The 576,716-nt window shown below is 37.6% G+C and overlaps 3 protein-coding genes across 6 annotated transcripts in view; all 3 read right to left on the reverse strand.

The window, feature by feature from the left end:
* Positions 1 to 42,413: 42,413 nt before the first annotated feature.
* Positions 42,414 to 336,841, reverse strand: LOC105222216 (uncharacterized). The gene is made up of 6 exons (XM_049455583.1): positions 336,603 to 336,841; positions 51,141 to 52,294; positions 50,808 to 51,041; positions 45,987 to 46,824; positions 45,004 to 45,620; positions 42,414 to 44,938 (listed from the first exon to the last, which is right to left on the reverse strand). Exons 1-6 carry the CDS (start codon positions 336,694 to 336,696, stop codon positions 42,719 to 42,721), a joined length of 5,157 nt encoding a protein of 1,718 aa, XP_049311540.1. The 5' UTR covers positions 336,697 to 336,841; the 3' UTR covers positions 42,414 to 42,718.
* LOC125778367 (uncharacterized) lies at positions 310,033 to 312,117 on the reverse strand. Its single transcript, XM_049455587.1, has 2 exons — positions 310,568 to 312,117; positions 310,033 to 310,515 (listed from the first exon to the last, which is right to left on the reverse strand). The coding sequence occupies exons 1-2, from the start codon at positions 310,793 to 310,795 to the stop codon at positions 310,210 to 310,212; spliced, it is 534 nt and encodes a 177-aa protein (XP_049311544.1). The 5' UTR covers positions 310,796 to 312,117; the 3' UTR covers positions 310,033 to 310,209.
* A 40,531-nt stretch (positions 336,842 to 377,372) lies between the features above and the next one.
* Positions 377,373 to 576,716, reverse strand: part of LOC105222647 (putative uncharacterized protein DDB_G0291608) — a 266,620-nt gene continuing 67,276 nt past the window's right edge. Inside the window, exons 2-4 of one of the 4 annotated variants that reach the window (XM_049455585.1) lie at positions 551,121 to 551,336; positions 462,358 to 462,408; positions 377,373 to 381,770 (exon numbers count right to left, since the gene is read on the reverse strand). In XM_049455585.1, coding sequence (XP_049311542.1) covers positions 378,990 to 381,566 — 2,577 coding nt within the window. In that variant the 5' untranslated portion in view covers positions 381,567 to 381,770; positions 462,358 to 462,408; positions 551,121 to 551,336 and the 3' untranslated portion in view covers positions 377,373 to 378,989. Of the gene's footprint in view, positions 381,771 to 462,357; positions 462,409 to 501,896; positions 502,030 to 551,120; positions 551,337 to 576,716 lie in introns of those variants that run through there. The other 3 variants (XM_029548826.2, XM_049455586.1, XR_007422660.1) reach the window with 3 other exon arrangements.

Raw genomic sequence — 576,716 nt, forward strand, 5'->3', positions numbered from 1 at the left:
AAAAATATACGCTTTTTGCATATTGATGCATGAATATGATCAAAAAATAATTTTTTAATATTATTAAGTTTTTTACACCATTTTTACAGTATTTTTTACTTGTTCTAAAATATAAAGAGAATTTTTCTTATATTACAATTATTTTTAATTGAATGCGTTTTTATTTAGAAAATTTATTTTGTAGTAGTTCTTTTAAAATTCTTAAAAAAAATCTGATATATTTTTACTTTGAAAAATATTAAAACTATTTTTCAATACATTAAGTAAAGTCAATCCAAATGTTATTAAAACAAATTAAATTTTTTTACTAAAACTGTAAGTAAACTCATCAATCGAAATTTTTTTTATCAATTTACCAGCAATTTCTCATTGGCTTCATACACACATCTTTTATAAATTATACTATTTACACATACACATGAACCGCATAACATTTACGCTCACACACTCCAACCTTTACATATTTTACACGTGTGCGCTGTAGTATTTATTTACTGAATTTATTTTACTCGCCGCTACACTTGTTGAACACTGCCGAAAATCGATCAAAAGTATATAAAGTCATATCAAGAGCTTCGAATAGGTATGTGTGGCTCTATAGGAGAAGTAAATATCGCTGCTATGTGAACTTGTGTTTGTTATGCAGAGAGGGAGACATCTCGTTGGCTCCGACGTCGCATGCCGTCGGATCTTTAAATTGCGGTGCCGAGTCAACTGTACTAAAAACTAATGATACCGGAGCGAGAGATCCAGTGTACTAAAATTCTAGTATTGCGCGGCTCTTAAGATCTTGGCGCTCAACGTGTAAGACTATGTGCGTCCACATATACTTATGTAAATACATATATGTTTTGTACACTAAAATATGTATGTATGTATGTACACAATTATGTCTGGGTCTTCACACAATTATGCATTAAACTTTTAAAATCATTCCATTTCTAATGATTTTTCGTATACAAGTTTTAAGAGTGCTTTGCCGACACTTTTTCGTTCTTTAAATAAATGAAAGTTGTGCAAAAAATTACCGGTTCTTTGAACCATTAACAATACATGTACATACCTACATGCATACATACCAATATCCATATACAAATGTACATAAAATTATTGGTAAATATTTCTAAATTGAACGCGTTTTTGATTACTTGATTTCTGAAGCTTCTAGATCTGGCTTTCAGGTATTTTTAGAATTATTGTTCAAAAATATTAGCTGCTGAAAGCCATTGAAAAGCTGTTTAACTGAAGAATTCTATAAATTCTTTAATGAAGATCATTTCGTAACGTTTTTTATTCACTCAAGGCACAGTCCACAGTTAAAAAGAGCGGTAGCCATCAGTTAGTCAGTTCTGTTCATAAACTCACAGACTTGTCTAAGTAATTGCAGACATTATATGTTAAGTTAATCCAGAAAACGTAAATTTTCTTAATTGACTTTTCCTTTTTTTAATTTTTTAACGTTTAATTTATATGTTAGTCTTATGGCGTCCATCATTTTTGGCGTGTTTACGTTTTGTTGCCAATTTCTACTTATCCGTGTACACAAATACATACACATTTCTGTATGCAGTGTCTATTTACTTAGCTGTTAAAACAAGCTTGCAGAAAAAATGGCGCGTGTGTTTGTCACAAAAAAGAAATGTAGCGAAACTTTGGTAAAGTAAACACACCTACACATAGAAATGTGTATCTGTATGGGTGTATTAGACACAAAAGTCAAAGTTTGCGCCTAAAATGGGCTAAAATATAGTTTTTTGGAAAGTATGCTTATTTGCACATACTATTGTACCTATGAACACACTTAAATTTATACAAAATGAAAGAGAAATAATTTAAACAAATTTAAATAAATAAGATCCTATAGGAAACATACATAAGCATTTTCAATTCATTCCACGCTGCTTCATATTGGATCTACAATTTTACTCATGCGGTTTTTTCTTTCAAAACTTGAACGTTTACTTAAGAAGAACAAGCACAAAAGCATTATTCAAAGTATTGCCCAACTGAAATTATAACAAATTTTTTCCATCTTTCTGGCAATTTGTGGCTTCCATTTCAAAAGAATATTGCCGGCGTCGCGACCAAGAATTAATCAAGCCAACTTTTGATAGACTATAAGGCGGGGGAGGCACAACTTCCCAGGCGCTGTTTTTCTTGTAACATGATGGTGAGCGTTGTTGCTTATTCCGCCCATGTTTGGCAATCGCTCGCTTTAACTCTATGACCCGGTTTTAAAAGCTTATAATACAGCACTCCGTTTCGGTCGTACAAAATCTGGAGTATTACCTTGGCGTGAAGAATATTCGGCTTAGCTATTGATTTGTTGGGTTGACCAAGTTTCATATATGATTTTTAACGATTAGGGTTGGCGTACTGGATTCATTTTTCATCATTAGGCACAATGCGATGCAGAATCCACTTATTTCTTATCGTTCAAGAAAGAAACTTAATGGTCTAAAGTCTTCAAAAATGGCGCACTTTTAAACGAAAAAATTAAAAATACATTGTAAAAAAATAATGTAATATTAATAACGATAAATCGTTCGTAATTTGCTAGAAAATCTCTTGGGAACCTTAAAGTTTACTTTACCCCATTTTTTGAGTCGCCCAAACCCTAAAGGGAAAGAGGTCGATCACAAATAGCGCTAAGTTCTTAAGAGCTCTCTCACTAAGGCAATAAAAATTGTAAATAAAACGAAAAATATTTAAATATTCATTAATATTTATTTTGTCACCTTCAAAATAATCCCCACCAGATGTAATACATTTGAAGACGTCGAAGGTCGTCCATAACGTGGCATGTCTTCAACAATCTCTCGACCGTTTTGAAGGCTAAATATAAAATTTTTACTTATAATTTTTTTCTAAGTTATTTTTGGTGCCTAAAAGCGACTTTTTTATTTCCTGTACTCGTATTCACTATTTCTGTTAGATTACTAATTCACGCAGCATTTTAATTTTGGTGACACAATATAAAGCGATTCCCTTATACTCAAAAATAATTTTTTATGTTTGCTACCTAAATAAATACTACATACATATTAAATATGTACATAAATGTGTAAGAATGTACAGTTGATTATGATTGCTATAATCTTTAGACGCCGCACGTTCAAAGCCAAAAAGTCTGATGCAACACACGTGTTGCCGGCGATCAGCATGCGTGTCTGCCGTTGGAAATATCATTATGTTGAGCAGAGGCAAAGGCGGGAATTTTCGTCAGACTTGAAAACGAAAATACTTGGAATTGTTTAGCACAAAATTGTCAATGAATGTCTCGTAATATATAACAAATACACACGACCATTTACAAAAATACGTTACAAAGCCGCATACATACCCAAATAATAATTTGGTGCTCTGAGAGTGTGTTCACATGTGTGTGAATTACATATAAGATTTTTGTGTGCTAGTTTTTCCTGCATTCTCTCCATTGGCTCGTTAACAGTGCATTTACAGTGCACTCGCTACTATATACACATGCATAGGTATTTACATATTGTCGTTACATTGCCTGTAAAATCGTTTGATTTACTTCGAGTGCATTTGATTTGCTTTGGCTTTGTGACTGTAGTAGTTAGGTACTGACCTAACCCTCTAAAAATCGCCGTATGTCTCTACTGTGATTGGTGAACTGAGTGTATGAATGAATGTGTACAAACGGCTGTTAGTCCGCCTGTTGTGGATAATATTTTAAATTACTAATTGAAAGGCATACTCGTTTTTTCAATTTAAAATTTAAATTCTCATATAGAATATATTTAAAGATGGAAGTCGTAAGATATTTTTTTTATTAAAAATAATTTGATAAATTTTTCATTTTGTTTTTGGGATTAAAAATTAAATTTCCAAATTACGATTTTCGGATTTACCATACCATAATCTACTAATATAAATTAAACTCTATTTATTCATCAGTTAATTTTATTTCTTTTCAAATATAAAATTATTTATTTCAAAATTTTCTCCGATTCCGTCAATGTCTTTAATAGTATTTACTGTTTGTCTGAATAATATTATTATTGCGCTTTACTACACTTCCTTCAAACAATGGTTAAATGAATTGTTTTGATGCTTTTTAGTGCAACATCTTAATTGTCTGTAATGTAAAAACGTGCGCCAAAGCATTTATGTACGTCATAGGTTAATAAGAATAAATATATCTATTTATGTAAATATGTACACATGTATATTTTTATTTTGTTCCGAGAAATTTAATTCTTCAATAAAGCTATATTTAACAAAAACATGATAAGCATTTACATAAATGCCTGTTCAATATTATACAAATTGCAGGGGTTCATTGCTCATAACAATATTGTTTATTCCTCTCTGGCAAATAACATAAAAAATCTTAGAAGAGGTGAGAATGTTGCTTTGCACGTAGAAAGAAAATTATACTATAAAAGTAAACAACAATATCAATGGAAGCACAAACGATATTCTTATGAATGGATATGTAAATTAGTAATTAGATTCATTTCTCTTCATGACATTTAAGTTTTGCAATGCTTTCAATAAAACTTTATGTACTCTACTATTACATTTACTATAACGAAAATTAAAGATCATAAAATATTTTTTTATTCTTATTTTGTAAAAGTACTTTTAAAACAAAATGTTCATTTAAACAATATTGTTTAATATAGTCCTTTTTCAAAGCACCTTATTACATGCTAAACTGAATAAATATTTTAAAATATTTTCAGAGTATATAAAAAAATTGCATGCGAGTTCTTTCCTTTGACACTTCAGTCGCTAAAAACGTTTGTAAACAAAACAACATTTCAAGGAGAAGCAACAACTACCGCAATGAAGTAGTCATGTAGGGAGTGCATTTTAACCTTTCGCTATGCTGCGATATGCAACCGCAAAGGAAGATGGACAAAAACAAAGGACGCCTTCTCCACATTCAGACTCCACCACATACTATACAATGACAACAGCATCGCGGTCGGGGGGAACTCCATACCCACACTTCCCATTTGCTCAGAGTCAGTCAATTGGATTTTATCAATCGCGATCGGTCAACGGTCAAATTGCGCGTAAGTTCGTGTTTCGGAAAATATAGTAATAAAAGCGTTAGAAAAGCGTTAGAAAAGCGTGTTTTTTTAATCATTTTGTGAAATTTAAAATGTTGAGCTAGAGTTGTGCAAATTAAATAAAAACTACAATTAAATGAAAAGTTGTAAGTGTTCTAGTGAAGTGAAGTGTTCTAGTAAAAGTAAAAATGTGTGTAAAGTGAAATAAATAGTGTTCATAGGTAATTTATTTCTCTAATGGTGTTAATCACTAGTGTAGTGTAGTGAATTTATTTATTTTTAAATAAATATCGCCAAATATGAAGTCAAGCGTTCGTTTTTTCGATGTTCGTCTATCGTCGTTCGCTAATTAACCAACAACGTCGTTCGAATAAACCAACAAATAATATCAGACCAAGGGAGTAATAACTTTTTTGTGCTTTAAGGCTTAAAGGTGAGTACAGGATTTTTGTACACAAATTATAATACTTTATATTTTTTTAAATTAATTAATTAAAAAATTTAAAAAGTTAGAAAGAGCTACATTTATACTCTTGCAACTTGCACAACTCAAAGCCAGGGAAATACTTTAAGGTGTAAAACGTCAACCAGAGGATCAGAAATTTTATATATAAAATCATTACACGTTCATATGTAGTATGGGAGCAGTATCGACCCGATTTAATCTTTTTTCCAAATACCACATACTATTAACCAATCATATAGAGTAAAGTAGGCAGGATGTTCGTAAATTCTGATATTAGTTGTATAGGGGCTAGGTCAAGTTTTCGGTCAAATTTATCTACTTTAATCACAAAGATACACTGTTATAAGCAGCACACGATCTCTCATTTTCATTGAGACAATTCACATATTGGCCGATATATGCGGTGTAAAGACACCCGAATGATTGAAATTTTTATATTTTTTGTATATGGCGGCTAAGGCATGTATTCACCCGATTCAACCCATTTTTGATATTTGCGATCAAAAGTCAAAAGTCTTGAGCGTAAAGCCTTCTCACACCATCTCGGAGGTAAAATTTGTTGTCCCTGCCGTAATTAGGTATTGACTTATTGCGCTTTTAGTAGTTTTGAACAGTACCATCTATTTTAGTTTTAGGTCATACATACATACAACAAAACTATAATGCTCCATAGCAACAGGTTGCAAGAATAAAAATTTATTGTCCGAAACATTTCTTCGCGAAAGAATGTTCATGAATGTGTATGTCTAGTTTAGATTTATCCATTTTAGCTTTTCTATTTCATTTCATCTACACTGATATTTATCAGTTAAGTACATTTTTTTCCATGCAATATCATATGATAATAAAGATATAGATTTTATATATAGAAATATGAAAACATATGTACATGTACATATGTAACTTACTTGGTATTGTTGTGATTCTGCCTACTCAAAAGGAATTCAGCAAAAATATTCAGCTGCAATCATTAACGCACTCTTTCGCACTAGCCCATAAGCAGTTTTCTTTGCGCACTACTTTATCCAGCCACTCAATGCATTCCAGTTATTGTTGCTTTGTCTCATTCTCATTTCACCTGTCAACTATATTCATTAACTAGTGCTCTTTCAAAAAGAAATTAACATACATACTTAAAGAATAAATCGTTAGCTTACTTGGTTTTGTTGTTGTCCTGTATGCTCATAAGGAAAATGATGAGAGCACTAATTCTCTTCTTTAAGTTACCCACACTCGCTAGTGTTTGCTAAAATTCGCACCCTTACAATTTTTTTGCAATACATACATACATATGTACATACGCATGTACGATCGTAAGCGCTAGCGCTCCAGTTCCGTTTTAGGTTATGTTCTTGGTTTGCCATTTGCGTAAGCAAAGTTTGCTGTAAAAGTCCTTTAAAACACTTTTGTTTCACTTTTATTACTTTTTAATCGGATATCGTTAGGTAAGTTTATAATCGACAAATTAACTTATTTAAAACTGTTTTGCATATCTAATATAATTTCTCTAATTTCCTGACTGCCGTTGAACTACTGATTCACTCGTTAGCTGAAGCGGAACTGACGAGCATATCACAAACGGATGTAGGGTTGCATATCTTTTTTGAAAATATTTTAAAATTTATAAAAAATAAATTATAAAAGTTAAGTGTAATATTTTGTAATAAATATTAATATTATAACGATTTTTGTTAGTAAAATTATTAAAATCCACGAAAATTGAAATGACATTGAGTAAAATATAGAAATCTGCATAAAAACTATATATGTAAATATACATATTTATATATATCTATGCATGTTTATAGACATTTCTTAAGTCAAAGAAAGCAGTGCTTAATTTCCCATGCAATATATTTATATTTATTAGAAAATAAAAAAAGTCTTATAAAAACTTTTTTTGTATCGCAAATGCAACCCTTTTCCGTTTCCCCTACTGTTCTCGCTAGTTCCGTTTCGGCGAATGAGTCAGCTGTTTGGCAATGACAAGTCATTTTCCTTTATGGCATTTAAAATTTTTAACCTGAAATAAAGCGCGCAGTTCAATTATCAAAAAATCAATTATATAATAAGTAACAAGTGCATTAAACTAAAGTAAATATATAAATACAATAATACAATCTAAGTGAACAATAAAATGCAATATTAAATCTATGAGCTAACAAACACGCGCACTTCGTTTAATAGTTTTTAATATAAATGCGTATGTAAGTATATAATAATAGTTACTAATCAAATTGTTGAAAGTATTGCAATTTCTTGTTCACAAGTTAAAGGAAACATACGCTCATGGGTGTCTCTATGTTTGCAGTTGTGAAGTGGTTTAAGCCGGCGCTGTATTGGCTCTTCTGGTATGTAGATAACTATTATTGTTTTTTTTATATAGAGTGCTAGTATTGTTTTTATACTGTTTATATCAACTAAATACATCAGAGTTGGTAAAGAGGACTTTGTAGGAGCCAATGTCAAAAATAGACGGCGGATGATGCCACGCACTTTATGTGAAGTCACCTATGTATCTTCGAAAAAGTTGGTTGTTATAGCTTTAGTAGTGGAGATATGTATGTTCATTAAACGTATAAAATGGTGGTGCTCACTTTTTAATTTTTTTTTTAACCACAGCAAAGCAACATATTGCAAGAGTATAAAAACGTGTTCCGTATTTAAATGCCTATTCAATATTACACAATTTACAGGTGTTCATTGCTCATAAAATAGTATTGTTTGTTTATTCCTATTGGGGAAATAACATAACAAATCTTAGAAGAAGTGAGAATGTTGTTTTGCACGTAGAAAGGAAATTATACTATAAAAGTAAACAACAATATCAATGAGTGCACAAACGATATTCTTATGAATGTACATATGTAAATTAGTTAACAGATTAATTTATTTCGATGACATTTAAATTTTGCAATGGTTTCAATAAAATTTTACAATTTTATTATAAAAAATAAGTATATGTAAAGGGTGATTTTTTAAGAGCTTGATAACTTTTTAAAAAAAAAAAACGCATAAAATTTGCAAAATCTCATCGGTTCTTTATTTGAAACGTTAAATTGGTTCATGACATTTACTTTTTGAAGATAATTTCATTTAAATGTTGACCGCGGCTGCGTCTTAGGTGGTCCATTCGGAAAGTCCAATTTTGGGCAACTTTTTCGAGCATTTCGGCCGGAATAGCCCGAATTTCTTCGGAAATGTTGTCTTCCAAAGCTGGAATAGTTGCTGGCTTATTTCTGTAGACTTTAGACTTGACGTAGCCCCACAAAAAATAGTCTAAAGGCGTTAAATCGCATGATCTTGGTGGCCAACTTACGGGTCCATTTCTTGAGATGAATTGTTGTCCGAAGTTTTCCCTCAAAATGGCCATAGAATCGCGAGCTGTGTGGCATGTAGCGCCATCTTGTTGAAACCACATGTCAACCAAGTTCAGTTCTTCCATTTTTGGCAACAAAAAGTTTGTTAGCATCGAACGATAGCGATCGCCATTCACCGTAACGTTGCGTCCAACAGCATCTTTGAAAAAATACGGTCCAATGATTCCACCAGCGTACAAACCACACCAAACAGTGCATTTTTCGGGATGCATGGGCAGTTCTTGAACGGCTTCTGGTTGCTCTTCACCCCAAATGCGGCAATTTTGCTTATTTACGTAGCCATTCAACCAGAAATGAGCCTCATCGCTGAAAAAAATTTGTCCGAAAAAAAAAAAAAAACCGAACACTGATTTTGGTAATAAAATTCAATGATTTGCAAGCGTTGCTCGTTAGTAAGTCTATTCATGATGAAATGTCAAAGCATACTGAGCATCTTTCTCTTTGACACCATGTCTGAAATCCCACGTGATCTGTCAAATACTAATGCATGAAAATCCTAACCTCAAAAAAATCACCCGTTATATAGAAAAAAACGTAAATTCCCATAATAAATTAAAAAGAAAAAACGATTTTCTTGAAACTAATTAAGAGGTATAAGCCTAACACCATGATTTAGTTAGAAGTAACTAACACTGAACAACGATTTTGAACCTTTTATTTACTCAGTGCGACGAAATTGAGGTTTATTTGTAAATTTTTAAGGGAATCAAAAGTGACATTTTCAGCTCCCATATTAAAACTTCAAAAGGAGATTTATAACTTTTTGTTCTTCATAAATTTTCAACGGAAATCCTATTAATATGTTGGTCTTTAATAATTAAAAATATTTATATTTTTTAAATTTCCTTTAGAACATGCAACTCGTAGATATTTATCTTTTTATTTCCTTGATGATAAACGCTGATGATAAACTAAACTTGCTGAGAAAAAATCTTTTTAGAATTTCTTTATAGCTGTGAAAATGGGTAACAATCGTTGTGATGAACATGAGTACCTGCCGGCGACGGCCTAACTTCACGATGTTTTTAAAAGCACATACATTTGTAGGTCAATACAATGCATTGATTAGCGCCGCAAATAATAATTGTTTTGTGCACTTACCTTTTTGGTTTCAATTGGTCGGGTGGAAGGGATACCTTTTCCACCTTGGTCGGGTTCGAGGCTGACTTAAACCCTCAGCCTTGCTGTGGTTCCGGCATCCGTTTGCAGTGCGACTCTACATCACAGCTACCACGAATATCCTCAAAGGGCCTAACCCAATGAGCAGATTGGGGCGAACTCCAAGGGCTAACTGCTTCAGGTGGTACCAGACTTAAGTCTTCGGTCAGACATTGTAGCTTATGCTATTACTAGTTGAAATAAACGAACTCATTGACTGGTGACATTATATTTTGGATAACAGCATGCCCTTTTGCCAAAAATTGGCAAAATCGAGTCAATACTTGCCTCACCCTCACACATACCTTATATAAATACATATATTCGAACTTCTGGTTGACTTTATATTGCATCTATTGATCAATATGCAAGAAATCTTAATGAAATTCAGAAATAATTTATTTTTATAACGGTGTATCATTTTGCCTAAAAGGGAAGAAATCAGGGCAATACTTTTCCTAGGCCCCATATACCTAAAATTCGCATTTTCAAACATACACTTGACTTTATGCCCTATATATTGGTCAAGATATGAGATTTCTTCATGAAATTCAGTCCATATTTGCGAAAATGATATATTGCCATACAAAAAGTGGATAAAATCGGGTTCAAAATATTCCCTAGCTTCCATTCCTTATATACGAAAATTTATAAAAATTTCAAAATTCCGTTTGGCTTTATACCGTATTGAGCCTAATACCTTATGATTAGATTAATAAATTAATGAAAATATTATATTGGGCAGAGTTTAATGCTAAAATGCGATATCGATCCACTACTCCAGCACTCATTTACTACATACATATGTATGTATAGGATGGGCCATCTAACTTTTTAAATTTTAATTATCTATATTTCGACATTGGAAACGTCAAATACCATTCGGAAAGTGACAGATATTCAGTAAGAAGTCTAAAATTTACCAAATGGGGTCTATACGTTAACACGCAGAATTGTCGCATTTGGGGCACGTAATCGTCGAGAAGCCAATGCACCCAGCATGAATCACTGTATGGTGCGGATTTTGGTCTGGTGGAATCATCGGCCCATTTTTCTTCGAAAATGAAGAAGGAACTGTAACCTTCAATGGTGAGCGATATCGCGCAATGTTAACCGAATTTTTCTTCAATCAAATTGAAGAGGAAGATTTGGACAACATTTGGTTCCAGCAGGACGACGCTACGTGCTATACAGCAAACGCAACACTCAATCTTTTACGCCCTATCTTCAAGATTTAAAATTTTATATATATGGCCCACCCTATACATAAGTATGTACTTGTATAATGCTTTTTATTATTTCAGAATGAAATTGGGATTTACCACCTTTTGGTATTGTAGCTGAAGAGCATACTTATTCTTTTTAAATTAAAAACTTTTTCTTTCTGGGTTTTTTACTAAAACCACTTTTATAATCAGTATAATCAATAAATCAAATTTCTTTAGGTCATTAATTATATTTACATACATATGTACCAGCAAAACATCTCCGTCATTAAAAATAGTTTTATAAAAACATATTATTGATTAATCTCAACTGATGCCTAAAAGAGGCATCACATATTTTTATTTTTCACAGCTTTGACGAAAGCCAATGTAAATATTATTATTTTTTGTATTCACAATGACACATTTCTGTCAGTCTTCTGGGTATTCGTGACGTAGTGTTTTTAAATTGCTGCAATTATTCTTAGTATATACACACCATACATACATACCATATGGACGTAAAGATTACAGCGTCATATTCATTCTCATGTTAGTTCCCCACATTGGCTTTAATTAAAATTATTCTCAGAGCATTCGCCGCTTTTACAAAAACATGTAACACTCTAATTTACAAGTGTGAATGTGAACAATCGGAGTAAATACTACAAGTATATGAATATATTATTTGTGTCAGGGTGAGAGCTTATTTTCAGCACAGAGAGTGATTGGGAGGCATTTACCGGTATGTAAGTGCCTGTAAGCGTTTGTATTTCTGTTAATGTAAGAAGGTGGATTGCCAGTGAGTCGTTGAGAATTGAAAGAGATTTCTCACTGCTTTGAAAATGTACGAGTTAACATATTAGTGATTCCATCTACATTTGTATGTATTGCTTTATTGTTTTTTTTTTATAGTTTTCGTTTAACGATGTAGATCACACACTCCACGAGTTGTTACTATCAATGAACACTAATGATGATAACAATGATTCTCAAAAAATTTCAGAGATAATCATGTCATTGACATCGGTTTTGAATTAATGAATTGTGTATGCTTTTTAAATTATGTCTGAATCTAATATACATATGTACATGTAAATATTGGGTAGTCGAAAAAGTCTTTTCGTATTTCTAATCAAACTTCAACCTAATTTTTGTATATTCATAATGAGCTTTAATGAACCAAATATGTACCATTTTGATCGACCACTTTTTGCCATTTTTCGCTAGAGACATTATTCCATAAGTGTAAATTTTTTTTTTTTTTGGTGCAAAACTGCGACAAGTAATTCTCACAGGCTTCTCTTGAAGCCAATTTTACTCCATTAAGGTAGTTCCGCATTGACCGGAACAAATGGTAGTCTGATGGTGCAAGATCAGGGCTATATGGTGGATGCATCACAACTTCCTAGCCAATATCTTCCAGTTTTTGTTGAGTCATCAAAGTTGTGTGTGGTCTAGCGTTGTCCTGATGTAAGACGAAACCCTTTCTGTTGATCAGTTCTGTCCATTTTTTTCGATTGCTAGCTTCATTATCAGTTGTTGACAGTAAAATATAAACTTAATCGTTCGACCAGGCTGGGGCAGCTAATAGTGGATGATTCCTTTCCAATCCCACCAAACACTCAGCATAACCTTTCGAGGCGTCAAATCTGGCTTTGCGACCATTTGTTGAGCGTCACCACGCTTGAATCATGATCTTTTTCGTACATTATTGTCGTATTTGATCCACTTTTCGTCTTCTGTTACCATTCGCTTTAGAAATGGTTCGATTTCATTTCGTTTCAGCAAAGAACTGCAGTTGTTAATTCGATCCATTAAATTCTTCACAGACAATTCATGTGGTACCCAAACATCGACCATCTTTTTGTAGACAGCCTTTTTTGAATGGTTCGAAACCGTTTGAAGATGAATGTTAAGTTCCTTAGCGATGTCATAGCTGCTTATGTGACGATCCTGGTCAATCTTTTCCATAATTTCATCGACTTTTTCAACGATAGGTCGACCAGAGCGAGTTGTATCTTTCACATCGAATATTCCAGAACGGAAGCGAGCGAACCATTGTTGTGCAACCCCAACTGATACAGCATCGTCTCCGTAAACTTCACAAATTTCATTGGTGACTTGGGTGACATTCTTCCCTTTTTGATAAAAAAATTTCACAATATATACCGAATTTATTTATTATTTCGACTCATTTTTGAACAGCTGTAACTTTTTTTCAACTTCCCCGAATTTAATTTTTAATTTGTTTGGTTAAATAAAGCTTAAAATCTCACCTTTTCAACACTGTATGATATGAAACAATGTGATTGGTGGCACTAGAGATATACGACTGAAAATACATCTATTGACAAAAAACGAAAATACTTTTTCGACTACCCAATATATAATCTATTAATGTAATTCTACTCGAGAGCAACAGAGCACACCATATATGTATTAGTTTTTGATAATTTGTGTATTTTAAATTTGATTGTGTAGCTGTCCCGTGACCGAAATTTTTTAAAAAGTGACATTAAGATTGACTCAATGGACTTAAATTGAGATTGGAGACGATACTCTAGGGCCTAAATATTTGCAGATTGTTTTCTTTAACAGTGCATGTAATGTTATAATTAAAAATTATACTCCATCAAAGATCGTTTTTCAGATTTGGATCATTATTTCTTTTGATTGGAGGAGGGTCTCTCATACGAGGATGCTTCCTTCTTCTCATTGGAGGTGTTTTACGTGGAGGGGAGTGATTTTTCGCTTTCTCACTTTAGCTCGCCTGCGAACGGATGTTTTCGGCTACCCAGAGGATACTTGGTCTAAGTCTGTAAACTCAGATATCAATTCTCATTAGGAAAATATCTAAATATTACGATCCTTTTATCAAAAAAAAAACACAATCTATTTGCGCATGCGCCTAAGAATATTGTGCGATTCGCTACTCTCTAAAGTTTGGCGAATCGAAGACCGCTTTTACTATTATTAGTAATTACGTTTGGTAGCAAAGTTGAATGACTCAGCAAACATTCTGGTGTATTGTATATTCCCTATTTGATTTTTTCTAAGAATTCTAGAGCACAGCTTGACATGCTTCTTGCTTAATTAGTTCATTATACTGATAGATATTTATTAGAATAAAATTTTGTGTAAGCGCGGTTCAAGTTACACTATGGAAATTTCGAAGTAATTGATTCAAATAATGCTTGCTTAAGCTGTTCGTCCTATAAATTGACGATCACAAAAAATGTACATATAAATTAAATGGAAATATAGTTGATGGCGCTAACTATAATGAATTCTAAATCAAATCTGATACGCAAAAGAAGTGATAATGTAAGCACATACATATGCATATACATACGAGTATACCATGTGTCTCTAAAAATTGCACTATAAACTGACCCTGACCATGACATTTGTACTTACATACATAACCAACTATCTACGAAAGCTCAGTGCACTTCTGCATTTCTAATTCTTCCATATATACATACATATATTCCGCGAAGTATTAGCGAAAATTTATACAGTCTGACTCTGCATTGTAGCAGAATTTTTTATGAGACGGTCGGTGAAACAAAGCAAATGATTCCATAAAATAATCAACAATACCGATATATGTATGTATATACTTGTATATTCATTTTTTTATAGATATAGTATAGATATAATAGACGAAACATACATATATACAATTGACTCTTTTATCCATTGACGTCATCGTAAAAGCACTGAAAATTCGGGAGCACACATCATCCACGAAACTTATAAGATAAATATAAAAGTATTTTTAAAACAGTGCAGTGTTTACATTTTTTAATTTTTGGTGCTCGTGATTTGTATAGACTATACATATACATACATAAATGCTTCTTCTAGCTGTTTATCTATATTCACTGATAGTAAATATTAGTTTCGTGTGAAATAAATTTCTAAAGTTACGCAGAGAAAGTGTTTTGTAAACATATTTACCTAAAGAAAAGAATTAATAGAGATTATTAGTTTTTTCTCATAGTTTCAGGATTGAAATATAGAAATATACTTGATACATCTTCTTTATTGGCGAAGACACTGCTTAAGCGGTTATAGCCGAGTTTACAATAGCGCGTGAGTCGTTCTTCCTTTTCGCTGTTTAGCGACAAATGGTGATTACAAGTGCAGTCAGGCCCTTCAGCATCTGATCTCTCCAATAGAGTGAACTTTTTGGTCCACAACAAAATTAATTCGATTTACTCGTAATCAAAAGGCAAAAGGCACATCAAATTTAAGGCAAAAGCACAAAAATTTATCCAACGAAACACTCCGACTATAATCGGTTATTCAGTGTGATAGAGTCAATATATAAAATATTCTTGCTGGAAAGGTTCAATCTGTGAATATTTTGGATAAAAATTGATTTTTTTTGTTACTTTGACAGCTCTAGTGTTGCAATCTGACAACTCTCCAATTTATCGTAAAGTTTGACATTTTGGATGTTATACATACTAAGAACGCTTTAACATACAACCGCTACTTGTTTTGTTTATAGTATCTTAAAATATTCATCTCGGCCAAAAAGTGGAATTAAATAATGAAAATTTTATTGGTAGTATGGTGTTTCCAATCGAGGTCGTAGATCATAGTAACAGTAACTTAAAATATTCGTTTCGGCCAAAGTGGAATTAAATAATGAAAATTTTATTGGTGGTATGGTGTTTCCAATCCAGGTCGTAGATCACTCTAAGTCGAATTTTCTGAAGGTCGTCAAAAATCAGTTATTATTCCGGAAACTATTGATGCTGTGCACACGTTGGTGTTGCAGGATTGTCATGTGACCTATTGTGACGTTGAAACAACTATAGGCATTATGCTTCAGTTAGTGATCGACGTACCGCCCTTCCGTAGTGATGTCGTAGTTGTTATTATGATTGTTTTTATTGTAAGATACTTGTACCACGTTATCGACAATCAAACTTGACGGGAATTTGCAACGACTTTCGAATTCATTTAATAGATGGACTGCAATGAAGGTCTAAAGAATTTTTTTTTGTGGTTCAATACATGTGTATCTGCGGCAGTTCGCGAACATTTTGATAATATTTTTGTAATACGATTGTTTTTTTTGTTTCAAACTAGGTTTCGTGTCGTCTACTTTTCTCGAACAACCATTCTTAAGAAGTTTAAGAATAAACAATGAGAAAACCAATTCAAGCAATTTTAGAAATGAAAACCATTCTTTCAGTTTACAAATTATAGACTACCATAGACTTTGTGCAGATTTCAAAAAAATTTATATCATTATGTTGGTATAAATAGAAGTATGATATTGTATTATTGGAGGAAAAAGTGAAACATATTCTCATTAAAGTTTAAAAGATTTGTTAAACCATAAATTGTACTTCAGAAAAAGCTAATATTTGATTGGAAGATCGAGGATTATTTAGGAAAACAAAAGTCGTTATATGGTGTTCCTGGTCTACTGGTATATCTGCCTATCAGAGTATGACCTGTTAGTACTCCCACTAGAGTTCTAATAATTTCACTCCTCAAATGATTCGATCCCTTACGAGGTTCTCTCCTTTTTTAATTGGTAATGTTTATTATCATTCTGAGGAACATTCTATGACAATTTTTTTCAAGATTATCTCTTTCAAATGTTGGCCGCGAGTACGTCTCAGATGATCCATCTGTTGAGTAAAATTTTAAATTTTCGATGACTCTTTTAAGCATTTCGACTGGTAACTGGCGATTGACACGCGTGATGTTTTGCTCCAAAGACAACCGTCGTGGGATTGTCCGCAAACATTTTAGACTTTACATATGCCCACAAGAAAAAGTTTAACGGTGTAATATCACACGATCTTGGTGGCCCAAAACGTGAAATTATCTGCTCACCGAAGTGCCCTCTTACTAAGTGCAATAATTGATGCGAAGTGTTGTGCCGTCTTGTTGAGATCACGAGCCTCAATTCAAGGCATCAAATAGTCGGTTATTATGACGCGATAACGCTCGCCATTACTTACTCACCGGCATCATTTTTGAAGAAATGTGGTCCAATGGTTCCACCGACCCACAAATCAAATCAAACCGTTATTTATTCTATATGAAATGGCTGTTCTTAATCTTTTCGGTTTGGTCTTCGTGCCAAATGCGGTAATTTTGCATGTTTGTATACCCATTGAGCCAGAAAAGGGCCTCATCTCTGAACAAAAATTAGCCCGAAAACGTCGGATCATCTTGGAACTATGCAAGTGCTCACAGAGCGAAGCGATGTCGCTTGGGAAGGTCAAGCGGTTTCAGTTCTTGCACAAGCTATATATTGTACACTTTTAATTGAAGATCTCGACGTAAAATGCGCCAAGCCATTCCATACAACAGTCTGAGTTGCTGCGATCGGCGCAGAATCGACTCTCCACGGTTTTCGCGTTTACTATCAGCTGGCGCTGCTATATTTTTTTTCACTACGTGCTGAACGTAGACTATTCGGTCGAATATTATCCAATAAGGGATGATGGGTCTCAAGATGGGTGATGTTGTTCTGGATAGTACGCACAGTATTGCGATTATGTTGACCATAAGTTGAGCGAAGCGCGAAACACATTCTTTACAGAACGTGAATTCTCGTAATAAAGTTGAACGATTTGTAAACGTTGTTCAACCACAATTAAATGCTAAGCAATATACATACGTACTGCACAAAAATAACATGACAGCTTGACACGTCTCAGGTGTGATCTGCCAAAAAAGGGTACTGAAAAAAGTACCTCTACTTGAATCACCCGTTATTAAATGCTAGAAATATTATAGCTTCAAGCTATTTAAATGTTCTCGGTTTTCGAATTTTTCGCCGACATTTGTCTGCTGTTAAGTGGAAAGCTGTCAGCCAAGTGTCAGCTTTGATTATGACAAAACTAAGGGATTTGTACCAGATGTGCCTTCATTCGTTCAAGCAATGGACAAGACAAAAATGCATCATCATACACACGAACTAATACCTAACTAATCCGCTAGTTGTTTTTTAAGGTTAGATCGATGAAAATTGCGCACATCGACTCTCTGCAACTTATATCTAATAAATGAAAGACTTTTTTATCAAATTCTTGGGGAGTCATTATATAGATATACGAACATACATATGTACATAAATAAATAAGTATAAATATTTGTCTTTGTATATATGTACGAGATATATACATATGTAAATTGTTTCAAGAACTATCTAGTCTACACTCTCCAAATCACGTATGAGTAATAAAAAAAGAATGAAATATATGTGGAGAAGTGCTGGCTTCCGTCTGTTGCGTCAGCAACTTACTTAATTTTTTTTACATATAATTTACTAACATACATATGTACATATAGTATGTGGCGTGTGCAAGTTAAACATTTGGCAAATTATTTACGACTTCTTTTACGTAGCATTTGTCATGCGTGTCAAGTTGTTTGCTGTTGTTGTTTCAAATTTTCTAAAAAGAAATTTTAGTGTCTACTATACAGCATTTCCAAATTCTATTTCAAATTAATTTATGCGTGTACGTATGCAGTTGTGAATGTATGCCTGCTTGTTTGAAACATCCACAATTTCGCCTATTCTACGCCGCCGCCCACGAGCTTCTTTTTGATGTGGCGTCAGTAAACATCACACAATCACAATTTCAGCTTTTTAATTCTCGCAATTTTTCGTTTTTTGCTGATTGTTCAAGGTTGCTAATTTCAAAAATTGATATATTATACATCCACACATACATTTGTACATGTATATGTGTGTATATACAAACATACATTCATGTGTGTGACAGCAATTCATTTTATACTTTCTTTTTTTGCTTATCACGCTGCGGTATCTAATAACAATGATAAATAAAAAATGGAAAAAATGGTTGGTTTAAATGTTTCCTTGAAAATTGCTCGTATTTGTTGACTTTTATAAACAATGAGACACATTTTTTGGTAACGATGTGTATGTTTGTATGTGTGTCCATCATCGGAATTTGTTGCATTTCGCGCGTTGTGCGATACTTTCGGCCCTCACATTGACATTCAAAGTGTGCCAGTGAGCGCACTGTTGATGTTTGTTGGTTCGCGTTGATAACAGTAATAATGGCAATGTTAATTTTGGCTGCTTCGTACTTATAGTACCATTAATTTCTTATAGTATATAAGTACATACATACATATTTATAAGAATATGAAAAGCGCTTTGGCTTGATTTTGATCAGGCAGTTTGTATGGCAGCCATAAGCTATAGTGGTCCGATCTGAGCAATATATTCTGAGATTGTAGCGCTGTCTTGAAACTCGACAAATATTTTAAAGAACAAAAGCGTCAGTCGCGACAGTCTTGTAGTTAGAAAGTTGCCCACCTTCACAGTTCTTCTGAGATTTATTACACATTAGTGTTTTCTTTGGACCATCCTAGGAAATCACTGTTCTTCTTCTTTATTGACATAGACACCGTTTACTCGGTTATAGCCGAGTTTACATGAGCGCGCTAGTCGTTCTTCCTTTTCACTGTTTGGCGCTAATTGGAAATTCCAAGTATAACCAGGTCCTACTCCACCTGGTCGTTCCAACTGAGTGGAGGTCTTCTTATTCCATTGCTTCCCTCGGCGGGTAGAATACTTTCAGAACTGGAGTGTTTTCATCCATTTGGATGACATGACCTGGCCAGCGTAGCCGCTGTCTCTTAATTCGCTGAACTGTGTCGATTTCTTTGTATATCTCCTACAGCTAATAATTCCATCGAATTCGGTATTCGCCGTTGTCAGTGCGCAGAGAACCATAAATCGTCCGCAGAAAATTTCTTTGGGAAACTCGTAATACCGACTCATCAGATGTTGTCATCGGGTTTGACTCTGCACCATATAGCACGACAGGAATAATGAGTTACTTGTGGAGTTTGGTCTTTGTTCGTCGAGAGGGGACTTTACTTCTCAATTGCCTACTTAGTCCGAAGTAGCACCTGTTGGGCTGACGTTGTTGTTGGTGTTAATGCTGGTTCCAAGATTGACGAAATTGTCTACGACTTCAAAGTTATGCCTGTCAACAGTTACGTGGGAGCCAAGGCTCGAGTGCGACGATTGTTTGGTTGATGAGAATATCAATATGGTAGGCAAACCCCAGCAGCTGTATACTCTTATAGAAGATTGTATCTTATCTATTTAGCTTTGCACTCGTTTTATTTTCTCCAGCAATAGATTACAGAAGTCACACGATAAGGAGTGTCCTTGTCTGAAACCTCGCTTGGTATCGGCTAGGAGAAATGCTCCCCGATCCTGACGAAGCTTTTGTTGTTGCTCAATGTCAGCTTACACAGTGGAGAATACCAAGTTCAGACATAACGGCATAGAGGCGGTTCCTTCTCGTGCTGTCAAAAGCAGCTTTGAAATCGATGAAGAGGTGGTGTGTCTCGATTTTCTTTTCATGGGTCTCTTCCAAGATTTTGCGCAAAGTGAAAATATGGTCGATAGTAGATTTTCCATGTGTAAAGTCTCATGATAAAGTCTAATCAGTCTGTTTGATTATTTTATTAGTTACATTCAATTGTATCATCTGATCAAATTTGACCCGGACTGCGCGATAAACATTCTTTTTTTAGACCGGTACAACTTTTTTATGTTTGTCAGACCATTTTTGATAAAAAAATTTAACAACGTGTTTCCTTTAAGTTTTAGGTTTCCAATATAGTTACGGTTACGCACTTGTTGCAAATGTTGTAGAAGTTTTTTTTAGGGGAATCTGCTTTATCACGAACAGAAGTATTTGAGTGTCACAAAGCACATAGTAATAAACGTGAAGTCATCAAAACTTGTGTCATGCGAGTCATCCATCACCCTTTGTTAATGAATATAAACATCGAAAAAGTTGAAAAAACCATGCTTGAAAATCTTTGTGTGCATTAGAATTCCACCAGGGTTAAATTTGATCTGATTTCATATTTTAGAGTTTAAGTATAAAAAAGTTGTGTAAGACTTTTTCCAAAATTAAATTATATAGTGCTGCTGTCTTCAATTGTTCGTTAGGTGAAAATTAATATAACTTGAACATTTCTGTTACTGTTAAGAATTACAATTAATTAGTTTAATACAAAAAATTAAGTTAAGGTAAAACATACATACATATGTTATTGTTCGTTTCAATCCAAGCATGTATGTAAGTATATATGTACATTCTATATGCTCTTCACAATAAATATTATATTTTCCTTATTCCACATGGAAGCATAGCTACATAAGAGCCCATCAAGCGATAGCGAGTAACATAGGAAAAATATCTCTTCCATGAGAACCGAGAACCGAAGTCGTATGTAGTTAGTTTGAAATTTTGAACAAAAGTAAAAAGAAGAAAATATATACATATGTCAACAAATATGTATATCAACCTGATCCATGGAGTCGAAAATGTTGGCACGTGTATCAGATAAAAATGTGCGCTTCGGCGAAAGGTAAATATATACAATGAATAACCGAATAGTGAAGATTAAATTTAAGTACAAGAGAGAATATGGGAGATATACGAAACAGTTAAGAGTGTAGCAATACAGTCATGTACATCCATACATATGTACATACTTGTATGCATATACAATACGAGTTTGTACGATCGCTCGGTTTACCGTTTTGGCGCACTTGGCGCTCTGATAATCTCAATTTTCAACCATCTCCAAATTAATTTCTACATATACATACTTATATATGTATGTATGTATATGAATGTTATTTGCAAAAATGTGCCTCCAACAACTAACGGAGCTAATTTGCGAATATGGTTTGTGGACTGCCAGGCCCGAAAATTCAACCAATTGGAAACATGTTCGAGCGAAAAAAGTAAACATTAAACAACATAGACATTTCTGTTTCTTTTTAAGGCTTGTGCATCTTTCCACAAATAATAACTGCATTTTATTTTGTTTCTATGAGGCAATCATTAAACTTAAAAAAAGCTTGACATTCACGCTCTGAACACATCACAAACAGGAAAATTCGTTGAGCTGTTTCGTTTGAGAGAGTTCCATGAAGTTTTACGTATTGGCGAAGAGAGGTAATATTTTCCGCAGCCGAAGGAGCTAAACACTAATATGAGCCAATTTTGCTTTTAATTTATTGTACGAAATCTATGGGGCAATGGGGTTGTCGGGCCATAAGTCCGGCCTCTTTTTATGAATAGCTTCGCGCAAACGACGCATAACACTCAAATAGTATCCCTGTTGACAGTTCTTTCTTCTTCAGCTTCGGCTCACTTTTTCATTGATCCCTCCGATATTCCAACGATGCCAGTAAGATCTTTGACTGTTTATCGTCGATTCTCAAGCACCAATTCCTTTATTTTATTGGCGTGTTGATCATCAGCTTATGTTGATGGCCGCCCTGGACGTGGCCGTCATCAACGCGTTCTCCTTTGTTAAATAATTTCACTCATCGTAAAAATCGCCGAATGCACTTTATGTACTTCAGAAGGGCAAGCGTAAACATATCACAAATGATTATTTTGATGTGACATTTCGCACAGGTGTCACAGACAGTCATACTAGCCTAAATAAAAATATTTCGACAAATGGGTTTCCGCGCAAAAATTTAAATTAAAAAGTCTTACTATTTTTTGCCATAATAGTATGTACATTTGACAAAAATTGCTGCATAATTATTGACTAATATTTCGAAGGTACTGTGCTCGATTCCACATCCTCAAAACTTAGCAGATGCTCGATTGGTTGATCATTTCCATCTAATGATATGATTGCTTACCAACCGAAAAAAACTAGTCTCTGGCATATTTTTACATAAAGGGGTAAAAAATACTTGTCTAATATTTTCAAAAATCCGTTTTTTGACTTATGTAGATTACACTTAAGGGACTAAAAACAAACAAAAGTATACATATACATATGTAGATGATCCGTTGTCAAGGTGGGTTGAATTTCAAATGACGTGCAAGTGATAAAACTTGAGATTTCTTAATGACACTTAAGGGTGGTTGTTATTTCAGATGGGTATAATCGGATTATTGCCACGCCCTCAAAACTTTAGCTAAGTTCTATATTAACTTCCTAAAATACCTAAAACTAATGAAATCAGGGCAAAACTTCCCCTAGCCCCTATATACCTAATATTCGGATTTTCAAACAACCGCTTGACTTTATGCCTTATATATTAATCAATCCCCGAGGTATCTTAAATAAAGTCGGATATAACGGGTGATTTTTTTGAGGTTAGGATTTTCATGCATTAGTATTTGACAGATCACGTGGGATTTCAGACATGTTGTCAAAGAGAAAGATGCTCAGTATGCTTTGACATTTCATCATGAATAGACTTACTAACGAGCAACGCTTGCAAATCATTGAATTTTATTACCAAAATCAGTGTTCGGTTCGAAATGTGTTTCGCGCGCGTGTTTTGTTCAGCGATGAGGCTCATTTCTGGTTGAATGGCTACGTAAATAAGCAAAATTGCCGCATTTGGGGTGAAGAGCATCCCGAAAAATGCACTGTTTGGTGTGGTTTGTACGCTGGTGGAATCATTGGACCGTATTTTTTCAAAGATGCTGTTGGACGCAACGTTACGGTGAATGGCGATCGCTATCGTTCGATGCTAACAAACTTTTTGTTGCCAAAAATGGAAGAACTGAACTTGGTTGACATGTGGTTTCAACAAGATGGCGCTACATGCCACACAGCTCGCGATTCTATGGCCATTTTGAGGGAAAACTTCGGACAACAATTCATCTCAAGAAATGGACCCGTAAGTTGGCCACCAAGATCATGCGATTTAACGCCTTTAGACTATTTTTTGTGGGGCTACGTCAAGTCTAAAGTCTACAGAAATAAGCCAGCAACTATTCCAGCTTTGGAAGACAACATTTCCGAAGAAATTCGGGCTATTCCGGCCGAAATGCTCGAAAAAGTTGCCCAAAATTGGACTTTCCGAATGGACCACCTAAGACGCAGCCGCGGTCAACATTTAAATGAAATTATCTTCAAAAAGTAAATGTCATGAACCAATCTAACGTTTCAAATAAAGAACCGATGAGATTTTGCAAACTTTATGCGTTTTTTTTTAAAAAAAGTTATCAAGCTCTTAAAAAATCACCCTATATATACATATTTATTGATATATTGAAATACCAAAACTGAATGAAATATTCCCTAACTTCTGTATACCTTATAACTGATATACTATATTCTCCAGCCCCCATCTACTTTACGAGTAAATAAGTTAACTGATAAGAATTATTTAAGAACTTCAATCTTCCTCTTGCTTTATATCTTAGACAAATTAAGTGAAAGTGTAATAGTGGAAAAATACAGTTTAATGCTGAAAATGTACGATATCGATTCACGAATAACCTCAGTTTCTATTCATCCATTAGTCCAGAATGAAATTGGCCTCTTCCTTTGTTTGATGCTTCCTCATATTATCCCTGACAGTATTTCCCCGCTTTTGATCTTTTCAAATTGCGCGAATATAAAGTGTTTAGTTAAACCCGAACTTAGCCCTTCAATACTTGTTTTGCTTCAGATAGCGTTAGTTCCTAAAATAACTGTCGCCCGTCGATGAACTTTTAAAAAGGATGACTCTGACGATTGACCCGGTAGCCGCTGTTTGTATCAACAATATTATTATTATACTATACGAGTACTTACATATGCGTAAACGGTAGTAACTGATTGTTTGTTATTCAGGCATATATAATATTACAAAAATATTTTAATTCACATACATACATATGTATGTACATGTTAATCGGTAATATGTAGTTAATGAGAATTTTCTTCACCTCATTGGCAATTCCATTGAATGTGCTTGTTCTTCCATTTAGTAATTGAAATGTTGTTGTTTTCAACTTTTTATTTATGATACGTAGTTAAACCTGACACTACACCTTCGTTAAAAATATATGTATATATACGACATATGTACATATTTATCTACAACTAGTAACGAGCCCCCTTTTGATAAATTAGTAAATAACAACAACAGGTGCACACATTCATACATATTACAATGCAAAAGCGAAAATATTGTTGTTTTGCTAATTTTGCGGGACGCTGCCTCCTTTTCCGACATGATTCACTTGTTTATTGCTTTTTTACAAAACCTTCAGAAATTCTTATGTACATATGTATTTACATATGTATGTATTTATGTATCTAAGAAATAATATGCAAATCTTGTTGACTGTATGTGTATACTAAAGTGGGTCGATTTTTTACCCTGAACAGGGTGTACTAAGTTTGGCACGATGTTTATAATAGCCAAAAGGTCAGAGACCCTATGAAGTATATACAATACATACCAAAAGAATCCTATAATGTTGATAATACTATATATTGTATATAAATGATCAGCGTGACAAGTTAAGTTGATCTAGCCTTGTCCGTTTGTCTGCCCGTACGTCTGTAAATATACGAACTAATCTCTCACTTAAGATATTGAGATATTGATCTGAAACTTTAGTATGAATCTAAAATCGACTTCAAGCCTGTGATTTTTAAGGCGAAGTTTAAAAAAAAATTGAATAATCGGTTGTAAGGGAGATATGTGATGTTGTTCGATCTGGTCGATTCTGACAAATGGTCAATAGAATATCAAAATATATGCTTCTATGTATTAAATTTCATTCGGATATCTCAAAAACTGACGAATGAATTTTAATGATTAATAAAAATTCGGTTTATCAGTCGCTGATTCGAAATCGACTTTAGATCCATAGTCTCTTAGGCAAGGTTGTTCAGACTGATCCGTAGAACACTTCCCGCATTTTAGATTTTTCCATTTTTTTGTTTTTTTTTGGCTCCATGTAAATCTATCCTCTCTAATGTTACATACACATATTATTTATTTATTTTTGTCCAATTTATTTAGGTGCAATTTTTCACGATGTATTGTGTTCCGCTTTGTGGTCTTGTTGGCGTTTTCAATGTGGAACTTTTGACATTAATAAGTGAATAAAGAAGTGCATATACAATATGGTCGGAAGAATGTGAAATTTGCTTCTGGTAAGTGAATAGTATACTCGTATATTGAACCAAATACATTTTATAAAATAATGAAAGCTCTAACACCAACCTTGGTAGTCAACTTTTTCCATGATTTAATTAGATAAAAGTGTTTACATACTTAGTATGTATATGAAGTTATTTTTTTCAATACCTTACCTTCTTCTTTTTGATCCGCCTTTTCTGAGTGATTACGTTCCAATCCAAATTGACGATCAGGCATTATTATCATTTATTCCGGCAATATTAAATGAAACAATTGATTTTTCAATTTGGTCATGTAAACTATGTGTATTCCTCCTTTAGGTGGTGATTTCAGATTGGAAACTTCACTACGAGTAGCTAACTTTTCTATGCTAATAATGCCATTAGGTAATTCATATAGCTTATCATTTCTTCTTATGGGATGGTCCCTATTAGTAAAGGCCCATTGGTCTCGAACTCAACATAACCTCCCGATCGAATTTCTTATTTAAGCTTTTCTACCATAATCTGCTTTCTCGAGTCTAAGCTGACAATAGATTAAGTAGGCACTCTTAAGTTCCGATTGGCACGCATCATAGTTTTAAAAAGACTATATATAGCTGTGATTATCTCATCGTGGATAGTTGATTAATGATATCTCTTGTAAGAAAAAACGTTAATTTGGTTTCACAGAAGCTATACATTTTACCATGATTGAGAGGGTTATTAAACCCGGTAACCAGAACTCCTAAGACCGGATCAAAGAGACCGTCGAAAATCTATAAAGTATTTATAGCCGGCTACAAATTTATTTAGCTGGCTAATATCTGCTCCAGCTAATTCGGGTTTATAGAAAGCGTAGCAATAAAGATGCTTCAAACTTAGTCTGGCAAAGGCTGGACAGTGAAGGAGAAAGTGTCTAGATGTGTCCACCTCATTTTCTTCCCACCAACTTTAACAAATTGCGTCCTTCAAAATCTTTAGACTCAACGCGTAATTGCTAATAAGATAATGCCCAGTTAGGACACCTAGAACATTATTTGGCATTTATTTTTTGGAGATTATTTCTTTCAAATGTTGGTCGCGGCTATGATTCGTTCGAGCATTTCGACTGGAAACTGGCAAATGATACGCGTGATGTTTTACTTCAAGACCTGAATCGATGCGGGATTGTCCGCATAGACTTTAGACTTTACATATCCGTACAAGAAAGAATCTAACGGTGTGATATCACATAATCTTTGAAGAAATATGGAGCGACGATTCCACTAAACCCCACCAAAACTATGTTTTTTTCTGAATGAAATGACAGCTCTTGACTCAGGTTGCTCTTTGTCGCAAATGTAGCAATTTTGCTTGTTTACATACCCATTGATCCAGAAATGGACCTTATTTTTGAACAAAATTTGGCTCGAAAACGTCTGATCTTTTTGGAACTTTTCAAGAGCCCATATAGTTAAGCGATGTCTCTTAGGAAGGTCGAGCGGCTTCAGTTCTTGCGCAAGCTGTATTTTATACGCTTCCAATTTAAGATCTCTTCTTAAAATGCGCCAAATCGTTTCATGGGTTAGTCCGAGTTGCTTTGAACGGCTCCGAATCGACTCTCAACAGTCTTCGCGTAGACTCTCAGCTTTCGGCTGTTATATTTTCTGCTATATTTGTCACTGCGTATTGAACATAGTCTATTCCATCGAATATTATCCAATAATTAATGCTGGTTCTAAAGATGAGCGATGGTGTTGCGAATAGTTTACTCCGTAGTTCGATTATGTTAACCAAAAGTTGAGCGAATCACGCGAAACACATTCTTTACAGAACATGAAATTTTGTAATAAAGCAGAGCGATTTGTAACAGTTGTTCAGGTGTAAGTGTTTCAAAAAAAGGTAATAAAAAAAGTACTTCTATTTATTATTTGTAATGGAAGAGGTGCAATACACTTATGCCAACGAATTTTCGAGTCATCTATGCACTTGAATAAATCCTCCGTCGTGATGGCCATCAGAGCTTTCTTTGATTCAGATTTTATATCCTCAATTGAGTCAAAACGGTGTCCTGGGAGTGTTCATCTGAATTTGCTGAATAGCCAGAAGTTATACGAAGGTAAATCAGGCCAATGTGGTGGTTGCGACACAATATTTGTTGAAAATGTGGCAAAATTATCACGAATAACCAGTGCAGTATGAGATGCTGCATTATCGCACTTCTTTGTTCAATAAATTCAGACATAGTAAAACCAGAAGAATTCATTTTTAGAGCCTCACAAAACGACGCCTATCTCAAATCCTAATGAATATTTTAACGTGAAATTTAGCATAGATGTCACTAACAGTACTACCATTTGATCACAGTAGTATAGTATTTTGCATTATAATTTTTTTAAAATAATTATATGTAAAGACTTTTGTGTGTCATAAAATTATCAGCAAATTAATTAACTTGACCACGTGATATTTTGGGAAATATCATCGCTTTCTTATCTCTTTAGAGGTGTATGAGTCAACAAACATACAAATTAATTTTAAATCAAATTTTATACGGCAATAATAATCGATAATATATACATAGTTATGTACTTATGTATATGTATTTGTAAAATATATTGTATATACTTATATACTTATTGCACCTTGTTTTGTTAATAGGCAGTTGTTTGCCATTATCTTTAGTAAAAATACATGTGAGCACAAAACAAAAAATATTTACACCATGGGAATTTGCGTCACCCAACCTTAGTGATCAATGCCGCAGCCCCCCAGCAGCGAGCCTCAAGCTATAGCCTTAATACGTGTACGTGTGTTTGAGTGATTATTTTTTCCTAGCTGATAAGAGAAAGAAACTTGCTCAGGAGCTTAAGCATAACGTTGAAAGTGAAGTGTGATTAATAACTTCATATCAGCGCCGATAAGAAGTGCCGTACATATGTACAAGTATGTATGTTGACGGCGCGTGGTGGCACAGAAAGTGGCTTTAATTTATTTACTTACTTCATAAAAATCAAATTAAACAATCTTTGATAGAAACACAAATAACAGAATGGGATATAGATGCTTCACTTAAAGAAGGATGGAATCTTCACTAGAAAATAGATGAGACGAAATATCTCCTATAATCAAACCAACAAACGTCGCACTCGTAACTTGGCTAACACGTCAAGTTGAAGGTAGGTGTTAACGATATCTTGGAACCAACATTAACACCAACAACAACGTCAGCCTCGAAATCCAACGCAGAATAACTCTTGCCAACAGGTTCTATTTCGGACTGAGTAGATAATTGCGAGGTAAAGCTCTCTCTCGGCGAACGAAGACCAAACTTTACAAGTCTCTCATCATTCCGCGATTTAAAGGACAGCGACTACGATGGTTAGGTTATGTCGTCCAATTGGGTGAAAACACTGCAGCTCTGAGAGTATTCGACTCAGTACCAGCCAGGGATAGCAGAGAAAGAGAAATACCTCCACTCCGTTGGAAAGACCAGGTGGAGAACAAAATTTATTTTTAGCGCCTATTGCTTCTCGACGGACACCGACAGTCGACTACATTTTTATTTTGAACTACATTTATGTACATAGCTTCCAACAACCGTCCCGCCGGCCATAATGTGACCGTCAATGAGGAACGCTATGGAGCCGTCATAAATGGGTTTGTCATGCCTGAATCCTTGAAGGATACTGATGTAGATGGCCTTTGCTTCTAACGAACGAAACAGTTAATTTATTGAAGGAAACCTTTGCTGAGGGCATTATCTGGGGTCGTGGCCTTGTGGCGGGGCCTCCCAAATCGCGCGCTTTAACAACGCTGGACTATTATTTGCGGGTTTGTGAAGTCGCTTGTCTATGCAGATATGCTCGAGCTCGATGTGGGTGATATACGACCCCAATCAAAAAATTTGGACCTCTCGGCTGGAATTTATTTGTGTCAGCCGTTGCGGCCACTTGACTGAAATGTGAAAATTGGTTGATGAAACCATTACATAGACCCCGTAATGCTATAGATTTCCTCTGGAGTACAAATATATCTTCGATACAAGCAACCGTCCGAACTGCTGTTCACAATGTGGACAATGTCTGCTATCATCGTCCGTAATTGCTTTTGCTGCAATGTAATTTTCTGCAATTTGCCAAATACAGCAACACAAGTTTGTAATTTAGGTTTGCATGTATTTCTGTGGAACAATTACCGCCATTAGTTTGCAGTGGCATGCTTCTCAAATTAGTGCCGTTACTATGCACCTAATTTTGTCATTTGTGTGTTTGTATGTCTGTACTTGCTGCTGCCTTGAAAGAAAACTTGTCGCTGAGCAAGGAGTTTTTGTTGGTGAATGCGAACAGCCTACAAGAGGTTCCTTTGCTAGTGTTGGCGATTCCGCTGCTTATGAAGGCTTTATCTACGTTGCTTGCAGGTGGGTTTCCACCACTATTGCTCGTAGAATGACCTAATGTAGAACTTCCTATCGGTCTTACGACATTAGCCCGCCAGCCATTCTGGTGCCAGAATACCGCAACCACCAGCCCAGGGTTCTAGCAAAATCCTATAGAGCTAATCCTACTCATAAACCAGATTTAAAGCTAAAGTCGTCCAGGAGTCTTTTAGGCATATCCAGGATGCGACCTGCATTACGTCCGTCTAACTAAGCACTTAATTAAGATATGGAATCATGATTTGACATAGGACAAAAAATTTTTTTTATAAAGTCAATATTTTCCAGACATTACACCTACTTATTTACATTTTTCGAATATCTACATATTTATATTTACAGCTACGTTTGTTGGCGTTCCTTGGATTTGCAGTATTCCATTGCCAAATTTTCATTATTTGTCTGATCATATCTTAGATTTTTTTATAAATTATTTTTATATAAGTATGTATCATATGTTTGTTTGAATGCATGAAGAAAATATGGTGTACACACTAAAAATCATACGAGCCGTCTTTGACGAAAAAAATAAAAAGAATATACGTGAAAACAAGTTGTACTAAGTGAGCTCATATACATATGTACATATGTATATATATCTACATACATAAACCTGCCGCAATACCCTACACACGTTGACATTGCCACAGAGTCTTTTGAAGTGGATAAATGGAAATTATTAAATGTAAAAGCCTCGATTCCTAAGATTTTTATATACTTGCAGATTCGGAATGACTGTGACCAATAGATATAATGATTGATGACAATCTTCCTTTCTTTAATATTTTTATTTTGTTTTTACTTTTCGAATTCAGTATTCAAAGTAATCCCCACCAGATCTAATACTCTTATACCAATGATTTTTCCAGTCCTCGAAACACTTTTCTTAAACACTCTTTGGGATGGCCTTCAGCTCGTTCAGCGAATTTTGTATCTCTCTTCGATCGATTGAAAACGGGTTTCACGGAGATGCAATTTCAGTTTGGGGAACAAGAAAAAATCACACGAAGCCAAATCTGGCGAATACGGTGGTTGATCGAGCTGATGTAAACAAACTGGTTGATAGATCGCGCGATCTTATTATACGCGTATTTGGCGTAGTAATTAAGGACAGTTCTACCAACTTAGCAAAATAATTTTTTTTTAAATATCATTTACCCGGGGAATTTAAATTACACACATTAAAAATACACACATACATACGTTTGCTAGTAGACTAATATCGGTATTCTACTTGAGATGATTGTCTCATGTCTCTAATTGTCACAATAGTAATTTAGTGATTCTGTTAGTCAGGAGTCGCATTTTTGTACTCTGGCAGATACAGTGCAGTAGTATAATGTATAGTAGTATACTGTATCTGCCAGAATACAAAAATGAGACTCCTGACTAACAGAGTCACTAAATTAAGATTGTGACAATTAGAGACATGAGACAATCGTCTCAAGCAGAATACCGATATAAGTAGGCTTTGCTGATATACATATTTTTATACATTCGTGTATTCCTCTCTGATATGTAGAGGGTATAAATAATTGCGTTCGTAAACAAGTCTTTGGCAAAGCAACAATATCTCTACCTTATATCTTTTCATTGACTACGTATTCATGCCCGGCCTCCAACTCACTTGTTTGTGTTCAACACAATTATGTCCATATCCACATACATACATAGATATGTACAATCAGCAAAGCCAGTTTATGCGAAATATTATTTGCAACACAACAACTAAACAACAAAAAACAGCAATCTGGTATTTTCGAATGCCGTTGTCCGCTGTGGGCTCGTCGCCATTATTTATGTATATGTTCGTGTATATACGTGAATGTGTGTCACGCACGAAGTTTTGGGGGCCTGGCGGATGAGGCCAAACGTGACGTAAGTTTGTTGAAAAATATACTATGTGTAGTACATATGTATGTATTTTCGCGTATGTGTGTAGTATTTTTTTCCAATTAAGCCACTCAGTTGATCTACATCCACAATATACATATATGTATATGTATGTATGTATGTGTACGTATACATACATAGAGAGTATAGTATCTACATAGTGGAACATAGAAAGAAAAATATTATTCATAACATCAGATGATTTCTGACGATTTGAGGAAAATGATGTGTTTGTATATATCTACATATGTATAGCATGTATGTATGTATGTATGTATAGGTGTACGCCTGTGCTTCAATTGAAAACTTAGTAAAAAATTTTTCTCATGAATGATCGTATATACATATGTATTTACATATGTATGTACAAGTATGTATGTAAAGAGAAAAGTTAACTTTTATTCCAGGGACTTACCGTCGTCAATGCTGCATGGGAAGTCTCAATGAATGCTTCATTCCTTAACTTCTCAGAATTTTATAAAATCACTTTTATAAAAAGAAAATAATTTTTAATTTTAATAATCAGAAAAATTTTGTAATTTTTTTTTAAGCTGGAAATCCATCCACTTTCGGTGTGGCTTGCCTGTTATAAATATAACTTAAGTTCATTTAAGTAGTTTAATGATAATTTGTATGTGCACATAAGTAAAAATTATTTATATTTATTGCTTGTTCAGCTTGCTGCCGATTAGAACTTTCTAGTTAAAATTTAGCTTTGTAGTTATTTTAATTTGGGTATTTTCACTAAAAATTTGTTCAACTGTTCATAATATCTAAATGCGAACTTAAATGTATTTACATACATATATTCAAAATTGCTAAAATTTCTGTACGAAGATTGTGTCTGTCTGGATCCTATCTTGTGTCTGTCTGGATCCTATCTTGTGTCTGTCTGGATCCTAACTTGTGTCTCTTTTTTAAAACCCAGTCTGTTTAACGCCAATTAAAGATTCCAAATGTAGCCAGGTCCTTCTCTACCTGGTCTTTCCTACTGGAGAAAGCAGAACGAACGGCTCGGTTATTGAGTAGATTGAAGAAGTTACACGTTAGGTAGTCGTTAAGTCAGAAACTTCGTTTGATACCCGATCCTGACGGAGAGGGTAATTGCTATTCGATCTTCTTCATGGTCGGGCAATGGTACGTCTACTCGATTGGGGATTCGGGCTCACCATCTCCTGGTGTTATGCCTTCACTGCCATTCAGCGGGCTGAATAAGTGTTTCCTATATAACTTAACATTATCTGGACATCAGCCATTAGATGACCACTTTGGAACCTACAAGATTATGCTTCGGTCTTGAAATCTTCTGTTAGCCGGCGCATTTTTTCGTGGCATTCGAGCATCATTCCTGTCGGCCAGCTCCTAGTACTCACGCATTTCGGCCTCTCTCTTTTTTGTCTGCAATCGCGTCTCGCTTCCCTCTTCAACTCTTGGTATCTATTCCATCCCGCACGTGTTGTTGTCGACAGATAGGCGGTCTGTCTTCTTACCACTGCGACACGGCTCTCCTCATCGTACCAGCTGCTCCCTGATTGAGTATAAAAATTTTTCTTAAACATTTTTTTGATTTTTATTTTAAAGAACTGAAATTTAAATAGACATAGATATACTAAGGTTATAGTTGCAGAATTAGTATTTTTATTCAAGCACTAGGAAATATACCGAAATGTGTTCAAAAAGCGCGCAGTTTGCTTAGTATGCTTTGGTTACTTTGCACTGTGTGATTCGATTTTGATATTATTATATAATTTTACTATAATTTTGCAAAAATGGCTCGAATTTCTAAGAATTATACAACAATGGCCATTTGTAAAAAGTATTACCATATAAATATTGGATTTGTAGCTGTTACTATGAGATAAACTCTAAATATGGCGGAATACTGCAACCCTAAGCAGTATTAATGATAATGCCTAAAAGTATGCAAGGAATTCTTGGGCATTTCCGTTATAATTCAATTGAACTAATAATGCGTATGTGTGCAGTATTTTGAGCTTCTAATTCCATTCATGGACTTTATAACTCATCAGTTCAATACAAATTATGGAATAATAATAAATAAGTCAGTGTTTTGCTTTGATCCTCGAGGACCAACACAAATACTTCAAATCGTTTCGCCCATCCGCCCCGTCCAACTATGCTGCGAAAAAGATTCGTCAGTTCGATGGCGTGTGGGATGTATGTATATACAATATATACATCCCTGCCAACCATCAGCGGGTAAAAAACCAGATAATCAGTGGGTAACATGGTGGTAAACGTGGGGGTAAACATATAGAGTTTGTCTTAGGCCGAGCGAATATTTAACCCACGCACGTACGTATACATGTACAACAAAAAATAACCCGAAAATGTAGTTGTATTGAAATATTTGTCACAAGCGGGTAGCCGTGGTTGGCTGGGATTATAGTTATATACATATGTTAATGTAAATGTATATTAATGGCGAGTTTGATAAAAGAGATCATTAGAAATCAATGCGAACGCCTAGTTGTCCACCTATAGTAAGAATGGGGTTGATACGTCTCGACATTCGTCGCCAAAGGTATTGACGTACCTAGGGAAACAGACGGAACTGATTTTAGCTGCCCAAACAAATTTGTTGCAGGGTCTTTGGGGTCATTAAGTCTCTTTTCGATCAATAATTATCAGTGTTTAGATATCACTATGAACCTTCGTTCTCAGCTACCCAAATGGAATCAGTTTTTGTATAAAGCTTAGTAAATTAAGCAAACCACATGTGGGTCTAATAAAAATTAATCCATGCTCGCCTTAAACTGATAATTTTTTTGGCATAGTTAGATTGATATCATTTAGGTTAAACATGCATCGTTTCGTTGGACGTGTATTTAATATTGTGAAATTATTGTAATAGCTCTTGGCAGAATATCCTTGATATCGGTTGGCATTTAAACTGACTGATCAAAATTTGGAAAATCTATTTTCGACCAGATTATCACCATGCGCTAAATATTGGAAAAGTGAATGGAAGATCGACACACACCACATCTACGTCGATTTTAAAGCCGTCTTTGACAGCAAGAAAAGGAACTATCTCTAAGCGGCTATGTCTGAACCGCGCGGTCATTTATGCTTTATCTAGACTGGATAATAAACTTGTGTGTCTGGTTGAGAACGTGTACATGTCGAAATATCTGCTGTGATCAAACAAACAGTCATCGCAATTGCGACTTGGTTCACATGTCATTGATTGCAGTCTTACCACTTTTTCGACGAATCGTATTTAATTTCGTTTCTCTTAGAACCTGTATCGACAGCAATAACAAAATCAGTCTTGAAATCTAACAAAGAATCACTTTTGCCAATAGGTGTACATATTTATATCACAACAGTATCGATCTGGCCCGGTAGTTTGATATTTATTGGTATTTTTTATGCTGGAATGTAGTACTAAAGAGGGCCATATTACGGTCCCTGGGGAAGTCGATCAGCCTCAACCCATTTGGGGATGTTTCATTATGAAGGCTGAGTTAACCGACCGTTGTGCTGAAGATACCTTCCTAGGTTTAAAGTCGCGAAGCTCTTATATGTACACTCCTAGGGCTCCTTAAAGACATCCTTGGTCACATCTTTCTTCTCTTCCGTCGGTGCGTGGGCAAAAATCAGCGATTTGCTCAAGAACTTCTATTTGATGCGGATTGTGGCTAGACGTTCGTTCACCGATGTGAATGCCAGGACTCGGCGACGTAGTCTTTCTCCCACCACGAATTCTACACCGAATTTGCGTTCCATTTTATGACCACTGTAGTAAATGCCACAAGGACCTACCCGTCTTAGTCCTTGTTCGTTCATAGCACTTCTTGGACGCCGGTGATCTCAGCCTCTACACTTAAGAGAGCATTAACCATCAGGGCAGGGGCACCCTCCCAATTAAGGGACCAGATATTCCAAGTGCATGTCCTTAAATCGTAATCCTTAAAGTGTTTTTGCCGTGTTCGTCATCAAAAAGGGGGCCTCTTATCCAAGGCTGTTGTTTCCTTTTCATTGGGGGCGTTTTTTATGTGGCGGCTCTCAAACTCAGCGCACAACCCTGAGTAGGGACGGTTCGCCTTCTCACATTAAGCTCGCCTTCAGACGGATGTTCTTTGGCTACCCGGAGGAATACTTGGTCTAGGACCGGAAGTCGTGAGCTGCTTGAGCCATATATGTATAATAGTTGATAGCCACTTCGAGTGTAGACTTAAGTAGCCTTTTAAATGGCTTTCCCGCTGTATCAACAATGTATAGTGGACGGTATGCTGATGGAAAATTGGGATCACTTTTTCCCTTGCTAATTAGCACCAGCCGCTAACCATGCTGGTTAACGTTTGTTCCACTGTCGATCATGAAAGAAATGTAGTGATGATCGCTACCAGGACTTTCCAATTCTTTGTCTGTATGGTGTGGTTTCCTCGCATCCCGGCCTTCTAAACGTGATTGCATATCCCGCATTGAGCGCTATTAGACCTAGCCGCGCAGCCATTTCTAGAATGCGCTTTCCTCTCGGGTCCGTGTTTGGCATACTCCATTCTACGGCTCTGGAATTTAGGTCTCCTTCGATAATTAATTGACCTTCTATAGACCTGGCTGTGTCCTCTATATTGTCGAGTTTCCTTGGAATTCCTGTAGACTACCACTGATTTATCAAACTCAATTTAAAGATCTTTCCATACCATTTCCTATAACCCTTAGTACTATGCAATGAAAGACAGTTTGTATTTGATTTTGTTTTTTATACACATATTAATTTTTTATTCGATAATAATTTGCTCAATAATGCATTAATATATATAATATATATAAGTATGTATATTTGTTTAATTCAAATGAATACCTACTGACCATATACACCCACGTTTAGTATATAGTATTTTATATTTCACTGTTTTTTATGCAATTTGTTGTTTTTTTAATTTTTTTGTTGTTTTTAATTCTATATTTTTTGTTCAGTGTGAATATGTTGTACAATATTGTTGTTGCTGTTGTTGCTGTTACGAGTATAAATTGTTCAATACATTGTTGTATATTTGTATATTATGTATGTACATATACTATGTATATTATTTACGACAACTATTATATAATTTTTTTCAAACTCTTTATTAATTTTAAATTTTTTCTATTATCTTTAAGTTTTTAAAATTCATATTGTTTTGTTTTTTTAATTTAAGTTTTCAACTTTGTTCAACTTGCTTTATGCATACACTTCAGTTTTGCATGCTATCACTTAATTATATAACATATATATATAATATATTCGTATCATAACATATCTGTTGTATTTGCATTGTATTTGTTATTGTTGTTTATATGTTTTTATGCATTTTTGTTGATTTGTAGACATTTAAGGTGGCATTATTAACTAAATTTTATATTTATTTTGTGTGTATGTGTGTGTATAGGTGCTTACGCTTGTTTTGTGCCTTTCGGTGTATTAAACTATTTTTTATAATTATTATTTAATTGTTGTAAATATGTATGTATGCATGACTACTACTAAGGTAGTGTGTATTAATAATCGTTACAGTTTTCGGTTTATTTCTTTCGTGTGTGTTGATTTCTTCGTTCGACAAAAATCGTTTCAAAATTCTATGCATGAAGTCAAGGGTGTGCAAGTGGGGGAACACATACAAGCGGCTTCATTACATAAACGTTTGCTATTAAGAAAAAATATTACTTAACAATTAGCAGTATCACTGTATCATATGTTTGTTGTAATTGTAAATAATTAAACGAAATTAAAATTATTCATAATTTTTTTGTATTTCTTAACAATAATTATGATAATAACTAATTTAGTTAGTATTTTTAGGCTAGAATAATGCAATGGCGCTTGTGCTTGTTGTTTTACTTGTTTTTGTATTTGCATTTGCATTTGTTTTTGTTTACTGTTACCGCAAACATATTGTTTTTTTTTCGCTGGCAACACAAGCAGATCACAGCAGCACGGCAGAGTTGCATTGAAACCATGAAACGAGAGCAATTAAGCAGTATATATGTACAAATGTGTATGTGTGTGTGTTTAGCTTAAAAGTAAGTGTTTATAACCTACAAATTCGCCACACCAGTTACACTATGCTGCGTGTGTTATGTAAATGGCGTAAATTGTGTATGAAAATGAAAAGTGAGAATTTCAGTTTGGTTGCATAGTTAGAAAAAAGCTTAAAAATAAGAAAAGTACTCATATAAGTTTTATTTTAGATCGTAATAATATAATTTTATGAAAAAAATAATAATTAATTTTAATGAAAAAAAAATTAATTTTAATGAAAAAAATTAATATAATTTTTATAAAAAAAGTAATATTTAATTTTATTATAAAAAAATTAGTTATTCAAAAATTTCACCCATTAATTAATATTAATTTTTTTTATAAAATGTATTATTATTTTTAATTAAATTACATATATTGTATATGAAATTATATAATTTTTATAATGATTTATTTATAAAATTGAAAAAAAAAAATTTTAAATTATTTTTTTATTATTTAATACCATTTTATAATTTATTATAATTTTATTAATATTTTTTTAATTTCATAATTTATTTGTTTACTTGATAGTATTAAAAATAAATTCAAAAAAAAATTTACAAAATTAAAAAAAAACTTTTTTAGAAATTTTTTATTAGAATTTTTATAATTATTTTTAATTTCACAAAAAAATAGAAACATTATATTATTATACATTTCAAATATAATATTTTCCTTTTCTAAATTAATTTTATAATTTTTTATAATATTATAAATTTCTTTAAATAATTTTATTATTTATTTTATAATTTTATATTTTAGTTGTTTGTTTTTCATATTAAAATGTATAAAATTAAAAAAAAAAATTTTAATTTTTCTCAATTTTTATAATTAATTTTAATTTAAAAAAAAAACTTTATAAACATTATATAATTTTATATACGATTTTATTAAAAAAATACATTTTACAAAAAAAAAATTAATAATAATTAATAACTGAAGTTTTTGAATAACCAAATTAATGCAACAATTAAATGTAGAGAATTTTAAAGTAAATTTTAGCATTCGACATTCAATATTCAAACTAAAAGTATATATAAATATAAATGTATATAACTACAAGTACACAGTTCAAGAATATTTACCAGTAGTACTTCTCTAAGCTTAGCTTAACGGTACGTGCCTGTTTGCTTTAACAATTAACTTTTGATATACATATCTAGATTTCATATACTTAATTTAACAAATATTTTATGCTATTACCTACATATAAACACATACATATGTATATAATGCTGTGTATGCTTTATACTTGATTTTAAGTCGTTCAGCAGATCAATATAAAAATACAAAAAGCCTGGAAAAGTGTGCCTTCACTATCAAATTTGTGTTTATACATAGTATTGTAGATTGTAAATATATAAATATGTGTGTACATATAAAAATGTATGTTTGTATATAAGAACAGACTTTAACTAAACACCATTTCGTATGCATAAACTTCAGTTAGACATTTAATATGTATTTTTATTTAAATTTTATTATTATTTTTAATATTTTTAAATTTCTAATTAAATTTTATTATTATTTTTAATATTTTTTTTAATCCATAAACATTATATTTTATATTTTGTTCATTAATTTAAGGCATTACTTTAAGCATATTTAACATGCATAACAGAGAATTCAAAAATATTTTAGAAAAAAACTAATTTTCATAACAATATACATAATAATAATCCATTGAAAGGTTAAAAATATAATATTTCAAACATCTAAAAATATATACTATAAAGTTTAACTGCAGCTATGCTTAACATTTACCAGTATTTACAAAGTAAACATATGTATGCTACTCATTTCAAATGGCCAACTTGGAATAGCGTTACTTTCGTATCCCAAGTGGCTGAGAGTGAAGGTGGCTCGTCGTAAGTCGTAAAATGAATCGTAAGTGTTCGTTCGTAAAAACGCTAAAGTGTCGTTTGATTGTTTGTGGCAAGAAAGTAGTGCTACTTAGGGCAGCTAAATTGCATGGGGGGAACATTACACGGAAGTGTTGCATTACAATTTGAGTTCAGAGCGCTTGAGCATTAAAAAAATGAAAAAATATAAAATTTAAAAAATATGAAAAAAATTAAAAATAATAAAAAAAATAAAAAAAAAATTTTTAAAAATATATAAATAACATTTAAAATAATAAAAAAAATAAAATAAAAAAAAATAAAAATTAAAATAAAAAAAATAAAAATTAAAAAAATATAGTAATAAAATTTAAAATAATTAAAAAAAAAAAATAAAAAATAATTGTATAAATAAAATTTAAAATAATTAAAAAAAAAAAATAAAAAATAATTATAATAAAAAATAATTATAATAAAAAAAAAATAAAAAATAATTACAATAAATAAAAACAAAAATAAAAAATTAATGAATTAGCAAACATTTCTCATTGAAAAATGACAAAAAAAAAATTATATGTACGCGAAAATAAACTTTAGTGTAAAGCTTTTTAGTATACATTGGTAAATTTTTCAAATATATTCATATGTACATACGAGTATATGTGTATCTTTAAACATTCAGCAATTAAATTTGTATAAATTTTTTTCTGTTCAGCTTTTTAAAATCGTACAACTTCTATTTTTTTGTTTTGATTTTTCAAAAATCCCTAAACACATTTTTTTTATTTTTTATTTTATTTTTTTTTTAACTTTTTTTAACAAATTTTCAAAACTTTTTATCATATGTATATCATAAAATGCTTTCTGTTTTACCGATTTTCACAATTATGCGAGACAAATTCGATAAAAATATTATAAAGTTATTAAATAAATTATATGTAAGTATTAAAATAGAAAAAGAAATAAATCTTAAAGAAGTTGAATAAAAGAAAAAAATTAATGTTCGTTTCAAAACTTCTAAAATGTAACTTTAAAATATTAAAATAAAATTATAAAAATATATAAAAAAATTAAAAAAAAAATTAAATATAAAAATATCAAAAAGTAAATTAAAATATAATACAATTAAAAAAAAAAATAAAACAAAAGAAAACTATAATATAAATTAAAACTTTTAATATTTACTATTAGCAGTGAATTATCAAATAAAACATTTAATACAATAAAAAAAATAGTTTTAAAACTTCTAAAATGTAACTTTAAAACATAAAAAAATAAAAATATAATACATCAATATAAACAATATTATTAAATTTACTTTTAATAGGAAAAAAAATGTTATAAATAGAAAATTAAAACCTTAAAAAAAATGAAAAAAATAATGAAATGAAAAAATACAAAATATTTTTTTTTTAATTTAATTTTAAAATTTTAATATAAAACACAAATTTTTGAAACTTACAACAAAAACAAAAAAAATAAATAAATAAAATAAAAATAATTTTTTTATATTTAATATATTATTTAAATTTATAAAATTTTAAAATTTTATGTAATCAAATATTTTTTATTAAAATTGTAAAGAGCATAAAAAATTAATTCTAATAATTTGAGAATATATAATTTGAATTTGTCCCGCAAAATATGTGAACCGGCGATGATATAATATAAATTTAATTTTTACATGATCCGCTTCTTAAAAGTGTGGCCACGCTTTATAAAACTGCTTTACTAAAAATGCTACTTGTTGGATTCAGCAGTTGTTGTTTTTTTTTTTTTAATTTTTGACTCAGTACTTTCTGCTTATGTTACAAGTTGATTTATAATGCATGTTTGTGTGTTTGTGTTTAAATTTACCGTTACATTTATTTGTGCAGTATACTTTGATTTTGTTTTTGTGATTCAATGTACTACATTTTTGCATACAACAACAGCAAGTAAACATCAAATTCCATGCAATTCAGTTCAGCTTGTTACTTATTAAACTTTACATAACTGTACAAGTAAATATGTAAACATTTATTGTTATTAATTCATAAAAAAATTCTTCATTAAGCCTACGATTACTAACGTTAACAGATGATTTTGATTTTGATTCAGAACTCCTTCAGACTGCCACCTCGTTTTAGTTTGGCGAAACGCTTAAAACCCATGCCACTGCTGCTCGCCAAGAAGCCGCTCTCCTTGCCGCGCACATTGAGCGTGCTGGCGCTGAGCACACCCAAGCCGCGGTTGGCGGCGCCACCATTGCACACACGCTCACGCGACATGTAACTGCCGCGGAAGCGCACACGACCGCGACGCCCGCTACGCTGCAAGGGGCGCCACTCTAACTCCTGCGATTATAACTTTTTCTCCCACACCACAATGTGAGCGTCGTTCGAGTTGGCAATTAGCGGCGTGGAGGCGCCACTGCTCAGCGTTGCCGATTTGCTGTTCGGCGAGTTGGCGTTGTTGTACCAGACGTGTCGCCAGTAGCCGCGTCCGCCCATCAGCGTGATTATGGTGCGCGGTCCGTCGGCATTTTGTTGCTGTTGTTGTTTGTTCGTTTGCTTTTGCTTGCGCTTAAGTGTTGCCACAGCGGCAGCGGGTGGTGGCGTGCATGCACCGCCTGCACTCGCGCCAGCATTCTTGCTTTGCTTTATCTCCAACAATTTGAAGCCATCATCCGATTTCGGTGTGCTGTGATGTTGGTGTATTTCGGCGCTGGTCATTAGTCCATTCTCGGATATGTTACCCAAATCACTGCCGTTGCCTGAGGTTTTGTGACTAGCGCTGCTGCTATTGCGCGATACCGAGCGGCCGCCGAAGAGGCGTATGCCCATGCTTTCCTCACTGCCCGAAGAGGTATAGAGGCTGGACGACTTTGAGTCCACCGACCAGTTGGAGAGATCGAGTGAACGTGGCCGTGAGGCTTTCATGCGCAAACGGCGATCCAGCGTGCTCACCTTGCCGGGTATGGCCGCCAATTCGGGATCGGAACGGCGCATGCCTTCGTACATCATGTCCATGAGATTGCCCTGTGTGCCTTCCTCTGCGTCGTAGTCTTCCTTCACGAAAATCAGCTTGCCGTACAAGCCGTAGACGTCACAATAGCCATGCTCGTTATGATTGAGTGTGCTGGTGTTTGAGTGCATGCTCGTGTTGAAGCCGCGCGGCAGCGTCTTGGCCATGCGCGCTGAGTCGGAGGATAGGTCATGGAAACGTTTGCGATGGAAAGCTGGCGAGTTGACGAGCGAAGCACGTAGCTTCGAAAGCGATTGATCGAATGAGTTTTGCTTATCCAATTTGGAACAACGCGGTGAAGAGGCATTCGAGTCGCCATCCACGCTGAGTTCGCGCAACATTGAAGCCGAGGGTGAGGCGGTGCCCGAGAAGGGTGACTCATCCTTCGGCAAGTCGCGACGTAGTATTACCGTCGATTCGTCCAGATCGGATTCTGCGAGTTTTTTGGGATCGGCATCGATTGCGGGCAATTGTAGATCATCACCCATGCTAGGCACTGTAACGGTGGGCTCCGCACAAAAGGCGACGGGCAGCGTTTGCGTCGGTGGCTGTTTGTAGCTCGGATAAACGCGCGGTACAAGTGGCAGCAGGAAGGTGATCGGACCAAAGTGTGCATGGCAAGACATATTAATGCCGCCGCTAATGATCGGCACACCCTCGAGACGTGGTAGCGGTATAGTAACGGCAATACCAACATTCGTGCCCACCCACAGTAAACCCTTGCAAGCCATGAGCGCCGTTACATAAATTGAGCTATTGTTAACCGATTGCTCTTTCTTGCCATCGCTGCGCAACACACTCGAGGCAATATTGATATCCTGCAAATGTTTGAAGGTCTCCGTGTGATATAAACACAAAACAGTTGAATTTTTCAGCGAGATCCACAGTCCAATGCCGGAGTGTGCCATTAGGTTCACCTGTTGATTGGCACCGTGTTGCACCTCGAAACTCTTCTGTATCTCGCCGTTGAGCGCATTCAGCACATAGACGCGATTCGCGCACGAAGCGTAAATATTCATATTGATTGGCAACAGATTTGGCACTGGCAGCCCGGATTCGCCCAGCAGCACAACTTGTGGGTCTTTGAGCATCCAGACGCCATCGTATGAACGACGATAGATGAGCATTATGGCATTTGAGAGCGCCACATAAACGACATCGAAGTGATAGAGTATACGCGTAACGGCGCCAGGTACAGTGCTGCAGCTCAATTGCTCCTCCTGTTCGGGGTTTTGTGCTGAGTAAATCAATATCTTACGACTGTCTGTGCCCATCCACACTAGATCGCCTAGCAGGCTATTGTGCTCTTCACGTTTCTTCACGCTGTCCAGTCCCTTGACGAACTCCATGGCGGTCACCTGAGTCTCGACCAAGTCGAAAGAGCCCACATCACGCAGATTACCGGCCTGTTGGTGATGCTGCGAAAGCACTGCTATGTGTGAGGATGTGCCATCACTGGTGCAGACCCACAGGTAGTTTTGTTGTTTGTGACGACGACGTGCGTTGCCGCTTAGCTTTAAGTCGTTGGCGATAGTATAATAACAACCACAGCGCACCTGTGTGGAGGTAAATCGGGACATAGAAAATGGAAAAACAAAAAAGAAAAGAACTAGAAACTCACCTCTGTTTGATGCTGTGACTTGTAGACGGGTATCGCCTTGACGAAAAGTGGCAACTTGGTGGATTGTCGCTGCATCACATGTTGCTGCTGCTCGTAGCTGCTATTGCCCAGTGATTGTGGCTCTGTTGTAGTGGACGTCTCCCAGGCTGGCGAGTTGTTCGGATCCAAAGCCAATTGTGCTAAACGTAGTTCCGTGATCCATTCCTTCTTCACATTCGGTGTTTGTGTCTGGAATGTGTAGGTCTCCTCTTTGCCCGACTTGTTGCGCGCTATCAATTGTAGACAACACGAATCAACCCAAGCCATTTCCTCATCTTTGCGTTGTATCGAGGCTTGTATGGTATTCAAGACATTACGTGTGGTATTCGTATTGAGCTCTTTGTATGTGCCCTTCAGTGTGCTGACGAGATCGTGTATACGTGAGATTACTTCATAGTCGTACATGAGTGTACTCATCTCGGAGCAGAGATTATCGGCGCCGTTCGTGAGTTGTGCAGCTGGTGAGCTGTCCAGTGAGTGGCCACCATGTGAGTGTGCGGCATTGATTGGTAGCGTGTTGGAGTGACTGTTGTTGCAGGAGCTACTGTTGGACTTGAGACTTCCGCCGCGATTGAGACCTGTGAAAGGGACAGATGACAGGTGTGAGTTGACGAAAGGAAAGATTTTAAATATAGTGGTCTGTAGATTATTTCCTGACTGCGTTATGGACACTGACCCCTGAATTTGGTAAATAAATTTAGACTTAAATCGGGGTTTAAAGAACCTTCGTGAAGAACAAAATTTTGGGTATATAGCAAGAGTTGAACCTATATGCTCGGAATGATTGGAAACTAACTGTAATTATTTTCCGCTGCAATAACATCTATATTCTGACACTATTCCGAACCTAAAAAGTACTTTGAAATCAAACCAATTAAAATCGACTTTTGCTGTGGATACCCGAATCGAACTCTTCATATATTATATTCGTCTTGAAAACTCACCCGCAGTTAATATTCTCGAGAGCGTTGCGGAAGTACTATTATCCACGATTTCCACATCCGTCACTGGATACATCCACTTGAAACTCAGCTTCTCCGTAGCGCCAAAATCATGTGACTGTTTCGGTGCGACCGAAACACAAATGACCTTATCATTGAGCAATAATAGACGACGCTGCTTGGACTTGACAATTAGACCAGCCTGATTGAACTCCACATGTGTCACATTATCCTCCCTTAGCAGGTAACGCGCACGATTGCTATCTGTCGCAGTGAGCGAACGTGCATTGAAAGTGCCGGTGATGTGACCCAACATCTCTTTGAAGCCTTGATATTGTTCCGCCTCACGTTTGCGCTCGTTCAACATTTCGGCGAGCAATTCCAATTGTGTCAACGCCAGCTGTAATGACATGCGATCGTGATGACCTTGTGGCGTATACTTGAGTATATCCTGTAGAAAGAGTATGAATTGTGGAAAACGTTGCACCGGCTTAACCATCAGACCGAAGAACGACAGACGATCGTGTGCGCTAATTTGTTTGACTTTGAAGAAATCAGCTAACGCCGATTTGCGTTTCTCCTCCATTTTGGCGAGTTCCATGGCTGCTGAGAAATTATTGATGAAGCCCGAGTAGATTTCGAGTATGCGCGGCTTGCTGAACGCATTCACGAAGCAATCGCCCAAGCGCTCGTCACGATCCCAATGGCATACGCATTCGGCGAGTGAGATGCGGAATAATTTGTGCGATTGCAGTATCTCGGGCAGGCGATGAAAGAGTGTGGCGATCTTGGAGCCGCTCAAAATAGGTGGGTTGCTCTCTTCGAGAGGTTTCTTATAATCCTAGAGATGGAGAGGTAGATAGTGAAAAATGTGAATCAATGAGGAATTTATTGAAAAGCGTAAAGTAATTAAGGAGAAGAGAGTTTTTATATGAGAAAATTAGAAAAAAAAAATAATAAAAAAATTTGTATGATTAATCTGTGACCGATTTTGAATAATTTTTTAAAAGGAAAGTAAACTTATAAATAATTTATGTTTAATTTTTAATAATTTTTAAATATTATTTTTGAGTTATAGAATATAGAAACTCTCTAGGCAGTTAATTTTACATACTATTTTCGTAATAGCGTAATTATTATGTAATTATTTGGACTTGTACCTATTTATGCTAACAGTTTGGTGGTTTTGGTTACTAATTTGGTAACTACAAGTACATTTGTTTTTATTATTTTTTGTTTTTGTTTTTTGGATAGGTTCAGTTACATTGCGTTAATTTCGATTTAGATTTGGTAGTAGTAGTAGTTGTTAGTAATGGTGATGGTGATGCAATTAATGCGTGACGTAGGATTTGGATGGCATGTAAAGAAATAAAATTCGTATAGTAAATGCATGATAATATAATTAATCAAGTTGGCTTGTTAGTTTCAATATGAGCTATGTATGAATAAAATATATCTATGTATGCAAAAGATGCTTAACGGTGAATGATTAATGTAAGAGAATGTGCAAAAAATATAGGAAAAATGTGCAGTATTTGAACGTGAGTGAAAAAAATGTCATTAATAGTATATTTCTTTTTAAAAGAGTGACAAAAGAATGCGCAACTCGGATAAACTGAAACCCAGCTCAAATTTTATCTTAAGGTATCTAATCTCCCTTGGTTGTAAGAGAAAATATTACTGTGGGCAAAAAATAGTAAGACTTTTTTATTTTAAATTTACGCGATAACCCGATTCGTCGAAATATTTTTTTCTACATTGGTATGGCTTTCATATCATCATATCTGTGCCAAAAGTCACATGAAAACAGTCGTTAGTGCTTAGTATACGCTTCTCTTTCTGAAGTACATAAAGTGCTTTCAGCGATATTTACGATGAGTGAAGTTATTCAGCAAAAAAAATTCCACTAAAATTTGTGTGCGAAATCAAATTTCTGGTGCCATAATCTTTAGAATGTTGGTGAAAGACTTCGGTGATAATTTTTTGTCGCGAGCAAAAGTTTTTGATTGGTACAAATTGTTCAAAGAGGGTCGAGAACGCGTTCTGACGAATCAACACGTCATTAAAATAAAGGAATTTGTGCTTGAAAATCGACGATTGACAGTCAGAGATTTTACTGCCATCGTTGAAATATCGGAGGAATCAGTGAAAACCATTTTGAAAGTTCGTTTGGGTCTAAGAAAAGTAAAAGCATGATTGCTTCCAAAATCACTAAATTTTTTTTGAAAAGCAGCATTGTGTTATCGTCTGTGAAACAATGCTTTCCGACTACCGGCATGTCATAAAACGTATTATCACTGACGATGATTCTTGTATCTATTACGATCCAATCAATCGGCCGAATATCGTGGCAAAGATGAGTCGGAACTAAAAAAAACACGTCAAAGCAGGCAAAAATCAAGGTTATGTTGATAGTTTTTTCGATTATCGAGGTGTGCTCCACTCCGACTTCCTTACGTCTCACCGAACTGTCAACAAGGAATACTATTTAAGTGTTGTGCGTCGTTTGCGCGAAGTTATTCGTAAAAAAAGCAGGAATTATGAATCGACAACTCCTGGTTTTTGCAACACGATAATGCACCGTCGCATTCTGCATTGATTCTTCGTGTGTTTTCCACCAAACTTCCAACTAATACCGTGCCGCAACTACCGCATTCGCTTGATTTAGCGCCGTATGACTTCCTGACGGCTTTTCTGGAAATTCACTTTTACAACTGTCTCGAGGATTGGAACAAAAGTTGGCACATGTGTATAGGAGCCAAGTATGATTACTTTGAGGGTGACAAAGATTTTGAAAAATAAATTAAGAATTTTAAAATTTTCAACAACGTCTTACTATTTTTTGCTCACAGTAGTATACTTTAATATTAAATAAAAACTTTGTTTACTGTTATTACTAGAAATGTGACATAATTTAATTAACGTAGACAATAAACCTTTGAAGCATCTTTTATAGAAACTTTGTCTCTTATGATTAAAGTTCACACATGTAGGCACTATATACTACAGAATAATAAAAATATATAGTATTTCTTTGTTATGAAACAATTTGATCAATTAATGGAAAGTGCATTTGGTGAACTTATTTATCGGTGCTTACTGTTAATTAAAACAATATTAACATTATTAAGCTTTAAATAATAAAATATGTTTTGGAAAAATTAAATTGCCAAGGGGATAGCAAGTAAGCACTAGAAAAAATGGACTTGTGCTATTATAACAATTTTAATTATTATAAATAATTTTTTTTCCCAAAAACGAAAAGTTTTCCATTCGAGGACTATTTCTATTTTAGTATCTGATCCTTTGGTGAATATGTAGATTTTGTCTTTGGAATATTATAATTAACTAAACATTATATAAGAACACACTTACTTTCAATTTTAATAATTTTTTATTGGATCTTTAAAAATGTTATAAAAGTGCATAATAAGAAAAAAACACATTCGCCTGGGAACATGTGTGCTTTCATATTTTTAAGGTTTTGAGCAAACGAATAGTTTGTGAGTTATTGGAAAACATGACAAAATGACCTCAACCAACATTATTGAGAAGAATAATAAATGCTTTAACTAAGGTGGTAAAAAGCTTGTGATACAATGATGAAAAACTGATATTTCATTCGAGCTTTTTGAAAGCTTTTAATGTATTCTGTAAGATCTCAGTCTGCAGATTCCAAAAGAAAATTTAAATAAAAACAAAACGATTAATAAATAAATAATAACGATCCTAAGTAATTAAATTCCGAATTTTTTCCAAAGTTGAATTCAAAGAATGGTCAGAAGACCGCACTTCGAACTACAGGATGTCTCCTGATGTCTGCCATCGAAGCTCCCTGTTAAGTAACATAATATACCCCTCTTCGGAAATTTTTTTCGAGTGTTTTCGTCAAAACCATTCCTGCAGTCACGTGTTTGAAGCGGAGCCGCTACCTAGGAACATTAGGAGAATATTCCTCCAACATTTCGACAAACTGAAATAATATACCGACCAAATTTCAGAGGCGACCAACCACCGATGGGTACAGAACACCATTCACAATGAATTTATTAATACATTCATCGACTACCTGCCATTGAATGGCGTACGTGGAGTCCAAACACTGGCCATAGCAGAACAAAAATTCGAGTTACCACGTGAAACCAGAGCGACCTCTTGTTTTCGAGGTGTACCGTTAAGTGATTTCAATGACTGTTATTTTATTGCTTTCCCCCAAGCAGGGTCAAGATAATCTCTACGAAAAAAACAATATTACTAAAGTCATCTTTTACTTCATGAGTATTTTCTCAAACCCGTTTCGACGGTCTTTCGTGAGATTTCTTAAACTGTCGGATTGAGTTCTTTATTCCTAAGCTTTCTGCGGGTTTTAATGGCAGTACCTTTTGTTTGGGTGAATATAGAGAATATGGCCTTCCCTTTTCTTATTCTTTATTGGCATATACATCGCTTTCGCGGATATAGTCTAGTGTCCTTTAACTAATTTACTTTAAATAAAAAGAACTGCAGGAAATGGAAAGTTATTTTGTTTTTTTTTTTATGAAAATGAAAAGAATGATTAATGAAAATGAACTTAAATCTGTACTCTAGTCTTCCTAAAAGGTCTACATATAATTTTCAGTGTGTTTTTTAAAAATTGTGATTCACCATTAAGCCCCCAAATGAAGACAAACTACCCATGCAAAACGTTACTCTACAAAATAATTTGCATGAGATTGACTCAGAGGCAAATTTAAAATTTTTTGTAAACTACGGACTAGACTACAGCTAACTACACATACATATTTACATAGTTAAGATGAGATTTCGAACAAATGATTTACATACATTGACTAGACGTTGCAAAGTGGCCACATATGAGTTCTCGCTGTGCACAATGGCAGCCACAATGTGGCGCCGCTTCAGCTGCTGCTGTGATAGGCCCGGCGGTGCGGGTGGCAGCATTGGCGTGATGAGGCGGGTGTGCGCATTGTGTGCCGAGCCGTTGGCGCGACTGCCAGGCGGTAACATTAGATCCAGATCAAAACGCGATGACGTTAAGGCGGCCTCTTCATCGTCATTCTGTGCAGAAAATTAAAGCAAAAATAAACGAAAATGTTAAATACACCGCGAACGATTTGCGAATGCACGCGCACGTGTCTGCTTGTCGGATATACACACCTCTGGAACGCCGGGCATTTTGTTGGCGCTCAACTTCTGTGGCGATGCATGTGCCGAATCGCCGCAAGCTGACAACGCTGCTGCATCCGGCATATCAATGCTGGACGCGGCCGACTGACGACCGCCCACATCGTACTGGTGCGATGAGCCGCGTCGTATCGAGAACCAGCGTGATAGCCGGCCACCCGGCGATTCACCTGGTGTGGTGATGTCATCACGTGCGCTCTGGTGTGCTGTCGGCATGGTGCAGGCGCTAGCACGTCTGGTTTGCGTGCTGTTGCCGCTGCTATCAGCGACGCCGTTGCTGGCCGACACCGAATGGGTTGCGGAGCTGTTGGTGGATGTGTTGTTGGCAGCGTTTCCACTGTTCGAGGAACTCGTGCGCCATTTGTCAAAGGACAAATGCTGTTTGGCCTTGTTGAGTGTGGAACGCAATTGTGAATTGCGTTGATTGGTGGCGCTCAACGACGTCACGCTGCTGCGTTCACGTTCACGTTCGTCCTCCGTTGCGGCTTCGTCGTCCGAAACTGAGTGTGTACTGTTGGCGTTAGCGTTGGCGTTCACCTGTTCCTGTTCAATCGATTGCTCGGAACACCAACTATCCTCGGATTGTACGGAACGTGTAGAGGCGTTATGTTCGAGACGTTTCTTTGTGGTGGTATTGACAGTGGCGACGCTTTGACTGTTGTTAACGGTTTCGGTGGTTGCAGTTGCGGTGCTTACACCAACGGCCGCTGAGCCGCCGTTGGTGCTGAAACTTCCGCCGGCAATTGTGTTGTTTGTGTGCGCAACTAAGGCGGTTGCGGTGTTTTCCGCTTCGTTAGTTGGCCGGCCGATGCTGCTCGGACTGCCACAGCTTTTACTATGCTGATGATGATGATGTTGCTGTTGTTGTTGTGTTTGATATTGTTGCAGCGGTGCTGCAAGCGTGCTGCTATTCAATAAAGTGTGTAGACTGTTGTATGAGGAGCGCGCGGCGTTCAACGGTTCGGGGCGATGTAACGTTGAGTTGTTGGCGTTATGATGCAATTGTGCTGTGGTGGTAGTCGTGATGCTGCCGTTGTTGCTATCGCCGAGCGGTGATAGCTCAGTGCTGTTAATATCAAGTTTAGGTAGGGAGTCCTCCCACGAACCCGAATTCAGCTTAGATTCATCTGTAAAGAGGGAAGGACGGAAATTGAATGTAATTAGTGATCGTGCTTAAGAAAAATTTAGTGAAATTATTTTAAAGCAAAATTATTTTAATGTAAAAATTTATAACCTACATATATATTTTTGTTTTATGGAAAACATACAACGTCTGAAGGCGAGCAGTGGTCACTTTCAGTGAAAATTTCGCGAAATTTTTTTCTTCAAATAGTTGTGATAGAAAAAAAAATCCTTCGTCTAAGTCTTTAAGAATTGTATCTCAAAGGCCTGTATAAAATTTCATGAAGATCGGCTGAGTAGTTTTCGAGAAATCTTTCCAACCGATTTCAAAAACACAGTTTCGAAAAAAACGAGTTCGAAGATGGCGCATTTAGTCTAGCTAGCCTCGAGCGCACAAGTTCTCAAGACTGTATCTCCGAAACTATTACTCGGATCAACTTGAAAATTTAGGAGAATATTCAGGAGATGTTGATTAATTTAATAAGATAATAAAAAAATAGATTTTTTCAAACCCGCAAACCCATGTAATCTCATAATAAGTCTAAATGTCTTGAAAAACGGTGAGCATTGTCAAACAATCCGTTTGAAAATCTTATTATATAGAGTGGGCCATATAACGTTTTAAATTTGAATTACCTATATTTCGACATTGGAAACGTCAAATACCATTCGGAAAGTGACAGATATTCAGTAAAAAGTCTAAAATTTACGAAATGGGTCGCTATTCATTAGAGGAAAACTGGAAAATATTGACAGATTGGGCAGAAGATCGTTAGACCGAGAATGGTCAATTTTATAAAAAAATCATCTTTTCGGACGAGGCTTATTTCCACCTCGATGGTTACGTTAACAAGCAGAATTGTCGCATTTGGGGCACAGAAAACCCGCACGTAATCGTCGAGAAGCCAATGCACCCACCCCGAATCACTGTATGGTGCGGATTTTGGTCTGGTGGAATCATCGGCTCATTTTTCTTCGAAAATGAAGAAGGAACCGCCGTAACCATCAATGGTGAGCGATATCGCGAACCGAACCGAATTTTTCTTCAAGCAAATTGAAGAGGAAGACTTGGGCAACATTTGGTTCCAGCAGGACGGCGCTACGTGCAAACGCTACACTCAATCTTTTACGCCCTATCTTTAAATTTAAAATTTTATATGGCCCACCCATACTTGTAGTTATATGACTCAACTCTGATAGTTATACTATACATAACATTGTCTCTGTCTCTGTGAGAGTGGCACAATATAACCCTCTCAAAGTTTTAGTAACGTTGTTGTGATGGATTTCCCTTCACGTCATGTTATGGGATTCGGTTTTGTCCAATAGAGTGAGGAACATTAGTGATCCGAGAAATTTGAAAGTTTCAAGCTGATCCTTTTTCTTGTCGGTTTTGTCAACTTGAGATTATTATAGGCAGAGGCGATCGTGCGTATTAAGAAAACTTTTTCATTAGCTTGACTTTTTCTAAGAATCATGAACTGTGGAACAATGCTTACGCTCTGAATTCACGGCTACCCCGACTTGTAGTACTTATACCCTGGTACAGGTTATTGTTTAAGACAATAATGCAATCTCCGAAGAAATTTTTCAGACCGGATCAATATATCCTATAGCTGACCGATTGGAATCAAAGCCTTATGAGGAACATTTTGAATTTGTAACTGAATCTTTTGAGTTTGTAAATGGTATTATATTTTCGAAGCAAAAGTTTTTTCTTGATCTTTTTTAACCTTTTTGCCTCCTGCTTTAATCAGACACCTGTTCAAGCTCAAACTACAAGTTTCTTACGAACCTTTCTCCAATAACAAAATAAATACAAATAATAATAAGCGAAATACTAGAATCTGGGGTACAGACATACAAATATATCAAACTAACAGTGAAAATGCGCTGAAATTGGAAAGTGAAGAGTCACGCTTATCAATTGTCAATGAGTAAAAACAATCGAAAACTCATTTTCGAACAGAAATTTCGCACAACAAACATTAATTCGACACGTATCGTTTATCGCCGGATATAGCTTAACACCATTAAAGTCCATTAAATCAACAACAAGCGCAAGTAGCTGTCGGCAACTCAAGCACAAGCGGGCAAGTGAGCACATACTACAATAGCAAAACAACGCGAAACGCACACAAACAAGCACTCAAAGCGATATAAGTACGTACATATATTTTCTTTTTACATTGGCCATTTTCTTTGATTGTTTGCGGTGCCATAAATGTTGGCGTACTTGGCTTGCAAGTGTTCTTTAAGCGCGCCGCCCACGCCGCGGCAATTTGCAACCACGAGCTGGAGCACTGCTGGCTAACTGAGGCGAGCTTGTTTTCCTTTTAATTTTCGCAAATTTACACTTTAGTATACAAAAGCAAAGAATTATATGCATACATAATTACATTAATAAGATTCGTTACTGCCCCGTGGAAAGGACTAGTTACGAACTAGTTGACAACTAGTATGAACTAAAAACTCAACTAGTCGACGGTCATCAGGTCATACGAAAAAGCCCGTAGTTTTTGGTTTTAATATTCTTCGACTTGACAACTAGTTCCAAACTAGTTCAAAAAAGACAAAAATATAACTAGTTCATTTTTTGCGTAAAATTTGTTTCTAAATCAAATAGCGTAGAAATAAATTTGTAACACGTTTTCCAACTGGATCTTTTCGGACTAGTTCCATATCAGTACAAAAAAGGTTAGTAGTAAGCTGTTATACCTGCTGATAATTCTGATATTTTACTGCACGTGATTCCAGTAATGACATACATATTCATACATAATATTCGTATTTAGTATTAGTCTTGAAGGTATGTAGTTCTGTTGTACTCAGTCGCTTGGGGCAGCTTCATTTAAAAGCGTTTCTTTTATGACCAATAACTGTGCACATTAAATATTATGAGTTTCGAAGTCATGAATGACTTCAATGCGTTACTTGTCACGCGCTTAGTTCTTATTCCTTTTGCGGCAATGCAAATGCGATTTTAAAGATAAGAGCAATAACAAGCCAAGTACAAGTTATAAATGGCGAACGGTAGTCCGAAATTATTGTTTACACAACATGTGCGGCTCATATTAATATATGGTCATTAGGGTGGTTCTATTAAGTTATGACTTCAAGAAGCTTATACTAATTCGTTAACTCTACTGATGCTAGGTATCTTCGATTCGGCATTACTCTGCGCGCTTCTGCTCTCTTGGCAAAAAATGAGATGTAAGAGAAAAAACAAAGTTATCGAGTATCAGTTTCCCGATTTGGACAGTTCCACCCACTATAGTATAATAAGGTTTGATAGTTTTTGATAATATCCACAAAATAATGACAGGCGACTGAATTATCTGCGGTAGGCAGTCGATAGTCACTCATAAAGTACATTTTGGTATTCTGCTTGTCAAACGGCAGCTGTACCCGCGCTATTATAGATGCCTAATAGTGGTGTAAGACTCATATGAGTAGCTTTAGGTATTTCGGTGTTAATATTGACAGCACTCATGTGTCAGTTTTTTGGTAAATTGAAAGTTGTCAGCGAAACGTCAGCTCTAATTATGACAAAACTAAGAAATATACAGTTTATTCGGCGTCAGTCAGTCCGATAGATTGAGACTTAAAGGCTTTCTCTTTCCCCTGAATTAATCCTTAATTCGCTGGTTCTGTGGAAGAGTTATGAGTTGGGTGTAGGTTTAGCGGATTAAATTTCCGCACTCCGGCTTTCATTGATCCTTCTACTATAACAAAAGGTATTTGGGCTCGAGTCCGGAACTTCCTTAATGTTGCTTAACCTTTTAAATATAATCATCGCAAGATACCGACAGAAAAATTGCATCACCCTGCTTTGGAGACACATTTTTACATATTCATAACTAAATATTAATTATATTTACCATATTTTATAGATGAATGTGGGTTTTACAAAACATTAAACTTGAGTGACTGATTCAATGAGTAATCATATAATTGAATGGTTAAGTTTGTAGTATATTCAGATAAATATATATATCTACGCTGAATCATTTGCAGGAACGTAGGCAATAGATATAAAGGGTGATTTTTTAAGAGCTTGATAACTTTTTTAAAAAAAAAAAACGCATAAAATTTGCAAAATCTCATCGGTTCTTTATTTGAAACGTTAGATTGGTTCATGACATTTACTTTTTGAAGATAATTTCATTTAAATGTTGACCGCGGCTGCGTCTTAGGTGGTCCATTCGGAAAGTCCAATTTTGGGCAACTTTTTCGAGCATTTCGGCCGGAATAGCCCGAATTTCTTCGGAAATGTTGTCTTCCAAAGCTGGAATAGTTGCTGGCTTATTTCTGTAGACTTTAGACTTGACGTAGCCCCACAAAAAATAGTCTAAAGGCGTTAAATCGCATGATCTTGGTGGCCAACTTACGGGTCCATTTCTTGAGATGAATTGTTGTCCGAAGTTTTCCCTCAAAATGGCCATAGAATCGCGAGCTGTGTGGCATGTAGCGCCATCTTGTTGAAACCACATGTCAACCAAGTTCAGTTCTTCCATTTTTGGCAACAAAAAGTTTGTTAGCATCGAACGATAGCGATCGCCATTCACCGTAACGTTGCGTCCAACAGCATCTTTGAAAAAATACGGTCCAATGATTCCACCAGCGTACAAACCACACCAAACAGTGCATTTTTCGGGATGCATGGGCAGTTCTTGAACGGCTTCTGGTTGCTCTTCACCCCAAATGCGGCAATTTTGCTTATTTACGTAGCCATTCAACCAGAAATGAGCCTCATCGCTGAACAAAATTTGTCGATAAAAAAGAAAAGAACCGAACACTGATTTTGGTAATAAAATTCAATGATTTGCAAGCGTTGCTCGTTAGTAAGTCTATTCATGATGAAATGTCAAAGCATACTGAGCATCTTTCTCTTTGACACCATGTCTGAAATCCCACGTGATCTGTCAAATACTAATGCATGAAAATCCTAACCTCAAAAAAATCACCCGTTACATATGAAAAACTTATTGGCATTTATATAGATTCAAAATACGATTTTTGCATATTTTTTCCCTTAATAAAACAATTAAAAAAATATTGTTTAGCGATTTTAAACCTTTTTTGAAAGTTAAAATAAAAGTTCTTGTTAATGTAGAGCCTACGTATATATTTATTGATTTCTTGGGAGAGTTTTAAAAGTTTTTATTTTTCAATAATTACTTATCGCTTCAAATCATATGTAAAATATATAAAAAGTATTTGCAGCAATTATTAGAATTTAGTGACAGCTTTCCATTTTAAACCAAAGATTATTTTTGAAAGTGAAACTCAAAATTTTCCCACATTCGAATTCTTAAACTTATTTACTCTATTAACAAGGTCTAAATAAGTATATAGAAATAATATAGAAGTATGCACTTATTTGGTTTTGACAAAGGATTAGCTCTTCATCTCTCTGAGAATTATCAACCGAAATGCACATATGTATATGAAAGTATATGTGAATTTATGTTATGTTCATGGAAATACATACATACATACATGCATATTTAATATCATTAAGCTGTTCATTGAACTACTTAGTTAAAGAGGTTTATAAATATGTGCAAAACTGTTAAGGCGATTCAAGAGATTTTTGAGGGATTACAAGTTGATGTGAATTTTATTATTATGAATTTGTATACATACTGAAATCAGTAAAAGTGAATCACCATGCTGATGCATACATCGTATATAAATTTTCGTACTGCCTTTGTTTCTAAATGTCTCTCATTTTGGTAAAGAACATTTTGAATAATAAATTCTGTTAGATGAAGTTCCGAAAAGCTGTTAGCTGTACCAAAATACCCCAACTAAAGCTAGTTGATTCACATTGCTAAGGGGACTTCAGAATACCAGGTTATTCAATAAGTTTTGTCGTTTGATAACACAATTGTATGATTCAAAATACACTTTATTATTCTTTATAAATTCCCTGAACATTAATGCACTTGCTCCAACGATCTTCCAATCTGTGGATCCCATACCTGAAGTGTGAATCCGAAAGGTCTGCAAAATACGTTTCAACAGCCGTTATGACCGCTTCATTTGATGAAAAACGCTTACCACGCATACATTTTTTGAGTTCTGGAAACAAATAGACGTCACTGGGGGCCAAATCTGGTGAATACGGTGGATGCTCCAACAATTCGAACTTTAATTCATGGCTTTAGCCATTCACAAAATGCTCTTGTGAGACGGTGCATTATCCGGATGAAAAAGGAATTTTTCTTCTACAAAACGGGTCTCTTTTCACGAATTTTTTGCTTAAACTGGTCCAAAAGGTTCAGAATTAATTGTTTTACCAGTTTGCAAGTAATTCAAAGCAAAATTCCTCTCGCATCCTAAAAAACAGATGCCATAACCTTCTTGACCGATTTCCGAATACGAATTCGTTTCGAAGCCGAACAATCAGGTTCCCACCACTTTTTAGCCTCTCGTTTTGATTCAGGATCATGGCTATGATTTCTAGTGTTTATGATCTTTTTGGACGTCCTTCACGTGGACCGTCTTTAAAGCTTGTACGAACACGTTTAAATTCAGCAACCCATCTTTCCACTGTTCTAATAGTAGATGAACAATCATTATATATTGTACTTTTAACATTCGTTCGTGAATTCATTTTGGTGCTACACCTTCCAAAAATAAGAATTTTATCACTGCACGATATTAAATTTTTTTCCATTGTAAACAAATACTGTAACTAGGAGATACTACATGGCTTGTAAACAAAGATGCAGACCTTTCGGAGTACCAACAAAACAAAAAAATAAAAAAAAGTTTGGGTTAGTAGCAACGCCCTCTCTTATCGAAGGACAATACTTATTGTACAACCTGGTATGGCTGAGTCTCGGTGAAGACAATCCCTGACTTATTCAAAAAACAGGTATGAATGGTATATGGGCCGCATATGCCATCTCTTAAAATTTAAAAAGAATGCCATAAGAACTCTAGTAGGAGTGCTAACGAGTCACTGTCTAATTAGCAGATATGCTGGTAGACTAGGAACACTATATAATGATTATTGCAGAAACTGTCAGGAGGTAGATGAAGAGGAGGCTATAAAAAGTCTTCTATGCGAATGTAAAGCTTTGTATAAACATATATTAGAAAGGAATGGCAACTATCGTTCGAGGGTTTCTTGACGATATTTCAGAGATCGCACAGATAAAACGTTTCGAACTGTTGAACATCATCAGAAACGTGGATTCGCTTAAAGAGGAGACAATAGTGTAAGGGAGTTTTAGTTTTTTTAAATTTTAGGAATTTTTAATGGTGCGTCTTCACACAGCCACTCTACCTACTCCTTAAGTTTCAAGAGCAGCAGTTTTATATGTTAAATTCAATGTCTGGATTTCAGTAAGAAATATACCAGTTTCTTGCATGAAAAAGTACTTTCGGCGGGCTAGTCAGGCTTATGTTTTCAACTAGTTGCAAAGTTGTTTATAAATAGTTAATTTAAGTGCGGAAAGATATACATACGAATAATTGCATGGGCGTGAGCTGCGTGGGTGAAATTCATAGTTAAACATACTAGTATATATATCTATTTAAAAATTTCTTAAATTTATATATTTGTCTGCTTATATTGAGGCATATTAATGGTTAACAAGAGCAACACAAATAGTTGGTTCCACAATATGATCAAATATAGCAACATGTTTGCACATTTTTGGAACTAAATAGCTTCCGCTAAACAATATTTATTGTCAAAATGACACTTATTTTGATATTTCTTAACACAAACACACATACAAATGTATATATTATATCAAATGGCGCTTTTTCCATTGTTTAGTTCCTACTGTGTGGCCCTTTGTTTTCAGCTGTAAGCTGGTTTAATGGCGCATAAGTAAGTGTGCAAGCAAATAAATAACTGAATGGCATACAATAAATCAAATTGTCACATTTCAGCTAATTAAACATCAATTGAGAAACTTCCAAACTCTGCGGAGACAATGAAAATCCGGTTAATTAATTTCGATTGCCAAATAAACAAAGAGCTTTACATACATATGTAGTACATGCAGATAGCTTTGTATAAATGTAAGCAATATTAAAGAAAATAGTAAAAGAAAACTCGCACAACTCAAGTTAAATGGATCACTCTGCTAACCTGTTTACCTGCGCCACACCAACACATACAACATACAACATACAAATGTATGCTTTTTCACTTTTTTTATACTGAATTCGATGCCAAGAAAACCAGTTTGTCCCCAACTTTTGATATTGAACTTCCTGCTCACACACTGCTCTAGTTTCTATTTCGGGTAGGCCGTGAGTAGAGTGGTTAGTTTCCTGTGTCAGCATTTCATTGAGGACTGCAGTTGCCCTTTTGCACGCCTATGCAAATATAAATGACATATGTACATACATACATACGAATATACAATAGGTTCCTACACATAGAGTATCCAATTTCATTCATTCATTTGCCGACGCCTACCTTTTGAGTCGCGCCGACCAGTCGATGGGCAAACAGTGCGCAGAAAGAGCAAAAAAGTAAGGAGCAAAACGGCAAACAGTGTTTGTTGTTGTGTGTTGGGGAAAAGTGCTGATAGCTCTTGTTTGTTTGTTGAACTTAAGGAAAGGAGTTGGACGCAACAATTGTTGTACGTGGCATGGACAAACAGGCAAACTTGCGCAGACTATGCCTACAAATAGAGTTATAGATGTGCTTACTATTGCAGATACATAAAGAGTACCATATATCGTCTTCTAAAAGAAACGTATCATCAAAAAAAAAAAAAAAATGAAAATCGTTTTCAGATTTAATAACCAATATATGTGTCAATGATAACCAATATATGTGTTAATGATAACCAATATATAACCATTTTGTAACCAATATATAACCATTTTGTAACCAATATATAACCATTTTATAACCGAAACTCAAATTTTGTTTCAAAATTAGTGGTTGCTATAAAATCGTTTTTCCATCGCCTGTAAACTTAGGAAAAATGATGTTACGTTATTCTGCATTTTCGGTGACGATATGGACGAATACAATTGCATGTCTGCAGAAGCTTTTAGTGCGCTTATTTATTCATCAAAGGCGCTTTATATTAAGTCTGCGCTGCATGGCTGAGTAAATCGATTAGTAGGTGTTTCTATTTTTGTACACTCTTCCTCGGCATGCGTGGGGGTAATGCAAATAAGTCTACTGCCGTTACATTAAAATTGCTAAGAAAAGAGCATTTCAATAGCAAAATTGTGAAGCTCGACGATTTTCTCAATGCAAGCGGCTTGTTTGGGTCGGCAAAAAATAGTTGAAATAAAAGCAATCGAAAAGGGCAGCAAAAACAAAGTCAGACTCATGCAGAACCCATATTTGCTGCTCAGCTGCTGTGACAGTAAGATTTTTTTTTCTGCTTTTTGCCAAGCGACCCATATTCAATTCGTTTGCGGTGCCGCATAATGCTGCCCACACTATCTTCGATTTGAATTCAAGTGCAGGCGGCACACTGCTTCCTTTTGCTCTTGTTTTCACTATTTTATTATTTAAATTGGAAATTGGCGGCGGCACTGTAAGCGGCGTAGGCAACTGTATATTGTAGACTGTTAATTTAAAATAAATATATATTTAATCAGCTAGTTTGACCCGGAGAACATTGTAACGTCTAACTAAGGAATGACTGAGATCAACAGATTTAATAATTGTTGGTATTTTTATATCTTAAGGGGTTACATGGGTTTCCCCGGGAAAAAAGGCTTTTTTTCAATAAATTTTTTTTACATATAAAAAATGAAATATTTTATTTTTTTCTTAAATTATATATTAAGTTTGCCATGAAGTGGAAATGTCAAAGATCCTATAAAATATATGGGCATGTATATATGTATATGATCAGCGTGACGGCCTGAGTCGATTATACACATGAACTAGTTTGAGATACGTGTTTGTTATGGCATAAAAAATATATAACATTAGGTAAAGAGCTAGACGGATTGGTTGTCTGACAACGTATCTAGGCCTTCAGGAGGCCCATTGTAAAACCACCAGGACTATAAATCCCCTCATTTTATTGCTACGTCTCTGAACCAACCTGTGCTTCAAATGAACTTTATCAGTACCAAAAAGTTGTATCAGGAACAACACCGAAACAGCCTCAAGAAACCGTCGACCGATAGTTGCCACCCTTGCATTCACATATAAGATGTTTTATAGTCTCTTCTTCTTCTAATTTCTGACATTATGTAATGTTCCTAGTCTGCTGGCATGTCTGCTAATTAGACAGTGATCTGTTAACACTCCTACTCACTCATTTTAAGTTTTAAGAGTCGGCATATGCGGTCCATATTCCATTCACGCCACGTTTGCCCGCTTGTTGAGCAAGTTATGGAATGACTCCAACAAGTCTAAGCTATATTTATGACATGTTTGCGATTAAATATCTACAATTAGGCAGAGACATATAAATTACTTCTTTTCTGGAGTCTAATTGTAGGGAGATGTCTGTACTGGCCAGCTCATCTACTTCATAGTTACTGGACATATCAGCATGTCCTAGAATCCATTAGGAGTTTACCGTGAAATAGGTTGTTAGTTCCACTAATAGTTCAAGGCATACTTCCACTATATTTGACGAAACCCTAACAGGCTTTAGTGATTTCAATGCCGCCGGATATCTGTTTATATATTAATATATGTATATTTGTTGTGATCCGACTCCTTGTCGGAACAGGAATGTTTTTTTAATTGCTGTGATCTATACTTGGAGGACTCCGCAGTGGTCTGATAGACGGAAGCGATTTCTAACTTAGCTGAAAAGACACCACTTGCCACTCGATTATCTAATTTGGGCTTAATCCGCATAGATTGTCCCTGCCTTATCTCTGCGTTCTTGTCTATTCGTTGTTGGATAAAATGCGACCCAATAGACCATGTCCATCACGCATTGACGAAAATATAGCAGTCGTAGCTGAGGGTGTACAGTCGATTCGGCACCGTTCGCAGCAACGCGGACTGACGTATGGACGACTTGGCGCATTTTACGTCGAGATCTTGAAAATACAGACTGTGCAAGAACTGCCACACGACTTTTCAAGTCACATCGCTTCACTCTATGGGCTCTTGAAATGTTCCAAGAAGATCCGACGTTTTCGAGGTACATTTTTTTCAGCGATGAAGCCCATTTCTGGCTCAATGAATATGTAAAGAACTAAATTTTCCACATATAGGATGAAGAGCAATCTGAATAGATTTCATACAGAAAAAGCTACGGTTTGTTGGGGTTTGTGGGCCGATGAAATCCATATATCTTCAAAAAAGATGCCGGTGAGAACCGACTATTTGATGCCTGTAATTGAGACTAGTAATCTTGGTGACATTTGGTTTCAACAAGACGGCGCTAATTCCTACACATTGCATGAATCAATGGATTTATTGAGAGAACACTTCGGTGAGCAGATGATTTCACGTTTTGGGCCAGTCGACTGGCCACCAAGATCGTCTGATATAGCACCGTGAGACTTATTACTGTGGAGATATGTAAAGTCTAAAGTCTTTGCGGACAATGCCGCTTCGATTCAGGCTTTAGAGCAAAACATGACGCGGGTAATTCACCAGTTACCAGTCGAAATGCTCGAACGAGTCATCGAAAATTGAACTCAAAGTATGGACCAACTGGAACGTAGCCGCGGCCAACATTTGAAAGAAATAATCTACAAAAAATAAATATCAAGAAATATTCTTACGAATGTTTCCTCTCCCCACAATTTCAGCTTGTTTGAAAATATTGACTTCTCACCTTAAAGTCAAATGAATGGACGTTTTATGCTAGTGTCACACAGTGACACCTGTAGCAAATGAAAGCCAACTGTAAGCAAGTTGTTAATATCAATATAATCTGCAAAGAAGTTCAGCCACAACCTACTGTTGGGACGACAACTTGAAAGCGTACGAAAGCAAACATTTAGCAGATAACAGCGCAGACACATTAGTCTACAATTATCTATTGTACACAGATGCCGGTATGAGTATATATGAGACGCGATAAAAATATACCGATCAACATACTAACATATATATGGTTGCAAGCGTATCCACAACACGATAAGCTTGTTTAAATTTTCCTTTTTTTCTTTTTCTACTTCTTTTTGCAAAAGCTTTTGCTGCGACACTTGTAAACATGGGTGTGAAAAGCAGCACTTGCTAAACAAGCTACTAGACTACTAGCGAAGATGCAGATCTGCCAATGATAGCACATCCTTGCCGGCACTTGCCACTTACCACTTGCCAGTTGCCACATGCCACCTCACCCAATTTGGTGTGTTTAATGAAATTCGCTTTGTCACTCATTCATGTGCTGGCTGCTGGTAGCTATTAAGCATACAAATAGCAGCACAAATCGAGACAGATCCCAATATAAATACACACAAACACACATATATTTGCATGCATACATACGTACACGTATGCCTGCATATTAACATCCTCATGTGTTTGCGCATGCGTGTGCGTTTGTGCCACTGTTTGGCCAATTTCTTATTTTATTTTGTTTGTTTATCCGTTTGTTTGTCTACACAGCGCTGTTGGGCGACTTGTTGTATAGCCGGCATTAGGCGTATTTGATATCTGTGCGCTTTGTGCAGATTCATATCTCACACCGGTTTTATTGGTGGCTCAGCCAACAGCAAACAGCCAACCATATTTATGTATGCACACTTGCTGCTATGTTTATGTGTTTGTCTGTGTGCGTGTTGGCTGTGTGGTTGACATGATTAATCGATTTGTTCCTGTGGCAATATTACGCATCGTTAGATGCGTGTTGTCACCACTTGGCTTTATTGGCTCTTTAAGTTGCCAGTCAAGTGGGCATGCAACGTCTCGTTATGTGCGTACCTGCTGCTACCCACTTTCCGACACACACACACACACCCAGTCATATAAACATATTAGCTTAATGCGGCTAAGTGTGTTGAAACGCTCCGCTGGCATCACTTTCATAGTAAATCAACACGTCCAACGGCAAATAAAATGTCAAAGTCTGCAAAAACAACAAGACTAACTAGTGCCTCAGTTTACGGTTTCGATTTCAACCTAACTATATCTTTTTATTTAAATCGGTCTCCTTTTTTGTTGCTCAACTTAGTGCGTAGACACACCAGTTTGCTTATTTTCTCTAGTTGAAATATGGTCATTTGTCATATATTGCGAAGCGTTACACATTTGTGTCTTATATATTTTATATAACGGCATGTTTGTTATGATGACCTTGCTTTGTTAGATACATCAACTTTGATCCCTACTCATTTTGCTTTCCGGCTTAACTGACTTAAATTTGGCATTTCTCTGCTTGGCATGATTGAGCGCTGAATGTTGTCTGAAAATTCGTTGTTAAAGCAACAACAAAATAAAAAAAAAGAAACAAAAAAAAACTTAACCTACAATATCTTTTCCGAAAAAAAGTTGTCCTTACAAAAACATTATTTTGTTTAGTCAACTGGTATGGCAGCTATATGATATAGGTGTCCAATCTGAACAATTTCTATGGAGATTATAGCGTTGCCATAGACAATAATCCATGCCAAATAAAACCGAGATGGCTTTATTCACTAGAAGATACAAGATTTGAGAGTCTTAATACTCCTGACTCCTGCGAAAGTTGCTCTCAGCCTCAGAGAATTTGGGTTCCTAAAAGAACTCGTATCTGAACACGCGGAAATCTTAACTCATTTTGACTTCATACCGGGTCATTTGGATCATGGAATCGCCAAAACGAACTCTAGCGGCTCCTTCTTTACCCATTTACCGCCGAGAAGTTGTGGGTGGGAAGAAGCCATTGAAGGAGAGAGGCTGCGACCTTCTTCACGGATGGGTCAAAGCTTGCAGGAAAGATTGGTGGAGGGGTTTACTGTCGGCAGCTCACTATCATCTCCAGTTTCCGATCTCTTGACTATTGCAGTGTCTTTCAGGCCGAGGTTGCAGCCATAAAGGTACTAGTAGATGTTCAAGATCCGGAGCGGAAGGTGATGTAACCATGCACTCAGATAGCAGAGCGGCGATATTAGCCTTTAATTCACTAACAGTGCATTCAGGGCTGGTCAAATAGTGCTTAACCTCGATATCATTAGCATTGAGTGTATTTGTTATAAAACTAGTATGGGTGCCAGACCACAGTAAAATCGCAAGAAACTGTAAAGCTGATGAGCTAGCAAGAAAAGGCTTCACAGAACCGCTATCGGTAGTATGGAAGCGAATCGGTGCTACCGTATCCTCTTGTTTATTCTTTGTAGATAACTGAACTTCGCGGAAGCTTGGCCAGCGATGGGCCACCAACGGTACATGCGCTGTCGCAAAAGCTTTTTGACCCAACATCGATCGCAAGAGATCTATTTGCCTGAGTAAGGCTAGTCTCTCCGCAGTTTTGAGGCTATTAACGGGCCATTACCGTATTGGCATGCACGCAGTAAGGCTGGGAATCATACCAGACCGTCATCTGCTGAAGCTGTATGGAAGCTGATGAGGAGAGAGGTCAAGATTTAAGCACTTGGGAGCGCATACTCTCAGACATCACACCGAGCTGGCGGGAATGGAAGTTAGACGCCTGTGCAAATTGGTACTAACTACTAAGCGTTTTTGTTAATTTGTAAGTTCAACCACAGAAGTTGTTCTTTTCTATGGTCGATGGTACATATAGTAGTCCACGTACGATCTTTGATCAGCCATCTAACATAACCCAGACTAACCTAATCCGATCTGAACAATTTTTTCAGAGAATGTATAATTGCGCTAGGCAGATAATTGGGGTTAAATTTCGTGAAGATATTTTGTTAAATTTTGTTCGTTAAGTTTGTATGACAGCTGTATTCTTTAGGGGTCTGATATGGGGAGTTTCAAATTATAATTTCCTGCTCTTCTATTTGTAAGTGATTATACCACTATTTTGTTTTGATTTGTGCGTTTCAACAATTCCACTTTCAATTATAGAATGAACAATTCGATTTAGCACCTTACAATATTCATCCTAGTAGAACATGTCAGTTGACCAAATGATTCGAAAAAAACTCATTTTATGGCAAATAATGGATTTTTGGCTTCACATCGCCTTCAAAGGAACAGCGAAATTTTGCAATATTTATAATTTCAAAGTAATTTTATGCCTACATTATAACCTTGAAACCACTAAACAACTTCTAGTGAACTTCGAATGTTTACCTTTGGCTTTTAATTAACAATTGGCATTATTGGCAAATTTTATAGTGATTTTTTAATTTAATTAATTGCTGTAATGAATCGAAATTGTAAATTCTTGGAAAACATATTTTCTTTGATTTGTTTTTCCGACATCAGTCATTAAATTGAATTTTTGCAATTAAGCAAATAATGGCGCCGAAGCTATCACAAGGAATGGAAGGTCCATTAGAAATATTTCTTAAGGAATTGCGGCACGAAAAGCGTGCATAATCATACATAAGTCTACATAATTATTATAAATGAAAGCATAAACACACTAATGAAAGATCGTTTAGTTGTTTAGAACAATGGCGTGCTTAAATTTGGCGTCAACATAATACAATTCTAAGTTGATTCCAAGAAATGGTTGCCAAAATTTACAGCAGCGGAAAGCAATATGACTAAAGAAAATCAAAAAATTAAAAAATAGATTGTTTCAAAATTCTAACTGTATACTCGTATAACCCCTTAAAGTGAAGTATGAATATTTAAATGTTGTAATTGTCAAGCGAGAATTTTCTCGCCATTTCTACTTAAATGCCGCTCTAACGTCAATAAAAAAGGTATTGCCTCAACGGCAAAGCTCAGGCTACGAGTATGATATACGACAATAGCAAGTTTAATGGCATGGTGCGGGATCTCCTCGTCGGTCCTTTTATTGCCTTTTGTGTGTGGGATTCGACGTGTGGTGTTCTCATGAGTAGTATGTGGATTGTAAGCAGTGATATGGTGAGTATGGTAAAAGTTCCCTATCAGTGTTGTGAGTCTGAGTCGATGTTGTGTGCTGGTGTGGTATGTTTCATGATGTCGTGGGATGATGCTCATTTATACAAGGTACGAGCAATTAAAATAGGAAAATATTTAAACTTTAAATATCATAATCGTTAATATCGTCTACTATAGCATATAGCTGTCATACAAAATGAAAATCAAAATTAAGGTCTTGAATGAAAAACTTTTTCGTTTAACCAAGGTATCTTGGCGAAATTTTCCAGATCGAACTGTTATTTGACATTGCTGCTATACAAACTGAACGATCTATATTTTTGCTTTGGTGAAGAGTCAGTGCTGTGGAAAAAGTCATATAATCCAGAGTGGTGGAAATGTATGAAATTTGGATTTGGCTTCTTTACAACTTAAGGTGAAGTAGAGTTTTTTTCATTTCAAATACATGCAGAGGGTTTTCCAATATGAATGATGTGTGAAAAAATCGATTAATTTACACGAATTCAATGAACTCAATTTTCGCGTACTGTTTCCACTAAATCAAGTCGTTTGTCATGTATTGCACGTTCAATGCTGACTTTAAAGACTTGAAACGAGTTTAATTTATTGCGTAAGATCAATGACTTCAAATAAACCCACAAGAAGTAGTGTAATGGTGTTAAATCACAACTTCTCGGAGGCCATTCAATTTCAAAAAATTCAAAATTTTCTCGTAATAATTCGACTGTTGCACGTGTTGAGTGGCACGTAGCCTCATCTTGTTGGATCCTGTTGTTGTCAAGTTCAACTTCTTTCAATTGCGGCCATAAAGAGTTGGTTATCATCGATTTATAGCGCTCTAACTTCAGTTCGAAATGATTACGGAACAAAGACCAAAAACCGCACAAAACCGTCAATTCGGGTGAATGTAATGGTTGTTCATGAATATTTTGTGGATTTTCTTCGCACCAGACTCGACAGTTTAATTTTTTTTTCTATGAAAGAGAAACTCAACGGAGAAGATGCTTGTCTTTTTTTAATCGTTATTGTTTTCAAGTTGTTCCAAGGCAAAATCAACAGATTTAAGACATTTACTGTGATCCACTGACTTTGGTTCTTGAGTGAGAACAATTTTATATGGGTGCAAGCCCCATATCCTTTGTGAAAATCCGCCAGGTTGTCGTTTGAGACAGTCCTAACTCGTGAGAACGTCTTAGAATCGGCAATTGCAGTCCTCAGCAACATTCGTGTATCATCATTGCAATACCGGCAACTCACTACTATCTTATTGAGCCTTTAAATATTCATATCAACACACACATGCACAAACCTTTGCCTTTGATCCTTCGTAGCTCGTTTCTCATACCAGGAACTCCACTGACTGTGTGTTTACTAGCCACGGTTACTTAATCTATAATTAATTGGATACTCAATGAGCGAGCGCGTCCCTTTCATCATTTTAATCACACTGTATAAGCGTGTTGTTGTTTATGTGGTTGTTGCAATACATACATATCTATTTAAGTAGTAGGTGTATGTGCTCGTGCTGGCTACTTTGGCTAGGCTTTTCATTAATTAATTATTACACACATACATAGCTACAACTCCGGTTTATCTCTTCCTACTGAAGGCATGAAGATGATTAAATATTCGTGTTCATCCCGAGAAATTTGATTTATGTATAGACATTTGTTGGCGTTGAGCAACTCGAACCAGCAATTGGTCAGCAGCTCGTCTTGGCTTGGCTTGCTTTTAGGTATAATTATTTAAATGACATCTGCTTAAGCAGCTTTAATTATGTAAGTGGATTGGGTGTCTATTTAAGTCCCAGGAAATGTTGTTTTATCAGCTGAGCTTGACTACATTTCTAAAAAGTGAGAGAGCGCAAGGGCGTTGGGTGATTATGGCTAAAGAGATGTTTTAGGTGCTCTTTTTATAGCGAGGGTGGACAGGAAAGGAAAAGCTAGTGAAAGAAGTATGAAAAAATCAAAGTATGCAAGGGAAGCTTGTGTACGGTAGCTGTTGGAATTGCTATAGTCAGCTTTAGCGCGTGAAACTGTAAGCATTCTTGCATATTTCTAATTCTTATGATTCTGGGAGTTTATAAATTATATCTACGTGCAATTTTTGTCGACTGACAGTAACAGTTTTGCTGGCATTGCTACCGAAAAGAAGAAAAAAGCTAAAAAATAGGAGTCGGAGTCCGAGGAAGACGACGACATGGGTTCCGGTGTCTTCGAGTAAACAACTCAACATTAAAGTTGAAGACATGCAGTTTAAGATTTCCGGTCTTAGACCACGCATCATCCGGGTACCCAAAAAAATCCGTTTTTTATTTTTTTTGAAATATTTTAATAAATATTTTTTCAAAAAAACTTGCATTATTTTGACAAAAAAAAAAATAAATAAAATAAAAAAATACAAAATTTGCTTGAAAGTAGATATCCTGTAATTATATCTAGGAGATTTATTGAAATTAAGTTTGCTTAAAATTCCAAATTTTTGAATTTTTTCGGAAGTTCTAACTATCTGCAAAATTTAATTGTCTCCAAAATCCCACCACGTGCTTACCATCTTATTTTCTTCCAAGAATTACCACCAATTTAACTTCATTGAAATACTTAATTATGGTAAAGAGATAAAATATTTATGTATATATGTATTACCCTGTTCACTGAAGTACATACATACATAAATACATACATACACAATGCTATCCAAAAGAAATACCAACCGAACAATCCACTATTACACACGCCAACTCAATTACGCGAGCAAAAAGCCACAAAATGCAAATCAAGTACCAATCTGCTGCTTGGCTTAAGTGGGCTTTTACTCATAATTATTCAATAATTCATAAGCGCTCCAAACAGCGCCCAACACCACACTGATTGTTAGCAATTCAAGTTAGTCACTGTTGTTGACGTTGTTTTTGTGAAAAAATTACCAAGCTAATTTATTTTCTAATATTTCAATGTTCACTTATCGCGAAGAGTAAAGCACGGCACGCACACGCACACTCACAGCGGTTGGTGTGCCAGCAACTGCCTGTCCCAAATTAATAAATCTCTTGCAGGAGGTGACACTTCGGGTAACTGAAAAAATTAAAATAATATTAACATAAATAGCTGTGTGCCGCTGTATACTGGCAACAACTCTTTGCGGTGGTAAAATTTGCATTTGCTGCTTTGTTTGTTGTTTGTTGTTTTTTTTTATATAAGCCGCTAATAACGGTCTGACATGCTGATATACCACCTTTTTCAATTTCAAATTTGCAAGCATGCGTTTAAGGCCGTTGATTGCTTTACTCGTCATTCTAGTGACTGATTATTGCTAAGTACACGTGGGACACCGTGGCGTATGATTAATGGGAAGGAGTTTCGTGGAATAAAGTATGGTATAATGGTATGGTGGTATACACATATTTATATAAATATTTATGCGTTTTTGTGGGTGTGTATGCCGTAAGCATTTGTCTACAGAATTTTCGCGTAATTTCGGCATGAGACAGCCTACGCAACTTTGCACGTGCAGTGTCAACGCCAGTGGCGGTGCTGTCAAATCAAAAACTAAGAAATTCTGTTATGTATCCAAAAATGTAAAAATGTATACACATACAATTGCGAAAAGCGCAGCAAAATATTCTAACTTAAAATTCAAGTAACTGCTTACAATAATTCGTTGAGTAGCTGTCTTATGTCATATTTAGACAAGTAATTACCACAGCCGCTTCCATGAATTGATTACTTATTAAAGTCTTTTAAACTAGTGGTAACACCTTCAAGCATATTTTAAACACATTGCTGGGCGTGTGTGAGAATATTGAAAAATTCTTAAAAATCCACCTACAACACGCTAATCAGTTGGCGGCAGTTTGGCGCCAGCAGGCGCTAGCCCAGCTGCAACACATGAGCCGCAGATTGCACGCGTAGCCGCAAGGCACAGCTGTGCCGGATTCCACCTAGTTTTATGACGCCACAAAATAAATATAATATAATAAAGATATATTTACACATGTATGTATATAAATTTGTGTGTGCGTGTTTGTAAATTTATAATAAAAATATAAACGAAGACTTGACTCTACTTGTCTGTAATGCGCTTGTCAACATTACAAATTATACAACAAATATGAAATGTGGGACGAAGAGTGGTAGAAACAACTGAAGAACAACGAAACAATAAGTATGTTGGTGAATATAAATTTGTAAATTATTTTTATGCCGAAAGTGTTGGCGTCTTAATTTTAATTTTTTTTTATTTATCACCATGATTACCATTACCATGAGGCTGTAATGGTAATTGTTCTTAAAGAGCATTATGCAAAAATTAAAAATATTTCATAGACAAGGCAATAAAAGGTGGCATACTTGTATTTCGGTATTTTGTATAATGCCAGGTGGCAATAAAATTGCTTATGCGTCTTAATTGTCAATTAATTTAGTAATTAAAACATAATTGTAAAGAAATTAAACCAAATTGTTCAGAGAGAAAAATAAAGCGAGAAGAGTAGTTGTTGTAATTGTAGGTCGGATTTGGGTAGTCTTTTGGACTACAGCTATTATTATACGCGATTGTTTTTAAGTTAAAAAATTTCTGAAGGTTGCCACATATTTCAGAATTTGAAATTTATAAGATTACATAAGATAGGCACTATATAATTTTGAGAAATTGCAGAGGTTTTAAGGAACAGGTTAGCTTTTTTTGGATTATATCATATAATACTCGTTTATTGTCAAATGAGAAAAAGTTTGAAGGTTGCCACATATTTATGAATTTAAAATTTATGAGATTAACTAAGATGTTACTATATTATTCTGACAAATCGAAGAGGTTTCAGAATAATAATGAAATTTTTTTTTGGGTTGCCATGTGTTTAGGAATTCTAATTTAATAATATTTTTGACCTGAAGGAATTATTTAAAGATAGGTATCAAACAGTATTGGCTACAAAAAGTTGGCTTATTTTTGAGTAGGGTTGCCACATGTAGGAAATAATATAATTCAATAAAATTTTTATAATAATTAAATTATACAAATGTAGCTATAAAACTGTAGAGATTAAGAAAATGTTTGCACCCAACAAAAATTTTAGAAAGGTTGCCACATGTTGGAAATAATATAATTCCAAAAAATGTTTAATATGAATAAATTATTCGAATATACATACATAATGTAGTTATAGAACTGTGGAAATTAAAGAAAAGTTTGCAGCTAATAAATTTTTTGAGTAGGCTTGCCACATTTTTAAAAATTATGCATCAATGAAATATTTAATATGAACGAATTACTCAAAGATAGGTATAAAACTGTAGAGATTGAGAAAAAGTTTGCACCCAATAAAATTTTTAAAAGGGTTGCCACTTGCTGGAAATAATATAATAAAAAAAATGAATATGAATAAACTATTCGAATATAGCTATAAAACTGTGGAAGCTAAAGAAAAGTTTACAGCTATACAATTTTTTCGATGGGTTGCCACATGTTTAAAAATTATACATGAATAGAATTGTTGTTTTGAATGAATTACTCAAACGTAGCTATAAGACTGTAGCAATCGTTTGTAGCCAATAAAATTTTGGATAAGGATTGCCACATGTTAGAAAAGTAAAAAATAATACAAATTTTGACGTCAACGAATTATTCAAAGATAAGTATAAAACTGTGGATATTAAAGAAAACTTCGCTTCTAATGATATTGTGCTGAGTTGCCACGTGTTGGAAATAATCAAATTAAATAAAATTTTCAATCTGAATAAATTATTGGAATGTATCTGTAAGACTGTAGAAGTTAAGAAAACGTTTGCAGCTTTTTTGAGTTGGGTTGCCACATAATTGAAAATCATATCAATGAAATGGTTTATGTAAATTAATTTCTCAATTGTGGGTATAAAACTGTGGTGTTTAAAGAAAAGTTTATAGTTAAAATTATTTTTGAGTAGGGTTGCCACAAAATAATATTTGTTTGAGTTAAATAAAATTTTATTGAACTTTTAACAATGCTTCAACTCAGAGCTTAATTTGAACAGAAATTGAACTATTTGAACATAAAGTAGACTGATTTTGTAACGGGAATACAAAACAGCTGTTCAGCAAAACTTTTTGGAAATTAAAAGTTATGATTTAGCAAAGAAACTGCTACTGTAAAAAATTGTAGTTTATACAAATTTAGATACATACATAATTAATAAAAAACAATAAAATATAAATAATAAATATTTCTGCTTTTATAACTTGGCGCTGTTAGCTGACACCAACTCGGCAATGCTGACATTTTTTAATCGCTTATAACTGTTTTTCAAAATCAATGTCAGTGTCAATGTCAGTCAATCACAGTTACTCTGTAACTCGGTACAGTTCTGCTTTACGTATACTTTCTGTAACTGTCACATGTCTCGTTATGGATAATTTTTAGTTAAATCCGCTTTTTTTGCTATTAATATTACATATATGTATGTTTATCAGATTTATATAATAATAAATATGCCATAGGCAGAGGTATGAATCATTTATATTGAAATTCATGGACATACATACATATACATATGTTCGTTATATGTTTATAGAAATTGCTACAAAAACTGGTATTTCAACACGGTGACATTTTGGTTATGTGTATAGTAAAAAGACAAATCTTCTGAAAATTACGTGTATTGAGCTTTGAAAATATGTTTCAAGGGAAGGTAGAAAGCCTTACTAAATGATTATGCCAGGCAATCTAATAAAATTATATTGAATTACCCGTAAAAGTATATTTTCAAAAATTAATAGCATTTTGTTTAATAACTAAAATTGTACATCCTTTTTGGCTACTCAATTTTGACACTCTTAATCAACGCATGCTCCCTTACTCAAGGCATCTTGAAGAAGTAATCATTATACACCATGTTTTTTGAACATTTTTGAGTGTCAAAATAATGTAAAACGTCAAAATTGCAACCTTTCTGCTACCACTCATCTACTTGTCCACTGCACCCCGCTCTCAATAGTAGGTTACTCATACGCCATGGCACGCAAAAGTTTAAAAATTCCTCGAAAAATTTCATTTAGATAAAATTACTATAATGAAAATGCACATATTCCGAATATTCAGAACAAGAGCGGTACGCAAAGCAAATAAGCAGCAAAAATAGCAACTGAAATTGTTATCAAAACTAGGAAATATTTATGCAACACAATGCGCGCGCTCGTTAAGATGCAAATATGCGAAAAACTTTCCGCAATTGCAGTTGCGACACGCATGCAATGCGCAATTCCGATTACTAATTAAAAGGAAAATATTTCCGTGAAAGGAATATAAAGCCAATATAAAGCTGCATGCGATGGTAGACCTGAGTGAATTGAGGTTCAGAGAAAGTATGTAAAACAAGAGATAAAAATTTTGCATTAAGCAGCATTAGATAAGATTGCTGCTGTGCGCATACAAGTGCATTACAATTATGTTAGTAGAGGTTAATAAGATTGACTGATGACTTAGTTGGCATAGCGAGTTTACAGTTTAGCGCTATGCTTTGGCATAATTCAGTAAGATGACTGCAGACTCTTTTGATTTGTTCAAAAACCCTTTGGTGGGAGGAATTGTATAAGTAGTTATTGGGTAATGGTAGAAAGGAAGGATTTGTAAAAATTGAAAAGGGTCTAAGCACTCTTATGTTCAACAAATGACAAAAATTATTCACCACGGTTACAGCGGAGCTTTAATACCACAAATCATAAATGAAAAGGTTTCCATACAAGAACTTAATTTTGATTGTTCAGTTTGTATGGCAGCTATATGCTATAGTGTTCCGACCGGAAATGTTTTTTTCGAAGATTGCTCTGATGGCTTGGATTATAATCCATGCCAAACTTCATGAAAATATTTTCGAAAATAAAACAGTTTTTATATAAGAAGTTGATTTTGATTGTCCTGCTCATATGGCAGCTATATGCTATAGTAATTCGATCTGGAAAATTTCTTCAGATCTTATTGCATTGCCTTCGAAACTTATCCATGCAAAATTGCTTGAAGATATCTCGTCAAATATAAACGTTTTTCATATAAGAACTTGATTTTTAGCGCTCAGTGGTCCGATATAAGCGGCTCCGACAAATGATGGATTGATATGCTTAAACTATGTGTACTTTATAAACAAATCCTATGAAGATTAAGATACGAGTATTAGTTTTGTTTCAGATCCTACGAGTTCCTAGAATCGCTGGCGTTTTCTGAGCCTAATGGAAGCTTGAGGAGAAAGCTTGACAAAGTAGCCGCCATTTTGTATTCAATTCACACATTTTTGAAGAGAGAGCTTGGCTCAATATCCGCCACTTTATATTAAATTTACAAAATTCTGTTGACTTTAAAATATATGTTTTATAAAGCTTGAAAGAGAAAAAGTTGAGTCCTTTTTCTTTGCTTGTAGACTAAATTAGTGGTGTAAAACTTTTCATAATGGCGCTAAATCGGCTTAACTGCTTAAGCTGATACGAATTTTTCAGCTACCACAAACTCAGCTCGATGCTTAACTCTTATTTGGAGTTTAAATTAATATAAGCCGAGAAGAGACCTATGAGTCTCAAACTGACTATGAGCTAATAAAATATACAAGTAATACTCTCACGGTAGAAATGCATTTCAAAACATTAAAGGACACTATTTCAATAGTTTTCATTCTAGGAAAAAGTTGGCATCTGCGCTTTGAAGAATTAGCTTCTAATTTCTATGACTTCCAACTTCCGTTCAGCAACTTCTCATGCATACATACATACATACATGTGTATGTGTGTATATTTTTTTAAGTTATGGAAACGTTAATGTTTAAAAGGAAAATTTCAAACCACATTGACTTGCAATTGCCGCTGGTTTCCGCCATAAAAGCGCACAAACAAATTCGTTGAAATTCGAGTTAAAAGCAAACAATAACAATAACAAAGTTAGCTGCACAAACGCTGAGCAAAAACAAAACTTGAAAATATGGGCGCGAAATCAAAACAAACTGCCAGCAAAAAGGAGAAAACAAAAACAACGAAAAGTGCTTAATCGAATTGAGTTGCCAAATGCGGAAAGGCAGACAAAAAAACACATCACAAAACAACAACAAAATGGATACATGCCATTCATAAAAGCGAGTAAGTGAAGCGCATAAGCAATGCATAAAAAAAAATAAAAAAAGTAAAAAAAAAACAAAAATAAAAAATAAAAAAATAAAAAAAAAACATAAAAAGAAAAAGCAAAAACAAAAAAAGAAGAATTGTTGTGCCAACGACGAAGACTGTCAACAGCGCGAAATGTCAGCGACAGTCAAAGCTGAAGACATAATAGAACTCCCGCGTTGTTGCAGGCTGCATTGTTGGGCTGAAAAGCTGAAGCTGCTGCCAACGAAGGGTGGTGCGGTGCAGGTTGCATTCGCTGGAGCGGTAGGTGGCGCAGTTTATTTTTTGAACATATGGCGGTATAAGCAATGATTTTTTTGTTGTTGTTGCATATGTATGTTATATGTGTGTGTATGTATTCCGATATGTATTCATAGGTATACATATGCTTTTATATATTCACATACATATGTATGTTTGCATGCTTTCATATATTTTTGTATGTACATATACATATGTATATGTATGTACATATATGTTATGCCTTTTATGTTCTGCGACGGCGTTGTTTATGTTTCGGTGACTTTTTTTATTGATTTTTATAATGCACAGCAAGTTGTGCTCACATGTTCCCTGCAGCTGGTTGTTGTTATTGCTAGACTTTGCCGGTTACTTATAAAACACATTTGCTGTTGTTGGCACATACGTTTAAGTTTGTTTTTACAACGAGAAAAATTGTTTTAAACTTGTTCAAATATGCATGCTCGTATGTTTACAAATTTGCTGTAGACGCGCACTCATTCACACACACACACACATACACTATATTGTAAATACTGCTCCCCACAAGCTAAAAGCATAAATAACCATTAAAACTCCCCCAGAGAGCATCTGCCCGCTGTTACTGCTGGCAGCAAGCATACTCACACACACATACATACATACATATACGACAACCATAAAAATATGTAAATAAATATCTGTGCATATAGCTACGTGCTGCATGCAGAACTTGATGCGCACCGGAAGTTTTGAATTTCAGTGAGAATCACAGCAATTACAGCAAACAACAAACAAAAGACGAAAAGATTTGTAAGCCCCCAAAGCAACAGCATTCAATAACACAGCACGGCAATATAATTACAGCTTTTAATAAATTTTTATTTCCCTAATAATCCACTCAGACATTCAACACACTTTGTAGCTAAATTTGTAAATATGTATGTATGTAAATTATTAATTTTGTGCGCCTCAAGGTGTGCTTCCTTCGTGCGGTTTTCATTTCATTCAGCTACCTGTCGCGTGCTGTGTGCTGCACGACAGGGTGCTGCGATTCGAAGATGATCGTTGATGAGTCAAGGGTACTAAGAGTGTTGATTATAATTAATTTCGTTACCTCTAAAGTACTTACATAGTTAGGTTACTGGAATAGAATTCAAAGATCATTAAATGCATAGAAAATGTGTATTTAATAAGCACGTACTTGGGGCTTATTTATGAGTTTTCTTTATGTCTGAAAGATAGTAACTTATAGCCATTGAAACCAATAAGCATAATCTAAGAGCAGTCTAAGTTTATCCTAGGCCTTTAAGAATAAAAATAAGACAAAGACGAGCGAAACGGAACGTGTAAGACACGAAACAATAAGTTTGCGTGTTTAGTTCCATTCACGCTTTCGAAACTAGCGATGAAAGTCGAACTCAAAAAACAAAACAAACTAACAACGCTTATCTCATTTCTAACTTTCTATAATCACGGTATATCGAGAAGTGATCTATGAAAATCATGGAAAGCTATGCAAAAATAATAGGAAAAATCGCATTGACTCGTAGAAAATTTACATATGTACATATGTATGTATGTATGTATAAAATTTTGTGAGTGGCGAATCGAATGAACAGCTGGTACATATAGTATAAAATATTTTACCATAATTGAGCATAGACTTAGTATAGAGACGCTATAAAAGTAGACCAATAGGGACAGCAAACGAGGTGATATTTTTTCTCACTCTTGTGACATTTCTCTTCAGTAACGTTTGCCATTTCATCATGGAAATACATATATGCGATCCCATAACAAGTCAAAATTATTAAAATTTACTACCGAATTTGGGAGTCAGTGACCTCAACTTTAAGAACGTTTCGTCCAATGTATAGTCGTCATAATCGTCCTGTCAGATCAACAATTCAGCGTTTAGTGGAAAAATTTGAATCCACAGGCACAGTACAAAATGTTCCCGTGTCAGTGAGACAAAGAAGTGTCCGTAGTGTCGAGAATAGCGCTGCCACTAGGAAGAATACCCTAATCAGTCTCTCAACGTCGTTCTCAAGCATTGGGCATCTTCGTGACGTCGTTGTGGACGAATTGGATGATATGGACTTGGACAATAAGTGTTTCCAGTCCTGATTTATTGAAAACCTAGTTTGGTGAATGAAAGGCTCAGTCAATTAGCTGTCTCGGTCGTGCGATTTGGCGCCGTTAGACAATTTTTGTACTTTGTACGAATATCGAACATGAAATTGCAGAAGTATCGGCCGATCTATGCTTGAAAACCGTCGAAAAAAGGATTCAGCGTCTGGACGTCTGCAAGCGTGCCCGTAGTTTTTTTTTGCATGGATTATTGTTCATGGGCACGCTGAAATCTTTGAATAGCTGCCACACAAAGAAGCGTTTAATGTCGAGTTTCGGTAAGGAATATTTTGCATTTGCGAAGGATATTATATTATAGCTTTGGTGCAGTCGTAGTTAACCTTTCTTCTCGTTTTGTGTATTTATTGTGTATAAAATTATTTGTACTTACGCAATGAAATCACAGAAAGGCACAGAAATTTAACAGAAACTATACATTATCTCTAAATCTCCAACGAATTTGTATTTTAACGCATACATACCTGAAATAGAAAGAAAATAAATAATCAGTTAAATAGTTCCATTATTTACATTTGTAATAAATTATCAATACAGGATACGTTATACTACTTATGTATGTCTTCACTTAAAATATAATATAACGTTACATCACTTTTCATAAGTTTACAGACGAAGGAAAAATAATATAATAGAAAACACTCATATTGAAAAAAAATTTGAGTTTTAGTTATAAAATGGTTATATGTATATCGGTTATCATACACTATTGAAAGAAAATTTGAGTTTTGGTTATAAAATGGTTATATATCGGTTATCATACACCATTGCAGCAAAATTTGAGTTTTAGTTATAAAATGGTTATATATCGGTTATCATACACTATTGAAACAAAAATTGAGTTTTAGTTATAAAGTGGTTATATATTGGTTATCATACACCATTGAAGCAAAATTTGAGTTTTAGTTATAAAGTGGTTATATATCGGTTATCATACACTATTGAAACAAAACCTGAGTTTTAGTTATAAAATGGTTATATATCGGTTATCATACACTATTGAAACAAAAATTGAGTTTTAGTTATAAAATGGTTATATATCGGTTATCATACACTATTGAAACTAAACTTCAGTTTTGGTTATAAAATGGTTATATATTGGTTATCATACACTATTGAAACTAAACTTGGTTATATATCGGTTATCATACACTATTGAAACTAAACTTCAGTTTTGGTTATAAAATGGTTATATATTGGTTATCATACACTATACGTTGTTTTCCATTTTAGGTGACAATATATTTTTTCAACTATGGCATACATACATACATAGTTTTTATATTTATGTTATATTTGCTATTTAAAACCAAATTCCCACCTGGAAATGCTGGCAAATGTGCGATTTTAATTAACTTAATACCATCCAAACAAATTCACGCATTCGCTCATCGCCTCAATTATAATAAATTTTGCTACAATTCTAAACACGAAAACCACAAATAGCAACACTTTTACATATGTATGTATTTACCCAAATACTTACATATACACATGAATGTTGCAATGGTAGCTGCCTCATAAGCAAGTACACCCGTTGCACGCAAAATATGTACAGTTAGCACGCTTTACTAACACTGCATCACACAAAGCGCATTTTGTCTACAAGTTAGTACATAAATTAAAACAAATAATAAACTTAATTAAGCAGTTGAAGTTGTGTGGCATCCTGCTGCAGCCACAGCCATAACCGCAAAATGTGGCCACAACCGCTTCAAATGCAGTGGCAACTGCATAATTGGGTTAACTGGTGAGCGCGACTAACTGACTCGACTGTCGGCATAGAAACATATACACCCATATACATACATATATATATATTAGTATAAATGGATGCTGGACAGGCTACTAATGAAATTGCACTCTACTGTTAAATATACATACATACATATACGCCATACTCCTACTTCTATATCTATTCCATGTGTGCGTTTGTATGCAAGTGCACATAATTGATACAAAGTGTGCTTTAGTTGGAAATTGTGTGAAAATAGAGGAGCAGCATTTCGGTGAAGGCGAAAGAAATTTGTGCTTGCAAAGGTGCTAGAAATAGCTGATTATATTTAGGTGTGTTTAAGTATATACCTTGCCACCCTGTAAGAAATTGTAGTAATGAAACATACAAGATTTTGTAATTTGGTTAACAATTTAAAGTAAGTTTACTCGATTTAGATAGACAAAACTGAACAACAAACACCACCAAGCACTATCATGAAGGTGATCGGTTGGTCTAGAATACACAAATATTATTACTTTTGAAAATTTATGCTGCAAAATAATAAGACCAAAAGACTCTATATATGAATATAAAATTTTTATTAATTTTTCATTGAAAAGTAGTGTTTTATTTCTTTCCTTTTCCTTCCACAAGCTTGAGTTGTCGCACCTAAAGTTACCGCGCCTACACATCTGCTAAACTTTTTCCATTGGGTGTTGTTGAAAAACTAAATAAATACGCTGTTGCAATATTTTTATGTAAAATAAAATGTGTGAAGGATATTCGAATTGTAATACAATTAAATTAATGTGGTAAGTTATAGCGTGAATTATCTAATTTGTAAGTATTTATTTGATTTTTGTGAAGCACAGAAAATATTAATAAAAATAAATACTATATCCTTAACAAATTATAAAATAAAATAAAAAATAATTTAATTTAATTAAAAATTAATTAATAAAAATTAAATACAAAATTAATTAATACTTAATTGATTAAAATCAAATTAAATTAAAAAAAATGTTTAATATTTAAGAAAATTAATTAAATTAATTAAAAAAAGAAAATAATTAAAATAATTGATACAACCAGGTTTAAATTTTAATTGTATAGTTCCAAAAAAAAAATAATTTAATAAAAAGAATTAATTAAAAAAAAAATTATTTTAATTTTTTTTTACAAGCATATGCAAGATGTAAAATAATAATATAATTATTTTTGGAGTATTTTTTTATTTAATACTTTTTTTTTAATTTTGAACTATTATTTAAAAATCAGGTTTAAATTTTAAATATATATGTATTTAACAGAAGTTTAATTAATTAAAAAAAAACAATTAATTAAATTTTAATTAAAAAAATTAGTTTGTAAGTTTTTATGTGTAAATTAAATTTATAATTATTTTTGGAGTATTTTTTTATTTAATACTTTTTTTTTAATTTTGAACTATTATTTAAAAATCAGGTTTAAATTTTAATCATATAGTTTAAACAAAATTTTAATTAATTGATTAAAAAAAATAAATAAATTTAACTAATTAAATAAAAAATTTAATAGATGATTAATTAATTAAACAAAATTAAATTGTTTTTTATTTAACTTTTTTTAACTTTTTATTTTTCGAGTATTTTTTATTTGATATATTTTTTTCAAAATTTTTATTATTTAATATTCAGGTTTAAATTTTAATCATATAGTTTAGAAAAAAGCTTGAACAATTAATTAAAAAAATTAAATTAATTTAATTACTTAAATAAAAATTTTAGGTAATTAATTAATTAAACAAAATTGAAGTGATTTTGATTTAACTTTTCTAAATTAATTAAATAAAAATTAAGTTTTTTCAATTAATTAAATGAAAATTTAATTTTTTTAATTAATTTAATTTATTTTAATTAATTAATTTTTATTTTTTAATTATACGTTTAAAAGTTAAACCTGATTGTTAAACCTGTATTAAATTCAAAATTTTGAAAAAAAAATATATCAAACATAAAAATACTTGAAAAATAATTATGTATAAATTTATTCAATACATACAGCAACCATAATCGTCTCCTGATTTTTCTCTTGAATGAAATTTCACTGAACTCTCCTTTATAGTTTCATCTACTTTGAAAGTTGATTCTTAACTGCTTTCTAGAACGGTCTAGCTGTTCGGTATTTCTTCTTGAAATGCACACTCATCCTGGAAATTGTTTAAGTTTACTAAGACAACAACAAAAGTTGTGCAAATCTTTTTCATTAATGGCGGACGGTCCACTCAAATCTTTAACCGAGCTGTGTTGTTCTAATGCAGCTATTTTACCCAACATATGGCCATACGCGATTTCAGAAAAAATATTTATTTCAAAATATTTTTTTTCGACCATTTACACTCGATGCGAAAATAATTTTTCATATAATATTTTTATGAATGAGCCACTTAAGTGCTGCTGGTCATAATTTTTAATATTTTCGAAATTAATAATTTTTCTATAAATATTAAAGCATCCTTTATATACGCGTCTCAAAGTCTAAACACATTTCATTCAATATTTTTCAGTTTAAATACATTTCACGGTTTTATTTTTCCATATGTTAAATTGAATTATATATAAGTATGCATGTATGTATGTGCATGTAAAGAAAAAAAAACATTTTTTTCTTCGTTTTTGTAAGCGCCGTTTTTCGAATTTCAATACAAATTCATTGATATGTTTATCGGCAATCGGCGCGCCGCTGCCATGGATATGCGAAAGTAAAGTCCGCTTCCATATGCACTTTTTGTTAGCACATAAACAGAAATTTACCTAAATAAACCCGCATGTGTTAAAAACAAGTAATGAAAATTTTATTTTTGTTTACGCATTTTTGAGGCGTGAAAATTGTTGTTGTTATTCACTTGCGGGCATTTGCGTTTAGCGAAATTGCAATTGTTTTGCACGCGGTTTGGTTTGTACTTGTATATGTATATGTATTTGAAAGCAATTTCCATGATTTCATGATTTACAAGATGATTCCAACTTGATTTGAGTATTATTGCTGGAATTTTCCTATTTTCGCAGCATTGAGTTTATTGGATTATTTTCGGACGGTGTAAATTTTATACGGGTTTCCTGTTTAATCTGCTTCAGATGTGGTGTTTAGCTTGCATTGTGCGAGCGCTAATTTTCGGAAAATAACTTTAAGACTTGGCGGAATTTCTAGAACACCCAATTAGGTGTAATCATGCTGCCGGAAGTGAGATCTTCAGACGAAATTTAGGATTGCTGCAACGAGGTGGAATTTATTTATAACTATAAACTTGAATATGTTATTCGGTTTTCGTTTTGCCAAACCTTGGCGAGTGGCGAAAAGAACACACAACTGGTATAGTTGAAATAGAAAGGGAATCCTGTTAGATTGAAATCTGCTGTGCAGCTTTGTTCGGCACTTTTTCAAAAAAAAAAAAAACCGAGTATAGAGCAAAATGAAAAAACTTTCACAAATAAAAGAGTTTGTATACAAGAACTTATGCTTGATCGTCAACTTTCGACATGGTTTATAGGAATATAAAGTGTGATTCCTTTCGTGGTTCCCTACTTTAACACAGAAACTTGAAATTTAATGGGTAATGGCAGGTGGTCCATCCCTTGAGCCCAATTTTCGATGACTCGTTCGAACATTTCGACTAGAAACTAGCAAATTACACGTGTGATGTTTTGCTCCAAGGCCTGAATCGAAGCGGGATTGTGCGCCTACATTTTAGACTTTACATATTCCCACAGGTTAAAAGTCTAACGATGTGATATCACACGATCTTGGTAGCCAATCGACCGGCTAAAAACTCGAAATTATCTGCTCACCGAAGTGTTGTCTGAATAAATCCATTGGTTGATGCGATGTGTGCAAAGTGGCACCGTCTTGTTGAAACCAAATGTCGCCGAGATCACGACCTTCAATTTCAGCCATCAGACAGTCGGTGGTTACGTTCTCACCGGCATCATTTTTAAAGATATATGGACTGATGATTTTTGTTGATGAAATATGAAATGACAGCTCTTGAATCTTTTCAAATTGCTATTTTTTCTAAATGCGGCAATTTTGCTTGTTTACATACTCATTGAGCCAGAAATAGGCCTTAAAATATGACTCGAAAACGTCGGATCTTCTTAGAATTTTTCAAGAGCCCATTAAGCGAAGCGATGTCGCTCCGGAAGGTCGAGCAACTTCAGTCCGTGTACAAATTGTTATTTGTATGCTTTCAATTTAAGATCGCGATATAAAATACACTAAGTCGTTCCTGACTGACATATCCGAGATGTTACGGACGGCGCCGAATTGACTCTCCACGGTCTTGACTTCGTGCTGGACATGGTCTATTCAGTCGAATATAATCCAACAATGAATGGTGGGTCTCGAGATGTATGGTGTTCAATAGACCGATTATGTTGACAATAAGAAAAAAGTACCTTTCAATGGGTCACCCGTTGCAACAGATCCCCCTGCTTTTCGGGATTTAAGAGTCTGCTTTAGCTCTTGCAAGATGACGGAACTAATAAATACTGAATATTATTAGTTTAATAATGTTTGCTAATATCAATTACGAGTCACGGATAATTCCAAAGCAGTTATTATAGCCACTAAATTAACATACAACCTCAAAACGAACTATAATTTTAAATATCTTGTGGGTGAAAGCTTGGTAAACACATATCAAAGCTGTAATCGTTATTTAATTCTATAAGCACATAGTTTACGTAAGCAAATCTACCAAGACTAAGTAATCAAATTTCAAAATACCACTCTAAATGTTTCGGAGGCATGTCGCTTACTCAATTTCAAACGCATAATTAAGAGCCCGCTGTAGGCGTTGACTAATGAAAACCTAAAACTAAATAGTTATAAACGTCTAGTAATTAAGCGACCGACACGAATGTCAAGACAGCAACAGACAGCAGCAGGTAGCTCTGACAACCGCAAAGCGTCAATTAATTACTACTTTCTGTATTTGATTGTGATTTAGAATCGTGGTTTTAATGAATTAAATATATACCATTATGAGTATTTACGGAAAGTTGAGCTCGTTTGCGGTATTGACTTTGTGTAAAAGCTTGAAAGGAGCGTTATATTTGTGTGGGCGGTCGGTAGTCGCATCTAGCGGAAGCTTGATGTCGATTTTGGCGGCCGAATGGAGCTCGAGCTGAGCTTGGCGCACAGTTGGGGGCGCATAATATTTACTTAGTAAAGTTATTTTTGTTGTTTTAAGTAGAAATTGCTTTAAATAACTTGCATTGCGGCATTGCGAGCGAGTTAATGAAATATTAATGTTTAAATAAATACAAATAACGGTACATTGACAGTTGGCATTTGCTTTCACAACATTACATTGCTTCCGGTTTGACGCGAATAATAGTTGTCTTTGATACGCTCATTTTATATACTGTTGCGAAGTTCCCTCTATTCTCTCTTTAAGCTTTATAACGTTATTTCATTATGGCAGTCTTAATAATTTATACCAGTTGTTTGTTCGATTGGCCTCTTTTCACTCGCCTTTCTAGGCTTGTTACCCCCTAAACAGGGTTCATTCAACTTGCAATGAATTTATGAAACCCTATAGCATGTAACGGCTGATCCAAGTATAGGTACTTTTTTCAATAGCCTTTTTGACAGATTGCGCGTGGGTTGTGTCAAGCTGTCATATTACTTTTGTTCAGTATTGTTTGGCATTTCATCATGGAAAGACCTACGCTTGAACCTTTATTACGAAAATTCACGTCTTGTGAACATTATCGGCCACCTGAGCGTACTATTCACAATATTGGATAATATTTAACCGAATAGACGGCATCCAGCATGCAGTGAATAAAATATAGCAGCCGTAGCTGGAAGTGTACACAAAGGCCGTGGAGAGTCGATTCGGCGCCGCTCGCAGTAACTCGGACCGAAGTATGGAACGACTTGGCGCATTTTACGTCAACATCTTACATTGAATGAGTACTAAATACAGCTTGTGCAAGAACTGAAACCGCTCGACTTTCCCAAACGATATCACTTCACTCTAAGTACTCTTGAAAAGTTCCGAGACGGTCCGATCTTTTTGAGCCAAATTTTGTTCAGCGATGATCACGTGTGTCGTTCACAAGTTAATAATCGAAATGCTCGAACAAATCATCGGATATACAATCTGAGACGTAGCTACGGCCAGCATATGAAAGAGATAATTGTCAGAGAAAAAATGCCAAAGAAAGTAGGGAACCTTGAAATGGATCACCCTTTATCATTTTGATATTCTTGGATGCCACTTCTTCAATTTATTTCTTGTGAACTCAAAAACTAGCTTAGCTGAGGTTAATCTGGTAGGCCAATCAGCCACGCATAGTTTTGGCCCTTTGCGATACCAGATGGAGTTCAGTTACCAGGTCCATGAGGAGGAGTCATACTTTAGGATTCTTTGGCCTCACTATCGACACCTCCTCCAGTTTATCATGCCGCGGAGACTCCAGGTTCTGACAGCGGTAGTCTTACCAATTCGGGAAAAGTACACAAGAGATGCTATATTGTTTCCCTGGTGCCTTGCCGTAGATATTTACTGCAGTCTTCTAGATCTGTGAGCTCCAAACTAGCTTAACATGTGGAAAATATTTTCACCTCTATTATTATGCATCGCTTTGTTACTCAAAGAATACGAGCATCTATTCAAAAATAAAAATCAGACAGCTACAAACGAGTAAGCTCTATGAAAACAAAAAGCGAAAAGCGCCCAACCTAAATCTAGCATATTCATTCATGCTGTCGAAGTAATCAAAAGTCTTGCGGGTTTATTTATTTCTCTGCAACGGTATTTCATTAAAGTCATCAATTGACGGTAGTAAAAGTGAAATGAAAATGCGCGAATAAAATTCTCTTTCAATAATGATTGACGGAAACAATAAGGAAACTAGCGAAGTCAAACAAAGACCGTCTCCAGGTCACAGCCGAAGCATTTCAATGCGCACACACAGTGCTTCCGATCAAAAGCAATGAAAAACGCTAAGAAAATATACACATTCACACAAACATACACACACACAGACACGAAAAAGTGCAATATCTTTTGTATTGATTTGACGGTAGCATAAAAAATCGCAAAAATGGAGAAAATCTGTGAAGACTTCAGTGAATTGAACGTGATTTCGTTGAAGCCAATTCTTGCGGATTTTCGCGCTGAGACGCTGATGCCGGCGAAATCAAACATAATAAAGGCGCTTTGCCAGCACAAAGAAAATAGCAGCACACTGCTGAATTGCCATGGATTTTGAATAATCGAATGGCATACATATTTATGTATGTATATGTAAACATAGACGGTGAATACCTTTCTTGAGAGGCGTAAAGGTGAAAGAATTCAATGATTTTGAGTTGCAGAATATTTCAAGCGCTATCGACAATTCAAATGCCACCTAATTTAAATATCACTTGGCATGCTCACTGGCTTTTAAATATTCCACCGGCCGAAGTTGTTCGCGAAAGGATTTCATTTACTTGAGAATTGCAGCGAATTCGTGCAAAATAATCAAACTTTTCATCTGATACCCTCACAGATAGTGGCAACGCCCGACTGCATTGCATATCTTTAGGAGCGCATCGAAGTTTAAGTAAGAAAAATAATGGAGCAAACAAATTCAACAGTTCGTGGTGGTGACCAAACCATTTTAGTGTAGCGTTTGGCTTTATGAAAAACCTCCGTTACCATTGTATGTGCCAAAACTGGTTCCCCACGCCATGTTTCTGTACTCAGACCTCAAGAGAATGCTTGCAGTGAAGAAGTCTAGTGACCATGTAGGGTTAAACCACGAGATGCTGAACTTCACCCCACTCCATATATGTAGTTATGGAGGTGACAGAAAAGAGGTGGGGTCTGCTCAATTCCCATAACAGCCAGTTCTTCGTTACCGAATTGACCCGGATTTTATCCATCCAACCCCGTTTAGATCGATAATTTTTAGTATAAGCGGGGGATAGCTCTGTTATCATTAGGTTACTTTAAGAACGGCGTAATAAGCGACCAGAGAGAGTGCAGTTAATGAGCGTCTAACGTTGGCACCCTTACCTAGAGATGACTTGCCCAAGAGAATTTAATTTGAAAAGTGATTCAAGGACTTACTGGACTGAATGCGAGAACCCATCCTCAAGAATTACCTTTGTAGTAACACAATGTAATGACATACAGTTGGTTAGAAAACGGCAGAGGGGATTGTTGCTGGGGTAGTGAGACCACCTGCCAAACTGTCAGTGCTCATGGGCAGGTTTCCAAGCATTTTTCAAGCTGAAGTATATGCCGTTAGCAGATGTGTTGAGATTATTCTAGAGATAAAGTAAAACGGGGTACGAATTGTCACTCTCAGAGATAGTCAAGCGGCACTTCAAACAATCTGGTCCGTTGAAATCAAATAATTATTGATACTTGAGTGCATAAGAATGCTTAACACGATTTCAACTGAAAATAATATCTTTCAAGCATGACTCCCTTGGCTTAGAATCATAAATAGAAATAAGCTAGTCGATCTACAAGCGAAATAAGCTACGACAACTAGTCCAATAGGACCAGAACCATTCTCCGATGTGACTCCTATACTGTACTGCAGGAGCAACGGAAAATCCTTTCCCACGACAGTCGAGTCTACGTAACCGGAACGAACTCCGATTTTTATCCGGCCAAGGGCTGTTAACTCGGCAGAATTCTGCCGCTACAACAACAACAGCTACGGAAAAATACCAGTAGAAAATATCACTGGCAGTAGTGCCTGAGCTGCAGTAAGCGATACTGTTCCTGGGAGAGTTCGGTACAAAACGGTTCAAGGCACTAATCGCTCTTCCCACAAGGCAGCTTGTGAGATTTAATACACAGATCACTGCAGGCTGTGATGCCATCTGCTCAGATTAGGATACTAGTCCATGGATTTGTGTCGCTTCTTTGAAAAAAGAGCAGAGACGCCAGAGCTTATAATCCTGAAATACACCGCAATAGCAAGAAGAATGAGTCAGGTAATCAGCCAAACCGGGGTGAGAGCACATTAAAACCAATAACCAGGGGCTTTACCCTTCACGTTTTTGCCATTTTCATTTCATTGAGTACAACGATGTATTGTGATGATAGGAGAGGGTAAAATATTTCAAAAAAAAAAACAAAATTTCTGTCTGTCGATTCGATTGCATTTCTTCGTACGACGATCGCTCGTCTAACTTAATTTAATGCAGTAATTTTTGACAATAACCATTTAAGCCGTGTCTACGCCAATAAAGAAGAAGAAGATAAAGAATTTCTGGCAATAACACCCATATGCATGACATATCACTGTTGATTATGGATAAATGTCTAATAATATATTTCAAATCAGGTCGAACTCATAGCCTTCTTATCACAAGTGAAAAAAATCACGTCTTATATAATGAGATGCAATATTTATAGTATGAATTTCGCACATGTTCTACTATTTGCGTAATTCTCAAAGTGAAGCTAATTATCGTGAATATAGAGCATACTTGAGCGGCTTCAACCTTGATTTCTGCTAATTACTTTCCAACACAAAGCAGTTTGCTATTTGAGAGCGCTTGACTTCAAACTGAGAGACACACGTGCAAATTGAGAATGCAATAGTGTATATTATATATTTATACTATATATAGTATATACATATGTATGTGCTAATATAAGTTCAAGCACTTATTTGTTATATAAAATTATCAATATAATTATCAAATCGTACATACAAGTTATGAAAACTCTTTAGAGCCTAGAGCTAGTGCTTTGCTAACCATTTTTTAAGTAACTGAAAATGCAAAAAGAAATGTGAAACGGAGTTCGATATGAAAGTATACGTATATGGATATATATTTTATATCTCCAGCAATAAAAGATGTATATATATATATATCATATGTATATATATATTTCCTATAAGCACCTTGTTGCAAAAAAATCCGATTTATATGCCTTGCACAATTGCATAACCATATTTATTTAGCTTAACTCATTTGCATTGATTCTACTTTTTTATTTATAAGAAATCACATTATTCATTTTCTTATTTATTTGCAAATTGGCTCAATTAGTCAGCACTGAGTCCAAATAAATATGTAAATAGGCGAGTAGAACAAAGTGATATTTGCGCAGAGCTTTTACTTCAACTTGTAGGAATGAGAAAATAATGGCGTTGCAATTTATCTTAAGTAAATTAAATAGGTCATTAGAGAGCTTATCTGGAAACGCAAATATGGCGGCTGCAGCTGGCAACTTTATGTGTGGGTCATATATGTAACAGTTACAGCGTAACTTACTTATGTTACATACATACATATATTTATGAAGCTTTGTAGTAATTGGAGAGTAGATTTACAGGCGATTCACTATTATCGGCATGTGGAGAAGGGCATATCCGCGAAATTCAGAAAAAAACGGGAAAAATTGCCAATGATTCGGTTGTTGATTTTGTAAAAAAAAAATTAAATCAATATTATAGCCCTTGCTCTGAATGATAGCGTGACAAAAATCCATGACTTCGTATTGGCATCTCAAAAGATCGCGTGGGTTATATCCCTCATGAAATAGTGACATAAGAATGCCCGGTCCGAACGTCGACACGACGATTGTTTTGACATTTTTTGAATGCAATTTAAAGGGTTTTCCGCATAGATTCGTGACTTTCGACGGAACATGCCTCTCTCTGTGCACACCAAAGTCTAAGGAACTATCGAAGCAGTAGCCTACACTGGTGGATCTTCGCCGAATAAGGCTTTTCTATCGGTCGGTAAGATGATGGAGATCTTTTTGACAACTAGGGGAAGAGGAAAACGGTCACATAGTCGGTCGCAATGTTGAATTTATGTATTGAAAATAGGAAAGCGATGAATGTGAAAATTTTCTGGAACTTTGTTGTAAATATGCGTTGCATTTTCGATAAGGTATGTTTAATTGTGGGCAACGGAAAGTGTAAAAAACATAAAATAATGAGGAATATGTTATTTTTTTTTGAGTGTACAAGCAGTTGCATTCATCGAAAAGCATCTTGTAGACAAATGTTGCACTTGTTTTAATGCAACCATTTAAAGTGTGAGTATCGGTAGCGAGCTATGAAGCGATTGAAATGTTAGCAAGTCAAAAAGAAAGCAGCAACCACTGTAGACAGCTGTCAAAGGCTGCTGCATGTACTTCATAGCGATATCTAGCAGCGCAGCTTGTCAAGGCGCCCTGTTGCTGTGCTTTGTGGGAGAAAACATCAAATATGCTATTAAATATGTAAGTGGGGTGTAAAAATGTGCCATCTTCCGCTCTAGACGGCGATATACTCCATTATACGGGCGCATAAATGCATATGTTAGCGCTAAACACTGTGCGGAATGCATGGAAATGCAATGCTGCGGTGGTAGCAACAAGTGTAGAGCATATGTTGCATGTGTTGCAATCGAGTTTAATTAGCATGGCAGTGTGTAACTGACAGCAAGTGCGACTAAAGTACAACATAGTTGAGAGTATACATAAGTACTAGGTATATATAGTATATGTAATTACTATGTATGTTATATATATATGTATATATGTGTGTGGGTATAAATTACAATGTCAATATGTGTATTAGGGTGGGCCAAAACAAACTTATACTTCATTTCTTGATATATTAAGGGTTTCTAATGTGTTTAATAGTGTTATTATGAAATGTGTTATTATGAAATGCTTTCTTCTGCCTTTTTTTAAATCGCGTTAAATGCAAAGAAAAATTTCTATGTAATAACAACAACAAAAGTCAAGAAATAGATATTTGATGATTTTGAGGCCTTACTTTATGAAATAATGGAAAAAATATTAAAAATCAACAATAACAATTTTAGGTTGAGCTTTGATCTGGAATAAATTTTGAGCGAGTGGGCGTAGATCATCCTCAATTTAGGGTTTTTTTGTAGCTCGTTAAACGCTTAGATCGCTCATACTTCGTAGGATTAAGTCCATCGGAAACGAAAGATAAAATAATAAAAAATAAATACATTAATAGGCGGGGTCCGGGGTCGGGATGTGGAAGGATTGGGGCCTGGTTAAATTTTAATTTAGCATTAAAAACGGTTTATCTCGATTTTCGCCAAAACTACGGGTGCTATAGAAAAATGTTATATGGCAAAGATGTAGCTAATGAAGAGATCTACAACTTTTGCATCAACACCTTTTTCACATAAACTCAAATTTCACGTAAAAATTTCGTATATACAAATTTTAAGGTTTTTGTTATTTTTAACTTGGATAAAATAAAATTGAAGTTCTTTCATGAAACTTGGTGTTAACTTGTCTTTTTTTTTGTCGAAAAACACTTTTTTTTATTTGAAATATTAAAATTTTTCCGTCTTAACATTTTAATAAAAAAAAAAAATATTATTAAACTTAAAATCGAAAAAACCTAAATTATGAAGCAAAAACGTCAAAATATTAGATACTTTTTTTAGGGGTTTGGCCTCTTAGCTGGAATTTATTCGAACCAGCTGCAGCGGTCTTTTGTCTGAAATTTTTCTCAAGGGTTTACATGGGCTTAGGAGTTTAAAAAAAATTTTTTGTCTATTATATTTTTTGTCCTATTAAATTCTAAAGCACCTCTAGAGTATTGTTCTAAATTTTCAAGTTGAATCGAGTAACAGTTTCGGAGATATAGCCTTGAGAACTTGTACTCTTGAGGATAGCTAATCTAAGAGCGACGCCTTTAAACGCGTTTTTCTCGAAACTGTATTTTTGAAGACGGTTGGCAAAATCTCTCGAGGACTATTAAGGCGATCTTCATGAAATTTTACACAGGAGATCCAATTTTTAAAGACTTGGACGAAGGATTTATTTTTCGATTAAAACTATAAAAAAAAAAATGTCGCGAAATTTTGATTTCTTTGGAAAGGTGTCTGACAAAAATCCAATTTTCAGTTTTTTTTCCATCGTCTAAATTCTAAGTTAAAGTTTTAACTTAATCACGTATTCTTCACTTTATATGCCCCTGTAAGGAGTTATCCTGCCAACGCGGGCGCATTTTTTTCCGAGTGGTCAACGGAAATGGCGTCGCAATGTCCGAGTTTAAAATATTTTTTTGAAAAAATTTCAGAATTTCTTTGTTACTTGTGTATTTTTGTAACATAAAAAAATTCTAATAAAATATTTAATTTTTTATGAGAAAAAAATTGTTGAAAAAAAGCTGTGTTTTACCCATGTAACCACTTAAAGTTACTCGACTTTATATTTGCTGGTGTCTCTGTTTTGTTTTGGTATGAAAAATGTATGTAAATATGGACCTTTTTATTAGAAAATCCACAAAAAAAACCTCACTAAACTTTTGCTCCTACAAAATAAAAGGTAGGCCAAAGAAAAAATTAGGATTTAAAATTTTTTTTTTGGCTCGCCCTAATGTATATAAGTATGTTTAAGTTACTGTGTCTATATGTGTTTGTATGCACCAATCACTATGCAAATATGTGTATATACTTTTCGCATTTTACAAGGCTGCAATTAGTTAGTGTCCGAGTTTCGTTGCAATTATACTCGTACTAGAGCAAACAACCGACAGGCGAGTGCTACATACATACATACAGCTAATTAACAAAGTGCTATGCACACACTATGCCACGAACAGTGAGCTTTTTAAAGTGTTGCATTTTAGGGCCTACTTCGATGGACCACTGTCAGATGCGTCCTGCTAAACCTACTAAACACTCTAAATATAATATACAAACATACATATCTATTAACAAAAATTTATGCACGCACTAACACACATAAATGCACATATGTTTTTCAAGCCTAATTGCTACTTTAAATTTGTTATTTGTTGTTGTTTGGCATTTGCTAGTTTATTGCCGCCTCCTTTTGATGCATATGTTTACTTTGAAGCAACAATGTAGTATGTTTGTTTATACAAAGCCTATGGTGGTGTTTCATCATTTGCAGCTAATAAAATTTCGAATTATTTTCACATTTTCGTTGCATACTTTTCGCTTTAATTTAGACTGCCGTTGAGTGGCCAGAGAGATAGCTTGTTGTTTTTGTTGTACTAAATGTTAGAGCAAACTTGTTGAAAGTTTTATTAGATAATCAAGCCTTTTAACATGCAATTAAGCAGAAAATGACTAATTTCCATGTCTATATTATGCCATAATTATAAACGGGTTTGGAGGTTATGGTTCGAAGCCTATGGAGGAGGAGTTCGGAAGGAAATTAAAATGCATGCATATGAAAGTAGTTATGTGCTGGTCCTTCTGTTCTTAATTTTCAAGTCCGAGTGAGTCTCATATCATTTATATTTCTTTAAGGGGTTAGGCCACTCTAGAATTTTCGGAAAATTGATTTTTTTTTTTCAAACGATACATTATGAACTCATAAATGTAATCTCGATAGATTATGACAGGGAAAAAATTCTAAATGCCCCATTTTCGTTATCTAGTCGAAGGCCGTTCGTTCGGCAGGGAGCCCACTCAAAACTTTAAACGTGTTTATCTCAAACTGTTTTTTTTTCAAGTTGGCCGGAAACGTAACTGAAACAATTTACAACCAATTTACTTGAAATTTTGACAACAAATTTTGAAAAAGTTTTTAGGCCAAATTGTTATTTGTCCCTTTAAAGGCCTGCCATTTTGTCAAACTGTGACTGTGTGTCCGGCCGTGGATGCCGAAAAAACGGAGACATCCTAAGGAGAACGCTGCGTAGCCGCTATTTTTCAATTAATTTTTCTTCAAAAATAGTTATAAGCAGTTAATTATATGTATAATAAATACCTTTTGTTAAAAACCAGATTTATTTAATAGTTTTCACAAAAAAAAACTCAAAAAAGGCCTATTTTGTGGCCCTCTAGAGTGGCCTAACTCCTTAATATTAGAAAAATATTAATCCGGTTTAAAATATGTAGTTTTTACTTGGTTAAAAAAATTTTTAAACATTCGAAATTTTGTCTAGGTATTTCCTTCAAAAAAAGAGATAATTTTATATTGAAATTTTAAAACTACATGCAATGGTAGTATAAATACATATGTAATTGAATTTTTTTTCATTTCAGATTTTTTTAAACTAATTTTTAACTGAATTTAGTTTTTTTTTAGTTTTAGTTTTTTTTAGTTTTATATAAAAAAAAATTTAATTAATATTTTTTTCCATTAAAAATTTGTTATTAATTATTTTTATTATTAATACAATTTTTTTATTAAAAAATATATCAAAATAAATTTATTTCTTCAAAAATTACTTAAATTTATTGTTGTTAAAAATTTAAATATCTACTTCGTTTTTCAATTTTACGTTTGATTGAAACTAATTTTTTAATTGCAATGAGTTTGATTTAATAATAAAATTTTATATTAGTTTCTTAATAGAACAGTTTTAGTTTACTTAACAAAAGCCTTTCAAATTGTTGTTAAAAAGTGATTTTTTTTTGTAATTTAAATTTGTTATTTATTTTTTTTTAATTGAATTGAAATATATTTTTGAATTTAATATTGTCAATCGTCTTTTATTATTTTAAGTTATTATAAAATAATCATGTCAATTTGTAGTACAAAAAAATTAATTTTTTAATTTAATTAAAAATAAAAATTAATTAATTTAAATTGTTTAATTTCATTTTTATTTGAAACCAATTTTTAATTTAATTAATTTTATTTTTAGTACAAAAATTTTAAATATATTTTTATTTAGACAGTTTTATTAAACTTAAAAAAATTAATTCAAATCGTTGTTAAAAATTAAATTTGTTTGCAATTTGTTCTTGTTTTATTTAACTTGTTTTAATTGAATTGAAATTTATTTTTAACTTTCATAAGATTTTAATTGTATTTTATTATTTTAAGATATCAAAAAAACTATGACAATTTGTTGTTGTTAAAAATTAATTTTTCAATTAAATTAAAAATTTGAAAACTTAGTTAAAATAAATTTTTAAATTTAATTTTTTGAATTTAAATTAAAAATTTTAAAACTTAATTTAATTTAATTTTTTTGAGACCAATTTTTTAAATTAATTTTTAATTTTTTTATAAAAATTTGATTTTTTGACAATTAAATTAAATTATATAAAAATCATTTAAATTTTTTTTGCATTTTTATTTAAATTTAATTTCTTCATGTTAAAACTTCGATATTTATTTTTACTTCCATATAAAATATTTCTATTAAAATTTCAATTCAATATTTAATGAAGAGTTGGAAAAGCAAATTAGTTTTGAGCTCACATTGTAGCATAAAAAGGATATATGAAATTTGTAGCAGAATAAGAATTATAATAATAAAAAAATTGAATTTTATTTTCGTATATAGAAATGTTTTCAATAAATTTATTTAAAATTTCAATTCAATATTTAATGAAGAGATGAAGAGTTGGAAAAGAAAATTAGTTTTGAGCTCACATTGTCGCATAAAAAGGATACATACATATATGGAAATATATATAATATTTTTGTAACTAAATTGAATTTTATTTTCGTATTTAAAATTTTTTATTTAATTGTTTTTTCTATTTATTTATTTATATTTTTACCTATTTTTTCATTAATTTTTATATTTATTTAAAAAAAAACACCTAATTTTTGTGCTTGTGCTGCTAACATTTTCCCCTTCCACTAATTTCCATGAGAGGATTAAAATCAATTTTACAAAATTTCCATTTCCAAGGTTCAATGCTTTAATGTCGTTAATTTTCTTATAATTCGATATTGGAAATGCAGGCAGGCATTTAAAACTCACACACACATACACTTTTATCTACATATGTATATATAAATATATGTACATATATGATACATGCGCGTCCACTTGAGCAGATCATTCAATTCCCAATGAAAGTGACAATTTTTCTCTTTCACACTTAAACGCACACAACAGCAACAACAACTGTGAGCATTAATGCCGCAATGAATTGAACTTAACTATTTTTGAACATAAAAACAACTTGTACTTTTATGAGCGAAGAAAATAAACATACATCAGTATGCACATATGTACATCATACATGCATACATATGTATATATGTACATATGTACATATTTATTTACGATTTCTTGCATGCGCGCGTAACAGTGGGGTATCTGTGGTAAAAACGATTGAATTTTATGGGCATTACGTTGGAGCAGAGAAGAAAAAACAAGCCGAAAAGGCGAAAAACAAAAGCCAACAACTCCAAACGCTGGTGACAATAACATCTTGATTAGCCTGCAGGCGGGCTAGAGGGGGCACCTCCAGCGGTAACGAGGCTAAAAGCCGCGTTTGGTGTGTAAAATCATACAAACGAACATATACACATACATACGCAACTCCACAGGTTATAAAATATTCTTAATTAACGATGTTAATATTGTTTAGACTGGACCAGCGCGGCGAGTGGGCTGCCAAGACACACACACATATACCTGCCAATAAAAACAAGATCGAATCTTCAAAGCGACAGCCGCCGCAAAAGTGTGCTACGTGTTTGTACATACAAATAAAGGTAAACACAAAGCCATGCAAACATGTATGTATGTATGTATATGTGTGTATGTGATTTTTATGCCTTTGAAATGCGGTCCCGCGCGATGCCAGTTACTGATATGATAATTTTCGGGCTTTCAACGATTTTCGTGTGCAGCAGACGCATTTATAGGTATATACTATATGTATGTATGTATACACATATGTACATGCATTGCATATGTTAATATGTTATATATGCAACATGTTGCAGTCACTTTATGTAACCAGCGCATTTAATTAAAATCCAACATTATTATTATTATTATGTCGCTCAGGTGGAGCTGTTTCAGCGTCTCCCGCTCTCTCTCTGTCTCTCTGAACGTGTATGCGTGCGCGTCAGGCTGTTAAATGCATTCGGTGCGGCTTTATGAAGTGGAAAATATCACATTTGCATTTGACAAACTTAATGAGTGCAGCGACCGGTGTGGCATTGATTGCTTTGTGGGCGTGTTTCGTCGTTTTACGCGTTCGATTCATTAGTTCACTTTGCATAATAAATGCGGGTTACTGTGAGTGTGCGTGTGCATACATGCAGCCATGCAACATTGTGACTTTTTGTGCACAAAATAAGTTAATTTATTAGCAGGGCTGTTTGCGGCAGCTAAAATCGCACAAATTCATACATTTTTTTTTTTATTTTTTTAATTGAGTTCATTGTGGAGCGTATAGAATATGCAAGTTAATTAATTTGCACAAAATTGTTTAAATAGTTTGTCAATACAAATAGTGATTTCAAATTAATTTTGTGCAATTAAATATGCTTCATAATTGGCAATTAGCTGTAATAGTTAATAAATAATTGAATATGTAATATTCAGCGGAATTATTGAATTTATTATGGCATAGAATTTCACTTTAAACAGTGATGTTTTTATTTGCACATTTGCTGTGATAAATACTCAAATGTTTTTATATTCGCAGAACGCATCTGGAGGTGAAATCTATTGTTCACCATTCAAAGAAAGGTTTTAAATTTTTTATTGAGACAAAAAATAAAGTTTTTTAAACAAGAACTTGATTTTTGTTGTTCAGTTTGTATGACAGCTATACGCTATAGTGGTCCGATTTGAAAGATTGCTTCAGATATTTTCGCGTTGGCCTTGAAAATAAGCCATGAAAAGTTTAGTAAAGATATCTTGTCAAATAAAGAAGTTGTTCTTACAAATACTTGATTTTGATCGTTCAGTTTGTATGACAGCTATATGCTAACAACACAATCTGGAAAATTTCTTCAGATATTTTAGCTTTGTCTTTGACAATAAACCATACCAAATTTCTTGAAGATATCTCGTCAAATAACAAAGTTGTTCATACAAGTAATTGATTTTTGTTGTTCAGTTTGTATGACAGCTATACGTTATAGTGGTCCGATTTGAAAGATTGCTTCAGATATTTTAGCGTTGTCTTTGAAAATAAGCCATGCCAAGTTTAGTAAAGATATCTTGTCAAATAAAGAAGTTGTTCATACAAATACTTGATTTTCATCGTTCAGTTTGTATGACAGCTATATGTTATAGTAAACCAATCTGGATAATATCTTCAGATATTTTAGCGTTACTATAGAAAATAAGTCATGCCAAATTTCCTGAAGATATCTCGTCAAATAAAGAAGTTGTTCATACAAGCACTTGATTTTCATTGTTCAGTTTGTATGACTGCTATAAGCTATAGTGGTCCGATCTCGAAGATTTCTTCAGATATTTTACCGTTGCCCTTGAAAATAAGCCGTGTTTAATTTCCTGAAGATATCTCGTCAAATAAAGAAGTTGTTCATACAAGCACTTGATTTTCATTGTTCAGTTCATATGGTAGCTATATGTTATAGTAGTTCGATTTGGAAAATTTCTTCAGATATTTTGGCGTTGCCATCGAGAATTATCTATGTCAAATTTCCTGAAGATATCTCGCCAAATAAAGAAGTTTTTCATACAAGTACTTGATTTTGATCGTTCAATTTGTATGGCAGCCATATGCTATAGTGGTCCGATCTGAAAAATTTCTTCAGATATTTTAGCCTTGCCTTTGACAATAAGCCATACCAAATTTCCTGAAGATATCTCGTCAAATAACAAAGTTGTTCATACAAGTACTTGATTTTCATCGTTCAGTTTGTATGGCAGCTATATGCTATAGTAAACCAATCTGGAAAATTTCTTCAGATATTTTAGCCTTGCCTTTGACAATAAGCCATGTGAAATTTCCTGAAGATATCTCGTCAAATAGAAAAGTTGTTCATACAAGTACTTGATTTTCATCGTTCAGTTTGTATGACAGCTATATGCTATAGTGGTTCGATTGGGAAAATTTCTTCAGATATTTTAGCATTACTCTAGAAAATAAATCATGCCAAAATATCTCGTCAAATAAAGAAGTTTTTCATACAAGTACTTGATTTTGATCGTTCAATTTGTATGGCAGCCATATGCTATAGTGGTCCGATCTGAAAAATTTCCTCAGATATTTTAGCGTTACTTTAGAAAATAAGTCATGCCAAATTTCCTGAAAATATCTCGTCAAATAAAGAAGTTTTTCATACAAATACTTGATTTTGATCGTTCAATTTGTATGGCAGTATGTGCACTACGTTGCTAAAAATGCTTGTTAAAAGCGAAAATGTTGTAAAAAAAATAATAAAAAACGCAAATATGATTATTGCCTTCAACGTTGACGTCAATGACAGCGTCAGATTTCATTAGAGTCTAGAAGAAAGTGCATATACGAGTATACATATATAGTATATGTAGATGTGTGCGTGAGCTAGAAAATTGGGTGTTGAAAGATGTGTAATGCAAATAATGTTAACCGGAGAAATCGGCATAGCAAATATGAATTTTTACATATAATATTTTTACATACAAAAATTAGTCATCTCATGACACACATACGCGCACGAGCTATAATCGACATATGGCAGCATGTCTGACTGTAAATAAGTTTCACTTTCTTCGATGCAATTTCTCTCGTATCACAACTTTTAATCTTATCAACATCATAAGCGTGAGTAGTTACGCGCACACACACACATACAGACATATCTATAACATTCAAGTGAAATTATTATGAACGATGCTTCCGTCTGGCATATGAACACAACTGCTTATACTACACATATAAATATAATATATATATGAGAATTGTTTACATTTACATTTCTATAATTAAGCGTTTGCAGCAAATTAACAAACATAATAAATTTCATGTTTTCTAATTAGAATGTTGAAATAACTCGAAAATGCATGGCCAACTCTGAAAAGCTGCAACTCCATGTATATGCATACATATGTGTGTTCGTGCGTTTGCTTTGGAAAATATATTAGTTATTAATATGCAAATTGCCACTGTAGTATATTAAGTTTTGTGGCGAGTTAAGTTATGTTGCCACTGTTGGTTGGCTCAAGCCTAATGCGGTTTTCTTATTCAAATGATCAACGCATTACAAATGCATGGGCAATCAATAGTTGGGCGTTAAGCTACCAAAATCAGCTATTGTCACGTGTAACGGGTGCGGCAATAAATTTTCTTGTTTATTGCATTGTTGTAGGGTTATTGACGAACATTTTCAATTAATATAAATTAAATGATATTTGCAATAAAACACAAAAAAAGATCGTGAGCGAAGATTATGTTGGCTACTGCGGCCATGAGTAGCGATTACAACAAAAACTAATTAGTAATGTGAAAGAAAATAATTTAAAAGTTATGTAAATTGGGAAGTTTGTGTCTCCCGTGATGGCTCAATCAAGTAATAACGAAGAGGAAAATTAATAAAAATTAAGAATTAAATTAAAAGCATATTGAAAAAATTTGTCATTCGGCAAACCATGCTCCAAGTGAACTGAATAAATAGCTGGTATAAATTGAAACAGTTTTACATTAACAAATATAACGAGCATAGCATTTGTCAAACTTTCAACTGTGCTGAATCGAACAATTAGCTGGTATAAACCAAAAAGTGGTATAATCTAATAGAGAATGCATGCGATTCCCGAAAATTTAGAATATGATGAATCGAAAAACGACTGGTATAAATCTAACAAACTAGTTGAGTTCGTATCGTCCAACAAAAAACTGGTGTAAATTAAATTAAATTCTACATATCTTGAATGCTCGAACAAATAACTGGTATAATTTAAATCGACTAGTATAATCCAAGAGAGAATGTGTGCGATTCCCCAAAATACAGAATATGGTGAATCGAAAAAATAACTGATATAAATCATATGCAATATACAACAATATAAAGCTGGTCTCGCCACACCTCAGATAAAACGAACAAAAATCTGGTATAATTTTAATAAATAAATAGAGCAAATAACTGGCATAATTTAAATATAGTATAAACCAAAAGATAATGTGTGAGATTTTTCAAAATATAGAAGATAGTGAATCGATCCGAACATTGATATAAATCAAATAAACTGGCATAAGGAAAAGTACACTCCTCTCGTTAAACTTCGAATAGTCCGTCACGAACAAATAACTGGCATAAATCAAATAGACTATTCTAATGAAATAGAGGGAATATGCGGGTAGCCAAAGTTTATAATACGGCGAATCGAACAGTTAATAATATGGTATACATTAAACAAACTGGTATAATCCAAAAAAAAACTTCACTTTGTTAAATGAAACTGGTATAAATTTAATAGACCGACATAATTCAAGCAAATATCTTCAATTTGATAAAACTAGGATAGTATTCACAAGAAAAAAACAACTGGTATAAATAAAACAAACTGGCATAATTAAAAAAAATATCTCCAATTCACGAAACCATGGACAGCGGTGAATGAAAAAAGACGAATGGTATGACTTTGTCAAATCTCTGATAGTGCCGAATAGAAAAAACTGGTATAAATTTAATAGACTGACATAACTCAACAGCAAATATCTTCAATTCGAAAGAGCAGCAATAGTGTTCAATAGAAAAAATAACTGGTATAAATTAGTTAAACTGGCATAAATAAATAAATGTTTCTAATTCGCAAACCTTGCATTGCAGTGTTTGAAAAAAAAAAATTTGGTAAAACCGAATTCAACTGGTATAACCAAAATAGGCTCGCCTTATCAAATATAAACTGTGTTCGATTCACCATTTTCAGTTAAGCGTGAATTCTGTTCCTTTAACCAAAAAATTTGCATGCGAAGGCAGAAATAAAGTTCTTCGATTACATTTAAATAATTAAAAAAAATCGTTTGATTATTTCATTAGATAGTACAAAAATAAATGTTTAACACTCACGTTTTTCTAGTTTTCAAACATAATAACCATTCCAGAAAATCAGAAATTATTGAAATTTTTTAAATTTAACTAAACGATTTGAGAAAATGGTGTAAAAATTTAACGAAAATCGGAGCACGGAATGAAAAATATCCACTTTTTCTTACTTGAAATATGCTCGAGATATAATCAAATAAATGCTTATAACTTGTAATGAAAACTTGAAAAATAAATGTTTAAGCATATAACCTTCAAATGGACCAAATGGTTTAAATTATCAAAAAAAAAGTTAGAAAAAGCCACCCGAAGTCATACCTTAAACAAAAATACCAATTGCAGTGATTAAAGCCTTAAGGAAACCTTCAAAGCAGAACAAAGGTAGTTTTTGTTGAATAATATTTCTAATCGCTGCAACATTTCAGTCCAAAACCTTGAAGTCTTTGAAAAATTCGTAGAAAATTTTCAAAATTAAGTGATATTCCAGTTTAATTAACAAACGAGCGCAGAAGGGAGCGCACGCACATAAATCTAACTTCCAAAGCACCTTACCCCACGACCAGCTCTTACAACAGTTGTCGCACAAAATGTGAAAACTAAAGTGCACAAATATTTGCATTTCCAATGTAAGCACGAAGGTACAAGTCCCATTGCAGGCACACGCGTGCAACATGAACTTATTCATAGAAATTTGCGCTTCTAAACAGCATACACACACGCACATACATGCATACATATGGATGGTCGAACTTTGTATATTTATGCACCTGCACGGCTATGCATTAGTTTTGGTTGTGGAGCGTGTGTTGGCGCAGGTGCAACTTATTTCTCCAAGGTCTATTGTTGTGCAGCCAAAGTTGCTTCGTTAGCGCCAGCTTCACTCAAAAACACTGATAGTATGTGTGCTAGGGAATTTGCTTTCGCCATTTACACTTCATTTTACAGATAAAAGCAGAATTAGGAGAGCATAGTATTTATTTATAAACTCTCGCTTAATTTGTAGCCATTAAAAGGTTTGTTGAAAGAACATCGGTTGAATGAGAAATGAAGTTGAAAATGAAACCACTGTGGGTCAAAGCTTTAATACTTTATCTGCAGTTGAGGTATAAGCTGGGGTTAGATTGTAAATAAATAAGGAAGTTGCCTTTTCTGTCCAAGAAGGTGCTCATTTGTTGGACCAGTCAATATCGGACTATTATAGCATATAGTTGCCATACAAACTGAGCGATCGGCATACAGTGCTTGTATGGACAACTTTTTTATTTGACAAGATATTCTCACGAAACTTGGCATGGGTTATTTTCTAGGGCAATAGTGCAATCTCAGCAAAAAATGTTCAGATCAGACCACTATAGCATATAGCTGCCATACAAACTGACAAATCGGAATAAAGTGCTTGTATGGAAAAATTTTTCATTTGACAAGATATAGTCCCGAAATTTTGCACGGATTATTGTCCAAAGCAATGATATAATATTTGAAGAAATTGTTCAGATCAGACCACTATAGCATATAGCTGCCATACAAACTGACAAATCGTAATAAAGTGCTTGTAGGGAAAACTTTTTTATTTCAAGGCATATGTTCACAAAATTTCGCATAGAATATTATCCTAAGCAATGATACAACCTCCACAAAAATTGTTCAGATCTGACCACTATAGTGTATAGCTGCCATACAAACTCAACGACAAAAATCAAGTTGATTAAAGGAATATTTTTTATTTGTATAGGGTATTGTGCTTCGCTGCAAAGGAGTTATGTTGTTTCTTGTTTTTTATTAGACAAACTATTATATAAGTCAGCTTTCAAATTTTTGCGTTCTTACTATTCAATTAGCGCTTTGCATTAAAAATTTAGTTTCCAAACAGAAAAATCTCAATTTAATTTTCCAAATTTATTTATTTTTTATGCAGGTTGAAATGCTGCTTTAACTATATACACAACAAACAGACATTTGTATTTCTTTTTACATATAAAAACGTTGTAGGAAGTGGCCATGCAAATGCCAAGCCAAGCAAGAAAAAAGTTACGCATACGCTATGGTGTACAATGCATTGCTCATATAACCATTTTAGTCGCAGCAATTTCATGTGCTTCCAAATGCAATTCGTCGCATGCCACACAGTTCTATAACAGTTATACCACACATACAAATATCACTTACGTGTGTATATGTGTATGCGCATATGTAAATATATGCGTTTGTCTGTACAAAGCTTACGTAAAAACCTTACAAAAATTTCTACTCAAGTTATTCAGTGAAAACATTTTATAGCCAGAGGTCATGGCAGCGTGTGGCACTAGTTGAGTTACAAGGTTGTGTAATTCATGCGAGGAAATATCCTTGCTGAAAATATTATGTATTACATATGCACACAAAATAATGTGCCCTCAAAGTATTTGTAAGGATTTCATTTGTACAAATGTGAGCAGCGTACAATTTGCAGTTGCAGAATTTTTATATTCTTTATTTTCTACAGTTAGTTAGGAAGTGCATAACTTTGTAGTGCAAATGTTCCGATCTCTGTGGTTTAAATTGTAGTAGTTAAAGACTAGTCTAAAAGATAATAATTCGATTTGAGAAACGCAAAGAAGAAAAAACGTTATCTGCTGCATCGAAGGCTTAATACGCTTCCCAAATATTATTGTTTCCAGACAGTAACTTGATTTTTATTCATCGGTTTGTATGGCTGAACCTGAGCCTGATCCGCTAGTTTGTATGGCAGCTATATGCTATAGTAAACCAATTTGGAAAATTTCTTGACATATTTTAGCCTCGCCTTTGACAATAAGCCATACCAAATTTCTTGAAGATATCTCGTCAAATAACAAAGTTGTTCATACAAGTACTTGAGTTTTATCCGCTAGTTTGTATGACAGCTATATGCTATAGTGGTCTGATCTTAAAAATTCTTCAGATATTTTAGCCTTGTCCTTGACAATAAGTCATACCAAATTTCTTGAATATATCTCGTCAAGTAACAAAGTTGTTTATATAAGTACTTGATTTTCATTGTCCAGTTTGTATGGCAGCTATATGCTATAGTGAACCAATCTGGAAAATTTCTTCAGATATTTTAGCCTTGCCTATAACAATAAGCCATACCAAATTTCCTGAAGATACCTCGTCAAATAACAAAGTTGTCCATACAAGTACTTGATTTTCATCGTTCAGTTTGTATGGCAGCTATATGCTATAGTAAACCAATCTGAAAAATTTCTTCAGATACTTTAGCATTGCCTTTGAAAAAAAGCCATATGAAATTTCCTGAAGATATCTCGTCAAATAGAAAAGTTGTTCATACAAGTACTCGTCAAATCGACCAACGACCAGTCTACGTCGCTTTTGAACCAGTACATTTCTAGTCTTCAACCAGAATTTTCGAATGCATGTTATAACCTGCGCTGCTGTTGTGATAAATATAAAAACGTCAACTGTATAAGCAAGTTCATGCATTATATGCCACATTTTGCTTGCATCACTCGTGGTTTTGTTGCTTTCGACTGCCGTAAGTCAGAAATTGCATTCTACATTTTCCTTTCAGCTTACGTTTATTCTACCATACGTAACGTACGTATGTGTTTATGTATGTATGTTTAAACTTAGAAGGCAGTCTGACTGTCAGCTGCAGACATGTTTTCGGGTGGCGTTCATTGACATTGGAAACGAACTTGAATCTCTGCACTTACACAGACATACATACGCACATTTCAGGCATTTGTCATCGAAGCGTGAGTTTTTGCTGTCAGTCTTCGTAATTTTCGCTTGTCTTTTTGTCATTTAACAGTTACAAGCCATTATGACAAATGTATGTGTGTGTGTAGATATTGTGACAGCTGACAGCATATTGCGGTCAAGTGGCAGAAAATTTGAGTCATCCGCACGCTGGCTGCGTGCGAACGAACGTGCATGTGATGTAATCGAAATTCTTGAAGAGATGATGGGAAATGAAAATAAAAATATTTTTCAATATTCACTGTGAGGTATGTAATATATGGTTGGTGTTCGATTTGTCACTTAAGTGTGCGCTAAGTTTGGGTACAGTTCTTTTGACTGAAACTTTTTAGGTGAGAGTATGAAGTTATTGAGTTTTATTCACTGCAGGTAATATGTGAAATTCTCATTATAATGCTTTTTGTACTCTTTTATGCCAGTTTACCGTATTTATACCATTTTAGTGTACTTATACCAGTACCAGTTTTTTGTTTTATTCGTCACTATGCAAAGCTCACTTATTCTTATATAATCATTATTAGATTTTTTTATAGTTTCATTCAGGTATTTAAAAACCTCAGCCAAGTACAATTTGCTGCTTTTCACAGATTTTTTGTAGTTTAGCAATGAATTTCAATTCGTCGTTGATTAGTGGAGGTTGAGGACTTATATTCAGTTGCAAGTCAGTTTTATTTTTTTTTTATTTGGCTTACAATTTATTTATGGTGTTAGGGTAGACTACATTTAATAAATCGGAGATTCATTTCGAAAGATTTTGGATTCGCTTGATTTCGCAACCAATCTCCAGGACGATCTCTGAAAAAAGGTATATTTTCTACTAAATAACTACGGGTGGAAAAAAGAGCTATCATATAGACATATAGAGAGATATCACTGTTGGCCCTGTTATCGCCAAAGCTAAACTCTAGCACGGTCAACAAATTGGTGAAGAAGGCAGAAGGCTTTAATCTTACTGGCATGTCAACTCCACTTATCCATACTTTGGCCTTCTGGCCATAGGAACATTTTCAGCAACGAAAAAGCAGACGATTAGGCCAAGAGAGGAGCCTCTACAGACGGGTCTGCGGTGGAGACAATACCTTGTCCGCTAGGAACGATCAAGAAGGGAGCTAAATTGGACAAATAGCTCAGAAAAAATGAAATTGCACGACTAAATAGCTTAATAGATAGAATAAATAGAATAGATAAAAGAAAAGAAAAGAACAAATGACTTATTAACCCTTTCAGCCCCAAAAGACTTTTTAAACGATGTCAAACATATATAGAAGTTGCTTATAAGCAACTTCGGGGCTGAAAGGGTTAAATAGGTCAAGGAAAAACGTATCATCTCCTAAAATGCGGAACAACTTATGATCAAAAAAATAGAAATCGAGTTTTTTATTGTTTACGATTCACTCATTCATCATTATATATGTATATAGGCATATAATTTTCAGCTTCCGCTGTCAGTTATAACCTATATATTGGTTATTTTATAATCAAAACACAAATTTTGTTTCAATATGAGTGTTTTCTATTTTATCGGGTTTCTTTCGTCTGAAAATTAATGAAAAGTATATTACGTTATTTTACATTTTGTGTGATGTCACAGTAGTCACAGTCGTCCTAAGGGGATATTGAGCATTTTAAAGGTCTTACATATAGTGTAACAAAATGGAGTTTAGCAGTTTAGCGCTAATTGAGGCCGTAAAGGTGACTCTCTTGCCTAACTAGGTGAGGAAAACTTTTTTAAAAAGAATTATCCCAGATCAAGAAAAGAAAACTAAAACAATGTATTATTCTAACTGATGAATCGCCTGTATGATTCAAACACTAGTCAAACTTTTGATTTTGATTTGAATTCGAGCTTTTTGTAAAAAAGATGTAGACTTCAGATGAACTAAGAAAACGAAGATTGTTACAAAAACTCCTATTTCTAACAATTCCATTGCGTTATCTGGCAAATATAATATATAGTATAAGAAGATCCAGCTGGTACGGAGAATTCACTCTTAAATTTGTCGATTAAACTAAGTACATTCGATACATAACAAAAAAAAAAATCGATTTTTTTAATTTCCTATTGGATCTAGTCCCTTAAACTGTCGATTACTTTAAGTACGACATATTAAGTCGATACATATTAAAAAAAAAATCCCTTTTTTGAAGTTCACTAGTGCATATAACCCCTTAAGCTGCTGTCAACTGCTCATTAATCATTTTGGAGTTACGAAAATGCATTTGCATATATTTTTAATTACGTATAAAGAAATTGAAGACTAATTTAATTGAATTTTAAACAAAGTAGTCAGCGTTTGCACCTTTTTAATTAAAGAACACACAACATTTATACATATATATTTTATAAAAAAAATTCATATATGTATATCTTTAGCACATTATATATGCTCTTTGAGATTGCTGCTGACAAACGCGAAATTAAGATTTATCACTTTGACTTCAAACGAGTTCTCAAGAAGCAAGAAAAAATTGAAATAAATAATTGCTGAATGTAAGCAAATATTGCGCGCTTTTATTGCAAATTATCTGAAGTACAGCTCAGTACGCCATTGTTGCTTTTAAGTATTTGTTAAGTATGAATATTTCTTAGGTATGTATGTGTTAAAAAGCTACCAGCGTGTGTTTTGTTATTGTTGTGCGCACACAATGTGGTCTTAATTATGTTTATTTTTATTTTGTTAAAAAAAATTCAAATTTTTGGTAAAAAAAAAACTGTTTTTAAAGATTTTTTTTCATTTAAGTTTTTTTATTCTGATTTTAGTTGTGTTAATTTTTATTTTATTTTATTTTTTAATTCTTTTTTTTTATTTTTATTTTTATTTTATTTTTTTTTTTATTTTTAATTTTAATTTTTTTATATTTAATTCTTTTATTTTATTTAATTTTTTTTTATTTTTTTTTTTTTTTTTTATTTTTTTTTATTTTTATTTTATTTTTTTTTTAAATTTTTTTTTTATTTTTATTTTTTTTAATTTTTTTCTTTTAGACTTTATAAGATATTTTTTTCATTTTTTCATTTTAGTTTTTTTGCATGTTTTTGTTCTCAAAATGACATTCAACTCTTAACAATAAAATATAATTAAAAATCACTAACCAGTTTATAACAATTATCATTGCTTTGTATTTGTGTATACAGATACAGTTGTTTGTTCCATTGACAATCGAAATGTCATCATTAACCCGTTTCAGTTGTTCGCCACATTTTTAGCCAAATTACCTCACCCGCTTTTGTGCGCACATTGAATTGCTGCGATTTGAACGCGTTTTATTTGCATGGATTGAATTTGTTTAAATCTTATTGTGTAGTTGTTGTTTTTATATTTTTATATTTTTATGTTTTTTTATTTATTTTATATTTTTTTTTTTATTTTTATTTTGTTTTATATTTTTTTTTATTTTTAAAAATTTTTCTTTATTTATTTTATTTTTATTTTTTTCTTTTTTTACCGTCGCGCTTAAGAACTGCCACACTAAGCGTGATTTTTAGCGTAAAGTAAGCCGCCATAAAAATAAATAAAATATTCATAGCAAAACTGGTATGTGGCGCAACAGGAAGTAGATATTCTTGTTGTTCATTCTTTTTAATTAAAACAAAAATCGCAGATAAAGAAATGACAAACTATTTGCATGCATATGCGAGCAATTAAAATTGTATGATCAGCTGTGACCTCTTGGCGTGAGCAGGCATTGCTGATTTTAATGGTGACACTGACTTCGCTATGACATTCCACATGATTTATTTACTAACTAGACTTTGAATGATTCAATAATTGTAGTTTGATTGTCTCAGAGCTGCAGAAATCGCTGCTTGTGTTTCTAAAAAATATCAACAAAATTTCTAAAAATAGCATCAGCTGTTAGTACACGGCTTAAGTTGTGAAAAAATGGTCATTAAAATTTTGCTTTCGGCTTACAGTGTGAAAGATCTGTCATCAATACTTTACTTTCAAGTCATGTTACCCAATTCGGGGTATTTATTGCGTTTAATTATACCCTGAACAGGGTATATTAAGCTTGTCACGAAGTTTGTAACACCCAGAAGAAAGGGTCGGCGACCATATAAAGTATATACATATATAAATGATCAGTATGTCGAGCTGATTCGATTTAGCCATGTCCGTCTGTCTGTCTGTCTGTCCGTCTGCCCGTCTGCCCGTCTGTCTGTATATATACGAACTAGTCCCTTAGTTTTTGAGATATCAGTCTGAAATTTTGCACACATACTTTTCTCCTTAAGAAACTGCACATTTGTCGGAACTGCCGATATCGGAGCACTATAGCATATAGCTGCCATACAACTGAACGATCGGAATGAAGTTCTTGTGTGGAAAACTTTCACATTTGACGAGATATATTCACGAAATTTGGTATTATTATTTTTTAAGCCAACAATGTAATCTCCGAAGAAACTGTTCACATCGGATTGCTATAGCATATAGCTTTCATAGTTACTAAAAGAAATGCACCTGTGAAGGGTATTTAAGCATCGGTGCAGCCAAAGTTAAGGTTTTTTCTTGGTTTTGATATTGGTATTGGTTTCCTAAGAATATTGGTCTTCTATTAGAACAAACGTGATGTCTGTATATCGGTCTTTTGAAGCTCATTAGTTGATATCAGTGTTTCTGGGGTTTTTTGTACTAGAAATAGAAGTCGAATAGAGTTAGTCTCTTTTGCGGAACTAAATGAAAAGGTCAAGGTAAAATCATGGCCGATTTCAAGGTTTTTCTGCTAATAACGGGCATTTAAATAGGAACGCTACAAAAGTAGACCGATAGGGACAGCAAACAACGCCATATTTTTTTATCGTTCTTTAAACAATTCTCTTCAGTAAGATTTGCTATTTCATCATGGAAAGATATACAATCCAACAGGGAGTAGAAATTGTTAAAATCAACTACCAAAACTCGGAGCCCGTGGCCTCAACTTTAAGAGCGCTACATGCAATTTATGATCGTCATAATCGTCCTGTCATATCAACAATTGAGCGTCTGGTGGAAAAATTGCAATCCACAGGCACTGTACAAAATGTTACCGTGCCAATGAAACAAAGAAGTGCCCATAGTGTAGCTGCCGCTAACGCATCAATTGAGGAAGACCCAAATCAGTCTCTCACACGTCGTTCTCAAGTTTTGGGTATCTTTGTGACGTCATTGTGTTGGCCTACTTCCTTACAAGTTGAAATTGACGCAAGAACTGAAGCCGCTTGTCAACCAAAATCGTCGTATGTTCGTGAGCAACAACTTGAAAATGTTCCGGATTTTCATTGAAAAATCATCCTCAGCGATGAGGCTCATTTCTGGCTGAATGGCTTCGTCAGTAAGCAAAACATGCGTTATTGGTCAGGCAGCAACTCACTAGTGCTAAACGAGTCACCATAGCATCCCGAAAAAATTACGGTTTGGTGCGGTTAATGGGCCGTACTTCTCCCGTGATGATCAAGACCGGCACGTTACCATGAATGGAATCCGCTACCGCTCAATGTTAGCCGAACATTTTTGGACCGAATTGGATGTTATGGACTTGAACAACATGTGGTTCCAACAGGGCGTCGCCACAGGCCACACAGCGAATGTTACAATGTGTCAATTTTACGATCACGCAATGGCTCAGACAATTGGCTGCCTTGTTCGTGCAATTTGACGCCGTTAGACTACCTCTTGTGCGACTACATCAAGCGTATGGTATATGCAACAAGCCAGCGACGATTGAGGATCTTCATACGAATATCGAACGTGAAATTGCAGAAGTATCTGTTTGAAAAACGTCGAAAATTGGGTTCTGGACTTCTGCAAGTGTGCCCGTGGTGACTTTGCAAAAGAAATGAAGTTCCATACATAATGCCAACGAATGTACTTTTACAGGAATAAAGAATGTCATTGATATTCCAAACTTGTGTAGCGCTCTTATTGAAAACCATGTTACATACACCATGTAAGTGAAAAATTTCGATTTTTTGAAATTTACAAATGAAATCCTGAAGTTTACTTGGATCAGACTCAGATCAGCCTAGCAACGGCTTTAATATCAATACTACTAATTAAACACTGTGTCTTTAGCTGACGAAAGCTCAACATTAAAGTAGGACTTCTGATGTTAAATGTAGAGCTTGGTGAATATTGCCAGATTGGTTGATTGACTTAAATCAAAGCAACACTTTAACCAATTATGAACAAAATGCATACATATACTATAACTACTAATTATTTATTTTCCATTTACTCTTTGTTTTTGTAAAATAAGTAATTCTAATTCGCTTTTTCATAGTAAAAATTGCATGCAATTAAATATAAAGATTAATAAGAGAAGACGGCAAGCAGACCACAATATTACCGCTACCGTTAACCGCCGGCGCAGCGCTGATGTCAGTAATTGTGCCACTAAAACCAACAACATCGCTTTAGCTGTTGGCTATAATTGTGTGGCCCACGATTAAGCAGTCTGTCTGTCGCTGGCTACTGCTGCCGTGCAGTAATCAGCCGATCAGGTAATTAAAACCAATTGCTAAGCTTATGCGCTTATATATGTTTGTCTGTATGTGTATGGCACTTAATTGTGTGCGACTTAATGCGCGTTGTAAATGCGCGACGACGACGTAAATAAAGTTGCGGTAAATTTAAACTAAAAAGTCTTACTATTTGTTGTCCACAGTAATATGTATGCATGCAGTGTATGTAAGTATGTATGTATCTACCTTTACAAGCCTACTTGCAACAAATTAAGTAGTTGTTATTCAATTTTAAATGATTTTATCAGTTGCCACCGAAAATTGTCATTCATTACACTGTGTATATGTGCATGTGTGTGTGTGTTACTGCCGACATGCGTTGGCAAATTATTTAACAGTTAGATTGGCTGCGACAGCTGCGGCTATGCGCCTATAAAGCGACTCCATTTATTTGTCTTTATGCAAGTGGCCGTCGTTAACAACAATTGCAAGCGCCTTTGCATACAAATTGGCCATAATAAGTGGCAACAAGAGTTGCACAGCGCAGCGACACGGCAGGTTAACAGCAACGGCAGCTACTTGCTGCAAACAAATTGTGCAAATAATTGCAAATAGCTGGCGAAATACAAATGAGCAGCGACATACACACATGCATACATACATACAGCGGTATCTGTATACTAGATTTAACTGAATATCTGAAAATGCAACGGTTGCTGGAGTAATGCTGCATGGTGCTTGTTTGTGTTGCTGTGGTCGTCTGTTTGTTTATGTGTGTGGCACATATTATTATCGCAAAACAATACTAATACTAATTTTTTTGTTGTTTTTATTGCTTTTTTTAAGACGCTGTTACTTTTACTGAAGATATATGTAGCGTAATGACAGCGCCTGCAGTGGACTACAATCTTGGTATCCATGCAGTTAAGAGGCTGCTTTCCCATATTTATGGGTGTATATACGAGCACATACATATACATATGTGTAGCCACAAGTTTTTTGTTGCTAACTGACATTGAGTAAATTTTTTGCGAGATCGCTTATTTATTGTTCAATTATTTTCACTTTCAATATTGTATGTAACAGGGGTGCTGAATAGAAAGCAGCATCAAAAAAAAAAATAAAAAAAAAATTAACACAATTCCTTATAAGGAACCCAAGTGGTTTATATACCCGTACTATAACGATCTTTTAACTTTCTGAGAAGATTTTTGCTGTACTGTTTAACTTTTGCTTCAAAATAAAAGTCATTATCGTTGGAAATCTTATAAAGTCTATACACAAGCCAACAATTTCTCTGCAGGAATACTTTCTCATGAGTTCTTAGAACAAAAAAATCGCTGTTTGCCTGTTCCAAGGAACGCTAAAAAACCTTGCATTTACTACCTATTTCATTGATTTGAGGCACGTTGCCTCGTCTGGATTCTAAGCTTGTGTTGCTTCTACTTTGAAAAGAGTTTTGAGCTACCCAAACACAAAAGTTGCACTAAGTACCTTTGAAACCTTAAAAGTGTTCGCGTTGTGAGACCAATTTCATCTGTTGGTCATCCGAAATTATTTTGTGATTTTTTTTTGATATTTCTTCATGTCTACTTGGTTCATCGCCTTGGGTGCTCAAATTGCCTTAAGGACTTTGAGAACACCACTAACGAATAGTCATTCATTTTTTGGATTAACTGCTAGTCGAGTCTAGTAACAATACTTTCAGTTATTTTTGATGAAGTGAGCGGAAAAAAAATACTCGCTAATCTTTAGGAAAAATTTCGAAAGACTTTTGAGCAGCTTGGACCACTTAAAACCTTTGAAGACTGGTTTTATGTATTTTGCAAGCTTTTTCATTTAAGTTCTCCACCTATCTTTTACAGTGTATACCTAGAGTGATTTCACTGCAATTAAATCAATCCCTAAATTCAACCACAGGGAGGATAGAGTCATGTGCATGTGTTCACGCAAGTGACGAAAGTTTTCTGAGCACCATATTATCAAGCAGCTCAAGAAGCTCACGACTTCCGGTCTTAGATCAAGTAACCTCTGGGTAGTCAAAACACATTCGTTTGAAAGCGAGCAAAAGTAAGAAGGCGAACCATCCCTACCTAGGGTTGTGCGTTGGGTTTGGGACCCGTCACGTAAAAAAACCCAATGAAAAGAACAACACAGCCTAGGAAGGGAGTCGGCTATAAACACCTACATAAGCGGTGTCTACGCCAATAAAGAAGAAATACATAGAAGGTTCAACCACAAACTTCCAAAGTGACCATTTATAACATTTTTCACAAAAAATATCCATAAGTTACTTCGAGCTTTATGGCTCAGTGATGCTGGATTTATGACTGTCCGAACAACGACACGCCGAAATTCTCTCATCCATCTCCCTTCACTGCATTTCTTAAAAATTGTATATCAGGTTGGCAGAGGCTACTGTTGGCGGCTTTTTCCCTGCTCACATTCCGATGATATATATGTGGACGAGGAGGAGTCGCTGAATAAGAGGAGTGAGGAGACAGTAAGTTTCTTTCTGGGACGGGTCGAAGCTAGGAGGAAAAGATGGTTATGGAGTTTCTGTAAGGAGCTCTCCCCAAATTTTAGCTTTAGGCAAGCGCACCACTATCATATTTTTCAGCTAGAAGTGGGAACTCTCAAGGTGGTAGTAGGTATATTGGTAGTCCAGCCTCATTCAAGGCGTTGAGCATTCACTCAGACAATACTCCGACTCATTCTCCTCCTCCTACGACAGTCGGGTCTACGTAACCGGAAAAGACCCGCATTTTTTAGCCGGTTAAGGACTGTTAACTCGGTAGAATTCTGCCGCTACAATGACATCCTCTCGATGAGGAAGCCCGACTAAGCACCTTTGCCAAGATCCCATCGGAATAAGACGGAGCTGGATTTTCATTGGCATTTTGCGTTCCAGCAGCTCATGTGCCCAGACTTTGCAAGATTTTACGAACTATTAAATAGGTGTTTTAACCTGCTTTTTGTGCAAGTGAAATCCCTATTAAGCTTGACACTTTAACTTAACCTAATCCAAACTTCAACTTCATTGGAGACATTTCTCACTTCCCTGCTTGGTATACCTCAGTATGCATTGCGATTTTTACAATGCATGAAAATATCGAACAAAGAATTTGTCACAGATTTGGAGTTCGGAATCTTTTTTTTTATCAAAAACATAATCCTGCGACCTCCGACCTCTGCAACTGTCATGGTGCTTGAAATCGTCAGTTTTTTGTTTGATGTTTTGGGTATGAAACGGAGTCTTGCCGGACTCGTCTCGATAAAGCTATTTTTTTTTTCAAAAGAAAGTTTCGTAAATAGGTCTCTTCGAACATATTTGATCGTGCGCATTTCGATCCCACAATCATGGAGATCATTTCAGCTGTCGATGAGACATGGGTTTATGAGTTTGACATACAAGCAAGTCAACAATCATCGGAATGGTATCCGTTTCAGTCGATCGAGGAGATAAAACAAAATACGCTGAAGAAGTTGAATGCCTTCGCAAAAAGTGTTATGTTTCCGAGGACCAGAAAATTTTTTGGCATAAGTGTAGTACATATTTTGCAAATGATTATGGCCTGGTCATTATATATTTTATATTTTTATAAAATTTGCCTTGGCGTCTGCACTGCCACTGATATTCTGTGCGCATTTCGGTTGGCAACTTTAATAATTTCCCACAGTAAATTCAGCAAAAAAAACGTAACAAAACCAAACAATGGTCGGCAAATGCGCCACTGAGCAGCAGCAAACGCATTTCAAATAGTAGTAATGTGCAGTACAAGCAGAAGGCAATCCCAAGCACGTAGTGGCCTGAAACTAGCTACATGCATGCAACATGCCGCAGCGGCGTGGCAGCGACAGCAATCACAAACGCGGTCGCAGAAGTCAGCAATAAGGCGGCACAGTGTCGGCACGCATGCGCACTGCGCGCACACACCGCCGCACGCTTGCCGCATGGCATTTGAGCTTATTAAGTTATGCTGCGCGCGCGCATGCGCATAATTTGTTGCAAGCGAACAATGCGCCAACACAGCGCTGGAACAATGCTGTCGGTGGCATGATGTGCGCCAAGCAACAAACGCTGAGAATGTTCAAGTGAAAGTAGCGAGTAGCCGGGCCACAGTCGTATAGCCGCAGCCGCAGCCGTGGCAGTCGTGGCAGTGGTCGCCAACAGCCTTATAAGGCCAAATGGCAAAAGTTACCATTACATATCACGCGCTGTTGTTTGTTGTTGCAACAGTTGCTTTGTTGTTTCACTAGTTGCTACAACAACAAATACTAACTAACTATTGTTGGAAGGCGCTTGGTTGAGGATGAGGTGACTTGTATAGAAATTACTGCGAATTCTGCGTGGCACAGCGCAACTATTGCAAGTCATGTTGTTGGCTAGCACGCCATTGTGTGGCACTTTGATGATTGCGTCTAATCGCCAATGCAATAATAGTAATATTTACCGTTATTAACAGACTCACGAGCAGTCGCAAGTAAGACGCATGTTCGCTTGTTAGTTGTTGCAAAAAGGGCACAAGGGAGTTTGTGGCAAGTCGCAGTTGCATGCAACATGTGACAGCGGCAGTCTGATGTGTAAAGTTGTATTTGAAAAGCGGCGCGTATCTTCCAATTAAATCTTAATTATGTGAAAATATATATTTTTTATCCTGTTTTCACCGACTTGCTGCTGCGCAATCGCGCCTTCGGTCAATAACTTGCGTTACCCTTTTAACTTTGCGGCAATGGCGCTGCGCACTTCCCGTTGTTGCATAAGCAAATAATAAGTAGATGCGCGTGGCGCCGATTTGCCATACGGCATGTGGTTTTTACGCATGCGCAGCTCGTAATTTAAAGGTCTTCCGCCAGCGCACTGCACCAACACTGACTGCAAATACTGTGGCAGCGCCATTTGATGTTGCCACAAAGCGGCTTAATGCAACATTGAGAAAGCGGAAGTGCCAGCGCACACTTTGAGCCGCTTGCAGGGCCGTGTGTGTTCAATACAAAATTACACATTCAATAAATAATCACGCAATTTGTTGGAGAAGGGCGCCATTTGTGGTGGAAAGGCAAACGAGTGATGTAGAAATAAACTCACAGTTGTTTTTCACATAATATTCGGTGAAAAATGTAAATTAAAGAAAATTAGCACGCGCTTGGGAGGCACAGTGGCGCGCATGCGCAGATTTTTTTAATATTTTTTTTCGAACTCTGTAGTTGAAACATTCATTTCAAAGTGCTTAGAGACATTTCAAGCACTTTCTGCCACAAGTATAGTTTTTAAGTGATTTTTAGCCACCCGCAACACACAGTGTATTAATTTGATGCCTCGTCTATTTCTGCTTTCAACAGTTAAGCACTAAATTTTTACTTTATCTTCGATTTATGTGTGTTTGTAGGCTAGTAAAGGAAGTGTTGCAAGTCGACGCATGCATTTCCTTAACCATTTGCTGCATAAACGATTGAATTTCATATTTGCTGGCAAACCACAAATGTGCAACACGAAATCATTTGCAAGCATCAAAAGCAAAAACAACAAGTAGGAGCACGAAATCATATGCAAGTTACGAAAATAACAACAACTAGTTGTGCAAATTTCCAATCACAAGTAGACATACGCCTTGGCATTGATGTTGCGGTCTTGTGCTGGTTATGCAACAAATTGATATTTGAAGCAAATGTCATAATAAAGGAGGTTACATTGGTAAGCAAAAAACTTTCGTTATTGAAAAATAAGAAAAAAAACAGTTAACTTTGCTTGCAACGAAGCTATAATACTCTTGAAAAATAGAGAATATTCCTTAAAAGCACTTGAAATTGAACAGCCATTTTGTATGGCAGCTATATGCTATAGTGGTCCGATCTGAGCAGTTTTTTCGGAGATTGTACCGTTGCTTTATACAGTAAACCGTGCCAAATTTCGTGAAGATATCTTTTCAAATAAAAAAGTTTTTCATACAGGGACTTGAGTTTGATTAGTCAGTTTGTATGGCAGCTATATGTTATAGTGGTCCGATCGGAACAATTTCTTCAGAGATAGCACCATTGTCTCAGGCAATAAGCCATGCTAAATTTCGTGAAGATATCTCTTCAAATAAAAAAGTTTTTCATACAAGATCTTGAGTTTGATCAGTCAGTTTGTATTGCAGCTATATGCTATAGTGGCCCGATAACGGGGATTCGAATAAATGAGCAGCTTCTTGGGGAGAAAAGAACGTGTGCAAAATATCAGATCGATATCTCAAAAACCGAGGGACTAGTACGTATATATACAGACGAAGAAGGCTAAATCGACTATTTCAAATAATCAAAAAACCTGAAAGTCAATAATTTAGAAAGCAAACAACTTAAAAGAAACCCAAAGTTGCAACCCTCTGATTGTGAATCTAAAATCATGACTGAATTTGAACTCACTCAGAAAGTAATAAGCAGTTTGCATACTATATATTCAAACGAGTTGTTAAAAAGTACTGACTGAGAATATTTGGCAACCCTGTAACAACTCAACTGCCCAAACTCTACCTCGTTTATTTTGGTTCTTTTTAAGTAATTTTTTTAGTGTTATGTTATCTTAGGATAGGTTATGAGGCCGATCCTAACAGGGATCTCACTCGAAGCTCAGAACACCGCTGCCGGGCCGCCGGTCCATTATTGTACCTAAAACTTATACTTGTGTACATTATACGAATATTATATATGTATATTATGATATTACATATTTATCTAATACTTCCAAACATTAATTTTGAACTACTTTTAGAATTATGTATATTGTAAATCATTAGACTCTCACAATTCGAAAACACTTTGAGTCTGTCACAAACTTGTTGAGACGGCTAATAACAGTTTCAGCTATGTTTCCTGGTTTCGCGAAAGTATGACTACCGATATGTTTCAATCTGAGCCTTGAAAAGGCTGGGCAATGAAGGAGAAAATGCTTGAGTATTATCAACTCACTCTCCTCTATACAACTTTGATAAATTGCGTCCGACAATTGCGGAAAGATGAACTTTGTTAAAGACAAGTAGTTCAGTAGATCTCCGCGTTCTACTTCAGATTAAAAGGACCTTGCAGCTGCACAGGAGTACTTGAACAGCGCCTGGTGCACGCGGGAGTCATTGGTCCAGTGCTGGAAGAACGTAAGTTGCCGATGGAGATCCAACTCAGTCGCATTCCGATGTGTACGGGGCAATGTAACGCCCTCTGGCTAGTGATCGAGTTTCATGATATTCAGTTTTCTGTGTCTGTGACGATATTTGATTGGAACAAATATTTCTTTTTTTTTTTGTTGAAGTACACTTCGGGATATTTAAAACATTGGCTTGATAGAATAGTATAAAAATTATTTTTTAAGCTGTCAAATTCGCCGCAGTGGCGAAGCTTTCGATTCATTCAACTTCAACACAAAAAACTGCAACGGTTAGACTTTTTTGAGGGTTCTTAAAAAGAGGGCTTAAATCCTTAAACAACTCACTGAATTTAGAAAGCTTAGGGATTTTGTGTTGCTTCTTTACAGGTGCTTTCCTAGTTTTCCATAGTTTATGCGGAAGAGGACTATGTTTTATTAAATTAAGCTCATGGAACCACTGGCCGCATTTTACTTCGAGATCTTAAATTGAAAGTGTATAAAATACAACTTCTACAAGAACAGAAGTCGTTCGACTTTCCCAAGCGACATCGCTACGCTCTATGGGTGTATGTAACCAAGCAAAATTGCCGCATTTGTGCCGAAGAGCAACCTGAAGAGACTCAAGAGCTGCCATTCCATCCAGAAAATACAACGATTTAGCATGGTTTGTGGAATCATCAGTCCATATCGTCTATTTGATGCCTAAAATTAAAGCTATTGATCTCGGCGACATTTGGTTTCAACAAGACGGCTCTACTTCCCACACATCGCATGAGCCAATGGATTTATTGAGAGAACTCGGTGAGCAGATAATTTCACGTTTTGGGTTGGTCAACTGGCCAGCAAAATCGTGTGATGTTGCACCGTTAGATTTTTTCCTGTGGGGGTATGTAAAATCTAAAGTCTATGCGGACAATCCCGATTCAATTCAAGCCTTGGAGGAAAACATCAAGTGTGTCATTCGCCAGATAACAGTCGATTTGCTCGAACGAGTCATCGAAAATAGGGCTCAAAGAATGGACCATCTGCGACATAGTCGCGGCTAACACTTAAATGAGATAATCTTCAAAAAATAAATGCCAAAAAATTTTTTTTTGAATGATAATAAACATGCCCCAATAAATTTGAGGTTTCACTGCTTTTTCTTTAAGAAAGTAGGGAACCTCGATGTGGATCACGCTTTAGTTATACAGAAATATTTGATAAACATGCAAAAATATAGCGAAATCGTTGAACGTTTTTCCTTTTCATTTCCATATTTCACGCTCGCTTTGCGCTTTAAATACCAAACCAACACCAACCAATTGGCTTTTAAACAAATAACCGGCGACCGCTGCCATTAGGTGAATTATTATGTTTGCTACACACGAGTTGATTGCAGGTAAATATACGATATGTGTCAGCGCTCAGCTTGCTGGCATGTGCGCGTTGCACGTGGGGCGGAATAAACACATCAACATGGTTGGCAGGTTGAAGTGCACGACACTCAAGAGGCCAACTACAACAATAACAATACGCAACAGACCAACTGAATGTGGTTATATGCGGAGAAGCTGGAGGGGATTGCTATATTATATATATATGCATGCATGCATGTGTGTGTGTGTTGTATTTATGTATGGCAAGCGCATAAAAGGTCACGTTACAGTGAATTTGCCCCGAGGGTAGGGCTGTACAAACTGTTGGCGGAGCAGTTGATGGACCAAAGGCGCACCAAACGAAAGTGGGCAGCAATACCAAACAGGTATGCATGTATGTATGTTATGTATGTATATATGTATGTATGTATATAGATGTATACATATATATGTAAGTACAGTAATTCGCAGGCAAATATTAGCTACAAGCGCTAGCAAAATAGCTTAGTTTGTGTGCGCACGGCGGAATGAATGCAAATAGACTCAAGGTCTGACAGTTGTGGGTGACAGCGTTGATGTGGCAACAACAACAACTCGACGCGGCATGGAAGCTGTGTGTGGTCGTTCGGTCGTTCGTTGCGGCCTGCTACCAACGAACTGAGTTATTGTGCTGCTAATAGACGGTCAAAGGCAGTCAAAGTCAAAGCGCGCACCGAGTCAAAGTCAAAGTCAAAGTCGCAGCAGCCGCGCCAACAGCTAAAGTGCCTCCACGGCGCGGATTAAAATCGATTTGAGTGCGCACCGCGCCGCCATAAAAATACTAAAATAGCTAGTACTCGCGCTACCTTGGGGGTGAATATTTAAATTGGATGACGCTGCATGGTGAGACGCTTGCGCGCGATTGCGGCAATTTGCTGAAAAGCGTTGAGTGGCGCGTTGCACATTGTTTATGCCGCGCGGCAGTGTTTGTGTGTTTGGAGGTTGACTGCAAAAATGGGTCGCTGTGGCATGCTGCATTGCATGTTGAGTGGTATTAAGCGGCAGCTGATCGAACACACACACACACACACCTAAACAAAAGGCACAAAATTTCGTTGCATGCAACAAGTTATTCATTTCCAGCTGTTGGCTAAATTTTATGCGCGCAACGCCAATATTTTGTGGCATTAGCGGCGCGGCTTTTGAAGACCTGAAAATGCATGCGCGCCCATCGGTTAGGCAAAGTCATGCACCGAATTTAATATTTCGGCACTTTTTCATTTTATTCACTCGCTCGCCTTTGCGGCAGTTCATCATTGTTGTGGACTGCGGACTCGTTTGCAACTGGTTTGTCGAAATGTTAAATGCCGCACGATTTATCGCTTTATTTTTGACGCAATTAAAAATTGTTTAACGAGTTGTTAAATTTGCGAAATTGTGCAGCTTGGAAATTTGTCAAAAAGAAGAGGAAGATGCGTAATTGGCTGGAGTGACGGCAAAAGCTCGACGATGTCATAAATTTTTGCTGCTTAATTGCTATGTTGCAACAACGAAATGCTGCACTTGAAATTGCAGGCGAAAGTGAAGCAGGTGGCAGATTTCGATTTAGTAATTTAATAATTTATGAACATGTGTGATAAGTGTGTTATATAATAAAGGGAAAATTAAAGCAAAAAGGGTAAAAAATAAAAAAAAAAGGTTTAAGATAAAAAATGACATGTGACAAGATGTATGGCGGTCATAACGTTTAAGAAAGTTTGTAGATTTTAATTGAAGAGCAAATAAATTTGGTCAAAGGTGTTACCAAATGATTGACAATGAATTTATTTACACAGAAGACCCTAGTTTTTTATTAAAACCCGATCAAATTTGACTCGGATTGGTGCATTTTCGTTCTTTTTTGGTTAGCGTTGTAGTCAATGTTTTGGTTACTTTTTTCGTTATTGTTTCGGTTATGAAGCATTACAATACTATGCTCATACTAAAAGGCTTGAAAAATTCGCAAAAAGACGCAGCGTAGAAGTCGCAAGGTCGCTTGACAACGGAGCTGAGTACCCTACATTCAGTAAATACAACATTATAGGACACTGAAAGTGGGTTTATGAATATGATACGTCGAACCTGTGCAAAAATCTAGCGAATGACGCTCCCAAAATGAGCTGACATCAAAAAAAATCCAAAATTCGCTGAACCCACTGGAGGACATCACAGCTGAAGCTTATAACAAGGATACGGAAATCTGGATTAACTCTTATGTATGTTCTACTATGAAAAAAAAATAGTAAGACTTCTTTCATAGTTTTATATTTTTAATTTATTCTTCAAAATCTATATCGCACTCCCCTTTGGGAAGAAAAAATATTTCGACGAATGGGTTTTCGCACGAAATTTATATTAAAAAGTCTGACTATGTTTGGCTCACATTGTATTGAAGGCGTATTTTGAAGGCGCTAATAAAAATTTGTATTAAAATATGAAAACATGTATTTTTTTGTCATGAAGCATGATTATCATTAAGCCTACTTTAGAAGCTTAAAAAAATCGATAATTTTTTTTTTACTTAAATCTCTTTAAAAATAATCTAGGAATATGTCCCCAAAGTTTTAGATGTAAATTCGAAATATTTTCGAAGCTAGAAGGGATATAGTGACCAAGCGTCTAGAAAATATATGAGCGATTGGGCAGAAAGCGAAAACTTTGACACGCGATTTCTCGGTTCTTCATTTTTACGATTTTTCTTAATTGGCGGGCAGGATAGGAAAAAAAGTAAACGTCCTATCGAAACGAATTCTCTTCTAGGTGAACTTAAAATACCTTAAGAAAGTTAACATTAATCCGGTTTTTTAAACGATTTAAAGTAAATTTTTTTTTAATGCATTTTTTTTAATAGGTATCCGAAAAATTGTTGAATTTTTTCACTTTTTATTGAATTTTCTTGGTTCACGTAGAAATTACACTATTGAAAATTAAAAATTTCTTTTGTGTTTTTGTTTCAAATGAAAATTGCGACCTGCATCTTGCCCGCCAAACAGAAATTGCACACTCGAGGCGCCTCCGTAAATTTAATGTATAATAATAAAAAATTTTGAGAAGACTCTTCAAATATATAAGAATAAATCCAAAAAGTTTCATTTCAATCAGACATGTCCTTTCTTTCCAAAAAAATCCTTGAAAATATTGATTTTTTGAAGCCTCTAAAGAAGGCTCCCCCCTTAACTCAATGCTGCAATATTCAGAGCAGCAATGGAACCAACGAAGGTTTTCCCACGAAATCGGGTTCAAATAAACTGAATTGATCCTAAACTATATAAAGGCAAGCACTGACACCTCAGCAAGAGTTCTTAATATTACAGTTGTCATAATTTCTACCGCTGTTACCGCAGGGACATGCTCAAAGCACGGTTAGGGAACGATAAAATTCGATAATCAAATTCTGAAGTTGAGGAACAAAAAGGTACTATTTTTACATAAAGTTAAATAGAGTTTTAAATACATATCGTCACCTCAAATGCAAAACAATGTTTCATAAAAAAATGTCTGGCTTACGATTCACTACATCATTTTACATATATCGAGCATACAATTTTTCAGCTTAAACTGTAAGATATAACCTATATAATGGTTATTTTATAACCTAAACTCAATTTTTGTTTCAATATGAATGGTTTCTATTATATAATTTTTCCTAACAAACTTTAGATGATAAAGTTCAGGTTTACAAACCTTTTGAATACTTTAAAGCGTAAGATGGATATTAGTTTAACTTTGACTCAGCTTTCGATCAATTCGGATATTGAAATTAACAAAAGAAGTAGTTTTTCAAGTCCATAAAAACTTTTCATATAATGTATATTATATTTGAGCAATAAGTCTACATAGTTTGGGGTTGTGATACAGCTCACAAAGTTTAGCACACTGAGATTTTAATAAGAATAGAGAATAGTGCTTTTATTGAATAAATTCTTTATAAAATAAGACTATCCTCTACTGAAACACGCGTAACGAACTTATGAGAAGAGTTGTAAAGAAAAACAATTCATATTTCTTAATAAAATTATGAAACTCTAGCTTTTTCTTCCCACAAATCATCGCTCTCAGCTTGCAGCATACATCACGGAAAGAGTGAAAGCAAATTATTTAAGCGAATTTGCAAAAATATCTCTTATAAGGCATCTAAACTTAACAAATACTTGCAAAGACTTCTAAGTTTTTTGTTTATCGTAACTTGCTTCAAATAAAACCGCCAAAAATCGGTTTGTTTTTACTTTGAAACCGCCGACTATGCCTACACTGCGTATAAGTAATGCACTTAATTAAATATTTCGTCAAATTTAGCCAAAGTATTTGATTTGCTATGCAAACCCTTTCAATTAAATTACATATTTCAATTTCACAAATTTACAAAATTTTAATCCGCATACTTTGCCCCAACATTGCCTACAACACAAACACAAATACACCACATAATTCTATCTGCCGCGCCTCTGCAACTTTCAATTTATATTATTTGCTTTTATTTGGCCTTGCGGCAGTTTCTTCGCAATCTACGCGGTAATACGCTTCCAAATTTAGCAAGCACAAATCGAAAGTAGCAGTGAAGATAAAGGCTTAAAGATTATAAGCAAGGTTGCGAAAAAGTTCTTACATTTCTGGGGGGAATATAATATACCCGAAACGAAAATGTTGTGAGAGACGAACTTGAATTACATACATGTTGATAAGTAGATGTAGAAGCTTAAATCAGTGGTTGGGTTGTGGTTGAACTATACTAATTACAGGCATATATGTCTGTTTGTATGATGGAAAAACTGCATAAAATAAAAGTCTACTTTAGTCAGCGTATTTCAAACATTCGTAGAAATTTCTTAAATCCCTCCAGTCAAACAAATGAAAGCTTACAATTTAAGCTCATGCAGCAGAGTTGATTGAAATTCATGGAAGTGGCTTTAATTTTCATAATGTGTGTGGAGGCAGCCGCCTTGTGATTTAATTTTAATGCCAACCTGCTTACGACACAGATTATAGTTATATTTAGACATTTGATATGTGATTTCTAGCAAACTTTGGTGGTTTTCTTTATATAGCTTTAGTAATAATTTACCTTTTTCTTTCTACTAAGTGAAATTTATATGCTAATTTATTTAATACAACAAGTAAAGGGTGATTTTTTAAGAGCTTGATAACTTTTTTAAAAAAAAAAACGCATAAAATTTGCAAAATCTCATCGGTTCTTTATTTGAAACGTTAGATTGGTTCATGACATTTACTTTTTGAAGATAATTTCATTTAAATGTTGACCGCGGCTGCGTCTTAGGTGGTCCATTCGGAAAGTCCAATTTTGGGCAACTTTTTCGAGCATTTCGGCCGGAATAGCCCGAATTTCTTCGGAAATGTTGTCTTCCAAAGCTGGAATAGTTGCTGGCTTATTTCTGTAGACTTTAGACTTGACGTAGCCCCACAAAAAATAGTCTAAAGGCGTTAAATCGCATGATCTTGGTGGCCAACTTACGGGTCCATTTCTTGAGATGAATTGTTGTCCGAAGTTTTCCCTCAAAATGGCCATAGAATCGCGAGCTGTGTGGCATGTAGCGCCATCTTGTTGAAACCACATGTCAACCAAGTTCAGTTCTTCCATTTTTGGCAACAAAAAGTTTGTTAGCATCGAACGATAGCGATCGCCATTCACCGTAACGTTGCGTCCAACAGCATCTTTGAAAAAATACGGTCCAATGATTCCACCAGCGTACAAACCACACCAAACAGTGCATTTTTCGGGATGCATGGGCAGTTCTTGAACGGCTTCTGGTTGCTCTTCACCCCAAATGCGGCAATTTTGCTTATTTACGTAGCCATTCAACCAGAAATGAGCCTCATCGCTGAACAAAATTTGTCGATAAAAAAGCGGATTTTCACATTTCGAACCGAACACTGATTTTGGTAATAAAATTCAATGATTTGCAAGCGTTGCTCGTTAGTAAGTCTATTCATGATGAAATGTCAAAGCATACTGAGCATCTTTCTCTTTGACACCATGTCTGAAATCCCACGTGATCTGTCAAATACTAATGCATGAAAATCCTAACCTCAAAAAAATCACCCTTTACAAGAGCGACGCCTACTTTGAAAAATTTTGAAAAAGGTTTAAGAAGTCTTTCAACTGTATTTTTTGGTGAATAAAAAATATTTCACATTAGACTGAAGTCAGTTTGTATGGCAGCTATTAGTTATAGTGGGCCGATCTGAACAATTTTTTCGGATATTGCACCTCTGTTTTATACAATCATCCGTGCTAAATTTCGGAGTGATATATCGTCAAATAAAAAAATTTTTCATACAAGTACTTGATTTTGAATGTTCAGTTCGTATGGCAGATATATGCTATAGTAAATCGATCTGCAAAATTTCTTCAGATATTTTTGCGCTACCTTCGAAAATTATCCTTGCCAAATTTCCTCAAGATATCTAGTTAAAAGAAAAAGTTGTCCATACATAGACTTGAATTTTATCGTTCAGTTTATATGGCAGATATAAGTTATAGTGGTCGGATGTGGAAAACTTCTTCAGATATTTTAGCGCTACCTTCGAAAAGTATCCATGCCAAATTTCCGGATGATATCTCGTCAAATAAAAAAGTTTTTCATACAAGCACATGCTTCCGATCTTTCAGTTTGCATGGCAGCTATATGCTATAGTGATCTGATATCGGCGATTTCAACATATGAGCCGGTTATTGGGGAGAAAAGTACGTGTGTAAAATTTCAGATCGATACCTCAAAAACTGAGGGAGTATTTCGCGTACAAGTACACAGAGAGGTCGAGAGGCGAACCTCAAAGAATTGACTAAGCTCATCAAGCTGATCATTTATACATACATTGATATGGTCTCCGACATTTACAAACTTAGCGGCAACCTTTATATACCCTTTTAAGGGTTTAAAAAGTAAATAAACTTTAGCAAAGCATCGAAAACCAAAAAAAAGAACTTTCAAACAAAAAATGTTTTTTTTTTTTTAATGAATATGTCCAACTGCTCTTGTAAGTCCACAAAAACGTGTGCATAAATGCATTACAAAATGTTTTCTTATCAGCTAACGGGAAACAAGCAGCTTACACCGCCATATTATACAGTATAAGCAAGCGAAGATTTCTTCATTGCAGCAGAACAGCTTTTGTGCGATGTCATTCTTTGCTCCACACACATTTCCAAATGATTTGTGACATGACAGCTGTAATACATATGTACAAAGTATATAAAAAATATATAAAATTAAGCATATAAGTATAATATATGTAAAGAAGTATGCAGATGCTCGTTTATGCGTTCGTCACTCGGCTAATTTGACAGCCGTCAATCAGTTGCAGGCGACAAAAACAGACATTCACAAGCGTTTACACTTATCGCAACAAGTGCGTGCGATTGCAACGCGCACGATGACAAATATGCATGTACGTGCGCATGTAACGGTCGGTCGGCTGCTGGCTGTTCTCTGCTTGCGACGCTTATCTCACGCGCTTTTAAATGCGTACAAACGAAATTGCTGATAGCGCCGCGCCATACGCCGATAATACACACGACACGAACAAACAAACGAAAAATGCGATAAAAAGGAAAAGTGCATACAACACAGATGCATGCACATTTGTGTATGTGTGTGTGTGCATGCGCACAGTTAATTTCACTTTCTACAAGCGTGCTTTATAGCTGGCACTGGCGCACAATGCTTTCAGCAGTCTTTCGCCAGCGAGAGCGTACAGCTTTCTGTTTGCTTTATTTTTCACTTTTTTTTTGTGCTGCTTAACATGGCATAGCACATACATACAAGCATGTTTACATGCACTGTAATTACCTTAATCATATCGAGAAATGCAAGCTTGCACGCATTTTGTAATGCACATATCACATCATGTCGGTGTGTCGGGCTTATTTGTTTTGCTACTCATATCATTATACCCTATATAAGGTATATTATTAAGTTTGCCATGAGATTTGAAGCAGCGAGAAGGAAAAGTCGGAGGTTAAAAAAAATATAAGTACTAACTTATGTATAAATGATCAGTGTGACCAGCTAAGTCGATTTAGCCTTGCCTTCTGTCTCTTTATACAAAAGCGTACTACTTAGTCCAGAAGTTTTTGAGATATCGTTCTGAAAATTTGCACACGATCTTTGCTCCTCAGGAAGCTGCCTATACGTTGGAATCGTTCACATCGAATCACTATAGCATATAGCTGCCATACAAACTGTACGATCGGCATCAAGTCCTTGTATAGAAAAATTTGTAATTTGATGAGATATCTTCATGAAATTTATTGTGAATTATTCTCACAGAAAACGGTATATTCCCCGAACAAATTGTTCAGATCGGAGCACTATAGCATATAGCTGCCATACAAAGCAACTGATCAAAATGAAGTTCTTGTATGAAAACCCTTTTATTTGACAATGTATCTTCAAATTTATCAGGAATTATTGTCCAGGAAAACGGTATATTTTCTGAAAAAATTTCTAAGATCGGCAAACTATAGCATAGAGCTTTCATACAAACTACACGATCTGAATCAAGTTCTTGTATAGAAAAATTTGTCATTTGACAAGCTACCTTCATGAAATTTATCAGAAATTATTGTCTTAGAAAACGGTATATTTTACGAAAAAATTTCTAAGATCGGACAACTATAGCATATAGCTGCCATACAAAGCAACCTATCAAAATCAAGTTCTTGTATGAAAAACTTTTTTATTTGACAAGGTATCTTCATGAAATCTAGCATATATTATTATCTCAGGTAGCGCTATGATCTCCGAATATATCATTCAAATCGGACCACTATAGCATATAGCTGTCATACAAACTAAACGCTCAAAATCAAGTTAAATATATTTGTATATAATTTTATGCTATAAAAAACACATCTGTGTAGGGTATTATTAGCTGCAGTGCAGCCCAATCGAACGCTTTTTCTTGTTTTATTTTGATTTTCATATTTTTACGTACAACGCTCTGCTCTTTCGCCGCTATTTGTTATGGCCTGAGTGATAAGCGCTTGATTGCAGCCCAAATAAATCGTTTATATTAAATATTATCGCTGTAAATATGTATATAAAAAAATGCATGTGCGTGTGTGACGGTAAGCCCATAATGACACTTAATTGTGGCAATAAAAAATTTGTTGCCCTATTGATTATTGGCTTGTAACGAATTGATTGAAAATGGTAGTGAAAAGGGGCCAGCAGTGAAAATGTCAGAGATACGGTGACACAAATTCCGATTTAGTGAAAACTAAATACAAACAGGCACACATACACAAACATATGCAAGTCAGAAAAAAGTGCAGCGTGGAAAATGAAAGTCAACAGTTTCATAACACACGCGAGTCGTTGTAGGCGTATGCAACAGGTTTGTAGCGTGGAGATAAGAAAAAATACTAAATGAGCGCTTAGTTACAGAATTCGTTACACTGCGGACGCTGAGCAATGACAACAAATAGTGTGTGGCAATCGTGTCATTTGTTAGCGGTTGTAAACTGTTGTAAGCCCTAAAAATTGTTGCCTCACGATGAAGCAATATGTGTGGTGACTTCACACCGGTCAACTAACAGGCATAAATCACGATTTCCAGCAAATGCATCATGTAAACATTTGTGTATTTCAAAACTAACTGTAAATCAAAGTGTTTGATAACTTTACCTATTGCAGGCACTAAAAGCTTTGGAAGCGTGAGATTGATGTTGCTGGGCATGATGTTGTCATTTAAGTAGACACATGGTAATTATAATTTAAAGCCGAGCGAAATATGACAAGATTACAGTTTCATACAACGAAGACGACATTGCTGCTTTGTTGCTGTGGAGCAGAGTATGGAAGAAGGCCTGAATGAGTTCAGCCGCCATCGCGAGCTACAATTGGAGTTGTGGCCAACCACTTTATGTAAGATTTCGCGGAGAGATCTTTCTTTATAGGCATATAACATTCAACTCGTGTAAGAACTGAAGAGCAGCGACCATCAAGCTTTCACACTTTGGGTGAATGGGTTCAAAACAAGATGCAAATTTTCATAAAAAAAAATTTGTTTAGCTTTGATGATCCACAAGTTATTGTTGAGCCGCTGTTATAGCCGCAAAGACTCAGTGTTTGGTGTGTTTTATGGACAGAGGGTCTATTGGTCCATTTTTCTTTAAAAATAAAGCCAGCTATAACATAAGGAAACAGTGAATTGGACGCAAAATTTGTGAACACCGGTAATCTCAGTAATGCCAGTCATGCATCCAGACAACGCACAAGACGTTCTGATGAAAATATCGAAGCTGTACGAGCCAGTATTGAGGAGACTCCATCGACATCGAGTTATCGCCGCTCTCAGGAATTAGACATCTCTCGCACCACTCTCCGACGCATAATTCATAAAGATTTGAAGATGTTTCCATATAAAATTCAAATGGCACAAAAACTAAACCCAGCTGATTATCCGCGACGCCTTAATTTTGGCAAATGGGCCATCGAAATGGCTGAAAACGAAAAATGGTGATGTTGACTGGCCACCGAGATCACCAGATTTGACGCCACCAGACTTTTATTTGTGGGGTTATTTGAAATCCAAGGTATACGCTAATAAGCCAAAGACCTTAGCTCAACTGAAAGCCAACATTCGACGTGAAACAGCCGCCATATCATCCGAAAACATTGGCCAAAGTCATGGAAAATGTCGAAAAAAGAGTGCATTTAGCTGTCAAAGCTAAAGGTGCCCATTTACGCGATCTAATTTTTAAATATTAGTTCAAAACAAATCCCTTGGACCAAAATAAATTATTTTTGAAATGAACAAAAAACATTGTTTTCTTTTGTTCTTTTTTTTTTAGAAACAAATGGGTCAACTTTAAATGGCCTACCCTGTATGTGTTTGAAGTCGGTTGGCAAGATTTCGGGAGAACTACTCAACCGATTTTCATGAAATTTTACACATGGCTTTGAGATGAAATTTTTAAAGACTTGGACGAAGGATTTTTTTTAGATTACAACTATTTGAAAAAAAAAATGTCGAAAAATTTCCATTTTTTTTTGTAAAAATGTTTGCTAAAAATTCAATATTGAACTATTTTTTCCTTCGTCCAATTTCTAAGTTAAGGTTGTAACTAATACACGTATTTTTTCACTTTAGATGATCTTGTAAGGAGTTATCCTGCCTACGTGGGTGCATCTTTTTTTCCGAGGGTTCTCTGGAAATGGCGTCGTAATGACCGAATTTAAAATATTTTTTTCAAAAATTTAAGAATATCTTTGTTAATAGTGTATGTTTGTAATAATAAAGAATTCTTATAAAATATTTAATTTTTTATATGAGAAGAAAATTGTTGAAAAAGGACTGTGTTTTAACCGAAGAAATCCATATAACTCCCTGACATTCTCTAAATCACTCCTAAGCACACTGAGTAAAGCAAAAAAAACTTTAAGGAACATTTGTTGACTAGGCGAAAAACTCTGCGATTTTTGAGGGCATATTGTCGAGAAATATTTATTGATACATTTTTATAAGAAAGCGAATCGAAACAGAGGCTATATTATTATTTCTTGGTAATTTATTAATTTTTGTCTGTAAAAAAGTTCAGTTATGTTTATATCTGACCACAAATTTAATCATCTATTGGTATGCGGCGGATTTTGATTGCTTGCCAGCAGTATATTTTTAAACACACGCAATATTTATACCCACATTTCTATGCACGTACCCACAAACCCTTCACACATACACAAAAGTACACAAGGAATATATGTATATCGCACATTAGCTGCATAAATAAGCTTAAATGTTTGCAAAGTGCTTACTTTAAACTCAAAAAAACTTTTTTCCTACAACACATGTAGCTATTTGTAGCTGCGATAATAATTTACTTGACTAAGAGTGTGGCATAAAAGGAAAGCACACCCATAAAATGCAATCAAATGGACCATGACGCATAAAACAGTGGGGGATTTCAAACAATGCGCGTACATACCCCATCATACCCCATTGTGCTCTATTTACATGCAATAAACGTAGATAGTCATAACAGAGGTAAACATAAATAAAGAATATGTACGTAATCCGCCGGGTATGAATGGAGCCCCTGCGCTTTGCGTACGCTCCTAAATTTGCAGTTTTCAACAGCAAAGAAAAAGAAGGGAAAGTGTTAACTTCGGTTGCACCGCAGCTATAATACCTTACACAAATACAAAAGACTTCATGTAAGAACTTTATATTGATAGGTTACCTTGATAGGTTACTTTGTATGGCAGCTATATGCTATAATGATCCGATCAGAAAAATTCGGATAGGAGATTGTACCGTTGGTTTCGAAAATAATTTGTGCCAAATTTTGTGAAGATATCTTGTCAAATAAAAAAAGTTGTCCATACAAGCACTTAATTTTGATAGGTTAGTTTGTATGGCAACTATACGCCATAGTTGTCCGATCCAAACAATTTCTTCAGAGATTGTAGCGAAGCTTTGGATAAACATCCGTGCTAAATTTCATAAATATATCTTGTTAAATAAAAAAGTTTTCCATACAAGAACTGAATTTTGATCGTTCAATTTGTATGACAGCTATATGCTATAGTGAACCGATCCGAATAATTTCTTGGGAGAGTGTAGCGTTGCTTTGAAAAATAATCCGTGCCAAATTTCGTGAAGCTACCTCGTCAAATAAAAAAGTTTTTCATACAGGCATTAAATTTCGAACGTTCGATTTATATGGCAGCTATATGTTATAGTGCTACGATCTGAACAATTTTTTCAGAAAATGCATTGTTGTATTAAACAATAATCCACACAAAATCTCGTGAAGCTACCTTGTAAAATAAAAAGTTTTTCCCACAAGCACTTGATACCCCTGTTCAGGGTATGAAAATAATAAAATGCACAGCGCAGGGGTTTTTAAACATAAGCAAACAGAAAGCATTTAAAAAGAGCTGATAAAATAAAAAATACATAACGTTGTGTGCCAAAGCGTAAAGCATGTCAAGGTGTGCACATTTTCCGCTTTTTTTTTTGTTTTTCTATTTTTTTTTATTTTTTCGATGGAAAGTGCGAGCAGTTTGCAGGTAATTGCTTGTGGGGTTCGAAAGGGGCGCGGTTATACTATCATTTTTTTTTTTTTAATGTCAAGAAGACGCTACTGTTTTATTACTCACATTTTTTATTTCATATATAGACTCACACATGCGCTCACTTTTCACTTAACGGCTTTTTGACTTACCTACAAAGAGAAAGAGAAAAAATTAAATATTAATTGCAGCTCAAGAAAGTTATGTGTTTTAAAAATAAATTGGTATATGTATGTATATAAATATTTGTGTCTAAAATTGCAACTCGTCTGTTGCTTAATTGCTGAAATTGCTGGCAATGCGGAGAAATGGTTTCAAGCGCCGCTTTTCATGTTGCACGCAATTATCCAAATTACAGCCAAGCATTGCTAAGACCTCACGAGTGGGCGGTGTGGTCTGCTGCTGCGTGCCTTTGACTGCATCAAATAACAAACGCGTTCAATTGAAAACGCTGAAGTATCAAAGCAGTGAAGGTGTGAAGTTCGCAAATAGTTGGGAGACACGCAATTAGCGAATTCTCCGTAGCAATTATAAGTGCGCTCAATGAAACACAAATACATACATAGTACGTGTATGTGTGTGAAGTACTCATTTTATTAAACAAAAAAAAAATGAAAGGGAGAAGTTAATTGGAAGCGACTTTCCTAATATTTCATTTTAATTAATTAAATACGTATATATATGTATGTAAGTTTATGTAAAACTAAGTTTGTATGTGTATAGGAATACATATGTTTATTAATAACTGGGCATTGCATGCAACAAATTGTATGCAAAACTTTTGCAAAGGGCCATTTATAATGCTAGTTTCAGTACGATATAACGGGTGATCTATCTGAGACGTAGCCGCAGCCAACATTTGAAAGAGGTAATCTTCAAAAAATAAATGCCAAAAAATGTTTTTTTGAATGATAATAAGTAAATTGAAGTTTCTGCGTTTTTACTTAAAAAAAAAGTGGAGAATCCCGAAATGGATCACCCATTATATGTTTCAAAAATCCGATCCCAAAATAACAGGTGTGTGTTTAGACTTGTGGTCGTCGGAGTTGGTCTTTTTGACAGCTGTCAATTGACATGACAGTTAAAAATTACAGTTTCCCAGTTCATAATGGTCTGACCAACTTCGTAGAAACGATGGCAAATCATTTAAATTTACGATTAAAAAAAAAAATTTATTCGGTCGAAATAATCACATAGTAGAGTCGGTAATTCGATTGCTGCTGTGGAGTAAAGTAACGAAGAAGACGTGAGACGTCCAGCCGTTGAATGGGGTCAAAAAGATGCGTCCAACGTTGCCAATTTTCACAAGAAAATTTTGTTCAACTATGTACGAGTATGTAGCTCACTTTTGGTTGAATTGGTACGTAAATAAACAAAATCGCGACATTTGGAGTGGTGATGATCAACAAGCCATTCTTGACATGCCGTCACACCCTCAAAAAGTCGCTTATAGGTGTTCTCTATGAGCAGAGGGAATCATGGGTACAATTTCCTCAAAAATGAAGACCGCCATACCATAACGTTACTATCACTGGGGAGAGATATGGAGCTCTGATTAATATTTTTTTCGAGCCTGAAATTGGCAGTTTTAACAAGATGCTGCTGTATGTCATACATAATAAATTTGTTGAAGCAAACTTTTGGTGAAAGCATCATGTGGCGTCGTGAGCCTGTGTGTATTGTGTTGCTGTTTACTCAAACCCCATACAATTCTTTTCTGGGTCGATAAAGAAAACAAGAGGTCAACATAATATTGATTGGATATTTAGTGGTCCTAGGGCTAAAGCATAGTGGAATGGAAAATAAATTAACCGCCCTTAATACTTATTAGTAGTCCTTAATTTATTTTCACCGAAACGGCACGGCTGGACTGATCATTTGAAAATTTATAAACCGTTTTCTTGAATATCTTCCTCAGTTCATTAAAGAAGGAAAGAGATTTTTTACAGAAAATTTCATGTTTTTAAAACCGTTTTGGTTGAATTTTGTCGAAAAGAAACGAAAATGAAAGACGCCATTTTGTGAAAAACACAATTTAGAATATTTTTTAGTTTATTCACTGTATTTATTTATCTGAAGAATAAATCCTTTCTTTTTTCAAATTAGACAATTTGTATCAGAAATAACTTGCTGACCTCTAGACAGTATTTTGCGGAGGATTTTTAGAAAATCATCTGTAACAGCACTCAATATTAAAAAAAAAGAAATAGTTTCTGGTTCTTAAATCCATTTAATTATCTACATGTACATAGCAAAACTGATCGGTGTATTTATACATGAATTCTTGACAAAAATTTTCGAAAATACTACATACTCGTATTCCAGACAACAATTAGACATAACCGCTTGAGTAAAAACTGATACAAACACTCTACATAAATTACAATTTTCGGGTACTCTTTTGTCACAATTTAAGTACATAAAAAATTAACTAAAAATACAATACATATTTTTAAATTTTTTCTAGCCTCACAACAAGATATTTTAGATATTTTATAGTGCAAAAAATTGCTTGCCAAAAATTACCACAAACTACACAATGTCCGCCCGCTGTAGGCGTAAATTCAAATCTAATCTGATGAAATTTAATATCGTACATTAAAACATATATACATTTAAACACATATTTTTACTAACGGGTGATTTTTTTGAGGTTAGGATTTTCATGCATTAGTATTTGACAGATCACGTGGGATTTCAGACATGGTGTCAAAGAGAAAGATGCTCAGTATGCTTTGACATTTCATCATGAATAGACTTACTAACGAGCAACGCTTGCAAATCATTGAATTTTATTACCAAAATCAGTGTTCGGTTTTTTTTTTTTTCGGACAAATTTTGTTCAGCGATGAGGCTCATTTCTGGTTGAATGGCTACGTAAATAAGCAAAATTGCCGCATTTGGGGTGAAGAGCAACCAGAAGCCGTTCAAGAACTGCCCATGCATCCCGAAAAATGCACTGTTTGGTGTGGTTTGTACGCTGGTGGAATCATTGGACCGTATTTTTTCAAAGATGCTGTTGGACGCAACGTTACGGTGAATGGCGATCGCTATCGTTCGATGCTAACAAACTTTTTGTTGCCAAAAATGGAAGAACTGAACTTGGTTGACATGTGGTTTCAACAAGATGGCGCTACATGCCACACAGCTCGCGATTCTATGGCCATTTTGAGGGAAAACTTCGGACAACAATTCATCTCAAGAAATGGACCCGTAAGTTGGCCACCAAGATCATGCGATTTAACGCCTTTAGACTATTTTTTGTGGGGCTACGTCAAGTCTAAAGTCTACAGAAATAAGCCAGCAACTATTCCAGCTTTGGAAGACAACATTTCCGAAGAAATTCGGGCTATTCCGGCCGAAATGCTCGAAAAAGTTGCCCAAAATTGGACTTTCCGAATGGACCACCTAAGACGCAGCCGCGGTCAACATTTAAATGAAATTATCTTCAAAAAGTAAATGTCATGAACCAATCTAACGTTTCAAATAAAGAACCGATGAGATTTTACAAATTTTATGCGTTTTTTTTTTAAAAAAAGTTATCAAGCTCTTAAAAAATCACCCTTTATATAAGTACTTATACATTCATACATATATATTTATTGTAGCTGTCGTCATTATTTCAGCGTATGACTAGCTGTCTGTCTGCCGCTCAGCTGATTTGATTTCGAGCTGATGCTTTTGCGTTTGCTCGCCTTAGTTAATAGGATTAAAATATTGTGTTCGCTTTTTGTGCGTTTAATACGATTATTATTCTGTTTCCTCTTTTGAACTCAGCGCAAGGCGAGAATAGTTATGACAATTTGGCAACACACGCAGACAACTAAGTAATGAGTGCGTACATTGTTAAGTGATTGACGTCTAGTCGAGCGACAGATTTGTGCGTAGGAAGTAAGATTTAGTTTTTAAAATGAAAATAAGAATTAAAAAAAAAATAAAAAATTTTAAAATAAAAATAGTCAATTTGAAGAAATATAAATAGTGTGGTAAATGGATGCCTTCATTGAGTAAACATATGAGTAGTAGATTCAGAAAATTGATAAATTTAGGAAACAATTATTTTTATTTTGCTAGAAATTAGTAGGATTTAAGCTTCAGTGTAAACTTTAGAAAATTCATGTTACGTTAGGTGTCAATATATACGTATTCCTATTTACCATACATACATACATACTTATGAACTTTTCTTTTTTTTGAAACCAATATAGCAGCATTTCATTAGTCACAAGCTTTCCCACACCCATAATATTTCATACTCAAAAAAAATATATAAAATGAAATTAAACCAAAAAGTCATATCTAAAATAATAATAATAATAACATATGTATGTGCATATCATATACAACGCTCAAATCACCGCTATAATAATAAATGAAAAATCGAAAAGCGGCACGGAAAACGGTTGTTGACATTGAAATCGTTAGCGACACATTACACAATAAGCGAAAGCAAATCGTTTCAATGCTTGCCAATATAAACTACACCCTTACATATATGTACATATGTACAAGCTTGTAAATATATATAGCACTTTTCTGGCGTTTTTGTGCTTTTAATTTCATTAAATTTATTGTTTATTGAATTTTGCAATCTCATGAGACTTTTTGTTGCCTGTCAATAACACACAATTTTGCATTTTAGAAGTGTTTATTTAAACGATTGTGAAGTCGTGCGCACGAAAAGTTATTTACAGCACCAAATGTACATAAATACATATTTCTTTGTATAACCTCATAAACGAAATTTGATAATTGTTATGTAAGACAAATTTCTCAAGAAAATTTAATTTTGTCTAAACTTTTACTTTTTAGAGAGGTTTCTATCATTGAAAAGAGCATACATTTAGGCGCAAGGCATTAAAACGTGTCTAAACCGCTAAATAATATTGCCGTTACTTGGAAAAGTTTTCGAAAATATGTAAGCGAATACTTTTTCGTTGTTTAACTTTGTAGGAATTACATTTTTGACCAAAAAAAGAAAAATTAAAAAATAATAATAATAAATACAGCAATTTTTCATTTAGAGTTATGGGATCTTTACTACTGATTTGGACAATAATTCATTACTAATTTCGTAAAGATAACTCGTTAAATATAAAAGTTTCCTATTGAAAGACTTAGTCCCATTCGTTCAGTTTGTATGAGAGCTACTTATATAGTGGATCGATATCGGCGGTTCCAACAAATGCGTAACTTTTTAGGAGAAAAGAATAAGTGACGCTATATACAGACAGGCAGGCTGAAATAGCTACATCAACGCAGCTAGTCATGCTGATCGTTTATATACAGATACAACAGGTCAATTGGAATGTCCCCGGCCTGAGACATAGGTGGCACTACTAGAATAATTAAATTCATATGATTTTTGCTTAGCCTTAATTTTTAAATTATATCATTGAGAGTGAAGCAACTTTTGTAATTGTGAAAAAAATTGACAAAAAGGAAAATTTCGCGTGTTGATATAATACAGCTTTCTAAGACAAAAATACAGTTGAGGCAGGAAATCAATTATCATGGTATGCTAAGTTTAGACGTGATGAAATAAGCACCGAAGACAGTGAATTCAGAGGACGCTCCAAAGAGGTTATTACCGACGAAAACATCAGAAAAGTATACAAGAGTTTCTGAGTCGATGTGTGACTATGGATGAAAAATGGCTTCTTTATTTCACTCCGAAGTCCAATCGACAGTCATCTGAGTGGACTGCATACGATGAACCCGCTCCAAAGCGTGGAAAAACGCAACAGTCGCCTGGTTATGGCGTCTGCATTTTGGGATGTGCATTGAATAATTTTTATTGACACTGTTAGACTGTTTGAAGGCCGAAATCACCGAAAAACTGTCGCATTTTAAGAAACGAAAGTGCTATTTACACAAGACAACACATCGTGTTAGAAGTCAGTGAATATGATGGCACAACTCCATAAATTTGGCTTTAAACCGCTTGCGCGTCCACCGTATTCTTCAGTTCTGGTATCCAGAGGCTAGTCTCTGTTCTCAGATCTCAAAAGCATGCTCGGTTGGAAGAAAATCTCGTCGAATGCATAGGTGACCCCCGAAAAGGTGATCTATTTTGAAGTATAAGAGAAGTCGTACTACAAAAATGGTATCAAAAAGAATAAAAAACAAATTTTGTCTAAAAAAATTGGTGTTAGGTCGGGGAATTTTTAATTAACCTCTTAATATGCACTGTTCATGATATAAATATTTTCCAAAAGGTTTGAATTTGGAAGTTTGTAGCAGTAACCTTTTGTTTTTGGAAATGATTGTTAAATTCAATACCTTCGCAATGTAGCTTAATTTTAAATCTATTTTTATTTTGTCTCTTTACTGGGTTGCTTATTGCCTTGTCATGTGTTGAAAATCGTTTCCGTTTTAATTGCTTTTCATAAGAACTCACATACATACTTATGTACGTGCGCCGTTGACATTTAGCTACTATGAATGAGCATTTAAGTAACCGAATATATTCATTATTATATAATTTTTGCTTGACAGCACTACTAAATATTTTATTAATTTTCTTAATTGCAGTTTGAAAAAAAGAATTCATTTCTGTTAGCAAAAATATACAGACAAACAGAATTCTAAATATTTCAAAGTACAATTCGAAGTCGTGGAATTTATGCACATTCATAATTGATTTTCAAATTTATTGCAGAAAATATTTAAAATAAACAAATGTCAAAAATAAATAGTTTGCTGAACAAAGGAGAATTATTGCTAGGAACGTTTTTTGCTAATATGAGAATTATTTTTAGAAAAGTTGTTTGGTAATAGGGTTGAAATATTGTATTATGATATACATACATATGTACACATACCGAGCCGAGCGCATTTCCCCACATCCGTAACACGCGATTTCGCGCTCGTCTCGGCTTTGAGCATCTACTCTGCGAACACCCTTACCCTTGAATTAAGAGATATCATGGATTTCACGACTGTTTTTATTATTATTTATTTTTCTTAATTTTTTAATTTTTTTTTGTTTATTTATTTTCTTTTATTTTTTTAATTTTTTTTTCATTTATTTTTTTTTTTTAATTTTTTTTCTTTTTTTTTTAATTTTCAAAAAATTAAATTTAATTTTTAGCGACTGTATTATATTTTTTACCAAAATTCTAAGTATTTGTTTTGTATTAAATTTTGTTTAAAAGTTAAAGTGTCCAATAACACCATTTCAACCAACAAGTACGTTTACAGTAGTTCTCATATCTTAATTAAAAACACATAAATCGGACGCCACAAAGTCCATTCATGTCTTCCGCCTCGGTCTTATTACGCCAGCATTGTACACATCACATATGAAAGACATTAAGTTAAATCAACCGAGCGGACGCAGTATTAAACTCAATAAATATATCTAGCACACAAGCACATACACACATACATATATCTAAATTTGTTTGCACACCATCATATGCAGATCTGGTTGCCTGCTTGGTCGTACAGACTCGCATGCTGAAGCTTGACGACAAGTCACTAGGAAGCACTGCATTAAAGTCAACGCCAGCATTCACTTATTACTGGAGCTGCGACGGAACGTGGCGGCAGGGTGTAGAGTTATGAGCAATGAGCAAGAAATAGCTACAGAGCAGGAAGTGCAAAAGTTAGTTCCGTTGACAGAAACAACAGCAATGCTGCTGACACTTATATTAAGGCATTTGATGGCTGTGCGTGCGGGTGGCGGTTGGAGTGTGTGGTGCGTGTGTGAGTTGGGTGGAACTGGTTGATGTGAAATTATTGGCGTTGGTTGAAGGCGTGCGAAAGACATATGCATACATAATACATACATATGAACATAGGTCATGTGTCAATTGGTAGACTTCGGTCGGGAATATACTAGTTTCACACTGGTCCAAATTTGATATACAAAACCAATCTAAAAGTGTAAAAAACAGGTCACATTTGAAATTGAAGGGCGCAAATGAATCAGTTGTATTTTCTTTTAGCTTTTGATGTATGTACATACTATTATTTTTATTAGCTTTTATTTTTTCGAACACATTTTTCTACAAAAATAAACTTTTGACATAATAATTTTTGAAGAAAATCAACCCTAAACAAATTTCTTTTCTATACTACCTAATTCTTTAGAAACTAGTTCGCAACTGGTCTCAAAGGAACTAGTTGGTGTTTAAACTTTTCATATAATTTTTCGAATAAAATTAATCCTAAATAAATTGTTTTTTTTTTATAATTTTCAATTCTTTAGAAACTAGTTCGCAACTGGTCTCAAAAAAACTAGTTGGTGTTTATAATCTAAAAAAATGATATTGAAACAGTAATATTGCAGCAGTTTATACTACCTAAATCCTTAGTAACCAGTTCGCAACTGGTCTGAAACAAACTAGTTAGTTTTTATGTGCTAAAATGTGTAAAATTGAACCAGTAATATTGTTATGGTGCGCAACGCTTTCTTATCGGGCACCGTAGCCACATACACATATCCAAGCACGCACGCTCTTTCTAAACGCTCATCCTTTGTGCTAAATATATGATGTAAGGATACACAAACATATTCATATGCAGATGAGCGTGTTTGTGTGCTCACGCTGATTAAATTGTATGTGTGTGAAAATTATTTTTAAGAATATGCGACTAAAGTGTAATGCTCGATACTCAATTTAAATGCAAATATGATTAAATTATGCAAAAAGCTTTGTGACATAATGAGAAAAGCAATTAAGTTGAGAGTAGGTCGGCAGGTAGAATCATTTTAGATATGTGTGTATGTATATAAAGCACATATGTTTAGATGTGAAAATCAAGTGCGAGCACCAACACTTTATGTAAGTGAGTCTAGGGTTTCTAAGTTTGCATGTCGAACAAGTTTCAATATTAAAACTTCTAGTAAGGCAAAAACCAAAAATTTATTCTATAAATATGAAAATGCCCAAACACAAATTTTCGTATTATCACTTTAATTATTTCAAACTCATAAACATTTACATACATATGTACATACATATGTCGGCACATTAACATTTTACATGGCACACATATTTTAATAGCAATGACCTAACCGCGTTTGACCCAAAGCAAAACGAGCAATAAGCCTTTTAGCTGCTAACAATGCATAGCTAATTAATTTGATATTTACATGACTTCGCAAAGCGTTTTCATATGTAAGTTAAAGGAAATAATTGGCTATAAATTACTTTGAAATTTTGTAAAACACTTGGACATATATATCTACAAGCGATTCTCATGAATTTCGCCGCCAAATGGCCGATTGGCGCTAACAAGATTTCGTTCTTTTGTTGTTTCTATTATTTTTACTATTTTCGAATATTGCGTAGTAGCAAATAATGAGCGCCGCAGTGAATAAAACATAGAATATTTCCTTAAATGGCGCATAAATAACATTCTGCAGAAGTCATGAGAAACACAAAGAACCAGCAAAATGAATAAACCATTTTAATGAGCAAGCGGGCAAATGCGAAGGAAATATTTGAGATATTTTAACAAGAATTTGGTTTTCTAAAATTGTTGCGCTGTTTTGCACTAGTATCATATAAGTACTTACATATGTACATATGTATGTATATACTTACATATTTACATATATACCTATACATTTCAATTTTAATTTACATATAGTAAGTATATATGTATTAATCGGACGTTGCCAATGGAAATAGGCTTAAGAAATTACTTCGAAATCAATAAGCCTGCTTCTATTTTATCCTACGGGCTCTGCGTAGTTATTCAGTGAATTCTGTTTTAACAGAACAGAACTAACACCGGAATAACCAAATTTTGTTTTAACGAAATAACCAGCTTATTGTAAGTTGATATTGCGAAGTAGGTCGAATTGAAGAGGCTTTACGAGTAGCTACAGGCAAGTCAGAAAACAGGCGTTTTTTGTGAATTATTTTTGAAGAGGCATTTTATTCATTAAGTAAAGTTCGTACAGCCTCTAAAATGCGGCTTATATTTACAGAATTTTATTACATTTATATTGAAAAACATTAGATTCGCTTGATCCAGTAGCCAATCTCCAGCAGGACCTTCGAAAAAAGTTATCTGGCGGTGTGGCAGATCTTTCTGCTTAAAACTGTCTAAATTCAAAAAAAAAATCAGTGTTTATATTGATGAATAGACGATCAAACAACTAGTCAAAATTCTGATTTTTGACAAAATAAGGGCTTCCAAAAAACAGTCGTTTTTTCTTCACTTTGCTTTGCTTTTTAGGTTGACTTAAAAAATCAAAATTATGATCAACAAGTAAGGAAGGGCTAAGTTCGGGTGTCACCGAACATTTTATACTCTCGCATGATAAAGTGATAATCGAGATTTCATTATCCGTCATTTACATATTTTTTTATTTTGCTGTAAAATTAATTAGAATTAAATTCTGAGAGATTTACCGATATTTTCGGTGAAAAATTAGGTTAGGCACTGAGTTCTTCGTGTTCGATATCAGGGACCTTGAAAAGTTATAGTCCGATCACGACAATTTTTCCACAAGGGATACCTCAGCTCAAATACCGTATTTGTGTAAAGTTTTATTCCGCTATCATCATTGGTTCCTAATGTATATATTATACAGAGAAGGCATCAGATGGAATTTAAAATAGCGTTATATTGGAAGAAGGCGTGGGAGAGAACCGATTTCACTCATATTTCGTACATGTCATCAGGGTGTTAAAAAAATATTATATACCAAATTTCATTGAAATCGGTCAAGTAGTTCCTGAGATATGGTTTTTGGTCCATAAGTGGGCGACGCCACGCCCATTTTAAATTATAAAAAAGCCTGGATGCAGCTTCCTTCTGCCATTTCTTCCGTAAAATTTAGTGTTTCTGGCGTTTTTTGTTAGTCGGTTAACGCACTTTTAGTAGTTTTCAACATAACCTCTGTATGGGAGGTGGGCGTGGTTATTATCTGATTTCTTCCATTTTTGAACTGTATATGGAAATGCCTGAAGGAAACGACTCTATAGAGTTTGGTTGACATAGCTATAGTAGTTTTCGAGATATGCACAAAAAACTTAGTAGGGGGCGGGGATACGCCCACTTTTCCAAAAAAATTACGTCCAAATATGCCCCTCCCTAATTCGATCCTTTGTGCTAAATTTCACTTTAATATCTTTATTTATGGCTTAGTTATGACACTTTATAGGTTTTCGGGTTCCGCCATTTTGTGAGCGTGGCAGTGGGCCGATTTTCCCCATCTTCGAACTTAACCTTCTTATGCCAAGAAATACGTGTACCAAGTTTCATCATGATATCTCAATTTTTACTCAAGTTACAACTTGCATAGACAGACGGACGGTCAGACAGATATCCGGATTTCAACTCTACTCGTCACCCTGATCACTTTGGTATGTATAACCCTATATCTGACTCTTTTAGTTTTAGGACTTACAAACAACCGTTATGTGAACAAAACTATAATACTCTCTTTAGCAACTTTGTTGCGAGTATAAAAATCTTATCGCCAAGATCACTACCTGATATATGTATATGTATATCTAAGAAGGGCTTGCCAAAAATTTCAAGCTGATCGGTCCAGCCGTTTAGGAGAGATTTTCCTCAAAGACTCTGAAAGCCTCAAACAGTGTTTCGACAAAAATGTGTTTAAAGTTTTGGTATTCATTTACAACAAGATAAAAAAGATCTCTTATCACCGAAACTATTTATCGGATAGTGCCTTCATATACAGGATATGTCTACATAACCTAATGTGTTTCTAAGCATCAATCCCTCATTTTTTAAATATAGTTGAACTTAGTTTAAAACATTTTTAAATTCGGTGTTTATAATGCTTAACTCGAGAGGCAGGCAGCAAAGCGACGATGAAACAATACAGCGATCAGCACCAAATGTGCACAGACATTGACGAAAACCCTGGACAAGCGCCCATCAGAATCGAGGCCAGTGGATTTTGGTTATGTTGTACTTGTAACCTGAACCGGATTAGTTTGAGAAAAAGCTGATGAGACCAGTATTGTGTCACCTCAGTAGGTAAGAGTGATATCTTACCGAAACGGCTGGCAAGCTCATACTGTTCTCACCTCCGTCTCGTGAAAACCTTGACAGGTTTTCAAGTACGTTCAATGTACGTCGCCATAATTTTTTGGACGTACAGGTTCAGTTGAACCGAGCTTCTGATTCGTGCCCGTACTTGTGTCAACCCTCGAGTGGCCTCCCAGCTTGCATATAAATATAACCACAGCGTTCATGAAAGGCAACTGTTACAACGTGCGGAGATAGCGGCTTAAAGTGAAGACCCATTAGAACAAAATGAATACACCGCAACTAAAATCAAATCCCAAACAGAAGGAACAATAAAATAAAGATGGCCAAGCCGAGGTATACGGCAACGTCTTTCGCAGAAGTAGTAGGAAACTTAGATCTCCTATACTCCCGATCACCCCAAAACAATCGTACAAAACTGGAGAGAAGATAGCCTCAATGGGAAACTCCAGCCACACAAGCACCATCAGCAAAACAAGGAGAAGGAAAGAGGATCCCAGTTGACACCACAGAAGGATCTCAAAACTTACAAAAACAAGAGTACATTATCTAAATGAGACGGGCAGAACAGGATACCTCAAGAAAAGTGCAACGGTATCTTGCGAAAAATTAAGATGGTGATGGCAAAACGGAAAAATGTCAGCATGGATGTTAAGAACGGAATGGCACAGCTTGACGAACTCTTCGACGTAATCAAGAGTTACCGTAGAAACTGGCTCATCGCAAAAAAAGGGAAAAGACGGGGACAACTAAGCAGACACAGAGGTTAAAATCAAAGGGATCTACAAAACAAGAGTTGGGCCCTACTATTAGAGCTGGAGAAGGTACAGGCTACAAAAGCAAGTTCTGCGAGGCAATAAAGACCACGCTTCAAGAATCTGCAATTGTGGCCGACCTTAAATCAGAGACTACTATAGAGATAAGAGACCTCGACTCACCTACACCTAAAGAGGAAGTAGCAGTGGGTGTAAAAGAAGCGCTACATGACACCATCGAAGACTTGACGATGAACATAACAGCACATAACGGAAGAGAGTAGGTAAGGATATACATAACGCTCGATCTGGATAAAACTGATGTACTGATGCGACTCAAAGAAAATCCCAAAAGGGGCTTACGCTGCTTTGGACCAGAGAGTTAACAGTTGTTAACGGGAAATTGTTCAATGGCTAAAAAAAATTATGAAAATTGGATGCTTGATGCTTTGGAAAAATCCAACAGTTTCGAGTGGAATGAAAATGTTCAGTGGTCAATAATTCCATGCTGCAGTACATTATACATGTCAAGAACAACATAGTCACTTTCCAAACTTTTAGAAGAAATGGAAGTTGAAGCAATCCAAACAGGCTCTTTTTAAATCAAAAACTGCAAAGTTGAACAAAGAATATTACATTTCTTAACGAAATTAAGCCACAAGTGTGTGGCAAACAGATCAATCAGATCCTACCGAATAACGACACATACATATTTAAGTAGTCATGTACAAGTAAGTACATACTCATTCTAAAACCGCATGTGGCAAGCTGTAATACTTGTAGACATGATGGAATTTATCTCGTTGGATTAGGCACTTTCTTGTCTCAAAGCTCAAAGTTTGCCTGACAACACATAAATATGTATTTACGCAACAGTGTAGCATAAGAACAGCTGGGTATAAAAGTATGTAGGAATGTACGTACATATGTATGTAAGTATAAGAACCACTGAAGATACACGCGCCTGAGCCAAACTTTCCCATGAATTTTTAATAAATCATCAGAACTTCGGCAAAATAAGAATGACTACCTTCCATAAGCAATAAAAAAAAGCAAGCACAAAATCCAAAAAGGTCGCAACTTGGTGAATCCTCCTCGTGGCGGGTCGTGTGTGATGTGGTTTCCGCAACAATATTAAATTGTGGATAACACAATAAAAGTGTATGTAGGCTTTGTTGTTGTTGTTGCTGCTCTTTGTGATTTCTTGCGAAATGCATTTGTGACTCAGAATTTTATAACTTTTTAAATACTTAAGTGAATTTGTGTGTTTAGCGGGATTCTCATAAGTGTGCGGCTGATAAGCGAAAGAAGGTAGACACATACCACATGTGGGGAGGTATGTATAACGGAAATATATAAGTGGTTTGACCTTATATTGACAATGCGCACTTTTAGGACACTTTTTTTGTTGTTGTTTGTATTTGTTGCTGCTATGTACTCATACTCAAACCCATCCGTGGTTGACGTAAGAAAATATTGAGCTTAACTGCGAAGGCATGAGTTGGTAGGCAAGCAGATGTGCGGCTTTCGTTACGTCACAAAAGTCGGGGAAGCAATTTTGGTATTCAATTTGAGCTTCTGTGTTTAAATGAGCGCTAGTTATGTGGTTTACAGTAACTGAAAATATTCATCTTCGCAAAAAAAATGGTGAATTCAATCGAGATTGCAAATCACTAAAAAAACGAATCTCTCAAAGTTCGTCCAAAATCAATAGTTATTCCAGAAATTATTAATACTGTGCGTAAAGTGATGTTCAAGCATCTTTATTCAACCTACCGTGAGATTGAGACAACGAACTATGGAAAGTTCTTGCATTCCACACTATTTGTCGATCGCTAAAAGAGGGCTCGTGTGGATTGGTCGAGATAAATGTCAAAAGACTATGTCAGTGGTGCTTCGAAACAAAACAATGACACCGTGACGGTTGATGCCCGAGCCTGAGTCCGATTGTAAACAGCAGTCGACTGTATGGGTGTTTCAAGATGAGCTGAATTCAACAAAAGTTTTTGACGCACGAAGCACATCCAAGCAAATGCTTACCTATACTCTGGAAAACCTGGACATATGGCACTCATACCACTGGAACTAGTCAGAACAGTAAATTCTGAGTGGTATACAACCATTAGTTTGTCAATTGTCTTCTAAGATATTAGGCAAACCAGCCAACGAATCACTACCACGACAATGCTAGCTGCCACATACCGGACAAACTGGACAAATCGCAACCATACCACTAGCACAACTTATCAAATTCTTAGTGATACACTATCGTTTGTTTGCCAGTTGTCTTTCAAGAAATCAGGAAAACCAACCGCCGAAGACAGATCACTCTTCATCACGACAATACGAGCGCTCACACATTGATTGAAACAATTGCATTTCCGAGCTCTCAAAACATTTGATGAGTTCAGACTTGGCACTGCAGAAGAAGAAAAATCTTCCGAATTGTAAAAAGGCCTATTATGACCAAAGGCTGCTTGCATTATCTAGTTATTGCCAGAACACGATCTTATGCTTTGGAAAGAAAGAATATTGTCGAATTATTAAGGCAGTGTCGTAAAAAGCAAGAACTTAATACTCATGCTAATCTTCAAGCCGTCTCTTCGACTCCTTAAGGGTTACATGGGCGTGCGGGTGTCACAAAAATATTATTTATTATCTTATTAAATTCTGTGGCACCTCTAGTATATTGTCCTTAAAATTCAAGCTGATATGAGTAACAGTTTCGGAGATACAGTCTAGAGAACTTATGCGCTTGAGTCTATTTAAGCAAAGTGTGACGTCTTTAAACACGTTTTTTTCGAAAATGTATTTTTGAAGTAGGTTGACAAGATTTCTCGAGAACTACTCAACCGATCTTCATGAATTTTTACACATGACTTTGAGATACAGTTCTTAAAGACTTGGACGAAGGATTTTTTGTTTCGATTATAACTATATGAAAAAAAGTGTGTCAAAATTTTTCACTGAAATTATACATTTTGTAAAAATGTCTGCCAAAAATCTAATTTTCAGTTTTTTTCTTCCTCCAAGTTCTAAGTTGAGATTTTAACTAAAACACGTAGTTTTTCACTTTGGATAATCCTGTCAGGAGCTATCCTGCCAACGTTGGCACATGTTTTTTCCGCGAAGTCCCTGGAAATGGCCTTGCAATGGCCGAGTTTGAGATAATTTTTTCCAAAAATTTCAGAATTTCTTTGTTAATAGTGTTACAAACATACACAACAACAAAAAATATTAATAAAATATTTCATTTTTTACATGAGATAAAAATGCTGAAAAAGGCGGTTTTTTGTCTGAGGAAACCCATGTAACCGCTTAAAAAAGTATTTAAAAAAAACTGGCAATTTTGTATTTCTTTAGAAATTCAGCTTCAATTTGTGGTCTAGCTTTAAGAAAATAACATAACCTCAAAGTGTAAAGACTAAGACTGCTCTACACACATGTGGTGATATTTATAGGAAAAAATTATAAAATTATATCTAAGTATATAATATTATATATAATTTTATTTATGGTACATATATATTATATAAGATATAAACACATATATGTATGTATATACTTGTATGTGGTTGTTTGTACTCATAAATATCGCATTACAAAAGAATGCTTCAGGAAACAGCTGCACGCAATTTGATTCTGCTACGCCGCTTTATGCGATATCAAAAGCTATTATACTAGGAAAAATAGCCACAATATAATAGTACAAGTATATACATACATACATATGTATATATAAGTATACTTATTAAATTGTGCCACATTTGTAGAGCCTGTGCTGATACCGATTTAATTAGATTTTATGCGCTGTGCAAACAAAATCGCAACACACTTGACCAATCACAGGAGAAAAAGCTTCTGAGTCGAACATTGTATTGCAATAAATTAGCGCAAATAATAATTTCCACCACACACAGTCACACAAATATATAATACATGGGTCACATGTATAGAAATCAACTCTGTCGGGCATTTCAATTGATATGCACTGGCGCGTTGTTTTTGCTGTTGTAATTAGTTGTTTACACACTATGCTACAATTAGAAACACATTTCAATTGTGGTCACTTGGCGGGCAGTAACGGTAATGGAGCTGCGGCTGCTATTCAAGGTTTCGTTTGTTTGCTGCTCGGCGCGCGCTTCGCGATCAACTTGAACTTGTGCCAATTTCATACGCAATTTTACGACAATTTTATTATCTTTTCACGCTCGCGGCTTGCGAATCAATAGAGCGCTGACTGTGCGGTGTTGACAATTACAAGCGACAATTGTCACAATGGAAATTGAAAAGCACAATGCGTGCTGCCGTGGAGCAGAAAAAACACCAATTACTTGCAAAACTTCATTTGAGGTGTTTATAGCGAAAAAATTAGTTGGAAAAAAAAATAAAAAATTAAAAGACAAAAAAATTAAAAAAAAAATTTGAAATAAAATTAAGAAAAAAAAAAACAGAAAAATATTTTAAAATTTTTCGGAGACAAAAAAAAATATATAAAATTTAGAAAAAAAATTTCACATTTTTCAAGTATTTAATAGCGAAAAATTAATATTCACAATTCTAAAAAATAAATTAAAAAAAAAAAATTAATAAAATTAAAAAAAAAATAATATTTAATTACGAAAATAAATAAAAAAATACGATGTATTTATAAAATAAATTTTGGCATTTATCAGCCAAAAACTTTATAGGAAACAAATTGTAAACAACGAAGAAAACAATAACTAAAGAAATTTAAAACAAATATTAAATAAATTTAGAAAAATATTAAAAAAAAATTATTTGGGGAATTTGTTAGCGAAAAAATTAATAAGAAACGATTTTTAAAAGTTAGTGGTAAAAATTAAAATTTCAATAAAATAATTAGAAAAATTAAAAATAATACATTAAAAAATTAATAAAATTACCAAAACTAAATAAATAAAAACTTAATTTGTTTTCAGATTAAGAAAACATTAAGAAAAAAAGCTAAAATGAATGAGTTAATAACATTAAATTGGAAGATAAAAATGATACAAGAAAAAACATTTAAAAAAATATATGCACGTTTAACATTTAAAAAAAAAAAATACAAATACAAAAAAAAAATATGTATAAAACAATAAAAAAAACAATCAAAAATATGTACAAAATATTAAAAATATAATTAAAATAGACAAAAAGTATTATAAAAAAATTTTTTAAAAATTTTTTATATAAATTAATAAAAAAATAATCAATACACTAAAAAACAAAAACGAAAAAATTACAAAATTTCAATAATTAAACTAAAATAAAATAAGCTAAGAATAATATAAATTATAATATTTTAAATTAGTTAAGTTTACAAAACTGAAAAAATAATAAAAAAAAATGAAATAAGTTTTAATAATATAAACAATTAAAATTTCTTTAAATTAAGAAGAATTTAATAAAAAACGAAAAATAATATTAAAAAAAGAAAAACAAAAATACATTAAAAAAGATATGCACGTATACTCATATAAGACATTAAAAATACGTTAAAAAAATCAAAAAAAAAATTATAAAAACTTACAATAAATTATATAAAAGGTCATAATAAAGTTATAAAAACTTATATCACAATATACATATATGTATGTATGTATATGCATTGAAAATTAATAATACATTTTTTTAAATAAATAAAGAAATAAAAAACATACTAAAACTGAAATACAAGAAAATATATTCATTTAAAAGTAATAAATAATTCTTTTTATGAAAAATAGTAAGAAAAAACTTTCAAAAATTGAATAAAAATTTATAATAAAATAAGAAAAAGTCTGAAAAAAGGGCCTAAAAGTATATACATTTAAAATAATAACATAATTAATTTTTGTTAAGAAAAATATTAAAAAAATAAAAAACACTTTCAAAAATTAAATAAAAAATTATAATAAAAATTATAATAAAAATTAAAAAAAAAAAATACCAAAAAGTAGATACATATCAAAATAACAATTAATTGTTTTGTTGTTAAGAAAAAACTAAAAATAAATTTAAAAAAATTATAAAAATGTAATAAAAATTAATATGAGTAAAAAATTTACATTAAATATAATAAATAAAAATAAAATAATGTTATACATAAAATACATATATAATAATAAGAAAAAATTAAAAAATAATATTAAAAAAAATTACAAAAATTAGATAAAAAATTATAATAAAATTATAAATGATTTAGTTAGAAAAATATCCAATAAAAGAGTTTACATTTAAAAATAAAAATTATTTTTTTTTTTTGAGAAAAAAAGTTAAAAATTAATTTAAAAGAAAATAAAAAAAATAATAAATAAAAGATAATTAAAAAAAATTTAAAAAAAATAATAAAATAAATTAAAAACAAAACATTAATTTAAAACTAATATGAGTAACAAAATTAAAATTTATTTAAAATTAAATGTAGTAAATAGATACAACTAAAATTATTGAAAACCACACACAAAAATATGTGTGAAATTAAGCATTAGAAGTAACTCATACGCAATTACCAACCCTGCCTTCATTTAAAATCTTCTTTTTACAATCTCTCTGTAAAATTATATATGTAATGTAAGTTTCTAAAATTAAATGCTCGCTAACACATTACATGTGATTCACTACGTCGTCTCATTATTACTGTTTTCTTTACAATTTTAACTACATTTTTACGAGCTAACATTTTTTTCGCTGTTCATCTAATAAAACGAAAAAAAAACTTGCGATTTTAGCGACAAAAGGGCACTTGGGTCGTAAAAAGTGCTTCGCCCTTGACTTAATTTGTGCAAATATGTGAATGACAAGTCTAAAAGTCAACAATTTCAAACGGCGACTTGCACTTTATTTAACTAAGCAGTATGTGTGTGTGTGGCTGCGAATAAATTAGATATTGCAAGCTTTAATCTTCTACTTGCACGTGTTAGTGTGTGTGCGTGTGCATTCAAGCGCGGAATGCGATTTAATTTCAATGTTAATGCAAAGTTTGTTTCATCTACTATTTTATTGGCCACTGGGGCGTGTTTAAATTTAAAACTATGTTTAACTATTCGGATGTATACGAAATATATATTTTCAACAAATAGCTGATAATGACTCATAATCACAATCATCAGATCTGTAAGGTGTGAATTATTCTCTAAACAGCCAATTAAAAAATTTCAAAGCACAAAATTTAGTTAAGAAATATTAATTGAAGAATTGCTCCGCTGTTTTTGCTATTTTTATAACAATAACTATTAATTTCATTATTGTTAAAAGTACTGTCAATAGGTTATGAGTTCCGCAAGTGCAACAAAGATCACTACACAGTAGTATTTATTTATGACCCTGACCGGTTTCCTCACGGCTATTGTCTAAAAGTGGGGCTATGCTAATTGCAGCTTTGAGCTTTGCTTAATGCGGAATCAGCATGCAAATTTCTAGCGCTATGTGCTGCATATATTTAAAATTCTACTAAAGCTGCAGCTGATTTCAGCTGAACTGATGCTAATATTATGTGCTTGAAAAGTATTTATAAAATTTCAGATTATTAATAAAAACATATCTTCAGACTTTTTTTAAAGGCGAATTCCGCTTAAATACGAAAGAGTGAAGGACGCAGGGAAACGCCACCTATCAGCGTAACTCTCGACATCTACAAAGACGGATCAAAAATAGCTGTTGGAGTGGGTCCCAGAATCTATTGCGTGGAGCTAGATCTCAGACGGGCCCTTGAGCTTTGGAATATGATAGTATCTTTCAGTCAGAAGCCTTTGTGCTCAGGAAAGCTGCTCAGATAGCGAGCAATGCAGGAAATGAGATAAACAAGATCAATATATTCGTCGATAGCCAAGGGCCATTAAAACAATATTCTCACATCGCTTGAGTTAAAGATTGTCCTTAGAAGCATAGATGCGGTAGATATAGTGGCTGCCGGCAAATGGCTCTATATATGCTGTGTTTGGAACCAACTGGAAATACACAAGTCGTTAAAACGATACACAGCGAAATTTCCGAAAGAGCTGACAGACGGCTTAGGGTGAGATAGAATGCATTAAGAACATATGCAGAATCGCCAAGAGTATGTACGACCGAACCAGTGGAAAACACGCATGCTGTTTACTCACATTGTCGCATAGCTTCTAAAAGATTTTAGGACGAAAAGTAGGCATGAGAGAGGCGTTCGAACAACTCCTCTACTTCTATTCGGCCTAAACTAGAACTCGGCTAAGATATATAGAACAGGAGCTTCGGAATTGCAGGGACGGTCTCTTAAAGACTGCAGGTTGGTCGTTGGCCTAATGACAGAACATAACCTACTGGCATCACATGCGAGCCGGATGGTCAAAAGTAACGACGATACAAGCAGAAAGTGTAGGAAAGCAGGCATTAAAGAGTGGAGGATCTCTTTCGTACTTGTCTCGTATTGGCAAGACTACACTGTAAGCATCTGGGGTGCTCGGGATATGATACACTGGAGGAGGTAACGATAGTGAAGCCACAGAGTCTGGTTAAAATTCGCCTCGCGTCAAAGGCAGGCATCCGAAAGGATGACTACTCCTCATGGACTTAGGAACTGGACTCCATCTGGTATCGCAAAGGACAAAAAATGGCCTATGCGTGGCTCATTGGCTTACCAAATAAACCTATCCTAACCTAGATTACCTAGAAAGTCTATGAACTCGAAAGATAATTTAACAACTCAATAACATGAGAACTATAAGGATTAAAACAACACGACATAAGAAATCAAACGAGTGAAGTAAGTCATAATTTTTCCATTAACAAGACTATTACCGCAGGAAGTATCGATGGTGAGGCCACAGAGTTTAAATTCGCGTCAAGCGCAGAAGGATGACTATTCCTCATGAGAAAGTATACTTTTAGAACTCCATCTTGGTTTTAGAAACCATTTCTTTATACATATATATTGGTACCAAATATATATACAAAACCTGAGCAGATTATAAGTATTAATGATGTAGATAATGAAAAGTTAACTTGAAGCTGAGACCTCTAACCAAACGATACCGAAAATACTGAGCCCTAAGCAAGTTCGTTTCACCACCTCTCTACGCGCTAAATTTGAGCATTGCTTCCCGGGCAGAAACTTTACATGTGAACTTTTTGCATTGCTTCTATTTCTTTCTCTAAGAGAAATAGAGTGTGAAGAGAGCAATTTCTTCAAATTGACATAACTGCATTATCTCTTTTGGATTATGCTGTTCTAGTAACTTAATTCTGTGTCTACGCCAATAAAGAAGAAGAAGTAACTCAATTAATTTCGTTTCATGTTTCGCCAATATTTGGCGCAAGGAAAAAACCTGCCATAGTATCTAAGAGTGGGAACTAACCTAGGTTATCATATTATTTAAACACAAAAATTCCCTCAACGATATGTACATAGGTGTGTTTATTAATCCCAAATGTGTGCGCCAAAAATTAAATTATGCGAAAATTTATGCCGCACAAAAACAAACAAGCAAATATTTTTGCGCATAAAGTATGGTTATGCCTAACCAAAACACTTAACCCAATTCTAGCGTGTTGTTAGCAGAACTGTATGACGGCACACCAACAAAAAATGCACATGAGAAATGATATAATAATGTGGCAAGCATACAAAGTAAATAAGTGTAGGTATGCATGTAAATAAGCAAAAAAAAAAAACAAAAAAAAAGTTTTCGCATAATTTAGCTGCTCATGAATAGCTTAAGATAGCGAGCGCTTTCCAGTGAACTGAGCTGGTTGCTAATCTAGAGGAGCGAGTCGGCAACTGGGTAGAGAATATATGTCCATGTATGAATGTTTGTGTATATTTGTGTGTGTCATTAACCCTCATATCCCTGCTCGGCACATTTTAGACACATTTTCATGTGCGTGACCCAAATTCTGCTCAGCACCAAGCCGCACAGAAAATAAAATCGCATAAACTTTGTGCTTTTGCATTTTAAGTGCAGCGCGCTCGCTTGAACTCGCGTATCTATTTTCAATTATTCTAACAATTTTCTGTCATGTTTGCCAGTCACGCCCACATGCGCCAAGAATATGCAATTGTTAAGCGAGAGACCGCAAATAAATAGGGCGCACGCACTGTACCGTTAGGACGGCTGATAATGCGGCGGCGCACAGTGTCTGCGACAAGTAAACGCCCCCATAGACAAAGACACACACATATGTACACACATATTTATATATTATATATGCCATACCAAGCTCACTTTACACCGCGCTTTGCCACGCTTCTAACGCTTCGGCGCAAATAATTCAAGTTGACGATTTCGTGGCATTTTTTCCAGGGCACTCCCATAGTCCACATCCCATAAATAAATATGCACGTGCATGCATGTTCCCATGCATGTATTGATATATTTATGACTCCGTCCGCAGAGCGCATTGCATTGTGTGCAATTTGTGTTGTATAACTGGCGTTCTTGCCACTTGCCGTGGCGCTGGCCGCATATTTTAGCCGCATTGCAGCTGAATAAGGCCAAAAAAGCGCGCACGCAAACATGACGCCGCTTAACGGTTCAGCTAAAAATAATTGTGTTGCATGCGCGAGCGAAAAAAAACAAGAATTTGGTAAAACTATTGTTCGGCGGCGTCCGCCAAACCGCCAAATTAATCGGAAGTGCGCTAAACAATGCGCGGAAACAGATAATAAATTGATTTGATGAGGAGAAATAGCAGAATTTATTATATTTCATTGATCTGTTGGCGGATGTGGTCGGACGCAATGGGTGTGCAAACGGATTCTCATTGAAAGCGTTGAAAGCGAGCCAGTAGTTATTCGATCTGATTGACTGATTGGCGGGCATTCGCTAGAGTTGTTGCTTAATTGTGTGTAAGCGTGTTAAAATGTGACATTCGCGTGCATTTAATGTGACGAGGTTTTGACTCGCTGATTTTCAATGACGTGAAGAATGAGTGCACAAATATAATAAATAGATATATATAACATATATTATTTAATATATAAGTCGATACGAGTTCTAGGGTCAAACTTATTTCAAAATTGTTAAAAGCTATTCCTTGACGAAGTAAAAAAAATATATAACATATATTAAAAATACCAAAATAAATAGTTGACAAAAAACCTACCAAAGAAATCTACCAAAAAATATATAATTTTTGAACAAAGATTTTGGGGTTTACCAGACAAAACCAACTGGTTTCGACGAAAGAACTGCTATCGATCCGTTTCTCAAACCGTTTCTCAAGCGGTTTGTTACTGATGACGAAGAGTCACTTATGATGTCGGGCAATGGAATCAATGGCATGTGCTCAAACATAAACTGTTATCTCTCAGACCTTTCTCGCTTCCTCGCTGCACGAAACCTAACACTCTCCCCTACTAAAGCGAATAAGCGACCATATTCACTAACTGGACAAAGGAGTACAGACTTGACCTGATTGTTGCAGTCTATGGCGTTAAGATTCCGACTGTCAATAACCCTTAGATTTTAGGTGTAACATTCGACAGCCAGTGCTCCTTGACTCTCAACACAACCGCGATTATTGCCAAAGTATAGAGCTGCAACAAAATACTCAATTCGCTACCCGGCAGTACATGAGAAAAAGACAAAGAAACGTTGTTGGCAAAATACAAGGCAATTGGCCGGACGGTCCTTAACTACGCTATACCAGTATGATCACCTGGATGCAGTGATGCAGTGAAATGCAGACGAGGAAGCTACAGACATGTCAGAACTCTGCACGCTGGACCACAAGAGAATGTCTCTTGTTGTCTTCCATCGAACACCAGCAGGTGAGGCCTGTATGCAACCAGTAAAGGAGCATAATAAACTCCTATTCAAACAGTTTCTGCTGGAGTGCTTTCGCAGAAATTATGCCTGCACTCATCTGCTTAGAGCAGAACGCATCCTTGGTGCATCAAGAGGTCCTTCCTCAACTACGTTGACGACATAAAACAATAAGCCGACCACACTTCGAACGCAACAAACCTCAGACATGGCGTGACCGCCATACACAGTGGAACCATTAACACCTTGACCGACTCCCTCTCAATGAATGGCGTATGTGAGTCAAACCTCCAGTCAGTGCAAAGGAAGAGCTCGAGTTGCCGTAAGAATCGAGAGTGACCCTCCCGCAGCTTCGTTTTGGATACTGTAGCAGGTTAAACTCCTACTTATCCAGAATCGATCCAGGCATATCACACATTTATTCAGCTTGCAACCAGTCCCCGCATGACACTAACCACTTCTTTGCATGCCCCGATAACACTATACATCTGACATCGCTTTCCCTATGCTCCGACCTTGTCATAATTGCACGTTTTCTGGGCCTACCGTTGGATGACAACTTATGAAGGCCTCAGCATCCTAACGGGATTAGGTAATCGTTACAACAACCACATCAGTTACCTATGACAATATCAAGGTGGTCAAACTGGTCGTGGACAAAACGCGATGAACAGGCGCAAACGGTGGCTAAGGCAGGTTTAACTGTAAGCAAGGGTTTGCTCGCTGAATGTTTAGTGGAATTGGCAGGAAATTATATACTCCCCTTACTACCAAACTCTTGATGTCAATAATTGGATCATCTGTAGTAAGCAATCACCCAAACGAGTTAGAGTTCATCAATTGGAGAGAAAAGGTGATCCATCAGAACAATGTTTGGCCGCACACATCATCAGTGAGCCTCCACCAAACTTGTTTTATTCTAGGAAAATGAAGCCAAAATATTCTGCCCATATGAAACACATTTAGATTATCCTACTGTTTCCAGTCAAAAAAGCTGAGTGAGGAAATTAAGAATCTAAGACACAAAAAATTCCCCGGTTGTGACCTGATTACTGCCGAGGTTCTAAAACGGTTTCCTCCAATAAGTACAGTAAAAATTACCAAAACTATTAACGCGTCTTATCATCTATAATGCGTGCCAACTTATTGGAAAATTGTTGAAGTAATTATAATTCAAAAGCCAAGAAAACCAGGACATGATGTATCTTCTTATAAGCTCATATCTCTTCTACCGATAATATCGAATCTTTTCGGGAAAATTTTCATAAAACGTCTTAATAAAAGAATAGAACGAAAAACAATAATTCCAGCGCATCAGTTTGGGTTTCGAGCTAACCATTCTACGATTGATCAAATCCACAGAATTACACAAATTATTGAAAAAGCTCTTGAGGGAAAAAAAGTCTGCTCTATCGTGTTTTTGGATATCACAAAGGACTATTTTCGAAATGAAAACTGATTTTACCGATAAATAAAATAAAATAAAATAATATAATATTTATAAGGTCGCCCCTTCCGAACTAAACAAGGAAACGAGTATTCTATTCTTAGGGAAATAAAAGCAGGAGATACACAAGGTATTTGATTTAGACCTCTTCTTCATACACTATTCACGCATGATCTGCCAGTAGACTGCAACTCTAGGTATTGTAGATGTACTGATATAGAGCGTTATCTAGGCGTAAACTCGGTTAAAGCAGAAATATTAAAAATTTCAGCAGCACATTGCTACAGCATTGTAACGAAGAAGTACCCATGTTTACCTCTAGAGGTGGACATTAAGACGACTCAAACTCCAAGAACGGAGCTTTCAAAATAGCTAAATATTAGTTTTGTAATATAACAACTATACCATTAAATCATATTTAAATAAGTCTTTTTGACTGAACTAGTTGTTATATAATAATAATAAAATTCTAGGAAATACCTCAAACAATCACTAAATCGAATCAATTAGGAGATTGTCTACGAATTAAATTCAATCAAATACGCTTATTATAGAAATAGCAATACCTTAAGCAATACAAAGACGGACGCTTCAGATACTTATATAAGTTAGGTTAGATTTACACTAATTATATACTTTAATATACTTAAATGCTCCTATAATGAAACAATAGAAAGTCATTACATTCATAAAAATCACACAAACGAAAATAAGCATTGTCTAACCCGCTGGCAGTGCAGCATCCCATCTCTAACGTTTGAAAATAAGTATTACAGCGCACAATTTCCGAACAAACTTATTGCTGCACTTTTATTGCAATACTTTTAATTTCTTCCGCTCATTCGCCGGCAAAGTTAGGCAATTCTCGGCATTGCTGGCAAGCAAGCGAGTAATATATTTCAGGGAAATTCTATTTCTTTCACTTTTTTGCGCTTTTGTTTCGTAACGACAGCGATGTGAGTGGTGTGAGTGGCGGTGCGTAACTTCGTGCGCTGTGCCGTTACGAGAAAACTTTGTAGTCTACACTTGGGAGCAAAGGAGCAGGAGCGCTGCGCACGAACTTCACCGGAAGCTGCGGCACAATTACGTCAATGCAAGAAATTATGCAATAAATTGAACTTACAAAATGCGCGTAATAAACTAAATTTGAGCGGAAAAGCAGCGTGCATTGTTGTCAATTTTCCATTTGAGAAGGTGTTAAAATAGCAAACTATTATGCAGAGAGCACGGCAATATGTATAAATGAGCAATGTGTACGCACAACTATGGCATTTGTGGAATGCCTCGCGCAAGTTGAGAAAGTGCGCTAAAGTTGTGGAGGTTCTCCGCGCGCCGCCACTAATGAATGAAAAAAGTTTTCGCTGCCCTGCGAGGTACTTGCACACCTTGGGCAGGTGCTGCCACCTTGCGGGAACTCAAGCAAAAATAGTTTTTTAATTGTTGCTAGCATTGTACGGTACTTGTTATAGCACTTTTGATATTTTCCACGTGTCTGGTATAAATAATTTACACTTCCTGTTGTTGCAGCGAAAAATTCCAACAACGAACGCACACAACTTACAACTGTAAGAACATATGTAAGAGTGTGTGTATACTTAAAGCAGCTATGTTGTAGCAGTATTTGCGTCTCGTGCAATTAATTACAGTCAGATTGACTGATCGGTTATAAATTGTAGCAGCATTAGTTGGTGCCACCGGTGGGCAGCGGGAAATAAATTTAAAAAATCCCAAAAATTCCATAGCTTAAGCCGCTGGCACTCATAAGTAAGTGTTTTTATTATTGGCCGGCATATGACGTACATTTCGCCAGACCACAAATATCCCTCTTGCACACTTTTTCACCATTTTTGCTTAGTCCATTGTTTTTGTTGTACCACTCCCAGTCAATCAAGCCGAACGTCTGCTAAAATCTCTGCACACAAATTCATTTTGAGTTCAACAGCGTTTGGTAAGAGATTTTTAGCAAGAATATTATGATTTTGATTTGTAGAAATTGGCAGCGTATGGGCATTTGTTGTTGACGGCGCCCAACGACCGGCGTTGCGTGCGTGTGTGGGCGTTGCACTGCCCCTCTGCATGATGAATGGACGCTCAACATTTGTGAAATGTTTATTTTTGCAATTTCTCATGTGTTTTATAGACGCCAGTCCGGGCCAGTAGTGTGACTTGGTAGTAATTTGAATTGAATTGGCACTTAGTGTTGATTGCTAAATACACATATTCGCACAAGTGAATGTACACACATACATATGTAAGTGCCTGGTAGGACATCGTGAGAGAATATGCAGTTTTTGTGGAAAATATTTTTCAAAGTGCATAGGTCAGCACTGGGTTATATGTGTGGGACTTTTGCATGACTTTCGTCCAGTCGATTTCATTCTTCATTAAAGTCAAGTTTGAGATTTGAGAACTTATACATATTCGCCTGGATATGGGTTATCAATGGACTTGCAAATGAAAACTAGAAAGTTCAAGCGCCAATATAGATGAGAGACTCAATTTTTTTGAAAACAAGAAATCGACAATACTGAAAGTCTCATTCCGGTTTCCTCTTCTTACAAGGTTTAACATATAATATCATGTTCTTCATGCTTGCATAGAACATTGTGTTCCAAAGAAGACGGGATTAGTTGTCTTGTACAAGTTTTTGGAGGTTAATGTGTTGGAGAATATATCATATAAGACTATAACTGGCTCTAACTGGTTAGGACGCTATTGTTGCAATCTGGCAACTCACAACTTTATCGCAAAGTTTGACATTTTTGATGTTATACAACATACTCAAAACGTTCTGTCATACCAGTGCTATTTGTGTTGTTTACAGTAACTTAAAATATTCATCTCGGCCATAAAATGGAATTCACATTTTAGAGCGATTTTTTTTAACAACTTTGGACGTGCATTAACTCAGCAACAGTGCATCGATGAAACTAACTAATTTTTGGCTACGAAGCTCCATCAAGGACCACGGCTTATCGATCATATGGTGCATCCAATCGAGGTCGTGGATCACTCCTAGTCGAATTTCTCGAAGTTCGTGCAAAATCAGTTTTGTTCCGCAAATTATTGCAGCTGTGCTCAAATTGATATTGCACGGTCATCATGTGACCTATCGTGAGATATATACAACTAGAGGCATTAGTATAGCTAGCATACATTTAATATTGCTTGAACATTGCTCTTGTTTCCTACAGGGTTAGTTAAACTGAGTAGCCTAGTTCTTATTTTTGCATCTGGCTACAGATGTTTCTACTAAAAATTCAACATTCAGTGGCGCACAAGTTCAATAGCGTAGCTAAAACGAAAATACTTTATACTTTCAGTATAATTGCAATTTTGTAGATACTCGGATAGGTAAGTATATGTGAATATGGTGTACATATGTTACTATAATTATGCGATTTATGGCCGAGTGAAAATAAAATTTTATTAATGAAAATTAAATGGTGAGAAGAAAAATAATAGATTTTATAGAAGCAAGCTACATATATGGGGATTATAGGACAACTAAAGAATGGACAACAGAAAACAGCTTTGCGCTAGAAAAATAAAAATAATAGTTCTATCTGTGTACATACTATACATGAAAAATCAATGAAATTTTTGGATCCGATCTTCAGAAAAAAGGTAAAAGTTCATAACGTTAGGTAAGGTTTCATGGCTGATCCAGAGATCGCACTTTGACTAATATATCTTTCCAAAAATTGTATAAGAAAAAAGAAAAAAATTTACAATAGTCTAGAAAAATGGAAATGGGTTTCGAAGATTTATAAAACCATAGATAAAGCGATAACAAAAAATTTTTGGTAAGGTTAAGTTAGGTTAAATTTGATGGCTGATCCAAAGATGGCACTTGGACTACTAGATGCAGTTCTTTGTGAAGCTATAAAACAAGAACTCATGTTTATTCAAATTCAAATTCTTAATTAAGTAGAAAAAAAATATCACATTATAAACTTAAATAGCGTACAATTCACAGAATATGGTATATAAACCTTAATTCTACAACATTTTTCTTTTAGTTATCACAGATTTTATTTATTCTATAAAAGGTATTTCAGAGGAAAGTACTACTATATAAAAACCTCATGTTTAATTTCTATTCCCAGCAGTTCATTGAGATATTTGAAAGTGTGAGCGAGACAATTAAGTGGGAACTGTTTAGATGTTTTCACAATGTCCTCTTTTATATGGATAGCTTCTGCAGAGGACGTCCGGTAAGATGCTCAACCTTACAGCATGAATGCCTATAAGATAATGACCGCCACAACCACGGAGAGCTACCCCTACTGAGAGCAAAGATCTCACTGATCTCTTATGATTGATTTTGGGCCAAAACGATCTGACAAGAACTGATGATAGTCCAGCGCTGACCCAACACGCGCAAAACCTTGCTATCCAGTAGTAAAATACAAGAGGAAAGGGGAGCACCGCTCCTCCTCTATTGATAGTGGGGCTAGGGTAACTTTTCTAGCTAGCTCAGCAGTTTTACAGTTACCTGAGATTCCGCTGTGGCCTTGCAGCTATATTAGTCTTATCACAAAGGGACACACTAGCATTGATAACGAGATTAGGCATTCCTTAACTAGCCCCAAAGGCACGGTTAGCGTGCTCAAGGCTAGTCTCGTCGCTCCACTATCGGAGTGAATAATCATTTCTTTGAAGGAGTCCGCACTCCGGAGAAGTAAATCTACATCAACCTTAACGTTAGCAACCTCGGCTTGAAAAACACTGTAATAGTCAGGAAGACTGAAGTTGATAGAGCGTGTCTAGTAATATACTCATCCACCGAGCATCCCACCAAGCTTTGAGTTCACCAAACTAGCTTATTTGGTTGCAACTAGTAGCTACTATTGAGAATGTGCGATAATTTTATATTTATTTTTCTAATATTTGTCGCAACTCGGCAGCCACTTGCTCTGCACCTATATCAGTTACGAAATGCTTATCTGTCATTACTAACTCGCAGTGGGATTAAAAACTGAGGATTTGTTCATTTCTTCGATGGTATTAGGTTATGTAGCAGGGAAGATAATAGGAATTTATGAAAATTATTTAGTTTGAGTCTGAATATTTTTTAGGTTTTTAAAGCTTTTATGAAGTTATTAAATCTAAACTATTATGACTCTATTTTATCAAGCGAAGTAATCGCTATGCAATATTAATGGACTTATGAGTATAAAACTATAGGCTATAGGTATAAAAATATTTTTTTATGGAACATATAATAAAATTTAAGTGCTAGTGAACTTGCAGCTGATGTCAGCTTGTCAGTGGAGCTTTCCCATATTTTATATTTCTATTTGATGATATTTCTACAGTTTAAAAAAATTTCCTAATATGCGTTTTTGTTGTTGTTGTAATTTTTATGGTCTAAATATAGACGAGCGAACAATTTTATTGCTTATACAATTACACATCGTTACCTAATATGTAAAATAACATAACATCACTTTTCAAAAGTTTGCAGGAGAAGGAAAAGCGATATAATAGAAAACACTCATATTGAAACAAAATTTGAGTTTCGGTTATTAAGTGGTTATATATAGGTTATGTATTGGTTATATACTAGTAATATATTGGTTACATATTGGTTATATATCGGTTATATCTGACAACGGAAGCTGAAAATTTTATGCTACATATATGTACATATGTAATGTGATATACTGAATCATAAACAATAAAAAACACAATTTCGATTTTTTTGCTGTTACGTTGTTTTGTATTTTAGGTGACGATAAGTATGTATGTGTAAGTAAAATGTGTACAAATTTATGAATTAATAGAAAGAAGTATAAAAATATCAGCGTACAAGTTCAAATGCGTGCTTGTAAATATGTCTGAAGTAATTGCTCCGAAAACATTGAAAGAAAATGAAAACAGACTCTAGCGACGCATGGAAGTATGCAACAAAACTCATATACATACATATATACATATGTACATACTTATCGACTGTTTACAAATATATTTCAGACATATATACATAGATTTTCTATTAAAAGCTCTTCTTTTACGAAAATTTTATTGGGAAAAAAATATCGTCGCTGCTATTAGGCGAAATACGCCCTAAATATACATACATACATACATATGTTTGTAAGTGCACGATTTCGTTGTCATTATTATTATTATGCTATTTTATTAATATTTTTATGTTGTGCAGTTGTTGTTTTTGTTGCTGTTTTTCGTTTTTCATTTTACATTTTCGGATTTTTTTTTTTAATATTTGAACATCGTTGACGCCATCTCAAATTGCCTGCCATCGCCAAAGCATTGTAGTTGACGCTTTGCTGCTTACGATTGTTGTTGTTATTGTTGTTTTACTTCACTGCACGCTTAATGTTTCACAATAAATGTCATAATTGACGACGCTATGTTGTCATTACAGTTTAGAAGGTTGAAAACGTATTTTGTTGTAACGGGTGATTTTTTTTGAGGTTAGGATTTTTCATGCATTAGTATTTGACAGATCACGTGGGGATTTCAGACATGGTGTCAAAGAGAAAGATGCTCAGTATGCTTTGACATTTCATCATGAATAGACTTACTAACGAGCAACGCTTGCAAATCATTGAATTTTATTACCAAAATCAGTGTTCGGTTCGAAATGTGTTTATCGACAAATTTTGTTCAGCGATGAGGCTCATTTCTGGTTGAATGGCTACGTAAATAAGCAAAATTGCCGCATTTGGGGTGAAGAGCAACCAGAAGCCGTTCAAGAACTGCCCATGCATCCCCAAAAAATGCACTGTTTGGTGTGGTTTGTACGCTGGTGGAATCATTGGACCGTATTTTTTCAAAAATGCTGTTGGACGCAACGTTACGGTGAATGGCGATCGCTATCGTTCGATGCTAACAAACTTTTTGTTGCCAAAAATGGAAGAACTGAACTTGGTTGACATGTGGTTTCAACAAGATGGCGCTACATGCCACACAGCTCGCGATTCTATGGCCATTTTGAGGGAAAACTTCGGACAACAATTCATCTCAAGAAATGGACCCGTAAGTTGGCCACCAAGATCATGCGATTTAACGCCTTTAGACTATTTTTTGTGGGGCTACGTCAAGTCTAAAGTCTACAGAAATAAGCCAGCAACTATTCCAGCTTTGGAAGACAACATTTCCGAAGAAATTCGGGCTATTCCGGCCGAAATGCTCGAAAAAGTTGCCCAAAATTGGACTTTCCGAATGGACCACCTAAGACGCAGCCGCGGTCAACATTTAAATGAAATTATCTTCAAAAAGTAAATGTCATGAACCAATCTAACGTTTCAAATAAAGAACCGATGAGATTTTGCAAATTTTATGCGTTTTTTTTTTTAAAAAAAGTTATCAAGCTCTTAAAAAATCACCCTTTACAACAACATTACCATATTAATTGCCGATGCCGCAATGTGGCTGTCGATGAACTTCGGAATGAATGAATGTAAGTGTGTATATAAGTAAAGTATGTAAGTATATATTTACAAAAGTATGTAATGTGATATTAGACGCCCTACACTTATGGCAACCCGCGTGACTTGCTGCGTCCAAAGCGCATTGCTATAAACTATTGTAAATATGTATGTCACCACTGCATGCTTTGTTGTTATTGTTGTTGATATTGAAAAGTAAAACGCTAAATACAATTCAATTGGCCGTTTATTGGCTTGAGAGTCAGAAATGTCTCCAGCATTTGAATATTAGTAAGCTGGCATATGTAGACAAGTATATAAAATTATATACATACATATGTACATGCCTCCGTATTATTTTTAAGGGTGTATCCATTGATCTTCAAGTTAAGTATAATTAAGTTTCTAATGAGAGTTAATCAAATTTGTGCCGTAATTCGTTTTAGCTTCTTCATTTCATTAATTTTTCCTTCATTAAAGTAATTTATTGTATATTGTGCCCGTTACTCGTTTTTTTTACAGTTATTGAGTTTGGAAAACAAAAATTCGATGTTCAGTATAGCGACGAAACATTGCAGTCGGTAACCTCTTTAATATGCAATTATTTCCGCCTTCGGTCTTTTTCGGTCGAACGGCGAGTCTCAAATTGGTGGGAAAGTCGCTGAGCGTTCATAATTTATAGTACCAAATTTCTAAATTGCATTATACATTTATATATTGTTCTTTAGTAGAAAACAAGTTCTGTAGAAAGTGACTTTTTTTATTAAATTTCCAGGCCAAAACTTTTCATAACAGTCCTGAAGTGGGCACCACAAGCGGCTCTGGGATTGTACCCGAAGGCAATGGAGCTGCGTTCACAAAAAAAATAATATCGCCTTGGAGGATCGCTTCGATAAATAGGGCAGAACGATCACCGAAGGAACACAACAAGTACCTTGGGACGGGTCTGGGGTTAAATCTGGACATAAAGGAACTACATACTTGGGTGAACAAAAAAAAATATAAAATACCACATTGGATGCTCGCTTCGATAAAAAGGACGGAACCCTCTCTCACGGATCACACCAAATATTTTGGGGTAGTCTTGAACCGCAAACCGTTGTGGCGGTACAATGTAGAAGAAAAAGTGAGAAAGACCAGCAAACATTATATGCATGCAGACACATGCGTAGCCCAACCCGGAAACTTTCTTCCCCTCTTATGCATTCACAGCAATCTTAAAACCAGTTCTGCTCTACGGTGCATTATTATAGTGGTTAGGCGGATGGAAATCTACTTACCGGAAGGCAATGGAAAGGGTTCAGAGACTTGTTGCGCTGAGTATAACGAAGGATCTAAGCACCACTCCAATGGTACAGAAAAATTTACATATAGAATCTTCTTTCATAGCTCGGCAGTCTGGTAGGCGCCGACTAACTGATTCTACTTTTCAACTGCGAAAGAAGTTTCTGAGTAAAAAATGGAAAATATGGTTGACATTGATACGGATGGATTGAAAATGGAGGACGGAGTTGTTGCGAGGATATACTGTCCAGGGTTAGTTATAAGGCAGCCTTTTAAGCTGCCGTACCACTGGAATACATTTCGAGCAGAGGTCATTGCCATTGGGAAAGCCGCTGAGCCAGCTTCTAATGTATTAGCAGGCTACTCCTTAGTTGACAACTACCTAGGCAGCCAAGCAACAACCAGGACTGTAACTTCGTTTCGCATTTTGGCCAGAAATGTCTTGAGAATCAGGACAGCAGTGGGGAAGTGTCGCAAGGAACCAGCGACTTCATTTCAACTGGTTCTTATAGCATCCAGAGGCAATGAGATGAGATATTGGACGAGATTGCGGAGAGTGCAGTACGGTTATGATTAAATGCATTGTGTTTAAGACGATTTGAAGCAGATTACGGAATGATCTATCAAGCTACAAACCTGCAAAGATCGTGTGGGAAACGGCAGATCAAAAATACGCAAAGTTCCTGCTCACTTTTGAGAGAAAAGACTGTAGGAACATGATTGGAATGATCACGGGTTAAAGAGTGATGGCGGCAGACGCTTGCAGTATGCGGCTGACAGATCGAGATGATTGCAAGAAATGTCAAGAGCAAGGTTCCAGGGAAACAATGCAGCGTCTCTGTGCCGCACTAGCAAGGCAACGCTTCAAACATTTGAGAGAATCACAGACAAGAGACACTGAAAGCGGTACAATGGTGAGGTCGCTGTGCATTCCTCGTTTATCAATCAGTGGCGAGGCCGCAGAAACTATTGAAATTCGGTTCAAGCACTGACATCCTGAAGGATGACTGCTTCTCGTGAATTACGTAATGACACTCCATCTGGCATCGCTAAGGACCAAAACTAGTCTATGCGTGTTGGATGAACCAGACTAATCTAAACTGTGCCTTTTAAAGCTTTAAATATAAAACTAAAAAAAGAAATTAAAAATAAAAAAAAATTAAAAATAAAAAAAATTAAAAATAAAAAAAATAAAAAAAAAAATTAAAAATAAAAAAAATTTTAAATAAAAAATAAAATTATAAAAGAAATTTAAATAAAAATTAAAATAAAAAAAATTAAAAAAATAAATAAAATTTAAAAAAATTAAAAAAATAAAATAAAAATATCGGAAACTGTACGAAATAATAGAACAAAGCATGAGTTCTTTATGAAAATTTATAATTTTTTCATTCAGACAGTTTTAATAAAAAAATAATAATTAAACATCATTAATTCACATAAAAAGAATATACGAGTAGAATTAAAAAATCGCATTTTTTTGCCTTATTGAAGTCTACACACCTAGATCACTCGATTAAAGTGCAAAAATACAAAATGAGGCGGAAGAGCTAAAAAAACATACACACATACAAGCCTACAAATACCACACAGCTTTAATGCAGTCAAAGTGCTCGAAATGATATAATAAATGTAGATATAAAGTGTTATAATGTAATAACCACAAAGCCAACGAGCCACATTTATTACGCACACTACCGGTGTTCACCACGGTGGGCAGTGAGAGTTGAAGACACATAAAAAGCGCGGAGTAGTTAACAGCATCCGGAGGTGGTGCGAATGCACGCCAATGGCCTGCGGTTCATTGGAGCAGTGGAGCTCAAGGTTAAGTACGGTTGTGTAGGCACCTGTGGGCACACATGCACACATATACATACATACGAATATACACTATCGCTTTTTATACGTGATGATATATGCTTAATCGGACGATAATAAAAATCATTGGGCACTGCAATTAAATTCCATTTACAAAGTGCTGCGAGCGCATATGGAAATAAATATTTATTATTTTTGTGTTTTTTTTATTAATATTTGAGTTAAATTGCGGTGTGTATTAATGTGGATAACAAAGCCGCAGAGGATTTTTCAATCGCCAGCACTTTTTCTTGCGGCTAATAAATTGTTTGCATATCTTTAAATAATATATAGTTAAATATGTGCATGTGTAAGTATGTATGTGTATATACAAGTATATGCATTTATATATGTATATAAATATGTGTATATATATACATGTATATATATATATTTGGTTTTCACCACACGTGCTTCAATGCAAATATATTTTCGCATACAAAATTGCTTTTGAGTTGAAAGTTCAAAAGACTTGTATACGCATAATGCCGCAATTAATTACAATTAAGTTATTTATTTGCTTATAAATGCAAAAGCGCTAATTTTGTGTATTTTTGTTAAAGAGCAAAACATCATAATTTATAAACAAAAGTATGCCTTGTAGAAAACACAACTGTGATGGCTGCTTCCGGACTGGTTTTGGATATAAATTTTCAAGGTTTCTTAGGCGAGTGAAAACATGTTTGAAAATATTAAATAAAAAATTTAAGAAAGAAAATCATTAAAACGGGAAAAAATGTTAACTTTGCTACTATAATACGCTTCTCGAAGCACATATAGTGGTCCGATATCTGTCAACCAGTTTACAGCAGCTGCTTAAGTCGGTACACCTCAGTAGTGCGTTGCGATTTTTACAATCGATAAAAATATCGAACAAAACATTTTTCTCAAAATTTTTATTTCTAACCAAATTTCGTGTGCGGAATCGTTGCGAGTCTTGGAAAAGGGTTACGGTTTTACGGTAAGTTTAATCAAAAACACAAGCCTACGAGTTGTACAAATCCTTCAAAGATAGTCGAGAGATCATTAAAGACATGCCTCAATCTGGAAAACCTTCGACCTCTTCAACTGATATATATAATTTGTTAACAGATGGTGCTTGAAAATCGTCAGGCAAGTGTTAGAGACATGTCAAGAGATCTCGACATCTCTCACGAGTCCGTTCGAGTGATTTTGCTGGATATTGTGGGTACGAAACGCGTTATTGCTCGACACGTCCCGATGAAGCTGAATTTTTGTCAAAAAGAGTACCGTAAACAGGTCTCTTTGGACATGCTCCATCAGCGAATTCCGATTCCACATTCATGGAAAGCATTATAACATGCAAACAAGTCAACAGTCATCGGAATGGAGGGGAAAAAAACGAGCCATGCCAAAACCACTCGAAAATGAATGTGATTGCTCACTGTTCGATATTGGTAGTTTAGTGCATCATGAATTTGTTGCGGAGGTATGGGCGTTCAATAAGGCATTCTATTTGGCCGTATTGAGGCATTTGTATGAGAACATCCGTCGAAAATAGCCAGCATTGTGGTAGAACAATTCATGGATTTTACATGATGATAATGTACCATCGCATTGAGCCACGATTGTAACCGAATTTAAAGCCAAAAACTCAATGAATACCATCGTTCAACCACCGTATTCACCAGATTTGGCTCCGTGTGAATTTTTTTGTTCCCCAAACTGAAATTTCCGCTTTGTTGAACCCGTCGCCAGTCGTTCGAAGAGATAAAACAAGATACGTTGAAGGAGCTGAAGGCCATCCCAAAAAGTGCTTATGAAAAATGCTTCGAGGACTATAGAATTAATAATTTTTCAGATTTGCAAATACTCAAACCAGTTCACCTCTATTCATCTCTCTGAGGTTATATGCATTAAGTAAGAATAATTTGTTGGTGTCAAGGTTCCGAAGATTTGCCAAAAAGTCTATTATGCCGCACTGATATTGGTGCATTCAAGGACGCGTCAAGAGCATAATTTCGATCGAGCAGAAGTTTCTTCAGAATGCACTACACAATACTTATGAATTTTGTTATTCCGTCATTTTGTGAAAAAGTGATGTTAAAGTTGAAAACTAATTTGTATTAGCAAGTTTTATGCAAATAGAATCATATAAGTTATTTTGTTCCAGATATCAGCAGTTCTTAAAATCACCAGTTCCACTAGGGGCAAAAAAATTAAAAAAAAAAAAAAATTATTTTAGAGGAAAAAATTATTTTAAGAGATGGAATGTGAAAACTATAAAACATTTTTTTTTTTTAAGGTAACACACTTTTTGCGAATTTATTTCTTAAATATGGATTGACTAATTTTATTCAGACCTTTTGTACATTATAGAGCATACTTTTGACTATCTAGGGTAACATCATTTTTCATAAATTAAAGGCGAAGGTAAAGTGACGTAATATAAACGACTCAAATTGAAACAGAATTTGAGTTTTAGTTATAAAATGGTTATATATTAGTTATATATTGGTTATTTATTGGTTATATATCGGTTATATACTGGTTATATCTGATAGCGCAAGCTGAAAATTTAATGCTGCATATAAACAATATGATGCAGTGAATCGTACGCAATAAAGAACTAAATTTCGGTTTTTTGATGTTATGTTCTTTTGCATTTTAGATGACGATACAAACGTTGTCCTCTCTTTTAAAACACCATTTAAAAAAATTATCAGCGATTTTTTCCAACCAAAACATTTTGCCAAATTTTCGTGCGTTTTATTTCAGCTTTGCCGCTGGCCAAAACCAAACAGCAACAATCACAAAAAGTCGCAAATTATTTGTGAAGTGGAAAAAAACGAAAAAAAATGCAGAAACGCTAATTTAAATGAAGCAGTTTTGCCAAACATTCAAGTTGAATGACAATTTGATGCCATCTTAATTTGTCAAACACTTACCACTAATTATACAGTGTGTCACTTAATTACGTTGTGTTTGCCTTTTGGTTGGTTTTCCACACTTTGCAGCTTGCGCTTCTGCACGCTGCTGGTGAGCGCCACGGTCTCGGTCTCGGTTTGGCTGGGTTTGGGGTCTGGCGCGGTGTCATGTTGTATTATGGCAAATGAGCGCCGTCAACTAAAGTGTCAGTCGTAACACTTAATTATATACGTATAATATGTATGTATGCGTATAGGTGTATGGCGGTGAGTGTGGGGCGCTCACGCTGTGCGCTTTGCTGTCAGCCATCTTTTTTGCGCTTTTGGCGAGGTGACATTGAAACGCTCAGCGTTGCATTCGGCGACACTTTAATTGCCGCAATATGCAAATTTATGAGTGAACAAAATTGAAAGCGACAATTATTATTTTGCTTTGCGAAAAATCATTATAATTTCTGCATTTAGATTGATTTCTTCAAATTTTTTTTAATTTTTTCATTTCATTTGAAGATAATGCTTTTTCTTACCGATGCTATGAAGCACTTAAGGCTTTATTTTAGAATGACATTGAAAAAAAAAAAAACAAATATATGTTTTTCCTATTGATCTTGTCTTGTAAATCTTGGTATCTTCTAAGTAGGATCATGTTTCAGTGTCATCAGACTGAAAATGGGGTCGATCTTCGCTGTCCTAATGCGACTTCGCTCACTAAGCACTAGTCAAGAGTGAACACCTGTGCGGCTATAAGACTATTTCGTTGGCTATTATGCTATTTCGGCTAGATTGTTTCGGTCCAACGTGGGTCTCCATGAACTATTGCTCTCAAGAAAACTTCATCGTGAACAGTCCAAGAGGCATTGTGCTACAACTTTTAACGGAATGTCAATTGTCCAAGTTGTCTGGTAAAATCCGGTTTAAAAACAACTCGAAGCTTTTTCCTCGGCTTTCTTGCTGAAGGCTGAAACATCATCAAGTATAGCCAAACATTGAAAAACCGTCTGTATTCATCGGAATCGAGATTAGCCTAGTAGATCATTGAGATAATTTCTAGACATGAAATGTCCTAATTCACACCTAAGAGTATTGGTATTGCAGAGCTCCGGAGTTTCAACTGTCCTAATGAGATCTCCGTGATCTCTGTCGCCCCAAAAACTAACCAAACTCAACTCTGCTCTACTTATTATTCCCTTACAGTTTGTTTCCTTGTTTCCTCGTGACATATTCTCTTAAATTGATATTTATAGTGTGCGACCGATTAATTAGTATCGGCATTCGCTTCGGCTAAAAATTGGGTATCGATCGGTTATTTATTTCTTAAACAGGGTACTAGCCTGGAAGTTGCAGAAAAAATGTCTGAAACCCTATAAAGTATGTACGAGCTGAGTCCATTTAGTCACATCCGTCTGTCAGTCCGCCCGTCCACATGCGAACTAATGCCTCAGTTTTGGAGATATCGATCTGAAATTTTGCAGACGTTTTGTATCCCCAAGATAGGCTGCTTATTTGTCGGAACTGACGATATCGGACTAATATAGGGTTTGGCATGAATTATTGCATAAGGCAATGGTGCAATCTCCGAAGAACTTGTTTGGATCGGTCAACTATAACAAATAGCTGCCATACAAACTGAAGAACTGACTGATGTTGTTGTTGTTGTTGTACCGACGGGTTAACAGTTCTTTGCCAGAGAAAAATGCGGGTTTGATCCGGTTTCTTAGACCCGACTGACGTGGGAACTGAACGATCGGAATCAAGTGCTTGTCTAGACAACTTTTTCATTTGACGAGATATCTTCATCCAATTTGGCATAGATTATTGTGCAGACCAAAGGTGTAACCTCCAAAGAAATTTTTCACAACAGACGACTATAGCATATAGCTGTCATACAAACTGACCGTTTAAGAGCAAGTCATTGTAAGGAATATTTTGTATTCGTGCAGGATATTGAAGCTTCGGTTGAACCGAAGTTAATGTTTTTTCCTGTCTCCACCATTTTTTAGAATTCACAACTAAAAATAAACGATCTCAACGTCTGAGCATGCGATTTAACTGCACGCCACTGTACAAATTTTTGGTTATATGCTCGCTAGTTTTGATTTTAATATGAAATTTATATAAAACATTCACTTTCGTTTGCAAATTAGTGCGAACAGACATTCGAAATATAAAAATGTGAAATGATTTTGTGGTTCAAGAGCGTTCACATCAACCGCGCTGACTTGCATGACGCATATCACTCAACACTAGGCCTCGGTCATTATGGACCACATAGATACTTACTTATGTATACAGCTATGTTTTAGTATAACGGTGCGGTAGAAAAATTTGCAGTTCGCATTTACGCTTTATGCGTTCGCAACAAGTTCGCCGTACCACGCCGATCACCACTCGCCACATAGTGCGCCGGCAGCATTTGTTAGTCGCTTCGCAATAATATTTCATTATTTCTGACAATTAACACCTGCTGCGTAAATGTGCACACACGACACAGCGACGCACACGAGTAGCGCGACATGATGGCGCACATTCCGCAGAACGCATAATGGCCGACACGCGCAGACACACAAACAAATTAAATGAATTTTGCTGTGAATGTGTATGTGTGTGTGTGTCTTCGGGTAGAACTGCACTTGGCAGAAGTACTAGCTTTAATATCGCACTAGTCTAACTTACAGTCAGTGTGTGGGTATGAAGAGGACTGCGAATTTCGCGCGAAAGAACGCACATAGCTCTGCAACTAGAAGAAGCAAAAGAAAACGAAAAAAAAGAAAACAAACAACAAAAAAATAAGACAAATTTCAACTGCCACATTTCTCGCTTCGCCAATGGCAACGAACTTTGCTTTTAGTCTTTCTTTGAATTTCTTTCTTTTGCGTTTGTTTTTGTTGCAGCTCAAAATTCAATGCTAAACACCTGACTCGACTTTCAAACCTAAACATGACAGCTACAACAAAACGCCTCTTAATGGTTACCATCCGTTCCGACAAGCGTTTACCCGCAGCGACACCCTTTTCCACCATCAGTCGCGGCGGCTGAGCGAAGACACTTTTGATTTCGCCGGCGCGCATTAACCTCTAGACAGCAGGCAGCAACAAGGGCGCAGTTATATAATTAGAGGCAGAATAATGAAAACGGATTACAATCAAAAATTAAGAAAAAGCTTCCACACAGACAACCGAACGAGCACACACTAAATAGTTGCGCATAACCTCAAAAATAACCTCAACAAGGCGGCAAATGCGAGTGCATTGAACTATACGCTCATTTCTCTTCTAAAAAAGTGTACGCCCAGCTGGTCAGTGATATTCTTTCTTGACGCGTTCTGAACTTTTATTGAATAATTGCCCCCTAGCTATTGAAAAATGGCACTAAAATAACCATGGGCTTTGGGGTGTATCGAGATGTGAATGAACACTTAGTTGCGCTAGAGAGGAGGTACATAACCTCAATCTATCAAAATACATTCTTATGAAACGGCTTTAATATTTTCATTTCAGTAAAGTTTTTAGTTTTCTTTTACTTTATAACAATTTTTGTAACAATCATTTTTTTATATTTACAGAGTTGCCACCTATTACCAAATTATTTTAAATTAGTGGTAAAAGTTTTTTTTATATAAGAACGCTTTACAAAAAATATTTGGTGAAAAATTAATTTAAAAAAATATTTTTGAATAGAGTTGCCACCTATCACAAAACATTTTAAATTAGTGCTAAAAGTTTTATATTAAATAACGTCTTACCGAACATTGTGGGAAGAAATTAATTTCAGAAATATTTTTGATTAGAGTTGCCACTTAATACAAAATATTTTAAATTAATGCTAAAGCTTTTAAATTTAAGAACGCCTTAAGAAAAACGTTTGTGAAGAAATTAATTAAAAAAATATTTTGGAATAGAGTTGCCACCCAATACAAAATATTTTAATTTAATGCTAATGGTTTTCTATTTAAGAACGTCTTGCAAAAAGTATTTGAGAAGGAATTATTAAAAAAAATTGTGTAGAGTTGCCACTTGTTGAAAAAACTAACGCTTAAAAGAGTTTTGTACAAAGTAATTCTCTTTTAAAAATTTTATTTATGTTCCAGCTTTTTCATAATTTCGGATCATGTTTTAAGAAATGTGGCAACTCTACTCTAAAATATGACCAAATCTTTACTTTTGCATATTACAGCCGTACACATAACCGAAAGGTATATGACCATAATAATTGCCCTCAAACTCAAGGAATCTGGGTACTTAGGTGATTGTGGGACTGCGAACTTTGGAATCTTCGAACACTTCCATTTAATTCGAATATGTCCGGAATATCAGGTCGCTGAATCTATTTTCTTTGTTTACTTTCAAGTCGTTGGAAGGAGGTATAGGGAGTAAGCTGTTATTGGAGGAGAATTGCGGTGAGCTGGTTTACGGATGCATCGAAACATCCGATGTGGAGGATTGTTGGAGAAGCATACTGTCGGGAACTGACTTTTGCAGAGTCTGTCAAACAGAAGTGGCTGCCCTTAGTGGAGCAGTAGATCTACTGCTTCGGACGCAGCCTCCACAATCAACTCTCAAGGCAAGACAGCTTATTAGCCTTAAGCTCTCTGACTGTACGGTCGAAATTAGAGGAAGGACTGCTTATCTCTGGTATCGAATTACTTCATGGGCTTGGATGCCAAAGCCGTATTTCAGGAAAATGCTAGGCTGCTGAACTTACTAGGTCAGATACTTCGGTTTCACTTGCTACACCATAGAATCGGAATGGGTAGGAGTTGGCTACTTGCGGATATACCATAGAATGGGAATGGGGAGGAGCTCTTTTGCCTACTTGCGGTTCACAACTGGATGTTTGGCCTTGGCCAGCAATGGTCAGATGCCAGCAACTCTACAGTCCCAAGGCTCTTTTGGCTCAGGGTAAATCGTAAGAGGAATAGTGGGCTTTCCCCCCCAGCAAAGTTCAAATACTTGTGGTCATTCTAAGTAGACACTGTCCGATCAGGATTATCGCGGTAAGATAGAGATTGTTTCGATACTCGTTGCATAAACTGATTGGAAGAAGATGAAATAGAACCATATCCTTCTCGCATGTCCTATCGTTGCGGGACCAATGTTAAAATTATTCCGATCTCATACTTTAAGACAAGATACTACAGGAGTTTTATCTGGCTATTCAAAGGTCCATACTTGGCAGTTTAAGTGTGTTCCCTTGCCATTTTGTCGGATCAGCTATCTTTCTTAGCCTAACCTAAGTTGTGTTATTATATTTTTTGGTCCAAAATACCACTCAGTTCCTCAACCCTTACATTTAGACTTATTTATATAAGCGGCTCTAGTTCTTCTAAAATATATGGATGAATCTGTAGGATTCCTAAAAAAAAGTATTTATTCAAACTCTTAGTAAACTGTTTTCCAGTTCACCAGTTTCTTTCCACTCGTCCATTCGCTCTACCTGCGCAGAGTGATCTAAAAGCATTTGAGAATTAGGTTTACGACTCTCAGTGGGTCACAAGGTCAAGCAACAACTGGAAAACAATAAAAGAAAAATGCCAGCGGAATTGGCAAAACTACTGGAAGGAGGACGGCGGAATTGATGATAATAGATGAGGCACTTTATGTTGCCAACAATTGCAGAATCATTTTAATTAAAACGTAAATTGAATGGTGAATGGCGGTCGCTGCGACGGCGTGCAGCTTGGCCACTGGCGGCAGTTCGATGCACTCGCTTGATTTGCAACTTAATTTTGAAAGTGTGGCAGTGCGGTGACTAAGCCAATAGTGAGAGTCGGAGTGGAGTTGGAGCTAGCTGCAAAACACGCGGTAATTTATTAACTTACCGGCGCTAAATGTAATTGTATGTGTGTGTGAATGCAGTGTGACCGCTTAAAGCTGCCAAGTTCAAAGGAAGGCTGGCAAATCTTTATGACTACCGGCATGTGGGCAATAGATAAGTGCTGCCACTGGTGTATAAATGTTAAGATATACATATGTGTGTGCAGTTCTATGTATGTGTGTATGTGTGTATGTTTCTATGTTTGTGTTTATAGCCTGTCTTCTACGAGTATGGTGTGTTTACAGCATGCTTCGACAACCTGCCAATGCAGTCGCGCTGACTCAATTAAGCGCCTGGCATGACTTCTGTGTGCAACTGCTGCATGCAAAATATTTACTACTGACACACACATACATACACATAGACGCTTGAAATATTCAAGCTTGTCGCATAGATAACGATTCTCCAAATTAAATTTGGTGAAAAGATTATTGCTGCCACTTTGGTTAATCGCTTTATTTATCGTAAAACCAGCAGGCAATAGGAACAGCTCAGCAAAGTGTCGGTGTATGCCACACACACACGCATACATAGGCAATATTTTCAAGCTTTGTTCTCCAAATGTGAAGCTGCGTGTGACTCAAGTGAAATCTTCAGAGAATTAATAGCGAACAGAACGCATTCAAATGGCTGTATATTTTTATGTAGATATCTATGTACATACTTCGTAGATATATATACGTACATATATAAGTATCTAAGTACTCATGCAATCGTCTGCAAGCGCATTCATTAACCAACAACAACAATATATTATGGTACACTACATATAATGCTTGAAATGCGCTCTGGTGGCTGCTGTATGCGTGAGGCCGTGTGGTCGCCCCGTCAGGATGAATCACGCGTTGCAAGGCGACGTATACAGAATACATGCGCGCTATTATGCTTTGTAATTATCACAGCAGCATAGAAGCCAGAGTTGCCATTATGCACATGTTAGCAAATAAAAATGTATGTATGTATGAAAGGTAAACAGTTAGAACATTCCATGGAATAGTAACATGTTGGCCTCACATGCATAAATACGAAATAAATTTATGCATGCAAAAGGTATGCAAAAATATGCAAGAAAACCACGACTCTAGCGGGCACACATACCATACATACATACATACATATGTATAAACGTAAAAAATCTGGATGCGTAAGTGTGTTTGGCACATGCATGTTGGAAGCGACAGGCTTTCATACTAATTGGTAGTGAAGTCTACTAAAAATTCTGGATATAAGAATAATACATAGTGCACAGATACTCCATGGATACAGTGTGTCATTTTAGGAACGGATGTAGATTTAACTATACTCTGAACAGGGGAGATATAGACCTACAATTTTGTAAACATCATTTTCTTTCAAAGATGCTTCTCATTTACTGGAACGGCTGTTATCGGACCACTATAACATATAGTTACCATACAAACTGATTAATCGGAATCAAATGCCTGTATGGAAAACTTTTTCATTTGACGAGATATCTTCAATAAATTTGGCACGGGTAACTGTCTAAGGCAATGCTACAATCTCCACTGAAATTTTTTTGATCGGACCACTATAGCATATGGGAGCTACAAACTGACAGATCGGAATAAATTTCAAGGGATATCTTCACGAAATTTGGCATAGGACAATCGGACCACTATAGCATATAGCTGCCATACAAACTGAACGATCAAAATTAAGATTTTGTATGAAAACCCGTTTTATTTGATGTGATATCTTTACAAAATTTGGCATGGATTATTTCTCAAAGCAATGCTAAGATATCCGAAAAAATTGTCCAGATCGGACCACTATACCATATAGCTGCCATACAAATTGAACGTTAAAATTCATGTCTATGTATGAAAAACTTTTTTATTTGGCGAGATATCGTCACGAAAATTGGCAAGAATTTTTGTCAAAAGTATTGCTATAAGTTCCGAAAATATTTTCTAGATCGGACCACTATTGCATATAGCTGTCATACAAACTGACCGATCAAAATTAAGCATAGGTATGCTAGCTTCTTTATTTACAAAGAGTATTCCTTTCCAGTCCCTTAATTTCCAATATATAAACCCTTTTATAAAATATTCTTAAGTCTATCGCTTATTATTCGTATATCTTTACCTTAAACTTTAAACCTCGCTTCCAGTACCTTAAGGCCTTTTTTCCTCATTAAAATAAGCGAATTTCTAACATTTTTGGAAAAACCCAATAACTAACAGAAATATGAGTTATGGGTTACCCATTTCAAAAGACTGACATTCGAAAGCAACAACAAAGTTATTCATATGAATTTTTCACTCAATATGAGAGTATGATATAACGAACAATTCTGCATTCATAACTCAAAAATCACGTTTTTTGAGTTATGACGACGTTGCAGCAAATGAGCGATATGTCCTGCGTGCAATGAGTCTCCGAATGGCACTAGCCACCTCTTTGCATATAATGCTAACCCTACATATCTGACACTGTTCTCCCCTGGGTCTGACCCCGTCGAAACAGCACATTTCTAGGGATTAGGTACCCGTTACAACAACAACATTAAATTATGGTTCAGAATATTTTGAAACAAGTTGTCTGTGGTTGTTAGAAAATTGCCTAATACTTTACAAGAGCTCAGGCACTATGCAGCCATGTTGTCATTCTTAGAGATACACCTAGTGTGTTAAATTTTGTCGAGTTGCACGTGTTTTCTGTTGGTTGGTTGATTGACTGACCGTTTTAAATTTTAGAAGGCTGTAACTCAAAAACTATTTGAGTTATCGACTTTTAGTTTATTATTTTTAAAGATATAAACTATCGAAATATATCAATATTTTGAAGACACACTAGATGTATACTTTGAAATCGATTATTTTTTCCAAGCATGATTGACTTGAAGAACTCTTGATTTATGTTGTTGTTTTACATGGATTTTGCTATTTTGGCGAGTGTTCATTTTATTCAGTTTTCAAATGAAGTGGTTCAGCTTTTATAACAAGTTTGAATGGGTAATTAGAGTCTTTGCTTCTTAAAAGAAATATGTAAGTTCAAGGGTTTCGCTCAGTGGCCTTCATAACATATGGTAAGATATCTGGGCTTGAGTGTAAGCCGAAATGTTAGAAGATATATAGTATGCATATGGAAAGATCTCTTACCTTGAGAGTAAGCCTAAGCGTGAGAAAATATACAGTTAGGTGCTTGAGCATTCGAAAGAATCAATGAAGAGACTCAAAAGTTGAGAACGCCATTCAGCCTTATTGTGATCCTGTAGTTAGGTTGGCTAGATCATTTGCAGAAACTATACAGATCTCTGGGACTGTCTGGAATAAAGGCTGTTGATAGCCTTAGAACTAACTTGACAGTTAGGAATTTCATTCTTGAAATTAGTACAAATTAGTGAGATTAAGTAAAGCAGTGAATGAGTCATTCAACTCTCTTCAGCCATAAAATGGTTAACTCTAATTCTAGTGCCCAAATTGACTCCAGAATACAGACAGCAATATCAGAGATTTATAGACACCGAGATTTCTTCGAAGAAATATGTTTGCATAGGTACTATATGTATGTAAATATCTTTCTATCACATGCACTTCACCTCAGCGGCAGTCAACCGGCGCAAGGCGATAAAAGTATGAGTGCCTTGCCGTGCATAACAATAACTCAAGTATATCAGCGCGTCTATCTATATGTATTACATACATACATATGTGCTATAAATATGTATGTATGTGTTATGAGTAAGCGCAGTGCTGGGATTTATGTATAGACATCACATGCCGCATGCAAAGAGATAAATCACCCAAAGAGTTGCCACAATTACGAAGACGCCAAGCAACCGTAAGCGCAGTGAGTGACTGCAGAGTGGATAACGCATGTACATATGCACATACAACAACAGCGACACCAACAAGCGAAAGAATGAAAAATAATTATCAAAGGAAGAGAAAAGAAATAATAACTCAAATTGAAAGTAATGCAGCAGATCAACAGCATTATCACGTTGCAGTCGCCGCCAATGCAGACGACAACGCAGATGCGAGAGATAGGAGAAATGTACATGTGTATGAACAGTTATGTTGCTGCTGTTTATTTGGTAGGTGTATGACTTGATGACATGGAATGCGCGCTGAAGTTATGCTGTTGTTGCTACTGTTGCCGCGGCGATAAGCTGCCACAAGACAATGTGCCACATTTCAATTTAAAAATTCAACAAACCACACTTTCGCATAACGCGCAGTCGCCCCCTCCGTGTGATGACTTACTTAAAATTGCACAAATGCCTATACATACATACATACTATATATACCCTACACTCGTATGGATTAATGCTTACACAATTATTGGCACGTTGTGCGGTCGCACAGCTCGCGCTCGGCTCACTTACCTGAAATGAGAAAAAGGGAAATTGATTAATGAAAGGTTCTTACGTGTGTGGCATGCAGCAAAGAGGACTACAAATAAATCTGTAAATGTATATCCGTGAGTAAGCTTTATATAAAAGGATAAATGTTCGTACATAGATATATATTTATACATACGTACATATGTACATACATCATATGTGAACATAAAAGCGGCTTTCATATAATCAAATATTTTACCGGCAATCAAGCGCTGCCAGGCTTGTTTTTTCATTTCCAGGAAATTTGATACTTTTGCGCATAAATAGAGGAGCCTTCAAGATTTCAATATAAAATTCCACATCACAAATGGAAACATGTAAATTAAGTATGTTCACATGTTTCTGTCAAAAGCTAAAGATTTATTGCCGAGTTTGTGAGAAAAATATGTATGTTAAGATACTCGTTTCAAAATTATAGGATACGGTATGGGAGAAACATATTTAAAAAGAGCAAGTTTAAACAGTAAGAGTAAACGTAGTAGAAATATGAATACAGTAAAAAATACAATAGAATTTTTCATACACGGACTTGAGTTCGATCGGTCAGTTTGTATGGCAGCTATAGACTATAATGGTCGGATCGGCACAATTTCTTCGGATATTGTATAAGCACTTGAGTTCGATCGGTCAGTTTGTATGGCAGCTATAAGCTATAATGGTCGGATCGGCACAATTTCTTCGGATATTGTATCATTATCTTACGCAATAATCCGTGCCAAATTTAGTGAAAATATCTCGTTAAATGAAAAGGTTTTCCATATAAGCACTTGATTCCGATCGGTCAGTTTGTATGGCAGCTATAGGTTATAGTTGTGCGATATCAGTGGTTCCAACAAATCAGCATTTTTTTAGGCAAAAAAGTCTGTTTGCAAAATTTCAGATCAATAACTCAAAAAGTGAGTGACTATTTCGCTTATATACAGACGGACCCACAGAGGGACACGACTAAATCGAGTCAGCTTGTCACGCGGATTAATATACAAGTACATTTAATATGGTCTACGATGTTTCGATTTGCGCATTACCAATTTCGTGGCAACCTTAAAATATCCCATTCAGGAAAAAATGTTTGCCGATTTTTACCGAACTGATTTTGATTGAACAACGAGTTTGTTTGAAATTTTATGTTTCAATGGCATGGCGGCTACGGAATTATTCAAAATGTTGCAGAAAAGTTTAAGGAAATATGCTTTAACACAAGAACAGTCGTTTGAGTGGCCAACAGCAGGCAGTGAAGATCGTGAATTCATCGAAAACGTGTCTTATGCCTATCCACAACCAGATAACATCGAAAAAGTTCAAGAAACCGTGCCTTAGAATCATCGTGTTGGCAACAGAGAGCTAGTAAAGGATCTCAACATCTTTTATACATTGACTCAACATATTTAGGTTAATGTTTTGATTATGAAACATGGCCATGTTATATTCGCACCAAAACTGGAGTTCACAAAGGAGATGACAATGAAGCTAAGAACCACATTCAACAAACCCAGCATTACTGGTATGGGAAAGTGGCCTTATGAAGGGTTTGCAATGGGTTTAAGACGTTGAAACACCAACAATCTAACGAATGGCGTTCTAAAAAAGAGCTGCAATCGAAAAAATCCAAATTCACTGAAGGCAGGTTAATAAAGATTTGTATTAAAATGCGTTAATATGTTTTCTTTTTTCACAGTTCGATTCAAATTTGATCATGTAGTATGAATATACCTTTTTGTCAGTCCGATTCAAATTTGATCATGTGGTATATGTAATGTAAATTTTTGTCAGTCCGATTCAAATTTGATCATGAGGTATAAATATACTTTTTTGTCAATACGAATCAATTTTGATCACATGGTATAAGTATACACTTTTGTCAGTCCGAGTCAAATTTGATCATGTGGTATATGTAATGTAAATTTTTGTCAGTCCGATTCAAATTTGATCATGAGGTATAAATATACCTTTTTCATCCGTACGAGTCAATCTTGATCATATGGTATAAATACATTTTTTGTCAGTCCGAGTCAAATTTGATCAGATCGTATAAATATTTTTTTTTGTCAATCCAAGTCAAACTTGATCACATGGTAAGAATATACTTTTTGTCAGTCCGAGTCAAATTGGATCATGTGGAATGAATATAAATATGTACATACTATATTTTTTTGTCAGTCTGGGTCAAGTTTGATTATATGTTATAAATATATGTATGTACTCGTACCAGGTTGTTTCAAATCTCTGTCAAATGTAAAAACACATCACCTTGAGCCCTATTGCCGTACTCTAAGGCGTTGTTATTTTTTTATATTATTTAGATTTTAGTTTCCTATTTTGTTAAAGTGTGAAAATTCTTATATTTTTTATAAAAACATACTTTTTTCAAAACTATTTTGTATTCTTACAGCTTAGGCTTTGTGTCTTACTAACCACTAAGACAAAATACGAAGGCTTTACAAGCCACATATGACAAAAGCTGTAACCATCGACTTGAAGATACCACAATAAACTGTTATACATACATATATGTATGTATGTATGTACATACGCATATATTTAATTATTTGTTTTATATAGTCACTAAGTGTCACAATAAATCATTACGAATGTCAAACAAAATAATATACCAACAAAAACAAACAAATGCATAGAAGAAATACACGCACTGCAGTGTATTGAAGGCGCACACATACACACAAACTTACTAATATAAAAAATATATAATTATATATATAAAAGTATAACAAAATAGCAGTATTAAATAGAGCATACATACATATGTACGCGTAGAATCACAAATCAATATAAGTAGCTTGGCGCGAGCAGTATGGTCGCCATGTAGTTTTAGTTAATGTGTGTGCGTGTGTGTGGAAAAACATTGACCCGAATTTGCGTGCCGTTGTTAATTTTCTTGTCGCTGCTTTTTTTTGACAAACTTGCACGCTAAGTACACAGTAGCTAACAGCTAGGCAAATGCTATCGCCTAGCGACAAATAAAGTGAATTCAAATGCTAAGCGAGTAGTTAAACTTGACAGAAAAGGGATGGTATAATGAAAATCCAAAATAAGAGAAATGAAAAACAAAAACAAAAACAAAAAACTATAAAATGTGCATAGAAAAGCTAAAAAGTTGCGAAACCATTGCTTTACGTGGTAAAATTCATTGCCTTTTAACAGTGTAAAAATATGGCGGGGGCGTATGAGCGACCTGAGGATTTTCAAACAAATTATACAGTGAATGAGAAAATTACAGTTACAATAGTGACGTTATTAATGACGTTAATGGATAATGATTCTAAATCAAATATAAGGTTAAGGACAAAAATTTAATTTGGCTCGCATTCACTGTCATTTGACTCCACAAGTTCACAGCAAGGAGCTACAGGTAAGGCAAAAGAAGGTGGGTAGGGCAGCTAAAAGCGATTTAAGGACAAATTTAATTGCGTGGAAACCATTGCGGAAGTAAGCAGCCGCCAAGCATGTTATTAAGGGATAATTAAATGCAGTAAGTAGGCAAATTAGACATGAAGCGTAATTTAATGTAATTGTGTAAGAATTAAAAGCAGCGCCATTATTTATTTCGAATGAAATACTGAATCATCATTAAAATTACGTCATAAGCTTTAATTGCTTAATATTTCGACAATTATTTTCAAAAACCAATCTGGAGTTAAAATTTGCATAAACTCGGATGTAATAATATTTAGGTTTTGGCAAAAACTCGAGTTTAAAATTAGGTCTTTACGAACAGTTTTAGTTGAATGGATATCAATGCATACGAGATCAATTGTGCAAAAACTCAATCAGGCGACCAAGTAGTGTTGAAAAACGTGTTTATGAAAAATTTCGAATTTTGGAACTTGGACTTTTATTTAGCATATTTTATTGTTAAATAGCGAGAACGGTCCAAAAAGGCTAATATTTTGACCAATAACTCGAGTTAAAGATTTCGTGTTTATGAAAAATGTTCAAGTTTAAGCGACTTGGGAGTTCCATTTAACATATTTTATTATAAAATAGAGAAAATATTTTGAAAAATAACATATTGATCACTAACTCGATTTTAAGATTTCGTGTTTATGAGTTTCATGTTAAAGAAACTTGGGAGTTTAATGTAACATAACTTATTAAAAAAAATGGCGAACGGTTCCAAAAGACAAGCTAAGTGACTATTAACTCGAGTTTAAGTACGTGTTCATGAAAAACTTTCACATTAAAGAGACTTGGAATTCCAATTAACATATTTTTTTATAAAACAGGGAAAACGTTTTAAAAATCCAACATTGTAATCAATAACTCGATTGATTTCGTGTTTATGAACAAATTTGGTGTTAAAGTAACTTGGAGTTAAGTGTAGCAGAATTTGTTATAAAACATAGAGAACGGTCCAAAAATACAACATTGTTGTCAATAACTCGAGTTTAAGAACGTGTTTATGAAAAATGTTCAAGTTTAAGAGACGTGGATTTCCAATTAACATATTTTTATAAAAATATTAAAATCGAACATTTTGTTCAATAACTCGAGTTTAAGATTTCGTGTTTATAAATAAGTTTAATGTTAAAGGAGTTTAATGCAACCAAACTTATTAAAATATATGAATAACGATTCCGAAAGTCAGCATAAGTGTCCGATAACCCGAGTTTAAGGTTTCGTGTTTATGAAAAATTTTCACCTTAAAGAAACTTGGAGTTTAATGTAACATAACTTATAAAAAAAGCATTGAGAACGATTCCAAAAGTCAACCAAAGTGAACAATAACTCGAGTTTAAGATTTAGCGTTTAAGAACAATTTTCATATTTGAGAAATGTTGAGTTTAGTTTAGTGAAATCCATACATATGCGAATAAATTGTACGAAAAGTCAATTAGGTGACAATTTACTCGAGTTTAGAAACGTGTTTATAAAAAATTGTCTAGTTCAAGAGATTTGGGGTTTACTGCAACTAATTTTTAATAAAACATGTAGAACGATCCCAAAAGTCAACCAAGTGACCAATAACTCGAGTTTAGGATTTCGAGTGAATGAACAATTTATATAATTAAAACAGATTCTGGCATAACTTTCATGAATATGTCTCAAACGCTTACGCTACGTTCAAACTCAGTCATTGAAAAACAGTAAGTCTTTATTTTTTTTTTGGATTTTTTGCAAAGACACCTCTATATCATCATTAGTTTAGCCTTAAAGCATTTCACAAATCCTATAATTTAGCACAAAGTCTAAAAATAAAAATTATAACTAACACTTAAAGAAATAATTATAAAAATAAAGAAAAGTATGCAATAAAATAACAAAAAATAGGAAAATAGAATATAAAGAAGGCAAAGTAAAAATAAAAAAACATCAATATCTAAGCACGTTTCTTTCTGAATTATTTAAGAAAGAGCGCAAAAATAATTGACCACACACCTTTTTAATTAGCTGACGTTGTATGTATGTGTACCATATTTATTTATATACCAGTCCACATATTCAACCATATAAATAGTTATGTCTAAACCTTTTAGTATTCATGTCAGGCATGCTACACATACTGGTTCTGTCAAAATGAAAATGAAAATAAATAAAAAAGCGCTCGCTAATAAATTTCACATTTGACACTTGTACGAGCATCGACAAGCGCACGACGACGCGAGCAATCGGCGAATTTGTTGTGTCATCTAATGCCCGCTTGACATTGCAAGCCATTGGGAATTGTTTTGATGGAAGTATGACAGCTAATAATAATAATTGAAGGCAAAAAATAACTATGATTTACACAACTGACGTTTGTAATGACAACAGAAACACAGATATATACAAACATTTACCGCAAATTAAGTGAAATGTACAATTTCTCCAGGTTTCAAGTGACGAGTTCAGTACAAAAAATATTTTCTTTTACACATTAGCAGTGCTTTTTGGTGAAACTGGTTGATTATTTCGAGAATTAGCAGAAATAACTGAATATATAGCTGAAATTTTCACCGAATTGAATTGATAATAATCAGTTTTCATAAACTACTTATTATCAGTTAGCAGGTTTACACTGGTGACATAAAAGAACCACTGAAGCTAGTATCGGATTACTATTGCATATGACTGAGCTACAAAGTGATGGATCAAAATCAAGACTTTATTTGAAAAACTCAGTAGCAAGGGGCAGCTGTGGGCAAAAAACTTTGAAAAAATAGGCGTGGCTTCAGGATAAAATTTTGCACGAATAGCGCATTCGAGGTGGGCCACCTTATGACTAAAAATTGTGTAAATCGAACCAAAACTGTTTAAGTCCATTGCTTTAATATATGAATATATGGACACAGTGCTTATAGTTGACTTTTTACCGAAAATATCAGTTAATGTGTGAAAAATATAATTCAGAGATTTTTACCCTGATAGTGTGTCAAAAATAATTGAATCCGGATCATTATTTCCCTTAGCTCCCATATACCTCATATAAAGATTTTCAGGTGACTTTATACCGCATATATCAGCCAAAATGTGAGTATCTTAATAAATATGAGAGCGCGTGTTTTCTTTTAACGGTGTATATTTGTGCTTAGAATGAAAAAATCGGGTGAAAACTTGCCGTAGACGCCATATAACTAACAAGCCTTATATACATGAAGGTACTTCCGGTGTTTGATCTTTGCAAATTGCCAGAGTGTAAAATGTTCACTTACACTCGTACTTGGCTTTTCCCTACCTGTCATACAAGTATTATTATGTTTTATCTGAATAATCCAATAATATCCAATAAAGTCATGGACCGAGCTGGTAACAGAACACTTTCTACTATCTGTTTGTTACAGCACACTATTTGATAAACGTAAGTTATAAGGGATATTTATAGAAGATAAGCCTCTGGTAATATGTAGGGCATGTGGGTATTAATAAAGGTAAACAAAGAGCCAGAGCTGGAGCCGGGTTATATTTAAAATAATATATACAATATGGACTCTACAGAGCATAAACATATGTATACAATCTACAAGCTATATATAGTGAAAGCTTGATAGTCTTTTCGCACAGCGAAATTAATTTAGCAAATTAAAATTATAATTAAGAAACCAGTTTTTGCCTTTCACACAACCGGCTACTCGATTAACGATAGTTTCGATTATGGATCGGCTGTTTTACCTGCTTGTTGTTTTTATTTTGTATTTTTTTTCTAATGAATAGAATACATCAGTTGATTACTAGTTTACCATATCAATGCACACAACCAAATTTTACAGCCTGGACAACAACCCGCAGAGCTGCATTTCAGTTTCAACTTAATTTGATTTCGATTTGGAATTAATGTAGTAAACTAAGTTTTTTATTTTGTATGGTAAATCGTTCTAAATTAGCGCTTTAATATAGCAAAGCCCGGTTAATTGATGAATTAAGTGCGAAAATTGCGAAAAAGCTATAAGCAAGTGAAATTATAGGCTTCAATTGACGATTTTAAACACAATTTAGGAAAAAAAATTTGAGATTGCGAATATTTAGTATAAAGTTCGATTGAGAAGAATTATCTTGCGAATATTCAGTATAAGTCGCATTGAGAAGAATTATCTTCGAATTATTCTAAACCCGTAATCACGACCAACATTTGATCCCAGCAATATACTTTCCATTGCTATTTTTCTCTTGAAATGTTCTATTCATATTTTTCTACTTGAAATATGACCGCACGTGTGCTGATCAGCCCTTCCACTTAGTCCAACGCTACTTTGACATTTGGACTCATTGCACAAATGTCAACATTTAATGCCGACCGAAGTTTAAGCACAATCGCCTGCGAGTATTCACCCTCAATTAGCTCTATAAATAACGCATATTAAACCCATGCATGACTGTGGTTTACTTAGTGTCTTCAACTGCTGTCAAGCAGTGTTTTGTTTTTGGAATCCGCTTAACCATGGAGACCTACAGGTATGAACCTTCTTTGCAATGCATACATTTTACGATAAAAATAACCAAATATTTATAAATAGATAACTTTTTTTAAAAGCGATATGCTGAGCTGTTGGAATTGTTGTCATACAGTGGTAAATATTTACACAAACATCCATATGTATGAGTTTATGTGTGCACACTGTGGAGCGGAAGTTAATATGGACGCAGGTGTTGCAGAATTTCTTATCAACAATATCTTATTTATGGAACATTATCTTCGCCATATATTTAGACAAAAAATATTTTTCGACGATTCCATAATACAATGCATCTTTTCTGTCTTTGACATAAGTTAATCCGTAGCATAATTTGAATTTGGAGGATCTAATTATATAAAGAACAGACAGACGCGATTCTTCACCCTTTGGGCTACTTATACAGACAATCTCATATCGAATAAAAGAGAACAGACTTTATAGAGAACTCCGACTTGACAGAATTTCTCAAAGATATTCAGAAATATTTTTTTTCCTTTAACCCAAATATCTCGACACAAGGATGACTGTTTCGATTTTTATAAATATATATATTTGGTTCGTCAGTACTTGCTAGTGAGATCTAAAAGATTTACACGAACTGTCCCTATATGACAAATCTCCAAACCACTCCAAAACTGCTATGCCAACCAACTGGACTTTATAGGATTCTAGACTAAAGGATTGGCAGACTTTCTCAATGAGATTAAACTTCAAATTGATTTTTGGCATTGACCTAAATCTATAAATAGTTCCTTGAAACAAGGATGTGTGTTTCGAGCTTTATAAATAAACAACGGAATGGTCCGTCAGCACTGTAATTGAAAAGATTCGCCATCCAACTCGACTTTATAGGATTCCAGACTATACGCTTGATAGAGAATAATCTTCAAATTGTTTTTTGACTTTAATATAAATCTATAGATAACACTTTGAAACAAGGATGAGTGAGACACAAACAATCTTATAAGACAGATCTCCAAAACACACTAAAAAATGCTTTTACGTATAGCTTTGAAAATGCCTCAAAATAAATTTCAAGACTATGTTATTCAATGCGACTTTGTAGGGTTCCAGACCATAGCATTCACAGACTTTCTAAAAAAAAACACACTTTAAATTGATTTATACGTTAAACCCAATCGATTGAAAGCTTTTTTGTAACACGGATGACTTTTTTGATTTTCATAAATATACAAAACGTGCCGTCATCATTGTCGGATTAAGAAAGAGCCTGCATGAGATGATAAATGGAAGGAATACGTCAAAACTGTAGAGTTTAGAGAGAGTTTCTCGATACTTGTTTAGGATTTACTAGAATGTGATTTAGATGTCCAAATAATATGGATTGGACTCATTTTTTTTTAAATAGTATATTTTTCGTGCTCAAAAAACCTACCTACTTCACACTTAGGAGAAATGTTGAATGTTTCGAAATCGAAACTACATACAAATCAGTCATTATGGGATCTGCCATAATACTTTTTATTCTTAAAAGGTAGAAAAATTATATTTCGTCTATATCGGCTACCTGTATCAAATCGTCTCTTGCAGGATTTTTAAGATACCTAGAGATACCGATTTAAAAGATCTCACTTATGCAACATGACATTTCTATTTTTAAACTCATTGTAAGTCGCGAGTTCGTTAACAGCTGTTTGAACTTCCGCTTAACCAGTTTCGGTTATTTATCGCGACCTTGAGGTAACGAAATGGCAAAACAAGAAAAGGATAAAACATGAACACATGAAACATGAAAACAACACATGATTTACACTTTTATTTACATGTCGTCTTCAGTTTCGGCTTTTATTCAAATGCAAAAATATTTTCTGCATAGAAACATGGAGGCATCAAAAGATAAGCGGATTACAAAAACTGTACAATTTTACAGGGAAACCCAAAATAAATATCAATAATATTTTTCCCAACACCACGAACAAAAGCGCTCCTAAAACAAAACTAACAAAACTTTCAATGTCATCAACAAGAAAAGGTATGAGAAAACATGAAATCAATGATGTGTCTATAAAGGCAATGAAGACAGCACATCATTTCAATAAGAATATAAAATATAATAGAAACAACAATAACAAAAATAGTGATAAAGTGGATGTAAATGAATGTCAATCGAACGGCTAAACTTGCCGGCAAAGTGACAACTTTACGTATGAAAACAGAAAGCAAAAAAACTCGTCGATATGAAAAGATAAGTTGTGATGTGATGAAGCTAGTATGAAATATGTGTACCCAATAAACATTTTGGTTTGATTAAAGATTAAGCTCAAGAGAACTAGGGGACTACTCGAACTACTCAAATCAGGAACGCTGTTTCTCAAGAAAAGCTTGACAGGAAAATCATAGTGTTCTCACCAAAAACAAAAACATGCTGAGCATTTTAAAAAGGATAACGAGGATTTTGTGCTTCGATTCATCAGTATGGAGTATGGAGACTTGGGTCTATCACCAGAATACTGAATCAAAACAATAGACTAAAGAGCGGTTTGAACCTGGTTGTTCGGCTTCGAAAAGAGTTTGCGTCCGGATATCGGCAAAGAAGGTTGTGGCATCAGTTTTTTGGGAGATGCGAGAGGAATTTTGTTTGTGGACTACTTGAAAATTGGTAGAACAATTAATTCTGAATATTATTGCATCATTTGGACCAGTTGAAGGAAAAAAATCGTGAAAAATACCTGGTTTGGAGAAGAAAAAATACTTTTTCATCAGGACAATGCACCGTGTCACAAGAGCATTTTGACAATGGCTAAAATCTATAAATTAAATTTCGAATTGTTTAATTATCCACCGTATTCATCAGATTTGGCCCCCAACGACTTCCGTGTGTTTCCAGAACCCAAAAAATTTAAATTTTTTCATCAAATGAAGAGGTCATAACGGCTGTTGAAGCGTATTTTGCAGACCTTCCGGATTTTACTTCAGGGAAGGGGTCCACAGATTGGTGGATCGTTGGAGCAAATGTATTAATGTTCCGGGAGATTATACTGAATAATAAAGTGTATTTTGAATCATAAAATTGTGTTTTTCTTATAAAACGACAGAACTTATTGAACAACCTAGCATATACACAATACGATATTACAAAGAAATTATTTAGGGTTTGTTGGGTTATCTGGCTGGATCCACATGTAGGTATTTTGACACATAAAATATTTATAGAAAGCAATAAGCTGTGATTTTGTACGAAATGACAGGAATTTGCATCCACGCAAAAGGCGACAATCGACAGACGATTGAGCTGCATAAGGTGTGCATATGATATATCATATATGTATGATGTAAGTATGTAAATCTATTGTATGAATACTTCAAGCAGCGACAGCTTGTGCATACGCAATGCTTTTGAACGTTCTTCGTTTTCTCTCTCTTCCTAGATACTGCCCCTACCAGCAGCGTGATGATGCGCCATAAATGAAACATGATTGATCTGGGTATGTGGATAGTTAGAATGTAATGCATAAATACATATTATCAAAGCAAATGTGTTTATATAATCACATGCATATGAGTACTCGCATATTTCTTGTTTGGCCACTTGGCATGAAGAAATCGGAAACATGGCATAGAATCGAGGAAAATTATACACTACTTTTATATATTTATACACATGTGTCAGTAGATACATACATAAGTATGTCTAAAGGAACTATTTTCGTATGTGGCGAAATGTTCATAATCTTGGCTTGAGGAAACACGTACACTGTGCTTCAAGGAAATACAGTGTTGGGTGCGAAAATAAGAGCGCCTTTAACTGAGTTTTTTTCTAATACTTTGAGAATTCAGCTCATAATTTTTAAATTAAGAAAAAATGTCCCGTTTTTCGTTTAATATATTTCCACTTAACTAAGACTAACTTTCTTTCCTATTAGCGGAATAGAATTATGGTGAACAGGTCGCTAGTTAGCGGTGGTTTGTTCTATTCACATGTTTTCCAGTAAAGTTATGATAATACTATGATTGCTGGTTAACGCTGGGCATCATAAACAAGCTAAAAACATACAAAATTTACTGTCTCTGATGCGTCAAATGTTAGAGAGTAGAGAATCGAACACATCATAATAGGTGTTCATAGAAACAGGATGATTTCACGGAGAAATCTTGTGCTTAGCTGTGCTCTAACACAAGCGTATCTGAGTTTCGTTTGTTTTTTAGTGAATAAATTCTTCTTTCCGTTTAAAAAAGTTGTTTTGGTCACGCCTTGGTTACGAGCCTTCATGCCTTACGTTTTTTAACGGGTCATCCAAGTAGCCTTTTTTAGTTCATCAATGCACACTACCAAATTTACAGCCTGGACAACAACCCGCAGAGACGCTTTTCAGTTTCAACTTAATTTGATTTCAACTTGGACTAACTTATAGAACGACTTGGGTCATTTACGTGGAAATCTTAAAATGAGAGCGCACAAAATTCAGCTTGTTCAAGAACTGAAGCCACATGATCTTCCCAAGCTCAAATGGTATGTAAACAAGCAAAATTGCCACATTTGGTACAAAGGGTGATCTGAAGAGATTCAAGAGCTGCCATTTGATCTAGAAAAAACAACGGTTTGGTATGGTTTGTTGGCCGGTGGAATTATCACTCAATATTTCTTCTAAAATGATACCACTGAGGACGTAACCATCATAACCGATCATTTGATGCCTGAAATTGAAGCTCGTGATGTTGGCGACATTTGGTTTCTTAAATACGGGGCCACTACCCACCCATCGCATCAAAAAATGGATCTATTGAGAGGATACTTGGATGAGCAGATAATTTCACGTTAATCACCAAGATCGTGTGATATCATACCGTTAGACTCTTTTCTGTGGATATATGTAAAGTCTAAAATGTATGCGGAAAATCCCGATCCGATTCAGGCCTTGGAGCAAAACATCAAGCATATAATTCGCCAGTTACCAGTCATTGAAAATTGGACTCAACGGATGGATTATCTGAGTTGTAGCTCCAGCCAATACTTGAAAAAGATAATCTTGAAAATATAAATACCAAAGAATGTTCTTTCGAATGATAATAAACATTTTCCATTAAATTTTAAGTTTTTGCGTTTTTTCTTTAAAAAAGCAGAGAACCTTGAGATGGTTCAAAAAATAATTCTTTTTCATTAAAAAAATAACAGAACTTTCGTGCCAAAAATGATACATACAACTACGGTGTCTATTCCGACGCCCAACGCTGTCTATCTTCGCACATAGTTCTGGTGAAGGTATTTTAGCAAACCAGCAGTGGCGCTGACGGCATATAACTAACTAATGGCTGATTATTGGACACTAAAAAGTTGTGCTTTTTTGTTGTTTTTCGATTGGAAAGCATTGAAGGCGGTGCGCACACGGTGAATGCCTGGCTAAGTGAGGCATACAAGATTGATGATGTCGATGGCGCGCGACAACGCATCATTAGGTGTGAGGAAAGCTGACTCATGAAGCGGTGGCATATCAATAACATAAGAATTTGTATAATGGTTAATGGGATACAGGTGGCAGAGCTGGAAAAAACCTAACAGTCGGCGTCGCCACTCAAAAATGTGTGTATGCGTTTTGGAGCTGTGGCAGAGCATATTATTAGAAATTAAAGCGTGATCATGTGATTTTTAATAATAGAGAAAACGGGGGGAATAAAGTAAGGAACAAAATGCAAACATAATTACGAAGAGTTTAGAAGTAATTATGGATGGAAGTTGTAGTTAAGCTTAAGAGGTAAGTGAGCTGGTAGGTAAATATATTTGGATTTTGAAATATTGATGACCATAAGTATTATCTAAAAGACGCCAACGGTTTATTAAACCGCGAAATGTCAGTATGAATTACATTTTCTACACATTTCGAAGCTTTATTTGACAGTATCGGCCATCAGTGTTGCTTAAGTGGAGCCCGCAGCCATTTAAATGAGGCATTTATGACTGATGGCTAGAACGACTAGAACTATACAATCATCTTCATATTGTAAACTGAAGGTATTTGAAGTAAACAAGTCTTTGAAAAATTCCCATGCGGCACAAGCCTTACTTAGCGTGCAACTGCCCGCGACATGGAAGGTCTTTCAACCTTACCAAGCACGCAGACAGGTATGTATGGTAGTATACATACATACATATATCAAAATGTCAGTTGAATGCTACTCGCAGTTGATCAATTTGATGGGCGCTATTTCGCTATCTTCCTGTTTCAGCCGATCAATGTCTCATTTTCTTGTTATTCTTCGATCACTCGCCACCGCAGACATTTGAGTTTACATTGTCCATTTGTAATGGTTCTTCGAAAAGCGGCGTCCACTGGCGCTTACTGACGTACAATGAAGCAGCGAGTATGTAGTATACATTACAAAATAGCTACGAGTAATTATCTTGTCATTTGCAATTGTTGCTGCGTCAATTGCCGCTATTATTGTTGATACACTGTTGTGTCGGTTTTTGTTTGTTTGCTGCCGCAGCAAGTCTATTTTCGTGCTATCGAAGCATTCTACTTAAAGCGTAGCGCTTCACTTAAGCATATACGCTTATATGTACATATGTATGCATGTATTAGTACATAAAGTGTGTCTTCTATCAAAGATCTTGATCGATCGTTTGGTTAGTTTAGGTTAGGGAAATACCGTAACCGAAGCAGCGTGTGTTTTGTGCTACCGTTTATAATCGCGCTGTGGCTGAGTGGTGCTTGAGGCAACTTTCAAATGTTAACTGGCGTTATTCAATGGGTACTTAAGTTCCGTTACTATTGCTGATTAATGTTAAGCTATTTATATTCTGTTCTCGAGATTTATTTTGTGATTAATTTTTTGGGGTATTAGGTAGACGTGACAAACTTTCAAAAAAAAAAATATTTTAATTTTAGAAAATGTCATAGTCTTCAGATTATATAGATTCAAAAAGCTTAATGCTTCAAAATTTTTCTCAGGGTTGCCACCTGTTGCAAAATTTTTAAATAATAAAACTGTTATATAAACCGAATTTTATATTGTGGTTGCAGATCTTTAGAAAATTTTACATTTGAAACTACTTTTCTTCCAAGGGTTGCCATATGTTTTAGAATTTTATTATTTAAAAATTTAAAGATAAAAGATTTTTAGAAGAATATCAAACCAAAAAGTTTAAAAAACAAAATTGGATTTATTTGGAGAAGTGTTACCAGATGTTTAGATTTCATCTTTGAAATGTATAAATTTATTGAAATCTTATGTAATGAGCATAATATTAAATTAGTTTACAAAAAACTACAGATGAGCATATTTTTATGATTGCCATCTGTTGACATTTTTTACAGTGAAATAAATTTAAATTATAATTTCGATTATTTGTTTTTGAGAAGAGTTTACCAGCTATTTAAATTTTATACTCAATAAGGGTGATAAATAAGTTAAAAGGAAATTGTACAAGCTATTACAAAAAAATTAACGAGATTTAGGAAAGTGAACAAAAAAGTTGAGTGTAGGGTTGCCAACTGTTGAGAATTTATAATACTTTTAAAATATAGATATAAAACATAACAATAATAATAGGACACTTTAAAATACCTTTTAGAGAGAGAGAGAGAGTTGCCACCTGTTTCAATTCTACATCAATAATATGAATAAAATTAATTAAAATATTAAACTAAAGGGGTTTATAAATAAAAATAAATAGTACAAGGTGGTGATCAAATTAAAGCGATTTAGAAAGGTGCACAGTTGAAATTTTGACTGAGAAGGGTTGCCAACTGTTGAAATTTTTTTTAAACATAAAAGTTGAAGCGATAAACGATTTTATGAATTTCAAAAGAAATATTTGAAAGAAGACAGTTTGAAATACCTTTGATAGAGAGAGAGTTGCCAGCTATTTTAATTTTACAAAAATATTATTAATAAAATAAATTAGATATTATAAATACAAAACTAAAACGGGTTTGAAAATAAAATAATTATTAGAACTGGCCATTAAATTAAACGTGTACAGTTGAAATTATACTTGAAGGGGGTTGACAATTACTTGAATTTTTTTCAAAATATAAAAATGAAAAAGATAAACGACTTTTAAAGTATAGATATCAAATTAAATGTTTATAAGAAGGAAGAGTATAAAAAACTTTTGAGAGAGTTGCCACCTTTTTTGATTTTATATTCAATAATATTTATAAAATAAACAGAATATTATAAAATGGATCTCAAACAAAAGAGGTTTAGAAATTTAAAAAATCAGTAACAACTTTTGAGAAGGGATGCCACTTTTTAAAAATTACAAATTATTAAATTTGATTTTCAAAAAAATGTGTCAATGGAGATATTAAACTAAATAGTTTTAAAATTTTTTTGATTAAGGTTGCCAGATGTAAAAAAAATTTAATTTTTGAAACTGGTAAAATAAATGTTATCTTAAAATTTGTTGCAAAATATTAATTTCAGAGCAAGAGTATATAATTTTTTTCGAAACTTGTGAGTTTAAAAATATTAAAAATGGCAATATTATTATTTTTTTTAAATTTTACACCTACATATTTTTAACTTTAATATAAATATAATAATATAAAGAGTATATACTTTTTTCCAAATTTGTTTAAAAATATGAAATATTATTTTTAAATTTTTTTTGTAATTTTAATTTATGCAAATTAAATTTTTTATTGAAACTTATGTAGATACAAAGCTCCTCCATTCCAAAGGCACAATTACAAACATAATATTCAACAACGGCATTAAATATTAATACAATATACGCATTTTACGGTTAATTGACAAACTACCGACAATACTTAACGGATTAAGTCATTTCAGAAAGGTATGAATTTATGTTGTTTTTGTTTCTGTTTTACGGCGAATCTTTTGTCGGCGTTTGAAATTTAAAAATAATAAAAAAAATCTGGGAAAATAATTCAGCAAGCCGGGCTTACTATACATACAAACATACACATGCTGTGAGTGATGAGTGAGTAATGCCTCTAAAGTCTAATGCTTAGCCATCAAAGCAAGGTTAAATGGGCAAATATGAAGCAAACAAGTGTTTACCAGTTCATTGCAAATAAGTCTGTGCTGTGACTTTTACACGCGCACTAATTGAACAAAACAATAAATAAACAAATGAAGCAGACATACACACGCACACACACATATCTAAGCGGCTTATCTGATGCGCAAAAATCAAAGCGGTCGAGTGAAAATCGCCATTTCGCGTTGACTTCTGAGAATGGCGCAGAAAATGCGCCGATTTATATGAGAAAGCACGTACTAAGTGTAACGACAAGACACTAACGCCGAGTTAGACTTAACTAGAACGGCAGGCGGGCAAGTTTAGAAACAAAAACTCAGCGTCAGAGCTACGATTTTATCATTGAAGCAGCCACACACACAAGCAAACAAAGAAAAATTAAGCGCTAGAATAAGGGCATGACGAATGTAGAACGCATACAATGCCAGATACATACAAATATACATCTATACACTTGTCATAATTGAGTGAAAACTTGAATCTGTATATTTTTTATGTGTGTAAATGTGTATAAATATCTTTGTTTGTATGTACATATGTATGTGGGTGTGTAGCCGCATGGTTCAAAAACCTCCGCTGCGTTGCATTGAACACGCTCCCACGCTGTCAGTGCCGCTGCGCAGCCGCGAAACACGCAGCGCCTATCGGAAGTGCCATGAAAAGCATCACACTTAAAATGTGCACACACATACATATGTACATACATATCCGCATAGCATAGTTGAAGAAATTTTCATGTTTCACCCTTGTGGCAATATGTGCGTCTTTAATTAATTTTATTACTGAACGATTTTATTAGAGATCGCTAAGCGCTGCTATCCGCCAGCTGCGGCTGCAGACAGGCTGGTTATACTGAATACACACACACATATGTATGTTTAATACATATAAGTATGTATGTATGTATGTACATATAAGTTTGTTACATATCGCCGGGATAAAGGCGATTAAACGCTGTGCGGCGGTGATCTCTGCATGTGAACTTTTATTGGATGAGCGGCGGCGGAAAATAAATTGCAAGTTAATGAGCTCAAGTAGCGATGACTTTGTTTTTACACACTTACATATATGTATGTGTAGACATACATACATACATATGTACTGTGTGTACACACATATGCCGCATCGGGATGCTAGTGGTGCTGCGCTGTGCCGTGGCGGCGTTGATTATGGCCGAAGCGCAGTGGCGTAACTATTTATCAATCGATTAAGCGGCGGGCGTTGAGCATGAAAAACAAGCGAGGCGAAGAATATTTCTTAAGTTGCGGATAAATATTAAGGAAACGTCGAAGACCCTATTAAATGACTCATAAATGATCAGCATGACGAGCTGAGCCGATTTAGTCATGCCCCTCTATCCGCTCGTCTAGCCGTTTGTCAGTCAGTATCTACTCGAAGTAATCCTCAGTTTTTGAGAAATCGAACAGAAATTTTGAGCACGTGTTTCTCTACCTAAGAAGCTGCTCACATGTCCAAAACGCCGATATGGAACCACTATAACATATAGCTGCCATACAAACTGACAAATCGAATAAAGGTCGTGTATGGAAAACTTTTTCATTTCAAGGGATATATTCACGAAATTCGGCATAGGCTATTATCCTAGGCAATGATATAATATCCGAAGAAATGGTTCAGATCGGACCATTATAGCACACAGCTGCCATACAAACTGCCAGTTTGACGCTTTAATACCATCACAATGTGAAGATTTAACGAAAAAAGGTTTAAAAAACTGATATTTTGATGTGAGAGTTTTTTAGTGGAAATTCCGGTTTTTTTTCAATTTTCTGTCGAAATATGGTTTCTTCTATAATATTTTAAATACAAAAAATATAGTATAATTGGAACGTAAGAAGGTAAGTTTACAGCAAATTTGGTAAAGGAAACAAATTTTTAAGACAAGATGAGAGTTAAAAACTCAAGAACTTGGTTATTTGAATTTTTCACTTACATTTTGAGGATATGTGGAAAAAGTCCATATACAAAAATTATAGATCTTTTCATAGAACTTTTTTCTGCAGGACTCCTAGTTTTGCCAGAAATAGAGATAAACTGTTTTTAATCCTTTAAAATTCAACCACGCTCCTAGCATTACTATTCGTGAACTCAGATCGACTATAAAATATTTTTCCATTAATGTTTATTATTTCCGTTTCCGATTCCGATGGGTTTCATCGTACTTTGAATTCTTTGTTTTTAAAATTTATTTATCCTAAAGACTTTTTCTTGCCAGAAATTTTCACTTTTTTCTTGTAAAAAATTTTCATTTTTTTCTTTGTAAAAATTTTGACTATTTTTTATAAACAATTTTTACTTTTTTTGTAAATACATACATATGTTAATTTTTTTATTTTTTTTAATTTTATTTTATAAAAAATTTTCGATTTTTCCTTGGAAAAAGTTGTTACTTTTTTTTGTAAAAAATTTTCACTTTTTTCTTATAAAAAAATTTCACTTTTTTCTTCAAAAAATTTTAACTTTTTTTTAGGTATTTTGTCGAAATTAGTTTAAAGCTACAGTCGTACATAGCAAGTTTTATTTAGACATAGACCCTCGTTCTTTATATGGGTTTAAATAGCATGCCTTAGAATCTACCAAAAAAATTTTGTTTTGTTTTTTAATTTGGAAATAGAAAATTTAAGTTGGAAATATATAACCCAAAAAAAAACATTAAAAAAATTAAAGAAAAAAATATTTGAAAAAAATTAAAAACATATATTTAAAAAAAAAACTAAAAAAAACATTTAAAAAAATTAAAAAAAAACTATTAAAAACAAAACAATTTTAAAAAATATTTAAAAAAAAACTAAAAAAAATATTAAAAAAAAAAAATACAAAAATATATTAAAAAACAAAACAATCTTTAAAAATATTAAAAAAAAATTAAAAACATATTTAAAAAAAATTAAAGAAAAAAATATTTGAAAAAAAAAATAAAAAAATATATTTGAAAAAAAAAATAAAAAAATATATTTAAAAAAAATAAAAAAATATTTAAAAAAAATGTAAAAAAATATTAAAAAATGAAATTATAAAAAAAATATATTAAAAAAATGAATAAAAAAATATTTAAAAAAATATGTTCGAAAATTTCAACAACAAAAATGAAACCTAAAATTACGAGCATGTTCAAAGTATTATCAAAGGCAACTTAAACCACGAAATTGGAATCCGCCCCTGAGTTATGACCGCATCACTGGCATGCTGATAATGATGGAATATTGCTGCTTGACATTAAGCTGCGACGCATTTAATATAATAAAACATAAAAACGCACAAATAAATAAACAATCAAGAGCAATAAAAGCTGGAGCACAGCGAAGGAGGAAGAAGGGTCGACGCGCATGTGTGAACGATAAAGTGCTGAGCCCTAAAGCCGAGCGTGATAAGTGAACTTCAAAGCTGAGGATATGATACGCAACATGCAGTTCCAATAATTATACACCAACACAAACACACACGTAAATACACGCGGTCATTTAAAACTACATTGTTGCAGACGTGAATGTTGCTTGTGTGTATGTTGCATGTGCATAAGTGAGTATGTGTGTGTTGCATATGAGTGCGTGTCTGTCGCAGCAACTGTGCGCTGCACAAAGCGGCTTAGAAAATTGAACGCTCTCAAAGTCCAAAGCTGGCATTGGCAGACACCGAGCTGCCCTTACCCCCATGAAGCGCGTTGCATTCAACACATCACCGCTATTATCTACTTAAGCTGCAATCTAGCGAGGAGGATGTCGTTGGTGTCGGCTCGCCCAGTAATCTTAACCCATGGCATGGCATTTTGTTTTGTACACTTATTTCGAGTGCCGTTCGCTGGGCTTAGCCCCGCAACAACAACAAAAGTCGATTGTTTGTCGGGTCGCCTATTCAGCTGGACGGCTCTTCGCGCCTAGTGGACTAAGCGCTTTCGTAGGTAAACTGTCAACAAGACATGTGCATAACAGATGTAGGGAGAGGGGGTCTTCAGCTAGGCCTTTCCACACCACCAGCTTTATGTTGCCGGCCTACCTCCTCGCGCGTTGACAGCTTAAGTGTCAAAATACACACAACGCTTGTCGACTGGAAGGTGCGCGATGTTGTAATTGTTGCATTTAACCTTGATTTTCGTTGCAATACGAATTGAATGGGAAACTTGAAGTGACAGTAAGAAGATGCTGTAATTATGACACGCACACACACACACTGCGAGACAAACGCACACATGCCACGCAGCAAAAGTGTTTCGGTGAGTGCTCGGCTCGGCTCACTTTTGTCTTTGTCTATTTACCCGTTACATAAGCGTCGTCGCGCCAGTTTGACCCTTGTCAGCGCAAACATCTAACGGTTATTTAGGCCATTTTCGGCTTAATTTTATTGTAATTGTTATGTAATGAGATTAACCTAAAAACCGAAAATGATTGCACAAGGCGCTTCGCGTGGTGCGCAGTGTGGTGAATATTGGGAAAATATTTGGCTTGATCGAATGCGCATTTGTAGCGAGTAACGAGTGCATTTATGCTCACTTAATTGAATTCAATTTAAGTAAGCGGCCGTTAAATGTATTCAATTGCATTTTAATTTAATATTTGCTTGCAATTAATTCTCATTTATAGTTACGTTCGTAGGAAATCAATTCCGCCCAAGCACTGCAAGGGGCGATTTAATATTTAAATATTACTTTTTATTGTAAGTATAGCAATGAAATGTGCTAATTTACATCGTCAGTTACATAAATTATTCATAAACGCGATTTCAATACTTTGTCTGGTCTGTTATATCATAGCTTTTAACAACATTCTGCTGATCCGTGTAGATTTTACATAATCTCGTGTTACAGAATTAATTTCCCACGGAATCATAATTAAGTCGCCTATTAATTAATGGAGAGTGGAGTCATGTGTAGAAGTTCACGCAAGTGAGGAAAGTTCTCTGAGCGTGATTCACTCGAGAATGTCCAGATATGAATCTTTTGCATATGACTCAAGCAGCTCACGACTTCCGGTCTTAGACCAAGCATTCTCTGAGTAGCCAAAAAACAACTGTTTGAAGGCGAACTAAAGTGAAAAGGCGAAACTTCACTCCACAGAGTACCGCATTGGGTTTAGGACCCGCCACGTAAAACACACCCCCCGTGAAAGGAAGAAAACAGCCTCGGATGAGAGACCCTTCTTTTGATGACAACCATTGCAAACGCATTTAAGATTAGGATTTAAGGGCATGCACCTGGTATGTCCAGTCTAATAATTGGGGAGGTGCCGGTGCCCAGCTGGTTGTTGTCCTCGTAACAGTAAAGGCTGACATCACCGTCGTCCCAGGAGTGCGATGGACGGGACAGGAACTGAAACGAGTAGGTTCTTGCGGCATTTACTACAAAGGCTATATAATGGAGCGCAAATTCGGTACGAGATTCATGGTTGGAGAGAGACTCCGTCGCCGAATCCTGGTTCTCACCCCGGTTGATGAACGTCTAACCGCAATCCGCATCAAAGCGAAGTTCTTCAACATATCGCCGATTTGCGCCCACGCACCGACACAGAAGAAGACGATGTGACCAAAGATGCCTTCAATGAACCCTTGGAGCACACCAATGAGAGCTACCCCCGTCACGATGTCCACATCGTGCTTGGCGACTCTGAGGAAGGTATCTTTAACACAACGGTAGGTAAATTCAACCGCCATGACGAAACACAATGCTGATCGACTTCGCAAGGGCTCGAAATATGTTTATCTGTAGTACTAGATTCCAGCATAGGAAAATTCATCAAGCTACCTCCAAGCAGATCGAACACGTTATGATACACGTTATGATACACGGAAGACAAGTCGCCAATATTTTAGACGTGGGTACGCTCCGATGTGCTAACATTGACTCGGACCACTGTCTTGTTGCAGCTAAGATACGCACCCGTCGTCTCTGTTCAGCAAAAAGCGCATGACAGCAAATACAAGAAAGGTTCGACGTCGTGAAGCTGAAATCACAACAGACATCTGGACGATTTTCTACTCGACTTGAAATCCTGCTCTCCGAGAGTACTCGTCGGCAACTCGGTATGAGGGAACTGTGGGACGGCATTTCAAACTCCTTACGTACAGCTGCCAACAAAACCATTGGTTTTCGGAAAAGACAAAAGAACAGCAGGTACGATGAGCAGTGCGTTTTGCAGTGGAGAGAAAACGGACTGGCTACCTCGCAACCTTACAATCGACGTGCGGGATGGGATAGACACCGAGAGTTGTAGAGGTAGAAACGAGACGTATTTGCAGACAAAACAAAGAGAGCCCGAAAATCATAACTCTTAATTCCATGTGAGTGTTTTCTTACTTTTCCAATTTTATGAATTTTTTGAGGTTATGGAAACAAAACTTAGAAGAAATTTTGATACATAAAGCTGAAGCATAAAACCTTTTAAATAAGAGAAGAATGAAGAGTATTTCTTAGCTAGATATTGACTTTATATTTTTTGCTAATAATTCGTGTGTGGTTTCCCTGAAATAATTCCCAGAAACAATACTAAACAGTTTCCGAAAAATACTTGAAAAGGTCTGCATAAATTATTATTCCACACAAATTTCGCATATTAAAACTCTTAAGCGTTTTGAAAATCCAAATCTCTAAGAAAATACAAAGTACTCACATAGGCCGACAGCAGCTGAAAACATACTTGTAGGCGGACGTTTCATATTTGCCGCAACGAATCGCATGAAATTCCGGTAAAATCTTTAAATACCAGAAAATTTCGACCGAACATATGTTTCGTATTATCTAACGCACACACCACCACACACACATAGAAACACATGTTTGCTGCTGGTAATAACAAGTACCACGGGGCTTAAGGATTTCGGCACACACACAGCAGTTGATTGCATTTCAAGTGTAACGCGAAGCGGGTGCCAACTACGGATGAAAATACAAGCGACGGAAAGGAAAAATTGGTGAAGAGGCAAGTATGTAGTTGGTGTGTGGCACAAATATACTTGTACTTGCCACATGGATGTTTACCAAACAAGCGTACGAAAATTCCAAGAATGCGCCTGCCAACACACCCTGTATGGCGGAGAATGCTGAAGACAGCAGAACAAATATTTTCGAGGGATCAAATGACACGACGCAGAAACTAAATATCAGAGCAAACAATTAGAAAATGACTGCAGTCATATTGACGTAACCCCGTGGAGGAAGGTAGAGCAACAACAACAGTAACAAAAATAAAAAAAAGCAAAAACAACAGCAAGAGCAGGAGCAAGTACAAGGCAATTTCTAATAATCGATAAACAATTGTCTGCGTCTGCCACACATCAATCAACAACAAAATACCAATAAAAATAGAAACGACGAAGCCGCTCGGCAATAAGAGAACGACTTGGGTATGTACCATGCAATTGGCAATCGATCAGCCACGGAATGAGCTAGAAAAAAAAATGTGGAGACGCAATGCAGGTGATGGCGTCGGAGTTTGTGGAGGAGAATTTCAAGCTTTCAACAAATTAAAGAATTCTCAAAAGCAAAAAAGGAAAAATAATATAATAACAAATAAACACACATACATACATACATATGTACGTGTATGTACATATGTATGTTTTGGGAAATGCTAGGCAATGTGCGCGCATGCAGTTGGAAGGCCATTGATGGATTACTTTATGGGAAATAGGATTTGAAGTGAAAGCGAAACCATTCGAGTTTCGTCATGCAACGGCAAATGGCAACAGAATCCCATGAGATGCAGCGCTGCATACATGGAATTATATATAAAAGATAAACTACATGATTTTGTGTATCTATATGTATTTATGATTTTGTATATTTATATGTATGTAGATATGTATATTTATGTGTTCAGTTAGTTTTTGTTCCCGTACAAGATTAATTAGTTTCGTAGTTTTACTTACAAAACAAGTACAAACTAAACTAAAAATGAGTAAAAATGTTAACTTCGACTGGAATGAAGCAAGTATACCCTTCACGGGTACATTTTTTATAGCATAACGGGTATAAATAGACCTTTAACTTGATTTTTACCGATCAGTTTGTATGACAGCTATATGCTATAGTGGTTAGATCTGAACAATTTCTTTGAAGATTATAGCGTTGAGCCAGATAATAATCTGTGGCGAGTTTCGTGCAGATACCTCAACAAATAAAAAAGTTTTTCATACAAGAGTTTGATTTAGATTAGTCAGTTTGTATGGTAGCTATAAGCTATAGGTGTCCGATTTTAATAATATGTTCAGAGATTATAGTATTGCCTTGGACAATAATCTGCGCCGAATTTCGTGAGGGTATTCGTAAAATAAAAAAAATTTTCTTGCAAGAATTTGATTTGGATTAGTCAGTTTTTATGGTAGCTATAACATATAATGGTCCGATTTTTATAATTTGTTTGGAGATTATAGTATTGCTTTAAAGAATAATCTGCGCCAAATTTCATGAAGATATCTCGTCAAATAAAAAAGTTCTCCATACAAGAACTTATTTTTGCTTGATCAGTTTGTATGACAGTTATATGCTATAGTAGTCCGATCTGGAAAATTTCTTCACATATTGTAGTTTTCTCTGGTCAAATAATCCATGCAAAATTTCATGTAGATATCTCGTCAAATAAAAAAGTTCTCTATACAAGAACTTATTTTTGCTTGATCAGTTTGTATGACAGCTATATGTTATAGCAGTGCGATATCAGTGATTCTGATAAATGTGCAGCTTTCTGGGGAGAAAAGAACGTGTGCAAAATTTCAGAACGATATCTCGTAAACTGAGTGCTAAATCGACTTAGCTCGTCATGACAACCTTATGCTGTTCAGGGCATAAAGCAACCAAATTAAACCGAAACAACAACAAAGCACTAGAAAAAGGTGCTTTAGAGAACTGTGTGCTACATATAAAATTGAACGGGAGTTGAAAAGTGCAGTAGCTGCAAGTAGAAAATAGAAATTTAAAGAATAAAAGCATACATTGCCTTGCGAACGCCAGGCGGCAGAACAAATAAATTGAAATTTACCTACAGCCACACACACATACATATGTATGTATATACATGTGTCTAAGGTAGATTGGATATCCATTTCAATGCAACGTGCAACGTCGTCAGTGATCTGTGGCGATATAAATGACAAATTGAAAAAGCGATGACGGCAAAATCGACAATAGCTGAGCATATACATATTGTATATACAAGCATACATGTATAAATGGTTATAAACATATGTATATAGATATATATACATACATATACAGGTAAACGAATATGACAGTGTAGTGGCAAGCAATCGGTTGCATGATGGAAATAGCTGAAAAGCAATTGTCATGGCAAAGGTTGGAACACACACATGCACATTGATATTTTCAAACAACAGCTGTCCATATATATATACATACGTAAGTATGTCTATACACCCCCAAATATATTACTTTCCTGCATGCTTTCAGCCAAATGCAAGCATACGCTAACTCTCCTCTCCCACCGTCATATTCGAAATTAAAGCAACAAAATTGGAAATTCATTCATTTTCCTCTAGAATTTTTATTTTCTTTTAATTATTTAATTGATTGTATTGGCTCTTCAGCAGACCAAGCAAAAAATTCAATGCCGCTTACACACTACTTGCAACGCAGTTAATCAATATTCACTCACACACACATACATACATGCATTTACTGCATAAAAATGGGGGGAAATTGAACCGCCGGCAGCATTTAAGCGTTTGCGGCTGGCATTTTTCTGCAGCCCCGCAAATTGGTAAATTAGCACAAATTCGTTGTGTGCCATTTACTTCGCAATTATTCACTGCCTCCTCTTCGGCGCACTCGAGAGAGCGCAAAGAAATAAGCAGAAAATGCAGCGCCATTTATCAACGCACAAGTGGAAGTGAGCTTTAGTTAGGCGGCTTTCTGGCGACGTCGCCCCCTGCTTGGCGGCTATCACGAGTATTTCTTCTTACTTGCTTATTTTTACTTTCGTTCTTGTTGTTGTCTTAATTAATGCTCCACTTTGCGTTTGCATTGGATTACAGAAGTTTGTGGAGAACTCTATTAAATTGCTTGCGAGTGTATTTTGGTGATAAGAAGCAATGAAAAAATTATTTAAACAAATATTTTATGAATTAACATATCTCTAGTGGTTAAAACAAAAATATCTTGAGCACTTCCTTGCAGCACAGGATTTGAGTGACCTTTTAATGGCAGTTCCACAGCAAAGAACAAGAGAATGATAAAACTCTTCGTCTGTCTTCCTTTCCACTTTCCATTTGCTAATGAAGTTAATACTGCTTTCAAAATCTTTTATGAGCCTTGGAAACATTATAGTTTTCTGATCCAGACATTTTTAGAATATCTTGAGATCGCTTTGTTTCTGAATTTTTTGGATAATTTTCTTTGGAACACTTAATAGAACATTTCTTTGGAAAAGCGAATACTTCTTTCTAATTAAAATCTGTTGCGGGTCTTGGAAACACTATATTTTTCGGATCCAGACATTTTTAGAATATGTTAAGATCGCTTTGTTTCTGAAATATTTGGATAATTTTCTTTGGAACACTTAATAGAATATTTCTTTGGAAAAACTAATACTTCTTTCTAATCAAGATCTGTTGTGTATCTTGGTAACACTATTTTTGGAACAAGGACACTTTTAAAATATGTTGAGATCGCTTTGTTTCTGCAATGTTTGGATCATTTTCTTGGGAACACTTAACTGCATATTTCTTTGGAACAAAAACCTACTTTAGTTCTGAAATTTGAGAACATTTACTAATCTTTGAAGTTCTTCAGAACACTTAGCTGATCACTTCTTCGAAACAAAAACCTCTACAATCTTCAGGAATAAAAATTGCGAGCACTATGTTGAGATTGTGCTGAATGTGCATATCATGATAGTTCTGAGAACATCTATGAAGTTAATCATATTAGTTCGGTGAACATACAAGTAATTTCGAAAGAAATGTTTTTTGGAAAAACGTTTTCGCAAGATCGTTTTAAAAACGCGGTGATTGTGAAATGTTTGAATAGTTTTAAAAATATCTTTGAAGTTCTTTCAAAGCTTGGATTTCTAATTATTTGAAAGAGGTACTTCAAATTAACTTGTTTCAAACGTTATTTAAAACTAAGACCGCTATCATTTTTTTGAAAACGTTTTGATTAGATGGTGTTGGGATCGCTCTGATTCTCAACCCTTACTGGATAGTTTTAAGAACATCTTTGAAATACTTAAGAGTCATTGTATCTTTAACTATTGGAATTGGTGTTGGGATTGCTTTTACTCTGAACTTTTACTGGACAGTTTCTGGGTTAGTTTTTAGTCTGCGAAGTTCTTAGGAGTTATAGTTAAATATACTATAGTATTGAAAACAGATACTTCAAAATAATTTGTTTAAAAGATTAAGGTAAGGTAAAATTAGTCTTTTTAATAACGTTGATTCATAGTAAGCTTGACATTTATTACAAACAAAAACACCCACACTTTTTTGAAGACAAAGTTGCTTTGATGATGCTGGAATTGCTCTGTTTCCGAAATAATTTGATAGTTTTCAGAAAACATCTTTGAAGTCATTGGATCTACAATTATTTGAAACTTCACACTTGGAAATATATAGTTTTTTCTGGAGGTTCTGAGGTCCAATTTTAAGGAGAATAATTAATAGTAAGCTGAACATTTATATAAAAAAAAGCAGGCATACTTTTTTGGAAGCAAAGTTGCTCGATTCTCAAACTTGTGGATAACTTTAAGAGCAGCAAAGGGCACAATAGACCATAGATCTCGGTGCAATTCTCAAAAACATATAATTCTTTTGATCCACCCTAATATGCATACATTTTATACATTTAATAAACTTTAAAATTTTATTCACATAGAATATATTTTCTTACTCATCGTAAATAATTGCGCTGTAATTGCCTTAGCCAGCTGATTTATTTCTTTAGAGCTTCTTTTATATCTTCAAAGCTCTAAACAAACGGCGTTAAATGCAAATTAAAAGTCGCACTCTTTGCAAAATTCATTCGATTAAAGCAAAACGTGTTGAATTAAGCGCTGAGTTGGTCAGCATATACAGACAAGTGTACAGTATGTATGTATGTATGTATGTCGATATGTATTGCTTAATACAAAGTGGAGACACAAAGATGCCGCTGAGCTGCCTGCACACAACGGTGATGTCATGTTGGCGGGCGAACCAGATTAAAACAATAATAATAATAATAAATAAAAGTGAATTAATAAAAGTGGCTGGCGAAAAAGCGCTAAACTAAACTATATACATACATATATACTTACAAGTAACCGACTCTTCAAATATACATACATACATATATGCATATACAGATTATGTCTCTGTAGACTTGTATGTTAGTACTAAATATAATTTTATTTGTATATTTTCGCTTCAAATTTAATTTCTGCTTTTCGGCAGTTAGCATCTAAACTGTAGCTCATTAGAATGTATTTAAATTTTATACGAAAAAAAGACAGCGAAAAAACTGAAAAGCTAATAAAATGTCCACTGAAAGTGTGAGGAACTTGAAAAGTGAAGCGCGTATGCTCAAGACGCTGTTTGTTGCTATTAAATTCATTCATATTTATGAGTAGATATATTTAGCATTATGCAGCGCAATGTATGTCTGCCTAACTCTTTAGCAGGCGGGCTCATGCATATATCGGCTTGATTATGAGTTATGTAATATGTATTGATATTTGTTTGTTAATGGCTTAAATGTGGCCGACAGTGTTAACTCGCTGGATATACATGTTTGCGCTAAGATTTTGGTGAAGTTACTAACATACTGCTATTTGCAGACATTTATAAGTATATATTTTGTATATATACATATAAACTATTCTTGCATAAGTCGGTTTGTCCTCTAGTAAGTAAAGAGAAAAATAATGCCGAACTCGCTTAAAGTTTCCTTGAAGAAATTTTCCATCTGAGCTGTGAAAACATATATTTTATTTACTTTGTAGTGTTTGTTGTTGTTTGTTGAGATTTAAGCTTTGGTTGTTTGGAAATAAATACATCAGTGTTTATTATTTTGCAATACCACAACTGAAGTCGTTTACTTTTAACAAACTCTAAAGTCATTTAGACTAGTTTTCAACTAGTTGCGAACTGTATAAAAATTTAATTTTTAAACCCAAAATCTTCAATAGTAACTTAATCACTTTATTAAGAAATGAAAATCTAATTTTTAATTTCAATATCGAATTTTCAATCCAAAAAATCTGGAATCCGGAATTAAAAATGCTGAATCTTGAATTGTGTTCATATTTTCATGGCTTTACAAGGGTGATATAGGATTTAAGGGGAAATATCCACTTGCGAATTTCAAAAAAAAAAAAAAAAATTTGGCATATAGTACATACATATTTCGAATATAAATACGGTAAGATTTCTATTAACCGGACTTTCTCTTAAGAGGACATCTGCATTAACCGGACAAGGAGACTGGTCTTGACAATGTCTGCTTTTGGAAGACTTCAAGGATTTCAGTCTTTATGTATTTAAAATTATACTCCGAAAATTTGAAGTTGTTTCGGAGATCTGAGCTTATTTAAAGGAATTATTGAAGTGAATGAAAGAATATTTTAAGTGACTGTAATCGACTACGAAAACTTTAAACGCGTTTTTCTCGAAACATCATTCAGAGTCACTGGGGAAAAGTACTCCGGCCGGCTGTACTGATATCTTCTAGTAATGATATTCATACTAGGAATTCATGATCTCCTAAAATATACCATATAAGGATCGGAAACACTAGATTTTGATAATGATTTCGAAAAAAAAAATTCTACAAAAACGAAATTTTTTTGGGGAAGCCGCATTTTGACAAAAATCAAAATTTTTACTAGTTAGACTCAAAGTGAAAATTTTTCACAAAACCCAAATTTTCTTTACATTTTGGCAAAATCAAAATTTTTAGTAGCAAAACTCATTTTGAGTCACAATATTTTTTTCAACAATTTAATATTAAAAATATATATGGTAACGGTTATTAATCATAATTTTCTTGTGGTTTATTTAAAGTCGTTTATGATACTTTTAAAGGGTGATCCCTTTAGAGGTACTTTTTTAAATAGCCTTTCGTTGACAGATCACGCGTGAGTCTTGTCAAGCTGTCATGTATTTTTTGTTCAGTATTATTTGGTATTTCATCAAGGAAAGGTTTATGCCTGAACAACGTTTAGAAATCGTTCGAAATTATATTATAAATTAAATTTACATTCTCTACAGACTGAGTTTCGCAAGCTTTGCTAAACTTCTGGTCAACATAATCGCCTGATGGAGTCTAATATTCACAACACCATCACCCATCTTGGGACCCAGCATTCACTGTTGGATAATATTCGACCGGAAAGGCCACGTTCAGCCGGCAGTGAAGCCAATATGCCAGCCGCAGCTGTGAGTGTACACGAAGACGATTCGGCGCCGTTCGAAGCAAATCGCACTGACGTATGGAACGACTTGTCGCGTTTTACGTCGACATCTTAAATTGAAGGCGTACAAAATAAAGTTTATGCAAAAATTTAAGCCGAAAGACACTCCCAAGCGACATCGCTATTGGCTCTTGGAAAGATCGAAGAAGATCTGACGCTTTCGAACCAAATTTTTGTTCAGCAATGACCCTTATTTCTGGCTCAATTGGTAAGTAAACATGCAATATTGCCGCATTCGGGACGAAGAGCAACCTGAAGAGATGCAAGAGCTACCATAGCCCCGGTCAAGATTTGAAAGATATAATTATCAAAAAATTTATGTCAAGGAATGTTCTTTTGAAAGATAATAAACATTCCCCATTAAATTTGAAGTTTCTGTGTTTTTTCTCTAAAAAAGTATGGAACTCGGAATGGTTCACATTTTATTTATAAGACGATAGAGTTTGGCTACACTTTGCCACTTAAAACTTCGATAAAAATCTTTATTCGTTGGATTTTGCTTTCTTTTTTCTTTGAATTTTTAGATTGACGTCAATATGTAGTGACGTTTGCTGGTGCCAAGTATGCGTTTATACATTGTTCTTATACCAACTTGAGGCGCTGCTTGTTGTGGGTTTGCTTTATCAAACGAAAACACTGTGCATTATCAGCTTCATATTTTAGAAATTTTTAGTTTTTGTTTTTGATAATCTGATATTGCAAAATGATTACAGAAATTGTTAAGTTTATCACAGTTATATTGTAAATATATGTAAGCCTGTACTTATATATTTCGATTTACATTTTAGTAGACCGATAATTTACATTTTGAAAGGTCGGTAACCTGTAAGTAACCGATAAAATTTAAAAACTTTCCAACATTAATTATTAAAAAGAACAAGTAAGGAAGCGCTAAGTTCGGGTGTCACCGAACATTTTATACTCTCGCATGATAAAGTGATAATCGAGATTTCATTATCCGTCATTTACATATTTTTTTTTATTTTGGTTCCTATTGTATACATATACAGAGAAGGCATCAGATGGAATTCAAAATAGCGTTACATTGGAAAAAAGCTTGGTTGTGAACCGATTTCCCCCATATTTCGTATATGTCATATATATGTAAAGAGACTATTATATACCGAATTTCATTGATATCGGTTGAGTAGTTCCTGAGATATGGTTTTTGGTTCATAAGTGGGCGACGCCACGCCCATTTTCAATTTTTGCAAAAAAGCCTGGGTGCAGCTTCCTTCTGCCATTTCTTCTGTAAAATTTTGTGTTTCTGACGTTTTTTGTTAGTCGGTTAACGCACTTTTAGTGATTTTCAACATAACCTTTGTATGGGAGGTGGGCGTGGTTATTATCCGATTTCTTCCATTTTTGAACTGTATATGGAAATGCCTGAAGGAAACGGCTCTATAGAGTTTGGTTGACATAGCTATAGTAGTTTCCGAGATATGTACAAAAAACTTAGTAGGGGGCGGGGCCACGCCCACTTTTCCAAAAAAATTACGTCCAAATATGCCCCTCCCTAATGTGATCCTTTGTGCCAAATTTCATTTTAATATCTTTATTTATGGCTTAGTTATGACACTTTATAGGTTTTCGGTTTCCGCCATTTTGTGGGCGTGGCAGTGGACCGATTTTGCCCATCTTCGAACTTAACCTTCTTATGGAGCCAAGAAATACGTGTACCAAGTTTCATCATAATATCTCAATTTTTACTCAAGTTACAGCTTGCACGGACGGACGGACGGACGGACAGACGGACGGACGGACGGACGGACAGACGGACGGACGGACAGACAGACATCCGGATTTCAACTCTACTCGTCACCCTGATCACTTTGGTATATATAACCCTATATCTAACTCTTTTAGTTTTAGGACTTACAAACAACCGTTATGTGAACAAAACTATAATACTCTCTTTAGCAACTTTGTTGCGAGAGTATAAAAAACAAAGAAAAAGAAATAAAGAAAGGGTTAGTCAGAATGGCAAGCTTTTACTCAAGTCTTTAAGCCGCCAAATATGAAATTAATTATGAATTCGATGAAAAATTAATTTTTGACTGTTAAACTTGCCATTGACTACCCTCAGCACCACCAATCCTTATCAACCATCTACCATATTACTTTCACAATACTCAATGAAACAGCAAGCACATACAAACACATGAATGGCTCTAACCAGCTGTCAGACGGCTGTTAGAAGTCTCGTACAAGGTGTAAATAGCCAAAAAGGTGCGTACACAAGCAGGGCGCTAGATACACATACATACATATATGTATATTTGTTTGGTTGTTGTGGGTACATACCTACGAAAAATAAATGTTAATATTTATCAAACAAGCATTGGGCGCTGTTCTGTTGGCATTAAGTGGCGGCGCGGAGGTGACCATCAAAAATAAACGGCGAAAAACTCGAAATGTTTGCCTTTAGCCGCAAGTAGGCAGCGTTGCCTTTTTATATCAGAAACTTTTTTTTCACTTCTTTCAATAATCTGACTGGACGTCGTGCGTTGACACAAGCGGCTTGCTGCTGTTTTTTTGTTGTAGTTGCACTTGGCGCTCGCACTTTGGTCAATTATCTGTTTGCTCGGGTGCTCTATGGCGCGTTTTTTGCTTTCTTTTTGGCGCTGGCGCTATTTGCGCAATACTTTTGGGTTCACAACTTGATTTTTTTTTATTTATTATTATTTACTTTTATTTGCTTGATTTTATGGCACTTCACTTTTCGACTACTTTTATTTAATCTTTACACGTTGTTGTATACTTGGGGCTACTTTTGGTTTAGCATACAAACACCTTCTTCTTCTTCACTGAATTTGGTCACTGCATTTCACAGCTATTCACGATTCTTGCTGCGCCAACAATATGCTTGTGGCTTGCCTTCGCGACTCTTATTTTTTTAATTTTTTAGTTTCTTTTGTTGTTGTTGTGCTTGGTTGCAGGTTTATTTCCAGGAAAAAGTCATCAATGAATGCAATGAACTTGCTGTGTGCCTGTGGCCTCCCTGCCAGCCAGTGTCCGCTGTCCGCTTTTGGCCTTTTCGGCTTTCTGACAGTTTTGTCGTCGTTGTTGTTGTATTGAATATTTGGCTGAAGAATTTTCTTCGTGGCTGCTTGCGCTTTTCGCTTCTTATGGCTTTTTAGTTGCCTGTGCGGTTGATTTAGTTGATTTAGACGCAAAGTTGCAGACAAGTTTGACTTTGGATTTTTTTTCTTTTTGTTTTTGTTTCACTTTTTCGGTTTGTCGGCGTCGCCCTGCCACAGCTGGTTAGTTGCGCTGAGAGAATTAGTATTTCTGGGCACGTCTGGGTTTTGGGGAATTTTTCGTTGGGACAACTTTGATGGCGACTCCTGCAACGAAGTTGGCGCACAGTTGACAGAATTTTAATGATGTGTGTTTTTTTCGAATTTTTCAAAAATTATGTGTCTATTCTTTTTGTGTTAATAGACGCGCAAGCACTATTTGTTGTTGTAATTGTTGTAATTAGCACAATTTCGGAATTTTGGGCGTTTTTTTAATTATAGAACATACTTTTCAAAATACTTGAAAGGTCAGAGGTCATACTATTTTTTTTTTGAAAAAAATTCATTATAAGCGCTTTTATAATTTTTTAAATTTTTTCTTATTCTCACTTTTGGTTTTCACATGCGTTTTTAATGTAAAATAATTTTTGATTTTTTTTTTTTATTTGATTGAAAAATAATTTTTAACAGAATTTGAATTTCTTTTTATTTTTTGTTTTTGTTCACTGTTTAACTTTTCAAATTATTACTATTATTTTTTACTTGATTTCAGCTAGAAACCCTTCTTTGCTCACAAAAATATTGAAGCATTTGTTGCTTTATCGCTTTTAATATTCAGAATTATTTCAAAACTCACAATACTGTACTCGAAAACACAATTAGAAACACTTACATACATATATACATATGTACATATGTATGTTCTTTGATATGTATGTCGGTATGTATTTGTGTACCTTCTTTTGCTTTTATATTTAGCCACTCACTTTGTGCTGTTATTTCTATTTTTATGCTGCTTCTAGCACAACAACACTTTCCACATAAAAAAACTATTTTATTTTCACAGCATAAACAATTATTTTCCAACTTTTCACTTCCTCTTTTGCTGATTCGCAACACGCCACTGTACTCTAGGTAAGCAAATAGCTAAGTGCCTACTGCTATATAACTATATACATATATGTATGTATGTATGCGTGTGTGCATTCAATGTGCAACAGGCTGACAATCAGCAAAGCAGTATTCTTTGTGCTCACTCGCTTTTTCTTTACTGCCTTTTCTAATTTACAATTCCACAACAACACTGCACTGCACTACTGTGGTTGTTGTTTTTGCTTTATTCACTGCGCTAATGTGCTTTTATTTTTATTTTTGCAAATTAACTGCAAGTTTAAGTAGTTTCTTCAATTTTGCCGAATTTTATTTGCATTCTTCACTAAATCTTCGTTTCACTTATTTTTCACTTCCGCGCGTTTAAGTAGTTGCTTTAATATATTTTCGAATTTTTATTTTCTTTTAATTTGGAATTTTCAATAATTTTTGGTAACTTCTTCAATTTACTTGGCACTGCGACACGTTTTCATTTATCCGCGTTATAACATCTTATTGGGGAAGTTGATGTCTTCAAACTGTTCGATTGTTCGGCTATTTCGCTTTGTGTTTCCACTGTTGCTTTGCGTTGCTGTTGTGTCGGCGCTGGTGGTGGGTTCTCTCCTCGTTTGTTTGCCGCGCGCTCTTTGATGCTTTTCAAGTTCGAATTTCGAAATTGCAGTTTTGTTGTTGGTTAGATATGAATTATTTGCTGCTCTTACTTTTTAAGTAGAGTCAAATGTGCGCTCTTAAGTTTTATACAGTGGCGGTGAAGAGAAAAGGTCTTATAAGTAAAAGTAAATAATAATAGTACGAAATTTTTAAAATATATCATAGTTATGTAATACAACAATAACACCAATATAATGTTATTAGAATGGAGAGAATAACTTAGAAGGGAACACATATTGTGTCATTTCAAAAAAAAAAATTAAAATTGATTTTATACCTTTAAATTAATATACTAAAACTTAAAATCGATGGTTCAAAGTGTTTTTGAGTTAAAGTCTTCTGAAATGTAGTATATATGTAGATATAGAGAGAGCTCTAGATCAGTTTTTCTTTAAACATGCTTTTCTGAAAACTACATTTTTCCAGTTACTCGGAGACAAATGATTCTAAGACAATACAACTTTTTCCGATTTTTTCTCATTAAAAATTGAATTTTGCCATTTTGAAAAAATTCAATCTTTTTTAAAAAAGCTATTTTGTGAATTTTTCAATCACAGATCATTGGGCAAACTATAGTTTCTAGTAAAGAATTTTTTAGTGCCCTTTTTGTGCCTTCTGAGGTTAGAAGTAACTCAAAAAATATTTGATTTTCATTATCATATCTCCTCAAGTAACGAAACACCTTACTGGCCTAATCTAATGTGATTTATATTTTGACCTTTTTTACTTTACTATAGGGAAAATAGTTCCACTGATTCTGCAAAGAGCCTCTTGAGAGTAAGTAATTTTTTTTCGAAAGACCTGTTGATCGAAAGCCCTAAAGGTGGAGTACTTTTTAGTTGAACTAAATCCATATAATTCTTGAGTTTCTATAATAACATAGAATATTCTCTGAAAAGTTCTGTAACTGGACCTTCATTTAAAAATATATTCAACCAATTATGAGAGAGCCTTGAAATCCAACGCAGAATCACTCTTGTTAACAGGTGCTACTTTAGAATGGTAAGTGATCAAGCTGATCTTCGCAGGTCGCATGACACCTTAGCCACCCTTTTTGGAACCCAAAGATAGTAAAACTTCTTATTTGAATGCTCTGCTATTGAAGTGCAACGAACACCCAACATAAAAATCTGAGTTAAGCTAGATATAACCCAACTGTAACAGGGGCATACTGTTACTAGTCCATCCAAGTCATCGTTGCCTTCGGAGAGACATCAGCGGCAGATTTTTGCCGAACATTGCAAAAAAAGCAGATAAAATTGAAAACCACCATCACTATCACTCTTGCCAACAGGTGCTACTTTGGACTGAGTAGCCAAATGAAAAGTAAAGTCCTCTCCGGACGAACAAATACCACACTCTGCAAATCTTAGCTTTGGAGGTTTTGGATTCAGTACCTGCCGGTGGAAGCAGAGGAGGACCGCTAATCCTTTGAAAAGGTCTGGTGGAAGAGCTAAAGCGTTTTGATACTCCGGCATCCCGAAAAAACATTGCAGCATTTTTGGAGCAACCTGAAAAGAATTAAGAGCTGCCATTTCATCCAGAAAAATCAACGTTTTGGTGTGGTTTCTAGGCCGGGGGAATCACCGGTCCATATTTCTTAAAAATTGAGAAAAGAACGGAACTGTCAATGGCCGCCGTTATCGCGCCATGATAAATGATTACTTGCTGAATGACATTGAAGCTCATGATCTCGACGACAGTTGGTTTCAACAAGTCATCGAAAATTGGACTCAACGGATGAACCATCCGCGACGTAACTGCGGTCAACATTTGAAAGAAATAATCTTCATAAAATAAATGTCAAAGAATGTTCTGTCAATGTTCTGTCTTAAAAAAAGTAGGGAGCATCGAAACGGATCATATCGTAGTTTGCGCCAGCCCAAAGTTAAAGTTATGTATTTAAACTAATGATAACTACCGATGGAGCTTTTGGGATTGCTCAAAGACAATTTACACAGTCGCAGATATTAGTTTTGCGGGAGATTCGACTAAATTCGACTTCTGTTCATCCACAAGGTTCTATAATTGATGTACTATGTATAGGCCTGACAAGTCTTTAAGCACATGCCTCTAATGAAAATATTGGAATAACGAGACCTACACAAGAATTGATCAAATTCACAAAAAAAAAGCTTCCTTTCTTAAACAAAACCAAGTTATGAATCTGTAACAAACCTTGTTTAAAAGCCATTTAATTATCAGCAAAACTTTGGCTTACTTGATTTCAAGGATTTCAAGGAGTTCAAAGGGATTTGACTGCACAGTAGTAGTAACTACTGAGTTTGACTGATCACAAAGGCTTTTTCTTATGCGCAGCCCTAGCTCTGTACCCTCCAACAGCAAACACATTTACATTTATGAACAAATTCTAAACACAACAACAAAGAAGCAACAACTAAATTACCACCATATGTTGGCAATACATATTTACATACAAAAGTGAAGGCGTCACCGGACAGATGTTTATGCCAGCTAACTGTTATACCAGAAAGAGCAAACCAATTCGTACACAACTACGAATATTCGAAGTTAAGAGAGCGTGCGCTCAAGAGCGAAAAGAGCGCAACGGTATTGTATGTTCGAAAATTCGAAAATGCACTTTGGAATGTGCAGCTGCTGATTGCAATGCTGGGGACTTGCTGTATTTGTTGCTCTGTTCTTGCAAAAAACATCATGCAAGAGACAAGCACACACACATATATATATACACAAACACATTTAATGTTTACACATTTGGCAGCAACAATTTGCATGCACTTGGAAGACAGCAGAATGGCGAATAAGTGAAATGACGGAAAGCGAAACTGATGTGCGAAAAGAAGGCAGTGGCAAATTGAAATAAAATAGTTTACTCTAATTAAAAGAATATACATATTTATATATACATATTTATATATGTATGAATTAAAAAAGTACATAAGCAAGTCAACGTGACTGACGCATTGACGGTTAGCAATCAGAATTGGTAATGCATAAAGCATATCGAGGAATATCTGAGTTGAAATGAAGGTTGGTCTCATACTCTTATATTGAATAGTTAGTCGAATCTCCCGCTAAACTAATACGGTTGTGTAAACTGACGTTGAAGTATACCAAAAGCTCCGTTAGGATCGGCAAGAACTGCTCCGAGCTGTTTGATACCAAACGAAGTTTCAGACAAGATGACTCCCTTTCATGCGACTTCTTTAAACTATTGCTGGAGAAAATAATTCGAGCTGCAGCGCTGAAGAGAGAAGGTACAATCACTGCTGGCGTACGCCGATGATATCAATATTATTGGACAAAGAAGCGAAGCGTACAGGTTTGGTTGTGAACGAGCGAAAGGCGATCTCTTGGTTTCCTTGTCACTGTTGACAGTCATAACTGCGAAGTCGTATATAATTTCGTCTATCTTGGAACCAGTATTAGCACCAACAACAATGTCAGACTCGAATTCCAATACGGAATAACTCTTGCCAACAGGTGCTACTTCGGACAGAGTAGGCAAATGAGAAGTAAAGTCCTTTCTCGAGGAACAAAGACCAACCTCTACAAGTCTCTCATCATTCCCATTCTGCTTTATGGTGCAGAGGCATGGACGTTGAAATCTGTTGAGTCGGCTTTAAGAGTTTTCGAGAGAAAGGTTCTGCGGAAGATCTAAGGTCTTTGCGCATGGGCAACGCCGAGTACCGCAGTCGATGGAACGATGAGCTGTACGAGATATACGACGACATTGACATATGTATGTATGTAGTTCAGCGAATCAAGAGACAGCGGTTGTGCTGGCTAGGTCATGTTTTCTAAATGGAAGAGAACACTCCAGCTTTGAAGGTTTTCGGAAGAGGAAGACCTCACCTCCGTTGGAGAGATCAGGTGGAGAAGGAGCTGGCTGCACTTGGTATCTCGAATTGGCGCTTAATAGCTTAAAAGTGAAGCGACTGGTACGCTTTTGTTAACTCAGCTATAACCACATAAGCGGTGTCTACGCCAGCATAGGAAAAAGAAGATTCTTTCTCTAAGAAACTTTTTTTAGTTTCAGTTTTTTTATACTCTCTAATCTCTAATTCTCTTTTCACGAATTAACACGAACAAAAAAATAAAAAAAAGGCGTTGCTCAATGCGGATAGTCCGCAAATGAGGCTGGGAATGGTCAACCCAGGTCTGTTGCTCATAAATTGGAAACTTAATGACTGTGACAAGCAAACCGATCAGCGGGAATACAAGAGGCGCCATGGGAAACACGCTAACAACAACAACAAAAAAACCTTTAAAGACCAAAAATGGATAAATTTTTTTACATACAAACATAACTCGAGATACAGACACACACACTAGGAGACTCATACATACATTCATATGTATGTATGTACTGCCAGCAATTATTTAATGTTGCCTCATATTGGAACCTTAATAAAACCGAAACGCCGCATCGTACGCAACAACAACAATAAAATCGAGCACAACAGCGCCAGCAGCTGATAGGCCCGCAAACAAGTGTAGCAAACAAGCACAACAACAACAACAATAATGAAGTGCAGCTCATCACGTAGCACAAGCAGAACATCAAAACACCGCTTGCATCACACAGCCATCAACACCGACCGCACCGCAATCTCTAGCATCGCTCGGCAGCGTGAACCGCCGGCGTAATAGCCCAGCTCTGGCTGTCAGCGGGTCGGTGGCGCTCTCGTCTAAAACGCTTCATCGGCTTCAGAACCGGAAATTATTGCATCTGCTGTTATGTGGCTGCCACATTTGTGCCACTTCTCCTGTTGCTTCTTTCTTTTTTCGCAGCGGCCGCTGAAATATTATTATTATTATTACATACATATATACAAACATTAATATGTATGTAGATAGTTTTCTTACTTTTTATGTTGTTTACTTTTTTACGCACACATACACATACATTTGTTTTTTTCTATTTTCATTCCATGCCATTTGCTTTTTTTGTTTTATTTTCCTTTTGCATTTTTCTCTTTCCAGAATTGCCTTAATTCCACGAATTTTATTTCCCCCGTTTCATTCATGGAATCAAGAAAAATACACACACACTCACTCTCATATATGTACATATACATGCAATGTGGCTTTGGTTGCACTTGAACGCCTTGCAACGCGTCAATATGTATGTGCAACACCCGCATACGCCGCGTTGTTGTTATTGTTTATCATATATGCGTATATACAATTGATACGAATACATATACACATACATATATAGCTTTGTACTACTATTGAGTGCAACGGAAGAGGCTGGTCCGTTCTGCTCCGCAAGCGAGGGTAACAACTTGCCACTTCGGTGCTGCAGCAGCTACGTCATGTGTCCTTTTCAAGTGCATGTGCTGCAGTTTACTGCCGTCAAAACAAAATATTTGTATGTATAATATAACATTGTATATATATGTGTGTATCTCGCTTATTACACGCAGCAACTTTTGTCTCGGCAACTCTTGGTTTATAGGCGAGGGGGCGACGAGGAGAGGAGAATCGCGCCGAGTTTCCAGTGTTCAGCAACTCGCTTTGTGTTCTCATTCGTAGCAGTTCGTTGCGACGTTTTTCGGCATTCGTGTTCTTTCTTTCGTAGTACATAGTTGCATTTGAGTATATTTTTTTTTTAAATTAATATTTGGAATATATTTAAAAAATTTAATTTCATCTTTTGGCAAGTAATTTGCAAATATGTATACAGATATACATAATATAATATAAATATTTTAGAAAATGGAGTATGACGAAAAAATCGAATTAATTAAAGATATTGTGAAATGTATGGAGAAAGCCATACAAATTGATTCAGACGATAGTGAAAAGGGTGACATATGTATCTGAAAGTCTGTCATATAATCTTTGTTTTAATTTTGAATTATAAATAAAATGTATTTCTTAATTGTCAGAACTGATTAATATATGTGATAGAGTGGCCCAAATACCCATAAGGAAAAAGAAACGACAATGGGTTAAAGTAAAGTGAAAGAAATTGAGAAAAAAACTCGAACAGAGTTGCGCAACACAAGTTGCTCGTGTGAAGGTAATGGGCGACAGCAAAAGAGAATCGCCCGATAATTAGAAACTTTTGTCGCCTCGTGTAATAATACACTATAGCGCGCTTGAGTCATGCATCCAATTCCAAGCGAGAGATTAGGTTTCTGCTGCATAAAGCAGGATTATGATTCGCGCTCTGGATTATTATTGTTGATTTGGTGATTGTGCATTTTTCTTGGAAGACCTAGGTTTGGAACTCGTAAATTTACCAACACTTAGCCATATTACATGACACATGTATATTTGTATATACCATGTATTTATGTATTCATATTAGAAAGAAATACATATGTACATATATCTCCTGGATAAAGAGTTAGAAGACGTAATGATTTACATTTTGTCTATTATAGTAGTCCTTCTACATTTTTCGAAAATTATTTAAGAAGTCTATAAGCCCGTCTCGTATTTCACTAGACCCATATCAACAGGTGTTCTTCCTGTTCGCTGTTTGGCGCCAATTGGAGATTCCAAGTGTAGCTAGGCCCTTTTCTAAGGGAGTGAAGGGTTTCATCCTCCTCTGCTTCCCCCGACGGGTATTGTGTCGAATATTTTCTGAGCTGGAGCGACAAGACTTAGCCAGCGTAGTCGCTGCCTCTTAATTCGCTGAACTATGTCATTGTCGTCGTATATCTTGTACGGCTCATAGTTCCATCGACGGTGGTACTCGCCTTGGCCAATGCCCAAAGGACCATAAATTTTCCGCAAAAACTTTCTTTCGAACACTCCTAAGCCGACTCATTAGATGATGTCATTGTCCATGCCTCTGCACCATATAGCAGAACGGGAATAGTGAGTGACTTATAGAGTATGGATTTGTGTTCGTCGAGAGAGGTCTTTACTTCTCAACTGTCTACTCAGTTCGAGGAAGCACTTGTTGGCAGGAGTTATTCTGCGTTGGATTTCGAGGTTGATAAGAAACCATCAGTGAAATACATATGTCTGATTTTTGGATAGAATTTCCATCTGTGAAACGCTGGTGAATCGCAACAAATGAAATCCATTTCTGGAGCTGATGAAAACAATTGAGACACTTACGACCACGTTAAATCAAAATGGTCGTGGTTGAATTGCGATAGCCGGCGGAAGCGATGGTTAAGCCACGATTGACCGTAAATAAGGACCTACTATGAGCTCGTACCGTACGGTCAGCTCTTAAATCGAGTTTGTGCTGTCAAAAACTGTCTGAAAAGTCTGAGGAAAAAAAACTGTCGCCCAGAAGTGGAAATGTCTGCCATCAAGATAACGCCTAGTCACCCAAATCGATAGTGGCTAGAAGTTCGGGGAGTTTTGTAAGATGTTTTATACAACCATGCTATATTTGGATCTGACATCAACTGATTGCTACCTGTTTCTGGCTATGGCGAATGAGTTTGCTGGAGAAAAACACGCCTCAAGAGAAGCTTCTGAAATTTGCCAAAAGGATAGTAGGTTTCTATGAGAGTGGCCTTATGAACCTATGTTGGCGAATAAAATGTTGTACAATTCATCTAAATCCGATTACCTGAATCCAGCTATGCTAAATAAAAGCTTCAATTTGCAGTTTATTCTAATAAACCCTATATACTCGTTGGACTTCAATTTATATTAGAAGCACATAGAAAAAATAACCAAAGTGCTTTCTTGTTGGTAAATTACAGTTACAGCTCGTGCTAGATTCGAGAAAGAATTTTACATTGGTTAGTTTTTAATCGAACAAAATTTATATCCACTTTTTTACTCAAAAGAAATCTTGAATCATTCCAAATATGACGCATAGAAATAGTCAATTTCCCACAAATTTCCGAAAAGTTGCTTTAGGGTATTGCTGATGGTGGATAGGTCAAAAAGGGAACTTGGTAATATTGCAAAGGTTATCACAGCGCACTTACTCTTAAGATTCCATCTACAAAAAATTGGTAAGGTGAATTCGGCGGAATGCAGAGCATGCGCGGCTGACGATGAGACACTGGAACAATACAAATGCAAATACCCCTCCTTCAGACGGCTGAGATGGGATGTTTTCCGAATGCTTCAACTTAAGAGTTATTAGGCAGCTGGGGAGGAAGAGAATCAGGAATTTTACCAAATCTACTGAGTTATTGAGTAAAGCTGAATTTGGTTACCACCCGGAAGCACAATAGAAGTAATGATTGTCTAAGCGAGGTATGCTCCAGCTCTGCGATTATTCGAAGGACCTGGCTACACTTCTCTATTTTTTCTTTATTAGATATTTGACAAAGTGATTAGATACCGTTATTATCTAAAAATAAGGATAGCCTCTTTTTTTATTAGTTTCGTTTTGTTTAATACATTTCTGGCAACTCTGGATCGAATTTAAAAACATTTCCTAGAAACCATAGGTTCGAAGTTTGCATTTTCTTGGTCTTAACTTCCGACTTCAGATTTAGACTTCTACAGCAACAGCGAGAAAAAACATAGTAAATTATACATATTGTCGAACCTGAAACACAATACGAATTTAATACGAAAATGAAGGTATTTAGGCTAAAATGCGTAGCTTCACACTTCATCTGCAGTTTTTCGAAAAAAATATAAAAAAAAACTTATATTCTGTTTCTCTAAAAAATCACTAAACTAGAGACATTACGAAGAAAATAAATTATCCGACGATGCTTCGAAGAGGTACATACTTTTATGAAAATCGGAAGTTTATTTAATTCCATTGCTTTTTCTGCTTAATTTGAATTTGTTTTGCATATTTTCTGCTAGACACCATTAAACATTGTACAAGTAGTCTTTACTGCATTACTGATTGTTGCTAGTGAGTATGAAAACATGTGCAGAGGAAACACTCATTCAGAAAAGTGTTCATCAGTGAAAACAAAAAAATTGGAAAAATTGTTTCATAACAGAGTCACACCAGATTTAACAGAGCCATAGAGTTGGTCGCCTCTTTGATCATAGTATTTTAAACAGATCCTAAGTTTCCATTTACAGACACTTTTTGAATTTATAACTTCTCAGTATTCTAGAGATCACTGAAATTATATTGGGTTTCTCGACTCTGGAAGATGTCGATCCATACTATGGTAACCGTTGAAATATTTTCAACTTTAACCATACCAAATTCGATTAAATCTAGCTTCAAAGTTGGCCACTCCATGGAAGTACATGTTCAGTTTTCCCAGTAACTGTAAATATCTATGCAAATGCACGAACAGGCATGACTTTTGCATACTCATATGCAAATCGCAAGTATAGCTCTTGAAATACACAAGAACATCTTGCATGCGAATACAACTTCCGGTCGCGCGGAAATCATAAAAGACAAAGCAAAAACCGACAAATTTATATATAGAAGCTTTGCTGTATGTATGTGCTATATATGTGCCGAACACCCCTCGAGAAAATCTGAACTGCTGAGATGAATTTATATTAGAAAATATATTCAGGCTATTTCTCAGAATACAATACCTAGTACAGTAGAGAACGAAAAATATCTTATAAGACATCCTCTTTCCACAACTAGAATTTTTGGAGATCAGAGAACCGCCTCGAAATCCAACGCAGAATAACTCGGACGAAGCGGTGCTATTTCGAACTGAGTAGGTAATTGAGAAGTAAAATCCTCTCTCGACGAACAAAGACAAAACTCTACAAATTCCTCATCATCCTCGTTCTGATTTGTTGGTGTAGAGGCATGACGATGACAATATCTTGCGAGTCGGCGTTATGAGTTTTCGAGAGAAAGGTTCTGCGGATTGGCAACGGCGAATACCGAAAGATGAGCTCAACGAGATATACGACGTTGGCTGGGTTATGTCGTCCGAAGAGGTCCGGCGGAGGAAGAGGAAGACCTCCACTCCTTTGGAAAAGACCAGGTGGGGAAGGAAAGACTTGGAATCTCCAACTGGCGCCAAAAAGCAATAAGGAAGAACGATTTGCGCGCTGTTATAAAGTCGGCTATAATCGCGTGAGCAGTGTCTACTCCAGTAAAGAAGAAAAAGATGACCGGCTCGTGACACCAATTAACTTTTAGCTATGCAAATATACTTCATTTACTTGATTCCCGGAGCTTACAGTTCACAAATTTGGAGAAAATTTCGGATCATTGTGCTCCACCTTATAATCTCTGATCTAACCCGTAACTATTTGCAGGGCATGTCGGAGTCTCTTTCATAGAAAAGTATATCGAATTGAGAGAGCTGTAGATCTACTGTTCCGGAGTGGGGGGTCTCCTTCAAAGAATTGGCGTTGGCTTTGAGCTAATTTGTTGTGAGCTCGAGATTAGTTAATATATGCTCAGTCTCAATAGAAGTCTCAGTGTCAGTGAAATCGAACAACAGCGGAGCTTGCAAGGAAAGGGACTTCACTTTCTCTGCCAATGGAATGGGGACGACTTGAAGCACCAAGGCCTTTCTACGGCCTACTTCTGAATGGTTGGATCTTATGTGCGCTTGAGACAACCGCAAGAACTTGTGAGGTTAAGATTTTTCTAGCCCGATGTAAGTCTAGAGAGGGCCAGTGAAGTTTTCGCCTGAAAGCTAAACTATGGATAGTTTTAAGGATTTAAAGTTCGGATTTTTATATTTTTAAAGGTTTTAACTCAGTTTTCAAGCAGCAAGCTGGACACTTCTACTTGGCTACGCCGCCTTTGAGAGATCAATGCTAAAACATCTTAAGTCGCACATCTTCAGATATCCAGATGAACTAACAGGAAATATAAATAAAATGTCTAAGTAGCTTTGTGTTGGATAAAATCTGTTTTGTAGCAACACAAGGTCCAACTAGAGTGGATATCTGTCTCGCAAGGGACTGCCTTCGACATGAGGCCCAACTAAAGTGTATTTCTCTCTCACAAAGGACTGCCTTCAACAATGCAAATAAGACTTTCTTTGTAGCCAACCATAGACATAACCTAACTCAATATCTGTCAAGTTAAGTTATACATTTGCCGCTGCTTTCTAATCGAAACCCAACTCAAGCATAATCGTTTTACCCACAGGGTGGCGTGTTCACGCATGAATTCGCGGATCCACTGTACTCGTACATCATTCAGTCGGTTAGTGAAGTCGATGAAGTTAACACATTTAATACCGATGTCAGCAATGTTTGGTACATTTGCGGCGGACAATTATTATTGCGGGGCAACAAGAATGCGCGTACACATGCATCAATACATACAGACAAACATGTTCGAAAAAATTATTTACTTCTTGCAAGCATGTTGCAAATGTGTGGGGCGCGTGGCGGAAATGCGAAAACAAAGTGTTTTATTAGTCATCCAAATGAATTGCTCTCACAGATCTTTTTCATCATCATTGCTCACATTTGTATGCCGCCCTGAGGGTAAGTATGTACACATCGTGACTGCCATGCTTAGTGCAACAGATAAAACTATTAAATTCCGGCAACACTGTCACTTGTCTTACGCCCATACGCCACCGTAGCCACCCACAGTCTGAGCTGTCTAAGTATGTGTCGGCAGTTATTTTGCGGCAACAGCTGTAAGTGATTACCGCAAGGACTACCCGGCGTCCGGCTGAGTGGGTGCCGTAAGCGAGTAATTTCATTGAATATAATGAAATTTCACAGCTCATTGGTGTTTCGGTATTTTTCGGTGTGCCATTTGCCAGCTTTCGTAGTCGCCGCATGCCGTGCTGAAAGACACGAGCAAAAAAAGGTATTCCTTCCATTTGGCGCAAAAAGACATGAAAACGTATATCCAAATCCACACACATACACACTCACATTGGTACCACGTACACCCAGTGAATTTCGCTTTGCGTGTGCTTTATTCGTTTACGTCTGCACGTACGCGTTACGTTCGTTTCTGGATTGTCCGAGAACTTTGCTGGCGCTGTTGGCACGTCTGCCGCGGCCATGGACCCTTACGCAATCACAGTCGACAGCAGCACACTATTATCACCAGCAACAGCCCCACGCGCCCCAACAACACCAACTCTTCAAACACACACAAAAATGGCATTACATCAGCTCCGAGTTTTCGCCGAAAGTGCTACGTGCGCCTTCAGCTATGCCGAGCGCTGTGCTCCTGTTTCACGTCGCACGTAGTTGTGCTTTTTTGCTCTCAACAGATGTTCGTCGTCAGGCTTTTTCCATGTGCCACGTGTATGAATGTGGGTGTTTTTGTGTTTTATTTGGAGTTATTTCCAGGAAGATGTGCTCGTCGTGCTCGTGGGAGTATACTTTAGAGGGTGGGTGGTTCTGCTTAGAATAATTAAGGAGTTTACCAAAATCATTAAGTAGGCAAATTTGGTTTCCATTGTGCGTAGTGAATAAGCACAACTCGCAATTACCTTCTTATCTCCTCCTTCTCTTAGCTTGTGAGGGGATCGAGGTGCTCGTTAAAGTCATCGAATCATAATTAAAGCAAATGCGTCCACAAAAAATAGCAAGTTGACGTATATCTCAGCGTAAATCAACTCAGAACTTTTTTGTCAGCGATGCTGGCAAAGAAATTGAAACTTCTCAAAATAAATCTAATGAAGAGCGATATTCTTGAGAAGAGAACTGTTGAAAGATGTAGGAGGTGTGTTCAGAAAATATAGGGAATTTTAAAATTTGGCAGGTTCGGAGAGTCTAATTGTCAAAAAGGGAGCTTCGTTCGTTAAAGCTTACACTTCGTTGCTTGTTCGTGGATTCTTGGCCAAAAACAATGATGTAACGATGTCCAGCCTCCGTATTTGGCAAACATGGTACGATGTGACTTTTTCCTAAAAATAAGCGAAAAGAAAGCGAACCCTAAAAGGTCGAACTTTTATTCGGTAAAATGATGAAAATCACTGAAAGAACTAAAGGCTACCCCAAAAATCGAGTATGAGAATTGTTCCAACAACCGAAGCACCGCTAGCAAAAGTACATAATATCGAATGAAGACTCGTTTGAAGACGACAACAGTGTTGTACACGAATGAATAAATATTATTTTTTTTAAACGAAATTCTCAGTTTTTTCACCCCGCATCTAAAATCATAAGAAGTTTGGGTCAGAATTGCAAAATCAAAATCTGAGGAAGGACGTTTGGAATGATAAAGTAACCACAAATACTTCGCTTCTTGAGGCTTCATTTTGAACAGATATTATTATTGTTTCAGATGTTACTTCCAAGATATTCGATATTATCTAAAGTTTTCATTTCATGATCATCAAAAGATACATAGAAACCATTTTTTGAATATATTGAAAACTAGCTCAATGTTAGGAGATACTTCGTTCTGTTTCAGTACTGTTTTTTATCTTTAGCAATAGATCTTAGAAGCCAATCGGCATATAAACTGCTCTATTAACGCCACGTTCAGTATGTTTAGTTTTTTATTCTGATGGTATTTACTCCATTTGCTTGATGTTTGGAAACCAAATGTTTCCTTGATATTAACCGTTAAATCCACTCCAATCATGGCACTTAACGTCATCTTGAACATATTGCCCGTAGACCTCGTTGAAAGGTGTAAGGCTACGAAAGTTGTTATATCCTCACTCACTTTGACTTCATACCGGATCACTTGTATCATGGAGTCGCCAAACCGAACTCTGGACGTTCTTTCTCTACACATATATCGGCGAGGCATTTGTCTGTGGGAAGAAGCCGTTAGAGCAGAAGGGCAGTTAGTTTCTTTACGGATGGGTTAAAGGTTGAAGGGAAGGTTGGTGCAGATGCTTACTGTCAGCATCGAGTGTCTTTGTGATAACACTGGTACGGGTGCAAGCAGAATCGTAGAAAACTGTAAAGCTGATGGCTAGCAAGAAAAGATACCCTAGAACCGCTAAATGGAAGTGGGTCGGTGCTCCTGTATCCTCTTGTGTTCTACTACTACATAGCTGGGGTTCGGGGAAGCTTGGTCAGCACTTGGCCATCATCTAGTGATCTCTTTGTATTACCTCAATGCTGTGGTGTGGAGCTATCTTAGTAACAGAAAACTGCTGTACCAGACTAGAGAGGGACCGCGACAAATAGAAGTTACAGGAGGAGCAGCACAAGGTCCATTTTAAGCCCAGACCTGTGAAACATTACTTATGACGGAATACTAAAACTTGAAATGCCAGACGAATTATATTTAATCGGCTACGCGGACGACAAAGCAGCAGTAATCACAGGCCGAGACACAGAGGAAGACCGAAGAAAGCTGAATCAGGTCATGATTTGTACGGAAACATCTTGGCTCGCTACAGAAAAAACAGACCTACTACTGCTGAAGAACAAGCACATTCCTCTTGTAATAAGCATACAAACGACTAAGGATATTCTAAGGACATAAAAAGCTGTAAATTACCTAGGCGTAAGACCGGCGTATGGTATTGCCTTGGTGCAGCAGATTACAGCCTTCAGAGTTCCATCAGCTTACCGAATTCTGTCAGGTGATGCAATATTAGTCATAAGTGGTAATGCTCCTATCATTGACCTTCTAGCCCCAACCATAAAAAGTACACAATTGAAGAAATAAAGAAAGGCACGATACAACGAAGATGGCAGAATGAAAGTCGCGGTAGATGGACTGCCAGACTTAAACTTATGGACAAGTCGTGAATTTGAAGAAGTTGACTTCTACACAACACAGCTGATGTCCAGACACGGATATTTCAGAAAGTACCTTCATAGAAGAGCCATGACCGTTAGGAACCTGCAGGTGGCACATATAGTTGCTGTGACGACAGCTGGGATAATGCGGAAGGCATTTCCCACCTCCCTCACTATACAAATAGAATATTTTCGAATATATATCATTATTCGATTTAAAAAGCAATTAGAAGTGGGCCAGGTGAAAAGGGTTCTCATATTTGAAAGGGAATACATTGGTCATGTTTTCCGTAACTTTCACGGCATTCTACTTCTATTTTGGTTCCCGGGGAAGATAGCTTGCTAAACTAAGTATATACGTAGGTAGTATAAGGTGGAGAATTAATGATCAGACTAGAACTCCAGCTAATGCATATGGAAATCAGTATATAACTTCGAAATTTGACTCGAATTTCATAAACAAAGATCTTGCCCTATATTAATAGTGCTTAAACTTATTTACTCACTCAATGTTCAAGAAACCTTGAAATATACGCTGTCATTTTTATTTTACTTAATGAGCCACTTACCTGAAAGAAAAAAGAGAAAAAACAGACATGAAATATATGATTATTTTCAAATGGTTTTTCATATTACATAAAACCCTCAAGACCAGAACTTTATCAAGAGAAACTAGTGATAATTATAAAAACAAAAAAAAAGAGAGAAATATTTAATTGTAGAGAAAAGACAATAAACACAGAAAAAACTTTAAAAAGCGTAAAACCCTCCAAAAAGAAGACTGGTACTGCTCATTCATGCAACACGAAGACATCAAAAATAACAACGAACAAAAACAAAAAGTGTATTTTTCAAGTGCCACGGGTAATAATAGGTAGTTGTAGTTTGTAGCGGAGATGCCCCAAATGCGCGTACCTCGAAGATACACAAAACAAGATAGCGGCGAACAAATGAAAAGAACAACCACGACACACTCGTAGAAACCCTAGGAGCACTGCATGAAGTGCGGGAAGTTAGTGAGTGTACAAAAAAATTTATTTTGTTTTTATTAAAAAAGGTGAAAAAAGAAAAACAAATAGGATGGATATAAAAGCAAATCCTCAGCAAGACACGAAGCAGTTAACAAAGAGAACGAATAAGGGTTTGTATTATGTGTGCGAGTGAAGTGCTGTTGGCGGAATGAATGAAATAAAGTAATATGATGAAAAGTGATAAATAGAGGTAAGTAAAAATGATGTGGCAAGATGCAATTGTGGGCAAGGAAATGAAAATATAAATAAAAATAAAGAAAGAGAAAGAGAAAAAACAAAATAAACAATGGATGAATGGATTCAGTCGAATATCTCTGACGCCATGTTAATGATCTGTATTTGGTGAGATCAGAAGGGATTGCGACTGGCCGCAAACGAATAGCTTTCCATCATGTCAACCTCATTTTCCAAAACCGCCCTCCTTATAGCCCAAACTTTGTCCCTTCACACTACCATTTGCAACGGTTGATGCTGAACGCCCTCACTAGAATACGGTTCACATCATAACGGGATATCAATAATTGGCTTCACCCATTCTTGGCCGCCAAGTCGGCGCAGTTCATTTGGGATGAATGGATCAGTTTCAAATATCGAATCTTTAGATTCAAATGCAAAAGTAGGCCGGGTTGTCTACCGATATCTTGTAATTTCATATTGTGGTTGTAGATAGTATGTGTGAAGTAAGTTCGGTTAGGTTCGTCTAAACGCTCATGATCACGCATTGGCCAGATCAGTCTTTAGCGATGACAGATAGTGTATCGTTGCGTAGTTTATGAGAAGTAATAATACTTTAGGATGCCAGGTCTTTAACGAGAATTGTAATTGCTTCTACGGCCTCACTATCGACATCTCTTCTAATGTTTCAAAGCATTGGCTTTGCTAGCGCGGAACAAGTGCACAAGAGATACTCCATTCTTTCCCAGGTACCTTGTTCTTCATATTTCTTTCAGTCATCTCTATCTGTAATCGCCATCTGCAGGCGTGTTGTCCGCCACCAGACTGTGAACAGTGAGTATTCCAATCCACAGTCTCTTCTATCAAGAACGAACAGGAACTTTGTGTATTTTTGATCTGCGGCTTTGCGCATGACCTTTGCAGTTTTTTAACCAGTAGGTCATTCCATCGAATTTTAAACTTCCTTGCCATGCTCTTGTCCAGATCGTTTTAAAGGCAATGCATGGGTTTACCAATATCGGTGACGTTATCGGATTAGAGCCGTATACAATCCTCTCATTGCTAACGATGTCTTTGTGATCTGGCACTCATAACTGAGAATTTTAAAAATTTTGAGTGCAAACTTAAACAAAAGAATAAAATCACAGTTTACTGGCGCCTCTCAAGTGTTACTTCTGCCCTCTTCTGTCAAATTAAGGAGCCTATTGGTCATTGGTCAAATCTGAATTGAGAATGGAGTTTATAAAAACCTCTTTTATATTGAAAATACGGTGTGAGCTTTGTCATTGCCTAGAGAAGAGCGATCGCTTCAGAAAAATATCTTTGGCTATTGCTCGGAATCGGATTTACGTACAGATTTCGGAAGAGTTGACGTATTTGTCTTACCATTATTTCCTGAAAGCCGCCTCGTAGTAATTAATGATACCCTCATGATTGCATTCTTGTGAATATAATTATTTCATATTTATGAATCATGATGGGGAGTGATCGACCACAGAGATAATCTTTATTGCATCTGTGCATTATATAAAATATACGATAATAAACTGATCGCCCAACATCTCTTGGAAATTCTTGCAAGGGAACTTAAATGAACAAATGTGAGTGTCTTTTCATATTCAAATAGAGAAGAGTCTACAAAATTTCTATATTTACAACAAAATAATGCCAGACAGCGTATTCTCAAGGGCGATCTGTGTGAAAAACGAGAAGTCTTCTACTTGCAAGCCATAGGCACATGTAAATACATATATGCATATGTACGTATGTAAATACTTTCCATGCCACAATATAATTTCTATTGTTTCTCTTCAAATTGATTTATCACACGCATTTATTGTATAATAAGTGCGTCATGAGTTCTATCCTTTCAAGGACTTGTCTCGCACATAATTTATTACACGCGATCTGTCTCGACGAAAATTGAACGGAATCATAGCGTCGCTGTCTTTTGTTTTTGGTGTGGCTTTATGCTGTGCATATAGCATAGAGGATAGAGAGTTACTGTTTATAATAATAGTATTAAATTTCTTTGATGTCCCCCTCAACAATTATGCATAATTTCTTGTCTTCGTATATTTCCGCGGATAAATAATAACCTTTTGTAATTGTTAGCGTGGCGCATGTTGCATGTGCTGCATACACATCTACTTGCAACGTGCCGCAGCTGGGAAAGGCAATTAGTACAGCTGTTCAACAACGTGGGTAATACCCTGTAGGGAAGAGTGTGAGATGGCTGATTTCTCGAAAATGGACGTTGGTGCGGGAATGTACTGTTCAGAGTTAGGCATAAGGCAACCTTTTAAGTTGCCGGACCACAGTAGTATATTCAAGCTGAGGTCTTTGATATTGCGAAAGCCGCGTAGCTCACCTCTAATGCATCTGCAGGCAATTTCAGAGCGACGTATACAGCCAAGAAGCATTCAAGGCACTAACTAACTGTTTTGGGAAGCAGGGCAGCAGTGGAAAGTGTTGCCAGTAGCAAGACCCTTCACTTCTACTGGGTGCCAGGTCAGAAAGGCATCGAGGGCAAAGAAGTGGACGAGATTGCAAAGAACGGTGTACGGCTAACGCTCGACAACGTGATCAACATTGGATAACCCATGTATTGTCTATACGACGATCTGGACAGAAGCATGGAAAAATATTTAGACCCGAGGGAACGAGCTAGCTGGGTATAAAACTGTAAAAGTCATGTGCAAAACTGTGATTGGAATACTTACAGGTCACTATATGATGCCGCAGAATGGGGCTTACAGATCGAGAAGACTGCAGCAAATGCCTAAAACAAGGTACCAGAGAAAGAATGGAGCTTCTCTTATGAACTTGTCCCTCATTGGCAAGACTACGCTGTAAGCAACTGGGGTTCTACGGTATGATACACTGGATTGAGACCACAGGGCCTCAAAAAAATTCGCGTCAAGCGCAGGTAACCTAAAGGATGATTACTCCCCATGGATCTATTAACTGAACTCTACCTGGTTTACCAAAACGAAAAATTCGGAGTGCACCACACTTCAGTAATCGAAGGAAACTCTCAACAAAATATAGATTTTTGACCTCATTTGATGTGATTTTTTCGGCTTCGGCTCCTTTGCAACGATATTCGGCGGATGGATCGCCTATATCTCGGTCGTAAGCATAGACCCAAAACTCATCGCTGGTAATATTATGTTTCATGACATTCTGGTAGTTGGAAAGCATTGTTTTGGAGACATTAACCCGACGGTGTTTTTCGAAAAAATTGAGTGATTTTGGAATCAATCATGCTTTCATTTTCTTAGGACCAAATGACCGTACAAAATGGCTTTCACTGATCCTTCCGATATTCCAACGATGCCAGTAAGGTCTCTGGGTATTAATCGTTCATTCCTAAGCAATAATTCCTTTATTTTATTGTCGTGTTGGTCGTCAGTTGATGTTCATGGCCGTACCAGACGTAGTAACAATTTCCTACTGGGTTGTTACTATGCGGTGCATTGCATGGCTGAGCCACTCAATGAGCGTGTGTATTGAATGCAAACGTGCATGGTGTTAATTGCTAGAGATTTACATTTTATATTGCTGTTTCTGTTATTGTCGCGGCATTGCGCGAGTCCATTAAAATCCTGTTTTATCATTCGCCAGAATGTTTTAGTGCCTTATTCGCTTGCGTCCTTGCCGCCGACGTCTGATTTACGTGGTTGGCCGTCAATAGTGAGCGCAGTTATGCATTTCGCTGCTTTTAATGCATTTCATATCATATCGTTTAATGTATGTATGTATGTATATATGTATGTGGATATGTGTTCATCCCACTATGGAACGTGCGCGCACTTTGTAATTACACACGTGTCTTTCCCCACACTCCGATTTTTATGTGCTGATAGCAAAGTCGCTTTGCCTCTTTTTTATCTATGAGGCATGCACCAATACCACTTATTTTATTGCTGTTTTAATTAAATATGCAATTTCCTCTGCTTTGGCGGCGTATCATAATCAAAGCAGCAGTGCTTTATGTAATTTTCAGACGCCTCCAATCATCTACACTTACAACTGTATCTGTGTATGCATGGAAGATATGCAAATGCATTTTGTCTATATTCTAATGTGGCGCTCTATGCATGCCACATGCCTAGTGATATGGTAACTTTGAAGTGCAACACTTCAAAATCTATTAATTTTGAAGTGAGTTTTAAAGTAAAGGGTGTTTTGATAGAGATTTTTGTACTTAACACAAATAAAATTAAAAATTTAATAGGTAAAAGAGCTCTTAACAGCTGTTTAATTTCATGAAAGATTGCTGAAACCACGGATAGAAGAAGCAACATACTGTCCAGAGTTAGGCATAAGACAGCCTTTTAAGTTTCCGATACGGAGCTGGCCTCTAATGCACTTGCATAATAGCCTAGCAGCAATCAAGGCAGTAACCTCGTATCGCATTAACTTCTACTGGGTGTCAGGCCACAAAGGCACCAAGGGCAATGAATAGTGAACGAGATTGGCAATAATGGTGTACGGCTAACACCGGAAATCATGCTTACATATGTGGTAAAGAAAATCAAAGCCCTATGGAACGAGTTACCTCGGTGCAAAACTGTAAAAATCGTGTACAAAACGGTAGATCTGAAGTACATAAAATTCCTGTTGGCACTTGGTAGAAAATACCCAAGATGGGGCAGACAGATCGAGAAGACTGCAAGAAATGCCTAGAGCTGAATATTAGGGAAACAATGGAGCATTTCTTATGCTTTTGTCCCGCATTGACAAGGCTACGCTGTGAGCATCTGGGGTCTCCACGGTATGATATTGGACTAGAGGAGGTATCGATAGTGTGGGTGTAGAGTCCATTAAATTCGCGTCAAGCGCAGGGATCGTAAATGATGTCTACTCTTCATGGACCTAGGTACTGAAATCCATCTGGTATCGCAAAAGAAAAAAACTGGTCAATGCGTGGATTATTGACCTACCAGATTAACCTAAGCTTCTACTACCACTAAACCGAGAAAACTGAGTTTGTATTGCTAATAAAGAAGCATATTCCAAGTATAGTACATATGAGAAGAACAGACTTTAAGAACACAAAAAATTGTCACAATTATCAGGGTGAAAGGTTAGATTCTAGGCCGCTCCTACGACAGTCGGGTCTACGTAACCGGAACGAATCCGGATTTTTCATTCGGTCAAGGATTGTCAACTCGGCAAAATTCTGTCGCTACAACAACAACAACATACGATTCTAGGCTTACCTACTGGGCACGAATCCAACTACCTATGAAAAGTCGTCTAAAATAACTCAGCAGACTGATGGCGAACATCTGAAGACCGACACAACAGAAACGGAAGTTTCTAAGGTCGACCACAGTCAATGTTTTCTGTACTCTATGGATCTTAGTTATGTTCAGACTTATTGAGAGAAAATAACAGCCGCAAAGCCTTAGAAAAAGGTAATCGCACAGCTGTTCTAAGGGTAGTATCGGCATACCGATCAGTTTCAGGCGAAGCTGTATCGGTAATAAGCGGAAGAACACGCAACGACTTATTCGCATTTAAAAGAAAGAAAATATTGACATTGAAGAAGCAAAGAACAAACGTCGTCACTGCTAATGAAGTACCTTGAAACGATGGTCAGCTCGTTGGAAACAGGGACGTCATTGTAGATGGACGGTTTGGTAATCAAAAATATAAGAAATTGAACCAACAAGAATCGTTATACCACACATATGCTATACGGGCATGGATGCGATTAATTTTAAAGGTATAAACTATTGTAATACGAAAAAAACATTAATTTTTTTTGAAAATTTTGCACCAGGTGAGGCCCTTAGGTAAAACTTATATAAGTCTTTAAATGAAAATTAAAACTTTTAAATTAAAACTGCACACAAATTTGGATTTATTTTTCAACATATAATAATATAATCTAACATTAGCTCTCTTGGAAAACCCTTTATGTTGAATATATTCATATATGAGTATCTCCTGCGCTTGCCAGGCCCTATTTGCTCTCAGTTATGTAGGTAGTCATGTACATTACTAATTCGTCTATCTTTACCATTAATCTTTGAATGACTTTGGACTTGTCTTCTTCCTTCACAAGAATATTACGATTTTCCCCATAGACGAGTACATTTGTATGTGCGTGTTAGCATTACATCTATAAATCTATGTTTAAAAGCCTTCAATAAAATCAATTAACATGGGGTGCCGGTAGTATTTAAGACACTTATTAATTATATACATATGTATTATTTATGTAAATACTCACTTCAAAATTTGAACGGGTTTCCTATTCTTTCTTAAGTATATTTTTTACATTTGCATATGTAAATCAGAGCAAACTACTTTATATGGAGTTTGAGGTTTGTTGCGCAGGTTAATGAACTCCTATTCAGTAAATTATGCTCAGAATTTCGTGTAACATGTTCACACAGTTTAACTAACGAAATCAATGAAGAGTTAACTGACTCTAATAAGGACTTAAATGACTCATCATGCTTGTTCTTCAGGCACCCAATTTATTGCATAATTCACGACTGAAAGGAATTTCAATAGTTTAAAATAGAAATATTGAATTTTTGGAATCAATAAAAAAACAGGTCTAGACTAGTAAACTCTTAGACAGAAGTTTTCGAAAATGGTTCATTCTTACCATAATTTATATGTAGTAGGTTGAAACCCATTGGAAAGGAATGATAAAATAACAAAACCGAAAGGAAAAATAATAAAATAATAATAATAATGCCATCTGATGTCAGAAGAGGAAGGGGAGGGGCATGGTTGAATTTTTTAGTCTTAAAGCGGCTTATCTCATCAAGAAAAAGAACTCCAGTAGTGGGGTTTTAAGAGTCAACAAAGCGCCTAGAAAATATACTATATATGGTATATTCCTGCCAGCTAGGAAGATGTGTGAAGGTATGAGATCGAAAGTGTTTTAGCCTTGATCTCGCAAACAGCTGCTGTAACTGTCGCATAGATTTTGAAAGTTTCCTAATGAATTACCAATTAGACAAGTATCACTACTAGCCCCTACAATTATGGAAATTCTAACTTTAACTTTAAACTTCACTGTGAAGTTTACCCTCTTCGTAACGCAGTCGTTTGGAAGAAGAGCCAGTGGTGCCTAAGGCCTTCATTTATTAAGATCACATTATCTTCACTTTGTCAATCTGCATGGAAACCGACAGTTACCCATTGCTCAGAATATTCAAGTGAATTGTGTAAAGGTCAAACCATTATTCAACTTGCCTTCTCCATCCTAGTATAATTCAAATCTCAAGGATCTCCATTTAAGTACATATTTTTTATGACATTACAGACATTTTTTTGATAGTAATGTGAAGTTTCCTTGAAATAAGTGCTCTCAATTAGTTTCGTGTGAAATCCCTCCTGCCTGGAGTGGGATATACGAGTATAAATCACCATGAAATTTCGCACCTCAATTTAATTACTCAATTGGAGTCCCAAAATGCCCATAAAACAAAATCAAAGGAATAAATGATTTTATTGCTTTTTGAGCGTCAGTAAAGAAATGGTTTTAAAGATTGTGGAAACTGAAGTGAGCATAAAAACAATAAGTAATTCAGATATGTATGTATATACGAGCATATACATATGTATAAGAACATAAAATATATGACATAAGAACAGCAAAAAAACTTGTATTACTCTGATAGTAAGACTAACCAGGTTATGCTCAGCTGTCTCCTCGCTGACTACTCTGAATTTTTGATACAACGTTTTTTTTTTTGTTTTTAGATTTCTAGACAAATTTAGAATTTAAATTTGTATTCTATGTTGAACAGAGAGTATAATTGTTTAATGAATATAGTAGGTCTCTGTTATATGATAAAATTATTGTGAAAGATTATTTTGAATAGGCAATTGGCATAGCGACTAACAGAAGGTTTCAAGACTAGAACATACTCTTGTAGAACCAACAGAGGGGATCTAGTGACTGAAGCCCAGAGCATACTGGAATAAAAAGAGAATACTTCTCCCGTCTGCTGAATAGCAGTGAAAGCATAACACCAGGAGATGGTGAACCCATTTCTCCAATCGTAGACGATGGAGCAGGCGTTCTATTGCCCGACCATGAAGAAGTTCGAATAACAATTACCGGACTGAAGAAAAAAAATGAGGCGGGGGCCGATGAGTTGTCGGCCGAGTCATTTAAATACGGAGGCGAAGAATTAATAAAGAGCTTCTTTGGTCGGAAAAAACATTCACGATGATTATAATTTAAGTATGCTCTGCCCAACCACAGAAAGGGAGGTCTCACAATCTGTGCCAACTACCGTGGGATAAGCCTCCTCAACATCGCATATAAGGCTCTATCGAGATTACTCAGAGAAAGATTAAAATCCACCGTCAACAAACTGATTGGACCTTATCAGTGTGACTTCAGGCCCGAAAAATCAACAACTGATCAGATAGTCACCATGCGAAAAGTCTTGGAAAAGACCCTTAAAACGAGGATCGACACACAGCATATGATTTTTGATTTTAAAGCTGCTCTTGAAAACACGCAAAGAAGTTGGCTTTGAGCTGCTATGTCTGAATTTTGTATCTCCGCACAACTAATACGTCTGTGTAAACTAACGTTGAACAATACCAAAAGCTCCGTCAGGATCAGGAAGGACCCCTCCGAGCCGTTGAATACCAAATGAGATTTCAGACAAGACGACTTCCTATCGTGCGACTTCTTCATTCCACTGCTGAAGAAAATAATTCGAGCTGCAGCGCTAAATAGGGAAGATACATTTTTCTACAATGATGTACAACGATGTGAACGGTATTAACATTTCATAAGTCGGAAAGTCGAATGTTCTGGGAAAGATTTATGGTCCTTTGCACTTTGACAACGGCGAATACCGCAGTCGATGGAACGATGAGCAGTACGAGATACACGACGACGTTAACATAGTTCAGCGAATTAAAAGACAGCGGCTCCGTTGGGTAGGTTGTTATCCTAATGGATGAAAACGCTCCAGCTCTGAAAGTATTCGACGCAGTACCCGCCGAGGAAGCAGAAGAAGATCTCCACAGCGAAAAGGAAAGTTCGCGGCTATGTATAAAGCGCTACAGAGCTCGTATCTGGCAATACAAAACATCTTTGAAAGGTCTTGACATAACCTACAAAACGACGCTATGCATAATTAGTTTGAATATTGCGTCCAACAGTTATGGACGTGTAAACATGGAGTTCACTAACGCCGAAATTCGCGCTATATTAAAGTTTTCCTTCGTTAAAGGCAAATCCGCTAGATAAACGTTCCGTGAGGTTAATGGAGGTTTAGGGGAGTGTACTTTATTACTGTGGAGGAATGGTTTCGACGATTCAGAGTGGGTGAAAACGACACCATGGATAAGCCAGCCGGCGGAAGACCAGTGACGACAAATACCGATCACATCGAAACATCGAGTTAGACCGGCATGTGGCATCTCGTGACATTGCCCAGAAAATGGGAGTTAGTCACCAAACCAATTTAAATCATCTGCAGAAGGCTGGATACACAAAAAAGATTAATGTTTGAGTGCCGCATGATTTGACGCAAAAAAACCTTCTGGACCGAATTAACGCCTGCGATATGCTGCTGAAACGGAACGAACTCGACCCATTTTTGATGCGTATGGTGACTGGCGATGATAAAGGATCACATGCGACAATATCAAGCGAAAATGGTCGTGGTCGGAGGCCGGTGAATCGTTCCAGACTGTGGCCAAGCCGGGATTGACAGCCAGGAACGTTTTGCTGTATTTTTGGTGGGATTAGAAGGGAATCATGCACTAATAGCTGCTCCCATATGGCCAGAGACTTAATTCTACCATCTACTGCGAACAACTGACACTTGTTGGTGTAAAGTTGAACTCAAAAGAGGCTTGTGAAAAGTGGCTGTCCCAGTTCTTCGCAGATAAGGAGTGAGGCTTCTATGAGAGGGGTGTTCTGAAATTGCCGTCTAGATGGAAACAGATTAACGAACGAAATTTGAACTAAATCGGTCACTGTTACACTTTTTATAAAGCATTGAATAAAGAGCAAAAAAGCGGAAGGGAGAGATTTGACAACTAATATTTAATAAGGTGAAAAAAGCGATAATATGGACCACCCTATAAGTTTCAATCAATTTATTATTTATCACAACCTACGTCTATTTGTAAGTGGATGTAATACATAAAAAGATGCGGTCACAAAAGTGGTAACCACAGTTGAAATGAACGAGTGAATCAAAACGAAGTTATAATTAATAGAACGAAGATAAGAATGAATGGCTAGAACGCAGTTAAGTAAATAAATTAATGAATGAATGAATAAGAATTTGGATTTACTGAGGTGCAACGAGCAAATGTGGTGCCTTAAACGACCCAAACGCATCCGGCAACGCACAAAAGCAACAAGAATCAGAGACCACACAACACGAGCAGAAGGGGTAATATATTGCAGTTAGCGAGGCAGGAATAATCAACGTCAGTCGGCGAGTGTGTGTGTGTGTGTGCATGAGTTAAAGTGGTTTATTGTTAGGTGCCGATGTTTGAGGACTTCATATGCACTTCTGTGTGTAAATATGTATAGGATATACGAGAATGTGCTTAGCTACACACAGTAGACTGTAGACTCGTCTTCCCGCTGGTGGTGTCTGGCTGCAAGCCATTGACCACCGTTGCTGTTGTGTCGCCACCTTTATGCGGGTGTTTTGCGACCAGCAGCGCTGTGGACACCCGAGCATACCAGCATGCTCCGATGGCAATCCTGTGCATAGCTCGTAAATATTCATTCGTTCTACGTACAACCCGACGTACGTACTGCGTGAGGGCAGAGTGCCTCGGTGATACTGTCGCTGACGCTGGACGCTTTTTCGTTCGAGTTGTGTACTTGTTGTTCCACACACACATACAATCCAGCGAGTGCATCGTTAGCAGTGCTAAAATATCAGGTTTAATGCGGTGTTTAGTATGCCGGCGGGCAACTCTTGCTTTATGGATAGTGGGTATCAGGAAATGTCAATCGCAAAAATCTGCACGAGATTTATGGCGAAATCAAATTGCAGCGATGAAAAAAATTTCAAACTAAACTGAACTTTACTCGTAAAAATATTTAAAAAGTGAAAACACAAAGCTCTGACATTTCATGTTGCACTCGCAAAAAGTAAAATTTTTCAGCGCTGCTGTCATTGGCAGTTAACATTGGCATTGTCAGGCGACTGCTTTCATCTTCGCTGCCCATTGATGAGCTATTTAAACAAAAAATTAAGCACAAAAACTCAGCTCAACTCACATTTTGAAGCCTTCATTGGAGCTGTCATTTGCTGCAAGTGCAACGGCAACAAAAAACTGCACAATGGCTCGGCACTTATCGCCATTGTGGCTGGCAGTTGTTGGTGTGGATGACTGTGCCGGTGGCATGCCACACCAAAGTAATATTAATGTTTATCGTTTTATGTGCGGTTGGATGAAAGTGAAGCGGCAATCGATCTTGTGATATATTAGAAGGCGTTAACCTGTATGCTGCACGATCTCACTCGGTCGCCTCGAGCGCTGACGACATGAGGCAAGTTCGTTGTGTTTGGTTGGCAAGTGAGGCATGCGTGGTGGTCTCTGGCGTGTCTGCTGCACCGATATCACTCTGGATAGTAGGTGTTGGTGGCTGATAGCTCTTTGAAGCATGTGCGGGTGAGTGGTATATAGCCATACACATACCACATAAATATTATATATATACAGAGGAGCGATCCACATTTATGCGCTTATGAGTCGTGACTTGTGTAACAAAGGACTGCACTGTGCCTGAATCTATAATTCGCTGAGGCAGTCAAACGATTTTTTAAACTTTTCTGGGAATATTTAGAATCAGCGTGGTCATGTGTTCATGTCTCCTACAAAACTTGACACTTTTAGTTTTATCGATTTTAAGTGTCGTCAAGTCCCTCTCCACTTGGGCTTTCCAACGGAGTGGAGTATTTCCTCTTTCGTCTTGCTCGTAGTTTATTACCAGACACATTTTCTTCGCTTCTTTGTCCACCCTGGAGACAGCAGAACTAACGGTGCGATCGTTATGGCCAGTGATAACTCTTGTAGAAGATTGTACCTTTTTTTCAGATCTGCATATCGATTTATTTTCTCTTGAAGTATATTCAAAAAGTCGCATTACAGAGAGTCGCCTTGTCTGAAACCTCGCTTCAAAAATACAAACGATTCACAAGGTGATCTTGATTTTGTCCGGTCAGTTTATATGGCAGATACATTTTATAGAGATCAGAACTGAACAATTTCCTCGTAGATTTCATTATTGCCTTAGACAATAACGCATGCCAAATATCGTGAAGTTATCTCTTCAAATGAAAAAGTTTTTCACGCAAACACTAGTTCCGATATCGGCTGTGCCAATAAATTAGCGGCTTCTTGGAGACAAAATGTTCAAAGAATGTAATATTTTGAAAAAGTAAAGGATCGTGAAACTAAACCTGGAGATCAAGCGCAGAAATCCTCTTGCAAACAGGAGTTTGCGATCGGTGAGCAATTGGTATGTAGATCCCTCACCCGACGAATAAAAATTATACTCTATAAGTCTTTCACCATTACCGTTCTACCATACGACGCAGAAACATAGATGATGACGAACCGAGATGAGAAAGCACTTCGAGCATTCAAGAGAACTGTTCTGAGCAATGTCGAAGAAAATGAAACCATGAACGGTATGAGCTCTGCGGCGGCCTGGATATAAACAAAATAGGTGTCTAACATTCCAACGAATTCGCTAGTCAGTTTTAGCGACAAGCCCCATCGATTAGCGATCCTTAGGTGGACAACGGTGGTCGCTAGAAATTCTATACACATGGTATGCACAATTGGCCTGATCTCGCGAAGGATCGAGACAACTGGCGAAGTTTTGTGTTCTCGGCTCAGAGCGATCTACACTTGTTGTACAAAAGAAGAAGAAGAAATCGATATTTTTATGCCAAAGAACAAATTCTTTATTTTTCAATGGCCTGGAAGTGTAATGGCAAATCAGTTAAAAACAGGTAAGCAGTTGTTTTGCTGATCATAGATCAGAATACCTGACACTATCAGTTCGGATTATAAAAGAGAAAGAGAGAGAGTGATTTAGCAAAGTGCATCTCCAAAATATTGTTGGTCGAAAAAGTCTTTTCGTATTTTGTCAATAGATGTCGTTGCAGCCGTATATCTGCAAGGAGCTATGACATCGATAAGGAACTTAACACTCATCATCAAATGGTTTTAAACCATTTAAAAAAGGCTGGCAACAAAAAGAAGCTCGATGTTTGGGTACCACTTGAATGGTCTGCGATTCTTTGCTGAAACTAATGATATTGAACCATTTCTGAAACGAATGGTTACAGGAGACGAAAAGTGGATCAAATACGACTATAATGTGCGAAAAAGATCATGGTCCAAGCGTAATAAAGCGCAACAAATGGCTCCAAAGACAGGATTGATGAAAAGCTATGCTGATTGTTTGGTGGGATTGGAAAGGAATCGTCCACAATGAGCTTCCCCAGCCTGGTCGAACGGTTGATTCTACATTTTACTGCCAACAACTGATGCGATTGAAGCCAGCATTCGAAATAAACGGCCGGAGCTGATCAATAGAAAGGGTTTCGTCTTCCATCAGGACAACGCTACACCACACACATCTTTAATGACTCGACAAAAACTGGGAGAGCATGGCTGGGAAGTTTTGATGCATCCTCCAGATAGCTCTGACCTTCCACCATCGGACTACCATTTGTTTCGGTCAATGTGGAGCTTCCTTGGCTTCAAGAGAAGCTTGTGAAAGTTACTTGTCGCAGTTTTTCGCCGAGACACCAGAAAAGTTGTACACTGTTGGAATAATGTCCCTAGCGGAAGAATGACAAAAAATGGTCGGCCAAAATGGTACATATTTGGTTCATTAATGTTCATTATAAATATGTATAAAAAAATAAGTTGAAGTTTGATTAGGAATACAAAAAGACTTTTCCGACTACCCTATATATGATTCTATATATGTATACATATTTCCGTGGGAAAGAAACCAAATCTATTGTCTTCAGTAGTGGAGGTTATCACTGTGATAAGCCTATGTGCTACTTTAATTCTATTTTTGGTACATTTTTTATAAATAAATTATGAAATAATACTTTTTAAAAAGCTTCAGAAACTTAAATTGTACAATCGACTTCGGAATAAACTTATAAATAACTCATTATGTGTTCGACAATCTCACGTTATCAGTAGAATTCTTTCATAGAACATAGCTTACCGCAAACAGACACATAATCGCTTTAGCTCGGGTCAAAGTTAAGTTAGCTCAGAAATAAAAGCTCTGGCCTCGAAACAAAAGCGCTTCCCACAATACTCAGTTGCTTGAGTACTTGCTTACCTACTTATCTACTCATCTACTCATTGCCACTCACACGCCCAGTGGCATGCAGCACAAAACAGCTGGAATCTTCGAAATTAAACGCTGAACTTGCCGCTCGTTATAGCGCATTAAAAGCTTGTGACCCGTATGTATGCAATTATGCTTAGTGCTCCCGAATTCCATGGAAATGCAGAGAGGCTTCTGCTTCTACGCAGCACTTTGTGGTAAATCATTGGCCCTCAAGAATAATGTGCTATAAATAATTATAATCTCATTTGTGACTTATCTTAATGAGCAAAGCTACTTAATGCACGCACACTTGACTTAACTTTGCTTTGCCGCACATTTTCTATGCTCGAGCTGCTGCGTGGCACGTTGTCGGGCATTACGTCGGACTGCGTTGCCTCAAATTTGGGACAAGACCGCGGAACAAGCGTCTGTCATGCCGGCTGTGTGTGCTTGGCGTTCATCAAAGCTTATCTGAGTTCTGTTCATATTTGGTATGAAGTTTCGAAAATTAGTTGCGGAGCTGAAAAGTTCTAAGCCTTTAATTCTAAAATTTCCCACTTACTTAACAATTGTTTATAACATATGTGTGTATTTGTGGTGTGTGTTTAGAATTTAAATGATTTATAAAGCCGTGACAAAGTTAGCGGAGCTTTGCCGCAGCTTGAAAATGGGTTGTGCTCGGGTATTACACCCAATTTACACCTTTTCAGATTATTTCCACGGTTAACCTTCTAAGCAGCTGTTAATAACAACAATTCTGATTATACGAGGGCGGTCCCATTGGTACGGTACTTAGCCTCAACTGGCGAAGGCGCCACTTTCGCAAGAAAAATTTTCTACTAACAATTCAGTTTTAGTCGAATCGGAATCGTGCTTCATTTGCGTCGTGTGTTAAAGTGAGCTTGTCACGAATCTTAGAAAAGTGGAATATATGTATTTTAATGAGCTTCAACATAGTTGTACATTGAATTTTGAGAAGTCACGATAAAGCATCCTTAAAATGGTTACAATCAAGTATGACAAGAGAAAAGTCCCCAATACCGAATTGGCACACTGGCAATTGATGCTTTGAAAAAACCTGAGATAGTAGGCATCTCGGGAGGCCGCGATGACCATGCGAGTATATGTACTGGATGAAATATAGAGCTCTCGGTGCAACATATTCCTCCACAATAGTATTTCATCCAACAAAATCCTATTTAACCACAATCCGAAGGAGTTTCTACGTCATTTTGTGACTGTCGACTAAGTATGGATCTACTGGTAGACACCAAAGGCCGTGGAACAGTAAAAACAGTGGACTTTACTCGGAGAACCAGCTCCGAAGAAGACTTTCTTATCGTGCAAAAAAGAGATGAATCCATTGGTAGATTCAAGAACCCAAGAAATAATCAAAACAATGAACTTTACTTGGAGAACCTGCTCCGCAGATGCCGAAAACTATTCTATCGTCCAAAAAAAGATGACCACCTTCTTCTGAGATTCACAAGGTGTGATCTACATTGACTACATGGTCCAGATTGGTCTCCGATTTGAAGAAATACGGCATCATTTGGCAAAAAATGCTTTTCAACTAACACCGCGCACCGGTTCACATCTCGGCCGTTGCCACTAATAGTTGTACCTTACTTGGCAAACCTGCTCCGAAGAAGGCGAAGCCTGTCCTAACGGTCGGAATGCGGATAACCAACATATTCTGGAATTCACAATACATCGACTACCTGATTGGGCCCCGAACTGCATCAAAAACGACACCATTTAGAGAAAAAAAATTGCTCTTTCGCTATGATAATGTACCGAATCACACCTCCGCAATCTCTATGGCTAAAATGGTAGAACTTTTGGTCCATCCACGGTATGCTCCAGTTTTGACCCCGGCTGTTTTTTCCCCCCAAATATGAAAAAGTCATACTTTGGGCAGAAATCGGTCGAATGATGAGGTCATCGCCGCTAGAGGTCCAATTTGCAGACCTCTAATAAACATTTTTCAGACGGGTTGAAGAATTTGAAGCATTCTTAAGCAAAATGTATCGAGACAAACGAAGACTATATTTTCGTTTTTTATAGACTAAGAACTTATCGGCATCTCTCGTATTCGTGTGTTAATGTAAACAACGGCTTGTATGACGATTTGTTGTAAGCGTGAAGCTTCGCAATTAAAGCCTTTTTACGAGTTGGAACCTTCCGCTGTCGCTTCGTGCCAATGTACTGTCCAGCGTATGGAGTTAGTGGCGAAAAAAGTTTACAAAATTAATTAAGTTCTGTTTTCAATTTGCAATACGCGCTTAAGTAAGTACATATGTATGCAAGTGTATGTGTGTGAACATTTATTTATACACGCCTGAGCTAAAGAATCGCTTTTTATTTGCCACTTTGCTACGTGGACAGCGACAAGTGGACGCCACAGAGCAATGGCATCTTGTGATCATGCCACTTCACCCCACCCCCCGCAACCTTAACTAACGAGCTGCAACACATAAGCGCTTGTAAAGGCGTAAAGCGTAGCCAAAACGATTTGCGATTATGCGGAACGCATGCCCCGACGCAAATAAGCCACAAGCAACTGGCCGCGGGCAACAAGTCCGACAACTCACGCTTACATGCCACACACACACACACGCACATTCTTAATGCTTGTAATTTCATTAAGAATTTCATTAAATAGAATTTAATCAATGATCCGCCGCCAATGTAAAGGAGGCGGGCCCCCGATTTCGTCTGCGGCGAAGCGATCATCAACGCGTACGCGGATTGTGGTATTCATTACGCGATTAAATTATAATTACATACATGTCTGTGCGTGTGTGTGTGTTTTGCATAAAAGCGCTGGCAATTAGAATGAAGAAGTGCTAAAGTGTGCGTATTGGCGCCAGTAATGGCGTCTTCTATGCGTTTTATTGCACAAGTCATGAGGCAGAGTTGCTGCTATCACGAGATTGCTCCCAGATATGTCGCTATGCATGCATATGTGTGTGTGCAGTTGTCTTGTAAAGAACACCAACCGCGTTATAAGATTCTGGCTCGTGGCCATTTATTGCAATGAAAACCATTTGCGCTGCGCTTAAACCCGAGATACTAATAGCTGTTAATGAGCTGGAATGTGGCGCATAAACATATGAGTATTACATAAGTAGATACATACAGACATGTATTTACCATTTGCCAGATAACAATCAGAGTGGGTCAATTGCAAGAAGCGGCAAAATCCAAGCAGCCAATAATGTGGGCGTTTCAATGCACTCAAATCGTTTATTAGATACAGTGCTGTCCGTTTAATTAGGGCTGGATTTATAGAACGCCCGGCTAACTTAAAATAATTCCCGATGTTTTATCAAGATATATCCATTTTTATTCAAGTTACAGCTTGCACGGATGGACAAACGAACGGACATACAAACAGTCACCCGAATTTCCACTTTTCTCGTCGTCCTGATCATTTACATATATAAATACATATAATCCTATATCTATCTTGCTTCGTTTTTGGTGATACGTAGTACCGTTATGCGAATTAAACTATAATAATCTATAGCAACACCTTTCAAGGGTATAAAAACAGCGGTTCATACGCCAAGAATGAAAAATTTAATTAAAATGTGAAAATACGAGGGCTGTCCGATAGCGGCACATCTGAAAAAAAAGTTTCTACTTCAAATTGTGCATATTATAATAGCTACTCGCGAAAATTTCAGAAATTTATCTTGCGCAATTATCTGTTGACAGTCGTTTTTGTGAGTCTATTTCGGTGATTTCCCCAAAATAGAAAAAATTGAATATCGAGCTGTAATTAAATTTTTATTTTTGAAAGGCAATACGCCTTCACAAATCAAAGATGAGTTGGACTCTGTGTATGGTGACTCTGCACCATCGTTTACCACCGTAAAATTTTGGGCAGCTGAATTTAAACGTGGTCGCAGGAGCTTGGAAGATGATGAACGTCCTGGGCGTCCAAAAACTGTAACCACTAACGATAACATCGCTAAAGTTCATCAATTGGTACTAGACGACCGCCGGATTAAAGTTAGGGAAATAGCTGAGGTTATGAAGATGTCAAAAGAAACTGTTTGTCACATATTAAACCAAGATTTGGGCATGAGAAAGCTGTCCGCGCGTTGGGTGCCGCATTTGCTTACGCTAGACCACAAACGTGCGCGCATGAACATTTCCAGCGCTCTGTTGGCTCAGTTTAGAGGCAATAAGATCGAGTTTTGGCGCCGATTGATAAGTGTAGACGAAACTTGGATTCATCATTATACGCCCGAAACAAAAATCCAATCTAAACAGTGGATTGAAAAGGGGGAACCAGCCCCAAAAAAACCTAAAGCTGTGTATTCGGCTGGGAAAGTGATGGCGAGTGTTTTTTGGGACAGCCATGGAATTATTTTTATCGACTATCTTGAAAAAGGAAAAACTATAACAGGAGCATACTACGCATAATTATTGGACAAGCTAAAGGAAGAAATTTCGAAAAATCGGCCACATTTGCAAAAAAAGAAAGTCTTGTTCCACCAAGACAACGCACCATCTCACACCTCAACAGTCGCCATGGCGAAAATCCACGAATTGCGGTTCGAACTGCTTGACCATCCACCTTATTCACTGGATCTAGCACCAAGCGACTTTTTTTTGTTTCCTCAACTTAAAACTGCGCTCGGCGGCCAGAGATTTTCGTCAAATGAGGAGGCAATCTCTTTCGTGAACTCGTATTTTACAGACAAAGACGCCAAGTACTATTTGGAAGGGTTGCAGAGATGGGAGCATCGCTGGGAGAAGTGTGTGGAGTTACAAGGAGACTATGTAGAAAAATAAAAAAAAAAAATTTGAAAAAGTCGCGTGCATCATGGTTAGGTCGGTTATTTATCGGACAGCCCTCGTAATACTGTTCATACCTCTAATTTTACTTTATTCAGGAAGTTATACAATTTCATACTATTCTATACGTTGAATAAGTAGTAGCAACACAGTTATAATATTTCTTAATTATCAAAATATTGTGTTCGTTGTGCTATTTTTTCTCTACACAGAGCAAAAGCAAACATATTATTTTCTGTTGCTGATGCCTGTTCAATGTTCCTAGATTCCATTAAATTTATAATATACGAAGGTTTAACAAGAACTAAGCATGTAAATGGCTCACCTCTACATTTGTTGTTCCTTATAGTCAACAGCATTTTGCCGGCAAACTTTTCTGGTACGAATACCTTGCATTTTTCCAACTATTCTTACACACTTTACCATTTTTTCACTATTACTTACTTTATTTTCACTATTTACATTTGTTTTTACTATTTACACTTTCTTTTCACTATTTAATACGAAATTGAAAACACGTTGCTTTTCACATTTTTACAAACCCTTCTTTTCTATTTAAATTCTTTCCACATTGAGTATTCAAATATTTCCGTACATTCACACCAACTAATTGCACAAATTTTGACTTTTTAACGCACTCAAATTGATTATTTTTATAAATTATTAATGAAATTACAATTTTGTCCAACTCGCACGCACATTTTTCTTAATGAAACTTTTTTATAACTGCACAACACACAAATAACGGCGCGCACTCAGTGCATTTGCATGCTTTGCCTACGGTTGCGCTGAGAATCATTCTCCTGCTCTCATGTTTTTTATTGCATTTGATTTTAAACAGTTGTGACTTTTGTTTTTTATTGCATGCTGGTGCCAAAGGTGAATGCTGCAATATAAATTTACTTGACTTTGTTATTTTAACAAAGAGAATATTTGCTTAAAGAGCAAGCAAACTTATTTTGTTACTGTGATGTTTATTAATCTAACATAATATTTAAGAGATTAAAGGAGAAATCAATTGGCACGTATGGAAATTATAAAATAAGAAAAAGCGATATGAGAGGATAAGTAAGACAGGTAGAGCAAGAATGTATAGAGAAGTGTATGTTGTTGGTAGTTTGAGTACCAGTATATGACTATATCAATTAAATGGCAATGTGTTTGCTGGAGCAAACTTACGAATGTGCATTACACAAATAAATATAACAAAATTTAATTAATAATCTAGTTATTTTGTACGAAATTCTAAATTAAATTCATTCATAACTAGTAATCAAGAGCTGAAAATAATTTAATTCCTATTGATTCTCAATACCACTCTTCAGCTAGTATTTCTGAAATGTCATGAACGGTGTTTGGAAATAGGAAAATGCATATTTAAAAAATGTACAAATCTCCGCAAAATCTCAAATTGGAACCTTTTATTTGATTCATTATTTTTGGGTTAAAATCCCATGCAAGACATTTTGAAAATTATTCAAAGTATTTGTTCATTTAAGAAGTTAAGGTTCTGTTGATAAATATATAAGTCTATGTTACACATACATATATTTGCCATCATATTTCTGATATTAAAAAGTGTTTACAAAGCCAAATAGCCATTTTAATGTAACTTAAAGTTTAGCCTTTAGATACTAGATAGTATCGAAAAACGCAATACTGACTTTATTGATTAAAACAATATACACACAAGTAAGAAAAAGAATATTAAAAAGTTCTTCAAAGGAATTTAACTGGAAAGTGAAAGAATCAAGTGGTATTTAAAATTGTGTTATATGAGAAGTAGGCGTGGTTGTAGTCCGATTGCGCCCATTCATACTGTGATATAGGTATAAGAGAAAATTGCTACAAAATTTAATCGAAATCGGTTTTCCGGGTCGCGAGATATGTGATTTCACCAAAAAGTGGGCGGTGTCACGTCTAACGTCAATAAGGAAGAAGTTAGAAACCTCGATAAATAAGTTTTGGGAATAGTGAACCCAATATTTTGTACATTTTTATGTGCTCTATATCTCACCACTCTCTCCCAGTTATCTTTACTGTCTCATCTAATTGCCACATTGAGAAAAAGAAAGCAAAGGATTTAAAACTTCGCCATTCAGAAATTAACGTAAGAACGGAGTATTCAAATATGAACTGAGCCTTCGGACCTGGGCCTTTGAGGGCCGTTTTTTTCAATGTCTGGTTAGCAGTTATCTGTCAGCTAAGTTCTGATTAAAAAAAAAGCGTCTTTGCAGAAAGAAGGAGTCTTGCTTATGTTAATCAGCACTTAACTGACATATTTTTGCTAACCAAACATTGAGATAACGGCTCTAAATTGAACATATTAATAAAACATTAGAATCATCATCGGTGCTTGAACACACAACAAATTGAAGACTGACCTACACTGTCACGTGCAGTAGAATTGCTTTCCACAACGTGCACAAACCATCTTCCGTCAGTGAAATGTGTAAAACATCACGTTTTATCGCTGATTTACAACCCCACATTGCTTCCACTGATATTGAATATTATTTGCTGGATTTTACCGGAGATAATATTTGTGCAACGCATGTCCTCCATTGTCAATGCTATCATGGACAACATCAGCAGAAACGTGCGGAACCGCAACTGGCTTTTAGCCAGCAACATTGGACGCTGGAATACGTCACGGAATGTCACGTGAATGTACGAACGGAAAGCTGTGCGAATGTGTGTGTTCGAAGTGCTGCCGGTCTGGAAAATTCAATATAGTGTTTACGTATATGTGTATGTATGTGTGGCCTCATGATTGTTATCATCACTGTCAATTGTGCACTTTGTCGATGATCACAACAACTTTATTTGTAAACAAATCCTGTTTTGCTATTTTCCATTGAACTTGTACTCATACTAACGCACATTTATTTAGAAGACAGTTGCGACTTCTTCTGCGAAATTTCATTGTATTTTTATATTTTATTTTAAATTTATTCCTTTTGCTTCGTGAAATTCATATACATATGTACATATGTACACATAGACATGCATACATACATACATACAGCTGTATTGAATAATATGTAGTGCAGAGGTTGTAGCTATTTGCACAGCAATGAACTTGAATTGAGCAAGGATAATAACGGATTCAAGAAAATTGTAAATAAAAATGGAGAAACAAAAAGTGAAGCTCTGTGCTTTCCAAAGACGCAAGGATAAGCTATTGATTGAACTCTAAGTATATTGCGTGCACAATTTCATTCGTTCATTCAATACATTATTTGCCTTACGTTGCGCTTTTTATACACTGACATGCTATCAAGATAAGCTGACAAGTGGCTGCAGCTTTGTGCATAGAAATAAGTACATTTTTGATATTATTTTAAAATTAAGGAAATGGTAAAAAGTGAAAATGTTAATGATGCAGACCAAAAATATCAATATAAATTGAAAAGTGCAACGATGTGAACAAAACTATTAGACTCTATATTAACATATTGCAACAGTATACAAACATGCAGTCATACTTTATTAGCATTGATGTTATGAAAATATTTGGAATTGCTGCTATAATCACGGGACAAACAGCAAAGCAATGTAAATTTGTTCGTTTTATGTTACTGTAAACCCGCCGAGTGATCCCCTGTAATTTTGTTACAGCATGCACAACAATGTAAGAAAGAAATAGCAATGTAAGAATTCAGCTGTAATGTATACAAGAAAAATGCCTGTTATAGTCCTGGGCAAACAACAAAACAGTGTAAATTTGTTCGTTTTATGTTATTGCAAACCCGCCGAGTGATCTCCTGTAATGTCGTTACAGGATGCATAAAAATGTAAGAAAGAAATAGCAATGTAAGAAATATGTTATCGTTAAAGTACTTAAAACATAAGTAGATGAAATGAAAAATGTAAATTAAAGATCATAATAAAGATTTTTTCTATTCTTATTTTGTAAAAGTACTTTTAAAACAAGATGCCCATTTAATCAATATTATTTAATATGTATAGTCCTTTTTCAAAGCACTTTATTGCATGCTACTTTAAATAAATATTTTAAATAATTCTAAGAGTATATAAAAAATCGCATGCGAGTTCTTCCATTTGACACCACAATCGCCAAATTGCTGCTAATTCACAACCAACAAACATTTCAAGGAGAAGCAACAACAGCTACCGCAATGTAGTAGTCATGTTGGGAGTGCATTTTACACCTTCGCTGTGCTACGATGTGCAAACGCAAACGAAGGTGGACAAAAACAACGGACACCTTCGCCACATGCTCCACTACAAATAACATACAACAAACAACATCACCGCTGTAGTGGAGAACTCTAAACACTCACACTCACTACACATTTGCTCAGAGTCAGTCAATTGGATTTTCACAATCGCGATCGGTCAACGGTCAAATTGCGCGTAAGTTCGTGTTTCGGAAAATATAGTAATAAACGCGTTAGAAATTAATAGTAAAAGTGTTTTTTTTTAATCATTTTGTGTAATTTAAAATCTTGTGCAAATTAAATAAAATGAAAATTAAGTGAAAAGTTGTTAGTGTTCTAGTAAAAGCAAAAAATGTGTTTAAAGTGAAATAAAATAATGTGTAAAGGTGAATTTGTTTTCTATGATATGTTTATGTTTGTTAATGGTGCTAATAGCGAAGTGCGTGGAAATCGCATATTATATATCATTCATAAATATTGCTGTAGTGAATTAGTCAATTAATGTCTTTTTAAATATATTGCGTTGAATGTGAAGTCAAGCGTTCGTTCTTTCGTTGTTCGTCTATCACCTTTTCCTAATTAACCAACAACGTCGTTCGTATAACAAACAAACAAATAATATCAGTCCAGGAGAGTAATACATTTGTTGCTCTAAAACTTAAAGGTGAGTACAGGGTGTTTGTATACAAATTACATTGTATTTTTTAAGTAAATTAAATATATTTTAAGAATTCATTATTTGGATATTTTCAATAGTTTCATTTTAAATTTCAAAATTGCTGAAAAAATTAGGTTAAAATTCAAAAGTTTATTTAAAATAAATTTGAAATTTTTCTTAAGATAAATTATTTAGAAAGTGTCATAAAAAAATTGTTCACTGACTTTAGAAATTTGGGAAAAGTTGTATTTATTTATGCTTTAAGGGGTTATATCCACCTGGAAGGAAAATAAGTATGCTTTATTATAATTAAACTAAAAAACGCGTTTAAAGCTATTCGAGAATAAAAGTTAAATGTAAATCTATATACCCTAAGTAAGGAAGGGCTAAGTTCGGGTGCCACCGAACATTTTATACTCTTGTAACTTGAAAGAAGCAAAGCTAGGGAAATACTTTAATGTGTAAAAGGTCAACCAGAGGAAATCCGAGCAATTTTATATATGTACATACATGCATACATATACTACATATAACCATTTAGGGGCTTGAACGATTTTCGTTGGACTTGAACAATTTTTGATCACAAGGTGGCATATACTAAAGGCATTATTCGTACAAAATTGTATCTATTTATATTAATTGCTTCTTTATTTGTGTGCTGGAAAGTGAAAGAATCAAGTGAAATTTAATATTGTGCAATCGATTTCATCCACTTTTGTAACGTAACATAAGAATAAGAAGAGAATTCTGCGTACTAAATTTAGTCGAAATCGGACGATCGAGTCCCCAGATATGGGATTTTAACAAAAAGTGGGCGGTGCCATACCTATAGTCCGGATTCATTAAAATTTGTTACATTGAATATTTTTTCTCATATAAAATCAGCAATCAAATACTAATAATATATTGCCCGAAAGATTTCTTCGCGAAAGAATGTTCGTGAATGTGTATGTCTAGTTAAATTTATATTAACAATTTACTGGCCGAAACATTTCTTCGCGAAAGAATGTTCGTGAAATTATACATATGTATGTATGTCTAGTTTAGTTAGATTTATCCACTTTAGCTTTTCTTCTTCATTTCATCTGCACTGATATTTATCAGCTAAGTACACTTTTCCCATGTAATATTGTATCATATGATAATATAAACATAGATTTCATATATAGAAATATAAAAACCTGTGTAAATACAAGTATGTATGTTTGTAACTTACTTGGTATTGTTGTGATTCTGCCTGTGCAGTACATTCGCCCACGAATTCAGCTGCCATCATTTACACTCTTTTTCGCGCATATGTTTACTCGCGCATAATCAGCGCGTACTACTTTATCCAGCCACTCCAGTTGTTGTTGCTTTGTCTCATTCTCATTTCACCTGTCGGCTATTTTCTTTAACTACTGCCCTTTCAAAAATAGATTAGTATACATACTTAAAGAATAAGTCATTAGCTTACTTGGTTTTGTTGTTGTCCTGTTGCTCATATGACAAAACATGAGAGCATTAATTCTCTTTCTTTAAATTACTCACACTCGCTAGTTTTTGCTAATATTCGCACCCTTACAACTTTTTTGGCAATACATACATACGAACATAGATGCATACTTGCATACACACATCTATACATACAGGTGCATACATGCATATGTACGATCGTAAGCGCTAGCGCTCCACTGCCATTTTAGGTTATGTTTTTGGTTTGCCATTTGCTTAGGATAAGTTTGACGAATAAATCGTTTAAAATACTTTTGTTTCACTTTTATAACTTCTCGAATATCGTTAAGTAAATTTATAACCGAAAAATTAACTTATTTAAAACTCATTTGCATATTTAATATAAATTCACGAATTCCGTTGACTACCTTTGAACTACTGATTCACTCGTTAGCTGAAGCGGAACTGACGAGCATCACCGTCAAACGTATGTAGGGTTGCATATCCTTTTTTATAAAAATATTTTAAAATGCGTAAAGTATTAAATTATTAAAATTAAGTGAAAAATTTTGTAATAAATATTAATATTATAACGATTGTGGTTAAGAAAAAAATAATAAAAACAACGATAATTGAAATAATGTTGAGTAAAGTATAGCGATCTGCATACGAACTAAATATATTATATAACACAAGTTATTAAAAAATCGATTTTGATACAAACTAAAGAAATATATATACATACATCAAGAAATCAGTTCTTAATTTTGAATGCAATATATTTATGTTTCTTAAACGTTTTTTTTTTTAATTTTTATTTTACAAAAACTTTTTCTGTATTGCAAATGCTTTCCCTACTGTGCTCGCTAGTTCCGTTTAGGCGAATAAAATGACAATAAAGTCGATTTTGATACAAATTAAATAAAAATATATACATATACATATGTATGTTTATATATTTTTCAAATTAAGAAATCAGTTCATAATTTTCCATGCAATATATTTATATTTTTAAGAAAAAAAAATTTCTTACAAAAACTTTTTCTTTATTGTAAATGCAACCCTTTTCCGCTTCCCCTACTGTGCTCGCTAGTTCCGTTTCGGCGAATGAGTCAGCTGCTTGGCAATGACAAGTCATTTTCCTTTGTGGTATTTAAAATTTTTAATCTCAAATATTGCGCGCAGTTAAGTGATCAAAAATTAAATTATATAATAAGTCACAAGTGCATTAAAAGTTGTATTAAACTAAAGTAAAAACATAAACACAATAATAGAATCCAAGTGAACAAAAAAGTATGTGGATGCAATAAGAAACCTATGAGCTAACAAAAGCGCGTTCTTCGTTCAATAGTTTTTCATATAAATGCGTGAGCTTAGCTTGTTAATAATAGCAATTAACCAAATTTTTGAAATTATTGTATTTTCTTGTATATGCATTAGAGGAAGCGCACGCTCACGCCTGTCTCTTTGGTTGCAGTTGCGAAGTTGCTTAAGCCGGCGCAGTATTGGTAGTGCTCTTCTGGTATGTACATATTACGAGTATTGTTGTTTTTATATATTGAGGGCTAGAAACGCTTTTATACTGTTTGTATCACCTAAAACTACATACAACAGAGATTTTACTGGGGTCTTTGTAGATATCAGAAATAGGCGGTGGGTGGTGGCACGCACTTTAGGTGAAGACGTGACTTCACTTATCTCCGGGCTAATGCTACCAATTTCAGTACAGTACATAATATTATTATATTTCTTTGTAACAGTGCCAAAGTGGGGGAAATGCGATTACAAACACTCCTACTTCCTATATTACATCTTTCAGTGGGCATATTAAGCAGCGATGAATTTATTCAATTAAAACTTTATACAAATAGTGCCTTTCAGATACGTCATCTCAAATCTAAAAAAATGTTTAAATCGTACAACAATTGTACAAGCTCCCAGATACCAAATATGGGGACTCCAAAGACTGTTGCTAACATTTTACCGGGAATACCGGGGTCAAATTGTGGGATAAATTATTGTAAATCGGAGGAAGTACTATTCTGATAATAGTATGCGTTTATGTTGAAAATTTAATCAATCGGCCTTAATACTTTCCTTAGCTTCTGAATCTAATAGAAAGTTTTCGAGCTCCCGGTTCACTTTCTACAGCATGCAAGATCGATCAATATGTGAGTTAGCTAAATATTATTCAAAATCGAGTGAAAATTTGTCCTAACCTCTTTATAACTAAGTAATATCAGTATTTTAGAACATCGGACTGGCTTTACACTAAAATCAGGATTTTCGAGAATCGGATAGGCTTTACACGTAAGGTTTTTCGAACATCGGACCGGCTTTACACTATTGAGGATTCTTTAACTGTTACATTGTTGCAAGTATTTCTGACAAGTTCTGGGTTTATGACGTCATAAATATTAATATATTTCAATATTATAGATACTCACGAATATATTTGCAGCATCCAAGAATTATTGCATTAAAGCATAAAATTAAAAATAGCTCTTTCTTCTTCTGCAGCAGTAAAAATATGATGTGTAAACAAGTAATGTTAGTGGTTTCAGCGTAAAATTGCTTTCCGATTTTCTTTAACGATATTTGCCGCGTGCTAAGCGTCAACGGCATTGCTATTTCCAAGTTGCTTGCCACATGTTGCAAGCCATCAAATATTGGCCATTGATTGAATGCGCCAACATAATGGTATCGATTAAGTACGTTGTTATTGTTATTGCCGTTAAGCACATAAACCGTTAGTTTACCCTCTACCCTTTGGCAATGTGTTGCAAATAGACCACGCCACACAACTCGATTGTTTTGCGCCAAAGTAGATGATAAACAGCACCAAATGCCCGAGCACGAAGCAATGTGCGGACGCGAGCGTCATAAGAGAAGCATTAAAATTATAGCAGATAATCGTTTATAGAAACAACAACAATAGACGCTGCTGTAGTGCCCAACAATGGCAACAGCACAGGCGAACGGACAGTGGATGGCGCAGAGAAATGTGCAACATCACGTTGCAAATGCAAGTTGCAAGCATTCAAGTGAGGCGAACGCGATACGATATTACACCGCTAATGCCAGCAGCGGCAAAAAAGACTATGAGCGTAATAACAACAATACCAGCAAAGACGTAAGCAAACAAAACGCTTTTGGCGGGACTAATAAAAGACGTATTAAGCGGCAATTTGTGTGTGTAGTTCCAACCAATTGTATGTTTGTTTGTATGTAATAAATCGCCACAGGAAGAAAATTGAAAAATATGAGAAAATATTGAACGTGCAAAGCGTGCAACACGCTGCTTGCAACAACGATCGTTAATACTTTCCTATGTAGCTGATGGTTTACGCCAAAGTGTGGTAGAGAATTGTGAACATAACTCACGGTTAGCGCATACAGCCCAACATACAAACATATGTATGTAAATACACAGAGTCCAGTAATGTACCTTACTTGCTTAGTTGTTTTTTACCATAGGAAAGGTAAATTTGTATGTATGTGTGTATATTATTGCGGGTCGATCTCTAATTATTTGATTTTAAGGACGAGCTTCTAGTTTGAGTGGCCGTTTTCTTCAAGACACTCTTACACTTTGCTTAAGTGGATCGTCTGTGGGGGCGACGAAGCTAGAAGACCCTTCACGAATACAAAAGATTCGTTACAAGAATGTTATTTTGATCGCACAGCTTGTAAAGTAGCTATATGTTATAGTGGTGTGATCTGAACAATTTCATCGAAGATTGTACCGTTACTTTTGACAATAATTAATTCCAAATTTCGTGAAGTTTCTCGCCAAATATAAAAATATTCCATATACATATGCAAGTTCTGGATATGGTCGAACAGTTTGTATGACAGCTAGTCTAAATGGTATGGTGCCGATATTCAACATAAAAAAGCTTGTCAAGTATTAGTTTTTTTTTATGACGCTCCAATAATACATTATATACATACATATATATTTTTGTGTCTCCAGTCTTTCACCAAATAAGTTATATATTATATAATAACTTAAACCCAGCCTAATGTTTCTACAGTCGCGGTCTACATATTAGGAATAAGAAGTAATATTAACACATTTGCTTAGAAAAAAGAATATTTCATCTACTTTTACTCCTCTGTGAGTTAATAATTTGCTTAAGTAACCTTTTAGTAACATGGTAAAATTTTTAAGATAAATGAAAAAACATAATACAGGCGAAAAACACAATCTCAAGGTGGCAACCCTCCACATAATATTCTAACTTGTGCAGCGCTTCGCAAAAATATCACCTATTTAAAATTCTCTTATTCTTTGATGTTCATATAGCAATATTTTCTCATTTTTTGAGATATCGGTCTGAAATTTTGCATACGCTTTTTCCTTACCAGGAAGATGCTCATTTGTCGAAACCACCCATATAGAGCTACAACAAGATGCGTTCCAAAGTAAACAGGACCTTTAAAAAAAACACAGAAAAAATTGTTTTTCGGCAATATCAATTTATTTTATTCAAAATAGTCTCCTTCTGCTTCAATACAGCTTTTTGCGCAGTCCAAAAGCTTGTCGAACAAGTGTTTTAGCTCGTTGGCTGGTATGGCCGACAGTATGTCGGTGTAAGCCTTTTGAATGGCCTCCACGTCTGCTTAACGTGGGTAAATGCATTTTTTCGAAAAGAAAGAAGTCGCACGGTGCCTTATCGGGTGAATACGGGGAGTGGTTAATGGTTAAAATGTGATTTTTGGTCAAATAATCGGTCACAAGCGTAGATCGATGAGAGTAATTTTTGGTCGTCAGTCACTTTATGCGGAACAAACCGTGCACACACCTTTCGTAAGCCCAAATGTTCGGTCAAAATGCGATAAATCAATATTTTGGAGATGTTCAATTCCATTTCCATGAATTTCAATGATTACTTCCGCTAATTCTTGATGAATTCACGCACAGCTTCGATGGAATTTCCGGTGATCACGGATTTTGATTGGCTCACATGTTGATCGTCATTTATGTCTTCACGACCACTTTGAAAACGTTTAAACCACTCCTGTACTCTGCTACGGGATAGGCAATCATCGCCATAAACTTGTTTCACCAATTGAAACGTTTCGGTAAAAGTTTTGTTAATTTTAAACCAAAAATTAATGTTGGCTCTTTGTTCGCAGCTCACTCGAGTCACTTAAAACACAATAACTTTTTCATCCAATCAATGAAATATCATGAAATTCTCACTGGACAATCGATAAAGATAGGAGATTCCAACACACTAGTCGACATACAGATGGCGCCACCAGGCGGCGCTAGAATCAAAAAGTCCTGTTTACTTTGGAATGCACCTTATATAGTACTACGTAGCTACCTCACAACTTACCGATCAAACTTAAACCCCTGCATGTAAAGCTTTTTATTTAACAAAGGTATCTCACGAAATTTGGCCTGGATTATTGCCAAAAGCGTCGCTACAATATCCGTAGAAATTATTCAGATTGGACAACTATAGCATATAGCTGCCATATGAATTGACCGATCCACCTCAAGTCCTTCTTTGGAATACGCTTTTATTTGACGAGATATCTTCCGAAAATTTGGCAGAGTTTATTTTCCAAGGCATCGCCACAATCTCCGAACATATTGTTTGGATCGAAATACTATAGCTTATAGCTGCCATTAAAACCCACCGACCAAAATCAGAATAAAAATATTTTTATACGCTTTTATGCTATGAAAAAACCTGTGTAGGGTATTAAAGCTTCAGTGCAGGCGCAGTTAACGTTTTTTCTTGTTTTGAAATTATTTGTTTACCGACTTTCCTATTATTTTGCCCACAGCTGTATTAGCATACACACAGTTAGCAGAAGACACAGCTTTCCATATACTTAGAGAATTTATGGCACTCCGTTTTCGGTATTGCAATTGGAATCGTTATTGTTGTAGTTTTACTAGTTTCTAGCACTCAATGACACCGCGAACGACGTGCAATGGCATAATGTGAAATTGCAAATAAAGCGGCAGGATCATGGTCAAACATGTACATACATATGTATGTACATTTGTTTATGAGTACCTTGCTTATTTCTAGTTGTTTCTGTTTATTCAAAATTTTGTGGGTGTACGTTTGGTTATGCCTTCTATTTATTTGTACCTACAGGATATCCGCTTATGGCCCTTAAAGTGTAGGCGCACACATTTATCATTTATGCACATATTTGTGCTTTTTAATATCCCCGCTGCGTCGACGAGGGTGCGAAGGCGTTCAAGCTTGAAAAATCCACATAAATTATTTAGCGTCCAGACAATGTGGCATGTGCATCGTTTTTTATTAGAAGCTATGCCGGCGAAGGCAACTGCACGTACAAATTCATAATGTTTATATGCATATATATATGTATGTAAGTATGTATGTATGCACGTATGTATGTATGTAAGTAAGTATTTATGTAAATTGAGTAATCACCTACGCATTGCCGGCATTCAGTAGCAGTGCAGTGTACGCCCTCTTGTTTGTTGCACCCTTCTTTGCTGCAACGCAGTTGCAAGTTCATTGACAGCAGTAATTTGCATAATTAATTAACGGTACATATAATGAACAATTTCACGCCTGAGATAATTCAAATCTAATATGCTGTCCATTTAACACGTTACATGTACTTAATGGCTATATACTTAAGTACATGCATAAGTACTTACGGCGTATGTATACATAATTTAGACAAGGATGCAATTTTGAGTGCGTGAGAACAACTCATTTAGTACATAAAATTATATAGTAACATATGTATGATTATGAATGAAATATATTAGTATATAAATTATATTTGAATAAATGCCAAAAAGAGGCAAAATTGAAAATTTCTCTAAGCTTGAAAAAACTTGATATTAAAATTTAAAATTTTAAGGGTATGCTTGATGAAAATTGACTCGGAGAGACGACATAAAATCTTGTATAAAGAAGTTTTGACATATGTATTAATATACCTTGTGACAAAAAATTTTTCTCCCGAAACACTTTTCATAAGCACTTTTTGGGAGAGCTTCAGTTCCTTCAGTGAATTTTGTTTTATCTCTTCGATCGACTGAAAACGGGTTCCACGGAGCGGCAATTTCAGTTTGAGAACATGAAAATATTACACGAAGCGAAATCTGGCGAATACGATGGTATTCATTGCGTTTTTAGTTTTAAATTTGGCCTCAATCGTGGCTCGATGCAATGATGATTTATAATCTGTAAAATCCATGACTTGTTCTTCCACAATTCCGACCGTTTTCGAAATATTCTTTCACGCAAACACCTCAATACTTTTAAATAGAACTCGTTATTGACCGTCTGTCCCTCCGGAACAAATTAATGAGGCACCAAACCACGAATAACGAATAAACAATGAGCCTCACCTGTATTTTTCAGCAGTTGTGGTATGGTTTTTTTGGCTTCGCCTTTTTTCCCTCTATTCCGATGATTTGTATGTCAAACTCATAAACTCAAGTTTCATCGGCAGTTATAATGCTCTCCATGAAAGTGGAGTCGGAATTCGCACGATCAAGCATGTCCAGAGAGACTTGTTTACGGTACTCTTTTTGAAAAAAATCTGCTTTATCAGAACGAGTCGAGCAAGAACGCGTTTCATACCAAAATATCGATTAAAATCATTCGAACTGACTCGCGAGAGATATCGAGCTCTCTTGCCATCTCTCTAAAACTTGATTGAAAATTGTCAAGCAACATATTCTTGACTTTTTTAATATTTTCATCAGTTGAACAAGGCATGTCTTCAACGATCTCTCGACCGTCGTTGAAGGCTTTGTACCACTTGTAGGTTTGTGGGTTTAATAAGAAATTTGGCGACAATGCTTATTGCCGATACTGATGCCCATCAAAGCTGTAGTATCCTTCGCAGTTTTATTTTTATAAAGCATAAAAGTGTTTAAAACATATCTTTATAGGTAGGTATGAGTCAAGCCACTTCGGCCTCAATTGGAATCACTAGATGCGCCATTTCCATTAACTTCATATAAGCTTTAAACATTGCCATTCGCTTCATTCTTGTGTTTAAACCATTTAGAGCCCTCAATGAAACTACTTATGCTGATAGACATTCAAGCTTTGATACCTGCTGGATTCCAAGAGCTCTACCGCGAGCTTGGGATAAAACTGGACACTCGCAGAGAAAGTGTAGAACCGTTTCCTTATACACTTCCAATTTTCTGCTGCGGCATGCACTGTTATAAAGTATTCCCATACCACGCTGGTTTTTCCGATACGACCCGGAAAACAAACGCCAAAGCTCTCAATGGTCGTCTCCGCGTGCCACCCGACCGAAAAAAGCTCACAAGAGCAAGTCGAAAGCGAAAACGATGATTATTGTCTTTTTGGATAGCCGTGGAATCGTCCACAAAGAATTCGTTCCACAGAGGTACGCTGTGAATCAAGTCTACTATTGCCAAGTACTCGAAAGATTGCGAAAACGAGTCAACAGGGTGCGCCCAGACATCGCTCGTAACTGGATCCTTCATCACGACAACGCGCCGTGCCACACCGCCCTCAGCGTTTCCCAGTATTTGGCCTCTAAAGGGATTGCCGAGTTGCGACAGCCACTTATTCGCCCAACTTTTTTTGTTTCCTAAAACAAAATCGGTGGTCAAAGGAACCCACTTTGAGTCGATTACGGACATCCAGGCGGCCGTGACGAGGGTACTCGCGGACATCCCAGTCGAAGCGTTCCAGAAATGTTACGAAGCATGGAAAACGCGCTGGAATCGCTGTATAGCTGCCCAAGAGGACTACTTTGAAGGGGATGGCAGAGTTGTAGAATAATTTTCAAATATACGTTTGTTATGGAGTCAGTGTCATTACTTAATTGTCATACCTCGTATGATGTTATTTATTCAAATTGCGCATTGAGCTTCCACTTAGTCGTTCTTGGTGAACACGGTATTATCTCCAACTCGAATTCGTTTAGACAGTCTTCTGTCTTGGCCTACTCGTCTGCTTTTTAGTTGCCGAAAATATTGCTATGGCCGGCAATTCAAATTATAGACAAGTGGAGTTGACCAGCTAGTGAACTTAAATTTTTCCTACATTGATTATGCGAAAATTAATCTTTGACGTACTTATACAGCAGAACCCCAAAAGCTTTCTATATGCTTAGTACTTTCCCTTTAGAAGATGTTAGCTGCGTTTGGTAGACGGCTGGAGAGAGAAAGATAGGTATCAGTATCCTTGAAGTATTTATTTTGGCCCTCTATGCATATTTGTATTTGAGATAGTATTCTCCTCCCCTATTCACGCTTAGAGGAAATTCTTAGTACTGAAATCCAACTTTAGGAGGATAAATTCCGATCCATTTGGATTTGTTTTGAGCTGGTTCAGAGTATTGTTATGTTTATAACTTTTCCTGTCCCAACTATGTACCTATATCCATGATAGTAGCTGAATATCTCGAAAAGTATTAATGATAGCGATTTTGACCTCGGACCTTTTTTATAGCAAAATAATAGATAAATAAAATGCGAATTTCATGGAAAAATCAGGTTTAGAACCCCATACTACCCCGCCGGTTCGAGTTACGACTTTGTTGCACTGGGAACTTTTGTTGAGTGAACAATTCTGAGAAATATGCGTCAAAAGTCAAAAGTCCATGGCATAAAGTACCTCTGATTTGTAGGAATTTAAAGATAAAAGCTCACGATTGTAGTGTATTTTCTACGGAAAATTTTTACTTGCCTTGGTCCAGTCCTTAATGTTAATATTAAAGGCTCAAAATTTCAGAGAATTTTTTAGGGTATTTCCAAGGGAATTTCATGACGGGATTGAAAAAAAATGAATAGTTCAAAAAACACCTTTATGTACATATGTACATATGTAAGTTTCGTTAGCTTCGATATCTTATCAAATAAAATAGTTTTCCATACCGGGACTTGAGTTTTATCTTCAGAGTTGTTTCGTAGGGACACCAGAGTCGAGTCATCAACATAACGTATATTGCGTGTATGTATGTACATATATGTTTCAAATTTTTGAAAAAAATTTATGTGCATATGTATGTATGTATATACCTAGAAACATAAATTCTAGATGAAGCGAAGGCTTTTATTTCCCCACAAGAAAGCGCCTCACCGCAAGCACATGCCACAAAACGACCAACGTAAAAAAATCCAACCGGTTTCAGATGTGGAAGGGGTAACTTTCGGAACAAAAAAAGAAAATACACACCCCAAAAATAAGGATTGTTTTGATTTGTACATTTTATGTGATTTTTTGTGGCAATGTGACGCTGTGTGCAAACATCTTGAACTGCGTAATTGCGGAACAGCAGGAAATGTTCATTGCAAGCTAAATATACGTTGAAAAGCAAATCATTTCATAATAATTGAAAGCACGCGTTGGGTATTAAATGGGCACATTAAAAAACACACACACAAAGATACATGCATATTCGAATCCCAACCCCCAGACCTTTTGAATTCTACCACGAGGCGAATATGTGTTCAGCCTTTAGGGAAACTGTGCAAAAAGTCAAGGGGAAAAGTTAAATTGCGGTGTTTATTTGCTTTGAGGCAAGGTGAAGTCGGGAAGCTGGCGTTTATTTTTTTTATTTTTTGTCACAAGGATTATGCGCCGCCAAATGTATGCAACAGATTTGCAAAATTAATATTATTCACAAGCAGGATTTGACTTCCCCACTGGATAGGGTAGACATGAATGATTAGAAGTGGTTGATGGTGAATTGGTGACAGCTGTCAATTTGAGAGCGCCACCAGCGAGTGTCACTTATGAGTGTAGCAGGCAGAGAGATTAAATTTTCATGGCCTTACGAAGACATATATTTATGTAGGTATGTAGGTATGTATATAAATTCAAGGCTACAAGCCGGAAGTAAATTCTCGAGTGCGCTTCTGGTTTCACTTGAAACTGCCAAGGACATTTGAATTTTTTCATTTCCTTTGTGCTGCCATGTGATTGTTATTATATGTATGTATCATATAGGCAGTTTCTTTAATCCTTCCATTGTGTGTCTGAAAACCTCAGTCGTGTTTTTTACTTGCCTCCGATGTGTTGCTATCGATTTCGAACGATCGGCGTGATTGGATGGCCAATTCTTCAATTGAGGGTCGCGTATAATAACAGAAAATAATCGTATGTACATATGTATGTGGGTATATGTGTCAGTAAAATAAATTTCCGTAAATCCCACGGATTACATTGCTGCCCTGTTTATTTCTACAACAAACAATGTAATCATAAAAATTGGTTCAATGGCTGGTATAAATCAACTAATTGTTATCCTCATTGATCTTTGACAGCTTCAGGTCGTAAATTACGCGTTTCCATTAAACAAATAAATGAAGTGGAAATTTTGTTTAAACGTTGAGACATTTTTTAGAGCGTGATTTTTGGGGTTGTTTTTTCTATGATATACTTACTATACATACTATGTTAGAAGTGTGTGGAGTAATAGATAATTATATGTTGTAAATAGTGATCAATTTCATGGTTCCCTATTTTTATAATGAAAAAACACAGAAACTTCAAATTTGTGGGAAAAGCTTTTTTTTATCATTTGAAAGAACATTATTTGGCTTTTATTTCTCACCGGCATCATGTTTGAAGAAATATGGACTGATGATTCCACCGGCCTACAAACCACACCAAGCCTTTGTTTTTACTGAATGAAATGGCAAGCTCTTGAATCTCTTAGAGTTGCTCTTCGTTCCAAATTCGGCAATTTTTACTGAGCCAGAAATGGGTTTCATCGCCTATAAACTGAGGCTCAAAAACGTCGGATGGCCTTGGAACTTTTCAAGTGCCTATAGAGCAAAGCGATGTCGCTTGGGAAGGTCAAGCGATTTCAGTTCCTGCACAAACCATATTTTGTACGCTTTTAATTTAAGATTTCGACGTAAAATGCGCCAAGTCGTTCCGTTCGTTAAATAATAAATGAGGATTGCACCGCGACCTAAGGTCTATTGTGTCCTCTCCTAAGTCGCAATGACTCACACCAGCGTATTAATAAATTCTAATATACTTTTACTGCTAGGTACGAGGCAATGTAATCCCTATTTGGAAACATGGATCCAAGGACCTTTATATTTCGTCGACAGACTGCTGTGCAGTCAAGTAGCACGTGTTCTGAAGTTTCAGGCTGTTGTAACGACCCATTAGCAACTTGGCATGGCTCATGCCTTGGGGTTGTTGCCAATAGCTCTCCTTGTCCACTCCTTCATCCTTACGGAGCAGTTCCTTTATGATATGGGGACCAAAAAAAATAAAAGGTTCAGGTCCTACCATGTTGGTGGCTGTAGCGGAGCGGGCGAGCTCATTAGTTAGTTCGTTCCCGGCTACACTTTTTGATCGCGCACCCAGAGAAGGTACACTTGGTTACGATCTGATAGACTGCTCTTCTATACTCTCCTCCACCAATAGCGCTTTGATATCGTACGCAGAGATAGCTTTAAGGGTGTATTCTACTCTAGAACTCAAATTTTGGGCAGTTTTTTGAATTTTATTTAAAGTTTCACTAAAGTAACTGTAGCTCTTAAAATAATTTTAATTTTTAAAAATCCTTTGGAGGATAAGTTCTTAAGGGTCTAAACTTTAAATATATGAAAAAAACGAATTTTTCAAAATTCTAGAGTAGAATACCCCTTTAAGGTCCGCTTAACTGTCGCTGAGTATAACTAAACGTTCATTGCAATAGTTGCGTTGGAGGTTTATCTCTACGCACCGACTTATAGCGACGACCTCTGCTTGGAATAAGGCAGGGTACATTAATAAACAAAATTGTCGCATTTGGAGTAATAATATCCCACGAGCCATAATAGAGACGCATTAACATCTTCAAAAAGTCTGTGCTTGGTGCACGGTCCTACCTGCTATACAAACTTGAAGGAAATTTTTGGTGAGCGTTATTTCGCGTCGTGGGCCTGTGGAGAAGCCTTCAGGATAGTGCGATTTAATACCGCAAAATAATTTTTTGTAGGGTTATGTGAAGTTGATTGGCTAGGAAGAAAAGTCCGAGACGATTGACGCCTTGGAGGAGAATATTCGGGCGTACGGATCCAAAATTCATACAATAAGAGAGCGTGGTTTTTTTCAAAGGTGAATCTTTGTGCTTAGAATAAATAAAATCGGGTGAAAATTCGCCCTATAACCAAACTTGGCTCTTTCTTACTTGTTTTCTGTTGCCTTTACGACGAAATAGCCCATAAAACGGCTCCGAGAGGGAATCCCTATGACGTTCAACAAAACAACTCTTATAGCTTATTACTTGTATTCTATGTGATTGTGGCTTATTATTTAGGAAAATGTTACTACCTAACTTTCTACATTTTCTGGTAATTTAACTCTTTTGAAAATCAATAATTTTTTCTGAGAATCAATGTTCACACCCAACACTTATTAATAATATTATATTTTATTGCCACAACAAATGTGCAGACACACATGCCATCAACGGGCCACACCACAAAGCAATTACCCAATATAACCTCGGCATTAACAGAGTTCCAGTAATAATAACAATAACAACACAAGCAATAGAAATTATATAAGCACTTGTCTTCACTCAATTAAAGGGCCACACACGTGCATTCGCACCTTCGAGCGGACAAAGCGGTCAAAGTACTTGGGGAACTTGCTCAGGTAACTGAGAACGCGGATGTGAATTCGTGGTGGTCCGTGGCCTACAGAGAAATATGAATTCAATTACATAAATACTTACACGCACGTAGCATTTGTTGTTATTGCTATTGCAATGGTTTTTGTGGCTTTGATTGGTGAGTCGAACAGTTTTGCAGACATACGAGCACAATCGTACAAACATTTGAGAGCAGGCGAGGTCGTTGGTCAAGAATATAAATAGTCATTTGAACTTTTCATAATGACAAGTCTGCAGTGTGGACGGTTCTGACCGTGTTTATGTTATGTGAAATGTCTAGACTTACAACAGTCATATTTATATTTGTTGAAAAGAGTGTTTCGTCTAATATATCTTGTAAGTACTGGAAGCATTGATCTGATATTGTAGCTTGCCCCATAAAAAATAAAAAAAGAGTTCCTAAATTTTTTTTTATTTTTTAATAAAGAATCGTAGCCACTGGTCACTTTGAGCGGATTGGTATCTAAGGACTCTTTGTCAGAATATTCAGCCTTCGAAAGTTTCGATAAAGTAGTAAAAATTGCTGAATTTATCGGATTTATTCTAGAAATCATTCAAATAATTATACAGGCTGTCACTATTACCCTATTAACTTCGAAAAGGTGTAAGAGGTGGACCATTTTAATTTGCACACGCCCAGATAATACCTCCTTCTACTTTTCGTGTCGTGTTGCATTTCATATAGGAAAGTTTCGTTACATTTTATGAAGTTTTAGGACTGACGAACTTAAGACAAGCAATATTGCATATTAGAGACTATCGAGTATGTTGCATGAAAAAATTGGAAAGGTTTTAGAAAAGGCTTCGATAAGGCACAAAGAGAAATAGTTGATTTTACTGAATTCGGTACCTCGCAGAGCTTTAACAGTATAAAAGATGGCGTTAGATGGCAACACCTTTGATTTTTAATTAGAATCTGAAATGACAAAGCATAACAACGATTGATAAAATTGCATTCTTACTCCAATTTAGAATCATTCTTGTCAAAAAGCCTGGATGGCTGACGATATTTCTTGTAAAAGATACCTCAAAAGAGTATATTTAGGGGTTACATGGGTTTCATCGGGTAAAAAACAGGGTTTTTTCAACAATTTTTTTTTCATATCAAAATTAACAAAGAAATTCTGAAAAGTTTGGAATAAAATATTTTGTCAGAAACTTCCGCCCAAGTCTTTAAGAATTGTATCTGAAATACCTGTGTAAAATTTTATGTAGATCGGTTGAGTAGTTCTCGACAAATCTTTCCAACTGATTTCAAAAACACAATTTCGAGAAAAACACGTTCAAAGACGCCGCACTTAGCCTAGCTAACCTCGAGCGCACAAGTTATCAAGGTACAGCCGAAGCTTTTACTCGGAACAACTTGGGAAATAGGACAATATTCTAGAAGTACGAGTATTATAGAATTTAACAAGAAATAGGAAAACTCGATTTTTTAAAACTCGTAAACCCATGTTTGTAACACCTAAAAGGAAAAGTCGGAGGCTCTACAAAATGAACTAATGATCGGTATGACGATCTGAGTCGATTTAACCATAACCATCTGTCTGTCCGTCTATCCGTCTATATATACGGTATTTAGTCCCTCGGTTTTGAGATATCGATCTTAAATTTGGCAAACGTCGTTTTCTCCCCAAAAAGTTCCTCATTTGTCGGAATCTCCAATAGTGGACCACTGTAGCATATGCCATACGAACGATCAAAATAAAGCTTTTGTAGGAAAAACATGAAAGTGTGAAGGGTATTATAGTTTCAGTGCAGCCGAAGTAAACGTTTTTTTTTTCTTCTTTTACAATCAGTTCAGTTCACAATCTTGAACATGAAAGTATAAACATAAAACAGATTTTAGAATAATAAATTTTCAAGCATGACATTTCTAGCTTTGCTTACATTCTGTACTTCTTTTATGGTTTTGACATATTTTCATGTAGACATTGTGAACAAGAAGAAAGTTTATACGCGAAATATTAGCATAAGTAGCACATCCGTGATAAAAGCAGTGAATACTTTATTTCTCATCAAGGGCTAGATAATGTTCGAAATGGTAAAAGTGAGAAATGTTGTTAGCGATGTATGTAGGACAGCGAAGTATAAGAGGATTCCGTCATGGAGTTCATAAGTTTTAAAAGCACTGTTAGAAAAATATACATGGCATAATCTATCAAGACAGTCAACAATTACTTAATCGATCACTTAAATTTGTGTTTAACTGTAATTCAATGTAAATGAGACCATTGCACATAACATATTCTACTCATATTTTGTGTGTACTCACATGTACGTATGTATATTCTCATACAATTATTGACTTTGACAGTTTGAAAGCTCATTGTTTGTGGACTTACCTGTAAAGAAGAAAAAATATATAAATTTAAAGTTACAAGAATCGCTATTTTATAAAATAAAATTCATATTTTTAATAAATTTTTTAAATATTTTATGTAATACCCATGTCTACATACTTTTTAGGTAGATATGTATGTATGCACTTGTAATTATTGTATTATAACGGGTGATTTTTTTGAGGTTAGGATTTTCATGCATTAGTATTTGACAGATCACGTGGGATTTCAGACATGGTGTCAAAGAGAAAGATGCTCAGTATGCTTTGACATTTCATCATGAATAGACTTACTAACGAGCAACGCTTGCAAATCATTGAATTTTATTACCAAAATCAGTGTTCGGTTCTTTTCTTTTTTATCGACAAATTTTGTTCAGCGATGAGGCTCATTTCTGGTTGAATGGCTACGTAAATAAGCAAAATTGCCGCATTTGGGGTGAAGAGCAACCAGAAGCCGTTCAAGAACTGCCCATGCATCCCGAAAAATGCACTGTTTGGTGTGGTTTGTACGCTGGTGGAATCATTGGACCGTATTTTTTCAAAGATGCTGTTGGACGCAACGTTACGGTGAATGGCGATCGCTATCGTTCGATGCTAACAAACTTTTTGTTGCCAAAAATGGAAGAACTGAACTTGGTTGACATGTGGTTTCAACAAGATGGCGCTACATGCCACACAGCTCGCGATTCTATGGCCATTTTGAGGGAAAACTTCGGACAACAATTCATCTCAAGAAATGGACCCGTAAGTTGGCCACCAAGATCATGCGATTTAACGCCTTTAGACTATTTTTTGTGGGGCTACGTCAAGTCTAAAGTCTACAGAAATAAGCCAGCAACTATTCCAGCTTTGGAAGACAACATTTCCGAAGAAATTCGGGCTATTCCGGCCGAAATGCTCGAAAAAGTTGCCCAAAATTGGACTTTCCGAATGGACCACCTAAGACGCAGCCGCGGTCAACATTTAAATGAAATTATCTTCAAAAAGTAAATGTCATGAACCAATCTAACGTTTCAAATAAAGAACCGATGAGATTTTGCAAATTTTATGCGTTTTTTTTTTTTAAAAAGTTATCAAGCTCTTAAAAAATCACCCTTTATCATAGAGTCCATTCCATCAGTATTTTCATTTGAGAAGTACTTCTTCGAATGCCATTTGCGGAAATTATAAGTTCTTTTTGCCAACAGGGAAACTAACGCACTCTTGTGAATATCGCCAAAGGACAAATTAAAAAATACATATGCATATGGTATACATACATACAAATGTACGTACGTCAGCTTAATAAGTGCAGTACGCATTGCGAACTGTTGCCTACCGTTCGTGCATCATTCAATGTGGCATGTCCTGCAGCGTTGAGGTTTATTACAGTTTACTGCGGACGCAACGAAACCATTAAAAAAAATAATTCGATACTTTGATGTACTTGTTGTCGTGAGTATTTTATGTCGATGTATCATGTTGTAAAAACAAACTTGCAAACATGCGACATCCTTCTATCGACATACATACATTTAAATGCCCCTGGTGAATATTTGGTCAGTGGGTTGGTCGAGCACGAGCGAAATTTTGCGTTTTTTGCTTTGCACAGTGTATGTGATTGGGAGCTATTTAATTGCGTTATACAGGCTTTATAACTGTTTCATATTAACTTATTTCAGGCGTATGTAGAACAAGCCAGGAATTCATTATAACTTATAACAAGTAAGGAAGCGCTAAGTTCGTGGGCAACCGAATATTTTATGCTCTTGCAACTTGCAAGAATCAAAGCCAGGGAAATAACTTAACTCGACCAGAGTATCGGAATCCAACCAATTATATATACAGTTGAACTTCTCTAACTCGAATCAACATCATCCAAAAAAAAAAAAACATTACGAGTTAGAGAGGCTCCGAGTTATGGAAGGAAATTGACATGAAATTTGATATTGCCAAGGTAAACTATAAATATAAGTAACTATAAGTACATATATAAACGGTGAATCCTTTCGAGGTTCCCTACTTTCTTAAAGGAAAAACGCAGTATCTTCAAATTTAATAAGGAATGTTTATTATTCTTCGAAAGAACATTTTTGGCATTTATTTTTTGAAGATTATGTCTTTCAAATGTTGGCCACGTCTACATCTCAGAGAATCAAAGCGGGATTGTCCTCATAGACTGTAGACTTTACATATGTATGTATATCCACGGGAAAAAGTCTAATGGTGTGATATCACACGATCTTGATGGCTAATCGACCGGCCCAAAACGTGGAATCATCTGTTATGTGTGGGAAGTGGCGCTGTCTTATTAAATCCAAACGTCGCCGAGAGCACGAGCTATATTGATGATTCCAACGGCCCACAAACCACACCAAACCGTTATTTTTTTTTCTACTTTTGGGATTGATGTTCCACCTGATTTCTCCACTGATAGATTGTATCATTTTCTGGGATCGTAGACGTTTTTTAATGATTTGTTTCTCTTCAAATGTCAATGGTCCAGTTTGTTTCATATCTTCGAGTAAATGGGCACACTTTCTTATTAGCATTCCAAATGGGTGCATGACATTCAGAGAGACAAACGAGCTCTTCTTGTAGTAGATGCTCTGTTCAATGGAATTCTTTACTCTTTAAGACATAGTTGATCATATTGTAGCTTTTATGAATAATTTTGATTTACGCTATGAAAAGTTCTGTGACGTTAGACAATACTTTTGCTAGATTTCTTCAAATTATAATTCCAGTGGTTTCTGCAAAAATATACCGGAGACCTGTGACAAAATTATCGATAAATGCACACAACGAATATCTTTGTAGACCACTTATTTACACTAGCTATGGATATCCTACGAAGGCACTTGAAAAGTCCACCATTATCGATTTCCTCTGAAATTAAGATATTCATAGTAACGAATAGCTTTCGTAAGCTAAATAGTACCTGAAAGCCTAATCATAAGCTTAAACGCAAATCGAAAATAATAATTATGGTGTCTTGCGCCTAATAGTTCTATCGATATTCTATACAAATTTATTTACTTATTTGCTTTGCAACTTCATGTCGTAAAAACAATTGTTGCTACAAAACACCGACGATTTATGGCTTTTTCGTCAAAAAACGATCGAATTACATCAATTCAGTTCGAACTGCAGTAATTCATAGCAATCGAGAATTGTTTGCAGTGCGTGGGGGGGGCGGCTATAAAATTTTGCACGAGTGCCTTGTGGCAAGTGTTTTTATGACAGCGGAGGCTGTGAGCACCAGTCAATAAATTTGTACACATACATATATATATATAATTTTTTTTTGCAAAATCGAGTGGTATATATATGTACTATATGTATGTGTATACAATAGGGTGAGCCAAAAGAAATTATAACGAATTTACGTGTTGAAACTAGTCTAAATGCAATGAAAAAAGTATTCCTGGAAAGCAGGATGAGGCGCCAATTCGAGGTACCAATTGCAACCAAGTACCTCTCCACCTGATCTTTTCAACCTCTTCCTCTGCTTCCTTCCTTCCTTGGCGGGAAAATCGAAAACGTTCAAAGCTGTAGTATTCTCCTCCATCCGGGAAAATGACATAGCCAGCACAGCCACTGCCTCTTAATTCGCTGAATTATGTCCATGTCGCCATATATCTCGACGAGGTCATTGTTCCATTGACAGCGGTACTCCATTGTGTAAAGTACCATTAATCTTCCGCAAAACATTTATCTCGAGCACTCCTCATCAAATAATGTAATTGTCCATGCCTCTGCACCATATAGCAGAGCAGGACGAGAATGATGAGGGACTTGCAGAGTTTGGTCTTTGTCCGTTGAGAGAAGACTTTAATTTTCAATTGCCTACTCAGACTAAAGTAGAACCTATTGGCAAGAGTGGTTCAAGATAGACGAAATTATTTATGACTTCGAAGTTATGACTATCAACAGTGACGTGCGAGCCATGTCGCGAATGCTAAGACTGTTTGTTTGATAGCAGAAGAGATTTCCTCTTGTCCTCGTTACGCTTCGCTTTCTTACCTATTCTGGAGGAAGCAGAACTAACGACGCGGTTATTGAGGCCAATGATATCAATATCGTCGGCATACACCAGCGCTCAAAGTTATCCAAGGACTGTCTGGACCTAATATAAATAGCGTCGTTTTTGTGTGCCTGGTCATAGCGGAATCGCCGGAAACTGCAAAGCCGTTGAGTTAGTAAGAGGAAGAACCCATAACCCGCTCGTATCGGAGTATAAACGGGTTTGATCTCCGTTGGCATCTTACGATCCAGAATAGGTCCGGTGGAACTCTCGTTCACTTAGATGATTGATGACCAGCTTCTGTGTAATTGCGAGTTCTTTCCAGCCTAGAGTAAAATGTAGGCGACCTAGTGAACTTCTTGCCTTCACAAAGTGCATCTTGCGTCAACCGCAGTTCTTACTAGACTAGACTAGAGACTTCTCTATAGGCATGCATGCTGTGAGGCTAAAACCCAGTCGGCCGCAAATTGTCAAAGTTTTATGGAAGAAGGTGAGGTGGAAACATCAAGCTCCTTAACTTCAATTATCCAGCCTTTGCAAGACTGATGTTGAAACATCGGGGCAGTCATACCTTCAGCAGTTATAGCCGAAACTGACATTGTGGCCTCAAGAAATTTGTGATTGGCTCAAAGGGTTTCGCCGATTCTTAACGGTCTTTATGATACATTTTATAGGAATGCCGAGGACTGACAACGAACCGGCGTTTTAAGCTGTCTTAGTAAGGTCCCTATAAACGACATCCCTAATATTGTTTCGTTACTGTATTAGACACCGATTACACGGTTATAGCCGAGTATACAAGAGCACGTCAGTTGTTCTTCCGTTTCGCTGTTTGGCGCCAAATTGAAGATTCCAAGTATAGCCTGGTCCAGCTCCACCTGGTCTTTTCAATGGAGTGAAGGTCTTCTGCTCTCTCCTCTGCTTTCCCCCGCGGGTACTGCTTCGAATAATCTCAGAACTGGAGCGATTTCATCAATTCGGACGAGACATGACCTAGCCAGCGGAGATACCAATTTTCGACATAGCGACATAGCTTCTTTCCGTGCTTTCAAAAGAAGCTTTGAAATCGACGAAGGTGGTATGTGCCGATCCTCTCTTCACGGGTCTTTTCCCAAGGTAGTGTTTGGCCCACCCTAATGTAAACATACATATCTACATATATATCAAACACATACATATACATATATGTAATGTTACGTGAGCATGTACTCAAGTTCCCCCGGTTGTGGGCAGCGCCGTGTGTTGTGTTGTGGCACTTCAGCTACTCGCCAATTTTTTGAGCTTTTTTCTTTGCATTCTTTTTCGCCGCAGTTAATTGCGCAGTTTCAGAATTAAACGCTTTTTGCAAAACAGTTGAGTTTGATCCCTTTTTCATTATAATTTTTTTTTTTGCAATTCGTTTTTGCTGCTGTTCGAGCGTTGGAGTTTATTAATGCTTCTAGCGAAAACAACAAAAACAACAACATGTACAGCAATCATAATAGAACAATGAGCATAAACGCTATACAGCAACAAAGAAAAAATAAATCACAACAAATTACAACAACATTGGCGAACTTAAGAGTCCATAAAAAGCGATAAGTTTCGAGCTTATTTGTGTAGACTTTCCACTTTCAGCAAGTTGTGCTGCAGATCGAGTTTATAGGTAGCTATGTAAGACTAAATGCATACAAGCGCATACAAATGTATGTATACTTATATGTATGTATGTGTGTCTGTCTGCAAATGTTTGAATTTGTTTTGAAATGCGATATTGGAGTGCGGTCGAGTGCGCGTGCGTCTCGTGGCGAAGGAGGTTATTACAAAAAGCGGCTGCCAACACACTTACAGACACACAGATGCATTTGAATAGCCACACACACACACGTAAATAATTAAAGTCGCTTTATATTGCACAATTGCTTCTAAGTAAATGCAGTTAGTGCATTTGAGTAGGCGCATTCTACAGTTGTATGTTTGTCCCGTGGAATGAAATATGACTTCACATGAATTTTCAAACATACACTGTGGGTTCGAAGCGGTGGTCCAGTTAGTGCAAAAATTAAAAATAAAAACAAGAAAAGACATTAACTTCGGTTGTATCGAAGCTATAATATCCTTCACAAATAAGAATTTTCCCTTGACAGACTTGATCCTAAAATGATCAGCTTAGAACGACGGTTCGTCGTATAGAGAGCTTTACAGGTCAATATAGCGCTTTGAGCCCGTCACACATTACATTTTCTGAGACGGCTAAGATCAGTTTCGGCTATGTCTTCTGGTTTTCCGAAGGTAAGATTTCCGAGATGTTTCAGCCTCAGTCTTGCAAAGGCTGGATAATAAAGAAGAAAGTGCCTGGAAGCTTCCACCTTACGATTTTCCAACTTTCAAAAATTGGGTCCGACTAGATTCTTAGCCTGACAACATGTCTATTCCACAATGTCCAACGTCGCGTGGTACCTGCTGACGACAGCCTTACCCCGCGGTACACAAAAGCACAGCGGATAAAATCAATGCGTTCGTCAGCGTCCTTAAAATACCAGGCATTTTCAGTTTTTATTAGCACACTAACTACCTTGGTAGGGTTCGAGGCCCATTTAAAGCCTCTGCCGTACTTTAGGTTTGGCACCCGGTGGCAATGCAACTCCACATTCAACTGACATAGTGCCAGTTATTCCCGCATTCGGGTTTTAACCACAACCACCACGATACTTGAAGGGCCAGTCCACATGAGTAGGTTAGATCATACCATCAGATCCCATACCACCCAGATCTGTAATGTCCGAGTACATCGGTCATTCTACAATTACATGGACCCATTCCACTACCTCCGTCCACACAAAATCAACCCAACCCATCAGATAAGCAGAAAACCCAGACTAAGACAAATCCGAACTATTTGTTACCCTCAACCCGAAGTTGACTTGACCCGGACAATCGGTGGACGAACCGGTGACCGTCTTCACTTAAACAGCATTGGCATCGTGTTCTTTATCGATATGTCCACCCCACACCTAAACTTCAAGTATTTACAATCCTTAAGAATTGTCCTCCCGCCCGCTCTAACTCAGACCGCGGGTGATCTCGACCAGAAGAAGAAGGTTGAACACTTACAGATTTGCACCAACTGCCCAAGCAGAGAGTCCATGATAAGATTCCAAATATATGGATCACAGATAAAATCCTGTTGGAAGCCATGAACCACTCTAATCTCCACACTGCCATTAAAGCCGATCAGAGAGACCTTTTTTGTCCCAAAAGTAACTCCGCCAAAGAGTAATTTCTGAACAATCAAGCTTCTCCAATCCTCGATCAAATGCCCCCTTGAAGCCAACAAATATGCCAAAATATGGCCCCATGTCTATATGTGCCAAAGGCATACTTGTTGACGTTCATCCTGATAACATTCTGAACAGGAAACTATCCATCCGCAATACTGCGTCCTTTCCTGAACTCATACTGCCTATCGGACCATATACCCCGCGTTAGTTTATAAAGCCTTTCCACCATAACTTTTTCTGAAAACTGAAAGGAGACTGATGCCACGATAAGAACGAAGATCGCTCCTGATCTTATCAGGGAAGTTCAGGAGGGGAACAACCCTCGCACTTTTCCACTTACGTGGAAAGTATCCCCCAGGCGCACTTGTTTTAAACGGCCTCCAGGTATTCCAAAGTGAACTTCCACAAGCTTTTACATAACTCTCCGCTCAAACCATCAAGACCTGGAGACCGTTTAGACCTAACCAGGCTAAAGGCGTACCCCAATTCCCCATCATCTATTGGAGGGACGGCACCTTTTGTGCTTGAGGTGTCTGTACCTCCAATCTGGGAAAGAACGCACCTAGCAGAACCCTCGCACGCTCTATTCAAAACGATTAGAGACTGTCGCAATGTCCAGTTAGAACATAACCAATTGCGATAGGATGAACTTTTCTCAGGGCAAGTAGTTCAGCCGATATACAGAGGTCAGATCGACCATGCAGTCGCACAGGAATTGCTTGTCGAACAGCCCAGTTCCCAGTATTAGAACACAAGGCGCTGAGGAGCTAGTCGATTCAGCTCGTCAACAAACTTCTTGGCAAACTTAATATACCCTTTTCAGAGTCTAAAAAAAAGGTTTCTAAAATCATGTTACCTGAAATTAATATTCTCTTGAGAATCGATGAAATAGAAATGATGAATGATAAAGTTCATCACTGTAATCTCATGCAGCAGGATTCGTGAATGACGGTATGAATATACATAGTGTAGTCAAAATTTTTGTTTTTGTATATATTAATTGCAACACTAAAATAAAGTTGAATGAAGTTGTAGTCGCAAGGCCTTGGAAATGCTTTTAATGCAACAGCAAAACGAAAATGCAACTCGAAATGCTAAAACCTTCAGAAATATGACCAAACGGACTGCAATATTATTCACCTGCCTACACGAGCTCAGTTCGTGGATTTTGTGCGCAAAATAATTTACGTTTCACCAAGAGTCGCATTAAGCCACAGTGCATTTTCAAAGCAAGGTGACGCTTGTCAACCAAGATGAATGAAAAAAATTGCTAAGTCGAAGAAGTGAGTGAATGTAAGCGTGTCAGAAAATATGAAGACAACTCGAGTGATGACTTTTTGCATTTGCATTTTGGTTCGTATCGCACTTCCCAGCCGGTCAAGTGGTGCAACAAGTGAGCGGATTACTCGCGAAAAAGCAAAAAACGCATTGGATTACAATTATGATTACTCATTTACATCAATTTATTGTTTTGATTTAATAACTGTTTTAACTTCTTAAGTGGTGAGACAGATTGGGCACAAGGCTTTCCAGGGCATTAAAGTAAGCCAAAAGTCGAAAGTGGAAAACTTTAAGACTTTTGTCAAAAATATCAAGTTGGTAATTGTAATGGAGCATAGAAGTGATAAACTGTATTTAAATGGACTTATGTACATATGTCGACTTGATTAAATCAATTAACTAATTCATTATAAAATATTGTCCAATTTTGATGCAATTATAGTCCATCTTTTCTTAAAGAGAGTTTCTTAGAGCATCTCTTTTCTTGTAATCTTTCTTTGCCTTCCTGTGAGAATTTCAATATTCTTCGTTTCCCTTTAGTTGTGTTGCATGCAATCATTCCTCAGCTGCTCCAACATATTTATTTGCATTCACATTGAGTTCAACTAAAAATAGAGACTTGCAAAGTCAATGGAATTTGCTAAAAATAAAGAGAAATGCATTGCTGGAGGGTAACGAAAGATTCATGCAGCAATGAAGAATGCACACTGCGTAACCTCTGTGGGGCAATGACGGTGCAAAATAAGCGTTGCATTGAGGCTTAAATATACTCGTACATAGATTTTATAGAGGGTGTTTTAAGGGAAAAAGATGTTTTATTCATAGGTCGTGATTAATCGAAGGATTTGGATTAAAAAAATAATGAATTTTTAGGAAAGTTGCAAACAAAACTATACGAATTTAGGTCTAATTTTTACCAAATTGCCTTGAAAAAATTAGTTGGAATCAAAAAACAAATCCTTCGATTAATCACAAGTTCATCCTATTTAAAAATACTGTGAAATTTTTCAATAAGATCGCTTCACAAGTTTCTGAGAGATCGTGATCCCGACTTTGAAACGATGTTTCGCGAAAAACATGGCCAAAGATTGAAGTAACCGAACGGTCTAGGCTGACGGGCCGCTCTCCCAAAGGCTCTATCTCCTACACTTTTATTGCGATTGTCATTTTTTTCTTCTTTACTGGCGTAGAAACCGTCGAGTTATCACCAGCGCGCTAGCCGTTTCTTCTTTTCGCAAGGTGGCGCCAATTGGAGATTCCAAGCGAAGCCATATCTTTCTCCACTTGGTCCAACGGAGTGGAGGTCTTCCTCTTCCTCTATTTCGCCAAGCGGCTATTGCGGCGAATACTTTCAGGGCTGGAGTATTTTCGTCGTTTTTTTTTTTTCATTTGGACGACATGACCTAATCAGTGTAGCTCATCGTTCCATCGAATGCGATATTCGCCGTGGCAAACGCGCAAAGGACCATAAATTTTCCGCAGAACTTTTCTCTTGAAAACTGGTGGTGCCTGTCGATTACCTTTTCAGGTACCTTTTCCAAGATTTGGCGCATGGTGAATATTCGGTCGGATTTTCCAGGCCTCAAGCCACATTGATAAGGTTCAATCAGTTTGTTAACGGTGGGGTTCAGTATTTCACACTGTACGCTCGATAGAATCTTATCCTTAGTTCTTTTGCTATGGTCGTCATCAAAAGGGGAGTCTCTCATCCTAGGCTGATTGTGCTTTTTCATTGGTAGCGTTTTTTACGTGATATGGTCCCAAACCCAGCGCACAACCCTGTGGAGAGGGTGTTTTGCCTTCTCACTTTAGCTCGCCATCAAATGGATGTTTTCTGGCTACCCAGAAAATACTTGGTCAAAGACCAGAAGTCATGACCTGCTTGAGGCATATGTAAAGGAATCGTTTCTGGCCACTCCCAAGCTAATGGCGATAAAGAACTTTCCTCATTTGCGTGAACTACACATGACTCTTGGCATTTTTGCTTTGAGAAAATATTGTAGACATACCTTTGTATTCGAATAAAAAAAAAAAACAATTTTTTCGAAATTTCAAAATCCACATCACCCCTAAAACAAGCAATTTGAGCCTTATTAATATGTAACATAGTTGTAGTCCATTTTTTCGAATCACAGCCGATTTGAACGTTCTTCAATTAGAATATTGGCTTCCAACAGCTTAGTCATAGGTTGGTCACTAGCGTTGACCACTGCCCTGAAGTGTCCCACAAAAAGGAGTCTACGAAATAAAATCACAAAGCCTAGAGTCAGGCCCAATTCCGTCTTCAGTTATAAAAAATAGGTTTTAGCAACATCTTCGGCATGCAAACTACTTCAAACAACAACTTAATTTTGATGCCAATAAATTCTGAAAAAGAATTTTTAAAATAAATATCCACGAATGCCAAAAAAAAAGTAAAAAAGAACATAAAATCAAATCGCATGAGTGTCAGCCTAGCTCTCGCAGAAGAAGACGTTTGTATAAATTTGGCAGCTGTCGGACCATTAGTTTGGGATTTATATAATCTATATTTCAGAACTTACTGGACCGACTTCAAAATTGCTTCATCTCATTATCTCCACATACTTAAGCTACTAATTTTTTGAAAATGGTTGCACTCGGACTACAACTACGTCTGCGTCCCATAGATATTTATTTCCATAAAATTCTCTTACTTAACAATATAATTTCTAATTTATTTATAAATCGAGGGGCAGTGACATTATTGGAATAAAACTTAGAACAAATAGTGCCTCTAAGGTGTGCCCTTTCTCGTCCGTAAATAGTTGGGCGGTGACTTTTCATGTCCCAGATACCGAATATGTAGAACTCAAGGCATGTCGCTGTTTTTTTACCTCAAATATTGGTTTATGCAGAGAGATTCCTTTACCGATGCCATTGTGGCAACAATGGAGCAAATCTAGCCAACTTATCCCTTAATCCTGATTGAATGAGCTTACATATATCTCAATCGAATTAACTAGAAGACATAACAGAATGTAGTAATGAAACCAAGTAAGTCCATAGTAAAAGTGTCTGTACCTTCCACTCTCTAAAATAGATGATCCATTAGGTAAATTGCTAAAATGGTTTGAATAAGGACCTGGAAATCGAGCTGGTAATCTATTTTCCACCGATATAAACTCCAAAAGTGATTAGTCAATAAATGTATCTATAGAAATCTTATAAAGAAATAAATCAATTCCATCGCCTTCATTTATAGTACATATATCGCCTCTTCTAAAATGAACACATACAGAACGAAATAACTTCTGTTATCTAATCCGATAGGGATGGTTTCACAGCAGATGTTCCTTCAACTTCGGTCGGCGATCTTCTCACATATAATAAAGTACTCCCAAAACGTTAGTATCTTAAATATGGGAAAAATCCAAGGCAATAGCGGCTTTCACGAGGATTATATAATACTAAGCGAAAACTCAGCGAGTTGGAAAGCCACCCTTTTTTTAGATATTCTCTGGTGACCTCAATCCACCAAAACAACACTTTATTAGTAATCAATTGATTGAACACTTGTGCGCTGCATAAATACAGATAAAAGGTATTCTTCATCAAGAAAACTTTTGAATATAAAAAGACCAATAATTGTGGCAAAAATTATCCAACTTAAACTGCTAACGTCGACTAGCTTACAAAAAAAAAAAAAACAAGAAAAATTTTGCAAAGACAATATGCTCATTGGAAGCGCTTGTTGCCTATTGCCACACAGTGGCACAGTGGCAAAGTCAGCGAAACTTTTAAATAGCAATTTCTGGCTGACTAAGCAACTATGCGTCGCGAATGGGCTTTCGAACTTTGCCCAGGTAGCGGGGAAGGTGGAAGTGGAAAACAAAATAAATTACACACTAACTATTTAGGCATGAAAGCCAAAAGTTGGCAATAACTTTACGGCCGACGTCGCATAACATTTCAACGAATTACATACACACAACGACATATTTACCTGGACCTAGATAGGTGCTAGTTTCTTTACATTCGCAGTTATCGCAACGCAATCGAACAGTCGTGGCAGCCCGCCCGCACAATGCCTTATCTGATCATCGGCATTCGCAATGGAAAGTGAGTTAATGCATCGCACATTGGAAATCGAATTCATTCAATTTGGGTTAAATTGCGAATAGTTGGAGATCAAATGGCTTTTTCTACCATTTGCGAGCGAGCAAGAATTTGGTCAATCGAACGGTCAAATGCCAACTGCGGCAAATGCGAATGAAAGTCAAGCCCAACCAGTTTGGGTAGTAAACAATAAAAATACTTAGAATGTGGCACAAATTGTTGCTTAATTCGGTGAGCGTAATGTTAATTGAGGGCTACCAAAAACTGCATTCTAGAAGGGTGAGCGAAAAATTGCCGACCGCATATTGCATGGTTAAGCCTTTAGAGAAATTGCCGCAGGGTTACAAAAACAAATGATAGATAAATAATTGAAAGGCTATTTCAGGATGTGTGTTGACATAAACGACGAGTATATGATTCGGAATAGTGTTTGGAGAGGTTCAAGTGCGATAAACTCGAGGTTTTGCGTCGTTATGTAACACTAGATGAAACTTGGCTTCATCATTTCATTCCGAAGGCCAATCGACGCTGATCCTAAATAGTAGAAATCTATGTAAATTTACACCTATTATTGAAAAATATAGAAAGTAACAGACAAGAGACCTTAACCGAGCTCTAGTTAACCGAAAACGGTGGATATTTATCTGAGATTGTAGTGAAACATTCCTGATCCAAACTAAAAAACAAAAACATTGAAGAAACTGGGCGTCAAAACTTTTGATATGATTTGAACCTATCCCAAATCTGCTTAGAAACTCTATTTCCGCTATTTCACCTGGATGTCGAGTGAGAAGTATGAAAAGTGACACCCGAGAGAGAGTGCGGAACTTTCATTAAGGAAGTATTGAGATGATTATATTCTGGTTCTGCTCTTATCGTACTTCATGAGTTCGAACTCCTATAACTATTGAAAGGTGAATTTTACTGAGGGCGAGGAGTAGACTAAGTCTCCGACGATTAACTCTGGATCAAAAGAATATTTCCTCTTTATCTTGGAACCAGCATTAATACCAACAGCAAATGAAATCCAATGCAGGATAACTCTTGCCAACTGGTGCTACTTCGGACTGAGTAGCCAATTGCGAAGTAAAGTTCCCTATCGACAAACAAAGACCAAACTCTACAAGTCACTATCATCCTATTATGTGGTGCAGAGGCATGGACGATGGCAACACATGATGAGTCGGCGTTACGAGTTTTCGAGAAAAATATTTTGCGGAGGATTTATGGTCCTTTGACCATTGGCAATGGCGAATACCGCAGTCGATGGAACGATAAGCTGTACGAGATATACGACGACATTGACATAGTTCACCGAATTAAAACACGGCGTTTACGCTGGCTAGACCATGTCATCCGAATAGTGGAACGACTGACGCGCTGTTGTAAATTCGGCTAAAATCGCGTAAGCGGTTTCTGCGCCAATATAAAAGAAGAAGAAGGATCTTATCTCCGACCAGTGTTTGCGAAACTGAAGACCATCCAACGAGTAGTGAATCGCACTAGGGCACCGACGATTAATTCTGTAACGTACGGACTTTGCTAGTAACCGACCAGAGTTTGCCGAACTCGCTTGACGCCCAGCAAACCAGTAATGAGTCGCTAATAACCAGTTGAGCTCCGTTCGGATTCTGCAGCAAATTAGACAAAAGTACCTGTCCTAGCATGCTCATCAGCATTGCAGGTTCCGTCAAGTCCACTATGGCCTGCATAACCAAACCAGTGTATCATGAAGTAACTCGTTGACAGAGGAAAGAATTCGTGAATAAAAGGCTTATTTGATTCTCGGGACCTAGATAAACATTCAGTATTGTGCTATGACGAAAAAGAGGGAAAACTGGAATATGTACATATATAGGGAATGTTGATGTATTAGACTTATCCGATTATACCTTCCAGTTGACCCTGTATAAAACAAACTCCACTTCCTCTAATCGTCAGGCAGTACATCTGACAGATTTTCGAATTTGATTTTATTATGCAATATAAAAATTTTATTGAAATAATAGCAAAATATATTTATTCCCGAAATGTGTTATTTGATTTAGAGATAAACTTCTAAGCTCTAAATTTTTATGCACCATATGCTTCCATAAAGCACCACCTTCCACCTCTCGAAGCGCGAGTGTGGCGCATATCTATGCATCTCGGCACTAATCTCCCACCGCCTATCTGTCTGACTGCATGTCTATTTGCGTTATACGGCTGCCAGTTGCCGTCTGCCCGCACAGTTGTGCAATTTTTTCAAATGTTGCAAACAAAAATTCGTAAAAAAGAAACCAAACTAACCTCAGTCCAAATTCTTTCGGCACATTTGTTTACACAATTGCAACATTTTCGCCGTAAAAATTGTCAACAGGCATTCAATTATGTGTACGTTTGCGCCAATAAAGTTGTCCGATTGCCAACAACACCCTCGCCCCACCCCCACTCCTTTGCACGCCTACTCAATCAACAACAAAACATGTCGCTGTTTACTTCGACGCCATCGAATTGTGTCACATTCCATTTTCAGTTCTTTTTTATTGTTGTTTGTGTTGTCGGTATAGTCTATGCTGTTGTTGTAATAATTTTTATAGCAATAGTGTTGCAATTGCGTTTACAAATGTCAATAGTGTGCCGGCATTTTTTCGGTGACTTGCCTATTAAATTCATCAATTTCCAATCACTTTCTGATAAAGTTGACTTTATTTGCAACAAAAAATAATTTTCGGAGGATTTTGTTAGTTTGTTAGTTTGAGATTTTAAAGTTTTTTTTCCAAAATAATTTTGAATTTGTTGTGGAACTGTAACTTGATGAGTTCATCTCCCAGCTGGCCTTAATTCTATTGTTAAATAGATGTGTTGGGGCAGCTTTAAATGACTGATTTCGAAGCCATCCTTCAGCGGTACATTTCTTAAAGTATTAAAGATCTTAATCTTCATTTATCGGTCAATGCTACCAAAAAATATGCTCGGAGATTGTAGTGTTGCCTTGAACAACAATTCGTGTCAAACTTGGTGGAAATGTTTGTTAAATGAAACAGTTGTCCACACAACGACTTGACCTTGATTGATCAGTTCGTATGGTAGCTACATATATACTTTAGCGATCCGATATTGACGGTTCCGACAAATAGTAGCTTTTTAGGGAGAAAAGGGCGTGTGCACAATTCCAGATTCATACCTCCTAACTGATGGACTTCATCGTGTATGTACAATCAGACAAGCGAACATGGTTAAAACGACTCAGCTCGTCACACAGATCAGGCCTTATTGTATCCTATTCAAGATACAATGGGCTCTTAACTACACTTTAAAACAAGTAAGGAAGGGCTAAGTGCGGGTGTCACCGAACATTTTATACTCTCGCATGATAAAGTGATAATCGAGATTTCATTATCCGTCATTTACATATTTTTTTATTTTGCTGTAAAATTAATTAGAATTAAATTCTGAGAGATTTACCGATATTTTCGGTGAAAAATTAGGTTAGGTTAGGTTAGGCACTGAGTTCTTCGTGTTCGATATCAGGGACCTTGAAAAGTTATAGTCCGATCACGACAATTTTTCCACAAGGGATACCTCAGCTCAAATACCGTATTTGTGTAAAGTTTTATTCCGCTATCATCATTGATTCCTAATGTATATATTATATAGAGAAGGCATCAGATTCCAATATAATGTAGTGTTATATTGGAAGAAAGTGTGGTTAAGAACCGATTTCACCCATATTTCGTACATATCATCAGGGTGTTAAAAAAATATTATAAACCGAATTTCATTGAAATCGGTCGAGTAGTCCCTGAGATATGGTTTTTGGTCCATTTCTTCTGTAAAATTTAGTGTTTCTGGCGTTTTTTGTTAGTCGGTTAACGCACTTTTAGTGATTTTCAACATAACCTTTGTATGGGAAGTGGGCGTGTATTTTATCCGATATCTTCCATTTTTGAACTGTATATGGAAATACCTGAAGGAAACGACTCTGTAGAGTTTTGTTGTCATAGCTATAGCAGTTTCTAAGATATGCACAAAAAACTTAGTAGGGGGCGGGGCCACGCCCACTTTTCCAAAAAAATTAGGTCCAAATATGCCCCTCCCTAATGCAATCCTTTGTGCCAAATTTCACTTTAATATCTTTATTTATGGCTTAGTTATGACACTTTATAGGTTTTCGGTTTCCGCCATTTTGTGGGCGTGGCAGTGGGCCGATTTTGCCCATCTTCGAACTTAACCTTCTTATGGAGCCAAGAAATACGTGTACCAAGTTTCATCATGATATCTCCATTTTTACTCAAGTTACAGCTTGCACGGACGGACGGACAGACGGACGGACGGACAGACAGACATCCGGATTTCAACTCTACTCGTCACCCTGATCACTTTGGTATATATAACCCTATATCTGACTCTTTTAGTTTTAGGACTTACAAAAAACCGTTATGTGAACAAAACTATAATACTCTCCTTAGCAACTTTGTTGCGAGAGTATAAAAAAAACATCTTACAGAAAGTCTCTTACAGTGATTCACTGCCGGTTCTATAAGCTGAAATAGTTGTGTCTAGGGTAAGTAAGTTCGAGAACCAGGTTTTCTGTGTCCATGGTGTAAATTCTGAGCATTTTCTGCTGGAAACCTCAGCTTCTAACAGCTGTACATAAGTAATTTTGCAAACCTATTGTAATTGAAAATAAAATCTTCTCTTTTTGCATTAATGATTTCATGAATCAATGTATTTTGCTGTCAAACTCAATTCGAAAATTGATACGGAACGAAACTATCAAAATCTATATTTCTATTATCTTGATCACAGACGTGAGATAACCTCTAGTTAAAGAGAATAGAGTAGAAAGAGAAAAGTGATAATTATAAATCTTTGGCGTGCCCCAACTGGATTTATAATAGGACCCTTATAACTTCAAACTATTTAAATTAATGAACAACCTTCCGACTGTTCCAAGAGATAAGAAAGCAATTCAAACTTGCAGCTATGAACCGTAGGACATCTGCGTCATCTATGGCTAGGTTAATTGCGTAAAATATTTTATTTATACTACTGTGATCAAAGAGTAAGTTGGGATAATTATCGTGGTGTGGAGCACTTTGAATTCCTTCAGCCCAGCAAAACTGTCAACAAAGAATTTTATTTCAGCCCTATGCATCCTTTGCTTCAAGGTAGGTGCGAACAACTCTTCACAATATCATATTGCATTGGTTCTTCCCGACCTTTTCGCCAAAAACTTAACTCATATCGTTCCAGAACCCTCGTATTCGCCTGATTTGGCCTCATTGCTACTCAGCGAACTCAAAGACCAATACGGATACGCTGTTTTGAGACTGTTGAGGAGTAAAGAAGAAGGTATTGTAGGCTGTACTGGAAAACTACTACTCCGACTGTTCCAAAAACTGGAAAAAGCGTTTGTTAAGTGCTTTTTAGGTATGCAAAGAAACCAAATTTCCAAGTTAAGGGTCAAGTCAATGGACACCATTATGTTGTCCAGCGACAGAGCATACAAATTTGGAAATCCTTCCATCAACCTTGAGTGCTGTCAGTGGACATAATATTGATGTCGATAGGATTAAAAAGTACATATAAGGAATCTAACTTGGTTAACTAATAGTATATTGGACTGTTGGCCACAAGAGACTTCAGAGGTAGGGCCAACATTAAGAGTCTTAGGTTGTGTTGAATATTGGTCGATGTTATTGGTAAAAAAAGCATTTTGGAATGACCATATTTCGGATCTTTCATAAAGTCAATATGTTTGTGCTTAGATGAAATTACAATACCTGAACTTTGGTATTCTACTTTTTTTTTGTTTTTTTTTTAGACCATAAGCAGGGTTTAAATGCCTTCGTACTCCCTATATAGGACGGAATCCTACGATAGTAGTGTATACACTAAAAATAATTTCCCTTCTATCATGGGTTTTTCCTTTTGCTCTGGACCGCTTTCGCACTACATCAGGGTAAGGTTTTCAAGATGGCTTTATTGCATTTCAGTTTCTAGGCTCCCTATGTCCGGTATCCCTGCATAATACGATTTTGTGTCAACATCAAGCTATTTGGCTCACCTTCTGTTGACTCGAATTCTCCGCGGCCGTAGGTTCTGCGTCCACATCCCTTTTTTTAGTACATATTCCACAAAGCAAGCCATTTGCTGACATTTGTTTACTATATCTTCTGCATTGACTTGTACAAGCTTGTTTTCTAATGTCCTTCTCCGTGATTCTTTCAATCGACAGTACTTAAAAAGGCCGAGTTTGGGTTCTTTAGTGTCGAGTCCGTTAATACATGCAGGGTTTTCTGTTGGTTTTCCATGTTGTGTGTGTTTTTTCGAAAATATTCATAACCGGAGAGCATTTGTGTTAAGTAATAGTTCAGCTTGTAGTGCTTTCTACTGTGCTGGATCCATATATCCTTGATTAGCTTAGCGGTGCGTCTTCTTCTTTTGTGTTCCCTTGTCCACTGGTCTTGCTAGAATTCAAATGTTCACTTCCTTACTTGTTGGCTTATGGACATGTGTACCTCTGTTCGGTCCTTCTTAAATAGCCGGAGTTGTATTCTCTCTTTTGCGAGTAGATCCCTCGGAATTCTTACTTTGATGATTGAAACCCTGTACCAAAAAAGAATCACTCACTCTTATATATGAAACTTTGAACGACTGGTGAGGTGGCTTCTTTTATTTGCGGCAAATCGCTGACCAGTATAGCTTCCAGTGAAATATGTGCTCGTTTTCATTTCTAAGAATGCACACAGTTTCTAGACTCTGTATATATTTGTATGTACTTCTGCACTGAGAAATGCAAGTTCAACTGCATAAATATTATTGTGGCAATTGTCGGCAGCAGCAACAACAACAAAACAAAGCGAACACAATAACGAAATCAAAGATGACTGCACAGCAAAAAAGCCAGAATAGAAGGGCAAATAACAGTAGAATAAAAGAATCACAAACACATCCCCACACACACACACCAACATATTTCAGTTGCTATTTTCTTCAGTTTACTTTTAGCTTTTATATTTTTATCGTTTTGCTTTCAGTTTAGCTGTGTTTTTATGTGTTGTAAGTTTTATTTGTTTTTGCTTTTGTTATCTTGTTGTAGTAAGTTCGCATGGGTTTGTTTACCTCTTCAAGTTTTTGTTATGTCTGCGCGAGCTGCGGGCAACAATTCGCCGTAAAGAGAATTTGCAGCAGCAAGTCGAATGCAACAACAGCATCCAATGGTTGTTAGTGCAACATGGCTAATGTAGCGCTAGATAAAAAAGTGAAAGAGAGCGATGTTGCAAGATATGAAACTTTACGCGATAACTTCGCTAACTTAACGTTTTCGCCGATTCTGACATATTGACGGTAATTTTTCAGATTTTTTTGTTTTGATAATTTTTATTTTTCGAAATTGCTCCTCTTCTAACGAATAATAATTGGCAATAATTTTAGTTGAGCAATATGAATTTTTCAGTTGAGTAATATGTGGACATTTATGCTCATTTATCCATTTCAGGGTTGGAAAAAATTAAGGAGAAATATTTCTCATTATTCTTTTATTTGAAAATCTGTGTAGAAGGACACACTTTATCAAATAATTCCTCATAATTTATAAATTAAATTTCAACTCCTCTGCTTCTCCGCTTATCAGTAATTGTTCTCTTACATATACTCTACTTTACGGCTTCGTGTTTATGATCAGCTGTGCTCTTCGTGGTTTTTTAAGATCTTCTTCTTTACTGGCGTAGAAACCATTTACGCGGTTATAGCCGCGTTAACAACAGTGGCGCAGGGTGGCGCCAATTGGAGATTCCAAGCGAAGCCAGGCCCTTATCCACCTGATCCTTCAAACGGAGTGGAGGCTTTCCTCTTTCTCTGTTTCCCCCGGCGGGTACTGCGTCGAATACTATAAGACCTGGAGTGTTTTCGTCCATTCGGTCGACATGGCCTAGCCAGTACAGCCGCTATCTCTTGATTAGCTAAACTATGCCAATATCGTTGTATATCTCATACAGCTCATCTTTCCTTCGACTTCGGTACTCGCCGTTCCCAATGCGCAAAGAAGCATAAATTTTCCGCAGAACCTTTCTCTCGAAAAATCGCAACGTCGACTCATCAGATATTGTCGCTGTCCATGCCTCTGCACCATATAGCAGGACGGAAATAATGAGCGACTTGTAGAGTTTGGTCTTTGTTCGTCGAAAGAGGACTTTATTTTTCAATTGGCTGCTAGTCCAAAGTGATTCCTGTTGGCAGGAGTGATTCTGCGTTGGATTTCGAGTTTGACGTTGTTGTTGGTGTTAATACTGGTTCAAAGATAGACTTCGAAGTTATGACTGTCAACAGTGAGGTATGAGCAAAGTCGCGAATGCGACGACTGTTTGTTTATAGAAAGGAGATATTTTGTCTTGCCCTCATTCCCTACCAGACCCATACGCTTTGCCTTCTTGTCCAGTTTGGAGACAGAAGAACTTACGGCGCGGTTACGCCAGCAGCTCTATACTCCTACCCGATCCTGACGGAGTTTTTGACCGTATTAATTTTGCGAGGATACCAAATTCAGACATCGCGGAATAAAGGTAGCTTCTTTTCGTTCTGTCGAAGACGGCTTTCAAATCGACGAAAAGGTAGTATGTGTCGGCCTTTCTTTCTCAGATCTTTTCCAAGACTTGGCGCATGGTGAAAATCTGATCGATTGTAGATTTTACAGGTCTAAAGCCATACTGATAAGGTCCAATCATTTTATTGGCGGTAGGTTTCAGTCTTTCACCCTCTACTCGATTAGAACCGCGATATTAAGGCGGCTTATCCCACGGTAATTCACTTAAATTTCAATCGTCGGACATGCTTTCATCCGACAATATCTTGCAAGAAATCTGATGCATGCACCTTATCAGTTCTTCGCCGCCGCAATCGAATAGCTCGGCCGGTAATTCATCGGCATTTTCTTCAGGCGGGTAATTGCTATTGAAACCTCATCATGGAAATGCAATGGAACGTCCGCTCTAACGTCATCGATTGGGAAATCAGGTTCACCATCTACTGGTGTTATGCTTTCATTGGCATTTAGCAGGCTGGAGCAGTATTCCCTCTTTTACATCAGTATGCTCTGAACATCAGCCACTAGATCAAAACGTTGGGTCTGACAAAAGGATGCTCCGATCTTAAAGCCTTCCGTTAGTCGCCGCATATTTTCGTAGAATTTTCAGGCATTACTTTCCATACAAGGACTTGGTTCCGATCGTTCAGTTTATAGGACAGCTAGCTGGTTGTCCAACATCGACGGTGCCGACAAGATTTAAAGACTAAAAGTCAAGTATGTGTTAGTAGTCGTTGCTTTAGACATACTGACGATGAAAATTCTATAATCGACTAAAATCTAACTGACAGATGTCGCCAATCGGTTAAAAAAACACTTCTCAGTCTTTTGGAGTAGACTTATTAGACTCTCCGGAGAATAAATAATTTTCATAACAATTAGCAAGGAGTTCTTATATACTTCTGTATAATATGTTTAAGCATATGAATGTACATACATATTTGGATTCCAAAAAGTTATCAAATTACTCTCGCCTTGCTGACGCTGTTTCTGTCAAAGTGTCATTCTAAGTTAATTTTTCAATGACACTTTCGTACTCATTACGTTTGCTATCGTCGGCATTTAGTGTTCTACTTTTCGGATACGCACTTGAAGCATTTGTCATTGCCAGACCGTTAGGCTTCCTTTCGAAACTGACTACACGACGAATACGAACATTGCTATATAATATATAATGACATATGTATATGGTATATACATACGAGTATATGTATGTACATGTACGGCATATCAGCAATTTGCGTCGCACTGTTGCTTTCCATGCAACAGCGAAATCCGTCACTTGACAACACTTTGTGGGCTTTGCACAGCCAAATGTCTGCTAAACGTACACTTCATAAATCAACAACGTCAGTGTGGCTTTCCTCTTTTGCTCTCTACTGTAGTGTATATTTGCATTACCGTTGCGTGTGTAAGCGCAGCTTGAGTTTGAGTCTAAACTGCAGCCGTAATGCATTACTCTTCTTGTGTATGTTTGTTTGTGTGCAAATAACCGTGCCGAGTACTAACAAAACGGTATTAAATGCATACAAAACTCTTCGAATATTTTTTGGCTTTTCAATGTGCCGTCCGTCTGTCTGCGCCGTCCGTCTGCTTTTGCACCAAACTGCACTGTCTGTTTGCTGTCTGTACTCTGTCTTCTGCCTGTCTGCTGCCAAATATCTTTCGCCCGGTAGTCTGTCTGTCTGTCTGTCTGTCTGTCTGCTTGTCTATTTGTTGGATTGTCAGCATGTCTGTCAGTTTTGTACTAGTTTCGCATTGGCAGTAGAACAAACAGGTAACATCAGGTAAATATTGGCACAGAAATTTACTCGCACTTGCAGTTAACTGGAAATTTAATTAGAAGGCTGAGAGTAGGTGTATTTTTAGTAGACATAAGGTAACGTGACTCAATGGAAAATATCAAAATCAAATTAATGTTGCCAAATGTACTAAAACGAGTTGGTAGCGAATTCATTGACTTACCTAGCAAGGTACTACATGAAAAGTTGGGCACTCACAAGGTGAGTTAAAAGGAAAAGCGAGTTATCTTAAAGTTATGCCCAGAATATACACATAGTTTGAGATTGTACAACTGGAGGCGTACGCCAATGATACTCGTATTGATATCTTTGGCCTCAACATCCACCCCGTTAGTTCTGCTTTTCCCAGACTGGATGAGGAAGCGAAGCGAAGCTATGGGTTTGATATTGAACGAAGGCAGAACGAAATATCTCTTCTCATCAAACAAACAGTCGTCGCACTCGCGACTTGGCTTCCACGTCACTGTTGACCGTCATAACTTCGAAATCGTAGATAATTTCGTATATTTTGGAAGTAAACCAAGTCGAAGGAACAATGAGCTGTACGAAATTTACCAACTTTGACATCGTTGAGCGAATAAAAGAACGGCTACGCTGCCTAGGTATGTTGTCCGAATGGATGAGAACACTACAGAACTGAGATTAATCGACGCAGTGCTCTCAGGGGGAAGAGGAAAACATCCACTCCGTAGAAAAGACCAGGTGGAGAAGAACAATTGGCGCCAAACGGCTGTAGAGAAGCCATTGGCAAAAGGTGCGGTCTCTCACCGAAGGTAGTCCTCTACCTCTGCGACACCATAGCCAAGTCCATTATGCTCATGGTCCCGTAGACATCGTCGAAAGGTGATGGCTGCGAAAGTTGCTATCAGATTCAGATGATCTGGGTTTCCAAAATAACACGTGTCTGAATACTCGGCAATCTTCATACACTTTGACTTCATGCTGGATCACTTGGATCATGAAATCGCCAAACCAAAGACTTGCGTCTACTTCTCTGAATGGGAACGGTTCGGTACGCTCGTATCCTCTTCTACTATTAGACAGCTGTGCTTCGCGGTAGCTTGGCCAGAGCTGGGCCATCCACTGTCACAAAATACTTACATATGGCCCAAGATTGATCGCAAGAGATCTAGTCATCACTTTGCCATAAGTAAGGCTAGCCTATCTCAAGGTGTGGGGTTTTTAACAGGTCATTACCCTATTACTTCTGCAAAAGCTGAATGGAAAAAGATGAGGTAGAAACACCCCAACCCTTCCTTCCTGACTGTCCCGCGATTGGGAGGTCAAGGCTTAAGGACTTGGGAGCACATACCTTCAGACATCCCACCGAACTTGCGAGAATGGAAACTAAACGCCCTAACCTAACCTAATGTATGTACATACATACAGGTATATACAAGTATACTAAACTAGATCGTTGCTGACAGCAGAAACTTAATTAGAATTAATGCCACACTTGCCTTTGATTACTTTCGCACTCTGTTTGAATAAAATGCAACATGCCATAGTTTGTTTGTTATTGTTGCAACTCATCGACTGGTTTGTTCAGTCGCTTCCAGCAAACGTCAGGTCTGCAGTTGTGACTTTATCTTCGTACGAAATTTTTGTTTATATTTGCACTCGCACGAACATTTATTGTCGGTATGTAAGTGTGTGATTGCCGGCAGTTATTTGCATGTTCGTTTGCTTGTTAGTTATGTTTACAGTAGTAGGGAGTTGCCAGCTGGCATTAACTAGTTGCTACTCGTTGGTTGTTGGTACGTTGCCTTTACTCGTTTTTTACCCGCGTCGCACTCGTATGAAGCACACTTTACGGCGCGAAATTTCGTCGATTTTCATTACATTGCGAAAGATTTTGAGCTTCACGACCGACAATTGCTACACTTGAAGTAAACAGCATCACGTTCGTCTTACAACTGCAGTTCGTTTTTCTGTGCAGCGAATGTGAATGCTTCGTTAGTTGTTGTTTGTCGCAGATTTAACTTTCCGCTTTGCAATTAAAACGAAACGAAATAATTGTGGACATCTCTGTTGTTGGAAACACTATTTTGTGGCATTTTTCTATTGTTGGCATTTTTATACCCTGGGCATAATAACTTCTAACAATTTTTTGATTTTAGAAAGTACTTGTGGTAATTTAAAGTAATGCCCAGATGATGATACCATTTTCTTCTTCTTCCGGCGTCGGTATTACCCGGTTATAGCCGAGTTCATGTCAGCGCACCAGTCGTTCTTCCTTTTCGTTGTTTGGCGCCAATTGGAGATTCCAAGTGTAGCTAGGTCCTTCTCCACCTGCTCTTAACAACGGATATCTTCCTCTGCTTCCCCAGGTTGGTACTGTGTCGAATACTCTCAGAGCTGGAGTGTTTTCATCCATTTGGACGACATCTACGTGAAGTAAAACTTAATTCTAGGAACCTCCCTCTGGGTATAAAACCATTAACGGTAAATCAAAGAAGTTTTGACCAGGACCTTACAATTTGAAGCAATAATTTTAAACAATTTTACCCCGGCATATGTAGTGATAAAGGTTAAGGTAGTACAAAAGGTTAAGTTTTCAGATTTTTGATTGCAGAACTTAGAATGATTTTGGTGTCTAGACACAGCGGTATTGCAGGAAACTGTAAGGTTGTTGAGCTTACTAGGACTTCTGAGCTTGCTATATGTACTTCAGGCTCAATAACTGCGGAATGCGAACAGGTAAGAACTCCGTTGGTTTCTTGTGGTTTGCTATTGGACTGTTAGGTCTCAGACCAAATCAGTAAGCGTTAGTCACCTACCAGCAACTGTGCAGTCACAATGTCTTCTGGCCCACGATAAATCGGAAGAGGTCTAAGGAGCCCTTCACTCTCAGCAAAATACACCCTTGAATAATTTTAGGAGTATAACAGGACACTGTTCGATCGGGATTCATTCGATAAGATTGAAAATTTTATCGGATACCTGGTGCATCAGCTGTTTAGAAGAAGTTGAGATAGAATCATCATCCTCTAATATCCGGATCAAAGCAAAAGCACATCGGAACATTTTGTAATAGGTTCTGGACGTTTTGCTGATAGCTGATAACCAACTAAAGTCCGATTTGTTGAGAGATTAGTCATCTAACTGAACCTAACTATCGCGTCTATTTATAATTGAATTCGAGCTGGGCCGTTATGGTTTTGACCAAGAATCTGAGTATGACTTTATATGGCTGTGATATGACCAGAAATATTCGGGACCGATATTTATTTGTTTCCGGAAATCTTACCGATAGGAAAGCTTAACAGCTGGTAACCATGGCAGTCAAGTATTTTTAACCGGAATAGACCTGGATTTATGTATAACCACCCAAGAATAGTTAACTCGACGGTATTGTTAAATTTTTGTGGAGGAATGTATTTTTTCGCTACAACAACAACATGTCTCCAAATAAAAAAATGTGTCAATATAAGTGTGAGCGACGTTAACAGCAACAGTAAATGATGAGTGCGAACTTGGATCAACTCTCTGTACTCTCGGCTACTGTTTACCTTGATCCTCCTCAGAAATAGTTATTATGCTTCCTTCTTTTGGAACCGAGACTTTATATTTAATAAATTCAGAAGTAAATATATTCGTACATAATACACATCTTATGATATATACCCAACTTCTTCTTATATATACCTGAGGCATCTAAAATATCTCTATTTTATCGTATGTCTATCAATCTATTGCCGTCATGTGAGCAATTAGAGTTGGTATTTATTTCGCAATATTTGTCACACTTCACTTCATGGGAGCATTAGGTTGGTCCAAAAGAAATCATTTGAAAGATTTACTCGTCAGAATACCCTCAACAGAGTACATTAAACTTGCTGCGAAGTTTGTAACATCAAGAACGAAATGCCAGAACCCCAAAAAATTATGAAGAAACGAAAAATGTGACGAGATAAATCGATTTAATGTTGTTGTTGCAACGATTATCCAGTCCCCGTTAGGATGGTAAGGTTCAGATAAATTGTCAACGAGCTCATCAAACGGTAGGCCAAGGAAACGTGCTGTTTCGATGGGGTTGGACCATAGGGAAAGGTGTATCAGATGTTTGGGATAAGCCTGGTATGTAAAGGGGTGATTAGACTCATGTGGGGACTCGTTGCATGCTGGACATATATTTAATATGACGGTTTCGATTCTGGATAAGTAGGACTTTAACCTGCTACAGTATCTAGAGCGAAGCTGCGCAAGGATCACTGTCGATTCTCGCGGCAACTCGAGCTCGTCGTCTACAATGGGTGGTGGTTTGATTCCAAGTATGCCAATCACTGAAAGGGAGTCGGTGAAGGTGTTAATGGTTCCACTGTAAATGGCGATCAGTGCATGTCTGAAGTCAGTTGTGTCCAAAATCTGGTGGACGTATTGTTTTATGTCGTGGACGTAGTCTAGGAAGGACCTCTTGATGTTCCTAGGAGGCGACGTCACTACAAGCAGGTGACAGCAGGGATTATTTCTACGGAAGCACTTCAGCAGAAACTGCTTGAACAGGAGCTCATTATGCTGCTTAACTGAAAGCATGCGGGCCTCACTGTGCAGATGTTCGATGGAAGATATCAAGAGGCAACCCATTGTAGTCCGGAGAAAATTGTTCTAACCACATTGGTGCAGGTTGATTAAGAACCGGTCAATTCAATCATGCCCGTCGGTCTGTCTATATATTTGTATACGCGAACTAGAACCTCATTTTTTGAGATATCGATCTGAAATTTTTCACACATCCGTTTTTACTCAAGGAGTTATCGGAACCGTCGATATCAGACTACTAAAGCATATACCGATTAAACTCAAGTCCTTGTATGGAAAAGTCTTGTATTTATCAAAATATCTTCACGAAATTCGTTGCAGATTAGTATCTAAGACAGCGCTATAACTATCGAGCATTACGTTCATATCAGACTACTAAAGCATATAGCTGCCATACAATTGAGGCTTAGAAAATCTCTTCTAGGAATTCATTCATTATTTAAGGACCACCATAATGCATTAACATAGATATCTTTAAACTCTATAACCATATGTATTGTATGTATTCACTGACTTCAAAAGCTGTTTACAATTATATTTGTCATACAGTTTTTTCTTTGCTTGCCCGCTACAGTCGGTGTGGTGCTATTTCTGTCAGTGACACATGTGTGCAACACGAAAACGCAAAATATTTTAGTATCTAAAACAAGCAACATTAGTAGTGGCAAACTAAAATAGCGCATATATAGGGTGATTTTTTAAGAGCTTGATAACTTTTTTTTAAAAAAAAACGCATAAAATTTGCAAAATCTCATCGGTTCTTTATTTGAAACGTTAGATTGGTTCATGACATTTACTTTTTGAAGATAATTTCATTTAAATGTTGACCGCGGCTGCGTCTTAGGTGGTCCATTCGGAAAGTCCAATTTTGGGCAACTTTTTCGAGCATTTCGGCCGGAATAGCCCGAATTTCTTCGGAAATGTTGTCTTCCAAAGCTGGAATAGTTGCTGGCTTATTTCTGTAGACTTTAGACTTGACGTAGCCCCACAAAAAATAGTCTAAAGGCGTTAAATCGCATGATCTTGGTGGCCAACTTACGGGTCCATTTCTTGAGATGAATTGTTGTCCGAAGTTTTCCCTCAAAATGGCCATAGAATCGCGAGCTGTGTGGCATGTAGCGCCATCTTGTTGAAACCACATGTCATCCAAGTTCAGTTCTTCCATTTTTGGCAACAAAAAGTTTGTTAGCATCGAACGATAGCGATCGCCATTCACCGTAACGTTGCGTCCAACAGCATCTTTGAAAAAATACGGTCCAATGATTCCACCAGCGTACAAACCACACCAAACAGTGCATTTTTCGGGATGCATGGGCAGTTCTTGAACGGCTTCTGGTTGCTCTTCACCCCAAATGCGGCAATTTTGCTTATTTACGTAGCCATTCAACCAGAAATGAGCCTCATCGCTGTAGACCATAAATCGGACGTAAAGCGCGAAACACATTTCGAACCGAACACTGATTTTGGTAATAAAATTCAATGATTTGCAAGCGTTGCTCGTTAGTAAGTCTATTCATGATGAAATGTCAAAGCATACTGAGCATCTTTCTCTTTGACACCATGTCTGAAATCCCACGTGATCTGTCAAATACTAATGCATGAAAATCCTAACCTCAAAAAAATCACCCGTTAGATTCACACACACACACACTTGCATAGCATGGGAATAAGCAACGGTGTCAGCGTCGTCACGATTGCCAAATGTGCAAATGGCGGCGTGGAGGAGATCTTGAACGGCATTTTGGCCAATGCAACGAATATTTGCGCCGTGCACTTTTTCACATTTCAAATTGCACACGGAGTAAATAAGTATGTTTGCCCAAGTGCTTTAATTATGTGGACAGTATGCAAATAGCAGGCGAGTGCTTGAGTAAATACTCGTATGAATATGTGTTTCTAATTAGTATGTGTTGAAATATTTGCGATTGAAATTGGGGGCACCGTGAAATATAAGAAGTATTATCAGTGCATATACAACTGAAACGAGATTCATTTAGAAAATTATATAAATTATTTGTTTACAAAGAGTAAATTAATTGGAATAAAACACATAAGTACATACATATGCAGCACCTTCATACATACATATGTATACATGCACACATTCATACATATGTATGTATGTATAAAGCTGAGTTTGTAAGATCCACGATTTCAAAGCTCTTAATATCCTTGTCTCAAATATGTATATTCAGATTTTAGAACAAACCTCATCAATTTAAGATTACTATCGGCGTGCTCTTTGTCCAAAAAATCAGACTTTTGAGTTCTCGAGCTCTGAAGATAAGCTCTGACAAGTAAATGTCTATTTAAAAACCATTTTTACTTTTCGCCTTATGCCATTTTCGATGAGTTTCACTCCGAGGACACCATTTTGACTCAATTGAGGATATAAAAGCTGAATCGAAGAAGGCTCTGATGGCCATCACGACAGAGAATTTTTCCAAGAATTTAAAGGTCATCATAAAGATTTTTTCTTCTCTTACTTTGTAAAACTACTTTTAAAATCAAATGTTCATTTAATCAATATACTATTACTACATTTTATTTATATTATTACATTTTATATTCAATAAGCATTTTAAAATATTTTCAGATTATATAAAAAATCGCATGCGAGTTCTTTCATTTCTTTCTTATTTTGCAAAAGTACTAGATGTTCATTTAATATTGTCCTTTTTCAAAGCACCTTATTACATGCTATTTTAAATATTTTCAGATTATATACAAAAATCGCATGCGAGTTCTTGCATCTGACACCTTTATCGCCAAATTGCTGTTAATTCACAAACAACAAACATTTCAATCAGAAGCAACAACAGCTACCATAATGTAGTAGGCATGTAGCGAGTGCATTTTACACCTTCGCTATGCTGCGATGTGCAAACGCAAACGAAGGTGGACAAAAACAACGGACACCTTCGCCACATGCAAATTCCAACTCCCCTCATACAACAAACACAACAGCATCACCGCTGTCGTGGAGAACTCTACACACTCACACTCACTACACATTTGCTCAGCGTCAGTCAATTAGATTTTCACAATCGCAATCGGTCAGCGGTCAAATTGCGCGTAAGTTCGTGTTTCGGAAAAATAGTAATAAACGCGTTAGAAATTAATAGAAAAAGTGTTTTCTAAATCATATTGTGTAATTTAAAATCTTGTGCAAATTAAATAAAAGTAAAATTGAGTGAAAAGTTGTTAGTGTTCTAGTAAAGGCATAAATTGTGTGTGAAGTGAAATAATGTGGTGTGCATAGGTAAATTTGTTTTCTATACACATATGTATGTTTGTGTTTCTGTTTGTTAATGGTGTTAAAAGTGAAGTGAATGGAAATCGCATATCATACATCATTCATAAATAGTTCTGTAGTGAATTAGTGAATTAATTTCTTTTTAAATATATTGCGTTGAATGTGAAGTCAAGCGTTCGTTCTTTCGCTGTTCGTCTATCAACGTTTTCTAATTAACCAACAACGTCGTTCGTATAACAAACAAACAAATAATATCAGTCCAGGAGAGTAATACATTTTTTGCTCTAAAACTTAAAGGTATGTAAGTACAGGGTGTTTGTATACAAATTACTTTATATTTCTTAAGGAAATTAAATATATTTTAAGAATTCATGAAATAATGTGAATTCATGGAAATGCAGTAATAATCACTTAAAATGCAAGACAACGTATCATAAAAAAAAAAAAATTTAGTTTTTTATTGCTTATGACTCACTACAATATATTACATATGTAAGTATATGTAAGTAGCATTAAATTTTTAGTTTGACGTATATAACCACTATATAACCACTTTATAACTAATGTATAACCAATATATAACCATTTTATAACCAAAACTCAAATTTTTTTTCAATATGAGTGGTTTCTATTATATCGTTTTTTCTTCACCAAGTAAACTTATGAAAAATGATGTTACGTTATTTTGCATTTTAGGTGACGAATTAAAAATTTTCAATACAGTGCACTCGCGGTAACGTGAACTAATTAAAACCAAGGGAGTTCACGTTAGCGATTGTCGAATTTGAAGACGCAAAATAACTTCAAATTGCTAAATTCAGGATTTTTACACATTTAAATGTAAAAGTATTTTGTTATTGCCATTAGTATGTTCATGGATATGAACATACATATTAAATTGCGAATAAAATTTCACATTAGATTTATTCATTAAAAAGATCCGATATCTTTTTCTGCTGCTTTTTCCTTTCTAATAGCTGAAATACTGCTTTCTCCTTTAAGCGTCTAAGTACACTCATGTTGCTTTGATCAACCATTGCATCTCCAGCCCATTGCAATGCCTTGTTAATTATTATTATTTCAACTACCTCACTTGCGGCAATTTTCTTTATGGGGTCTTCGGCAATACAATCATCATCGTCACTTTCTTCAATTTCATAGATTTCGGTGGTATCATCAACACAAGGGTCATCGTTCCACTCTCGAACCATTGGCAATGTAAACTCAACCTAAAATAGAAAAAAGTAATAATGATATCAAAGTGTGTCGTAAGACTTCTACCTGAGGACTCAAGTCCTGAAGGAGATTAACTGACATTCGCATTAAAGAGTTTATTTCTGCACTCCATTTGTCTTTCCGGATACTTAATGGAATGTTATATTCAGGGTCCTCCTCGTTTCCCATTAAACTTAAAATTTTTTTCCAACAATTGCCAAGAGTTTCTGTGCTGACCCTATCCCACGCGACAGATAAAAGGGTAACAGCATCTTTCAACGTTACATTTTTCATTTATTCAAGCAAATCTAAGTTTTTTGCTGCTATTGAAGCCAACAAACTGTTTCTGTAATATAACTTCGTTATTTTAATCGCATTTTGATCTATAGGTTGGATAAGAGGGGTGACATAAACATGGCAATTATATTTCCATCTTCAGTTTTTAATTCTGCTTCACTTGGATGAGAGGGAGCGTTGTCAATAAGTAATAGTGCCTTTATTGGTAAGTTCTTAAGCAAGAATTTATAATAATTATTAATTAAGCGAAAAAATTGTTTACCTGTGGCACAAAAGATTGATGGAACCAATGTTTAAAAATGGCAGACGTCATCCAGGCTGATTTCGAGTTCTTATAATCCCTAGGGCAACTAAAGTGTTTAAAGCTGTGTGGATTTTTTGCCTTACCAATTACTAAAAGTTTAAGTTTATGTGCACCTGATGCATTTGCGCAACAGAGAAATGTTATACGCTTCTTCTCCGTCTTTGTTCCTGGAGCAGTTTTTTCATGCGATGATACATAGGTCTTATCTGGCAAAAGCTTCTAGAATAAACCAGATTCGTCAGCATTATACAATTGGTCATTACATAACTCCATTTCCTCAATTTTTTGTTTTAGTTTCAGTTTAAATGGATCAACCAATTGAGGCTGCGATGAGAGTTTTTCTCCAGATACTTTAAGCAATCTAACTCCGTATCTTTTCTTAAATCTCTGGAGCCATCCGTCACTAGCATTGAATCCGGTCGCGTTTTCTTTAAGTAGGGAATGCAATTCCTTAGCCTTTTCTTTTAGCATTAATCCACTTACAAGACAATTCCTTTCGCGCATCCGGATGAACCAAAGGTATAGACTTTTTTCCATAGATGGAAGCTCTGACGATTTTAAAGTTTTTTTCTTTTTCCCAGTCCTTGGTATGTATTAGTCACGCATTTTAAAATGGCTTCTTTTTTCTTTTTAATACTGCATTGTTGACTTAGCGACATTATATTTTTTTGCTAAGTTAGTCACACTTGTTCCTTTTTTCAGACTGTCTAAAATGTCTGCTTTTTCTTTTAATTTCAAACACTTCGATTTTTTAGAACTCATTCCGATTGATTGATCACTCCGCGAAAGAAAAAACCTTCAACTGAAGTAATTCGTGTCATATGGTAAAAATTTGCGCAAATTTTTCAATATTAGGGGATTCCCCGAACTTAAAAAATAAAATTTTATGTATTCAGTGTTGTCCGTATGTTAATAAAAAGTGTAGTGAACAAAAATTTTGTTCACGTTACTGAGCTTTCTAAGTAAGTTCGTTCACGTTACAGAGTAGTCAATGTAAAAAAAAGCGTGTTCACGTTAGCCGGTGTTCACGTTAGATGGTGTTTACGTTACCGCGAGTGCACTGTAGTTTCATTTTTAATTTCTAAACTGCTGAAAAATTTCGTACGAAATAATTATATTATTATTTAAATTTTGTTATATTTTCTTGTGAAATGCACATTCAGAAGTATGCTGCAACGAAAACATTGCCATTTAATTAATATAGTCATATACTAGTACTCCCACTACCACCAGCATACACTTCTCTATACATTCTTGCTTTACCTGACTTACTTATCCTCTCATATCGCTTTTTCTCATTTCATAATTTCCATATTTGCCAATTGATCTTTTCTTTAATCTCTTAAATATAATATTACGTTAAATTAATAAATCACATGGTAATAAAATATTTATGTTTGCTTGCTCTTTAAACAAAAATTCTCTTTGTTTCAACAACAAAGCCAAGTGAATTTATATCGCAGCATTCACCTTTGGCACAAACATGAAAAAGAAAACAAAAGTGACAACTGGTAAAAATCAAATGCAATAAAAAACATGAGAGCAGGAGAACGATTCTCAACGCCACCGTAGGCAATGCATGCAAATGCACTCACGCCGTTATTTGTGTGTTGTGCAGTTATAAAAAAGTTTCATTAAGAAAAATGTGTGTGCGAGTTGGACAAAATTGTGAATAAATTAATAACTTAAAGAAATAATCAATTTTGGTGCGTTAAAAAGTGAAAACTTGGTGAAAATTTGTGCAAATAATTAATGTAAATGTATGGAAATATTTGCATACTCTATGTGGAGAAAATGTTAAATGAAACAGAGGTTTGTGAAAATGTGAAAAGCAACATGTGCTAAATTTCGTATAAAATAGTGAAATGATGGTGTAAGTAGTAGAAAGAAAGGGTAAAGTGTGAAAAAAGTATAAATAGTGAAAAAAAGTGTAAAGTGTGGAAAAGTGTTTGGAAAAATATTAAATTGTGGAACGATATTGAAAGTTGAATGCGCGTTTTGTTTGTGTACATGTTATGAAATATGTATATTGTGGTGTAAAAATAATAATAGTGCAAGGAATTTATTAGAGAAAGGTTTGCCGGAAAAATGCTGCTGACTATAAGGAACAACAAATGTAGAGGTGAGCCATTTACATGTTAAGTTCTTGCTAAATCCTTGCAAATTATGAATTTAACGGAATCCAGGAACATTGAAGAGGCATCAGCGGCAGAAAATAATAACCTTGCAATATATTTTTGCCCTCTGTGGTGCAAAAAATGGCATAACGAACACAATATGTTAAATATGTAGTATAGAACTCTATAAATTCCTTAAGGTGTCAGTAGGGTAATCATTAAAATTTTTTTGTGCATTATCTGTTCCCTTATACCCTTAGAATTAATGTAGAAGCCCACTTTACCATTAGAAGGTTTCGAAAAACACCCAAAAATAATAATATTGCTCGACGTTCGGATCGCTCGGAGTGCATACCTCAAACTTTAAACTACATTTTTTTAAACTGGCGGTCATGATTCCGGTCGAACTACTCAACTGATTTGCTTAATTTTGTTTTTTTGTTCTAAAAACGCCTAGCTATCGTTCCTACTAGATTCATAATTTTTTATAATTTATTGACAATGTTATAACAAACTTTATGTAAAAAAAATGTGAAAAAATTAAATCAAAAAACGTTGATTACTTTTTCATTCATTTATCAACATTTTTTTATGACTCTAGTAGGGACGATAACCATTCACGTACCTTTTAAGAATAAATTGGGTTTTTATGTTTCAAATGATCCAAACATGAGAAATCTTGTCCGCCAGTGAAAAAACGCATCTCATTCACCCAGCCATTTCTCCGACAGATGTCATCAAAAAATTCCGAAAAAATTGTTTATACACTCCACGATATAACATGTGAAAAAGATTCTATTGTAGAATAAAAATTTCTATGAAAACAAATGTCAAAAAATAGGCCAGATTACCCCACTGACCCATTAAGAGGTTACATGAGTTTTCTTTCAAACACTTTTTTCTTATACAAAAAATTAAATATTTTATTAGAATTTTTTATTGTTACAAACATAAGCTATTAATAAGAAATTCTGAAATTTTTTGAAAAAATATTTTAAATTCGGTCATTGCGACGCCATTTTCGGTGACCCCTCGGACACTCGTTGGCAGAATAACTCCTTACAGGAGCATCTAAAGTGAAAAGATACGTGTTTTAGTGAAAACCTTAACTCAGAACTTGGATGAAGGTAAAAAAAACAACTGAAAATTGGAATTGGATTTTTGGTAGTTTTACAAAAAAAAAAATTTAGTGAAAATTACGTGACAGAGTACTTCGTCCAAGTTCTAAGGAATTATATCTCAAAAAACCTGTGTAAAATTTCATGAAGATCGGTTGAATGGTTCTCGAGAAATCTTAACAACCGATTTCTAAAACAAAGTTTCGAGAAAAACACGTTTAAAGGCGCTGCACTTAGCCTGGTCAGCCTCGGACGCATACGTTCTCAAGGCTGTATCTCTCAAACTATTGCTCGGATCAACTTGAAACTTCAGAACAATAATCTAGAAAAATTGTACAATTTAACAAGATCATAAAAAGTTGGATTTTTTAAAATCCGTAAACCCATGTAACCCCTTAAACGCGGCGCACTTAGCCCAGCTAGCCTTGAGCGCACAAGTTCTCAAGGCTGTATCTCTGAAACAATTACTCGGATCAACTAGAAAATTTAGGATAATATTTTAGAGGTGTTATAGAATTTAATAAGACAATCAAAAAAATAAATTTTTTGAAATCCGTAAACCCATGCAACCCTTTAAAGATTTTATCTCAGACCTTTTTAAAATATAAATGCACACGAATTAACTTCTTCCATAAAGCTCATAACAAATGATAACATTTATATTCAGCGCATGCGTGGAGCAAGTTTGCGTGCCGCCGTGTGCGTCGTAACGTAACCGCACTTCAAACAGAAACAGTTATCCACGCACATTGCCGTTGTCGTCTTCCCGCTGAGCGCTGTCGTGCTGCTGTTGGCGCGCTTGTCACGCAATTAATTAATGATGTGCTGACAATTTTTCGCAGATATTTTGACTCGCTGTATAAATTGTCCAAACGATTAGTTACTTTCGCGTTTATGGCGAAGCAAACTGGTTGCGCTAGACGTTTTTCGGTACAATGAAATATTGGTGAAAATTACGGTTTTATTAATTTCGACAATCATAAATGATGATAATAGTTGCTGCTTATTAATTCGCAATGATGCGAAAATATATGTCTGCGATAATTTTTTAAAAGAAGGTGAAAAGGTGCGCTGCACGCGGATTTGTAAATAGACAAAGCAAGACTTTCGAACGTGGAGTTTTTAGTGTTTTTGCTGTTTTTGTTTTTCTTTCTTGTTTTTTGTTTTCTTTCTTTCTTTTTTTGTGTTTTTATTTTTTTTTTTGGATTTTTTTTCTTTCTTGTTTTGTTTTTCTTTCTTTTATTTCTTTGAAGACTCGTACTATACTTTCATATACGACTGTTTGTTGCATGCTGCATTAAATGTTATTATATTTGTTGTTTTTATTGCTGCATATAACATATGCAATCATTTCTACAAGCCTTATTTTTCTACTTCTCCGCTGTGAATTCTCATTTCGGCAGCACCTTTAGCCACATATAATACCGTTATGCTTCCTATTTTGTCTCCTTTTGACTGTTGACTATTTTTGTGTCAACAGTTTGGCCCCTTTTGGCCTTTGCTGACCATTCGCCTAACTATCGGCCATGTCGTACATGAAATTCGTGAACTGTCACTATTTGGCGGTGCAAATTTTCCGGTAGTCGGACCCTTAATAGCCAAATAGCCAACCCAGCAGCCAAAGCTGGGCCAACACGTTGAAATGAACGCGAAAAAAGGGAAACCCAAAAGCGAAAAAGCACAAACGCAATGGCAAGCAATGTGGCAAATGCGAGTGAAAGTGTTGACACTTAAAACGAGTTGCCACTAATGGTCGCACATAAAAAGAAAAGGCAAACAAATTGCGCTCGAACCGACCATTACAGGGCACACTCATACGCAATCAGTACGACAGCACGTATGAGTGACATTAATTAAGTTCGCAGTGCCACCTAAGCAATGTATACAATAACACAGCACAGCACAGTATGGCATTGCATGGCATAGCATGCGGCATGGTAGCGCGGCACAGCGCCTTAGGCAACCGTCAATTTAGTTTACATGTTTTGCAAATGAAAATTGATGTGTTGATATCGAAAATCATTGACGCGTCGCATTGAATTTGCATAATTTCTGCGCAGGCGCAACATTAATGGGCGCGCGCACAGTGGGTGTGCGACGGTAAAACACATTTACATATGTAAATTTGTTGTTGTTGTCATATATGAGTTTAAGCCACTTTGTTGCGCGCCGCCTTTGCTACTCCCACTGTTTTGCTGCCGCTGCTGCTGGTTGCCGCTACATATACACACACAAACATGCATAAAAGGTACAAGTGTTCGCTTTGTACGTCGCAGCGTGTTGTGCGATTATGTAAAATGTGTTTTGCTGAATTTTTAATTAACTACAAAAGAAATAACTTAATATAAAACAATGGCAGTAACAAAAACTTGAAAAAAAACAATAATATAAAATGGAAAATAGAGAAAAAAAAAACAAAAAATTAACTTCGTTTGTACCAGAGCTATAATACCCTTCACAGTTGCATTGTTGTTAGCAGGAAAAATTATAAAACGATTTTTATCTTGATTTTGAGCGGTCGCTTTGTATGGCAGCTATATGGTAAAGTGGTCCGATTTGAACAATTTTCTCGAAAATTGTAGCGTTGTCTTAGATAATAATCTGTGCCAAATTTCGTGAGGACAGCTCGAAAAATAAAACAGTTTTCCTTACAAGAACTTGAATTTGGTCGATCAGTCTATATGACAGCTATATAATATATAGGTTCGAGCTGAACAATTTCCTTGGAGGTTAGAGCTATATCTCAGATAATAATCTGTGCCAAATTTCGTGACGATATCTTGAAAAATAAAAGAGTTTTCCATAAAGGGCTTGAGTCTAATCGGTCAGTTTGTATGACAACTATATTATATAGAAGTCCGATCTGAACAATTTCCTCGGAGGTTAGAGCTATGTTTCAGGATATAATCTGTGCCAAATTTCGTGACGATAACTTGACAAATCAAAGAGCTTTTCATACAAAGACTTGAGTCTGATCGGTCACTTTGTATGACAGCTATATGATATAGAGGTCCGATCTAAACATTTTCCTCGGAGATTATAGCGTTGTCTCTGATAACAATCTGTGCCAAATTTCGTGACGATAGCTTGACTAACTTAAAATTTTTCCATACAAAGACTTGAGTCTGATCGTTCGGTTTATGCAGCAGCTATAAGTATGCTACAGTGGTCCGAAGTCGGCAGTTCTGACAAATAAACAGCTACCTGGAAAGGAAAAGACATACGCAGAATTTCAGATCGATAACTCATAAACGGAAATACTAGTTCCTGTATATACAGACGGCTCGACGGACACGGCTAAATCGACTCAAGACGTTATGCTGATCATTTCTATACATATTTTATAACCCCTTCGACATTACTCTCTGGGAATTACTAACTTGGCAGCAAACTCAATATACCCCGTTCAGGGTATAACAATAACAAAAATCGAAAACAAAAACCGAAACCGAAAGTGTGCAAAAACTGCGCAAATTCGAAAAGAGTACGTGGGAATTTTTGCATACAAACTTGCCGCCACGGTTTGGTCAAATCTGTTGCATTGTAATCCCAAAATGCCAAACTATAAAAAAGTTGTAGTTATGTGTGTTTCACTTTTGTTTTTGCATTAACTCTGAATTTGTAAGCAAGTTTTTACCGTTAGCTGGCATTTATGATGCCCCTGATATGGCTAATGTGTAGCGTTTCGCAACTAAAATTTGCGCTTTTTGTTGTTTTTTTTCGCGGTGTTGCAACACATCTGATATGCAAAGTACATAAATGTCGTACATGCAACAACATGCAGCATGGGTGCAACATGCCGCTTAGTTTGCATAAAATGTTAATTAAATCATTTAATTATGTCGAGAACATAAATCACTGCGAGTCAGTAATTATTCAACGGCGATAAAGTATTGGTGATCGCACATATTTGACATTCACAGCAAATTAATTTGTATCTCTGCGATTGGTTTGTAATCTTTTGGCGCTGCCAGTGTTATGTGTGTGTGTGTGTATTTCGATAATGTGGTAGATAGCTTACACCAATGAAGTAATCAAATTTTAAATAATGATGGTTCATCAATGGTATTGATTACGTTTTTGGCCTTAAATTCGTTGACAATCGTGGCTTGATGCGATAGTGAATTGTTCTTCCACGATTCAGGCCGTTTGCGACGGATGTTCTCACGTAATTGCCTCAGTACGCACAAATAGAACTCCTTATTGACCGTATGTCCCTCTGAAACAAATTCATAGTGCACCAAACCACGAATATCGAAAAAAGCAATGAGCATCACCTTGATTTTTGAGTGGCTTTGGCTTGGTTTTTTTGGTTTTCGCTCGTTTTTCCTTCCAATCCGATTGTTGACATGTAAAAATCATAAATCCATGTCTCATCGGTAATTATGATCCTATCCATGATCGGAATTCGCCGGATCAAGCATGTCCAAAGATATCGGTTTACGGTAGTCTTTATAAAAAAATCCATATTTATCGTCACGGGTCGAGCAAGAACACGTTTCATACCCAAAATATCCACCTAAATTATTCGAACGGACTCGCGAGAGATCTCGAGCTCTCTTGCCATTTCACCATATCCTATACTTTTTTAATATGTTCATCAGTTGAAAGGTCCTAGGTCGTCCAGAACTAGGCACGTCTTCAATGATCTTTCGACCGTTTTTGAAGGCTTTGTACTACTCGTAAGCTTGTGTTTTTGATGAAACTGATAAAATTATAATTTTTCGCTTAAACCAAAATTAGCTAGAAACAGCCTCTAAGATCAAATCTTCGTAAAATGACTGTAAACTAGTGTAATGGAAAAGAAATATGCGGTAAGGCGTATGGAAAGCTTACAAAGAACAGCTAGTATTAAGCATCGATAGTTCTGCCCACAGATTTGTTCTGTAAGAAACTGGCAGTTAAGTAAGCTGTTAAATTGAGAGAGTCCTCTTACTAGTCGTCTATAATACGGAGCAATCTAAGAGGTATGACAATTAAGTAATGAGACTGATTCCATAAAAATCCTATATTTGAAAATTATTCTACAACTCTGCCACCCCCTTCAAAGTAGTCCCCTTGGGCAGCTATACAGCGATAACAGCGCATTTTAGATGCTTCGTAACATTTCTGGAACGCTTCGACTGGAATGTCCGCGAGTACCCTCGTCACGGGCGCCTGGATGTCCGTAATCGACTTAAAATGGGTTCCTTTGACCACCGATTTTGTTTTAGGAAACAAAAAGGGTGAGATGTCGGGCAAATAAGGCGGCTGTTGAAACACGGCGATCCCTTTAGAGGCCAAATACTGGGACACGCTGAGGGCGGTGTGGCACGGCATGTTGTCGTGATGAAGGATCTACTTACGAGCGATGTCTGGGCGCACCATGTTGACTCGTTTTCACAATCTTTCGAGTACTTGGCAATAGTAGACTTGATTCACAGTTTTCTCCGGTGGAACGAATTCTTTGTGGACGATTCCACGGCTATAAAAAAAGGCAATAATCATCGTTTTTACCTTCGACTTGCTCATGCGAGCAAGTTCCACTTTTTATTTTGTACCACGGATTTTTGAAATCTTTTAAAAGCAAACCCAATATAGCCTTTTATTCTAGAGAACAATAGGACAGAAGTGAGATAGGCAGGCACATAGATATAAGGATCTATGCAAGTGGGTCCAAACTAAATAATCGAGTGTGAGATGGTGTCCTTTCAGAAAACTTAAATACCAGAAACGCCTTTCGTTTACCGGACCACTACAGTGCCCAAGAAATACAGCAATTAAATAACACCTTCTTGTTCAGGAAATATATATTTACCGGCCCAAAATATGAAATTATCTGCTTACCGAAGTTTTCTTTCAATAAATTCATTGATTGAAGCGATGTGTGGGAAATGAATCAGTCTTGTTGAAATAAAATGTCTCGACATCACGACATCATTTCAGGCATCAAATAGTATATTATGGCACGATAATGATCTTTATTGACGTTCACGTTTTCACCGGCACCATTTTTGAGGAAATATGGACCGATGATTCCACCGGGCCCCAAACCACAATAAAACGTTGTTCTTTCCTGGATGGAATGACAGCTCTTGAATTTCTCCAGGTTGCTTTTATTCCCCAATTTGGTAACTATGTTTGCTTACAAACTCATTGAGCCAAAAATGGAACTCAATCCGGAACAAAATTTGGCTCGAAAACGTCGGATATTCTTGTAACTTTTCAAGAGTTCATAGAGAGAAGCGATGTCGATTGAAAAGGTCGAGCAGCATCAGTTCTTGCGCAATCTGTATTTTTTACGCTTTCAATTCAAGATTTCGACGTATCAAAGGGTTCCATATGTCAGTCCAATCTGCGGAGAACGGCGCCGAATCGACTCTCCGCGGTCTTCGTGTGCACTCTCAACAATGGCTGTTATATTTTGTAGTAGTGTATTATTATCTAACAATGATTGTTGGATCTCAAGATGGGTTATGGTGTTTTGAATAGTATGCCCAGTAAGCCGATAGTTGAGCGAAGCGCTCGAAACAAATCTTTACAGAAAGTGAATTTTAAATGAATTTGAATAATTTGTAAACCTTGTTCAGGCGTAAGACTTTTCATAATGAAATGCCAAAGAATTCTGAACAAAACTAGTTTGAGAGCTTGACTCGACTAACCCTTGAATTGTCAAAAAACGCTATTGAAAAAAGTAGCTCTACTTGGATCACTCGTTATAAAATCGTGCCATTTTCAAGGTAATTTCCTAATGCTACTCTCAAAGAGAAACTCGTCTATTTTGTCAAAAAACAGGGAGAGTAAATTTTTACAAGCTTCTCTTGAGATGAAATTTTCATCAGCATAATCTTTTGCTATAAATGGGAACTTGTAGTAATCACTTGGTGTCCGGCCTATAAGATGAATGCCAAAGAACTGCTGAAGCAATATCTTTAATCATTTAATCTATTTGATGGATGATCAACCTACTCAGTCGAGTTGACCTGCCATTTAATTAGAAAGTTAAGCAAATGCTTTCACTACTGCAAATTACAAACTAAAGCTTTAGGCTAGACCTCCCAATTTCTAAATGAATAATTATAGAATTGGTATGAATTTGACCTGACCCGGAGCAAAAATTTAACATACCATACGAGTATATGTATGTATATGTATTATATTAATTTGCAAGCGTCAGAGCTAATTGATCAATGCTAAAAGTTGCTCTTGATTTTGCTATTTTCGTTAGCAAATCCGTATGAGCACAAGCGAAAAATTTGTTTCGGTCAAAAAAAATTGAAAAGAGATAAAAATCTCAGCGGGCAACTAGCAAATTGTATCCAACTCGCACGTTGTTGCTGCACAAATGCACAAATTCAAATGTGGCAACATGCTTTAACCATGAACGGAACGGACAATGGACTACATTGGCATCGAATTCGCTCAACCAAAGCCAATAACAGGCGAGTACACACAACAACAACTGCGCTACGGCAATATTTTGCTAGCCACTCGGTGACTCACTATGAGTATACTTATGTAGTACTCGTATATGGTGCATATGTGCCGCTCGCCCCTGAAAAGTTAGCGGATATGTTGGTCTCCAAAGCTGGTGTGAGATTTGTTGCGCTTTAGCTGCGCTGCTCGAAATTTGTGGAAATTAATGGTGTCAGCAATTCAGCGCGCTCATACATAACTACATATTTACATACATATGAATGTAGGGGAATTGCTGTTTTGGTTTTCCGCTTGGGCCCTGACGGCGCTATTTCCATGGGTACGGCGTAACGGTGTTTGTCAAAATGTTGTTGACATTTGGCGATTCTCTTCATGCTGCTGACATTGTGTGGTTTTACATCCAACTGAAGGCGGTGTGCCGGACTTATACGGTGATAAAAAATCTACATATGTATGTGTGTATTCAATGATAGTGAGATATGTCGCTTTAGTAAATTTTTTTTCAGCAGTTTTCAATGTGAAAATTGTGAAAAGGAAGATTGTACGACGACAAGCGCGACGCTTGTCAAATTTGACTATTGTCAAAATTTATTGCCAACAAGTTTGACAATGTCACTTGTGTATATGATATTGATGGTGAATAGATAAAATTTGATATATAGCAGAGATTCGTGAAATGCAATACTAATGGACATACAAAAGTATATAGCTCCATATTTACTTTCACATGTGCTATAGAAAGAAAAAGAGAGAGAGAGAGAGTGCGCGAAAGGAAGCCTTCAAACCAATAATTCCGGTAATTTGTCCGAATTGGTTTCATAAATGATTTATATGTGTTTGTATGTTTGAAATCGTGTGAGTTTTTAATTGTCTACAAGACAACCACCACAAAAATGTTGTGCACTATAATAAAATTGTCCATTAATCATGCATGACTACAACCGTAGTTTCAGTGAAAATTTCCTATATGAAAAAAGAAAATCCGACTGCAATTTTTTAGTGCAAGAAAACCATTGAAATATAAAAATAATTTTTTTGTGGTTTTTGGTTTGCAAAATGTACTATATGTTGCATGATAAAAATGCCGTTGCAAAAAGTTATTGAAATGCGGAAAAAGCTAATAACTGCATAAAATTCGAGCAGCATGTGAGTGATAAATGAAAGCTATGTACGAGTATTAACATTCTAACAGAATTTCATTGATTAAGCAATATTTTTTGTGATGATTCCGAGATTTTCGTAATTCCAAATAAGTTTAGATCAAGTCCGTCTTAAAACATATCCAAAAGTAGCAATATAACATTTTTAGTATATTTTCTCTCTGACAATTCGACATAATATCGATCCATATTCAAGCTATGCTATCCAGAACTTATTTTGACTGAATATTTTGATATTTTTATAGTGAAAGCCAAAAACTAGTTAATATTTGTTGCATCATGGGTTAGACAATGGCGAAAAAGGTGCTAAGTGGGTTGGTTTTGTGATCAAAAGGCAAAAGGTCTCCAGCATGTTCGACACATTTTTAATATGCCGGTCTTGCAATATCCAAAATGAGGTTGACAGAGACTCACTTTAGTTTCGCGAGTCAACTCATTATACTGGTAGTGATTACTCTGCAAAGGCGCTATTTACTGGGAAGGAGTCAACAAAGGTGTTTGTAAATTCTCTGTCGATTGCGTTCAGTACTTATCTGAAGTCTAGTACTGTATGTTGTCGACATAGAAATGTTCTCTTGATGCTTCTGTGAGTTGGTTCAGCTCCAAGTAGGTGACTGCAAGGATGATTTCTAAGAAAAGAATCACCGCTGTTTTTGAACTTAGCAAGGATGAGCTCATTACAGTGAAGAAGCGGGAAAAGTCGTGAAAAAAGTCTCGAAAATATTTTAAGTAGTATTTAAGTAGGTAGGTAGGTAAGAGCGCTGGCTCAATTTTGGGTATTCAAACTATTTGGTGCTCTCAATGAAACTACTTATCTCCGTAATGCTTTTTGTAGATAGATATTCAAGGTTTGATGTCTGATGGATTCCAAAACTTCGTCGGATTTGTGATAGAGCTGGGGCCTCACAGAAAAAGTGAAGAACTGTTTCCTTGCTTCCTTCGAGTTTGCAGTTACGGCACGTGTTATAAGTGGATCATTCCCATTTTTAGCGCATGTTTTCTAAATAGCCAGTATCCCCTTATGGTAGCTGTAAGCCTGTATATACTTTTCCTGGACCTATATAACAAGTCCTTCGTTTTTGTTCTACCATAGTTTGGCCATATCTGTTTCGTTATCCTGCCTTTGGTTGTAGATCCCCATTTGTTCTGCGATGTTTGTTTAAATTGCATATTGAGCTCCCTCTTGATCGTTTCTAGCGTCCATGGTATTGTCTCTGTCTCGAATCGTCTAGAGAGGCTTGAGACTTAGCCAAATCGTCTGCTTTTTTGTTGCCGAAAATGACCCGAAACCCAAATTATGGATAAGTCGAGTTGACCTGCCAACGAGCTTAAGGTCCTTGCTTGTTTTCTACGCAGGAATTGACAAGGCTCTTAGTGCCGCCTGGCTGACTTGGTAAATGGTTGCCTTCTGTATCCTACCACAATTGACCAATAAAACTTCAGAGGCCCTCTCTATGTCCAGTACTTCCGCTTGGAAGATATTAGCTGAGTTAGGTAGAGGGTAAGATAAAAAGATATCAAGCTCTTCGGTGAATACCCCTGTCCCTACACTGCTGTCCATTTTGAACCCGTCGGCATAGATTGAGGTAGAATTGTCATCCCGTACATAACCTCTTTTCCATTCTCGTCTAGAGCGTATTCTCATCAGGAGGTCCCTATTGAAGTCCAACCTGGAACGGATATAGTCTAATTTGCTTAGATTAGTATCGTGCTGGTACATAATTTCGCCATGTCCATAACTCTTCCTATTCCAAGAACCAATTTTCTTAATTCTTATAGCAGAAAGTGTTGCTATTTTGCTTATAAATATGTCTATGGGCAGGTTGGTGCAGGAGCATGCTTAGCGCATCATTTGGATTTGGTAACCACTGTACAAGCTACTATCTGAATTCGATTTAAATTCCTAATTCCAGTGCTCCCTATGTAAGTATTGGTCTTATGACGGTCGTCTACATCCACAGGACTATATTCGGTCTTAGGCCCCAGTTTCTGCTGAGTAGTGTTTTGCACTTGTGATACCTTATATAAGCTCTCTCAATATTAATTTTCCAACTCACTTTGGTATCTACCTCGATACCCAAATACTTCGCTATGGGGGTAGAGGAATTGTAGTACCACCGAGTGAGGGAAGCTAAAATTGGATAGTTTGGTTTTATTCGTGATTAGTATTAGTTTCGTCTTACTAGGGTTAACACCTAGTTCATTTTTCGTGGCCCATTGGTGTCATATTCGGAATGCTCCTTCCATAATCTCAGTGATTGTGGAAGAAAACAGCCCCGAACCCATTATCACTAAGTCATCCGCATAAAGTACTACTTTCACTCCGACACCTTTGAGTTGGAGGAGTGCCTCTGCTTACCTAAATGTTTCGTGGGATGCTATAATAATTTTGTTCATAAGCATCGATTGGAAGGAAACGTCAGAGACTCTTTAAGGGATTTATAAAAAACGTCAGCGTGTCTACATGCGAATCTAAAAATTTCTGCACGTCCTTTTCTCCCCAATAAGCTATGTATTTAACGGGTGATTTTTTTGAGGTTAGGATTTTCATGCATTAGTATTTGACAGATCACGTGGGATTTCAGACATGGTGTCAAAGAGAAAGATGCTCAGTATGCTTTGACATTTCATCATGAATAGACTTACTAACGAGCAACGCTTGCAAATCATTGAATTTTATTACCAAAATCAGTGTTCGGTTCGAAATGTGTTTCGCGCTTTAATTTTGTTCAGCGATGAGGCTCATTTCTGGTTGAATGGCTACGTAAATAAGCAAAATTGCCGCATTTGGGGTGAAGAGCAACCAGAAGCCGTTCAAGAACTGCCCATGCATCCCGAAAAATGCACTGTTTGGTGTGGTTTGTACGCTGGTGGAATCATTGGACCGTATTTTTTCAAAGATGCTGTTGGACGCAACGTTACGGTGAATGGCGATCGCTATCGTTCGATGCTAACAAACTTTTTGTTGCCAAAAATGGAAGAACTGAACTTGGTTGACATGTGGTTTCAACAAGATGGCGCTACATGCCACACAGTTCGCGATTCTATGGCCATTTTGAGGGAAAACTTCGGACAACAATTCATCTCAAGAAATGGACCCGTAAGTTGGCCACCAAGATCATGCGATTTAACGCCTTTAGACTATTTTTTGTGGGGCTACGTCAAGTCTAAAGTCTACAGAAATAAGCCAGCAACTATTCCAGCTTTGGAAGACAACATTTCCGAAGAAATTCGGGCTATTCCGGCCGAAATGCTCGAAAAAGTTGCCCAAAATTGGATTTTCCGAATGGACCACCTAAGACGCAGCCGCGGTCAACATTTAAATGAAATTATCTTCAAAAAGTAAATGTCATGAACCAATCTAACGTTTCAAATAAAGAACCGATGAGATTTTGCAAATTTTATGCGTTTTTTTTTAAAAAAAGTTATCAAGCTCTTAAAAAATCACCCTTTACATATCTGTCAGAGCCGCCAATATCGAATCGTTGTAGGATATAGTTGCCATACAAACTAATCGATCAAATTTAACCATTACAGTCGGTTATAGTAGTTCATGCCTGTTGCCTGGTCAATCCACTCCAAGTACTGACCAATAGTTGACAGCAATAGAAAATTTTGTAAATTTAATTATTAATAAAGACGTCAGCTTTTTTTAGAGTCTAACATTTTAGTTTTCTACAAACATTTCAAACATTTATTTTTGGATATTAGGAACTTTACTGACTACTTCTTTCTTCTAATTAAATAAATTATCAGCTTCACATGTTAAATAACTCGAAAAATAAGTTCACTCATATATATGTTTGGCTTTCGGAGTACTAGTATGTATTATGTTGCACTACTTGAACCTGCTAAGCTATTTGTTTTAAATTTACGCGCTGACATTGATTAATGATAATTTAAGTGGACCACTTCTGCACGCAATGCTCACCAGTCAGTGCAAACTCAAATGCCATCCAGAGCAAACATGGAAGGAATGTGTGTGGAAAAGTGTGGGTGATTGTGCAATAAATGGCTTCAAATTAAGACCACAAAACAGAAATATTAATGCGCTGAAAAGCAAGTGCTCGGCGCATTAGCACAAGAAATCGCCCTTAAGCGCTTTAAACGCAGCCAATAATTGGAGAAAAGTCCGCTTGAGTTGATGAATGCCTTTGCCATGGCATTAAGTTCATTGATGTTTTGAATGTTAACTACTTATGATGAATGTTGAGTTTTGATACACAATTTTCCATTCTACAGCAACTGCAATGGAAAGCCCTTTCCAGCTGTCAATGATGTCAGCGTTGCATTATGAAAGGGTCAGAGCTCGCGCCAAAGTATCTCGGCACAAGTCTGTGCAAAATAGGTTTTCAAATCAAGTTTATTAAAGTTTAAATGACTTCAATTAATGCACACGCGGCATACACTTAAATAATATAACTGCTGCGCATGCGTTAAATTACTTTACAATAGCAAATACATACGATTCATTAAGGGTCGTATTAAATTTGCGCAAATAAGTGATTAAAAACTCAGAAGGGATGGAACGGCCACAAATCGTTTTTATGTTGCTGCTGAGCAAATATTTTAATTCAAGCATAAAAGCCTTTGCCACGACTCAGGCATAATAAATGTATTAAATTTTATATATGAAGTTCATAAACGAGCGTGGTGAGCGCGCGACCGCGTACAATTGGTATTCGCCATTTGATTGTTCGGCCGGTGAGTGTCACGTTTTAGCTCCACTTACTATGTAATGCCCTTAGTCAGTCGTTACAAAGTAGAAAATTTGCTTTAAATTGTAGTAAACAAATAGTTGTCGTGTTCGATTCGTCTTTTCTTTGCTCGCTATATTTGAGTGTTGCTCTCTTGTTAAAAGAAAATTGCAGTTGAAAGCACAAACAAAGCTAACGTGTGGATTTCGAGGCAAACGAATGTGCGTATACCTGATGAAGCCTACCAAGATTGAAGGCCTGTAGCAAATGCCAGAGGACCGCTTGCAAGTAGGAGGAAACTGTTCATAGACACAAAACAGTCAGTTCCCCTATATGGTAGAGAAATCTTGGGCGATACATTAAACGTGAAACATAGACGAAAACTACTTGTTAAGGTGTAGAGGACAGCAGCCAGCAGTGCTGGTGATAAATAGCGTCAACCCAATACATAGATCTACTCGCAAAGCTGCGAACACATCTCTGGCTGTGGAAGAAGGACGAAATTTAACACGTTGAGTACGACGTGACCCACCGGTGGATCACGAACTAAGGTGAAACTGATTACTAAAAGCTGCGACGTCCTCAACGTGTTAAATATACATACATGCCCTTAAGACAACAAGCGAGGAAACAAACACTTAACCTCTGGCAAGATACAAGGAAAGAGCACAAAGGAAGAAGGATCGGAAAAATAATCGAAGATATATGATAAAGATCTGACACAGTAGAAAACACGGCGGCCGATCACGGGTATTTCTGAAAATACCTGTACAGCATTGGAGAAACAGAAAGTCCTGTCTGTAACTCTTGTGTCTAACTAGACGACGCAAACCATACCGTTTTTAAGTATCGACGATTGAAAGAAGCTTGGGGAAATATTAGAAAACAAGCTTTGAAGAAAGGACTAAGTTTGGGTCTAACCAAGCAGTTTATACTCTCGAAACTTGCAAGAATCAAAGTCCGACAAATTCCTTTAGGAAAATATGGGAGTTGAGGGTGGTATTAACCCGATTTTAACTATTATACTCTGTAGCAACATGTTGCGAGACTATAAAACTTATAACCAGCTACAAAAGTGGTAGCAAATTGCCTCCTATGTGGAATATGTACTACATATTTAAAACGAAGGTCCTAGATAACTTGATGCTGTCTACGTCCCTGGACCCAATGGGACCATCTGGGAAACTTTGCCCTAAATTAATGTCGTCCTGTGGCAAGGAAAAAAACCATGATCGAAAGTCATTCAGTCATAATTATACATCAATTGAATTTAAATGTATTCAATTTAAAAGATTCTCCATTTCCTAATTTGGGACTCTTCTTTGGAGGATTGACCTTGATATAACCATTCATTTCCAAGCGACAACCCCATATATTGCCCGCAAAGCCTTAGTGATGACTGTTAAGCCCACGAGGCCTTGTCAACCCACATGAAGGAAGTTATGTTGGCTGCGTGTCGGCTTGGACGCCAGCTGACTACACCAAGTTTGGGTGCCATGACCCAATTAGTCATTCATCTTAAACTACAATAGTATAGAAACTACAAACAGAAATTAAGTTACTGGAAAATTTGATTAGAGAGTTCACGCCTACCTACTCCAGGTCGTCAGGAAAAATCAGGCATGTTATTGTTGTTTCGATACCTATTCCCCGTTAGGCTGGTAAGGGTTAGATAAGTTGTCATCCAACGGTAGGCATAGGAAGCGTGCTGTTTCGACGGGGTTGCACTAAATGAAGGAGGGTGTCAGATGTGTAGGGTTAGCGGAGCATGCTAAAAGGTGGTTAGTGCCATGTAGGGACTCATTGAACGCAGGACATATGTTGCATATATTGGAGGCTCAGCGTCCGTGGCCTATCTGAAACCAGGTGATCAGAGTATGGTACAGCAACCCAAGTAATTATTAATATTTCGTTACCGGACTTTGCCCGAAAAGCTTCTCAGCGGTAAAACAACTGTATAGGACCACCTCCTTTCCATCAAAACACATATTGGTTTATGTACTATGTAACTGTGGTATTTTAAGGCAATCTACCTTAAGTTGGAAATACTCTGATAGATTTGTAATTTGAGATGTTACAGCACCATACAGACTGTAGACTCTAGAGTGGTGAGCATCTTTAATAAATCCATCTATAATTGGTAAGAGCAAGGCTTTTTATGACCGGACTAGTTCAATTTAAGTCATGAATTTCTAACCTTAAATTAATCTCTTTTCTGACTGTTGTGATATATGTATTTCCACATATAAATTCAAATCATTGGGTGAGGTTAGTTCAGTCACACTATTTCAGTTCGTGTGTACTCATTATTGTTTTTTCTCTATTGTGCTTGTTGCCATTGTTTATCTATCTGTTTATTTATTTATTTAACTTACAAAGTCTCATCCAATGTAATCACAAAGGGCCCTCACGGTCCAAACTGAAAGCCGAAGCGGCCTTAATTAATTCTGGTGCGCTTTTGAACTGCGCCCTTTTTCCACATAATTTAATCACAAATGCTTTTTGTTTGTTTCTTTAATTCATTCGTAAATATTCGGCTATTTATTTTTACTCACTCTCCACGTATTCGTTCTTGAAATAATTCTAATTCAATTTCAGCTAATGATTTAGTGCTTTTGGGTATTCCGTTTGGAGTCATATACACATTCGTGTTCGTGCATACTCGTATACATTCGTGCAACATACATATTATTGTCTATGGTCTAGGTCGATTGATTCACATGCTGTTTCGGCCCCAGTGGAGTTTCAACTCAAATGTAAAAGCTTTATTTAGATTCTCTCAATTTGTTTGTGTTCTTTTGCTTGGATAAAATCAAATTTAATGATTTCATCTATTTATAATTGTTGTTGTAGTTATTTCTGTCATTTTGTACACCCACAATTTGTTGAGTTCATCTTTATGATATTTTTTAGATATTCATATTTACATATAAGCAGACTTGTAAATAAATTTATTAATAGTTGTGTGTACTTGTATGAGAAACTTTTTCACTTGACGAGATATCTTCACGAAATGTGGCACATATTATTGTCTAAAGCAAGGCTACAATAACTAAAGAACATTTCGAAATCGAAATTTGTTCATTATTTTAAAATTCTTAATTTGTTCTTCAAAATCTATTTTTGACATGCTTTGACTTTCACCTTTGTAACCATATTCGTCCGATTGATCGTCTGTTTCCGTATCGCAAGCATTGACTCAAGACTCATCTTCAGTAATAATACGTTTCATGACATCCTGGTAGTCGGAAAGCATTCTTTAACAGACGTTAACGCGATGCTGATTTTCGAAAAAATTTAGTAATTTTGGCACCAATTGTGCTCTCACTTTTCTGAGACCCAAATGATCTTTCAAAATGAGTTTAACTGATCCTTCCGATATTCCAACAATGCCAGCAAGATCTCGGACTGCTAATCGTCGATTCTCCAGCACCAATTTCTTTATTTTATTGACGTGTTGATCATCAGTTGATGGCCGTCCTGGACGTGGTTCGTCGTCAACGCCGAGAACCCTCTTTGAATAATTTTTACAAATCGAAATTCCTTGCTTACGACAAAAAATTATTACCGAAGGCCTTTTCAAACATTCTGAACGTTTCGGCAGCAGAGTTTGATTCCGCATACAAAATTTAATAGAACTTTTTTGTTGAATAATTTCACTCATCGCTAAAATCGGCAATTAAGGGATACCAGGTGTAAGAGCTATGAGCTATATATGTATGAGCCTGTCCATTAGTAATAATATAATAATTTAAAACACCGGAAGCTCATCTATCATCGACGGGAGGTACGTTTCTTCACCCTGGAGACAGAATTACGTAAAGCTCATCCTAGACAGAAAGCTTTCGTGGAAATCCCATATTTAGGAGAGAGAAAGACAGGCTTAGGTTTTTCTGCACTGCTGCAGAAGAGCCCTTGATAAAGGATGGGGTCTTAATAAAAATACCCTATGAAACTATAGTCAAGCTTATAATATTCTATCGTGCTTTTGTATGGAGCGTTGGTCCGTTACTAGCAACTTTGCAGTTGTCAGATTCTTCTGGCTCAGGGTAAATTGTCAGACTTTTATTAAGATTTTCCACATCAACAATGTTTACCATTTAATGGGTCGAAACTTCTAACAGAACACTGTTCGATTGGGATTCAAGCGGTAAGATTGAACATCTTCCCGGTAGTTAGTTGCATCGGCTGCTTGGAAAAGATTACAAAGATAATCTAAAAACACTTCCATTTTTTAAACGGGGTTAGACCACCGAAATAACAGCCCTTGGTCGGATAAAATCCGGTTCAATTCCGATTCACTTCCTCTTCAAATATCTCGCCTTTGAAAGATCAAGGTAAAAACAGCTGAGATCTCATAATTTTAGGCATCTAGGTTAAATAGTGGAATTAGGAATAAAGTACTTTGGCAGATATATGTTGGGTTCAGAGCCTTTTTTCGATATGTAGGTGATATCCAACTACATGACTTTTTATCTGGCTTCTCAACGTACATACATAGAGTGTGGTCTACAGCCATCTTGAGGGAGCAGTCATATAACCAAACCTAATAAACATTAAGCCCAGTCGATTATTAGATCCAGGTTAGTTTTTAAAATTTTTTAACCAAAATTTTAACACAAATGAAAAGTGCTTAAAGGGGTTACATGGGTTTATGGTTTTCAAAAAATTTTCAAGTTGATTCGAGTAATAGCGTCGGAGATACATACTTGAACACTTGTGCGTTCGAGGCTAGGCTAAGATTTCTCGGGAACTACTTAACCGATCTTCATGAAATTTTACACATACTCATAACTTTGAGATACTATTCTTAAAGATTTGGACGAAGAATTTTTATTCGAGAAAACTCATGTAAACCCTTGAACCAAAGACCTTACTATAACTTCAATATTGATAGAATATTTAGTCCTTGATTTCCATACATATAATCTACCTTGACCTATGTTAAATTTAATTAAATCTATCAAATACCATATATCCGCAAAATAAGACATTTGTATACTGTTTTAAAAACTAGTTTCAATATTTTAGGAGAATCAACTTTAAACGATTTTTTGTTATGCAAATGAAATGATTTTCAAATCACCAACATTTCATTGGCAAAATTATTTGTTTTCCATTTTGAAAAAGAGTTGCTCGCATCAGCTGTCAATTTATAATAATGAATATAACAAGCTTATGGACTCACTGTTTTTGGTTGTAACAGTACATTAAAAACAAAACTGTTTTGCGCAATTTTAGTTCAAATCACACGAACAAACAATCGTATTGACCTAACGAACTATTTTCGGCAACAAAATCGAAACGAAAAACGTAATAATTTTTGATGGATGGACAGGCAATATAAATAGATTATAAAAATTTGCAAAAAATGTTATTTTTGGATGCGAACTCGTTTGGTAGAAGTGCAAAACAGCAGACAAGAATAGAAATCAAACAAGAACAAGAAATAATAATATAAATAAATTGAGATAAAAATCGTTGCTAGACATTGGAGGTGTTCGAATGAGCTCAACACACTTGTCGACATAAGCATTGCCAAAAATAAAGCCAAAAATAAAGCAACAACCAGTCCGAGCGGCCAAAGCCAAAATGAAAATGAATGGCGAACCAAAAAGTAAAAATTCAACTGGTGCTGGTGTGGCGTGCCAGCAGTCGGCCGCCAACGGCATGACTCACAATTAGACAATTTTAGCGAGACTTTGATGGGGCGCAGGTTGATGTGATGCTTCAGGTGTAGTCCATGCATATCATTACAAATATATGTACATACATACATATGTGTGATTGTAGCGATGGGTGTGTTTAGAAAGTCAGTGTTTCGAATATACCTCTGTGCCTATTTAGACACACATATACTTACATACATACTTATATACAGAGATAAATACAGAAATATATATGTATACGAGTATATGTATAAAAGTGCTTATGCCGCTTCGCTGACTCATGATGCCACCTAATAAAACACATCAGGTTTGTAGCACTCAACCGATTTGATTAACTGTGTGCCAGCGCGATTGTTTGGTCAGCTATATGTCGCTGTTTGTGGTTGCGGTTTTTGAATGCAAAATGTCAAATTGACAATTAATGCGAAATGAGTGCCCAAGCGGTGATGCGCTCATCAGCTTTATGCAGTGACTCTGTTCGATATTGTTGTTGTTAAACTGAAGGTGTGAGTGGTGGACAATGTGATGATTTGAATGGTGGCATGCATTTGGAAATGTTGACTAACGGTATTTACAATAAGTAGCTTTTAATGCTATGTGGTTTTGGGGAGTGTTTGTGCTGTATGTGGGCTGAATAGAGGGAAGTTGGGATTTGTCTTACCTATAAACCAAATAATTATTAAATAGTTGTATCTTGGTGAAATTATTTTTCATCATCGAAAGTTCGTGAGTCGGTCATGTTATATACATATGTTGCTTTGCACTTACTAACATAATTGAGACTGTGAAGTCATTATATTACTAATCATAACTCTATTAAATGTTCCACTGGCGTTGTACCAATAATAGTGGGTCTAAATTGTTCAACGCCTCCAAATAGCTGATATATATATGTATATATACTTATGAGAATTCTTCTCATGTCATATGTATTATTGGATTTGAAGTGTTAGAAATATTACTACACATTTATGTACATACATACTGAATTCATTCCTATAAACTCGTAAAAATACCGAATACATGTCTTGAAAAATTCATAAAAATGCAGAGCCATTACCGAAAGTCTTGTTTTACAAGTGGTTCCGATTTCGAATCAATACCAAGAAAGAGTTTTCTTCCAGCGAACTACTTCAGCAGTCAAAAAGTATCCTCCGGTTGTATTTCTCTCAGAAAAATCTTCCAAAAATATCGCACAACTACTTCTGCTTTTATGAGGTATGCATCCACTCACGCATCCACACTCGCAGAGCTGCTACACAGGCCTTGAGCTCGCTGACAGTGTCTGGGTGCCTGGCCGTAATGGAGTCGCCAGAAACTGAAATGCTGTAAGCTTTCAAATAAAGGCACCGCTATCCAAATTTCAACAGGATGGGAAAGAGCAGAGTTCCACTATCTTCGTTCATTTGGGCGCTGGATTAATCGGTCTCGTGCGAGCTCAGCAAGCGTCTTCAACCAGCACTTGTGGGGTTGCAAAAGCCTTCTTGTTTATAGAGGAATATAAAAGTCTATTGAACTGCTAACCCTAATACTATGTTCAGACCGACACTTAATCACACGATTTCGGCTGTTGTGGTTATCCCACTAATCTTATAAATTGATCAAGATTTCGCCATACAAAAATGACAGTTCCAATCACTTCATTTGAAACTGATCCACGCAAAATCTCTCTGTGCGACTCTAATTTTGCGCCATCTACTTATCAGCATTGCAAGTCTATTACATTATCACAGCTGATTTAGACACTACAAAGGGGAAAAAATGTAAACAAACACATTTTTTTTAAAGCAATGAATCTAATTTCACCTGAAAATCTATTTAATAAATGTAAAAATGCATCCGCTATTTCTATTATATGGAAAATATTTGAAAAAATACGGCTTTTATTTAAAAATACTATATGACAATCTTTTCTTTTGATAAATATTAAGCGATGTGAATTCTTGAATGACAATAACAGCTGTTTTTTGATCTTTCTAACGGCAGTGAGAACACTGTTGGGTTATGAAATGCTTAAATGTAATCTAATCTTTTAAATTTTCAGTCTGAACATGGTATTAGCAACCTTTACATCGCCACACTAACACAAGGAGATTGTGAACCTTATACCCCAATCGATAACGATGGAGCAGACGTTCTATTGCCCGACCATAAATAAGTTCGAATAGCAATTACCCTTCTGGAGAACAACAAAGCGACGGAGGCCGATAGATTGCCGGCCGAACTATTCAAATACGGCAGTGAAGAACTGACAAGGAGCATGCATCAGCTTCTTTGTAAAATATGGTCGGACGAAAGCATGCCCAACGATTGGAATTTAAGTGTGCTTTGCCCAATCAACAAAAAGAGGGACGGCACAATCTATGCCAACTACCATGGGATAAGCCTCCTCAACATCGCATATAAGGTTCTATCGAGCGTATTGTGTGAAAGATTAAAGGTCACCGTCAACAAACTGATTGGACCTTATCAGTGTGGCTTTAGGCCTGGAAAATCTACAACTGAACAGATATACACCATGCGCCTTGGAAAAGACCCGTGAAAAGAGGATCGATGTTGAGCAATACCAAAAGCTTCGCCGGGATCGGTAAAGACTTCTCTGAGCCGTTCGTTACTAAACGAGGTTTCAGACAAGGTCACTCCTTATCGTGCGACTTCTTAAATCTACTCCTGGAGATAATAATTTGAGCAGCAGAGCTATATCCACAACAAACATTTTCACTCTTAGAAGCAAGCAAACATCATCTTTTTTGTAGTACCGCCGTTTCGAATCGCCACTTCTGTACTCCGTTCTTTGAACTCTGTTCCCTGGTCAAAAAGTACATACAGAAGCAGCAACCATTTAGTTGAGTTTGTTCAAAAAAAGAGAATGTGTTACTACCTCATTAAATTGGCGAACTCAATTTGAGTCTATGTGATTTATACGAGGTGCTTGATCGATTCGTCTCTGTCTTGTGACGAATTGGTGATCACTTATGTTAGTTACAAATGTAGGCACGTGCCCTGGGTAGTTTATGTGCCATATTCATAAGTATACCATACTAATTAAAAAAATGTATTTGTTTGAATTTCTATTAATAAAAAAATAACGCGTGATCCAAGTGGAGGTATTTTTTTAAAAGCTTTTTTTCTTTCAAATGTTAATACAAACTCCTCATTAAATTTGAACTTTCTGTGATTTTCTTTAAAAAAAGTAGAGAGCCTCGAAATGGATCACCCTTCATATATTGAATTTTAATGTTGTGACTTCTATATTTTTTAGTTATTTAGGAACAATATTTTTATGATTTAAATGTCTATATATTCCTCATATAATTACTCACATTTTAATAGAACAACTCCATTACTATGTTGGCCATGATGATGATGATGGTGGACGCTACCATCCAGTGCGGATTTCAGCATTTGGAACGCCATCTCTTAGATTCGAGCAAAAGCTTATTTATGAGTTTCAATATGGATTTTAACATTACTACAACAGCAACACAAAAACACAATTCTCATTCACTTTTACGAACTTTTATTTATTTAGTAGATATTCTTTTTAATATATTTGGGGATTTCAATTTATTTTCACTTGAATATTTTAAAATTTTACACTGGATATTTATTATGATAAACTTTTTATTTATTCAAAAATTTTTATAAAAATTTTTAACATTTTTTTATATATTTTATTTTGAGATTTTTGTCTGTTTATTATCAAGCGTTATACTAACTGTTATAACGGTTAGCACTGGAAACTAAATCATAAATACATTTTTAATTTTTTCCACTATTATTTCGCATAAATTTTGAGGTTAATTGAAAAGATTAATACAGATTTGTAGATATTGTCCGTCCCCCCTTCCTCTTTCCGACCTCAAATTGCCCGTAAATTATTTTTCATTTCATTTTTGTTATTTTATCATTCTTTCTAGATATTCATTTTATATGATTTTTTTTTGCTTTTGGAAATTATTTACCCTCGTCTATGACACTATATAGAATTCTATTATATACTATATGTTCCGACATATTATTTAGTACAATTTTGCTCTGAGAACTCAACAATGCACTATTCAGCACAAACTATGTGGCATTATTTCGCTTGGAATTCGGGGCATTTCTTTTAATTTAATTACTCATTTCATTACTTTTCAAAACCATCAACCCTTTCACAATTTTCCATTAACTAATGAGAAGAAATGTGCAGGCTGCCGTCGATCACTTGCATTTCTAAATACATACTTTCAATTGCCGTAAATACATTCTACTCTGAATACATATGTATATCTATATATGTTTGTATAAGTGCATTTCGATTTCTTTATGCAGCAGGGTGAAGCTGTTTTTTATCGCTTAAGGCCATGAGTGCCATTGAAATGCAATTAGAAGCAAAGAATGCAATATTATTGCGCAAAAATACACAATACACGAGCTAATCTCGATTACGGAACAGATGTGTTCCACTTCATTACTTTTACAACAACATCAATCATGTCTGGAATGGAAATTCTTCTGGAATTACAATGTTAATGCTGGCAGCTATTTTAATTATAATAAAAAAAATCAGTTGAAGTTTGATTAGAAATGCGAAAAGAGTTTTTCGACTGCCCAATATATATTGTATTTTAATTGCAGACTATTTTTCACAGAAAAAAATATTTAAAAACCAAAGGAGTCGTTAAAGCGAGGAAGTAGGATTTATGACTCATGAGTTTTCTTTAACTGCTATATAATATATCCGTCAGGTAGGTTAGAATAAACTCATAATATGCTTCATATATGGTATATCATTTCATTATTTCTCCTTCACTATGATAAAAGTGACAGAGTTTATGCTAAGTTACCTTAGTTTGAATTAGTTGTCGTTAATTTTCTAACCGAGATCATACTTGGGACATTGAAAATTTTTCCACGCGCTCTCAGAAGTCCTGAAACGAAAGTTCTCTTATATAGACGAAATATGTTGATCTTATCAAAAATCCGTTAGCTGTACTGACTTTAATGTCCGGTAACTTCCCTGAAAGCCTCGGGAAATGAAAACCATGGTATTTCAACTTACTACTTCGTTTTTTCTTTGACTACTGCGCAGCACCCAAACATAAGCCAATCCTACCCACATTTACTGCAGAGATTTATTTCGTAGAGAACCTCACTAGATCCTTTACAATTAAACCCGGCGAGGACAGCCTAAATTGCAGACAGCCTGGATAGCGCAGAAGCATGCTAATCGCCAGCGGAACTTACAGCATCTATACAAATGGATATACAAGATCAAAAATGGCTAATGGAGTGGAACCCCGAATCTATTATTTGGAGATCGATCTCAGGCGATGAAGTGGAAGTCCGAACCTTTGCTCGTCGATAGATCTCAGGCGATGGAGTGGGAACCCGAACCTATTGCTCGGAGATGAATCTCTGGTGACCCTTCAATCTTACGGAATACTGGAGTATCTTTCAGCCGGAAGTCTTTGTGGTCAGGAAAGCGACTAAGATAGCTGACAACACCGGAAATAACATAAAATAGATCAATATATACGGCAATTAAAGCAATATTCTCTCATCGCATTACGTCAGAGAACGTGCTTAGAAGTAGGGAGGCAGTAGATGTAGCGGCTGCTGAAACATCGCCGCATATATACTGGCTTTCAAGTCACAAAGGATTTCTGAAGAGAAATACCTGAAAAGATTGCCAAAAAGGCATTCGTCTGACTGCGAAATCAGTACTGCAAATACGATATACAACGAAATTTCTGATAGGGTGAGATGGCATACCTTAAGGACAACGTAAGAATACATTTTACTTACACGGTCTTGAAAGGACAACAGAGCCAGTTGTTGGCCTACTAGCATCACATGTGAGCCGGATGGGAATAAGTAACGACGATACATGCAGTCGTTCCCAAGAAAATCGGGTCTTCGTAACCGGAACGGACTAGGATTTAAATCCACACCTGTTTACATATGTCCGCCATTATCTAGAACTCGTCTTATATGTCTAGATCTTAAGGGGCTAGATGAAATATCAAAATTTGAATGTCAAGCCGCATTACTAAGAACCAGTAGGTCTATAGGTGGAATGACAGCCGACCTGACTCGGAAGTTTCTTGCGAAGAAGAACAAGTAACAAGTACTAAAGTTTGTCTAACGATCGGCGAGGTTGCGGAAGACCCAACCATTGTAATAGATCGGTGATGAAACGCAATATTTTTTTTTGTTCTAAGAAGTATTTGGCGGGTATTGTTTGGTACTTTTCGCTTTAAGGCATATGCCTTCAAACCATGTATGGAGAGAGGCCATGGATAAATTGATCCGAAACTCCTCTCTTCGCTTTCTGAGAGAGCCCATGATCTCACGGTTTGGTATGGCAACACTGAAAGTTCATGGGCTACGAATCAGGTGACAAGCAAAACAATGAACTGCCAGACAAAATCCCATTAAAAATAACTGATAAAATCAGTTCGTAACATGGATAAATTGATCCGAAACTCCTCTCTTCGCTTTCTGAGAGAGCCCATGATCTCACGGTTTGGTATGGCAACACTGAAAGTTCATGGGCTACGAATCAGGTGACAAGCAAAACAATGAACTGCCAGACAAAATCCCATTAAAAATAACTGATAAAATCAGTTCGTTATTTTTCATTGTGGAATACATAAGTAATTGTGTTGTGAAAATATAGTGTTTTTTTTTATTAATAATACAGTGTATAAGTGTTTTTACTAAAAATAAAGTAGGTAAGTGTATTATTAAACCCATCGTAAATACATGTATATAAATATATTATGTTTTCCTAACGTATTATAGGAAAATGCCGAGAACTAAAAATAAGTGTGTGGCTGGATGCGTAGGAGCGCGACGGTTTTTCAATTTCCCCAACAAGGAGAAGGATGGATCCAGGTTCGTAAATAATTTTAATTAGTTAGTTATTTAGTGAAATTTAGAAATATTTTTTCATAAATTGTGCCTAATTTGATCTTGTTTTAGATGCAATTTATTGCATAATAAAAAATATATCATACTTGCGAATTGTAATGTAATTTAGTAAAGAGTATTGTAATATTTAATAGATCCAATTTAATATGTTGTTTGGAGTAGCGTAGTTGATGTAAATATTACTATAATTATAAATTATAAGTACAAATAAATGTAATACTAGTAGAAAGTATAGTAAATACTAATAAATGTTGGGATTTTATTTTGTACCTATATGGGTGATATAGGCAAAACTAACTTCGGTAACGCGCCTTTTGTATACCTCAGCGGTGGCGTGGAAATTACAAACTCCCAAAACATTTACTAAAAATTCCCTAACACATTTCTTCCATAGTGGCATCATTGGCAAATGTTATAAAAAATGTGGACTTTGACAGCGCTCTCTCGAATCAAAGAGTTTCGTATCAATTTATCCATGGAGAGGCTTAGCCGCTATTAAGAACAAAAGCAGTCATTGTATGTATATTCTCGCGAAAAGCTGGAATAGATCCATGATCATCACAAAACAAAAAGTGTAAGCGAATTTGTTTGCTCGTCAGATGTTTAGTTCTCAACATCGCAAGTAATATCAAATTTTTATTTTTTTTCATTTTAAATTAATTTACGAAAAAAATTTATAATTTTTGGCCATGCTGTCATTGCGCGTGTGTTCCGTGTGTCTCGTTGGTGTTTCTGCCAATGCAATGTATTAATAAATATTATCGCCAGATGAGTGATGACACGACGCAACGCTGGTCATATTGCACAACAGTGGCTGCGTTCCAAATGCATAACTGTATATGTGTACGTTGAAGCAATGAACGCGTCGATATGTCAACTATTGGCTGCTCGCTTGTTTTTTTTTTTTTGTTGCAGTTGTCGTTATGTACAAATGGCTGCAATTTGTAGCGATTTAAAGGTAATTAATCAGCCAAAATATGCTGCCAGCAGATTATCGAACATTTACTTGCATGTGTGCGTGTGTGTGTCTACAGCAACGAAGCGAATACTTATAATGAGCAAATGTGTGCAAGTTTGTACCACCGAAGAAAAATAGCACAAAAGGAAGACTGTGCAAATTGTTTGTAATTTTGTTAATTTAATTTGCTTAAAGTGAAGTTTAAAAACCAGAGGCTAATGCTCGGCGGCAGAAAATGTGTGAAAGAAAGAGAAATAAGCAAATGAAGCTGAAGGTTCGCGTGATTGTTTTGAATGATCGGCATAGCCGGTAACACCCCCCATTTAGCTGCAACTATAGGGAAAACAAAATAATTTTTAAAAAGCATGCAAATATATACATATGTATTTACATATTTACATACATAGTATAATATATGTAATCATAAAACGCTCATTTTAGTACAAAATACGTCATAAAAAGGTAAAATTCTTTACTGTTGGTACATATGATTCTTTCTACTTGCCAACATCGATAACAAGGCTGAAGAGTGCTTTAAAAATTTTTTTAAATATTTTTTTTTTTGATATTTTTTTATTTCGTTAGTTTGTTTTTAATGAAATCTCTAACTTTATGCTGCATATGTTGTTAATTTTTGTTGTGTCCACTATTGTACTCAAGATCAAATTTCACCCGGACTGGTTCAAAAGTGTTTTGGGGGAGTCGATTTGATTAGGAATACAAGCATTTGGGTGGCATAAAGCATTCGGTGAAGGTCGTGAAGTTATTGACGAAAACTTGCTCCTTGGAAGTCGCCTATCCACATCTATTAATGAATAACATCGAAAAAGTTAAAGAAACAGTACTTGAAAATCGTCGTGTTGACACCAGAGAGATATCAGAGGATCTCACCATATATTAGGTATAAACTCAACACATTTCGGTTAATGTTTTGGGTATGAAGCGTGTCTACAATAGACTCGAGGCGAAATACTTGACTGCGCCGTCAAATTCTAGCAAAGTTGTATCTAATTTTTTGGTCAAACATGAAATGAGAATCATCGCTCAGCCACCATAATTGCCAGATTTGGCTCCCTGTGACTTGTTTCTGTTTTCGAAACTAAAGAATGCGCTTCGAGGAACGTATTTGAGTGAATATAAACTAGAATCCATTAGAAATTACCATCAAATCTCGAAGAATTGACCGTTTCAAAAAGAGAACTTCGGTATTTTGTTAACTAGGGAGGCAAAATGTATAGTTGGTATAGAAAGAATATTTGGAACTTCATAAAAACCATATAGTATACATAGATACACGAATCATGTTGCATCATGCATTCTGCCCGATCAGAACAACGATTATATTTGTCCGAAAAGATCCATTGAACTATTGGCATTCAGTAAGTTCAACTTAACCGAGTTGTAGAGTTCTCAAAGTATGTTATCCAATAAACACATATATACATATGTATGACTTATGATCGTCAATTCTCAAAATAATCTAGAAAAAGGCAAAGTAGAAACATTGCGTCACCTTCTCTCGTATGGTTTGGCCATAACGCAAGTGTACGACTCTGGTTGAGATCTTGGACATCAAGCCCGAAGATCTGTGTGGGAAATTCCAAACTGGTGTTGCCAATTCGGCCGCCGTATCGTTACAGATTGGTTATCCAACTATTGCTTCGCCACCACATAGTGTTGCCAATGGTTTCAAGAATGTGTTGACTACTGCTGCTGTCACCGAGGTGGACTTCAAGGAAGCTGCGACCATAAAGAAGTTCATCAGCTGATGGTGCTGGCGCTGCTGCCGAAAAGAAGGAAGAAGCCAAAAAAGAGGAGTCGAAGTCCAAGAATGACGACGACATGGGTTTCGGTCTCTTCGACTAAACAACTCAACACTAAAGTTTTCGCTTAAGTAAGGTTGTGTTGCCTGAAGTCGAAATCAGCCTTATTGACAGATTTTTTATACCAAGATAGGAGTTTTCTGAGGATTAAGGAGATTTAGATCCATATTGGAAAGTTTTGGATACACTGAATTATCAACATGTTAACTGAGCTAGTGCCTTACCCGTTATTCCTATCGCGGAGATCGGTTAGGTAACCTAATTTGTTTAGATATGTAGGAAAAATTGATTATTTGAGTTGTCGCAATTTGACAGAACAAAATGCTTCAAGTACGGATGTGTATTTTGAAAGTAGACCCACATAGTATTTCATAATTTTATTATGCATATCAATAATTGTTATATTTTTGTATGCCATATTTCCATCACATATATTCTGTGTATACAAAGTACATACATATATACATTAGGTATGTTTATATATTGTATATATTGTATTTTTTGTCGTAAAATTTTAATTTTGTTTTACATTTCAAATTTTCGCTTTGTCCTCTCTTCATTACTTATCAGTCGGCTTGTCTCTGTGGTAACATGGCCCAGTGCTTTCATGCAAACGAACTTTTACAATTAAAAATTCTGTTTTTGTGTCGAGCACTGTGTCAATTTTACGTTTTGCGCATTCCATTATCAATTTTTCAATAACACACTGCTGATAAAGCAGAGGAAATTGTATTGCGGAATAATTAGTGCAACAACAAAAGTGTATATGGAAATGAAAGTGAAATAAAACAAGAAAAAATATTAACTTTGGTTGCAACGAAACTATAATACCCTGCACTGATATATTTTTTAAAGCATATTTTTAAAGCATAAAGGTTAAATTTTGTGAACAAAATTTGTAAAGTAAAAAAGTTTTCCATACAAGACTTGAGTTGGATCGCTCAGTTTACATGGCAGTTATATGCTATAGTAGTTAGATTTGAACAATATTTTCGGAGTTTGTAGCGTTGCTTTTGATTATAATCTTTGACAAATTTCATGTAGATAGCTTGTCAAGTACAAAAGTTTTCCATACAAAGACTTATACTGAATCGGTCAATTTGTATGACAACTATATGCTATAGTGGTTCGAACTGAGAAATTTTTTCAGTTATTGTAGGGAGACTTACGGTTATAATTTGTGCCAAATTTCATACAAATATCTCGTCATATGAAAGAGTTTCCCATATAAGGACTTAAGTTAGATCGCTCAGTTTGTATGACAGCTATATGATTTAGTAGTTCGATTTGTGCAAATTTTTCGGAGATTATAGCGATGCTTTGGATTGAAGTATCTGCAAAATTTCATGCAGATATCTCCTAAAATGAAAAAGTTTTTCCTACAGGAACTTGATGTGGATCGTTCAGTTTGTACGACAGCAATATGCTATAGGGGTTCGATCTGAGTAATTTCTTCAGAGAATGTAGCGAGGCCTTGGACTTTAATCTCTGCAAAATTTCATGCAGATATCTCATAAAATGAAAATGTTTTCCCTACAGGAACTTGATGTGGACCGTTCAGTTTGTATGACAGCTATATGATATAGTTGTCCGATGTGGGCGGTTCTGACAAATTGCCATTTCTTTGGTGAAAAAAGCACATATACAAAATTTCAGAGCGATATCTCAAAAATATAGACTAGTTTGCGTATGATAAATATGGCTGATGATTGATATGGGCAAAAAATGGAAAGACTCTTTAATTTAAATTTTGCGTGAAAATCAAGGGTTTTGTAGGATCTCCGTTTTCTTTTGGGTGTTACGAATATCTTGACAAACTTAATATATGTACATACCATGTTGAGGGTATAAACATAAAAATTTTTAGTTTGAGAAAACATTAAAAAATATTTGTGTGTGTATTTTAATTACATGGCCTTGACCGAAAGCCAAATTTAGTACCATAAAATAATTACATAATTTTTTTCCAAATTTTGTTTATTTTTTATTTTTATATTTATCTAAATTGCAAATTTATTGTTTATTTGCACAACAAACGAGGGAAAAGATTCTCGGAAAAAAATATTATTTCTACGTGCATCAAAGGAATTCGTACTGACGCATTCCATTCTAAACAGATCGCAAAATATTGCCTACCACAACAAACATGTGTCTTCTGCGAAATATTTACCACCCTGCACACCTGCGACGCACTCTCCGCTAGACACCAACTCGCAGTTTATATGTATGAACCCACACAGACAACTATATTTCGTCTCGTAAACGGAAAACTCATCATTGAATAAACAAAAAGGTAAGAAAACCACACCACAAAACAGTCAGCACAGGTGAAAAAAGATAAACACGCACGAAGACAGCGACCAAGAAAAGAGTCGCTCGTCTGTCACACACGAGTCACACAAATGTCTACAAGTGCGAAAATGTCGCACCACATGCGGCGCCCGAACACGGAAGACTGCACGAGCGCTCTTCTTTTGTTTACAAATAACACTGGCGATTCACTTTAGACACTTTTCTTATATCTTAACTTGTAAGCTCACTTTATTCTATACCCTTTAATTGAATTTATTCGTAATTTCTCACTTTTGTAATTTAAATCGCTATTTATGCGCCAGTCACACATTAATCGAAATCAAAGACAACCCCAAATAATTGGAAAGGGTTTTGTCAGTTCATTGCTTCACCTCAAACATTCACTATTCACACTATGCACTATGCCTAGGCAGTTTGGTTAGTGCTAATATCCGCTCGTTACATTTGCTCGTCTCGACAAGATCGATTCTACTGAATCCAGTAAACGCGAGCAGCCGTACGTCCGCGCCGCGTCCGCAGCATTCACTTTGTATTGTTGGCAAAAAGCGTACATTCATTCGTTGTTTGTGTTTACTGTTTACTGGCCGATCGCTGACGACGACGACAACGACAACGACGGCGACGTCGACTCCATTGACGCGCTCCAATGCGGCACAACAAAACCAAACACACACTGCTCTGTCTGCCCATTTGTTAGACACTTACACACATACACACACACATACAGCCATAAATATCTATGTATGTGCGGTGCTCAGGAGTTTTTGTGTTGTTTGGCTCTCCTGTGGCGGTGCACTGCACCACCTTCCATCGCGTGGCGGCACACCGAGTCGCACCAATTCTCTCATGAACTAGCGAACCGGTGCTTTTGAGCATTTTTTACTTTGTTGTTGTTGATTGTTTTTTTTTTTGTTCGCTTTTCAGCTTCTCTAAAAATCAAAAGCATTGCGCGCTGAAGAACTGTCTGCAATCGACGAGTGACAGTGCGGTGGGCACAGTGCACAGTGTCTTCGTTTTTTGCTCTGATCGGATCTGACCGAGAATTTCAAAGTCTATTTCTTAAACTTCTTAAAAACAAAGTTTGTTAGAGTAAACTTTCGTCGAAAACTAATTTTTTTCAACGAGACACATTTTTGTATCTAGGCAAGTCGAGAGCTTAATTTGGTAGTGTCTGCGGTAAAGTCCATATCTCCAGCATTAAATACCACGAAATTTCCATAGAAGTTTGCTTTTCGTCCAAATATCACGCCAACCCTTCGTATATAAGATTTGTGAACCAACAAGAATAACAAGGTTTTATACTATTGGAAATTCTCACACCTTCTTCCTCTTCTTTACTGAAAGAAGATCTAGGTTTCCTAAATATGAAAGTCGTCCAAATTGCTTGATTGGTTGGTTGATAGGGTAGATCGAAAGACCCAACGTCTGCAAAACGTATATAGCTCTAGAGCAATCATTAAGTTCATTGTGTTCCCAAGTGAGTCCCAACTAAGTATTGAAAGCTGTTGAAGATATATACTGTTTCAACTAACAAAACACTGGACATCTGCTGAAGAAATTGTCTAACCCTTCATTGTAAACCGCGCCAAGTTGGTGTTTACAGAACTTAAGTGTTCCGTTTTTTCAGCAAATTTGGAAGGAATGAGGCAAAACGGTCTTAGGCATTTAAGGAAACTGGTTTCGCGACACCAACAGACTGTTCCAACATTCGTGTTGCCTCTTTGCACAACATTAAGCAGTGAAACTTCGCCTTGGTGGAGCGGATCGGTTTAATTACAGATCGGAACTCCACAAGACTTGGTGGTTAAAGCGAAAATTTTTCTTATGTGGAATTTTAAAGTCATACCTTATAAGACTGGGTCGTACTTTGTATGGCTGCGTACTCAGATGATATTAACTGAGTAATCTACTTTGAGCCCACTTATTGTCTGCATGCGTAACACATCAAGTATTAGTATTGGCGCTTCGGATCGCACTAATTGTCGCTTGGCTATTCAATAGATGGTTTATAAACTTTCTGGTTAGAGCAGGAGCCCACATGGAGCCTTTGTTTACAGTCTTCAAAACCAACAGTTTCCGCCTTAAAGACTGAATTGTAGGTAGTATAGTTTAAAGCTACCTTCTACGTATAGATTTCTACAGAAGAAGCCCGCTCATATTCCTATTTCACTCTTTGATCGGTCGTTGAATATACATATAAATTTAGACTGCCAATCACATTATTATTGATTCAGTTTTCTCTACGGGGAAATGTAAACTTTTTGTCTGATTCCTCATGGATCTCTTTTTCTCGGTCACATTGCCGTTTCAACCCAAGTTCATCAACAAGATCGAGTTTTATGCTCGTTGTGACTACGGGTCTAGCTCCAATATCCGAAAATCATGAGCCGGCCCATAAGTATTGCATCATACTTCACTTGAACATGTTTCTGTGTAATTAAAGCTTTAAAGATATCAGAGAATAGCTTTAAAATTTAGCACTATTTACTTTTCAAAGTCATCGAATTGGACTCCTTCGATTGATGTAATTTATTGCCTCGATCTTATATGATATTCTATAAGTATTTTAATATTTATTACAAATTCTATTACACTTTTATGAAGAGCTCTTTTTATCTGCTTGTATCCATATTTCTGAAGTAAAAATTTGCCATTACCTTACGGGTTTTAAGCTGGTTGGAGTAGTGTTCCCTCCATAATTTCATTATGCTCTGGGCATCAGTCACTAGATCAACTCGGGGGGTTCTACAAGAGTATTTGCCGGTCTTGAAACCTTCTGTTAATCGCCGTATATTTTTGTAGAATTATCAAGCATTACTCCTGTCGGCGAGCTTGTCAAGCTCTTCGTACTCACGCATTTCGACCTTTCTCTTTTTTGCAAATATGTCTCGCTTCCCTCTTCAATTCTCTTGTGGTCCATAGTAATTTGGCCAGGTAGGCAATCTGTTTCCTCTCCACTGTGACACGGCACTCCTCATCATACGAGCTGTCCTTTTGCCTTGTCCGAAAATCCATAGATTCGTTTTCGGTTTCACCATAGAAGCTTGAAATGCGGCCTCACAGTTCCCTTATACCGAGTTGTTGACGAGTGCTCTCAGAAAACAAGAGTCCAAGTCGAGTAGAAAATCGTTGTCTGTTGTGATTTCAGCTTCTAGATCTAGACCCACCTTGATGCGTAAGCATGTCTAAAACACTGGAGACGTGTCTTCCGTCTTTACATCGATTTGGTTGGTGGCTTTGCGATCCGGAGACAGCCAGGTTGAATGATGAATTTTCTATGCTGGAATCTAGTACTACAGATAACCATATATCGGCCCCCGGCGAAGTCAATCAGCCTCAACCCACTTGGGTATGTTTCATCATGGAGGGCATGATCTTAACTATACTATCGGGAGAGAATAATCATTTTTACGCAGAATTATTTATGAAAATCTTGTTATAAACTAGCCAACAATACTATATTCATGAATAATGGATCTCCTATGTTCTTTAATGAGGAATTCAGATGATCTTCTTCTGCATTATGAAGAAATATTCTATATTTGAGTAAGAGAGAGAGAGAGAATGGGAATGAGAGAAAAATTTGTGCCCCTTTTTTAAAGTGATTTTTTTTTAAATCTTGTTGTCTTCAAATAATTTCCGCGTTACCCGCACTTTGAACCACTGTTCCCTTGCAAGCTTCGTTACTCTTGAGAAAATTTTATTCTTGTTGCTCTTTAACCACTTTTCTTTAGACACCATTGTAGGTGAGTTATTCTTTGGTTGTTTTATATAAGTATGCCTTGTTGCTGAACCTCGTGTTTTGTGTGACGAGTATCTCTAACTCCAAACAAAGCGCAGTTCATTGTTTGATGCTGAAGGAGTTGGAAATACAAGCCAGCACATACATACATATCACTTCGTAAATACTTATATACATATATGTATATATATATTTGTATACTCGGATATACTTTATGCACTTATTTTTATGTTTTCTATTATGTATGGTTGCATTTAAGTGGTTTACTTGTATTCAAATGTACTATATGTATTTATAGTTCCTTGCAGGAAATTCCACTGGTAGGCATTCTCAGTGCCAGTTTCAATGTGCCTCTTCAACTACCATCATAAAATGCCTTAAAAACTGAAAAACAAAATCTTTGCTATGAATATGTTGTTTTCGAACATATATACATATGTATATAGGGTCTAAACTACACAAGTCCTGCCTTGTTGTTCTTATTAGTCAACCTTAACCCCCTTCATAAGCGGTTCAATACTATAAAATTTGGTAGCGGCAATGTCATGTATCTCCAATCAGCTGAATTTCTTTATTCTTCAAATATTTTTGTTTTTGTTGAAACAATTTCCTACAGGGTATGTATGTAAATTCAAGTGTTTCACTCTTCGCTGTATCTTTCGCCATTGGGGGTCGCAGTGGTGGCACTCTAAAAAAATCTCCATATTAATTTTGCTGTTAATAAAGCACACTTTGCCATAAATTATCATTTTAAATATGCATACAGACTGTCCGCATAGCGTTCTAATAGAACCATGTCTTCTTAGCTTAGAAAATTTGAAAAAAAAGTCCCTTTCCGGTTGTACAGTATTGTCATTTATCATGTCTAAATGTTGTAAATTGGCATTAAAATGTTAAGCAAACATTCTCTAAGCAAGCGGGGCTCTGTGGTCTTGACCTTCAAGCTGCTAGCTAATAGCCATAATCTTGAAGTTGCAAAATACTGAGTACTCTTTATATCTTGAACAGAGTATATTAAGTTTGCCAAGGTGTTTGTAATTGCCAAAAGGACGCCACAGAGACCTTATAAAGTATATAGTGACGTGTTGTTCGTCTGTATAGCCCCTAAGTTTTTGCCGAGCAGAAAGCAGAAAATGAGCAATACTCGATTGGTTCAAATTCCGTCAAGAAATTTTTCTTTTAATACCGGTTTCACCTCAACCTCGGTTTGAATCCTTGGTATGAGGCAGCTTTTCATTAAACCCCTAGTCAATTGTGACAATTTTTCAACATTAGAAACTCGACTACTTACATTTTCTAAAGACCTTTTACTTAAATATACAATTACTAAAAGAAAACCGCTCACTCCTGACTAATTACCCTATCAGTTATACCACCCAAAATTAGCAATGACTATTGTAATGTAATTAATTCCAACTAAATCTTTAGAACAAGAATAATTTATAAGATATACCTCCACTTGCCTCTGAATTAAACTTTTTTATATATGTATATATCATTCCTCAACAACACCATTTGCGATTTAAGTGTTATCATCACAAACAACAATATATCGTTTCCCCTTTAATACAGGAGAAATTCTTTTCTCTTGACAATTATTAACGTAGGTCGGCTTTTAGGCGTAAAATTTTACTTCACATATATTTTCCAACAGTTTAACAGCCACTGCAATGACATGCACAAAAAATTACTTAACAGTTGGATGATGTCTTTGCTATTAGTTAATGAACACACACACATCAACCTATGCTAACCATTTCGACAACGTTTCACACACAGGTGGCGCTGTACTGAAGTGAGAATGGTTTTATATGTAAATTAAGTGAAGAAGTGATGTTTGTTGATGGCAAATTGCTTTAACTTTTAATATTGGTAATATATATTAAATATCACAAAATTATATTTTGGATTATTAGAAAGTTCATAAAGATTTTGTTTTAATACTAATATGCATATTTTAAGTAGTTTATGCTTATATAAAAATTCAGACATATGCACATATTATACAATTTATTTACAAATATGGATTCAGCATATTCATTTATACATGCATATTTTTAATTACCAATCTTGGCTAAGAATACATATGTATTTTTTGTATGTACATATGTAACATGGAAAGTTCTTAGTTGCATATGCTTAAAGCTGATATCTGTAGACTTAACGGTATAATTTAAAGTTAGAGTTAAGTTTAAATATTTTATGCCATTTTGCTGTTTATATGTATGCATGTAGGTTGACAATCACAAACATACATATGTAGCTATATCTAAATTGCGCAAGTATCATAAGGTAGGGGGCGGAACCTTAAGCCAAATAATGCGAAGACAGGTGCTCGTTAAGGCAACTATACTATACCTCACAGCAAATTCTATATGTTTGAACTGATTTCACTGAAATGAATTGAAGTAGGCGTAAGGAAACTAGTAAAGGAACAACCTTATTGTCCATATCATAAAGAAGATGCCCGTAAAGAAAAAAAAGCGGAGAGAAACATGCACTGTAAGCAAACGATTGACCAAAGCCATGTAAAAATTTTGCTTGGAGGATATAACCTGAAAAGGTAAAAGCAAATCTGTAGGGTTAAAGTTAGGATTTTGGTGGCAATATAATCATAAGTATATAGGATACGACACACTTAGGAGAATTTGGACATAAACTTATCGGACTAATGTCGCATTTGAAAAATAAACTTAGAATTCTAAAGTATCAATTCTTTAATTGCTTAATAGAATAAGGCGTAGAATCCTCGTGTTCTCAAATCCGAGAAGAGATCGTAGGAAACACATGCCTTCATTTTGTCATATGACTTACACAATTTTAAAAAAATATCTGATATTTATATATCCGCACACTCTATTATGCCTCTCTAAATCACCCTTTGCTGCTGCGGAAGTTCATTTATAAAAAATGTTATGTTTGTGCAACATTCGATATATCGTTACACAAATCATCGACTGATAGTTACGTTTCAAAATCTTGCATTCGCATAGAAGATGTTCTGTAGTCTCGTCTTCCACTTGACAGCTCTGGTCAGTGAGTTGCTGGCAATCTTACTAGAGTTCTAATGAGGCTTACAAATTTTCGCTTTTCCGATGTCTAATTCCGATGCCGAATCAAAGAGGCTTACTAAAGCTTCTGGGTTGATGGATGTGTTGAGTTCTTTCACCACTTTCATTTGTCCGATAGCCTGACTTCTTCTTTTTCTTGCAATTGCGAGGCAATCAAGGAGGAAGCGGTGTTTCTGCTCTTTGGTTACAGAAAAGACATAGTAGATCCGTAGATCAGTTACCTTTACTATGAATGTAGCACCTGAAGGGGGCCTCCTTTTTCCTTTCCTTTACCTTAAGCTTAGCTTCATTTATGCTGTAGAACTAAAAGTTTAATCGGATGACACAAGTGTCAATTTTGTATGGAGTAGGGTGAGGTAGAAACAGCCAGGCACTTTCTACTCCATTGTTCAGCCTTTGCAAGACTTCTGCTGAGACATCTACCTCGATGAACCAGCAGAAACAAATTTTGTGAGTGCCTCAAGGCGCTTTGTTTGATTTGTTGAGATTTATAAGCTTCTGTACGATAAATTTGTATAAGAGCTTTAGGGTCACAACGGATAGGTATTATGAGCTGTCCGAGTGAGATCCCTCTCTTTTAGGATCGATCATTTAACATAATCTATCCTACTATACCAGTCCCCAATTCCATCTGTATACTATTGCACTGTGCTTCTCTCAAAGTCTTGCCACGATATCTCCATTCTGACTCGAACTATCGTTTGCACGGGCAAACGGACACATGTCTAGTTGTCAAAAAACTGTTATACCCTGTACAACATGTTGCGAGCGTATAAATATTTTCAACAAATTGCTGTTACCGCCAGTCAGCCAGCCGCTGATTTATAAACACAACAAACTGAGGCCGATAGCGAGCAGGAAAATTGGACAACACGAAGAAGAATTGCCAAAAACTTGCAGTTTCGTTGCGAGTTAAAACTATTCACTGGTGGGCTTATGAGTGTATGTATGTGTGTGTGCGCTAGGACTGCTGATTTCTATAGTAAAACTATATAAATATAAATATGAGGGTGCATTCATTAATTTAATCAAGCGCATAGCTTAAAAACAAAAGCGCAAACAATGCAGCTGAAGGCAAATGCGCGGCTTGAAAAGTGCACAGACACACAAACATATAAAACACACATATTGTCACCTAAAATGCAAAATATCATAACATCACTTTTCATGAGTTTACAGTCGTAGGAAAAACGATATAATTGAAGCCACTCATATTGAAACAAAATTTGAGTATTGGTTATAAAATGGTTATATGGGTTATATATTGGGTATATATTGGGTACATATTGGTTGTATATTGGGTATATGCTGGTTAAATATTGGGTATATGTTGGCTAAATATTGGTTAAATATTGGGTATATATTGGGTATATATTGGTTAAGTATTGGGTATATATCGGTTAAGTATCGGTTATATCTGATTGGGAAAGCTCAAAATTTAATGCATAAGTATGTAAAATGATATAGGGAATCGTAAGTAATAAAAAACTCAGTTTCAGTTATTTTGGTGATATGTTGTTTTGCATTTTAGGTGACGCTATACATACATAAGTACATATTTAAGCCCCCAGTTATGGCGCAGTTGTGGCATTTTTAGCCATTTTCAATGCATTGCATGCATTCCTCTATCCTCTGTATATGTATGTGTGCTTATAACGGTTTGTGCAAAGCACTTCCTTGCATTTTTGTTGGTTGTTGCAACATGACTGACACTGAGCTGACAGTTTTTAAAAAATTATGTTTCACATATAAAAGAAAAATCAACGAAAGCGCTTAAAAAATACAGAACACAGGCAAATCTCTCACACATACACGGTGACAAGAGCACACACGAGCGCACACACATGCAAATGGAGTGTGAAAATCAAGCGCAGCTCGGAGGAACAAAGCCTGTGACAACGGAAAAAACGAAAGTAAATAAGAGTGTAAACAAAAAGTAAAATGACATAATAAAATTTCATAAATAAAAACAAAAACAAACACACATAGAAAATGTACACTTTACACGGAAAAGGATTAAACAAGAATAAATGAAAAACTGCACACACACACACGCACACCCATACACTAACATGTGCGCGCTTTGTTTACAATGAAAAGATTATTAAAACGAAAAAAAAGAAGAAGGCATAAAGTGAAAATGAAAACAATAACAATTTTAATATAAAAGCGAAAAATACGACAACAACAACAAGTGTTTGTTAGGCTCATGCCCTCAACGAAGCGACGCAAACACACACACACTAATATTCATGCCCAGTCTCGAATTTGTTGCACGGGTTGGCAGGCTAGCAAGTTGCCACTTGTGGGGCACGCTGCATGCACTCGAGTGCCGTACAAGAAGTCAATGTCCTGCCACACGAAGGCAGAAGCCAGCGGCAGGCTCGACCACTTGCCCACCGCCCCCCACACACACAGTTTTAGCAGCGGTAACGCTGTACCAACGAACTTGTGCTTTCATAAATTCTGCAGCGCTTTCACTCGGTGTTAGTTATTAGTGAAGTTGTTGACTTGAGTGCGTGTATGTGGCGTACAGGGTGTGTCCTAGCACATAAAATGTTAAGTGTAACAAGTTTTTTCAATTATTGGTTTTGCTCTAAAAACAAAGGAAATTATAACAATAATTATGTGTAAATAAAAGTATTACTCCTATTAATTGTAATTCAGTGTTTTTATTGGTGTATGTGTGCGTTCATCCATCCGCGTCGAAAGGCAGAGTGACAGTAACTTGATAGGTGTTGTCCACCTCCTCGCTCCAGGCGTGGCAATCATTCATTGGTGTCTTGCTAACGTCCGAAAACATAAAAAATTCTCCAAATGGCGGTGGGGAGAAGTCTGCTAAGTATTGGAAATAAGAAGAAAGTAAACATTAAGGTGGGTGAAAAGAAGCGAATGCTTTTTTTTAGTATTATTAATTGGTTGATGGCCACCCCTGAAAAAGTCTCACCAAGTATGAGCTCTTAATTGTCATCGGCAGGTGATCTGCCTTAGAGTTTTCTATTTTTTTCTCATAATCAGTTAAATAAATTCATTTATCGATTCCACCTACCTGAAAAAATAACTCATTTCTTACATTTTGTTGGAAATTGAACGCTTTACAAAATGGTCTCGTCAGATTTATTCGTAAACTTAAAAGTTTGAAAGATATTGAGGATTGAAATATATAATTCAAGATTTTTTCAAATATTATTTTGTTCCAATTGGTTCTAAAACCTCTGCCGTGCTGTGGGTTCGGCACCGGACCGCAGTGTGATTCCACACTGAACCGATTTTCAGTGCTACCTGCCTTTAAGTTCAACCATAGCCTCCACGAATGTCCCAAAATGACCAAACCCAAAGTGCAGATTGGAGCGAACTCCAAGGGCTAACTGGTTCCGATGATACTAGATTTAAATCTCCGGTCAGACCATATAGCTTTTGCTACTACCAGTTGAGCACACATAAACTCAATGACTAATAATATTTGTCGCTTGAACCTCAAATGAGATTTCATTAGAAGGAATCTCATTCAAAGTCTATAATATCAGTTCAAGCTGAGTATTATAGCACTATTGATGACAGAACTATGCTGAATGCAAGTCAAGTAACAGACATAGTGCATATTGGATTTTAGTGCCCTTTAACGACAGGCATACTTTACCGCGGGCAAATTCTACCCGCCGCCCTCTGGTGGGGTATGCAGTTACAGTCGGGCTTTATCTAATTCCTATTCTTGCGTCCTCGCGCGCGACCTTGGAAACGTGAGCATCACATGTGTAAAATGCGTTAGCCAACCCGTGTGCAGCCTGGTGTCAGGGCTAAAAGAGAGATGTCTTCAGCGGAGTCACTTCTACTCATTCGCTCAAGTCTAATTGCAGCTTCTGTTCCCCAGAGGTGCGGCTGCGAGCGGGCGTCGGTCTTGAAACAAGCGGTTCGTTATATAGTAAATGTGTACAAAACTCTGTACTACTCGACTATGGTGCGCTGGATTTGGGACCCGCAGAAAGCATTCCTATTGAAAACGAGACAGCAGCTTCAGATGGACGCCACTTTTGATGACGACCATGAGTAAACGTAATAATGACTATGATTAAAGGCTATGCACCTGGAATGTCCGGTTCCTTAAATAACAAGGTTTATAGGCTCGTAAAAGTAAAGACTGATATCAACACCGCCCAAGAAATTCGAAGGAAACGAGTAGGTCCTTATGACTTTTACTACAGCGGCTTTCTAAAGAAGCACAAATTCGCTGTGTGATTCTTGGTTGAAAAAAAAAAATCAGTCGTTGGGTTCTAGCATTCACTCGATTGCATCCGACATGATCTCAAAGTTGTGTTCGGCTAGATTTTAACGCCTGGGTGGTCAAAAAAGGCATATTTGGTACAACAGGTGGAAACTCTGCTTACGTGGCAAAACCTTGTCAGTAGAGCTAGATTCCAGCACAATAAAATTCATCAGGCTACTTGGCTGTCTCCGGATAACAGAGTGTCAAACTAGATTGATCATATTGTGATAGATGGACGATAAATCTGTAATATCCTTGATGTCAACAAACACAAGGAAGATTCGACGCCGAGAAGCTACAATCACAATCGAGCTATACGGTTTTCAACGCGACTTGCACTTCTGCTCTCTGGCAGCATTCATTGGAACTGGAAAACGAACTGGTTCACCAGTTAAGCCAATAAAATCTCATCCTTCTATCGCAAAAAGTCTTCATACCCTAAGGAAAAAGTTTTGTTATTGAGGAAAAGGGGAGAAAATCAAGCAATGGATGCAAACTGCAAAAATATTACTTGGAGGATATAACCTGAAAAGGTTAAAACAAACCTCTGGAGTCAATGTTGGGATACGGGTGGCAATATACTCGTAAATAGGCCATGACAGACTCAGGGGAATATGTACTATAAAAAGGCATAAAATCCTCTGGTTTCCAAATCCGTAAAGGAAGCCTCTCTTGTATTTTTTAGAATGGTGTTGTGATTCGTTTCCTCTACTAGCCTTGCATTCGCATAGAAGTCTTCCGTGGTATAATTTTACGGTGATACCTGTTCTGGCTAGTTCATCTGCAGCACAGTTTCATTGGCAACTCGGTATAAGAGAACTGTGGAATGATATTTCATGTGTATGAAGAGCTTGAGAAGCTGTGTGAATGCTCGAAAATCCTGCAAAAATATGCAGCGAATCATCGAATCGTCGTTGTTTTTGGTGAAAAATGAGCTCGCGCCGTATCCCCTTTGCACAGATTTTTCTCATACCCAAATATTCTTGAGTGATATAATATGTATGTACGAGTATATGTTCAGTTGATATCTTTAGCGTGCCTGCTATCTCGAACAATTTCACTTTACGGTAATCCAAAATCATTTTTTGGACTTTTTTGATATTTTCTTCGGTAACAACCGCTTTTGACCGTTTACTGCGTTCACCGTCTGCGGTGCTCATTTCACCACGTCTAAACTTATCAATCATTGATGGTAGATTTTCCTAGGTCAATGTCCGGAAACACGTCATCAAGCCAAGTTTTTGATTCGACTGTATTTTTTTCTTCAACTATTATTACTATAGTTTACTATTATTATTTTTTTCTTCGAAACTCCTTTTTATCATTTTTTACAAGTTGCTTCACTCATTTTGATAGAACTCACACACTATTGGTCCAACAGTTGTCAGATTTATACACATGCCTTTAGAAGATTAGGGCTAACTAAACGTCATATGCCTTTAATTCCACTAGTACCATATCTGAGGCAGGGAGGTCCCCCTTCAATTGATTTGTTATGTATACCACTTTCGATATTTGCTTTCGATTTCGATTTTTTGAGACTCACAAGCGGCTACAATCCCTTAATATGAATCTAACAACTCAGAACAGTTTCATTGAAGCTTTAAGAGAAGCGATTTAACATTTTGAAATTAAAGACTCACATTTTTTTACCATAACGCAACTTTAATGTCTACAGCACTTGGCTCACATGTAAAGCTCGCTAAGTACACCCAAATATTGCGCATTTGAAGCAAACATAAAAATAGGAAAACTCAAAAAAAATTGTTGTCTCGTCATAAGCTGTTGCTTTTTGTGCAACAATTTGTGCACTCAACCTGCTTCCGCTTTGCAGCGGCTGTTTGCCGTTACGCCCATTTGTTGTTGTTGGCGTTACTTACACGGCTTAGTTTGCGCCAGTTTGTGTTACTTTTTAAACGCTTATTTACTGTTATGCAAACACTTTCGCTGAGCATAAAAGCTTTGCTTATTTTGCCAGCGTTAGACAACAACGAGAACAACAAAAAGTGTGTGAGTGGAGTTGCCAAAGGAATTTGCTCATGTGTGAGTAGTTGAGTCACTCACGCGGAGTTGGCAGCTAAAGTGGTCTCAACACGGCCACTTATGCCGCGAAAACTGCGTGAGCGTCCGCACGCAGTCTGACCAAACGATAAGCAGGCCAGCGCCGAAGTGGTGCGCCACGGCGTATACGCAACTTACTCTGAATGGTGTGTTTATGCACAAACAACAGTAAATGCGCTGCGCAGCCGAGGGAATATAATGAAAGCAAGTGAGAAAAAATACAAAAAAATACAAAAAATAGCAACAAACAACAACAACAATTCAAAATATTTATAGCAGCTACAGCGTTGGCCAAACTAAATAATTCAGCTTAGCAAACGGCTTGTTGCCGAAGGGGTGCGGCATGCCACGCTGGCCGGCGCAAGTGGTGGCGGCACACTATTTAGCTGCTTAAAATAAAACAAATAATAATAATAGCGCGGCAAAAACTGCCAAACCCAGCAGAGTGCCGGTCGTGAGTTCGTTGAATGAATGCCGGTTGTTGGGGAAGTTTGTGGCGCAAGTGGATTGATGGGCGGGTGTGGTCGGCTCTGGCATGCAGTGCGGCGCGCAAACAATGCTGTTGCATGTGAGTGAACGCCCAAAAGTATGCATTTCATAAATTTCGGCACTCATAACCGAAATTCCACAAAAAAAAAACAAAAAAAAAAAAAACAAAAAAAAAAACGAAAATAACCAAAAACTCCAGTGAAACACAAAGAACGAAAATAAAATGTCGGAAAACTATAATTGCGGCAAATAGCATCCGGGCGAGTGCGCCACACAAATGCACAGATGTAGCGTACCCCACTTATGTGTGAATACGCTATGTTGCATGCAACTCGACATGGTTTTATGTTGATTTTGATTTGGCTTGCAGCCACACAGCGCAAGGAACAAACAGTCTTACCATACTTGTGCGTTCTCCACACCGAAAGCAAAAACCGACGCGGGGAAAAAGTAATAATAAAAGAACAACAAAACGCCGAAAAACAAGAAAAAGCAACTCTTGCATTCAGACGCAAAGTAATCAAGCGAATGTGAGCGCCGAATTTCGCAAATCTACATGCCAGTTCGGTGGGTAATACACCAGCGCACAACAACAAAAACATTTTGGGTTGGCAAAAAACGCGAATAAATTTTTGTGTGAACTTTCCTAATTAAATGAAAATGAATTAAATTTAATTTCTTTGGCAAAAGGGGGGAACGTGGCAGCTAAATGGAAGCCAAAACATGAAATTCTAGCATCCGTCATACATTTCAACACTTGCGCGCACACACAGCCATACGCATACTGGCATGCAGACACTATCGGATACGTATAAATGCTTGTTTTATGTAATGTAGATAGTGTATTAGGGTGGGTTAATAAACTAATTTAGTAATTTCTTTCTCGAAGCTAGAGTTCTCTTCAAAAATAACGAAGTTTTCATACAAAAAACTTGATTTTGTTAGATCAGTTTGTATGGCAGCTATATGCTATAGTGCTCCGACCTGAGAAATTTCTTTGGAGATTATACCGCTACTTCTGGCAATAATTTTTGCAAAATTTTGTGTGGCTAACTCGTAAAATAAAAAAGCTTTCCATACAAGAACTTCATTCTGTTTGATCAGCTTATATGGCAGCTATATGCTAAAGTGGTTCGATCCGATTAATTTCTTAAAGTATTATACCGTTACTTTTTCTAGTAATTCTCCCAAAATTTTGTGTGTATAACTCGTCAAATAGAAAAGTTTTCCATACAAGAACTTGATTTTGTTCGCACAGTCTGTATGGCAACTATATGCTATAGTTATCCGATTTGAAAAATTTCTTTGTAAATTATACCGTTACTTTTTATAATAATTCTTGCAAAATTTCGGGTAGATAACTCGTCAAATAAAAAAGTTTTCCTTACAAGAACTTCATTCTGATCAATCAGCTTATATGGCAGCTATATGCTATAGTGGTCCGATCTGAACCAATTCTTTGCAGATTATACCGTTACTTTTAACAACAATTTTAGCAAAATTTCGTGTGGATAACTCATTAAATAGACAAGTTTTGCATATAAGTTCTTGATTCTAATCATTCAGTTTGTATGGCAACTATATGCTATAGTAATCCGATCTAAACAATTTCTTCGTATGTCAAAGCATTGCTTTTGAAAATAGTTTATACAAATTTTTGTGACGATATCTCTTCAAATAAAAAATTTTTTCATATATGCACTTGACTCCGATCGTTCAGTTTGTATGGCAGCTATATGATGTAGTGAACCGATATCGCTGGTTTCGACAAGTGTTAAGCTACTTAGAAAGAAAAGCACATGTGCAAAATTTCAGTTCGATATTTCAAAAAAAATTTAAAATTATACTTTCACGGTACCTGAAAAAATTCGAAGTGTTGGCTCACCATATTATACATATACATATGTACACATGTATAAATATATCGGTGTGTTTGTGTGTGCGCAGAGTCTCTCTTGTATTTGTACGTGCCTAAGTAAACAGACGTGCGCTTGTAAAGCGCCAAACATGCATACATACACACACATATACATATATAAATGTGAGGCAGAACTTTGCTGCAAGTTTACCTTTTGGCATACTAATTATTCATGCGAAACCGCGAAAAGTCATTAAATTTATTTGCAGCAAATAGACTCGCTTTCCAAACACATGCACACATACTGACACACATAAATAACATTACATACATACTTATGTATGCTGGCAAGCAGCTGCCGATAGTAGCTGTCTTAATTACGTGTCTTCTCTAGGCGGACAATCTGACACACAGACAACAAGTCGCAAGCTTTCGACTTTGCCGAAATAAAATTAATTTCAAAATTAGTCAAACACACACATACATTACGAAATAACTCATTTATGTTCAAACACACACACACGCATACACATACATATATATACTTATGTCCTGTACTAACACACAATACACTCGGGCATTTGCATTTTGCATGAACTCACGTGAAATTTTATCTGCGAATGTCACAAATCAATTCAATCAATGCCACTCTCTGCCTTCCCCCGCGCACTTACTCTCTCTCACTCTCGTCAGCCACTAATTAGGTTGATAAATAATATTAAATTAATATTTGATTTCATTATTAATGCCATCGGGAAATGCATTGGTTGCACACACAAAATGCCAGGAAAAATGATTATCGTCACCGATATTCGCCGAACGTCCATTAAAGGTGTCGTCGCTTCGTCCGAAGTGTAATGAAATGAAATGTGTTGCGTAAGTGATAAGAAGGACAAATGAGCAGTGGTCAATTATGCACATATCTGATGAATGTTTTTGTTACTGACTACACTCTCATATAGTTTTGTATATACGTATGTATGCGAGTACAGTCGCTTGTTTCCTTTTTGGGGGCACACCTAGTACTGAATTAAAAAAAAATCTTTTTTTTTGTATTTCACATATCGATGTGTTATATCCTTACAAATAACAGACTAAAATTTTAAATCGATATCTTATATAGTTTTTGAGTTAAAGCTTTCTAAAGTGTGGGCGCTGTTGCAGATCTATAATTCCGGTATCTTTTTACGAATAGCTTTGCGACTACGCATAACACTCAAATAGTGTTCCTTGTTGACAGTTTTGCCGGTCGGACGAAATTCGGGGTTCACCACACTTCGTTAATAGGAAAAAGCTGTCAACATAACCTTGTTTTTTGATCTGTTTGACGTGGATTTTTAATTTCGGCTGACTTGTGTCACGATATTTGGCCGATTGATCGTCTGTTTCTGAGACCTAATCATAGCTCAAAGACTCATCGCTATTAATAACACGTTTCATGACGTCCTGGTAGGTGGAAACCATTGTTTTAGAGACGTTAACACGCCGCTGTTTTTCGAAAATATTGAGTGATTTTGAAACCAATCGTGCTTTCACTTTTCTTAGGCCTATATGATTTTTCAAAGTAGTTTTTCTGATCCTTCCGACATTCCAACGATGCCAGACCAGACTAGACCAGACCAGAGATCTCTGACTTTTAATCGTCATTTCTGCAGCACCTATTTCTGTATTTTATTGACGTGTTGATAATCAATTTTATGGATGGCCGTCATGGACTTAGTTGGCCTTCAACGTGTTCTCGACCCTATTTCAATAACTTGTACCAATCAAAAACACTTGCTGGCGACAAACCATTATCACCAAAGGTTTTTTCTAACATTCTGAACATTTCGGCAGAAATTTGATTCCGCACACAAAATTTAATGGAACTTCTTTGTTGAATAATTTAACTCATCCAATCATCGCCAAATGCAATTTACGAGGTTTGACAATTAAGTAATGAGACTAATTTTATTGACGCGCTTGTGCTAAACCTGTGATCTTGAATTCCCTTTCTTTTTTCTCGGCATCCCTCCTCTCTCCACTGATATATGTATCATCGCTCTATCTTGTTCAGTTCGCCTGCTGCGTCAAGTTAAGTAGACGTGTGTTTGTAGTGCTCGTCACGAAAATGGAAAAACGAAATCAAGAGCACCGCGTCGCGATAAAATTTTACGCCAGAGTGGGCGAAACAGCTTCGGAAACGTTCGCTAAAATTGTAAGAGTGTATGGTGATAGTGCTCTTAGTCGTGGAAACCAAACGCCAAAGCTCACAATGGTTGTCTCCGCGCGCCCCGCCCGAGAAACTCGGTGGTCAAAGGAAGGAGGAGTCGATTATGGACATCCAGGTGGCCGTGACGAGGGTAATCGCGGACATTCCAGTCGAAGCGTTTCAGAAATGTTACGAAGCTTGGAAAACGCGCTAGAATCGCTGTATAGCTGCCCAAGGGGACTACTTTGAAGGGGATGACAGAGTTTGTAGAATAATTTTCTAATATACGGTTTTTATGGAATCAGTCTCATTACTTAATTGTCATAAAAATATTTCAACGAATGGGTTTTCGTGCGAAATTTATATTAAAAAGGCTTGCTATTTTTTTGTCCACGGTACCTACAAGAATATGTATATATATTTATTACATAAACTTTTATTTTTATAAGATATTGATTTTTGTAAATCAATTTTTTTCTTCTTTACAGGTAAGTCCACAACCAATGAGCTTTCAAACTGTCAAAGTCCATGTGAGTACATACAATATACTGTGACTACGAACTGAACTGATAATCACCGAACTGTTGATCAAAAGTTTACTTCGGCTGCACCGAAGCTATAATACCCTTCACAAGTTCAAGATTTCCCTACAAAAGCTTTGCTTTATTTTGAACGTTCAGTTTGTATAGCATATGCTACAGTGATCCAATATTGGCGGTCCCGATAAATAACTGCTTCTTGGAGAGAAAGCGACGTTTGCCAAATTTCAGATCGATATCTCAAAATTGAGAGACTAGTTTCCTTATACACAGAGAATATATCTAATAAATTCAACAATTTTAATTTATATTAAATATTTATTTTTTTTTTATTTGAGAAAAAATTGTTGAAAAAAGCCAAGAATCCATGTAAACCCTTAGGTAAATATAGAGGTATGCTCATAATAGACTTATTTCTTATTAAAAGATTAAGAGGTCCTTCAAAGGCTCGTGTAGTGTTAAAATTACTGCCTTTAAGTCAATTACTAAAGAATTTGTCATGAGTATGTTCGCGGCGGTCTTTAGCTTAGAGTAACATTAGTAACTATTAAAAAAAATATACAAATTTTTGGAAGTTCTGTAATGATATAGTTCCTTAATATACAGTGCGTTCAAAAAATAAACGGGTTAAGTTTGCGCAATCAATTTGCGGAAAACTGTTTTGGTTTTGAGCAGCCTTTCTATTGAAGGATACTAAAGGTCCCAAATGGACCATTAAAAAGACGGCTAGTACACTTTTGAAAATGTAGTTTGATCATTATGGAGAAGCTGGAAGCGTAGATGACAATTCAAGAAGAGGGAGGAATCACGTAACATCTAACACGGAGGACAAAGCTATAGCTTTTCTTCTTAGAAGAAATCACTGCTCAGTCTAGAGCAGTTAAAAAAAATGTTTAAAAAGCGATAAGACATATCTATAAATACGAAATGGGACAGGCTTCAGAGGTCATTCAACAAATGCAGCAGTACTGCAATCAAAGCTCTACTTAAAAAGGACACACATTGAAATTTTGCAGTGGGCACAGGGAAACATCAACCGTCATTGGACCAATGCAGTATTTACAGGTGAGTCAAGTTTTGCATTGTTTAACCTCTTGAAGTGTTTTAGGCTAAGAAAAAGACAAAAGTAGTTCAAAGAAGCTTTAAACGCACCCAAAAAATGCATGTTTTTGCTTCTCAGATCATGAATTTGTGGTTTTGACAGGCTTCATCAGTTCAGTCTTTTCGGATTTCTAATCAAACTTCAACTTTTTCATATTTACTCGTATAATGAACTTTAATGAACCAAATAAGTACCATTTTGGTCGACCACTTTTTGCCATTTTTCCACTAGGGACATTATACCATTAGTATAAAACTTTTCTGGTTTCTCAGCGAAAAACTCTTCTCTTGAAGTCAACTTTACTACATTAAGGGAGCTCCACATTGACCGAAACAAACTGTAGTCTGATGGTGAAAGGTCAAGGCTATATGGTGCATGTATCATAACTTCCCAGCCAAGCTCTTCCAGTTTTTGCCGAGTCATCAAAGATGTGTGTGGTCTAGCGTAGTCCTTTCTGTTGATCAGTTCTGGCCGATTTTAGCAGTAAAATGTAAAATCAATCGTTTGACCAGGTCGGAGCAGCTCATAGTGGATAATGCCTTTCCAATCCCACCAAACTTTGCAGCATAACCTTTCGAAGCATCAATCCTGGCTTTGCGACCATTTGTTGAGCTTGACCCCGTTTGGAACATGTTTTTTTCGCACATTATTGTCGTATTTGATCCACTTTTCGTCTCTTGTTACCTTTCCCTTCAGAAATGGTTCGATTTTATTTGCTTTTAGCAAAGAATCGCAGATCTTAATTCGATCCATTAAATTATTCACAATCAATTGTAAGAGTGTATGGCGCTAGCGCTCTTAGTCGTGCCAAAGCTCACAATGGTTGTCTCCGCGCGCCCCCCGTCCGAAAAAAGCTCGCATGAGCAAGTCGAAGGTGAAAACGATGATTATTGCCTTTTTTGATAGCCGTGGAATCGTCCACAAAGAATTCGTTCCACCGGGGAAAACTGTGAATCAAGCCTACTATTGCCAAGTACTCGAAAGATTGCGAAAACGAGTCAACAGGGTGCGCCCAGACATCGCTCGTAACTGAATCCTTCATCACGACAACGCGCCGTGCCACACCGCCATCAGCGTGTCCCAATATTTGGCCTCTAAAAGGATCGCCGTGTTGCAACAGCCGCCTTATTCGCCCGACATGTCACCCTGTGACTTTTTTGTTTCCTAAAACAAAATCGGTGGTCAAAGGAACCCATTTTGAGTCGATTACGGACATCCAGGCGGCCGTGACGAGGGTACTCGCGGACATCCCAGTCGAAGCGTTCCAGAAATGTTACGAAGCATGAAAAACGCGCTGGAATCGCTGTATAGCTGCCCAAGGGGACTACTTTGAAGGAGATGGCAGAGTTGTAGACTAATTTTCAAATATACGGTTTTTATGGAATCAGTCTCATTAGTTAATTGTCATACCTCGTATATGGTATGACACAATGTGATTGGTAGCATGGAGATATACTCGTACGACTGCGACGACATCTACTGACAAAAAACGAAAACACTTTTTCGACTACCAAATATTTTCTATAATTACAAAATTTTTCCCAATAAGCGTACCTACACTTCGGTTTTTATATGTCGTTCAAATAGGTGGATTATCTTTATCCACTTTTCTCGTTCGATACAATTTCATAGCAATTTTGAAAGTCATGTATCCATTTTCTATTGATATTTTCCATGACACGTCATGATATTAATTCACAATTTTTAAAAATTATATACTCCTCTTTATTATTTTCAAAAATCCAGCTAATGTCAATGAAACTGCATTGAATCCTGCTGACTATATTAGGTATTATTACTTAAATTCATTGAGTAAATAATTCTAAAATTTTCTTGTTGTTGTAAATTTATATCTATGGACAGCGTAAATCTGCTATTTACATATGCGCGTCGATAATTTCATAAAATTTTAATGGGCTAACTGCTAATGTGTTTGGCTTAATGCGTTTGGTATCGATCGCAAATGGTTTACTTTTCGCTTTTAGTTGCGATTCACAATTTTAATGCGCAGACAATTTTCAATTAATTGCGGGTAAATAAATGGCTTTTCCGCCAAACAACAACACAACACAACAACAAGAACAATGGGTGGCAAATCCCACTCCCACAAACAGCTGGTCACCCACAAATGTGCAGTATTTGTATGCCAAGGCAAACAACAAATAAACGGCGAACAAACAGCCGAGCGAGCCAGTCAACCAAAGAATTAACGAACTAAATAACTACAGACATTCGTTTAAAGCAAATGAATACGAAATTGAATGTCAAAATGCCAAACTAACGAAGGGAATGAATGCATAGCCAAATAACGACACTAAATAACGGCACAAGCCGGTGCTAAGCGCTGGTGCGCCTGCGTCTGCGCTTGCATGCGCGTCGGCGGCGCTGCCGAGCCGCTGAGCTGCTGAACGCCTGAACGATTGAATGCACAAATGCAATTTATATTCAAATGAAACAATAATAGCTGGTAAATCCGCAACAAAACTGCGGCTAAACAACATGGCAATAAAACTTTTTCGTGGCAAAACACGAACACAATTGAAACGAACACACCAACAAAAAAAAAAAACAAAATGACGAAAAAAGTCGAATGAATGCCAAAAATAACGAAGCAACAACAATAGTTATATAAATTAATACTATTTGGAATTGTAAAATATAATCTAAAATGATTCGCGAGGCGTTATTGCACACTAACACACATACCCACTCACACATATGTATGTACATACACACACAAAACCAATGAACGGCAACACGCTGTATGCGCTTAGCTGCAGGGCAGTGCAACTTTTATCAAATAGACAATAATAACAACAACAAAAACAAGAATGGTTGCTACAACAACAACAACAATATTTTTATGCTGCTACAACAACACTCAAAGCAGTAGCGCTTGTTGTTGTATGACAAATGCTTTTATTTGGTATACAACAACAATAACAACAACAACAATCAGTAATTGATACAACAACAATAAACAGTAACTGTCACAACAACAACTAGCAAACACTTTTACAACAAAAACAAGAGCAACACTAAAACAATTTCAAATGTTGTTGTAATATAACTGTTTCTATGCAGTATACAACCAAAGCTGCAACAACAACAACAACAAAAAGTAAATGTTGCAACAACAACAAGCGAAAACTTTTACAGCAAAAACAGCAACAAATGATGCAACAACAACAAGTAGTAACTGTTACAACAACAACAAGCTAAAACTTTTACAACAACAAAACAAACACTAAGAACAGTTTTAGATGTTGTTGTAATATAACTGTTTCTATGCAGTATGCAACCAAATCAACAATAACAGCAACAACATTAACTAAATCAACTACTACTCCAACAACAAGAACAACAACACTCAAACAAAAGCCCCTGTTGTTGTAAAACAAATGATTTTATCGAGTAGACAAGAAGAACAACAGCAATAACAGTAAGTGCTACAACAACAACAACATCGAGAACGAAAGCAGAGCTTGTTGTAATACAAATGTTTTTATGCAGTAACAACAAAAACAACAACTACGTTAACAATATCTATTGCTGTCCTAATAACAACAACAACATCACTTAAAACAAAAGCACTTGTTCTTGTAATACAAATTATTTTACCCAGTTAGCAACAACAATAAAAGTAACTGCTACAACAACAACAACACAAAGAAGAAATCCAAACATCAACAACAAGACCAGCCAGCTAACACAAATACTCCACAACAAAACCACTTGCTGTTGTGGTTGTTGCACAAATGCAGTGCAGCCTCAGCGACATTCCCTTTAACTCGAAGTGCGCGCGGTGTGTTCAGCAGTTCGTTAAACAACAATAGTAACACGCGGCGGCAACAACAACAACAATCGCTCCGGCATTATTCTAAAATTCAACAATCGCTTATCGTTTATTTGATGCAAATTCAATAGGTGGCTGATCTCCTAAAGCGCCTGTGCATTAAAACTGCAAACACACTCATCACATATACCAACACACTGGCAAACTTATACACGTGGCGGCGGCGACGGGGAGCAATTGGCTGATTGCAATTGCGTGAATCGAAAGCTAACTGGGCTTGCATTAATTTTGCAGCAGCGAATTACGAATGCCCAAAGGAGTCGGCGTCCATGTGAGTAACCGCCAAACTCACACCTTGAATGCAGCAGCAGCAGCAGCCATGCAACGAGGTCGGCGCTAGGATGTAAGTATTAATGCCAGTGGATGGCTGTGGGCGACAATCAGCATGCGCCGCTTTACCCTACACACACACATACATACATACCAAATGCATATGCGGACGAATATGTGCCAGAAGCCTGGCACACGCTGCGCACAAATGTCGGTGCCTGCTTGTTCTTGATTATGTACAGGCGTTGGAAGCTTTGCGTGTGTGTTTGTAGTTGTGCTAGCTGTGAATTAGCTATCAAATGCTCATCAAAATTAACGCTATTAACGGTATGGCTTTGTGTTAGAGCGTGGGAGTGCAAAATTAAAGGATTTTTGAATCCGGAATTTTCAACTGTGAATATTTAATGTTGACACAAAGTATATTAAGCTGTCCCAATAATAATTCACAATAATTTAAATGACAGAAATATTTCATAATTTCATAGCGAATTGATTGATTTACAGTTATGATATTTGAGTGCAAATATTAGGCGGATTTCTGATAAAATTCCCAAGGCTATAGATACAGTTTAAAATTCATAGATTTCTCCAGTTTTCGAATTAATTTACGATTCTCAATAAAACAAAAAAACTCAACAGTTAAGCCAAATCTTTAACAACGAAAATTGGTACAAAAGTGCTTGAAATAGGACTATTTAATAACAGCCTAATCGATTTCGTAAAAACTCTAGGGCAATTGCAGGGAGTATACCGAAGAAATTTGTTTACTGATCGAAGGCTGCAAGCGGTAGATACTGTAGCAGCTTAAACTCTTACTTATCCACAATCGACCGCGATATATCAAACATTTGTCCAGCGTGTAACGAGTTCCCGCATGACACTGACCACATATTTGCGTGCCCAGCTAAACCTACATATCTGACACCTCTCTCCCTATGGTCCGACCCGTCGAAACAGCACGCTTTCTGGGCCTACTGTTGGATGACTTCGATGACAACTTATCTACCATTATCACCTTACCATCCTAACGAGAACTGGATAACCGTTATAGCACCAACGGCAGTGATACTACTATGAACTCAATTAACGCTAGATGCGACATTTTGATGGTATATCGTAGGACCTCATAATCTTATTTCATCGTTGTGTTCAAACCATTTGATGATATCAATGAAACTACTTATCAAGGTTTGTACCTGATCGATTGCAAGAGTTAGATGCCCGATTTGTGATAGAGCCGGACATTCACAGAGGAAGTTTAGAACCGTTTTTTTCCTACTCTCCTACTCCCTTCGATTTTATAGCTCTGGCAAATATTGTTATGAGCACATGCTCTCCAAAAGGTCAATCAACCGATATACCTATTTAATAATTCCTGTCCCACTTGCTTTATTAGTTTGCAGCTTGTTATTGATTTCCATCTGCTATTGTTTTAAATACAAATAAGGTTCTCATTTGATCGTTTCCAGCGGGAATGGTATTAACTCTGCCTCTGATTCGTCTAAAGAGATTCCCAGCTTTGCCAATTTGTCTGCTATTCATTTGCCAAAAATGTTCCTGTGACCAAATTACGGACAAGTCGAGTTTACTTTCCTGTGAACAGATGCTACATCGTAATGAGGAGGCAATTGAGAAGTAAAGTCCTCTTTCGATGAACAAATGGCAAACTCAACAAGTCACTCATCATCTCCGTTCTGATATGTTGGTGTAGAGACATAGACATCTACTGATTCGCTGACCGCAGTCAATGGAACGATGAGCTATACGAGATATACATTGATCTAGTTCAGCAAATTAAGAGACAGCGGCCTCAATGACTAGATCATGTTATCCAAATGGATGAAAACACCTCCGCTCTGAGAGCATTCGATGCGATACCCGCCGGGGGAAGCAGAGAAAGAGGTAGACCTCCACTCCGTTGGAAAGACCAGGTGGAGAAGGACCTGTATGCACTTGGATTCTCTAATTGGCGGCAAATAGCGAAAAGGAAGAACGACTGGTGCGCTGTTGTTAACTCGGTTATAACACCATAAGCGATATCGACACCAATAATGAAGAAGAAGAAGGAGTTGAGTTGTCAGTGAGGGTAATGCCTTTCTAGATTTGTTGACTATGCTAAAATGAATCTCTGGTGACGACAAGACTATTTATGTGTATCGTACTCCCGTAGTTATTCAGTAGAACTTCACATACTCCTTACCAGACTGATAGAAAGAGCGGTGTCACGATTATTGGTGTATACCCCTGCACATACTCTGCAGTCCGTTTTGAACCAGGCGGTATAGATAGAGGTTTACGAGTAGGATACTACTCGTAAAGAAATTTTTGAACCACTGGGTGAGGGAAGAATAAATTGAGGAGTTTTCAGTTCTGTTTTGCTAGGGCTTACATCTAGTCCGTTGTTCGCCGCTTATAGATGTAACTCATAGTAGTCCATAGGAGTAACTTTCGTAGGGCTCTTTCCATACTCTCAATGATTGCGAAAGGAAACATCCCTGATACCTTCAACACTAAGTCTTCTGCATATGCTATTATTTTCACTCCTTCCTCACTGAGCTAAAATAGTATTCCATGCAGCGTCACCACCCACAAAATTGGGGAGAGCACAACACTCTATAGGAGCGCCTGTGCTTATGTTCGTGTCGCCGATAGTTGAATGCTGGCCTTATATATCTTTGCGGTTTACAGCGTATATAATCTTCTTCTTACATGCTATAAGGGCGGATTGGTCTGCTGCATTCGCAAGAACCTTTGCTGATTTCCAAGGAAGTGTGTTTTTATGAGCTCTTCTGCACCTGCAGAGGAAGTCCACGCATCGCCTTTCACCTTTTATATTCTTTCGACTTTTTTTCTATATTTCGCCAAACTGAGTAAGATCAGTTTGGCGAATTCACGAACCCTCATTTTGCTATTATCTGACACTCATACCAGTCTTATCACAAGGACACTCGGTGCTATTAATAGCAAGGTTAGGACCCCTCGACCAACCCTGAAAGCACTGTTAATCAATTCTAGGCTAGTATCGTCGCTCTGCTATGTAAGCGAATGGTCGCTTCTCTGAAGGAGACTACTCTCCGGAACAACAATTCTGGTGCTACCTTATTGGATGCAACCTCGGCTTGGAAGAAGCTACAATAGTCAGGAAGTCTGAAGCTGGAGTTGATAGAGAGCTACTGATAGTAAACTCCTTCACCAACGATCCTCCCAAGCTTTGATCTCCAACGGCTTCTTCCCACCCACAACTTCCTGGTCGGTATATGGGATGAGAAGGAGCCGTCAGAGTTCGGTTTAGCGACTCCATGATCCAAGAGGTCGGGTACGAAGACAAAGTATGTGAGGATATCCGAGTATTCAGATACGTGTTTTTTTAAAAACCCAGATTCTCGGAGTCTGATAGCAACTTTCGCAGCCATACACCTTCCTATGATGTCTTTTTTGCAATATGGCGTTAAGTGCCATGGTTGGTGCACCACACGTACTGATGAGCGCGGTTCGTTGAACACTTTCGAGTTTCTGTGCAAGTGTGATCTTTGCTAGAGCCCTCCATCAGATAAATATTGCATAGAACATAATAGGCTTGACCATGATATCGTAGAGCTAGAGGACCATTTTCGCTGAGAGACCCCACCTTTTGCTAATAGCTCCTCTGTGGCAGTAAAAGGTCAACGATGCATTTTTTGCTCTCTCTTCGATATTCTGCTTCAACGAAAGCTTCCCATCTAGGATGAGTCCTAGATATTTCACTGTATCTGCCGGTTGCAGACGGATGCCTCCCATTTGCGGCAGCCGTGCAATCGGGATCTTATATATTCTAGTAAATAAACCCATTTCGGTTTTACTTGTATTGATGGCGAGACCACTTCCGAGTGACTAATTTGTTACGACGCTGAGACAGATCTGCGTTAACCACGTACTCAGGAACTTTCCTTTAACCATACATCGTCTGCATAGGCAATCACCCGGCAGCCACGATCCCCTACTCACATTTCGTCGAGCGTTTTACCATTCCGTTTCAATCACTCTGTCGCATAGAAGACTGAGGCTGAGGTGTTGAGGTGGGGTTGACTAGAGCATCAAAAAATTTCAACTGATAACAAGCAGTTGCACGTTTTGAAATATTTTTTTTTTCATTTTATATTTCCAAAATTTTGTATGTCATTTTAGTACTTGTTTACTTAGCTTGAGTTGTATGGTTGACAGAGTGTGTGTGTGACAGTTTGAAATTCATGCAACATGTGTACATTTTCATTATACGAATTTCAGCTAACCGCAGCTATAATTACGAAAATGACATTCATCCACATTCATTTTTACGCAATTAATTGTAATACAATCACAATTTGGCCGTAACGCACACATGTCGGGCCTTCATCGATTTTGCGCGTACACCGGCGAGTTGGCGGTTCGCTGAATCTGCATAATAACAATTTTCACAATTCGGTGTCAATGTCAATAGCCTCAGATGTGGACAGCATGCGTCAATATTGGCAATGCAATCGCCAAATTAATATTAAGCGGACAAAGCGTTGCTTTTAATGCACTCTCTTTCGTGCCCAACAGCGACTTGCATACTAATAACGGTCCATATATTGGACCAAATTTGTTTATACAAACATATATTTGAGTTGTGGCTCAAAATTGATAGCGCTTAATTGAATTGTCACATATTTGGCAATTTTCAGCATTTTCAAATGAATTTAAATTTCATTTTCAGGCGACGCACTCATTTTCGGCCTGCTTGGCTCTCTCATAAATATGAATATACATTTAAATATGTGTCTCTGTCTATATTTCTGCGTGTGTGTGCTTTTAAATATTTGCGAAATTAGTCGCATAATTAATTTCTAATCGATTAGAGTAGTGTAATTTATGCGCCGCCATTAGTCGCACTGTGTAAGTAGTGGTGTAAGTTAAAAATGACACTCGAAAAAACACTGGCACTACGAAATTTTAATTAGCTAATTAATTTAGCGGATTTTGGTAAATATTGTATATAAGCACTAAACGCCGTCGGCGTAGAAGCTGTCTGTTGGCCTCTCAGCGTTTGCAAAATGGCAAATTATTATAAAAAAAAAAGTAAGAAATCACAATGCTTGAGCGGAGCCGACAATTTAATTATCTTGCAATTTATCAAGCAAATGTTGCATATAAAATTCGTAAGCGGATTCAATTAATCTGTGTTTTGCTATGTTAACCTACATAGTTTAATGAAGATGGTTTAGTATGTATATTTAAAAAGTTTACTTTGAAGTCGAACTATCTTTCGAAAATCTCCTCATCTTTTTACTGATAGGAATAGTTGCGGATGAAAAGTTTACTACCAATTTCGATAGGACCAAATATAACTAAAGGGTATTCTCAGAGTGACGCATTGGACAAACATCTAAAAGATGCTGTCGTTTTGACACACACCATTAGAGAGCCTATAAAGCTCGTCATGTTCGGCATTCCCTAGCTTATTTTGTATAGAAAGAACACAGTAAACGTTAAGTTTCATCATGGAGAATGTTTATATCATTCCAAAAAACATTACTGTGATTTACTTTTTCATATCTCCATCTTCTGTACAAATGTTTGCCGCAGCTATCGTCTCAGATTATGTAGGTCTTAAGGGCCTCAATCCATCTTGAGAAACAGCATTAACTTTTCAAGAATAGACTCGTCGAGCATTTCGACTGATAACTGGCGAAAATGTAGCAACTGCTGCGTGATGTATTTGCTCGAACGCCCGTGGAGAGTCGAAGCGCACAATTCGTCCAAACTAGGACCTTTACGTTATGACTTTAACACATAGAAAACATGAAAACGCCGATAGTTGTGATCACAAAATTTTGAAGTGCAATCGACCGCCCAAAAGCGTGAAATTATTCTATGGGCTCCTGAACACAGTCTCTCAATAAGATACCACGTTGATGATGCGATGTGTTGGAAAGTGAGCGCCTCGCTCAATGGTTATATACCAAATGTCGACAAGATCAACTGTTTAGCGCAATTTAAGAAAAGCATCAAATGCAAGATCCTTGCCAATCCAATGGTCGGGATCAATGTTCGATGTCAGCAATGAGTCGGTGTACGTTCATGGTCACCGACATATTTTTGAAGAACTTATAACGGTCTAGAATGTAATCGTCTACGAGCCACTATTATTACGCTCCACACCAAACCGTTGTTTTTTTGAGCTGAATTGACAACGCTCAAGCTCTTGGCGAACAATTGGTTTCAACAAAACGTGTTCTTCGCACTTCCCACACATCGCATGGGAATTTGCGCTTATTTCATACACACTTGGTGAGCAGATAATGGGTCTCACGTTTGGCCGGTCGATTTGCCACCAAGATCGTGCGCATATCGAAAATGGTCGGTAAGGAGTCTAAAGAATATGCGGACTTTACAGCCTATATAGCGGCCTTCAGTTCGAATGCTACGTAAGGAAATGCGTCAACCGACGTTCCATATTAATGTCAAAGAGATCTCCTAAAGAAATTAAATTTGAGTTTTATTTAACAAATACATTCTACCTAGCATAATACATAGCTGATATTCAAACAGACCAATTTAATTTAAGAAAAATCATGCGATGTATTAATATCCTTTTAACTGCTATATGTATCTCGAAACGATAGTGTAGTGTCTGGCCGTCCATGTTCTGATCAATTATCTAAAAAACAGAACCATAAAATATTTAAACTTATTATTGTAGATGAATACCAGAACCAGATCCAGTTGTTAAATATATCACCAAATATCCTGCTAAATTTAAATACTTAGAAAAATGAGATAAAACAACTATCCGAATTCGAAATAGCGTTGCTATGAGACAAGATAAACTTACTAGAGGTAACTGTGAAACAAATAAAGAACAGTTCCTAAAAATATTTAAGATTCAGTAACTAGGCTTTTACGGCTAGTGGAAAAAAGTCATGTTAGGATTTATGAGTATATCTTATGGTGCTTTAAAGTTTTACCTCAAGGTGTAGAGAAGGACTGTGGAGTTCTCATGAATAACTCTGAGAGTATACATAAAGCTTTTACATACATAGACACCAGACGCCTTTCGTACTCAAGTGATCTTGATTCATCCCAGTATCTGTTAACAAATGTAGGACAAGGCTTTGGAATGCTCACTGGCACGGTCAAACACAGCTGTCATATGCCTTTTTATCACCATAAGCTTTATGTATGATCCGGACCGTTATAGAACACGGTTACTGCAGCATATAGCTAACAGACCAGTTTCAAAGACAGTCTTTGTATGGCCTTTATCTATTTGACGGATCGAGTTTTTGCGAGATGGCCAAAAGCAACCGTGTATATTCCTCTAAAGAATTGAAGAGCAATACCCACAAGAGCATTGACCAATCTGGAAAAAACATATTGTATACCTTTTATGCTATAACAAATAAACAATACTTTGGACACAGACGCACATATCGAAGAGAAATGTAAGGATCCACCTGGTTTTAACAACATTCCTTTGGGAGCGCCCAGCTCTATCCAAATCCGACATAGAACTCTTGGAATCCATTAGATACCAATCACGTGATTACATTAATGAAATAATATGTAGTTTGCTGGAAAGAAAATTGAGAAGTGAACTATTTTTGATGTGCCTAGAGTAGCAGGAGCTAAATCTCGGTCGGATCAGGCTCTGCACGATGTAGTCGTCTACGTGATATCTGAGGAAAGCTCAAATGGAAGTTTGTGGTGGAATCGAAGCTCTACGGATATACAGAACTAAAAGCTTTCAGATACGACAAAAGGTCGTAGCTGATGGGTCATTGGTTTTCGATATCAAAGACAGTTCTAAAATGTTAACAAAGGCTATTGCCCGCTACAGGATGGGGTCAACTTTCCCCTCTGGCTTGGAATTTGGGTCTATTAATAAAGAACATTTTCGACAAACGAAAAAGGAGACCAAGTTCGCGAAGCAGTGACAGCCCTTATAGACTGATCGAGGTATAAGGGAAACACCATGCCCACTAACTAAGATCTGCCAGTTAAATTTTACCCAAGGGTACCTTAGCATGGTATCCAAACGAGACGTATCCCATAAAATCGGAAAGGATAAAGCAAAGACCTGTCAAAGTTTAATGGCAGAAGGTGAGGTGGAAGACTTCAGGCACCAATTCCTCCGCTGTCCAGCTCTTGCAAGCCTTGGGTTGTACATTACGGGCAGGAATCTTCGGCGTATGTCTCATACATAGCTGAAACTGACATTGGCCGTCTTGACGGGATTCATGGGGTTGTTTTTGTTCAATTTTATAGGAGCGTCCTAGGTCTGAATCGGTTCCCTTTTTTGATACATTTATAAGCGTCCTAGTCTCAAACGGAGACCCGCTTTTAGCTGCTAGAATTGAGATCAACTGTTGGGATCGATCTTTAAGCTTACTAAACCTAATTTCTCTCAGCGATATTTTACTAAGCGTATTTTAAATTTTGTTCGATAATTTAAATTTGTTCAACTTACGTGCATAACCTTGAATTTTTCCACATAATAATTTTGAAAGTTTCCAAATTTTGTTTAAAAAATAAGCTTTCAGCTTACGAAATAAAAAAAAAAAATTATAAAAATTTAGTTACCTTTTCAATTGTTGGTTTCTTTGCCAAAAAGTCCAAATAGAAAAAAAACATGCTAATTAATTTTGATTTTTTATAATTTATTTAACTGTTGTTTTTTGCTTACATAGATACTTAAGTATTACTAATTTTAGTATCATCTTCAATGCATTTGTGTGTATATTCAATTGATGCTTTAAGTTCAATATGCTTAGTTTATATGTGTTAGTAAAATCTCGTATATACAGTGGTGCTACAATTAGATACAATATTTAAATTCCATTTGCAAAAGTCAAATTTAAAATATTTCCACATTTCGCATTTCTCAGCGCTCGCCGCTCACCGTTCACCGCTCTTCTCTCTCATACATAACATTTTTTTGTTTCGCATTTTTTGTCATTTCATTTCAAATCGTTGGTGCAGTCTTTGTAATCATTAACTGGCATATACTCTATATACTTATATATGTATATATATATGTGTGTTTATATATATCTATTTATGTATGTTTGTATTTATGTTTGTTTGTGTGTGTATTTAGTTGCTACGTACAAAGTAAACGCAAATAATAAAGGCCTCTCAGCTGTGTGCGCAGCGCCGCCAGCCATGCCCCGTCCGCGCTCATACGAAAAGCCCAATGTGATAAATCAAAAACACATTTGCGTGATTAGCGAAGTGAGGAAGATCGCAACGTTTGATTGTGCGATACAATGGCGACAATAACATATGTACATGGCTAAATGAACTCGTATCTACAAGCGCTGTGTATGGATGTGTATGCGTGTGGCTGTAGCTGTTTGTTGGCTGTGTTGTACAGGACAGTGAAAAGTAGCGCTGGATATCCCTTAAGCCTTATAAATTACCACCACAAGTCAGACAGTAGAGCAAACGGCGACAAACCGTTCAACAGAATGATCAGAGCATTATGCATTCTACTTACAGAGCTACACATACAAGAGCACATACATATATATATATATCTGTATATATGTATGTTAGCTGTAATGCATATGCATGCGGCAATGCTTGTAAGTATGCCGATATGTTAAGTCATGTGGTCGCTAAGCCCGCAAGTCGGTGTTGGTCGGGCTGCTGCTGGTCGAAGTTGAGCGGATATTAAGTGTTGCCGGCTGCCTGACTTGGCTGGTTCGTTAGTTAGCTGGTTGGTTGGTTGGTTACAGGCAGCTCAACTCAACAGCACTCGTTGCTCGACGCCAGGGCGAGGGGCGCCGCGCGCGCATATGATTTATAGAAACGAGACAAATCTTTGATGGCAGAGCCATCAATTGTTTCACCTTGTCGCAATGTCGGCAACGGATGCGCTAATGCAATGCAGAGCACTACAGCAACAACACCAACACACCGAAACCAACAACAATAATGGCAATGACAACAGCAACAATAAAGCCATATGTACGTATACACGCCACCGCAAGCGCGCCAATCCAAGCCACTCTTTGACACCCATGGCACTTATTCCATTCAACGGCACTTCACCACTTTACCACTTCTTCTTCTTCTCGCTCTCGAGTCCATTCGTCCATACGGCCATTCCATTCGTCCAATTCCAACTCATTCCATTCCACAACACACCAGACACCAGAGCACAGCACAGCACAGCACAGCACACAATCAAGAGGCAGCAAGCACATCAGCAACAATGTTGCACTGACAAATGACACTTCACCAATTAAGGTCAGCGTTTTAAGCAGATTAATGGAATCGCCTTTGTACTCGTATTTTTCGTTTTCGTTTTCGTTCTTGTCTTCGTGTCTGTTGTTGTTGTTGTTGTTGTGTTGTTGTCTCCTTTCACATTTTTCATGGAAATTGGCTCACCTGTTATGCCAGTATCGTTAATGCTGGATGTGGACGTCGAGAAGCCGGGCAATTTGCGCCAACCTTTGCGATTCCAGAAGCTACGCGCTTTCGACTCTGTCGGCACCACCGGTCCCGGATCTTCGGCTGCACGTATTTTGGCGCAATTCAGTATGCGACGACCGCACGAGGCGCGCGTTAAAAAGCCCGAATTTAAATCATCATCAAGCGTCAAGTGATGCGGTTGCTTCGTCGACGACGAACGCTGAAAGGAGCGACAACTTTGTGTGCCATAAGAAAAATTGCAGGATGTCGACAATGGTGCCGCACTATTGGCTTGCGTTTGACGCGTACTCATTATATGCGACAAGGCGGCATTGGTTTTGTGTATGCGCAGACTGCCAATGTAGCTGGCACCGCTGCTGCCGCTAAAACCGCTATCTAAGTCGGCCGCACAGAAGGCGGCATTTGTTGACGACTGCACCGGCGAGAGTAGCTCATCGGTGGGACCTACAGTGCCCAACAGTTCGGCGAGATTTCCATCACAGATATTATCGGTTGACGTGGCGGAGAGACGTAAGCTGCTAGCGCCACCGGTGGCAACAGCGCCGATATTCGGCTGTCCGGAAGCGGTGGTAACGCTAACGGTGGGCGCCTCACAATTGGTCGGACTACTGCTGGGCGGACTTTCGGGCATCAGCATGGCCTCCACGGACAAATTCAATTCGCCCAGTATTTTATGATGATGACTCTGTACGCGCCGCAATTCCTCCTCGACCAACGATTGATTTAGCGAACCGGCCGAATGTGATGCGCCCGTTGGCCGCAGATGATGTTGATGATGATGATGGTTGTTGTGGTGATATTGCAGTGCCGCTTCATTTGAGGATATCTCTTCGTAGAAATTCTCACTGGTCGCACCCGCCATACTGCGCAATGTAGCGCTATCACATGCTGTGGCGCCGCCATCTAGACCGTAATGCGCCTGGTAGGCATGACGTGCGGCCGGCGATGCTAACAATTTGTTCTTCTTACCCTTGGAGAGCAATGCGCGTATCGAGTTGGGCGGCGGTGGGGCATGGTGTATCGTGTGTGCGCTACCAGGTACCATCATTTCGGGCGGTGGTATGTTCGAGTGACGCATCGCGGCGCCCGGCTCATAATACGCATACGAGTAATCATGCTGCGTGTGCGGATGTGTGGCGTGCGCATGTTGATGCAACAGCTGTAAACTTGTGGTCTGTTGCACCGCAGACCATTTCGCGTCCGCGTTGAACAATTCATTTGCGCGACCGAGTGTTTTGCTATTGTGACGTGTGGACATTCGCGAAATGTTTATGGGCTCCTGCTCGTCGCACACTTCAATGGCGTCCGGATCCGGGTCGGGGTAGCGTGGCAACACTTGTCGCCTACCATAAGGGCTGACACCTATTGTAGTGCCACTGGTCGCCGACGACGATGACGGCGAGCTGGAGGCGGACGAGTGGTGGTTGTTGTTGGTGGTGGCATTGTTCGCGGACGACGGGGTCAAAGTGGCGTTAACCGCAAGCGTAGCGGTGGCGTGTGTGGCCGCGGACACAGCAGGTGGCGCCAGTGGTTCCAAGTGCGTCAGTACATTGTCGGTGTGTTGTTGTGGATAGTGATGTGGCGGTGGCAATTGTTGTTGTAGTAGTTGTTGCTGGTGTTGTTGTTGTAGTTGTTGCTGCTGTTGGTGATAATGCTGATGGTGTTGATGGTGATGGCCGATGGCATTCGCATTCGCTTTGTTTGCCAGCGGTGTTGTTGCTGCTGCTGCTGTTGTTGTCGCAGTAGTTGGCGCTCCTGACTTCGCGCTGGCCGTGGACATTGTTTTGGTGGCTGCTGTGGTCACAGTGGCGCCGTTGCTGGCCGTTGGCGTTTTCGGTGGTGGCGGTGGATAGTCGGGCGGCGGTGGAAAATGCAAACAATTGGCGACCAATTTAGGTGTTGTTGTCGACACTGACGCTTGGCGATTGTGCTCCGCTTCCGCCGCGGCCAATTGATAGGCAATATCGCGCTGCTGTTGCTGCTGCAGTTGTTGCTGTTGCAGTTGTTGCTGGTGTTGTTGCTGCAACTGTTGTTGTTGTTGCTGATGCTGTAGCGTCAATTGTTGAAACGGATGTATGAGTTGTTGCTGCTGCTGCTGTTGTTGTTGTTGTTGTTGGTGCAGTAGTGCTGCCGTTTTTTGCAACTGTTGTTCCTCTTGTTGCAAGAGCCTTTGCTGTTGCTGCAATTGCTGATGCTGCTGCTGCTGTTGTAGGAGTTGCTGTTGTAGTTGTTGTTGCTGCTGTTTGATAGTTTGCGCTTGCCGATGTACCTGTGGCTGTTGTTGCGTGTAGAAATTCTGGTTCGGTGGCAATTGTTGGCATTGCTGCTTCAATTGTTGTAAGTCCCTTTGTGCTCGGATGGTACGTTTGCTGCCGCCTAAGCAATTCTCCATGGCACATGTTGCTATATGACAAAGTGGTGGCAATGAAGTTAACTCCCGTTCTCTCACTGGCTGGCTAATGATATGGCAGTTGTTGTGTTGACGTTGACGTTCAAGTACTCAAATTGTACGTTTATGGCGCCTCAAGTCCTCCTTCTCCTCACTACCTTCACTTCAATCACTCCTTTCGTCCTCCTCTCGCGTTCGCTGCGTGCGCTGAAACGAAGAAGAGAAATGAATTGCTTACAATAAATATAACAACTTGGCTTGATGGGGAAAATTGTAAATACTCGTCGTTTGAATACTCGCTGCCCTGGCTGCTGCTGACTGGCTGCTAGCGAAAAACAGCATAGCGTTGTGTAGCAAGCAGCTCAGCGCCGAGAAGCAATTAATTTCTTGTAATTAAGCGATAAAGACAATTCCGCAGGCTTTCAAATAAGCAACTGAACGGCATCTTCTATTCGCATTGTCAGTTTGACTGACGAGCGCGCGTTGTGAGACGAAACTGCAAACTATTGTGCTTTAGTTGCTCGCCGCTTGTCACAGATACTGTTGTGAGTTAGTCAGATAAGCGTAGCTCATTTAAGTTTCTTCGACTTACTGACAATTTTACTGCCTAATTTTAGTGTTATTCGCCAAAAGAGACGGCGATAAGCTCAGTTGGACATTTGATGGATAAAAAGATAACGCGGAGGGCTGAGTTTTTCAGTTTGTAAAGGTTACATCGCTTTAGGTCGCAAAAATACCTAAGTAGGTAGGGTAGGATTTCCAAGTAAAGTTGGAATTTCGGTTATTGGATTTTTGTGAATTTTTAACTGTAATTTTCTATAAACTCTCAAACCTAAATGCTTATGATAAGTTCAAAATATTGACTCAGAGATGAGAAATACAGGCAAATGGACAACTCATCCTCGGAAGAAAAATATGCCAATACATACATGTACGAGGTTTGACAATTAAGTAAGTGAAACTGATTTTATTGCCGCGCTTGTGGTAAACCTGTGTCCTTGAAATTCTCTTTCTCTTTTTCTGGCTTCTTCATCACGACAACGCGCCGTGCCACAGCGCCCTCAGCGTGTCCCAGTATTTGGCCTCTAAAGGGATCGCCGTGCTGCAACAGCCGCCTTATTCGCCCGACATGTCACCCTGTGACTTTTTTGTTTCCTAAAACAAAATCGGTGGTCAAAGGAACCCATTTTGAGTCGATTACGGACATCCAGGCTGTTTAGCTGCCCAAGGGGACTACTTTGAAGAGGATGGCGGGGTTGTAGATTAATTTTCAAATAAACGGTTTTTATGGAATCAGTCTCATTACTTAATTGTCATACCTCGTAAATACATTTAAAAAGTTTTACAAAATTTGTGCAACCACCTGGACATTGTCAACAAACCTTCGTCCCATAGTTGCGATTCTTTTCCTATACATTTTTGCATTCGCATATCAGATTTTCTATTGTGTCTTCTTCTTTTACCTCCTGACATCTTCTACAATAATCGTTGCGTGGTACTTCCAATCTGCCAATTGGCAATGACCTGTTAGCATTCCTAATAGTGTTCCTATATCATTCCATGTTCTACTAAGGTCACATTTGTCAGCTTGTTGAGCATGTTAGGGATTGATTTCACCGAGATTCAGCTCTATCTATAACACGTTCGTTGACTAAACATCTACAAGTAACTAGAGGTATAAAACTTCTCTCTTTTTCGAGGACCAATTGTAGGGTGGTGTCCGCTCTGGCTAATTTATTTGATTCATTGATGAACTAGCCAGATCATGCACCACCCTCCTGGGTCCCATTGCAGATTTATGGTGACATAGGATGTCAAATCAAGGCATTTTTTCGCCTTCTTCGATGAAACCTTAAGGGTACAAATATATTTATTGTTGTAAGCACACAGCGCAAAAATGATTTTTTTTATCTTCGTTCCGGTTGAAAGACACCGCTGTGGTCTGTCAGCCGGAAGGCGATTCTTGTATCTATTCATCCCTATTCATCCGTATTGATCCTTATATCTGTGTTGCTGTCTACCTCACCACTTTTCCACATATTTCGGGTAGGCAAGGCGACATTGTGGACCAAGTTTAAACTTAATTCTATAGGATTTCGAAGCTTCGTTGTATAGAATAGAAAGGGGAACCTACTAAGTCTCTTAAAATGTCCCTTATTAAAGACAACTCCTTCCTATTAGTTCCTATTAGTCTTTAATAAAGGGTGATTTTTTAAGAGCTTGATAACTTTTTTTTAAAAAAAAACGCATAAAATTTGCAAAATCTCATCGGTTCTTTATTTGAAACGTTAGATTGGTTCATGACATTTACTTTTTGAAGATAATTTCATTTAAATGTTGACCGCGGCTGCGTCTTAGGTGGTGCATTCGGAAAGTCCAATTTTGGGCAACTTTTTCGAGCATTTCGGCCGGAATAGCCCGAATTTCTTCGGAAATGTTGTCTTCCAAAGCTGGAATAGTTGCTGGCTTATTTCTGTAGACTTTAGACTTGACGTAGCCCCACAAAAAATAGTCTAAAGGCGTTAAATCGCATGATCTTGGTGGCCAACTTACGGGTCCATTTCTTGAGATGAATTGTTGTCCGAAGTTTTCCCTCAAAATGGCCATAGAATCGCGAGCTGTGTGGCATGTAGCGCCATCTTGTTGAAACCACATGTCAATCAAGTTCAGTTCTTCCATTTTTGGCAACAAAAAGTTTGTTAGCATCGAACGATAGCGATCGCCATTCACCGTAACGTTGCGTCCAACAGCATCTTTGAAAAAATACGGTCCAATGATTCCACCAGCGTACAAACCACACCAAACAGTGCATTTTTCGGGATGCATGGGCAGTTCTTGAACGGCTTCTGGTTGCTCTTCACCCCAAATGCGGCAATTTTGCTTATTTACGTAGCCATTCAACCAGAAATGAGCCTCATCGCTGAACAAAATTTGTCGATAAAACACATTTCGAACCGAACACTGATTTTGGTAATAAAATTCAATGATTTGCAAGCGTTGCTCGTTAGTAAGTCTATTCATGATGAAATGTCAAAGCATACTGAGCATCTTTCTCTTTGACACCATGTCTGAAATCCCACGTGATCTGTCAAATACTAATGCATGAAAATCCTAACCTCAAAAAATCACCCGTTAATTACCTCAGTCTAAGAGCTGACTTTGCTGCCAGTTGCTTACAGTACAATCGGCGGGAAGTATGCTAAATGCATACAGCTCAGCTGGCTGAAGGTATACGTAGAGTTTAATCATGTGTACATATAGTTGTTGGACAGAAATAGCTGTACCAAATCAGTGGTGATAAATCGTTAGTAATAAAAAACTCAATTCCGATTTTTTTTGATGATACGTTGTTTTGCATTTTAAATGACGATATACTTTTCTTTCGTTTCTTTGGAAACAGCAATGACTTTTTGGTCTATAGAAAAAAAATTGCTTAAATTTGTATTACTTTTCCATCACCTGGACTGTACAGCTATTTATTATTTCGTCAATGAACATAAGTTAATTCTTGACTTCTTCAATTAATTTCTGGATAATGCTTTGAACTCCAAATTAGCCTACAAAAAGCAGTGCAGGTAGGGCCATATCACTAAATCTATCGGATCAGTCAATGTGATTTCTTTTTGATAACTAATCTAAAGAATTTTCGGCTAGGACTGTTTTATTTTGTTTCAAATAATGTGAACCAATAATCATTTTTGTCCAAATAGTCATTTCTTGGTCAAGAAATAGGAGGTGGGCTGAATAGTGCGCAGGCTAACATAGAAACTTTTTATTTGTTTTATCAGATTTTATTTTTTTATTCAATATGGATATCTTTGAGGGCGGTACAATGGTTATGGCGGTCAAACAAGTTTTTAATCCCATTTTTATAATACCTTTGCCTTAAGCCTAAAATAAAACTCAGTTTCCGTTATTATCTCTGCATTGTTGCTAAACCACTGGGAGCCAGATTCAGAGTATACGGTGAATGCATAAGCAATTCGAAGCCCTATTCATGAATTTCTTACATCGCATTCATTGATTTGTGACACGGGACGTTAACTTGATGAAACAGCACTTTTTCTTCTTCAAATGGCGCCGTTTTTCGCGATTTCGTCCTTCCAGCAGGCTCTTTAGGGCGGCCACTGCTCATTTCGCCTCGCTCAAGTTTAGCAAACCACTTTTCAACAGTTGACTTCCCTGGTGCAGAGTCCAAATAATGTTGAACAATCCAAACCCTGGTTTCAATAGTACTCTTTTTCGTCCGAAAATGCTTTATTAACACACGAAATCCTTTCTCATCAATTTTTTGTGAAACAGAGTTGCTTCACCCAAGAGTTAGTTCGAAAGCTGTTAAATTTGTAGAAGCATCTCTTAAAGGTAGGGGCTGACTAAAAATCATATGTATTTAATATTAATAGTATCATCTATCTCACAGCCTACGAGCTTTTCAGCCGTGTTATTGCTTCATAGATATTGAATATATATTTTTTAAATTATTTTCTGTTCTAAATATGGTAACTTCGCTTCTTCCGACAAATAGTGTGAATTATTAAATTATTTTGTAATGAAAATCGATAATATTTCGATGCGTTATTTAGACGTTAAGCGATTCTTTTTATGAACTCGAAGCGATCTTAAGAGCTCGATTGTTTAGAAAATGCCAAAATTATTCCATTATTAATTATTATCCAAAAAAATAATATATGATGCACCCTGTGTTGTTTATTTGTTAGAGATTTCTATTCGCTTTTAAAGACAAAAAAACACTAACAAAATTTTCAAACTAATGTTACTCACAACTATTTTGATACCCTTTAAGAGCTGTAAGCAACCCATACGCCATTTATTTTTGTATCGAAAATCCTATGATGACCCACATTATAATTCATAATATCAACATTTATTGCACTAAATACATTCATTGAGTAGAGTGTGTTTGCTTTGAATTAATTGCTGGGAACCCTTTTCCATTAATTCCATCAATTTAATAAACCAATAATAAACTGTCCATATACGCCAAACAGGGCGGGGTTGTTTACCAAGCAAGTTGCTAAATTAAACCACCCTTCCGTTAGAAGAGCTAGAGCTTTCACGGTAAATGAAATTAAATGCCAGCGACACCCTTTCAATATTATTGACAAGCCAACAGAAGTACATACATACATATGTAACTACAACAACACCAATATAGAAATGTTATTAATTCACGCCGCAAAGTAACCCTTTTTGCCTGACGCACCGCCCGGCACGAACCAAATAATGATGAACGACTAATGTCTACACACACAAAGTAGTGACAAAAAACATTGACATGTATATGTATATATATGTGTGTGTATACATGTATGCCTGTATGCATATATATCCCTCCACAAAGTCAAGTAAAACTATTTAGAGGGAGTCAAGTATCGCAACGCCGCCGCAACGATATTCTGTCGACCCACAAGCAGTCCTCTCCTGTCATTGTAATTAATGAATTTTTCCACAGAAACCGTTAGCACGACAAAGCAACAAAGACTAAATTAAAGAGCGCAAAAACTGAAATAAATTAAGGAAAAAGCGCGCTCTTCACTAAACTTGCCTCAAACTACTAACGCGCCACAAATTCTATGAATCCCTAGCAATCAAAGGCAATTTGAACGCGCTTCGTATGATTGTTTTTATCGTTTGTTGTTGTTGTTTCTTTTTATTACGCTTATTTTTTATTATCAAGTCCGAAGGCGTCTACGGCAGTTGACTTTCAATAAAAAAGCGCTGGTAATTACGATTGTGAATCCGCAATGATACGCTGCCACGCACAAAGCGCGCGCGCACAAAAATAAAAATAAGTATAAAAATATATATATATAATATATGTAGTTGTGTGTATGTTTGTACAGCAGTGTGGGCATAAGCGCGAGATGGATGACTGGCTGAATAAATGGGTTGACTCGGCGGCGGCTGAGGACTTGGGCTGGCGTGCGTGCACGCTTTCAATTACAGCCTCTTGCCGATGTAATGAATGAAAACAATTTGTCGTCACACCGCCAGCACCTTCGCCGGCGACATACACCACTGTGCGCGCGACAGCTACAACGACAACAACATTGACATTAACACAGCAAACACATATGCGCGTAGCCTGCGCGGCACCCACTTCCCATCACTTGTGTGTGACTATAAAGGACTTCAGACAGGCATGCGGCTTTGTGTGAGAATAGTGCGCGCGTCAGCGCCCCGCGTCCACAGCTGGCAATCGAGACGCGCGCATCGTCTCGTCAAGCGCTTGTACTCAGCGCGGTGCGTGTGTGTAGTGCGGACAATCACTTGGGTGGGGAATTAGGCGTAGCGCGCACATACTCATACCGCATGCCACATACTGCGTGTATGTAAAATAGTGCGCGTGTGCGTGTGCGAGTAGTTGTCGCACGAACAAAAGCAAAGCCAAAGACATAGGCGGCACTCATTCTTCTTTTTAGAATCGCTATGAATTGTAGTCAAGATTAATTGCTGCTAATTAAGAGCCTTTGGATTTCACACCACCACCAACACCGCTGCCACTACTACTGCAACAGCGTTCGTTCGTCCGTCAGTCGGTGTATGCAAGGCCAGTGTGGCATGTGCCTACACTACCGCTAACATCTTTTACTCTAATCCCTTCGCCATAAAGTCTACAATACGCCGTTCGAGACCCACACATAGGCGTAAATACATATATATGTATAGAGACTTACATATGTACAATAATTACATACATACATTTAGGCGGAGTGCGTATATTGACGCTCCAAACAGTGTGCCGTAAAAGTACTGATTTTATCTGTTGCAGGCTTGAAATTGAAAATTGATTCTCTGGTACTGATTTTTGCTGAAAAATGTGGCATCTATTGAGCCTTGATCCTTTGTCACACCTTAAAGACGAACTTAACCTCCTAATAACATTTAATTTACCCGAAAAAGGTGGAAACTAAAAGTTTTAAGCAATTCACAAAACCTCTTACTTGAACCAGGCTTATCATTAAGAGCTAAAGACAGTTAGTACACTTTTCTAGAGGATGCAGAATCCCTGTAGTCACCGTCACCTCGTTGGAAGGCTCTATTCTTCTGCCCGTGAACAGGATGAAGGATGAAGGCCTTGGGATTTATCCTGAATAAGAAGCCCTCATAGAAGCTAAACATCCAGGAGAGAGCAAAGAAGATACTGTTGTAAAAGATCAATTGGGACGAGGTGTGACCTCTCACCAGAAGTGTTGTTCCGGCTCTATGAAACCGTGACTAAGCCAACATTATTTTTGCGGTCATTATCTGGTGGCGGACACTCGGAAAAACCCCATCGGTGAAGCATTTTCAAGGAGCGTCCCTCATTTGCATCTTTGATATACTAAGCAAAACAACAATAATGACACTCAATGCCATTCTACATGTTGCAGCTGTAGACATAGTTGGTAGGTGCTTTTCGGCTATTAGACTTAGGGAAGCTGGGTGTAAGAGAGGCAATGGGCAGGAACACACTGAGATTCTTCACAGCTTTGATTTTATTACCCACAATCTACCTTCTACAGGCAATTTCTTCTCTGCTTACCCATCTGTGAGAGATTTGTGGGCGGGCGGAGCCGTTGGAAAGGGGGTGCAAGTGAGCTTTTTTTACAAATGGATCGAACTTAAGGCATTAGAAGCTTCAAAAAATCGATTTTTTTTGCTTAACTCTCTTTAAAAATTATCTAAGAATATGTCGTCAAAGTTTTAGATTGGAATTCAAAACATTTTCGAAGCTAGAAGCGAAATAGTGACCACCGATCGTCTTGCAGATATATGAGCGCACCTCTGTTGGGGGTTCTCCGTCAGTTCTAACCTCAGGCCAACAGACCACTCTAGCGTCTTACAAGCGGAGGTGGCCTTCAAGGTAGAGCAGTAGATATGCAGATACTGCTTCCAAGTACAGCTTTCTCCCGAGAGATGTGCATTCACTCCGATAAAAGCGTAGCTTTATTAGCTTTGAGCTCCCTCACTGTGCGCTCGAAACTAGTCGAGGAGTGCATGACCTCATTAACAATAGATTCCAACTTCCAATAGCAAAGTGTCTGGGATTGATATTAATGCCTTAATAAATTTGTTGTGAGTTCAATATGCTTTGTCGATATATAAGGTGATACACTTTAAGAACTTTTTAGATCAAAAAAAAGATATCCATCGATTTTGGATCAACCCTACGACCTATACTAACCTGACTGTTATAGCTGCTGTAAATCACGACACGTGTTTAAGTTTGTCTGTGATTTTTTTGAAGTTTTTTAAGTTAATTTCGTGCCTCGCGGAAGAAGTGTAATTCAAGCAATTTGAAGAGGTCTAAATGTTTTTGCAATTAGCATTCAAGCATCAGTAATCATTTCAGCACACTGAAACACCTGCATTTTGGAGCACTCAAAACATCGCTTTGATGAGTCATTCACCATAAAGTCAGTCCGGACTTAGCACCGTATGCTACACTGCCACTGTAAGCTCAAGAAGCACTTATATAACATGGGCCTCGCTTCTTGTGCCAATTGCCGGACCTCAGACAGGGATCCTGAAACGCCAGAGCATCTGCTAATTGACTGCATAGCAGTCTGCAGTCACAGGGATAAAGCTCGTTGAATCCTTGTTTCCAAATATGGTTCACATAGCCTCCTAGAAGCTAACAGTATTTTGTAATTTTTCAATATACTGGCTTTAGGTGGGTTGCTGTGACTTAGGAGAGCGCATAATACACCTTAGATCGCGGTGCAATACTCATCGATTTAACTCAGCTGAACTGATATTTGAACTTCAGAAATTTCATTGATGGCTTGCGTGGCATTCTGTTCTTTTTTATACAAAAGTTTCGAAATATAGTGAATTTCTTCATTATCTTCACTCATTTTTGAACAGCTGTACCTTTTTTTTCAACTTTCCCGATTTAATTTTTCATTGGTTAAATGAAGTTTAAAATCTCACCTTTCCTACACCATATGGTATGATACAATGTGATTGGTAGCACTGCAGATATACGGCATTTATTGACAAAATACGAAAATTCTTTTTCGACTACCATACTAAAGGCAATCCTCGCATAGAGTATGCTGTGTGCTTCTTGTTGAGTTGCAGTTATTAGTGATATTAATAGTCATCATAGTCTAATTGCGCATAGCCAAGTCATAAACGTGACCCCAGGGACATACAACTTACATTACCGCCCAGAAGTGGGCGTAAAGTAAGCTTGCAACAAGTTGCTTAAATCTTGCCACTATTCCACTGGCGATATTGACAGCCAAACAGCAAGAAGTGGTTGCCTTAAAAATTAGTCGCAAACGAGCAGTTTCGTATTTATAGTCTGTTATTTATGCGACTCAATGCGGCTGTTCTTTTGCGTACAAATGCATGCGCATATTTTTTGGAATTTTTTGGGTGTTATTCAGCCAATTCACCCAATTTAGCCGCAATCTGCATTACTTTTTTGGGGTCAAACTCATGCATAATCCTCACATTTGGCCCACAAGCAGACATTGATATGCGACTGCATGCGCCGCAACGGAAGTGTACGAGTGTTACCTCATTTATATGCCATTGGCCGTGTGGTGCCTAATTTGCTTCGGCATTGATATTTACTACCCTTAATGGCGATATTACGAATTTCTTACAAATTGCGCCTTTGCCCCCGCTCAGCTGGGAATTGGGTGCGAAAAGTTTTCTTTCACACTGTGCAAAGTGCGAAATTGTATACGTAGTGGTGTATATATATTTATACACATATATGTGTATGTGTGTAGTTTGTATGCTGTGCTGTGTTATGTGTTGGCGACTGCCAAGCAAAATAACTTGACATGGTATTTGGTTATGCTAGAAATGTCATGAAGGCAAAACATGACATGTGTATGCCAACACTTACATGACTGCACCAAGGCACTCACACTGACACACACACGCACAGGCACGAAGAGTGGGACACAGACTAGCGCAAGCAGACACAGACTCCTTGCAACCAAGCAAATAGAATCGCCAGCAAATGCCAATTCACAAGCAAGCATAGCTACGTAGGTAGGTATGTGGTATGTGGCATGTATGTGTGTATGCGCTGCAGCTCAAGTTGAGTGTGCCACAAAGCATTCAAGCGATTTGTGTTCACTCCTTTTGCCGCGACTGTGTGTCTGCCGCACGAGCAAGAAAAAAGCACACACGAATTACTGCAATATATTCTAACTGTGGCAGAAATAGTGAATTGTAGACAAAGCAGCGGCAGGGCAACAACAAAAAAAAAGTCAAGTGCCAACTATTTGCAGCAACACTAAATTGCCATTGCTGCTGCAGCAATCTAAGCGGACGCGTTGGACGGCGAAAAAGTGTTGCAGCTCGTTAACGTTTTGCGTACAACAACAATAACAACAAAAACAACAACAACAAATAACAATTAACAACAACAACAAATAACAAGTAACAATAACAACAACAGCAAAAACAATAACAATAATAGCAACAACAACAACAAGTAACAACAACAACAAACAAAAAGTAACAACAGCAACAAACAAAAAATAACAATAACAACAACAAACAAAAAGTAATACCAACAACATTAGCAAGTAACAACAACAACAAGCGCCACAACCGACAGCAGCAACAAGACAGCTTTAGCAGCAGCTTGCCACAAACGCACCAACGTACAGCGCCCGCTGCTCAACTGATTGCTGTTTCGGTGTATTTGTGTGTGTTTAGGCAAATTGCTGCTGTCTGCCAGCCACCCAGCTGGTTGTTGTTGTTGTCACTGTTGGTTTCTCTATTCCAGCAGCCATTAGTTATTGTTATTGTTGCCGCTGCTGTTGCTGTTGCACTATTTATGCTAGCAATTGCATGTGGCAGCATGCACATGCAACCAGTCAGCCAGTGACAACGCATCATTTGCCTGACTCTTTGCCTGCGTACAGCAATAATAAGAATAAAAACAGCAACAACAATAAAAATAATAGCAGTCATAACAGCAGCACTAACAAATAGTGGCAGCACACCACACACACATATATGTACGTGAGCGTTGCAGATTTACGCGCATGCAACGCATTTGTCGCTTGCCTCCTGCCACGAGGTTGGCTGCATAAGTCGCAGCAACTTGGCACAATTCGATTTGTTGCAAAGTAATGCAATTTAGTTTGATAAGTGGCGGAGTTAAGCTGATGAATAACGGTAATTTGGCGCTGATTTGTCGAATAGTTGATGAGTGGGAGGGAATTTAAAATGGCTGCCAAGAACTTTTTTTGAGAAAATTACCCAAAAATTGAGAGTTCTGGAATAAAAAAATGTTTGAATTTTGATTTTACTTTATCAAAATCCTTTAAGGATTATAGACGGCTCTTAAAAAGTTCCAAGAAGAGCCGACGTTTTCGAACCAAATTTTGTTGAGATAAGAGACCCATTTCTTGGTATGTTAACAAGAAAATTTTCCGAATTCGGGACGAAGAGCAACCTGAAGAGATTCAAGAGCTGCCATTTGATCCAGAAAAAACAACGGTTTGGTGTGGTTTGTGGGTCGGTGGGATCATGGGAATATTCATTTGATAATAAACAATATCCAATAAATTTGAAGTCTCTGTTTTTTTTTTCTGTAAAGAAGTAGCGAACCTCGATATCGATCACTCTTTAGCTTCAATTTTGGTACTAACTTTATTTTATCCCAGAGAGTCAAAATATAAATGATAATAGGCTTTCGACTGTGAAAATTTTTACCGCTGAGTATAAGCACTATTCCAAAAAATGAAATAGTTTGAAACTCTTGCAAGCCGTCATCCATTCGCCAATTCGCTGCTTACTCAGGCTGACTGCTTGTGTCAATATGGACTGGTCGCTGTAGGCTTAAGAGACTCCTATCAGTATATAATATGGTTTTAGTCCGCTCTGTAACGTATCTATTCTGTGAAAAGAAGCCTGAGACCACAGATCATTTGCTTCTTGATAGGAACCTAGAATTCACATATCCTAGCAGGAAGCACATTGCCTCATTGGCATCTAGGATGATTCTTGTATTTATTGATATGCTGAGACTATGTGTGTTTTTGTGAAACAGCGGACGAAAAAATACGTATATTGTGTTATTTCGCGTAGTCTAAATATGAAACTAAATGATTTTCAAAGTAGAAATTCAAATGTCTGAAATTCACACACAAATAATAATATTTGTTGCTTAGATTATGCAACTTTTTTCAGTTCTTGCAGTCCATTACTGTGTTGCTTTTGAAGTAAAGTGGCAGAGTTAGAGGTGGAGTCTGCTGTTGGAAGCTCGCCATCAACTCTAGTTTCAGACCAACAGACCACTGCAGCATCTTTAAGGCGAAAGTGGCTGCTGTCAAGGTAGCAGTAGATGTATTGCACCAAAGTACAACTTCTTTTAGAGAGCTGTGGCTTCACTCTTACAGCCGAGCTCGTTGATTGCGCGCTTGAAACTAGTCAAAAAGACCATGACTTCATTAGCAAAAGCTTGAAGTTTCTTCCATATTGGACTTGTATGAGCGCCTGGTCACATCGGAATCGCCGAAAACTGCAAAATCGATGAGCTATTTCATTCCTTTAGAAGCAAGCGGTTTTCCTATGTCTTTCTGCGTTCTCTCGTTGGATCTTTGGGATCCCAGTGAACTCAGCAAGCACCGGACAACAACCAGAACTTTTGCGACTGCGAGATCTTCTAGCCTGCGGTCCAGGTTCAGGTCCTCTGAACTACTTGCTCTTAGCAAAGTCAATCTTGCCGTACTTGTGGGTGTTTTGGCTGGACTTCTTCTAGTTTTGGGTAACACAATGAACGAATATCTGTGCAAGTGAAATCCGTTCATTTCGAATCAACCTCACAACCTAACTTAACCTACTTAGGCCATTTGTTATTTCACCACAATCCCGGGAGGTTTCGTTTATGAGTTTTTTTCACGTTTAAAACTCAAATAAAGCGAAGAGACTTCTTTGAAATCTGTAGAACCACGAAATAGCTCAAGATACTGCCATAGCAGCACATGTTAGTCCTCATCGATTCGCCATTTCTATTCTGGCAAACTGTGGGTGCTGTGACCAAAAATATGTCACTTCTGACAGGTCGTTTTTCACTCCGGGCGGTCTAAGTAGTTGGTGCTCGATTCGCAACGGTCTAAAGCTTGATGAATTGAAAGCGGGTATTATTTTTCAAATTTAATATCAGGCCAAAGCTTATCATTGGAAATAATATATAATTCTGTGAATTTTTAATCTGGTAAGCTCCTTCTTGCTGCACCCGCAACAAACTACGCTGGAAACAGCTGCGGCCCGTGCAAGAGTTCGATGGAACAAATTCATTGAACCGGGTTCAAGTGTTTACTAGTAAAAAGTGGTCTCGCCTAGGTATATGTATGAGTATATATGCAAATAAAAGTACATATTCACATATGTACATACAAACAAATAAGTGAAAACAATTCTATCCTAAATGCTACACGTAAAATCTATAATTACTGCAATTTCCATGAACTTATTGAACCGCCATCGCAGACACGCTCGCAATCACGCGTTTTATGCGTTCGCATTTGTACATTTATTTGTATGTATTAGTGCGCTTTATGTACGTGCGTGTGTGTGTTTGGGTGTGTTTGTGTGGCATTTGCGCCAACGCGATTTGCGATTTCGGAATCGTTTCACGGCTTGACAGATGTTGATTCATTCATCTTTGCTTTGTGTTTAAGTGAAAATTCAGAGGAAATACTGGATTACTTGAATGGCAGCGGTGCTGATGAGTTGGCATTGCAGCCAATTGCCGCTGTTGCTCCGGCTGCAGCCGTCGAGACCTTTTTGTTGTTGTGCATGCTTGTAGTAAGTCAGCAGTTGGCAAAGTGGCATGCCACACCAATTTACCAGTGCATAACTACAAGTAAATTCCCGCGTGTCTACATAAATTCAAACTCAAGTACTTGGCGGTGTGCAAAACATTTGTGCAGTCATGTGCAAAATAATAGTACAGTGGGAAGATATATTGATTTTGAGTTACGAAAATGTTGTTGAGGGATGAGAGTAGTATTTTTTGATAAGTTTGTAGTGATCTGGTATTATATTTTGAAGACTTTACTAAACTTTATTAAGTTTGAAAGCTGAATGGGACACTCTGTGAGTAACTGCAATTGTAATTCAGATTCTTCAAAATTTTCTGAAAGTTCGTGTACATATGACAATAGTGGCCGAGGCTAATACGAAATATTTTCTGTCTTAAACAAATAATTAAAGCAAGGGCTTCTAGTCTCCCCATGGCATTCCAATAAACATTTCCGATTCTTTTCGAAGCACTTTTGCCAGTCTGATTGAGGTATCTCCAAGACATGAGTTCTGAATGCATTAACCGCCTCTGCAGTTGTCGAAAAATGCTGATCTATTAGCTTAAGAATGGGAAACAAATTCGGTGCCAAGTCAAGACTATGGGGAGAAGACTCGTTAAATCGATGTTTTGAGTGCTTAAAAATGAAGTTGTTTCAATCGATGTGTTCTCACATAATGTCGCATTGTCGTGTTGATGAGTGATCCGTCTTCCGCGGTTGGTTTTCATGATTTTTTGAAAAATGATTGTACAGCACTCATTATTTACTGTTTTGCGTTGTACAGTATGTCGCGACATGTCCACTTTTCAAAAAAAAAAAAAAGACATAGGCAACTATTTGGCAACTTTTGTTGGATTCAGCTCATCTTGAAACACCTATAGTATACAGTCGACTGCTGCTTACTTTCGAGCTCATATGGGTAAATCCACAATTAATCACCTCCTGCGCTATCATAGACGGGTGACGAAGCACCGCTTTCATATTTTGCTAACATTTCGCTTGGCCCATCGACACGAGCCTTTTTTTGACCGGTAGAAAATTTGTGTGGGATCCAAAGTGCATAAATGTTTTTTGCAATAATATGTTCATGCCATATTTATTGTACTATATGTATGCTGGTCCCACTAATGCCTATAGTTGTCTCAGTTTCACTATAAGTCACATGACGATTTTGTAATATCGGTTTGCGCACAGCATCAATAGCTTCCGGAACAGCAAAGGATTCTGGACAACCTTACCGAAATTCGTCTTGGAGTGATTTGCGACCTCGATTAAATTAACCAAACCATCGATATATGTGACCTGGTCTACGGAAAGGGGACTTAGGTGTCAAAAAATCAATTTTCACTTTTTCGTAGACCAGGTCACATATACTGTTTCTTGATGGAGCTTCATCGTCAAAAATTGAATTCAGTTCAGCTATGCACTCTTGATGAGTTAATCCACGTCGAAAGTTGTAAGAAATAATCGCGCGAAAATGTTCGCGATTTATTTCAAATTTTTCACTGAGATGAATGTTTTAAGTTACTGTAAACAAGACAAATAGCGAGCGTATGTTAAAACTGGTATGCACAGACCATTTAAAATGTCAAGCTTAACGATAAAGTTGTGTGTGTTCCAGATTGCTACACTAGTTTTTCCCAAACCTCGAATGGATATAAAAGACAACCTACGTAAGTTAAGTGTGCTCTCTAAGCTAACAAAAATAATTTGCAACACCTTTCGATGGTGTGGAAAGAAACGACATCCGATGGGCTCGTGGGAGAGACATGTGATGAAAGTAGGTTAAGTTTAGCAGATTCAAGTCACGCACTCCGGCTATCGATTTTCGTCTTACTTTAAAAAAGACTTGGAGTTGTACTAATGGTGCAAAATATTTAAAATGAAAATGTATCATTATAACTGAACTGAGGTTGTTTAGGTTGCATTGAGCCGTCTTCGATAAAAACAACTCCCCAGAAAATACAATCGTCATTCCGAAGAGTGTTATAGCATGGAAGCTCCTGTCATAACTTGAACAGGGTATAGTTAAAGGCTAAGTTTGCCACGAAGTTTGTAAGAAGTAAACTTCGGAGACCATAAAAAATGCATATATAAATAAAATATATATGTATTTATTTATGGAAATGATCAGCATGACGAGCCGAGTCGATTTACCCATGTTCGTCTGTCTGTCCGCCCTTCCTTCTGCTCGTCTATCCTCTGTATACATAAAAAATAGTCTCTAAGTTTTGAAAATATCGATCTGAAACTTTGTACACATGCTTTTCTCTTCGAGGTGCTTCTCATTTGTCCGAACCGCTATCGGATCACTATACAATGTAATTGTCATACAAACAGAACAATAAAACTAAAGCCTTCGTATGAAAAACTTTTTTATATGACGATGATATCTTCAAGAAATTTGGCTTGAATAATTGTTCAAGGCCACGGTGTAATCTCTGTAGGAATTGTTCCGATTGGATGACTATTACATATAGTTGTCATATAAACTAAAGGATAAAAATCAAATTCTTGTATGGAAAACTTGTTTATTTGACAGACTATCTTCGCGAAATTTAATAATAATAGGGTATAGCTGCCATATAAACTGAACAATCAGATTAAGTCCTTGTATGAAAAGCTTTTTTATTTGACAAGTTATCTTCTCGAAATTTGACATGAGTTATTTTTTAAAACAATGCTATGACACACGAAAAAATTTTTCAGATCGGACCACTATAGCATATAGTTGCCATGCAAACTGAATGACTACATTCCAGGCCTATTGGGGAAAACATTTTTATTTGATGAGGCATCTTCACGAAACTTTGCAAGGAATATTATTAAATAATAACAGTATATTCTACAAAGAAATTGTGCAGATCGAATCACTATAGCATATAGCTGCCATAGAAACTAACCGATCAAAATCAACCGGTGTAACCGAAGTAAACGTTTTTCTTGTTTTTATTTTAACTATAACTTACGTCTTTCCCCTAAGTAAGGCAGATCGACTTCTATAATTTTTTTAAATTAACTAATTGAGTCATGTTTTCTGCTCTTTTCGTTCGTTCATATTTTTTTATCTATATAACCTGACTTTAATTGCAAATCAACGTATTATCAAAAAAATTAAAATTGAGTTTTTTTTTTGCTTACGATTCACTACATTGCATTACATACTTGTACATATGTATGCGTCAAATTTTAAGCTTCCTCAATCAGATATAACCAATATATAACCAACACATAACCAATATATAACCGATGCATACCCAATATATAATCAATATTTAACCCATATATAACCAGCACATAACCATTTTTCATAACCATTTTATAACCAAAACCCAAATTTTGTTTCTTTTCTTTCACCTCTAAACTTATGTCAAGTGAAGTATCGTTATTTTTTAAATAACGGTATGCATGTGTTCAATCTTGTGCACACCACTGTACTTTTACGTAATGCCTGCTCACAGCAAAAGTTCGCAAGCGGCTGTGCAGAAAACTAGGAAGTCCATACGAAATTCTTGTAACAATGCTAGCTGGGCTAAGCAATCATGCCACAAACTCCTTCACACACTCACGCATGTTTGTATGTATGTGTATGTGAGTGCGTGTGGTATGTACTACTTAACGACGACGCACAAGTAAGATGTATTTGGCCCCTTTGTAATGCCTGCATTTAGACGCATAATTCCTGTTTCCTATCATTTTTCATACTCATCATACGCACAAGTCATACTTACAAGCTTACAAACATATGTATGTACAAAGCGCACAAAGCTTAACAAACTGCAAGTCATCATGTCATAAACGAGTGTGTGGGTTGTGTGCGAATGGCTGTCTGCAGCAATTTCTACGAATTTCCACGCACACAAAACACACACACACACATACAAGGAGACATGTAATACAGACAAATGTGGTTATAAGCAGACATTCAGACATTTAGAGATATATAGACAAATATAAAGATATATGCATATGTATGTATGCGTATATTTATATAGTTAGAGCTGTTATGTAAATATGATTATATGTATATGTATGCATGCAAGTATGAGACTTCTTAGGGTGCGTGCAGCACCGTCTTCATCTCAATCAAGTCGAATGGAAATATTTGATTTTGTTTGATTTGGCTCATAATCTGCGTTGATTTTCAGCTCATTCTCGTCAAACATAATCCCCATACTTATCCACATGTTTACTACCCTCAATGGTCGACAATGACGGCACACATCCGTACACCGTTATATGAGGCGCGCCGACTTCGTAGTTAAGTTTGACCATATGCCATGCACCCTCAAATTGATGTGCTATTGCGTTTCATCGCTTTTGCCAACACACCGCACCCCGCACCGCACATCACACTCCATCGCTCCAAGCCAGGCAAAGCAGGCGAAGCATTTGGCTTGTCTCGCTCGCTGAGATTTCTTGTTCCTGCCCTTTTACGATTATCCGCTTATTTTTATTGAGTTTTTCTGCGCAACGTGTGTGTTTGTGGCTTTTTGTTGTTGACAGGCTTCCTTAATTTTACGGCGTCACCATAAAGTCACTCAGTTGAAATGTGCATATCATGGCTGTGCATCGTAAAGTGTTCGCTTTAAACACTAATAAATTAGGGATTTTACAAACACAAAGCGAAAAATCCAATTTTCCTACACACACTCGTATACATATATGTATGTGTTCGTGTATCTATGTAATTGTTAACACCCGCAATGCGCTTAGGTTTGTTGTTGGCATTTGTCTATGTGCTTAGTTAAATTTTTCTAACCTTAACGCTTTTATCTGATTTCATTTTAAAGTGTTTGTGCGAATGCAATTTCAATCTTATTGCGTATGCTTAATGAAATTTTGCATCTCCGGATTATTTAGGGTTTTTGTCGCAGCGCTGCCAAAATGTGCCGCCTAAGTACCAAGCACGCCAGCAATGTCATATATTGTCATATTACGTACATTACGTAGTACTTAACGTGCGGGCATTAATGTCATGCCGTTATTTATTGATCCTTTTTGATTTAGATATTAATGGCTTTGATAAATATATTCGTGCTCTCGTGCTAGGGTACATGGCAATGAGGGATAGTTACGTGTAGATGTATGAGTGAAATGTTGCCGGAAAAACTGAGCTGTCAAAAGGTCAACGGAGGTGTTAAGTTCGTAGCTGGAAAAGGTGTTCTACGGATTTTAACACGAGTGTCAAACAGGAGTTAAGGTCAAAGGTTTAGTTTTAACAATTTTCCAACTAAATAGTGCTGTAATATGATAACACAGTGAAGAAAAAAGTTTACAAAAATATTTGTGCAACAATTTTCACTGGATGAGCTTTTCTTTCATTTTGTTGAGAAGAGAGAAATATGAGTTATAAGCTGACATTGAATAACTAATGTAGACCTAATGTAGATGTTATGAGAGGCTTTTCCCAGGTCTGTTATTGCTTTCCGCTAGATGCCTACTAATAGGAATCTTACTTTGTAGCATACATATATCGAACCAACGTCCGGAGTAATGACAGAATGCGCAAATAAGCAGTAAACTACTACCGCCTCAGTAATTTTTTATCCCTTTAGGATGCCTGCTCTTGACGCCTTCAGTATATCATATTGTGGGGACCCAAAATGTTTACAATGCAGGACAAGTGCACATGATATGCTCCGTTAATTCCATAGTGCCTTGTTCGAGACATTTCCTACAGTCTTCTCGACCTTACAACCCCAGCTGCGCGCTGTCGCCACCAGACAGTGACCAGTTAGTATTCCGATCATGTTGCTACAGTCTCTTCTGTCGAGTGCCAATAGGAACTTTGTATACTTCCGATCTACCGTTTTGCACCCAGTAGTTTGTTCCACCCTGCTTTGATTTTCTTTACCATGCTTCTGCCCGGATCGTCATATAAACGGTTTATAGGTTTCCTAATGCTGATCGCATTTTCTGGTGTTAACCGTACCTATTCTTGGCAATATCGTCCATTATTTCATTGGCCTCGATGTCATTATGGCCTGGCACCCAGTAGAAGTGAAGTTGCTTGCTTCTGGCAACACTTTCCACTGCTGCTTCCCAGACACTTCTGGCCGATATGCGGTACGACGTTACCACTTTGATTGCTGATTGGCTGTCTACGTAGATGTTTACTCTGGAATTGCCTGGAGACCAGAGAACTCAGCTAAGCCTTCAATATTTGATAGCCGAAAAAGTCTTTTCGTATTTTGTCAATAGTCGTATATATCCAGTGCAGCCAATCACATTGTGTTGGAAAGGTGAGATTTAAAAAAAATTAAATTACGGAGACCAGCTGTATCAGTTCGTGTAGCACAACAATGGTTCGCTCGCATCCGTTCTGGAAATTTCTATGTGAAAGATGTACAACGCTCTGGGCAACCTATCGTTGAAAAAGTCCATGAAATTATGGAAAAGATTGACCAGGAACGTCACATAAGCCTTGACATCGCTAAAGAACTTAACATTCATCGACAAATTTGTTGATTTCAAGACGTTCTCAGGAATTGGAACTCTCTCAAGTCACTTTGTGGCGAATTTCGAGAAAGGATTTGGGCTTGCATGCATATAAAAATTCTTCTTACGCATGAACTGAAGCCATTGACCACCGTGGACGTCATGAATTTGCTGAATTTGTCTTGGAACAACTTGAAAACGATAACGATTTTTTTTTAATAGAATCAGCTTCTCCGATGAGGCTTACTTTCAGCTGAATGGTGCGACAAATAAACTAAACTGTCGATTTTGGTGCGAAGACAAACCACAAATTATTCATGAAAAACCATTGCATGCAGCTAAATGGACAGTTTTGTGTGTTTTTTGATCTGGTGGAATCATCGGACTTCTTTCGAAATTCGTGACACCGTTACTGTCAATAGAGAGCGATATGGATCGATGATAACCAATATTTTATGGCCGCAATGAAAAAAGTTGTTATTGACATAAAGTTGTATATGACATATACGCAAAACATGCAACAACCCAATTATTGCGAGAAAAATTTGGTGATTCAATTTTTTCAAGAAATTGTGACATTGAATGGCCTCCAAGTACTTGTGATTTAACATCGTTAGACTACCTTTTGTGCGGTTTTTTGAAGTGACTGATCTTTAGCAATAAACAGGAGCTTTAGAAATGATCAGCGTGGCAAGCTGAGTCGATTAGGCAAGTTCGTTTGTATTTCCTAGTTCCTCAGTTTTGAAGATATCGATCATTCGATTTTGCAATCGCTCTTTTCTGCCCAAGAAGATCCTCATTTGTCAAAACGGTATATTTCCACTAACTCTTGGCATGTGTTATTATCCAAGGTTAGGCTGCAATCTGCGAAAACATTTTTTTGGATCGAAATATTATAGCTAATAGCTACTGTCCGAACGAAATCAAGTTCTTGTAAGGAATCGTTTGAATATGTGGAGGGTATTATAGCTTTAAAGTTAGTTTTTTTTCTTTTATTTTTCTTTTTTTCATAATTTTTGAATTAATTGGCAACACCATAAAATTGTATTTTACTAATGAAACGTCTAACAAAATTTTTTTTTTTTTCAAAAAGTACTGCTTTTAGGAATCATTGTTTTCTCTTACATTTAAAAACGTTTTCAAACCAAAAACTTTAAGTTCAAAAACGCAAATTCCATTACCCAGTTTATGCGACATGTTGGCTCAAATAAATCTGCTCTTATTTTCTTTATTTACTCGTATTTATTTGAACTTAAAGCAATTCCGTAGTAGCTCACAGCTCACATTTATTTGAAAATTCGGTTTGTGCGTCACACGCACAGTTTGCACGTAAAACCGCGCTTCGTTTTAATTATTGCCGCATCACACATACATACACACACACACACACATACACATAAATATTCATATTCATTCATGGCCACGTCCGTTTCCACTTTTCACGTTATTATTTAAGTCCTTTGGCATTTCACCTCCAACTCCGACGAAAATGCCAAATAGCATTGTTATCTCTTTACAATGTAAATGCTCGAAATGCAGCTTATCCCTTTCTAACGGCGCACATAACTCACTTTTGCCCCCACCAGCGCCCGCTCCAAGCGCCAAGCACAGCACAGGCACCCGAGGAGTGTTTGCCTGCAAGTTTTTATCAGCTTTGAGTATTCAATTCCCAATTCCGGCAACGTTGTAGGGATTTATTAGAAGCAGAGTGGGTGCGTGTTGGCGGTAAGAGAGCGGCAGCGGGAGAGATTGGTAGCGAAATGATGGATAAAACACAAACAAAATCAGCCCACTTGCCACTTCAGAATTATTATCTTCATTTAAGCCTCGAAGCGCGCGCGCGTATCAGCAGCGCTGGTTTTGCATTCCAGCGAAAGTACGAGAGTACACCGCATGCCACATGCCACATGCCACAACAACACATACCACTTGTGAGCGTTAACCGCACAGTTTAAAATCCCCGAACAACGGTACAAACCGCCGAAACCAATTCAAACTATTTGCCACGACTTCGCTGCTCTGCTTTTAATTTTTATGGAGCTGGAGTGCATTGTCATAGGTGAATACTCAATTGGGCGGACAATTGGACGTTGCACGTAGCCATCATCACATGCATGTATGTATGTGTGTGTGTGTGGCTTTGTAAGTGAGTACGCTTGTTGTGCTGACTACGCGGATCATGAACCGAGAGCAGCAGCTGTGACTATCTAACTGCAGCTTTTCAAAATGACTTCACATATCCACTTCCACTTCATATATGAATGTATCCATGTGTGCGTGTGTGTGTTCACGTTACAGGAAACGCAGTTTTTATTTAAGCACATTTAACGGTGAACATTTGTAAAAAGTTGAAAACAAGAAATTATGCAAAAACAATTGTATAAAGTGCGGGATTTGAAAAAAATTCTGCGCATATTGGCAAATAAAGCGCAGAAAATGCAAACATTTTGCAACCATAAAACGCTTTGCATGATATAAACAACAACACAACGAGGTATTAAGTTGTTATGGCCGAGAAATCGCAATCACTGCGCGGCTGCCGCACCGCCGGCCGCCCCTCAGCTGCCACAGTCGCTCCCGTTGCGCATACAAAACTGACATTTAATTGGTTTGAAAAAAAAAGCTATGCGCGCGAGCTTCAAATAAAAGCAACAAAAAGCGTCTTCAAACATGCTAACTAACAACAAAAAAAAGTTACTATCTCCAGTGATTTCATTTATGTATACCCTGCACACATAATCTCACTAATGGGTAAAGTGTAGGTATTACATTTTGAGGAATAACCGAAAATGTAACGGAGATTTCGTGACATAACAAGCCGTGCCTGCAGAGTTAGTTTAAAAAGTGAGTTTAGTCTTTCTTTACTGGCGTAGACAACGCTTAAGCGGTTACAAGCGAGTTTACTGTACGCCAGTCGTTCTTCTTTTTGCTGTCTGGCGCCAATTGGAGATACCAAGTGCAATAAGGTTCTGCTCCACCTGATATCTCCAACAGAGTGGAGATCTTCTCTTCCTCTGCTTCCACCGGCGTGTATTGCAACGAAAACCTTCAAGGCTGGAGTGTTCTCTTCAATCCGGACAATATGATAAGCCAGCCAGCTGTCTCTTGAATCGCTGAACCATATCAATGGCGCCGTATATCTCCTACAGCACACCGTTCCATCGACTGCGGTACTCGTCGTTGCCAATGCGCAAAGGACCATTTATCTTCCGCAAAACTTTTCACTCGAACACCCCTAAGGCTGACTCATCAGATGATGACATTGTCGATGGCTCTGCACCACGGATGGAATATAATCTTGCTTCTGAGTAAGCAGTTGCAGTCATACAGCTATACCTAATTCCTACTCTTACGTCCTACCCGCGCACCTTAGAAACATAAGTAACCATTGTGTAAGATGCGGTGGCAACACGGGTTGTGTGGAGTCTGTGGTCACGGTTAAAATAGTGGAAGCTTAGGCGGAGCCACTCCAACCTATTTGGTTTAAGGGTTCGCTGAAGTCCCATATCAGCGGTGTGACTGCGAGCCGGCGTCAGTCTTAAAACAAACGACTCGCTATAATGTGTTTAGTCATGAAAAGTTGAGAGAGCTTATCTCTCGCAAATGTGTACCTCATCATCAAGTGGTACCCTCTGTTTAATACTAGCGAGACTCTGATGACCTAATAAAGGAAGGAGGCATCTGCTTCGATCTGCAAGCCAGGAGGCAGACCCGCAGCCCTGGATTCAGGCTCTGATAGAAAAGCTAATCCCCTACTCATCTTAAATGAAACAGATTACAGAAATCAGCATAAACAAAGAAACTAACAATTCCGATAAATTAATGACTACCTTCAGCATGGAAAATTTCATGGTGAATCGGAACATTAAATGTGCGTTCACTATTAGAAACAATCATGTTATCATCACTAAGCAACGAGTTCCAGCGCTACCAATTTCTTTGTGTTCGGCCTTTGTAAAATCAGATGGACTACCTAAAGCGAAATCTCAACAACAGCTGGCCAAAAACTTTTTCTTTCTGGTAACCATCCCAGTCAAAGAAAAGAGTATAGGAGATCTCCTCTTCAAGTCAGCTGCTGTGGCTGTTATAGAATGGAAAGCTCACTCTGATAGGATCAGCTCGGTAAAATTGCGCACAAGACCTAAGATTTTACCGATTTCGAATATTTTTAAAAGAGGTGACATAGTTGAGGACTTCTATTCCACCTAATAACTTTTGAAAAACATATAACCCTTATGTCAATTGCTTGCTCGATTCACCACTCTTCAAGTTTTAGTCAATCAAAGACAGCTTCTGTTGACCCATAAACTGATTGATGGTACGTCAATAAAAAATGAAGTAAAAACTGATTGAAGAAAGTATAGACAGTGCGAGCTGATTGCCTTTCAATGCTGGCTGAGCCAAAGGTTTAAATTCCAGAAGATTGTACAAAAAGCCAAGGTTCTGCATGAAATAGGTTTTAATGATCTGTAAACTAATAAAACTCTACATTTATTGCCGACTATCGAGGTATTTCTGCTGAATTGAAGCATTAACTCTATCGAAAGCCTGGCAAAGATGGGAGTGGCTGAAATTACTCTTATATGATGGATCATAAGACACTTACAAATCGGCAAGGCGTTTTGAGCCAATCGAAAATTTGTTGATACGACTAATGTCAGTTTCGGGTACTTTGTCTTCTGTTCCGCCGAGTGTAATTCCACCGAGTTGTATCTGCGTCAGTCTTACATAGGCGAGGTAATGTAGCGGAAAGTGTCTGTATGTTAACATAAAAATTATTTCTTTATAAAACCTTTTGAGATCGTTTTTATTATATGAACGTTGGGGTAACAACTTCCTAAGTAGACGAATGGTGACAATCGGCACTACTTAAGTAATGTTGAGTGTTCTTTATCGATCCATAATTAAATACTACCTATTAATAATAGGAGCTTTTAAACTGCTAGATCTGTGATTTTAGACTAATTGCAATTATTTACTGGAGATTATCTCTTTCAAATGATGGCCGTGGCCTTATGGCCTCAGATGGTCTATCCGTTGGGTCGAATTTCCGTTGACTCGTTCGAGCATTTCGACTGCTGACTGGCGAATGAAACGCGTGATAATTTTCTCGAAGGCCTGAATCGAAGCGCGACTGTCTGCATAGACTTAAGGCTTAACATATCCTCACAGAAAAAGTTTAACGGTGCGATATCATTCGATCCTGGTGGCCAATCGACCGGCCCAAAACGTGATATTATGTGTTCATCGAAGTGTTCTCTCAATAAGTCCATTGTTTGATGCGATGTGTGCGAAGTGACGTAGTCTTGTTGAAACCAAATGTTACCGAGATCACGAGCTTCAATTTCAGGTGTGTATTAAAGCTGTGTTTCGACATTTTTTGTTCATAGAGCATAAATTTCACCACTGAAATATTTTGATACGAAAATGTCAACATTGAAAGCTCATTCAGAGACCCTGAGATTGGAGATAAGAAAATCAGTCTACAATGTAAGCGAAACATTGTCCGAAGTCCATCTACGCAACATAAACGAAAACACCTATATTAATACGCACATATGTACTCGTATGTGTGTTTAAGAGTGTATGTAGCGTGAGGTCTCTAGTGATTTCTTTAATGTCCGTTAATGTTTATGCATCCTGAAGGGCATAAAATGCGAGATATGCAAAGAACAAAATTGCTAACTGCAAAGCAGGAGGGGGCAAAAGCAGCACAGAAGTGGCACAAAAAGCCAGGCAAATGTTAGTGTGTAGAGAGCGAACGAGCGAGCGAGTGAGTGAAAAACACGCTAGAAAAATCGTTGCAACGCTGGTGGTAGTCATGCATGCATGCAACGGATTATGGTGCAACAAATCGCCTTACAAAGCTGCGGATAGCAATAGCATATATCCTATGGCCAACTGCTGCCGGCAGCCGGCTGATGTGATATGCCGAACGCATGTGCCAGCACACTGCGTAACTGCTTGTGTGTGAGACCCGGCTATGCAGCACCCGAGCGGGGTGTAGGGTGCACAGTTATCGATTTCATTTTTTCAATAACTTTGATATTTTTACGATTTGTGACGATAGCAATAGGATACGCTTGAATACACCTACACACACATACACACACATATGCACATATCGACTTGGTAGTTGGCAACTAACTAGTTGGAGTTTATGCATGCGACTAAGATGCCGTTTTTTTGCGTGCGTGGCGCGCAGCAGTGCAGTGGCACAGGCGGCACTGGCGTGTTTATCGATTGGACGAACTAAATTATAACCAACAATGGACACGCAGACAGGCAGACGGTTCTCGGCGGTGTGGCAGCAACGGCTTCTGCCCTGCTTAGCCATTTTTTATGTGCCCCAAACTAAGGTGCAAAGCTAGGCCGATTGTTTATACTCGTGTTTATGCGCGTATTTATGCTCGTGTATGTATGTGTGTGGGTTGTTTTGAGGACCTTTGCGTGCCGGCCGGTTCGTCAGCTTGCCGTCGATCGGTGTTGGCGGTAACTGCAACAGGTAATTTGAGCTTTAAATACACAAAATTTAAGTTCATCTTAAATTCCGCTGCTCATTTGCGTTATTTTGCCACGCGAAATATGATATGCTCAACTGTGGAAGCGCAGCAAAGCGGAGCACGTTGAAACAAGCAAAAAAGCACAAAAACAAAACAAAAAATACAAAAGCACAACAAGAACAAGAGAAAAAAGTTTATTTTTCATAAGGATATTCGGATTTATAGCATTTGTGTGCCATGGCAGCCGTCGTGCAGTTGTGAAAAGAGCAAACACAAAAACAACACCAAAGCAAAAGGAGGCAGGAGTGGAAAAAAAGCTTGTTTCGGTTGCTTCGCTTGCTATTTGCCAACTGTCGGCGCATGTTTCTCGAATTAGTGTCTAAATTTAGCCACTCAACTACTTATTACCTACTTATTTTCAAACTTGCAGCCGGTAGAGGAGGTCGGTATTATGTTCGCGCTGTGCCGTAATTTGCTCGGCATGTGAACTTTTTAATTGCGCGGGAAATGAATAATTTGGCATATACAAGCGCATGCAACTAAACACATACATATGTACGAGTGTATGCTCATAATATATTTCTATTGAAGAAAGTTAGTTATGGAACTAAACGTGATCTTTTTTTTGGGTTTTGTTGGAGTTGAAATTTTTATTCAAGACTTCATCATAAATATCTTAGTTTTATAAAGCCTGATTAGCACTCTGGAAAAAACTACAATAACGGATGATCCAAGTAGAGCTACTTTTTTCAATAGCTTTGTTTTTTCAGTATTGTTCGGCACTTCGTCATGGAAAGACTTTTGTCTGAACAACGTTTACAAATCAAATCGTTCGGAACCACTTTGAGAACCAGCATTCATTATTGGATAATATTCAACCGAAGAGACCACGCCCAACGCGCAGTGAAGAAGATAAGGCAGCCGTGGCTGAAAGTGTCCACGAAGACCGTGGAGAGTCGAATCGGCGCCGTTGACGTCTTGAACGACTTGGCGCGTTTTACGTCGAGATCTGAAATTGAAAGCCTACACAAAATACGGCTTATGCAAGAACTAAAGCCGCTCGACCATCCCAAGTGACATTGCTTCGCTCCATGGGGTCTTGAAAAGTTCTAAGAAGATCCAACGTTTGCAAGGCAAATTTTATCAGCGATGAGACCTAACGGGTGATTTTTTGAGGTTAGGATTTTCATGCATTAGTATTTGACAGATCACGTGTGGGATTTCAGACATGGTGTCAAAGAGAAAGATGCTCAGTATGCTTTGACATTTTCTTCATGAATCGACTTACTAACGAGCAACGCTTGCAAATCATTGAATTTTATTACCAAAATCAGTGTTCGGTTCGAAAATTTTTTATCGACAAATTTTGTTCAGCGATGAGGCTCATTTCTGGTTGAATGGCTACGTAAATAAGCAAAATTGCCGCATTTGGGGTGAAGAGCAACCAGAAGCCGTTCAAGAACTGCCCATGCATCCCGAAAAATGCACTGTTTGGTGTGGTTTGTACGCCGGTGGAATCATTGGACCGTATTTTTTCAAAGATGCTGTTGGACGCAACGTTACGGTGAATGGCGATCGCTATCGTTCGATGCTAACAAACTTTTTGTTGCCAAAAATGGAAGAACTGAACTTGGTTGACATGTGGTTTCAACAAGATGGCGCTACATGCCACACAGCTCGCGATTCTATGGCCATTTTGAGGGAAAACTTCGGACCCGATGGACCCGTAAGTTGGCCACCAAGATCATGCGATTTAACGCCTTTAGACTATTTTTTGTGGGGCTACGTCAAGTCTAAAGTCTACAGAAATAAGCCAGCAACTATTCAGCTTTGGAAGACAACATTTCCGAAGAAATTCGGGCTATTCCGGCCGAAATGCTCGAAAAAGTTGCCCAAAATTGGACTTTCCGAATGGACCACCTAAGACGCAGCCGCGGTCAACATTTAAATGAAATTATCTTCAAAAAGTAAATGTCATGAACCAATCTAACGTTTCAAATAAAGAACCGATGAGATTTTGCAAATTTTATGCGTTTTTTTTTTAAAAAAGTTATCAAGCTCTTAAAAAATCACCCTTTATTTCTGGCCCAATGGTTTGTAAATAAGGAGAATTGAGGCGAAGAGCAATCTGAAGAGATTTAAAGCTGACATTTCATCCAGAAAAACAACGGTTTTGGTGTGCTTTGTAGGCCGGTGGAATCATCGGTCCATATTTCTTCAAAAATCATCCCGGTGAGAACGTAACAGACATTGGCGACCGTTATCGCGCCATGATAACCGACTATTTGATGCTTGAAATTGAAGCTCGTGACCTCGGTCACATTTGGTTTCAACTAAAATCTCACCAATCAATGGATTTATTGAGCGGACGCTTCGGTGAGCAGATAATTTTACGTTTTGGGCTGGTTGTTTGGTCGACAAGATCGTGTGATATCACACCGTTAGACTTTTCCCTGTGGGGATATGTAAAGTCCAAATTCTATGCAATCGCGCTTCGATTCAAGCTTTGGAGCAAAACCGCACGCGTGTCCTTCGCCAGTCGTCAGTTGAAATGCTTGAACGAGTCATCGAAAATTGGACTCAACAGATAAATAAACCATCTGAGACGCAGCCGCAGCCAATATTTGAAAGAGATAATTTTCAAAGAGTAAATGCCAAGGAATGTTCATTCGTATGATGACAAGCTACTAACGAAAAATTTGTAGTGTTTCTGCGTTTTTGTAGGGAACCTCGAAATGGATCACATTTTATATGCTATTGTGTACGACAAATGATCACTCTTTTGGTGAGAAAGGGATATGTGCAAAATTTTGGGTTCGATAACTCAAAAGCTGAGGGAGTAATACGCATACATATATACAGACATACGGACATACAGTCGGGCATGGCTAAATCGACTGAGCTCTATCTATAAGATCGCCGACATTTCCCTCTGGGTTTTACAAGATTCCTGGCAGATTTAAAACCCCTCAACTTTCTAAGATATCGTTGTTAAATTTTGTTAACATAATTTTTTCTTTAAGAAGTTGCTTATTTGTCGGAACTGCCGATATCGGACCACTATAACATATAGCTGCCATACAAACTGAACGATCGGAATCAAGGGCTTGTATGGAAAACTTCCGCATTTGCCATGGTATCTTCACAAAAGTTGGCACGGGGTATTTTCTAGGTCAACAATCTAAACTCCGAAGAAATTGTTCAGATCGGCTTACTATTGCCTATAGCTGCCATGCAAACTGGGCACATAATTACTAAAAGAAATGCACCTGTGAAGAGTAGTATATTAGCTTCGGTGCAGCCGAAGTTAACGTTTTTTTTTGTTTTTTATTAAAAGCGAATATAATTTTTTACTACATTCCTTAAGAGCTTTCCTTTATACCTGTTAACTTCAGTTCTTTGATCAAAGGATATAAGTAATAACAGAAAAGAATATAAAGTAACTATTAAAGTTAACCATAAATTAGTTGATTTATTTTGAAGTTTATTCGGATTGTGCGTCTACTCAAGCACGTAAGCACAGGCGCACACACAAGGGTTAATATTTGAAGTTTATAAACAAATGTAAAGCACACACACAAAAAAATAACTTTTCTGCCTCAAAATGTAAACTTTTTACAGCGCTAACTAAATGGACTACAAAGGGCTTACATATGCTCGCACACATACCAACGCATATAATTTACACATACATACATAGCTACATGTGTACATGCATTGCTATAAAGTTTGGCGAAAGTTCTTGTGGTACACGAGTAGTGTGTGTCGTTTTGTTCTTATTCTGCGAGCATAAGAAGTTAATTATATTTATAAGTTTGTAACATAAAGTAGTGTGGATGCTGTTTTCGTTTTTGTCATTTCCAGTATTTTCTGCATTGGTGTTATCTCGCCTGGCATACTAAGAAAAGTTGAATCTTTGCCGCTGCAAAAGCATGCAGTTGAACTTAAAGGGTGATTTTTTAAGAGCTTGATAACTTTTTTTTTAAAAAAAACGCATAAAATTTGCAAAATCTCATCGGTTCTTTATTCATGACATTTACTTTTTGAAGATAATTTCATTTAAATGTTGACCGCGGCTGCGTCTTAGGTGGTCCATTCGGAAAGTCCAATTTTGGGCAACTTTTTCGAGCATTTCGGCCGGAATAGCCCGAATTTCTTCGGAAATGTTGTCTTCCAAAGCTGGAATAGTTGCTGGCTTATTTCTGTAGACTTTAGACTTGACGTAGCCCCACAAAAAATAGTCTAAAGGCGTTAAATCGCATGATCTTGGTAGCCAACTTACGGGTCCATTTCTTGAGATGAATTGTTGTCCAAAGTTTTCCCTCAAAATGGCCATAGAATCGCGAGCTGTGTGGCATGTAGCGCCATCTTGTTGAAACCACATGTCAACCCAAGTTCCAGTTCTTCCATTTTTGGCAACAAAAAGTTTGTTAGCATCGAACGATAGCGATCGCCATTCACCGTAACGTTGCGTCCAACAGCATCTTTGAAAAAAATACGATCCAATGATTCCACCAGCGTACAAACCACACCAAACAGTGCATTTTTCGGGATGCATGGGCAGTTCTTGAACGGCTTCTGGTTGCTCTTCACCCCAAATGCGGCAATTTTGCTTATTTACGTAGCCATTCAACCAGAAATGAGCCTCATCGCTGAACAACACGCGCGCGAAACACATTTCGAACCGAACACTGATTTTGGTAATAAAATTCAATGATTTGCAAGCGTTGCTCGTTAGTAAGTCTATTCATGATGAAATGTCAAAGCATACTGAGCATCTTTCTCTTTGACACCATGTCTGAAATCCCACGTGATCTGTCAAATACTAATGCATGAAAAATCCTAACCTCAACAAAAATCACCCGTTAGAAAGCTTCAGAAGAAGAGTTAAGTTGAAACTTTTAATAGAATAAGCTTAAAACATGCCACAGCTATGAGGAGCGAGCAAAAATATTTAACACAATTTATGCTTGGCCTTTATCTAAGAGGGATTACGATGCATATATATTTTTATTAATTGGTTCGAAAATTCGATTTGAATGAAAATTGAGTTTTAATTGAATGAAAGTGGCTTAATATATTTTTTTTCTTTATATCGCAAAATATATACGTAAAGATTTGTACCATAAAAAAGTTGAATATATTGTGGATCAACAGTGACATACTTCGGCCGTTACGAGGTATGACAATTAAGTAATGAGACTGATTCCATAAAAACCGTATATTTGAAGTCTCCTTGGGCAGCTATACAGCGATTCTAGCGCGTTTTCCATGCTTCGTAACATTTCTGGAACGCTTCGACTGGGATGTCCGCGAGTACTCTCGTCACGGCCGCCTGGATGTCCGTAATCGACTCAAAATGGGTTCTTTGAACACCGATTTTGTTTTAGGAAACCTTTAGAGGCCAAATACTGGGACACGCTGAGGACGGTGTGTGGCACGACGTGTTGTCGTGATGAAGGATCCAGTTACGAGCGATGTCGGGCGCACCCTGTTGATTCGTTTTCGCAATATTTCGAGTACTTGGCAATAGTAGACTTGATTCACAGTTTTCCCCGGTGGAACGAATTCTGCGTGGACGATTCCACGGCTATCAAAAAAGGCAATAATCATCGTTTTCACCTTCGATTTGCTCATGCGATCTTTTTTCGGGCGGCGGCGCGTGGAGACAACAATTGTGAGCTTACTAACGACTAAGAGCACTATCACCATGCACTCTTACAATTTTAGCGTACGTTTCCGAAGCTGTTTCGCCCTTGATGTCGTTTTTCTATTTTCGTGACGAGCACTACAAACACACGTCTACTCAACTTGACGCAGCAGGCGAACTAAACAAGCTAGAGCAATGGTACAGATATCAATGGAGAGGGGAGGGATGCCGGAAAAGAAAAAAGCGGAAATAAAGGTCACAGGTTGAATACAAGCGCGGCAATAAAATCAGTCTCATTACTTAATTGTCAAACCTCGTAGTTAACACATAACAGAATTTACCATTAGAGAGTAGCGAATCGAACAAAACATGGCAGTTGTTCAAAGAAACGGACAGCACTAGCGAAACTGAAACTGGTATAGTCTGACAAAAGAACTTATCGCCGCGCCAAATAATATTTTAGTTATCGCCGAGTTCTGTAAACAATTAGACTTTATTTCAAGTCGTTTATTGGGTTAGGTTAGACCAGTTTTAGTCCTTTGTGATACCAGAAGAAGTTCAGTTACTAGCTCCATGGGGAGTAATTATCATTTAGGATGCCTGCACTTGATGCGAATTCTAGCATACTCTGTGGCCCCAATATCGATACTTCTTCCAGTGTATCAAACCATGACGACCCCAGATGCCCAATGAAAATAACGAACAAAAGACAGCTTCTTTATGTCATACAGCGGTTCGTCAAATAGCGCCTTCCTAGCCGCCGAAATCAAGCACGTTTTCAGAGACCAAATCTTTATATTGAACGAAAGGTCTCCATCAAGCAGTTTGACAACATAACCACTAAACTCGTGGTAATGGGCTTCTATCCCAGCTGAGAAAAAAAGCTACAAACACGGAAAAGTTCATCCCAGCAAATGCTATATTTTTGCAGCGAGGCGGCGAAACCGTGACGATCAGGAATATTTTGCTATGCGTTTGGCGGAAATTGCAGCAAATCATCTACCATAAGCTGCTCCCTTATACTCAACTCATGGACCGAATTTTCATGTTCGAATCTCTACTGAATTGCAAAAGAATCGATAGAATTCTGAAGTGGATGGTTACTGATGATGACAAATGACATGTGGGACACTTCCGACAACGTCAAGTGAAAACGGAAGTGGTCGAATTGCAATGTCTACGAAAGGATTCACTGTCAAAAAGTAATTGCCGTGTGTTTGGTGAGGCAGGCAAGGAAACATCTTCTATGCTCCTCACTTACGGTCAAACTCTTAATTTGGATTTGTACTGCCAGAAATTGGGCCATCTGTAGTAAGCAGTTATCCGAACATGGTCAGCTTTGACCAATAGGAAAGGTATTGCGCCAGGCCTCACATATCAATAATGGCTCAGCAGAAGCTCTGGTAGCTAGGTTGGGTTGTTTTTATGCAACCACCTTATAGTCTGGACCTATTCCTGTCAATGGCGAATGAAATGAAAGGATGTAGGTGAAAAATTAGTCTCAAGAGAATACGCGCTTATGAAAATCGACTGTTTTTTGGCGTTTTGGGTGAGATTTTCTATGAGAGTGTTAGTTCTAGACCTTATACTTATTTTGGTTATTTAATAGTGAACAGGTAGTCCATTGTATTCCTAAGTAAAGTGTTTACTGATTCAACTGAGAAACTATTTCACCATATGCGTCGTTGATCAAAGAGTTCTAAATCTTGATTAGCGCCACAAATGATCGACTGAGGTGTAGCATAATTCTATATTTCAAAGGCGAGTAATTAGAAGACTAGGAAAGTGTGTTGACGCAGCAATGGAAAGCTCGGAAGAGAAAAAGAGACTTGATTTGGTAAAGTGCGAAACACTTCGGGCGACAGTCACTGTGGTAATAATTAATATTTAAATCAAATGAAGGCATATATATGCACCAAAAATCACTTCACAAGCAAGAGATCCAATTCCATAATAAAATATTTACCCATCCAAAGTTTTCACATCAAAAAACACATTCATTTGCAAATAGTGAAATTAGTTTTACTTCAATTGAAGTATTTAAAGCAAACAAAAGCTACATATGCCCCGAAATTCCTTTGTGTACATTAACTTAGCCTACAAAAAAGAAACCGAGCAGAACTCATCAAAGCGAAACTGCTTAAGGAACCTCCTTCGCTCACACGAGCTACGAGCTACTAACAACTAAGCCAACAGGTAATACAGCAGAAATTATATTCCTGCCACAGCCATAAAACTGGCGAGCAATTTGTAAATGTTGTGTAGCATGGATAGGAGCACAGACAGCAGCGAGCAGTGAGCAAATAACAAACAAACAATATTGGCCAACAACAAAGCAGTAAATTATCGCTTGAGTCAACAAATAAATAAATATGTACACATGTAAATACATACATACATACATACTTATGCACATATGGGTGGTGAGCAAGATGCTAGGCAAAAGCTGAGTAGCTCAAGCAGGAATGGGGGCTCTATGGCAGTCGAAAGCTCCAGCAAGCAGGCTGCTTTGGTTTGTAAGAGAAAATACACATGTACATACATATACTTATATCTACATATGTTTATAACGGGTGTTTCTTAGACGTGTGGTTTTCAATGAGGCAGTATTTTTCTGGAGTAGGTCCTTTGGACAACTGTTACTTGATTTATACTCAATTTGGTTTGCCATTTCATAATCAGTAGATCTCAACTGGCACTACTTTTGCAGTTCCTGCTAATTTATTACAAAATTAATGATTCGGTTCGCGCGACACATCGGGCGCTGCGTCTAATAATCAGTGGACATAAATACCCAGCAGAGTCCTCAGTTCGAGCGACTATGGATCGGTTTCGCAACACGTTCACGCCAGTAGGTAATGCGCATCCCTAAAGAAGCCGTACAGTGTGCAACGAAGACGCTATTGCGGCTGTGGAGTAGTGTATCAGCGAAGATTAAAATGTGTCTATCCACCATCGGGCTCAACAATTTGAGCTGTCCCTATTTACTTTCTTGAAGATTTTGCAGCATGCTGCTGATTTGCGGGCTTACAAAATCTAACACGTGCAAGAACTGAGACCGAACGTGCATCAAGGTCGTCGCACAATCGGTGAATAGGCTCAAAACGAGCTGGCCACCGATACCGATCTTCACAAAAAAACCTGTTCAGCAGTGAAGCTCACTTTTGGTTCCGTGGTCGCGTTAATAAAGCAAATAGTCGCATTTGGAGTGACGCTTATCCACAAGCCAGTATTGAGACGTCGTTATATCCCTAAAAAGTCACTGGTTGGTGTGCTTTAGAAACAAAGAGTATCACTGGTTCATATTTCGTCAAAAATGAAACCCGTCAGCCATAATGATACAGTCAAAGGGGAACTGTATAGCTCCATAAATATTGACTTTTACGTGCCTGAAGGGGAGGATGTTGATGTGGATGAACTTCGGTTCTTGAAAAACGGCGCTACTAGCTGTAGATTTAGCGGAAAATTCAATTTATTGAAGGAAACTTTTGGTGAACACGTCGTGGTCCTGTAGCAAGACTTCGAAGACCGTGCAATTTAACGCCGCTGGACTATTTTTTGTGGGGTTATTCGGAGTCGCTTATTTAAGCAGATAAGTCCGAGACGATTGACTGAGAATATTTGGCGCGTTGTTGCTGACATATGGCGTAAAAGATCGACGAAAATTGGACCTCTCGGTTGGACCTTTCGTTTGGAATTTATTCGAGCTAGCCACGGCGGTCACTTGCCCAAAATCTTCTTCAAAACAAAATGACACGCTCGAAAATGGGCGATGGAGTTGGTGGGCGAATACACTGAGTTAGGCATAAGGCACCTTTTAAAGTTGCCGGACCACCGCAGTATATTTCAAGCTGAGGTTCTTGCCATTGCGAAAGCAGCGGAGCAGGATTCTAGTGCACCAGCAGATAATTCTACAATCAACATCTACGTAGACAGTCAAGCAGCACTCAAAGCAGTAACCTCGTATCCCAGAAGTGTCTTTGGAAGCAGGGCAGTGATGGAAAGTGTTGCCGGTAGTAAGCAACTTCTTTTTTACTGGGAGCCAGGCCACAAAAGCATCGAGGGATATGAAATAGTGGACGATATTGCCAAGAATGGTGTACGGTTAACGATGAACTGGAGCATGGTAAAGAAAGCTTCAAACCCGATGGAACGAGCTACCTGGGTGCAAAACTGCAAAAGTCATGTGCAAAACGGTAGATCGGAAGTACACAAAATTCCTATTGGCACTCGATAGAAGAGACTGTAGGAACATGATCGGAATACTAACTGGTCACTGTCTGGTGGCGACACACGCCCGCAGAATGGGGCTGACAGATCGAGAAGACTGCAGGAAATGCTGAGAGCAAGGCCCACGGAGACAATGGAGCATCTCTTGCGCACTAGTTCCGCATTGGCAAGACTACGATGTAAGCATCTGGGATATCCACGGTATGATACACTGGAGGAGGTATCGATAGTGAGGCCGCAGAGTCTTAAAATTCGCGTTAAGCATCCTAAAGGATCACCAGTTCACTTGGACCTAGGAACTGAACTCCATCTGATATCGCAAAGGACCATTACTGGTCTATTGGCTTACTAGTTTAATCTAACCTAAGCTAAAGAGAAACTCTTATCTTTATGATAAAAAAATCTACTAATCTAAAAAAAAAGACACCCTTTATGGCAAGTATGCGCCACAATTGCCATCTAAACGCTGCCAGGAAGCGAATATTTTCATGCTTTACTTGCATTTATTTTTTGTTTTATTTTGCATTTAAAGCTTACAGCTTTGCTTTCTTTTCGCCATTCGTCGTTAAATACCGCAAGCGCTTGGCAATGCCAGCGTTGACGCCGGCGACTCGTTAAATACGAGCGCTCGCACGCAGAATTTATTGGAATGCATTGCGGAGTTAACGGGCTGGTAGTATTTTTCAAAATCAATAGCTCGAATAAAATCTGAGCGTTTAGAAGGAAATCACCTCGCTAAAGGATTAGTTATGGCGCTGCAGAATGCGCCACAGCAATGCAATGAAGTGCACAGCGCCGAGATGAAAAGCGATATGCGAACACAGCTACATAGCTAAGTGACTGTCTGTACGTCTTTACGTATGTGTGTGTATATGTGATTAAAAGGCAGAGCGCGCAAGCCATTCAGCAAAGTATGCGCCGCGAAATAGCGCGGTAAGGTGAGAAGCTCGCTGCTGCCAGCTCAGTTGCCGATGAACTGCCATGAAAAGGTATTATGGCAAAGGCGGCAAAGCAATATTCGGTTTGATTCGGTCTATTGGCAGCAAGCAGCAAAGTTGCTTAAACGTTTAGCCGCATTTTAGCTGCGAACAACTGCGCTTAGGTAAACTACTTGCCGGGCAGGCAGCACAGTTTACAAAAATTTACAAAAACCAAAACAAAAAATCAAACTAAACGGCAGACAAAATCAGAAAAAGAATGCGCTGCGCCAATAGCGCTCGCTCTTCTCACGACGAGTGTTGTCCGCTGCGCTTTTAAATATCATAAAAATTGAACGTTTATATAAATATAAAATAGCAACAATAACGAGTGCTATCAGCAACGTGAAAGCTGCATTGAATGCAATCAACCGCACAAGAACAACAATCAAGCGAGTATAACTATTAAATAGTGAGAAGTTCACATTTTCCCGTGGCACTAAACGATTTTTTATTTGATGGTATATTTTGTAGCGCTTTATTGCCGGCGCGTTGAGTTGGCCGCGCCATCCAACCAGTCATCTCTCCCGCCATCCAACCAGGCACCTATCCCGCCATCCACCAACCAACCAGCCAGCCAGTCATGCAGTCAGTCCGGCAATCAGCCAGCCTGTTAGCCAGTGCTAGTAACGCGTAGTGCTGGCGTGTGTTGCAGTGCCGTTGCGGTGGGTAGGGGTAGCGCAGAGGTGTGATTCAGTTCAATTTTTGATTTAGTATAACTGAAGCATTTATATTCATTGCTTTTAATTTTCCAGCTTTTAAGTGTGAAAAGCGATATTTATGCATTTTAACGGCTGCCCAAAGTGTTATATTCATATATTTGGTACTCGTGCATTAATATGTTTAGAGAAATCTCCACAATCACTTCTGAATTTCACAAAATCATTTTGTAGATATATTTGTATATATATCGTATATACATATATTTGAGAATAATATATTTGAGAATATTCTCCGAAAACTTGAAGTTGATCTGACAAATAGTTTCAGAGATATGAGAATTTTTAAACTTAGTGTAATCGGTTCCCGAGGATCGAGTCATGTGTACAACTTCACGCAAGTGAGGAAAGTTCTCTGAACACCATTAATTTTGGAGTGGCCAGAAACGATTATTTTATATAGTATATGACTCAAGCAGCTCACGACTTTCGGCCTTAGACCGAGTATCCTCTGGGTAGCCAACGAACATCCCTTTGAGGGCGGGCTAAAACTAGAAGGCGAACCATCCCAGCCCAGAGTTGTGAACTGAGCTTGGGACCCGCCACGTAAAAACCACTCCCAATACAAAAGAAACAACTGCCTTCGGTATTGTAAACTCGGCTATAACTGCGTAAGCGGTGTATACGCCAATAATAAACAAGAAGAAGTAATCGGGTCCCAAATCCAAAACGATGTTTTTTCGAAACGCTGTCTTCAGAGTCGCTGAGGAAAATTTCTCCGAAAGGACTGAGCCGATTATTTTCAAATTTTTACACGAACTTTTTAGAAATATTTGTTTGGTAATAATCGAAGGAATACGATTTCTTTTTCGATTTAAGCCATTCTCTCCCCAATACTGCTTTTCCTACCAGGGCGCAGGGATAAACAACTATACGGATGGGTCCAATCGAGTGCTAGCTGGCGTCTTTTCACCAAAACCAGCAAAATTTGACACGAGAATCGCCATCCAACTACCAGAGTCAGAGCAGGCATCACCCTACAGTTAGACTAAAGAAAAGAGGGAATTTATATGACTTTGGCTACTTGTAGATATTTACTCGACAAAAATGTTATAGATACTCGTATAGTTGAGTCTCGCTTGAGTCAATACCTAACTTGCTGAACAAGCAGGCAAACGTGGCATGAATGGAATATAGCTTCTTTGGCGGCATTTCTGAGGAGGTGGCACAGATAAAACTGACGAACTCCATCAGAAGCATAGAGTAGTGTAAAGAGGAGACAATTGTGTGAGACTTTAGTGTCGATGGTTTCACAATGGGTCTCCTAAAGGTCTACTATAGGCATCCTGAATAATCGGTTGTTTGGGAGATATGTGATATAGTTGTCAGATCTGAACAATGCCAACAAATGATCAATAGCATATGAAAATGCGGCTACGTATTAAATTTCTTTTGGATATCTCAGAAACTGACGAATACAAAAAAACTGCCTCAAAATTCGCTGGCTCGACCCATGTTTTGGTTTTAGACCCATAGTCTCTAAGGTAAAGTCTTTCCGAATAATCCGTATGACATTTCCCGCACACGTTGTTTTCCTTTCTTTTGGCTCCTTGTACACCAACGCATTCTAATAGGTATGTATGTTCAAAACTGAAGCGGCATTCAAAGCTCAAATCATCAAACACCTTGCAATTCAACTGTAATGTATATAGTATCGAAATACAGGTATCTTCTTCATAAAACTAGAAAAAAATCATCCACGAAACAATAAATATTTAGTCATATCCAGTCGAACACAAGTCATGTCAAAGAAAGCGTCTCTGGTAGTGCATCTGAATTAGTAAAGAAGTATCTGAATCTGTTTCAGTTTGATTTCTATGTCTTCGTCTATAAAGTGACACGATCCTTAGCCCTATCGCACAGCTTTTCCCCATTTTTTTCTATATAGAGTATAAGAAGCTTCCAACTGCTAACGTTTGATGCTCTTCTGATAAAGTAATGAATCAAGTTCATCTTAATTAGATTATCATATGCTTCAGAACTATCAGAACTTCTGCCTTTTTCGGCTTTTTCGCATATATAAACTGTATATCAGATCCGCATAATATTAATAATTAAGGAGGCTGTCGATCTCAGAAAGTCGCCTTGTGTAACTGCTACAATTTGACTTCTAAAAAATCGGATCACCAGATCCTAAAAGATCAACGAAGCGTATGGAGCTTGGGTAGCTTTGGTAACAAGCGTTCCACAAAATATTTAACCGCATCACATGTGGACGTGTTAGAGAATACCAAGCCAGAACCCATACAATTACGGCAAGATTGGCTTTGCTAGGAGCCAATAGTTCACAGGGCCTTTGCGGATCTCACAGCCAATAGGTTGTTGGCCAGCGCTTACCGATATCATGGAGAGTTCATGCGTCCAGCATAACAACGCATGAAAACCGACTGGCTTCTAACTGAATGAAATTGGGTTTAGCAGAGTATATTAAAAGTTTCCTATGCTCATTGCACTTACTTAAGACAAAAGTAGGTTCGGTCCAACTTTTCGTTATTATATCCTAACCAGGAAAACTCTTGCAGTTGACAAGATATCTTCATGAAATTTGGCACAGATTACTTGCCACGACAATGGTACAATCTTCGAAGAAATTCTGCAATTTGGACTCCTAAAGCATATAGTTGTCATACTACAACCACGACGCATAGCTGACCCCTTTCATCCCCACCGCAAATATTCTTTACCCACGCCACTGAGCCATCAACGTCGAAGTTTGTCCTGCCGCTGTTGGAGCCCCAAACAAATGGTCAATTCACGAAACGAGTTCTACTTGTCTGAAATGGCTATCTATATGCACTTACACACGTACATGTAGGTATGAGCATGTATTTATTTATACTTGCAACATACAATCACATGCAACACTTCTTATTGCACTCACACACACACACATACCTGCAGAAATATGCAGTTTGTGCACGGCGTTGTTGCAAGTTCTTTAGCCAGCTTCTGTGGCAAGTTTCACCTTTGCTGTTGCACGTTGCTGTGCTGAGATTTTTTTTACATCCTTCTGCTGCTGTTGCTGCGTTGTGTTAAAAGGGGGCGTACAACGTGCAACGCGGACAGATGAGCTGCTGTTGAGGGCATGTTGCACAGCAGTCGGCCGCAGCAACAGGAGAAATGCATGCATGTGTCGAGCAGGCACAGAGATAGTGAGAAGCAAGCAGTTATTGGTGCAACAGCATTGATTGCAAAAGGCAAGAAAAAAAGCAAGAAAATAGAAAATAATAAATACGAATAACAAATAAGAGAATAAGAGAAAAAGGTGAAAAAATTGGAAGAAACGAAAAATGCACACACACACACCAACAAACTGCTGTGTGTGTTTGTGAAAGCAATAAAATACGAATTGCATTGAGTTGTAGCTTTTGTTGTTCATTGTCGATGTCGATGTTGTTGTTGTTGTTATTTGTGTTGGAGCTGTTATTTTATTGACTGTTGCTCTCTTTGATTTGCTTGCCATTGTTGGCGCATACATTGTTGCCACGGGTAACACGCGAGACAGCAGCAACAGCTTCAGCTACAGCCACACACACACACACATACAAAACAACAGCAACAACACAGCCAGCGCCGACAACTGCAGCAAATTTAAATTCAATGGGCGTACATTTGATGTGAAACTATTTTGTGTACTTCTTCCTTGCTTCCCTGCTTCTTTGCTTTTTTTTTCGGTTTTTGCGTAATGGCTAAATATATTTCCACAAATTGGTTAGAATTTGCAAATTTTTTGATTAGATCCGAGATAAATGCTATGAATAAACGAGTAATGATGTCATAGTGGATCTGCTGTTGCGAGTCCATCAGGCAGCGCGTTGCAACTGCGAGATGTTTAGAGGGATTTGTAGCAAGTTTGCTTGCCAAACAAAGTCATCATGATCTCTAATTTATCTAGATACATGAAATACACGTTCATTACTGCGATCCTTAAAAAGAATTAGGTTGAGAGAAACTTCAGGAAATGTCAAAAAAAAAGAAATTAATAAAAATAAAAAAAACGTCAACTTCGGTTGTAACGATGCTAGGATACCCATTACACATACGAAATATTTTTATTTTCTTACAAGCACTTGATTCCGATCGTTCGGTTTGTATGTTAGTTATATGCTATAGTAGTCCGAAAGGAACAATTTCTTCGGAGCTTATACCGTTACTTTTGGCAATGTTCCTTGCAAAATCTCGTGAAGATATCTCATCAAATTAAAAGGTTTTCCATAGTTGGACTGGATTTTGATCGATCAGTTTGTATGGCAACTATATGCTATAGTAATCCGATCAGGAAAATATCTTCAGTTATTATAGCGTTGCTGTGGACTGTAATCCGTGCCCTATTTCATGAATATTTTTCGCCAAATGAAACGGTTTTCCATACAAGCATTTAATTCGGATCGTTAAGTTTGTATGGCAGCTATATGCTATAGTTATCTAATGACAGCGGTTTCCGATCGAAACCTCAAAAACTGAGGGACTAGTTCACATATATACAGACAGAGGGACAATATGGCTAAATCGACGCCGCTCGTCAATGTGATCATTCGTGTATATACTTGTTAGGAGCTCCGATGTTTCCTTTTGGGTGCTACGATAATAGCGGCATGATTAATAAAGCTTGTGCAGGGTATAAACACGTTTTATAACATTAAAGGTTGATCCAGTTCAAAAATGTTACAAGTACGTTGATTCAGCTCCTTAAGATACAATTGAGAATGCATTGATCTTTAAAACAATCCTTTAAACTAGATTTAGGTATTAGTTATTTCCAAGCTATTATCTTTAGGATTTAATTGAAGACTGAGTAGTTTTAGAACTGGTCACTAGTAAAAAAATGGTCAGTCCATAAAATGCTTAGTCTCTTTTTGTAGTTTTAGAAGTTTGGTCGCGGTCTTGTGCCATTTCTAACTTCAACGCGAAAGACATTGGCGGCAGTTCTAGAACCTGTCTAATTCGTTGTTTATTATTCAGACCCAGTTGTCAAAAACATGGCATTGATTATCGTGCAGGCAACACTGTCAATGGCAAGCTCTTCGGTGCAATGACTGCTGTTTATTTTGTTTTTTGGTTTCAACGGAATATTGCACATACAAGGCTTTTAAAGGATGATTGCTCTTTTGAGGATTCTTAAAGTCACAGTTCTATGATCGTACTCAAATTTAGACGGACTCTTGCGTAGCGTTATTGACCATTCAAAAGATGACATATAGCGCATATCATTTACCATGGTAGTAATATATTCTATACTCTTCAATTTACAAAATTTTATTTCATTAACATCTCTCGGCCCTCAGTGAAATCTCTTCAAGTTTAATGACTTGCCAGGAGGTTTGTTTCAATAACTTCAATTTCGCCTAAAACCTGTCAGCACTCTTTAAAACAGTGATAACTTTGCTTCGGTAACAAGAAATGCATACGAAAGGTACTAATTTGTTCCATAATAAATTAACCACGATTAGGTCGACCTACAACTTCAGTTTTATTGAAAATCGAAAGCTTTTGTTAGAAGAAACAGCCTGTACTAGTAAGCCATCCCATCTAACGTTTCAAAATATAAACGAATAATTTTTAAATATATTCTTCGCAAAAATTACCAAACGTACAAAGTCGAAATAGTACAGGAAATTAAGCCTCATTAACCAACTGCAGTTTACGATCGCAGCTTTATAGAATTTCAACAGATTTTCAAATATTTTTTCCTTTAACAAGTTAAATTTTCACATGAAAAACTGTAGTCCCTACAGTGGCGTTAAAATTGAATTTTGAAAGCTTACAGCGTACGCAAAGAGTGTATTGCTGATTTTGGCTGAAGAAGCCTTATTCATAATTACTTTTTTCAAGATCACGGAGACCCTGATGTAACAGTGATACTTTGGAATGTTATAATACTAAAAAATGGTTGTAATCAATAATTATAATACTCAACAAATCTAAAGGAAAAATTTACGACTGATGTGCTAAGAGTTCTATGGGGTATTTTATATGCCATAATTACGAATTTGAAGTCAAAAACTTTTCCATTACGCCTAGCTATTTTTGTCATTTTAGTTGTTGTTGTTGTTATGACGATTTCTCAAACGCCGTTATGATGGTAAGGGTTATCTGTGTTGTCGTCGACGTCATCTAACAGGATGCCCAGGAAACGTGCTGTTTCGACGGGGTCGGACCAACGGGTAAAGGGTGTTAGATGAGTAGGATTTGTAGGGCATGCAAAGAGGTGGTCAGTGTCATGCGGAGACTCGTTGCATGCAGGGCGTACATTGGGTATGTCAGGGTCTATTCTGGATAAGTAGGAGTTTAACCTGCTACAATATCCAGAACGAAGTTGCGTTAGGGTCACTCGCGTTTCTCACGGCATCTCGAGCTCTTCATCTGCGATTGACTCTAAGACTACGAAAGCATACCAGCAGGAACTGCTTGGAAAGGAGTTCATTATGCTCCTTAACTAGGAGCTTTCCTCCTCCTCGTTTTAGCTAGCCAAAATTAGCATGAAACAACCTTTTACATCACAGCCGAAAAATTATTGTAAACTAGTGTTACTGTTTCAACAGTTTTAGAAAACTTCTATATATTCTATACTATACCCAGCGCATATCATCTCGTAAGAATTGTATAATGGGGAAAGCCAAGACTTGTTATTTATCTTAAGCAAGTCTGATAATAGAGCAAATGTTAAACTTAACGAGGAACAAGAAGAAAACACCATTATGCTCCTTCCGCATCACAGTCGACACGACAGACCCGATCCACACAACTAGCGAAATTTGAATAAAATATTACAAAATAGTTTTAGATCTAAAATTACATGGCTAGATAAACAAATTAATTATTATTTTCAAGAATTTGACGAACAAAGACCAAACTTTATAAGTCTCTCATCATTCCCGTCCTGGCATTTGATGTGGAGGTGTGGAGAATGACATCATCTGATGAGTTGGCCTAAGAAGTGTTCGAAAGAAATGTTTTGCGGAAGATTCATGGTCTTTTGCGCATTGGCAACAGCGAGTACCACAATCGATGGAACATAGGTCAGTGAATCAAGAGACAGCGACTGCGCTGGCTAGGTCACGTTGCCCGGATGGAAGAGAAAAAGAAAATTTATGAAACGTATAGTAGTATATTCCAATCTTTAATGAAGCGTTTTGTTCGACCTCAAGGAAAAAGTTGGAGTGTCAACAGAATTCAGAGAGAAAAGATCTGGTTCCGAAATGTGACCTAAGCTTCATATATCTCAGCCCACCAAGCTCATATGTATATTCCAACTGAAGTTATATATTGAGACAGAGAGAAAGTAAGGATTTATCATAAGCTTGAATAGGTTCTGCATGATCCCAGAGAACTACATGTCGTTTCAGACCCTCTGAGCTGATAAACAACTCATTGATGTGCTCTAGAAAACACGGCAGTTATTCAAGGAGAATCTAAGTACTCTATACTAAGAAAATTATCAGATCAGACTATGGCCTCTCTAAGCAAGTTAAAAATCTTTACTGTTAAATAGGCTGCCGTTATATAAATAGTAATATAAATCTAACCACAATATATGTTAAGGCAATCGTTGGAGCAGTTAGACAATAAACATACTACCATGCCGCCATCAGCCTTTTGCAGAAGATCTGATTACCGTTACAAGGCATAAATATGACTTTAAAGTTATTACAGAATATTGGACTTTAATATTTCTGCAATTCAGTAATTAGAACTCATACTCAATCAAGTATTGCTTACAAACGGCGCGCAACGATTAAAGCGGAAAGGAAAGGCTGTGCGCGGTGCAAGAGCGAACGGGCGCACGGTCCGCTCCACGCTCCACGCTCACCGAAACTATTCCAATCAAGTTTTATATCTTAAGTAAAACATTTATTATGCGGTTACGGCAAGGCAACAGCGCATTTCGCCTGCAACTGCAACTGCAACGTTTTGCGCGACACGACGACGGCAAGCAGCAACAACATGCCAACATGCCAAGTTCATATCAAATTTTCGAATCAAATGCAAAAAATTATTTCCATTTAAAACATTCTTTGCCACATTTCATTTTATTTACCGCGCGCGCTCGTCTGATCGCCTGAATGCCTGCCTGCCTACCCGACTGTTCGTTTGTACGATTGCTTGCTTGTTGCTGGTTGATTCCTTCATTTAGTTGTTGTAATGTGTGCGAGTTTCTTGTTTTCATTTTTTGCTTCGCCGTGCTTTTATTGTGGCCTTTGCTTGCGCTATCCTTCGCAGTTGGCCGCATGCTATTGACTGGTGCGCCTTTTTGCCACAATCGCAGCGCCTTTTTGTTGTGCGATTTGTTGGCATTGTTGGTGGTTGTTGGTGTTTGTTGTAGCAGTTGCATGCGTACACAATAAATTATTGTATTTATGGCTGAGCGTAAGATTGGTAAGGCGGCATAAGCTGGCAGCAGCCGCCACTAGGACGGCGGGTCAGCAGCGGCAACGGCAGCGGCGTGGCATGCCAACAAATGAGTTGATTACAGAAGTTGGTCGAAGCGATTGCGGTTGAATGAGCGGCCAATCGCATGCAACAGACAGATATAGCCGCACCGACAGGCCGAAAGACAGACAGACGGACAGACAAGGAGACAGGCAGGCAGCAGGCAACAGGCTGTGCGCAGTCAGCAGTGTGATTGCTGCCCGCGGTTGGTATGCAAAAATGTGTTGCAAGGACAAAATTCTGTTGCACAACTGGCGCACACACACACAGACACACGCACAACGATAAATATTTATTTAATAGTAAATTAGTGTTGCCGTCGTGTTCTTGCCTGCTTTACGGCTGCGCGCACACACACACACACGCACACATGCAACTTAATTGCTGATTGAAAATTGTCTATTTGCTGTTTGCCATATTGAATTAGTGGCATGGAAATGGCGAAATTCATTGCATGCCAAACCGAATGCAACAACAACAACAACAACAGCGGCGCTGTTGCATGCCACAACAGCAACGCTTAGTGAAACAATTACGTACAAGAGATGCGTGCCACCGCGGCATGAGCAACGAACGACTAACAATACACAAATATTTGTGTTGTCGCAGTGTTGTTGGTGCGCTTGCCGCATGCCACGCAAAAGCGTAAAAAAATGCAATGTGGCAAAGTAGTTCGCATGCATTTGCAACACGCTTATGTGTGTTGCACGTCACAGCGCGCAAGCGAGATTTATACGTTTGTCATCACAACAACAGAAACAATAACAGAAACAACAACAGAAACAGTAAAAGCAACATGAATGGCAACATCAAGCGGCAGCTGCCACAAAGATGCAACACCGCGGACCAACCATAAGCAGGCAGTCATCATTGCGCGCAGCAATTGTTTAGCCGCCGTAAGCTGGCTGGCATAGCTGCCAAGTTGCCGCGCTGATATTGCCACATGCGCCTGGTGCGGCTGTTGAGTGCGAACAAGTAATTAGAAAATCGCATCCTAAAAATATCCAATCCAAAAGTATGTGTACTCGTATCTTTCTCAGATGTGCAATTGCAATAACAGCGCCAACTACAACAACAGCAACAGCAGCAGCCACATGCTGACAACATCAGTCTCAAAGCGAGCAGCGATAAATTGGCAAAACAACGCGCGCGGCAAACAACGAAGTGTTGTAGTGGGGCCAAAGTGCCATGTACCAAACAACAAACTATGTGCAACACACACACATACACACAGTCGCACTTAGTTAGATGCAAGGGAATGTGGCATAAACGTATGGGGCGACGCTTCTCCACTCAGCTGCCAAACTGAAACGCTGCCGCGCCGCTGCACTCTTGCCAAACTTTCGTTTCATACACTTCGTGTTGCAAGCACTTCAACGCGGCGGCAGTGTTTTTCAATTTTTTCCCCGCTACTTCTTCTTCTTATTTTTCTTCTGCCTTTGTGCTTTGTTTATGGCGCGGCACATCGGCAAATCGTGTACGCTGATAGAGCAGCAATGTTTTTATGAACACGAGTTTGCCTTATTAAAATACTAACGTGACTATTTAGCCCTCCACACCCGCGTCGCTGCCGCCACTCATCTTCTCACTCCCACCCTCACTCCCTACTTCTTGTTCGTTTAGTCACTGGTAATTTAGTTTTCGGAAACACTATATTTACCGCTTTTATTAGGCCAGCAAAGCACTCTTGCGGTAAGCCAGCCACATGCGCCGTGGGTAATGTGCTCCAGTCGGGGCTTTTTATGACTTAATCATCACCACGAACGAAGACTTTTTGGTGTAATGAAAACCAAAATGATTAAATGCTTACATCAAAGCCACAGTGCTTAGTGGATGGCATTAAAGGACACTCATGAGTTCGACAGAAATGAAAATGTAGGCACAGATAAACGGACATATAATACATATGTATATATACCCAAAAAAAATGTTATTGCATCGAAAATAATTCTATGGCCACATAAGGAAACGAAGTCAGAATAAATTTGCTTACTGAAGCAAACACAAAGGCAACTAATCTTTATGTACTTCAGATGATGAGCAACAGAGCGTTTGCACCGGTTGATACAAATTTTATTTTTGGAGCGAATTGCTCTTACGAGCTATGACAATTAAGTAATGAGACTGATTCCATAAAAACTGTATATTTGAAAATCATTCTACAATTCTGCCATCCCCTTCAAAGTAGTCCCCTTGGTTAGTTTATGTTGTACGGCTGATCAAAGATCGCACGTGGACTACTATATGTTGCCCTTTGTAAGGCCACAGAAAAGAAAAACTTCGGTATTCGAACTAATAAATTAGTAAAAGGCTTAGCAGCCAATACAAGTTTACACAGGCGTTTAATTTCCACTCCCGCCAGCTCCGTGGGATTTCCGAAGGTATGCGTACCCAAGTGCTTAAGACTTGACCGCCCAACGCGGGACAGTCAAGAGGGAGGTATTATTTCAATCTAATCTTCTTCCATACAGCTTCTGCAGAGAGAGTCTGTTCAGATTCTCAGCCTTACTGCATGTACGCCAATAGGGCAATGGCCCGTTAAAAGCACCAAAACTAGGGAGAGACTAGCCTTACTGAGGGCAAAAAGATCAATAGATCTCTTGCGACGGATCTTTGGCCAAAAGACTATGCTGTCGTAGAGCGAGAGTACCAATTTTGATGAGAGACCCCGTCTTTTGCCAATGGCCCCTCTACAGCAACAAAAGAGACAGCTTAGGTTCAGTGCTACCTAAAGCGATGGACTACATTCGAACAGATATTTCTCCTATGTGGTACCCATAAGCTTCTACCTACCAACACTAAATCTTCTTTGATCCATGAATCATTTTGAGCCTACCACAAACTTACTAAGACGAAATATTTCAATCTGAGTCGGGTAGAAACCAGGAAATAAAGGAGGAATGTGACAATATGAATCCACCTCGCATTCCTCCATACAGCTTTGGCTGTTACGGTTTATTTAGAGCCAGAAGCAGCTCGGAGTCACATCATTTTGGCTATTGACCAGCACTTGCGGAGCTCATTGAAGGTCCGTAGGTCGAAAGCCAGAAGTAAGAACACATGGGAAAAAAGGTCTGTATAGCCGCGCGCATACCAGAGCGAATGCACACCACTTTGAAAGAAGGTGCCGTACATTTACTGTTGCTTTGATGGCAGCCTCCTCCGTTGGAAGGATGGTACTGCGGTCTGGTGTTCTAAAACTAAAGTTGATGGAGAGCTCGCCATAGAAAACTTCGACTCCTCCTCGCCCTTGTGACTTCGGCCCCTCCGTGAGAAAGTTCACTGCCCTCCCCGCAAAACAGGATACTTTATCTTAATTCTGAAGGAACGGTTTGTAGGGCAATTTCCGAAATTTATTCGGAGATTGTGGCACTGCCTTGGATAATAATAATATATGTAAATTTTCTGGCAATATATTGTGAAAAAATTAGGTTTCCATAAAGAACTTCATTTCTATCGTTTGTATGACAGCTATATGCTATAGGGGTCCGATAATAACATTAATTAATGGCGGCTGTTGACAGCATGAAAAGGATCTGCCTTAATGCCGCGATGTCTGAATTTGGTATCCCCGCAAAGCAAATACGGCTGTGTAAACTAACGTTAACCAATACCAAAAAACTCCGTCAGGATCGGAAAGGATCTCTCCGAGCCATTAACATATGTAGTTCAGCGAATTAAAAGACAACAGCTGCGCTGGCTAGGTCATGTCATCCTAATGGACGAAAACACTTCAGCTCTGAGAGTATTCGACGCAGTACCCGCTGAGACAAGCAAAGGAAGAGGAAGACCTCCACTAGGTGCAAAAACTAGGTAGAAAAGGACCTGACTGCACTTGGAATCTTCAATTGGGGCTAAAAGCGAAATGGAAGAACGACTATGGCGCTGTTTTAAACTCGGCTATAACCGCGTGAGCGATGTCTACGCCAATTAAGAAGAAGAAGATACTTATTTAACTTTTTGTAATGCTCGACATATGTAGCAAAACCACCTTTCGGAACTAGATTTAAATGATAGATATACATTTTTGGCGACAGATATTATATTTGAATGTGCCTTTTGGTTATGGCAACCTCGAAATGTACAAAGCAGTAAAGAGTAATTTATTATTGACGCAATCAAACGCTCAAATACAAATTAGAGAAATGAAAACATGTTTATTTTATCGCTCAAACGCGATCAGCGCCTTGATACAGAGGGAAATGTACTGTAAAATGGATTATATACTAACGTTTCGATGCAAACATTTTTAATTGGAATCTAACTCATTATAATTCTATTTATTTTAGCACAAAGCTATGCAGGCAATTTTCCCCTGATAAAATTGCAGCTACATGCTTTCCGAGATACTTAGTGTGATCCCCTCAAGATGCGCAGGCACACACACACGCACACACACACTAACAATTATCGTTAACTAGCAGGGAGATGAGCTAATTTCTTATGAACCGAAGCAGCATAACATTTTCTAGCTCATCCTGCGCTGCAGCGCCCGCGGCACAACCAAGCCAAGCCAAGTCAAGACAAGGCGGTGCAGAAAAACGCTAAGCTCGACAAAAACAGCTTTTATGCGCAGCGCAGACGGACGGACGGCCATAAACATTGCTACAGATGCGGCAGTTAAATGTGAAATACAGCTTTAATCGCCGCCAACACACAGTGGCAAGCTGCAAGGCAGTCAGGCAGACTGGCAGGCAGGCGGGCGACAGCACGGAGGCAGCGATGCGAAGCCAAAGATTGCGATCTGTCGCAACGACAATGGCAATAGTACAACAGAAATCGTTGAAGTTATGTTTTTTCGGTCGGTCCGATATCCGTTGGCCTGGCCTGGTAGCTGCCACTACTGCACTTGACTGCAGTTATCTTATTGTTAATCGCTTTTGCAGCAGCACAGCATACAGCGTAAGCGCACAAAAAGCTATAAAAGGAAGTCGTAGACACTACAAAGCCACTACACAGCTTGGCAACTGCATGCAGAAGACTTGTGTATGTGTGTGTGTGTGAGTGTGTGTGCTGCGTAAAAATCTTATGCAAATAGAAGTAATTTTTTTCCAACAACGTAATACATTTAATTGTGAGATTACGATTACGTTGATGAGGCTGACGTTGGCAATGGCGCTGCTGATGACGATGACGATGTCGATGGCGCGGTGGTGACGATGCCATCGGTAATGGTAATGGGAATGCAAATGAAAATGCTACTAAGAACATTTTCTTTTTATGCGCGCGGCTTGGCTTTGCTTGTATTGCTGCTGAAATGCCATTATGCGCGCACGTACCGCCAATCCCCGGCATTTTGGCAAACAAGAAATTACGCTGTACGTGCGCGCGCCGTGCATGGGGAGCGGAAATTGGCAGCAGATAGCGGCGCAGCTTCAATAAAAAGTGAAAGTAAATGCTTGAGAACACATCTAATTGGCTGCAACAACGTCGGGGGGTTGGGGAAGCGGGGTGGTATGAAGTGCTGTTGCAGTTCTTCAACATCAAATTCCACTTCAACTTCAATTTCAGTTGCGGCAACCGCTTGGCGCGCCTCCAAATGCACATATGTACGTACATGTCTGTCGGTGTGTAGGTGTGATTGCATGACGAAATTGAATTGACTGCACATATGTGCACGAGCCACTGGACTGGCCGGCATGTCGACCGGTGCCGGTGCCGATGCCGGTGTGTGCCTCACTTGCGCCAGTCAAAGTTCGTGCTTGGCGTTTCACCTCTCTCAAATGGACCCTGTCTCGCACTTTGGTCTGCACTCTGTCGCCTTGGCCCGGCTGTCTGTCTGGCTTCTGTTGGCTTTATTGCGGCCAGCGACTCAAAACACATGCAGTTGTCCGCCTCTGCTTGCATCATTGCGCATACACACACACACACGCGCGCCTCTTTACGCCCACCGACAATTTGCACTAACGTAACATTTGCCACACTAACAACACGCTGAATGCTGCATTAAAGCCTAAACGCCCCTCTGCACTTTGAGCTCTTTCAGTAAGATTTCTAAGTAGGTTATATACTAGTGATGTACGCCTAAATATGCAGTCCCGATTTCGTGCATCTCAAAGGCTCTGAGTTCTGAGTTCCAAAGAGCACAATAGGCCTAGATCGCAATGAAATCATCATATGTTTATGTTGTCTGAGTTAAAATGCCGTTCCACGCGATGCTGCTCAAATTTATTTCACAGGTTCTGTGAATGCCGTTACCTACGTTTATATCGATACTCCGCAATTTTCGAAAGCTCACTACTGTATATAGACTCCCAAAATTCATAACCTAACTATGGTATATTAAGTATGCCACGAAGTTTGTACCACCCAGAAATAAACGTCGGAGGCCCTATAAGGTATATAACAACCTGAGTCGGTTTAGAAATCTACGTCAGTCTGTCCGTCTGCGCTTTTTACCCCAAGAAGCTGCTCATTTGCAGGAACCGATATTGATCCACTATAGCACGAAAAATAGAGAGTCGATTCAGCGCCAACTTGGAGCATTTTAGGTCGAGAGCTGAGGCCACTTGACGTTCCCAAACGACATCGCTTCGTTCTACGGACTCTTGAGAAGTACCAAGAAGATCCGACGTTTTAGAGCCAAATTCTCCTCAGCGATGAGGCCCATTTCTGACTCAATGGGTATGTAAGCAATCAAAATTGCCGCATTTGGGACGAAGTGCTACCTGAAGAGTTTTAAGAGCTGCCATTTTATTCAGGAAATATCAATATTTCTCTGAAATTTTGCAGTTGTCCTTTCCCCCCATGGAGCTATTTATTTGCTGGAAACACCGATATCGGGCTTTTGAAAAGTTCCTAAAATATCCAACCTTTTCGAGCAAATTTTGTTCTGCCACCAAGATCGTGTGATATCATACCGTTCGACTTTTCCCTTTGATGATATGTAAAGTCTAAAGTCTACGCCGATAATCCCGCTTCGATTCAGGCCTTGGCGCAAAACATCACGCGTGTCATCCGCCAGTTACCAGTCGAAATGCTCGAACGAGTCATCGAGAATTGGACTCAATGCATAGACGATCTGAGACGTAGCCGCGGCCAACATTTGAAGATGATAATCTTCATTTGAACGTGCTTTCGAATGATAATAGACATTCCCCACTAAAATAGAACTTTATGCGTTTTTTTTCTTTAAAAAGTAGGGAACCTCGAAATATTTATAATCACCCTTTTTAACATGAAAAAAGATTTCATCATTCCCATGCATTAAAGCAGAAATACATACATACATATGTGTGCAAATTATGCTAAAGGTAGAGCCTGGAAAATCTTTCTCTGAACTTATCGTTGCAATCTTGTATTTGATTTTTTTTATTTGTGGCTGCCACATATTCGAAAAATTATAATAGAACTCAGCAAAATACTTTAAACTGTGGACCTGCGTACTAAACGTCACTTTAAGAAAGGCCCTCAGAAACAAGCATAGGAATCAATAGTTCGAATTTATACATAAGTACATATATAAGTAGAGTTGCCACCTAAGGAAAAAAATTAAACATAGCAACACATTAATAAAGATGGGATGAACCTAATAAAGGATTTTAAAAGAATAAGTGTGGAAAAAATTCTACATATGTTGAAACAGGGTTACCACCCACAAAAAAATTGAAATAATGTTTAAACCGGGTTACCACCTGGAATGAATTTGGAAACAAATCCACAAAAGTTAAAATTGGGTCGCCTGCCATCAAAAAAAAATTGTTTTGAAACAGGGTTACCACCCACAAAAAAATTAAAATGTTTAAACAGGGTTACCACCCGGAATGAAATTGGAAAAAATTTAACCATGTAGAAATAGAGGGTGGTAACCCATAATGAACCTGGAAAAATTTTACATATGTTGAAATAGGGTTACCACTCGCAATAAATTTGAAAAAAATCTAGATATGTTAAAATGGGGTTACCACCCATTAAAAAAATTAAAATTATGTTTAAACAGGGTTACCACCCGGAATGACTTTGGAAAAAATTCTACATATATACATATAGGTATTAAAATAGGGTCACCATACTTCAATAAAAGTAAAACTATGCTGAAATAGGGTTACCACCTAAAATGAAATGGGAAAAAATTTAACATATGTTAAAATAGGGTCACCTTTCATCAAAAGAATGAAAATTATGTTGAAACAGGGTTACCACAATATCTTCATATTTTAAAATAGGGTTTCCTCCTATCAAAAAAAAATTAATTTTGTTGAAATAGGATAACCATCCGTTGTAAGAGAAATCTATACATATGTTAAAACAGGATCACCTCCCATAAAAAAATTAAATTATGTCGAAACAGGATTGCCACCCGCAATGAATTTGGAAAAAATTCTACATATGCTGAAATAGATTTAAAAAATTAAAATTATGTTCAACTAGGGTTACCACCCACCCAAAAATTTGGACTAAGGATTTTTTAAACTAGTAAAATATTTAATTTCTGTGCTAAATCGAAATGAACACCTTCCCGAAATCAACCACTCCAGTTCATTTCAAACTTTGCGCCGTGTATCCCGTTGGATTTCGCTAACCTACGTCTATCTCTAATACTGGCACGCACCCACAGCTTTATGGACCGACCAACACATGCACAAATATACATACTATATATGTAGTTAGTATTATAGTGAGTGCTGCTTTATCATTAGTGGCGCTGCATACACTGGCATTATGCCGAGCCACACAGGAAGCTAATAATGTTGCAACTTTTCTTGCTTTTGCACTATTTCTGCCACTTCTCTGCTTCATTGACTGCGCTCCTTCTAACGGGTGACTCTGCCACTTCTGCTTGGACTGGTACGACATGCATTTTTGTCTATTTTATAAACGCACTGCCGCTCCACAATACTTCCCTGCGTCGCCCCCCTCCCCCACTAACGAGCATTACGCGATGCTTGCAATTTTCTGAACCCAGTTTTTCATCACTTATTTTTTCGCACTCATTTCCCTCGTAACTTCATATGCCTTGCCAGTCGCGTGCTTAAGCATTTGAAGCGCAACCGCTCCCCCGCAACAACAAGATGCTCAGCAAAAGGACGCACCCCTCATATCTCCACTCAGCGCCACTCATTTATTTATACTTCATGTTGTTTTCTTTTTTTGTTTGGTTCGTGGAACCCCACTTGTGACCCTCGCTACTAACTACTCGTTGTGTACTTTTTTATACGCAACTCAGTTGTTGCTTCTTCACAAGCAGGACACATGGCTATTGGCAAGGAAATAAGTTAGCAGCAAGAAAAGCGGACCGGAAAGAATAAAGCGCACCAATATGAAAAAGAAACTGTGGAGGGAAATGAGACGACGGCGGCGGCCTTGGGGTGAGCGCCGACGAGCGCTGAAAGGACTTCTCTCGTAAGAGTTTGTTGACAGGATACGCGTCCGCCAGCCTGCCTGCCAGCCACCGAGCCAGCCAGCCACCCGCCCGCCGCATGTCTGCTGTGCGACAATGTAGATGCCACATGTGTTGTGGCGCCGTGCTGAGTTTGCGAAAAGACGCAACTGACGAAGACGGGCAGCCGCATAGCCAATCTTTCAGTCAATCCTGCCGCAACAGCAATAAGGCCAACAGCAACAACAACAAAATGCTGCAACATACTCGTAACGAGCGTACAAAAATGGAAACGTATGCATGACGAGATTGAAAAGGATATTGCCCGCTTAGCTCAGCCAAGTTGCAAGTACAGCGCCCGGCTCATCCTTGTACTTTCGACCGTCTGTGGGTGTGTTGGTGTATGTGAACTCTTATATAAATGCATGTGTATGTGTGTGTGGCGCCTTTGTGTTGCGCTGCTACATAACAAGAAAATTGCAAAGATTTTGTCGACGTCGGCAGCGGCATCGGCGTCACTTCGTTTCGTAATGCTGCTAGGGAAATATTGTTGGGGCAAGAAAAAATTTTACTTTTCTTAACCCTGTGACCAGCTGAAAGAAGTGGGTGCGAAATTGAAGAAATTGAATTGGCAGCGTCTAGGCAAGTTTGCGTTTTCCTGCACATGTGTGTGTGTGTGCGTCCATGCATATGTTCTAGTTAGTTTAGAATGGGTTGTAATCAACGTAGATGCCGTCGCTTTAAAGAGAGCACAGCAATCAATGAGCGCCACACAAACACTCACACACAAGTCCATATGCGAAGCAATAGAAATACAAAAACAACAACAAATAGCCTACAAATGCAAACTTAATATTGATGGAAATTAGAGCTGTGCAAGAGGCTTGGCTTTGAGGCCCCCAAAAAAAAAGAAACCGAAAGGAAAATTTGCTAATAAATGGTGTCCTCTTGCGGCCTATATAATCATGAAAGAGCCATACATTATCAATCTTATGACGACCTTTGTAATTGTAGATTGCTAGAAAACGAAAAAATGTTCACAACAACAACAACGGAAGGCAATTTGTTTGTGCTTGTATTTCTTATGAATACTTGGGGCGCTATTGTGCCGTTAGCTCATTGTGTCTGAGGATTACATGTAACGTCGGCATTTAGATTGATTTGGGAGTAGCAGAAGAGTTGTTGCAACCATAAAATTCTAACAGTTTAAGCACGCTAAAAATTTGTCACAAAATGTTCGGTAAACTTTCGGAGTTCTTGTTCTTAAGCGGGGTTTTACTTACACTTTGAAAAATTCCTCAAAAATTGTTTAACTTCAACTCCAAAGTGTCTTAGATGAAGAGAAAGCGTTGAAGATGCTTCAAAAGCTCGTTTATTTGCGCTCCTAACTATAGGAATAGAAGCACGAACCAATCCATGATTCTTTCTAGGAACAAGATCGAAACTAAGCATAATAATTTCAACACCTAAATGTGATAGAAAAGTTTCTATGGTCGAATAAAACCGAGAATAGAACATCCACGAAACAGCAACAACGACAACTGGCAACATAGTAAACCTACTTGAGTTCATCGATTCTCCAAGACATAAATACTCGAGTCTCGACACAGAGATAAAACTTATCACATCGTCATAAATACAGAGTTTGTCCGGAAAGTAATAGGACTGATTTTCTCCCCCCTCGACTGTACTTCGGAGCGTGCGCGCACCGATTGTATTCGGTAGAGGGCATTCCTAGCTAACGAATCAGCGGCTGGCCAGTTGTCTCCGAGCAACAGGCCTTTTTGGAGGGCCCGGAAGAGGTCGCTGATTAAGATCGTGCTAGGAGACCTGCGACTTCGACTAACCCCGGTAATATGAAAGGCATCGTTTACCATGAATTTGTTCCTCTTGGACAAACCGTCAACGCCAAGTTTCACGTGGAAGTCCTGAAGAGACTCAAACGAAGGGTCAATCGGGTCTGACAAAACATCGCACCCCAACGCTTCCGCAGCCGCCCTGTGGCCCCCTCAGACTTTTTTGTTTCCTTGCCTGAAAAGACCGATAAAAGACAAGTATTCTATTTCGCAGAATGCGTTCCGTGACGCCTTCAATGCTTGGAAATCGCGCTGGGAGCGCTGCGTCGACGCAGAAGGAGCCTATTTTGAAAGTTTTTAAAGAATTGTAACGATTGGTTCAATAAATATTTTAAATCAACTCAGTCCCATTACTTTCCGAACAAACACTGTATGCTTTTACTGCAAATTATCTGAGGAGAAGTATAAGGATCCTCATCTTGCTGCAAGCAATGCTATGCAATATATGATCACCTCAAAATGCTCGTCAAGCTAAATATTATATTACAATTGCGTGACTTCTATTTTGCTCTGCGAACGAACGGGGAAAACGCTATACCAGTTCCGCCGCCATGGTTCACAAGTTCTTACCTATTAACAAGGAGGAGTTAAGTATTTTATAACTAGAAGTTAGATAAGACTCCAACGTCGCTGCAAAAGTGAAGGGAGGTGAATATTGGAAAGAGTATTTTACGAACATGAGAAAAAAGACCGGAACTCGGGAATATTAAGAGATTGACCGTAAGAGGTCAGACACATTTGAGTGCCCGACGAGTTAGCCAGAGGGTAGCTCTCTAATATCGGAATGGTACCGAGTTGGATCTCCATTGGCGTCTGCTGTTCTAGCATTGGACCAACGGCCGTAGCCGTTTCAGTGCGCAAGCGAGATCCTTGTGGCCAAAAGTAGGACGCAGGAGATTTATTGAACTACTTGCCCTTAGCAAATTCTATTGTAATTTGTATTATCCCCCTCTTAACTTTTTCTTCATAAGAGTAGGTTATTTTTTATTATATTATTATATTATATATTATTTATTATATATATTATTTATATATATCACGCCTGAATCGTGCAAGATCTGATGCCGCTAGACCCTCCTAAGGCACATCGCTCTATGGGCTCTTCGAAAAGTTCCAAGAAGATCCGACGTTTTCGAGTCAACTTTTTTTCAGCTACCAGGCCCTTTTCTGGCTCAATGGATATGTAAAGAGAAAAATTGCCGCATTTGGAACGAAGAGCAACCGGAAAACCCCAACTTGAGATGCAAGAGCTGTCATTTCATCCAGGAAAAACAAGGGTTTGGTGTGGTTTATGGGCCGGTGGATTCATCGCTGGCGTATGCCGATGATATTGATATCATCGGCCTCAACACCCGCGCCGTTAGTTCTGCTTTCTCCAGGCAGTGAACGAGGGCAAGACGAAATATCTCCTGTCATCAAACAAACAGTCGTCGCACTCGCGACTTGGCACTCACGTCACTGTTGACAGTTATAACTTTGAAGTTGTAGATAATTTCGTCTATCTTGGAACCAGCGTAAACACCACCAACAATGTCAGCCTAGAAATCCAACGCAGGATAACTCTTGCCAACAGGTGCTACTTCGGACTGAGTAGGCAATTGAGAAGCAAAGTCCTCTCTCGACAGACAAAAACCAAAACTCTATAAGTCTCTCATAATTCCCGTCCTGCTATATGGTGCAGAGGCTTGGACGATGTCAACAGCGGATGAGTCGACGTTGCGAGTTTTCGAGAGAAAAATTCTGCGAAAGATTTATGGTCCTTTGCGCGTTGGCCACGGCGAATATCGCATTCGATGGAACGATGAGCTGTACGAGATATACGACGACATTGACATAGTTCAGCGAATTAAAAGACAGCGGCTACGCTGGCTAGGTCATGTTGTCCGGATGGATGAAAACACTCCAGCTCTGAAAGTATTCGACGCAGTACCCGCCGGGGGAAGCAGAGGAAGAGGAAGACCTCCACTCCGTTGAAAGGACCAAGTGGAGAAGGACCTGGCTTCGCTTGGAATATCCAATTGGCGCCACGTAGCGAAAAGAAGAAACGACTGGCGCGCGGTTGTTAACTCGGCTATAATCGCGTAAGCGGTGTCTACGCCAATTAAGAAGAGAAGAAGGATTCATCGGTTAAATTTTTTTCAAAAATGATGCGGGTGAGAACGTAACCGTCAATTGCGCCATGATAACCAACTATTTGATTCCTGAAATTGAAGCACGTGATTTCGGCTACATTCGGTTTCAACAAGACGGCGTCACTTCTTACACATCTCATCAATCAATGGATCTATTAAGAGAAGTCTTCGGTGAGCAAATAATTTCACGTTTCGGACCGGTCGATGGGCCACCAAGATTGTGTGATATTACAACGTTCGATTTCCTGTGGTAATATGTAAAGTACAAAGTCTATGCGGACATTCTAGCTTCGATTCAGGCCTTGGAGCAAAATATCATACGTGTTATTCGTCAGTTACCAGTCGAAATGCTCGAACGAGTCATCGAGAATTGGATTCAACAGATGGACCATCTCAGACGTAGCCGCGACCAACATTTGAAAGAGACAATCGTCAAAAGATAAATACCAAAGAATGTTCTTTCGAATGATAATAATGATTACCCATTAAATGTGAAGTTTCTGTATTTTTTCTTTTAAAAAGTAGGGAACCTCGAAATGGATCACCCTAAAAAGTTATATAGGCAATAAAAGACACACATTAAGCCCGCATTATATGCTAATGTCCAATTCTGGGATTCTGTCCTGCATTTAATCTCTACAAAAACGTTTATTTCACCGTTATGTCGACTAAAATATTTACGAAATACCAACTTAATACGCCAAAAGTCGCAATATTAAAGAATATATGTGTAGGTGTATGTAAATCAACCGCCTTAATGCGAAGCTTTGAACATAACACCAACTGTCCATGAGCAAACTAGTCCATTTATGAGCTTGTTATGACTGCTGCACTGGGGGTTTGCGCGCCGGCGTCGGCAACACGCTCGTATGTATGCAAATTCGGGCATGTAAAAATTCAGCTGAACAAATTTTCGTTGAATTGCTTTGCATATTTTTGCAGCGATTTCTGTAATCTCAACTTCGGCTATAAATACGCTGAACATATGTGTCCGTATATGTGTATGTATGCATGAAATAAGTGGATGTGTGTGTGTGTGTGGACAGCCTGCTCATGCCAAGCAACACGAAACTTCCTTTCATTTCCTTTTATTTCTTTCGCCAGTTTCTCCGCAAATTTTTATAATAATATCAATGCATATGCGAGAGCCTCAACACACACGCGCACAGACACACACACACGCAGGCGAATAAACAAATGTATTATACATATTATATATTTAGAAATGTCAATGCGTTCGCTGCGAATGCGAATATCTATCTATCTATCTGTCTGTCTGTTTGTCCGTCTGCCGGTGGCATATGTCATGTTGTCATTGCTGCCGCTGTTGTCGCATTTGCTTGTTGTTGTTGTTGTTATTGTTGGCGCTGCCATTGCCGTTGATGTGCTGCGTTTGTGCTGTCGTCACGGCTGCCAAATGTGTTTCTGCGTTTCATTAAATTCTGAAATTAACGAGAATTTGTCACAAAGTTGTGCTGCCATGACGGATGAACATTGCAGGACCACACACAGGCGCTGTAAACGTCAACAGATCATGCTGCTTTTAACCATGTGCATGCATGTGAGTCCACATCCGCTTGATCTGGCGGGCTCTCTAATAAACTCAAACACCCACACGCATACACACAATGCCATTGCATGCATGTGTGTATGTGTGTGCGGCTTAGTGTCCAGAAACAGCGTGAAAAGCTCGGTAACAGCCACGCCTTCTTTATCTGTTTTTTTTGCACGTCGAATGAGTCTCTGTATGGGTGCCTCTGAGTGGGTGTGTGTGTGTGTGTTTGTGTTTGTTTGGCAGTCGTGTAATGCCATTGAATGACAACTTTTACGAACGAATGACAAATGAATAAAACATTTTCCTGCAATTGCATTTTTAGACGTCTAACAATGTTTGTTTATCTATCGTGATGGCTGAATTAGTGTGGGTCGCCAAAAAAAAGCGAGCAGAAGCGTGTCTTCGCCAATTTGGGTATGAATTATTATTTTGGAAAAAAAACATGAACAACTGTTAACTTCATGGCTTGCTATAGTCTTCCGATCTGAACAATTTCTTTCCGAATTGTTCCATTGACTCAGACAATAACCCATACCGAATTTTGTGAAGATAGCTCGTCAAGTGAAAAAGTTTTCCATACAAGCACTTGATTCCGATCGTTCAGTTTCTATGTCAGTGCTATGCTATAGTGATCTTAATATCAGTCGTTTCGACAAATGAACAGTTTCTTGCAGGGGAAAATGGTCAGAGCAAAATTTCTGATCGATATCTTAAAAACTAAGGGACTAGTTCTTGTAAAGGGTGTTTTGAGGAAGACCCAAATCAGTCTCGCACACGTCGTTCTCAAGCGTTTCGAATCTCTGGGACGTCGTTGTGGCCAATTTTGCGAAAAGATCTTGGCCTACATACTTATAAGATCAAATTGACACAAGAATCAAAGCCACTTGACCACCTGAATCGTCGTATGTCCGGGAATTGGGCTGAGTAACAATTTGAAAATGATCCGGATTTTCATCGAAAAATCATCTTCAGCTATGAGGCTCGTTTCTGGCTGAATGACACATAAACAAAATGTGCGTTATTGGTCAGGTATCTATGCATACGAACTTCATGAGTCATCATTGCATTCCGAAAAACTTACGGTTTGGTGCGGTTTAAGGGCAGGTGGAGTCATTGGGCAGTACTTCTTCCGTGATGATCAAGACCAGCACTACCGCTCAATGGTAACCGAATATTTTTGGATCGAATTGAATGATATGGACTTGGACAATATATGTGGTTCCAATAGGACGGCACCACAAGCCACACAGCGATTGCCGCAGTCGATTTAATGAAAGCCAAGTTTGGTGAACGTGTTATCTCACGAAATGGCTCAGTCAATTGTTCGTCTCGGTTGTGCGATTTTACGCCTTTAGACTATTTCCTGTGAGACTACGTCAAGTCTATGATCTATGCCAACAAACCAGCGACGGTTGATTAACTTCGTACGAATATCTAACGTGAAATTGCAGCACTATCGACCGACTTATGCTTGAAAAAAAGACGAAAATTGATGTTTAAGGATTTCTATCGTCAGACTTAACCCTCTATAACGTATGGTAGACCACAGGCAACAAACCGTTTCACCTTTCTAAATTCTACTCGTAGTAATTTTTTTCGTCTTGTCAAGCAATGTAGAATGTAGTCTACACTCCATTCCTCTAATCAAGCATAAGCAAAACAAACTAAGTGCCGTTACTTTTTTCCAATGAAGCTTTTTCTTCAGTGAAAGTCGGGCACTGGCCTCAATGTGCGGAAAAAAAAATCCGATGCAAAATCCCGAAATGTGCCGCGTTCACTCACACGGTGTGTGAAAAGTGCGGGTTAGCTTTATGCTATACCAAAAACAATAATTGTTTCAAGAACTTTCATTTGTCCTGAAGGATTTCCATTTTACTCATAATTTTGCCCACTTTCTTTATCACTGTTACTCATTGTTTCCTGTAAGCTGTACACTCCCTTTTTTTGTGTTATATGTGTTATAAATAAAAAGTAAAAAAAAAAATAATTTCTGTATATTTTTCCCATAAAACTAACCGATTCCACTAAAAATAGTTAATTTGGAGGTTTTGAGTTATAGAGGGTTAAGTACCCAAAGTAACATCAAGAGCTTCAGATTGTCAATGAGGGATCGTTGTAAAGTGCAAAATGTAGAACTTCTTTCATTAAAGTTGTGCTCAGTTCAATTCTAGAGATAGTGAGTTTTTAATAGAGGAATCGTAGTTATTTCGCAAACTGTGGAATGAGTTTCATGATACTCGATAGCTGACGGAAAAATATGGACAGGTAGCAAAGTGCTAGAAAAGAAAATCCGTTTCCACAGCAGTTGGGTCTAAGCAATCGGAACGAACCCGAATTATTATTCGTCCAAGGACTGCCAACTACCGCACCAACAACAGCCAAAAATCATTAAAGAAATGTAAGGGGTTTGCTCACTTCGTCTACCTGCTTTGGTGTCACTTAACATAGTGGAACCAGGAGGCGAATTTTGAGTGAAACATTGAGAAACAATGACGCTTCCGTGAGATCTCTGCAGCGTTATAAAGAAATTGATCTGAGTACACTGTGTTACTAAATCTAATATTAGTTAGAGTATTTACTGTAGACGCTGTTAAAATTGTTTTTAACTACGGTCAAGACTTCTAGGTTGAGTGTGTGGAATTTTTCGGACAGGTATCTAACAGACTAAAGAAATATGGGAGTATGCTGCTACTATACTTTCTGGAAACATCTTTGAATACCGACCCGCCTTAAAGAAAATCGAAGTAAATATTATATGCCGTGAAAACATACGTACTTCCTAACCATACTAGACTAGTATAAACATATCGACGATAGAAAAGTTTTGAATACATTTAAAAGCAAACAACATGGTCGGTCGGGTTCTTAAGATGACACGTAAGCAAGTATCCTCGCATGGGTTAGTAAAAATGTCGTACTGCGTCGCAACAAAGCACATATCCGCTGATTGTGACATTAGCCTATGGATTAATGAAGCTTTGACATAACGAATCAGCTATTGCTAGTGATAAATTGATTTTTATGAAAGCCATAACGAAAGGGACGCAATTAGATTCAAATATACGTATGTATGTTTGGATATCTTTATGCAGACATACATAAGTACGTATTGTGCTGTTTACAGCTTGTCAACTTGCTGATGGGCGATAGATTTCATATGAAAACGGCGTATGTAATGAGCGCAAAGAAAGTTATTGGCAGTTGGCGCTTGTTAAGTCACTATTTTTACTAGTTACTAGTGCATTTGATGGAAGCGAGATATTTTTATGTGCTAGTTAGATTATAGTTTTTGTTGTTTGGAGAGTTTTATGTATTGCAGGGTATATTTTGAAATATTTGGTTGATTATGTATAGAACTGAGTTTACTTGAAGCCTGATTAAAATAGCTAGTACCAAGCTCAGGAGCTTTCCGAAACTGAGATACCGATTTCGGGCATCAAATTATTCATGTTGGGTCGCAAAAAATCGTTGACAGAAATTACTAAGGGAGATAGGTCTCCAAAATCGGTGCTACATTATAATTGGCTGAGGTTGATTTGTCTTTCAGCGGTCACATATGGATTTTTAGATCCTACTACTTGTTGATTGAAGCTTTGAAGCCTCAAAAGAATTCCTATGAAAGTTGTGAAAGCTTAAATGAGACGTTTTAGTGGAAGCTCGAAAGCTCGCTTCAAAATATTATTTGGTCGCGCCGATTTCACATTTTATAGTTTTAAGTTTTGTGGTTGAAAAATTAAGTTTTCTTTAGTGAAAGCTTGAAAGCACGCTTCAAGATATTTTTTAATCACGTCCACTCTACTGAAGTATGAATTAGAGATAAAATGTGGGTTTTTTATGTATTTACTAGTTGCTCAAAACTTTGATGTCTCAGAAAATTTTCAATGAAGTTAGGTAAAGCTTTCAGTTCAAAATTCTATATTTTTCAAACACATTAATTGAAAATTGTTTAGTTGAAGTTTTCACGTAATAATTTTTTTTCGTGTAATTACGTTGACTTCAGACACATTTATTTAGCTTTCATTACTGAAAGCTTGAAAGCTCGCTTGAAGACATTATTTAGTCGCGTCCACTTCACTCAGAATATTTTTAATTTTCACTTCTGGCCAGGTAGTTGAGCTTTATTTAGTAAAAGCTTGAAAGCTCGTTCCAAGATAATTTTTACTCGCACCCACTTCACTCAAATACGAATAGAGACAAAATGTGAGTTTTATATGTGTTTACTAGGTGATTAAGACTTTGATGTGTCGGAAAAATTTCTATGAAACTTGGTAAAGCTTTGATTTAAAAGTTCTATATGTTTTAAACACATTAATTGAAGATTTTTCAGTCGAAGTTTTCCTTTAATAGTTTTAATATGTGTAATTAAGTTGACTTCAAACGCTTTTAACGAGCTTTTTCAATGAAAGCTTCAAAGCTTGTCTAAATACATTTTTAATTGCGCCCGAATATTTTTAATTTTATTCATTATGTTGACTTCTGGCGCGCTGGTTGAGCTTTTTCTTAGTAAAAGCTTGAAAGCTCATTTCAAAATAGTTTTTATTCGTGCCCACTTCCCGCAGAATATTTTTAATTTTTGAGCCTATTATGTCTTCTGACACATTCGCTGAGCTTTCTTTAGTGAAAGCTTGAAAGCTCGTTAAAAGATAACTACTAACCAGCCCACTTGTAAGTAAAAGTTCATATTTGTGTGCTTACGTTAGTTTCAGGCACTTTAATTGAGCTTTCTTTAGTGAAAGCATGAAAGCTCATTTCATGAGTTTATTTAAAAACATTTTTTAGAGCTGCAAAGTAAAAATAGAAAGACATCAAGCTAATATTTATCGTGTTGCAAGTGTAAAATATTAGCTTGATGACTTACTTTCACTTTGCAGCTCTAAAAAAGTATTTTTAAATAATCTCATGAAGCGAGCTTTCATGCTTTAATGGTTAGTCAAAAAAAGAAAAAGTAATTTTTGTTTCACTCTTCGTACATTTATTACATTAGATGACACCATGCCACAATATTGTCGCATTATGTGGCATGCAGCGAATTTTTTCATGTCAACTTGTGTCTTTTCGAAAAATTTTCCAAGGCGAAAGCAGTAAATAAATTTATTTGCGAGTAGAAATGTAATTTTATGCTCATAATCCTTACCCACTTCGAAAGCAGGTTACAGGGTTAACGGTATTTGTTTATTATATACGCTGCAACTAACTCGCATATTTGCATTTGCACTTTCTCTATTTGCGCGCTGCAAGAATTAATAAAAAATAATGCCAGCGAGCTGTTGGGATGTCTAAGCTGGTGGAGGGCGGCAAGGTAAGGAAAGCGAAAGGGCGGGGAAATAAATGTGATACTGTGTTACCCTTTCATAAATAATTTCCAACATAAATTTCATACAAAATTTTTTCCAGACGACCCCCTAAGACAGCCAACGTGAGCTCTACTGCCGAGTGCATGTGGCTAAGCGTGTGTGCGGAAGAGAGTGTGAATGCAAATATGAGTTGCAAGTTGCATGTTGCGAGTATGCAAGTGTATGTGTGTCCGTTGCAGCGCAGTGCATGTTGCAGTGTCACAACATTTACTTTTGTGCATGTCAAAACTTAAAAAAAGTAACACACACACACCGACACACGCAAAAGTTCCAGTTGCTGCACTTTTCCTGTATACTTTCGTTGTTGTTGCTGTTGTTGCAATATGCAGCACGAGCGGGTATTTGTTGTGTCGTGTTTCTGTTGCTGTCAGCGTTGTATAATTTATGGTCCATCACCCCCGTTGGGCTGCTGCTGCTGCCGTTGTAAGCCAACGAATGCACTGGCGTGTGAGTGTGTGTGTATGTGTGTGCGTGCAGTGTTATGCATACATTTGCACACAAATTTATTTGCAATTAATGAATGTCAACACTGTCAACAAGTTTTTCGTTTTTGTATGCGGATTTAAATGTATAGTTGCCGACGGATGACGAGTTCATTTTTAGGTGTCGACCGACCAACCGGGGCAAGGGCGTGATTCCCACACACACACATATAGACATGCATAGTCGTAAAAATCTTTGCACTCGTCATATTACACAGCTCACATATGCAGCGACAACTGAGAATATGCAGTTAAATAAATAAATAAATAAATACTTTTAGAAAATGCACAAAACTGTAACAAAAAGCTTGAGTATATTTACAATATACAGTGGCGGTAATGAAAATAGCACTCAAATGACTGATTGTTTTTCCATGCTTGGTATATGTGGCAGAGCTTTTTAAGCAAACAAGCCAAGACGTCGACTTAGGTTGCAACGACGCTATAATACCCTTCACAGTTACAAAATATTTCTTAGAATAACTTTTATCAGTCAGTTTGTATGACAGCTATATGCTATAGTGGTCCGATGTAAACAATTCCTTGGGAGATTATAGCCTTGTCTTTAAAAATAAATTATACCGAATTTCGTGAAGATATCTCGTCAATTGAAAAAGTTTTCATACAAGCACTTTATTTTAATTGTTCAGTTTGTATGGCAGCTATATGCTATAGTGATCCGATCTGCACAATTTCTTCGAATATCATAGCACTGCTTTGGAAAATAATTCATACCAAATTTCGTTCAGATATCTCGTCAACGGAAAAAGTTTTCCCTATAAGAACTTAATTCCGATCGTGCAGTTTGTATGGCAGCTATATGCTATAGTGTTCCGATATTGCCCATTCCGACAATTGAACAGCTTTCTGATGTAAGAAGGACGTGTGCAAAATTTCACATCGATATCTGATCAAAGACTGAAGTACTAAGCTCAGGGTATAAAAAGTTCTTAAGGTTTTACTTAAAGCTTTTATGAACGTGACCCTTTTGAACTTGATACTGAACTTATAAAACGTTCTTTACTACCGATTGTTTAAAGAATTTTCAATGGTAACTAAAAAGAAGTTGTAATGGCATGCAGTCGTTCTTACTCAGAAAAATTCTCCATTTGAAGCAACGTTCTCTTGTTGAAGCTGGTAGCTCTTTCTGTAGCAATGATTTCTTTCTGAGAAAGGACTCAGGTTTGGATCTACTTTATATAGTAAACGGCTCTTCCTTGAACAGGGTTCATTTTCTAAAGTAAGTTTGCCTTTCAAAAGCAATGTTTTCTTTCTGGAGAAAAGTTATCTTTCTGAAACGAGGTTCCGTTTCTAAAGCAAGGTTCCGCTTTTGAAGTAAGATTGTCTCTCTGAATTACGGATTATTTATATACAAAGTCATGCAATCATGTTTATTCAGAAAGATTTCCTATCAGAAATAGAAAGATCCCTCATACTGAAACAAGGTTCCTCTTATAAACAAAGATTCCGAAGTAGGAAGGTTCTGAAACATGTTTAATTTTTTGAAACAAAAAAGGTATCCGATGTAATGCAAGATTCCAGTTCTGAAGCAACATCTACTCTTTGAAACACGGATATTTTAAAAACTATCCTCAAGGACCCAAGAGAGAAGGTCTATGGTCATGTTTACTTAGCAAAATCGCCTATCTGATACCGAAATATCCCTCATACAAAAACAGGGTTCCTGTTTTGAAGAAAAGTTCTGAAGCAAGGTTCTCTTACTGAAACGAAAGGTTCCGAACATTCAAAGAAGTAAGTACTGTATAATACTTTGGCATCTACTGTATCCCTAAAATCACTTTATGATAACAATGCTTATGAAAATATACCAGAGCAAGCCAAGTCGCTCTATGCGAGGGATCCATCAGCTGGCAGGCGAATGAGGACCAATATTCTAATTGAGAAAGGCAATACATACTTGAAACTCGTTAAGTTATAGGCCTTTCTCCGCCGTAGCATCCGGATCCAAGGTGTTTTGGACTCGTGTAAAAATAACGAATTATACTAATATAACAGTAGAGATGCACTCCAAGCGGTAGAACAAAGAATTGAGCATACAATTTCTAAAAAGAAATGCCAGAATTTTGTTAACCCGAAGAAATCTATTTTGTGGAATTTTTATACCCTGCCTAAGGCATAATAAGTATTCCACGAAGCACACACACACACATAAACGAAAAAGTCGGAGACTATATAAAGTATGCATATTATATATATTGTATAAATGATCAGCGTAATGACCAGACTCGATTTCGGCATATCCAGCCGTCTGCCTGTCAGTCTGTCTGTACATAAGCCCACCGGGTTCCTTAGTTTTCAGAGATATCAAGCTGAAAGTTGTATTGCATGAAAAACTACTTTATTTGACAAGATATTTTCACGATATTTGGTACATATTATTATTCAGAATAACGCTACATTCTCCCAAAAAATTGTTCAGATCGGACCACTATAACACATAGCTTCCATACAAACTGAACGATCGGAATCAAGTTCTTGTAAGGAAAACTGTTTTATTTTAGAAGATATCTTCACGAAAATCGGCACAGATAATTTTCCGAGGTATCGCTGTAAAGTCCGAAGAAATTGTACAGATCGAGCAACTATAGCATATAGCTGCCACATTCATTGATTGGTGAAAATCAAGTCCTTGTATGGAAAACTATTTTATTTGAAAAGATATCTTCACGAAATTTGGTACACAAAATAATCCGAGATATCGCTGCAATCTCCGAAGAAACTGTTCAGATCGGACGACTATATCATATAGCTGCCATACTAACTGATCGATGAAAACCAAGTGCTGGTATGAAAAAGTATTGCATTTTAAGAGATATCTTCCTGAAATTTGACATGATTTATTGTCTAAGATAGTAATGCAATCTCAGAAAAAAATTTTTAGATTGGACGACTATATCATACAGCTGTCATACAAACTGAGCGTTTAAAATCAAGTTCTTGTATGAAAATTTCTCGCTACAATACTACAGATTTACAGATTTTTTAGATATAATTCAAATAAAAATCACTTGCCGCCTTGAAGTGCTATTATTTTAAGCGCCACTGTGCGTATAATGGCCATTTGAGAGCGCAGTGAATTGAAAATGTTTAAATACTTGGAGTGGCAGAGCAGCAAAAACTTATCAAGTGATAAGTAAATATTGTATGAAGCAAGTGAATTTGCAAAAGAAATCACTCAAGTGGAAAGTAGAATTCGTAATAAGTGAAGCATGAATAAGTTTATTAGTTCCGAAAAATTGCAAAAACAAACAATATGCCACATAACACCTCTTAAGTAAATATAGAAATATGTTTGTTTTTCAAATTTTGCATTTCGCACATAAATCATGAAATGCCATTTTTACAGCTCAAATGTCAAGCATATTTTGCAAAACACATTTTCACATAAATATGTACATATATACACTTTATAACGACTCAATTTTTAATGCATTAAATGCGCTGCATATGTGGCCGGCATATGCATTTGCCTTTGTCGCCACACAGCACAGTGCAACGCCTAACCAATTAAGGCCAACTCTTTCATTCTAAAGTCTAATAAATTTATATGACCACTATATAAATTAATATGTACTTTGATATCGTAATAAATATTTACGTGCTTATATTTGCTTACACAACACGCACACAGGCGCACATATCAACACACGTACACTCATGCAAATTTCCACACAAACACTTGCAAGCAACAAAAGACAAGGCGCAAAGCATAAAGCGCAAAAGCAATTGTAAAGTGTGGTGAAAATACGAGAACTTGTGGCAGGAAAAGCCGGTGGTGCGGTCGCCGCAGCGAGTGCAGGTGTTGCTACAAATGGGCGTCTGGAAATGCGTGACTTACATGCATAATCAATGGTTAGACGCAGGCTATTAATTGTCATGCACACACACACCCACACACTCGAACACAACTATACTCACACCTAGAAAGGTGCGAGTGTATTGTATTAAGGCAGATTGACCGGACAGCCAGACACATAAATATTTAAATGCGCATGCAACAAGCGTTGCCACTATCAGTGGAATATAGACTGACTCGGGATTTGCATGTATGCAGGCAACAGTGTGTTTATTTTCATGCAAGTGGCATTAAAAATTAATAAAAATTAAATAATTTAATAGTTTAATAGTTTTCAAATTTTGGGCATTTTAAGCGCTTTTTAATTTTACGATTATTTTTCGAGTTTTAAGTGTTTGAGGAAGTCATGAAACTCTAATAAACAGAAAGCGTGAAAATATTAAAATTAATGACTAGAACATTTATAGCTTTAGTGTGGGCGCGAGTCACGCACAAAGTAAAATAAAAACTATTTTTAAACAACAACACCACACCACGAATTCCTTTTCACCGCAATTCATCCCTTGTGACAAAATTTTTGAAAAATTGATTTTTTTCGATTTTCAACTTTCTTTCGTTTATTTTGATTTTCGATTTTTTTTTTTGATTTTCGATTTTAATTTTTTGCATTTTCGATTATTTTTCGATTTTTAATTTTTTGCATTTTCGACTTTCGATTTTTTTTTCGATTTCGAATTTTTTTCGATTTTTTTAATTTTCGATTTTCGATTTTTTTAATTTTCGATTTTCGATTTTTTTAATTTTCGATTTTCGATTTTTTTTATTTTCGATTTTTTTTTTTCAAAATTCGACTTTTTTTCGATATTCGACTTTTTCGATTTTTCGATAGTCAATATTCTTAATAATAACTTACTTAAATTTTAAAGCGATATTTCAAAAAGTTTTTGAGTTACAACCTTAAAAAACGTAAGCACTCAGTCGCGTTAAGCTACAACTGGGAGATTACATCCTGGCAAGGTTTAGATACCAGATATGATAAACATCCACCGTGACAAATTCCGTCTCCTCGTCGCTCTCTATACTGGGCACTGCAGGCTCAGGAAGCACTTGTCCCACATGGGCATAGTCTTTTGCGCAAACTGCCGGTTTTGCAACATGAAACAGGAAATTCCAGAACACCTGATTCTAGATTGCCCACCAATTTGTAGAAGCAGGTTCTAGCCCTAGGATCCTTCTACGTGGTTAAGGAATCCTCGAATTATTCAAATTGCTGCACCTTTGTGACCATATGTGCTATAGAAGAGAGTAAAATAGACCATAGGTCGTAGTGGGTCTTTCTATGCCCTCTTGACAAGTTAATCCACGACGAAAGTCATAATTAGTAAACGCGCGAAAATCTTCGCATTTTAATTCCATTTTTTTGGTGATAGGAATATTTTAAGTTACTGTAAACAACACAAATAGCGTGTGTAAGTCAAAACCTTTTGAGTATGCATACCATCCGAAACACCAGAGTTACCATAACTCGTAAAATAAAAGGCAACCTACCTATAATCAAAGGCTTGCCTATTTTGAGGCGTGGGGTTACATTTTCATTCGAAGTGACCGCATAAGCGGTGTCTACACCAATAAAGAAGATTTTTCATAGGCTTAAAGATTTTTGAAGTGAAGAAATTCTGCTCTTGAATTGATCGCAACTTAGAATACCTCTAGCATGGGGTTACTACATGATTAGAGTGGTTTTGGTGTCTGGCAACAATTGTTTAGCACGAAACTGTAAGGCTGATTAACTTGATAATGATAGTTACTACAGTCTCAATGACATCGGATTGGAAACTAGTAGCAACTCCGTTGGCTCCTTGCGGTTCACTGCTGGATTGTTGGGTCTCAGAGCAGCTCAGATAGCATTCATCTTCTACCAACAGCTGGGCAATCGGAAGGTCTTTTTGACTCAGTGTTAATCGCATGAGATCCCATGAACACTTCGTTCACAGTAACAGCAAGTCCAACTTTCAATAGTTCTAAGGGTTTCAACAGAGCACTGTCTGATAGTTATTCATGGATTAGATTTAACATTTTACCGGTTGCTAATTGCTTTGGCTGCTGAAGAAGATGATATAGAATCATCTCAACACTTTCTCCAAAGCTAAAACCCAACAAATCGCATACTTTTCGATAACCAGATGAAAAAGCGGTAAGAGAAATACAGCATCTAAGCAGATTTGCGTTAGATTTAAGACGCTAATATTTAGCTAATATGCAACTACCAGGGTGACGAATACGAGCGGATATACAAGTCAACAGAGCCCTTCATAGGAGCTAAAAGAGAAAAAAGAATCAAAAGCCCAACAATATGGCAGCAGCCGTGGCAATCTTCACTGAAAGGACGGTGGACCCACAATCTGATACCGGACATCCATGGATATACAGACGACATGAGGACCTGGATTTCCACCGAAGCCAAAAACTAAGTGGACATAGTGTTTTAAAAGCTACCTGTACAGATTCCAGCACACCATTAGTTCGAATTACCCGACGTGTGCAGAGTGCTTTGAAGACTCCGAGCAGGTATTCTTTTATTGCCTTCGTTTCTTAGGTGCAAGGAAAAAACTTAAAACTACACTCGGTGGTAATTTTAGGTTGAAAAATTTGACAACACTTATGTATCAGTCCACTGAGACCAGGAGAGCTGTCAGCGAAGCCGCAGCCTGGATAAAGACAAAACTGAGACATAGAGAGCAGATTAGGCATCCGTCAGCCAGTGCCATAGAGGAGATTTAAATGTGGTTATCACTCCCACGAAGTAATACTTAATCAGGTGGTTCTGTGGGAGAATCTGAAGTAGGTCAGGTTTAGCGGATTGAAGTGGAGGAGGGAGTTTTTCATTTGGCTTCGCGAAGGACTGTACATGGCAGCCTTAATGTGATCCCCGCCATGTCGAGAAATCAGTCGTATAAACTAACCTAACCTAGCCTATGTATACAGTGCTTCTATCCAGCCGAAACTTGAATCATTAATGTAGATTCTCTCACAACACCTCCATTTATGTTCAGGAGACAACAAAAAGTTAAAAAAACAGTGACTGCTTTCAAGGACAATTAGGTTTCTTGGACCCACATTGGCTCCGATAGGATGGTAAGGATTACGTAAGCTACCGTTGTTCAAAAGTAGTCCCGTGCTGATTCGACGGGACCGGACCAAAGCGAGAAGGGTGTCAGATGAGTAGGGCTAGCAGGGCATGCAAAGAGGTAACCAGTGTCATAGGAAAATTCATTGCACGCTGGTGAGTTCTAACCCCGTTTAGATCGGTAAGCCTTGCTCACTGGCATTATTTATCAGCGGTGTTTTGTTGAAAAAAAGTTTTACTTTTTAAACCGTTAATGAAGTTTGATCACCTAATGTTACAAAATGCACCCCTGTGCTTAAGCAAAACAAAGCGTAGAAAAAATTAACCGAGAAAAAAGTGGCGTACTGGCATATGTTGCACTAATGACAATTTAAACATCAACATGCTTAGCTTCGGGTTTCGGCCACAATACCCAAGCGATATATCAAGTATATGGCCAACAAACAACAACACACTCGAAAATTACCCATTAGCCTGACTGTTGAGCCTTGAGGACCTATTGTACAGGGTACGTACGGCGAGTCCACATGCGCTTGATTACTCAGAGCCATGCTTGCTTGCCACTACATTTATTGGTATTCTTGTTGCTGTTGCTGTGAATGTGCACGCCGATTGCTCGTATAGCGGTATACAAATGTATTTAAAGTGTGAATTGAATTTGTAAACTTTCAACACTTTTACACCCTTTCTATAATAACAATAACAAGAAAAACAAACACACAAAAACAATGAAAGGCCAAAGCAAATAGAACCTTAAATGTCGAATTTGGAAATGCAGAGGATTGCCAGCGGTAAGCTGCTTGCCGGTACACGTAAAGCGAGTGCAGAGAAGAAGAGAGAGGGAGAGGGGGAGTAAGAGCGAGGTAGAGGTAAAAAGGAAGCAGGAGGCGTGCGAGAAAAAACTGCATGCGCCCAAGTGAAGTGGTCACATTGGCTGGCTGGCTAGGCAAGTTTGTGAACTTAAACAAATTCGGGTTGGGATAATTCGTTTACGCTCAATTGAACTTTGTGCAAAAATTTATTGTATTTGCATATCTAGCTTGGGTGCTGACTGCTGCACACACACACACACATACGAACACACAGATTTTCGTAAAAGGACAGGGTTGTATGTTGGGGCGTGAGTGTGTTTGCCTAACCGGAACCGGATGCAACGATAACAGCATTGTGGCCATGCATAAATTGCTTTTTCACTTTTCTATACACACACACGCACAATCGCTGGTATATATACATACATACATGCATATACATACACATACATGCAAACATATACAAATATGCTACGTTTTATTGCCGGCGAGCATTAGCACACAAATGCAACAGGAAGCGCACACATACACACACATTTGCCAATATGTATGTGTGTGTATGCGCATTGCCAGACGTGCAGCCGCAACTGGCGCAACAGTTCAACAGACATTCGAGGTGCAAATGGAAAATTTTCAAGATGCCCGGCATCAGTAGCAACAACAACAAAAGAGACACACAACAACAACAATAAAAGCGTACAACAACAAAAAGACGTACAAGAACAGCAACAACAAAAATACGTACAACAACAAAAATACGTACAACAACAACAACAAAAATTCGTACAATAACAACAACAATCCGCATGACACACAGACAAAAAACGGTATAATGGCACGCCGAGTGAGCACATAAGCCGCATGGCAGCTCTGCTCTGCTTTGCTTGTGGCGAAAAGAAAGTGCTTTCGCTTATTGCTCCTTGGCCTGACTTTTACTACCGGCTGGCATGCCTACGCCAGCCGCCACTTCCTGCCGCCAGCGCCATATTCAGCTCGGGCGCATAGTTTGCACATTTGCCTATTTGCCTGCCAGACGGCAATGGCAAACGCCAGATTGCTGCTTGAGTGCCTAGCCAGCTGTGTGTGTGTGTGTGTGTGTGTTGGTGTAAGCGTCTATGTTCGGCTACAATAAAATGCAATAAGTGCCCTTCTTACGTTTTTTGCTGCAGCCACAAATTCGCAAACTATTTCAGGTTAGCAAGAAAGTGCCATCAACTATTGCACGCACCACTTGAAAATTAAATAACCCAGCAAGGCAATGGCAATGCTAGAGCGCCTGCATTAAGCACACCAACCAACACCAACACAGACATGCACACAAAGCGAGAGGTGTGCATAAATATGCAAGTAAATTATGTGAGCTGCAGGAGGAGTTGCCATGTAGTTTTGCTGAAATATTTTCATACCCTACTTCCGTAAATGCAAAAAAAAAAAATATTCTAAATATATTACCAACAGCTGCCCCACTAAGACTGTCTTTCGGCGCTTGCGACATGGCGCCGTTATGTAGGCCACTTAGCATGTTTATCTTTCGACTCTGTCATTGATAAATAGTGAAGTTTTGTCAAGATGGATTATGCTCGTTGCACATAAATGTTGAATTACACACTTTCATAAAGCTTGATAAGCATTTTATATGCGAGTGCACGACGTGCGTGACTGCTACTCACGAAGTACTGTGTTCTGATCCCGTGCAGGAGTATGGATAAAACCATCACTAGGCAAACAGCCTTAAACTTGTGAGTGCAACTTTTAGTTGAAAGTGTAGTTGTAAATATCGGTTACGAGTTCCTAAGCAAACTTATAACTTTGTAAATAAAACTTCGATTGGCGAAATGCTATACCACAAGCATGAAGGGAACGTCATATCACGGATATCAACGTTTACTTATGTAGCCTTAGATTACAGCAGACAGGAAAACGAAGTCGAAACGAGTCTTACATACATATAAACACGATAAATCGGCCAACCAAGAGAAAGAGCAGAGAGTCATCAAAATCGACTGGTGATCAAAACGTCAATAAAATATAGGATAAATTGGTGCTTGAGAATCGACGATTAATTGTTAGAGCTCTTACTGCCATCGTTGGGATATGAGAAGGATCAGTGAAAACCATTTTGAAAGGTCACTTGGGGCTAAGAAAAGTGAAAGCACGATCTGTTCCAATATGCCTCAACTTCTTCGAAAAAACAGCGTCGCCAATGAAACAATGCTGCCCGACTACCAGGATGTCATGACACATGTTTTTACTGGGGTTGCGTCCTGGATAAGACTCGTAAAAAGGTTAATGAGTTTTCAACCAATATCACAATCTGAACACGTGAGACTACACAGAATAGTTCCTGAGGAACTAGCTTGATTCCATAAAAACATGCTTAGTACATTAGTTGCTTGTATATGTGTAGCCTCCAATATTGCAATTGTGCTAACCGAAAAATCGGGTGAAATGGTTAGTTTGGAGCCTATACAGGCTCCGTTGCAGGAAAATGGAACGTTCACAAAGACAATGCGCAAACTTTTCCGCACCATTAGCGGAAGCCAAAAGGGTCCTATCATCTGAAGTCACACGAGATGATAATTTGAGTGGTTCTACTGAAACTGGTTTTCTGAATACCGCACCTGTACCGAGTACCGACTGACTGTTCAAGTAAAGATAGTAACTGCTTTAAATTCCACTATTTCTGCAGGGAAAGATAAAGTTTTCACGTTCGCTAAATGTCGCTAAAGCATAAAATAAAGGCAAACAGTTTCCCAATTATTGAAGAATGTGAACTTTACTGTCTAATCTCTTTCAGGAAACTACCAAGCTTTTGAGTTAAGAGGCACTACTAATATGACAGCCCAAAAAAGCGATTTTGGGGGAATTAAAGAAAACCTACTGCATCAATTTTTAACTTAAAAATAATATTGAAAAATTATGTAAATAATTTTGAAATACACGCGATTCCGGACTTTTCCATGGATGAAATCTAGATTACATTAAGTTTAGTTTTCAGGATCATATAACGACAAAGCGATTTGAGCTTACCAAAAATATTTAAGGCAGTTAATATCAATCCCATTTACTTCGCTGGGTTCACCAAAGTCATGTCTACCGAGGCATTTCAATCTCAGTCTGACAAAAGCCGGGCAATACAGGACGATGTGAGAAGATGTTTTCACATCGTCTTCTTCCATACAGCTTTGGCACCGTGAGTAAACCTATTTGATAGTGTCCAGTCAGAACATCTACAATTGCGACGAGTTTGGAGGACATCCTACGGTTCAATCTGGGCCAAAATAATTTCGCAGTCGCTCAAGAGGGCATCGGAAAACTGACTCGCTTCCAATCGAATGAACTCTGGGAAAGGGCATCGATGGATTTCGACGATTCCGCAATACAAGTCTAATGTGAAAGAAGCTTAAATCTATTGTTAATGAGATGATGCAGTCCTTGACTAGTTTTGATCGCAAAGTTAGCGAGCTCAAGGCCAGTATATTCGCTCAACTATCGGAGTGACAGATGAAACCTGTGAAAGCTGTCTACTAGAGGTTTTTGTCTATTCATTGACGTACGATCGAAAAAAAAATAAAAAATTCACAAAAATAACTCTAATTATATCCAACTTAATGATCCCTTTTGTTGTGCCAAAATTCGAGTTTTGAACAGAACAAAACTATCTACATAAGGATAGACAAAATAGTGATCAAAGCATTTGTCTTCGAGCAACGCTCTATTAAATTTGATAAAACGAATTAAAAGATAAACTGTTGGAGATGACTGAACCTCGTTACCAATAGCATCGAGTCACTTTGTGAGAAGACTAGTATAGCTGACACACTATCACTTGTAAGTAGCGCTAACAAGCTGGCAAGGACAAGCACCCAAACCCCGTTATCAGTAGAATGGGAATGTCGAGTATTTCTCTCCTCGTGTGTTCTACTACTGGATAGCTGGGCTTCGCGGCAGCTTGGCCAATGCTGGGCCATCATCTGTATACATATGTATGTAAATCGATCGTAAGTGATTCAATTGGCCTCAGTAAGGCTAGCCGCTTCGTAATTGTGGGAGTGCCAACAGACCACTGCCATAATGGCATCCATTACTTACTGGACGTCAGCTACAGAAGCTGTATGGAGGAAAACGAGGTGGGTGAGAACGTCACAGCACTTCCTTCTTGATTATCCCGCCTTTGCGAGATCAGGGTTCAAACACTTGGGAGTTTTCACTTTCAGATATCGCACCAAGCTGTTAGAAATAGAAATTAAAAGCCTGTGCAAATTTGTATTGACCACAAGGTGCTTTTCTAATTTATAAGATCAAAAAGAAGATTTCTGTTTTTATGACTTCAAAAAGGTCTGCATATCAGCTCTCTGGATCAGCCATTGAACCTAACCTAACCTAATAAACTTTATATAGTCTGTAACTCAAAAATGATTTCAGAAATCGATTTCAAATTTGAATTTATTATTTTTTAAAAATATAAGCTATTGAAATATGAAAAAGAAATGATTTTTTTTTAACTTCACACTAGGTGTGCCGCTTAAGCAAAACGATTGATTGAGGTTCAGCTAGCTAAGATAAATTATGTAGGTTTTCTGTGTCAAGTTCTAATGCGGGATTACAAACTCAGTAGCTTAAATCAACCTCCCTAGGGATAAACTCAGGCTACTTGTCGCATTCTACACTGGCCTCTGTAAGTTCAGGAAGCACTTACATATATAACATGGGCCTAACTTCTTGTGCGAATTGCCGTTTGTGCGACAGGGAGCCTGAAATTCCAGAACACCAGCTAAATGACTACAAGCAGTCTGCAGACGCAGGATAAAGGTCCTTAGATCCATATTTCCAAATAGAAATTACATGGCTTTACTAGCACTTAGCAGTATATTGGAATTTATCAATAAGCTGGGGCAGGTGAGTCGTTGCGATTTAGGAGGGGGTACAATAGACCTTAGGTCGCGATCCTCATCAATTTCTCTACTCTTATCTGTCAAATATCTGATCTTTAACCGGTTTTGAGAACAAATAGGCCACTTCGACTCGTAACCATATCTTCATACAAAATTAACTCCAGACATTTTTTGTGAGGAATGTAGATACATACATACTTATATCAAAGAAAGTGATCGCTAATTTATTGCAACAAACAAATTTCGAAAACTATGTCCTATAGAGTGAGCACTCAAGAAAGCACAACAGGCCACCAATTTCGCTTTGTAGTTACCATTACGCACATAAATAAACGGCGGGAATGGCCTACAGGCCCTTGTATAGCTGCCTTGAATGCCTTTCAACACTCCGCTTACAAGTTTGCAACATTGTAATGTTATTATTGCTGCTTGCTGGTTTTTGGTGCAACAGTTTGCAGCTGCTGTTGCTGCTGCTGCTTCTAGCCATTACAATACTGCCACTCACACATACGCAAACCAATTTTCACGTATACTTTGGTTGTATAGTTTTTGTACGCCATAAAAGCTGAGTAGCGGAATATTGCCACAGTGCAAGGCGCCAGGCGAACGCTTGTTGCAACTGCTTTTGATATCGCGCACTTATTCTATATTTTATTTGCCACACTACATACATATACACAGAAAGAAATAAGTTGTTTAACTCACCGAAATTTCGTTGGGAACAAAGGAGCAAAGCGCGCAAACGGAATGAAATATCTGAAAAGGAAAAGAAAATAAACAAGTCAGTCAGTGAAAATATAATTTTCTTTGCTTATGTTGCAAAATGTGGCATAATGTTGCCATGAATTTGCATTTGTCGGCAAAGGCGCTTTGATAGCGCCGAAAATGAAATGTCGAAAATGCCAGCACAACAACAACAACAGCAACGAGAGCACTAACAAGCGCACGCCTCCCGCACCGCCCGCTGCGCCGGGTCGTCGTGTGTCAAGAAGTTCAAGTGTGCAACATGAAGTACAGTTGAAGTATTTTAATTCACCTTTCGGCATTTCATATGTGCCACATGCGCGTGCGTGCGCATGTGTGTGTGTTTTTATAATAGTTTGGGCTTGCTTTTGTGTTATTATTAGAAATTGCATGTAATTATCGTGCAATAAAACACACTTACACTGCCGTGCTGCCACTGCCACGTCTCCTTCGTTTTCTGCTTCTTCTTCTTCGCTTTTATTGTGCAGCTTTTATGTTTTTGCATGGAACTTTGTGGCAAGTCGGGAGCTAAGCGGCAAGGCGTTATTTTTCGTTTGGCTTTGTTTGCCTCCAAAGTTTGGCAACTCAAATTCATAGCGCGCTCGCATGTTGTTGCTGTCGTTGTTGTTGTTGTTGTTGGCAGCATGCAAATGAATTAAATTAATTTCCATGAAGAAAATTGCACAGCTCTAATTACATTGCTAGCAAATTATTAATTGGCCTTTACTCTGGTTTTGACATTTTAATTGCTTACGCAAAATAAAATTACATTTTGTAGCAATTGTAATGGCATTCGGGCGCATTCGCATTCGGCAGCCAGCGGCGAAAGTGCAGCAAAACTCAGTTGTAAGTTGTTCAAATTATTAGCGCATACTTTGAGCGCTTGAGCTTGAGCATGCCATCTCCATCTCTCTAACGGATTCATAATTTGCACTGTGGCAGCACTCGGGTTTGGCTGCGTGCGTCCGTGTGTTGCACACACATTTGATTAACTCGTGCAAAAACTGGAGCAGCAGAAGTTGTTCAAAAGCGAAATCAGCAACCGAAACTCAAAAAGCAGTGATAACTGTATACAAAAAAGTGAAAAAAGTGAATTGCCACTTCTCGCTGCCAAAAGCATTAAGGTCGAAGATTGCAATGGTTGACCTTTTGAATTTTGTTCGAATTCGAAAAGCGAATTTATAACAACTTTGGTGTAGGGAAATTGGGTTGGTGTGGAATGTTAAAAACTTTAGCGAAAGTAAGTTTGAAACACCTTTGAAATTTACTTTTGCGAGAGAGTGAAATCGTTGTACTGGATATACGAACGTTATAGAGAAAAAAAGACCGAATTCATGCTTAAACCTACTAAAAGTGATGAATTCCGAGGTTCCCTACTCTTTTATAGAAGACTTCAAATTTAAGGGGAATGTTTATTATCATTTCAGAGAACATTCTTTTACGTTTATTTTTTGAAGATTATCTCCTTCAAATGTTGGCCACTTCTACGTCACAGATGGTCCATCCGTTGAATCCAATTATCGATGACTGGTTCGAGCTTCGAAGTTCGAGCCTGAATCGAAGCGGGATTGTCCACATAGACTTTAGACTTTACATATCCCCACGGGAAAGGACTAACGGTGTGATATCGTACGATCTTGGTGGCCAATCGACCGGCCCAAAACGTGAAATTATCTGCTCACCGAAGTGTCCTGTCTATAAATACATTTATTGATGGGATGTGTGGGAAGTGTGGGGAATGGCGGCCTCTTGTTGAAACCAAATTGAGATCACGAGCTTCAACTTCAGGCATCGGATAGTCGGTTTATGGTGATGGTCCGCCTTACTATGAAGGTTACGTTCTCACGGCATCATTTTAGAAGAAATATAAACCGACGATTCCACCGGCCCACAAACAATACCAAACTGTTGCATTTTTTCTGGATGAAATGGCAGCTTTTGAATCTCTACACCTTTGCATGCGTTAGAACCGATTGTTGTTGTTGTTGTCCCAGTCCCGTTAAGGTGGTAACCTAATTCCTCCAACGGTATGCCCAGGAAACGTGCTATTTCGACGTGGTCGGACAATAGGGAGAGAAGGATGTCAGATTCTACACAGCTGGGCATGCAAAGAGATGTTTAGAGTCGTGCTGGGACTAGTTGCATGCTGGACATATGTTTGGAATGTCGAGGTCGATTCTGGATAAGTAAGAGTTTAACCTGCTGTGGTATCCAGAATAAAGCTACGCATGGGTCGCTCTCGATTATCGCGGCAACTTGAGCCCGTCGTTTGTAATGGATGGTGGTTTGACTCCAACTCCGCCATACACTGAGGAGAGCGTTGTTAACGAATAACCTCTTGATGTTGCTAGACTTCAAGCAGGCCACTGCAAGATGCTTCCTACGAAAACGTCCCAACTCATCAACTATGTAGATGTTTTAAGCGCTCACACAGTGTCGCATTGCCGTGTTGAAGAGAGATCCGCTTTCGGTGGTTGGTTTTCATGATTTTTTGAAAGACAACTGTCAGAATAATATATATTGGCAAATGCCAAATCTCAAGCCGGTAATTTCATCCGTTGTTTCAATTCAGTGCAAATTGGATGGATGGGATGTAAAATATTATTATTTATTTTTTTATTTTTCGATTTAGGATCTAGGCGAGAGATAAATTCTGAAGTGGCGGACAGATCTTTAAATATTTGATTAGGTCTCTTTATACAAATAGTTGTTCTCGAAAATCCGATTGCTATTTTTCTCGCCTAGGAATGAAGAAAATTTATATGCTGCGCAAATTGTTCCACGGTTCAACCTCAAAACTACAACTGACCAAAACTGGCATATTTGATTTATCTGATCTAATTTTATTTATGGGATGAATCTTGCCTATCCTGGCTCATAGAATGGGACCTTGACATCTCCGTCAACTGGACGGGGTTACGTCCTAACAGTTAATCGGGAGGAAACAGAAATATGTCTTCTCTAACTTCTGAGGATAAAACTAATGTTTCCCGAAAAAACTAATCTACAGAGAACACATTGTGAGTAGGACTTCCACAGTCCATCGAATTTGAAACTCCTGCAGAAGGGCCATTTCCAATTGAATTGATCAGATTGAAATACATGCTACCCAAACAATTTTGTGAAATAATTGCATCATACTTAAAAGACAGATACTTCCGCATTAAACAAGAGGATACGTATTCAAACTTGCAACCGATAGAAGCCGGTATTCCCCAGGGAAGCAATGCTCTATTTGCTTTTTACCAGTGACCTCCCATCTGATCCTAGTTATATGACAGCGACATTTGCGGATGACACAGCTTTGTTAGCATCCGGAGAGTCAACTTTAGTATCTAGTCGACGAGTGCAGACAGCAGTCAACGCAATTACTAAGTGGGCATCTAAGTGGCGCATCAAATTAAACGACACCAAATCAATTCATGTCGACTTTACCTTGAAAAAGCCGGCATATTGTCCAATTTATATAAATACCATTCCGATACCACACCATAACAGTGCTAAGTACCTAGGTATCACCTTAGATGCTAAGCTACGCTGGAAAGAACATGTCAAAAAAAAAGGAGCGAGCTTGATATGAAATTAGGTAAACTTTACCACCTACTTGGCAGGAAATCCAAGCTATCAATACAAAACAAACTGTTATTTTATAATCAAGTCCTAAAGCCAGTTTGGGCATACGGAGCCCAACTATGGGGTTGCTCAAGTCAAAGTTGTATTGCCAGCATTCAGGGCTTTTAAAGTAACTTACTGAAGACTTTGGTTAATGCTCTTTGGATGCAGATTTCCTGACCTGCACCGTGATCTAGGCGTGAATTCAGTGGTAAATGAAATCTCCAAAAAAAGTCTCACGAATTGAGGCTTAGACAGCACGTTAATGAGGAAGCCTCCAGACTCATCGAAACTGCTGGGCGAGAAATCAGGTTGAAACGCAAGAAGCCTTCCGACCTAGTAATACAACAGTAGCAGCAATTGTATTTCTTAACATTTAGCTTTTAAGTATCTCTCCTAATTATTTAGACCAGAATTGTTGTTAGTATTTATTTTTTATATACTAGGTACAATGTAAATAATAAATCAAAAAAAAAAAAATATCCGCATGATGTATTGGCTCAACGCAACTGCCAACCGTCTCATACTGTATATAAGGCCGTGGTGTGGTGGTACGCATTATCGAAAAAGCGCCGCATTAAACCATTGGAACAACCTGCTTGCTGGGGATTACGGGCACAATGAAAACTAAATCAACAAAGACTCTGGAAGCACAGCTATTTTATTTTCTTGTAGAGCAGAATGGACCAAAGGTTCCGTGATTGATAGTTTCATGGGTTTAAATGTTCTCCGACGGATCAAAAGGTTAAATACGACCTGGGAAGGCGTCTCCTGTAATAATTAAGGTGGCTTCAAACTATGTGACTACAGTGCAGTCTTTCAGGTAGCAACTGTTGGCACAACAGAAGGTGCCAAGTGTTACTGAAGACTGCAATGTAATGATTGCAAGACGTTCTCAAGAATTGGAACTTAACCACAACCTGAGCTTGAATCCATATAAAGTTGTTCTTCAAGACATGAAGCCATTTTACCACTGTGGACGTCGTGAATTTGACTTGGAAATTGTCAGTTTGTTGTGGTTTTTGGTCTGGTGAAATCATCGGTGCCTACTTCTTTCGAAATGAAGGCGGTAGCACCGGTACTGTCAATGGAGAGTTGTATTGATCGATGATAACAAACTTTTTATGATCGAAATTAGAAGAACTTGATCTTGGCAACCTCAGGTTCCTCACAGCACGTGCAATAACCGAAGCAAGAAAAGTTTAGAGATTCGATAATTTCAAGAAATTGTGACACTGATTGGCTTCCAAGAAATCGTGATTTAACAACATTAAAGTACTTCTTGTGGGTTTATTTGAAGTGATTGGTGTTTAGCAATAAATCAGATTCTCTGCAAGCTGTAGAAGTCAGTATTGTAAGTGCTTTTCATGATACACGACTTGATTTAGTAGAAAAAGTGTTCGAAAATTGGGTGCATCGAATTCGTTCCTGCAAAAGCAGTCATGGAGGAGATTTGAATGAAGTTATATTCAGAAGATGATTGTGTCGATTGTACTTCACATTCAATAAAAGACATTTAAATTTACCTAACAATTGAAGTTTTTTTTTTTTTAAAGAAATCTTATCACCCTATAGAAAAAGAAGGAAACGAAAAGGCCGCCGAGTTGATACGCTCAGGGGTGACTGTCAACTCCCTGATACAAATTGAGAATAGCAATTTCGAATATCAGTTGATTTTGTCCTAGGAAAACTTCCTCATTCATTTTGGAAGGAAGGCTTCCTCACCGCTGGAGTTCATACTTCTGGAGACCGGTAACGAGGTCAATGGAATCCAAATTTTCTTAAAATAAATAAAGCCGATCGTTAAAGTAAATTAAATTCTGTAACTATACTTTCTTTAATGTCATTATTAAATAAAAAGGCTCTTCAGAAAAAAATTACAAAAACTTTTTATCTGGCTCGAAAGAGTTATCGCTCATTTGCTGCAAGACCGGCATAAATCAAAAAAAGTGATTTTTGAGTTAATGCTGCAGAATTGTTCGTTATATCATACTTCATGTTGAGTGAAAAATTCATATGAATACCTCTTATATGCTCCGCTTGAGAAGAGAATATATTTCCTGCTTTCCGTGTAAGGTTGGAGTCAGTTGAAAACTTTGAACGCGTTTTCTGGCAAATCGATTTTTTTGACTTATGCCGGTCTTGCAGCAAATGAGCGATATAACCCTTAAGGAAAATTTTATTTTTCATAAGCATGATGATGTTTCCTCTATCAAATATTTATATTGAAATCGCCAAAATTTTGAATTTTTAAACCAAAACCAAAGCAATAATTCTTTTCCACTCAGCAAGCATTCTAAAAACACTTTCAGATAAATTAAAAGCAGCTTTCAACCAGTTTAAGGCTGGCAGCAAATGATATGTGAATTATATATATAACACAACACACATACATACATACATATATATTTTACACACAAACACTTGTAAAAGACAAGTTTCCCCAACCTAATCAGCATAAAGCGAAAAACATACACTGGGGCATGTGGCATGTGGCCGGAGAGCGGCAACTGGCTCAATTTCCATTAGCCCCAATTTGGGCTTATATAATTTATTTTAACGCTAATGTGAGCGTAATTTTTAATTAGCCCGAAAATTTGTCTAGCTTACCCACCCCACGATGTGAGCCAACACACACACATGCACACATATAAACACATTTGAGCGCACCGCAGGTCCAGCACGGCATTACGGTGTGTTGCAACATGGCGCACGGCTGGTGGAGCGTGGCAACGAATCGTTTACGTTGCATTATTTAATAAATTGCTTTTGTGTCACCATAGATTTTAACAACACAATAACAGCAAAAACATTGCGGCAATTGTCACACGCATGCGGGTGTTTTTGCACCGACGCCGTGCTGGTTGTTGTTGCACAACTGCATATGCTGCCGTAAAGGCAATTTAAATGACCAGCGCGCGCTGCCGTTCCCAGCGCGCATAGTTGTGTGGTGACCGTGTGTTTGTTGCTGCTGTTGTTGCATGTAGCAACAGCGCCGCGCGCTGCGTTTGTGTTCGAGTGTAATATGCCACATGCGCCAATTTCAATTTGGCGCCCAATAAAACATTCATGAACACCTTTTACGCTATAAAATCCGCATCAGCGCCACGCTGGCAAGATAGCACGCACACACACGCGCCAGCGCGCGCACACTCACACCTACATATACATATAATGGCAGCGCAATTGCTTTTGCAAGCGCACATGCCACATGCGCTTCTGTCTGTCTCTCTGTCCTTGTATATGAATATGCTTATGTAAATGTGTGGCAAAGCAAGCGCCACATTCGCATGCCCCACACATACAAGCGCGCGCGCTGCAGTATTAAGTGTCGCCTGTGCAACGTGTTGGCGAATCTGTTGCTGTTGCTGGCGCTGCTGCGGCGCACTTAAAGCGACACCAAGTGCAAATTGCATTTCGGCAATAAGCAAGAGCCCAACACCAGTGACAGTCACAGCGATTGCAAAAAGCCGCAACAACAACAATGCACCTGCACCCTGCTGCAGCGCGCACCCCACCGTCGGCGCGCCCCAAACGGGCGCAACATTTGTGTCAGCTGCGCGCCTGCTTGGCGGTTTGCCCTTCAACAGCCACTTGCTGGCACTTGAGTTGCTGTTTTGTTGCGCAATTTTAGTTGAAATATTGTAATACTGGCTTTTTCTCTTTCATTTCGCCGCCGCGTGCTTCCATATAAATACACCCACACGCATGCAAAAGCGCATGTATAATTCACATTTGTTGTGCATGTGTGTGTGTGCGCGGGGATCGCATTTCCATGCGTTTCGTGGAAAAGCAGCTTAAATCTCTCAACGCAATGGGAAGTACAAGCGAAAGCACGGCTTACACTTTCGTTTGACAGAAAAAGAATGCGAAATATTGTTACCTAGCGTAACGCACTTAATGAATGCAATCAACAATCATGCAGAGAGTGAGAGCACTTGTCGGGAGTACTGTAAATTAGTGAGTAAGACTAAAAATTTATAAACAAATAAAGTTCGCGGACTTAAAGAGTACTGCAGCTTGTTGGTGATCTACTCAGAGAACTCTTCATCTCTATAGATGTGCCAACATGACGCCTTAAAACTATCTTTAATATATAATATGTTAGGTTAGATTAAGACTGTTAGAAACGTCTACTTTCATAATAACAAAACTGAGATTTTTCACAAGTTAGGCGTTCGTCAGTCCACACAATAGAGCAGACTTAAATGTCATGGCCCTCCCACGAAGTAATACTTAATTGGTGGTTCCGTGGGATATTTTTGAATTAGGGATAGGATAGGTTTAGCGGATTAAAGTTCCGCGCTCCGGCTTTCGATGCTTCCCCCTACTATAAAAAAAGTTAGGTAATGTAAGGTTGATCCAAAATCGAGAGATCTCAATATAATATGCGTGCTTTGTGTTAACCACAAAATCCTCATATTCATAGGTAAAACGAAGATAAAGCTACCGATATTTTGGTAATAAGAAATATATCAATACATCAACATTGAATCTTATCGTCCCATGAAGCAATTATAAAACTAAAGTATTTGCAAAGAAAGTTAGTTTGGTAGCACTGTCAGCAAAATAAGCAGTAGTCTGGGATCTGTCATCTCTTGTGGAATACTACTCAAGATCTGAGTTAAAAAGAGCCTGGTGGGCGCTGGTCAACCACCAACACTTACGCAGGCCTTTCTGAGTAAAAATAAATCACCGGAAGTCTTCTGAGCTTATAGCTCTCATACGGTTCTCATTTTTTAGTTATTTTAAAAGGTTACATGGGCTTACGGGTTTCATAAAATTGAAATTGATAGAATATTGTCCTAAATTTTCAAGTTGATCCGAGTAATAGTTTCGGAGATACAGTCTTGAGAACTTATGCGCCCGAGGCAAGCTAGGCTAAATGATTTTGAGAGTCGGTTTGTAGAAAAAAGGCTGTTTTTTTACCCGAGGAAACTAAGTTAAGGGGTTACAATTGAAAATTTCGAATCGGCGTTTCGGCGTTTAAAAAGTTGCCGTTTGCAAGTTGTCGAAGTTGCACAGAAGACGTCGAGTAATCAACATCACAACACTTCCTTATGCAATATTAAGACTGAGTCTAGGAACACACACCTTCAGCCATCGCGTTGAACTAGCTGGAATCGAATTGAATTGTTCAGGCAGGTTTCTGATGGGTTATAAGATATTTTGTCGATATACAAATTCAAGATAGTTAAGAGAAATGCACAGCTACCTTAGGTCTATTGTGTCCAACATAGGCAAGATCTAACTTTTAGAGTCTTCTGTCATGGTCATGGTCAGAAAAAACAAAATCTGGGCTATAAGGCAAGACTTACTAGCCATTGTTTTTTAAACAGTTTTTAACCGGCTTTGCAACATGAATCCGGACATTGTCATAATTCAAAATTATTGTAGTGTACTTAGTCGCAAATTCCGGGCATTTTTCGTCAAAGGATCGCTTCAATTTCAAGAGTTATTGAAGCTACCTTCCTCTTTTAATCATTTCTGTCCGGTTTTAACCTGTGATCCAAGTAAAGGCCTTTCAATAGCCTTTGTTTTGACAGATCACGACTGAGTTGGTTCAAGCTGTCATGTTATTTTTGCTCTATATTGTTTGACATTTCATCAGGGATAGACTTACGCCTGAACAACGTCAACATTAATATGATAATTCTGTAAAAAATGTATTCGCGCACTTAAGGTTAACATAATCGGCTTACTGAGCATGCTATTCGCTATGTTGAGACCCAGCTTTCATTATTGGATATTTTCGGACTGACATATGGAACAACTTGGCGCACATTTTACATCGGTATTTTAAATTGAAAGCCTACAAAATACAGCTTGTATAAGAACTGAAGCCGTTCGACTTTCCCAAGAAACATCGCTTCGCTCCATGGGCTCTTGAAAATTTCAAAGAAGATTTGATGTTTTTGAGCCAGATTTTGTTCAGCGTTGAGGACCATTTCTGGTTCAATGGATATGTAAACAAACAAAATTGCCTCATTTGAGACGAAAAACAACCTGAAGAGATTCAAGAGCTGACATTTCATCCTCTAAATGGATAATAAACAACACAGCATTTATTTTACATCATGGATATTCGGTTTTGTTGTGAACTTCGCTTCACATAGGATTTTTTTGCGATTAGGGTTATTATAATGGTTACATTTTTCATCAAAATTCACAATCCGATGCACAAATACTGCTTTCTTCCTTCAATATCTCTACATTATTCACTTTTAATTTCATAAAAGCAATTGAGGCAAAAAATTTCAAAATTCGCACGAACTTCCATGGTTGTAGAAATATTTTTTTCAATACTTAACATATTAAATACACAAGAAGGAATTTGTAATATTTATTGCACCTGGTTATTACATTTTTTTAGTCCAAATATGGTCTTTGTAATTTTCCCACCATCCGAGAATGCCCCAAGCACTGCCACCAATATTATCACCTCTTGTACGAAAGTGAAACTAAATTAGAAAAACCGCTGACCTGCAAAATATTGTTACGTGTTCGCACCGCCCCCTCGACATGATTTCAATTACGGCACCAGAAGCAGAGCTCCAGCATTGTTTAACTTCTTTTTGTACTCCTACACAATTAGAGCAAATTAAACTTTTTTGTCTTCTTGCAAAACGAGCATCAGTTGATAGCCACTACTTGTCCACTTCTAAACACCCCCAGTTCGGCAATATGAATTAAAAACTTCGAATGAAGCCAACGACGAAGAGACGAAAAGCGTAATCCCACGCCGGCGACTCTGACCCACATCCATAACGGCCAACGACCACCACCCTTAGCACGTACGATGGCGCCCGTTGGGGCAAGCATTTTTTCACCGTTTTTTGTTGCTGCAAATTAAGAGTGAAATTTCATTACTACTTGCCGCAGACAGTCGGGCAGTTAGGCGGGCATTCAGGCATGCAGCCAAGCAGGCGAGCAGCCAGCAAGCCAACAGTTCAGCCTCATTAACGGCCCCAGCTAGAGAGCCAGCAACTTAGCAAGGAAACAAAACTAATCGAAATGCATGAACGAATCGAAAGCAGCAATCGAAATAATTGCAATGTGATACAATAACAACTGACTGACGTTGGTGAAATTACAACATGCCACTGCTGCTGCTACAACGACGCGTCTGGACTGCTGCTATGCAACGGCAGTGGGACGGTAGTGTCAACTTGGCCAAATGACAAAGTCGCAGGCGCTTTGGCTGCTGATACGGACCAGAGCTGCCACACACACGCACACTTTCAGAGATACTTGGAGTTAACGATATTAATATAAATGTGTGTGTGGAGTTACACACACACACACATACGTCCTCCTGCAAACACTTGCCGCGACCACAGGCGTACCTCTCAGCTGTAGTTGGGTGCATTTTTGGCAGTCAAGTTGCAGCCACGCAGTCAATTTTGTCTGCCATTTTTGGCAAATGGCTGCCAGCTTCCGAAAATGCCGCTCGAAGTGTAAGTGTATGCTTAGTGGAGACGGTTTGCGGTGTGCCTGGTTGGCATACGCCACCACATATCCCCTGCCATACATGCATGTGTTAGTGCGGACTTGGTTGGCGGTGGCGGCAGTGGCATGGAAATTTGCACAAATTACAGCCGAGCAACAAAAGGGCAAACAATGTTAACGCCAAAAGCGGGCCAAAGCCAGCCAAAGCCTAGCGATTGCATTAGCAGACACACAACAAGAACAATGGCGCGTTGCAAGTGGCACGAACATACAATGCAACAGCGCTTACATACACATATGCAAGCAGTAAATGTCAGGTTGATTGTTGTTGTTGACATTGTTGTTATTGTAATTGCAGTTTTTTATTGTTGTTGTTGCTGCTGCCAACCATTTGGTGGCACTGCTATTGTTGTTGCCATTGTTATGCGCAACAGCTGTTTTTGTTGCCGTCTTGTTGTTGTTGCATTTTTGTTGCCCTTGTTGTTGTTTTTTTTTCTTTTCAACATTTGCACTTGCTCTTGGTGCGTTGCCAAAAAGCCAAAAGCACAGTCGCTAGACAACATCGCGCTGTTGTTATAACCGTTGTTGTTGTTGTTGCTGTAGTGCTTGTATTTAGTGGGTGCACATTCCACTCCATTGAAGTACATTCCGGCGCGACAAAGTTTAACCGAAAAAATTAAAATAATCTTTTGGTAAACTTGTTGATTTTATCGCGAGCGCGCGCTCACTAATACACCCGCAAGTATGTTGGGCGCAAACACACACACACATATAAACTTACTTACACATATAAAGAGTTTCATAAACAAGCCGAAAAGGTCGCTTTTAAGGCGCAATTTGTCGTGCTTTTGTTGCTGGCGAGGAGCGAAATGGATAGGACTTTGAAGTGGCAAATAATTGCAAGCAATATTTATTGCTTGTTATAAGAGGAAAGTACTTTATTTTAGATGTAGTGTCTTAGAACTTTGAAATGGTAAAACTCGAAAGAATATGAATAAGCTGAAACCCATTGTAAACCCATTATAAATGAATGATATATGTACATACATACATATAGTATATATCTATTGACATGGTTCAGCGAATAAAGGAACAATGGCAACACTGGCTAGCTCATTTCGTCGAATGGACGAAAACACTTCAGCTCTCAGAGTAAGCGACGCAGTACCCGCCTGGGGAAGCAGAGGAAGACATTCACTCCGTTGGAAAGACCAGGCGGAGAAGGACCTGGCTACACTTGGAATCTTGAATTGGCTCCAAACACGAAAAGCAAAAACGGCTGGCGTGCTGTAAACACGGCAACAAACGCGTAAGCGATGTCTCTGCCAATAGAGGGAAGTGGGTTTTATTCAGAAAATCATTACCGCAGCAGTGCTTGATTTGTCAACAACATGAAGGCAAAAGTCGATACACTATACTCTTTTTTCGGTGGTGAGACTAAAGCTATTGTACTACTATTGTAAACTAACAAGGGATATGTTAAAAGTTAAGATGAACTATACAAGCTCCAAAAATAGGCATAACAATATAGTCTTAATTTATTCGAGGTCTTTAATAATAAGTAAAAATATGCTTCGTGGAATCGTGTTATAATTATTCTTTTCGGATTAGACTATGTTCCCTGCTTTAACATATTTTTTTTTGTACTTGCATCCAGTGAAGTTGAAACACTGTATTCATTCGGGGTAAGCACAGGTGTCTACATGCACAGTTCTATAAATAAAATACGTCATTCATTTGATGGATTCATCAGCGACATTTTAAGTGGTGTGTTGAGACTAATTTAAACTTGTTGAACGCAAATTGAGTATCAATTAGGTATTCTAAAATGTTTTTCGTGTTTCAGATGAGACGCTAAGCATGTTAACATTTGGAATGCATTACATATGCTATACTCGTAGAGTGTTTGATGCTTTCAAAACTTTACGAAATTTAAAAATTATCAACAAAAAAGAAATATATTATCAAAACATTATGAGACTAAATTGAGTAAATTTTTTCAAATTTATACTATGAACTCATACAACAAATTATGAATTTTAAAATAAAGTACAAAAAAGAAAACCGCCTAGAGTTTAAAGCAATCATTAGGTGAAGCGTTATGGTTTATAAAACATGAAATTAATAAACAGTTTCAACATATTTCAAATGGCAACCCCAAAAAGGCATCGAAACTTTGAAAGAATTCAAAAAAAAAAATCATTATACTCATTCATTATACTACGAGCTACACAACTAAGCTCAAGCCCGTGTATGGACAACTTTTTAATTGGACAGAATTTCTTCACGAAACAACCTCCGAGGAATTTGTTTAGATCGGACCACTGAAGCATGTAGCTGCCATACAAACTGACTTATCTAAAACAAGAGAAAGATCTTTCCACACACTTTTATGCAAAAAAAAAAAATGCATATGTGAAGGGTATTAGAGCTGCGGTGATGTCATAATTTCGTGCAATGCTGTAAAATACTTTGAACAATGCTTAACAAAAATTTAAACTCAGAATTGCTATCTGCGTTTTCAAGTAGATTGGCTTTAATAGCCTTCCGGAAAAAACAATTCCATTTCAGTATTCAACACAAGCATAACGACAATGTTAATTCACTAGCTTCCACAATAGGAATGAATGTATTCCAAACTTTATAAAAACGAGTAATTAGTTGGAACATTTGTGAATGGTGATAAATGCTAACCGACGATGCGAATATTAACCGGATCTGGGTAATTTTAACTATCTGATTAATTGTTAGTGCAACTAAACTCATAAATATGTGTATATCCCGGCAGACAAATATTAGACTAGGCAGGAAGTAATAATAGTTTGTAACAAGAAATTTTCGACTGAACTAGTCCGAAAAAGATCGCTGCTCCAGGTCTTTTGCCATTTATTGAGAAGTTATACTAACTTACTTTGACGGTGTAATATAACTAGATAGACGATACGTAGTAGATTTTATACACTGAATAGGGTGTATTGCCACGATGTTTGTTACAACCGAGCGTGACGTGTTGAGCCGAAAAGTAGTCGCAAAAGCATTTTCTATTTTATCAATGGATGTCGTTGCAGTCGTATATCTCCAGTGCTACCAACCACATTATATCATACCATATAGATTTAGAAAGGTGGGATTTAAGTTCGCTTGCTTCCGTTGTGGAAATTTCGATCTGAAATATGCACCTCGCTCTGGTCGACCTATCGTTGAAAAAGCCGATGAAAGGTACTTAATATGCATCATCAAACGGCTCGATGTTTGGGTACCACATGAATTGTCTGTGAAAAATTTAATAAACCGAATAACCATCTACGATTCTTTGCTGAAACGAAATGAAATCGAACCAATTCTTCGAAAAGTGGATCAAATATGACAATAATGTGAGAAAAAGATTATGGTCCAAGTGTGGTGAAGAGCAACAAATGGTCGCAAAGCCCGGATTGACGCCTCGAAAGGTTATTCTTAGAGTTTGGTTTGATTGGAAAGGAATCATCCACTAAGAACTGCTCCAGCCTGGTCGAACGATTGAGTCTACATACATTTTACAGTCCGCAACTGATAAGATTGAAGCAAGCAATCGAAAAAAACTGCCAAAATTGATCAACAGAAATGGCTTCATCTTCCATCAAGACAACGCTAGACCTCACACATCTTTGAAGACTCGGCAAAAACTGGGCGAGCTTAGCTGGGAAGTTTAGATACATCCACCATATAGCCTTGATCTTGCACCATCGGACTATTATTTGTTTCGATCAATGCAGAACTCCTTTAATGGAGTATTGTTGGTTTATAAAGAAGCCTGTGAAAATAACTTGTCGCAGTTTTTCGCCGAGAAACCAGAAAAGTTTTACACTGATGGAATAATGTCTCTAGCAGAAAAATAGCAAAAAGTGGTTGACAAAAATGGTACATATTTGGTTCATTAATGTTCAATGTAAATATTGTATAAAAAACAAAAGTTGAAGTTTTATTAGAAAGACTTTTTCGACGTTAATTAGTCCCACAGTTTATATATATTGAACTGTGAAATGTTGCAGACGTCCTTTTATCAACAATAAATTGCTCATCGGAATCGTCGATATCGAACAATTTTAGTATATAGCCACCATATGTACTGACCGATCGGAGTCAAGGGGTTGGACGGAAACCTCTTTCATGTAAAGAAATATTTTCACCAATTTTGGCATGGATTATTGTCTAAGGTCTAATGGTGCAATTCACGAAGAATTTTTTTTAGATCGTGCCACTTCGGTATATATCTGCAATAGCTTCGGGGCAGTTAGGTGAAGAATAAAAATGTTTCTTCTCTAAGATGCTGCTTAGCCCCTTGCTGCTAGCGCCCCTTGGTGGCGCCATTCCATCGAAACTATGCCTGAATTCATCGATCACATGAAACATCGATTTATCTCATTTTAACCGAACATTTGGGCTGATGAAAGGTGTGTGCACGGTTTGTTCCGTACAAATTGGCTGACGACTAAAAATGCTCAGAATCCAACATTCGAAGGAAATCTTGTGACCTAGTATTTGACCAAAAATTACATTTTAACCATTAACCAGTCCCCGTATTCACCTGATATGACACCGTGCGCCTTCTTCCTTTTCGGAAAAATGCATTTGACCATGAAAGGAAAGCGTTATGCAGACGTAGAGGCCATTCAAATGGCTTGCACCGGCATACTGGCGGCCATACCGGCCAACGAGCTAAAACTCTAGTTCGACATGCTTTTGGACCGTGCAAAAAGCTGTATTGAAGCAGAAAGAGACTATTTTGAATAACATAAATGGATTTTTCCGAAAAAAAAATCATTTGTTCTGTTTTTTTTTTTAATTCCTATTTTACATTGGCCTTCCGAAGTAAAAATGACAACTGCTAGCTTAGGAAAAGGTAAGCAGCTGGCAAGTGGGACGCCAGGTTTATACCAGCTTTCAATTGGTTAACAAGCTAAAAAACTACGCTGTAAGCAACTGAGGTTCCCACGGCAAGATACACTATAAGAGATCGACAGTGAGAACACAGAGTCTGTTGAAATTCGCTTGAAGTGCAGGCATCCTAAACGATAACTACTTTTCATGGACCTAGTAACTGAACTCCAGGTAACGCAAAGGGACAAATCTGGTCTACGCGTGGCTGATTGGCCTACCAGACTAACCTAACCTAACAACTAGTTCATGCCAGGTAGGGTTGACGAGCTTACGAACAGTTCTTAACAACTAGTTCATTGGAGGAAAAATTTTTGATATAAATTATATATATATATGTATGTTTATATATATAAAGCTTCATGTTATGTGTGCGCTTTGCTTTGTAATATTATTTTCTATGGACGGACTACAAACTTTTCGCTCGAAAAAATTTGTTTAAAAAAACTGTTATATAAGCTTCATTAAGCAATTAATCATGTTCATACAAAAATAATATTTCGTTTGGCATTTTTCTGTGCAGAACTTTTAAACAGATTTAATATGCATATATATACATATATAAATATATACCTTGCAATATATATGAAAAGCTATTAGCACTGATGGCATTCGCTGTTATAAAAAAGTCTGACATGCTCTCTTTGCTTTTACCATAATTAAGCGAGCTCGTAATTTTTCGTCGCATTTGTAAAAACCGAAATACTAGCTCAACCTGCAGCACCGAAAAAAGCTTGTCGGAAAAACCGCTGAGCCATAGTTAACATGTAGAATTGCGCAAAAAGCGGCAAAACCTCACCTCAACTAATCAGGCCGCACTCAATCACATTGGAATCGGTGCAACCTCGGCAACCTTTAACAAACTCCATTAAGCTTTTTAGAAACGATTCGATTGTCGCTTTGCTTTGTTTCGCATTTTCGTTGTTCTTTTCGTTTTTCTTTGCTGTTTTTGTTGTTGTTGTTTTGCTCATTGTTGTTGTTGTTTTGTCTTATTTATTTGCATACGAATACGAATAGTGTTTGGTATTCAAATTTTATGTTTTCGTTTTGGTTCGATAGCTTTGGATGCCGTTGTCAATTTGCATGTGTGTTTAGCTGTGTGTGTGTTTGTTTTTTAAATGTGCTGCTTTTGTAAATGCCATATGCCAATTGTACGCGAATTACACTATTTATAGCGCAGATTTAAATTTGCATACATACACACACATACATACATTTACATATATACATACATATACATATATAAATGTATATATATTGACCGTAGAAATCCATGCAGCCTGCCGATATATATCAAACACAAACGAATTTCCAATTTAATTGAGTCGCGCACATTTAGCTAGTTGCTTGCTATGGACCAACTACCGAACAACTTTGGTTTTTTGGTGGCAATGCGGCCATTGTGGCAAGTGTTGCAAGCAACTGTAGTACATAAAGTAAAATAAAGTGGAAAAGGGAAAAAGGTTGGCATAGCCATATGCGCCGCTGTTACTGTTTATATTGCTTTTATGGTTATTTTTGTTGTTGTTGTTTTCGTTATCGTTGATGCTGATTGTATTGTAATTCGGTGGCGAAGTGCAAATTGTACAAAAGCGACAAATTGTCAAAACCAAAATAAAAATTGGTTGTTAGTCGGAGCGCAATGGTGGCAGCAACAACAATAACAACATCATTGGTGACAACAACAAAAACAGCAGCGGCAACAACAGCATTAACAAAACAAAAATAGTAGTGGCAACAACAACATCAATAACAATAACAACAACAGCATTGGCAACAACAAAACCAGTAGTGGCAGCAACATCAGCGGTAATAGCTTCAGTGGCAACTACTGACACAGAAAGAGCACCAAAATCGCTGTCAGCCAACCAAAGTTCAATCAGTTGCGGAGTTTAAGTTCACGGGAGGTGAATCGAAAAATACCTTGCAAATTGGTTGTAAAAATGTATGTGGATTTTAATAAAATATAATACACGTTAGCCAACTTTGATTTCCTTTATTATGAGAAATACGGACTGAAGCAGACAACTGGTATAATAGAAAAAACAACTGGTATAATGGAACCTCATATAAAGTTCAAATAAAAAACGGTTAAACTAATCTAAAGTGGCATTAAACTTCACTGTATAACCTTTTTTTTCCGTGTGGCGAACCGAACAAATAACTGGTATAAATTGTAATGCTAGAATGGCAAGAAATTACGCTAAAAAGGTATAACTGGGCAACTTTGTAAGAGAGTAGAAACTCGAATATAGATCTGGTATAAACTTAAGAGACTGGTATAATCACATAAAACTAAAATGACAAATAATTAAATACACTTAAGAGGCATCAGATAGTACTGTATAGCTTTGTTGGAATATAGCGAGCTAAACAAACATCTGGTATAAATGGAACAGTGATAGAACAGAAGACTGGAATGACAATGAATTTAGTACACTAAAGAGGCATTCAATAGAACAGAGTAACTTTGTTGGAGGGTAGCGAGTCAAACAGAGAACTAGTATAATAGCAAAATACTGGTATAATCATGTAGAGATGGAATGAAAAATACTTAAAAAGACTAAAGAGACATTAAATAGAACAAGATAACTTTGTTGGTGGGTAGCGAGTCAAACAGACAACTGGTATAAGAACAAAATATTGGTATAATCATATAGAGATGAAATGGCAAAAAATTAAGTAGACTAAATAGGCATTAAAAAGAACAGGATAACTTTGTTGAAGAGTAGCGAGTCAAATATACAACTGGTATAATAGCAAAATACTGGTATAATTATATAGAGATGAAATGGCAAATAATTAAGTAGACTAAAGAGGAATCAAAGCGAACTTAATAACTTTGTTTGAGAGTAGCGAGTCGAACATACAACTGGTATAATAGCAAAATACTGGTATAATCGTATAAAGCTGTAATGGAAAAAAGTTTAGTTGGCTTAATAGACATTAAGTAGAACATAATAACTTTGTTGGAAAGTAGTGAGCCGAACAAACATGTGGTATAAATGAAGGTGGTATAAATGAATCGCAAAAAGCTATAATACTAACCAGTTAACTAATCGAATCAGGCATCAAATCAAAGTGGATACTTTTCTTGAAGTATTCTGAACAGAAAAAAACTGGAATAAATGAAAAAGACTCTAAAATCACACAGACATAGACTTCGAATAGCAAGTAGTTAAACTACTCTCGTGTAGTTCCATCAAATAACTTTTTGTTGCTTTAAGAATAAAAATTTACAAGCACAGCAACAAACCCCTTTGATTATACCACTTTATGTGACTTATACCAGTTTGTTTTTGGTCGTCGATTTAGAGATACAATCAGTGAATTAATTTTAGACAATGTAAAAAAAACTGCTCAAAATGGGGTTTCTACAAATATTCCACTTTATTGATGGACCCTTAACTTGGAGCCAGGGTCCCGTTTCAGGAAAAACCAAAAACTTCAAGTTCGGTAGCACCGAAGCTATAATACCTTTCCTAAATAAAAAAGTTTCCATATAAGAACTTGCTTCTGATCGTTCAGTTTGTATCGCAGCTATATTAAATAGTGTTTTGATTTGGAAAATTTCTTTTGAGACTGTGTTATTGCCTTAGGTTATTTTGTGAAGATATTTCTTCGATGAAACAAGTTTTCAATACCAGATAGGTCGGTCAGTTTGACAGACAAAGGTCATACATTTCCTTCTAAGTGGCAAACTTAATATATCCTGTACAGAGTATAAATACTGTTAACCTAAAACTAAAAGGAGCATATTTTTGAACCACCATCGAAATTGCAACACCCCTTTATCAAATTTAAAACGACAAAGTCCGATTTTCGACCGAAATTCATTTGTTGTATTATTGGATTTGAGAGCGTGATGCCGATTGCTCTGAAAAACGAGTCAAACTACCAATTTTAGTGATGTGATTGTGGTCACAGTGCCGTTGAACAATTGACCGACCGACCGACCGACCGACCGACCGCTGAACAGAGTCGCGTTAGAAACGAGTCGAATTCGCAAAGCGCCCACTGCCACCAAGCAATCAACTGTATCGGTTAGGTGCCCAGTTTCAGTCAAATTAGAAGTCAAAAGTTGGCAGTCAGCACTTTTGGCAACATCAAAGTGAATGACCGCCAAGCAGCAGCAACACAGCAGCAGTAACAACAACAGCCCAGCAACAACAGCAGCTGTAATAACAACCGCCGCAGTTACAACAATCGCTGCAGCGTTGGTTGGTGGCTGCAATAGCAATACGGCTCAGTTGACAACAATAATGGTGGCGGCGGCGACGGCGGCACGGTAGCTGCTGGCTGACGCGGTTTCCTACACCAATTTGCAACTAAATTAATAACAACTTCCCGCCGACAGGCGAGTCAACGGGCGCACAAGCAGCGCGCAACACAAAAACGGAAGGTAGCAAGTGGCAGGGAAAATGGCTCAAGGGATTTGCGCGTTGCGCCGCTACATGTCCACCACCGAAGTCGAAGACGTTAAGCAAGGATTTAGATATGCTGCTTTTATTACAAAAACCGGTGGTGGCAGCAACAAATACTTTGCATCTTATGCATGTCAAGTAAAGTAAGTTGGCAAAGGTGGGTCGGCTTTTGCGAGCGCCAACACTGAATGGGGCGCGCGCAGCCACCTAGCAACTCCTACAACAGCGCGTCACTTGGCAGCGCAATGTTGTCCGCGTAGTGAGCAGTAGTTGGGGCAGTGGCAACAGCAGCAGCAGTAGCAGAAATGTTGTTACCCTTGGGCAACACATTAACAGCATTCATAATTCCTAGATTTACTCGAGACCATCTTTTCCTCACTTTGTGAGTTCATTTACTGAAACGCGCCCGCGAACAGGTGAGTGCGCCGGCAGCGCGCGCGCGTTCACAGTGGCGGCAGTAGGTGGTGAATTCCCTTTTTATCTACCTCATTATTTAAGCTCGCAATGTACTGCACTGTCTGTGTGTGTGTATTTTTTAATTATTTCAAATGGGAACTACACACAATTATCCTTTTTGTCCTTACTTCAGCGCGAAGAATGGCGCAAACTTAGCAAAGCTCGCGCGCGCCGCCCTCACCACACAAACACACACACATAGAAACACACTCACAGAGGGGCGCGCCGCGTCACCGCGCGTATATGCAAATAATGTTGAATTTATGCAGGCGTATCGTACCTGGATAAGTGACATTTCATCGGTGGTGGGGTCATTCTTGAGCGTCTTGTCGTTTGCTGTATGCGCTTGAATTTCTTCTTCCTTACCTTAACTGCCATTTTGCTTGCCCCTTTTGATTTTGCTTTTGCTTTTGGTTTTGCTCGCCTGCCGCCATTCAGTGGGGAGAAAGTGTGCACAAAGAGCGGCGCGCACAAGGATAACGGCACAGCACGAGCAATGCGAAATAGCGCTTAGTAAGCGGTAGCGGTGAGTTGTGAGCTGCGAGCTGTGAGCTGTAAATACTGAGCAGCCAGTCAGCAAGTTAGCAAGTCAGTCAGTCAGTCAGCAATGAGCGTTGCATAATGGTGAGCGGTGAACCAAAGCACATTGAATGGGTTTGGCGTGCATTGAAGTGCATTGCACCCTATACATGTGAATTGCGCGCGTACATGACAAAGGGGCGCGGATTAGTGGTTTGAGGGTCAATTGGAGGGCGTTAGAATACTAACGATTACACTCACTCCAAGCTGCTACAGTGCATTGAGTGGAAAGAAAATAGTATTAAAAAATAAACTTTACTCAAAGGAAAGCGTATTTATACAGGGTGCTTTTGAAATGCGATATAAAGAACAAATGCAGTGCATAGTGTGAAAAATAAAAAAAATATTGCCATAGAAGTTATTTCAATGGAAGTGGAGTACTGTAAATCATTTTTTTCAAGGGCTTTCGACATCCAGATCGACTTAATTCAATCTTAGTTTTATGCTTTTGAATTGATGATACTGAGCCTCATAAGGAAATTTATATATGTCTAATTTTTATTACGAGTTGAAGTTGAGAAAAAAGGGTAAGTGCAAGTGTGGTGACTTTTGGTGTGGTAAATTTGAGTGTGGTAAATTCAAGTATGGTGAATTTAGGTGTGGTGAATTTAAGTGTGGTGAGTTCGCATTGTGACACCTAATATTTTATACAATATCTATGTATGAATAAGGTATGGCTATTGTATGAATGAGGTACCACGTAACCGAAATATACCATCCACTTCAAATGGTTCAGGGTAACGACAGCATCTTATGTGAATTGGATCTATTCCCACAGCAACTGGTTAACGCTGCCGGAATTGACGCGTATTGGCCAAGGACGTTATTTTACGGATCTAACACTATTTGGATCGGTAAGTGATGAGTAATTTGTAATGGCTCTGTGGTGTAGTAGTTGTTTACTAATAATTATATAATTATCAACGTAGACTGGGCGTTGGATTCTTCACCTCCTCATCGGTTAGCGGTTGAAGTTATACCCTTCTGAGGAAGAAGGCAGCACAAAGCTTTTCCATGTACTTGCCTTTCGCTGTGCCATTGACTTTAAAAATAGGCCATTATTTGGCAGAAGCACATACTTTGGCGGCCGGATTTGGTTCCGACTGCCGCTGGAGTTGTTGCCTTCCTGAAAGTAAGGCTTCACCTTCAGCTCAAGGGTTAGTGCCAGTCTTTGCATCTAAACTAAGTTCAGCTGCTGTCTTTGCGCCGGTTACTTTCGAGCTCCTTACAAACGCTACTCTCTACTGGCAACAACTAGTTCTCTTCGGCTGTTTTGCAGGAGAATAGGTCTACTTCAATTCATCTTTGGTTTTCTGGTTAACTTCTTGAAACCAAGAGTGTAGGGGAAAGTATGTCCGCTTCCGCATAGCTCCCGTTGCGCAAGTAGGGCTTTCTTCTTACAGAGGGGGCCAGCTATCCGTAAGCTCCGCTCGAGACTGAGCTATTAGAGGGCCCCAGTGAAACTGATCCTCGTCACAGGTCGCATGACGCCTTGATTCAGATCTTTTGTGTACCCCCAACCATAGAAGGATTTCTTATTTGAATGCTCTGCTATTGAGGGCCTACGAACACTCAACTAAGAAATCAGACTTTAGATAAGTATACATATATCTCTTAACTGCATCAAGGCAAACTATTACCAGTCCATCCCTGTCATCAGTGCCCGCGGAGAGAGTAGAACGGCCGACGAACAAAGACCAAATTCTACAAGTCCCTCCTCATTCCCGTCCTGCTATATGGTGCGGAGGCATGAACAATGACATCTTTTGGAGAGCCGACCTGAGGAGTGTGCGATAGAACGATGAGCTGTACGGCAACATTGACATAGTTCAGGGAATCAAGGTTTTCGATTTAGTACCCGCCGGTAGAAGCAGAGGAATACCAGAGGATACCGTTGTATAAGAAGATTCAACATGGGCAAGTCGTGAGTTTTGTGCCAGTTTTTAACAAATTGAGTTTTGAACTCAAGAAAACAGTATTCCACTTGTACTGGAAGTATTGAGGTCGGCGTGTACGCAGAGAAAAAGCTATTAGGCTTAGTAAGATCAGCAGTAAGCGTTGTTTTCAGGGATGCCGACGAAGCAGGAAGGAACTTCAGCCCATATACTATAAGTTTAACGGGAATAATATTGGGCCAGTTTGCAGAAATTTTAAGCTTAAATGAACAGTAGCCTTAAAGCTTAAATAAAAACGAGCTTTAAAGCTTGCTTTACTCAAACAATCGCTTTTTCCTATAACACTATTAAGAAGCGGAGAAGTGAATAAACTGTGAACCATTCAAATTTTTACAGTTTTAATGCGTTAAAATGCAACACCGTGCCACCCGACACCGTGCCACTCAGCGCAGCTCAAGAGTGCAACAAAGTGCGTGCGTTTACGACTTCATTTGAGTGCGTCGGTGTGCGTATTTATGCGCAGTCGACGGCGACGCACGCACTAACAAATATGAAAGGCGGCTTGGAGGCTCTTAAAAATCACAGTCTCACACAGACGGCTGCTTAGTTACGTACGCTGCGTGGCAACAAGGCATTACCGGCTACTGCTCTTATTGCAACTTGCAACACCCGCCACAACTGCATGCGTCGCTACGACAAACGCTGCTGCTGTAGTACAAGTATATTTGAAGTCGCTGCTGCTTGGTATTGTGCGAATTAAATCAGCAGTTGCCAGCAATTTTTCTTTGCTACAAGCTGGCTTCCTGCCACAACGCGTTGCGCTTGGTATATGCTAAGTTCTTTGTGTGTGTGTGTGTGTGCGAATCGGTTTGTTGGTGGATGGGGGGTATGTGTTTCATAAGTTCTGTGTGTGGTAGGTATTCGTTTGCGTTGGTGCGTTCACCAGCTCATGGGGTGCGCCATGCGGGTGTTATGGATACGTGTGGCACGCTGTGACATTTTTCAAGTGTCGGCTTGAACCCTCTCGTTTAGGTTAAAAATGATATCTTCTTGCATGTTGTGTGCACCCAGTGCCTGCTCATATAAACACAATAGCGCACCCTAAAGTTATTTACATACAAACAACTACAACTCCTTTACGGCACACACACACACACACATACGCGTACAAAAGTGTAGGAGTAAATGGAAATGTCCTCGCGTCCATATACACTATACGCTTATAAATTCAAGTGTATCTGCAACACACACCCACACACCTATACAGACAACCATACACACACATAACGGCATATGTACTTATTACCTTCTTTCATGGCGCGCATGCAAAATTGCCATCAACGCTATCCTATCAGAGTGCACTCGGCATGAATGTCATCAACATCATCATCATCATCATCGCCGTCGTCATGATCAGCTCATAATTCCATAGAATCTTCTTCGTCATCATCATCAGCAGCAGCAACGCCATATCACACAGTTCCCTTCAAACAACACATAAGTGCCACATTTGGATTTTCATGTGTTTGTTGTTTTAGGTGAAAGTAAATTGTTGCCTTTTTGTGCGAAGATACAATGCCATAACTACCTTTTTCTGCTAAGAGCTAAAGTAGGAAAACAAAAATGCTAAAACGCTAACAACATAAGAGCACAACGTTCACAACAACAACAGGAACAAGAATAGCAACGGCATAACAACAGCACTTGTTGTAAGTATTGAAATTAAGCAAACGGGGAATTGGGTGTCATTTCATCAACTGTGGTGTGAGCAGTTCAATGTACTGCTCCCTACTGTTGTGCATGGTTGCATGCCGAGTTGTTGTAACGAAGAGCTTTCAATGACGCGCCCACAACATGTGAATGCTTTATGGTAATTTTTCTTACAAGAATTAGTATTTGTTGCAATTAAGAAGCACTATATAGAATTGTGTATTTTATAAGCCAGAATATGACTTTATTTAAGGATAAAAAGCACAGCTCACACAAATGACACACCCACAAAGGTTTCGAAGCCCAGATCCGCAGAGACGTAATACTTCAAACCAATCGGTTATGATAAAAAATAAACGAAGCATAATCCCTACCAGTACATGATTTTGATTGTTCAATTTCTACGGCAGATATGTGGTATATAAGTCTGATTTGAACACTTGCTTAAGAGATTGTCTTGGGCACAGATTTATGCCATTTTCCTGATGTTATCTCGTCAAATTAAGACTGATGCCCGAAATTAAAGCTTGTGATCTTGACTACATTTGGTTTCAACAAGACGGCGCCACTTTCCACGCATCGGATCAATCAATGAATTTATTGAACACTTCGGTGAGTAAATACAGGGTTTGTCCGTTAAGTAGTGGGACTGAGTCGATTTAAAAAAAATTATTGAATCCATTTTTACAATTCTCTAAAAATTTTCAAATTCGGCTCGTTCTGCGCCGCTGCAGCGCTGCCAGCGCGATTTCAAAGCATAGGAATAGCCTTGAAAGCCTAAGTGCATGCTGCTTGGATCCCCTCCGTCGTCTAAAAATGCTCGGAAGATTGCCTCCTTTTCTCGGGATCATACTCAACGATTCATGACTCGTCCTCTGTGATTACGTTATTCACGTCACTTTCAGACATTTCAAATGGCACACTTTTACTCGCCTCAATTTCTGGTCGTTAGTGAGCACTTTTGGGACCATCTTCACGCACACCTTGCGCATGTTCAAGTGTTCCATCATAATGTCATGAGACACAGATTTTGATAATATTAATATCTGGGCAATTAAACGAATACTTAGTCGACGGTTTGAGTTCAAAAATTTGTGCACACAAGTCACATTGACAGTGTTTGTCGAAGTCGCAGGTCTCCCAGCATGGTCTACATCAGCGACCTCTTCCCGGCCCTCCAAAACGGCCTGGTGCCACCGAAACACACCACTTCTTGCTAAAACAACATCTGGGTAAGCCTGCTTGATCGTATCAAACGTCTCTATTGCAGATTTACGGAGTTACACGCAGAATATAATGCCGTACCTCTGCTCTAACGAACGTGGCATTTTCGGCTTGCACCACTCACAGAAACACGTCGCGCGAAAATATTTGTCCTGAATCTCCAAGTGCTCGGAGATAGCTGACCAGCCGCTCGCTCGTTAGCTAAGAATGCCCTCTACCGAATCTAGTCGGTGCGTACGCGCTCCGAAGTAAAGTCGCGGCGGAAGAAAATCAGTCCTATTACTTTCCGGACAAACCCTGTAATTTGACGTTTTGGGCTGGACGATTGGCCAACAAAATCATTTGACATCACACTGTTAGACTTTTTTCTGTGGGGATATGTAAACTTTAAAGTCTATGCGGACAATTCCGATTCTATTCAGGCCTTGGAGAGAAACATTACGCCTGTTATTCGCCAGTTACCAGACGAAATGCTTGAACGAGTAATTATACTCAACGGATGGATCCTTTGAGACGTAGACGCGGCCAACATTTGAAAGAGATAAACTTCAAAAAATAAATGTCAAAGAATGCTCTTTCGAATGATATTAAGCATTCTCCATTATATATTTAAAGTTTCTGTGTTTTTTCTTTAAAAAGTAGACAATCTCGAAATGGATCACCCTTTCATTTGGAAAGAGTTGGAAAGGTTCTCACGGTTTCTATGAGAAAGAAATCTACCACCTTATGTTAAATAAACAGATTTTTTCTTAGGTCAGTAGGCTGTTGTTGGACTCATTCCGCGATGACACAGACCTCCTCTATAGGGCCATCACTGATGACGAAACTGAGGAAATCAAAGCTGAGTAATCTCATTGGAAGCTGCCGCATGAGCCAATACCAAAAGAAGCGCGTCAAGTACGGTCAAATGTGAAGGTTTTGCGAAAAGTTTTTTGATTGCATCATGAGTTCTAGCCAAAGGGTTCGGTCAATAAAAATATTATCTGCAAGTTATTCGCAATTTGTGCGAAGCAATACACCAGAAAGGCCCGGACTTGTGGAAGAACAATAAGGATGCCAGTAGTCACCGTATTGCCCGACCTGACTCCTTGAGACTTTTTTGTTTCCAGAACTGAAGAGGTCCACGAAACGACGGCGATGCGCAATAATTGAGAAGATAAAAACGATCGCGATGGAGGAGCTAAACAAGGTCAAAAAAATGAGTTCTGAAGATTGGAAAAAACCCAGGCAGCACCGCAATATGCTGAACCTGGAGGTGATTACTTTGAAGGGCACAAAATAGATATTCATAAGTAAATAAAAATATTGTGAGAAATATAAAATTGAATGGCTCTTGAACAAAACCTCGTAAGGAGGTAGGTTTAAATCAAATTTCATCAAATAAAATTTGAAAGATCCAATTGAAGAGTCGATAATTGATAGGCCCTGCATTTTTCAAACTAATTTCAGACAATCAAAATATGAAATTTTGCGTGTTTTACACTCACGAATCGGACAACAATAAAAAAAACTTGCATTTCTTCGATTTAGTTGCAAGTCCAATACACTGCCACCCCCCTCTCCCCTCGTCAGCGTGTGAAATATTAAATTATTATTCACCGTTAAATCAATTTGTAGTAATATTAGAAGTACAAACCGGCTATTCGCAGAATAAATAGTGAGACTCGTACCTCCCGACCATGAGCGCATTGTCTTCGTGTTGTCTGTGGCAACGTGCGAACTTCATTAGCCAAAGGCAAACCACGAACTAACTTATTTCCGCACTAACCCTTTGTTGTTATTGTTGTTGTCTGTTGTACTCACGAAAACCGCAACCGCAATCACCAGCAGTGCAACTTTGACCGCAACTGCAACACCGTGGACCACGACGAATGCCATCCATGCAACACACCAACAATACAACAATACATGGCAGTACTTATTCATACGTACATACAACAACAATAAATTACAATTAATAATGGAAATTTATGTATCGATGATAATGCTCACATGCACTATTACTAAGGTATTTAATAAATTTAGCCAAGTGTAAATGCCAGCTGAAATGCGACCATTCATGTGGGAATACCCATAAACGGGTTGAAATGTATATTTGTCGTGTGTGTAAGTAAGCTTGTATATTTCGACGAAGTAAGACGATGGAATTTATGCGGTGATATATTGCTTGCTTTAAAGTGTGAAGCTTCAGAAGGAGAATGAATGAACTTAAGGAATTCGGCTTGGAAGGATGACAGTAAGAGCAATTGTGGGAACATGAATCTTCAGGTAATACGGACATACAAGTATTGGCAGGAGTTGATATAAGCCCTTTTATTGTTTGAATTGAAGAGAAGAGCAGATTACAGGCACACAAAAAAGTTCTAGAGACGACAATTTTACAACCGAAATCGAATTTATGGATCGCAGCGGGTCGGATTCGGCATACACGAGTATGTAAATACATTTCCAAAAGAATAAAGACTCTAGCAAACAAAAATATCGTGGTAAGAGGGCCGAGGAATCATCAATATTAATATATAGGGTGCTTTTTTAGACATGCGACTTTCGTGAAGAAAAAATTTTCGAACAAGTGACCGCCGGCTGCTGGCTCGAATAAATTCCACCCGAGAGGTACAATTACCACCACAATGTTTGCAACAATTGGAACCAAATGTTATGTCGGCAATAAGGCCCCAAATATTCTCTTCTAATGCGTCAATCGTCTGTGTAGACAAACGACCACAAAAACCAACCGGCTGTTTGAAGATTCTTTGCACTCACCAAAAATATCTGAGCTGATTGCTTCATTGTTGAAACCAGAGGTCGTCCACATCAACATCCTACAATCCATATACAAATGACTCGCTAATCATGGCGCTTTAGCATTCCCAGTAACCTTTTGGCCGACTTCATTTTTGGAGAGATATGGACTAATGATTCCCTCTGCCCATAGGGACCATCAAACATTAATTACTGAGGCTGTATCGGCATCTCCACAATGGGTCGCGGATTATCATCACTCCAAATGCAACCCAATCAACCAAAAGTGACTTTCATCGCTGAACAAAATTTTTCGGGTGAAAATCAGGATCAGTGGCCTTCTCGTTTTGGGCTCATACACCGAACGTGCGACGCGTTTGATGAACTTTCGGTTCAGTTCTGGCAGGAGTTGTATTTTGTAAGCCTGCAAAACAAGATCCTTCAATAAAATGGATGGCAACAAAGTGGATGGGCACAGCCCCAATTGTTGTGCGCGATGACGGATGGACTCATTCGGGTCTTCTTCGATACTTTGCTATACGGCAGTAATAGCATCTTCTGTGAGCACTTCGCGACGTTTCGGAGACTGTATATACCCTACTAGAGTAGTGCGAAACCGATTCATGATTATTCGAATTACCGACTCGGCTGCGTGACTATATTGACCGAATATTGAATGCGGCGCTTGGTGCGTTAGGAGAATCGAATCATTTCTTTGGTAATACATTTTCATGATTTGCAAACAATTAACCGCGATAGAACCGTGGCTCACTAAATGAAACTTTGGCACTAATACTGAAAAGTCCATACAAGCGCTGACTCCTAAAGAAGATTCTGTCTCAGTTTGAAGAAACCAGCTACTCAATACTTAAACCAGTCTGGTCGTTTGGAATTTAAATCAGGGGGAGCTCAGCTGATTCCAATTTTTAAGTTATTCAAGCCTTTCATAATAAAGTTCTTCGCACTATGCACCTCTTTGTGTTGGAAATTGAGGATGTCATCGAGACTAAAAGATGGAAAAGAAACTATGGAAGGATTTAATATACATTACCTCTTTCATTGGGAGAACCATGACACCGTACTGGCGATCCAACTGGTGGATACCTCCCTCTACACCTTCTATCTTGTCAAGAAGGTTTTATAGCAGCAAAGTATTCTAACGAAGAACAACTCTGTAAATGAGCTTAAAGAAGGTTTTACCAATGCAAGTAAAAGTATCCTTTGTTCAAGGATCCCACAAAACGGGTGAACCATCTTAAAAATTACAAGTTCTAAAGCGACTATGTCGGACTTCGGCAAATCTTACAAATCTCGCTCACTTTTTCAAATCCTTTGATATTAATTGAGGTCCCAGACTGGGGAAAGAATCAGTCTTACAGTTTCTTAAAACTAATATTGTTTTGGGAATTTATGAAACAACAGATTATGTGTTCTTTGATATGACCAGACAGTCGTTTAAAATGAAAGAAATATTCCGCGTTGGCTTCGGCAAATATCGCGAAAAACCTGTTACCACAACAGCATACCATACATCACTGAAACTAGTAACAGAACCCAGACAAGGACATTGAATGAATGCACAGTCTACAGGTATTGACATTATTACCTGCCAACAATAACAGAGGAAATTGGTGGAATTATCTACAGACGTTTCCAAGCAACATCGCTTATTTCTATGGGCTCTTGAAAAGTTCCAAGAACTTCGGACGATTTCGAGCGAATGAGACCAATTTCTGGCTTTTGAGAAAAAGACGAACCAGAAGAGATTCAAGAGCGCCCATTTCACACAGAATAAACAACGGTTTGGAGTGATTTGTGGGTCGGTGGAATCACCAAGATCCTGTGATATCACATCGTTAGACTTTTTCCTGTGGGAATGTGCAAAATCTAAAGTCTATGCGGACAATCCTGCTTCGATTCAGGCCTTGGAGCAAAACATCAAGCGTGTCATTCGCCAGTTACCAGTCGAAATGTTCGAACGAGTCATCGAAAATTGGACTCAATGAATGGACCATCTGAGACGTAGCCGCGGCCAACATACAAGTATAAAAGAGATAATCTACAAAAAATAAATGCTAAAGAATATTCCTTCGAATTATAATAAATATCGCCCATTAAATTTGAAGTTCCTGTGTTTATTTTCTATAAAAAAGTAAGGAACTTCGAAATGGATCACTTTTTATAACATTCGACTCCACACTTTTTTTACTCCCTTGCGAAAATCATTCCGTGGCATGATAGCTACTTACATTCGGGTTCACTGCGTTGATAGCCAACATTTATAGCTGTCTAGCTTGATGTTACAGCCGCAGGATGTGCAACAATGTGCACGTACCACAAGTTGGCAGTAGTTGTTGCATGCAACATACATAAATGCATACTTGCCACAACATTATCCTACTATGCTTATGCAACGAACAACATACTTGGAACACTTTATTGATAATAATATTTATAAGACAAGCAGCGAGGGATAACGAAAATGTCTTATGCGGTAAAAATGTACCGAAAAGTGGGAGGGTGAAAATTCTATTTAAATCAATTTTGTAGGGAATTGAAAAGTTAGCAACGGATTAAAGATAATTCAAATGTTGTTGGTTGAATGTGAGTTTCGGCGAACAACAAATATCCAAAAGCATTGCGAGTTTGAAAACTTTTTCATTCGAAAGCTAGTGAAAGCTCAAAGCTCGAGCAAAGTGAATTAAACAAGTGGAGTGTCGGATTCATAACTTAATTTGGTATCCAGTGATAAATTTCTTTGCGATATCTCGATTGTTATTGAAGACTTCTAGAGTAAAGTTATTCATGAACTTTCATTCGAAAGCTGATGAAAGCTCAAAGCTCTAATAAAGTGTTCAATTAGGTGGAGTCGGCTTAATTTCTGCCTGTTGGTCATCATTTAGGAGGGATTTAACTTATTTTAATTTCCTGAGCTACATTTCTTTACGGTATCTCGATTATTGCTGGAGCCAGTTGTCAGCAGTATATTCAATTTCAAGATTTATCCGATTCAAAAGAGCCACTCAAGCTTAGGGTTTAACATCTCCTAAACAATTGACCTCCTAAGCTCCACCACTGCTATATCAACATAGAGTTATAGCTAAACACATAGAGCAGTTGCTACTCATTGCGTCGCTCTGCTACGAAACTGGTTAAGTTTAGTGCTGCAGTAGGCGCCACATGCAATAACCGATGGCCGGCTACCGACTACCCGACTTGTGCACGTTTCCTTCTCACACAAAGTGAAAGACAGCCGAGCAGACAGGTAGTCAGTCAGTCCGGCCATCCATGCCACAGACACATTGCCATAATGCAAACACCGATATCGGTAAGTGTTGCTACTGCTGCTGCTGCTGCGGACGGTGCCGGTAGCTAGGCCAGCTCCTCGAGTGTGTGTGCGCTTGTGTGCATTCGCAAAGTGAAGGTTTTGCAGCCAATTACGACATTAATTTATGGCCAACAGGTGTCGATGATTTTGCTAATAGCAGCTGATGGATTCCGACTCGTCGGACAGACACTGACGTTGACGTGTTGCAGCCACGGTATCGGCGTACAACCTCAGCAGCAAAAGCGGCAGTTCGTGATGGCGACGGTGTCGGCGGTGGCGGCGGCGATGACTCCGTATCATGTCAGCAATGCACCAATAATGTGGCTGCATCAACAACTTCCTTATCAAGTTTATAGTTGTAGTTTTCGCTGCGTTGTTGTCGATGTTGTTGTTGCTGTTGATGCTGGTGACTGCGTGCATTCGGATGCCACCGTGTTTAGCATGTTTGTGGCCATTTGCGCGAAATTAACATAAATATCTGTGGATACATACATACATACAGACACTTTGCTCTGCTGCGCCCAAAGTGGCGTCGTCATCGCCGATAAAGTTACATAAATATAATTAACAATAATGTGGCAACTTTTGCGGTCGCCAACAATCAGGCACAAGCGCCTGCAGTTCTTTTCGTTTGTAGGCGACCAACCTGTCAGCCTAAAAGGTGAAGGAAGCGGCTTGACAGCTTGCCCTCCAGCGGAGATCTTTGTAACTTCCGGTTCATGCGGGGCATAGTATCAAGGAGTAGGGGGCTTGGACAATATATTGCATTTATATCGGATTCAGTTTACGAATAAGACAATACGATAGCCTTTAAGATCTATAAGTTCAAATCTTTGAAGAAACAGATCGAGCTGGTAACCACAAGATCAATATAAGAAGGCCTCAAACGCGATCAGGAAACTCAACACAGAATTATGGCGGACATCGTGAATAAAAACACTAAGAATGTATTTATGCACAAGGTTCGTCCGGAAAGTAATAGGACTGATTTTCTTCCTCCGCTACTATACTTCGGAGCGTGTACGCCCGACTGGATTCGGTAAAGGGCGATCTTAGCTAACGAACGAGCGGCTGGTCTGTTGTCTCCGAGCTCCTGAAGAGTCAGGACAAACATTTGCGTGTGACGTCTTTCTGTAATTGGTGCAGGCCGAAAATGCAGCGTTCGTTAGAGTAGAGGTACGCGATTAAATTCTGTGTGAAACCCGACTTCTTTTTTGACATCAAAGGCATCCATGAATTTGTTCCTCCTGGACAAACCGTCAACAACAAGTTTTACGTGGAAGTCCTCAAGAGACTCAAACGAAGGTTCAATAGGGTCGATCAAAACATCGCAGCCGATTGGAAGTTGCACCACGACAACGCCCCGGCTCACACCATCTTTCTTGTGAACAGCTACCTAATCAAGGCCGGCATTCCAACGCTTCCGCAGCTGCCCTACAGCCCAGATGTTTCCCCCAGACTGTTTTTAGTTTCCTTGCCTGAAAAGGCCGATGAAAAGCAAACATTTTGAGACGACAGAGGGGATCCAAGCAGTATGCACCTCGGATCTCAAGGCTATGTAGGAGAATGACTTCCGTGAGGACTTCAACATTCCGCGACTTCTAAAAATTAGATTATAATATAAGGTGACCGTAATTAATAGTTTTTTCAAAGTGTATTCAGGACATATCGACTTGGTTATATCCATTGATTTCTTCTTTTGGTACATGGGGGACCTGTATTTCCATCTGACCCAAATATTAAGTGGACGTGTGTGCTTTTAAAGCTACTTGGATATATAATAAGTGTATTCAGGGATTATACCCACTTGGGAAATCGATTTCTTTCGCTCAGGACGCTGAAACCACAGACTGAAAACGGATCTCTATTCGTGGATAGACATGGAGGACCTGTATTTCCATCTGACCCAAATATTAAGTGGATGTATGAGCTTTAGAAGCTAACTGTACGGACTAGATCAATATATCAGTCCGAACATCCGAAGTGACGGGATCAAGGAGATTAAAATTCTGAGACTTCCACCTTAAACATTTACGCTTGGCCTCTATATGAAAAGGATAACTAATAAGGTAAGCAATTTTATTGAGAAGTTGGCATTTCAGTTATTTTAAGCAGAAGCAGGCTGACAAACAACTTTTTTTTATAAAGGGTGATTTTTTAAGAGCTTGATAACTTTTTTTAAAAAAAAAACGCATAAAATTTGCAAAATCTCATCGGTTCTTTATTTGAAACGTTAGATTGGTTCATGACATTTACTTTTTGAAGATAATTTCATTTAAATGTTGACCGCGGCTGCGTCTTAGGTGGTCCATTCGGAAAGTCCAATTTTGGGCAACTTTTTCGAGCATTTCGGCTGGAATAGCCCGAATTTCTTCGGAAATGTTGTCTTCCAAAGCTGGAATAGTTGCTGGCTTATTTCTGTAGACTTTAGACTTGACGTAGCCCCACAAAAAATAGTCTAAAGGCGTTAAATCGCATGATCTTGGTGGCCAACTTACGGGTCCATTTCTTGAGATGAATTGTTGTCCGAAGTTTTCCCTCAAAATGGCCATAGAATCGCGAGCTGTGTGGCATGTAGCGCCATCTTGTTGAAACCACATGTCAACCAAGTTCAGTTCTTCCATTTTTGGCAACAAAATCTTTGAAAAAATACGGTCCAATGATTCCACCAGCGTACAAACCACACCAAACAGTGCATTTTTCGGGATGCATGGGCAGTTCTTGAACGGCTTCTGGTTGCTCTTCACCTTCAACCAGAAATGAGCCTCATCGCTGAACAAAATTTGTCCGAAAAAAAAAAAAAAACCGAACACTGATTTTGGTAATAAAATTCAATGATTTGCAAGCGTTGCTCGTTAGTAAGTCTATTCATGATGAAATGTCAAAGCATACTGAGCATCTTTCTCTTTGACACCATGTCTGAAATCCCACGTGATCTGTCAAATACTAATGCATGAAAATCCTAACCTCAAAAAAATCACCCGTTAGGTTCGGACGTCTGAATACGAGATCAAGGAGTTCAAAAATGGTAAAAGCCACTTCATTCGGAGGGTACAGCAAAATTCACAGAAAAAACACTTCAACACTAAGCCTTCACGCTTGGTCTCTATATATGACTTCCATCTTTAACATTTACGCTTGGCTTCTCTATGAAAAGGATAACCAGTAAGGTAACCAATTTCGTTGAGAAGTTGGCATTTCAGTTATTTTAAGCAGAAATATCATCGAGACTGGCAAACAACTTTTTTTGGAGGTCCGGAGGTCTGAAGACGACATCGAGGAGATCAAAAATGGAAATAGCTACTTCATTTGGAGAATTCCTGTAAAATGCACAGAGAAGACCCTTTCACACTAAGCATTTACGCTTGGTCTCTATATGAAAAGGGACTATACTCTCAAATCAATAATTAAAGAGTTTCTTCTCAGAGGAATAAGATCTCTATATTGAGAAGAAACTATTCTCCCGAATGAAGCTTAATCTGAGACTGGAAACATTTCTTCATGCACAACTATAACATTAAACCCTTTTTTATTCCTTTTTGCACATTATAATTGTTGTCGGCTTTTGCGTCGGCGCGCAGCTGCCTGCTACACGACTGCTTACAACGCGCCTGCGGCCTAATCGAGGCGTTGCGCTAATTGATTTTCCCGCTTAAGTTAACAACGCGTAATTTTCGTTGAAATGCCGTGCCGCCAACGCCGTCAGCTCTTTGCCACCAAACACATGCTCTGCAACAACAGCAACACGAACAGACGGCGATGAGTGCATGGTTAACTGGCTGGCTGGTTGGCTCACTTGCCGCGTGTGTTTGTGTTGTTGTAGTCGGCGCGTCTGTTTGTGCAGAGCAGCAGTTGACCTCGTCTGTTGACAGCCAAGTAGGGAGGTGGCCTTTTAGTCTTGAGTGCAAGCATTACTGCACTTTTGTTGCTATTATGCTTACTTAAGTTGCTTGATTTTTTCTTGTTGCCACTGCTGCTGCTGCTGCAACGTCGTTTTCGCTATGCTTTCACGTTAATGGCTAGTGCCGCATGCTGTGTTGTTGTTGTTACGTTTGCATTCCTTGCATTCACGTTAAGTTGCAACGCGTGTCCGTGCACACGTCCGTCTCAGCGACTCACTGTCTCGGCGCGCCGCACCCTGCCGCCCCACGTCGCTGCGCAGCGCTGCCTGTGCACACGCGTCGTGCGCACATTCGTAGTGGCGTATCAAGGCGCGTTGCACATGCGGCAGCGCGGTGCGGTGCGCGGCAGACGAGCATCGGACATTGTCGGACGTTTCACATACATTGCGCACATGCACGTCATCTCGTCTCAACTTTATGCCTGTCCACATTTGTAAATGATCAGCTTCGCATAGCAAAGTGAAGGGCGGCGCGACTGTGAGACATGTTGCATACCGCCTCGGCACCGCACTGTAATGCCGGCTGCCGGCAGCACCCAAAGTACAAACCACTTACGGTGGCAATGCCATCGCCACAGCCATCGTCATTGCCATAACCAGAACCAGAACCACGACCGGCCGCCGCGCTAAGTAATTGATGCCTGATGCTTAAGGAATTTTTCTGCAATATGGATTTGCTATTAAGCAGATAAGTTTGTGAATATGTGGCCAAGTCTGCCGTCAGCCGGTCAGACGCTCTGCTAAGAGTCTGTGTCGGTGTGATTGTGTGTGCAATGCAAACGTTGCCAGCATATTAAGCAATTTCATGATTCTTAAATGCTCAACTAGCGCACAAAGCGTAACCGAGAAAAGAAAGGGAATCTAAAACGACGGAATGCATAGAAGGGCTCTGACAGACGCTAAGTAGGGCAAGCCAATGGAGATTTCGTCAAGAATTCCAAATAGTTTTGTGTAATTGCAATTTGCTCTCCCCCGAGTTGTGCGCTCGAAAAGCTTAGGAAACTGGAATTCGTTAGAAAATCATAAATTTTTGGTAAAAGTAAGCAGATAATTAACTTGGCCTTTCACCAAACACAAATCGGCGACACTTCTAACGAATTCCACGTTTGATGTCCCAAATAAATAATTGCTTAATACAGAAAGTAGTGAATGTGTCAAAATTTATTTAGTTTTAATGATAACTAAGTACTTTCTATTTGGGCAAGATTTTTAAGAAACGAGAAAAAAAAGAAACAACGACGAGCTAGTAGGTATAGCTCGTACTTTAGTTTAGAGTACCGGGTAACGGGCCATCTAACGTTTTAAATTTGAATTATCTATATTTCGGCATTGGAAACGTCAAATACCATTCGGAAAGTGACAGATATTCACGAAATGGGTCGCTACTGACTATTCTATAGTTCGCAGATTGGGCAGAAGATCGTTTGACCGAGGATGGTCAATTTTACCGAAAAATCATCTTTTCGGACGAGGCTCATTTCCACCTCAAAGGTTACGTTAACAAGCAGAATTTTCGCATTTGGGGCACAGAAACCCACACGTCAAGAAGCCAATGCACCCAGCACGAATCACTGTATGGTGCGGATTTTGGTCTGGTGGAATCATCGGCCCATTTTTCTACGAAAATGAAAGGAACTGCCGTAACCATCAATGGTGAGCGATATCGCGCAATGTTAACCGAATTTTTCTTCAAAAAAATTGGAAAGGAAGACTTGGAAAACATTTGGTTTCATCAGGACGGCGCTACGTGCCATACAGCAAACGCTACACTTAATCTTTTACGCCCTATCGTCGAAATTAAAAATTTTATATGGCCCACCCTATAGATACTTAGCTTTGTAGTAGGTACAAAAAAATCGAGTCTAAAAGAAAAAGCAGCTTCGATCTGACCATTTTTCACTTGATTTCTGAAGATCTTGTGGACTTGCTAAACTTTGTGAACAACATGTCTGTGGAGTATTCAACCATTTAGTAATAAAACAGAGTCTTAACAAACATACAACAACTTTTTGTCGATTTCGAAGCCCAAAGTCGAGACCTTCGACTGCACTAACAGGAGCTGCCTATTGGACGCCATGTCTGTTTGGTATCCCTTCGAAACTCATCACGTTGAGCACAACCTCAGCTCCGTCAAAATCGGTAAGGATCCCTCCGAACCAAACCGTTCGATAACAGACGTGGTTTTAGACAGCGTAGTTCCCTCTAGGGGTGTTCTTCGAAACTAAACTTCGGTACTAAGCAGTAGAAACTATCTACTCTAAAAGTACAATGCTACTGAGGTAAGCGGTGATATTTTGATAACGCGGACCTAGCGTTTTCTAACCTAGAAGGAGAAGTGAAAGAAGTTCATCGTGGGGTAAACGAGAGCAAGACAAAGTGCATGGAGCCCACACACAAGCTTTGTCAAAATCCGGAAATCCGGAATCCGGTTTCAGAAAGGGTAATTCTCTCTCATGGTACCGCATATTCTAAAAACAAGAAAATTGCCAGGAGGCCACACAGAAAGATTCCTCGCGTCATGGGAACTACGTCACTGTTGGCAGCTATGAATTTGAAAAAGTTAAGGATATTTCGGAACCAGCAAAATTTCCAACAATAATATCAGTCTGAGGATCTAGGCGGCAGCAATTGCGAAGCAGATCCCTCTTTCGATATATAAGTCTCTCGTTATTCCCATCCTATTATACGACGCAGAAACAAGGATGATGACGACCTCAGATGAGAAAGCAAGGTCTTTGGAGCCGTACGCATGTGTTGTGAATGTCAAAGAAGTTGGCACCGCGAACTGCATAAACTCTGCGTCGACATGGATATAGTTAAGCGCATAAACATTGAGCGAATGGATAAGTCATGTCGTTCGCATTGAAGACGATGTTCCAGCGAAAGGCTCCTTCGATTCGAGACCGATGAGTGGATAACGGAAACATTGGCCCCACGCATCCAATATTAGGAGCAAGTGATTAGCGACCTCTCTGCGCATAGGATGTAAAACTGGCGTGACTTTGCAACGGTTAGAGTCGAATGGCGAGGTTTTACTTTCTCGACCCAGATCGACCCAAGATATCTCTCGCCGTTTGGCTCTCGAAAGAAACGAGTACCCTCCAGAGGTATTAGTGATTAGGAACTCTGAAATCGTTATCAAAAAAAAAAAATCATGTCAAGAGTCTACAAATGGTGCACAATGGAGCTGAATACTATGAATCACTGGGTCACTAAGATGCGCTATTTGGCTTCCGAATGCAAATACATAAATTATTCAATTTAGTCTGAGCTTTTCAATATTAGTTTCTAATTAACAAATATGGGAAAAATGAATATGAATTTAAATGTGTCTCTACTTACTTCATGAAAGATGAAATTATTTTAATGTAATTATGACCGTTATTCCCAGCTTACCTGCAAAAAATTTGATAAAATTGCGTTAATTTAAAATTTTATAGCAGATATGATAAAAATAGGAATATGGCTATGAAAATAGGTACTAGATATATTTAGTATAACAAGTTGACATTACAGAATAGGATTGACTGACACCTTCTCAATAAAGGATTAAATCGTAATCCTTAATGTGTTTGCCATATCTAGTCGTCATCAAGGCTGTTGTTTATTTTTCATTGGGGGTGTTTTGTACGTAGCGGGTCCCAAACCCAGCGCACAACTCTGGGGAGGCATGGTTCGCCTTCTCACTTTAGCTCGCCTTCAAACGGATGTTCTTTGGCTACCCAGAGGATACTTGGTCTAAAACCGGAAGTCGTGAGCTGCTTGAGCCATATGTAAAAGAATCGTTTCTGGCCACTCCCAAGTGAATGGCGCTCAGAGAACTTTCCTCACTTGCGTGAACTTCTACACATGACTCCATCCTCCCCCTAGTGTGCCCGAAATAACTATACACTATCGCTTAAAGGTTATGTTCAGCAGGAGGTTACGTTCAGCAGTATAGCCGGTTTTGTTGGAACCAGAAGTCGTCCATATTAGCATCCTTCTATTCAGGCACTAAAAAGTCATTAGTAATAGCTTTATATGGTTCCCCATTAATAGTATCATTATGGCCTTATGGATATGGAAAATATGGATCAATGTAATTCAACCAAGAGTGAGCTTCATCGCTAAACAAAATTTTTCAGTGAAAATCGGTATCGACTTCCATGTCGTTTTGGAACCATTCACCGATCATTCGACGCGCTTGCTGGTCGTTCGGCTTCAATTATTACACGAGTTGGATATTGTAAAGGCGCAAACCTAGATTCTAACAAAATCGTCCAGAAACTGGACGTCTCAGGTACAATAATTGCGCGCGTTGGTCGCTGGATTCATTCAGGTATTCTTCGATACTCTGCTCCACGGCAACTTCAGTGCGCACTGTATGGGCTCTCTAAGAATACGCATTATCCACGGTAGTAAATCCATTCTCGAATTACCGGCTCTGCTGGTCGTTTATGTCGAACGAATACTGGACGCAGATCCGAAAGATGCGTCTAGCCAGCCGAACTATTATTTCTGTAATAATATATAACATAATAAAAATTTGCACAGGCGTTTAATTTCCACGCCCATCAGCTCGGTGACATGTCTGAAGGTATGCGCTTCCCAGTGTTCAAGTCTTGACCTTCCATTCACGGTACAATCAAAAAGGAAGTGTTGCGTTGTTTCCACCTCATTTTCTTCCATACAGCTTCTGTAGATGGCGTCTGTTAGGATTCCCAGCCTTACTGCGTGGATGCCTATATGGCAATGGCCCGTTAAAAGCCTCAAAACTGGGGAGAGGCTAGACGGACTGAGGGAAAAGAACACTAGATCTCTTGTGATCGATCTTGGGCCTTAATGTCTGCTACCTCGGCATGGAAGACACTGCAGTAGTCAGAAAGTCTGAAGCTGCAGTTGACAGGGGGCTCCCGTAAACCCCTCCACCAACCTTCAGCCCAAGTTTTGACCCCTCCGCTAGGAAGCTCACTGCCCCTCTCCTCTAAAGCTATTTCTACGGGCGTTCTCAGTATGATCTTGAGCTTTTCCTACGGTTTTTTCCTTACATGTTTCTGAATTCAAAAGACTGAGTTTTCTAACTTCTTATTCAAAATTAATTCAAATGAAAGCAGTGTTTTAGCAAACATCAAACCGCAAACTGTATCCCCGATTAACAAAAATAATCATGTTCAACGAATTGGATTAAACGAGCAAGTATTACGACCATTTAGCATGCTCATATTGCTAATTCTACAAAATCTACACAAAAGACTTGTGGAATAATATCCCAATCACGTAAGATTTTCTCCACCATTACCCGGCAAGCAATAAGACGCACAAATTCCACACCGCCAGAGGCAATTAGCACTTGGAACTTGAAGAATCTCGACGGAAAATTTCTCCATTATCAAGCCCAAGCACGCAGCGGATTGCGAAAGTGCGAGCGGAAGAGGAGGATGCGGGCGCAAAGTGGGACACACTTACCGGGAAAACAGCAAACTACACGCAGCACCCATTTGCACACACACGCACATACTCAAACACACATACATAAATACAATAAGAACACGTACGATTTGTTGTAAGAAGAAAAAGTAAGATCGGCAACATGACGATAAATTGCAACAAAATTGTTGCACTTACAATAAACGAGCACAACAACGGCATTCCATCATGAATGCACCACGTTACACGTTAAGTCAATTAAACGTTGCTTCCGACTCGTCACACACACACACACACACACACCGATAACATTGGCTAGGCCAATACGCCGAAGAACAAGTTACGGCGCATAAACACACAAATGGCAGCAACAGCAACAAAAACAATAACAACAATAACAACAACAACAGCGCCAATAGTAAATTTATGCTGTCGTTGTTGAGTGCATTGTTGTTGTTGTTATTGCTGCTGGCGGCTGACTGCTATGTGGCAATGTGGCAATGTAGTTGCTGACTTCTCGGCTCTGGCCGGTCTCGACTTGACTTGCGTTAACTTGACGCAGCTTAGCGGCGCGTACATGGCATGTGAAACGTTTTGCCGCAACAACAACAGGAATAACAACAACAGTAATAACCAACAACCACGTTGACTGTTTGTATGTGTGTGTACGACACTGCAGCAAGCGCAGTAACCTCGGCAGCACATCAAGTGTCGATGGAGTGTTTATTACGCACATGCCAGGGCAACACTTCGTCCAAACATTCTTCAAATTGTCGTGGCTGCAGAAGCCGCAATGCTGCAGCACTTCAACTGCATGCACCGTACACCGCTGCCATCCGCCTGCGGCACGCTAGCGTGCGCTCGGAGCAATCATAGTTTGCCAGCAACTATTCAACTTTATAATAACAACCGCAATTGCAACAAATGCCGGCAACAACAACAACAACAGTAGCGCTGCGCAACAACTTGAACTGCCATTACAGTAGCTTTGCTAAGCGACAAATGTTGCAGGGGCACACGAAAGAGCATACGAAGTGACAATCACTGCCATACGGTGGCACTGACTACTTGCAACACAGCACTGTATTTGGGCAACAGCTGAAAGCCGCAGTTATGAATGTGGCACGAACTCACAGCACTATGAATGTAGTTGTTGTTATTGTTGTTGCATGGCACTCATATGCGGCATACGAGTATATATGTATAACCGCCGTGTGTTGCATGTATGTCGGTATATTAGTTGTATTTACAAAATATACAATTTGATATTGCAGCCGCAACCGACACAGACACGCTGCTGACACGTTGAGCTGCTACGTGCGGTGAAAGTGAATCAGCATTTGCCGCATACACTGGCAGGTCAGCAGAGCCACAACACAACACACTACCTGTTACCGGCAGCCTGTAGCCGTACACCGGCCAACCAGCCATCCATCCCGTCAGCCAGCGCAGTAGCCAACCAGTCAGCCGTCCGACTACTCGTCCGTTCATCCATCCGCATCGACGTGTCTGATGCTGCTGCCACAGCCATGAGATTTGCTACGACTACATGGAGTTGTTGGCTGCTGGCCGCGACTCGCGTGCAGGCAACACTCCAAGTTGTAATCGAACTACTCGCACACGTACTACTCTCGACAGACAATTGTATATACACAGCTCTCATAGTTGCCACAGCAATTGCACTTCACATACTTATTGCCACATCAACTGCCACTTGATTGTTTGTATGCCGTATGCGCCTTTCTTACTTTCATTATGGCGCATATACACGTACCAAACTCTCTCAAGTTACTCACGGTCTAATAAAAGAAATAGTACACGACGTCTTCGGGAAGTTTGTGCCGCCGCGCTTATGCTTGCTGGCAGGCCGGCTTCGACAGCAGCTATTTGATCACTGTTTGCTTTGGGCGGGGGGTTAAGCGTTTCTAAATTGCCGTCAGCGCCAGGGCCGTAGTCAGGACATTCACAGAAATATTAAAAACCGATTGGCAACAGACTACAATTCGTTTCAGATTTTTTTCAGATCTCTCATTTTAATGCTGGTTACGAAGCCTCGAAGTCGCATTGATAGTTCACGAGGGATTTAAAATTACTTTTTAATAAAAGAACGATATTCGAGGTGGCCATTTAGAACTGTGGCTGATAAAGAATGCACTGAAAGATTCAATAAAATTCAAAGAGGTATCAACATGCGGACGAAGACTAAGAGCTCAAAACAATCGGGTCAACTCGTCGTCGTTGTTGTTGTAGCAGCAGAATTATAACCAGTTGACAGTCCTTGGTCGGATAAACATTCGAATCCGTTTGCGTAGAACCGACTGTCGTGAAAACGGGGGTCTACTCGTCGAAATGTATTGGTATGATCACCTTCATATTAGCCTCATTATACTTATTTATCGAATCTGGAGAAAGCTGAACTAACGGCGCGGTTGTTGAAGCCAATGATATCAATATCATCGGCGTACAGTTGTACACTCTTATAGAAGCTTGTACCTTCTCTATTCAGCTCTGCAGCTTGTATTATTTTCTTCAAGAGTGGATTGAAAATGTAACACGAAAGCGGATCGCACTGTCTGAAACCTTGTTTGGTATCGAACGGCTCGGAGAGGTCCTTTCCGTTCCCAACGGAGCTTCTGGTGTTGCTCAACGCCAGGTTACACAGCCGTATTTGCTTCGCGGGGATACCAAGCTCAAATACAGTGGCATAGAGGCAGTTCCTTTTCGTGGTGGTGGTGTGTGTCGACCTACCTTTCATGAATCTTTTCTTATATTTGGCGCATGGTGAATATCTGGTCGAAAGTAGATTTTCCAAGTCTAAAGCCGCAGTGATAAGGTTCAATTTAGTCGTTGACGGTGGGCTTCGGTTTTTCACATACTACGCTCAGTAAGACCTTATATGTTATAATAAGGAGGCTTATCCCACGTTAGTTGGCGCGGATTGTGGAGTCTTCCTTTTTGTGGATCGGGCAGAGCACACTTGTAATAAGTTCCAATCGTCAGGCAGGTTTTCGTCCGACCATATTCTACAAAGAAGCTAATGCATGCCCCTTATCAGTTCTTCGCAGACGTCTTTGAATAGTTCGGCCGGCAATCCATTGGCAGGCTTTGTGGTTCTTCAGACCTTTTCGAACTTCTTCATGGTTCGGCAATGTAACTTCCGTTTCATCGTCATCATCCCTATTAGTTGTCAATAATGAGCGAAATTCTAAAAAAAAATTAATAAGTTCCCGTTTCCGCCCAATACCACCGATTTGCGAAATCCTATTGAATTAAACCTAAATTCGGTCCACAATATTGACTTCTATTCGTGAGAATAGTAGGAAAGAGGCGAGATAGACAGGGACGCAGAGATAAGTACCATATACAAGTATATACGGGTGGGACCAAAACAGATAACCGAGTGGGAGGAGGTGTGCTTTCAGCAAAATCAAACACAAAATCGCCTTCCGACTACCAGGTCAATGCAATGTCTTCCAAGTACAGATTACAGCTATTAAAGACAGACTTTTTCTTCTGACAAAGAGCGCGCTCACAACCAAAAATATTTTTATATATACAGACAGCCCAGCGGCTTGGAAACCGTTGAAGTCCCTTAGGCCTTAAACGAAAATAGTGAAAGAGTGCCTTGATCTCTGAGAGGATCTAACATCCCATTCAACGATAAACCCGCAATGAGTTCCAGAACATTGTCATATTCCTGGTAACTGCGAAGCAGATGAAGTAGTCGAAGCGGGTAACACTCTAAAATCTGACTGCCATAAGGATGGAATATGTCTTGATATTTAATCGACAAATATATAAATTATAAATAAAGCAGAGTCTCAGTGGAGTAAATTTCTAACCTTCACAGCAAGCTGGTCAACGAAAGCATAAAATTCAAAAGGTAAGTCATAAGAACTCTACTTGGAGTGTTAACAGGTCACTGGCTAATTGGCAGAAATGTTAGCAAATTGGAAATGCCATACAATGACTAATACTCGTATAGCAGCTGTCAAGATATTACGGAAGAAGAGACTATAGAACATATTCTAAGCGAATACAGGGCCTTTTTTATAGTAAAAAGAGCCGCAACTAACGCTCGAGCGATTCTTGACGATGTTACGGAGATTTTTGTTTTGACGAATTGCATCTTGAGTACGGAATGGTTCAGAGGGGTCGTAATGAAGTGGAGGGATTTTGGTGGTTGGAAGTCAACGTCACAATGGGGCTTCCAAAGGCCTAGGGACGTCATCAGAAATCGATTTTTCTGTATTGATGGACTTCATCTTAAGTACAGAGTGTTTCATAGAGGTGGTAAAAGAGTGAGGTGAGTGAGTCCAAAGCTATAAAATAACTTTGAACTTCTTTGGCATTTCACTATTGGAACGAATTTGACAAGTCGGACTGTCATAAAAAAATATCATTAAATTCTCTCACATTCTCGTTATAGATAGAGGTGTATGGGCAACTTGCATAAGGCAAGTTTTCGATGATTTGACGACTCAAATACTTATGCTGGTGATAGATTCTTAGAAAAACTTCTTTCATTTTACAAACTTCGCACTCAAACTTGCAAGCTACAATTCCCGACCAATTGACAACCCTCCACTCATGTTAATCCGTCCCTGGCACTCCCCAGAGTTTAGTTTAGTGGTTAGCTGGTTATTTATTGCGGATTCATGCTGTACACACTTTTCCAATATAGTTTTTCATTAGCCAACCAGCCAGCCAATAACACCAACAGCTACGCAACGCATACCACTACAAGCTGTACGGCTTAATTGGTTTCCAATTAATTCCGAGTCCATGTTGGTTTGCGTTGCGTTGCATCACCCAAGCGATCAGTATTATAACCATTAGCTATCTTGAAGTAACCGTAACTCTTTGCTTTATTTCTTTGGCACTTTTTCACTGCATGTTTGTTCGCATTCTCTCCAACAGCCAACATTTGTTCCAGCAGCCAATTGTTGCCATTGCGCTGACCAGTTGAGCAGCTCTCAGCCACGCAGCCACGCAACCACTCAAGCACTCAACCACTTCCCATTTCTATGAGCCAATTGCAATTGATACATATCGCCGAAAAGCGTTGCCCCGCCGCACACATCACCGCCAAGCCGTTGGAGTGTCGATAAGCGAAGCGCTATGATTTCGCAGAAGAGGCAACAGTGAGGAGAGAAATATAGACTGGCACATGCAATTATTTGAGCAGTGTGAGAAGGGTGCGCGGGCGCTGTTGGACGCGCGTACATTGACTGCAGACTGGACGAGAGTTAGTGCGAACACTACTTAGCCAGTGTTTATTTTATCCGATTAATTCGTGTGACGTAAAACATGATTTTAAAGATGGCGCTGGCGATATTCTATGACAACGTACATGTTTTCAAATTTGTGGAGCATTCTTGTTGCGCTTCCGGTTTTCGCGTAATGCCACGATTTATGCTACACCACGCTATGCTCTGTTACGCTACTCTCCGTCAAATTGTGTTGTGTGCTTTGGTCGTCGTCGCCGCAAGGCTTATTCTAACTAAGTAAGTATGTAAGTGCCTATGGTTATTGTGTGGCTATGCGCCGTCATTGCTTTATGGTAGTAAAAGTTCAGTTTATGGCGTTTAAATGCCCACCAATTAGAAAACTTAAATTATGGTGCACTTTAGTTGAGGTGTTTACCGTACAATTTTACTATCTCTCCGGGAATGATTTTATTGGTTGGCGCAATTATTTTGGCGCCTCGCTGGCGTAAATTCCTACGCTTTAAGCCAAAAACACTTATGCATGGCTACTCTTTTGTCTGTCTCTGTTTGAGTGTGTGCGTGTGTGCGTACTCAATTCCGAGAAAGGGATGTGCAGTGTGTGTCGATATATATCGTAGCATATAGTATAGATATATAGTGTTTGTGTAATAAACTTTGTGAAAATCAGTTTTATGGCTTTGTTTTCCTTTAGCCAACCGCTGACTTGCTTCAGCAATGACTAATCTTAAGCAAAGTAAGCGTGCTGAACTCGTTTTTACTTAAACAAGGAAGTTAATGGAACTAGAGATAGGTAGTTTGACAGTTCGAGAGCATAATCAGAAATTTAAGTTCTTGTGCTAAGAGCTTAGCAGCCATTTAGTACTTCACTTCAGTCTGCGATAAGCTCTATTCGATTGGAAATATTTTTACAAGTAATTCCTTCAAATGTGTTCCCCCAAAACTGTCTTTGCTGCAGTGGTAGTTGGGATAATTCGAGAACAAATCCAAATAATCACCTCAGATGTTAGCGGATGGAGTAATGTGTATAAGTTCATGCAAGTGAGGAAATTCTCTGAGCGTCACTTGGGAGTGGCTAGAAACGATTCGTTTCCGTATGGCTCAAGCAGCTCATGACTTCCGATCTTAGACTAAGTATCCTCTGGGTAGCCAAAAAAACATCCGTTTGGAGCCGAGCCAAAGTGAGAAGGCGAAACATCCGGCTACAGGGTTTGGGACCCGCAACGTAAAAAAACACTTTCAGTGAAAGACAAAAAAGCCTCGGATTAACAACACCCGAGATTAATGACGACCACTGTAAACGTATTAAGAACTACAATTTAAGAGCATGCACCTAGAATATCCGGTCCCGGTTCGAAAGGTTTCGATATCCAGGAAGTACGTCGGACGGGACAAAAACTGAGACGATTAGGTCCAAAGTTCCTTTTGACATCACGAAAAGGAGCTGCAAAAACGAATACTGCAATCGATGTAACGATGAGCTGTACAAGATATACGACGAAATTGACTAGCTCAGAGAGTTAAGAGACAGCGACTACGCTGGCTAGGACATGTCGTCTGAATGGATGAAAATACTCTAACTCAGATAGTATTCGACGAAGTACCCGCCGGAGGAAGCAGAGGAACAGGAAGACCTACACTCCGTTTGCAAGACTAGATGGAGAAGGACCTGGCTATCTCCAATTGGCGCCAAACAGCAGATTACAGGCGCAATGAAAACTATATCAACAAAAGGTCTGGAGGTTGTCCTCGATATCCGATCAATATTTATTCACTTACCTCTCATGAGGCAATGCTTACGGCCAGCCGGCTCATGATTTTAGGTCATTGGAAGCAGGCATGATAACATGTTATCATATTCGACCTTGATATCACATTCGACCTTGTTAACGAACTCGAGCTGCATTGGCAATGCGACCGAGAGCAGGAGATCTATGAACTATAAAACATAACCTTTTCATTACCGAGTGGAGAAGAATGGAATATTAGCGAATATTACGGCTATCCATAACGCCCATACTCAAACTCACTAGGTTAGATTATGCAACCAAGCAATAACTAAACTCTGAATAAGTAACTCGGTTAATATCAGCTGGATACCTAGTCATAGAGGAATAGAAGGAATCAAAAAGGCAGACAAATTGGACCAGCGTCTCATCAGCCTCCGTGTGTTACTGTGTATTCCCAATTTTCTGAAGGCGAAATCTTAAGGGTGCTCACGATTCCCCCGAGGTGGTACCTTAGACCATTCAGCTCTTTAAACGGTTGTTTGAAGCAATGGACTGTGGAGGAAAACCCCAGGTCTTGGAACATTAGCAAACCAAAGTTACTTTGGTTGTTGATTGTGTACAGACCAAAAAGCTGCTACTTCTAGGCAAAAGGGGTCTTAGTAATATTGTAGGGGTCATCACAACAGAGACAACTTGGGCAGTGGAAAAAATCAGGTTTTATACCAAATCCATGGAGTTGCTTAATTTGATTACCGACCGAGAGCACAGTGGTTCTAACGATGATCTTAATGTGGACGCACGCGGTTTGGCGCTTCTGCGTCCCTGTTTTCAACCAACCAAGAAATAGTAAATATTTGCTGGAAAAAGCAAAAGACCTGTATAGCAGCTCTGCCATCGAAGTGCATCCATACTTCGCTAAATGAAATCGTACTTCAGGGAAGTACAACTGCTGCTTTGAATGGCTGTTACTTCTGCTTGAAAGATTCTACAGTGATCTGGCAGCATAAAACAAGAGTGGATTGAGAGCTCCCGACAGAAGACTCCACGTCCAACCGTTCCTTTGAGCTTAGATTCATCGTTTGAAATGCTCCCTGCGCCTCTTTCAGCAAACCTGTCTTTCCAGCAAACCCGTCCCAACACCATATCCCGCGAAGAGTAGGCTGGCTCCGCGACGCAGTGGTCCAAGTTATCAGCAATGCTGCCGACGTGAGAAAGAATTTCTGAACATCCCTTTCTGTGATCCTTAATATATCCGAGTTCACAGCTTTTGATAGCAACATTCGCAGCAATGCACTTTCCGGCGATATCCACGGTTGCTATATACAGAAGGGAAAGGAAGGGTGTATGAGGTAGTAGAGTATGTAGAGCCGCTCGTTGAGCATGTTCTAGCTGTTTAGCGAGTGTTCCACTATGCTTTTGAGCGCCGTGGGGTAAGGCTGTCGTCAGCAGGTACCCACGTTAAACACACCGGACGTTTAGCGAGTGTAGCCTTGTCCGAGCCCACCATATAACCGTAGAACAATATTGGCTTAACCACGGTTTCGTATAGCCACAACACAACTTTTGGTAAGCGACCCCGCCGCTTCTCATTAGCTTCTTTCCTATAATGCAAGGCAACCCAATGTCTTCCTCACCCATTCCGCAAGATTACGGTTTCATGATGGCTTTCACTGAGGCTCAAGTACTCACCTGTTCGACAGGGTGAAATCAAGAACTCCCCGACCGATTCAAATAAGTAAATGTCGGAGAAAACTTTTTATTTCTGAATCAGAATCGGATTTAGTTTTTCTAAAACCTCAACATCCATAAGATCTGGCAACCCACTAAGTAACTTCATCGCCGCTGTTTTGTTTGTTACCATTACTTCACCCAGCACTTTAATAACATGCACCAGACTAACTGGAATATTACGACGCCCTCAACCGGCATTTTCGTTGGGCAAAGAGCATAAAATCAAATATGTAAATTTTTTTAAGCTTTAAGTCGCAAAACTTCAAAACTAACTACAAGAACTACAAGCGTAAATGTCTCCCACAATCCCTCACACACTCACAAACATTTATTGTTTTTATTGTAAGCTGTTGAAATTATGTGGCAATGTTGCAAGTTTATGGCATTAAGAATATTCCATGCATTTTCGTTGCTTCGTTACGCACAAGGTCTGCAGACAAGCACGGATGCGTGAGTGCAATGACGAGAGGTCGGTCGTTCGGTTGGGTCGGCAACTTTCCGCAGGTTCATTTGTATCTAACTACGCGTATCTTTGCAAATTTTATTCATCCAGCCAGCGTGGTATAACACTTTCATAATGTTGCCACAACCACGCGACCGAGAAATTGTACAATTTATCAGCGCAAGCACGACTGCACACATCTCGCTACGCGCATATATGAGAGCACATACGCATACACTCACATGAGCATTCACATGAGCATTCCCTTCTTTTGGGGTATATCAAAGCTCACTTCCGCTAAAATGCATCACACACACACATACACCCGCACACAGTCATATGTGTTGTAACAGCAAAAGCAAGCATTTGTCTAGCATGTCTCCTGCCTAATGATGAAGCGCAAACTACCAGTCAAATGTATGCAACACACGTTGTTGCAACGCAGCCGCCTTGTATGGTGGCGGCGTGTGTGCCTGGGCGTGAGCAGCTTCATGTGCGCGGCAAATTATACTAATATGGGTTGAAATAAAACAAAGTCGCTGAAAAATTATAAATGAAGCAAGTAAGGGTGGAACACCTGCGGGTAGAACCGAAAGTTATATGCGGGATGCAAAAACACCGTTAACTTCGTTTGCCGAATACATTCATTCAAAAGTTTTCAGAAGTATCGTTATGTACAAAAGGAGCTTGGAAGAAAGCATTTTGAGGAAATTTCAAATTTGATGAGCTGCTGAATGTCAGTTTCGGCTATATCTCCTGGTTTGCCAAAGGTATGACTCCCAAGATGTGTCAGTCTTAGCCTTCCAAAGGCTAGACAATGGAGAAGAATATGCGTGTATGTCTCTACCGTAACTTCTTCAAAACAAACTTGGAACCTTTTGTGTCGGACTGGACTTTTAGCCTTACAGCATTCATCTATTGGACAATGTCTAGTAAGAACTCTTACGATTACGGCAATATGAACTTTACTAAAGACAAGCAATTAACCAGAGCTCCAGCGTTCCACTCTAGGCCTACTCTAAGAAGGATCTCTTTGTCACATTTGCTAGTCGCACGATAAGTCTATAGGTCCAGTGCTGGGTCGCAAGCTGACAACGTAGATCCAACTTGTTCCCAACTCCATGTGAGCGATCCAAATGGGTCTCATGATGAAAGAGCTTGTTGGTGTTTCTTGTGAAAACAGACACTCCTTGACTAACTTTGGCGGAAAGTTCCCAAAAAAAAAACTCTTCCTTTAACCTTCCATCCTACTTTTTTTTCAGCGACTTCTCCCTAACTACATACCACTTGTCGAAACGTGAGCAAAGAAAAAATCGTCGCGAGTGGCCTAAACGATGCAGTGATCCACGTTTTCTGGAATGCAGTTGAACGAGGAAAGGGTTTCGGCGTGTCGTGTTTCGGACCTCTTCATATACCCAGCTTGCCTGAGCCTCAGAGCGCACTTGATAGCAATACACCTGTCGGCAATGACCACGGAAGCTATGTAGATGTAGTCCGCAGTGCACCAGTGAGGCCTATAAGAGCCGCACTTTGGAGACGTTCAAACGAACGAATACACTATAGACCATTATTATGATTACGCTTTCGTAGAGCCAAAAACCCTTTTGGTTAGGGTCCTCGCCTTTTCCTCATAGCTCTTCTACAACAAAATAAGACAACCGATGCCTTCCTTAAAAGCTTTCTTTCAACGATGAGCTTCAGGCATTTAATCTTATCTGCGGATTGAAGACGTCAGCCTCTGAATGAGGAGAGAGGTACCCTTAAGATCTTAGACCTCATTTTTGGCATCCATGAAAGCTTTCTATGCAGGAGGAACCTTAAGTATTCCACAGTATCTGGGGATTGAAGACGTCAACCTCCGAATGAGGGGAGAGGTACCTCTGAGATCTCATACCTTTTGGTAAACCGGTTAAGCCGCTGCCATCCGCCCAGTTGGATACCACGTTGATATACACTTCGGTTAGATGGTATTTAGAAATTTAACCATAAGAACAGCGGCGTTAGCATAGACTGTAACCCGATTCGTACCAGAGTTGCACCGAATTAATTCCTACTTTAATTAACTTCATTTTTTTGAGAATTCAAAAGAAGGACAGATAGACCACCATTTTCTTTGAGAAACAAACATTAAAACCCAGTTTATATCCAATAATGTGGGGCTTTTGCAGATACAGAACTAAACAGGCCTCTCCTGGTGTGAGCTTTCTCTGACAGATCATGCTGTTCTTTCCATTAACCTTCAAGATGAATCTTTCGAATTGCCGTGTAACAAAATTCGTTGGAAACGACACATGTTCGGTTGTTTGAGTTCATCTTCAAAGCTATAGCTATAACCCAAAAACTAACGCAACGTCTTGTACTGGGGTATAAAATCTCACTACGAAGCACTCTACATCGTTCCAGCTGCCTTCGCCTGCGCAAACAGATTTGCGCTCGCTAAAATTTTTGGCCAACGGCAGAACGGTGCAGTTAGCTTAGGTGAGGTGTGCGTCTTTAACAAAACTGCAAGTGTCAGAATTCTGACAGATTTCGACAGGCAGCGTACACGAACGCACAAACCGGTGCAATCGTCTCTCCATCTCTCGGCAGCGTAGAAGCAACGCAGTGCAACGTTTGCCAGTAAATGTGTGCGGTAAAGCGCCTTGGGAACGCGAAAGCAAAGCGCAGCATACATACGCACATCAAACACATAGATGTTGCAACATGCGACGTGCAACATGCAGCACGCGTTTAGACAGCTTTAGTAGACCCAAGTGTTAATATAGGAATATTTAAGTGATGGTGATGAGTAGGAGCTGAAAGGTGTATTCACCACTTCTACGATTTTTCTAGTTGTTCACCGCAAATGTGGTGTGACTGCTTGTTGTGATTTTAAGGGGCACTTCGCGCACAGTGGGCACATTTGCAATTTCAGTTGGAATGGGAAACCATTTTTAATTTTGGTTTTTTAAGTGTTTGTGGACATTAATTTGCTTGCAAAAACCAATAAACTGTATGTAATCGTGTTTAAGTAGCTCATTTTTTAACATGATGCGGTTCATAAGCTTGGTGGGGGTTTCTGGAGTTTGAAAAATGTATATAAATCATAATTATCGTGTGTAATAATTCACATAAATATAAAGGGTGATTTTTTAAGAGCTTGATAACTTTTTTAAAAAAAAAAACGCATAAAATTTGCAAAATCTCATCGGTTCTTTATTTGAAACGTTAGATTGGTTCATGACATTTACTTTTTGAAGATAATTTCATTTAAATGTTGACCGCGGCTGCGTCTTAGGTGGTCCATTCGGAAAGTCCAATTTTGGGCAACTTTTTCGAGCATTTCGGCCGGAATAGCCGAATTTCTTCGGAAATGTTGTCTTCCAAAGCTGGAATAGTTGCTGGCTTATTTCTGTAGACTTTAGACTTGACGTAGCCCCACAAAAAATAGTCTAAAGGCGTTAAATCGCATGATCTTGGTGGCCAACTTACGGGTCCATTTCTTGAGATGAATTGTTGTCCGAAGTTTTCCCTCAAAATGGCCATAGAATCGCGAGCTGTGTGGCATGTAGCGCCATCTTGTTGAAACCACATGTCAACCAAGTTCAGTTCTTCCATTTTTGGCAACAAAAAGTTTGTTAGCATCGAACGATAGCGATCGCCATTCACCGTAACGTTGCGTCCAACAGCATCTTTGAAAAAATACGGTCCAATGATTCCACCAGCGTACAAACCACACCAAACAGTGCATTTTTCGGGATGCATGGGCAGTTCTTGAACGGCTTCTGGTTGCTCTTCACCCCAAATGCGGCAATTTTGCTTATTTACGTAGCCATTCAACCAGAAATGAGCCTCATCGCTGAACAAAATTTGTCGATAAAAAAGCGGATTTTCTGCCAACTGATTTTGGTAATAAAATTCAATGATTTGCAAGCGTTGCTCGTTAGTAAGTCTATTCATGATGAAATGTCAAAGCATACTTAGCATCTTTCTCTTTGACACCATGTCTGAAATCCCACGTGATCTGTCAAATACTAATGCATGAAAATCCTAACCTCAAAAAAATCACCCGTTATAAGTTAAGGTGTTTAGTCAATTAACAGTACAAAGACACTTGAAATCATTCAAGGACTTCGTACTTAAAACGTTTTTACAAATACCCTTTGCGGTTTGCTTTACCTTGGGGAACTTGAAGAAATAGATTTTAATATTTTGGTTATGGTACCTCGAAGTAGGTTGAATGGGATATCAAAAACATTATTTCACCAGTGTATTTATTCAGAAAATTCACTTAGAAATGAGCTTGAAGAAGACTTCACTTCAGTTTTTACTCATACTGGAAATGTGAGGAACAGATACATGTAATATTTGTGAAAGGAACCAACATAGCTAAGTAGATTGGTAGGGTAATAATCACAGCTATCCTCAGTGGTAGTAGTGTACTAATAACCATAAAATAACCACAAAATAACCATAAAGTAACCATAAAGCAACCTTAAAATATCTACAAAATAACCATAAACTAACCTTAAAATAACCACAAAATAACTAACAAATAACCATAAAATAACCACAACATAACCATAAAATAACCACAACATAACCATAAAATAACCACAAAATAACCATAAAGTAACCTTAAAATATCTACAAAATAACCATAAACTAACCTTAAAGTAACCACAAAATAACTAACAAATAACTACAACATAACCTTAAAATAACCACAACATAACCATAAAGTAACCATTAAATAACCATAAGATAACCATAAAACATCTTATAATATACCAACTTCATTACAAAGCTTAAGTTATAATTCTACTTGAAAAATAGTAACGATCTGAATTATTTTTGTATATAATGAGCTAACATATAAGTCTCATTTTCCATAGTTTGCTTTATACATATTTTACCTTATCATGAGACTTTTTGATGCGAAGTCTAACCAAAATGATATAGAAAATACTTGATAACCTCCTGTAGTACAATAACATAGCCTATCATTCATAATTTTAACAAATTCGTTTCTTCAACTTCAGACTGCGATCTTCATTAACGGCGAGATTTATATGCGTTACTATTCTAATGACTAAGTTATATTTTAATGCTGCACTTAAGGACTCTACGGAGGATGAAGCCATGCACTCTATTCTTACTTTCCGTTCAGCCTGAGTTTCACGAGCATACAGCCAATAAGTTCGAACTTAAGGAAGAAGATAAGTCGAGCCCAGTTTTTTAAGATTCATGGGCGCATTGATAAGAAATAATGATAACTATAAATCACAATTATAATCATAGACATGCCTCTCAAAAATATCAATCATCTAAGGCTAACCCAAATATATCAATAATAAACAATTGCCCCTTCAAGTAGCTTTCTAATTAAATCAATTAGCAAGAGCGTGGTCAATTTACTATTTCATTAAAGCAACTGACTATCAGAACCTTTTCTGACAAAAAATAAATGCCAAAGAATGTTCTTTTGAATGATAATAAACATTCCTAATTAAATTTGAAGTTTCTGTGTTTTTTCTTAAAAAAAAAGTAGGGAACCTCGGAATCGATCTCTTAAAAATGAGCAGCGTGAGTCGTTTTAACCCATCCAACTGACCGTCTGTTTATATATACGCCAATTAGTCCCTCACTTTTTAAGATATCGATCTGAAATTTTGGACAAATGGTTTCCTCATCAAGAGCAGCTCATTTGTCGGAATAGCCGATGTTGGAGAACTATAGGTAATAGCTTCCATACAAACTGACCGATCAAACTCAAGTCCTATTAAGAGTAACGTTTTTATTTGACAAGTTATACCACAGTTAGGCAATTCGGCATAGATTATTATCTAAGGCAGGGCTATAACCTCCAAACAAGTTGTTCAGGTTGGACAACTATAATTTATAGCTGTCATAGAAACTAATCCATCGGAATAAAGTTCTTGTATGAAACACTTTTTTATTTGAGGAGAAACTTGGCACAGATTTTTATCCATAATGGCGCTACAATCCTCGAGAAAACATTATTCAGGTCGTACCACTTTAAGGAATAGCTGCCATATAAAATAACTGATGAAAATTAAACTTAATACGTTTTTATACTCTTTAATGCACCTGTGAAGGATATTATTGCTTGGGCACAAGCGAAGTTATTCGGATTGCAATAATAGAGGTTAGAGAATCTACTAAAACAAGATTCATCCGAGTAGAGCATTAATTTGTCACGAGTATCAGATTAATTAAAGGCTGTTTTTACTGCTGAAAAATTTTTAAATGTCTTAAATCGTCATTAAAATGCAATACAATCCAACTTTAAAGAATTTAAATTGAGTCTTTTATTGCTTACGCATATGTAGCATAAAATTTCCAGTGTCATTTGTCAGATATAACCAATAGATAACTAATTTATAACCACTTTGTAACCAATATATAACCGTTTTATAACCAATGTTCGAATTTTGTAATGTAACATCAAAATATTCGAAATTTTGTTTTTTATTGCTTACGATTCACTAGATCATGTTACATATACAATATGTAGCATAATATTTTCAGCTTCTGCTGTCAGATTTAACCAATATATAACCATTGTATAAGCAAAATATAACCACTTTGTAACCAATATATAACCGTTTTATAACCAAAACTCAAATTTTGTTTAAATATGAGAGGTTTCTATTGCAACGTTTTTTCTTCGTCTGTAAACTTAAAAAAATTGAAGTTACGTTATTTTGCATTTTAGGCGAGGAAGTAACTATTTTTGGTAAGCGAAAACTTTTGTTTGAAGAAATTTGACTCTCCAAACTTAAAGATTAGAGTACAAAAGCTTAGATTCATGAATATTCTCTCAAGGAAGTTACTCAATTAAGGACCTCATAATTAGAAAAATTTCGCAATACGTTAGAACATTTTTTTTTGAAATTTATTTTGGATATTTGTTTTCAAAATTTCTCACTTTTGAAAGCAAATTTGATTATAAAGCATTTTTTTTTTTTAATTTTACATTAATTTTTGAGAATTTTTTTAGGTTTAATTTTTGGAAAAAAAATCGAGTTGCGTCTGCGGCTGCAAAGCGTGGCCGCCCAATCATTAGTAATCGCCACCTGAATGCATTAAAAACTTAAGAAATTATTAATGCAGCAAACATTTATCATATTTTCTATAAAAGAGACCTCTGTCAGGCATATGTAAAGCTATAAAAGCGCATGTGTAGTTATGTTATGTTTGTATGAAGGTGTGTGTGTGAGTGTGAGATAAACGCTTGGCTGAAATGCGGCATGAACAAATGAGGCTCGCAACACCTCCAGCAAAACTCGTTACGAATTCAATTTAAATGTGGTAAATTTACTTTTAGTGCTGCGATTTTTCACAAGACACACACATACACACACATGCATACGCAAATAAACACGGCAGTGACGCTTTAGAGCCATGTAAATATAGAAGCAAATATAAACACATGCGTGGCAGGCAGCAAGGCACACACATGTGTTTGAATGTGAGAATGTATGTATGTATGTGTATGTATGTATGTTTGTATGTGTATGAGTGATGTATATGTGTATGAGTGTTGTATATGTGCATGCTTCTCTGCGTCAGTAGCCAAAGCGTGGATATAGCAAATGATTTAGCTGCCTTTGCTCGGATTCTATGCCGTTTGTTGTTGTTGTTGTTATTGTTTCCTTTTGTTTGCCTGTCAATGAGGAAGTTGAAGTTGAGGAATTTCATTTGTCTTTGCGCCGTTACTTTTAATTACTCAATTATTGCACTGCTGTGCGTGTGCCTTTGTGGGTGTGTGTGTGTGTGGTGCACCAGCGCGCGTAAGGGAATTGGGTTTATGATTTCATTTCAACAATTGCTGCCCCAGCAGCCATAAGTCTGCTCATCCTGGCTGCTGCGCTACATTCACCCGCACCCCCTCCAGTTGTCCCCAGCTGCCTCGATCGTCGTTGCCGGCAATCGCTGTCATTTGAAATCTTCGGCATGGCAACGGAGCTTCCACTGTGCGCCGAGGTGCCCACATTTTGGGTGGTCGTAAATTAAGTTCATTCTCGTTAGTACGTTTGACGCCTTGCACATAAATAAAAATCGCTGTTGAACATGCAACAATTGCCGCAAGTAGACACAGCACGCCGAGCCAGCAACAAGCCGCAGCAGCTCAACAAACAGCTCTCAGTTTTAAGGGGCGTTAGCGCGGTGTGCGGCGCGCGGCGTAAGCTGAACTTGAGGGAACTTGATCTGGTGGTGCCGCGACGAGTTTTCGTTTTGGGGCGTGTACCAGCGCCACAAGGCATTGCAGCGTAATCGCGGCGGAGTACCATCATTTTGTGGCACAGCGCGTTGCGTACACAAACACCCGGCAGAGTCGAGGCGAAAGACCACATTTCCGACGTTATAAATACACAGAGTTGCGCTGATGTAGCGGCGCAGCATACCAAGCGTGCTGTTGTTTGTGGCAACACATACACACATACATGCATACATACATGTATGCAGCGCGAGATGCTCGTGCAAAACGTTCAGAGATCACAAATCGCAAAAATATTAATTCGTGAAAAGAGTTTTGTTTGCCTCCTTTTGGTGGCTCGGCGCAGTTTAGATGTGTGCGTGTGTGTGTTTGTGTTGTGGTTGCATCGTTAGCGTTTTTCGTTTCTTTTTTTACCTTTCAATTGCTTTGGAATGGTGTGGATTTTCATTAGCGTGTGCTTGTAAAGTGCATTTAACACCATCTCAAGAATGGATAAGTGCAACAAGGCAGCATGCTGGAGAGGGAACTCTACTTCGTTACGAAATTGCTTATGAAAAAGGTTTTTGTTACGTCATTGAAGTTATTGCGAATATTATAAGATATACTATATATTCAAAGCAATTTTAGATTAACCAGAAGTTGATAAACTCTAAGAAACTCTAGGGTGTATCAAAAGTAGTTTTAATGTCCGGAAAGTAATAAGACTGATTTTCTTCCGCAGCGATTATACTTCGGAGTGTGCGCGCACTGACTGGATTCGGTAGAGGACGTTCCTAGCTAACGAAAGAGCGGCTGATCAGTTGTCTGCGAGACCCTAGAGAGTCAGGACAAACATTTTCACGTGACATGATTCTGTGAGTGGTGCAAGTCGAAAATACAGCGTTCGTTGAGGCAGAGGTACGCGATTAAATTCTGTGTGAAACTTGGTTAGTCTGCGACAGAGACGTTTAATATGATTAAGCAGGCTTATCCAAATGTTGCTTTAGCTAGATGTGGTGTGTTTCGGTGGCACCAGGTCTTTTTGGAGGGCCGGGAAAAAGTCGCTGATGAAGACCGGATAAATGAACAAATCCAAAGTGAAAACGATGTTCATTGCCTTTTTTGACATCGACCACCATGAATTTGTTCCTCCTGTACTAACCGTCAACGACAAGTTTTACGTGGAAGTCCTCAAAAAGCTCAAACGAAGAATCAATCGGGTCTAACAAGACATCGCAGTCGATTGGAAGTTACACCACGACAATGCCCCGGCTCACAGTTGCCAAATCAAGGTCGGCATCCAAATGTTTCCGCAGTCGCCCTACAGCCCAGATGTGACCCCGGACTTTCCTTGCCTGAAAAAGCCGATGAAAGCGAATCCAAGCAGCGTGCGCCTCAGCTCTCAAGGCTATTCCGGAGAATGCCTTTCGTGATGCCTTCAATGCTTGGAAATCGCGACGGCAGGGCTGAATCAACGCAGTAGGAGCCTATTTTGAAAGTTTTTAAAAAATTGTAAGGATTGATTCAATAAATTTTTTGTAATAGACTAAGTCCTATTACTTTCCGGACAAACCCTGTATGGAATGACTTGGCACATTTTTCGTTAAGATCTTAAAAAGTATTCAAAGTACAGTTTGTGCAAGAATTGAGGCCGCTTGTCCTTTCCAACCGACATCACTTCGCTCTATGAGTTTATGAAAAGTTCCAAGAAGTTCGGGTCACATTTAGTTTAACGATAAGGCCCATTCCTGGCTCAATGGGTATGGAAACCAGCAAAGTTGCCACATTTGCCACACATCGCATCAATTAATTGATTTATTGAGAGAACTCTAGGATGAGCAGATAATTTCACGTTTTGGGACGGTCGATTGGTCACCAAGATCGTGTGATATCGCGCCGTTAGACTTATTCCTGAGAGGATATGTAAAGTCTAAAGTATGTGGGGGCAATCCTGTTTCGATTCAGGCTTTGAAGCAAAACATCACGCATGCCATTCGCCAGTGACCAGTCGAAATGCTTGAACGAGTCATCGAAAATTGAACTCAACGGGTGGACCTTCTGAGACGTAACCGCGGGCAACATTTCAAAGAGATAACCTTCGAAAAATAAATGCCAAGGAATGTGCTTTCGAATGATAATAAAAATTTTTTTCTTAAAAAAGTGGAAACCTCGAAATGGATCACCCTCCGGTTATGAGATAGCTCTATGGTATTGAATTCAACTGAATGGCATTACTAACGATTCAGTCGTTGATGCCAAAGCCCAAAATGTATATCTATGAGCAGATACATACATATATTAAAGCACTTAATTAGTATTTTAATCGTTAGAGTAGCCTATTATTTGGAACACTCTTGGATTGTAGAACTGTGAGCAGAATTCGTTTTGGAACAGTTCATATTTTTGAGCTTGGCTTAAGGTGGTATTCTGGTCTAGAAATAAAAAAAAATAGTTTTTTTCAAAGTTTAGTTTTTGTAAATACAAATTTTGAAAATTCGAATTAGTTTCGGAGATATAAGTATGTGTTTGGAACTTAACTTTAAAAGCGTTTTTCTCTAAACTATCTTTTTTGAAACGATACCGCCTTAACCAATCTTAGGTTCTTCTTCTTCTTTACTGTCGTAGACATCGCTTACGCTTTCTGAGGTTCCACTAAACCGCTTAACCGATTTTTAGAGAGTCTTCTTCATAGCTGTTTCTATGTCTGGAATTATCCATATCCTTAAATTTGATTTTTTAATATTTTAAAAATTTTCGAACAGTCAAAAAAGATTTTTTTTATAAATTTTTTACAGGCAGTCACCATTTCGTAAAAAAAATGTCCGACTTATCCACAGAACCAAGATTATTTTCGATTAATAACTTTTTCTTTTTTGGTTTCAGATTGCTAGGAGTGTTAAAGTCACGGGTATGATCACGAACCCTTCAAAAACGGTCGAGAGATCGTTGAAGACATGCCCCGGACGTCTTCTTCAACTGAAGAAAGTATTTAGTGAAGAATATGGAGCTAGAAAATCGTTAGAGAGATGGCAAGATGGATCGACCTGGCTCGCGAGTCCATTCGAATAATATTGGTAAATATTTTGGAAACGAACCAAGTTTTTGCTCAACTCGTCCCGATAAAGCTGAATTTTTTCAAAAAAGAGCTACGATTGTAATCAAATTTAAAACTAAAAGTGCACTGAACACCATCGATCAAACACGGTATTCACCAGATTTGACTCCGTATGATTTTTTCTTGTTCCCCAAACTGAAGTTGCTGCTCCGTGGAACCCGTTTTCTGTCGATCGAAGAGTTAAAACAAAATTCGTTAAAGAGGCTGAAGGCCATTCCCAAAAGAGCTTATGAAAAGTTTTTTGAGGACTGGAAAGATCGTTGGCATAAGTATTGGTTCCGGGTCCTTTTTGGTCGCAATACGAGGTTTGATAATAAACGGACATCCAGGGTCGAAGCGTTCCAGAAATGTTACGAAGCATGGAAAACGCGCTGGAATCGCTGTACAGTTGCCTAAGGGAACTACTTTGAACGGGATGGCAGAGTTGTAGAATAATTTTCAAATACACGGTTTTTAGGGAATCAGTCTCATTAATTAATTGTCATACCTCGTATATGTATAGTTTTGTTGAAGAACTATTAGAGAACACCAAGAAGTCATTTCTGGAGTTTCACCTCACCTTCAAGTTCAAAGGTCTCCACGGCTTTTCGTGAATTGGAAAACAACTTTGATACCTCAGTAGATTTCACAAACTAGAAACTAGTAGTGGATATTTTCATTGGTTTCTTGGGAGTGTTAGGGAAACTCAGTGGATATTTCGCAGCATTCCTCTGGTAACCAACATCACGATGCAGCTTTATAGCCGATTTGTCTTTTATTCTTCATTTTGCCTCTTATTGATGCGACATTAATGGCGTGCGAAAGCGTTGGACAGACTTTTCTAAATATTTATCAACTTTAAACTTGCTGATAAGTAATAAAATTTACAGTTTCTAACAACAACGCGCAATTTAAGTTCCATTTTAGTATTTAAAAATAAAAAAAAAAGTAAAAACTTGAAGAACTCAGCTTGGAAGCCAACACTTTTTCCGCCATCTTTCTTTCATGGAAAAGTGCAACAGCTTGTCAATGAAATCAAATTTGCGCGGCGAAGATGAAGTTTAGAACGCGGACGCAGCATCATCAGCGACAGCAGCCAGCGGTTGCTTGCTAGCAGCCGTTATGATGGCAGCAACTTTGCGAGCAAACGATTTGTGGCAAATCGCTTTTCAATACCGACTTTTTCGACGGATTTTCCGTTGCATTATTTAACGTTGCTTTTTTTGTTTTCTATTTGTATTTGTTATTGCCTTGGTGCTTTATAACAGCAATTTTTCCAGCATTTTCTACTGCGGGTAATACCAATTTTTTTTTTTTTTCAAATAAACAACAATAACAACACAAATGCTTTATCTGGCTGGCAGGCGAGCACAATTGCACATAACTTGTTGCCGCTTAGCGTTGTTGTAACGCATGCTTAGCGTGCATGTAGCGTAAATGCTCGCGTGAGTTTGTGTGTATGGATGCTAGTATGTGTATGTGTGTGTGCGGGACTTGGAAGTTTTCCTAAACGATTTTTATGTGCACATTAACCGCGTGTGCCCCCCGCCGTTGCGGCGTCGTGTATCATAATTCATGCGCAGCGGCAGCGATTACCCACAACCCACACCAACAGGCAACAACAGGCAGCAGCAACAACAACAACAACAACAATTGTAATGGCAACAGCGATAATAACAACAGCAATGGTAACAGTAACAATAATAATGGCAAGAATGGCAAATCCGACAATGGCAGCAGCACAAGCAACAACAACAACAAAACTAAGCGGCAGCATTGTATTGCTTTCTATTTTTCCACAGGATGTTGCAAGCAGATCATCATCATGGCCATCTTTAACGCCATTTATGCCACGCAACCAGCCGCACGAACGGCATTGCCTGCACAATAACAACAACAACCACAACAACGACAGCCGCAACAATCGCGCTAACATTGTGGTGATTGCCAACAACAACAACAACAAAAAGCAACTCATCAACGAAATCCAACTGTGTACAATGAGGCAGCCGAAAAACAGTTACAGCCAGAACAACAACAAAACAAAAAAGCACTGTGTGTGCAAAGCAGTTTGCAAAAGCAAGAAAAACAACAAAAATCGAATATGATGAAAAAATGTGTATAAAAAGCAGAACCTCAAAGCTTGGCAAGCAATAAAAAATTGTATAAATAACAACAACAACAACAAGAAAATGCAAGAAAACAGCGTGGATTTATTTATAACGGTGCTCAGTTGTCTTCACCGTAATTGTTTCCTTTATATATCCGCCATTTGTTGCCGCTACGTTTCGATGCTCTGCTCTGCTCGGCTCGACTCCGCACATCAGCGCTTGGATTGAATTCCCAAACATGACACGCTCGCTCCGCCTGCATATGCACGCGCCTTTGGTCAACGCCAGCACCACCACCACCGGTCCCAGCGGGTTGTGGCGCAACTTTCTGCAACCTTTCCAAAACTAACTCGCTTTTTTCTCCACATCACCCGCTTGCCTTGTGTTGGCCTCACTCATGTGCCGGGCTAACGAAAACCGCCGAAGATCGGCCGCATTAAAGAAATTATAACAAAGCTTCAGAATTGTAGAATTGCGAAACGGCAAAACTTGTTAGCAATGTGGGCGGCGATTTCTTGCTTATGAATTCGGCTTAGGCTTTTGTGTGCAACTTGCAGGCTCCGGCCGTATGCTGCGCTACATTGAGCTGCAAGCTAAGCCGCTTTGGAGTTTAGTAAGTAGACACGTAGACTTGCACTTATTCACACTTATAAATATTTGTCTTCTGGATACAGGGTGTAATTGCATAGACCAGCGATTTCTTATATTTGAAAGATCGTTATTTTCGCGATATTTCGAGAGCTTTTTAGCACACTATTCTCTGCATAACGGGCGCGCCAAGAATCATACCAACGACTGCACTAAAAAGCTCTGGAGCAAAATCAACTGCAAGATTGGCAGCGTGATATGAAATCTTCACGAGCACCTTCGCGTCTTGCTCGATAAGCAGGGGGTTGGTGGATAAAATATGCCACGTACCCGCAAGCTTTATTTGGGAGTGAACGTTTCAAGTCGCACTAAAGGAACGAAGGATTGCGCTGGAGCCTTCGACTCGCTAGCAAAACTTACATCTTTATGGCTAATTTACCTCATTAGAGTACTGGAATCTGTTACGCAGAGTTGGATCTCAGGCGATCCCTTAAGCCAACAGACGGACCGAAAGTGGCTAATCCACCTCATTACAGTGTCGGAATCTGTTGCACAGAGTTGGATCTCAGGCGACCCCTTAAACCAACAGACGGGCCGAAAGTGGCTAATCCACCTCAATAGGGTCCCGGAATCTGTTGCACAGGGCTGGATCTCAGGCGACCGCTCAACCTGTCGGAATGCTGTAGTATCTTCCAGACGAAAGTCTTTACGGTTAGGAAATCAGCTTAAATAGCTAGGAATGTAGGAAACCACATAAGGAAGACAAATATGTATATACGTCGGTATCCAGTCGCAATAATCTCACAATGCTTTTCATCAAAGAATGTCCTTAGAAGCAGAAGATGTAGTGGTAATCGGAAAGCAGCTGCTTATAAACTGGGTTCCAGACCACAAAGGATTCTGGAAAACGAATTAGTTGATGAGTACAATCCGCCTGGCTACCGAACCAGTATAGGAAACACGAAAGTCACTTAAAACGAAATGAAATGGAAAAAATGAAGTCTCCGAAAGGGCTGGCAAACGGATCAAAGTGAGATGGAGTGTCTTAAAGATATACTCACACGGTCTCAAACGCCAAAGGGATGAACCAGTATATGAAACATGAAAGTCACTAAACACGATATACAATGAAATCTTCGAAAGGGCGGACAGACGGATCTGAGTGAGACGAAATGCTTTAAAGAAATGATATGCAGGATCGTCAAGATTATGTGCAAGAGGGCCGATGAAAAGCGCGCACTTTTTTTTAATGCCGGATGACTGTTGTCCTACTGACAGGTCAAAACTTACTAGAATCAAACTCGAGAGGAATGGACTTTACTAACGACATGGGACTAGATGAAGTATCAAAATTAGAAATCGACTCTAACTTAAAGCTCGCAGAAAGTGTTGGGATCCGGATATCTAGGAGATTTGCAGAAACCATGGGCTTTATGAAGTATCAAGACTAAATGAAGTATCAAAAGTAAAAATCCAATCTAACTTAAAGCTCGGAACAAGTGTTGGGATTCGGTATCATGGATTACTCAGCTCAAATTGTATTGAACCCCCGAATGGTATTACCAAAATAAACAATGCAATAATGATAAAGTTCAAATGAGCGAATTTAATTTGAAACTGAACGCATTTGCAACCATAGAAAAACACCTCAAACCAAATACGAAGTCCGAACTATATACATAGGAGCGAACATAAACCTTGTTAATCGAGCACGAACAACTCGGTGTCCAGCGTATTTCCAAGTCGCTCGCTAGTCAACAAGCTACGAGTTCCGGCAACTAAAGTCTTCCTGTGTGAACCAGTACTGATTAATTTGGATGTTGTTGAAACCTCGGATTCCCACTTTATTCTTCTCTCAAGCTGGGATGAAGTGAAAGTCCTCGCGAGAATTTTTTTAATTTTACGTGACTTTCGTTCCAAAAAATGGGATATTGAATCCATAGCTGATCTAAAAATCCCCACCAATCAACAATTTAATGAAAAAATTGTTCACGAAACTTTGTAATTCTGCTTAAACGCCAACGCAAAACAGCAGGCTCCAGGAGAAGATTTAGGACACTACCACTCAAATTCTATGCTATATTTTCCTAGTCACCTCTGCGTCATGAATTAACAGCCTGTTCCTATTAATAAATAAGTTAATACAGATACTTTAAGTCATAAGTTTGTCGGCGAGTACGTGCAACGTGCCACAAACAACGCGAGCGCGCTCTGCTCTTTAAGGCCACACTTTATGAGCCCAATTGAAGATACTAATTTTCGCCATGTTCGCTAAATTACCGTGCAATTTGATGTTTGCCAGACAGATTTCTGACTTTGGCTTTGTTTCGCCGTTTTTTTTTTTCTCTTTTCATATTTATTTTCTTCTTCTTTTGTTTGTTAAATGAGTGTGATAATTTTTAGCGCAGCGGCAAGACTTCGGCGGCCGCCGCCATTATTGAGTGCGCGAAAACTTAGAAAACTTTCAGTCTCCGGCAAGGAAATGGCCGGTTGGTTGTGATTTAATGTCTGTTATATATAGAGAGATGTTTGTGTGTGTGTAGAAGACACTAGTCCTCGGTGCATGAATGGCAATGTTTTTGTAATCGCTTGTTTATGCGGCGCACTTAGAGGTGGCGTGGATAATCACGATTGTAATAAGACAATATTTATGATTCCGAGTGTTTAACTCGCATAAATTTATGAGTTTGCTGCGAAAATTAAAGTTTAGCATCTCACTGAGTTCGTGGTAGAGTATTGCGTAGAAAGGAGGAATTTAAAGGCACGTAATTTTACGAAGTGTTGCTGTTAGCATCTGGCAAAGTTCATGAAAAATTATTGTTCAATATTTGTATTGTATATTATTGTATATGTATTTAATTGTAAAAATACTTGTGAAACCCCCAGATGTGATCTAATAACTGATGTTCAGAGCCTACTGAAATTATGGAGGCAACACTACTCCAAACTGCTGAATGGCAGGGAAGAAGTTCTGAAGAACAACAAAGCGGCTGGGGCCGAAGGATTACCGGCCGAGCTATTCAGCTTCTTTGTAGAATATGGTCGGACGAAAGCATACCCGACGATTGGAATTTAAGTGTGATCTGCCCAATCCACAAAAAGGGAAAGTCCACAATCTGCGCCAACTACTGTAGGATAAACCTCCCCAAAATCGCATATAAGGTTCTGTCGAGCGTACTGTGTGAAAGACTACACTATGCCATGTCTGAATTTGGTATCCCCGGAAAACTAATTGGGCTATGTAAGCCGACGTTGGCAATACCAAAAGCTTCGTCAGGATCAGGAAGCATCTATCCGAGCCGTTGGATACCAAACGAGGTTTCAGACAAGGCGACTTTCTATCGTGCGTCTTCTTCAATCAACTTATGGAAAACATAATTTGAGCTGCAGAGCTGAATAGAAAAGGTACAATTTTCTACAACAACTTAGGAACAGCGCCGTAAGTTCTGCTTTCTCCGGGTTTGACAAAGAAGCAAAGCAAATGGGTCATCAAATAAACAGACAGAGCATACGCGACTTCATAACTTCGAAGTCGTAGATAATTTCATCCATCTTGGAAGCAAATATTAAGAGACAGCGGCTACGTTGGCTAGGTCATGTTGTTCGAGTTGGCGAAAACCCTTCAGCTCTGAAAGTATTCGACGCAGTGCCGGCTGGGGAAGCAGAAGGAGAGGAAAACATCCACTTCGTTGGCAAGACCAGGTGGAAAAGGACCTGGCTATACTTAGAATCTCCAATTGAAACTAAACAGCGAAAAGCTGGAAGGACTGGGACTCTGTTATAAACTCGGCTATAACCACGTAGGCGGTGTCTACACCAGTAAAGAAGAAGATATGTATAACGATCGCTTTTTCAGAGGTGTGATTTTCAATAAGGTAATCCTTTTTTCGAGTTAATCTCTTTAACAGCTGTTATTCGATTTGTACTTAGTTTGGTTTGCCATTATCATAATGAACAGATTAACACCGGAACGTTTGAAAATCGATCGGTTCGTGCGACGCAACGCGCCCTGCGTCCAATATCCAACAGACTCGGTAATTAGAGCAATCATGGATGGCTTTCGCATTTAGCTTACTCTAAGGGATAATTCGGATCCTCAGAGCTGCCGTATTGTGTGTACCGAAGACGCTATTGCTACTGTGGAACACAGTGTCGAAGAAGACCATCCACCATCGTACACAACAAGTTGGGCTCATTCACTTTATAGAAGATTCTGCCGAAGGATCTTGCTCTTCGGGCTTACAAAATCCATTTATTGAAGGATTTGATCGACTATCCAGCGCTTTTCATGTTTTATGAATGAGACCAAAACGAGGTGAGACCGATTCCGGTTATCACAAGTAAATTTTGTTCAGCGATGAAGTTCAATTTTGTTTGACTGGACACATTATAAACAAAGTTGTCGCAGTTGTAGTGACGATAATCCACAAGATAAGTGAAAACGCCATTGTATCCTCTAAAAGAGACTGTTTAGTGCGGTCTATGGGCAGAGGGACTAAGAGATCTATACTTCTTTGAAAAATGAAGCCGACCGTTATCTTACTGTAAATGGAGAACACTATAGAACCTTGATTGATGACTTTTTCGTGTCTGAATAGTAGAATGTTGACGAACGATCTGTGATTTCAACAAAACAATGCCATAGAGCCAACGAAGCAATCAATTTATTGAAGTAAAGTCTTGGTGGAAGCAAACTCGGGTCGATGGTTTGAGGTGTGGCCTCCAATCTCCAAGATGGTGCGATTTAACACCGCTGGCTTTTTTTTTGTGGAGTTATGTGATGTCACTTGTTTACACTAATAAGCTCGAGACCATGAACGCCTTCGAAGAGCATATTGGGCGCATTATTGCTGACATGAGGTCGTACATCATGCGCCTGTGGCGTGACCTCAACACTGTTGAATAATGTGGGGTTATGTGAAATCGTTTGTCTATGCCCATAAGCATTAAGCCTTGTAATAAACAATTCCCCAATGTCTTTCAAGGAGGTCTAAAGAATATCAATATAATCACTATAAAACCAGATATACCTTGAACAAAATCTGACACTTGTCAGCTATTATAGTCACATATTATTTTAATTTAACATTTTTGCATGAATTTGCGTAAGAAAGATATGCAAAGCTGAGTGAGGAGCAGCAATATATCTTCGACTTGGCAGTTTAAGCGCCTAAAGCCAAAATTCTTCGGTCGCAGTAGGCGAACCAAATTTCGAAAAATGATGAATGCTTGAATATAAATAAAGCCATGCATTTAGGCTTGTCCTGCCACCATTTGTCAGCTACATACACACATACACATACATGAATATGTGTTTCGAGCGTGTGTGCACATACGAGCGAGATGACTTTTCCTTCCAGCGGTGCAGTTAATCCTTCAAGATTTCCAGACTACCCACTCGGCCGACATCATTATTATTTTTCGAGAGATTTTTATGTTATTTTGCTTGAAGAAACCTTAATTAATTTTCCGTTTTGGTACTTGAAACGTCTTTTTGGCAATATTTCAAAAATGCAGAGATCAACCAAGCGAACGGACAATGTAGCAGCGGCAGTGCGACAACCGGTTTATCGGCAGAGCTTACTGTGGCGCACTGACAATGACCAGCACAGCACAGCACCTGCTGCTTCTTCTTGCTCATGCTTGGCCGCCGCCACGGCCGCTTGGCGCTGACCACTTGTGCTTAAATAATCCTGCTTAAAGCAATTTATACAGCAGACAAAATTTCGGACAGCATTCACGGCAACTTGTTTATCTTTGGAAACGTTTAAGAAAGCAGAAATTTTGTGTGGCCGACATGTGAAATTCGAGCTGGCCGCAATGCAACGGCAAGTGGCAAGCGGCTGACAACAGCTGTGGCATGCTGGACAGCACATAACCGAGCAAAAATATATAAAATACACAACTGTTTTATGAAAATAATTGGAAAAATATTCTCTGCATAAGTGCCTACAGACGTCTCTTGGCACGACCTGGCTTTTGGCGAAGTAAGAAGAAGTTGAGATATTTCGTGTTTTCAATCACTCGGCTGGCCATCAGGCGAAATTCTTCAATTTAATTTTCTTTCACTCAAGACAAAGTGGCATTTTGTATGCTTCTGCATTTATTTGCATTTGCATTCGTCTGAAGGCCTGCACAAGCCGCTCGCCCGAGAGATGGCACTCCTTCTGCAACCCTCAAATGTCCACACCCGTTGCTGGGACGCAGCTAATAAAGTAAATGGTTGACATAATTTACAATTACCCGATCTGGTTTATTAACTTTTTATTGCTTTATTTTTTTAATTACGAGAAAGGTTTGATAAGTTAGTGCTTTCTGCTTTGCAACATACAATCCTGCCGCTTACAGCCGAACATAGTGAAAAGTAAAATGTTATGACTGAATTCGGTTAATTTCGACTTAAAACTTAAATATGTTTATCTGGGGTCTTCACAGCATGCTACAGTGGAGGAGGTATCAACAATGAGGCCCCAGGGTCTGTTAAAATTCCCGTCAGTCGCAGGCATCTCAAACGATGACTACTTCTCTTGGACTTAGCAAGTGAACTCCATCTGGTACCGTTAAGTACCAAAATGCTCTATGCGTGGCCTATTGGTCTACCAGATAGCCTAGATTAGATTAGCCTAACCTAAATAGGTTAATCACTCCAAGTTTTGGACTAGAAGGTCATCGTCAAACTTATTGAAGATCTTAGTAGAGTAGTCTCTTTGGGCTCTGGTTTATAGTATTGTAGTATAAAGAACAAGCGAATAAGAGCTCGGTTTCGACACCGGAAAAAGTCTCCAACTAAATACTGGCGCAGGAAATAGTCTCTAAAATCTTCCTTTCGGACCCGGATTCTTTATCCGGTCAAAAACTGTCAACTCGGCAGAATTCTGCCGCTACAACAACAACAACCGAGATGAATTCTGCTCTACGTTGCCGTAAAGAGGTGGATAGGTATACGGTATCAATACACCGGAAGCAATTCGAAAAGGATTCAGCGGGTTTTGCATACCGAGAGGGTTAAGAACTACCCAAGAGACGTATTTTGCGAATAACTGCGGGGTATAATCGCCGGGACCAGTACTGACCAGACTGGTGGTTGTGGTTAAAACACAAATGCGGGAAGAACTGACTTTGTCAGTTGAATGCGGAGTTGCATTGCAACCGGGTGCCGGACCCAAAGCACGGCAGAGGTTGTAGATGGGCATCGAACCCAACCAAGGTGGTTAGTATGCCCATTCCACACCGCCAATTGGTACTGAAAATGCTTAGTATTCTCAGGGCGCTGATCAACGCATTGATTTGATCCGCTGCGCTTTTGAGCATTGTGGGGTAAGGCTGTCATCAGCAGGTACCCACGTTAAACACACCGGACGTTGACCGAAGGATAACATACATACAGAACCTTTAGGCATGGCCCGTTGTGTATTGGAACTATGCTAGGCACCGATTTCATGAACTCACTTTCAACTAAAATAAAATTCAGAGTAAGCTAACTTGACTTATGAGGTTGACTCGCAACTGGAAGACGGAGTTGGTACGAGGGTATGCTGATCGGAGTTAGGCATAAAACAGCCATTTAAACAGCAGGATTGAGGTAATCTATTTCAGGACGAAGTTGTTGTTGTTATAGCGGCATAAATCCATCAAGTTGGCCGCCCTTGGTCAGATAAAAATCCTTCTCCGTTCCGGTTATGTAGATCCAACTGTTATGGGAACGGTTCAGGCAGAAGTTTTTGCTATTGTGTTAGCCTCTAATGCATCAACTCCACAGTATACATCTACGAAGACACCCAAGCAGCAAACCAGGCAACTTTGTCTCGTATAACGTCCGAGTGAGTCTTGCGTACCAAGGTGGCAGTATTGAAGAGTGTCGCCAGGTATAAGCAACTTCACTTCTACTCAGAGCCACAAAGCTTCCGAGGGCAATGCGATAGTGGACAAAACTACGCGACCGACATTGGTAAAATCATGCATTGTCTACACGAGGATCTAGGCAACAGCTTGCTATCGCAGAGCGGAGGTCTAAACTACAAAAGTAATGTGTTAAGCGGTAGATCAAGAAAATACGAAATTTCTACTGGCGCTCGATAGCAGAAACTGTAGGAATATGGTTGGAACACGCTCCTCAGTCTGGTGTAAGATGGAGTTGACAGTTCGATAAAACTGCAGGAAAAGTCAATATCAAGGAAAGCAATGCAACATAGCTTATACACTTCAAGTATTTGGCGATACTAGAAGATAATTTAAAATCCGCGTCAACCACTATTAGCCTAAAGGATGACTACTCCCATCTTGAAGTATGAATACTTCCATCCTAAAGGATGACAACTCCGTCGACTACCTACAAAATGAAATACTACTAAATCCAAAAGAAAAAGTTGGCCTAGTCCCTTACTTCTTGAGATACCCACTTGCGCACGACCTTTTCTCACCAAGAAACAGCATGTAGCATATAGGCAATACAAACTTAACGATCGGCATAATGTGCTTGTAAGGAAAATTTCTCTCTGGACTAGGTATCTTCAAGAAATTTGAAAGTTTTTATTTACCAAGGCAACGCTAAATCTCTGAAAAAAATATTGAGATCGAACCACTATAACATATAGCTGCCATACAAACTGACTGAACAAACTGAAATTCTTGTAGGAAAACTGTCTTATTTTTCAAAATATCGTCACGAAATTTGGAACAGATTATTATCTGAGACATCGCTATAATTTCAGAGGAAATTTTTCAGATTGGATAACTAAAAGTATATAGCTGCAATACACACTGATCGATCTAACTTAAGGCCTTGTATGGTTTTTTTATTTGCGAAGATATCTACACAAAAATTGACATAGATTAATATCCAACGCAGCAGTGGAATATCTGAAGAAATGGTTCAGATCAGAAAACTATACCATACAGCTGCCATTCAAACTGACTGATCAAAATCAGAATTAAGAACGTTGTACTAACCTTTTATGTTATAAATAGAAATATGAAGGATAATATAGCTTCGGTGCAGTCGAAGTTCATGTTTCTTCTTGTTGTAGATGAGAGATTTACATCGAAATAAAATTACTCATTACAAGCGAGCAAAACATGATGTCATCAATGGTCAATCAAAAGAAACAAAATGATACAAATAAGCGGCAAAGATAATTGACATACAGAAAAATTATTAATTAGACTGCTTTCGCTAAACTTGTTTATGAATTCGTCCCGGAAATGCCAATCAATGTTAAAAAATATAAGATCTAATCATGCAGAATTTCGAAATTAATATTATTAACATGGACTATATGTGGATCTTGAAACACTCCACAACTTTAGTGATGTCACATAGGTCTTAAGCCTCAGGTGCAGTAGATGTCCGACAACGCGTCTAAGCCTTGAGTAGGCCTATTATGAGAACAGCGGTACTAAAATCCCAACACTCTATTATATCCACTCTGAACCAACTCGAGAAACCCTCGACCGATCGTTGCGATTCTTTTCCAAAACAAAGCTTTTAATTTGCATGAAAGATTTTCTAAAGCCTCTTCTTATTTTAGCCGTTGACAGCTTCAAGAATTAACGTTTTATGGTACTCCCAGCCTGCTGGCATGTGTATTCAAACAAGATTGGTTTTTGGTACCTTCTCTCATAAAACTTTCAACACTATTAGTCACTAATATAAATCCAAGTCATTCACGAATTCATCAACACATCCAACAAGCCTCGCATTCCGATTTTTTATTTTATTTTTATATTTTCGCTTTCCACTTTTACTTTATTGGCAAGTACATGTCAAATAAACAAGTAAAATGTATTATTTTTCGCTTCAGGCAAGTGTGTGCGCTATTTGTTTGCGTGTGTGACTGCCCAACCTTTGACCATACAGAAATCCATAAATGTCATCAACGTCATTTCTATTAAGATTTATTGACGTGTGAATGAACGGTGCTCGCCTTCAATACCATTACCATTTTTCCACATTCATATTTCTTCCGATTCACAAGCACACCACCAAACAAACAAATACAATAAGGAGACACATGCATGTATGGGTGTGTGTGTGTTCAACGCCAATTGGCATAATAAAAACCAGCAAAGCAAGCCTCCCTCTGACCATATAACCGAGTATTTGTGATTTTTTAAATGCCGTCACCAACAGCATTCACTCCATTAATGCCATTAATGTGGTAGCCGAATGAATGATTCAACCGAATCTTTCATTTGGATTGTAATGTGCGTCATTTTTTGCCGTCTTCCGTGGCTGTTGGGTCTTTGTTTGGGTGTGTGCGCTCGGGCTGAAGCTGCGTCTGCGCAATGGCACCGCGTACACCGCAAAGCCACATAAACATCAGCGGCGGCAACAACAGCAACAACAACAACACGTATCTCAATGGCAACACTCATCAGAAGCCGCAGCACAAAAGCAAATTACCTCTTCGCAGTTCACTTTTTATTGCCTCTTTCGCGGATTTTAGCAAATTGATTTAAATTGTAGCGTTTGTGCCGATTTTTACTGTTACCGTTGCTGTTGTTGTTGCTGTTGTAGCAGTTGCCTTTCTTACTTTGTACGGCGTGCCTCCGGGTCCGGTTCGTGCCGGCGGTGTCTGTCTTGGCAGCTGAGCTTCACTGAGTGCTCGCTGGCTGACTGCTTGGCTGTCGCTTGTCTGTTGGCGGATTCCGGCTGCGCTCACCGTTCCGTTCGTGCGCCGCATGAGTAACTGTGTCTGTCTGTCTGTCTGCTTGCTTGCCTGTCGGCGAGTTATGGTTTAACAGTTGGCAATTGCGCGAAATTTATTGTGCAGCCTTTGTTTTCTTCCTTTAAGATTTCTTGCCGTCTTGAATCCAATTGTTTCTTAATACTTTTTCACATTTTTTGTTTTTGTTTTTGGGGCTTAAAGCTCTTTAGGAGCGTCATTAGCTTAAACGGTGTCATTTCTCGGTAGAGAATTCAATAAAAATTATTTTAATTGCCACTTTGTATGCATAAATTATGCGCATATTTGCGTGTGCCGACCGCCAAATATATTTGGGTATGTGGCAGGCATGCGAAAAAATCTTAGATTTATGTAAATATGTGCGAAATTCGAAAGTTCCTGAGAAAACGATGCAAGAAAATAATTCTTAGAAAGCTTAGTGATATCTTTTCATTTTAAAAATGAACAGCGATTTCGTGGAGACAGCATCAAATGAATGTTTTCAGGCCGGAACCGGCTTCTGAAGAGACAGGAATGGAAACCGGACAACAGCCACCCAGGTTACGCTCGAAATTTGAAGGGAACGCTTCTCAAAACTGCTAAATGCTGAAAGCAGTACACCAAGGGCTTTAAAGGAACGCCAGCAATCCACTGTCACAAACTTGTCCTCCTGCCACCCAACCAAGACGAGCTGAAAACAGCTCTAAGAACAACAAAACCCTAGTGTTCACTGGATTACCCTCTGAGCTATTTAAAGCCGGCGACGAGGAGCAAGGAAAAGCGGATGTTCTAGCTGACAACAGAGCCGTCAGTGCAGCCATTTCCAGTTAAGAAAAAGTACAGAAAGAGCTTGGTCTTGTGGTAAACTAGGGCAAGACAAAGTACATGGATGCTACAGACAAAGACTAATTGTGTCTCTGTTCCCACGACAGTCGGGTCAACGTAACCGGAACGGACCCCGATTTTTATTCGGCTAAGGACTGTCAACTTGGCAGAACTCTGACGTTACAACAACAACAATAACTTCTTTTGTCTTTGAATTTACGTCACTGGTGGACGCTAAAAACTTGAAAAAGTTAATTTAAGTCTGAAGAACAAGTGCAGAACAGGAGCTACTTTGAGATCGATAGGCAATAGAGAAGTTTTATGTTCACGTCTCAGACTGACCAACGGTTGTAGTGCCAAATCAGTAGAAAATTTCCGGGAGACGAAAGACTGGATCACAAAACCGAGTCTTTTAACTAGGTAACATCGTTTATTCGACAACTGATGGCTCTCATAGATCTTTTTGGTAAGACTTAGAATGTAGGTTTGAGCTTAAGTCAGTTTAATGATTTACTTCAAATAAACAACTCAATGGCGGTTCTTTCCTCTCTCTCCTCCGCTGCTTTCTTTATCTCCACTTCACCTGCGAAAAATACTTGTTAGAGCTCAGTATATTCGAGAAAATTCCCACTGACTTCATAAGACTTTGAAAAGAATCGTTTATGGCACGATGCATGAAAGGAAATTTTTGACTGGGTCGGGCGGAGAAAACTGTTCGAATATCTGTAATAGGAGCAGCGAATATCTGTCTTCAAATGGTAATAAGTGAACACAAATCACTGGATCAAACAACCCACTACTATCGTTTTCTCTAAGTTTGGTTGTTTTTTGTTTTTGTGGTTGAGCTAAAATTAACCTTAGGACTCTTACTCTATGATGGTCGTTTTATTTAACGAAGTAGGAAAGTTGACAATAATAAATGTCAGACCTTTCAGCTATAATGGTTCGAATAAATTTCAGCCGAGATGCCCAATTTTCGACCACATTTTTCAGCAATTGGGGTCATAGGTTAGGCGTTAATTGTCTACAATTTATCTACGTATGCAAGCGAGTTCTCATAATCCTACAAAAAATAGTCTGACAGTGTTGTAATGCGCTCTCCAAAAGCTTCCTTCAATAAATTGATTGCTTTCTTTAATAAATTGATTGCTTGGTTGGCTTTATGGCATGTAGCGCCGTTCCGTTGGTACCAAAGATCGTCCACATAAATATTCACAGGCACGAAAAAGTCATTAGTCACGGCACTATGACGTCCACCATTGACTATAATATTATGCACCGCTTCCTACTTGAAGAAATATGGACTATTGATTCGCTCTGACCATAGAGAAGACGGAACAGTGACTTATTGAGGTTTAAACGGAGTCTTAACTTGTTGCCTTGTGGATAGTGATCACTGCAAATGCGACATGTCTGTTTATTAATATACCCATTCAACTAAAATAACACCAGGAGATGGTGAACCCGATTCCCCAACCGATGACGATAGAACGGACGTTCCATTGCCCGACCATGAAGAAGTTCGAAAAGCAATTACCCGTCTGAAGAACATCAAAGCGGCGGGGACCGTCCGACCAAGTTATTCAAATACGGTGGTGACGAGCTGATAAGGAGCGTACATCAGCTTCTTTGTAGAATATAGTCGGACGAAATCCAGACGATAGGAATTTAAGTGTACTCTGTCCAATCTACAAGAATGGAGACCCCACAATCTGCGAGGGATAAGCCTCTTCAACGTCGCATATAAAGTTGTATCGAGCGTACTGTGTGGAGGATTAAAGAACACCATCAACAAACTAATTGTACCTTATCAGTGTGGCTTTAGACCCGGAAAATCAACAGCTAACCAGATATTCTTAATACGCCTAAGCTTAAAAAAGACCCGTGAAAAGTGGTTCGATACACACCGCCTCGAGTAATCGAATATAAAGCAAGTAGCAGTTGGCAAAAAGACCAACTCCAAAAAAATATAAACTCTCGTACTTTTTAGAATATTGAAGCAATTAAAAATAAATTTATCATTTAGAAAAAAAACCAGCTGTTTCCAAAATAAATCAGAGTAAAATATAAACTCCTGTCTAGTAATATTTTTGTCCAAAAAAAATCGCCGAAACTGCAACATTCTGCGGCAACTTCATTGTTATCATTGCTCTTCTTCCGCTTCGCCGTTGAACAAAGGAATTCTCCACAGACGCCAAGTTTCGGTTACGGATGGTTTAGTTTGTGCAATATAATAATTCAGTTTACCGCAAATTAAACGCAATTTTGTGGTTGTTCTTGTGTATATACACATATATAAGACATATATACGAAAGCCTGCATGAAAACACATGACACAAGTTGGCCAAGAACATCAACGGCTTACGGGTTGCGGCTTGCGGCATGAAAAGGAACGATTACAACTGAAACAATATGCTGTGCTTGCAAGATTTCGCTCACATGAGTCAAGTTAATGATGAACATGCTTTCGTTTAAGCCGAAAGTATATAAAAGTAAGCAGAGATTTCTTACAAACATATGCGGGTTAAAATTATATACAAAAGAGTTTTAGAGCAACAATGGCAAAGCAAGCAAGAAACTCGTTTCAAGAATAGCGAAAACATTTTAATCCCTTTAAGTGCTGAGCTTGGCTTAAGGGAGAGAGGCAAAGTGAAAGAAATCAGTGGATACAGCTGTAAACTAGGTTGCGTTATGCTACTGAAAGCTGTGGTAAAATGAAAATGACGATGAGTTTCAGCCAAAACTTCTTTAATTATAGGTAGAAATTCTTCGAGCAGCAGGTTTCTAAGTAACCTATATTTCAGTTAAAGATCATACTATATTCACTCTTAATAAAGCAATTAGGTTAAGTTAAACTATATAGTGGATGGCCAAGCCGACTACCACACTAGGATGACAGATAATTTCTTTAGCCGGATCTCATGTATGGACAAAGTAACTCAAATTAACCTTCAGACATGGTATGGCTCCTTGATTTAGCAAAGATAGAACAGTTAAGATGATTCTACACCTTTTTCTGAGAAGAACCTTCTACATCTGGTATATGATATGATTATTACGCTTTATGTCTCGACTGACCAAGAATTCTAGTACATACCAGTGTTCGCCAAGCTCAAGTGAGTCTCGATCACCCAGTAGTAAAACACAAAAAAACAGCCGAGCTCCGTCCCGTTCCGTTTCTGAAAATGAGATTATTACGATTTATCGAATCTTTTGGTGACCAAGCATTGTGTCTCTGCGTTCACCAAGTTTCTTTAAGGATCGGTCAAAACACAAACAAACAACGGAGCTCTGGCTTTTTGGCATTCTACTGATCATGAGAATGAGGTGTCTTGGGAAAGTATTTAGATGAAAAATTAGTTAGAAACATTTTTTATATGAGTATAGGAAGTAAAAAGAGCAGTCCAATAGGTCTCGTGATTAAAACGAATAGACTAGAAAATAATGTAGAATCATTGTTTAAATACTACAGCATGAACCGCTCAGGCAGGATTGGTACTACTCAGTGTCAGATCTACGGTCAAGATTTTTGATTTATCGATGAAATCCTAGTCAGAACTATATAAATTTCCATTTTTCCGGAGTCGAATTGTAGGGTGGGGCCTGCTCTGGCTGGTTCACGTTTCATAGCTACCAGGAATATCTCGGTATCCTGAAGCCCATCGCAAGTTTATAACGAAATAGGTGGTTAGATCCAGTAAGAGCTGAAGACATTATTTCTCTGTCTTCGCTGAGACCCTAAGCGGTTTGAGGCATTTCAAAGCCGCTTAGCTATTTGCATATATAAAAATATTTCTTGTTGTGATCTTGGCTGAAAAGACTAGGCTGTTGCCTGATAGTAGGAAGGCGATTTAGGTAACCAATTTTGCTGAAAAGACACCACCTCCCGTTCGATTGTGATGTAGCTTAAGGACTACTAAATTGCATTCTTTGATGTTACTTTCAACTACTCGTCTTACAGGACTCGGTTGGGATCGAGTTAACTGTCCTGCTATTAATACTTGCTTTTTCAGAGCTGACGCCAATTGTTAATCCTTTGGTAAATGTAGCTTGTTGCAGTACCAGTTACTCAAAGAGATTGGAGCTAGCTTACAATATATAGTTCTCATCGGTTCCCCTGGTTCATGTCATATGAGTTTGGGTATCTACATTCAACGTACTTTCTATTGGACCTTGCACATTCCGACAGCCTTCCAACGACTTTCTTTTAATCATACATCATCATCTTTCGTCATACATAATTTGCAAAAGGCTTGGATTCCAAAAAGATTCCGGACGAACTCAAGAAGCTAGAGTATGTCTCATCATCGGTTCGCTTTATTTGATCTTCAGTTGTATAGTATCTCTTGATCACAGATCTCACTAAGCTAGGTTAAATGGCTGATCAAAAATCATCCGTGGACTCCTATATGAAGTCCTTTGTGAAACCATTGCAAAGTAGTACTCTTGGGTTCAATCTTACATGTAAATTAGCAAAACGCTTTGTAGCCAATACAAACACAGACTTTTAATTTCCACTGCCGCCAGTTCGGTGGAATGTCTGAGGGTATGCGCCCCCAGTTGTTTCTGTCGTGACCTCCGAAACACGGGACAGTCAAGAAGGAAATGTTGAGTAGTTTCCACTTCTTCCATACAGTTACTGCAAATGACATCTGATAAAATCCCCAACCTTACAGCATGGACGCCAACAGGGCAACTGCCTGTTAAAAACCGAACAACTAGGGCGAAGCTAGCCTTGCTGAAGGCAAAATCACTAGATCTCTTGCGATCGATCTTGGGTCAGAAGGCTTTTGCAACAGCCCATATACCGATCTCACTAAAAACCACACGTCTCAGCGCAGTTTTGAGCTACCAGCCATGGGGCTCCAACTATCTTTTATGTCTGGACTTTATACATTTTTATTAATGATGATGAGTTGGTGACAACAAGTGCTTGCAAATGACATGGTAACACCAACTACATGGACACAAAAAAACCTAATTTAATTTTATATTGTACAGAGCAGCTGCCATAATTTGCGCTAATTTATCTTGGCTTGAAGTCAGTCCAGTGACAAATGTATGGCCGTGCCAGCGAAAGCATATTACAATATTTAGTTTATGTAATTGGTTCATTAATTTTACGAAATAAAATATGTATATAATATAACGAGTTTGCCGTTTATAGCGAATTCAATTATCATCAAAGCGGCGGCTGGGTTAGACCGCAGACCGAGGCCAATGAAGCCGGCAGCAGGCAGCGGCCATGAAGAGAAAGAACAGTGTTGCCAACAATAATGTGAAATTTAAAACAAAAAACAATTTAAGCCGCAGCAAACATAAAATGCTTATAAACTAATTAAGTGACACAGACAAGCAAACATACATTGAGGTGTATATAAGTATGTGTATACATAGATATGGATGTATGTATATGAATGTGTGTATGTTTGTATAGGATATCGGGTATATGGGTAGCAACATACGCTCGGAAGCAAATGAACATAAATATTTCACAGAGTTGCATGCGTGTCAGCATATATACTGGGTGATCCAAGTCGACGAACTTTTTTCAATCGAATTTTTTTTTACAGATCACGCGTGAGTCGTGTCAATATTGGATAATATTCGACCGAATAGACTCCTTCCACCAGACAGTGAAAAAAAATATAGCAGCCGCAGCTGAGAGTGTACACGAAGACCGTGGAGACTCGATTCGGCGCCGTTCGGAACCAGCAACTCTGACTGACGTATGGAACGGCGTGGCGCATTTTACGTCGAGAACTTCAATTGAAAGCGTACAAAATACAGTTTTTGCAAGAACTGAAGCCGTTAGACCTTCCCAAACGACATCACTTCGCTCTATGGGAATCTGGAAAGATTCCAAGAAGATGCCACGTTTTCGAGCCAAATTTTTTTCAACGATGAGACCAACTTCTGACACAATGGGTATGTAAGCAAGCAAAATTGCCACATTTGGAACGAAGAGCAACCTGAAGAGATGCAAAAGCTGCCATTTCATCCAGAAAAACAAGGGTTTGGTGTGGTTTGTGGGATGTTGGAAACATCGGTCCACATTTCTTTAAAAATAATGCCGGTGAAAACGTAACCGTCAATGGCGACTGCTATCGCGCCATGACAACCGACTATTTGATGCTTGAAATTGAAGCTCGTGATCTCGGCGACATTTGGTTTCAACAAGACGGCGCCACTTCCCACACATCGCATCAATCAATGGACTTATTGAGAGAAGACTTCGGTGAGCAGATAATTTCACGTTTTGGGTCGGTCGATTGGCCACCAAGATCGTGTGATATCATACCGTTAGACTTTTTCCTGTGGAGATATGTAAAGTCTAAAGTCTATGCGGACAATCCCACTTCGATTAAGGCCACGCATGGCATTCGCCAGTTACCAGTCGAAACGATCGAACGAGTCATCGAAATGCTCGAACGAGTCATCGAAAACTGGACTCAATGGATGGACCAGCTGAGACGTAGCCGCGGCCAACATTTGAAGGAGATAATCTTCAAAAAATAAATGCCAAAGAATGTGCTTTTGAATGATAATAAACATTCTTCATTAAAGTTTCTGTGTTTTCCTTTAAAAAGTTAAAGTAGGAAACCTCGAAATGGATCACCCTTTACATGTATGCAAGTATGTGTTGTTGTAAATTTTGTAAGCAGAGACATGTGCAATCAATAGGAGCGCCACGCGTTGCGTTACAAGCGCCGACCCACCGCTGACAGCCCATTGACCAAATACACCACTAACCGCATTGCCACCACATTCACCGCATTTTCGAAACTTACAAACATACATATGTACATGTAACTTATTTAAGCAAAAAAGGAAATATACAAAAGTGCAAAAAAAAAAATAAAATAAAATGCCAACATTTTTCATTCAATAATTAATTATTTCATTTGCAGCGTGCGAAAAGTGGGCTGGGCCGATTGCTGCTGTTGAAGGCAGGCTAAGCGTCACACACACACACACACACTTATACAGGCACACATAAACCAACATGTAGACAAACATACACACCAACAAACATATGCACTTTGCGCGCAACAAAGAAAGGGTGAAAGGCAGCCGCACCGCCGTCGCCATCACCGCCGCCACACAGTGTTGCCACACTTATTTATGAAGAGCCAATGTTATTGTTGCAAATATGTGTGAGTTAATGGTGCAAATGCGCTTAATAACAATTATCTCCACTGACACATAAAACAAAAGCGAGGTGAGTGGACAACAACAACAGCAACCACCACAACAACAATAAAAAATCGCAAGCGTAGTAATAATAACGCTGCAGTCATAAGCGAGCATAAAGCGAGGCAACGAAAACAAATGGTGGCAATACAATTAAAATGGCATGAAACGAAATTAATTGAACGTCAAAATGTTCGCATCGGAGCGCAAATGCACTTTAACCCTTGGCAAAGCGCACATGCCACAAACATACTCCGCTGCTGCTGCGACTAAATCTTACTTAATTAGTGGTTATACCGAAAATTTGCGGTTTGACCTTTTTTCCCCGCGCATTTCCACCTGTTTGTGTGTGTCTGTCTATTGCGTTTAATGAAATCAAATCTGTAACAAATTGCAAGCTGCGGTGGCCATGCCACGCCAAGCTGCATAAAGCAAACTTTCTAATTATCTGGGTTTGTATGTCAGTTGAAAATGTGACGGACACATTTGCATATTTTTTTCATTTCAAACTAATTATTTTGTCATTCCGGATATCGAAATATTCAAAACAAAGCAGTTGCTTTTGATATTCAGTTGAACAGGCTTCCAATCGCCAAAATTTTGCAAATGGCGAATCGAACAGGCAACTGTTACATATAACAGATACTAGCGAAATAGCACAGCGACTTGGCAGCACTGAAAAATTTCTACGAAATATTACAAAAAATGGTTTCGCTTCGCCAAGCATTGAGGAACAGGGAATCGAACAAACTATGAAAGTTGTGCAAACAGTTGCTCGATTTTTAACGGTCAAATTGTTTGGCAGCTATATGCTATAGTGATCCGATCTGAATAATTTCTTAGGAGATTATACCGTTACTTCATACAATAATCCATGCCAAATTTCGTGAAGATATTTTATCAATTAAAAAAGTTTTGCAAAGGAGGACTAAATTTTGATCGGTCAGTTTGTATGGCAGCTATATGCTATTTTAGTCCGATCTGAAAAATTTTCTTCAGAGATTGCTTCGTTGCTTTAGGAAACAAATCATGCCAAATTTTGTGAAGATATCTCGTCAGCTTTCCATTGTAAGGCAGCTTTAATGGTCTGACAAAAGAGCAACTTCTTTGGGGAGGGAACTGAGGGACTACTTCGCGTATATACAGTTAGAAGCATAGACGAACAGACAGATGGGGCGCAATCAAAGAAAATCCTGACGACGTACGAAGATCGTGATATATGAATATGCGCACCGAACCGTTTCCAAAACAGATGGATCTACGTAAGAAAAGAAAAACACCGAGATTCATATCAGGCTGAGGACTGTCAAACTATCAGCACTCCTTAAAATATGGCTTAGAATATTTTCAGAAAAGCCAGCTGTTTCTGACTATGATCCTCCGTGTGTTCCATAATTAGGCTTGATAAAGAATTATGAGGTGTCTTCATAGACATTTTATGAACAGTTCAGTACCCATTAGTATCTTCTGTAGCAGAACTTTTGTTACAGACTTGACTAACTTCCGCAAATTTCTATGAGGAATGTCATTATGGTGGCTATCACTACATTGAAATTAACGAGGCAGCACACGACTTAACAAAGGAATATCTTCGATTCACCCTTGAAATTTGGAAAATGTTTAGTCTCATATGTAATGTGTTTTTGACACGTTTAAGCAGAAGTCTGCCACGACTAGGTCGAGCCAATTCCAGCCGAGAATATCAATTTTCAACCATTTTATGCAGCAATTTGGGCCATTTGTTAGCAATAACGCGCCGAATATTTTTTCCAAGCCGTCAATCATCTAGGGCTTATCTGCATAGACAAACGAGTTGACATAAGCCCATAAAAATAATCTAACGGTTTTGAGGCCACGCCACAGGCTCACGACGTGTGATAATGCGCTTACCAAAAGTTTTCTTCGTTGACTGTATGGGATGCAGCGCCTTCTTGTTGGAACTAAAGGTCGTCCAGCGTTCTGCATTGTCTGTAAGATTATGGCCCGCTTTATTTCTTACAAAGTATGGACTAATGTTTCTCTCTGCACATAGAGGACAACAAACTGAGACTTTTTGCAAACTTTTAACATGGTCATTCAACCAAAAGTTAGTTTAATCGCTGAACAAAATTTTGTTGTAAAATTCGGGATCGGTGGCCATCTCGTACGTGCGACGGGCTTGATGGTCGCTTGGCTAAAATTCTTGCACGAGCTGTATTTTGTAAGCTCACAAACAAAAACACTTTTAAAAAGCCTTCCATGAAGTAATGTAAGGACTCATTCGGTACTTCTTCGATATTCTGCTCCACAGCAGCAATAGCGTTTGTGGAGCGCACCGTACAGCATCTCTGAGTGGAATTATCCACTAGAGTAAAACTTGGTTCGAAAACCAGCCACAGTTGCTCAAATTATCGACTCTGTTGGGTGATAATATCAACTGAATATTGGTCTTAGGCGCTATGCGTCAGGTACTCCGAACTATTATAAATTTTTGGTAATAAATTCACCCAGTTCGCAAACGTTGACCCGGAATAAATCTATCCATTATGAAATGGCAAACCAAACTGAGTATAAATCAAGTAACAGCTGTCAAAAAGACCACTCCAATTTCGAAAGAAGTATTTCCTCATTGAAAAACACTCGTCTAAAAAACATCCGATACGATTGCTGAGTTCGACACTCACTAAAAAACTCTACGAGCGAATTAAGTACTGGAGATCACGATATCTGGCAGATAGTGGATCATGTGGTTTAAGGATCTATCGAAGGTACGGTGTGAAAGATTAGAGCCCACTGTCAACAAACTGATTGAAACTTATCAATGTGGCTTCGGACCTCAAAAATCAACAACTGACCAGATATTCACTATCAGAAAAATCTTGGAAAATACCCATGAAAAGAGAATCGACACGCACCACCTCTTCGTTGATTTCAAAGCTGCTTTTGACAGCACGGAAAGGACCTCTCCGAAACTTCCGATAATGAGATCGCAGACAAAGCGACTCCCAATCGTACGACTTTTCCAATCTACTCCTGGAGAAAATAATTCCTGCTACGGAGCTGAATAGAGAACATGATATCGATATCATTGTCCATAACAACCGCGACATTAGTTCTGAATATTCCAGTTTGGAGAAGAAGCTAAGCAAATGGGTCTAGTAGTGAATGATAACAAGACGAAACATCATCGGTCATCAAACAAACAGTCGTTGCATTCGCAACTTGGCTCCCATGTCACTGTTGGCAGTCATTGCTTTGAAGTCGTAGACAATTTCATCTTGAAACCAGCATTAACACCAACAACAACGTCAGCCCCGAAATTCAAATCAGAGTAACTCTTGCCACAGATGCTTCTTCGGACTGAGTAGGAAATTAAGAAGTAAAGTCTTCTCTCGAAGAACAAAGAGCAAACTGTACAAGTCACGCATCAGCCCCGTCCTGCTAAATGGTGCAGAGACATGGACGATGACAAGATCTGATGAGTCGGCGTTACGAGATTTCAAAGAAGGAAGATTTATGGTTCTTTGCGCATTGGCAACGGTAAATACAACATTCGATGAAACGATGAGCTGTATGAGTTACGAGTATACCACGCCATCGACATAGTCTAGCGAATCAATAGACAGCGACTAGGCTGGCTAGGTCATGTCGTCCGAATCTGGAGTCCAGCTCTGCGAGTATTCGACGCAGCACCCACCGGGTAAAGCAAAGGAAGAAGAAGACCACCAGTTCGTTGGAAAGACTAGCTGGAGAAGAACCTGGCTGCACTTGGAATCTCCAATTGGCGCCGAAAGGAAGAACGACTGGCGCGCTGTTGTAAACACCTACGGTCTACTGGAGAACTCGCTAGCTGGCAGATATTGGATCTTGTGGTTAAAGGATCTTTAGGAAATGGTTAAAAAATCGTCCACCTCATTGCATTATCTTAATAACACTGTTGAGAGCTGTTAACACCTCATTTATATGACTGGAACCGCCCTAATGTTATTACATACAAGTTATATACATATATGCGGCATATACATACCTCAATCTGTATATAAGTATGTACAGGTGTTTGTGTATATCATGTGTTTGCTGAGCTTTTCGCGTAGTTTTCGCATGCATAGCTGCGCGCATGCAACGACAGATGAGTGACGACGAACCCACTGAACAAATGTTGCTGTTGTTGTGGTTGTTTTTGTTGTCGCTGTCATTTGTTTGCATTGCTACCTTAAATGGCATGAATTCTTAAGCACACACTTGCGCAAAAAAGAACCACCAACACCGTCCAACACACACACATATCACATATGGTACACAACGTGCAACAACTACATACCACAAGCTTCCGATTGTGTATATGTAAATATGAGAAATTAAAATTTGCACAACGTGCTCACTTGCAATTGCCACTTTTACTTGCTTATGCATAAAATAACAGAGCCAACAATAATCAGATAACACTAACAATGCGAGCGAATGCCAGCGATGCATGGTCACATACATAAACGCTGCCACCTTCAAAACAGTAATTCGCCTACTGAAATGGACAGCGGTTCCACGTTGCTGCTGTTGTTGTTGTTGGTGCTGGCAATGAAGTTTTAGCGACGATGGCGATGAAGTGTTAGCGACGAAGGCGATGACGATGGCGATGGCGTTGGTGACGTTGACGAGGGTGGATAGGTAAATGCTTGATCGGCTGGTCGATGGAATCGCTCGTCCTCGTCTCGCGCAAATGCTACCATAATCGCTGATTTTGTTGTGCTTATTAGTGTTGTTGTTGTTGCGCTTATTAGTGTTGTTGTTGCTGTTGTTGCCGCCTTTGGTGATTATCATTTTATGGTATGTAAACAAAAGATATGAAAATCGCACTGACAGCTGCGCGAGCTTTCGGCGCCAATGAACACAGGCAGTCGCACCAACACACACGGGCACATTCACACAAACAGGCACATACAATTAAACCGCTATCACAATTCATATTAACAGGTAACAATGAGAACAATGCTTTTGCACCGACAAATAAATGCGTTTATGAAGCGACTTTAATGAATATATATGCACTCAGAGACAGACACACATACATACACACACACCTGCGCTGCGCCTAGCTGAAGGTGAAGTTGAAGTTGAAGGCGAAGTGCGCACGGCGTTTAGTCGCTGTCTATAATGTTGCATTCAGACAATATAATTGCATATTATGCACACACACATACATACATATGCATGCATAAACACACATTACATGGTAATAACGTCAACTCAGGTGTGTGTGTGTGAGTGTATGTAGACTTAACATAGATAATTTACCTTTATTATGTTGGGTGGTTATTGGCTCTGACTGCCGTTGTCCTTTGCTCGCTTGCTGCTGCTGCTCACTATTGGCTGTCTGTCCGTCCGTCCGAATTCCGAATGGCGATTCGCTTGTCGTGGTAATTAGCGCAGAAATGCGTATGAAATTATGCACAAATTAATGTTGATGGCTGCAAAAAGGTAATAAGAGCCATGCATGTAGTTAGTGAAACGCTCAGTGACAAATGAAGTTATACACTTATACATACATATGCATACATATGTACATGCTGTTATAAACATATATATTTATTGGTATTCATACTGCCGGCAAACACTATTTGTACACTTCTGGGGAATATAATACCAAATTTATTTTAATATTAATAGTTTCGCTGAAATAGGTGGCAACTTTGTTCAATTATGTTATATAAAAAACTAAATACATATACATATGATAAACAGATTGTCTGTTAAAATAGCCTTCACAAAAAGACAAGTTTCCATACAAAAACTTGATTATGGTCAGTTTGTATGGCAGCTATATGCTATAGTTGTTCGATCTGAAAAATTTCTTCAGATAATTTAGCATTGCCTGAAATAATAATTCCTGCCAAATTTCGTGAAGATAACCCCACATATAAGCAAATTTTCCATACAAGAACTTAATATTGAACGTTCAGTTTGTATGGCAGCTATATGCTATAGTTATCAGATCTGAAAAATTTCTTCAGATAATTTAGCATAGGTTTGAATAATTATCTATGCCGAATTTTACGAAGATACCTCCGCAAATGAAGGAATTTTCCATACAATTGAATATAGAACGTTCAGTTTGTATGGCAACTATATGCTATAGTAATCAGATCTGAAAAATTTCTTCAGAAAACTTAGCATTGCTCTTGATAATAATGCATGCCCAATTTCGTGAAAGATACCCCACATATAAACAAAGTTTCCATACAAAAACTTGATTTTGATAGTTCAGTTTGTATGGCAGCTATATGCTATAGTAGTCTGATCTGAAAAATTTCTTCAGATAATTTAGCATTGCCTAAAATAATAATTCCTGCCAAATTTCATGAAGATACCCCCCCAAATAAAAGAGTTTCCCATACAAGAACTTAATATTGAACGTTCAATTTGTATGGCAGCTATATGCTATAGTAGTCTGATTTGCACAATTTCTTCAGATAATTTAGCATAGGTTTGAATAATTATCTATGCCGAGTTTCAAGAAAATAACCCCACAAATAAAAAAGATGTCCATACAAGGACTGAATATAGAACGTTCAGTTTGTATGGCAACTATATGCTATAGTAATCAGATCTAAAAAATTTTCTTCAAAAAACTTAGCATTGCTCTTGATAATAATGCATGCCGATTTTCGTGAAGATACCCCCACAAATAAAAAAGTTTCCCATACAAGGACTTAATATTGAACGTTCAGTTTGTATGACAGCTATATGCTATCGTAATCCGATCTGAAAAATTTCTGCACATAATCTAGCATTACCTTGGATAATTATCTATGCCAAATTTTACGAAGATACTCCCACAAATAAAAAAGTTTTCCATACAAGAACTTAATATTGATCATTCAATTTGTATGACAGGTATTCGCTATAGTGATCCGAACTGAAAATTGTCTTCGAGGATTAAGCCACTGCTTTATACAATAGTCCCTGGAAAATTTTATGAAGATCTCCTCACACATAAAAAAGTTTTCCATACCAAGACTTGATTTTGAGCGAACAGTTTCTATGACGGCTGCATCATATAATGTGCCGATATCCTCGATTCCAGCAAACGAGCAGTTTCTTGGTGGAAAGAAACGTGAGCAAAATTTCACAATGATACCACAAAAACTGAGCGAGTAGTTTTAGTATAGACAAAAGGTTATGGTTACATCGATCCAGCTTGTCACGCTGATCAATTGCGTATATACTTTATAAGATCTCTGATGCTTCATTCTGTTCGACAAACCCTGTTCAGCGTATTAGAAATAGTTCCATTTACAATTGTAACGTATAGCTTGACTCATAAAGTAGCTTAAGCGACCATCTTCGATTCATCTCCCATTCACTATGTTCTCACTTGCCATAATTTACTTGTGAAGCAACGTTATCCAGCTGAAATCAATATAACAGAGCACACTCTAACCTATAACCCTTTTCTAATCCAACTGCATCCTATTATAAGAGACCCCGTTGTTCGTTCGATTCGACACTTTTCAAGAAAACAAAGTATTTTGCTAGTAACCAGTTAGTTTCCTCTGTAAACTATTAGGTCTACAACTTTGCGCCGTTTTCCAATAGATGCCTCTAGGGTCAAGCACTGGTCAATTAAATCGTTTTATGTACATATATCGTTCTTGGACATTTGTGTCAACATTAACCCAACAAAATATTTGTAGAGATCTGTTTGCATCCCAAACTTATTTTCAACTGAAAATGTCATGCGGGAAATTTTGCTTTTCTTTTTTAATTCCAAGAAAAGGCTCATCGAATGCTTTCGCCTCAAAACCATGGGGATGATTCAGAAACAAGGAAACTCGGTTCCTTACGACTTGAAACCAAGAGATGTTGAACGGCGCTTCTTTGCATGTGAACAGCTGCTTCAAAGGCACATCCGAAAAGGATTTTTACATCGGATTGTAACTGGCGACGAAAAATGGCTCCACTACGATAATCCTAAGCGAAGAAAGTCATGGGGAAAGCCTGGACATGCCTCCACGTCGACGTCAAAACCGTACATTCACGGCGCCAAAAGCTCTGCATTTGGTACGACCAGCAGGGGGTGGTATTATATATTATGGGCTGCTAAAGCGAAGTGAAACCATCACAGGAGATCGATACCGAACGCAATTGATGCGTTTGAGCTGAGCACTAAAAGAAAAACGGCCACAGCGGTCTCCAGCATGACAGTGCCTCACTTCGCAAAGGTGGTCAAAAAATATTTGGAGACGCTGAAATGAGAGATCTTACCCCACCCGGCGTATTCTCCATACGTTGCTCCATCTGACTACCACTTGTTCCGATGGATGGCACACGGTCTAGCTAGAGAGCACTCAGTTCTTATGAAGAAATCAAAAATTGGATTGATACTTGGATTGGATCGACTGGAAAGACGAGGAGTTCGTTCGTCACGGAAATGTCAAAAGTAGTAGCTTGCGACGGCCAATATTTTGAATAACATTTTTCATCCGTTTTTACACAATAAAGCCTTAAATTATAAAAAACGGCGGAAACCGTTGAAAGAGTGTTTGTTTAATGATAAAAAAACGCTTAAACGATCCAGGGAGATCCAAGTAGAGATACTTTTGTCAATAGCTTAGAACTGGACTTCGACAATCCCAAGGAACATCGCTTTGTTCTATGGGCTCTTGAAAACTTCCAAGAATATATGTACGACGTTTTCGAATGAAATTTTGTTCACCGATGAGGCTCGTTTCTGGTTCAATGGATATGTAAAGAAGCAAAATTGCCGCATTTGGGAAGCAGAGCAACCTGAAGTGATTCAAGAGCTGCCATTTCATCCAGAAAAGTCAATGGTTTGGTGTGGTTTGAGTGCCGGTGGAATCATCGGTCCATATTTCTTTAAAAATGTCGCCCATGAGAACTTAACCGTAAATGACGACCGTTATTGTGTCATGATAACTGACTATTTGATGCCTGAAATGGAAGCTCGTGATCTCGTCGATATTAGTTATTTAACATTGCAAAAATGGGTACTTGATTACACTAAGGCAAAATCTACCTGGTAATATATCTACTTGGTAACCTATCTATGAAATACTTGTATGGTTGCGTAAAACTTCGTGATGATAATTGCAATTACTTAATTATTAATATCTTTCCGACAAAAATCTTCTCAAAATTTAAGACCAAATTTCAGACTGCTTAAAATATTCCCCGCCACTGTATATAATTACAGATGTGATTATTCGACAACATGCAGTAAATGATTATTTTCGAAATACAAGTATGTGTATGTGCGTATGTATGTATGATCATGTGTGCACAATTTAATGAAATTGCCAAATTGCATTAACTCGGACATAACTTGTGTGCAGTTTAACGCTCGATAGCCGCTGTTAATCCTTTTGATTAAGGCTGAAGACACAGTGGAGCGAAGAGCAAAAATGCAAAAATAAGCAAAAAGGAAATTAAAAAATAATATATTAAAGAGAATATATTAATTTCCATGTAAATGCTTCCAACTGAAAGAACTAGTTATCTACCTAGGAACTCCAGAAAGGCGTTACATCTTTATAATGACATGTGGAGATCAAATTAAAATACTACATATTTAAAAGATATGTTAATGGCGTTAAAATATGCTCTCAATTACAGATAAACGACTTGTGTGTTTGCTATAATTATTGCTAAACTCTTGTTATGGGGCACCATAGTTGAGAGAATATGATTTGGCGGGTCTACGCTTTCAACTGAGGCCAATTAAAAAACGATTATTCACTTGGCTGCCGACTACTAGTTGATTATATGCTCGTGTTGCATCAACTAATCATGGTTTTACAAGAATATCATGTAAATTCAACAGTTATTAAATTGGATTAAATCATTAGTGTACCACACAGAGAAAAAGTAATTATTTCTTTAACACACTCTCGCCATATTTTGCACTGGAGTGTAGTGGTTGTACTCTATATTATAATTTAATATTTATTTCCAACCTGCACAGGATTTACGAAGTTTGTAACACCGGCAAGGAAATGACGGAGCCCTTTAAAGTACACTTGTATATACATATACAACAGATCAACATGGTGAGAAGAGTCAATTTAGTTGTCCAGCTGACTGTCTATACATATATTTGAAAGAGAGGACAGTTCTCTGTGCGCCATTCATTTGGGAGTAGCTAGAAACGATTCTCTTACATATGGCTCAAGCAACACACGACTTCCGGCCTTAGACCAAGTATCCTCTGGGTGGCCTAAGAACATCCGTTTGAAGGCGAGCTAAACTGGGAAGACGAAACATCCTCTCCACAGGGGACGGGCTTGGAACCCGCCACGTAAAAAACGCACCCAATGAAAAAGAACAAGCAACAAGCCTCGGATGAGAGACCCCCTTTTGATGGCGACCATGGCAAACGAATTAAGGACTACGATTTCAGGGCATGCACCTGTCCGATCCCTTAATTGGAAAGGTGCCGCTGCCCAGCACGTTGATATCCTCGTGAGAGTGGAGGTTCACATCACCGCCGTGCAAGAAATGCGACTTTCGGGACAAGAACTGAGGCGAATAAGACCTTATGAAATTTACTACAGTGGCCACATACTGGAGCGCAAATTCGGTGTGAGATTCTTAGTGGAAAAGAGACTCCGTCGCCGTCTGGATCAATGCGAAGTTCTTCAACATAGCGCTGATTTGCACCCACACTCCGACGAAACAGAAGAACGATGTGATCAAAGATATCTTCTATGAGCGCCTGCAGCGCACCTATGAGAGCTGCCCTCACACCGGTCGATAAATTCAGCTTCCATGATCTTATTTATATGTAGAACTAGATTCCAGCATAGAAAAATTCACTAAGCTACCCAGCTGTCTTCGGATCGTAAAGTCACCAACCAAATCGACGGAAGACATGTCTCCAGTGTTTTAGACGTGCATGCGCTCCGAGGTCCTAGCATTGATCCGGACCACTATCTTGTCTTAGGCAAGATACGCACCTGCTTCTGTGCAACGAAAAATATAACAAACACAAGGAAGATTCGACATCGAAAAGCTGCATTCACAATAGACAGCCGAACGATTAGTTTTCGGAAAAGGCAAAAGAACGGTCGGTATGATGAGGATTGCCATGTCGCAGCGGAAAGAAATCAGACTGCCTACCTCGAAACGTTACAATCGACCATTATGGTGAACCTTATCAGTGTGGATTCAAATCTGAAAAATCAACAAGCCTTTATCGCACTATGTCTGAATTAAGTGTCCCCACGAAACTAATACGGCTGTGCAAACTGATGTTGAGCAATACCAAAAGGTCCGTCAGCATCTGGAAGGACCTCCCCGAGCCGTTCGATACCAAACAAGGTTCTAGACAATGCGACTACCTATCGTGGGACTTCTTCACTCTACTCCTGAAGAAAATAATTTGAGCTGCAGAGCTGGATACATAGACAATCTTCTATAAGAGTGTACAACTCCTGGCGTACGCCGATGACATCGATAGAAAGGTTCTGCGGAAGATTTATGGTCTTTTGTGCTTTGACAACGACCAGCAGAGGAAAAGGTAGATCTCCACGCCGTCGTAAAGACCAGGTGGAGAAAGACGTGGCTACACTTGCCACTGTGAATAGGAAGAACGAATGGCGCGCTGTTGTAAAATCGACTAAAACCGGTGTTTACGTCAATAAAGAAGAAGAAGAAGTTATTTCTAATAACAAAATCAACTGTTCCAGCTTCAAACCCGCCGGAGTGGAATTTTCAAAGACATTTAAGAAGATAGCATTATCTCATTCTCCTTGATAAACAAAAATTAAATAAAAAGTAAAGTACTCACATGGCCTTATGTTCCATATTCAACAAAAGGAAATATGGTATACTTATACAGTTATACACCATCGCAGAAACATAAATATTTAATGCAAACAATAGATAATACAAATAATGCATATTATATAATCAAACGAAAAACGTCCTTGTTGATATCTTCAGTGGTGATATTTGCTCACCACCCCTATTTGTTGCGAGTACAAAAGGGCTTGCCACTTTGATACATGAGCGCAAATTTAAACCAAACAAAATGGAAATCAAGCAAGACTTTGCGTCACGAATTCATACAAACGAGCACATGGATATATGTATAGTATGTATATATGTGCGAGTATATGTGTGCTGCCATTTGTATGCGTCCTCCCCCCACTCTTTCAATATTTGTACAGCTGCCACGTATATCCTTATTATTGGTTGATTTTATTTCACACAATTTTGTCTTTCCAGAAAGCTCTTGACAATTTTTATACCCAGCGCATTGCTACGTGGAGGCGGCTTAAAGTTTTAAAGGACACATGAGAATACATACTTATATACAGTTATAAATTCATTTACAACTAGTATAAAATATGTTGTATATGAGTACAGGGCAATCAGCTCAACCGACTGACTGACTACTATCGTTTTGTCTTACGATTTGACAGCTGTCAGTAGCATCGACCCGTTCCCATTCTATTAATAGCAGTTAGAGGGTGCCTTTCTTTGCTAGCTCATCAGCTTTACAATTCGCTGCGATTCTGCTATGGTCCGGCACCCATACCAGTCTCACAAGGATGCTATTGATACGATCGAAGACACTTTTCCTCCAACCCAGAACGCACTGTAAATGACTTCGATTCTAATATCGCCGCTTTGGTATCTGAGTGAGTGGTCACTTCTCTGAAGCAGGCTGCATTCTGGAGCAGTAGAAACCCCACATTTTGCCAATGGCTCCTTTACAGCAGTATAAGGCAATGGATGCCTTTTTGCTTTTTCTTCGATATTCGGCTTCCATGAAAGCTTCCTATCCCATATGAGCTCTAGATATTTCACAGTCTCCGCCGGTTGCAGACGGATGTCTCCTATTTGAGCCAGCGGTGCCACTGGGATCTTATATCTTCTGGTGAATAAAATCATCTCGGTTTTACTTGGGTTGATGGCGAGACCACTTCCAACCGCTCACATTTTTACAACGCTGTGATACCCCTGCGTCAACTCATACACCGTACTTAGGAACGTTACTTTGACCATAAGTGCTAGATCGTCTGCATAGGAAATCACCGACAGCCACGATTCTCACATTTTTAAGGCAGGTCGTTAACGACATAGAAGAGGAGAGAGAACTCCACCTTATGGGGTGCCCCTACTCACATTTCTTTGAGCGCGTGCGTTGTCCCATTCCGTTTCAATTTCGCTATCGCACAGAATACTGAGTGTGGTGTTTGAGATTTGATTCAACCCCAACACTGTCCAGAGCATGCAGCCACAACTGCTTCCAGGCAGGACGCTATTGAAAGCTCCCTCAATGTCAGAGAAGGTCCTATACTGCAGGGCAGTACCCACTGACTTGCCTTTACAATAAGTATGATCCGCTCCTAATAGAGTCCGTCGGAATGCGCCTCCTTACATAGCAGTCCACCAGTCTTTTCAGCCTTCAGGATGTACGTAACTCTGACTTGTCTCCAGGGCCCGTGATGTAACCCAATCTGATGAAGTGAGCATAGATAGTACCAACAAAAAACTGCTCATTAGTCGTAATCACCGACATCGGACCATTTGACGAGATATCTTCACGAAATTCGGCAAAGAATATTGTCCAAGGCAACAGTGTAACCTCCTAAGAAATTGTAGTATATAGCGGCCATAGAAACTGACCAAACAAAATTAGAAAAATGGAATCGATGGCATGTGCTCAAAAGTCGTCTACCCCTCCGATCTTTCTCGCTTTCCCGCTGCATGTAACCAAACACTCTCCTCCACTAAATCCACAACGACCATATTCATAAACTGAGCGAAGGAGTACAGACTTGATCTTAATATTGCAGGTGATGGTGTTAAAATTCCGACTGTAAATAACGAGTCTGACGCTCGACAGTATGTGCTCCTTCACTTCTCACACCACCTTTATTATTGTCAAAGTACAGATCCGCAACAAAATTCTCAACTCGCTAGCCGGCAGCACACGAGGAAAAGACCACGAAACGTTGTTGGCAACATACAAGGCATTCACCCGGCCGGTCCTTAACTACGCCGCATCAATAGGGTCGTCTGGATGCAGTGAAACGTAGACGAGGAAGGTTCAAACATGTCGGAACACTGTATTTCAGACTATAATGAAATGCCTCTTGATGTCTTCTATTGAGACCCGGATGCTCTCAGTTAAGGAGCATAGTGAACTCCTCTCGAAGCGGTTTTTGCAGAGGCGCTTTCATAGTAATTATCCCAGTAGTCACCTGCTTGAAGCGGAACCGCCTCCTAGGACCATCAATAGGTCCTTCTTCAACTACGTCGCCGATATAAGACAATAATCAATCAATTAAATGTAGACATGCCCTGACCGTCATTCACAGTGGAGCCATAAACACCTTCACCGACTCCTTCTCAGTGAATGATGTACTCGGAGTGTTGCGGAAGACGAGCTCGAGTTGCCGCGAGAATAGAGAGTGACCCTTGCACAGCTTCGTTCTAGTGACTGTAGGTTAAACTGCTACTTATTCAGAATCGACCTCTACATATCAAATATACATATGTCCAGCAAGCAACGAGACCGCGCATATCCAGCTAACCCTACACATGGGACACCTCTCTCCCCAAGGTCCGAACCCGTACAGCAGCACGTTTACAGGGTCTACCGTTGGACGCTAATGAGGACTAGATACCGTTACAGCAACAACAACTTCTCAAATTCAGTCTTCCTTCGCAAAACTTTCTTATCTCACAAAATATCTTCACGAAATTTGGAACTTTGGAATTGGAAGTTACCGATTATAAGTTTTATTTTCTATTTTTCACTTGTAAATTACGCTGTAAGCATTATACAGTTGTATTCAATGAGTGCTTTAGCATGCAACTTGCACTCCATAACCGCGCACAAACTTTCCATACTCCAACCAATTGACTATGAGTTTTATAATTCTTGGCATAAACGATTATCCGAAACGTTTAATATTTTATTCGCGTCGTAAATTTGCATTAACTTTTTCGCCGGCGCGTACGAAAAAAATTGCTTTCTCGCACTCGAAGCCGCCGCGAAGTGATGAAAGGAAGTATTTTTAATCCAATATTATGAAAAAAAGTACCGAAAAGAGTTTCGCATTAATGCATATTTATGCACACACACACATGCATACATACAAATATATTTGTAGGAGCGTAAGTATGTCTTAATGCCAACTGCATACACAAAATTGAATTTCAACTTAAACTTTCGGCTTTTTTCGCATTTGCTGCGCGCGCTTCTCTTCTACTCTACCCTGCACTCTTCTATATCTATGGTATTTATTTTCCATCACTCTTGCCTTTCATCTTTAATTTGCGTTCGCAAGCGATTGCAGTTATTACAAGGCGGCTTATCGGAGTCGGCAACATTGTGGTAGTGGCTTTGCAGGCAATAATCCTGTGTGTCCGTATATGTATGTATGTATGTATGTGTGCATAGTTAACGAAGTGTGTATGTATGCGTGTGTATGTTGTTGGAGTCGTACTTGTTGTTGTACTTGTTGTTGTTGTACTTGTTGTTGTTGGATTTGTTGCTGTTGAAATTTTTGTTGTTGTTGTTGAAATTGTTGCTGTTGTTGTTGCATTTGTTGTTGTTGTTGTTGTACGTGTTCTTGTTGTTGTTGTTATGCGCTTTATTATTCTTCTTGTGTAAATTTTTTAATTGACATCATCTTTTAATATCCAATAAAAACTTAAGCCTGCAACGAGGCCGCACCTCAACAGCAGCCGATATGCAACGCCCGTTCCGCCCACACGCGCCACCTTCCAGCCAGCCTGCATGCCTGCCAGCTGTAATAACAACAATAATGCCATGCCAACCGCCGTTTACGCTGATCTTACGCTGCGCCAAATGCCAATGCAACAACCTACAGCAACAACAGTGGCAGCAGCAGCAATCGGTTGTTTTCTTTTTGCCGCTGTCGATATTTTTTTCGTATTATTGTTGTTATATTTTATGTTTGCTGGATTTCGTATATTTGCTTGCGCGCTTCGCTTGCCATTGTTGTTGTTGTTGCCGAACTTAAGCTACATTGCTCGCTCGCTGGCAGTTGGTGTATCGCGCCTCAGGCAAATTAACTTTGCACGCGTTGAATCTCCTTTCGCAGGCGGAAAAAAAACGAGCGCGCGCTTCCCCTTCTCGGAACATCATAAATAATTGCAAAAGAATACCGATGGCGATGGCGATGGCTAGAGCGCAGCGCTGCCTTTAGAGGTGAGCGCTGCCGTGTGGGTGCCTGTGTGCTTCAACTCGCCCGCATGTGTGTTAGTGTGTGTGTATGATTGCGCGCTGGCGAAAAAACGCGGAAATGCGATTAAAATGCGCACCACAGAAAGAAATGCAATTTCACAGGCACACCGATTGATGTCCGCATCCACTGGCATTCGCATTCGCATTCGTACACGCACACGCTCCGTCGGTCAGTTGAGTTGGTCAATTCAGGGTCTCAGTGGCTCGCATGTGACTTTGAAAGCTTCGCGGACGACATATGCGCACGAACAAAAAACCGATGACGACGACGACGACATACGGTGGCAGGTTTTTTAAGCGGCACTTGATAAAAAATGACTAGCAACCATATTCGGTGATACATACCTACATGCGAACGTGTGTGTGTCCGTATGGAATTGAATTAAATATAACTTAAGTATGCGACGCTCTCAACACGTCTTGCACAGTGAGTTTTTTTACTTGACTGCAACTCTGCTTTTGACAGAGTGGCTGGTGAACAGTAGACCTCATCGGTTGGCTGGGAGATCAGTTCTTTGAGACCAGATTAAATGTTTCGCTGGGGGATCAGTACTTTCAGAACTGATGAAATTCTTTTAGAGGAAAACTTTAACGAAGAATGAGTTTCGGTAAGACCAGCTTCAGGTTGTTAAGCCTTTCAGTTAGGAAACTTTGATATTAATGAAAACTTAGATTAGGTAATTCTCTTCTAGCTGAAGATACTCTCTTTAAAAAGTAGCGTTATATTATCCTTCAATCTATACAAAAAATCTAGTCCGGAAAGTCTGAAGTATTTTCAACAAATTTAGCGTCCACTATCGATATATAGACCCTCGTTCTGTGATGCATCCAGTTATATCCGGTTATCCAGTTATATCCGAAAAAGTTATCGAGATCGCAGTATTTTCTGCACTCATAGAGGGTAGAGGCGGTACGATTGTACCCATTGTCCAAATGTCACACCAAATCCCATAAAGCCCTCTCATACCATCTCATGGAGCGAGTTCAAAGATCCGAACTGGATGGATAACAAGTGGAGTTTTTACTGTTCAAAATCAAAACCCGAGCTACCTGGGTGTAAAACTGCAAAAGTCGTGAGCAAAACGGTAGATCGGAAGTACACAAAGTTCCAATTGGCACCGGATAGATAAGACTAGAGGAGCATGATCGGAATACTAGAATAATAGACAGTGACCAGTCTGGTGGCGACATACGCCCGCAGTTGGGGCTGACAGATCGATAAGACTGCAGAAAATGTCTAGAGTATGCCTTACTCAAGGAAACAAAGAAACATTTTTTGTGCACTTATCCCGCATTTGTAAGACTACGTTTCGAGTTCCCACGGTACTATATACTAGAAGAGGTATCAATAGTGAGGCCACAGAGTCTGTTGAGCTAGCCTCAATCGTAGGGATCGAAAGGATGACTACTCGTCATGGACCTAGCAACTGAGCTCCATCTGGTAACGCAAAGTTCCGAAACTGGTCTATGCGTGGCTCATTGCCTTACCAGATTAGGTTACCTAACCTACTCAATTGCCATACTTCCGAGAAGATTTTCGAAGTATAAAAACTGCGACATAGATCCAATTTATTGCCATGGATTTATTCTAGACGTCGACAGAGAAAGATCATAATTTCTTCAGCAACAGCTAATACAAGGCACAGGAATCGAATATTGTTGAAAAAACTACTGTAAGGTGGATAGAAATGGTACAAAATTATTTCTACAGCTACCCATGTTTTACTCTATAAAATAAACTCGGCAGCTAAGGCGGAAAAAACTCAAAAATCTTTTTAAAAATCTGCAAGTTACTTATATGTGTATGATTAATAAACGGTCTTCAGCACATTGTACTACATTATGGCTTAATTGTGACCGCTCCCAGTCAAATAGTTATCGAATTCTGCTTTCAACCAACAAATTATGGTTTTTATTAATGTTTCATTCTCGCGCAACTCACTTGATCAACATTTTATCATTAACTGCCCTACCAAAGGGTTTTGGAGTTACGAAATCTTCTGGCTTAGAGTGAAATGTAAAGAGTCTGTTGAATCGCTAACTCTTAGCAAGGTTCACATCGCCAGATGTCCCTAGTGGACACTGTCCCAAGTGTCAAAGGCCAAGTGTGATTAGTTGTGATTTCAATCGAAATCAGCCTATTTACCTGTTCCAAGCTAATCTAATCCTACAACCTCATCTTCATACCTTGATTTTAAGAATAAATAGTAAGGTTGATCTCTGCCTAAGAAAATTTTTAAGATTGATCTCTGTCTGCGAATTTTTTTCTTAGGTCGATCTTTGTCGAAGAATATTTTTCTGACTTCGAGCCCTGTCGTTCAGCCAAACCGATTGATTTTTTTGCTCCAGAAGGTAAGGGTAAAGTCGATAGAGTGCAAAGATATTGTGTTACGAAACAGAATTAATCATGTTTCGGCAAAATTGTGAAGGTTCAATCGATTTGAATACATATATATTTTTTGAACGTTTGGTAACCTCTTCGAATAGCGTGAAATAAATATGTTGGAAAGTTGCCACCTATTCGGAAACTGTAAGCCAAAAAACTTTTACGTAAACATCGCACACTTTTGAAGATCTAAGTAGTTGAAAATATTTATTGAGGAAAGTTGAAAATATTTCTCGAGAAGAGTTGCCACACCTGTTTTAATATTGACGAACGATATACTGAATATGGGATACTACGTGTTTGAAAATATATAAAATAAATTTAATAATATGACGCAATATTGCTATATCTCATACCTCTTCTGAATTATTTCTTTGTAAAAGTTTGTATTTTCAATCAATAGAAAATAAAAAGCCAGAAATATAGATACATTAATAAAAAAATATAAAAAAAATATTGAAGGTAATACGATACAATATGTTTAATTAAAAGTATCTGAATTTTTAGATATTTATTTTTTAGTAGCATTACTTTGAAGTTATGAATACGCTTTAACTCGGTTGCAGTTTTTCTTATACTGCCAAGCGTTGCCAATGACAAAAAATAAATTAAATTCACTTTTGCGGCAACGTAAAAATGTTATGAAGGAGACTAATTTAAGTTACTTTTCGCAAATAAATTTTTTTTATTGCAAAATCTAATAATGACTTGAAAAAAATTATGTTTTTTTTTATTTTGTTTTAATACATATCTATTTTCTGTAGCGCTTTTTTATGTTCACGCCGAAGCTTTTTTCTCAGCTTAAATATAAGCGCATTTAAAACAACTTTTGGTATACTGACGCTGTAGTAAGGGTAAGGGTTCTTTTGACTTTCCCCTTGCAAAAACCTTGCAGTTAAATTGGTTTGAATTGTGAAAGCACTTCAAAACCGATTCCTGACTAAAGTTAATTGATCCAAGTGTGCTCAAAATAGATCACTAATTATACAATTATTTTACGATTATTTATTTTTTGTAGTCTTTACTCTTAATCGACATGTTTTAATATTATTAAGTATATAAGTTTATAGAATTTTATCAATTTTATATCATAGAAAAGTTGTTTCACTTATTTTTTAAATTTGACTTATGGCGGGTGATCCATGTAGAGGTATTTTGTTAGCGATGAGGCCCATTTCGGGAACAATGCGTATACATATAAACAAGCAAAATTGACGCATTTGGAACGAAGAGCAACCTGAAGAGATTCAAGAGCTGTCATTTTATCCAGAAAAAAAAGAACGGTTTGGTGTGGTTTGTGAACCGGTGGAATAATCGCTCCATATGCCTTCAAAAATGATGCCGTTGCGAATGTAACCGTCAATGGCGACCGCTATGGCGCAATGATAACCGACTATTTGAATCCTGAAAGTGAAGCTCGTGATCTCGGCGACATTTGGCTTCAACAGGACGCGGCTTCCGCCGTTTTTTTTTTTTGTAAAATGAAGGCTTTATTGTATAAAAACGATCCAAAAGTGTTTTCCCTTATTCCCTCAAAAAGCAACGAACACACGAAACACATGAAATACTTTATGATCCATTTTTTTTTTAACTAACACAAGTTGCTTTGCAAAAATTCTATATTTTTTTAATACCTCATAGAAATCATATAGATGGTAGTAGTAGAGTACTAGTATTATCTATATACATACATATGTACATATGTGGCAGCCTCAGTAAAGCGTGGACGCGTCGTCAGCCGCACTTTTCTTGGAATTAAAAAAAAAGCAAAATTTCCCGCATGACATTTTCAGTTGAGAATAAGTTTTGGTTTCAAACAGATCTCTACAAATATTTTGTTGGTTTAATTTTGACACAAATGTCCAAGATCGATATAAAACGATTTAATCGACCAGTGCTTGTTCCTAGAAACATCTATTGGAAAACGGCGGAAGCGAAGTTGTAGACCTAATATAAATAAATTATACTTTATTTTTTTTTTGTATTTTTGGTTTTTTATTAAAATTAAGACATTTTTTATTAAGTTATCCAAAATGGATTATTAAAATTGTAAAATAAAATATTTTCTTTTTTAATATTTTTTTGTTTATTAGATTAAATTAAAAAATAAAAAGAGATTTCAAAGTAAATAACTTTATAAAAAAATAAAAATTATCACAAAATTTTAAAAATAAAATTTTCATTTTTTTAATTACTATTTTAAATTATATCTTTTATTTTTTGTGTTTTTATTATTAATAAATACTTTTTTAGTGTTTTATATTAACTTATTACAAATGGAATTTAAAAACATTAAATTCACCTTTTTTTTAAATATTTTTTAATAATTTATGCTCATTATTTTTCATTAAAATATTATAAGAAACGTTAAAAATAATGAATAATATTTCTAACAAAAAATACAAATTATCAAGAAAATATTGAAACTAAAACTAATTCTTTGTAATATTTAATTTCTCTTTGTTTAATAAAATTATTTTATATTGAGCCTTTTTAAATTTATTTTAATATTGCCTTTTCTATTCATTATTTAGTAAAAAAAAATTAAAAAACAAATTTATGAATTTCGTACCACTGTGCGCGATGGCTTGAAAAGCCAAGCAAAACTTTTGCTAAACGGATTACATGAGAATCAAACGCAACTGCCAACATGCTGACGCACGAAGCTACCGAATGCAGCAGCTAACCGTGCAAACACGAGCAAGCACACACATGCACATACGCGTACAAGCATGTAAGTAAATGTGTGTATAGTAATTTCAGTGTGCGTAGCAAAGGCCACAGAAGCGGCAAATTGGAGTACACAGGCGGAAAAAATGATAACCCACCGATGTTGCCGTACCGTTGAAAATTATATATTTCTGCAAGTCAAACGGAATTTTTTAATAAAATGAAAAACTCGAAAAACGAAAAGAACAAACAACACGTGTGTGTGTTTGCTGGCAGCTCATGCGGCGCTCTTGCAACGCTGCGGGGCAAATAAAAATGCTCCTGGCAAATGGTGCAGCATAAATATTTGCGTTGCGCTGCGCTGCGCTGCTCGGCAACGGATTAGTGTGTGAATTTTAAAAAATTCCATCATTTCAATGGGCGATTCTAGTTTTCTCACAGTGCACCGACGACGACCGTGTGGCAAGCGGGTTTTTCAACCAAACACAGCGAGCACACACACTAACTGTTTTTTTTTGTTGCAACAGCATTTCACATAAGTACATGTGTTGCATGTGTGTGCGTGTGCGTGTGTGCGAGTTCGTAAGCCACATGTGCGCCGGTGATGAATGCGAGTGACCAAAGTGACCGTTGACTGGCTGTGTCATTGCTGTTGATTTTTTGATTTTTGCTCTTGCAACTATTTGAGCCATTTCAGTTTTTTGCAGTTAATGCCACCGCTGCCCTTGTGACTGCCACTGTGGTTGTTGTTGTTGTCGCTGTTCATCGACAATGCACTCTAACAGAGCAGCGAGCAGTTAACTCCTGACCAAAGCGGTCAAAGCTCTGCGGAGCAGCAGGGGAGTGAGGGAGCGGTGGGGGGAGAAAGTAAAAAAGTCAATGCGATGATGATGGACTTTCGACTTATCCATGCATCAAACAACAGCAGCAACAACAACAGCAACAGCAATACAATGGCAACTGCAGTCAATAGCGTACCAGGCATCCATCAGTGGCAGCAACAGCAGCAGCAGCGGCGTTAACCAAAATAGTTGCAACACTGCGAAATGTGCCACGCAACACGCAACAGTCAACCAAACAACGACGACGAACTGTCTTAGCTGCAACATGGTATTTGCTGATGTTACTGTTATTGTCGCTGCTGCTGTTGTTGTTATTTGTATTGCTGCATGGCATATGAGGCAGCAGCAACGCAGTTCGCAAGTTCAAATGTTGCTGTGGTTTGCAGCCACAGTCAGTCACTGCCTGCTGTTGTTCTTGTATTTATCCGTTGCACAATGCTGGTGCTACCACAACGATGCGTGTTGTTGTTGTTGCTATTGTAGTATTGTTTTTATTGTTGTTTTTGTTATTGTTGTTATTATTGTTGTTGACATCGTTATATTTTTTATTGTTGTTGGTGTTATTATTATTGTTGTTGTTGAATTCGTCTTGTTGTTGTTGCTGCTGCACCAACAGCTTATTGGTTCGGCACAAACCCACAAAGCACGCTTGTCAGCGCGTTGCATTTATCCGCGCTCTGCTTCGTGTTGTTGCCACGTTGTGTGCTTTTTCGCCATGTTGTTGTTGTTGCTGTTTATTTTTTTTCTTTGCTGTTCTTTCGCTACGCCAATGCGAATGCGCATTATTTGCGCTGAAAAGCGCATAAATAAGCGAAAATCACTAAAGCAAATGTCCGCATGTCCGCATATACTTGCAACATGTGTACAAACACAAGGACAATCGCTTCGATAAACATATAAAAATGTACACACATAATATTATTGTCGACGCTACGAATATCTCTGCAACTACACAATGACAAACAGCCAAACGGTACTTGGCGGATCGAATGGTCTATTGACAGAAGCGCGCGCGTTGAGCACTGTGTGATGTCCTGTTGCCACATTGCACGGCGAGAAACGGTACGCTGTAAACTCAATACGGTTAAAGAATCTGAGTGTTTCAAGACCGAAATTACGGTCTACATCTGAGTAGCCTTCTCAATCTCAGCACCACTTTCCCAAAAGGTATACAGAAGTTTTTGCGAACCCTGCAGTGTCAGAAGAGAAGAACACAAGACCTCATGAACTACTCTGTAAGGATCTCGTAAGATCACGGTAACGGTAAGATACACTGGAGGAGGTAACCGATAGTTAGGCCGTAGTCAAGTCGCGTCAAGCACGGGCACCTAGGAACTGAACTCCATCTGTTATCGCAATGGACCAAAACTGGTCTATGAATGGCTTATTGGCTCACCAGATTAACCTAACCTAACCTATATTCATTAAAGTGTTTCAGAAAAGCTTCGCTGGCTTTTACGATGCGACTTTCGAGTTTTCCAAGCAAAGTTTTTTGGCAAATTCTTTAAACTGGCTGCTTACCTCAACGAATTTTTCAAAGCATCTCGTTTATATATTGAAATGAAAAATATAGAAATTTCAGTTTGGGTTTGTTTCCACGCCTGTTCCAGAGCTTTGGTAATGTCAAAAACAATTAAACCTATATCAGCCTTGAAAAGCACAACTTCAGACCACTCGTATGCCAATCAAAAGATCGTTCCAAAACTGACATCAGATCACCTTATCTCAAACTAGTGAACTATTTAGCTAATGGTATAATTCTAGAACACAAAAAAAGCAAACGAAAGTACAGTATGGCTATCAAAAGGTTAGTTCTCGGGATCATTATTTTATACGTATTTTGAAAGTGAATTGTCCTCAATCAGAAAGCGGTAAAACAGAAATGATGGCAATATGTGTGGCTATAAGACAACCTACATACTGCAGAGGAGCCATTGGCAAAAGGTGAGATCGCTCACCGAAAGTAGTCATCTGGCTCTATGACACCACAGCTAAGTCCATTATGCTCTATGCGGTCTTTATGTTGTGGAGGGTCCTAGGAAAGAACACACTTTCAAGGAAGCTCCAGAACGTTCAACGAGCGGTGATCGTCAACATATGTGGTGTAAAAAGGTCCACTCCAACCATGACATTCAATGACATTTTATATTTACTCGTAGTGCCCATAGAAATCGTTGGAAGGTTTATGGCTGCGAAAGTTAGTATCAGGCTCAGTTAAAAGAACATGTCTCTGAACACTCGGAAATCCTCACACACTTTGACTACATACCAGATCTCTTGGATTATGGAGTCGAAAAACCAAACTCTGGCAACTTTTTCTCTGCCATCGCATCTGCGAGGAAGTTGTAGGTGGATAAAAGCCGTGGAAGAGAGGGACAATAAGTTTTTCTACAGATTGGTCAAGACTTGGGGGGAAGGTTCGTGAAGGAGCATATTATCTTCAACTCTCTATCAACTTCTGTTTCAGACTTACTGACTATTGCAGTGTTTTTCAAACCAAGGTTGCCGTATTAAGATAGCGATAAAATTACTGTTCCAGAGTACAACCTCCTTCAGAGAAGTGACTATTAACTCTAATAGCACGAATGATTAAGGAATGCCTAACCTCGTTATTAATGAAATCAAGTCACTTTGTGATAAAACCAATATATGAACGAGGCCACAGCGGAATTGCAGTTAACTTGCAAAGCTGACGAACAGGCAAGTAAAGATACCCCTGCCCTGCTATTAATGAATAATAAGATTAAGAATGCTACGCGTCGGCCCTCCACTCTCCTCGTGTGTTCCATTACTGGAAAGCTGGATTTTGCGGGAGCTTGTACAGCGCTGGGCTACCATCGGTTCATGCAGTGTCAAAAAATCATTTTGGCCCAACATCGATCGTAAGAGATTCAGTAAGTTCTTTGCTCTCAGTAAGGCTAGCCTCTCCATAATTGTTGGGGATTTTTACAGATCATTACCTCATCGGCATTCATGTAATATGCTACCGCCGTAGCTTACCGGACGCCATCTTCAGAAGTAGTTTAGAAGAGACGAGTTGGAAATATCTCACTTTCTTCGTAATTCTACCGCGTTTGCCAGATCAAGGCTTCAACTCTTGGGAGCTCACACTTTCAGATACTCCACCGAATTTGTGGGAATAGCAATCGAACACGTAACCAAATTTATATTAGCCATAAGACGACCATTTGCGGACTTATAAGTTCGAATACAGGAGTTCATTTTTTATTATTTTTACAAAGGACTGCACATAGAAGTTCAAGCACTCTGAAAATGCCATCAAACCTAACCTAACTTAGGTCTGTGTCTATTATAATATAACTACTGTATAGCTGGACTTCGCAGGAACTTATCCAGCGTAAGGTTGATGCAGTATGGCAAGAGCATTTTGATCCATGATCGATCGTAGAAGATCCAATAACCTCTTTTCCCTCAGTAAGGCTAACATTTCCTAGTTGTGAGAGCTCTTAAAGGTCATCGCGCTATCGGCGTCATGTTGCGCTTCTTTCGCGTTTCAGTGCTTAACTTAAACGCAGTTCTTTGCCACCGACTTCCAGCTATTTTCCGCTCAGTGTAGGCGCATGGAGAAATTGTCCTAAACGCTTGTAACAACGACTGTTTGTTCGATTGAATAGTGTATTGGCGCACGGTTGGTTGGACGATTGACCGACCGAACGATGCATTCATCCATCCGTCCATCCATCCAACCAGCCAGCTAACGACGATCAGCTATTCCGTTGTCCGTGTCAGGTAGTATCGAGCTCGTATTTCTGGTTAAATGCTTTTGGCAGACGTCAAGTGCGCTTTCGCATTCGCATTACGTGTACACACACGCCTTGACGTATGAAATGTCACAGTGACATTTTCATTGTAGCAAAACAACTCGGCAAAACCCTTTGCACTCGCCCGCGCACCAAATTGACTGCTTCAAACACGCACATACACAGGCATATTAAAGCTGCGCGCTGTTTGTGCGGCAAGTCCCTACGTGCCACATGCTTTTTTGTCGGTATGTGTGTGTGCGCGTGTTTGCGCCAATGTGATCCGGTTGGCGATTTCGTATGTGCAATTTTGATGGCATTCACATGCCTTAAATGGTGAAATTGCAGCGTTTTTGGGCAGTGAATTTGGTTTTATTTTTATTGCTGTTGCACGCTCGCCGCGCCGCTCGCTGCGGATGCTCAAACGCGAAATACGCAACATGAAATGTGAAATGTGGAACGTGAAGTACGCGCTGGCCATTTCCCTCATAATATAAATACACAAACACACACTCCAACGCGCATATAAATAATGCAACAGCGCCGCGCGGCTTAAGCCTTTAAACGCATGTATTTGTGTTTGTGTGTGTATGAGCGTCGCATAAGTATAATGCGCCGTAATAATGCCCCAAAATGTTGCTCATTTTATCATATTGCATTACATTAACTATCAACCGCTGCAATAACAACAACAACACCAGCAACAGCAGCAAGCGCAAAAATCAGCCGTTGCAAGCAGCAATCGCACTGTGCCGCCTGCTCATTTGTCGGCGTCGCCGTATTTTGTGACCACGCATAATAGCACACTAAGCTGTGGCAACAGCGCGCGCACACACAACAACTTACAACAACTTGCAACAACTAACAGCAAAATGATTTATTTACCTTTTAATTTACATTATTCGATTTTCGATATTCGATATTGTATGTTGTCGTTGTCGTTGTCGTTGGCGCTTGTGTTTTGCTAATGTTTTACTGATTTAAAATTAATTTGTTGCCGGCAGCGAAGCGCCTCTGGTCACGGCCTGCTATTGTAGCACAGTTATTTAATTAGAGGCATAAACATGCGCATGTATCTTTGGTTGCATGACTGTGTGTGTGTGTGTGTGTGGTCATTGCCGTTTGCATATTGTGTTGCAAGCTCACCTCGAAGGCTTCTGATCTTATGTGGCATTGCTATTATTTAGCCAACATGTTGTGCGGCGCGCACACTCATATATTGTATGTTGCCACAGATTATGCAACATGGTTTTCATTGTCTGTCTGCGCTTGGAATTAACAGCTTCCTTATTAATGAGTACGCACTTAATATGCTAATATGCATAGGTACGTAAATCTTAATGCATAAGTGGGGATATGCAAGCATCTATTAGGCATCTGCGAGCATATACAGGGTTTCCACGACGCTCTGATTGGCTGGCAGCAATGAAGTCTGGTTTGAGTAGGCAACATTTGAAGCAAGTTGAATTGACTTGTTTAGCTTAAGGACAGTAGAATAAAATCAAAAACCGATGTCAGACTATAATACCCTTTACAGGTCACAGTCAACGGGTGTAAGTTTCCTCACCAAGGCTATCGCTGACCGCTCTTCAAATACCCGATATAAGGAAAATCGAAAGAGTGGTCCAACAACTGAAACCTGGGAAAGCAGCCAACAAAGGAGATCCAAAAACTCTTCTGTCCCCAGCAGTGAAAACGCTTTAGACCATGCTACTCCCGTCCTTCACGCACCACCTGAGTCTAACAAACCACCAACACGACTTCCAACACAACGCAACACCACGACAGCAATTAGCGCGATAAACGCCCAGATAGTTCATGGCCTCAACCAAAAACCACCCTGCGAGAGAACGATCCTCGTAGCATTGGACTTATCAAAAGCCATTGACACAGTCAATCACACAGCGGTACTTGATTCCATTAAAAAATCTAAACTTCCTCCAGGGTTGAAGAGGTGGATATGAAGTACCCGAGTACTCGACAATCATCCGTACTGTTTCGAGGTAAAAACTGTAAATTGAGAAGAATTAAACACGGAGTGCTGTTTAACTTCTACATCACGAAACTCCCTCCACCACCAGAGAGAATTTCCTTCACCTGGTTCTCTGATGATTGGACGGTAATAACGTGGAGCAATGGCTTGTACTCAACAGTAAATGACTACCTCTCCGACATTTCTTGCTTCCTCGTTGCACGGAACTTAACACTGAACCCACTAAATCCACAGCGACCATATTCACAAACTGGACGAAGGAGTACAGACTTGATCTTAATATTGCAGTCGATGGCGTTAAAATTACGACTGTCAATAACCGCAATATTTTAAGTGTGACACTCGACAGGCTTGCTCACTCACTCCTCACACAGCCGCGATTATTGCCAAAGTACAGAGCCGCAACAAAATCCTCAAGTCTCTAACCGGCAGCACATGGGAAAAAAAACAAAGAAACGTTGTAGGCAATACACAAGGCAAATAGGCCGATCGGTCCTTAACTACGCCGCACCAGTATGGTCGCCTGGATGCAGTAAAACACCGACGAGGAAGCTCCAGATTTGTCAGAAGACTACACTCCGGACAATTACGGGATGCCTCTAGAGATCTCTCATCGACATCTGCACAATGAAGCCCCGCATGCTTCCAGTTAAGGAGCACAATGAACTCCTCTTCTAGCAGCTTCTGCTTGGGTGAAATCATCATCTAAGTACGAGTAATCCATGCCGATTTCGTGAAGATACCTTTTCAAATAAAAGCGTTTTGCATACAAAAATATGAACAGTTTGCTACGAGTATAGTGCTCCGATATCAGTGGTTCCGAAAAATTTGTAGTTTGTTGGAGAGAAAAGATCGTGGACAAAATTTCAGGTCGATATCACAAAAACTGAGACACCAAGTCGCAAATTTAAGTAAGGGAAAAGAAGAACCCAACTTGCCATCAGCATATCGTCCACTATGCATGCTTGGCACAGCGGAAGAGAAAGGCTACTTAAACCCAAGACTCGGAGCACCTATCAACCAAACTGGAGGACCCTCCTCTAGACAACACAGCATTATACCCGATAGATCTAGTCTAGGAGCTATAAAATGCGTCATTGTAAGTGTAGAAACCACACAGGGCTCAAAATACCAAACGAATCGTAATTAATTGGCTACGCGGACGCTAATTACAGCAAAAGACACAGAAGAAGTGGAAAAAAAGTTTAGGAAGAGCAAGCATGGCTCGACTCACGCAGCCTCTAGCTGGCTACGGAAACAACAGACCTCGAAGTAAGTATGCAAACGACTTCGACTATTCAAAGGACGCAAAAAGGAGTAAACTACATAGCCGTAAGGCAGGACCCCAGACTAACCTTCTGCGTAACTTTTTAGTACAAATCCAGCGCGCCGCAAGAAAGGCAGGGAAAATTACCTCCGACTTTAGCAGACTAATGGCCAACATAGGAGCCCTCAGCCAATAAAAGAGGCAGTTTCGAAAGTCGACGACTATCAGCGTCCTATTATATCGAGCTGAAACCTGAGCAGATGAGCTTAAACTGGAGTAAGGTAGTCGCCAGGCAATGCAATATATTTATAAGCGGAAATGGCTGGCTACAAAAGGAAAGCTCGATGTTTGGGTAAAACATGAATTTTCTGTGAAAAATTTAATGGACCGAATTAACAACTGCGATTCTTTGCTGAAACGAAATGATATCGAAACTTTTCTGAAGCGAATTGTGACAGGAGACGAAAAGTTGATCACATACAACAATAATGTGTGAAAAGGAAAGCAAAAAGCTCAATAAATGTTCGCAAAGCCAGTATTGACGCCTCGAAAGGCTATGCTGAGTATTTGGTGAGATTGGAAAGGAATCATCGACTAATATATATAATATATATGAGCTGCTCCAGCCTGATCGAACGATTGATTCTACATTTTACTGTCAACAACTGAGGAGATTAAAGCAAGTATTCGGTCAGAACTGATCAACAGAAAGGGCTTCGTCTCCATCAGGACAACGCTATACCACACACACATCTTTGATGACTCGGCAAAAACTGGGTGGGATTGACTGGGAAGTTTTAATGCATCCACCATATAGCCTTGACTTTGCAGCATCGGACTATCATTTGTTTCAGTCAATGCAGAACTCTTTTAATGGAGTAAAGTTGGTTTCAAGAGAAGCCTGTAAAAATTACTTGTCGCAGTTTTTCGCCGAGAAACCCGAAAAGTTGTACAGTGATGGCATAATGTCTCTAGCGGAAAAATGGCAAACAGTGTTTGATCAAAATGGTACATATTTGGTTCATTAAAGTTCGTTATAAATAGAAAAAAATAAGTTGAAGTTTGATTAGAAATACGAAGACTTTTTCGACTTCCTATATATAGTACAGTGCTTTTGAAGCTTTTCTACCCAAATGCTCTTAAATAACCAACCAATTGGTTACTCCAAAATTTTTGTATATTAAACACCCTTTAAAAGTCACTTTATATATCATACCATGCTATAACCACTTACACCCACACACATGCATATATGTATGTATGTATGTATTATTTAATGGGCCGAATGCACAGCATATATTCCCAATATATTTCTGAAAGCATTAAAATATATTTCCTCATGGTCGAAAGCGTACTTTCCTGCACTTAAGTAACGTATGCAAATAATTTCGAATTTTACTCCACACACACATACAAATATAAACTAAAATATGCAACAGCTGAACGGCAGGAAAACAAGTGCGCAGGCAGACAACTGCATGTGCATGTGTGTGTTTGTTTGAATAAGCGTAAATTTAAATGTATGCATAGGATATTATAGAGTCTAGTTGATAGGCAAATTCCAATTATAATATTTAAGCAATTGGTTCGATCGCCAGCTCAAGCGCATTTATGGCTTGTCTGCTTACGAAGCGGCTGTATATGTGTGTATGTGTGTTTGTATGGGAATGTGTGGGTAAGTGCTATTTATTTTCCCAGCGTCTGCTGCAACAATTCTCATAAGGTG

The sequence above is a fragment of the Bactrocera dorsalis genome, chromosome 4, assembly GCF_023373825.1.
Source record: "Bactrocera dorsalis isolate Fly_Bdor chromosome 4, ASM2337382v1, whole genome shotgun sequence".
Lineage (NCBI taxonomy): Eukaryota > Metazoa > Arthropoda > Insecta > Diptera > Tephritidae > Bactrocera > Bactrocera dorsalis.

Coding starts and splice junctions, on each gene's coding strand:
- LOC125778367 (XM_049455587.1), bottom strand. CDS start 310,795: ATGAAAAATGTAACGTTGAAAGATGCTGTTACCCTTTTATCTGTCGCG. Junction 310,516..310,567: donor TTCAGGACTTGAGTCCTCAG/GTAGAAGTCTTA, acceptor TTTCTATTTTAG/GTTGAGTTTACATTGCCAAT.
- LOC105222216 (XM_049455583.1), bottom strand. CDS start 336,696: ATGGCGTTCCAAATGCTGAAATCCGCACTGGATGGTAGCGTCCACCAT. Junction 52,295..336,602: donor TGGAGTTGTTCTATTAAAAT/GTGAGTAATTAT, acceptor CCCTCTTTACAG/ATGAATCTAAGCTGAATTCG. Junction 44,939..45,003: donor AGTCACAGCATCAAACAGAG/GTGAGTTTCTAG, acceptor ACCTCCACACAG/GTGCGCTGTGGTTGTTATTA.